At 48.8% G+C, this 487,631-nt stretch overlaps 1 protein-coding gene across 8 annotated transcripts; it reads right to left on the reverse strand.

The window, feature by feature from the left end:
* Positions 1 to 32,195: 32,195 nt before the first annotated feature.
* LOC119965495 (protocadherin-1-like) lies at positions 32,196 to 485,888 on the reverse strand. Of its 8 annotated transcripts, XR_005460524.1 has the most exons (7): positions 485,323 to 485,888; positions 479,820 to 482,813; positions 347,228 to 347,308; positions 184,048 to 184,267; positions 120,564 to 120,636; positions 96,499 to 96,533; positions 36,469 to 36,564 (listed from the first exon to the last, which is right to left on the reverse strand). XR_005460524.1 is itself a non-coding variant. In XM_038796354.1 (6 exons), exons 2-6 carry the CDS (start codon positions 482,787 to 482,789, stop codon positions 36,535 to 36,537), a joined length of 3,336 nt encoding a protein of 1,111 aa, XP_038652282.1. In that variant the 5' UTR covers positions 482,790 to 482,813; positions 485,323 to 485,888; the 3' UTR covers positions 36,342 to 36,534. The 8 variants fall into 8 exon arrangements, 6 of the variants coding, with proteins under 6 accessions (XP_038652279.1, XP_038652278.1, XP_038652281.1 ...); XM_038796354.1 differs by lacking the exon at positions 120,564 to 120,636 and having other exon boundaries at positions 36,342 to 36,564; XR_005460523.1 differs by lacking the exon at positions 96,499 to 96,533 and having other exon boundaries at positions 36,436 to 36,564.
* Positions 485,889 to 487,631: the final 1,743 nt, after the last annotated feature.

The following is a 487,631-nucleotide window of genomic DNA, read 5'->3' on the forward strand; positions in this document are numbered from 1 at the left end:
TTCGGCCCATCAAGTCTGCACAGCCCTTGGAAAGAGCACCCTACCTAAGCCCACACCTTGCAACCTATCCGCGTAACCCAGTAACCCCACCTAACTTTTGTTTTGAACACTAAGGGCAATTTAGCATGGCCAAACCACTTAACCTGCACATCTTTGGACTGTGGGAGGAAACCAGAGCACCCGGAGGAAATCCACGCAGACACGGGGAGAACGTGTAGACTCCACACAGACAGTGGCCCAAGCTGGGAATCAAATGTGGGACCCTGGAGCTGTGAAGCAACAGTGTGAACTACCGTGCCCCCCAATCATGGCTGATCATCAAGTTCAATATTCTTACCCGGCCTTCCCCATATCCCTTGATCCTTTTAACCCCAAGAGCTTTACCAAACACCTCCTTGAACTGACACAAGGTTTTGGCCTGAATAACTTTCTGTGGTAGTCAATTCCACATATTCACCACTCTCTGGTGAAGAAATTTCTCCTCACCTCAGTCCTAAAAGCAATTATAGTGTTCTATTTTACTCACTGTAATGGGACATTGCATTTTCCGAGTAAAGGGACTGCATCAGTATTATGTTAATTGACTCCAGCTTGGACAATAGTAAAGCGGAAAGGAACTTTGGAAAATTCATGGGAAGTGCTGGGAAATGATAATGGAAAGTAGGTCTGGTGTTTTGATTTTAAAACTGGATAGTGATTGCAGAATTAACGAGAATAACTTTCAACTTAAAACCAAAGACGTTGAAGCCAACTGCATAATGGTACAGTACTCCATTTTAAAACAGTTGCTTTAGTACAGATTGGGAGATAGATACAGAAACATTCCTGGCCCATAGGGCTCAGTTATTAAATCCACCTCAATATCAAACAAATGAAATGAAAATTGCTTATTGTCACAAGTAGGCTTCAAATGCAGTTACTGTGAAAAGCCCCTAGTCGCCACATTCCGGCGCCTGTTCGGGGTGCTGGATGTTGGATGCTGGATGGTGCTGGATTCTCCGATTGTGAGGCTATGTCCTCACGCGGCATGGGAATGGTGGCGTTTTACGACAGAAAATGCGGCGCAAACCGGCCACCGATCCTCCACGTGGCTCGGGGCTGGCGTCCGAGGAGTGTAGAGTACCCGCTCTAGCTGCTGATACGGGCCAGAGAATTGCTGGGTCCGCGGCTGCGCATGCGCACGGCGGCGGCCTACAGCGTTCGCGCCGTGCATCATGGCGCTGACCTTGCATGGACCCGGCCTGCAGAATATTGCCCCCCTTTGGCCCCCAACAGTGCCCCCAGCCCCTGATAAAGTCCCTCCTGCCGGGGGACCAGCCCTTCCCCAACTGAGTCTGCAGCCGCCATGCCGCGTTCTCGACAGGTGAGACCATGAGAAACCCACGCTGTCGCGAACTCGGCCGGTCGGGGGCGGAGCCTCGGGGGACGGAGCCTCGGGGGGTGGGCCTCAGGCAACGTTCTGAGGCCGTCGATACGGCGCGTGGCGTACTCACTTTGGAGGAGTGGAGTATCGCAAAAGCGGCACTGCCCAAATTTAATCGGAAACGGGTATTCTTCGGCCGAATGCGATTTCGGCATTGGTGACCAGAGATCATGCCCATGTTCTCTGATATAAGATGAGATCGATTTAAGAATGACCAGAGTCAGAGGACTTCCACAAGGCTTCCCTTCCCTTAAATATAGAAGATAAACGGATGGTCTAGTCTCGGTGTTGAGAATGATTTGATTGGAAATAAACTATTCCCCCTGGTGCAGAATCCTGGCCAAGGGAGCTTTATCCTTAAATTAGAGCTGTCTTCTTACAGAGTGACGTCTGAAAACCGTTAGGCACCTTTACCCCTGGTCCACATCTGTATGGTCTCGCAGGCCAGGCCACTGAGTCCCGATCTCTGGCTGAATCCGGGGTCCAGGTATTTAGATGGGCCTTGAGGTTCAGATCAGGTAGAGGTAGAGCAGGTCGGGTGACTGGAGATTGGCCTGATTCCCCACGCAGTGCCCGATTTGGGGCTCTCGCATGATTTACCCATTGCACCCGGATTGCTGAATCGTGCTCACAGTCTCTCGCCTCCCTTGCCACAGTTTGGTAGCTTTTGTCCCATTGAAACATTGAACTCCTCTGCGCCTCTGGCCCTGTGCCTTTTCAGCATTGGTAGGTTCTATAGTGGCCAATACGCCCAGGGATACTGCCAGGTCTCGTGGACTTCTGCCCACTTGATTGGCTGGCAGCTCTTGTAGGTGGGACATCCTCCAAGATGGTGCTGAAGTCTCTCTGGGAACCATTTTAAAAATAAATTATACTTTCATGAGTTGTGAGTATCGCTGGCTGGACCAGCAATTCTTGCCAAGACCGAATTGCCCTTGAACTGAGCGGTTTGCTCGGCCTTTCGGAGGGCAGTTCAGAGCCAACCGCATTGCTGTGGGTCTGGAGTCACATGTAGGCCGGACCGGGTAAGGACGGCAGATTTCCTTCCCTAAAGTGAACCAGGTTCATTTGCAACAATCGACAATGGTTTGTTGGTTGTCTTTATTCAGACTAGCTTTCAAATTCAGATTTATTATTTAATTCAAATTAAATTCCAGCATTTGCCATGGCAGGGTTTTAATCGCACCCCTGGATTGCTAGCCTGGTGACTTTATCTTCACCCAATTATTGTTCCAACAGCCATAAAGTTGCAGTGGGGGGGAGGGGGGGGGACCCAATCAAGTGGAAGGGGACTTGTCCTGGATTTTTCAGCTGGGGCTCGGAGTGGGGTGGGGGTGGGGGGGTCGGTGGGTTCTCCACTTAAAGGTCACCGCCTCCACTTAAAATACCAGTGAGAAGGTCAGTTGACCAAGCCTTTAGCCATCAAGGTAGGCTTTAAGTAGGCTCTTAATGGAGGAGAGCGAGGTAGAGAGGTGGAGAGCTATAGAGAGAGCTGGGGCCCAGGCAACTGAATGCATGGCCACCAGTGATGGAACAACTAAAATCAGAGATACTCAAGGAGACAGAATTAGAGGAGGACAGGTATCCCGTACGGCTGTGGGGCTGGAGATTGCAGAGATGGAGGGGGTGCAGAACGGTAACACAGTGGTTAGCACTGTTGCTTCACAGTGCCAGGGTCCCAGATTTCGATTCCCGACTTGGGTCACTGTCTGTGCGGAGTCTCAATGTTCTCCCCATGTCTGCGTGGGTTTCCTCTGGGTGCTCTGGTTTCCTGAAAGACGTGGCTGTCATGTGAATTGAACATTCTGAATTCTCCATCCATGTGCCCGAACACGTGCCGGAATGTGGCGACTAGGGGATTTGCACAGCAACTTCATTGCAGTGTTAATGTAAGCCTACTTGTGACATTAAAGTTTATTATTATTACCTTCAGACTGTTGCAGGGAGAGGGATAGAGGAATGGAGTTTGGAGTGGGGACAGAAAAAATGGCTTCAGTCTTCCAAATATTTAATTGGTGAAATTTCCTGCTCATTTGGTGCTGGCTGTCAAACGAGCAGTCTGATATTTAACAACATCGGAGGAGTTGAGAGAGGCTGTGGAAAGGAAGAGTTGGCTTTCATCAGCATAGATGTGACAACGAACACTGTGGGCGGAATTCTCCGCACTCACGACGGGGCGGAGAATAGCGGGCGGCGTAAATTTTTACGGCCACGCTGGTCCGACGCCCTCCCGCTATTCTCCCCCCCCCCCCCCCACCCGCCTCCCGACACGAATCGCTGCCCGCCGTTTTTTTACGGCGAGCAGCGATTCACCCCTGGCCGATGGGCCGATTTCCAAGGCCTTTACGACCGTTTTTATGAACGTAAATCACACCTGGTCTGACCATTCGTAAAAGCGGCCGTTAAGTCCCGATCTGGGGAACCAATGGCACCGATTGGCACGGCAGTACCACGGCCGTGCCAAGGGTGCCATGGGCCCGCGATCGGTGGGCACCGATCGCGGGCAGCGGGTACTTACCCCGCGCACTCGTTATCATTCCGCCGCCCCACTGTATCCATTCGCGGGGCGGCTGAGGGGCATACCGGCCCGCGCATGTGCGGGTTACTCGCAAATGCGTGATGACGTCATCCGCGCATACGCGGGTTGGAGTCGTCCAATCCGCGCATGCGCGGCTGACGTCATCTGACGCGTCAGCCGTCGCTAACTCTGGCTAGCGGGCTTAACGAATTTCGTTAAGCCCGCGATGCCGGAGTTCACGGCCGTGCGATGCTAGCCCCGACTGGGGAGCAGAATCAGTTCCCGGTCGGGGGGGGGCGGAGGCTGGCGTCAAACCCGCACGTTTTTAACGCCAGCCTCACGATTTCTCGCGGGTGCGGAGAATCACGCCCTGTGCTTCTGGATACTGTTGTTGAGGGCCAGCATTTAGATGGGGGGGGGGGGGCAGTGAATGGGGGCAAGGATAAATCCTTGGGAAATACTTGAAGGAACGGCGCAGGAACAGAAAGAGAAGCCATTGTTGTGGTGTGAAGTGTTAATGTGACAGTTCACATCATCTGGTTTAGGGGCTGGTTTAGCACAGTGGGCTAAACAGCTGGCTTGTAGTGCAGAACAATGCCAGCAGCTGGGTTCGATTCCCGTACCAGCCTCCCCGAACAGGCGCCGGAATGTGGCCACCAGGGGCTTTTCACAGTAACTTCATTGAAGCCTACTCGTGACAATAAGCGATTGTTATTATCTTGGGGAAATGAAATAAGATACCTCACGGTAGCATGGTGGTTAGCATCAATGCTTCACAGCTCCAGGGTCCCAGGTTCGAATCCCGGCTGGGTCACTGTCTGTGTGGAGTCTGCACGTCCTCCCCGTGTGTGCGTGGGTTTCCTCCGGGTGCTCCGGTTTCCTCCCACAGTCCAAAGATGTGCGGGTTAGGTGGATTGGCCATACTAAATTGCCCGTAGTGTAAAGTTAATGGGGGGATTGTTGGGTTACGGGTATACGGGTTACGTGGGTTTAAGTAGGGTGATCATTGCTCGGCACAACATCGAGGGCCGAAGGGCCTGTTCTGTGCTGTACTGTTCTATGTCTATGTCTATGATTATCTTGATTGGGTTCTCTCTTGCAGTTGCAAGGATGAATTCTATTTCTCGCAGAATGTATTCTTTGTTACGTTTGAGTAAGGTTGATAAAATCCCTACAGTACAGAAGGTGGCCTTTTGGCCCATCGAGTCTGTACCGACCCTCTGAAAGAGCACTCTACCGAGGCCCAGTTCCCCTCCCTGTCCCTGTGACCACTCCTAACTTTTTGGATACTATGGGGTAATTTAGCATGGCCAATCCACCTAACCTGCACACATTTGGACAGTGGGAGGAAACCGGAGCACCCGGAGGAAACCCATACAGACATGGGGAGAACGTATAAACTCTGCACAGACAGTCACCCAAGGTCAGAATCGAACCCAGGTGGTCGTGAATGTGGTTTGGGCGGGGGCGGGGGGGGGGGGGGGGGGGGGGGGGGGTTCGGAGAGAATTAGGGAGGGTGAGAGGGCAATGAACTCACAGGAGGGAGAAGATGATAAATTGAGGTGAAGGCTGAAATCAAAGAGGATGAAATATTGTTCAGTGCTGGGGCCGAGGGAGGCAAGCAACGAAGGGATGTGGGTGAGAAAATTCTTTATTGTACTCGGGAGAGCAATACAGAAAAATGACTTTGACAGTGAGGTGGTGGGTTGGGGGTGGGGGGTGGGGTGTTACATGGTGGGGGGTGGTGGCTATACAGTGAAATGCTCAATGGAAGACATGGTGCCGGATGGGTAGGAGGTCAGCCCAAGGAAGGATTTGGTGATGAGCCCGGCAGGATCAGGATCGCTCCCAATTGGACTTTTATTAAACATGAAACCCAAAAAGCTTCAGGGACATAAACACTGTAAAAATCTCAACTGTACCACGAGGGGTTTGATGTGACCATCAATTCACTCGAAGACTCGTGCCGAAGTAAACAGTGGTTTTAATCAGCTTACAACTTTGCCTGCCTGTAGGCAGCACGGTGGCACAGTGGTTAGCATTGCTGCCTACGGCGCTGAGGACCTGGGTTCGAATCCCGGCCCTGGGTCACTGTGGAGTTTGCACATTCTCTCCGTGTCTGCGTGGGTTTCACCCCCACAACCCAAAGATGTGCAGGGTAGGCGGATTGGCCACGCTAAATTGCCCCTTAATTGGAAAAAAATAATTGGGTACTCTAAATTCATAAAAAAAAACACTTTGCCTGCCCGCGACTGGTACATTACTGAAGGCGGGTCTGCTGCTCTTATACTTCCTATAAGGGGCGGAGCCCGTACATGTTCCACATCTCCCCCTGTGGGTGAAGCCATACAGTGGCCCATAGATGGAGCCCACAGGGTTAATAACATGGTATAACGTAATACAGTATACTGGTGAATTAACAGTATTTATACATTCACCACATTGTTCAACTTCAAAACATGTCAATATTGAAACTAAGACATCTCAAGGACAAAACAGTGGCCACCGGACAATCTAATTGAAGAAACTGGGAGACCATCAGAGCTGTTTGCCCAGACAGCAGCCATTATACAAACCAACGTCAACCACAGCTGAGGAGAAATAGACTTTATCACAGACACGTCGACCTGGGAGCCGGGGACTCCACACCTGGATGGGTCCATTCAGTCGTGGAAACAACATCGCAATGGATGGTTCATCTGGACTAAGGCGAGAGGCAGGCTAAAAGAGATTAAAAGGTGCTCAGCACTGGCCATCCAAACGATGTCTCCAGAACATGTTTTGATATTTTTGATGAAGTTTTGTAATAAAAAGCGCCAGACAACTGAGACTTGGACTGCAGTCACCCTGATTGATGCATGTACGGCTTCTACTGGAAGGACCCAACTGTGTGGGGAGTTATAAGTAACAACCAGATTGGAGAGATATTGAGGCTGAGGTTTAAAGATAGCAACTAAATCCTGAGGGGATTTGAGTTAGTTTCGGAAGAAACTGAATGTTTTCTCATGGAGGTTTTTATTAATAAGTCATTGTATTGAGTGTGGTGCGGCACCATTACATTAGTTTAAAGCTCTTTTATTAGGGATTAAGAGTTTCTTTTTGATGATCAAAGCATTAGTGATTTAGCCTAAAAGCCGAATGCGTGTGTGTAAGTTTGTCCTTTGTAAAATGTTAAAATCTAGAACTGACTGCAAAAGTAAATGGGAGCATGCACCTCTTACTGATCTGGCAATCACAGCAGGACTTTGAGGTTAAGAACAAATTATGGATAGGGTCAAGGGCAAGTAACCATGACTGGCAGCTCGGAGACGTGAGTACGTAGGAGGTAAATTGAACTTTTCTGCATTGTGGATGTTGGAGCTGGTGAGCGCTGACTGACTTTCGGAGAAGGCAGCAGAGTGGGCAGGGAGCAGCTCCCACAAGAAATCAAAAGAAAAAGCAGTTTGGCTAATTTGAAGAGACAAATTCAAGTTCTAACAGAGGGACTTGAGCAAGTAGAGGGGGACAAAAGAGGAGTGGGATGACAGGGCAAATGACGGGGAAACCAGGGTGGAACTGCTTGCAGCAGAATTAGGTCATGAAGGTCAGGAGAGGAGAGTGCTGGAGGAGGTTGCAAAGAGCCCAGTAGGGTATTTGCAATTTGGGTTACAGTGAGTAAAAGGGAGCTCCAAGCTCAACAGTGCTGAGGACCAGGAATCGAGAGAGTGCGAGCAATGCTGAGGGGCAGCTGATAGATGTTACGGCAGCTCACAGGGTAGCTCAGGGTCTGGCACATGGAGAGGGCTGACTACAGGCCCGACAGGGAAAAGATGTGGAAGCTGAGGCGAGCATTGTCAGGGGCCAGGAGTATGGCCAACATCATGGCATCAGGGAAAGACGGTATGGACTGGGATGGAATGGGGAAAGAGTCTGATGACGGGACTCAGAATAGTGGGAGTTGGCTGGCCCCCAAAGAACCTGGTCCACCAAGACCTGTGTGCCTTTGCGACAGCAGATATTTTTCCCACTCCCAGGAGGTGTTGGTCCATTGCAAAGTGACCACGTCGTCCCATGCACATCCGTCCAGCTACAGGAGATGCTGGCCAAAGTGCCAAAGCTAAAACACGGAGGGGACGCCTCTCTCCACTTTGCTGGTATAGATCGGATAGGGGCAATTCACAATAGTGATGAGGAGGGGATGAAAGAGCTGGGACGCGATTCTCTCTTCGATAACACAGAAATGGCAAAATGCGTTTGGGCAGAGAATAGGTTCTGACGCTAAACACGCAGCGGGTGCCGATTTGACGCCAAACCGCAACTCTCCGTCACCTCGACAGCGCCGTCAATGTACAGTCGACACGGTTTGCATATCATTAGCGGGACTGACCCAGTATTCTCCGGGGCCTCTGCGATTCTCCCCTCCGATGGTCAGAGTGCCCGAAGGCACGGTTCACTTGGAATCATAGAAGCATAGAATTTACAGTGCAGAAGGAGGCCATTCGGCCCATCAATTCTGCACTGGCCCTGGGAAAGCGCTCCCTACTTAAGGCCACACCTCCACCCCATCCCCGTAACCCAGTAACCGCACCTAACCATTTTGGACACTAAGGGGCAATTTGTCATGGCCAAGCCACCTAACCTGCACATCTTTGGACTGTGGGAGGAAACCGGAGCACCCGGAGGAAACCCACGCACACACGGGGAGGATGTGCAGACTCCGCACAGACAGTAACCCAGTCAAGAATCAAACCTGGGACTCTGGAGCTGTGAAGCCACTGTGCTAACCACTGTTCTACCGTTCTACCTTTTGTGCTTTTAAAAATCGTGAAACCAGCAACGTGCTGAGGGAGAGAGTGGGAGTGTGGAAGGTGTTCAACATCGCTATAGTTTGCTGACAGCTGTTCCGCTGGCTTTGTGGGGAGGTTTCCGCCAGGGCCAGGGGGAGGAGTGGGTGGTGGCCATGAGGTGAGTTTTGGGGTTGGGATGGACGGGCATGGAACACCATTGCCGCAGCCGGCAAGGCAGCTATGCAGCTGCGCACGCCGCAGACAGCCGACTGTGAGCTTAGTGCCATGGGTCGTACAGGTGTCCCGCTCAGCCACTCCCCCAGGTGCCCTCTGGCCCCAGCTGACCCATCAGCTCCAATACAACCAGTTCCATCTTGTTGGCTGGGATGTGTGTGTGTGTGGGGAGTGTAATGTGTATGTGCGGCTGCAGCTTGTCAGCCTCCAGAGTGTCAATCACGGACCCACTGAAACCTGCACTGTTTTACACTGGAATCGATTGCTAGCCCCTCCACAGTTGCTGAATCGGTCCAGGTTCGGCGCCAGTTTTACTGTCGTGAAAGTCCACGGATTCTGCGTCACCATCAACGCTTAGGACGGGATTCTCCGACCCCACCGCCAGGTCGGAGAATCCCCGGGGGGCGGCGTGAATCCCGCCGCTCCGACGCTGGCTGCCGTATTCTCTGGCGCCGGTTTGCGGGCGGGGTTTACGCCGCGCCGGTCAGGGGCCGTTGGCAGCGGCCCTCCCGGCAATTCTCCGGGCCCCAATGGGCCGAGCGGCCGTCAGTTCCTGGCCAGTCCCGCTGCCGTGAAATGGACATGGTCAATCGCGGCGGGACCTGGCTGGTAGGCCGTCGAGCGGGGTCCACGGGGGGGGGGGGGGGGGGGGGGTACGGTGTGGTCCGGTCCCGGGGGGGGGCCTCCAAGGTGGCCTGGCCTGCGATCGGGGCCCACCGATCTGTAGGCGGGCCTGTGCCGTGGGGGCACACTTTCTCTCCGCTCCGGCCTCTGCCGGGCTCCGCCATGGCCGGCGTGGAGAAGAACCCCCCTGCGCATGCACAGGAAACACGCCAGCAGTTCTGCGCACGTGCGGGACCACGGCGGCCCTTCGGCGCCGGTTGGCGCGGTGCTAACCCCTCCGCCGCCGGCCTAGCCCCCGGAAATGTGGAGGATTCCGCAACTTCCGGGGTGGACCGACGGCGGAGTGGTTTGAGCCGTTCTTGGCGCCGGCATCGGGCCATCCCGCCAAGTGCGGGAGAATCCCGCCCTTAGTCTGAGGAACGGAGAATTCCGCCCCTGATCTTGTTCAGTGGACAGGACATTACACCAGAGTTTATCCATAATGTGGAGATTCCGGCGTTGGACTGGGGTGAGCACAGTCAGAAGTCTTACGACAGCAGGTTAAAGTCCAACAGGTTTGTTTCAAATCACTAGCTTTCGGAGCACAGCTCCTTCCTCGGGTGAATCCAGATTTTATCAGCAGCCACGGGGATAATGGCGTGAAAATGCAAACGGTTTTGAAGGATGAGATTTAGTTATGTTGGGACATGGTCAGGGCAGCCCGTTCTTCCAGGTCAGACAGAGCCAGCAGCTGATGGGGTGTTCCTCGGGTGCAGAGCCGCAGGGAGCGGAAGAAGGGGGGGAGAAGGCAGACGACGCAGGAAAACGTCTGGTAACTGCTTTACGTGGAAAACTAGATATTGCTGTGGGCTGCCAGAAGTCCAACATCCCAACTCCTTCTCAATGGCTAAGCCGGAGAAGCAACCAGTCACCGAACCTGATCACCCCTCATACACCAACCCCAAGGTGCAAGAGACCCCATTTTGGGACGATAGAAAATGGGATGGGGAATTATAGGAGGTGAAGTCGATGTACCCACAGTATAACTAAAATGGTGCGTTAACAGTAAAAGAAACCTTGAGTGTATATGGGAATGGATTTAGTTCCAGTCTGTGTGTTTTGATCTTGGGTTTGTGTGGCTGTGCTCCAGTGCTCAGTGTCCATCAGTGAGTAGTTGTTGGAACTGCTACATCCAATTGTGCTGTCAGCTTGTGCAGAGAGAGAGAGAGGGAGGGAAAGGGAGAAAGAGGGGAGAGAGAGAGAGGGGAACGAGGGAGAGGGAGAGAGAGAAAGAGAGAGGGCACATCTTTGGACTGTGGGAGGAAACCGGAGCACCCGGAGGAAACCCAGGCAAACACGGGGAGAACGTGCAGACTCCGTACAGACAATGACCCAGCGGGGAATCGAACCTGGGTCCCTGGCGCTGTGAAGCCATAGTGCTGTCCACTTGAGCTACCGTGCTGCCCAAGGGAAGAGAGAGGGGAGATGGAGGGGTAGGGAGAGGGAGGGAGAGAGAGGGAGAGGGGGTGGGGTGAGGTCGAGAGAGAGGAGAGAGGAGGGAGAGAGGGGAGAGAGAGAGGGAAAAGGAAGGAGAGGGAGAGAGAGAGAGAGAGAGAGAGAGAGGGGGGGAGGAGAGAGAGAGAGAGAGAGGGGGGAGAGAGAGAGATAGAGGCAGAGCGGTGAGGGGGAGAGAGGGAGAGAGGAGGGGAGAGAGGGAAGGAGAGAGAGAGAAAGGAAGGGGAGAGGGAGAGAGGGAGGGTCAGTGGGAGAGAGGTGGGAAGAGAGAGCGAGAGAGAGAGATGGGGAGGGAGAGAGAGGGAGAAGGGGAAGGAGAGAATGAGAGGGTAGAGGGAGGGGGAGAGGGGTTATGCGGGAGGGGGGAGAGCCTTTTGTTTTCTTTTGTTTCTCTGGTGGGAAAGAAGCCACCTCACAGGACATTGTCATCTTTGCTTTTATTCCTTTCTTTCTGTCGACACACGATCGCGGTATGGTGTTGCTAACTGGATCAGTTAGATCCTGGAATGCAAGCTGACTCAAAGACTGGAACCTTTAATTTTTTTCAGAAAATGTGGATGCACAGAATCACAGGGCTGACTAAATATCTTTACAACAACAAAAAGCTATTATTAAACATGAAAAGCTTCACTGTGATACACTGCTCCTTCGCTCCCACTTACCTTGGCAAATGTGCATCATGTTGAGGAGAGCACACGGTGCATTTCATGCGGTAAGGTTTCGATTGAATAGTTGTTGTGCTGCCTGAGGTCAGACAACACCCCATTCCTTTAACCAATGTCATGGGATGTCACTCAATGGAGCTGTCTGTGAATTGCCTCCTCAAATTTCCCCCTAGATGATTTTATCACACATGTGTTTCCCACATCCACTCTCAAAAGGCACGCCTTAATACTCTTTATCCAAACAATGCTTCCCTCAGCTGTTTCAGCAAGGATCCACATCCAGGCTGTCAACGCCCTTTCCGTATCCTATCGTTTTATATGTCATCTGCATTCAAGCTTCCATCCAAACTCTCACATACTCAATCCCCAACAGAATACTGTTCAAAGACTGGAAATAAGGACACCAAAACCTTATGATTGCTTCAGATATCTGGCTTTCCTCTAGCTACTTCATCTGCTCTTTCCCAGTTCATGCCTTTAGCTTCAATGCCAGTGCCCTGTTAAAATTCCAGTACATATTTTACTGATAACGTAATCTTCCTGAAAAACGTCTCTTCATTCTCTGTTTGAGAATTAACAACCGTTTAGTTTATGGGTCTTGCTTCTTGCCCATTACTCTCTTCCAGCAGGGCTGTGAGAATATCGTTTCTCTCACACTGCTCTTGAATTCAGCTAAAACTAAACTCACAAATCCTCCTACCAAAAGGTGCTGCTTGGTTGCCTCAGCAACAGTTCATTCTTTCTCCACTAGTTTAATTTACTTTTCACTTCACTAAACTCCCTCAGCACAATACAGACAAGTTTTCTGCATTCCCATGTAGCAAAGTGACCAGGTTGGTTGGGGTCAAATTCAGCAAAATACTCCAACTCCACGAGTGACCATCTGGGTGAAACATTAGTGACCTGTCGAAATTAAGCATGAGAGCCAGCAACGTACAGGTGAAAGAGGAGGCGAGCGTGCCTGGAGTGACAGGGGAACATCTCCATGAGGAGGTGCTGGTGATGATGAAGGACAGATAGGAGTACAGCTGATACAGTCAGGGAGTGGGAGAGACTGGGAAATTGTGTTGGGATATATAGTGGGAGGAGGAGTAAGGAATTTATATTGATGTGAGTGGGAAGGATCTGAACACAAAAGCTGGAAAGGAGCTCCAGATCCGGACTCGATCGGACTCAGAGTTTAGACTCTTGCGTGGCCCCAGATCCCTCAAATGCCGTCAATGCCCCCAAACTGGTAACATTTGAAAGGCAGCCTCTGCCAAGGACCCCAAAGGCCCGGGTTATAGAAGCCAAGAGTCTCCGAACAACACGAGTTCAGAAATGGGATAGTGTCAGTCTGACGGGGAAGGTGGCATCTCACCATCAATCCTAGAATAGAGTAGAATTCCTGCAGTGCAGAAGGAGGCCATTCGGCCCATCAAGAGCTGGATTCGCCGATTCTGGGGCTATGTCCCCACGCTGGCATGGGAACGGTGGCTTTTTTTACGCCAGAAAACCTGGCGCTAAACCACCAATTCCCGGTTTTGCTGTGAGCTAGCAAGCCACCAGAATAGAGCGCCTGGTTCAAGCTGCCGATATGCCCCAGAGATTTGCCGGGTCCGTGGCGCACCCTGGACCACCCTCCCATTGTGCCCCCAGCCCTGAATTATGTCCCTCCCTTCCCATGGATTGGTCCTCCCCTGACTGTGGCAGCACTGGACTGAGTCCGCAGCTGCCGCCCCGAGTTCCTGACGGGTAGGACCACACGCAACCAACGCCATCGGGAACTTGGCCGGTCGGGAGGCGGAGCATCGGGGGGGCGGAGCATCGGGGGGGGCGGAGCATCGGGGGGGCGGGCCTCAGGCAATGTCCTGAGGCCGTCGATACGGCGCGCGGTGTACTCGTGGAGCGGGCGGGTCTTTGCGAAAGTGGCGCTGCCCATAATTTGGTCAGGAACTCGGATTTTCCGGCTAGTTGCCGAACACGATTTCGGCGTCGGCGACCAGAGAATCTAGTCTCAAGTCTGCACTGGCCCTCCAAAAGAGCACCCCACCCTTGCTGCAACGATGTGCATTACAATATAGATCCAGTCGTCCTGAATTGTACAGAGGTACGACTACCCCCACTGATGCCCAGTAGAGACAGAAAGGTATCAGGAGAAGCTATTAAAAGAAATGTTGCGGCTATTTTATGAACCTAGTTATGGTGACAAATTTCTGGAGAATTTATACGAATTGGATAGAAGTCAGCTCTCTGACTCAGGCAGAGAAAGGAAGGAATGACCGAATGACGCAGCGACAGCATGGAACATCGGAACTTCACTAATCAATAGTTCAGAGAGTGCCAAACTCCAAGTGCAGCTCAATACCCTGTGGGATCAATTAAAGAAAATTCCCGGGGATGGTAGAAGAACAATAGTTGCAAAAAAACCAGGTTATGACCATCCGCCTTAAGAAAATAATCGCTAAGCTGGAAATTGATGTTCAGGCAATAACTAAACTAAGAAATGAGGACTGGAACTCATTACAACGGGCCGCCCACAACAACGCATGTCTGATTTATAGGGTTTGGTTGCTAAATGAGGGGCCCAAAAATCTGGACTATTTCAAACAAGGTCGCCTACAATTGTGGGGTAACAACAGACATTTAAGGGCTATGGGCGCTCATGATACCCTCATGAACCCATGCCAGCCGCAGTCGGCTTCTGAAGTGTACCCAGTCCTGGATAACTGTGGCTGGCATAATTAAACCATGATCTCATTTTAGGAAGGATGCGAACACATTGGAGGGAGTGCAGAGGATGTTTTCAAGAGTGGTTCTCATGATGAGATACGTCAGTGATGAAGTTTGATTGGTGAGATTGGGACGGTTCTCCTTGGAGAAGATAAGGCTGAAAAGAGATTTGATAGAGATGTTCAAAATCAGGAGTACACAGGGAGTGACTGTTCTCCTTCGTCAAAGGATCGAGAACGAAAGGGCACAGATTTAAAGTATTCGGCCAAAGATGCTAAGTTGACATGAGATAAATCTTTTTCACACAACAAGTGGTTTGGGCTGGAACGCACGGCCTGCAAGTGTGGTGGAGGCAGGTTCAATCGAGGCATTAGAGAGGGCATTAGGTAATTATTTGAAAAGAAACAATCTGCAGGGTTGCAGGGAAAAGGTAACAGAACGGCACTTGGTGAAATGCTCAGTCAGGGGGTTGGTGCAGACTTGATGGGCTGAATGGCCTCTTCCTATGCTGTAACAATTCTGTGATTGTGGTCTTAAAGGCTCCAGCTGTGGAATTTTGTTCAGTTCTGTACACGACACTGTCGGACAGAGTAGACAAGGAGATTTACTAGGATGGTACTGGGGTGAAAGACTTCAGTTCTGTACAAAGACTGGACATATGAACATATGAAATAGGAGCAGAAGTAGGCGATTCAGCCCCTGAAACCTGCCCCGCCATCCAATAAGATCATGGATAATCTGTCTGTGTTTCAAGTTCCACATTCCAATCTACCCCTGATAACGTTTGATCCCCGTGCCTAACAAGAATATATCCACCTCCACCTTGAAAATATTCAATGATGTCGCACCTCCACCACCTTCTGAGGCAGAGAGATCCAAAGTCGCACAGCCCCCTGCGAGATAAAAATTCACCTCATCGCTTTCCTAAAAGGGTGCTCCCTAATTATAGAACAATGTGCATAATATACATCTATGTTCATAATGAAGTGCAGACAGACAGTGATTGACACACAGGATGACCAGTAAGCAGCCAATCACCAGACAGGACACGACCACTATAAAGCCAGAGGGACACCAGTTTTCCCGCTCTCTCGGGACCCAGCCTCTGAGATAGTCAGAGCTCGTGAGCATAGCCAGTGCAAACACCTTGTGGTAGTCAGTAAGTCTGGTCAGGCTAGCCTCAGGTCTCCAGTCAAGTCAGCATAGTGTCAACCCACAGTTGAACATGTAAATAGTTAGATGTTAAATAAAATCGTGTTGCAACTCATCAAGTGTTGGAAGTCCGTCTCTCGCTACACTGCATCAAACGCAGTCCACATAGACCCAGCCTGCCCAACACATCAGCTCCCTAGTTCTGGATTCACCCACAAAACGAAACATCCTTTCCACATCCACCTTGTGGAGACCATTCAGGATTTTATAAACTTCAATCAACTCACCCCCTCACTCTTCAAAACTCCAGTGGAAACAAGCTCGTCTGTCCAACCTTCCCTCATAAGACCACCCGCTCATGCAGTTCCCCCCCCCCCCCCCTTATTACTGAAACATAACACACTTGCTTTCATGTTCAATTTCTCTCATAATAAAGGGTAACATTCCATTAGTCCTCTTAATCACTTGCTGTACCTCTGGCAGCATGGTGGCACCGTGGTCCCAGGTTCGATCCCAGCTCTGGGTCACTGTCTGTGTGGAGTTGGGACATTTTCCCCGTGTTTGCGTGGGTTTCGCCCCCACAACCCAAAATGTGCAGGATACGTGAATGGGCCACACTAAATTGTCCCTTAATTGGAAAAAATTTATTTACAATTTTTTTTTTAATGACTCACTGTAACTGCAGACTAATTTGTTGTGACTCATGCACTAAAACACCTAGATCCCTCTGTACCTCGGAATTCTGCAGCCAATCTCCATTTAAGTAATACTCTGTTTTTTTATATTCCTGCCAAAGTGAACGACGTCACATTTTCCCACATTGTACATGGGCAGCACGATTGCACAAGTGGCTAGTACTGTGGCTTCACAACACCAGGGTCCCAGGTTCCCGGGTGCTACGGTTTCCTCCCACAGTCCAAAGACGTGCAGGTTAGGTGGATTGGCCATGATAAATTGCCCTTAGTGACCAAAAAGGTTAGCAGGGGTTATTGGGTTACGCGGATAGGGTGAAAGTGAGGGCTTAAGTGGGTCGGTGCAGACTTGATGGGCCGAATGGCCTCCTTCTGCACTGTGTGTTCTATGTTCTACTCCATCTGCCAGATTTTTGCCCACTTATTGAATCTATCTGTACGCTTCTGCAACTCTTTATCACAGAAGGAGGCCATTTGACCCATCGAGTCTATACCGACCCTCCAAAGGAGCAACCTACCTGGCCCAATCCCCATGACCCTGTCTATCCTTTTGGATTCTAAGACACAATTTATCATGGCCAATCCACCAAACCTGCATATCTATGGACTGTGGGAGGAAACCGGAGCACCCAGAGCAAACCCTCGCAGACACAGGGAGAACGTGCAGACTCCGCACAGACAGTGACCCAAGCCGGGAATCGAACCTGGAACCCTGGCAACAATATACTTTTCTACCTATCATTGTGTCATCTGCAAATTTAGCTACTACGCCTTTGCTCCCCTCATCTATGTCATTGATGTGGGTGGCATTTGGCACAGTGGTTAGCACTGGGACTGCGGCGCTGAGGACCCGGCTTCAAATCCCGGCCCTGGGTCACTGTCCGTGTGGAGTTTGCGCATTCTCCCCATATCTGCGTGGGTTTCACCCCCACAACCCAAAGATGTGCTGGTTAGGTGGATTGAACATACCTAATTGGAAATGAAAAATAATTGGCTACTCTAAATTTATTTTAAAGAAATCTATGTCATTGATGTAAATTGGAACAAGTTGAGACCCCCAACACGGACCCCTGAGAGGCTCCAGTCATCAGATCCTGCCAATCTGAAAATTACCTATTTATGCATAATCTCTGTTTTCTGCCAGAGGATTAACCTTTCATCCATTTTAATAGGTCATCCCCGAAACCATGAGATTCTATTTTCTGCAATAACTTTTGATGTGGAAGTGCCTTCTGGAAATCCAAGTCCAGTGCGTCTACACAGTGCATGTTTCTCCATCAAAGACCTTCAATAATGGATTAAACTTAATTTCACTTGCACAAAACCATGCTGACTGTTCCTAATTATCTACAGTTTTTCGATGTGCTGCGCTATAACCTCCTTAATGTTGTCTCTCACACCTTCCCCATGACAGACACCGCGGTCAAACGGACCTATAATTTCCTGTTTCCTGCCCCCTTCCCATCTTGATTAGAGGGATCACATTTGCTACTTTCTTTTGGAAAAGCTGTGTTTGCTCCTCTTAGAATAGCAAAAGTGAGGAGAGGTTTCAGTGAGGTGGCATGATATGGGGCACGATTCTCCAACCCCCCCACCGCCGGGTGGGAGAATCGCGGGGGCGCCGGGCAAGTCCCGCCACGCCGCCCCAGCACCCGCACGCAATTATCCCACCCCCCCAAAACGGTGTGGCGAGATTTACGGCTGGCCGCTCGGAGAATCGCCGCTCGCCATTTGTAACGGGCGAGCAGCGATTCTCCGGCCCGGATAGATGGTAACTGCACATGCGCGGGTTGGCGCCGGTCAACCTGCGCATGCGTGGGTGACGTCATTTACGCGGCGCCGCTTTTATGCGGCGCTAAGGCCCGGCGCATATAAATGACGCGGTGCGCTCCTCGCCCCCCGGGGCTGGGAGAATAGGGGGCGAGGAGCGGCCTCCGAAGCCGGAGTGAAACACTCCGGTTTTCACCCCGGCGTCGGCACTTAGTCTCCCGTTGGGAGAATCCCGCCCATGATGTGCATGTACCTTTAAGGAGTCCTATCTTAAACTATTTTCAATCATTGTCACCTTGGCGGGTATGATCTATTAGCCCCATTGCTTGTCGTCAGTCTGCAAGGAACAAGGTAGAGATGAGATGTACTGTAATTGGCCTCCAGTGAATGTTATCTGGAGTCTTATCTCCAAATGAAAAATCCAAGTTATTGTTTCACCAATCCGTGCATATGATTAATATGTTTACCTCAGAGGAGAACATTACCAGTTGTGTTCAAATTCATGAAGGAATTTGTTACAGTGAATAAGGAGAAACTGTTACCCCTGCTGATGGGTTGCTGAGTAGAGAAAATGGAGTTAAGGTGATTGCAAAAGAAGTAAAGAGGACATTGGGGAGTGACATTCACACAGTGCGTTCTGATGGTCTGATTGGGTGACCCGATGATATCCATCTGGGCGGACAGACTCCACAGTTAACACCTCGCCATTCAAATCAGGATACACAGGCCACCAACATTCCTGACCGGCTCCCTACTGGATGAACAATGGTGAGGAGAGGCTGAGAAAGTACAGGGACCCCACTTTCCCGCTGATAGATAGGGAGTCGGTGGGGGGGAGGTTCTGTAAAAATCCCATCCTCACTTCCTTGGGTCATGCAAAAGGGGGAGATTTTCGAGAGGGATGCAGAGTGAGGGCGGAGGGTTAGGTATATTAACTTGTTCCATTTTGCAAATATTTCATTAATTCGCCGGACGTAGGTTCTGCTGGCAGCGCCGGGCTATATTCTCCATCCTAAGTTGACCAGAGGAGATAAGTGAGACCAGTTAAGTGACAATCTCTTCAGCGGTGTACGGGAGTCACAGAGGGCGGGATTCTCTCGCCCTGCTGGTCGTGCACCCCCGCGTGCAGCCTTCCCGATGGGAATTCCCATCGACAAGTGACGGGATTAGAGAATCCCGCCGCCACCAAACGGCGTGCCACCTTCTCCGCCTCACCGCGGCAGGGGGGCGAACCGGCGACAGAGAATCTCGGCCATACAGTCCCGGTGACCTGTGCAAAGCTACGTTCCTCCAGACAGCTGACTAATGGAACAGGCCGAGATTTCAACAACATCCTGACGGCTTTGCACCAACTTCACCTGCCCAGCCGTATCTTTGAACCTACGAGTGAATTCTCAAACAGCCACTGGATTACATGTTCAGCCACATTACGACTGCAGCCCCGTACCCCAGAATAAACACTTGTTGTGATGATGCAGGCTCATTGCATCGAGCGATTCTGCAGAGCCTGTATTTTCATCTCCTGCAGTCTGACCTCATTTCCACAGTGAATTATTTATAGAGACATTGCCAATTTTATTCTGAAGGAACAGTTAAAGGAAAACAGAACCAAATAACTGCAGGGTATGCCACCCACATGAACTATTGTAATGGTGATACCACAGAATGCTTTACTAAAACTCTCATGTATTGCAGCTAAATTAAGAACCTAAATGCTGCGCCTGCTTTTATTCACCTGCCCTTCAGAGATGAGTATCGCCTTATTGTCACAAGTAGGCTTCAAATGAAGTTACTGTGAAAAGCCCCTCGTCGCCACATTCCGGTGTCTGTCGGGGAGGCTGGTACGGGAATACAAGATGAGTATTAATTGACTCAGTTTGTCTTGCTCAATAAGTGCGAAATACAATATTAAGAGCAAACTGGGTATTTGGTTGGTTTGCCATCTCAATTCAGGTCAAGTACCTGAAAGTTGGTGAAACGCCTAAGGTAGTCCCACATCTGTAATAATGTGAGCAATTCAGGGCCAGCATGGTCATTCAATTACAGGGGCTGGTTTAGCTCACTCGGCTAAATTGCTGGCTTTTACAGCAGACCAAGCAGGCCAGCAGCACGGTTCGATTCCCGTATCAGCCTCCCCGGACAGGCGCCGGAATGTGGCGACTAGGGGTTTTTCACAGTAACTTCATTGAAGCCTACTCGTGACAATAAGCGATTTTAATTTTCATTTCATTTTCAATTGATGCAGTAAGAAGATCAAGAGTATGTTAGCTGGTGTTAAAAGCAAGAGCAGTGATTTTGGGGGGAAGGGGGGGGGAATTAATGGAGGGATGTGGAGGGCAGACAGGGCTAGCTATATTAATACTGTGGCTACCAGGGCAGGCCAAAGGCTAGGAATCGTACGGTCCACCATCTACAAGGCACAAGTCAGGACTTTAATGGAATACTCTCCCTTGCCTGGATGAGTGCAGCTCCAACAACACTCAAGAAGCTCAACACCATCCAGGACAAAGCAGCCTGCTATGTTGCTACCCATTCCACAGACATTCAAACCCTCCACAACTGACAAACAGTGGCAGCCGTGTGTACCATCTACAAGATGCACTGCAGGAACTCACCAAGGTTCCTGAGATAGTACCTTCCAAACCCACGCCTACTACCATCTAGAAGGACAAGAGCAGCAGTTACTGGGGAACCCTATAACCTGGAGGTTCCCCTCCAAGTCACTCACCATCCTAACTTGGAAATATATCGTTGTTGCTTCACCGTCACTGGGGCAACATCCTGGAACTCCTTCCCTAAAAGTACATTGGGTGTACCTACAACTCAGGGACTGCAGGAGTTTAAGAAAGCAACTCACCCACCACTTTCTGAACGACAACTAGTGATGGGCAATATTTATAATCGCTAAATGTCACAAGTTATTGTCATGATATGCAGACACACAACCAATGGGTCATCAGAACAGGACACAACCAATGGGTAATCAGGATACCCAGAGGTGGCATTACCACAAGGGGGCACTACACAACCACTGTAAAAAGGACAAGGTGCACAGGCTCTGCCTCTTCCACCGGCAGAACCCTAGAGAGCAACACAGGGTTGATTAACAGCAACATCTCACCCTAGCACGTGGTCTAGAGCAAGCTTGTATAGTTCGCAGAGTAGACAGAGTTACTAGAGTCAGATTAGCAGAGTGTCAAACTCATTTAGGAGCATTGTTAATCACTCAAATATGGTTAACTTATCTCAGAGTCTGGAGCATCCTTCAGCAAAGCCTACACCAAGTAGCAGCTTGTAACATAACACAACAGTTATCTTCAGTGAAGTTACTGTGAAAAGCTCCTAGTCGCCACATTCCGGCGCCTGTTCAGGGAGGCCGGTACAGGAATTGAACCCACGCTGCTGGCCTTGTTCTGCATTACAAGCCAGCTGTTCAGCCCATTGTGCTAAACCAGCCCCAATAAATGCTGACCTAATCAGCGATGCCCACATCCAGTAAATGAATTTAAAAAGAACCTAGAAAATAGGTCATGGCAGCTAAACCTCAGGTTGGTGGGCCTACCAGATGGAGCGGAGGGTCCAATTCTGACTCAATAGTTTTCGGAGATGTTCTCTAAGCTCGTGGGTGGAGATAAGCTGTGCGCGCCTCCGGATTTGGATAGAGTGCACAGGGCGCTCACATCAAAACCACAATCAAATGAGCCTCCTCGGGCGGTTATAATCCACTTCCATCATTATAAAAGGATGGAAAGGGCCTTTGATTGGGCAAAGAGGGCTCGGCACATTAACTGGGATGAATTTATCAAGATGTCAGAGTTCAACTGGCGAGAAGAGCTGCTTTCAACATTGCAAAGGCCGTTTTTACAGGAGGGCCTGAGAGTTGGAATGGTGCACACGGCACGTTTGAATTTGAAGGATTTCTCCTTCGACACGCCGGAGCAAGCAGGCCTTCATTCCAGATAAGGAGCTGGGCCCACCATAATGAAGCCTTTCTCGGATTCTGTCCATGAAAGAGGGTTATGTATAATGTAAATATGTAAATTCCTGGAGGGGCGAGATTGAGGGTTTTGTTGGTTTTGTTGGGTATGCGTATAGTTGGTGGAACGGGGACGTTTTGGTTGATGTTGGAGCGAGTTTGTTATGGGGACCTCGGGAGCTGTTTAGCTCGCTATGGGGAGAGGGCAAGCTGGCAAACCTGTGGGGCAGAGACTGCGGTCTATTGGACCAGGTTAGGAGGGGTGCAATAGGCCGAGCTGTCGTTTTGTGGTAGTGCGATGGAGGAAGGGGGTTGGGAGCGATTATCGTACCAGGTAGTTGGTGGGCCTGGAAGGGGAAGGGGGAGCAAGAGGGGAGGGGAGGGGAGGGGAGAACTGATGGCGACCAGAGACTTCACTTCATCACATCCTATGGGTGCGGACGGCAGCCATTTTTGATGAGCCTGGGACCCAGGGATTTGTGTTGGGATATTGCGCAATGATGCAAATGTCTGATTCGAAGGTGGGTGACCCTAAACGGGATTGATCACTTGGAACATGCGGTGCCTGGACGGCGGACGGGGTGCGGTGGGGTGGGGGGGGGGGGGGTTGGGGGGGGGGGGGGTCGATCCCGGCCCCGTGTCACTGTCCGTGTGGAGTTTGCACATTCTCGTGGATCTCACCCCCCCACAACCCAAAGATGTGCAGGGTAGCTGAATTGGCCAAGATAAATTGTCCCTTCATTAGAAAAAAAGAGGTACTCTAAATTTATTTTTTAAAAAGGAATGTGATCCGAGGTTTTGTTCCTACAAGAAGCTGACCTGTGGGTGCAGGACCAAATCAGGTTGCGGAAAGCCTGGAGGAACCAGGTTTTTCCCTCTGGATTCACCAGCAGGGGCGGGGATGGCAGGGAGGAATGTTGGGGGGCGATTAGTAGCAATTCTCACTCGTAAGAGGGTTCAATTTCAGGCAGGAACGGTGGCGGCTGACCCATGGAGTCACCTATGTGATAGTCACAGGCATATTAGAGGGGAGAGCTGTTGTGTTGGGAAACGTCTGTACCCCGAATTGGGACAATGTCAATTTTTTGAAACAGGTGTTGGCTGCTATTCCGAACTGGACGCACACACCAGCTACTTTTAGGCATCTTAAATTGTGGCTTAAATCCAAAGGTGGACCATTGCTGATTCCTTCGGGGATGGCAAAGGTGGTCACAGCATTTATGGAAGAGACCGGAGTGGTAGATCCATGCGGTTCATGTCCCAGGAGGTAAGGAGATTTCTCTTTTCTCGTCAGTATACCACGTGTATTCACATATCGATTTTTTTGTTATCGATAAGACCTTGTTTCCTGGAGTGAAGAGTGAGGAGTACTCGCAGTGGTGATTTCCTATCTCCTGCCACACCTGGCGGATTTCAATTTAAAGGGGGTCGAATGCAGCACGCGGGTTGGTGGCTGAACATGGATTTTGGGGTCCATTAAGAGCTACATCTATTTGAATGAAAACGCAATAGTCTCCCCGTCTACAGCCTTTAAAAGCGGTAATTAGGTGAGAGATCATCTCATATAAGTCACATTTGGATAGGGTGAAGTGACGGGAGTGTCAGGGGTAGTGGATGATATTTTAGGGGTGAATAGAGAATATGCGAGTGACCCATTGACAGAGATTTTAACACTTTGGAAGAAGCTGCAAATGTGGTGCACCTACTGTCTGTGGGCCAGGTAGTTCGACAGCTGCGACCAGTGAAAGGGATGGTCTGTGAGTGTGCGGAGAAGCCCAGCCGACTGTTTGCTCATCAGCTCGGGCAGCCCGGGAGGTTTTGCAGATACAGGATTCCTGGGGTGAACAAAGAACAAAGAACAATGCAGCATAGGAACAGGCCCTTTGGCCCTCCAAGCCTGTGCCGACCATGGTACCTGCCTAACCTACTACTGTCTGCGCTTACAGAGTCTGTATCCTTCCATTCCCACCCTATTCATACATTTGTCTAGATGCCCCTTAAATGCCGCTATCGTACCGGCTCGCACCCCCTCCCCAGGCAGCGCTTTCCATATATTTACCACCCTCTGTGTAAAAAAACTTGCCTCGCACATCTGTGCTAAACTTTTCCCTGCGCACTTTAAACCTATGTCCTCCCGTACTTTACTCTCCTACCCTAGGAAAGAGCATCTGACTGTCCATTGTGTCCATGACACTCATAATTTTGTAGACCTCTATCAGGTCGCCTTTCAACCTCTGCAATTCCAGTGAGGACAGACCGAGTTTATCTAACCTCCCCTCATAGCTAATGCCCTCCATACCAGGCAACATCCCAGTTAACCGCTTCTGTTCCCTCTCCAAAGCCTTCTGGTAATGTGGCCACCAGAATGGTTCACAATATTCCAAATGAGGCCGAAGGGCCTGTACAGCTGCAACATGACTTGCCAATTTTTATATTCAATGCCCCGACCGATGAAGGCCAGCATGCCATCTGCCTTCTTGACCACCTTCTCCACATGCGTTGCCACTTTCAGTGATCGGTGGGCATGCACGCCCAGGTGGGTTGGTTGCTACCCCAGAGAAGGTTAATGTGATCTTTCGCTCCTTTTCTGGGGGATTTTACAGTTCAGAACCACCCAACGATGAGCAGGAAATGACTAAGCTCTTGGAGGACCTGGAGTTTTCACAGGTGAGGATGAGATGCGGGAAACAATGGAAGTGCGGCTGCAGCTGGAGGAGGTCTGCAGAGCTTTAGGTAAGATGCAGGCAGAGAAGACACCAGGGCTGGTGGATTCCCAGTAGAATTTTACAAGCTGTTCACGGACCAGCTGACCCCATTTGTTCTGAAGATGTTCAATAACTCATTGGCATGGGGTTCTCTTCCGGAGACATTGAGACGCGCATCTATCTCCCTCCTTCTGAAAAAGGACATGGACCCCGCAGACTGTGGGTCATACCACCCAGACTCGCTGCTTATAATAATAAAAATAACTTATTATTGCCACAAATCATCATACATTAACACTGCAATGAAGTTACTGTGAAAATCCCCTAGTCGCCACATTCCGGCGCCTGTTCGGGTACACAGAGGGAGAATTCAGAATGTTCAATTCACCTAACAGCACGTCTTTCGGGACTTGTGGGAGGAAACCAGAGCACCCGGAGGAAACCCACGCGGACACGGGTAGAACGTGCAGACTCCGCACAGAGAGTAACCCAAGCCGGGAATCGAATCTGGGACCCTGGTGCAGTGAAGCAACAGTGCTAACCACTGTGTTAAAGTAGACACAAAACTGTTGGCTAAAACCCTGGTGCCGAGGCTGGAATCCTGCCTCCCAGAGGTAGTGGAGGAAGATCAGACCGGGTTTGTGAGGGGCAGAAAGCTGTCTTCTGAAGTAAGATGCCTACGTAACGTAGCCAGCGGAGAGACCAGGGGAGTATTGTAGTTCTTGGAGTTCATGTTATTGCTGTTGCTTGTGTTTTCTGATTTTTGTGAGAGCTATTGTTCGACCACGCAATGGTTTCATTGTTGTTATAATATGTTTTTTTCTTCTTTTTTTAAATAAATTTAGAGTACCCAATTCATTTTTTCCAATTAAGGGGCAATTTAGCGTGGCCAATCCACCTCGCCTGCACATCTTTGGGTTGTGGGGGCGAAACCCACGCAGACACGGGGAGAATGTGCAAACTCTAGACGGACAGTGACCCAGAGACAGGATTGAACCTGGGACCTCGGCGCCGTGAGGCAGCAGGGCTAACCCACGGCATCACCGTGCTGCCCTGTTGTTATAATATGTTAAAAGTTAAAAGTTCAATAAAAATACTTGTTAATAAAGCAGCGACTAATCTGGTATTCCTTTTACGAAAGTACAATGGGCCTCATATTCTCTGCCACTTGCACTGAAACAATTTATGGCTTAATGTGCGGGGTGGGGGGGGGGGGGTGGAAATGTTCTAACTCTGTCTTTATTCTTTGAGTGACAGTTTTGAGCGTGTGCGCCCCCACCCCCTACTGATTTACCAACCAATCTTTCATTACCTACCGTTCCAGAATCTTTCAGACTTTTGAAGATTTGAGTCCCTTCCTTAAATTCCTGGAACGTTTACGGCACGAAATGAGTCCATTTGGCCCATCATATCTGTGCTGGCTGAAAAATGAGTCATCCAGCCTAATCCCACTTGCCACCATTTGGTCTGTAGCCCTGGAGGGGTTTCTGCCTCCGCTACCCTTTCAGGCACAGAGTTCCACACTCCCCACAACCCTCTGGATGAAAAAAAACATTTCCTCATCTTCACCCAGACCTTCCTGTCGCTGCCGTTTCAACTCACTGCCCTTGGCCTGCTGCAATGTTCCAGTGAAGCCCAACCCAAACTGGAGGAACAACATCTCATCTTCCGATTAGGCACATTACAGCCTTCCGCACTTAACATTGAGTTCAACAGCTTCAGACTGTGAAATCTCTCCTCCACCTTCACCATATTTTTAATTCTATCCATTCATTTTCATTTCTTTCATCAATCTGTTTGTCCCTCACCATTCCCCCCCCCCCCCCCACCCCCCACCTTACCCCACTTGGGCCATCTGTTCCCTGTTCCTAGTTGCCCTTTGACACACTGCTTATCTTTGTTGTGCGATTAATACATTCTAATCTCTTTGTGTGCCACCAGCACCACCCTTTTTCACCATCATCACCACCATTTACATCCCTTTATATTTCTGTCAACAACATCTTTGTCAGTCTCCACCTATCGCTCGCCTTCTATCCAGCCTCACTATTCCACATCCCCCACCCAATACAGTATCAATCTGACCCTAGTTCCAGTCCTCTCCAGTTTTGACAAAGAGTCATCCAGACTCCAAACGTTAGCTCCCTTCTCTCATCACAGATGCTGTTAGATGTGCTGAGATTGTCTAACATTTTCTGTTTTCATTCCTTTCTTGTAGTGGGCAGTGATTCACAACTTCCGCAAAATGGCTGCAGCCTTAATTCATTCATCTCCCTTCATGGATGAGTGACTCGAAGTGCTGAAACCACAATGTTTACAAACATTAACCACATCAAAGAGCGGTAAATGCAATGCAATTACACGTCTGAGTGTTTGGAATGCAGTTAGCGATTAGAATCCACCTCTCTTAGTCCACATTGGCACTAACGACATAGGTAGGAAAGGGGACAAGGATGTCAGGCAGGCCTTTAGGGAGCTAGGATGGAAGCTCAGAGCGAGAACAAACAGAGTTGTTATCTCTGGGTTGTTGCCCGTGCCACGTGATAGTGAGATGAGGAATAGGGAGAGAGAGCAATTAAACACGTGGCTACAGGGATGGTGCAGGCGGGAGGGATTCAGATTTCTGGATAACTGGGGCTCTTTCTGGGGAAGGTGGGACCTCTATAGACAGGATGGTCTACATCTGAACCTGAGGGGCACCAATATCCTGGGGGGGAGATTTGTTAGTACTCTTTGGGGGGGTTTAAACTAATTCAGCAGGGGCATGGGAACCTGGATTGTAGTTTTGGGGTGCGAGAGATTGAGAGTAGAGAGGTCAGGAGTACAGTTTTGACTTCGCAGGAGGGCGGCAGTGTTCAGGTCTGTGGTTTGAAGTGTGTCTATTTCAATGCCAGGAGTATACGAAATAAGGTAGGGGAACTGGCAGCATGGGTAGGTACCTGGGACTTCGATGTTGTGGCCATTTCAGAGACATGGATAGAGCAGGGACAGGAATGGTTGTTGCAGGTTCCGGGGTTTAGGTGCTTTAGTAAGGTCAGAGAAGGGGGCAAAAGAGGGGGAGGTGTGGCGCTGCTAGTCAAGGACAGTATTACGGTGGTAGAAAGGATGCAAGATGGGGACTCTTCTTCCGAGGTAGTATGGGCTGAGGTTAGAAACAGGAAAGGAGAGGTCACCCTGTTGGGAGTTTTCTATAGGCCACCTAATAGTTCTAGAGATGTAGAGGAAAGGATGGCGAAGATGATTCTGGAAAAGAGCGAAAGTAACAGGGTAGTTGTTATGGGAGACTTTAACTTTCCAAATATTGACTGGAAAAGATATAGTTCGAGTACATTGGATGGGTCGTTCTTTGTACAATGTGTGCAGGAGGGTTTTCTGACACAATATGTTGACAGGCCAACAAGAGGTGAGGCCACTTTGGATTTGGTTTTGGGTAATGAACCAGGCCAGGTGTTAGATCTGGAGGTAGGTAAACACTTTGGAGACAGTGACCACAATTCGGTGACCTTTACGTTAGTGATGGAAAGGGATAAGTATACCCCGCAGAGCAAGAGTTATAGCTGGGGGAAGGGCAATTATGATGCCATTAGACATGACTTAGGATGTGTTGGTTGGAGAAGTAGGCTGCAAGGGTTGGGTACACTGGATATGTGGAGCTTGTTCAAGGAACAGCTATTGCATGTTCTTGATAAGTACGTACCAGTCAGGCAGGGAGGAAGGGGTCGAGCGAGGGAACCGTGGTTTACCAAAGAAGTGGAATCTCTTGTTAAGAGGAAGAAGGAGGCCTATGTGAAGATGAGGCGTGAAGTTTCAGTTGGGGCGCTTGATAGTTACAAGGAAGCGAGGAAGGATCTAAAGAGAGAGCTGAGACGAGCAAGGAGGGGACATGAGAAGTCTTTGGCAGGTAGGATCAAGGAAAACCCAAAAGCTTTCTATAGGTATGTCAGGAATAAAAGAATGACTAGGGTAAGAGTAGGGCCAGTCAAGGACAGTGGTGGGAAGTTGTGTGTGGAGGCTGAGGAGATAAGCGAGATACTAAATGAATACTTTTCGTCAGTATTCACTCAAGAAAAAGATAATATTGTGGAGGAGAATGCTGAGACCCAGGCTATTAGAATAGATGGCATTGAGGTGCGTAGGGAAGAAGTGTTGGCAATTCTGGACAAGGTGAAAATAGATAAGTCCCCGGGGCCGGATGGGATTTATCCTAGGATTCTCTGGGAAGCCAGGGAAGAGATTGCTGAGCCTTTGGCTTTGATTTTTAGGTCATCATTGGCTACAGGAATAGTGCCAGAGGACTGGAGGATAGCAAATGTGGTCCCTTTGTTCAAGAAGGGGAGTAGAGATAACCCCGGTAACTATAGGCCGGTGAGCCTAACGTCTGTGGTGGGTAAAGTCTTGGAGAGGATTATAAAAGATACGATTTATAATCATCTAGATAGGAATAATATGATTAGGGATAGTCAGCATGGTTTTGTGAAGGGTAGGTCATGCCTCACAAACCTTATCGAGTTCTTTGAGAAGGTGACTGAACAGGTAGACGAGGGTAGAGCAGTTGATGTGGTGTATATGGATTTCAGTAAAGCGTTTGATAAGGTTCCCCACGGTCGGCTATTGCAGAAAATACGGAGGCTGGGGATTGAGGGTGATTTAGAGATGTGGATCAGAAATTGGCTAGTTGAAAGAAGACAGAGAGTGGTAGTTGATGGGAAATGTTCAGAATGGAGTTCAGTTACGAGTGGCGTACCACAAGGATCTGTTCTGGGGCCGTTGCTGTTTGTCATTTTTATAAATGACCTAGAGGAGGGCGCAGAAGGATGGGTGAGTAAATTTGCAGACGACACTAAAGTCGGTGGAGTTGTAGACAGTGCGGAAGGATGTTGCAGGTTACAGAGGGACATAGATAAGCTGCAGAGCTGGGCTGAGAGGTGGCAAATGGAGTTTAATGTGGAGAAGTGTGAGGTGATTCACTTTGGAAAGAATAACAGGAATGCGGAATATTTGGCTAATGGTAAAATTCTTGGTAGTGTGGATGAGCAGAGGGATCTCGGTGTCCATGTACATAGATCCCTGAAAGTTGCCACCCAGGTTGATAGGGTTGTGAAGAAGGCCTATGGTGTGTTGGCCTTTATTGGTAGAGGGATTGAGTTCCGGAGCCATGAGGTCATGATGCAGCTGTACCAAACTCTGGTACGGCCGCATTTGGAGTATTGCGTACAGTTCTGGTCGCCTCATTATAGGAAGGACGTGGAAGCTTTGGAACGGGTGCAGAGGAGATTTACCAGGATGTTGCCTGGTATGGAGGGAAAATCTTATGAGGAAAGGCTGATGGACTTGAGGTTGTTTTCGTTAGAGAGAAGAAGGTTAAGAGGTGACTTAATAGAGGCATACAAAATGATCAGAGGGTTAGATAGGGTGGACAGCGAGAGCCTTCTCCCGCGGATGGAGGTGGCTAGCACGAGGGGACATAGCCTTAAATTGAGGGGTAATAGATATAGGACAGAGGTCAGAGGTGGGTTTTTTACGCAAAGAGTGGTGAGGCCGTGGAATGCCCTACCTGCAACAGTAGTGAACTCGCCAACATTGAGGGAATTTAAAAATTTATTGGATAAGCATATGGATGATAAGGGCATAGTGTAGGTTAGATGGCCTTTAGTTTTTTTTTTTCCATGTCGGTGCAACATCGAGGGCCGAAGGGCCTGTACTGCGCTGTATCGTTCTATGTTCTATGTTCTATGTTCTTTGATGGAGCATCCAGCTAAATGTTACAGCTGAATGATTTTCCGCTGCCCCATCTGGACTGCTCTCCAGCTTCCAGACCAGGGGTTATTTCCTTGGGGGGGGGGGGGGGCTTTACCTCTAGACAAGGGGGCCCTTTAGTTTGGGGGCCTCTGTGGTGGGTTCCCTTAGTTAGAGCGTTGTGGAGGGGTGTCTCCCTGTTAAGGAGCTCCTGCTGGAGTCTCCCTATTAAAGGGGTTCCGGGGGGTGGGGTGGGCGGTCTTCCAATTAAGGAGGTCCCTGAGGGGTGTCTCCTTAGTTAGGGAGTTCCTTGGGGGGGGGGGGGGGGGTGCAATGCAGGGTCGGGTCACCCCCATACCTTTTTTTCACAGAAAATGCCTCAGACCCTCCGCACTTAGCATCAGAAACAAAGAATCCAGCCCATGGCCTTTGACAGCAGAGGGGCTAAACTAGGGGGCTAGGAGAGGAAGAAAGGGGAGGGTGGGCATTTCCGTGAAATAGATTGCACATCTGTCCTGGGTTATTCCAAAAGGCCCTACCTCACCCTGATCCAGGTAACCTGCCCTCCGGTGTAACGTTCAGCTGGGGTCTGGGCCAGGATACCTGAAACAGAACAGTCAGCTATGGAATGTTCCAGTGCTCTCCCGGACGGCTTCCAATCTCACACTGTCCCAAAGCTTGAGCTTAACCATAACGTGACTGTCCATATTCTACCTCGAACCAAGTTCTGTTCACCTCATAGAATGCAGAAGGAGGCCACTCAGCCCATCGAGTCTGCACTGTCCCTTGGAAAGAGCAGCCCACCCTAGCCCACACCTCCAACTTATCCCCGTAACGCCACCTAACCTTTTTTGGGCACTAAGGGATCATTTATTATGGCCAATCCACCCGACCTGTACATCTTTGGACTGTGGGAGGAAACCGGAGCACCCGGAGGAAACCCACGCAGACACGGGGAGAACATGCAGACTCCGCACAGTGACCCAAGCCGGGAATCTAACCTGGGATCCTGGAGCTATGAAGGAACTGTGCTACCGTACTGTGCTACCTATCAGCCCTGTGCTCGCTGATCTGAATTGGCAAAGTATCAAATCCCTCCTTGGCCTCGCAGCTCCCTATCCCTTAACCTCCTGCGGCCCCACAACCCTGTCAGATATGCCTCTGGCTCCAATTTCACCCTCTTGTCTAACCACCATTTTAATTGCTGCACCATTGGTGGCCTTCAGCTGCCAGGGTCAAACTTCTGAAATTCCCTTCCCAAAACTCGCCAGTGCTAAACTTTGCCCATCTTTTTTAAGGTGCTTTCTGTAAACCTACCTCGTTGACTAGGTTTTTGGGCTCCATCCCAGTATGTGCTGAAGTGACTTGGTGTCTGATTTTGTTTTTGAAATTGCACCTGTGAGGTTCTCGGTCCGCTTTGTTGGACCAAAGACATCACGGAGATGGAAAGCATGCCCTCTGCAAAAAATAATGACTACTGTGCTGGTGGTAGCAACAAGGCCATGAGATGTTGCCCGGTGCTACATTTACCCCACCTGGACACTCCTCTACCACTACAGCCTAGCAACCAAGAACACCGTGAAGTTGGTGAGCAGGGTCGGGAGCTGAACCCACCGGATCTGTTGTGTTTTCGGGGCCACTGACTTCAAGTGGAGCGGCAAAACGATGAGAGATCCTTCACACCCCAGGAGCTCCCCTTGATAAGAGAGAAAGTCGCAAGGGACAACAGACTGTTCATTTTCCCATTTTATTGTAAAGCTTTGAGGAAGGAATAATTACAATGATTTTGTCTTCTCTCCATTGACTGCTCAGCAAATGAGGGCCAAGAAATTCACATGCTTAACAATAGAAAAAATAATAGAAGAACTGTGCTCACTGCCCGCATAAATCTCATAGGTAACATAGGAAGCCAGTGGATTAACTAGTAAAGCATTACATGTGTTTCCAAACACTTTTAACAATATGGTTCTGATTACACATTAAACCCATCTAAAAATAGTAACATACTTCCATTGCTATTTTTGTTTTTATATAAAAGCAACATTTGCATGTACATAAAACTGTACAAAAACATGGCATACAAGCAATTAAATTAATTATATAAATAGAACCAACATTTAAGTTCAAATGATTTAAACAGCGGCTGCTGCCTCTAGCCAAATCTCACGGACTTTGGATTTCACCCCCCCTCCACCCTGCCCCTAAAATTAACCCATTGTGGGACTGTTTCAGGGTTGTAGCTACATATATGGTACAGACTCATTAAAAGTACTGGTCCTTCTACAGGTGCATGTGCTGCTGCATTTCTGGTCCAGGGTATCACATGGCAAGCTACGTTGCGACACAATACTTCATAAATACGTATACAATCTACCATTGAATCCATTTTCCATAGAATGAAACACAAAAAAAATGCATCAGCTACCTCTGCTTACAAACGCAGCAGAAGTGGTCTCTTAAGATCCCGTGTGGTCATTCTGCCACCTCAGTGCTTGTTGGATATTTTTGGTACCTGTACGATCTCTGTTCCGGAGGCTTTGTTTTTTGTTTTAATTGTTGTTGCATCTATTCTAATCACAAGACTCCCGCATCAGGCAAACTGCAGCTTCATTTATATTACAAGGCACCTATAACATTTCAGCTTCAAGTTCCCAAACGGATGCTTAACTCTGACTAAAGTTTCCGGCAATGTCCCCAGACTGGGGGCGTGGGGTGGCGAAGGTTAACTTGCATCTTGTTGGTGGTTTTCTGTTCACAGTCCCAGCTCAATCTGCTGATCTGTCTGAGCGACTCAAGGAACCACGGCAACTTTGAGAACGCATGCAGCTGAGAAGCCCACATTGGCACCTGTGTAACTGCCCAACAATCTTCGCTGGAGGAATATCAAGTCCTTCCACCACTTCCTGAGAATCGGAGATGACAGAACTCTGGAAATAACCATTGGCGTTCCTGCCTTGAACTGTACACCCTCCAGGTCCCATGATCCAGAGTACAATCCGTCTTAACAATCAAATAAGCCCAAAGATTCCATTCGAGTGCATTTAGCGATGGATTCAGTGTGTACAACTTGATCCGATTTCTGCAAAAACTTTCAACGTACTGTGCAAGTCTGATTTGGAAATTGTTTAATACTGTGAGTTTCACCAATTTTGATGCATCAAGATTTCCCCTCGCTCAAATATAGACCCTCAATCTTGGCTAATTAATCTTGCACGTGAAAAACACTGCAGATTGCAGTTAGAAGCTTAAATGAACCATCCCATCTTCCTGTTACTGCTCATCCCTGTTCTTATCTCCACAAGGCACAAAATAAGTACTGCTTCCCTAGCCCAGCACCAAAGCTGGGCCATTCGGGTTCAAAATGCGATGAGTTCTGGTCACAGATTTAGTAGGGCTCTATTACAGATGTTGAAACAGAAAAATACAAAGACACAAAGAAGAATGCAAATATTTTGTGACAACAGAGCAATAATCATGCGAACATAACATTTTTATTTATACATATACACCACCATCCCTGATTCAAGCTTCAGAAGTTGGGTAAGTGGGTACAATTGGAAAGGGTGCGGTATTTGGAGGTAACGACCACGATTAATATCAGAAACAGAGAATGGTTGTTGGGTCATTAAAAAATAAATTTTAAAGTGAAGGGTAGGTAGCAGTGCTGTGATCTGTAAATGGTCATGAAATTAATTGAAGGTGCCACAAGATACCCTGATCCCTGGGCAATGGAATGGATGAAAGTTGGGAGTTTGGTTGGTATTTATCTGATGTTAAAAACCATACTTTCACCATTTGAGTAGAGTAGACTTCAGTCTGTCAAAGTTATCTGTTCAACCCCATCACCAATTTACCGCTGAAAGCTCACCTCGGTATCTAGTCCAGAAGAAGGTACTTTTATAAACTTGGCACGATGACCATTGCATCATAGGAACATCTACAAGTATTGTAACAGATCTTGCCCACTGGCATGAGGTTGGGCGGGGAGAGGGAGGAAGCCAATCTGCCCCTCTGATCATGTGTTGATCAGCTGCAGTCATCTCTGATCGAGCATCTTTCTCCCCTCCCTTTCCTCTGGAAGATCCAGGCCAGTGATGTAGACGTGCAGACTCACACATGCACGCACATACTCATACACATTCATGCACGCATACACCACATGCACACACAAATGCACACCCAAACACCCACATTTATATGTGCACATATCGCACACACACCACCCACACACACAACTGCACATGTGTACATGCACACATACACACATCACGCACACGTACGTGCACACACCACACATTCACAAATGCGCACATATATACGTGTATATATATATCACACGCACGTGCGCACACCACACACACAAATGCACACGTGCACACACACACACATATGTGTACATATCACACGTACCTATGTCATTTAAAATTGTAAACTCTCTTATGGAAAGCTGACAAGACCATGGGTCTGGCATGAGTCCCTCTTCTCCGGAGTGAGCGCAGAGTGAAATCTCCACATTGATGGTTTAAGTCATGTATGCGCAGCAAGAATGGATGTCAAATCCAGAACTGGCAGTGAGCATCCCAGAGGACTACAGTCCCCGCGGTATACACCACCCTCCCAATGGCTTCACCTCAAATTAAGTGGCAACAAAGGCCACAATTGACATGTCAATAACAAAAACTTAAAACAACATATTACGGCGTTCTGTATTATTTTAAAAGGAAAAGGGAGAAACAGTAAGAAGCAAGAATGGTCATGGTTCATCAGCGCCCGTATTCCAAACAACCGTGAGTAGCAGAAAAGGCAAAGGTCACATCAAACCACCACCAACCTAAATAATTCACTGAACGATTCCTGCAGTTACACTTACAAAATGACTTTTCATCGCTACCTTTCAAATTATTTACATGAAGAAAAAGAACAAACACAACTTAAGATCGCTTCGCCTCATGCCGCTGAGCAACGTAATAACCGTGGAATGGATTTCTCCCAATCTCGAAACCACACGAGGTGCAATTCATATATATTTGAAGATTATATTTACACAAGAGTACAGCAACGCTCTTGCGTTTCTGTGTTGATTGGTCCCTGTAATTAGGGCAAACGTGTCAGGTGAGTGTTCGACGGCAGGAATTAAGCACTGAGGCGCTACGTCCCAGAACTACAAGAGCGTAAGGTTTCTTTTTTTTGGTTTTCTCCTCCCGCTACATCACTGCCATCCACACAAATGACATGAATCAACTGGTTTATCCACTCCCGCATCGCACTCCCACCATACACACACACACACGCACACACACACAAGAAACAGGAACAAAAAAAAAAACGAACAAAAAGGAATCGATTGCATGCGGTGAAGAAGTTCGGCAACGATGGAACTGATTAACGGGTCACCAAAGTCAGGTTTGGGTTTTGACCGCTGATCCACTTGAGTTTTTCCCTCCGCTGTTGACTCTTGCTGGGTTGGAGTCTCTGCCAATGGTGTGGACAAACCTGGACAATGCGCAATTGGAGCAGCCCCATTTCAACCGCGTCCATTCTCTGAAATTCCAGTTTGTTGTTGAATTGTACTGCGGACAATAAAGCCTTTGTATATTTTTAATTTCCACCGGACGTACGTTCCTCTTTTCTGTTCTGTTTTTTTCAACTCTCGCATTTCCATTGGGTTATATAACAGCTTCAAACAGGCACAGAGCAGGCTCCATCTTTCCTTACAGGTAAATCTCCCGCTTGGAATTGGCTGGCCCGTGGCCGGCAGTGTGCTGGTAGTCAGGCGGTTGGGTGAGTGGTATTTCTTCCAGAGCCGAGTCCTTGTTGGGCTCGTGGTTTGAACTGGGGAAGGCACTGTGTGTCGGTATGAAGCGGATGTTGGCCATTTTGGCATTGCCATCCTCCATGAGCCGTGGGCTCATGTTGGTGAGACGATCCTGGCTCCCCCGTTCTTCGTAAGGCACAAAGGTGGAAAGTATGGGGGCATTTTTCTGCTTCCTGTTGGGAGATGGCTGGCCTGGCATCCAGCAAGAATCGGAATGGCCAAACTCTGTGCATTCTCTTGTGCAATTCCCAGTCATAGCCACGTCAGGCAGCGGTCTGAGATCTGCACGGACAAATATAAAGATAGTAAATAATTAGTTTATAGCGTATTTCTTATTCCCGTACAACTACAGCGACTTACATTTATATCGTGCACATAATGTAATAAAATGCCCCAAGATGCATCACACGGTGGTTACAGAAAGAATGACGCAAAATCATATGAGGAGATAAGATGGCGGGGGACAAAGTTTGGTCATTGAGAGGGATAAAGTGGCAGAGAGCTTCAGGCTGCGATTCCCAGAGCTTTAGTATCTAGACCATAACATCTGCCGATTGTGGGATGGTGGAAGTTAAGAATTTTAAACTCAAGTTGCTGTTGGATTGGGTGGCAACATTTGTCAGTGAGCATGGGGGGAGGGGTGAATAGCAGGGTATTAAATCAGGTCAGCTTTATGCACGGTGGAAGGTGAGAGACTGGTCAAAAGAGGACTGGAATAGTCAATTCTGAATTCAGATAAGAATTGAGCAGGATATCAACTTAGGTTCTGCTTGAGATCTCCAGCCCCAGGATGGCACGGTGGTGCAGTGGTTGTCCCCATTAGAGCACCTAGCCATCTTTTCAAAAAGTCCAGCTTGTTGGCCAGCACAAGAAACTAGTTCTAATTCCCATCATAACTCATGCCAACCATACCAACAGTGGAAAAAGTCACCCAATGTGCGCTGCTGGTAAGTTAGTTGCCATAGGCCTGAAGTTTTAGGATGGTGGGCACTCAGTGGGACCGAGGATAAGAATGTTAAATTCAAGGTGTTGATGGACTGGGAGCACGGAGGGGTCGGGGGGTGGGGTGGAGGAGGGGGGGGGGGGGGGGGGGGCTGGAATGGTCGAACCTTGAGATGGTGGGGAACATATCCCATGAGTGTCAATTGGTAGCAGGCAGGACTTCTGCCCATCACCGGCTGGAAGTCCTGCCTCGGAGACCTGTTGGCCAATTAGATTGATGCCAAATTTTGTTTCGGAATGTTCCTATGAAGTGTCTTGGGACACCTTATCATATTAAAAGCCCTATATCAATGCAGGTTTCTGTTGAAAGATATTACAGTTACTTGTAAATGTTTTTGGTTTGTCAGCGAGGGAGTCAAATTAAATAGGCTGAAATTAAATTCGGAATATATTTTAGGTTATTTGATAAAGATCATACATCATGGGCCATTCAGTCCATTGTACCTTTGCTATCCATTTTTCCCACTTCCCTGCTCTTTCTACACAGCCCATCCTTTTCAAACATTTATCTAATGCCTTCTTGAAAGGTATGGTTCAATCTGCTTCCACTGTCTCTTCAAGTAGCGCACTATCCACCCACATAGGTGCAGGACTACCTAGTGACAATGGACGCCATCCCTGAGATCTCCATGGTTACAATTGCTAAAGTCCTCAACACTTCACTGAAGTTCACATGTTGGACGTTCACTCCAGGTCCTCAGCCTCTGGCCTTCCCCCAGTTTTCCCTTCTCCAGGTACGGCCAAAGGATGAGCTGGTGGATGCAAGGAGAACGGTCCTTACCGGGTTAAGAAGACAAAGCAATTCTGAAGAGCAGAGTCTAGTCATTTATTACCAGTCGCAGTGAAAATACTCCCTCAAATTGTCAAGCAAATAACATACTGTCAGCTGTCAATGAGGCAGTGCTGAAGACACAATCAGCTCTGGCAATTGAACGCAAAGTGGATATAAAAAAGCACAGCAACTGAATAAGCATTCTCAGCAATTTTCTCTCTTAAATGGACTGACTGATGATGAAATGCAGTTGTGCAGGTGTCAGTCAGCCATGTCTAACACTAATGCTTGGGAACTGAGTGTTGGAAGGGTGCAAATTTAGAACAGCACAGAGACCGTTCAGCGCATCAAATCTGCGTCGGCTCTTTCAAAGAACATTCCCGTTAGCCTCACTTACGTTGCTCTTCCCCCAGATCGCTGCCATTTTCTTTGTCACTCACATATTTATCCGATTCTCTTTTGAAGACGATAACTGAATGTGTAAGCACCACACTATCAAGCAGTTCATTCCAAAACCTGACCACGAATTGGGTAAAATGTTTGGTTTCGGATGCCGCCTCTGGTTCTTTTGCCAGTCACCTTAAACCAATGGCCCCCTCAGTTATCAACCCTTCAGCCAGTGAAAACCATCTTCTTTGTTCACTCTGCCTATCGCCCTTCATGATTTTCAACACCTCCATCAAATCTCCTCTCAGCTTTCTCTGCTCCAAGACGAATAACAGGACCTTCCGCAGTCCATCCATGTAAACATAACGGGTTGGATTGTCCGGTCCCCGAGCCGCGTGCTTCTTGGCGTTACGCCATTTGCTGGCGATGGGATTCTATCTTCCCGCCGCTTGTTAACGGGATTTCCCATTGAAGCCACCCTACGCTGCCAGGACACCCACGGGCGGCAGGGTTGTGCTGCCGGCGGGAACTGAGAGTCTCAACGGCTAGAAAATTCCGGCCAATCTCTCATCCCAAACATCTCTCCGGTCATTTTATTCTGCGCCTGCTACAAATCCTGCAGCTCCGTCCTAAACTGTAGCACCAAGAATTGGACAAAATATTGCCGGGTTGGAGATTCGCCGGGGGCGGCGTGAATCCCGCCCCGCCGCTCCGACGGCGGCTGCCGAATTCTCCAGCGCCGGTTTTTGGGCGGGGCGGGGATCACCAACGGTCAGGGGCCGTTGGCAGTGGCCCCACCGGCGATTCTCTGGTCCCCAATGGGCCAAGTGGCCGCCCGTTTTCGGTCAGTCCCGCCGGCATGGATTAGACCTGGTCCGAACCGGCGGGACCTGGCGTGGAGGGTGGCCTGCGGAGTCCTCGGGGGTGGGGGGGGGGGGGGCACGGGAGGATCCGGCCCCGGGGGGGGGGGGGCACGGTAGCCTGGCCTGCAACCGGGGCCCACCAATTTGCAGGCGGGCCTGTGCCGTGGGGGCACTCTTTCCCTCCGCGCCGGCCACTGTAAAGCTCCTCCATGGCCAGAACAGAGAAGAAACCCCTTGCACATGCGCAGGAAACATGGCAGCGGTTCTGCGCATGCACCAGAACACGCTGGTGCTCCGGCGCATGTGCCAACTCGTGCCAGCCGGCTGAGGCCCTTGGGTGGCGGTTCGCCTAGCACCAACCCCTTCAGCAGCGGCTTAGCCCACGGATGTGCGGAGGATTCCGCAGCTTCCGGGCAGCCCGACACCGGAGTGGTTCACGTCACTCCTTGGCACCGGTACGGCCCACCCTGCCAATTCCCGGAGAATCCCGCCCATGGTAAATTGTAAAGGTTTAATAAAACCTTCTGTTTTTTTCTACGCAGCCCTTCTATTTATAGAGCACAGTATTTCTTCTTTTTATTCATTCAGAGGATGTGGGCATCACTGGCGAGGTCAGAATGTATTGCCCATCTCTAATTGCCCTTTTAGTAACTGCTTTATAATAATAATCTTTATTGTCACAAGTAGGCTTACATTCACATTGCAGTGAAGTTACGGTGAAAAGCCCCTAATCGCCACATTCCGGCACCTGTTCGGGTACACAGAGGGAGAATTCAGAATGTCCAATTCACCTAACAGCACGTCTTTTGGGACTTGTGGGAGGAAACCGGAGCACCCGGAGGAAACCCACGCAGACACAGGGAGAACGTGCAGACTCCGCACAGACAGTGACCCAAGCCGGGAATCAAACCTGGGACCTTGGCGCTGTGAAGCAACAGTGCTACCCACTGTGCTACCATGCCGCCCATCCTTCACCTGTCCTTCAAAGATTTGCACAAATACCCCCCCCCCCGGTCTCTGTCCTCCTGTAGCCCCTTTCAAATTGTCCCATTCGCTCTCCTAATTTTCTGTATTAAAACCCATCACTTCACATTTCTCTGTGCTAACCTCAGCTCCCCACTGTCCACCATTTCATCCATCTGTACCCTCTTGAAGTTTATTGCCATCTTAAAGAAATGGGGGATCACTACAGACAAGCCTGGTACAGAACATTTTTGATCGACATCCTTCCCAGGAGGGAGCGGCCAAGGTGCCCTGGATTATAATGAAGTGATTGGATAGATGCTTGATGGAGAGCAGGACTAATTGGATAGTCTTTCAAAACATCAGGACAGGGATAATGGGCCAAATGGCCGCCTCTTGTACTGTATCAGTCTATGGATCTACAAACTGGAGCTAAGGTAAGACCATCTTATTATAGACCATATGGACTATAAGGGAATAGTGTAGAGGGACTTTAGAGGGGTTTCAAAGGACGGCGCAACATCGAGGGCAGAAGGGCCTGTACTGCGCTGTAATGTTCTATGTTCTATGTTCTATCTAGCAAAGACCAGTGATTAGAAAGTTTGAACTTTGTTCTATGGCACCACGTCCCACACATGGGCAACGAAATGACCCATTTTGGAGGAAGTATAGAACAAAAAGACCAAAGAACAAAGAAAAGTACAGCACAGGAACAGGCCCTTTGGCCCTCCAAGCCTGTGCCAACCATGCAGCCCATCTAAACTATAATCTTCCACACTTTCGGGGTCCGTATCCCTCTATTCCCATCCTATTCATGTATTTGTTAAGATGCCCCTTAAAAGTCACTATCGTCCCTGCTTCCACCACCTCCTCCGGCAGCGAGTTCCAGGCACCTACTACCCTCTGTGTAAAAAACTTGCCTCGTACATCTCCTCTAAACCTTGCCCCTCGCACCTTAAACCTATGCCCCCTAGTAATTGACCCCTCTACCCTGGGAAAAAGCCTCTGACTTTGCACTCTGTCTATGCCCCTCATAATTTTGTCAATCTCTATCAGGTCGCCCCTCAACCTTTGTCATTCCAGTGAGAACAAACCGCGTTTATTCACCCTCTCCTCATAACTAACGCCCTCCATACCAGGCAACATCCTGGTAAATTTCTTCTGCACCCTCTCTAAAGCCTCCACATACTTCTGGTAGTGCGGCGACCAGAATTGAACACTATAGCAGAATTTTAGATGCTAAAAACTCGAAACACTCGAAAGGCTGGAAATCTAAAATAAGAACAAAAATAGCTGGGAACCCTGAACAGATCAGGCCATGTTTATGGAGAGAGAGTGATGCAGTGTTTCAAACCTTTCACGGGGAAATGGTCTTGACGAAAAGTCATGGAGCTGAAATGTCAAACCTGTTGGACTTGCCACAGCCACTGTCGACTTGCTGAGTTATTCCAACAGTTTTTAATTTTAGACACAGTCAGTAAAAATCTCTGCTGCTCGAACCAAATGTTTGGAAACTGAAACAATTTCAAAGTTGTAATAGAAGCTGCAAGTTACCAGAACTGTTGTCTGTAACCTATCGGCTGTTTGTAATAATGGGACAGTACCACACCGGGCATGAAACTCCCTCTGTTCCCCCATCCGGGTGTTTCACGGCCGCACGCATTTCGTTGTTGGCGGGATTCTATCCTCCCGCCGCTTGTCAATGGGATTTGCCATTGAAACGACACAACGCCACCGCAAAACCCATCAGCAGGGGGTGCGATTCCAGCAGGAAAAATCAATCCCGGTGGATGGAGCGTTCCGGCCACTGTTAAAACAAATCTAGCTGTGCAAAAACTTCAGATGCCAATGAGCTGCCGGCACGGTGGTGTCGCGGTTAGCACTGCTGCCTCATGGCGCCGAGGTCCCAGGTTCAATCCTGGCCCCGCATCACTGACCGTGTGGAGTTTGCACATTCTCCCCGTGTCTGCGTGGGTCTCACCCCCACAACCCAAAGGTGTGCAGGGTCGGTGGATTGGCCACGCTAAATTGCCCCTTAATTGAGAAAAAGAATAATTGGATACTCTTAAATATATATTTTTTAAAAGATGCCAAAGAACTGTGATATAATTGTAGAGCAGCCCAGACTGAATAACCTCCTCGTGTTCCCATTTCCCACATTAGAAACATCTTCAGAACATGATCAGGAAACGCTTGGAAAAATGCTCATCAAACCCGCCGATTGAAATGTTTGGCTGTAGCAAAGGGTCCATCCAGCCTTGCTACTCAAGATGAGACTTTTGGACTTTTTTTCCACCGGAGTTGGGGTCAGGATCAAGGTGAGGGTGGGGGCAGGGGGGTTAATGGGCAGGTGATGAGGTGGGGCTCAGACAGTTGTGGGGCACCTGTTTCCCAAAGCAGGGGCTTCACAAGGACCATGACTACCTCAGTGCAAACCTATCACGGTCGATAAAGCATACATTGGGGTGGCTTTCTATTTCTGAAATCGCTCTTCCTGGGAATGTTACCATATCATAGAATCACTACAGTGCAGAAGGAGGCCATTCAGCCCATCGAGTCTACACTGACCCTCCGAAGGAGCACTCTAACAAGATCCAGTATCTCTGCCCACCATTCCCTATCTCCATAACCTAAGCTTCACATAACTGGACACTGAGAGGCAATTTATCATGGCCATTCCATCTAACCTGTACATCAATGGACTGTGAGAGGAATGCGGAGCACCCGGAGGTAACCCACGCTGACACGGGGAGAACATGCAAACTCCACACAGTCACCTGAGGCCAGAATTGAATCCGGGTCCCTGGCGCTGTGAGGCAGCAGCGCTAACCACTGTGCAACCAAATTGGGAGGATTTAACCCTTGGATTGCTGGCGGTTGTGAGGGATCCTTGCTTTGGATAATAGGCAGTACAAATACTCCTCTCATGCCCGATGTGATAGCAGATTTCTTCAAGGGCAGCACGGTGGCGCAGTGGTTAGCACTGCTGTCTCAGGGCGCCGAGGACCCAGGTTCAATCCCGGCCCTGGGTGACTGTCCATGTGGAGTTTAGACATTCTCCCTATGTTATATAAGCCCATGGTGTTCATGGTAAGATCCTGGCATGGAAAGAGGATTGGCTGACTGGCAGAAGGCAGAGAGTTTGGGTAAAAGGGTCTTTTTCAGGATGGCAGCCAGTGACTAGTGGAGTGCCTCAGAGGTCTGTGCTGGGATCACAACTTTCTACAATATACATTAATGATCTGGAAGAAGGAACTGAAGTTCCTGTTGCTAGGTTTGCAGATGATACAAAGATCTGTGGAGGGACAGGTAGTATTGAGGAAGCAAGTGGGCTGCAGAAGGACTTGGACAAGCTAGGCGAGTGGGCAATGAAGTGGCAGATGGAATACAATGTGGAAAAGTGTGAGGCTATGCACTCTGGAAGGAGGAATTTAGGCATAGACTATTTTCTAAATGGGGAAATGCTTCGGAAAGCAGAAGCACAAAGGGACTTGGGAGTCCTTGTTCACAATTCTCTTAAGGTTAATGTGCAGGTTCAGTCGGCAGTTAGGAAGGCAAATGCAGTGTTAGCATTCATGTCAAGAGGGCTAGAATACAAGACCAGGGATGTACTTCTGAGGCTGTATAAGGCTCTAGTCAGACCCCATTTGGAGTATTGTGAGCAGTTTTGGGCTCTGTATCTAAGGACGGATGTGCTGGCCTTGGAAAGGGTCCAGAGGAGGTTCACAAGAATGATCCCTGGAATGAAGAACTTGTCATATGGGGAATGTTAGAGGACTCTGGGTCTGTACTCGGAGTTTAGGAGGATGAGAGGGGATTTTATTGAAACTTACAGGATACTGCGAGGCCTGGATAGAGTGGACGTGGGGAGGATGTTTCCACTTGTAGGAAAATCTAGAACCAGAGGACACCATCTCAGACTAAAGGGACGATCCTTTAAAACAGAGATGTCGAGGAATGTCTTCAGCCAGAGGATGGTGAATCTGTGGAATTCTTTGCCGCAGAAGGCTGTGGTGGCCAATTACTGAGTGTCTTTAAGACAGAGATAGATAGGTTCTTGATTAATAAGGGGATCAGGGGTTATGGGGAGAAGGCAGGAGAATGGGGATGAGGAAATATCAGCCAATATTGAATGGCGGAGCAGACTCAATGGGCCAAATTGCCTAATTCTGCTCCTATGTCTTATGGTCTTATGTCTGCGTTGGTCTCACCCCCACAACCCAACAAGGTGAGAAAGATAGGTGGATTGGCCGTGCTAAATTTCCCCTTAATTGGAACAAAAATTGAACTGGACACTCTAAATTTATAAAGAAACAGCATATTTCTGATTGGTGTGGATAAAGCAGTGTTAAATTAAACAAATACCCTCGTACGTGTGGTTTTTATTCAAGTCTCTTTGACCAGGCCATTGGTCACCTGCCTGAATCTCTACTTACGTGGTGCCGTGCCTGATAAATCCTGTCTGATAAAGCAGCTGAGAAGCTCTCCCCTCTGCCCCTCTCTGATATCACTCAGTCCTTTACTACTGAAAAGCATGATATAAATCCGAATTGTTTTAGCTGCAGTTGCCATTCTTTGATGAATAGTTAAAGTCCTGACATCTTAATGCCTGTAATGTGCTCGGATTTCAATCTGCAGCCAGCTCAGCTTTATCGGGGCCAGGCACAAGGCTCCAGGAACCAGTCACAGAAGTACATCCTTCCCGGGCAGCAATGATATTCACTGGTGAAAAATCGAGCGTTCAACGCCAGTGGTACAATCTCAAAGTGAAAGGGGACTTATTCCTCAATTTGTTCTCACTGACTGTTTTTTTACAATTTAATTAATAATTTTAAATCTTCCCCAGGATCAAGGGAAGACCGGGCAATGCAGAAACAAACATGAAAATGCCAGTGACGGGAGGAGGCCGATCAGCCCATCGTGCCTGTTCTCCCGCACAATTAGATCATGGCTGGTCTCCAACTGAGTTGAAATGTTGGGCGGGATTTTCTGGCAGGTCCTGCCGGCGGGATTCTCCGGTTTCACTGACATCGACCTCCCGCCACAGGTTCCCTGGTGGCAGAGGGTGGGAACAATGGGAAACCTCGTGGACAACAGCAGGAACAACAAGAACTCCGCAGCTGGCCAATTGCGGACTGTCCCTGCCACCACAGAACACGCCACAGAGGGGCAGAAAATCCCTCCATTTATCGGAAAATCATAGAATCCCTACAGGGCAGGAGGAGGCCATTCGGCCTATCAAGTCTGCGCCGATCCTCGGAAAAAGCACCCCATCTAAACCCAATCCGCAGCCCTATCCCCGTAACCCCACCTAACAATTGGACACGAAGGGGCAATTTTTAACATGGACAATTCACCAAAACTGCACATCTTTGGACTGTGGGAGGAAACCGGAGCACCCGGAGGAAACACACGCAGACATGGGGAGAACGTGCAGACTCGGCACAGACAGTCACCCGAGGTCAGGATTGAACCCGAGTCCCTGGCGCTGTGAGGCAACAGTGCGAACAACCAAATTAGGGTTAGGGATAGGGTGCTACTGTCGTGTTCAGTGTTGCAAGGTTTTGATTTTCGAAGGGGTAGCTTGTTGGAGGAGGGAAGCTCAGGGCTGAGAGCGGCAGAGATCAGGAAAGTAGGAGAGGAATTGAAGGAACTAAGGGGTTGAGGATTGAAGGGAGGAGGACAGGGCTGGGCAGCACGTTGTCAGCACTGCTGCCTCACAGCACCAGGGACCCGGGTTCAATTCCGGCCTTGGGTGGAGTTTACACATTCCCCTCGTGTCTGCGTAGGTTTCCTACCACAGTCCAAAGATGTGCAGGTTCGGTGGAATGGCCATACTAAATTGCCCCTTAGTGTCCAAAACGGTTCGGTGGGATTACGGAGGCGAGAAAGAGGGGAGGAACTTAGGCAAAGAGAGGACCAAGACTGGAAGGGAGTAGGGGGGGAAGAAGGAAAAGATGAAAATGAGATGGAGGCTGAAAAGGAGCACACGACAGAAGGAAGTAAAGAGTACCATAGTTCAAAGGTACAATTAGGGATGGGCAATAAATGAGAGCACAAGAAAGCACAACAGCGCCTTTACTTCCTCAGGAAACTAAGGAAATTTGGCATGTCCACATTAACCCTTACCAACTTTTACAGATGCACTATAGAGAGCATCCTCTCGGGCTGCATCACAGCCTGGTATGGCAACTGCTCGGCCCAGGACCGCAAGGAACTTCAGAGAGTCGTGAATACCGCCCGGTCCATCACACGAACCTGCCTCCCATCCATTGATTCCATCTACACCTCCCGCTGCCGGGGGAAAGCAGGCAGCATAATCAAGGATCCCTCCCACCCGGCTTACTCACTTTTCCAACTTCTTCCATCGGGCAGGAGATTCAGAAGTCTGAGAACACGCACGAACAGACTCAAAAACAGCTTCTTCCCCACTGTCACCAGACTCCTAAATGACCCTTTTATGATGGACTGTCCTCATTAACACTACACCCTGTCTGCTTCATCCGATGCCAATGCTTATGTAGTTACATTGTATATCTTGTGTTGCCCTATTATGTATTCTCATGTATTTTCTTGAATTTTGTTTAATTCCCTTTTCTTCCCATGTACTGAGTGATCTGTTGAGCTGCTTGCAGAAAAATACTTTTCACTGTACCTCGGTACACGTGACAATAAACAAATCCAATCCAATCTAATGCTCATGAACAATTGACAAAAGAGAAGAGGCTAAGGTGAAAAAGGATTGCCCTGTCACATGACAAGCTTCTGACCAGAAACTAGTCATCAATCACCTCACTCAGCAGCTCTACTTTACTTGAAAATTGCTGGAAGTAGAAACGGCAGATATTAGTAAGTCCGAACAGTCACAACTACCAGGCCTGTAACCATGGAAACAACAAAGGCCCACAGTCAATTGTTATTGATTTGCTATTTGCTTCACTCTTGAGAAAGAAAGACAACAGTGGCTCCAAGGGTGGTCAGCTGACAGAGGCCTCTGATAACCATTGACATCAGCTCCAGACAGTTAGGAGCTGTGATCTCGCTGGCTCTGTATATTGTTGTTCACATCCGCATGGAATTCTAGTTAAGCGACGTTTCATAGACAGGGGCATAACACAAAAGGCCTGTCCAATAACAATGCACAGGTTGCATCATGTCAGAACTCCAGTAAAGGATGAAGCATCAACTCCCAGTTATCGCCTCAACTTGTATTTCTTTCTTAAAGTTTTTATTAATTTAGAGTACCCAATTCATTTCCAATTAAGGGGCAAATCAGCGCGTCCAATCCACCTACCTCCACATCTTTCAGTTGTGGGGACGTGAGACACACGAAGACACGGGGAGAATGTGCAAACACCACATGGACATCGCCCCGGGGTCGGGTCCTCAGCACCGTCAGGCAGTAGTGCTAACCGCTGTACTACAGTGCTGCCCATCAACTTGTATTTCTATGCTGTGGTTAGAACTGAGGACCCGGGTACGATCCCGGCCCTGGGTCACTGGCCGTGTGGAGTTTGCTCATTTTCCCCGTGTCTGTGTGGGTGTCACCCCCTCAACCCAAAGATGTGCAGGGTAGGTGGATTGGCCACACTAACTTGCCCCTTAATTGGAAAAAAAATCAATTGGGTACTCTAAATTTTAAAAAAGTATATAAAAAATTTAAAAAGCCTTGTATTTCTATTGCACCTTGAAAATGGTTAAAACAGCGTGAGGTACTCCGCAGGAGTGTTAACAAAGGGTTTGCCTTGCTTTTCTATTGTGCTTTCCACTTGCTGAAGAATTTCACACTTAATTAACTTCTTTTGGAGTGCAGTTGCTGTGGTTTTGTATGACAAACACTGCAGGCAACGTGCACACAGCAAGGTCCCACAATGAGATGAATGAGCGGTTAATTTATATTTGATGATGATGGCTGAAAGCATTGGCGAGGTCCAGGAACTCCACTACAGTTTTATTACGCTACACCAGGGGATCGTTACATCCACCCTGAGGCCCCAGGTTAATGCCCCTTTCCAAACGTGACATCTCCACTGAAGGATCAGCTCTTAAAATGATGGGAGCATGTTTTCACTCAATCATTTGATCTCAGAGGTGAATTTCCCCTCGACTCAGCCAAGCCAACAGATCAGCATTGCATTGCCAATGTTAGAAACCATTCTGCACTGAGGTCCTGCACACTGAGAAAGACCACAAGGCCATAAGACATAGGAGCAAAAAGAGACCATTCGGCCCATCGAGTCTGCTCCGCTATACAATGAGATCATGACTGATCTGATCTGATTATCCTCAACTCCACTCTTCTGTCTTATCCCTATAACCCTCCATTCCCTGACTGATTAAAAATCTCAGCTTTGTATGAAGTCTTACAACACCAGGTTAAGATCCACCAGGTTTGTTTTGAATCACTAGCTTTCGGAGCACTGCTCCTTCCTCAGGTGAATGAAGAGATGGGTTCCAGAAACATATATATAGACAAAGTCAAAGATGCAGTACGATACTTTAAATGCGAGTCTTTGCAGGTAATTAAGCTCAGAGGTCCAGACATAGCAACTGGAGAGAGGGATATTCACAGGTTAAAGTGGTGTGAATTGTCTCAACCCAGGACAGTTGGTAGGATTTTGCAAGCCCAGGCCAGATGGTGGGGGGTGAATGTAATGCAACATGAATCCCAGGTCCCGGTTGAGGCCGTACTCATGTGTGCGGAACTTGGCTATAAGTTTCTGCTCAGCAATTCTGCATTGTCGCGCGTCCTGAAGGCCGTATCATCGACATGGATACCACCATTACACGTGAGAACACCACCCACCAGGTACGTGGCACATACCCGTGCGACTCGGCCAACGTTGTCTACCTCATACACTGCAGGAAAGGATGTCCCTAGGAATGGTACATTGGAGAGACCATGCAGACCCTGCGACAACGGATGAACAGACATCGTACGACAATCACCAGGCAGGAATGCTCCCTTCCAGTCGGGAAACACATTCTGCAGTCGAGGGCATTTAGCCTCTGTTTTTCGAGTAAGCATTCTCCAAGGCGGCCTTCAGGACGCGCGACAAGGCAGAATCGCCGAGCAGAAACTTATCGCCAAGTTCCTGCACACATGAGTACGGAATTTCATCGGACATTGCATGTCTGCAACTGGACTCAGATGGACCCTGTGCTCACTAAGGTGCGGCAGCTGGTATTGTTTGGTGGTCGGCATCGGCAGCCGCCAGGGGAGCTGCGAGCCCTGTCCTCCAGGATGTCCGATCTGAGTGTGGAAGATGGTATTCTACCGTGGGGCAAGCAGGTTGTGGTCTCGGTGAAGGGTCAAGAGTTCGTCTTGATGGACCTGTACAATGGACACCCAAGCGTGTCTAAGATGAATATGCTGGTGCGGAGCTATGTCTGGTGGTCAGGCATAGACACGGGCATCGAGAATGTAGCTCGACAATATTTGCCAGGAGCACCAGAAATTCCGTCCTGCTGGGCCTCTTCATTCCTAGGAGTGGCCAGATCGCCCCTGGGCCTGCCTTCACACTGTCTCCGCTAGTCTGTTCGCGGCTTCAATGTTTCTTCTATTGGTGGACTCCTATCCAAGTGGTTGGAGGACCACAGAATGACCTCTGATGCCAGGTGACCAATGAGAAGCTGCGTGTCTCTTTTTCGCTGCCTGGCATCTCCGAGGTCCTCATAATGGCTGACGAGGCTTCTTTCACCAGTGAGGAGTTGTTGGCGTTCGTGAAGACCAATGGGATTCGGCATGGCGAAGGATCCCTTACCACACGGGTTGGCTGAGCGGGCAGTACACACGTTTAAGCCGGGACTCCGGAAACAGACATCAGGTTCCATGGATACGAGGCTGGCTCAGTTCCTGTCCACCTGTCAGACCAGGCCGCACTCAAGAGACTGGAGTGACCCCAGCTGAGATACTCATGGGCTGAGGACTCCGTACCCTTTTCAGTTTGCTGTTTGTCGATATCGGGGTGATAGTGAGCCATCACCAGCAGCTACAGGGATGCCGCACTGTTTGCCGTGAACCACCCTGACACTTCACTCTGGAAGTTGTGCTATTCTTCCCCAATTTCATCATTGGCACTGGCTGGCTCTTGGGAAATGTTTCCCCTCAGACTGGGCCGGCCTCCCACCAGGATTGGGTCAGTGGCCATCTGTGGAAGTACCATCTGGGCCACCATCGGCTGTGGCGACCGCCCCTTCATCAGGTTCGAGACGTGCGCCCCGTTCCGGATTGTCGAGTCCTGCTGTCAGGCCACCCTGATATGACACCCTGCGGGTGTCTCGATGCTGGCACGCGGGATGTCGTTTCTTCAGATTCCGGAAACACAACCTTCTGCGGCCTCTGATGTGGACTCAGCTGTTCAGCTATGTCCTGCCGAACTCCAGTCACGGCGTTCCTGCAGGAAATGGCACTCCCACCGCGAATTTCCTGTCGGAAACGACACTGCCGCCGCGGCGTTCCTGTAGGAAACGGCATTCCCTGACACGATTCACATGTGGATCACTAATGGCGCAGTAAAGTAAATCATGAATGTACAAGAGGCCACGATTGGATGGATACAGAGATCTCCAAGGATTGTAGCACTGGAGAAGGCGATGGCAATCGGCACAAGCACATCCATGGAAGAATCTGCAAATGGACCTTTCACTTAAGAAGGATTTTTTTGTTGGCTCTTGAGCTTTCAATGGCCGACCACCACTAAAATGCAACAATAAATATTTTCACAACTCTTGTCCCAGATAGGAATCAGAAAAGGCAGAAGCAGGAAGAGGTCATTCAGCCCCTCGAGCCTGCTCTACCATTGGCTAAGATCATGGCTCATCTCCACATCCCTGCCTGTCCCTTGACAGTGAAATATCTGTCTAACTCAGCCTTGGTTACATTCAATGATCCAATTTCCACTGTGCTCTCTGGAAGAAATTTAAAAACTAACCATCTCTGAATTGAGACACCACTTATATTGCAACTGAGTGCCCTGGTTCTGGGTTCCTCCACACGAGGATAGGTCCCTAAGCAGCTACCCATCAAGCTCCTCAAAATCCTATACATTTCAATAAGATCAGCCTCAATGCTACAAACGCGAATGAGTATAGGCTACACAACATTTCCGCATGCGATATTTTCTTTATTCTGTGATGGAAATTGGGCCTTGCTGGCTGGACCATCACTTGTTGCCCATCACTAATTAGAATCATGGAATCATTGAATCATAGAATTTACAGTGCAGAAGGAGGCCATTCGGCCCATCGAGTCTGCATCAGCCCTTGGAAAGAGCTCTCCATCCAAGCTCACACCTCCAACCCTATCCCCGTAAGCCCACTTAACCTTTTTGGACACTAAGGGGAATTTAGCATTGGCCAATCCACCTAACCTACAAATCTTTGGACTGTGGGAGGAAACCGGAGCACCCGGAGGAAACCCACGCAGAGACGGGGAGAACGTGCAGACTCCGCACAGACAGTGACCCAAGCCGGGAATCGAACCTGGGACCCTGGAGCTGTGAGGCATCTATGCGAACCACTGTGCTACCGTGCCACCCTTAATTGTCCTTTCAGAGGGTGGTTAAGAGCATTTCTGTGGGTCTGGAGTCACATGTAGACCAGGCTGGGTAAGGATGGCAGATTTCCTTCCCTAATAAATGATAGTGAACCTGGAGACTCTCAGCACAGCTGTCACACACATTGGTGCTGTACGGTGGTCCCGGTGCCGTCCACTGTAAACATTCACTGCCATTCTCACACTAACAGGTCAGCACAGTGAGATGACAAGGAACAACTTTGTTCTTGGCATCGCCCATTGCCAGACGTGCCGTGGCACACGATGACAATTAATTCTGAAGGACGTCTCCCTCCCAGTTCTTTTCAATGCTTTTTGGACAAGTTTGAGCCCAAGGTCGCAAATGACAAAATGTGTCTGTGATTCCATTGATAGCGCACAGAAATGTCTCACCCGTAAAGCAGACGATCAGAAGGTTAAAATTTTCAATACAAAGCAGGAAATGCTGGGAAAACGCAGCAGTTCAGGCAGATGTTCATGTTCAATCAGTCCCAGGCTTTTGAAATCTAGTTTTTCTCCCTCAGCAGGCACCATTCTGCAATTATTCCCAGTCTGATTCCAGCATAAGTGAAGCCAACACAAAACCCTTGAAGGATTGCCTCTGATGTTAATCCTAACATGGGACGCAACCCCATCCCCACCAGCCCTCTCCCCCCTCACCACCCACCAAGCCCTGTCATCACCCCTTGCCACCCACAGAGTAACCAGCGGCTCCAATTTCTCTACAAACCAAGATTTTGATCCCACAACTATGGACTCCACCCACTAATTCTAGGTCTGCCACTACTATTTAATTGAATTATTTTATTTGTGAAAAGTACATTGTGTGGGCTTGTTCCCTTTGTCTGCATTGAACAGGGTCCTGTGTGTGAATAGATGAAGCTTTTTGCAGTGTAAATGAGACATGCTGTGTTCCTGATTGAGAATCTTAAATTAGCTTCCAGTGTAATTCCCAGCACAATCAAGATTGTTGATAGAAAGCTGTACACCTCAGAGCCCCCAACGGGGAAGGCTGGGATGAACCGGTTCCTTGATGGACTGGACATACCAGTCGTGGGAGAGGGCAGAAAACGGGATCTGGAAGCACCACTAGCACTGGGAGAGATCATGGACAGTATCAGCTCCATGCAGATGGGGAAGGCGCCGGGACCGGACGGATTCCCGGCGGACTGCTACAAAACAGTCGGGACAGCGCTGGCCCCGCACCTGCGGGAGATGTTCACAGACTCGCTAGCTAGGGGCACACTGCCACCCACGTTAGCACAGGCCTCAATCTCGCTGATAACTAAGAAAGATAAAGACCCAACGGAATGTGGGTCATACAGACCCATATCTCTGCTGAACGCAGACGGCAAAATACTGGCCAAACTCCTAGCCAAAAGGTTGAAGACTGTGTACCTGAGGTGGTCACAGAGGACCAGACGGGCTTCGTCAAAGGTAGACAGCTTACCTCGAACATCAGGCGCCTGCTGAACGTGATAATGACCCTCTCCGGGGAGAGAACACAAGAGGTGATCATCTCCCTGGACGCAGAAAAGGCCTTCGACAGAGTCGAATGGAAATACCTCAGAGAGGTACTGGAGCGGTTCGGGCTTGGAACAGGGTTCACCGATTGGGTAAAGTTCCTATACAACGCTCCCATGGCGAGTGTACGGACCAACAATACCAACTCCCAATACTTCCAGCTGCACAGGGGCACCAGACAAGGATGCCCACTGTCTCCGCTGCTGTTCGCACTAGCAATTGAACCGCTAGTAATCGCGCTCAGGGCAGCAAAAAATTGGAGGGGGATCCGAAGGGGAGGCAGAGAGCACAGAGTCTCACTCTATGCAGATGAACTGCTCCTCTACATCTCGGACCCACAAAGCAGCATGGACGGAATCATCGCGCTCCTGAAAGAGTTTGGAGCCTTCTCGGGCTACAAACTCAACATGAGCAAAAGTGAGATCTTCCCAGTACACCCGCAAGGGGGGGGGGGGCAGCACTAAAGGGGCTGCCGTTCAAACAAGCCCGACACAAATTCCGCTACCTGGGGATCCAAATAGCCCATGACTGGAAAGGGATCCACAAATGGAACCTCACCAGCCTGACGGAGGAAGTAAAAAAGGACCTGCAAAGATGGAACACACTCCCACTCTCCCTCGGGGGAGAGTCCAGACGATCAAAATGAACGTACTGCCCAGGTTCCTCTTCCTGTTTAGATCCATTCCGATCTACATCCCCAAGGCCTTTTTCAAAGTGCTGGACAAACTTATCATGGCGTTCGTATGGGGGGGGGGGGGGGGGGGGGGGGTAAAAATGCTAGGATCCCAAAGAAGGTCCTACAAAAAACAAAAACCAGGGGGGGGGGGGGCTAGCCCTCCCGAATCTACAATTCTACCACTGGGCGGCAACAGCCAAGCGAGTAAGGGGATGGATCCAGGAGCCAGAAGTCGAGTGGGCGCGTGCAGAGGAGGCCTCCTGCATGGGGACCTCCCTCTGGGCCCTCGCCACGGCAGCACTCCCATCCCCACCCAAAAAACACTCCAGCAGCCCAGTGGTGACAGCCACCCTCCAATCCTGGAACCAACTGCGGCAGCAATTTGGCCTGACCAAAATGTCGGACAAGGCTCCCATCTGCAACAACCATAGGTTCACACCAGCACTGACTGACGCCACCTTCAAAAGGTGGAGGCAGGACGGGGGGACACTGACAGTCATGGACCTATACACGGACGACAGGATCGCAACACTGGACAAACTGATTTCGGCTAGCCGGGGGGAACGAGCTACGGTACCTGCAGCTCAAAAACTTCCTACGAAAGGAGACAAGGACGTACCCACAACCGCCACGACAGACACTACTGGAGGACCTGCTGGACGCAAGTACCCTAGAGAAAGGGAACTGTAGTGACATGTTTGACCGACTGGTAGAAAGGGACGAGACCGTACTGGACGCAACAAGAATGAAATGGGAGGACGACCTGGGGATTGAGATAGATTGGGGACTCTGGAGCAAAGCACTGCATAGGGTCAACTCCACCTCCACGTGCGCAAGGCTCAGCCTGACGCAACTAAAAGTGGTACATAGAGCCCACTTAACAAGAAACCGTATGAGTAGGTTCTTCCCAGAGGTGGAGGACAGATGTGAACGGTGCCAAAGAGGCCCGGCCAACCACGCCCACATGTTCTGGTCTTGCCCCAGACTTGTGGAGTACTGGACAGCCTTCTTCGAGGCTACGTCCAAAGTGGTGGGGGTGAGGGTGGAGCCATGCCCGATAGTGGCGGTCTTCGGGGTTTCAGACCAGCCAGATCTATTCCTGGGGAGGAGGGCGGACGCCCTTGCCTTTGCCTCGCTGATCGCCCGCCGTAGAATCCTGTTTGGCTGGCGGTCAGCAGCACCGCCCAGAGCTGCAGACTGGCTGTCCGACCTCTCGGAATCTCTCCAAATGGAGAAAATCAAATTCGCCATCCGAGGGTCAGACGACGGCTTCCACAGAACGTGGGAGCCATTCATACAATTGTTCCGGGACCTGTTTGTGGCCAGCGTACAAGAGGAAGAATAGTCGGGTGGCCAAGAATCGGGGAAAATGGACGGGAATCGGGGGAAGGTAGCCGGGGGGGGAGGGGGGGGGGGCTACGGGTTCGTTATGGGTGTTTGAAGGCTAGCTAAGGCCCAAAACCAAACTGTAAATAATTGCCTATAAATATGTGCCTCGGCCATATTGGGGAATGTAAAATATGTATGCCGGCTAAAGGGGGCGGCCACAGTTGTTATTATGAAGATGCTTACCTGTAAATATACATGTTACTTTTTGCGTGTTTTTTTTTCTCTAATAATTTGTAATTTGTTGTATATAAAATATGAAAACTCAATAAAAAACATTTTTAAAAAAAGATTGCTGATAGAATTCCTGTAGTGCAGAAGGAGGCCATTCAGCCCATCAAGTCTGCACCAACCCTCTAAAAGAGGGCCACAACAAGGCCAACAACCCTATCTCCATAACCCCCCTCAACCTTTGGACACTAAGAGACAATTTATCATGGCCAATCCACCTAATCTGCACATTGTTGGACTGTGGGAGGAAACCGGAGCATCCGGAGGGAACCCACGCAGACACGGGGAGAACGTGCAGACTCCACGCAGACAGTCACACAAGGCCAGAATCACTCCGGCTCCGTGAGGCAACCGTGCTAGCCATTGTGCCACCTGTGAAGATATTGTCCAATCATTGAATCATATCGAATTTTGGACAGTATGTTTGAGTTTTTCAAGCACAGGTTGGTTGGATGCAGTCAATAATTTTCCTGTTGAGAACAGCCAAAGGGATATGTTGTTTGATATGATCCACCAGGCGTTGGGGTGTATGGTCTATATGTCTGACATCACACCAGCACTGAAATTCATATACCTTTGAAGACAGGAGGAACATGTCCACACATTGTGTCATTTTCATCCAAACAAAAGCTTGAAGAACAGTCATTCCATGGGTTCATTCTCAGAGACAATGCCTTGACCAATCGGACTTGCCCGGCCCGATTCGTACTTGAACAAAGCTGGGCAGTTAACTGTTCCATGCTGCATAATCCATGGCAATGTTGCCACCTATCAGAGTCCACTTACCAACCAATAAGCTCTCTCTTCTCGTGCAATATAACCCACTCTTCTATTAATGCTGGTAATTTCATGTAAGCTGTCCTGATGAGTGCAAGATCAAAAGCTTTCACAGCATGTCTCTATTTTCAGTCAAACTGTCAAGCTGTCAAAGAACTGTCAAAATCATTGGAAGTGTTAAAGCGCGTTGGAGCTGTCAAAGCTACAGTGGGATTTAACTCTGCTGGGCTTTAATTTTTTTTTTAATGGATTGAGCTGTACAAAAAACCTGTGCTGTCTATTTCACTCAGTCTGTTGACAAAGCCTGAGGGTTATCATTATGAGATTTGTGCTGAATGACTGATTTTGCAGCCTGACATTATCACATTCGAGTGCCGGTTATGTGAGCCAGTTGATTGATAGCTCCATGTAGTTTGAGAAAATGGATTTTGTTTTCATGAAAGATTAGTTGAAGGAATTTCAACATATTGAATTATTTTTCATCAGTGAGAGCTTCATATTTACATAGTGACACCATCAATAGACACGTCAGTTTATTTTGTGTCAGCATAGCTTCTAAGGTTTGTCCATGGCAGGGAGGGGGGTAAAGAGAAAGGGTAGAGGGTGGGGAATGGGTTGGTATATGTTGTTAATGCAGATAAAAAGCCTATAAAGGAGCCTGGAAATGTTTGGGGGGACATGGGTTGGCATGGAGCGTATGGGGTCCATGAGGGGATTAGTCGAGTGGCATAGGTTGTCCACGAGGATGAGTAGAATCATAGAATATGCAGTGCAGAAGGAGGCCATTTTGCCCATCGAGTTTGCACTGGTCCTTGGAAAGAGCACCCAGCCTAAGCCCACACCTCCAACCTATCCCCGTACCATCGCCCTAACCCCATAACCCCACCTAACCATTTTTGGATACTAAGGGCAATTTATCATGGCCAATCCACCTAACCTGCACACCTTTGGACGGTGGGAGGAAACCGGAGCGCCCGGAGGAAGCCCACGCAGACACGGGGAGAATGTGCAGACTCCGCACAGACAGTGACCCAAGCCGGGAATCGAACCTGGGAGCCTGGAGCTGTGAGGCAATTGTGCTAACCACTGTGCTACCATGCAGCCCATGGATAGAAGGGCACAGGTTGGCACAGAGGGCATGGGTCTCCATAGAGGGGTGGGGAGGGCATGAGGTAGCATGGGTGGGGCAAATGGAGTGTGTGTGGGGCGGGGGTTCGCGGTGAGGGACAATGTGTGTATTCTTCTGTTGCCTTGTATTTTTTACAAGTTTGACACATTTCCAGAGCACAGGTACGGAGTTCACAGCCAGCATGCCTGCACACACGACAACTCGCATTCCGCGGGCAGTAGGCTGGAATTCCGATCCGCACCATGCCCCAACCCCCCCCCCCCCGAATGAACATCCCAACTTCCGGGCCACTGTTTACTGCGGCAGGTTCGCAAACCTGAGAAAAGTCCTGATTCTGCATGTCCAACCGGGGAGAGAAAATCCGGGCCTGTCACGTGCTGCAGTGTGTACTGAAGTCACACAAGACATAATGTAAATACAATTCTGTTCTTCTTCTTTATCCCAAATGCAAGGAGCCCATGTGCTGTTGTGCAAACCATAGAGGAGCCAAATCAAAAACATTTCTGTCTTCATTGAAGCAGTTCCGTAAAAACAAATCAGTCATCCCATCAAAAATCTCATAAACTCAAAACATCTCATCCTTTATGGCTTTGGAGTAGGAGCTGTCGTTTCTGCCTTTCAATATCCTGCAAAGCGGCATTTCAAATTGACTGGCACAACGTTCCTCTCATAGGATGTTTACAGTACAGCAGAGACCATTCAGCCCATCAAACCCGTGACTGCTCTCTGCAAAGGCCGGTTATCCAGTCCCATTTCCAGCCCTTTTCCCAGAGCCCCACAATGTTTTTTCCCCTTCAGTTGATTAATCCAATTTGAAAGGCACAATCAGAGCTGCCTCTGCCACACTCCCTCTCTCTCTCTCTCTCCCTCTCTCTCGTGCATTCCAGATCATAGCCACTCGCTGCATTACAAAAAGTCTTTTTGTTTGATTGGAGGAACAAGAGGGAGAAAAGAGCGCAGACAAAATAGCTATCTGATCGACCCGGCAGAGTGTCAGGCAGGGTATCCATGGTGGTGACCAATTAACATACATGGCAAAAGATCAGAGGCATTAGAATCTGCAGCAAATGCAAATTATACTGGCGATGCAGAAGGGATCAGTCAGCATCTGTGTTGAAAACAAGCGTGATCTGACCAAGCGTTTGAACTTGTAAAAGCAAACTTGTCTGCCCTCTCCACATGTGTTGGCTGGCTGTGAGCTTCCAGAGTGTTCTTTCTTGCTTCACTTGTGGATCTGTTGGTTCACACAGGGGTGTGTCAGTTGGCAGTACAATTGGCCTCAGCACCTTTTGACCAGTTAGCAGGAAGCCCATCAGGGTGCTGCCCTTTGTTGCTCTGCACTGACCAGTGGCTGCCGTTGTGTCTCAGCGAGTGAACGGGGTCAAGGTCTAGTGCGGTTCACTGACTGGCAAAGACTCCCCATCCGGGTCCACCCTTGAACATGGCTGTCATAATATACACATCAGGATATCATGGTGCAGACACACACTGATTGACACACTGCAAGACCAATCAACACACACAACACCGCAGCCAATCACCAGTTAGAGCACACTCACTATAAAGCCAGAGGGCACTAGTTTTCCCGCTAATTCAGGATGCAGCCTCTGAGAAGGACAGAGCTCGCAGCTGGTAGCACAGATCTTCACCATGTGCTGATAGTCTAGACTGGTTAGGATAGGCATAGGCCTTCAGTTTAATCTAACATAGTGTCGACCCACAGTGCAAGTATGTTCCACAGTTTCTAGCTTAATAAAATAGTGTTGTACTATTTCAAGTGTTGGTAGCCTGTATATGTTACTGCTAAGGTAAACGCAGTCTCCACAGATCCAGAGCACCCAACACATCAATGGCTACTTGGCAAAGTGCTGAAAGTGAAAAGTTACAGAAACCGAAATGCCCTCCAGCAGGAGCACACTGGTTAGCAGGAAGGTTAAGTCCATCAGGGTATTGCCACACTGTCAGAGGCACCATCTATTGGATCAGATATTAAATAGGGACCGTATTTCAAAATGGTTTCTCCCCAGTGTCCGAATAATTATCCCTAAACCAAAATCAGATTATCCAATCATTATTATTGTTGTTTACAGGAGCGCGCCCTGCTTAAAGCTGCCAGGTTTCCTGCAGTGAAGACTTCCACTTACACAGGATGTCAATCCTTTCTCTACAATCGAGTCAATCAAAAGTTCAGGTCAGCTGGTTCATTCCACCCTCCTCCCCAACACGCCAGCCCCTCCACCCCTACCCCCAATCTGAAAGGATTTAATACCTTTGATGCATTTCTGATCGACGTCAGCTAAATGAAGGCAAGCAAGAGAAAGGAACTTTGAAAGTTCTTTTAAAATAATCTTATTCTGCTTCCTTATTGGCAGCAGATCAATTTGTGAATCAGACTGCAAATTTACAATGAGCTGTGAGTGGAGAATTTATGAGGTTAAACTGGTATTAACATGTAAATCATTGCAAAAGGGGATTGGAGCGAGTGCCAGTCAGACACACAGACATCCAAAGAGCTTGATTTGATGTTTTCAGACAAAGTTTTATTGAGTACAGGGGCTATATTAATCTTGAGGGCCACATTGCTAATTCAATATTGCCAAATGTCAATTTTCTCTGATGATTCAATTTGAACAGCCTATCTGCATGATTGACCCCCATCATTTCCGCTTTTCTTGCTTGAAGACTAATTCGATCTGGTGAGAAACTGGCCTCACCATTTGTTAAGCAACTGGCTAATCTAATCACCTCAATTTACCATTATATGAGTTCTCTAATAGTCATAATGCTATGCACACAGATCACGATATTGTGTACACACACTGTGATGTGAACACAGACTGTGATGTCATGTACACAGACGGTGATGTCGTGTACACAGACTGTCATGTCATGTACACAGACTGCAATGTCATGTGCACAGACTGTCATGTCATGTACACAGACTATCAATCCATGTATACAGACTGCGATGTCATGTGCACAGGCTGTGATGTTGTGTACACAGACTAAGATGTCATGTACACAGACTGAGATGTCGTGCCCACAGACTGTGATGTCACGCACACACTGGGTTGTCATGTACTATGATGCTGTTGTAAAGGTCTTTCTGTTTGTTCCTGTGTGTTATCTTGGGCAAAATTCTCCGACCCCCCGCAGGGTCGGAATTGGCGGGGGCTGGAATCGCACCGTGCCGATCGGTGGGCCCCCCGTGCAGATTGGCGAGCCCCCCGCGGCGATTCACCGGCCCGCGATGGGCCGAAGTCCCGCCGCTGAGAGGCCAATCCCGCCAACGTCGTTTCAACCACATCTGGTGGCGGCGGGATTGGCGGCGCGAGCGGGCCCCCGCGTTCCTGAGGGGGGGCGCGGGGCGATCGGACCCCGGGGGTGACCCCACCGTCGCCTGGCCCGCGATCGGAGCCCAACGATCAGCGGGCGGGCCAGTGCCGTGGGGGCACTCTTTTTCTTCCTCCGCTGCCACGGCCTCCACCATGGCGGAGGCGGAAGAGAACCCACCTACCGTGCATGCGTCGGTGGTGACATCAGCGGCCGATGACGCACCGGCACATGCGCGAACCGGCGAAGGTCTTTCGGCTAGCCCCAACGCCGGCCGGCGGGCGTCAAAGGCCGTTGGCGCCGGTCTTGCCACCAGTCGGCATGGCGCCAACCACTCCGGTGCGGGCCTAGCCCCCAAAGGTGCGGAGAATTCCGCACCTTTGGAGAGGCCCGACGCCAGAGTGGTTGGTGCCACTCCGCTACGCCGGGACCCCCCGCCCCGCTGGGTAGGGGAGAATCCCGGCCCTTATTTCCCCTTTCTTCTATTTTTGCTGTTACATTTTTAATCCATAATTGTTTAATGGATATGTGACTTTAAAGCAAAGCAGGTTGTAGAAGCAAGAAAGATCAGTGATTTGTTTGGTTGATGTGACTGACGGCCAATGGATTGGTCCAGAAGGTTGTGTTCTGCCAGGTAACAGGTGCTGATTGGATCCTTTTCCACTCAAATGGTTCAGAGAGCTAACGATCTTTCAGCTTCACTTTGGCAGTTAACGGAGAAAATCTCTCTTTTCCCCACACCAGTTTCTCCAGAAATATCCGACTAATTCTCACTATAAGGCCACTTTTGGAACCAACTCTTTCTGCAGAAAACTCTGATGCAAACAAAGACCAGAATCTGATCGCTCTCACTGCAGAGCAGTTGATGTGAAACCAAGGGCGACTCCTGGGAAATCTGGGAGTAAGATATTGTTAACTGCAAGGAAGATCAGCCAGAAACCTTAATCTACACTTAACCTGTGACAAGGCTGCACTAAAGAACTCATCATCTGAAGCAGGGATTCTTATCTTTTGATCTTAATCCTTATTATTTTTACCCTGCCCACCTCTCTGTGTCTGTCTGCCTTTTGTGTTTGTAGAGAGTGGGGCAGTTAAAGGGGGGATCAGCTATTAGCTTGTCATTCGCAGTTGTGTATACTCCATATTTGTTCTAGTTATAAATAAACAGTAACTGTGTTCAAACTTACAAACCTGGTGACTGTTATTGTTGGACAGCCAAGGGTCAAGACATTGGGTATTTTTATAAGAATGACTGGTTAATTCACTTGTGTTGTGACTCCAGGATAACTGGGGATGGAATTCACTGTGTATCTGCCCGGGGTGCGGTATCACCGTAATGCTCTGTACAGAGACTGTGGTGTCACATACACAGTCGGCGATGTCATGTGCACAGACTGTGATGTCATGTGCACAGACTGTGATGTCAGACATGTAGACTATGTTGTGTAAAGAAGGAAAAGTCGCCACAGTCCCAGACGACCACAGGCTGCTTTCCCCTTTGAGGGGGAGGGAGCTGACTGGTGGTGATTTAACCCGAGGGTCACCACACCTCAGGCGAGGGGCAAGTTTGTGATGGCGGGACCTTCATTGATAACCAGATTGTGATGTTGTGTACACAGGCTGTGATGTCATCACGCAGGCTGTGACATCATGTACACTGTCTGTGATGTCGTGTGTACATACGACAATATTGTGTGCACCAACTGTGATGTCATTAACGTCGATCGTGATGTGTGCACAGACTGTGATGTGTACGCAGAATGCAATGTGGTGCACACAGACTGTTATGTCGAGCACACAGACTTGTGATATTGTGAACACAGACTGGAATCATTTACACAGACTGTAATGTTTTGAACACAGACCGTGATGTTTGGTACACAGACGACAATGATGCCATGCACACAGACTGCAATGTCATGTACACAAACTGTGATGTGCACACAGATGATGATGTAATGTTGTCACGCCGTGTACACAGTCTGTAATGTTGTACACATATATTGTGATGTCGTGCACATAAACTGTGATGTTGTGTGCACAGACTGTGGTGTCATGCACACAGACCGTGATGTTTGCTACACGTGATCAGAGATCAAGAAACGCGATGAGTTCATAGTTCCCACTGGTAGGATCGTGCTCTCCTTAAAATCAATTACAATATTTTATCAGTCAGTTTAAAGAACGAGTCTAGCACCATGCTTCCCGAGCACCGTGCATTAATATCAAGTTGGAACTTCAATATTCAGCAGGCGAATGCTGTTACAAATCAAAAAATAATACCTGAGATACCATCTGACCCATTATTACTCTTCGTACCATTAATAGCATTTCTAAAGGGCAGCACGGTGGCATAGTGGTTAGCAGGGCAGCACGGTGGCCTTGTGGTTAGCACAACCGCCTCACGGCGCTGAGGTCCCAGGTTCGATCCCGGCTCTGGGTCACTGTCCTTGTGGAGTTTGCACATTCTCCCCGTGTCTGCGTGGGTTTCGCCCCCACAACCCAAAAATGTGCAGAGTAGGTGGATTGGCCACACTAAATTGCCCCTTAATTGGAAAAAATAATTGGGTAATCTAAATTTTTAAAAAAAAATAGCATTTCTAATGCTGCAGGTGCTCAACAAAGTTGCAAAATCTCCAGCGAATGCTCCAATACTAGAATATTATGGGCGGCATTTGCACTGTTTTACATCAATTTAAAAGTAGCTGCTTTGCCTTGAAAATGGTTGACACTTGCAAGGTGCGTTTAAATATTAGTAATGTCTTCCATTCTTTATCGCTCTTGGTCTGTAGCCCTGTAGGTAGCAGCACATCCAGCACAAATCTGGTGGCCTTGATTAATAAGGGGATTTCTTGATTAATAAGGGGATCAGGGGTTATGGGATGGAGGCAGGAGAATGGGGATGAGGAACATTTCAGCCATGATTGAATGGCGGAGCAGACTCGATGGGCCGAGTGGCCGAACACTCCTCCTATATCTTATGGTCTTACGATGCCAATCCTCTCAAGCCCTTCTGGGAGCCCTGGGACACAAGCTTCAGTTCAACATGCCCATGATCACATTCCATTTGTTAGAAAAATGAAGGTAGTTTAAGGGATTTATATTTGTCTGGGTAAACATAATAATAACCTTTATTATCACAAGTAGGCCCACATTAACACTGCAATGAAGTTACTGTGAAAATCCCCTAGTCGCCACACTCCGGCGCCTGTTCGGGTACACAGAGGAAGAATTCAGAATGTCCAAATTACCTAACAGGACGTCTTTCGGGACTTGTGGTTGGAAACCGGAGCACCCGGAGGAAACCCACGCAGACACGGGGAGAACGTGCAGACTCCGCACAGACAGTGACCCAAGCCAGGAATCGAACCGGAGACCTTGATGCTGTGAAACCGTAGTGCTATCCATTATGTTACCGTGCTACCCCACATTAGATTTAAGGTATGGTTTTACGTGGGTTTAATTTAATGTTCCTGTGCCAAGAGGGACCTGTAGCTGGATTGAAGCTGCACAATGGTGTTTATATGTGTGGGAGATTCCATTGTGCTTAGAGAGGGTTATGGTGCGAAAAATAACAAGACCAAAAAGTGATGCTTGGCAAGAAGAGGCCTCCTCCCAGAGACAGAAAGTTTTCCTTTGTTCCTAGTTTTGTTAAATTGAACGCCACAGCAGTTGGAACCAGATCGTTGAGGAGGGAACAGCTCTTAACTCTTCCTGGTGAAACTGGAAGAATCCAAAGAACAAATTACTGTCCAGATAATCAGGGAATTGGGACCGAAAGAGTTTCTTAAGAAGGCTGGACAAGGGCAGCACGGTGGCCTAGTGGTTAGCACAACCGCCTCACGGCGCTGAGGTCCCAGGTTCGATCCCGGCTCTGGGTCACTGTCCGTGTGGAGTTTGCACATTCTCCCCGTGTCTGCGTGGGTTTCGCCCCCACAACCCAAAAATGTGCAGCGTAGGTGGATTGGCCACACTAAATTGCCCCTTAATTGGAAAAAAATAATTGGGTAATCTAAATTTTAAAAAAAAAAAAAAAAAAAGAAGGCTGGACAGAGGAAACTGGGAACAAGACAGATTACTGTTCAGTAAAGTCACAGAGGTTTGAAAAGGCATTGGATTATCAGAAAGATAATCTGCAGTGGTGTTGGGGCTTGTGAAACATTACTAGAGTTTGTGAGACATCACTTGAAATAATCAAATAAATCAGTGCCTGGATCTCAAGAGTTGGTGTTGAAGCCTTTAAGAGCAAGAAATCCTGAAAAAGGTTTTTGTTAAATCCTGGACTGGGTTACTTTGTAAAAGTGGAATGGAAGGTCTGTTCACAAGAGTCTTTTGGAAAACGTGGACTGAACTTCAGAATGCAAACTGCTAATGGAGAGCATGCTGATGGGAGAAGATTTCAAAGCATGTTTTAGGTATTATAGAGTTTAGAAACTCTTATGTGACAGTCTCTGGGGAGATTTTGAGGAAGCATCAATAGACATCCACTTGGGCTTCAGAGTGGAGGGTGTATCTGACCACAGGCATTAAAGGGAGTTTGGATGTCAATGAGACCACTGCATCTTCAAATGTATTTTGTAATCCCTGTTAATCTTGAAATCTGTGTGTAATTGTTGAGCAAAGGTGGGGGAGGGGGGGGGGGGAGTAAAGAAGTATTTTTCAATGCTTAATACATGTTTTCTCTTCTTGTTAAAACTAATTAGTGGTCCTGTAACTCTGTTCCTCCATGTTTTGTAAACAGAAAATACAAGTTATAGTCCTTGAGCCAGGGTTCCATTCTGGGATTGCCTCGTTCAGTTATAGCAGCAACTGAGATTGTAACACAGTTGAATGCCCAAATGACAATGCAGGTTGGGTATGGGTATCAGAAACCCCGGGGCTAACTGCATTTCCAATTTCAGATAATTGCGGTTTCTGGATACTTACATTACTGCTTACATTACAATAGCCTAAGCCTAAATTAGCTATGGTCTAAAGTAAATAAAATGTGGAGGAAAGTAAGATGTATCACCGAATAATAAATAGAGTATCTGCAATAAGTTGCATTTTGATATGTTCGTCACTAAACTCACAAGGTGCAGATAAACAGCTAGACTGCCTGCGCTAAATGTCAGTGAGGGTTTAAAAACATACGGATTTTGGATGTGTTTGGTTTTCGGATTTAAGGATCAAGGATACTTGAGCTGTACTTCATTTAGAAGCATTGAAAGTGAACGTCAACAGGCTATTCGACGACATAAGCTATTTTACCAGCAGATGGCCCCCAGGGGGTATTGGCAATGATTTCCCACTTGTTGGCCTGACAATACTCAGGTTAACTACACCACTCAAGCCAGGCGATCACACACACATAGTACCAGAAGCACAATGACTCATGTAACAACTGGGGATTCAAGTCCAGTTCATAAATAATTGTGGGACAAAAAGGTGCTGGTAATGATTATAAAGAATTTACAGTGCAGAAGGAGGCCATTCGGCCCATCGAGTCTGCACCGGCTCTTGGAAAGAGCACCCCACCCAAGGTCAACACATCCACCCTATCCCCATAACCCAGTAACCCCACCCAACACTAAGGGCAATTTTGGACACTAAGGGCAATTTATCATGGCCAATCCACCTAACCTGCACATCTTTGGACTGTGGGAGGAAACCGGAGCACCCGGAGGAAACCCACGCACACACGGGGAGGATGTGCAGACTCCGCACAGACAGTGACCCAAGCCGGAATCGAACCTGGGACCCTGGAGCTGTGAAGCCATTGTGCTATCCACAATGCTACCGTGCTGCCCCAATGATGATCAGGTAACTCTCGGATTGTCATGAAACCCATCTGGTTCATTAATGCCCTTCAGGGAAGGAAATCTGCCGTCCTTACCTGGTCTGGCCGAAATGTGACTCCAGACCCACCAAAATGTTGTTGACTCTTAACTGCCCTCTGAAATGGCCGAGCAAGCCACTCGGTTAAGAGTGATTAATAACAAACGGTAAATTCTGGCCTAGCCAGCAACACACAGATCCCATGAACGAATAAAAAGCAATAGCGATCCAGTTCAGGTAATTTCCATCTCATCAGAGCAAAATACTTTTCTTTTTATTTGTCTTTGGGATGGGGGCCTCGCTGTTGCTGGGCCAACATTTGTTGCCCATCCCTAATTGTCCTTGAGTTGTGTGGCTTGCTCGGCCATTTCAGTGGGGGGAGGAGGGCGATTAAGAGTCAACCGCATCGCTGTGTGGGTCTCGAGTCACATGTAGGCCAGAGCAGGTAAGGACGGCAGATTTCCCCTTCCCTGAAGGACATGAGCGAACGCAGATATGTTTTTAACGACAATCGGCAATGGTTTCAGGATCGTCTTTCGGCTTTTAATTCCAGATTTTTTTAATTGAAGTCAAATTTCACCTTCTGTCACAGTGGGATTTGAACCCACTTTCAAACTGAATTACGCCTCCCTGTGAACTCGCTGGACTGCCCTTGTCATTACTGTATTTTCAATTACAGATTCTGAAATAATAATCCTGGCAAGTGTGTCCTCGCAAGAAGTGGACTACTGTCCTTTAATACCAACTTCTGATGAAGAAATATGGAGCTTTGAATATTCAAGCCTCAAACCAACTAACCTACATACAATTTAATTCAAAACCCAGCTCTGCTACAACACTTTTATTTACCTTTCATCAGAGGACAATATGGACCACTGGGCCATTTCAATTGATTTGAAGAGTTCCGAATACACTTTGTACACAACTGCAGATTTACTTGGAAAACAAACTGTCCCAGAAGACGAGTGGCATGCTTTTATTAAAAGGTTTTTACTGGGAGGAAATGAATTTTTCCAGCTTTCGACTGTAATAAACCAGTGGAAAATAACTAGCGTAGCTCACTCAGCTCTTCCAACTGGCGGAGGAGTTCAGTGAAGTTCTCACTGCTAGTGCCCTCTTTTGCAATATTAATGATCATGCTTTTGCTTAAAAGATTACCCTTCCCAATGGCTGAAGACTCGATAATCAGAGGGCACAGATTCAAGGTGGCTGGCAAAGAACATAAATATACACAATGTGAGGTTATAGGAGTTGAAATGCACTGCCTGATAGGCTGCTGGATTCAGATTCAATGGCCACTTCAAAAGGGAATTGGAAAAATACTTGAAGGAGAAATATAATCAGCACGGTAGCACAGTGGTTAGCACTGTTGCTTCACCGCTCCGGGGTCCCAGGTACAATTCCCGGCCTTGGGTCACTGTCTGTGCGAAGTCTGCGCGTTCTCCCCGTGTCTGCGTGAGTTTCCTCCGGGTGTTCCGGTTTCCTCCCACAAATCCCGAAAGACATGCTGTTAGGTGAATTGGACATTCTGAATTCTCCCTCTGTGTACCCGAACAGGCGCCGGAATGTGGCGACTCTGGGCTTTACACAATAACAGTGTTAATGTAAGCCTACCTGTGACAATAAAGATGATTTTTTAAAAATGAATCACGGGCATACAGAATAGAGAAGCGAGTGGGACTAACTGGACTATTCTGCGAAAAAGCAGGTGAAGACCTGATAGGGCAAATGACCTCTTTCTCTCCTGTACTATTTCATGCTTCCCTGGTATTATCTTGGGCATGGAACACAGTTGAACTGTTTGGTTGTTAAAAGCTAGTCTGACCTTTAAGACTACTGCTCACAGACTAGGTACACTCTTAGATCAACTGGAGATGAGTTGATGAGCCATGTCTCTGTAGATGAGCGACTACTTAGCTAGACCCAGTTTCTGCATGTGAGCTCAGAAAAATGAGGGACATTTTCCTTCTTTAAAGAAATGTGTTTCACCCCTGAAATTGCAGTGTATGAAATGTGACAGGCGTACCCCAGGTACAGGAGCTTCTTTTGGGATAGAGTCAAAAGTGGAACATGGACAGCGTAAGAGACATAAACTGAGTGAAAGAGAGTGAGAATGAAATTGCAAGGGAATGAGAGTGAAAGTGAGTCTGAGTGAGACTGTGAGAATGGATGAGTGAGTGAGAGAGAGAGATTGAGAGAGTCTCAAAGAACCATAGAGATGGAGAGAGATAAATGGAGTGAGATGGTGAGAGAGGGGGGGTGAAAGAGAGAGAAAGAGAGAGAATGGTCATAAAATCATTATAAATCTAATGATTTTAATTCTGGTATGGAACAGATTTAATTGAAGACCAATCTATTTTGGCAATTATATTTGATTGAAAGAATTGACTTTTTTTCAAATGTCAATTTTTATGGGTCTGCGAAGATATCATCTTGCATTTCAAACAAAATGCATGATAAATGAACAATCGTTTTAGAAAGGTACCCTATATAATGGAACGCTGTGAAGTGTCAGATCTGAAAATAGCAACCGTTTTAAAATCAATTTCATTTCAAAGTAACAATCTCCCCTACTGGGTGTAAGAATATTGCTGCCGTCACAGACTTTAGATAATGGACACACCTGGGATCATTTTTTAAAGTCTCCTATTTTCTTCACATTCTTTTCTTTTGGATGCGATTCATGCATCAGGGATGGTTTCAGCTGCTCCCAGTGCCTAATCCAATTACCTTTTTTTTCCTGAATCGCACGCGGGATGTGCGCATTGCTGGCCAGGCCAGTATTTATTGCCCATCCCTAATTGCCCTCGGGTAGGTGATGATGAGCCATTGACAGGTCTGCCCACAGTGCTGTTAGGGGCGGAATTCGTGTCCCAAAACACACAAGTATTTGTCGACCGGCTGCTGAAATGATGGGGGCAGTGTCGCACTTCACAACCTGTGTGTTTTTTGGAAGAAGTCATTGGGCTAGAGTCAGGAGGAGGAGCCTTGCTCCGTCCACCCAGCCTTCCTTTGCTGGAAATGAAATGAAAATCACTTATTGTCACGAGTAGGCTTCAAATGAAGTTACTGTGAAAAGCCCCTAGTCACCACAGTCCGGCACCTGTTCGGGGAGGCTGGTACGGGAATTGAACCGTGCTGCTGGCCTGCCTTGGTCTGCTTTCAAAGCCAGCGAATTAGCCCTGTGCCAAACAGCTTGTGAACTGACATTTTCAAACAGACCACCAATGCCTCAAGCTCAGAAACCTTGTGTTGAAATGTCTCTTGCTCCCTCGAACTCATCAGGCCCTACAACTCTACGAGAACTCTGTGTTTCCCCAATTTGGAGCTCCTTGCACATTTCCTGCGCTCCATTATCAGAAGCGATGCCATCAGTCATTTAACCTTTAAGCTTCGGAATTTCCTCCTCTAAATCAGTCCAGCTCCCCACCTCCTCTAAGGCGTTCCTTAATCCTAGCTCTTTAATTCAACCTTTGGACACCTGTCCTCAGGTCTCCTTTGGGTTGCTGTTGCTCCAATCTTATGCTCCTGTGAAGCTCTTTTGGATGCTCTAGTACATGAAAGGTGCGACAGAGATGTCGGATATTTCTGTTGAATGATGGTTCTGCTCCCTAGCCCAAGAGCATTGCTCCATGCTCGCGAAGCTGCTGGTGAATGAGTCATCAGGGGATACTCTCTGGGAGCGTTCTCAATAGCCCATGTGTCCACAGTGAGTCAATCAGAAAGACACAATGAGTCCAATCAATTGCTGAGTAGCTACAATTGTTCCTTTGCACAGTTGGATCTGGGAGGGAAAGATGAACAATCAGGCAAGGTTCAAGACCCGGTGATGCTATTTGTGTGTGTTTTTTGCTGGAAAGTGACTCTGGTAGACTTGGTTGAGGAACCACACTCTTGCCTTTTAGTCAGAAGGTTATCGGACAATAGTCCTGCTCCTGAACATTGAGGGAATGCTGCACTGGTTAAATGCCGACTTTGAATGTAAAGTTAAAAGGGGGAGGGCTCCACCTGTCCTCTCATTTGGATGTGAATTATTCTGTCGCAATTTCTACGGGAAGCAACAGCTTTTTTCCTGCTCACCTGCTCAATGTTTATCCCTTATCCAACATCACTGTGATAATAATAATGATCTTTATTATTGTCACAAGTAGGCTTACATTAACATTGCAATGAAGTTACTGTGAAAAGCCCTTAGTCGCCACATTCCGGCGCCTGTTCAGGTGCACAGAGGGAGAATTCAGAGTGTCCAATTCACCTAACAGCACGTCTTTCAGGACTTTTGGGAGGAAACCCACACAGGCATGGGGAGAACATGCAGATTCTGCATAGACAGTGACACAAGCCGGGAATCGAACCTGGGTTCCAGGCACTGTGAAGCAACAGTGCTAACCACTGCGCTACCATGTCAGTAGCACATCATCTGCACAATGTCGCATTGTCGTTTGTGGGAGTTTGTTGTTTGCAGATTGGCCTCCCCATATTACACTTCAGGAAGTACGTCATTGGCTGTAAAGTACTTTGGTGTGTAATCAAAGGAGCTATTTAAATGCGACTCTTTATATTTTCCCGTGGCCCATCCTAGAGAGGTGGACACAGATCAGTGATTCAAAGAAAGAAAAAGAGAGGGTGAGAATGGGAGGGGTAAAGGAAACAATGAGAGAAATTTGAAAAAAGACAACATGAAAATCAAATTAGGCACAGGGATGTATTCTTCGGCCTCCAAGTCGCGTATTTCTTAGCAACGGGAAGCAGCTCACTGTTTGGTGGAGAATTCTGGCCCCTAGTCTTTCTCTACCAAACTGTTGGTGGATATTGTCAAGCTGATACACAGTACTTAATGGACACATCTCGACTGTTTATTCACATGAGATAATGCACATTGATTTCAGCTTAAAACAACATAAACTGACAGGAACATGTAAAGCTCAAGCCAACCCTGAAGACAATCACCAAAATCTCCTTTAAACTGATCTGGAGGTGCTCATTTTCTTCCAGCCTCAGGAACCATGTAATTTGCAATGCTGCCACATACTGATCTGATCTCCCAATCACATTAACACAGAGATAAGCTAATAGAGTCCTCATCACATCACAGAGGATGATCCTTATCAAAATGAAGGTCTGTTCAATAACTGCCTACCCATTTTGCCTCTGTTCAGCGGTAATGGGCGAGTGTACAGATTTCCTGGGGGGAGGTCGCTGGGTTTCGACAAAACCACAAAGGATTTGCTTCCGTGTTTGTCTTCTTTCCCTTATATATCAACAACAATCGGCAGCATGGCAGCACAGCGGGTTAGCCTTGCTGCCTCACGGTGCCGAGGTCCCAGGTTCGATCCCGGCTCTGGGTCACTGTCCGTGTGGAGTTTGCACATTCTCCCCGTGTCTGCGTGGGTTTCGCCCCCACAACCCAAAGATGTGCAGGGTAGGTGGATTGGCCACGCTAAATTGCCCCATAATTGGGAAAAGTGATTTGGGTACTCTAAATTTATTTTAAAAAATATATCAACAACTAAAGATAAATGTGTGAGATTTCCACATGTTTAATTGGTAAAAGCATTGCGGCTCAACTAAGGCAAATTGCATAATGAGACTCGGCTGTGCTAAACGATCTGCTCAGGGATATGGTTTCCATGGCTTTCTCCCTCCCCTTCCAAGTTGGATTTCCTGAGTGCCCAACATTTGGTTTCAAAAGGGCGGAATTCTCAGTTAGCTGACGCTGAAATCGGGAAAAGGGCGGAGAATCGGTTCCGACGCCAAAATCTCGGCAGGGCCGATTTGCCTCCAAATCACAATGTTCCAGCACCTCGACAGCTGCGTCAATGCGTTCTGGAACGCACGTACTGTAAACACCGTTTGCATATCATTAGCGGGCCCGACCCGGTATTCTCTGGGGCCTCCGCGATGCTCCTCCTCCTATGGGCCGACTTCCCAACGGCGCGGTTCGCTTGTGCTTTTAAAAATTAATTATGAAACCAGTGTGGTGACTGCTGAGAAAGAGAGAGCGGGGACGGAAAGTATCCAAGATCGCCATGGTGTGCTCAAAGTTGTGCCAGTGGCCGGGGGCTTCTGCCAGGGCCGGAGGAGTAGTGAGTGGGGGGGGGGTGCCCAGAAGGTGGGCTGTAGGGTGGGCAGGGAGCACCATTGCCACAGCCGGCAAGACAACCATGCAGCTGTGCACGCCGCTAACAGCCCGCTGTGAACTTAGTGCCATGGGTCGTATAGGTGTCTCCCCAGGGCACCCCCCCTGGGTGCCCTGTGGCTCCAGCTGACCACCAGCTGTGTGGGCGCGCTCCAACACAACCAGTGCCATCTTGTTGGCTGGGATGAGTGTGTGTGGGAAGGGTAATGCGTATGTGCGGCTACAGCTTGTCAGTCTCCCGAGTGTCAATCACGGACCCGGCGAATCCCGCACCGTTTCTCATTGGAGTGTCAATCACAGCCCCGGCGAATCCCGCACCGTTTCTCAGTGGAGTGTCAATCACGGACCCGGCGAATCCCGCACCGTTTCTCATTGGAGTGTCAATCACAGCCCCGGCGAATCCCGCACCGTTTCTCAGTGGAGTGTCAATCACGGACCCGGCGAATCCCGCACCGTTTCTCATTGGAGTGTCAATCACAGCCCCGGCGAATCCCGCACCGTTTCTCAGTGGAGTGTCAATCACGGACCCGGCGAATCCCGCACCGTTTCTCATTGGAGTGTCAATCACAGCCCCGGCGAATCCCGCACCGTTTCTCAGTGGAGTGTCAATCACGGACCCGGCGAATCCCGCACCGTTTCTCATTGGAGTGTCAATCACAGCCCCGGCGAATCCCGCACCGTTTCTCAGTGGAGTGTCAATCACGGACCCGGCGAATCCCGCACCGTTTCTCAGTGGAGTGTCAATCACAGCCCCGGTGCTAGCTCCTCAATGGTCGTGGAATGGGTCCAGGTGCGGTGCCGGTGCTTCTGTCGTAAAAGTCCACGGATTCTGCGTTGGCGTCAACACTCAGTCTCGGAAACGGAGAATCCCACCTAACATCTTTAGGGGTAGAGAAGGGGCCAATATAAAACAGACGGAAAGGTCTGTGCTCCTGCTTGCTGCTACATACTGTTAACCGAGCAGACCAGCGAAAGAGAAACTGGTCATCTGGACCAACCAAACAATCGCTTGCCCAAGAGTTACCCAACCACCTCGAATATCCATCTCCCCCTTGTCCAGAGACAAAGAGGGTGCTCCAGAAGCCATTCATTCCACACGGAGAGACACAACAATGCAACAAAAATAAATCCTTCTGAATGGCTAAAAATAAACGGAAGACAGACAGGGCCTGTTCCAATTTAGAAATATCTCGGGCAGAAAGGATTGTGAAAGGTTCGAAAGAAGCATAGCTGATGTTTGCGTGGAACCTAAACAGTTAGGTGGGCCAAACTGTCTGTGCTGTACGTTCGATGTACTTCATATGTTATTAGGTTTTGGTGCTTCCTTTTCATACATTTATTCGTAGCTTCCTGAGAGAAATCAACAGCAGTGATTCGTAATCCTCAGTTGTAAGGTATTGGGCTTGATTTGGTACATCTTATCAAGGTGCACATAGCCTTAGATAGTTCAACAGTAAGAATTGATTAACTATTAAACTATACGCACGGTACAGTGAAGGATGCTTCTTCACACGGCTCTATCCAACACGACACTGACCCCAAGTTGCGGGTCATGTGTCCTCTAACGTCACTGTGTGGGTTATACTGTACTGAGTCCCACATTGGGCAGCACGGTAGCACAGTGGTTAGCACAATTGCTTCACAGCTCCAGGGTCCCAGGTTCGATTCCCAGCTTGGGTCACTGTCTGTGCGGAGTCTGCACGTTCTCCCCGTCTCTGCGTGGGTTTCCTCCGGGTGCTCCAGTTTCCTCCCACAGTCCAAAGATACTGGCCATGCTAAATTGCCCTTAGTGTCCAAAATTGCCCTTAGTGGTGGGTGGGGTTACTGGATTATGGGGATAGGGTGGGGGTGTGAGCTTGGGTAGGGTGCTCTTTCCAAGAGCCGGTGCAAACTCGATGGGCCGAATGGCCTCCTTCTGCACTGTAAATTCTATAATTCTATGAGATTAATCCTTTATCCGCCAGTTCTTTGCCCTACACTCCAAGTATTTGATTGCCTTGTATGTGCAGTGACACCATTTACAGCTACAAAAAGCGTTTCTCTCCCTCTCCAGCACCCACTCTGCACTATCAAAGACAATGTGAATTAGGCTAATTCACATGTCACTTTTACAGCACAATCACAATTGACCTCCAAGTGGATGCACAGTCAAAGAGCACGGACAGAACATTAACAAAAAAGCCATCGGAAAGGCTCCCCCTGACGTTACTCGGCAATAGACTCTCCCTTTGACTTCGCTTTTCTCAATCCACTGCCCACACCCGAGAACAATATGTAAAACATGTCCCTTTCTCCTGTCTCATCAATCTCAGCCTGGAATGCTTTCTAACTCACCAGGGGCTAGCAGTGTCAAAATGGGGTTACGGTGACAATTCAGTAACCCACTGAGTGATAGCGTACGTCAGCTCTGGTCCATGGAAGTTTTAATTGATATTTCCCGCTGGCCGGGACCCACTTAAAAAAAGGATGTTCTGACTTTATTGCTGGGAAATTACATTTGCTCATCTGGTAAATTGGTCAAACTCCGCGCGCCTCGTACCGCTGTGGTTGTCTGATCACAGAACCTGTGATGTAATATGCAGCAATTGTGTTTAACCATCAGCTTCCCAGGTGGGAGACAGTGCTGCAAAAGTTGGAGCTCCCCTCCATCACTGAGGAGAGAGGCAGAGGGCCTTGTATGTTAAACCTCATCTGCCAGCTCAGCGGGACCTAAACAATCTCACGGTCACCACTTGGAGAGCAGGTCCCCAGTCTCCTGACCTGCTGATTCCTCAACCAGTACCATGAAAGATGATCTGGCTGTTATCTCATTGCTTGTTTGCTGGATGTTTTTGCAAATTTCACTTCCCACATTGTAGATTTATTTAGATTTATTGTCACATGTACCGAGGTACAGTGAAAAGCATTGTTCTGCGTACAGTCCAGGCAGACCGCTCCATACATGAAAAAACATAGGACCTATGATAAATACACAATGTAAATACATAGACACAGACATCGGGTGTAACAGTGACTACAAGAATGGGCAGAGTGAAGGCTCACCAGGATATTCTAGGAATGAAAACTACAGCTGTGAGGAATGATTCAACAGGCTGAGTTTGTTTTCTTCAGAACAGAGGCAATTGGGGGAAACTCCTCATCGACATAGTTGCTTCACAGCTCCAGGGTCCCAGGTTCGATTCCCCACTGGGTCACTGTCTGTGTGGAGTCTGCACGTTCTCCCCGTGTCTGCGTGGGTTTCCTCCGGGTGCTCCGGTTTCCTCCCACAGTCCAAAGATGTGCAGGTTAGGTGGATTCGCCATTCTAAATTGCCATAGTACCCAAAAAAGGTTGGATGGTGTTACTGAGATAAAGTGGATAGGGTGGAGGCGTGGGGCCTGGGTAGGGTGCTCTTTCCAAGGGCCGGTGCAGACTCGATCGGCTGAATGGCCTCCTTCTGCACTGTAAATTCTATGATTCTATGACTCCCCCTTGGATTGATCTGATCTCTGTGAGAACATTAATCACGATGCCCTATGCTGCTCTTGCTCATGTATTTGCTTTGTTTGGCCCCTTGTTCCACACTGTAACCAATCACTGTTTGTTGATGTACTACTTGTCGATATACTTTTACGATTATTCTTTTTTGTCTACAATGTGCGTACTGAGTATGTTCCCTTGGCTGCAGAAAATTCTTTTTGCTGTACTTCGGTACATGTGACAATAAGTCAATCACTCAATTTAATTGAGGAGTATAAAATTATGAGGGGCCACGGTAGAGTGGGCAGAGACCATCTATTTCAGTAACCAGGGAACACAGATTTAAGGTCATTGGTGGAAGGTCTAGAGGAGAGTGTGGTATTTTCATAAATGGAAGGACTGCAAGGGTTAATGAAATGTCTAGTCAGCCACGAGAGGGAGCTAGAGTTACAAGTATGTGGGGAGAGAAGACTGAAGGAAGGATAGTATGAGTGAGAGCAGATCATATTTATCATAGTTTAGAGATTAGTAATAGATGAGTGTAGATTATATGTTAATTATCAACTGTGTATTATATAGGTGTATGTGTCAAATCTAAATTAGTAGTGTTAATAAATTTATAGCTTTGTTCAGGTTAAAGCTATTTTGTGGTCTTTGTGAACACTACGTCAACCATCCTAAAGTAAGCAACACAAAGAACACCACAGTCCCAAATTAGGAGCTGGGGCCAGCAGACGCAAACATCTCCTTGAACCACAGCCAGCATGGCGTGAAGAGATCAGTGGCACCTCTGGTGACATTATCATCTCATCAATCAGGCACTACCCTGTTTGCCATAACTAGTCGCCCTGGAACCTATAAACCACATTAATCTGCAAGAGAGGCAGCATTTTGAGCCTTCGTCAACAGCTGAATCCAAATTTAACAGTACGCCAACCATCCTGAATTTAGCAACATAAAGAACCCCACAGAGAGTTGAATAATGTTTTCGCCCAGAGGAGTGGAGGTCTACAACTCACTGCCTGAAAGGGGAAGGGAGGAAGAAAAGCTCACTGCATCTGAAGGAAATTCTTTGATGTGGACCTGAAATGCCAAAATCTAAAAGGCTAGGGACCAAGAGCTGGAAAATGGATAACTCTTTTTCAGTCAACTGGGAATTATGGATTGAATAGCCTCCTGCATTGTAAACCTTTCTCTGGTCCTACGACTATACTTCAAATGTACATCATGAAAGGTGCTATACAAATGTAAGGTTGTCCTTCCTTCAGCCTTTCCACTGCTCCAGCTGGAATAAAGGACAGGCAGCAAACCTGGAGCCCGTGTGTGGGTACGGTTTAGTTGTATACCATTTACTTTGGTGTCACCGTGACTACGTAATCATCATAAGTTCTCCAATCTCTTTCCGAAACAACACCTGATTTAACAATGGTGTGGAGATACCGGCGTTGAACTAGGGTGGGCACAGTAAGACGTCTTACAACACCAGGTTAGAGTTCAACAGGTTTATTTGGAATCATGAGCTTTCGGAATGTAGCTCCTTTATCACTCACCTGATGACGGAGCAGTACTCCGAAAGCTCATGATTCCAAATAAACTTGTTGGACTTTAATCTGATGTTGTCAGACTTCTTACAATTTGACAGCGACAGACTTGATTGGCCTGAGTCAGTCGACTGTGCTCCTGATTCCCAAGTAGATATGGAGATTATGGTGCAGTCTCCCGCTGTTAATGGGTTAAATAATGCATGCATGCGACAAACCCATTTACAACTTTTCCACAGCTAAATGCAAACTCCTGTCACTTGGCTCAGTTGACAAATGATGGCGATATATCAGTTGAGTGGTTAGTGCAGCCAGATGCTGGTTCTTTGTGAGGTTCCACCAATTCACTTGCGATGAAGAAGCTAATCAATTCCTGTTACAGAGAGAGCCGCACTAAGCCGCAGCTCTATCTGTTTGAGACCAGCGTTATTGCCCTGAACAATGGGAGGCAATGCCAATGTATGTATCATTGACTGGGGAAGTCATGATGATTGAGCACACACTTGGAAAGCCATCAATACATTGCACTCGGCCTCATTTCAATCTTTATCTTCTAAACACGGCAAGACAGAAGGAAGCAGTAAGGTCACAGAGACGCAGGAATATCCCAATATAATCCAGGTGTGGGTGTGACGATGCGGTAGAGTGTTTTGAGACTATATCAATGGAATTTGCTGTTGTTGAAGATGAATGACCCAGTGGGAAAACTGAACTGCAACGGCCAGAGAATTCAAGCCGACGGCTGATCATCTATTTTAACGCAACCTTCTCACATCATCTCTCCCTTTCCTTCAACTCCCTTAATACCCGGAAGGATATCAGTGTCTGTCTTGAACATACTCCATGGATGAGCATTCAGAGATCTCTGGGAGAGGAAATTTTAAAAGAAAATTAAATTCACAATCCGCTGAGTGAAGAGATTTCTTCTCCATTCAGTCCGACTGGTCGAACCTTTATTCTGAAACTGTGCCCCCTAGTTTGAAACTCCAGGGCCAGTGAAACACTCCCACCAGCTACACTGTCACAATCATAAGATCACGTCTCATTGTGCAAAATTCCATACTCTATTCACACTCTCCTGATTGGAAAAACGCTCTACCCCAGGAATCAATCTTACAAACTTATGCTGCATTCCCTCGAGTGTAAGTATATCCTTTGTAAGAAGACCAAAAGGTCAACATCAAATCTCGGGTGCAGTCCCACGATGGCCTTGTGTATTGCCAGTAAGACGTCTTCACTCTTCTATTCCTATCCATTTGTAATAAAGGTCAATGGCCCGTTTGACATCTTAAAAAACCCACCTGATTCACTCATTGCCCCTGAGGACAGGAAAGGAACTTTGACCCAGTGAACTCTAGTCCCACATCATACACATTTGACTCTTAATGCCATGAGAATAATTAGGAATAGATAATAGCCAAAAGTAAAATATTGCCGATGATGGAAACCTGAAACAGAATAACAGAAGATGCAGGAAATACTCAGCAGGTCTGGTAGCATCTGTGCAGTGAGAAGAGATTTCTAGTCGAAGGAACTGAAGGAGGGTAAAAGAATCATATTTGATTTCAAAATTGGGCAATAAATACTTGCCTTGCCTAATTTCAAGATGGACTAAGGGAGTACTGTAGTCACAACAAAGAGAAGTGTTGCATGCATGTGATTCCATGCTTCAATGTGGACCTAGACTCTGGACATTATGGATTATTCCAATGAATGTTTTTATTCTTGGGCTGTTTGTGACGAACAATAAATGCCATTTTCTTTTTCAGTCCCCAAGCGGTTATCTGGGTAATTGCATCTTTGGAAATGGAACTGTTATTTCCCGCATCTATTCCAATGATTATCAATTCGCCAGGGTGTGTCACAGTTAGTTTCTGGGGGCGGTGGGAAAGCAGCAAGGGAGGTGGGGTTGGTTGGGGAGGGGGAGCTCAGCTCATGGCCTCTGTGGATTATCATAACTGTCAATGCTGCAAGGGTTAATGAAGTGTCGAGAGTAGCCACTAGAGGGAGCCACAGTTACAACTATCTCAGGCAGTGATGCTAAGCCTTGTGGGAGAGAAGTGAAGGAGTTAGCTCGTGAGAGTCAGAAGTACAGATAGTGTAAGTGAGAGCAGATCATAGTTTTAACCAGTAGTGAGATTAGCTGTAGATGACTGTAGTTTAGATGTTATTAATCAACTGTGTATTCTTTAGGAGTACATGTCGAATCCAAATTAGTTGTGTTAATAAATTTATAGCTTTGTTCAAGTTCAAGCTATTTTTAGGTCTTTGTGAACACTATGTCAACCATCCTGAAATAAGCAATACGAAGAACACCACAGTCCCAAATTAGGAGCTGGGGCCAGCAGACACAAACATCTCCTTTAACCACAGCCAGCATGGCGTGAAGGGAACAGTGGCACCTCTGGTGACATCATCTCATCAATCAGGCACTACCCTGTTTGCCATAACTAGTCGCCCTGGAACCTATAAACCACATTAATCTGCAAGAGAGGCAGCATTTTGAGCCTTCGTCAACAGCTGAATCCAAATTTAACATCTACAGAGGAAAAGGCTGCAGGTCCTCCTTGTGCTTTCTTCATGAGTGGCTGCAGAAACCCTCTCGATGTGGTTTCCAAGCTGCTTTGACTATTCTGGTGCAGATTAGTGTAGCAGCCAATCTGTGAACCATGATCTCACAGACAGTGAGCAACCAACATATCTCTTTTGGTCAAATGGGATTGTGTACAAAGGTCACAAGAAAATCCTTAAGCTCTCCTTCAAATCATGCTAAAGGGTCCTTGATGCCCACCTGATGCAGCAAATAGGACTCGAGCTGATAGTCCATCTGAACAAAGAACAAAGAGAACAAAGAACAAAGAGATTACAGCACATGAACAGGCCCTTCGGCCCTCCAAGCCTGCACCGACCATATTGCCCGTCTGAAATAAAACCCCCTACCCATCCGGGGTCCGTATGCCTCTATTCCCATCCTATTCATGTATTTGTCAAGATGCCCCTCAAACATCACTATCGTATCTGCTTCCACCACCTCCTCCGGCAGCGAGTTCCAGGCACCCACTACCCTCTGTGTAAAATCCTTGCCTCGTACCTCTACTCTAAACTTTGCCCCTCGCACCTTAAATCTATGCCCCCTCGTAATTGACCCCTCTACCCTGGGAAAAAGCTTCTGTACATCCACTGTGTCTATGCCCCTCATAATCTTGTAGACTTCTATCCGTGACACTTCTGCTAACACAGGGCACTCTCTGTCTTGTTGTGGGAGAGAGAGAGACAGACAGAGAGGGAGGAGAAAGACAGACAGAGAGAGAGAGAGGGAGGAGAGAGAGAGAGAGAAAGAGGGAGGAGAGAGAGACAGAGAGAGAGGGAGGAGAGAGAGAGAGAGAAAGACAGACAGAGAGACAGAGAGAGAGAGGGAGGAGAGAGAGAGAGAGAGAGAAAGAGGGAGGAGAGAGAGACAGAGAGAGAGAGGGAGGAGAGAGAGAGAGAGATCAACTCCTCCCGCTCTGTGGTTAAGGTTCAAATGAGCACTCTACCAATTGACATTTCTGTAATAAATGCAATTTATGTAAACTCACTCAAAAGCGTAAGATCTCCCAGCACCGCCACCCCCCCCCCCCCCCCCCTTTCGAATTTGCAAAGTCTTGTAATTTCTGAAGCAGGCTTTGGTGAATAAGTTGAATCCATTTATCCTGCTCTCCATCTGATTAGAATGCTGAGCCGTTTTGTGCTGCATTATGTGAATTAACTGGAAGGAGGCAGTCCAAACTCATTAAACTCAGCACACTCCCCAGGAACGAGATACTGCATTGATGTGGACAGGCCAGACCCTGTCTGTCTCGCGACGAGAGATCACCCAGTTCACTCAACTCTGATTAGTCTGCCAAGAGGGGGCAAAAGAGAGATATAGAAATGGAGGAAGAGATGGAGAAGGAAAAACAAAGAAAGGCAGAGCGAGAAAAGCTACAGGAGAGCGCGGGGGAAACGGGAGAATTGGGGAGAGAAAAAAGAGAAAGTTAGGAGAAAGCAAAGGAAAGATTATACATAGAAAAATAGATACTAAGGGTTTGATGATAGATGATAGGTTGGTAGATAGAAGAATTGTCGAGAGATTCCGCTGACCAGGCACTCAGGATTAACAGCACGGAAACAGGGCACACCTGAAACATGGACGGAATTCCCCTCGGCGGGGTTGGTCTGGGATAGGGACAGGAGTATTTCCCATTGAGGAGGTTCTTTAGAAGCACTTCCAGCCCTGACCTCATTAATTATGTATCGGGGGTTTCAGCGCCATATTCCATGGTGGGGCGGGCATGATGACACGCGCCTGCCATCATAGCCTGGTGCGATATTTCAAAGGCGCCCAACATCATTGACCCATCGTTGAAGAAAGAAGATGGACCTCAGGAGAAAGAAGATGGATCTCCAGGGTATACTCTGAGGCTGGAGATAGACCACCTCGATGACACCGAATCTGGAAGATCCACCTGATAGATGCTCCCCCCAACCGCTGCTGTGGTGTTCCAGGGTCGATTGTAGCCTCCATCCTGAACTCCAGAGGCAATCCCAGGCAGTCTTCAGGTGAGTCCCACCACCTTCATGCCACATTGCTCCGTACGTGTTCTGGACCGGTGTGTTTTCCCGCTGGCATCACGGCGAATCGGATGTGGGGAAGGATTCCAGTTGGGCCATCACCTGCATCCCATTAGTCGGATGCAAATCAGTTTCACACCAAGCACCAGTGTGTTCTCGATCCGCTATGATGGGCAGCAGTGGGTTCTCGATCCGCCATGGTGGGCAGCAGCAGGTTCTCGATCCGCTATGATGGGCAGCAGCAGGTTCTCGATCCGCTATGATGGGCAGCAGCAGGTTCTCGATCCGCTATGATGGGCAGCAGCAGGTTCTCGATCCGCTATGATGAGCAGCAGCGGGTTCTCGATCCGCTATGATGGGCAGCAGCGGGTTCTTGATCCGCTATAATGGGCAGCAGTGGGTTCCTGATCAGCCATGGTGGGCAGCAGCGGGTTCTCGATCCGCCATGGTGGGCAGCAGCGGGTTCTCGATCCGCTATGATGGGCAGCAGCGGGTTCTCGATCCGCTATGATGGGCAGCAGCGGGTTCTCGATCCGCTATGATGGGCAGCAGCGGGTTCTCGATCCGCCATGGTGGGCAGCAGCGGGTTCTCGATCCGCCATGGTGGGCAGCAGCGGGTTCTCGATCTGCTATGATGGGCAGCAGCGGGTTCTCGATCCACCATGGTGGGCAGCAGCGGGTTCTCGATCCGCCATGGTGGGCATCAGCGGGTTCTTGATCCGCCATGGTGGGCAGCAGCGGGTTCTCGATCCGCCATGGTGGGCAGCAGCGAGTTCTCGATCCGCTATGGTGGGCAGCAGCGGGTTCTTGATCCGCCATGGTGAGCAGCAGCAGGTTCTCGATCCGCCATGGTGGGCAGCAGCGGGTTTTCGATCCGCCATGGTGGGCAGCAGCGGGTTCTCGATCCGCCATGGTGGGCAGCAGTGGGTTCTCGATCCGCCATGGTGGGCAGCAGCGGGTTCTCGAACCACCATGGTGGGCAGCAGCGGGTTCTCGATCCGCTATGATGGGCAGCAGCGTGTTCTCGATCCGCTATGATGGGCAGCAGTGGGTTCTCGATCAGCCATGGTGGGCAGCAGCGGGTTCTCGATCCGCTATGATGGGCATCAGCGGGTTCTCGATCCGCCATGGTGGGCAGCAGCAGGTTCTCGATCCGCTATGATGGGCGGCAGCAGGTTCTCGATCCGCTATGATGGGCAGCAGCGGGTTCTCGATCCGCCGTGGTGGGCAGCAGCAGGTTCCCGATCCGCTATGATGGCAGCAGCGGGTTCTCGATCCGCCATGGTGGGCAGCAGTGGGTTCCCGATCCGCCATGGTGGGCAGCAGTGGGTTCTCGATCCGCTATGATGGGCAGCAGCGGGTTCTCGATCCACTATGGTGGGCAGCAGTGGAAGGTGCCCTGGGAAATTCATAAATACTTCATGTTGAATTCTCCCCTTCACCCCCATTACTGGAAGGATTCTGCTCAGAATTCCTTTGTTCTCTCCTCAGGTGCTGCCAGGCCTGCTGAGCATTTCCAGAACTTTCTGTTTTAATTCAGGTTTCCAGCACCTGCAGTACTTTGCTTCTGGAAACCGTCCATTCAGCTGCACCTGTCCTTATGTTGGTATTTATCCTCATATAAAGATCGACTTGATGGATGGAAATGGGCATATCTCATTGGAACAGACAAAATATTCCAAAGTATTTAGCATGATGGCGAGGTGCAGAGAGAAGCTCTGACAGTGAAGGGTACGGACAGCTGGAGGGAACTTCCACATTATTGATTAAAATTGGTCATCTGGAAATATGAAAGGAAAGGGGAAAGAAGGATATGGAGACAGGGATGTACACGGGCTTAGGGCTTTTTTCTGTCAGGCTGCAAAGAAATTAGGGAGAGACGCGAGTATTATAGAGTAGTTATAATGGGGGACTTGAAGCATCCAAATATGAGCTGGGTAAACAGGGCAGAGAAGGGCAAGAGTTCCTGCAGTGCACTCAGGAAAATGCTTAGCAGCATGTTTCCAGTCCAACGAGAAAGACGGCATGGCTTTTTTGTTTCATTCGAGACCAAGGGCAGAATTTTCTCCTTCCCGCTGGCAGTGGGAATCGTGATTGGGTGGATAATGGTGGGCAATGGAAAAATTCCGGTTTGAGCCCGGCACTGATACCAACACCCCTCTCAAAAACCTAAACAATTGTCGGGTTACCGGGGGAGCGGGTGATGGGAATCTCCCCAAGCTCCAAGAAAAATGACTAAGTCCGCAATGATTGCAATTGGAACATGTCGGAACATCCAATAGGATTCTCATCGTTCTCCCCACCCGATACAGGCGGCACAGTGGCACAGTGGTTAGCACTGCTGACTCATGGGGCCGAGGACCCCGTATCGATCCCGGCCCTGGGTCACTGTCCGTGTGGAGTTTGCACATTCTCCCCGTGTCTGCGTGGGTCTCACCCCCCCCCCCACCCCCCACAACACAAGGATGTGCAGGGTAGGTGGATTGGCCACGCTGAACTGTCCCTCAATTGGAAAGAAAAAGAATTGGTTACTCGAAATTTAGGAGGGTTCTGCCCAATGAGTCTGCTTATTAGCGTGTTTTGTTGATGATCCTTGTGAATTCACACACAACTTGTGCAGAATGAACCACTCTCGTGTGTGACAACAGTTTGAAGACAGCCCTGGAACCAGATGATTTTTACATGCTCCGAAGTAACGCTTGGCAGCTGACTGGTCAATTCCCCTCCCAACAACAAAAGCACTTTTGGTTGATTGGAGGCGTTTATAGATTAAAAGAGTGCAGCTAACTGCAAAATTGCAATTCTCCCACAGTAAGCTGGAAACACTGCCATTATTGACTGAGTGAGTTGGTCCCACTGCTCCACAGAAATCAGGGGAAGCTGATCCAGCACTTTGGATATCGCAAAGTATTCGGAACAGGAGTAGTCCATTTAGTCCTTCGAGAATACCCCATTATTCTACAATAATTTATTTGTCTTTGTTCTTTGACACTCTGACCTGACAAAAATAAAATCCCTTGACAACTTCAAATGTCTCAGAATCGGGGCAGCACGGTGGCACAGTGGTTAGCATTGCTGCCTACGGCGCTGAGGACCCGGGTTCGAATCCTGGGTCACTGTCTGTGTTGAGTTTGCACATTCTCCCCGTGTCTGCGTGGGTTTCACCCCCACAACCCAAAGATGTGCAGGATAGGTAGATTGGCCAGGCTAAATTGCCCCTTCATTGGAAAAAATGAATTGGGTACTCTAAATTTTTTTTTTAAATGTCTCAGAATCCAGTCTCTTGTGGGAGGGACTTCCAGATTGCCAATGTCCTCTGTGTGAAAAAATATTTCTTCATTTGCCACTCAGTGGCCTGGCTTTAGAAAAGTAGGAAATAGCTGCAGGAGTGGGCCATTCAGCCCTTCCAGCCTGCACCACCATTCAATATGCTCATGGCTGATCATGCAAATTCCACTCCCACTTTCACTCCATACCCCTTAATCCCTTTAAGAAGTCTTACAACAGCAGGTTAAAGTCCAACATGTTTGTTTCAAACACGAGCTTTCGGAAAGCAGCTTTTGGAACTCATTCACCTGAGGAAGGAGCAGTGCTCACCCCAGTCCAACGCCGGCATCTTCACATCATGGCTACCTTAATCCCTTTAGCCACAAGGGCCACGTCCAGCTCCCTCTTGAATATATCCAGCAAACCGGCCCCAACAGCTTCCTGTGGCAGAGAATTCCACACGTTCACAACTCTTTGAGAGAAGATGTTCTTCCTCATCTCAGTGCTAAATGGCTGACCCCTTATTCTTCGGTTGTGACCCCTAGTTCTGGATGTCCCCCACATTGGGAACATTTTTCCCGCATCCAGCCAGTCTAGTCCCATCAGGATTTTATATGTTTCCATGAGATCCCCTCTCATTCTTCTAAACTCCAGTGAGTACAAGCCCAGTCCATCCAGTCTTTCTTCATATGTCAGTCCTGCCACCCCGGGAATTAGCCTGGTGAACCTTCGCTGGACACCCTCAATAGCAAGGATGTCCTTCCTCAAACTAGTAGACCAAAACTGCACACAGTACTCAAGGTGTGGCCTCACCAAGGCCCTGTATAACTGCAGCAAGTCATCCCTACTCCGATACTCAAATCCTCTCGCTATGAAGGTCAGCATGCCATTAGCTTTCCTCACCGCCTGCTGTTCCACCGTGACACCCAGGTCTTGTTTCACTTCACCTTCTCCTAAACTGCCACCATTCAGATAATAATCTGCCTTCCTGCTTTTCCCACCAAAGTGGATAACCTTAGCTCACTGGGCTAAATCGCTGGCTTTTAAAGCAGACCAAGCAGGCCAGCAGCACGGTTCGATTCCTGTACCAGCCTCTCCAGACAGGCGCCGGAATGTGGTGACTAGGGGCTTTTCACAGTAACTTCATTGAAGCCTACTCATGACAATAAGTGATTTTCATTTCATCTACCCACATTATATTACACTTGCCAAGTGTTTTAACATGATGTCACCTTGTTCTTGATTCATATGGCAAAACGACTGGTTTCTCTTTGCCTACCCTGTCAATCCTTTTAATCTTTAGATACCTCAATCAGACCATAGGGACATAGGACAGAGGGGCAGGAGTGGCTACTCGGCCTTTCGAACCTGCTCCACCATTTGAGTGAGAAGCTTTTCGACTGCCTCCCAGAACCCTTGACTCCCTCGTCTCTCAAACATCCATCGAGCTCGACCTTGAATAAATTCAATGCCGTGGCCTCCACTACTCTCTGGGGAACAAAATTCCACAATTCTCCTCATCTCCTGTCTCACTAGGGAGACCTCTCATTTCTTAAACTGAGTCCCCTAATCCGCCCTCAATCCTCTCGACACACAGGAATACAGCCATGTTAATGCAATTCTATGCACCTAATTGTGTCCACCAAGCCCTGGTATATAACCTGGTGGGAGTCAGTCGGCCAACACAAACTATATGTGACTCATAGGAACATACAATACTCAGTAAAATAGAGATTATTGATCCTGACCATCATTTTGGGTTCACCCAGGGCAAGATAACAAGCTGGATCTGGTAAGTAAGTGGGAGAAGGCAGAGATTAGTATCAGGAGACACATAAAGAGTGAATAACACCCAGAACAAGCTTCCATGTAGGGTTGCGGAAGCGACACAGTGACACAGTGGTTAGCACTGCTGCCTCACAGCTCCAGGGACCCGGGTTTGATTCCAGCCTCGGGTGACTGTCTGTGTGGAGTTTGCACATTCTCCCCGTGTCTGCGTGGGTTTCCTCCAGGTGCTCCGGTTTCCTCCCACAGGCCAAAGGTGTGCAGGTCAGGTGGATTGGTCATGATCAATTGCCTCTTTGTGTCCAGGGATGTGCAGGTTAGGTGGGGTTATGGGATAGGATGGGGAGTCAGCCTGGATAGGCTGAAAGGCCTACTTCTGCACTGTAGGGATTCTATGATTCTAGAAGCTAGCGGCTGTCAGTCAGAATGTGGTTGAAAGCTGCGATAGTCAGGCTATAAATTCGTATGGTTGGATGTGCCAGTTCAACCTACTGGCACACTTAGTGTCCAAAGTTTAGGTGGGGCTGTGGGGGGAGTGGACCAAGGTGGGATGCTCTTTCGGAGGGTCAGTGCAGACTCGATGGGCTGAATGACCTCCTTCTGCACTGTAGGGATTCCATGAAACACTGGTCGAAGCCTTGGCGAGGTTTCAGAGAAGATTTAACAGAACAATATCAGGGATGCATTTTAAAAAAATTTAATGTCCCCAATTCATTTTTTCCAATTAAGGGGCAATTTAGCATGGCCCACCCTGCACATCTTTGGGTTGTTGGATCGAGACCAACGCAAACACGCAGATAATGTGCAAACTCCACACGGACAGTGACCCAGAGCCGGGATCGAACCTGGGACCTCGGCGCCCTGAGGTAGCAGTGCTAACCACTGCGCCACTGTACTACCCTTCACAGTATCAGGGATGATGAACTTCAGTGATGTGGAGAACTCAGAGAAACAGGGATTATTCGATTGACACCAGAGACAGTTAAGAGGATATTTAATAGAGGTGAGCAAGATTAAGAAAGGCCTTGATAAGAATAAATGAGCATGAGATAATTCCATTGGCAGAAGAATCAGTGGTAACAGAGGACACGGATTTAACATCATTGGGCAATCAACCAGGGACGATGAGGAAAGAAATTACACAAGTTATGATCTGGATTAAATGTAAACTTTCAAATGGAATTGGATAAATACTTTAAAGGAATAATTTGCAGGGCGATGGAGAAGCTCTCGAGGAATGGGGCCAATTCTGTTGCTCTCTCAAAAAAGTATATTGGAGCAAATTGTTTTTGTCTGAGCTTCCCGGTTCCCTCACACACCTGGTGAAAGTGACTCTGAACGAAAGAGGAAAGAATGTCAACCAGGATTCCCCTTAAGAGGAATAATGGTTTCTCAAAGAGAAATGACTAGATAATAATAATCTTAATTGTCACAAGTAGGCTTACATTAACACTGCAATGAAGTTACTGTGAAAAGCCCCTCGTCACCACACTCCGGCGCCTGTTTGGGTACACAGAGGGAGAATCCAGAATGTCCAATTCACCTAACAGCACGTCTTTCGTGACTTGTGGGAGGAAGCCGGAGCACCCGGAGGGAACCCACGCAGACACAGGGAGAACGTGCAGATTCCACACAGACAGTGACCCCGGCTGGGAATCGAACCTGACAGATGATGGTGAACAGAAGTTGACATTACGTCCCAGGGTTGCTACGACGGAGAGGCACCGTGGCAGAAATCCCAGAAATGTCTGAATCTTCTACGTCTTGTTCCTAAACCTGGTATTTCCCATTTTTTGCGAGGGTGGGACTGAAGTTGGGCCAAGGTTCACACATATGCAACTCGCATAGATAGCTGGCCATTTAAATCACCAGCTGTCTCCAACGAATTCTGATTTTTGAGCCCTAACTGTGTGAACGGAAGTGCGCATGTTGACCAGACACGAGGAGTCCTGAACTTGGTGGCTTTTTTGGATACTTGGGTTATCCCTTTGGCTAGGGTACTGGGACACATTTGGGAAAGGTAAGGCACACTTTTTGATTCGATTTGATTTATTATTGTCACATGTATTAGTATACAGTGAAAAATATTGTTTCTTGCATGCTGTACAAACAATGCATACCGTACCTAGGGAAGGAAGGAGGGATTGCAGAATATAATGTTACAGTTGTAGCAAGGAGTAGAGAAAAGATCAACTTAATACGAGGTAGGTCCATTCAAAAGTCTGATGGCAGTCGGGAAGAAGCTGTTCTTGAGTTGGTTGGGACATGACCTCAAACTTTGGGAATGTTAGAATTATTTATGATTATGCGATTACTTTGAACAACTCAAGAAACTGTCCATCTGTCATGGAACTGTCCAGTTGTTAAGGAACAGTCAACCTGTCAAGGAACTGTCCAGCTGATAAGGAACTACCCAGCAGTTAAGGAACTGTTAACCTTTCAAGGAATTCTCCAGCAGCCCAAGAAGTGCCAAAGCTGTCAAACTGTCCAGGAAGTGTCAAAGCTGTGCACGAAGCATCCAGGAATACTAGATGCTAGATACTAGTACTACACACCAGTTCGGCAAGATGGCACAGTAGTTAATACTGCTGGCTCACAGCACCAGGGAACTGTGTTTGATTCCAGCCTTGGGTAACTATCTGTGTGGAGTTTACACTTTCTCCCCGTTTATGTGTTGGTTTCCTCCAGGTGCTCCCACAGTCCAAAGATGTGCAGGTTAGGGGGATTGGCTATGCTAATTTGCCCCTTCGTGTCCAAAGATGTGTAGGTTATTTGGGGTTATGAGGTTATGGAGGTAGGGTGGGGGAGTAGGCCTCGGTGGGCTGCTCTTTCCGAGGGTCGATGTAGATTCGATGGGTTGAATGGCCTCCTTCTGCACTATGGGAATTCTATGGTTCTATGGATTGACATAGAAGAGGTAATGGTAACGGGTGCTGTGTGGGGATCATGGGTTGGCATGAGATGACACTAGGTTGACATGAGGGGATAAGGGATCATGGATGGTGGGCAGAGGGACATGGATTGGAGTAGGTTAGCATGGCTGGGGCATAGGGAGTGTGGTGGGGGTGGGAGAGTGATTGAGGAGCTAGGGTTGGAGGTTTTATTTTCATTCATTTTAAAATGCATTTCAACATAATGCACCTCTGTACCCACAGCTAGTTCACCCCGTTCCCCAGCCCTGGTCAGAAATCTGAGCCACTGGCGGACATTTTAAACAAAGAGGCTGGCTGAATTGGGAAATCCCCCAATTCTGCTCAGCTCACCTGGGGGTAAAAATGTCAGCTGCAGGTCGCACACCTTAAAGGCAGCTGCACATATAGTGTCATGGGCTGGTTGAGCTGAATAGTCTCTGAATGTACCACATGTACTTTGTAAATGAAGTACAACAACAACTTGTATTCACATAGCAATTTTAACATCCTAAGATTTTCAGAGACCGAGCACAAGAGCGCTATAAAATAAGTGACCCCGGCCAGATTGAGAGAAATTAGTGCAGGTGAGCACAATGTTAGTCGAGGAGCTACGTATTTAGAAGTGTCTGAGGAAAGAGAGGTACAAAGGTGAACAAATGGAGAGGGAGAGAGTCTTGGGAAGGGAATTACAGGCTTGAGGGCCCTGGGAACTGAAGACACATCTGCCAACGGTGGAGTGATTAAAATTCGGGACGTTCAAAAGTCCGGAATTGAAGGAGTACGGAGATTGCAGGGGGTGGTGTGACTGGAGGTGATTACAAAGACAGGAAGGGAGAGGCCATGGAGGGTTTCGGAACAGAGCATTGCCCAGACAGGGAGCCAGTGTTTGTTGGTGGGCCCAGGGGCGATGGGCGACCTGACCTTGATGCAAAGACATGGGGTAGTTTAACTCCAACTTATGGAAGGGGGAGATGGGAAAGTAGCCAGAATTGCATTGGAATAGTCAGGTCTGGAGGTAACACAGGCACGGAGAAACGGTCTATCAGCAGAAGTTGCATGGAGAAGGGATAGAGCCAGGGCTACCTGCATCCAGTAAGGCTCAGAACCTTCTGCAATGATTATGAGTGGGGCAGAATAGGGTAAATGGACATTATTTATAAGGGAAGAGGAGGGATTGATTTGGGTGGACCATGACACTGACCCCAGGGAATCGGGTCATTAATGTGCAACCTGTTTTCCTGTAAAGTAGATCCAACAATCTGTAGATTCGCAGGGCTGGTCATGACACCTTTCTGAAGATGGGACATCATGTTGCTGTGTCAGGGCGTTATCATGAAGCATTGAATAATGACCGCACTTGATGGTGCCATTGTCCAGTGATACAATGTTGTCACTGATCTCACTCAGCTATTTCCACTGCCCCCCCCCCCCCGCCAATCCACCCCGGTGACCTTATCCTTTAACCAGTGGGCAGGAAGACCCAATTAAATATGGGGCTTTACTTGAATCCAAACTAAAATAACCTGACAGATTTTCCATTGAGGTGTCTAATGCAGGAGTGCAGCAGCACATGAGCCATTGGGCAATGGTCAATAAGGGGAGAAGGTGGTGTCGTGGTATTGTCACTGGACTAATAATCCAGAGGACCCAGTGTAATGCTGTGGGGACCCAGGTTCAAATCCCGCCATTGCAGATGGTGAAATTTGAATTCAATAAAAATCTGGAATGAAAAGTCTAGCAATGACCATGAAATCATTGTTGATTCTCATAAAAATTCTCTGGTTCACTAATGCCCTTTAGTGAAGGAAATCTGCCACCCTTATCTGGTCTGGCCTCCATGTGACTCCAGACCCACAACAATGTGGTTGACTCTTATCTTCCTTCTCAAGGGGCAATTAGAGAAGGGCAATAAATGCTGGTCCAACAAATGTCCGAAGAAGATAAAAGAGCAGCTTTTAAGGATAATGATGCTCCATGTGTGTCATTCTGACTGCAGACCAGCTACATAACAGTCATTCCACCTCAACTTGATTTCCAATGTCAGGTCCGTCTTTAATTCCACATAAATGCACATTTGATTTCACTGCAATAGCTCATCGGCACCGACAAACGTTTGGTGAGACAAATGGAGTTTGTGAGAAGCATAAGATAAATCCAAGCAACAGAAGAATTGAGAAATTACAACCATTCAGGATGTCTCTGGGGTCTCTGCGTCTCTGCAGGGTCTGTGATGAGTGACTGAATCGAGGTGTTTAAGATTACAAAATGGTTTGATGAGGTAGATGTAGAGAATGGTTGCTTCTCCCTGCGAATGAGGTCTAAAACTAGTGTCAGGAATCTGAATGGCCGCCAATAAAACAAATGAGAAATTCAGAAGAAGCTTCTTTTGGTGAGAATGTGGAACTCACCCCCACAGGGAGCAGCAGAGACAAAAGTCAGAGATGTTTTTGGAGAGAAAGCTCGGTAAATTATGTGGGAATTGCTTCCCTGCCTTTTGGCTCAGATCAAGTGTCAGACCGTGCCCAAGATGAAGTGCAATGCCTTTCCTTGTCAGTTTGGATCTTGTATGTCTCTCTTGTGGAGACCATGAATTGGCTTTGATTTGAATTTGAATTGGTTTTGGAGCCAGCAATGAGATGGATTAAGGGTTTGCCCTGTCCACTCTGCGCATTGGCTTCATAACATTTCAGGATGGGATTTTTAAAAATGTTTGAAGTACAATGTGGGAGACAGGAATAGAAGGATATGTCGGTAAAGTGAGATGAAGTGAGATGGAGGCTCGTGTGGCGCATAAACGCGGTCACCAAGCAATAGGATCAAGTGGTGTGTTTCTCTGCTTCAGGTTCTATATAATTCTCTCAAACGTGCTTATATTTAAAAAACACGGGAAATCTGACAAATGAACTTGGCTAGTCAATTTCTGCTATCGAGTGCAACACGGCAAAATTGTTCAGTAATCTGCATTGTCACATTTTGTATAGAAATTGGCCTATTTTGTGAAATTGCAGAATTGGGAACAAAAGGATTGGAGCTCATCACGGTTTATAAAACTTCGGCAATCGGAAACAAGCAGTGGAAACGTTAAGACCATAAACACATATCATTAAAAAAAACACATTCATTGAAAGCAATGCAAAGTTGCAACATTATCTTACTGCAAATGGGTAAGCACCTAAATGATTGTCAGCTTTATGCTCCCACTGATGATATAATGGCCAATTTCCATAGCGGGAAGAGATGGGCATGTCGGACTGGGTTCAACTGGGCTCCTGTTCATCGACTTAAGCCAGTAACCTGCTTTTGGAGGTGATGTGAGAAATACTTGACCCATACTCTCAGCTGCCATGATGTGGGTAGATTCCAAATAGGCACCTCATCAAGGTAACGCCACAAAATGCAAATACTCTTCCCTCACTCATCTAATGGAACAACCACAAATAACTCTCCCTATGTTCTATGTCCAGTGCAGCAGACACTTGGGTGTTTTTTTAATATATTGCCTTGGGCAGCAGGGTAGCATGGTGGTTAGCATAAATGCTTCACAGCTCCAGGGTCCCAGGTTCGATTCCCGGCTGGGTTACTGTCTGTGTGGAGTCTGCACGTCCTCCCCCTGTGTGCGTGGGTTTCCTCCGGGTGCTCCGGTTTCCTCCCACAGTCCAAAGATGTGCGGGTTAGGTGGATTGGCCATGCTAAATTGCCCGTAGTGTCCTAATAAAAGTAAGGTTAAGGGGGGGGCTTGTTGGGTTACGGGTATAGTGTGGATATGTAGGTTTGAGTAGGGTGATCATGGCTCGGCACAACATTGAGGGCCGAAGGGCCTGTTCTGTGCTGTACTGTTCTATCTATGTATATCTCAATCTGCCAGTTCCCAGAGCCTGCACACTGCCCAATAAAGTGCCCAATAATTGATACCTCTCCAGAACAAAGAATTGTCCATGTTGGGAATCTGGGGCAGCACGGTGGTGCAGTGGTTAGCACTGCTGCCCCAACGGTGCCAAGGATCCGGATCACTGTCCGTGTGGAGGATATTCTCCCCATGTCTGCGTGGGTCTCATCGCCACAACCCAAAAAGATGTGCAGGTTAGGTGGATTGGCCATGCTAAATTGCCATTTAATTGGAAAAAATGAACTGGGCACTCTACATTTAAAAAAAAGAAGAAATGGCAGCTGGTTACCATTCCAGGATTCCGGAGTCCAATTCCCAGGGTTTCCGATTTTTAACAATGCCTTTCAAGGGTTCTGACTGGTTTTGGTCGTGAACTGCCACCCCACATTACCCGACTGGCCAGCTCCACTGCGGGGCAAATCATGTTCGAGTCCTCTGCAGTTTCCATACAGTCGCGTCAGCTTTTCAATAGGTTGTGTTGACAACACCTCAGAGGTGTTATGAACATAATCAGCATGAGGGAACCTTTTGAAAGATAATGTCAAAAGATCATCTTCCTGCCCGCCTTGCTAAGGTATGCACCCCCCCCCCCCCCCACTAATCTCTCCGCAATCTTAGCCAAGTCTCATCATGCACCCCTGAGTAGACATGCATTGGTAGAGAAACACCTGAGTCCCTGGGAAAACATTTTTTTTTAGAACTTACAGTGTAGAAGGAGGCCATTCGGCCCATCGAGTCCGCACCGGCTCTTGCAAAGAGCACCCTACGTATCTACCCTATCCCCGTAACCCAGTAACCCCCACTTAACATATTTTTTGGACACTAAGGGCAATTTAGCCATGGCCAATCCACCTAACCTGCACATCTTCAGACTGTGGGAGGAAATGGAGCACCCAGAGGAAACCCACGCAGACACGGGGAGAGCACGCAGCCTCCGCACAGACAGTGACCCAGCCGGGAATCGAACCTGGGGCCGTGGAACTGTGAAGCAACTGTGCTAACCATTATGTTACCGTGCTGCCCGTTAGATTGCTAGGCATTGCTAGATTTACTGATCTGGCTCTGTGATCTCTGCTGTCACTTGCGCAATGTTCATATATGCAAGATAAAAAGGTTAAGTACTATCAGTTTCTGCTATTGATACTTTAATTGACACAGAGGAGGTATGAAGAGGCCTCTGGAAGGTTAGGGGGGTGAAGGTTGGGGTCCTGGAAGTGGTGAGCCCAAAAGGGGACGTGCGAAGGCCTGAAAAGGCCTCAGCGACCACATAGTGGGGTGTCATCACTTGGAGGGAGGGGGGCAATGCCCATGTGTGTGGGAGGGGGTGACTTTGCCCATGGGTGGTGGGGGGGGGGGGGGGGGAGTCCCACAAGCGCACTTAGAAATTGGGGTACCCTTTCAAAATGGTGGCCCGATCTGTGAGGAGCCGGTCTGGCCAGCGAGCTCAGCTCCCCAATGATGAAAATAATTCTAAATGTAGGCTTGACCGGCGAGAACTCCCGAGGGCCCAAAATAGTGACAAAGAGTGGTTAGATAGCAGTGAGGAACCTGGCAGCAGCACCAGGGTGAAACTCACAGCAAAACCCACCACAAATGACACTGAGAAACATTTCTGTTAGATCACGGCCAGAGTTTGAGGGCACGAGGGAAAGGAAACAAACATAAAATATAAAATGAAGACAAAGGAGGTAACTAAAGAATGACTTTCACTGAATTGCACAGTTGAGCCAACAGATCTACGCCAATGTTAATGATCCACGCGGACATCCTCCCAGTCCCTCCTCATCTCACTCCATTAACATGTCCGTCTGTTCCTTTATCCCTCATTTAATTTCCTTATTTGGCTTCTCCTTAAATGAATCTCTACTCAACTGCTCCCTGTGGCAGCAAGTTCCATATTCTCACCAGTAAGAGGAAACAAGAAAGAGAAAAATGCTTGTTCTTCCCAGCTCATGTCGTTTCCTCATTTACATGTGATGTCAGATTCCGTAAGCTGATTAAATTCAGATAGCAAAACAGAAAGCTGGTTGTCAGCCTGTTGAAAATACGCAGGATGAGCTCCTCCGCTGAAACAGGAGAGGAGTTCTGAATGCGGTAACAGGTATATTCACACAGGCTCGTCAGATGTCAAGGGCAGTTAGGGGGATGGGCAACAAATGCAGGCTTTGCCAGCGATACTCACATCCAATGAAAAAATATACAGTAAAAGAACTTCACCTCCATCTCCGAGCGCTTTCCTCTCATCGAAGTGTCTGGGGAGAGAGCGAGAGAGCAAAAGAGAGAATCACAGAGAACGAGAGATACAAAGAGAGAGAAATGCAGAGAGGGAGAGGGAGAGGAGGAAATGCAAAGAGCAAGAGAGAGATACGGCGGGAAGGAGGGAGAGTGAGCTACGCATAGAGAGATAAAGAGGATGAGCCAGGGAGACAGCGAGAGATACGCAGTGAGACAAGACAGGGTGAGGAACACACAAAGAGAGAGCTGCCAGAGTTTGGGGAATGGGGAAGAAAGAGAAATGTAAAGGGAGCGAGGGAGAGCGAGTGATGCAGAAGAAGACAAAGTGAGATCAGCTGGTCTAAGGATGCACCCGTAACACGGGTTCCTGAAGTCCAGGTCTCCCAAAGCTGGCTGCAACTCCAAAATATGTTTTTTTTAGCAAACTGGAACTTGCGTGCCAGCATACTCAGTCAAGTCGCTGAGTCTGCTGCCCATTCCACCAAGACCCATCTGCTGGGCATAATGCAGCAATGGAATAGCATGAATATCAATCAAAACACACAGTAAGAGTCAGGCTTCATCACATCCAGCAGAGATCAGAGGTGTGAATATTTCTCTTCCAGGCTTGCTTTAAAATGGTAATAGAGGAGGGTGAGAATCAAAGACTAAAAGACGAAAGCCAGGAAAAATAAAGTTGATCTGATGTTTTTTTCCCTGTGCCCAGTCCCTGTGGGAAAGGAAATATTCAATACAGCTTCTTTGAAACAAGATGCCCTTCAAAAGAAACTGAATTATATATTTGTTTTCACTCTGATTCCATTTTGAAAACACACACAAAAATAAATAAAATGGAGGAGTTAAATTGACCTTTGAAAGGTCAGCCTCCACCAGAAACATGACAGGGTTTCTGAAGTCATCTTAAAATCATAGAATTTCATAGAATTTACAGTGTAGAAGGAGGCCATTTGGCCCATCGAGTCTGTACTGGCCCTTGGAAAGAGCACCCTACTTTAGCCCACGCCTCCACTCTATTCCCGTAATCCAGTAACCCCACCTAACCTTTTGGACACTACGGGGCAATTTATTACGGTCAAGCCACCTAACCTGCACATCTTTCGACTGTGGGAGGAAACCGGAGCACCCGGAGGAAACCCACGCAGACGCAGGGAGAATTCACTTGGGATTATTTACTGTACACAAGACACAAAAATGCATACCTATACTCCCAAGGTTTCAGTACTCCAACTCTGGCCAGTTTAACTCTATTGACTGGGCAGCGGGTTTGTGATGCAGGGCGACGCCAGCAGTGTGCGTTCAATTCCCCGTACCAGCTGAGGTTATCTGTGAACGTCCCGCCTTCTCAACGTTGTCCCATGCCTGAGGTGTGGTGACCCTCAGGTTAAATAACCACCAGTCAGCTCCCCCCCCCCTCAAAGCGGAAAGCAGCCCACGGTCATCTGGGATGATGGTGACTTCATTTTTTACTCCAACCCTGGCCTCTTGCATATCTCCAATTTCCTTCATTCCATTGGTGCCTACGTCATCACCTGGGCCCTAAACTCTGGAGCTCTCTTCTTAAATCTCTTTGCCTCTCTAGCTCGCTCACTTCCTTTAAAGTGCATCTGCAAACTCTACTTCTTTGGTCTTAATGTCTCTTTCTGTCATTGTGTGACTAATTTTGGCTGATAATGCTCCTGTGAAGGGGCCTTTTTACTACATTAAAGGTGTGATATAGAATCAAATAGTTGTTTGTCCGTTAGATCGTCCACAATAACCATAGGATTTGTCAAGGTGGTTAATCAACAACCCCATTGCTTTGCTAATGAATTATGCAAATTTCAGGATACCAGAAGGCAATCAGGTCAACCCGGATTGTTAGAGTTTGCAATTCCTGTGACAAACTAACCTCCACATTCTGACCTCCTCAGTTTGCATGCTTTCCTTTCATTGATACTCTTCCTCAAGTTTACAGAAAAGCCGATATCAAATTAGATGTTGACGGACTGAAAAAGTATGAAAGACGGTGAAGCTTTGTCTTTTGTCGAATTGGATAGCGTGACGTCAATTTAAACAAGTTGTTGGTTTGTGAACTTGTCCCCCAGGTGCCAAGTTGTTTTCTTCACTCGCTGGCAATACAAATACACCGACACACTTCACCTACCAGCCCAGACAGCCTCTCAGTGGTCTCGGCTTGGGTGATCAATGCTGGTCCTGCAGCGACATCCCACATCCCGTGTATGGAGGCCAACTGTAAGGAGGACAGTAAATGTGGGTTCCTGGGGATACTGGCTTGTGGGAGGCTGCTGCATTGGCCTAGTGCTCTCAGACAGACACATGTATCTGCTTCCTCACATTTACAGATGAGCAAAGGCCTGACAAAGGCCTGGAACCCATGAAATGATGGATAAATTATGCAAATTTAGGGCAGCACGGTGGCACAGAAGGTTAGCACTGCTGCCTCACGGCGCTGAGGTCCCAGGTTCGATCCCGGCTCTGGGTCACTGTCCGTGTGGAGTTTGAACATTCTCCCCGTGTCTGGGTGGGTTTCGCCCCCACAACCCAAAGATGTGCAGGGTAGGTGGATTGGCCACGCTAAATTGCCCCTTAATTGGAAAAAATTAATTGGGTACTCTAAATTTATTTTTTTTAATTATGCAAATTTCAAGACTTCCATTCACGTAGCCCCTTCCATCAACACTGGATCTCCTGAGGATCTTCCCAGGGAATGAGGTACTTTCTGAAGGATGGGGTGTGATCTATTGGCCACGCCCGACTCGGGACACGATGAGGCGTCTCGCGAGATTTACCGGCCTCATCCCTTGCGAGATCTAACGAGAGCTCACGAGGCGTCACGATCAGGAAATCGCCCGTTGAGATCAGGACCCTGATTTGCATATTCAAGTGAGCAGTTAGGCTCACTTGAATATGTCTATTCAGCACCTGGGGCCGAATGGCTTCGGTTCGGAGACCCCGAGCACTGGTTTCCATAAAAGTGTGCCAGCAGTTTTGGGGGGGGGGTTCGTTCCCCAGGCTATCAGGGCCCCTGGGTGATTGGGTTCTGGGCAAGCTGGTACCCTGCCCCGGGCACTGTGGCACTGCCAGCCTGGCATCCAGTCAGTGCTACCCAGGTATCAGCCTGGCAATGCTTTCCTTGCTGAGGCCCAGAAATTAAGCAGGGCCCTGATTAATTGCGGGGTCGTTCTCTGCGCTGCCAGTGCCAGGAGACCACCGGCCAAACGCGTTCGACACGGGATTCTGTTTCATTTCCATCAACTCACGCCCATAGTGATTGCTGTAATGTGGGAAATGTAGCAGCCAATTTCCACAAAGCAAAACTCCACAAACACCAATGTGAAAATGTCCTAATAATGTATCTGTGTGACAATGGTTCAGGAATAAAAACTAGCCAGGATACCAAGGTCAACTCCACTGCATGTCTCCGCAATAGTGCCATGGATTCTTCTATATCCACCCAAAAAGGCAGACAGAGCATCTTGCTGAAAAGGCGACATCTCCAATAGAGTAGTACTCCCTCATTACTGCACTGGAGTGGTTGATTTTTATGCTGAAGGTTTTGAAGTGGGATTCAACCCCACCTGAGTCAGAGGCGAGCGTGTTACCAATTGAGTCACAGTTGACCCATGACTTCTGGAGGCCCCGCGATCTGGGGCAACAGTCGAATAATTACCACAAATATTTTGGGCTGTCCAGTGAAGGTGGACACACCACATCCAAGATCCCTGCCTGGCATCCAATTTACACAAAACAACATCAAGTAGGCACACTAATTCTCAAACATGATTGGCTGGGATATTGAAGAATACGCTCTTTTCATCATCAGTTCTGATTCTCAAGCAACTATAATGTTTACTTTTATCAAATGGCTGAGGAAAACCCACCTCTGTAGCTGATTCCTTGAAGCTTGTTTGTGGTGTTGCTGTCCCAACTCTCCCTCAACCAGCTCAGGGAGACACGAATGACACAGCAACCAAGGTGGCACCATCTACTGGGGTAAACTTTGTTTCTTATCTTCCCCCTGGCTCTGGGAAAGGAACCCTCCCTGGTGTTGGCCTCCCTCACCTCTAGAGGCAGCGTTGCCTTATTTGGCAACAGGCATTTAAGGGGAATATCTTCAGGAATGTAGGAGCGAGGAGCAGGGAGTCGGCCAATGAGTGGGGAGAATGTGGAACTTGCTACCACAAGAAGTAGTTGAATGGCGTAGTTAGATAAACAGATGGAAGAGGAAGGAAGAGAAGGATATGTTAATAGGGTTGGAATAAATAAGAATGAGAGGAAGTTTGTGTGGAACAAAAACGCAAACTTATGGCTTCACCTAAAATCCATCTAGAGTATTTGTCTGAACTATTATTTGTGGGAACGGATTCCACAGACTCATCGTTCTCTGGGTGAAGCAGTTTCTCCTCAATTCCCTGTTGGATTTATTAGTGACTATCTTATGTTTATGGTTTCCAGTTTTGGTCTTCACCTCAAGTGGTAACATGCGTTAACAACATTTACCTCATCAAACCCCTTCATAATTTTAAAGACCTCAATTCGGTCACCCCCCAGCTTTCACTGTGCTCGGGAAAAGAGTTTGCTCTCTCCTGATCGGTGCAACTTCTCAGGTCTGCTATCGTCCCAGTCAAGTCATTTTGGTTTAGTGGACTAAACAGCTGGCTTGTAATGCAGAACAAGGCAGCGGCGCGGGTTCAATTCCCGTACCAGCCTCCCCGAACAGGCGAATGTGGCGACTCGGTGCTTTTCACTGTAACTTCATTGAAGCCTACTTGTGACAATAAGCGATTATTATTATTCTCAAGTTCCTTTTGTGACGGGCGGCATGGTGGGGCAGTGCTTAGCGCTGCTGCCTTCCGGGGTCGAGTTCCATCCCGGCCCCGGGTCACTGTCCATGTGGAGTTTTCACATTCTCCCCGTGTCTGCGTGGGTCTCACGCCCACAACCCAAAAAGATGTGCAGGGCAGGTGCATTGGCCACGCTAAATTACCCCTTAATTGGGGAAAAAAGAGAATTGGGTATTCCAAAAAGTTTTTTAAAGTCCCTTTGTGTCCTTTTGATTAATAATTGAAAGCTGATCTGTGAACAGAATGGGGCCACATCATGGCCTCCGTGGCTCAAGGGCTCTGCTTCACCCAGCTGACTCACAGGAATTTGTAAAGTGATGATCTGGATTCTAAAAACTCAAGATGGCTAATAATTAAACATGATTGTGGAGGAGTCTCCTCTACCCAGACAAAGGGCAGCTGAAGAGCAAAGGCATAATACCAGCAGCATGGGCTGTAACGTCCCAGCTCCCCAGCATCAGATGGGGGTGGTTACCCCAAAGATGCACTGTGGAGTCCCTCGCGGAGGCTCCCAGGTGTGAGTTTGCTTGTTAATTGGCCTGAAATGCAAACCTCCTCTGGGCCATTGCCCTGTACTGGGAGCCATTCAAAAATGTGATTTAAATCGCAAACTTCGGATGGTTCTGCCAGCACTGCATCTATCGCTACCCAGGGAGAGGTAGAAGAATTGAAACTTCCTGTAACGCCTGAGCAACGATTGGTAAAACACCAGGACGCTCCCCACCAGACTCCCCTCACGCACACGACTATCCCAGTCCCACCCCAAACCCCAAGGGTTTCCCCCAACTTCGGGGGGGTGGGGGGGGGGGGGGGGGCAGGGAGATTCCCGTTGCCTGCAGCGGCGAGAAAGATCCTGCCATTCAGCGGTATTTTGCCAACGAGGAATTTCCCATCGCGGCCACTCTCTCCTGCACTGCCGAGCTGGGACATTTTTAAAGGCAGGCCCAATCTATTGACACCACCCTTTTGAGGGCGTGGCTTCAAGACCCCCCCCCCACCCCACTTCAGAGCCCCCCCCCCCCCCTCACCTCCCCTCTTGTGGGCAAGGGTCCCCCAGACCCAATCCTTGGCATGGGCAACCTGGCACCCGCGCAGCTTGACACTGCTAGCCTGGCACCCTGGCAAGGTCTTTGGCAGTCTGGCAATTTCACCTCAGGTACCCTGGCCGTGTCAGGTGGGCATCGCTGGCATGCCCTGATGGCAATGCCACGGTGCCAGACTGGCATTGTCAAGGTGCCCAGGTGCCAGGGTGCCACCCTGCTCAGTGCCTGACCACCCGGGGGCCTCAAGTCAGCTGATTCCCTGATTGCCACCCCGATTGGTTCATGACTTTGTGAGCCATACCAAACGGCGCCCTGTAGATGCCTCGCTGGCGAGGCTCGTGAACTGGATGAGCACTTCATTTCTCGGCCTTCTGGCGAAGATCAAGTGTCAGATCAATACCAAGATAAGGTGCAATCCCTTTTCGTGTCAGCTTGGATCTTGTATCCCTCTTTTGTGGAGATCATGAAACATGCCGCTGTGCAGAGGGACCTGGGTGTCCCAGTGCATCAGTCACAAAAAGTTGGTTTACAGGTGCAACAGGTGATTAAGAAGGCGAATGGAGTTTTGTCCTTCATTACTAGAGGGATGGAGTTTAAAACTAGGGAGATTATACTGCAACTACAGAAGGTGTTAGTGAGACCACACCTGGAGTATTGGGTTCAGTTTTCGTCCCCTTACCTGAGAAAGAACGTATTGGCACGGGATGGTGTGCAGAGGAGATTCACTAGGTTAATCCCAGAGCTGAAGGGGTTGGATTATGAGGAGAGGTTGAGTAGACTGGGGCTGTGCTCGTTGGAAGTTAGAAGGATGAGGGGGGATCTTATAGAAACATATAAAATTATGAAGGGAATAGATAGGATAGATGCGGGCAGGTTGTTTCCAATGGCGGGTGAAAGCAGAACTAGGGGGCATAGCCTCAAAATAAGGGAAAGTAGATTTAGGACTGTTTAGGAGGAAATTCTTCGCCCAAAGGGTTGTGAATCTATGGAATTCCTTGACCAGTGAAGCAGTTGAGGCTCCTTCATTAAATGTTTTCAAGATAAAGACATAGTTTTTTGAAGAATAAAGGGATTAAGGGTTATGGTGTTCGGGCGGGAAAGTGGAGCTGAGTCCACAAAAGATCAGCCATGATCTCATTGAATGGTGGAGCAGGCTCGAGGGGCCAGATGGCCTACTCCTGCTCCTAGTTCTTATATTCTTGTGAATTGGGCTTCAATTTCAATTTGAATTGTTTTTTGGAGCAAGCATTGAGATGGACTCAGGGATTACTCCGTCCACATTTAAGGATGGGATTTTTAAAAAGTAAAGAATTGGGTGCGGGCATATTTAAATATGCCAGTCGCATGCCTGCATCTTTCCCAACCAAATGGGCTCTCGTATCTTCTGAACATCAAAATAAATGTTATAATTTTAAAAAATAAATTGAGATTACCCAATTGATTTTTTCCAATTAAGGGGCAATTTTGCGTGGCCAATCCACCTACCCTGCACAACTTTGGGTTGTGGAGGTGAAACCCACGCAAACACAGGGAGAATGTGCAAACTCCACGCGGACATTTCCCCAGAGCCGGGATCGAACCTGGGACCTCGGCGCGTGAGGCAGCAGAGCTAACCACTGCACTGCCGTGCTGCACATAAATTTTAACGCTGACCAGCAAATGCTGTGAACAGCTGGTTGCCCAAGGATCACCTGAGGTCTTATGGAGTTAAAACCACTCCCTTGTCTCAAGGGACAACCAAAGGAACATTCCAGGATGCCCTTTCCTGAAACAGATTCAAAAAGGTAATTTCAAATTGAATGAGTCTTTCAAACACAAAGGTTTTGGCTGTCTCAAACTCCCAAGGTTTCAAATAACAGGATGCATCATCAACACATCACCCTTCTTTTGGAAAATGGACTTTGAACTGGCACGAGTCACATGATGAGGAAGCCATTTTGTTGTCTATTTCAAAACTCCAGCAAGAAACTGTTTGCAAACAGAATTCCACCGAACATCATTGAACCCTCTGCAGGTCACCCATGCAACCCTGGTAATAGGCAACAATGCCTTGAAAGTGCAAGAAGGCTTCATCCCAACCTGCTCGAAGTTTATCTGCGAATCATCTTCCTGCTAATTCAAGGACTTGAAACGTCCCAACTTACTGAAAATCCTGTGCTTTACAAGATCTTCACTTGAGCTAAAGCATTAACTCATCTAAGAAACTACAGGCCTTTCATGAAAGAGACTGCAATATTTATAAGTTGTAACTGTAACATTTTATCTTAATTGATATCTAATCTTTGGGTGTGTGATAGTGTGTGTGAGACAAACAAGTGAGATGTTATATTTTTGATGTTTGGGGTAAGTGTGTAATAATAAATAACCTTCTTGGGGCTAATAACCTTCTTTGCCACAATACTAAGATAAAGCCAGGAATGGAAACTAAAAACTTGCTTTGTCAGTTTCACAATGAATCAGTCGAGAAGAATAAATAAACTTCAACAAAATTTAAAATGAGAAATATTTTTTCTTAAACCAAAGATTAATCAAAAATCAGAGATAAAATGTTGAAAGGTATTTAACCACACATTATAGGTCTGTCAATTGTGTTCACTTCTTCCATTATAAATTCCTATATCTGCATTTATAATGGAGCTTGCCTTTGCAGACTTGTAATCACAGCTTCTTGCACTTAAACTTGAAAGTGCCACACACGCAAAATCTGCCATTCATTTCCATCTGACTTCCTCCCAGATTAGTCATAAACTGAAAAAATATTCTTTTCCAAGTGAAGGAAAGCAATTAACCTCTGACTGACCTCATTGGGTGCGTGTGCACAGATATCAGATATTAGGCTGCAGATATTTTCTTAAAGGAACATGCCATTAAACATGCACCAAGGTTAGCAACAGAATACATAGATGATTTGGAGTTGGGGGACCAAGGGCAATGTGTCCAAGTTTGCAGACGACATTAAGATGAGTGGTAAAGCAAAAAGTGCAGAGGATACTGGAAGTCTGCAGAGGGATTTAGATAGTTTAAGTGAATGGGCTAGGGTCTGGCAGATGGAATACAATGTTAACAAATGTCAGGTTATCCATTTTGGTCGGAATGACAGCAAAGGGGATTATTATGATAAAATATTAAAGCATGCTGCTGTGCAGAGGGACCTCGGTGTGCTCATGCATGAGTCACAAGAAATCAGATTACAGGTGCACCAGGTGATTAAAAAGGCGAATGGAGTTTGTTCTTCATTGCAAGAGGGATGGAGTTTAAGACTAGGGAGGTTATGCTGCAACTGTTAGTGAGGCCACATTTGGAAATTGTGTTCAGTTTTGGTCTCCTTACCTGAGAAAGGACGTACTGGCACTGGAGGGTGTGCAGAGGAGATTCACTAGGTTCATCCCAGAGCTGAAGGGGTTGGATTATGAGGAGAGGTTGAGTAGACTGGGACTGTACTCGTTGGAATTTAGAAGGATGAGGGGGCATCTTACAAAACATATAAAATTATGAAGGGAATAGATAGGATAGATGCGGGCAGGTTGTTTCCACTGGTGGGTGAAAACAGAACCAGGGGGCATAACCTCAAAATAAGGGGAAGTAGATTTAGAGCTGAGTTTAGGAGGAACTTCTTCACCCAAAGGGCTGTGAACCTATGGAATTCCCTGCCCAGTGAAGCAGTTGAGGCTCCTTCAGGCACACACGGGGAGAACGTGAAAACTCCACATAGACAGTCGCCCAAAGCCGGAATCGAACCCAGGTCCCTGGCGCTGTGAGGCAGCAGTGCTAACCACTGTGCCACCGGTACCCATTAATCTGTGAATTCTTTTTCGTTTCAAATATTTTTCCATTTTCAATTTTTGAATTTCTGGACAGTGCTCCTTTCACTGTTGCAACTTGGTTTTATCTAAAATAATAATAATAATAATAATCTTTATTAGCATCACAAGTAGGCTTACATTTAACACTGCAATGAAGTTACTGTGAAAATCAGATCGTTATTGTCACACTTGTTTCATTTTGAAGATATTGGCACAAAGGATGAAAAGGTTATGCTTTTTTTAAATGTAGAGTACTCAATTCTCTTTCTTTTCCAATTAAGGGGCAATTTAGCATGGTCCACCTAGGCTGCACATCCTTTGGGCTGTGGAAACGAAATCCACGCAAACACAGGGCTAATGTGCAAACTCCACACGGACAGTCGTGTGGAGTTTTTATATTCCCCCACACAAGCCTCCTTGACCGTCCCAAGCAAAGATTTTTGTTCAAAAGGAAATCAATGAGTGGTCGCTCTCCCACACAAACGTAAGTACACTCCTTGAAGTGGTGAAGTTAGGGCTTCCGACTCTGATGGGAGCCGGTGTGCATTACACCAGCACAGTGACATTACTGATCCTGTTAACTTCAGACAAGAAAACAGTGGATCAAAGTGACTGCACCTGACGGGCTTTATTGCTGAAAGTCTAATGGTGATGAGAGCGGAGGACTGATGGAGTCCATTACACAATTTTAACAACAAACATCATTTTAAATGGACATTAAATGACCTGTCGGAATGAAGATTTTGCTGCCTGGTCTGTGCAGAGTGATGAGGGTAAACCTATCTTTGGCTTGCCAACACTGCAGCCAGACAGTGCAGTAGTGCTTACCCTTCAGTTCATTGCCTGCCTTAAAGCTTCAACCCCTATTTGTTTGTTTTGCCACCCTCTCTTTTAGTTTAGTTTAGATTTTAGTTTAGACGGGCAGCATGGTCGGCACAGGCTTGGAGGGCCGAAGGGACTGTTCCTGTGCTGCACTTTTCTTTCTTCTTTGATCTCCAAGGAGCCTTTCTCCTGCTGTCTCTGCGTGTCAAGTACTCCTGTGGTACAGTTGAACCGCAAAGTGCCGGTGAGGTTCACGGTGGAGAAAGGAACGAGGCCAGGGCTACTTCCTGACAACTTGCTGGCCAAACCCCTTGCCTATCAACTCAAGACTCGACCCAGCCTGTCGCGGTTTAATCATAAACTCAGCTGCACATCTCGAGGGAGATGGTGGCATCGTGGTAATGTTACTGGACCAATAATCCCCAGGTCCAGGTTAATAATCTTGAGGTCACAAGTTCAAATGGAATTTTTAAAATTATGAATCTGCAACTGAAAGTTGACAATATACAAAATATAGTCAGAGTAATAGAGCCAAGGTTCTACCATCCATTGCTGAAAAAACCCCTCTTGTTCATTAATGTCTTTTCGGGAAGGAAATCTGCCGTCCTTACCCGGTCTGGCCTACATGTGACTCCAGGCCCACACCAATGTGGATAACTCTTAACTGCTCACTGAAATGATGGAGAAAGCCACTCACTTCAAGGGGAATCAAAGATGGATCTTGCCAACATCGCCCACATCCCATGAAAGGAATTTTGAAAATCCTATTTTGTACTAAGTTCCATTTACCCATTAACCCTGTGCTCTCAGTGTGACAATGGCTCAATTACCTGTCCTCAAATCTCTCTGTGGTCTCGCCCAACCCAACTTCTGACACCTGCTTCATCACCTCCCCCCAAATCCGTATCCCTCCAATTCTGGTTCCTTGCACAGTCCCAATTTTCCTCACTCTACCAATCTCTGAATTCTCCACCTCTCTACTCCACGTTTCCTTGTTTACCTACTACTTTGGCAAAGTATTTGTTCATCTATCCCAGTCGCTCCTTTTGTATATTGTCAACTTTTGCCTGTGAATCACCAAGGTATCTTTTACAAGTTAATGACACTGTATAAATACAACTTATTATTGAGCGTGTGCGATTTCCTTCCTCCTTCATTCCTTTGCTCCGCAATACTGCTTATCTGCATTTATTCCCCAGTTCTAAGAAAGGTTCAATGCCTGAAACTTCTGAAAGTAGGGGGTAAAAATATCAGCGAGAGCATTGGGCAAAATCCATTGTGCTTCCCTGAATTGAGGGAGATAGACAACTAGTGGAGTGGTACAACAACAAGAAGCTCTCCCTCAACGTCAGCAAAACTGAGATGGTCACTGACTTTAGGAAGCAAAGTATCGTACACACCCCTGTCTGTATCAATGGTGCCGAGGTGGAGATGGTTAGCAGCTTCAAATTCCTACATGCAGATATCACCAACAATCTGTCCTGGTCCACCCACGTTGACGCTACCACCAAGAAAGCACAACAGCTCCTATACTTCCTCAGGACACTAAGGAAATTTGGCATGTCCACATTGACTCCAGGGTAGCACGGTGGCGCAGGGGTTAGCACTGCTACCTGATGCCGCTGAGGTCCCAGGTTCGATCCCAGCCCGGGGGTACTGTCCGTGTGAAGTTTGCGCATTCTCCCCTAAATAGAATTCACAGTGCAGAAGGAGGCCACTCGGCCCATCGAGCCTTCACCAGCCCTTGGAAAGAACACTAAGCCCACACCTCCACCCTATCCCATAACCCAGTAACCCCACCTAACCTTTTTGGTCTCTGAGGGCAATTCAGCATAGCCAATCCACCTAAACCTGCACGTCTTTGGACTGTGGGAGGAAACTGGAGCACCCGGAGGAAACCCAGGGAGAACGTGCAGACTCTGCACAGGCAGTGACCCAGCAGGGAATCGAACCTGGGACCCTGGCGCTGTGAAGCAACGGTGCAACCGATGTGCTACCATGCCGCGTGGGTTTCCCCCCACAACCCAGAGATGTGCAGGGTAGGTGGATTGGCCATGCTAAATTGCCCCTTAATTGGAGAAAATTAATTGGGTACTCTAAATTTAAAAAGAAATGTCGACATTGACCTACTAACCTTTGCAGATGCACCATAGAAAGCATCCTATCGGGCTGCATCACAGCCTGGTATGGCAACTGCTCGGTCCAGGACCACAAGAAACCACAGAGAGTCGTGAACACAGCCCAGTCCATCACACGAACCTGCCTCCCATCCACTGACTCCAGCTACACCTCCTGCTGCCTGGGGAAAGCAGGCAGCATAATCAAAGATCCCTCCCACCTGGCTTACTCACTCTTCTAACTTCTTCCATCGGGCAGGAGATACAAAAGTCTGAGAACACCCACTAACCGATTCAAAACCAGCTTCTTCCCCATTGTTACCAGACTCCTGAATTACCCTTTTATGGACTGAACGGATCTCTCCACGCGTCTTTTTTTTCAATTTTAGATTACCCAATTATTATTTTTCAATTAAGGGGCAATTTAGCGTGGCCAATGGACATACCCTACACGCCTTTAGGTTGTGGGGTGAGACCCACTCAGACACTGGGAGAATGTGAAAACTTCCCACAGTGACAGTGAGGCAGCAGTGCTAACCTCTCTCCACACATCTTCTCCACTGAGAAGTACTGTACTTCACCCAATGTCTGTGTCAATGTATAATTTACAAATTTAGCATATGCCCTATGTTTTTCATATATGGAACGATCTGTCTGGCCTGTACGCAGAACAATACTTTTCACTGTGCCTCGGTACATGTGACAATAAACCCAAATCTAAATCCAATCCAGTTTCCACATAACTCTCAAGTTTTTCCCTTCTTCAAAGCAGGCAAAGCGACAAACTCCTCTTCTGATCGACAACCCAGCTGTTTATCTTCTCATTCACAAGCAGACAAACACATGTCAAGGTGTGCATCAGCCACTCGCAGCCTGCACCAGCAATCTGCATTTCAATAATTGGAACAGCAGGAGGCTCTATAATTTGGTATTGTGCCATTAAAATTTAAAGGCTGTCTCTATTTTTACACTCTGGTTTGCAGCTATAATAAACCTTGGGCTGTTCAATTTTTGACACCATCAAGGCTTGCAATCTCCTTAAATAGCATGCAAAAAAGATTACTGACTTCACAGGAAGGGATTCCCCCCCCCCCCCCCCCCCCCCCCACACTCTGCAGCATGTGGGCAGGTTTCGTCATTGACTGATGTGATTCCAAGGGTGTAACTGGTAATTTAGGAACTGTAAACAAGACAGGAAGATGGATGCCTCACAATAAGCACAACACTTTACAGATAGATGCTCTAGTCTAGAGTATTCAATTGCAACACCATATTGCATAATACCATGGCTCCCACACATTAAAACAAAGCTTTTTCACAGGAATTGAAAAGCTTGGGTTGGAATGAGAGGAGGCTGCCTGAATCACGTCAAGTGCCTCAGCTGTAACTCAGTTGATCAACCCTCTTACCTCTGAACAGATAGCTGTCGGCTTGAGTCCCACAGCAGAGATGCCAAGCACACGCTGCAAGTCACACACAGTGCTGACCTGGAACTGTGGACAGAGTTTTCCTGAGATGGGGGAGACACCCCTTTTGAAATGGCGAGCAGGACCCGATCCTGGGATTCCGGCCTCCATTTCTGATGTTCCCAAATTTCGCTGGGGCAGGAGAAGGGTGCGGTGCGGTCGTGTATTCCCGACCTGGCTGCCTCCGTCGTGGGGCTTGGCATCCCGTGGCCCAGCAGTTTGTGTGGAGTCATAAGACCATAAGACCATAAGACATAGGAGTGGAAGTAAGGCCATTCAGCCCATCGAGTCCACTCCGCCATTCAATCATGGCTGATGGGCATTTCAACTCCACCTACCAGCATTCTCCCCGTAGCCCTTAATTCCTTGCGACATCAAGAATTTATCTATCTCTGCCTTGAAGCCATTTAGCGTCCCGGCCTCCACTGCACTCCGCGGCAATGAATTCCACAGGCCCACCACTCTCTGGCTGAAGAAATGTCTCCGCATTTCTGTTCTGAATTTACCCCCTCTAATTCTAAGGCTGTGCCCACGGGTCCTCGTCTCCTCGCCTAACGGAAACAGTTTCTTTGCGTCCACCCTTTCTAAGCCATGTATTATCTTGTAAGTTTCTATTAGATCTCCCCTTAACCTTCTAAACTCCAATGAATACAATCCCAGGATCCTCAGCCGTTCATCATATGTTAGACCCTCCATTCCAGGGATCATCCGTGTGAATCTCCGCTGGACACGCTCCAGTGCCAGTATGTCCTTCCTGAGATGTGGGGCCCAAAACTGGACACAGTACTCCAAATGGGGCCTAACCAGAGCCTTATAAAGGCTCAGTAGCACATCGCTGCTTTTATATTCCAACCCTCTTGAGATAAATGACAACATTGTATTCGCTTTCTTAATCACAGATTCAACCTGCATGTTTACCTTTAGGGAATCCTCGACTAGCACTCCCAGATCCCTTTGTACTTTGGCATTATGAATTTTCTCACCGTTTAGAAAGTAGTCTATGCTTGGATTCTTTTTTCCAAAGTGCAAGACCTCACATTTTCTCACGTTGAATTGCATCAGCCATTTCCTGCACCACTCTCCCAAACTGTCTAGATCCTTCTGCAGCCTCCCCACTTCCTCAGCACTACCTGCCTGACCACCTAACTTCGTATCATCGGCAAACTTCGCTAGAATGCCCCCAGTCCCTTCATCCAGATCATTAATATATATGGTGAACAGCTGTGGCCCCAACACTGAACCCTGTGGGACACCGCTGGTCACCGGCTGCCATTCCGAAAAAGAACCTTTTATCCCAACTCTCTGCCTTCTGTCAGACAGCCAATCCTCAACCCATGCCAGTAGCTCACCTCGAACACCATAGGCCCTCACCTTACTCAGCAGCCTCCTGTGTGGCACCTTATCAAAGGCCTTTTGGAAATCCAGATAGACCACATCCACTGGGTTTCCCTGGTCTAACCTACTTGTCACCTCCTCAAAGAATTCTAACAGGTTCGTCAGGCACGACCTCCCCTTACTAAATCCATGTTGACTTGTTCTAATCCGACCCTGCTCTTCCAAGAATTTAGAAATCTCATCCTTAACGATCGATTCTAGAATTTTACCAACAACCGAGGATAGGCTAATTGGCCTATAATTTTCCATCTTTTGTCTTGATCCTTTCTTGAACAAGGGGGTTACAACAGCGATCTTCCAATCGTCCGGGACTTTCCCTGACTCCAGTGATTTTTGAAAGATCTCAACCAACGCTTCCACTATTTCTTCAGCCACCTCTCTCAGAACTCTAGGGTGTAGCCCATCGGGGCCAGGAGATTTGTCAATTTTAAGACCTTTTAGCTTTTTTAGCACCATCTCTTTTGTACTGGCAACCATACTCAACTCAGCCCCCTGACCCTCTATAATTTTTGGGATATTACTCATGTCTTCCACTGTGAAGACAGACGCAAAGTACTTATTAAGTTCTCCAGCCATTTCCTCGTCTCCCATCACTAGCCTTCCGGAATCAGTTTGAATTGGCCCAATGTCTACTTTGGCCTGTCGTTTGTTTCTTATGTATTGAAAGAAATTTTTACTATCATTTCTTATATTACTGGCTAGCCTGCCTTCATATTTGATCCTCTCCTTCCTTATTTGTCTCTTTGTTAACCTCTGTTTGTTTTTGTAGCCTTCCCAATCTTCTGAATTCCCAGTGCTTTTGGCCACTTTATAGGATCTCTCTTTCAGTCCAGCTTCTCAAAGACTCATGGTTCGCCGCACTTCCCCTCCCCTCGCACCCCCGTGATGAGTCAGGAACTATAGTCAGGATGTGGAAAACTTTGAAAACTCTGCCCATGCTCCCCATGACAATGCATTCCCCTCCACCCACCTCCAATGGTCTCCCATACTGCCCATGTCAACCTATGCCCCTCCGCCCACTCCAGTGGCTTCCCATACCCTCCATGTCAACTCACAACACTCATTCACCCAGTGCACACTCTGTACAGAGCCAATGCACCCCATAGTAACAATGGCGTTTTGTGGAACAGCTTTAAATAACCAACCATTTAAAAGAAAATCCTGCTACAACAACCCTTTAAAAAGTTTTTCAACCATTCCTTTAAAGTATTAGTAGCAGAAACTGTAAGCATTTGGCACACCTTTATCTTGTATAAATGAGCATTGAGCCATTAAAATAGATCTAGAAATGAAAAACTGTCAATCAGGGAATGTTTTCCCTTGTGTGCAGCTGTTTCAACAAACTAATGGAAATCTAGATTCTCCGCCAAACATACATCATAAGGCCTAATAATGAACAAAAGAACTGGGAAGAATTCCTGGAGAATCAGCACTTGGCGCCTCCTGTGGCCGATTCTGAACGGCTTCCACAAACCCCAAACAAAAACTGTGGCTTCAGGCACTTTTTCCCCCGAGCCGGGAAATTTCCTGACTCCTACTACCTGCCTCTCAAACAGGGAAATCCAGCCCTGCATCTTTGCTCTATCTTTGTTGGTGGGTCCGATTCCTGAAATCTTCTCCCAAAACGTTCCATCACCACCTGTACCCAATGTGTCTCGAAAGAAGCTCACCACCTGGTTGTCAAGGGCAATTAGAGTTGAGCAATAAATGTTGGATTTAGCAGTGATGCCCACACCCGCTGACACATCTATTGCAATACTGAGGAAGCTTTACACTCTCTGAGGTTCTATTATTCTGGTGAGCAACCCAACCAAGGACATTTCTGCCCTCTCAGGTAGAGCCACAATGTCCCTCGGCACTATTTGATGGTGGTCCTGGCCATTAAAAACTTCAATTTCTATAGTGTCTTTAAAGTAGCCAACATCCCAAAGTTCAGGCAGCACACAGGCACACTGCTGCCTCACAGCGCCGAGGTCCCAGGTTCGATCCCAGCTCGGGTCACTGTCCGTGTGGAGTTTGCACATTCTCCCCGTGTCTACGTGGTTTTCGCCCCCACAACCCAAAGATGTGCAGGCTAGGTGGATTGGCCACGCTAAACTTCCCCTTAATTGGCAAAAATGAATTGGGTACTCTAAATTTATTCCAAAAAAAATCCCAAAGTTCTTCACATAGTGCTTTCAAATAAAATTTGACATCATTCCACAGAAGGACATATTAAAACAGATGACTAGAACTTGGTCAAAGAGGTGGGTTTTCAGGAGAATAGGTGATATTTAGAACTTGAGTGTAGGTTGTGGGACCTAACTTTGCACATTTCCTTCCTGACACCAGGCAACACATTTTAAAAACAAAGTCAACGACTGCAAACTTCAGGATGTCCTGAAAAGGAATGACAGAAATGGAAGTGTGCAGTGGGTTAGCCCTGCTGCCTCACGGCCCCGAGGTCCCAGGTTCGATCCCGGCTCTGGGTCACTGTCCGTGTGGAGTTTGCACATTCTCCCCGTGTCCGCGTGGGTTTCGCCCCCACAACCCGAAGATGTGCAGGGTAGGTGGATTGGCCACGCCAATGAACAAAATGAAATTTCGAGTACCCAATTCATTTTTTCTAATTAAGGGCCAATTTAGCCCCTTAATTAGAAAAAATGAATTGGGTGCTCGAATTCTTTTTAGAAAGAATAAAAAAGAAAAAAGAAATGGAAGTGCTTCCTTGCGCATTAGGGATGGGCAACGAATGCTGGCCAACCCCCGACGCCGATATCCTGTGAAAGAATAAATAAAAGGATCCAGCCCAGTGAAGACACCGGAGGCTGAATAGCCAGCACTTGGCTGAGATACTGGAGGGTAGCTGTTGCCCCAGGGGTCACGGCAAAAGGTAGCAATGAGCAATGTTTGAAAGGGGCATGGGCTAGAGGTCACATGTGGTTCTGTGACCTGCATTTTCTTCAGAGAACATTCTATGTTTACCTCCGCTTCCAAGGTGTGTGTGTGTGGGGTGGGGGGGGGGGGGGGGGGGAAGGGGGGGGGGGGTGAGAATTATCAACTCTGGAATTTCCAGGAATTAAAGATTCACCTCCAGCACACAGCTGTGAGTGAACCCAAGAGACAAGTGTGTGTTTGATTTCTTACCCTCGACGCAGAGATGGGGTAGGGGGGGGGGGGGGGGGGGCGGGGGGGGGCAGGTGGAGTGATTGGGAGTAAGAGGTCACATGATGCAGCCTACAGGAATAGATTCAACTTGAGTTGGCAACTCTAAGAGAGGAATGGATTCCATTGCAGAGGGAATAGTATGAATGCCGAAATGGGTTGCCGGGAAAAAAAAATCAGGACCCAGATGAAAATAAACTGTAACCAGTCTTCCCCACTCTGCAGATCACAGGTCAATCTGCAATAAACAATTAGATTAAAATTTATGCGTTACTGTGCTAACTTACAACTCTTTAATTAAATTACAGGAGAGACCCTGTGGAGATGCCTGTGCCTGCTTTTGGCATTCCAGACACTGCGATGTGAGCATCCCATGCCTGTTCCAGCATCAACCCCAAATATTACTTTTTAATCAGATGGCATTAGCTGGGGCTTGCGTCGGTGATACAGAGCTGCAATGCTAATCCCATAAGCTTCTCTTCTCTCTTGCTTTAGTGTCGCTGATCCTACCCCCGGATCATCCTTCCCCTGAATCACTCCCCGTCAGCAGTGCCGCTTCTGAACTGGCGGTGGCTAATCTGAGAGGCCAGCTTCACAATGAGTGGCCGAGCCGAGTGGTTAGAGGTGAATCAGTCACTGTACCGGCTTCTAACCCTGACGCGGGCTGCTGCAGGGGGAGAACATGTGCATCACAAAGCAATTGGAAAACTGCCCATTCAGCCTGCTTAAGCCGAGCTTTAAATCTAACTAATGTGCATTCTGCTCTGTACACCAAATACCAGGCTATAATCTCCTTCAAAGTGATTTTAGAAAAAAAAAATCACTTTCCGGGACAAGAGTACTTTGCTCAAGTCACGAACCTTCACGAGATTACCATTTTCCATCTTCTTAGTACAATGTGAACAGCAAGAGATTTGTGCTTGCCGTATATTTTTGTTCATTTCATGCTCATTGATATTTGCTGAGTCGCAGAGAGGGTGGATAGGTGGGTTATATATAATTGCACAGAATGTTCAACACGGAGACAGGTCTTTCGGCCCAACTGGTCCATGTTGCTGCTCATGCCCCACGTGAGTCTCTTCCCATTTTATCTCACCTACATTTACAATCATAACCCTCCATTTCCTTCCCCACCCCCTATGCTTACTTGCCTCAAATGCATCCGTACCATTCACTTCAGCCCCTCTCTCCACTGCAGTGAGTTCCACATTGTCAGCACTCGCTGGCTGAAGAGGTTTTGTCTGAATTCCCTACTGGGGTATTTAGTGACTCTCTGTGATTGACATTCTCCAGTCATGCTCTTCCCCACGTGAGGAAACAGTCTCTCTCTTTGCACCCACTCCATCAAAGCCGTTCATCATTTTAATGGCCTTGTTTTTTTCAAGACAATTGAGACCTAGCCTCTCAATCCTTTCCTGATATGTGGACCCGCATATTTCTGGTATCATCGTAGTAAATCTCTGTACATTACAGTGCTTCTATATCCTTTCTATAATATGACAACCAAAACTGCACGTAGTGCTCTAAGTGTGTTCTACATCAAATGAGGAGTAGGCCATTTGGCCCGTGGTGGTGCTCTGTTCCACAGATTTCTGCAATTTCTCTCCATTTTAAAATAATATTCTGCTTTTCTATTCCTCTGTCTCATAGACTCCCTACAGTTCTGAAGGAGGCCATTCAGCCCAACAAGGCTGCACCAACCCTCTAAAAGAACAACAAAGAACAAAAAACACCCTAGTGAGGCCCACTCTCCCCCCCCCCCGCCCCCCCCCCCATCCCCATAACCCACCTAAGCTACACATCCCTGGAAACTAAGGAGAAATTTTATCGTGGCCAATCCACCTAGCCTGCATATCTCTGGACTGTGGGAGGAAACCGGAGCATCCGGATGAAACCCATGCAAACACGGGGAGAAAGTGTAAACTCCACGAAGTAGTCACCCAAGGTCGGAATTGAACCCGGGTCCCTGGCAATGTGAGCATGTAATAATAATGATAATCTTTATTATTGTCACAAGTAGGCTTACATTAACATTGCAATGAAGTTACTATGAAAATCCCCTAGTCGCCACATTCCGGCGCCTGTTCGGGTACACAGAGGGAAAATTCAGAATGTCCAATTCACCCAACAAGCATGTCTTTCGGGACTTGTGGGGGGAAACCGGAGCACCCGGAGGAAACCCACACAGACACGGGGAGAACGTGCACACTCCGCAGAGACAGTGACCCAAGTGGAAATCAAACCGGCGACCCTGGAGCTGTGAAACAACAGTGCTGACCACTGTGCTACCGTGCCGTGTTTAAAGCAGATTGACAGCTTTCTAAATACCAATGACATATAGAGATATGGGGATAATTTGGGATGAGGTCATTAAAGTGGATGATCGTATTGAATGGTGAAGCAGGCTCTATGTTCTTAATGGCCTACGTCTCCTGCTACGTTCTCGCCAAAGTGGACAACCTCACATTTTCCACACGATAGTCCATCTGCCAATTTTCTTTCCACTCCCTTAACCTGTCAATTTCAATGTGTTGGCTTTTTGTGTCCTCCTCATAAACTGCTTTCCTACCTATCTTTGTTTAATCAACCAATTTGGATACAAGACAGTCAAACTCTTCATCGAACTCATAATTATCAATTATGAGTTCCCTACTTTTCAATTCTATCCTTTTCCAACTAAAACCGAGTGCTTGCTTTGTTATATTTTATGGTTGTGGCTAACCTGTCGAGCAAGTGTTAGTGGTAGCGTGTTCCTCACCCCCCCACTCTCTGGGTGAAGGCAGTTCTCACTGAATTCCTCACTGGATTGATATCGATTGTGAAACTGAAGCATACAGGTGGCAGTCACTGGGCCCAGTTAACCCTTACATAACAATCAGACTGCTGGAAGGAAAGAAATACAATTGCTGCCCAATTTATTCTTTTAACACATTTACGGGGATGTGGGCATCGCTAGCTAGACCAGCATTTATTGCCCATCACTGAGTTCCACTTGAGAAGATGGTGGTGAGCTGCCTTCTTGAACCGCTGCAGTCCCTGTGGTACAGGTGCACCCACAGTGCTGTTAGGGAGGGAGTTCCAGGATTCGCTACAGTGAAGGAATGGCAATATATATCCAGTAAGTAGTCTCACAACACCAGGGTAAAATCCATCAGGTTTGTTTCAAATCACTAGCTTTCGGAACTGCTGAAATTGGAATACACAGAAAGCATTCTGATCATCGACAGTAAAAGGGAAGGTAATAAATTCTGTCTGTGGCAAAGATCAAGCATGCCAATTATGGCACACAACAGTGAACATAACATTTCAGGTATTTGCTCCTCTCAATTTCAAAACATTTTGAGACCAAGCAAATTCTCAACTGCAGGTCTTTAAAGTGGGACCAGGAAGCAACTGCTGAGTTACTTTGCACAGTTCCTGGAGGGATTATGTTGCAGACAACTGGATAGAATACAGTACATGACAAGTGGATAGACAATGCTGCACCGTGGAGGCACAGCAGTTCATTCTACCCTCTCTGCAGGCTGTCCTTCTTGTGGAATGTAGGGTGAAAGTGGTGGTTGGGTTGGAGGGGGAGTGGGGGGGGGGGGGGGGGGGGGGGGGGGGTGGGGGGGGAAGCGATGTTGAAATTCATCTTGGACCAACGGCATAAAAATCAGCAACCTGCTGGATATGCCACCTGATTCGGGTGGCACGGTGCTAACAGTTGCTTCACAGTGCCAGGGACCCGGGTTCGATTCCCGGCTTGGGTCTGCATGTTCTCCCCGTGTCTGCATGGGTTTCCTCCGGGTGCTCCGGTTTCCTCCCACAAGTCTCGAAAGACATGTTTGTTGGGTGAATTGGACATTCTGAATTCTCCTTCTGTATACCCGAACAGGCGGAATGTGGCGACTGGGGGATTTTCACAGTAAATTCATTGCAGTGTTAATGTAAGCCTACTTGTGACACTAATAAAGGTTATTATTATTATTTCCTCTTCTGTTGCGTGTAAAGTAGGCGGTTAATTCTTTATTGCCCATTCCAACGTCTCTATAAATACACAGGTAGTAATCACCGCATGGAGACATTCTTCACTTATTTAAGTATTCGCTCGTAATTGCAGATGTTCCTTTCCACAGTGCATTACAGTCACCCACTCACAGATACCCACCAGTTGGTTAGTTCATTCCACAGTAAAAACCGACAGCCAAAAACAATGATCCCCAGAATGTGGTCGGCGTACATCGAGTGTGCAATGCACCTCCCCCCCAGCATTGCATTGAGCCAGACTGATAGGAAATGTCCATGTGTTTGGTACCTGGGATGGACCGGGCATTAACTGCATCACACTGAAACATGCAGTCGTATAATAGAGAACAGGACAGGTGCCCAGTTAACTGGTCACAACCGGAGGGATGCCAAAGCTGCAGTTTGATAGGACATCACTGCTTAACAATGGGGCGGCCCCCTCCCGAGGATTCCAGCATTGAGCAAAACTGTTGTTGGAAATGTTATCAGGCTTGAGTACAATGATGCTGAAGTTAAAGGGTCTCCTGATCCTCACTGGCCAGACACGGCATGGGATCTTTCTTAGCAGCGGGTGGCAGAACTCAATGCTCTCAAATAGCCAATGGGAAGAATGGGGCTGAGGAAAGATAAGTGGTCTTGACAAGTTACACCTTCACCATCAAAAACAGTCAACGCTTCTGAGGGACTCAGTACACAGCCGTAAATTTAATAGACTTCCTGAAAAAAATTTTTTTTAATTTAGATTACCCAATTATTTTTTCCAATTAAGGGGCAATTTAGCGTGGCCAATCCACCTACTCTGCACATTTTTGGATTGTGGGGGCGAAACCCACGCAGACACGGGGAGAATGTGCAAACTCCACACAGACAGTGACCCAGAGCCGGGATCGAACCTGGGACCTCAACGCTGTGAGGCGGTTGTGCTAACCACTAGGCCACCGTGCTGCCCTGCTAACCACTAGGCCACCATGCTGCCCTGCTAACCACTAGGCCACCATGCTGCCCGACTTCCTGAAATTTAATAGACTTCCTGTCCCTGGACCCAACTCCTGCCCATCTCCTGAAACTGCAAGTTCATAATGGTCCCCAGCCCCTTGCATCACAGCAAGTCAACTCAGTCATCAGGAGACTGAATGACAACCAGAAAAGGGGTTTCCTAGAGTGTTCTGGACTGGATTAGGATCTGCTCCAACAAACCAGAAAGGGTAGAAAAGAGGGAAATCTCCTTCTGAACTCCAGAAGGAAATAGTGATCATAACCTCAAGGTGAAACGACTCCAGTATAATTCTGGTTTCCTTTTGTTACTGTTTGGATCTTCTAGTTGGAGGCACTATAGAATGAACTAGACGCAGCTGTGTTTTAATACTGATCTCAAATGTATAATTTTTCTGAGCCCGTTTCTTACTGTGTTAAAGTGGCATTCTTGCAACCATCTCCCGATACCCAGCTCTCGGTTCAGAAGGCTTTGCTGACGGTAACTGCATATATAGAAAAAAAAAATCAAAAGAGAGAGAGAAAGAGAAGAGGGGAATAAGGTTCAAAGTTTTAGACTTCTTGGCAGACTGAGCGGGAAAGGAAGGCGGGAGGATGAGGAGGAAATCACTGGGAAAGCTGGCCAAGTGACCTCTTCTGGAGAGGGGCCGAAGAGACCAGCTTTGTTGCTTGGTCTGTGCTGAGCTTGGGCAACAGAAAGGCTGCTACTGTTTTTGAGCCTTGAGGCTATGGTGCAGTGGGGGACAAACAGTTGCAGGGGCCGAGGTGGGGGGGGGGGGGGGCGGTCAGGTGAGGGAGCAAATGGTTAGACAATAAAACCAGTAATCCCAGTATCCAGCAGCATTCAATCAGCCTGCTGAATGGAGAGGCGTCTGGACATTAAGTGGGAACAGGATTAGGGTTGGTTACACGGCACTTTCACCAGCAACAACCACCCATCCCCTCCACCCCCACCCTCACCGATTAGTCCGATAGCGTGAAGCCTCTTACCGTCTGGACTCACATCTGGTGTGGCGCACAGTACAAGGTGGGGTGCGGGGGGGGGGGGGGGGGGGGGGGAGAGAGGGGGGTTTGTTAGCCTATGCCCATGTAACCATACCCCAGCAGCAGTCAGCAACTTCAGGAGGGGAGTAATAAGGGGAATGAAAAGCACATGGTAATTTAAAATAAAATTATATTTTTGTAAGCAAAAGATTTTTATTCAGCATGAATTCGTATCAAATCTAATAACAATCCACTTAATATCTAAAGTCTCCTGCCACAGCGCCTATTAGACTTTTGCTTCCAAGATCTGTTCCATCTAAATGGTAATAACTCCACCACATCCCATTATCTATCACGCCTGGCTTCTTAGATCACATAAGCTGCTCTCACACTGTTGCAGTGACAGTTCGGATTCTGAGCGTTTGTCAGACAGTTGCCAACATGTATACCGATGTCTGTGGATTCCACACCTATTATCCTGCAGGCACACTTGTGGTCTAAGTATATCGTAAGTCTAAGATTGTCACAAGACCAAAGCATTTTACAACCAGTAAAGTACTTTGTTAACTGCAGGCACTGTCGCAATATAGGAAACACGACTGTCAATTTGTGCACAGCCAGTTTCAAATTAGCAGTGTGACCATGACTAGATAGTCCTTTTGATATCGGTTGAGAGATAAATATTGGACAGCTAAAGGTATCATAGTCCCAGATGATCGTCGGCTGCTTTCCCCTTTTAGCGGGGAGAGCTGACTGGTGGTGATTGAACCTGAGGGTCACCACACCTCAGGCGAAGGGGAAGGTTGAGAAGGAGGGGCCTTTCTGAATAACTTCTGCCGTTACGCTGCTGGCCTCGCTCTGCATCAAGAACCAATGTCCAGACAAGTGAGCTAAACCGGCCCTCAATTGGCCAGGAAACTAACTCCCCTGCTCCTCTTCAAAACAGCATCATGAAATCTTTTATGTAAACTGGAGAGGGTAGCTGAGGCCCTGACTTAACATCTCATTTGAAAGACAGTTCTTCTGACATTGCAACACTCCCTCAGTACTGCTCTGAGAGGGTCAGTCTACATTGCATGCTCAAGTCTCTGGAGTAGGTCCAGACGTCAGGATCTTCTGACCCAGAGGTGTAAAGTGTAACCCACCAGGCCATGGCTGACATGATTTAGGGCCCCACAATTATATTTGGGAACTTTGGTCTTTGATAGATCGGCAAGGACACTCAATGCCTGGGCGCCATCTAGTGGGCCCTTGCTGGAAAGTGTGTGGTTGCAGCAGGGTTGTGGTGCCATCACCCATGCCCCCCCTCCCCCACCAGCATCAACCAGGACAGGATAATAATAATAACCTTTGTCAGTGACACAAGTTGGCTTACATTGACACTGTAAAGAAGTCACTGTGAAAATCCCCTGGTCGCCACACTCCACTGGGTACACGGAGAGAGAATGCAGAATGACCAATTCACCTAACAAGCACGTCATTCGGGACTTGTGGGAGGAAACCGGAGCACCCGGAGCAAACCCTCGCAGACACGGGGAGAACGTGCAGACTCCGCACAGACAGTGACCCAAGCCGGGAATCGAACCTGGGTCCCTGGAGCTGTGATGCCACTCTACTTACCGTTGAATACCCCAATTATGTTGAAGCCCTGAAGGGTTGGGAACGTGGTCACGAGGAATGGATGCGAGAAAAGCTATTCCTACAAGGGAATCGCTGCTTTCAGATACGGGAAACAAAATGTATGTGTGGGGGTTGTGAAAGCAAGAGGAAGGAACAATCTGCTAAATTGCGCATTAATTTGTTTTATGTTTCTCGGACTCTCCAACAGGGATTAATCTTCAGTACTATGGTATTGATCGAATATTATTAAAGCACTTCCTCCTCAACATTATCCTGTCAACTTTTTGCAGGAAAATTTATGAAGGGAACAGGCCTTCTCACAATCCTTAATCCTTGTACAGGCCTCTCCATTATTTTTTCTGACTCTGCTTCTGGCCTTTTCACTGTAAATCCCCTTAAGCTAGCTGTATTTCAAAATCACTTTTTTTTTTAAACAGCCTGCATATTTCACTTACAAGAACACAGTACTCTCTCTCACGGGCAGTGGCCTGCAAGCTTATCGCAAGCAAAGCTGCACCAGGGACTAGCTAAAGGCCTCAAGTAAAGACAGCAATTAAAATGCTTGTTCTTGCGCTAGTGACTGCACAGGTGGCCCAGGCTGCCCTTTTCTCAGATTAATTTACTTTGAAGGTTGCGCATCGAGGGATCTTGGTTTGTCCAATTTTGATCCCGTGAGAATCCCTGGATTTAATCGCTCCGTCGCTGGCAGCCCTGCTCCCAGCCGCGTAGAATTCCCTCCCTAAAACTCTACACCTCGCTTTCCTCGCGCAAGGTGCTCTTTGAAACCCTCCTCTTTGAGCAAACCTGTGTTCACCCGTCCGAATATCCCCTCAAATGAAATCTGAAACATAAAATGAAAAAGATCCTGGATAAATTCAGCCAGTCAGGCAGCGTTTGTGGAGGGAATGACAGGGTGGAAGGATCGTTTAGTCCCGAAATGCTAACTCTGCGTCTCTCTCTCTCCACAGATGTTGCCAGACCTGCTGAGTTTATCCAGCATTTTCTGTTTATTTTTCCAATATCCCCGTACATCATTGGGCGTCAATTTCGATAATGCTTCTGAAAAGTGCCTCAATCAGGACCTTCTATTACAAGTTGTTGTTGTCTGCCTATCACACAATTATCAACCTGTTCTCATATTCCACTGTGACAAGCCAGGATTGCAATTGAAACAGGCATCAGAAAAAAAACCCAGACAACAGTAAATAGAACCTTTCATTTGCCTCAAGTTCAATAATGACGTTGAATTATAAGCACCCCGGAAACAGACCCTGTGGTCGAACCAGTCCACTTATGCCCCACACGTGCATCCGTCTACCCAACTTACCAGAGCATGGTTACAGCACAGAACCATTCAGCCTGTTATGCCTCTACTAGCTCTCTTCAGCGAGTCCCGCAGCCCCCCCCCCCCCCCCCCCCTGCCCCCCGGCCCCCCCTCCCTCATCCCAGTAGTCATGCAAATTTCTTCTCTTCAGATAACTTTCCAATTCCCTTCTGAAAGCCAGAATCGAATCTGCCTCCACCACACTCTCGGAGAATGTATTCCTGATCGTAACCCCTCGCTGCGTCAATAAAAATCTTTTCCTCGTGTCACATTTGCTTCTTTCGGGATTCAGCTCGAATCATCTGCCAATGGGAACAGTCTCTCTCTCTGTCCACTCTGTCCCCAAATCCTCAAGATCTTGAACAGTTCTGTCAAACCTCCTCTCAATTCTCTGATCTTGGTATTAGATGCTGCCACCGATGGGATTGAACCAATCAATATTGAGGTCTATGGGTTTGGACCATCAGCTCGAGAAACCACCAAGAAAGAGCAGAACATACTGGGTGTTGGAAACAGTGGCTGAGTGGATCTGGGTCCAAATTTATAACATAACAGCTAATTCATGGTGATTTTATTGATTCCAACTGGATTAAGATGGATGGATAGGCAATGTTGACATCTGGCACATGGCCAGTATCCAAACCCACTGAGGCCATTTTGAATACTATTCATAAACAGGGACCTTGAATAAACCTCTCAAATGCAATGTCCTATTATTGATTATTACGGGGATTTAATTTATTTGTTAGCATAATTCAGATAGAGTACCCATGCTGCCTTGCCATGTCTGGGAAAGGTTACCACAAATACAGACGAGGATTTAGACCTGCTCTGTGTCGCTCCATTTCATACATTTCCAATCGAAGCCATCGGGAGAGGCAGAACAACAGCAACATGTCGGTAATGGGAGCGTGTGAGAAGAAAAGGCAGTTGTGGGGAGGATGCTGTTGAATTCTCAGGAGAAAATTGACAAGAATTTGAACATATTATACAGAAACAATTAGATTGCTGTAAACTAACTTTGAGGCCCAGCGGTATTCATAAAACATCGGAAATTTCGAACGTAATCACAGACATAGCTTGGTCAAAACAAAGTGCCTCTCGTTCGCTGATTCACACAATGTTTTGTATTTGGCACCAGCCTAAACGGTTGGCTCCAGTGAGAGGTCAAAGGTCAGTTGGGGTGGGTGGGGCTAGCGGAAAGCTGAGTATCTGATCGGGAGTTGATTCGCCATCATGGGGCTGGATTTCATGCCCTGTTTTCGGTGTGTCAGGGGAGAGGACGACACATTAAATATGACGAATGTCTAGCCCACCACCTTCCCACTCACTCCCCGTCTGGTCCCCACAGAACAGCAGGCAGTTCGACAATCGGCAGTTGTAATTCAGCACACTCCATTTGTAAAACATTTTCTTTTTAAATTTTCAATTGAGAGTACCAATTCTTTTTTTCCCAATTAAGGGGCAATTGAGCGTGGCCAGTCCACCTACCCTGCACATCTTTAGGTTGTGGGGGTGAGACCCACGCAGACATGGGGAGAATGTGCAAACTCCATACAGACAGTGACCTGGGGCTGGGATTCGAACCCGGGACCTCAGCGCCGTGAGGCATGTAAAAAATAATTAGCGGTCCTTTGACATATCTAACAAGACAGCTGACCCAAGTACTACGCTGCCCACATGAAGTACAGCTGTGGTGGGCAGGGGCGTGGGAGTTTAATCTTTCTTTACATTTTAGAGCACCAATTATTTTTTTCCAATTAAAGGGTAATTTAACGTGGCCAATCCACCTACACTGCACAACTTTGGGTTGTGGGGTGAGACCCACGCAGACACGGGAAGAATATGCAAACTCCACGCGGACAGTGACCCGGGGCTGGGATTGATTCCGGGTCCTTGGCGCGTGAGGCAGCAGTGCTAACCTCTGCGCTAGATGGGAGTTTGAAATCGTTCCTTAAGCTAACTGGAAGTCAGAGGGGTAAGTCCTTTCAGGGTGTACGTTCTTATTATTAAGAACAATTAATTGTGTTTACATTTACAAACCTGGTGACTGTAATTATTGGGGCAGCCAGACACCTAAGACTTTGGGAATTTTCTAAGACTTAGTCATTAATTTCAATTGTGTTGCGACTTTGGGTCAAATGGGGCTGGAACTGACTGTGTACTAGCCCAGGGCGTCGTAACAATTTCTGTCCCTCTTCCTTGGATCTAATACTATCTCCAATTTCCCTTGCAAACCATGGTTTGGCCACTTTTCGCGTTTTATTTTGCGCCAGACAGAAATGAGCAATTTTGCAGGTCACACACGCACTCTTTGAATATTTGCCATTGCTTATCCTCCAAAATCCTTTTAAATAATGTTCCCAAATCCATCATAGCCAACTTGCACCTCATATCATCGTAGTTTTCTTTATTTAGATTCAGGACCCTCGTCTCAGAACCGACCACCTCACTATCCACCTTGATGGAGTTGATGGAGGGGCCTCGCACAACTAGATTGTCTCTCTCCGGGTTCCACGCTGACTTCATCCTGGGGCCTATCTACTGTCCCAGCTGCGTCATTTGTTGGCCGCTGGGTCTGCAATTGGACTGCAGCTCTGAAAGGTGGGACCTCCTCCCACTGAAGTTTGGCGGCCCCATCCTCAGCTCAACGAGCAGCTTATGGCTGTGAGGTGACCTTATTCAACTTTGGTCGCCTTCAAGACCAGCTTCACCTTCCTATAAAATTCAACCCATATTCTCAAGTGCCGTTAATTAACGCACAGTTAGGAAACTCTGACAGGGAGAAAAAAAGGCAACCTCTGCCACGGGTCAGTGATTCTCCAGATTTCCACCTCCGTCTAGATCCTGAAAGCTTCATTGCCATGATGGAAAGTGAACAGAATTCAACAAACTGCCCCCCAGCTCACAGTGGCTCAGTGAAGAGTACTCTAACCTCTGAGTTAAGACTGAGGGAGTGCTTCATTGTCAGAGGGTCAGTACTGAAGGAGTGCCGCACTGTCAGAGGGTCAGTACTGAGGGAATGCTGCACTGTCAGAGGGTCAGTACTGTGGGAGTGCTGCACTGTCAGAGGGTCAGTACTGAGGGAGTGCTGCACTGTCAGAGGGTCAGTACTGAGGGAGTGCTGCACTGTCAGAGGGTCAGTACTGAGGGAGTGCCGCACTTTCAGAGGGTCAGTACTGAGGGAGTGCTGCACTGTCAGAGGGTCAGTACTGAGGGAGTGCCGCACTGTCAGAGGGTCAGTACTGAGGGGGTGCCGCACTGTCAGAGGGTCAGTACTGAGAGAGTGTTGCACTGTCAGAGGGTCAGTACTGAGGGAGTGCCGCGCTGTCAGAGGGTCAATACTGAGAGAGTGCTGCACTGTTAGAGGGTCAGTTCTGAGGGAGTGCCGCACTGACAGAGGGTCAGTACTGAGAGAGTGCTGCACTGTTAGAGGGTCAGTACTGAGGGAGTGCTGCACTGTCAGAGGGTCAGTACTGAGGGAGCTCCGCACTGTCAGAGGGTCAGTACTGAGGGAGTGCTGCACTGTCAGAGGGTCAGTACTGAGGGAGTGCTGCACTGTCAGAGTCAGTACTGAGGGAGTGCCGCACTGTCAGAGGGTCAGTACTGAGGGAGTGCCACACTGTCAGAGGGTCAGTGCTGAGGGAGTGCTGCACTGTCAGAGAGTCAGTACTGAGGGAGTGCTGCACTGTCAGAGGGTCAGTGCTGAGGGAGTGCTGCACTGTCAGAGTCAGTACTGAGGGAGTGCTGCACTGTCAGAGGGTCAGTACTGAGGGAGTGCTGCACTGTCAGAGGGTCAGTACTGAGGGAGTGCTGCACTGCCAATGATGCCCTCTTTTGGATGAAACATTGAAACAAAGCCTTGGTGCTCTCTCAAGTTGACGTAAGAGATCTCAGGGCACTAATTCAAAGTGGGGGGGGGGGGGGGGGGGGAATGACTCCTGGTGTACTGACCAAGATTATCCAGTCATTGTCTCATTGCTGTTTGTAGGATTTTGCAATGTGCAAATTAACTAATACAGTTCCTGTATAACAGCAACTTCACACGTACTTCATTGGTTGCAAAGCATTGGGACAAGCTGAGGTCATGCAAGACATAGAATAAAGCCTATTGTGGTTACATTCCCAAAACACCTCCATCAGGTTTCCTCTCAGGCCACGATGCCGATGTAATCATCCACAATAAATTTATGGATAGCAAAGGCCTTGTTCACAAGTGAATGGACATTCTGCAGGGAGATCAGGGGAGGAGATGTAAGGCCCGATCCACCGGCTGAGCCAATGGATGATGAACAGATGTGTTTGCTCTCAGTAACATGCACAGTTAATTGTGCGGGCATGAATATATCATCTCTTATTGCAGCATGAAAATTCGATAGACACGGATTTAAAAACCGACTGCAATTTGGTTTTAATAGAATCACTCTAATTAACTATCTCTGAAGTTCTTGGAGAGTACTTCAGGAAGTAGCTCGTTTCGAGTAAGCCATCCCATTCACCCAGTTCACTGCAATGATGTAAACTCTTAATCAAATCATTGACTGTCAGGCTGAATCCATGGCACTGTAATTTGTCCTCATTCTGCTTAGATTAAACAGGCTCATTGTATGTATCATTGACAAGCCCTCAGTGTTAATCAGGGCCATTTAAAAGGAGATAAAACAGATGTTTATACGTCAGGGGACATGCACGCAAACCAAAATAAGCTTAATGGGCTGAAAAAATATCCACCTTTAAAACAAGCTGTTGGTTCATTTTATGGGACAGGTAAGGTGCAGTGGTTTGGATGCTCTTTGCTCCGCACATGAGAAGACTGGAAGGTAACCTCAAAGAGGTCTTTGAAGGGGTTTGATAGAATGGGCTCAAGAAGAACATGAGAAATCGGAGCATCTGCCCTCCCTAACCCCCAGCCTGCTCTCACATTCATGGCTAAACTCCTTCCCACCTGCTCCTGTCTCTTGATTCCCTCAGTCTCTTTGTCTCACTGACTATCCCGTCAAACCCTTCAGATTTCAATCAGATCGTCCCTCACTCTTCGAAACTCCAGAGGATACAGTCCAATCTTGCTCAACCTTTCAGCACAGGTCAACTCTGTAATCTCAGGAAATCTCGTGAATATCTGCCCTGCCCCCTCAAAGGCTGCGGATCCTTCTGATAAAAGGTAATCGACCTGAAAACCTGCACAGACCCTGCCTCTCCTGCTCAGTGTCTCTGACATTTTGCTGCTTTTGTCGCAAGTATATTCCTTTTACATATGGAGGCCAACGTCAGGCATGAGGTTCGAGGTGTGATCCCACCACAGGCCCAGATGATGTAGGATAATTACCGGTAAATCCAACAGGGAATTCAGGGGAAACTTCTTTACCCTGAGGCTGGTCAGAATGTAGAATTTGATTGAGCCCAGGGAGGCTGAAGTGAACAGCATTCTTGTACTTCGAAGCAAATGTAATAAGTGTACAATGAAGAAAGAAATGGGAGGTCACACTGATCGGGTGAGCTACGTTAACTATGAGCAGGTAGAGCAGCACAGTGCCGTAGTTGGTTAGCACTGCTGCCTCACGGCGCCAAAGTCCCAGGTTCGATCCCGGCCCTGGGTCACTGTCCGTGTGGAGTTTGCACATTCTCCCCGTGTTTACGTGGGTTTCACCCCCACAACCCAAAGATGTGCAGGGTAGGTGGATTGGCCATGTTAAATTGCCCCTTAATTGGAAAAAATGAATTGGGAACTCTAAATTTATTTTAAAAAACAACTATGAGAAGGTTTGTGTGAAGTATGGCCACCCTGAGAGACATGTTGCGTCTTTAATTCTTTCTGATTTTACTCCACTCTCTCTTTTCACAAGAATAGAGCTGGATTCTCCGCACCTCAACGCCAAATTTGCATCTGACGCCGGGGCGGAGAATCCATTTCCAGGCATGGAATCGGGACTGGCGGCTATTCCTCGATTCTCCGGCCTCCGGAAAGCGGCGTACCCGGGAAATACGGCGCGCCACGTATCACCCACCTACGGCCATTGCCCGCTATTGTCCGCCCCTGAAGTTACGATGGCGTATTTCTAATGTGGTCCTTCCGTTCGGTATACTCGTGTGGCAGCTGCGGACTCATGGGCGGGGGTGGGCTGATCGGAGGACAGGGGCGGCCTCATACGGAACTGGGATATTTTCGAGCGGGAGGTCCGGGTCGGGTGCCCGGCCGATCGAGAGCACCATTTAGGAGGTCCAAGTCCGCGGTCTGGGTCCGCCATGGAGCACGTCACGGCCGCATGCGCGCCCTCTGACCAGGAAGTGCGGGGGCCCGTATCTGCAGCTAGAGCTGCGAGCTTTATGACGGGGCCCTGCTAGCTATTGGACAGCACGGTATCACAGTGGTTAGCACTGTTGCTTCACCTCGCCAGGATCCCAGGTTCTATTCCCCGCTGGGTCACTGTCTGTGCGGAGTTTGCACGTTCTCCATGTGTCTGTGTGGGTTTCCTCCGGGTGCTCCGGTTTCCTCCCACAGTCCAAGACGTGCAGGTTAGGTGGATTGGCCATGCTAAATTGCCCTTAGTGTCCAAAAAGATTAGGAGGGATTATTGGGTTACGGGCATAAAGTGGAAGTGAGGGCTTGGGTGGGTCGGTGCAGGCTCGATGGGCCGAATGGCCTCATTCTGCACTGTATGTTGTATGTTCTATGTTGCTATGTTCCTCCCTGCAGGTCTGTGAATATGGGGCCTTTTGACACCAGTTTTTCTGTGACATGAAAGGCCACAGTTTTCACGACGGCGTGGGGGACATAGTCCCTGAAACGGAAAATCCAGCACATAGTCTTTGTTTCCTGTTTTACAACAGCGAAAATATTTCAATGGCTGTGAAGCCTTTGGGAACCTCCTGAAGTTGTGAAAGGTGCTATATAAATGCAAGTCTTTCTTTCCAAACATTTGGCATACATTTTCCCAAAAAACTGCACAACTAACACTTGGATAGGGCAGTTTGTTGATGGTCACCCAGGTCCAAATATGGACTGGGAATCCGCTCCTGACAGGCAGGCTGGGACCTAAATGGCCAATCTGAAATTCAAGTTCACCAAATATGTTTATTTCTCGCTCGTAGTGATCTGAAGGCACATCCCATTGTTAAGCCATCCCGGGCCAGCGTGCGGCCAATGCCAGATACATTTGAGCCAGAGTCGCATCGCAGTTGAAATTAACTTTTATTTTAAAATACCCGAGGTCTTCAGCTGCCCAATAATTACAGTCACCAGGTTTGTAAATTTAAATACAATTAACTTTTTATCATTAACAGTAACTATAATTAAATAGACAACAAATACAACTGGTTAACTACTATCTAATCACTCATCCATGCGCCCCCCTTTTAACTTCCCCCCCCCTATCTACATACACATACACAGACAAACAAACACAGAGGGGAAAGAGGGGTGTAAAATAATGATGCAAGTAAAAGGATAAGAATTTATTTTCTACTTCAGTCGAGGCTTTCAGACGGATGTTACCATTTCTTTCTGTTTGCAATGGTTTCCATTGCAGACTCACAGAAAGAGCACGCAGCCAGAATTCACGAGTTAGAGAGAGGCAGCTTCTTCTTTCGGGGTCTAGAAGCTTCTGTCTTCAGACAGTAGGCAGTAAGGCAGAGAGAGAGGGGCTTCCACCTTGAGAGTCCAGTGGCTTCTCTCGGTTTCTCTCCGAAAAACCCCACCTGACAGGAAACAATCGCTGTTGGTTGCCAGGCTGAATGTTGTCCCTGGCCAATCCATTGGCCACCAGTCAACCAATTGAAATAAACCCCCCCCAATTTCTTGGATGCCGTAAAACCTGCGATCTTCTGTCCAAAATGCAAGACCTTTTAACACAGTGGACTATGGACTATTTTGACACTTCCTTACTTCCTCTGCTCGACTTAAAGATATATCTCCATTGATGATCCATGGGCCAAAAATCATAAAGACAAAATAAAAGAAGTAGGAATGAAGGCAATCAACAGGAAAGGTCCTCACAACATCAGCTGGAATTGGAGCTAGCAATGAGGGGACGGGACGAGGTTTGATTGTAATGTCTATGCAATAAACTGGTGGTAGCTACTTGGGCCACAGTGGGTGGTGAGGGGTAGGGTTGACCTAATGTTCAGCCCATTCATCACTGTCCAATCTGTGTGAGGGGACCTAATGCACCTCTGCAGAAGATTAGTGCTTATTTCAGTCCAACAAGTTGAGTGTATCAACCTGCAAATCCTTCCCACACACCAGTGGCAGGTGGTACGAGCCAGAGAGATTCCTGGTGAGCCACGCCTGATATCGAGTGGCGTCCCTCAAGCTATTAAGCCCCTGGCAACATCCGCACCATCTGTTGTGAGATTTAGTAGCTGCAAAAACAGACAGAAGTCTACCTAAGTGCACCATTAGGTGTGGGGAGAGAATTGAATCGGAGTAATATGGATGGAAGGGTGTTTGAATTTCAGCCCTGACTGTACATAACATGGCCAGAAAAACAGTGGTTGAAGGTGGGGAATGAGGGAAGTGAATTCCTTTGGATCCGATGTTAAATTAAGTCGCAAGATCCAAATTCCTGTTGAAAGTCCAATGACATGACAAAAGGTAGAGAATCCTCACCAGTGGCTTTTCTCAATCAATTCGATGAAAAATTGATTAACTTGCTGTTCATTTCCTTGGAGTTAGTTGGTTCTTCCTGTGTGTCATGTGGAGGCCATATTTATCGACAAAGCTCAATAGTTAAATGAAGTAAGTTTTTACATGAGCCGAGGACAAAATTTCAGCCACATAAGCACCAGAGATGTTACAATGGGACACAGTTTGGGCGGGATTCAGTGATCCCGAAGCTAAGTGTTGACGCCGTCGAGAAACGCGACGGCATCAACACGGCCTCAGGATCAGCATTTCCGGCCCCGACAGGGGGCCAGAACGGCTCTGGAATGACCCCTGCCACTCCAGCAGCTGATCCTGGTGTCAACTGGGCGGCTGTAGATCCGTGCATGCGCAGTGGCATCGGCGCCAATGCGGCATGCACATTGGCTCCCTTCTCCGCGCCGGCCCCGACGCAACATGGCGCAGGGCGACAGGGGCCAGGGCGACAGGGGCCAGGGCGACAGGGGCCAGGGCGACAGGGGCCAGGGCTACAGGGGCCGGCGCGGAAGAAAGGAGGCCCCCAGCCCGGGAGGCCGGCCCGCCGATCAGTGGGCCCCGATCGCGGGCCAGGCCACAACGGAGGCCCCCCGCCGGGGTCGACCCCCCCCCCCCCCCCCCCCACAGGCTGCCCCCGGACTCTTCCACGCCCCCGGGCTGAGAGAATCCCACCTACTGTTCGTGGGCTAAGGAGAGAGGAAAATATATCAAAACTCCAGTCCCTTGAGATACTCTGTTTTAAAAATAAATTCAGAGCATCCAATTTTTAAAATCAATTAAGGGGTAATCCACCTACCCTGCACATCTTTGGGTTGTGGGGGTGAGACCCACGCAGACACGGGGAGAATTTTTCAAACTCCACACGGACAGTGACCCGGGGCCAGGATCGAACCCGAGTCCTCGGTGCTGTGAGGCAGCAGTGCTAACCACTGCGCCACCGTGCTGCCCCACACCTTGAGTAACTCTGACTGGAAATTGGATCTACGGAAGGTAGAAGCAGGCAAGGGAAACCCTTCATAGTGGAGCAGCCACCACTACCTACCATCAACGTTCACAGATGAAGAGTCGGAATTCAGACGAGGAAGATGAGTGGTGACTTCAATGCAATATTCAGACATTCCTTCAGAAAAGGAAGGATGAAACTAGGAATTTGATTTTTTTTTATAGCTCTCTCTTCCCTGCCCTACAGCACTGAGGTGTGAATACCTTGTGAATGACCGAATCAACATTGGATTTGATAATAAAATTCATAATGGGAATTGGTAGAAAAGCTTTCAGGGTTTGAGGGAGGTGGTGTGATGGTCTTTTAAGTGTCCTACTTTGATAAGAGAGGAATCCTGATAGATGAACTCCATGTCCGTAAACTCGAGACACAGGGACCCCTCAGGATTTAACACAACAATTCAACAGCCACCTGTTTTTCAAAAAGCAGTGCCCCAGCCTACCCTGACTGCAGAAATCTACTTCATGCTGATTACAATGTCTCTGACTGATCAATTGGTCAAAGGTCATCCCGGTGACTTGGGATAATTAAAGCACCTCGTTGTTGTGGGATTATCGGAATGCCACAGCTCTTTCTTGGTATTTGAGTTCCCCTTTAAAAGGCAGAGGAACAAGGACACTAAAAGATAATGAACATTTTCCTCCGGCCCTTCTGGAGAGCGTTGGTCCATATCATCCACGAGGTGCCACATTCCTATCACCCCTCTCCCCCTGATAAATGTGGTTAGCACTGTTGCTTCATAGTGCCAGGGTCCCCGGTTTGATTTCCGCTTGGGTCACTGTCTGTGCGGAGCCTGCACGTTCTCCCTGGGCGCGATTCTCCGCTCCCCACGCCGGGTTGGAGAATCGCGGGAGGGCCGGGTGACTCACGACACGCCCCCCCTGACGCCCCCCGCGATTCTCCCACCCCCCACTCGGATGGGCCGAGCGGCCTGCCGTTCCCGACTGGTTCACGACGGCGGCAAACACACCTGGTCGCTGCCGTCGTGAACATGGGCGCCAAAGTGCCGTTTGAAGCTTGTGGGGGGTGGAGAGGGGAGTGAGCACTACGGCCGTGCTCGGGAGGGGACTGGCCCGCGATCAAGCCGCCACGTCTTGCGGGGCAGCGGAGGGGAAGACGGCAACCACGCATGCGCGGGTTTGAGCCGTCAGCCGTCGTGACGTCAGCCGCGCAAGCGTCAAGGCCCGGCGGCCGAGAATAACGGAGCGCCGCTCCTAGCCCCCTGGGTGGGGGTGAATAAGGTGAGAGTAGCGGCCTCCGAGGCCGTTGTGAAACCTGGCCGAGTTCACGACGGCCTTCCCGATTTTTCGCAGGAGCGGAGAATTCCGCCCCCTGTGTCTGCATGGGTTTCCTCCGGGGTGCTCCGGTTTCCTCCCACAGTCCAAAGATGTGCAGTTAGGTGAATTGAACATTCTGAATTCTCCCTCTGTGTACCCGAACAGGCGCCGGAATATGGCGACTAGGGGCTTTTCACAGTAACTGCATTGCAGTCACGGGCAAATATTTGCTCCTCCCGCTTCCCCTCTCTTGTGAAGATGTCGCTGGCCTGAGATAGAATAATGACAGCTTTCCAATCATTCAACAGGATCAGCCTGCATTGATATCGCACTTTGGCCATCGTAAAAACATACTGTATCTCTGGGAACAAAGGAATGACCCTCAAGTAAGCGATACTAATGCAGACATCCCGGTGCCAGAAAGACACAAACAAAGCAAGGCGAACGGCAACCTAGGACACGCCCAGCCATCAGGGCACCCACCCCTTTATTGGTCAAGATCAATATGAGTGATCAAGATACGGCCCAATTAATTGGGGCCAAGTTCAAGGCCCGCCCAAAAGCACGCAAAGCCCCTTCAGGTATAAGAAGAAGCCCCGGAGAGAGAATCGCTTTCTTGGACTCGGCTCTCGAAGCGGAGAGACCCATCCACCAGCTGCACCAGAAGCAGTAAGTCCAAGGTCAACGCTCGCCATCAGACGGACGACCTTAGCTGTTCTCCTGTCACCTCTCGCACCCAACAGCCTCAGATCCGAACAACGGCCATTGTTCCTCTGACTGAGTGGGCACCCGAAGTTAAGTATAGGCGTTAGCGTTAGAGATTGTTTAGTTGTGGTATTTTGTGCGTGAGTAGATATTACTGTGTGTGTAAATAAATAGTATTGGCTTTGAACTAACTAACTGGTGCATTGGTTCTTTGATCAGTATTCGGGTTTGAACCTTGTGGCGGAATCGAAAGATACCTGGCGACTCTAGAGCAAACATAATTAGGATTAAGGAAGGCGACCATATTGACTGCCATATTTATAACCAGATAAATATAGCAACACCGTTCACCGTGCTCGCCGACTTACACTGGACCCGGGTCTGGCACGGTCTCTATTCTGAAAAGTCTCACTATCCTTCCAGCTCTGGAATGATGTAATCACATTTACAAGTTCTAAGTGCTACCATTTCAAAATTCAATTATGACAACCATAAAACATTTACAGCTACAGTCTTGGATTAAATTCCAAAAATGTTCAACGTGTAAAGTCAGTCAACACTTTACTTTCAAGTTTTTTTTCCCAGCAAGTTATTTATTGCTGGATATTAATTAAATCTGGAAGGAGACATCTGTGGAGTCTGCGCAAGATCAAAATAATCTTCACGTAGCACAGCCAGTGCAAAATCACATAGACACAGGAAGAAAAAATTAGCCCACAGGCAGCTACAGACACAAGACTCAGCAATCCCAGAACGTTCCTTCAATTGGAGAGAGTCTTGGAGTGTTTTAATGTGTTGTCACAGGTCAGGTACAGCAGCGTCATCTTTTCATTTGGAGTCAGCTATAAGTTAACAAGTGACTCTGGAGTCTCACACTCCAAAGCAATTTTTCACCAGTCACTTCTCTTTCAAAATCTGAAACCTCTCCTCTCATTTACCAGTACTTTCCTGCAGATAAAACATCTGGGCTTTACATTCTTATTTGCATTGGCCCAGTTGACAAAACCATACCTCAAGAAATCATCTTTATTCTGCTTTGTTCCTGAGTTAAGTTTTTTCTTTGTAGGCTGTTAACCAGAGGCCCTCAGGTTCTGTACAGAGCTAACACCAGCACTGCTCTTCCCTGCTTAGGACTCTCCTGCGCAGCCCACTCCAGCAGATTCTGCTGTGAGATCCTGTCCTGTAAGACCCGCTGACTGCTGCCGCTTCTGGCCAGAAAACTCCACACAGCCTCAGTTATTTTCATTTCAAAGGCAGCAACGGCCGCCATTCTCAATTTAAAAGGCAGATCACACTGGGACGTGCCTCTATCTCGGTTTGTCTCTGTAACTCTTTGTCCTTTGTCCCTCCCCTTCTCTGTCTCTCTAGTAAAATTTCCAAGAGAAAATGTCACAATGTTAAGGTTGGGTGGCATTGAAGGAGCGTGTCAATGATTGCAATGTTTATTTCCAAGTCCATCTTGAAAGTGAGTGTCTCTGTGGAAGACTCAACAGTTCTGAATGCGATAGTGAGTATTTTGAGTCTATTGACCATTCTGTAGTTCTGCAGAAAAGTTGTACGCACTCGGGAGTGGAGATTAGTGGTTATGGGGAGAAGGCAGGAGAATGGGGTTGAGGAACATATCAGCCATGACCAAATGGCGGAAAGACTCGATGGGCCAAACGGCCTAATTCTTTAAAAAAAAATTTTTACAGTACCCAATTCATTTTTTTTTTTCCAATTAAGGAGCAATTTAGCGTGGCCAATCCACCTACCCTGCACATCTTTGGGATGTGGGGGCGAAACACACGCAAACACGGGGAGAATGTGCAAACTCCACATGGACAGTGACCCAGAGCCGGGATCGAACCTGGGACCTTGGCGCCGTGATGCAAAAGGGCTAATTCACTGTGCCACCGTGCTGCCCTCAAATGGCCTAATTCTGCTCCGAAATCTTATGGTCTATGGAAATGTTAACTCTAATAACAATAATAATCTTTATTGTCACAAGTTGGCTTACATTAACACTGCAATGAAGTTACTGTAAAAAGCCCCGAGTCGCCAAATTCTGGCGCCTGTTCGGGTACACAGAGGGAAAATCCAGAATTTCCAAATTGCCTCACAGCACGTCCTTTGGGACTTGTGGGAGGAAACCGGAGCACAGGGAGGTTTGTTGGATTTTAACTTTCTCCATGTTAGAGAAACAGTGTTCAGTCAGAGGTGATAATTGTGCAATGACGAAGCAGGGAAGAGGGTTGTGGGAGGGGGGGGGGGGGGGGGGGACTCATGCACACTTTTGTGTCGTGGTCTGGTTGTACAAATGAGGTGTTTTTCACACTGTAAAGCATCTCCTCATCCGGCAAGTTTGAGAGAAGAAACAGGACAAAAGACATTTACAACTGAAAGGAGTAACCCCCACTGAGCTTCTCCAGCATCTTTCGTCTGGAAGATAATGATGTGCTATTTAGGTGGAACTTCACAAAAGATTACTATCAATGAATTGATAGTTGGTAACGACTGAGGCACAAGAGTGGGGGAGAGGTTCGCAGATGACATTTGAAGCTTTTGAAAGTCGCAAATTCAAGATCTAAGATTTTGCTTCCTGCCAGTTTAGATTTACAGGACTAACAGTAACCATCATCTGTAAAAGCCTTTGTCCTATTTCCATTCCCATTCTGGTTCAGGTTTTTTGAATTGCGATAGGACCTGGAGATTTGCAACGGGTTGTAAAGAGCCTTCATCAACAAGTGACATTTGAGGGTGGCACGGTGCCGCAGTTGTTAGCACTGCTGCCTCATGGCACCGAAGTCACAGGCTCGATCTCAGTTCCGGGTCACTGTCCGTGTGGAGTTTGCACATTCTTCCCGTGTTTGCGTGGGTTTCGCACCCACAATCAAGGGCAGCACGGTAGCATTGTGGATAGCACAATCGCTTCACAGCTCCAGGGTCCCAGGTTCGATTCAGGCTTGGGTCACTGTCTGTGCGGAGTCTGCACATCCTCCCCGTGTCTGCGTGGGTTTCCTCCGGGTGCTCCGGTTTCCTCCCACAGTCCAAAGATGTGCAGGTTAGGTGGATTGGCCATGATAAATTGCCCTTAGTGTCCAAAATTGCCCTTAGTGTTGGGTGGGGTTACTTGGGAATAGGGTGGAGGTGCTAATCTTGGGTAGGGTGCTCTTTCCAGGAGCCGGTGCAGACTCGATGGGCCGAATGGCCTCCTTCTGCACTGTAAATTCTATGTAAAAAAAAAAAAATCCAAAGATGTGCAGGTTAGGTGGACTGACCATGCTAAATTGCTCCTTAATTGGAAAAAAAAATACTTGGGTACTCTAAATTTATTTAATAAAAATTTTAAGAAGTATCTTCAGCGAGGCAGCGAGATGGGGGGGGGGGGGGGGGGGGGGTAGAAATTTTAAACACCAAGATCCGTCAGTAACTGCAATTTGAGGTAAATGCAAATTGACATTGAAGGTAGATTTAACGGCCGCACCGTGCCCGACTCGAGACGTGGTGGGGCCTCTTGTGCCATCTACCTGGCTCGTTACGATCTCTCGAGGTGCCACATTCTGGATCCATGCCACAAAGGAAAGTGCCCAAATTTGCATATTCCAGTGAGTAGTCTTCCTGGTGATTGGAGGCTACGAGCCAGAGGCACGCCTGACGCTGGCTTGACAAGTCCCAACGGACACGTGACACTTCAAGGCCTCAGAATTCAAACTGAACAGTCATCCTAGCTATCTGAATGCTCCTTTCTCTATCAGACAGCATTATGTCTACCCAGCAGCAAGACAACCTGAGAACTCACTGATAAATCACTGATCGACAGAAAAAGGTCAGGACTGCAATAGAGGGTCGCTATGGAGAGAAAACATGTTTTCACAAGGTCATATTTCAGATTTGATTGTTCCACAAAACCTTGATGTCAATTCACCGACATTTTACAAATTATCTTAAAAGAGAGAAATAAAGAACCTCTTATCGTGCGTCCTCATTGAATTTATCTCCTAATACAGACCAGGAAAAAGTCTATTGGAGTCTAGGTTCACATTCCCAGCGCAAGTATTGAGGGAGTGCTGCCCCGGCAAAGGTGTCCAGCTTTCGAAGGAAGCCCATCTGCCCTTTCAGCTGGCCAATATTTATCCGTTTGACAAACACATTAATAATAACAGACTAACGGGCAGCACGGTGGCCTAGTGGTTAGCACAACTGCCTCACGGCGCTGAGGTCCCAGGTTCGATCCCGGCTCTGGGTCACTGTCCGTGTGGAGTTTGCACATTCACCCTGTGTCTGCGTGGGTTTCACCCCCACAACCCAAAGATGTGCAGAGTAGGTGGATTGGCCACACTAAATTGCCCCTTAATTGGAAAAAATAATTGGGTAATCTAAATTTAAAAAAAAAATAAATAAAAAATAACAGACTAACTGGTCATTTAGCAAGCGGCTGTTTGTGGCAGCTTGCTGTGTGAAAATGAAATGAAAATCGCTTATTGTCATGAGTAGGCTTCAATGAAGTTACTGTGAAAAGCCCCTAGTCGCCACATTCCGGCGCCTGTTCGGGGAGGCTGTTACGAGGCTGTGTGCAAATTGGCCATTAAGTTTCCCACGACAGCGATCGCACTTCAGAATTACCCAAAGAGTTATGAAGCGCTTGCGACATCCTGAAGATGTGAAAGGTGTGATATCAACCTTCATCTTTCTTTCTGTGGATCACACCACACCGGTCGGGGGCCATTGGCAGCGGCTCTCCCGCCAGAAATTCTCCGGGCCCCGATGGGCCGAACGGCCATTGGTTTCTGGCCAGTCCCGCCATCGTGGATTGGACGTGGTCCCACATGGCGGGACCTGTCTGCATAGGCCGGCTGGTGTGATCCCCGGTGGGGGTTGGGTGGGGGGGGGCGGGGGGATCCAGCCCTGAAAGGGGGGGGGCCTCACGGTGGCCTGGCCCGCGATCATGGCACACCGATCTGCGGGTGGGCCTGTGCCGTGGGGCACTCCTTCCTTCCGTGCCGGCCCCTATCGGGCTCTGCCATGACTGGTGCAGAGAAGCCACCCCCCTACCTGTGGTTCTGCGCATGCGCTAACTCACGCAGTCTCTTCGGCGCCTACTGGCGTGGTGCCTACCCCTCTGGCGCCAGCCTAGCTCCCGAACGTACGGAGAATTCTGAAACTTACGGTTGGCACGACGTCGGAGTAGTGCGTGCAGTTCTTTGCGCCGGCCAATTCGCCGATTGCGGTGAATCCCGCCCCACAGGTCAGTCAGTGATCAGGAACCCCAAACAAAGAACAAAGAAATGTTCAGCACAGGATCAGGGCCTTCGGCCCTCCAAGCCCGAGCTGCTCGTCTAAACTAAAATCTTCTACACTTCCGGGGTCCGTATCCCTCTATTCCCATCCTATTCATGTTGTAACCATCTGAGATGGCCGCCTGCAAAGAATGATGGGAATTATGGTCAGGTTTGGGACACAGACAAGCTGCAGCTTGTATCTTTGCAAACAGCAGCCCAGAAGTATGCAGGAATTGCAAATGAAAAATGAAAATTAAAATCGCTTATTGTCACGAGTAGGCTTCAATGAAGTTACTGTGAAAAGGCCCTAGCCGCCACATTCCGGCGCCTGTTCGGGGAGGCTGGTACGGGAATTGAACAGTGCTGCTGGCCTGCCTTGGTCTGCTTTAAAAGCCAGCGATTTAGCCCAGTGTGCTAAACCAGCCCCATGGCCATTCAAGGCGATTAAAATAACAATGGGACCATCAAGTCCATCGCATAATCTTCCAGACTAGGCAGCACCAAGATCCTGCTTGGAGCCCTCCCAGGATTGGCCACTGATGCCCCCCCCCAAAACTGATGTGGCAGCCCCTGGTTGGATGTGACCAATCCGAAGGTGGAGCCCTGAGGAATTTATTGACAGTGACCCAGGAACTGCCCAAAAAAGGGGCGGGGAAAACTTAAGCCAGTTAAAAGACAATGCAGCCATGATTTCAGTCTCTCTTGGATCCGGCCTATGCCAACCCAAGTGCAGCATAACGACCAGAAGACAAGTTCAAGACCAACGATCGCTACCAGATGGATGAGCCCAGCAGAAACGAAGCCATTTCTTCCACCCAGCCACGCAAGATCCGAACAAAGGCCTTGTCCATCTGCATGGAGCCGATTGCCTTGAAGTTAAGTATAGGTTATTGTAGTTGTTAGGTGTAGTTTAGCTTGTAGTGTTTTGTGTGCATGTCGAAGTAATCCTTGTGTGTAAATAAACTATCTTTGAAATTGAACTGACTAACTGGTTGTTTGGTCCTTTGATCGATATCCGGTCAAGCCTTGTGGTGGTATCATTTGACACCTAGCGACTCGAAAGAGCATGATTATTAATTGGCAACATTACTGGTGACTCTGGTGGCAATTGGCAACATTATTGGTGACGCTTGTGGGATAGCATTCCATTAAATTGGCAACAATGTATTTGTCAAGTAGCCCCTTAAATGTCACTATCGTCCCTGCTTCCACCACCTCCTCCGGCAGCAAGTTCCAGGCACCCACTATACTCTATGTAAAAATAAAATGTTCTGATTTTGAGCGTAAACCAATTGCTTGCATGAAACAACCAACTAGCAAAGCTGCAATTTCCCCTCTCGCTGTGAATTAATTCCCCAATGAACGTACCGAATATCGAGTGGAGGCCAGATCATGAAAAGAGCTGGAATCGCTTATCTTTCAGTGGTCACCATGATGTACTCATGTCACACTACAGGGCAGAGGAAGCTGGAGGTACTGTGCTTTGTGATGAGGTCTTGAACTGCGGCTGTGCAGAAAATGGCCAAACATCCCAAAACTGCTTTTGTCTTTCAGCAGGGAAATCTCCCAATGACAGAAGACACTTCAAAATCAACTCAACCCCCAGTCACACCAGGGCGACACAGTGGCGCGGTGGTTAAGACGACTGACTCACGGCGCCGAGAACCCGGGTCACTGGGCCACTGTCCGTGTGGAGTTTGCACAATCTCCCCGTGTCTGCGTGGGTCTCACCCCCACAACCCAAAGATGTGCAGGGTAGGTGGATTGAACACGCTAAATTGCCCCTTAATTAGAAAACAATAATTGGGTACTCTAAATTTATTTCAGAAAATTCCCAATAACACAGTCATTAATCTCACTGGCCGGTGTGGCTTATTGTAAGTTGCAAATTTGTCAGCATATCTGCATCCAGAACAGCAGGTCTGACAGATCCCAAGTACAGTGTTGGCTATCAGGTGTTTTGACCATGCTTACGCACAGTCTATTCAATCTTTCTCTTTTCTATCCATCCAAAATTGGCTTGGATTTGGTTAGGATTGCTGACTGAAAAACATATGCGAGCTTCAAGCCAACAACATTATTGGGCGGCACGGTGGCACAGAGGTTAGCACTGCTGCCTCACAGTTCCAGGGACTCGGCTGCACAGTGGTACAGTGGTTAGCACTGCTGCCTCACAGCTACAGGGTCCCGGGTTCAATTCCGGCCTCGGATCACTGTCTGTGTGTAGTTTGCACTTTCTCCCACTGTCTGCGTGGGTTTCCCCGGGTGCTCCGGTTTCCTCCCACAGTCAAAAGATGTGTGATTAAGGTGGATTGGCTGTGCTAAATTGCACCAGAGGGTAGCACAGGGATTGGGCCTGGGTAGGGTGGCCTTTCAAAGGGCTGGTGCAGACTTGATGGGCCGAATTGCCTCCTTCTGCACTGTAGGGGTTTTATGATTCTATGGTAAGTCTCTGCACTGCCCCCCCTCCCCTGAAAAAACCTTCACAACAGTAGCAATTACAAGCTTCGTTATTAGGGTGTTTACCCTCCAGCAGCCAAGTATCATTGTGATTTTAATCTGAACATGACCTCTGAACCACGAGGGTTGACAGCCTGGCCTTGATGTGGAGCAGGGCTTAACAAATGGAACTCGGTCTGCGTGCCTTCTCAGTGAACCAGACACAACTGAACGCATACTCAGACAGACACAAACACACCCACACACAAACATAAATATACACTCAGACACAGACACATTCAAACATACACGCACACTAAAGACACACACAAACACAGATAGACACACTCAGACGTACATGGACACATGCTCATGAACACACACAGACACTCAGACAGGCATACATGCATACATGCTCACACACAGACACACTCCAGACACATGCACCCAGACGAACATACACACACATGCTTTCCCACACGCACTGACACACACACACACACACACACACACACTCAAACAGAAACACACTTAAACAATCACACACAAATATACACAGACACACACATACTCACACACATGCACTCACATACACACTCAGGCACACACACACTCACACACATGTACTCACGCACACACACACGCTTGCAGTTTGTCAGTAGGCTTCTTCAAAGCTCTAATTCCCCCAAAGAATTGTGGCAAGTTCTGCCCGAGCTCCTGGTACATTGTTAACGCTGTCCCAAGAAAATCAATACCGAGTCACGGGGGCCTCACTGCTGAGAGCTGCCACACAGAAGGTTGCAGATCGTTCAGCTCCCTTGGACTCCTGGTGTCAGTTAAGCAGTGGGAGATTCCATTTCAAAAGCTTATTCTTCAACTAAAGGTCAGTGAAAGTCTTATTGTTAAACTACTGTCTAATACTGGAAGGGCACAGAGGGCAGATTTATTTTGGTTTGGCGGAGGAGGGTGGGGGGGGGGGGGGTTTATAACCCTATGTTTCAAAAGGGATCAAGGGATATGGGGGAAGGCGGGATGAGGGTACTGAACCTGATGATCAGCCCTGATCATAATGAATGGTGGAGCAGGCTCGAGGGGCTGAATAGCCTCCTCCTGCAGAATTTGGAAAATTAATGTCCATTCTCCTTTTAAAGGCCTGTTCTGGGACATCAAGGTGCAACAACTCTCTCAGTCAGCATGTTAACATCTCGTCTTTATTCAAAACAAAATCACTGAAAATCGTTAAAACTGAAAAAGCCAGGGCAGCCCGGTGGCCTAGTGGTTAGCACAACCGCCTCACGGCGCTGAGATCCCAGGTTCGATCCCGACTCTGGGTCACTGTCCGTGTGCAGTTTGCACATTCTCCCCGTGTCTGCGTGGGTTTCGCCCCCACAACCCAAAAATGTGCAGAGCAGGTGGATTGGCCACTCTAAATTGCCCCTTATTTGGAAAAAATAATTGGGTCATCTAAATTTATAAAAAAAACTGAAAAAGGCCTTTAGTTCTTTTTTAGGAAAGGGAGGAATGGTAACTAGAAAAGGAAGAAAGAAAGAACAGAGGAACTGGCATTTTTACTGCTGTTCAAAGTTATCTTCAAGTGGTGCGGCGAGAGCAGTGGTTAGCACTGCTGCCTCATGGCGCCGTGGACTCCGGTTCGATCCGGGACCCGGGTCACTGCCCATGTGGAGTTTGCACACATTCTCCCTGTGTCTGCCTGGGTCTCATCCCCACAACCCAAAGATGTGCAGGGTAGGTGGATTGGCCACAATAAATTGTCCCTTAATTGAAAAAAAAGAATTGGATATCCTAAATTTAAAGTATCCCGTTAAATAAAAAAGTGATGTGACTTTCCTCAGAGCTGTTTCCTGCTCCACCATAATGAGCAGTCATAGAACATAGAACATCCAATGCAGAAGGAGGCCATTTGGCCCATCGAGTCTGCACCGACCGACTTACTTCCTCCCTATCCCCGTAACCCAATAACCCCTCCTAACCTTTTTGGCAGAGATGTCACCAGTTCGAGAAACAAGGATTCTGATGCACCTCTGATCCAAGCTGAACTTGCTCAGCTTCGAGCAAGCTCCTCACCAATGCATATGTTTGATCCACAGTCACTGTGGTTATGTTGGTAAATGCTATTTCTACACAGCGAGTTCCCACAAACCTCAAATGAACTCAATCGCTTGTATGTCATTTCTTTTTATGGTGTTAATTTTAGGGAGGAACATCTGGGGAAACATTTTTAAAAGATGAGATGAAGTGTGCTATAAATACAGGTCTTTAATTTTTCCATCTTCAGTACAGCCAAACATATTAGCGGCTGACTCATTTTCAGTTGGGTGAATCTTATTCACGATCACTGAAAGACACCAGTTGCAGCTGTGTAGTTACCCTGGACACTCCATACCAGAGCCACACTGATCACCTCCAATTCCTGGGCTCTGGTAAACTCGTTGGCCAAAGCCGAGATATCTGGCCTCAATATCCTGGGGCGAGGAATAGAAAAGAACGTGAGTGGGAAAGTTGTGTTGTCTCCTCGACTACTGTGTGTGTGGGTATTCTCTGCAAAGGTCGTTCTCTACAGCGTGGCTTCTCAAAGTGTGGGTCGTGACTCACGGGTGAACTGCAGCCGAGAGTTAGGAGCTACACAGAGGGACCGATCGCGGCCTTCCCAATGTGGTCCTGATTATGGGGGGGGGGGGGGGGGGGGGGGGGGGCGGCGAAGCGCCCAGTGGCCGCTGCCGCCTTTTAAATAAAAATAAATGAGGCTGAGTGGAGCCTTTCATCCACAAGTGGTAGCAGAGAGCAGGTCACACGGCCAGCAGGTACACTCAACACCGAGCCCTCCATGTATGTGCTTTCAGAGCCAATTCACAGACCAGAGTTTCTTCCATTTTCCAGCTGCCGTCAGGCGGACTGTGAAGATGGATAATTTTCTCAAAAGTAAGAGAAGGCCAGACACGCAAATAGACTGTGTACCGACTGGACATGATCTCACAGCAGGATGTGCTGGAGAGAGTTACTCAGGACAGTACAGAGCAGTGATAGTGCAAGCTCTATACCGAGCTCCAAGTCTTCTGGTTTACAGCCTGCAAAAAAGAAACTTAAGAGCAGAAGACATAGGAGCAGAATTAGGCCACTCGGCCCATCAGATCTGCAACGCCGTTCAATCATGGCTGACATGTTTCTCATCCCCATTCTCCCGCTTTCTCCCCATAACTCTTGATCCACCTGATCATGTGATGTTCTTTGCTTTCTGAATGAGGATGGCTTCGAAGAGCAGTGCTACACATAAAACATCAAGCTAAGTTTTGAACAAAGCTAATTTATTGACACCGTAACTAAGTAGATTTGACTTGCTTGCTAGGATATAAAAGATTACAGATCCACTAAACCATGATTCTAATTACAGAGCTCCTGATAACACGACTATTCTCCACCTCACCGAACAGCCTTCTCCCCGAATCAAGAGCATCACTTGATCCACGTGTATGTGCTTGATCACCATCTGGTGGTTGGATGCAGTTGCAGTAAATTGTTAACCCTTCATTATTCTAACAATACACATATTGTCACACTATCTATCTCTGTTAGAAAGACATCCAGTGACTTGGCTCCACAGCCTTCTGCGGCCATGTGTTCCACAGATTCCCACCACCCCCTGGGTAAAAAACATTGTCCTCAAACCCCCTCGTCACTGAGATAGGATCAGTGCTGTTCCGTTGGCGAGGATCATGGATTGCATGTCATTATGCAATAGGCGGAATACAGGGAGAAATATCTGAGGGCAGACGGATTGGCGACGATACTCCATGGGCAGCAGGAGGATTCCTCTTTAGTTGTCACAATCAGCCGATGCCTCCCTTCTTGAATATATTGAAGAACGCATGTTGCCCGAGATCCTCCAACATGCACTCCTTTCCCCAGATGAGGGAGATGAGGTTTTGCAACATGCCAGGAGTTTATTTTCGCTCTGTCCCACAATTCCGACAGGGCTTCCATCTGTTCCAGAGGCTCTGTGGTTCCTTGAATTGTCAAACGGCTTTTTTGACTTTACTCTGGATGGGGGCCGTGTTGTTCAGGCACCGCTACAACTGGCACTTTTATTTTTTTTATTTTTAAAATAAATTTAGAGTACCCAATTCATTATTTTCCAATTAAGGGGCAATTTAGCGTGGCCAATCCACCTATCCTCCACATCTTTGGGTTGTGGGGGTGAAACCCACGCAAACACAGGGAGAATGTGCAAACTCCACACGGACAGTGACCCAGAGCCGGGATCGAACTTGGGACCTCAGTGCTGTGAGGCAGCAGTGCTAACCACTGCGCCACCGTGCTGCCACAACTGCCACTTTTCTCTGTTCTGCTAAAAGATTTGCACCTACGGGCTGTCTGCCACAGGGAGGATCATTGAGAGGATCCTCCTCAATCGCCTGCTCCCAGTAGCTGAATAACTCCCTCCGGAGACACAGTGTGGTTTTCACCCATCGTCAGGCACCACAGGCATTCCGCGGGATTCTCCGTCGGCGGCACCTTCTGCTTTGACGGCAGTGCACCCACGCCCACAGGTTTCCCGACGATGTGGGGTGGCCACAATGGGAAACCCAATTGGCTGGCAGCAGGAAGGGAAAATCCCACCCATGATTTTCACTTCACAGCAAATCCACGGAAGATTCAGGGAACAGCACCAACCACTGTACATGGTCTTTTTCGACCTCATGAAAGCCTTTAACTCTATCATCTGTGAACATAGAACATAACATAGAACATACAGTGCAGAAGGAGGCCATTCAGCCTGTCAAGTCTGCACCGGCCCATTTATGCCCTCACTTCCACCCTATCCTCGTAACCCAAAAACCCCACCTAACCTTTTTTGTCACTAAGGGCAATTTAGCATGGTCAATCCACCTAACCTGCACATCTTTGGACTGTGGGAGGAAACCGGAGCACCCGGAGGAAACCCACGCCCACACGTGGAGAACGTGCAAACTCCACACAGACAGTGACCCAGCGGGGAATCGAACCTGGGACCCTGGCGCTGTGAAGACACAGTGCTACCCACTTGGGCTAACATGCTGCCCGTTGTGCTACCGTGCTGAAGGCTTTTGGAATATCCTCCTCAGATCTTTCAAAATACCAGCGAATTCACACTGAGGAGAGGTCGTTCAGCTGCACCTCCTGTGAAAATAGATTCAGGTTTTCAGCTCTGGCTGTTGTCAGTATCTTCCTCTGTCTGTCACATGGAATTGAGCCGGGTATTGAGGAATGGAGTTGAGGGCATTCATATCAAATAAAGACGTTTGGTTGAAGAGTTCTGCAAAATGTTGGCCACGATAGCAGCGGACTTCAATGGTGCTTTGCTGTTTCTTTTGTCCTTGGGGCAATTCTCTCCACCAATGCCGAACTTGGAGTGATTTCCTGCTGGCAAACGAAAGGTTCCTCCTAGATCGGGGTATCATTTTGACCGGTTGCCCCGATATTTCCCACCCTCCCTTTCAGGCCTCTCCCTCCCATTTTTGTAATGTAAATTTAGAGTAGCCAATTCATTTTTCCAATTAAGGGGCAATTTAGCGTGGCCAATCTACGTACCCTGCACATCTTTTGGGTTGTGGGGGTGAAACCCACGCAAACACGGGGAGAATGTGCAAACTCCACACGGACAGTGACCCAGAGCCAGGATCGAACCTGGGACCTCGGCGCCGTGATGCAGCAATGCTAACCACTGTGTCACCGTGCTGCCCTCCCTCCCATATTTTATAACCACCACTCATCCCTCCTCAACGTTGGGGAAGCCTAGGGCAGCACAGTGGCACAGTGGTTAGCACTGCTGCCTCACGGCTCCGAGGTCCCAGGTTCGATCCCGGCTCTGGGTCACTGTCTGTGTGGAATTTGCACATTCTCCCCGTGTTCGCGTGGGTTTCGCCTCCACAAACCAAAGATGTGCAGGGTAGGTGGATTGGCCACGCTAAATTGCCCCTTAATTGGAGAAAATGAATTGGGTACTCTAAATTTAATTTTAAAACCCTTGGGAACGCCCCCAGGAACCTCTCCCACCTGGCACCGTCCACTCCGAGCCCATCCCCTGGCAGTACCAACCTGGCAATAGCACATAGAACATAGAACGATACAGCGCAGTACAGGCCCTCCGGCCCACGATGTTGCACCGACATGGAAAAAAAACTAAAGGCCATCTAACCGACACTATGCCATTATCATCCATATGCTTATCCAATAAACTTTTAAATGCCCTCAATGTTGGCGAGTTCACTACTGTTGCAGGTAGGGCATTCCACGGCCTCACGACTCTTTGCGTAAAAAACCTACCTCTGACCTCTGTCCTATATCTATTACCCCTCAATTTAAGGCGATGTCCCCTCGTGCTAGCCACCTCCATCCGCGGGAGAAGGCTCTCACTGTCCACTCTATCTAACCCTCTGATCATTTTGTATGCCTCCATTGAGTCACCTCTTAACCTTTTTCTCTCTAACGAAAACAACCTCAAGTCCATCAGCCTTTCCTCATAAGATTTTCCCTCCATACCAGGCAACATCCTGGTAAATCTCCTCTGCACACGTTCCAAAGCTTCCACGTCCTTCCTATAACGAGGCGACCAGAACTGTACGCAATACTCCAAATGCGGCCGGACCAGAGTTTTGTACAGCTGCAACATGACCTCATGGCTCCGGAACTCAATCCCTCTACCAATAAAGGCCAACACACCATAGGCCTTCTTCACAACCCTATCAACCTGGGTGGCAACTTTCAGGGATCTATGTACATGGACACCGAGATCCCTCTGCTCATCCACACTACCAAGAATTTTACCATTAGCCAAATATTCCGCATTCCTGTTATTCTTTCCAAAGTGAATCACCTCACACTTCTCTACATTAAACTCCATTTGCCACCTCTCAGCCCAGCTCTGCAGCTGATCTATGTCCCTCTGTAACCTGTAACATCCTTCCACACTGTCTACAACTCCACCGACTTTAGTGTCGTCTGCAAATTTACTCACCCAACCTTCTGTGCCCTCCTCTAGGTCATTTATAAAAATGACAAACAGCAACGGCCCCAGAACAGATCCTTGTGGTACGCCACTCGTAACTGAACTCCATTCTGAACATTTCCCATCAACCACCACCCTCTGTCTTCTTTCAACTAGCCAATTTCTGATCCACATCTCTAAATCACCCTCAATCCCCAGCCTCCGTATTTTCTGCAATAGCCGACCATGGGGAACCTTATCAAACGCTTTACTGAAATCCAGTACAGAAATCCAATGCTGGAGTGCTGCTACCCAGGTGCCAGGCCGGTAGTGCCATGTTCCCAGATGCTAGAGGGAGTGCCAGGGTACCACCCTGGCCTACCCTGACTGGCCACGGGTCTCTAATGTACTGGGTGCCCCCTAGGTGCCATTACATGGTCCACATTTGGACCAGTACGAAACGCCCCCTTGGTACAGCCGGTCAATCCTGACTGCTGGATCAATCCAGTGAATGGATATTTAAATGAGCTATTAAATATGCAGATCTCGAACTTGCCCTGCAAGAGCCAGAGTGAGTTGTATCTTGCAAGAGGTTTCATACATCGCGGATGTCACAAGACGCCTTTCATGAGATTCAACGGCCTTATCCCAACACCAAGTCGGGTGCACGAGGCCACTGAATCACGCTCGTTCTCTCAGTGAGCACTGACTACCATCCTGTCCTTCATGAGCGCCCGTCCATGCCAGGATCCCAGTGACGTGGAGCTTTCGGGTGCTGGCCATAGATTGTCTGGGCTGTACTCAAGCAACCACAAATGTCTTTGGTGTCTGGGAGCTGTTGGATCTTCCATGTTCCTGTTTTTCCTGTCATTTGCTCTTTCTGTCACGGGTGTTATTCTGAACCCTTTCCTTCAGATATCTGTGGGACTGCTGCTTTTGTCTTGAGATGTGCGCATATTAGCACATTGTCAAAGGTTTGGACTCATGCTCGATTAGGTCCTGTAGCTCTTTGCAAGTCCATGTCATTGGTGGATTTTCAGGTCTATCAGCCACGATAGACACACTCTGGCTCTTGGTGGCCAGAGGTTTGCATTGAGATGTTGACTGAGAAAGGCTACTTTGGTGGGATTGCTGAGGCTTTCGCTGTTCATTTTCTTTTGTTCAGGTTGTTGCTCCTGTTGCTACCTGAACAGTAATTGTAGCATCCCACTCCTGTCCTGCTTGAGACCAGCAAAATCAACTTTGACTTAAGAAAACACAATTTGTGGTTTTGTGGTTGATCTTTACTCTGCCATGACAACCTAACCACAGGGGGAGCTGTTTATTGCAAATCCTCCATTCAGGAGGAAATTCATTCTTAATTCTTCTCATTTCTCTCCTGCACCTCCTGCTTTTCATTGACAGCTTACTAGGCGACCCTGTGTTAGACCTGGCAACCTGCCATGGTGTGCAACATAAGCCATGTGATGACAAGGGAACCCATTCACTCGTTCCGCTCTCCCTGGCTACAACACTGCAATTCCTGTAATCAGCACTCATTGTCCCTGCTATGGCTTTGGAAAACAAACATTCCAGCACATTCTAACCATGGCGAGACTCAACTGCTGTCATCGATATACCAACCATCCACAATCATTCTTTTAGCACACATTTAGGTTTTGAGGAGATAATACTTCTAATGCAATGATTTACCAGGGCGACTTTCCTAAAATGTTTCTGCAGGGAGAATAAAAGTCATACTTAAAAACTGTGAGATGGTCCTTGATGTAACTTTGCCCCCGGTACATACCCCCCACCATTCCCCCCCCCCCCCCCCCCCCCCCCCCCCCCCCCCCCATACTGGAGATACAGTACACATCACCATTTGCTGAATGTCCCATCAGACTTCCACCAGAGCTAAGATGAGAGCCCAGTAGAAACCCCCCAATAACACCGTTCCCCCTCCTACCCCACCCCATGAACCCTCCTCTTTTTTAAAATACATTTTGAGTCCCCAATTTTTTTTTTCCCAATTAAGGGGCAATTTAGCGTGACCAATCCATGTACCCTGCACATCTTTGGGTTGTGGGGGTGAAACCCATGCAGACGGAGGGAGAATTTGCAAACTCCACACGGACAGTGACCCAGAGCCAGGATTCGAACCCGGGTCCTCAGCGCTACAGTCGGCTGAGTTAACCACTGAGTCACGTGCGCCCCCCCCCCCCTCCTCCTTCCCTACGCACACTCCCTCATGGGCATATCCAATGCTCATTGCTCTTAACTGCTCACCCCCAAATCACAACACCTGATTGATAATCTATAACCCGTATTGCCGGGTGCTTTCTCCCAGTGGAAGTGAGTTGCAGTGTGAAAAGCGTCACAGATATACTTTACTGGAATAATGGAGGTCAAACTTCCTCATTGTGATGCGCCCAGAGCTCAATGGCGCTACGTTGCTGCTGCACTATCCTTTTAAAAATAAATTTAGAGTACCCCATTTATTTTGTCCAATTAAGGGGCAATTTAGTGTGGCCAATCTACCTACCTTGCACATCTTTGGGTTGTGGGGGCGAAACCCACGCAAACACGGGGAGAATGTGCAAACTCCACACAGACAGTGACCCAGAGCCGGGATCGAACCTGGGACCTCGGTGCCGTGAAGCAGCAATGCTTTTTTTTTTTTAATTTTATTAAGATTTTCACAAAATATAAACAACAAAACAATATTAACAAAACAACCGTGGTAAAAACCGAAGAACAACACCCACCCAACTTCAAAAGCAACTGCAAACAAAATTTCCCTACCGTTCCACCAGGAAGTCCAGGAAAGGCTGCCACCGTCTAAAGAACCCTTGTACTGATCCCCTCGCGGCAAATTTCACCTTCTCCAATTTAATGAACCCCGCCATATCATCGATCGAGGCCTTCACACTTGGGGGCGTCACATCCTTCCATTGACGCAAGAACTCCGCCGGGCTACTAGGGACGCAAAAGCCAGAACACCGGCCTCTTTCGCCTCCTGCACTCCCGGCTCCACTGCAACCCCAAAAATTGCAAGTCCCCAGCCTGGCTTGACCCTGGATCCCACCACCCTCGACACCGTCCTTGCTACCCCCGTCCAAAACTCCCCCAGCGTTGGGCACCCCCAAAACATATGGGCGTGATTCGCTGGGCTCCCCGAGCACCTAGCACACCTGTCTTCGCCCTCTAAAAACCTACTCATCCTCGTCCAAGTCATGTGGGCCCTGTGCAGCACCTTGAACTGTATGAGGCTCGTGAAGCAGCAATGCTAACCACTGCGCCGCCGTGCTGCCCTGTTGCTGCTCTATCCTGACGCTGTTGACAACACTAAAATAGCGTATTAAAATAAAACCCGGCTCAAACCTGCGTTCGCAGACAGGGTTCAGATCAGGGTTAAGCCTCCGGGGCTAAAACAAAATAATGAAACAAACCAGCAGCCAACCAGCCCCCCAATTCTGGCTATCTCAATTGAGACATTGATTTTCTTATACAGGTACGAGAAAATGGGAAAAGCTGAATGCTGGAATTCAAACCAGTTGATTCCTTTTGTCTGTTCTGCTTATTGCTCGCAGCAGTATTTGGGAGATTAATCTTTAATTACTGGAGACTCCAGGACAAGTCTGGAAGATTTGGTAACCCCGAGACTCTGGCCCCCAATCAAACCAGTCCTCATTTTAATTGCAGTAATTAAACGAGTTATGGGTCGATCTTCACACAGCAGATGGGTAAAGGGACATTTAAGGGACAACAAAATATTTCAAGACGCACGGTGGCACAGCGGTTAGCCCTGCTGCCTCACGGCGTCGAGGTCCCAGGTTCGATCGCGGCTCTGGGTCACTGTCTGTGTGGAGTTTGCACATTCTCCCCGTGTCTGCGTGGGTTTCATCACCACAATCCAAACGATGTGCAGGCTGGGTGGATTGGCCACGCTAAATTGCCCCTGAATTGGAAAAATGAATTGGGTACACTAAATTTATTTTAAAAAAATATTTCAAGTCAAGTTACTGTTGAGACTTTTTTAAAAGCCGCTGAACACACTTTTTAAAGAGCGATTGTGGGTATTTTAAATTATCTGCTTTCCTCCCAGTTTTGGCTTCTTGCACATCTTCTAAACCACCAGCGGCCATACTTTCAATGTCCTGGGCCGTCTGCTCTGGAATTCCTAAATCCCTAAACCCGGCTGTCTTTCTACCCCCTCTTGGATCAATTCTTTGGTGACCTGTCCTTTTTTTATTAGAGTGTGGGATGGGGAGGGTTCTGAATCTCATTCATTGCCAATTTTAAATGGGATGAGAGGGGAATGGGATGGCAAACAGGGGGTTGACGTTACAGCTTGAATATTTCCTGTTGCCGTGACAACGTTGGAGGAATGCAGAAAGATCTCCCTCTGCTTGGTGGCACAAGTCCACATATGGATTTGAATAAACTGCAGTCGCACACACACACAAAAAAAGTCACTTCCAAACACGGCTCTCTCTAAATTGTTGGTTTCAATGTCACACATCAGTCTGCCTCTGAATGAATGGGAAGGATATTATCCAAAGTGTGCTTGGGTAAAGTGGTTTTAACAAGTCTGCTTTGAATGTGAGAAGCACTCAGCATTGTCATTTATAGATTTGAAGTCTTTCCCCATGTGGGAGGTGTGTTTGGAAGAAGTGAGATAAATCTTCCATCATTAAAAGAAACATGACGATGTAAATAGGGAAATGTGTGGAATGTCATCCCAATTGAATGCAAGAAAGTCAAGTGAATATGTAACTTTGGAGGAAATGTACAGTCATAACAATTTAAAATGTTCTGTGATGTTTATTAGAGATTTTATGAATAAAGTATATTTTTTGTAAAAAAATCTTCCTTCGTAATGTTTTTATTTTATTAAATTAGATTTCCAATTAAGGGGCAATTTAGCGTGGCCAATCCACCTACCCTGCACATCTTTGAGTTGTGGGGGTGAAACCCACGCAGACACAGGGAGAACGGGCAAACTCCACACGGACAGTGACCCAGGGCCGGGATTCGAACCCGGGTCCTCAGCGCCGTAGGCTGCAATGCTAACCACTGTGCCACCGTGCTTCCCAACTGGCACATCTTTGGGTTGTGGGGGTGAAACCCACGCAGACAGGGGGAGCATGTGAAAACGTCACACGGACAGTGAGCCAGAGCCAGGATCGAACCCAGATCCTCGGCTCCGTGAGGCAGCAGTGCGAACCACTGCACTTATGTATCAATTTAATTTGGTATGTTTCCTCTGAAGTGCATTGAGGATTTGTTTACGGTAAACACACATAAGAGTTGTTGTGAAAGAAGTGTTAGCTACATGAAGATCAATGGTGGATGTGGGGATGGCAGAGCATGAGCTAAGATTGTCTCGGGGGTAGGATGTGGGCGTAGCAGGCAATGCCAGCATTTGTTGCCCATCCCGAATTGCCTTCGCACTGAGTGACAATTTTTTTTCCTTTTAAATTTAGAGTACCCGATTGTTTTTTTCCAATTAAGGGGCAATTTAGCGTGGTCAGTCCACCTATTTGGATTGTGTTGCACATCTTTGGGTTGTGGGGGCGAGACCCACGCAGACATGGGGAGAATGTGCAAACTCCACACGGACAGTGACCCAGGGCCGGGATTTGAACCCGAGTCCTCAGCGCCGTAAGCAGCAATGCTAACCACTGTGCCACCGTGCTGCCCCTGAGTGACATGTTAAGAGTCAACCACATTGCTGTGGGTCTGGAGTCACATGTAGGCCAGACCGGGTAAAGACGGCAGATTTCCTTCCCTAAAGGACATTAATGAACCAGATGGGTTTTTACGACAATTGACAATGTTTCTTGGTCATTATTAAATTCAAGGTTTTTTATTGAATTCATATTTCACCCAGGTCTCCAGAACATTACCCTGGGTGTCTGAATTACCAGTCCAGCAACAATACCATTACATCACCACCTTGCCCTGATACCATTACATCACCGCATCATCATCATTACAATACCATTACATCACCGCCTTGCCCTGATACCATTACATCACCGCATCATCATCATTACAATACCATTACATCACCGCCTTGCCCTGATACCATTACATCACCACATCATCATCATCACCACATCATCATCATTACAATACCATTACATCACCACCTTGCCCTGATACCATTACATCACTGCATCATCATCACCGCATCATCATCATTACAATACCATTACATCACCGCCTTGCCCTGATACCATTACATCACCGCATCATCATCACCGCATCATCATCATTACAATACCATTACATCACCGCCTTGCCCTGATACCATTACATCACCGCATCATCATCACCGCATCATCATCATTACAATACCATTACATCACCGCCTTGCCCTGATGAATCTAATGGATCATTTTCTGACGATACAACCACAGTGGGCCGGATATCGAATAACGACGAGTCAGAATATCGGAGGGAGATAGAGAACCTAGTGGAGTGGTGCAGCGCCAACAATCTATCCCTCAATGCCAGCAAAACTAAAGAGCTGGTCATTGTCTTCAGGAAGCAAAGTACTGTACACACCCCTGTCAGCATCAAGGGGCCGAGGTGGAGATGTATTCCTAGGGGTACACATCTCCAAAGGTCTATCCTGATCCACCCACGTCGACACTATCACCAAGAAAGCACAACAGCGCCTATTCTTGCTCAGGAAACAAAGAAAATTTGTCATGTCCACATTAACCCTTACCAACTTTTACAGATGCACCATAGAAAGCATCCTATCTGGCTGCATCACAGCCTGGTATGGCAACTGCTCGGCCCAGGACCGCAAGAAACTTCAGCGAGAGGGCGGCGCAGTGGTAGCACTGCAGTTTCATGGCGCCGAGGTCCCAGGTTCGATCCCAGCTCTGAGTCACTGCCCGTGTTTGCATGGGTTTCGCCCCCACAACCCAAAGATGTGCAAGGTAGGTGGATTGAACATGCTAAATTGCCCCTTATTTGGAAAAAATGAATTGGGTACTCTTAGTTTATAAAAAAAAAGAAACTTCAGAGAGTCATTAACACAGCCCAGTCGATCACACAAACCTACCTCCCATCCATTGTCTCCATCTACACCTCCCGCTGCCTGGGGAAAGCGGGCAGCATAATCAAAGACCCCTCCCACCCGGCTTACTCACTCTTCCAACTTCTTCCATCGGGCAGGAGATACAGAAGTCTGAGAACACGCACGAACAGACTCAAAAACAGCCTCTTCCCTCATTAACACTACACCCCTGTATGCTTCACCCAATGCCGGTGTTACGTAGTTACATTGTGTACCTTGTGTTGCCCTATTCTGTATTTTCTTGCATTTCCTTTTCTTTTCATGTACTTAATGATCTGTTGAGCTGCTCGTAGAAAAATACTTTTCACTGTACCTCGGTACACGTGACAATAAACAAATCCAATTCAAGCACTATAAATGTAACTATTCTTTATCACTCACCATTTTATATATCTGCAGCAGCTACATCACCATCTCTCTCAGTGAAAACCACAAGGTTAAGATTCTCCTCACAATTAATCCTCCGATTGTTGGTATTATTCTTGATGGTGGTGGATTTCAGAGCCCATCAGAAAAATTTTACAGCTTCAATGTATGAATAAGACAAATCATCCACAATCAGCTCTGTTGCTAAAGCAATAAGCGATGCAATGACCGAGTATGAATACCCATCAATATAACACCTCTGCTGGAGTTTCCCTTCCTGCCAGAGGATATTGAAAGCTACAGCTTTTTGCCATTGTGTCTGAAAGCGAGGGGGGAATCATTAGAGGCACAAAGGTGGCAAACCTATTGTATACCAACAAGTACTTCAGTTCAGGCTAGGTACAATGTATTCCAAAAAAAAACTGAACAGAATCAGAGTGAAAAGCAATGACTTTTACATCAAGAATGCAGCACAGAGAGCAGCAATCCCAGCCAGCTGCCCTGTGCTGGTGTTTATGCTCCACCCAGCGTTCAGCCATTCTGTTCAATCAGCTCCCAGCATCATTTAATTAGTTAATGACCAAAGTCCAACGATGTGCAGGTTAGATGGATTGGTGATGTTAAATTGCCCCTCAGTGTCCAAAAGGTTAGGTGGGGTTACTGGGTTATGGGGATAGGTTGGGGGGGCGTGGGCCTAAGCAGGGTGCTCTTTCAGAGGGTCGGTGCAGACTCGATGGGCCGAATGGCCTCCTTCTGCATTGTAGAGATTCTATGTTTCGATGACTCAGAGTAAGAATGAACTGGAAGGCCGCACAATTCCAGCCTCACTCTGTACTGAGACAGTTTGTCAATGGCCCAATCTGCAAAAGGGATGTTACACTCAGGGCACAGTGCTTGTGCGCTGGAAAGAAGAACGTCCTCCAAATTCCCCACTCTTCTGGCTGTTCAGCACAACTTTTACTGGAAAGTTTGATGTGCAAATAGACAATGAGGACTTGGTTTGGGACTCAACCTGCAGACACACACTGAAGTTGCCACAGAATTGTCATTCAGATAAATGACCAAACAGGGAACAGCTTCCATGGATCCCGAGCTTAGCAAGACTTAAAGAATGGAGCCGGGACAGTAGATGATAAATCAAAGGGTATGAGGGTTCCCAAGCACCACAATTTAACACAATGAAACACGAGGAACTTGCACGTGTGGTGACGAGTAAAACATCAGCAAGCTCAAGTTTATATTTTTCGCAAATTGTTGAGAACTGTTTTCAGAACAAATGAACCAGTGTTCACACCAACCAGAACCCATGGCAAATGGAGAAAGCAACAAACGAGTTGAATATTTGTTTTCCAATGAAGGGGCAATTTAGCATGGCCAATCCACCTACCCTGGGCATCTTTGGGTTGTGGGGGTGAGACCCACGCAGACACAGGGGGGAATTGTGCAAACTCCACACGGACAGTGACCCGGGGCTGGGATCGAACCCGGGTGCTCGGTGCCATGAGGCAGTAGTGCTAACCGTGCCGCCCTTGAGTTGAATGTTTTCATTTACACCTGTACGATATATCACTCTGCATCCTCACCTCCCTCTGTTCCGATCAGGGACAAAAGGATGGTGAATTTCAGCCTTTCTCTTGTTTGTTGTTGTTAAAAAGGTGCAAATTGGCTCAATTTGTATCACACCATGAGCAGAATGTGTTTAGGAGCAATCTCAAAACAAATTATTTCAATGCACTTTGGTCAACCCAGTGATCCAACCTCCCGAATTGCTCTAGAGTTTCTAGAAATTGAAGTTGAATTTTCAGGGCGGGGCTGCCAGTAACTAACCTCAGGAAAATCATGGGGTAACTTTTAATAGTTCTAAAATTACATTGGACATGAGGGGAAAAGGACAATTCGTGATTGACAGTAAAGAATCCTGTATCCTGTACAAAAATATAGATGAACTAGTTAAACCTGAGGGAAGAAAATACATTTTAAATTAGACATTTTTGAATATATGATTTACATAGATATCTTAGAATAAAAGAATCTTACTATATACGCTGCCGTTGTTGCATGTGGGATCTTGCTGTATTTGCATTTGATAAGGTTCCCCATGGTAGGCTTATGCAGAAAGTAAGGAGACATGTGATAGTGGGAAATTTGGCCAGTTGGATAATGAACTGGCTAACTGATAGAAGTCAGAGAGTGGTGGTAGATGGCAAATATTCAGCCTGGAGCCCCGTTACCAGTGGCGTACCGCAGGGATCGGTTCTGGGTCCTCTGTTGTTTGTGATTTTCATTAATGACTTGGATGAGGGAGTTGAAGGGTAGGTCAGTAAATTTGCAGACTATACGGAGATTGGTGGTGTTGTGGATAGTGAGGAGGGCTGTTGTCGGCTGCAAAGAGACTTAGACACGATGCAGAACTGGGCTGAGAAGTGGCAGATGAAGTTTAACCCTGAAAAGTGTGAGATTGTCCATTTTGGAAGGACAAATATGAATGCGGAATACAGGGTTAACGGTAGGGTTCTTGGCAATGTGGAAGAGCAGAGAGATCTTGGGGTCTATGTTCATAGATCTTTGAAAGTTGCCACTCAAGTGGATAGAGCTGTGAAGAAGGTGTGCTAGCGTTCATTAGCAGAGGGATTGAATTTAAGAGCCGTAAGATGATGATGCAGCTGTACAAAACCTTGGTAAGGCCACATTTGGAGTAATATGTGCAGTTCTGGTCGCCTCATTTTAGGAAGGATGTGAAAGCTTTGGAAAAGGTGCAAAGGAGATTTAACAGGATGTTGCCTGGAATGGAGAGTAGGTCTTACGAGGAAAGGTTGAGGGTGCTAGGCCTTTTCTCATTAGAACGGAAAAGGATGAGGGACGACTTGATTGAGGTTTATAAGATGATCAGGGGAATAGATAGAGTAGACAGTCAGAGACTTTTTCCCCGGGTGGAACAAACCATTACAAGGGGACACAGATTTAAGGTGAATGGTGGAAGATGTAGGGGGGGTGTCAGAGGTAGGTTTTTTACCCAGAGAGTAGTGGGGGCATGGAATGCACTGCCTGTGGAAGTAGTTGAGTCGGAAACATTAGGGACTTTCAATACCCCAGGTGTGGATTAATTTGTTCTTAATCTAGGACAAAAATTCAGCACAACATTGTGGGCCGAAGGGCCTGTTCTGTGCTGTATTTTTCTATGTTCTATGTTCTATGTATATAAATTAGCTCTAACTGTGAGATGTGGGAAATCCGTGAAGCTTCCAGTGTTCCGGTCGTCTACGTCTGCAGCAAATGTAAACAATGGCAGGTCCTCACAGACCGCGTGGTTCAGTTGGAGCAGCAGTTGGATGCACTTAGGAGCATGCAAGTGGCGGAAGGCATCATAGATAAGAGTTATAGACATGTGGCCGCACGAAGCAGACAGATGGGTGAGAACTAGAAAGGAGAGAGAGTCAGTGCAGGAATCCCCTGAGGCTGTCCCCCTCTCTAACAAGGATACCGTGTTGGATACTGCTGGGGAGGGGTAGCCTATCAGGGGAAAACAACAGTAGCCAAAACAGTGACACCAGGTGCAGCGCGGTGGCGCAGTGGTTAGCACTGCTGCCTCGCAGCGCTGAGGTCCCCGATTCGATCCCCGCTCTGGGTCACTGTCCGTGTGGGGTTCGCACATTCTCCCCGTGTCTGCATGTGTCGCGCCCCCAGAACCCAAAGATGTGTAGGCTAGGTGGATTGGCCACGCTAAATTTCCCCTTAATTGGAAAAAAATAATAATTGGATACTCTAAATTTTAAAAATAAGAACAGGGGCACCGTAACTGGCTCTGTTGCTCAGTAGGGCAACAATAATCATGGGGGACTTCAGTATGCAAGTGGACTGGGAAAATCAGGTTGGTTGTTGATCCCAAGAAATGGAATTTGTGGAATGTCTGAGAAATGTTTTTTGGAGCAGCTTGTGACAGAGCCCACTAGGGAACAGGCAATTCTGGATTTGGTGATGTGTAATGAGGCAGACTTGATTAGGGAACTTAAGGTGAAGGAATCCTTCGGGAGCGGTGACCACAATATGATAGAATTTACCCTGCAGTTTGAGAGGGTGAAGCTGGAATCAAATGTAATGGTTTTACAATTAACTACAAAGACATGCGGGAGGAGCTGGCCAGAGTTGATTGGAAAAGGAGCCGAGGAAGGAAGACAGTGGCCGGGATTCTTTAACAACGCGGCTAAGTGTTGACGCCGGCGGAAACAGCGGAGTGTTTCCCGCCGGCGTCAATGGGCCTCTTGGCCCAGCGATTCTGTTGCCCACAGGGGGGCACAGCATAGCGCTGGAGTGCTCTGCACTGCTCCAGCAGCCATAGCAGATGTGCACTGCTTGCCAACGCCGCGCAACATGCCGCAGCCATACATCAGGTCGGCCCAGAAGAAGGAAGCCCCCCCCCCCGTTTCGTGCCCAATAGCGGGCCTGCCCATCGTGGAGACCCCTCCCGGTCTTCAGAAGGACTTGGACAGGCTAGGAGAGTGGGCAAAGAAGTGGCAGATGGAATACATTGAGCAAAAGTGGGAGGTTATGCACTTTGAAACGAGGAATGGAGGTATTTCCTAAATGGGGGACTGCTTAGGAAAGCAAAAGCATAAAGGGATTTGGGAGTCCCTGTTCAAGATTCTCTTCAGGTTAATGTGCAGGCTCCGTCGGCAGTTAGGAAGGCAAATGCAATGTTAGCATTCATGTCAAGAAGGTTAGAATACAAGACAAGGGATGTACTTCTGAAGCTCTATAAGGCTCTGGCCAGACCCCGTTTGGAGTACAGTTTTGGGCCCCGTATCTAAGGAACAATGTGCTGACCTTGGAAAGGATCCAGATGAGGTTCACAAGAATAAACCCTGCAATGAAGAGCTTGTCGTAAGAGGAACGGTTGAGGACTCTGGGTCTGTACCTGTTAAAGTTTAGAAGGATGAGGGGAGATCTTATTGAAACTTACAGGATACTGCGAGGCCTGGATAGAGTGGATGTGGAGAGGATGTTTCTACTTGTAGGAAAAACTAGAAACTGAGGGCACAATCTCAGACTGAAGGGACGATCATTTAAAACCGAGATGAGGAGGAATTTCTTCAGCCAGACGGTGGTGAATCTGTGGAACGCTTCACGTAGAAGGCTGTGGAAGCCAAATCACTGAGTGTCTTTTTTTATCTATAAATTGAGAGTACCCAATTATTATTTTTTCCAATTAAGGGCCAATTTAGCATGGCCAATCCACCTACTCTGCATATCTTTGGGTTGTGGGGATGAAACCCATGTAGACATGGGGAGAATGCGCAAACTCCACACAGACGGTGATCCAGGGCCGGGATTCGAACCCGGGTCCTCAGCGCTGCAGTCCCAGTGCTAACCACTGCACCACATGCCCCCCCCCCCCTCCTCCCAATCACTGAGTGTCTTTAAGACAGAGATAGATAGGTGTTTGATTAATAAGGGGATCAGGGGTTATGTGGAGAAGGCAGGAGGATGGGGATGAGAAAAATATCAGCCATGATTGAATGGCGGAGCAGACTCGATGGGCCGAGTGGCCGAATTCTGCTTCAATGTCTTGTGGTTGCTGTGTTTCCTACATTACTGCAGGGATTATACTGCTTCATTGGGTGTAAAGTGCTTTGGAGTGTCCTGAGGTTGTGAAGAGGCACTGCATCAATGCAAGTTCTATCTCTCTATAAAATATATATAGATCTTCAAAAGTGGCAGTGCAAATAGGTAGGGTCATAAAAAAGCAAATGGAATCCTTTGATTTGTATCTAAAGGCTTAGAACATAAAAGCAATTGAAGTCTGAGGGATTAAAGGAGTGAGTGGCAGCCTCCTGACAAAGCCAGCTAAGGGTCAGAGATCAGAGAGTTGCGAACAATTGTCTTCAAATCCTGAGGGCGAGAGACTTGTCCCCCAACAGTTGGCATTCGGATCAATGCTCTTTTTGATCTCTCCGAATGACCTGAACTTGGATTTATGGGGTATAATTGGAGAGTTTGCAGGCGACAGGACACTTAGGAATGTGGTAAGAGATGAGGACTGTAATCCACTTCAAGGAGGGCACAGCCAGACTGCTGGGGCAGACAGGCAGACAACAAATAGAACTTCATGCAGAGAAATGCATGGTGGGCAGAATGCAGAGAGGAAATATAAGATGAAGAATACAATTTTGGCGAGGGTGCAGGAACAGAGGGATCCAGAGAGGTACGTATGTGACAGGACCCGTTGGAGTGGCTGATGAAAAGGCAGATGGGATCCTGGACTTCTTAAACAGACACCGAGAGTACGAAGGCAAGAAAGTTACGCCACACATTTGTGATTCATTGATTCGGCTGTAACTGCAGCATTGTAGGGACAAGGGGCTGGATTCTCCGTCTCGCCACGCCAGATTTCTGGTTCAGCACACCGTGGGGATTCTCCTTTATCCCGGCCGGTCAATGGGGTCTGCCATTGTGGGGCAGCCCCACACCGTCTGGAAACCCCCGGACACCGGCAAAACGGAGAATCGCGACAGCGGAGAATTCAGTCCAATGACTTTCATTGAGCAATTATAATTTAAAAATGACAAAGCTATGGGGAAAGAACCATTCTTCGATAATAAGAAGTTAAAACTTGAGTGTCTGCAACACCTCAACTATCTGCATCTCCCGTACCAGCCTCCCCGGACAGGCGCCGGAACGTGGCGACTAGGGGCTTTTCACAGTAACTTCATTGAAGCCTACTCGTGACAATAAGCAATTTTCATTTCATTCATTTCATCTTTGGGATAGTGTAAAGGGAATATCAAATCAAGAGAAATGCTCAATAGAGCAAACATGAAAGGTCAAGGTTCTGAAGAAAAAATCGTAGAATCCCTACGGTGCGGAAGTAGGCCGTTCAGTCCATCGAGTCTGCACTGACCCTTCGAAGAGCACTCTACCGAAGCCCACTCCACTGTCCAGCCCACGCCAGCTCTATAACACCATAATCTAGCCTGCACATCCCTGGACACTGAAGTGCAATTTAGCCTGGCCAACCTGACACAAAGGAAGATGTCTGTGGTGACTGGAGGTTAATCATCTCAGTTCCAGGACATCACTGCAGGAGTTCTTCAGGGTAGTGTCCGAGGCCCAACTATCTACAGTTGCTTCATCAATGAAATTCCTTCCATCATACGGTCAGAAGTGGGGATGTGTGTGGATGACTGCACAATTTGCAGCACCATTCGCTACTCCTCAGGTAATAAAGCAGTCCCTGTCCAAATGCAGCAAGACCTGGACAATATCCCGGCTTGGGCTGGCAAGTAGCAAGTTACATTCGCGCCACACAAGTATCAGGCAATGACCATCTCCTACAAGAGAGGATCTAACTATCGCCCCTTGACATTCAATGGGATCACCATCACTATATCCTCCACAATCAACATCCTGGGGATCACCATTCATCAGAAACTAAACTGAACTAGCCACATTAATACTGTGGATGCCAGGGCAGGTCAAAGGCTAGGAATCCTGTGAAGTAACTCACCTCCTGACCCCCCAAAGCCTGTCCATCATGTATAAGGCACAAGTCAGAAGTCTAATGGAATACTCTCCATTTTCCTGGATGAGTGCAGCTCCAGCAACACTCAGGAAGCTCGACTACAGGTGAGAGGGGGGGGGGGGGGGGGGGAGGGGGGGGGGGGCGAGAGGGGGGGGGGTGAGGGGGGGGAGGGGGGGGCGAGAGGGGGGGGGCCGAGAGGGGGGGGCGAGAGAGGGGGGGCGGGGGCGAGAGGGGGGGCGGGGGCGAGAGGGGGGGCGGGGCCGAGAGGGGGGGCCGAGAGGGGGCCGAGAAGGGGGGGGGGGGGGGCGAGTTGCCGGTACCTTGGGCCGGCCCTGTGTGTCTGTGTGGGTCTCACCCCCACAACCCAAAGATATGCAGGGTAGGTGGGTTGGGAGGGAACTGGAGCACCCGGAGGAAACCCACGCAAACACGGGGAGAAGGTGCAAACACAGTCTCCCGGGTCCATGGCGCTATGAGGCAGCAGTGCTAACCACTGTGCCACCGTGCCACCCTTACTGGCAATGTCATACTGTTCTAAATGCTTCCAAAAGCTGAGGAGGGAATTAAGGAGCAGAAATCATGTGCCCGGCATTTCCCATCTCTAACATGGAGGAGTCTCATTACTCGGGATGGGCAATAAATGCTGACCTAGACAAGAGGACCTTGCATGCAGTAAATGAATAACTAAAAATAAAGGCCCGGGGTGGGGGGGGGGGGGATAGTATGAAACAACCTTCTCAAAACTTTTTTTAAAATTTAGAGTCCCCAATTCATTTTTTACAATTAAGGGGCAATTTAGCATGTTCAATCCACCTAGCCTACACATCTTTGTGTCGTAGGGGCGAAACCCACGCAAATACGGGGAGAATGTGCAAACTCCACACGGACAGTGACCCAAAGCCGGGATCGAACCTGGGACCTCGGTGCCGTGAGACTGCAGTGCTAACCACTGAGCCACCGTGCTGCCCCCTTCTCGAAACTTGATAGTTCCAATGTCAGTTTCCAATACAGGCTGACTTGACAAGACTTCTTCATGCTTAGTGGCAAAGGACCTATCAAGTAAACAGTAATTGTACAGGCTTCATTGTGATTCGAGCAAACAATGTAATTTGAAGCTGATAGTTCACGTCAGTGCCACGCGCCCAACAATGCCAGGTCCTTAACGGCTGTGGCAGGTGGCCAAATTTGCATGAGAGAGGGAAGTCACGGCCGGTAAGATGAGGCACGTGTGGATTCAGACCACGTGATATTCCCCCACCTGTAATTCTAGTAGAACACAGCCACAGAGAGAAGCAGATAATAGAAACAAGAGGGTGAGTCAGCACTCGGAAACTAAACCGCTCATGAAGTAAGCTAAATATGGGTAGAATCACGGACACAATGGGTCAGTTTGTCTCCCAGGTCAGGAACTAGGAAGGCAAACCAGCTGCTTCTTGTGAAAAGAATTGAAGGGCACAGGGCAGTACTTTCCTCCATCCCAGGTGAGTCTGACCAACCATCCTGCAACATCTTGGGGTCTCTGGCAATTAAGGATTAATTTCCCAGGTGGAAACTTTTGGCAGAAGAATCATGAAGGCACTTTTGAATGTATTTGATTATCAGTGATAAAAATATTGCATACTGGAGTGAAATTTTAGTTAACCGAGTGGAGAGGTTGGAGACAGGTACATGACGAAACACTGAGAAACCTCCAGGAATACATCAAACCACACTAGCTACCACCACATCCAAGAGTATCACTTCAAATAGTATCAAGTGTCTGGGAAACACTTTCCAATAACAATTTGTATTTACAGTACTTGTAACATAACAAATTATCCAAGGGTGTTTGGAAAGGTATTATAAAATAAATTATAAACTGTAATATGAGCAATATTAGGGCAGATGACCAAAAACCTTGGTCATAGAGGTAGGTTTTGAGGAATGCATTAATGTAGCAGAGAGAGACAGAGGGAGGCAGAGAGAGGCAGAGGGAGGCAGAGAGAGACACAGAGATACAAAGGGAGGCAGAGAGAGAGAGACAGAGGGAGGCAGAGAGAGACAGAGGGAGACAGAGAGAGGCAGAGGGAGACAGAGGGAGGCAGAGAGAGACACAGAGATACAAAGGGAGGCAGAGAGAGAGACAGAGGGAGGCAGAGGGAGACAGAGGGAGGCAGAAGGAGACAGAGGGGGGTGGAGAGAGAGACAGAGAGAGGCAGAGAGAGAGACAGAGAGAGACTGAGGGAGGCAGAGAGAGACAGAGGGAGGCAGAGAGAGACAGAGGGAGGGAGAGAGACAGAGGGAGGCAGAGAGAGACAGAGGGAGGCAGAGAGAGACAGAAGGAGGCAGAGAGAGACAGAGGGAGGCAGAGAGAGACAGAGGGAGGCAGAGAGACAGAGGGAGGGGGAGAGACAGAGGGAGGCAGAGAGAGACAGAGGGAGGCAGAGAGAGACAGAGGGAGACAGAGAGAGACAGAGGGAGGCAGAGAGAGACAGAGGGAGGCAGAGAGAGACAGAAGGGGTTGGAGGGAGGCAGAGGAAGGCAGCAGGAGGCAGAGAGGGACAGAGAGAGGTAGAGGGAGGCACAGGGAGATAGAGCGGTGTAGAGAGAGGCAGAGGGAGGCAGAGAGAGACAGAGGGAGGCAGAGAGAGACAGAAGGAGTTGGAGGGAGGCAGAGGAAGGCAGCGGGAGGCAGAGAGGGACAGAGAGAGACAGAGGGAGGCAGAGAGAGATAGAGGGAGGCAGAGGGAGACAGAGGGAGGTAGAGGGAGGCAGAGGAAGGCAGAGAGAGACAGAGGGAGGCAGAGAGAGACAGAAGGAGTTGGAGGGAGGCAGAGGAAGGCAGCGGGAGACAGAGAGGGACAGAGAGAGACAGAGGGAGGCAGAGAGAGACAGAGGGAGGCAGAGAGAGACAGAGGGAGGTAGAGGGAGGCAGAGGAAGGCAGAGAGAGACAGAGGGAGGCAGAGAGAGACAGAGGGAGGTAGAGGGAGGCACAGGGAGATAGAGCGGTGTAGAGAGAGGCAGAGGGAGGCAGAGAGAGACAGAGGGAGGCAGAGAGAGACAGAGGGAGGCAGAGAGAGACAGAGGGAGGTAGAGGGAGGCAGAGGAAGGCAGAGGGAGGCAGAGAGAGACAGAGAGAGGAAGAGGGAGGCCAAGAGAGGCACAGGGAGATAGAGGGGCGTAGAGATAGGCAGAGGGAGGCACAGGGAGGCTAAGGGGTGTATTTCACGGTAGGGTCTAGGCTTCAGATAGAAAAGCCACTAATGGTGGAGCAATTAAAATCTATTATGATCCTCGACCAGACCGCAAGTGTCTAGGACGCTGAAGAGAAACCCCAATATTTTATTTTAATTTTGTCAGACTGTGAGGAAAGGATTCCTCGTCCAGGAGTGGTTTCACAAAAAATGAGGATTTGGTAGATTAAAACAAATGTTATTGCTAACACAGGATTAAAATATTTTTAACATCACACCACAAAGAACTTCTAATTACCCCTTAATCCTGTTGATCAATGCAGCGACACAATAACCCTTAACTGCTATCTTTACTCCCACTCAAATAATTAAAACAAATTTCAGCTCTCAATTCACTATCAAATGCATTTAGCACTCAGGAATAATAATAATATTCTTTATTATTGCCACATGTAGGTTTACATTAACACTGCAATGCAGTTACTGTGAAAAGCCACTGGTCGCCACACTCCAATTCACCTAACAACATTTTTTTCGGGACTTGTGGGAGGAAACCGGAGCACCTGGAGAAAACCCACGAAGACACGGAGAGAACATGTAGACTCCGCACAGACATTGACCCAAGCCGGGAATCGAACCTAGGAACCTGGTGCTGTGAAGCAACAGAGCTGACCACTGTGTTGCTGTGTCGCCCTGCTTTACAGAGATGTTCTCTGAGACCGTTTCAAAGATAAGACCGGAATCCTGTCAGAAGCATGCAGAAACTCTGGCTGTAGTTCTTTAGAACCTGCGTTTCTGCTTGTTTCAGCTCACCATCTAATCAGACCATTCTGAGCTGCTTGGAAAGAAACTGCTAATCTATCTACAGACATATCTTTAACTTAACTGCCGTGAGAGCAGATGCTTGACTCCTGCTCACATCCCAATCTAAAACTCAACTGAACTACTTTCCTGCAAAATCCATCATACCTTAGCTCCTCCTCCCCCACCAGTAACTACATAATACTACCAAGCTGAAATCTAATTAACCCCCTTTAATCCAAACAAAACTACCGAAGCTTTTATGAAACCCTAATTGTACCCCTGGCTCCTAAAGCCGATCAAACCAGGATTCTTTAAAACACTACTGCAGCAGTCAAACACACTCTGACCCAGACGTTTAACCCTTATTGCGCCAAATATATCCAATACAATATATCTGCAATTCCTCAATTCATCACAAATGGTGGCTGCACAAGGGGCTGGAACAGGAAGAGTGTGGAGATCTTGGAGCATTGGACAACGTCATGCGGTTGTGAATGATATTATAGTAATGCAGCTCCTAGCCCTGAAGAAGGAATCGCACAATTGAGGAGTTAGGGAGTAGGCAAAAAGAACATCATGGAAAATAAGAAAACAAAGAGGGAAAACACAGCGGGCCAGAAATGGCCAAAGTGTAGTTTAAATACAAGGTTAAAATCATCATGTTGGAGAGAAATGGCCTAAATAACATTAACATCCAAGCCGTAGCAATGCTTTTCAAAAAACTGAATAACATCTAGAGAAACATTAAACTACCCTGGCAAATAATGGTTAGATTACACAAAAGCACCCAGAACAAGGGGACATATGTGACCTTAATGTTGGAGCTAGGTTGTTCAGGTGTGAGAAGTCAGTGATAAACACTACCGTTCAATACAGCCGTATTGGTTGTGTGGGTCGAATGGTGCTTTGGACACCAGTAACCCAGTGCCCAGTTAACACCATCGCCTAATGGGATCATCTGTATGTACCTGGACTTTGAACGGACGGTGGAAGCAGCTTCAATAGTAACTTTCAAAAATAAACTGGATAAGTACTTGGAAAGGGGGAAAAAATGCAAAGCTGTTGGGAAAACACGGCAATGGAGGGAGAGGAGTGGGATTTATTGGATAATGTCATCCAAAGCTGACAACGGCACGATGGGACAAATGGCCTCCTTGTGGGCAGCACGGTAGCACAGTGGTTGGCACTGTTGCCTCACAGCGCCAGGGTCCCAGGTTCGATTCCTGGCTTGGGTCACTGTCTGTGTGGAGTTTACACGTTCTCCCTGTGTGTGCGTGGGTTTCCTCCGGGTGCTCCGGTTTCCTCCCACAGTCCAAAGATGTGCAGGTTAGATGGATTGGCCATGATAAATTGCCCTTAGTGACAAAAGGTTAGGTGGGGTTACTGAGTTACGGGGATAGGGTGGAAGTGTGGGCTTATGTAGGGTGCTCTTTCCAAGGGCCAGTGCAGACCCGATGGGCCTAATGGCCTCCTTCTGCACTGTAAATTCTATGATTCTATGATTATGCACTGTGAGACTCAGAAACTACCCGGACACAGATGGCATCATCAACTCATTACTAAAACAGCAATCTATCGTCATTATGTTTTTGAAAACCAACCAAATTCCTGCCGCTTGTGTTCCACGACAATCAATAGATTTTAACTTCCAATAAATAATTCACCAATGTACTAAAGCAAAGCTGCTTTGCTACCACTCTCCCCCGTGCCAGACGACAGCAGATGATATTTGAATCTTATTACTGAATGGTCTCTCGAGGTGCTCCACATCAGACCCGTACATTGTTTTTACAGAATGAAATGACTCATTAGTTCATTGTGTTGCTGGATGCATTTGCAGATCATGAAATGGAACAAATCACAGCAGTGATTGAGTTATCATTCCACTAGCCAGCTGAAGGTTGAGAATTTCCCCAGATTCAACTCTCCTTCCGACCAGGTTACCACAGATGAGCTTTGAAGAAATTCTGCCCTGCATCTCTTCCCTCAGATACCATCACTGACGCACGATTTAAGATTCAGGCGCGGGTAAGCGGGTAGCACAACTGTCCCTAATTCAGAATGTAATAGGTCTGGGTCCCAATCGAAGTACTTGAGCATGCAACCCAGGCCAGCAACTCTCCAATACAGGCTGTATTACAGGCTGCACTGCCGACAGAAGAGGCTGCAGCCAATAGCGCACGCAGGAAGAGAACTGGAATGGCCAAGAGGCCAGGCCACTGGTGCATGAGGGTGGGGTGGGGGACATGAGGAGGGGGTGCAGAGGATACCGCATCCCTCCAATCGCCATGGGGATAGCCCCCACCCTCTCTGAGAAGGCCGAGCCTTATGGTCATCTGGAGGCACAGGGAAGCCAAGCCACTTGCATGTAATCGCTAAACCTCCAGTGGGTTCAGAGATAACTGATGTCAATCAGTTCAACATTGGCCCAAATAGACAATCCACAATGAGCAGGCAGATTTGACAGGCCCATTCCCGTTTGCAACTAAATTGAGCGAGATTTTCCTGCTGCTGGGAGACTGAAGTGCGGCCTCTCCCGTAACTAAGTAGGCCCGGCCACCATGTCTCCCGGCATGAGCGGCTGCATTAGAACCAGCTCCATTTCAACAAGGAACAGGCTGATTTTTCCAGTGCGCTGACCAAATGTTTATCATTCAAGCAATAGAACTAAAAGGCAGCTGAGGTGATCCTGATCAGATTGCTGTGTGTAAATTGGTTGCTGTGTTTGAAATGAAATTAAATGAAAATCGCTTATGGTCACGAGTAGGCTTCAATAAAGTTACTGTGAAAAGCCCCAGTCGCCACATTCCGGCGCCTGTTCGGGGAGGCTGGTACGGAACATTACATCACTGAGGACATAGAGTCATAGATCCTCACAGCATGGAAACAGGCCCTTCGGCCCAGCATGTCCGTGCCGCCCAGTTTCTATCACTAAGCAAGTCCCACTTGCCCGCATTTGGCCCATATCCCTCTATACCCACCCCGCCCATGTAACTGTCTGTTTTTTTTAATATAAATTTAGGGTACCCAATTTTTTTTTCCAATTAAGGGGCAATTTCGCATGGCTAGTCCACCTAACCTGCACATCTTTGGGTTGTGGGGGTGAAAGCCACGCAGACACGGGGAGAATGTGAAAACTCCACACGGACATGACCCAGGGCCGGGATTCGAACCCAGGTACTCAGCGCCGCAGTCCCGGTGCTAACCATTGCGCCACATGCTGCCCTAACTGTTTCTTTTTATTGTACCCGCCTCTATCACTGCCTCTGGCAGCCCTTTCCAGATGCTCACCACCCTCTGCGTGAAGAGATTTCCCCTCTGGTCTCTTTTGTATCTCTGCCCTCTCACCTTAAACCTCTGCCCTCTAGTTCGAGACTCCTCTACCTTTGGGAAAAAATGTTGATTATCTACATGTCACTACCTGTAAAGTGTTTGGCGACATCATGAGGTTTTCCAGACCTCGACTTTGAATCCCATCTCAGAAACCACTTTGCAAAAACCGCTCGTCAGGTGCGACCTCCGAGAGTGAGAGGCGACAGGCTACCGGTGAATTTGGGAAGGTGGCAGGACGAAGCTCTGCCCCATCCTGTCTCCTGCCCACTTTAACCCAGGCACAGATTTCAAAGGTGGCGGGGCGTGGCTGCCATTTCATTTCTCACTCAGTCCCCACCTCAGTGCCTCTGAGGTAAACTTCAACGAACCTATTCCTGACCCCGGTGGCAAGCAGCCGGTTCAGCACAGGCCACCTGCCATCTCCCCGGCCGCTTTGCCTCATTCCCATCCTGGACAGCAAGCGTGTGAAGGCAAAAGCTCCACAATCCAATGCAATAATCCCAGATGTTTTCACAGTGCTGTCACGGTGAGGAACATAATAGCTTCCCTCCTATTCCACTTACAAGCTAAAAATGCCTGATGCACTAAACATTCTGATTACTTCCTCGAGAATTACCTTGGGGCTAGTGCAAGAGCTACTCGCACTGTCACAAACAATATCAAATCCTCATGTGACAGTGAGGCTGGCAAAAACCATAAAATATTAAATCAAAGCACGAGGGAGCGTTATTGAGCAGCAGAATGCTCCGGGCAACACACTCAGGACAGAATTCACCAGCCCACAGAATCAAGCAGTTTCTCTGACATTTTCCACAATGAATATGAAACAGGAGCGACGTGGATTACTCGCAGCAAGTTCCAACACTGATATTATGCAGGAACTGAAGCAACAGCAGATTACCGGGAAACGCTGAAGCAACAACACAGCCTGGCTGTCAAAATGTCTGCGATGTTTAAACCAGAGTGTCATTAAGTCACCGGCAAAATCACCCTCCTCCAGTTAAAAACAAAGGATACAGCAGCTGTACAGTTTCAATGCCTCTTGGACTAGCCTCAGGCACCTGTGCTCGCCTTCCCTCACCTTACCTCAGCTGAAAAGAACATGAGGATTCGGTGCAGACCATTCAGCCCCTCGAGCCTGCATCCATTAAACCACAGCTGATCCTTGTTTTTTCAAAAAATAGTTTTATTGGGATTTAATATATGGGAACAAAAATTTTTTTAATTTAAAAAATATATATTTAGAGTACCCAATACATTTCTTCCAATTAAGGGGCAATTTAGCGTGGCCAATCCATCTACCCTGCACATCTTTGGGTTGTGGGAGCGAAACCCACTCAAACACTGGGAGAATGTGCAAACTCCACACGGACAGTGACCCAGAGCCGGGATCGAACCTGGGACATCGGCGCCGTGAGGCTACAGTGCTAACCCACTGCGCCACCGTGCTGCCCGGTGCTGCAATTTATACACGACGATAATCAGAGCCATTGGCAAAACACACAAACAAACAAAGTAGCCAACAAAAACTTCATTAACATCTGTACAACCAATTGTCGCCTTTCATAGAATTCATAGAATTTACAGTGCAGAAGGAGGCCATTCGGCCCATCGAGTCTGCACCGGCTCCTGGAAAGAGCACCCTACCCAAGGTCAACACTTCCACCCTATCCCCATAACCCAGTAACCCCACTCAACACTAAGGGCAATTTTGGACACTAAGGGCAATTTAGCATGGCCAATCCACCTAACCTGCACATCTTTGGACTGTGGGAGGAAACCGGAGCACCTGGAGGAAACCCACGCACACACGGGGAGGATGTGCAGGCTCCGCACAGACAGTGACCCAAGCCGGGAATCGAACCTGGGACCCTGGAGCTGTGAAGCAATTATGCTATCCACAATGCTACCCTGCTTCCTGTGACCAGGGTGCCCGTGTTGTCTGATTTTCATTTGTATTTACAATCCATGCCAGAACTTTCAACTTTATGCATATTTACATTTGTTTTGATGGGGCGCGGGGGGCACAGATGATCTGACTGTGACCTCAACTCTACATTCCCGTCTGCCTCCCGAAACCCTTGACTTCCTTCACACTGCACCGTGTGTTGGGGCCGGCTTCCCCCACACTGCACCGTGTGTTGGGGCCGGCGTCCCCCACACTGCCCCGTGTGTTGGGGACGGCTTCCCCCACACTGCCCCGTGTGTTGGGGCGTCCCCCACACTGCACCGTGTGTTGGGGCCGGCTTCCCCCGCACTGCACCGTGTGTTGGGGCCGGCTTCCCCCACACTGCACCGTGTGTTGGGGCGTCCCCCACACTGCCCCGTGTGTTGGGGCCGGCTTCCCCCACACTGCACCGTGTGTTGGGGCTTCCCCCACACTGCCCCGTGTGTTGGGGCCGGCTTCCCCCACACTGCACCGTGTGTTGGGGCTTCCCCCACACTGCACCGTGTGTTGGGGCTTCCCCCACACTGCACCGTGTGTTGGGGCCGGCTTCCCCCACACTGCACCGTGTGTTGGGGCGTCCCCCACACTGCACCGTGTGTTGGGGCCGGCTTCCCCCACACTGCACCGTGTGTTGGGGCCGGCTTCCCCCACACTGCACCACACACTGCACCGTGTGTTGGGGCCTGCTTCCCCCACACTGCACCGTGTGTTGGGGCCGGCTTCCCCCACACTGCACCGTGTGTTGGGGCCGGCTTCCCCCACACTGCCCCGTGTGTTGGGTTGGCTTCCCCCACACTGCACCGTGTGTTGGGGCCGGCTTCCCCCACACTGCACCGTGTGTTGGGGCGTCCCCCACACTGCACCGTGTGTTGGGGCCGGCTTCCCCCACACTGCACCGTGTGTTGGGGCGTCCCCCACACTGCACCGTGTGTTGGGGCCGGCTTCCCCCACACTGCACCGTGTGTTGGGGCGTCCCCCACACTGCACCGTGTGTTGGGGCCGGCTTCCCCCACACTGCACCGTGTGTTGGGGCCGGCTTCCCCCACACTGCACCGTGTGTTGGGGCCGGCTTCCCCCACACTGCACCGTACCAATGCAGCATTGAGAGGGTGCCACCATTTGGAGGAGATGTTAAACCGAGACCCCCGCCCCCCCCCCCCCCCCCTCTCAAATGGCACCACGGGTGCTATTCAACAAAACAGCAGACGCACTAAACAATATTTAATCCCCACAACATATCACACAACATCCTTCTGTCTCTGGCCATTGTCACATTACCGTTTATGCAGCCCCGCTAACATTCGCACAAGGCCCACACTTCACATGTACTTTATTACCAAAGGTCATTCTCAAGAAAGTAATCAGAATGTTTCGTACATTAGGCATTTTGGAACACCCTGAGGTTGTGAAAGTAGCCGTATTGCGGGGGGGCATGATGGTGCAGTGGTTAGCACTGCTGCCTCACGGAGCCGAGGACCCGGGTTCGAATTCCAGCCTTCCGTGTGGAGTTTGCACATTCTCCCCGTGTCTGCGTGGGTCTCACCCCCACAACCCAAAGACGTGCAGGATAGGTGGATTGGCCACGCTAAATTGCCCTTTAATTGGAAACAATGTTTTAAAAATTTGAAAAGGAAGTGGGCTGTATTAGCGTAACTTCTGTCATTCTCTAACTCGCCATATCCTCAAGAGGTTAACCCGATACACTTGGGCCAATAACCTAACTGCACAAACTCTCTAAATCATCAAAGCCGAGAAATGAAACTGTAACATTATGCTGTGAAGATTACGGGCAGCACGGTGGCACAGTGATTAGCACTGCTGCCTCACAGTTCCAGGGACCCGGTGTTCAATTCCGGCCTCGGGTGACTGTGCGGAGTCTGCACGTTCTCCCCGTGTCTGCGTGGGTTTCCTCCGGGTGCTCCGGTTTCCTCCCACAGTTCAAAGATGTGTAGGTTAGGTGGATTGGCCATGACAAATTGCCCTTAGTGTCCAAAATTGCCTTTAGTATTGGGTGGGGTTACTAGATTATGGGGATAGGGTGGAGGTGTTGACCTTGGTAGGGTGCTCTTTCCAAGAGCCGGTGCAGACTCGATGGGCCGAATGGCCTCCTTCTGCACTGTAAATTCTGTGAAAATCACACCGTCTAAAGATGTGCAGGTAAGGTAGACTGGCCATGCTAAACTGTCCGTCCCTTGGTGTCCAAATGGTTCGGTGGGGTTATGGGGAATGGAGTGGGAATGTGGGTCTAGGTCCAGTGCACTTTCCAAGAGTCGGTGCAGACTCGAGAGGCCGATTGGCCTCCTTCTGCACTGTAGGGATTCTATGATTCAATGCTAATAGGGTTGGAGAAAGAACAATGAGGGGTAGTTTGTGTGGAGCATAACGCTGACATGGGCCAGTTGGGGTGAATGTCCTGTCTATGTGCTGTGGACTCAATGCATTCCTGCATTACTCTTTCAAATAATTATAGATTATCCAAGCTCATGATCAAGCATTGAGGATAAGACCAGAAGGGCAGCACGGTGGCGCAGTGGGTTAGCCCTGATGTCTCACGGCACCGAGGGTCCCAGGTTCGATCCTGGTTCTGGGTCACTGTCCGTGTGGGGTTTGCACATTCTCTCTGTGTTTGCGTGGGTTTCGCCCCCACAACACAAAGATGTGCAGGCTAGGTGGTTTGGCCACACTAAATTGCCCCTTTATTGGGAAAAATTAAAAAAAAAATTTTTTTAATTATAAAAAGGATGTGGAAGCAAAAGGAGACCATTCGGCCCATCAAGTCTGCTCCGCCATTCAGTAAGATCATGACTGACCTGATATGATTAACTTCAACTCCACTTACCCTTCTTATCCCCATAACCCTTGATTCCCTCACTGATTAGAAACTTGAAGTGTTACTTTTTAAAATAGTTTGCAGGTTTGAAATATTTATTTTAGGAAAGTGGCAATAACAAATAACTGTGACATACACAGGCACAACCCTCTAAAACTAAACGTGAACTGAGTCCAGGGCATATTTAGGTATAGGAGCTCTGCTCTAATGCTGGTTTTCTGCTGCACCATGTCCTCATGCTCCAATAGCCTCAGGCACAGAAACTAAAAAACCATTTCTCAATCTGTCACCCATCCTAGCTGTCTCACTTCCTTCATGATAAACTTCAGCCTAGTTCCACAGTTCAGCCACACTTATTACTAGTTGGCCAAGCAAGGCGTCAGCTGTGGAGGTTAATGTAGGTCAGCAAGGGGCGGCACGTGGCGCAGTGGTTAGCAATACCGCCTCACAGCGCTGAGAACCCAGGTTCGAAACCCGGCCCTGGGTCACTGTGGAGTTTGCACATTCTCCCCGTGTCTGCGTGGGTTTCACCCCCACAACCCAAAGATGTGTAGGTTAGGTGGATTGGCCATAATACGTTGCCCCTTAGAGTCCAAAGATGCGCAGGTTGGGTGGGGTTACCAGGATAGGGTTACCAGGCACTGGGCCTGGTGATCTAACAGAGGGTTGGTGCAGACCTGATGGGCCGAATGGCCTCCTTCTGCACTTTAATGAAAATGAAATGAAATGAAAATCGCTTATTGTCACAATTAGGCTTCAATGAAGTGACTGTGAAAAGCCCCTAGTCGCCACATTCCGGCGCCTGTTTGGGGAGGCTGTTATGGGAATTGAACCGTGCTGCTGGCCTGTCTTGGTCTGCTTTAAAAGCCAGCGATTTAGTCCTGTGCCCTAAAATTAATAATCGCTTATTGTCACAAGTAGGCTACAATGAAGATACGGTGAAAAGCCCCTAGTCGCCTCATTCCGGCACCTGTTTGGGGAGGCCGATACGGGAATTGAACCCATGTTGCTGCCTTGTTCTGCATTACAAGCCAACTATTTAGCCCATTGTGCTAAACCGGCCCCTTTCGGCATCCTACGGCTGTGTTCTATTCAAATGTGACAGAGGTGGAATTAGGTGTTCTTCGAGATGGCATGCAGATGTGAGTGGAGTGTTGAATAATGTGCAGTGTCAGAGAGAAAAGGAAATGCAGTCATATTTTTACCCTTTGTTTGAAACGGAGTCTTTCAAGTCAATCATGACTTTAAAACAATAGTCGACGAATTGAGAAGTGGGGGGGGGGGGGAAATGAAAAAAAAACATTTCTTTTTTAAAATACGGACCGTGGGAAGGAGCCAGCTTTGACAGTCAGAGGCCAGGCCAGAGGTTCAAAAACCCACCAATATCCCCAGCAAACAGGCCAACAAAGGAGCTAAGATTAGTCACGGCGGAGATTGTGTCTGTAAAAGGCTTTGTTTCTATTCTTGGCTGTACACCTGCGCTGGAGGAAACAATAGCGCTTGAGAGGCCAGCTCCACCACAACAGCTTACTAAACCACAGCAAGAAGTTCAGAGAAAAACTGTAGCAGCATCTCACCACACACTGAGCGAAGGAAACATCTCCCTTAATTTTAGCACATCTGCTGTTTCATGGTCAAGATTTTGAAAAATATCAAAGAGCTCTATTTCCATTCTCAGGGACACTGGCAATGCAATGCACAAATTATTCGATAGATTTGTGGATATGAGTGCGTACACGTACAACTTTCAGTAAAGCTGGGTGTACATATATCATACACACACACACACAGCTGTAATCTATCTGCTTTTGAACAAGTCAAACCAGTTATTTGAGTGCAGTGCCCAGGAACTATTGAAACATCATCGGGGCACCACAAAGTCTTTTGTTTAAAGAGAGGGAGAAATCAAATTGTTAGTTTCTGTGTTTGTGCCACCCCCTTTCCCGCTTTATCCTTGGTACCCGGCCATCACAGACACTGCAGCGTCGCCTGAAGATGTTGTCTGGAGATTGATGTGGAGATGCCGGCGTTGGACTGGGGTGAGCACAGTAAGAAGTCTTACAACACCAGGTTAAAGTCCAACAGGTTTGTTTCAAACACGAGCTTTCGGAGCAGTGCTCCGAAAGCTCGTGTTTGAAACAAACCTGTTGGACTTTAACCTGGTGTTGTAAGACTTCTTACTGGTCTGGAGATTTGGCATCATTCCTTCGCGGAACTCTTCCCGATTCCCGGCGCCCAGAGATCTGAGCACAAACTATCTGTGCCGGTTTGTGAATCCTTGTGGGTTGCAAACCATTCAGGGGAGCCTGAGAATCGCCAAGAATTACAGATTAATTTCCTGCATACATCTGCAGGCACCAAGAAGGAAAGATCAGCGGAAAATGTGAAAAGATTGGGAATATTTCTTCCGCGTTGTCTTTCAATGCTCTTGTGCGTCAGTACATCCAAGCGTAGTTCTTTTTAATATAAAGTGCCCAATTCTCTTTTTTTTCCAATTAAGGGACAATTTAGCGTGGCCAATCCACCTACCCTGCACATCTGTGGATCGTGGGGGCAAAACCCACGCAAACATTAAAAAAAAAAATTCATTTAGAGTACCCAATTCATTTTTTCCAATTACGGGGCAATTTAGCGTAGCCAATCCACCTACCTGGCACATCTTTTGGGTTGTGGGGCGAAACCCACGCAAACACGGGGATAATGTGCAAACTCCATATGGACAGTGACCCAGAGCCGGGATCGAACCTGGGACCTCAGCGCCGTGAGGCAGAAGTGTTAACCACTGTGCCACCGTGCTGCCCCTAAACCCACGCAAACCGAGGGAGAATGTGCAAACTCCACATCCAGCCATAGTTGACAATCCTGGCAGCACGGTGGCCTAGTGGTTAACACAACCGCCTCACGGCGCTGAGGTCCCAGGTTTGATCCCGGCTCTGGGTCACTGTCCGTGTGGAGTTTGCACATTCTCCCTGTGTCTGCGTGGGTTTCGCCCCCACAACCCAAAAATGTGCAGAGTAGGTGGATTGGCCACACTAAATTGCCCCTTAATTGGAAAAAATAATTGGGTAATCTAAATTTATAAGTAAAAAAAAAAAAATAGTTGACAATCCTACTACCCTATCCTTGTGCAGTGATCACTCTACCGTTTTTGCTACTGACGCCCATTGCTCTTCAGATCAGCTAGCTCTGATTAAACCGTCTTCACACCCTCCAACCTAAATCCTCTTGCCTCACTGTTTCCCTCCTTCGTTGGCTGACTCCGAAATTGGGCAGAGAATAGGCTCTGATGGCAGAATCGCGGCGGACAACGATTTGATATCAAATCGGAATTCTTCGTCACCTCGACAGCGAGGTCAATACGGTCCGGTAGGCACATACGGTAAACACTGTTTGCATGTCATTAGCGAACCCGACCCGGTATTCTCCGGGGCCTCTGCGATGCTTCGCCTCCAATGGGCTGGGGTCCTGACGGCGCGGTTCACTTGTGCTTTTAAAAATCATGAAGCCGACGTCATGGCTGCTGAGGGAGAGAGAGGGGGCACGGAACGGGTCCAACATCGCCATAGTTTTGGTGGCACACTGGCGCAGTGGTTAGCACTGGTTCCTCACGGTGTCGAGGGCACAGGTTCGATCCAGACCCCGGGACACTGTCCGTGTAGAGTTTGCACATTGTCCCCGTGTCTGCGTGGGTCTCACCCCCACTAGCTAAAGATATGCAGATTACGCACACTCCGCCTTTCCTAGTCTCCTTGCTGAATCATGCGGACATGCAATGGACCAGCAAGCATGTTGGCCTCTCATCACATCGTCAGGTTATGCCAAGTTCAGAACCGTGTCCACGGATGGAGTTTACGAGCCCAGCCCCCTTATGTGGCTACAAAGTGGGGACGTCTCAAATCGAGAGCAAGAGATTCCCCCATGACACACAATCACATCCCTTTCTCAAGTCTGCTGACATCAACTTTTGCTCAACAATGTTCAGAAGGTTGTTCACCGGGATAAGAGTATAATTGCCACTCTTAGATCCTGGAACATTTTTTAAAAAGACGATCGGAAACCAAGATGGTTGTTGGGTTTCGCAGGAGTTCTACCTAATAGCTAATGTGACCATGCAGCACATTCAGTGCCCTGTTTACTAAAGGCAGAAAGTAGCATTTATTAATAATAATAATAATAATAATCACTTATTGTCACAAGTAGGCTTCAATGAAGTGACTATGAGAAGCCCCTAGTTGCCCCATTCCAGCGCCTGTTCGGGGAGGCCAGTACGGGAATTGAACCCGCGCTGCTGGCATTGCAAGCCAGCTATTTAACCCACTGTGCTAAACCAGCCCCTAACAGAGACCAGAGAGACCCTCCCCCAATTTGAGTCAGAGGGCAGAGTCTTGCTGAGGCAATGAGGGTCTAGCTTGTGGGCTGGATTCCCTCTGGCAGCCCTCTGCCCAGCAGAGCCACTGAAAAGGCCATGGTTCCTGCCAGAAGGACAGGCACACGAGTCCCAGGATAATGGAGCAAAATAGGCCATGGATAGGTTATGTGGTTGTGTGGGGGATATTAGTTTCTCAGGGTGGGGGTCGTTGGGAGAGGGGTGCAGTGCCAACAGCACAGGCAGGAGGATGGCTCCCAGATCCTCCTCTTTTCCTGCCACCCCATCTCTCAATCGGGCACTGATGCAGGGACCCCCCCCCCCCCCCCCCCCCTCAGTCCACCACTGCTCACAACACCTCCTCAACACAGCATTACTATAGGTGCTGTGCACACTGCATAGTGACAAGCCCGCCGACAGCTGGGGTCACACCAGCGGTTTTAGAATGAGGCCTTTAAGTGGTGATTAAGTGGCCTCTTAATGGCCTCAAGAGGTGACAAGGGAGGAAGTTCCACCATCCGTCTGGCCCAGAAACTAATTCTGGTGGAAGTGGGAAGGCGTCAGATTCCTGGAACGCTGCAATCCTGCCTTCCTACCTCCCAGTTCACCACCGGCCGGAGCGGAAGGTTCCGTCTCTGGTCTGTGTGGAGTTCCCTGATCATAGCTGGGCGTGAAGGGGGCAATTTGCTCCAACTTCCCCCAGCCGGATTGCTGCTTCTGATCACTGTCTGGTGAACGATGCTGTGAGGTGGCTATGTAGCAGCAAATACTGGGCTCAGCCGTGATACTTTATACGTTCAAAAAGCCTCTCAACACTCGCAGTGTGGGCACAAACACAGGAAACACAGCCATGAGACCGAAGCGCCAAAGAAGAATTAGTGATTTTGTCCAAGAGAGAAAATGGGGAAAAAAATTACAATTTAAAAAACAAATTCTTAAGTTTGTGACAAACGGTACAGGTGTCATGAAGCCACTGCCTCAATCAGACAGTTAGAGCTGGTCTGCTCAGTGGACTGGGGTGACTTACAGAGCACAATGACACGTCACCTACTTTTTAAAAGCTTTCACCCCTCTCGCTCCCATCCTGAAATATGGCAGCTCCTTCCTGGGTAATGCCCCCCCCCCCTCCCCCCCGCACCCCGGTACTTCACTTCAGTGACCACTCGTACGTGAGTCCGCCAACAATCTTGGTCAAGGTTTTAAACTAATGAAGGGAAGTGAGGTCATGATAACCAGATGTGTTACTGCCCTCCCGTTGTATCTCAACACACATTTGCAGCAAGGATGGACGATGATTGCAAAACAAAATTCATTCCCCGGGATGTCGCAGGCCAACGTTTGCTGCCCATCTCCAGGCGCCTTTGAGATGTTGGTGCTGAGACATCTTTTTGGGTCACTGCCTCTTTCTGAGAGGATCTCCAACAGTTCTGAGCTTGAGAGTTCCAAGTGTTCTGAGGTTGAGAGTTCTTATCATTTTCTGTCGTGGTTTAATTCAATTGATTGGAGTTCAGGGGGATGAACCAGTTCAGAGGGATGTACCAGTTCAGAGGGATGTACCAGTTAGAGGGATGTACCAGTTAGAGGGATGTACCAGTTAGAGGGATGTACCAGTTCAGAGGGATGTACCAGTTCAGAGGGATGTACCAGTTAGAGGGATGTACCAGTTCAGAGGGATGTACCAGTTCAGAGGGATGTACCAGTTAGAGGGATGTACCAGTTAGAGGGATGTACCAGTTCAGAGGGATGTACCAGTTAGAGGGATGTACCAGTTCAGAGGGATGTACCAGTTCAGAGGGATGTACCAGTTCAGAGGGATGTACCAGTTCAGAGGTTGCGTGCTAGTGTGGGGTTGGCTGAGTCTAAGTCAGGCTGAGGAAAGAAAGGCAGGTTTCCTGCCCTGAAGGATATTAGGTAGTGATCAGGAGCAGTACTGGGCTGACTTTGCCTTCACACCAGAACCAAATGTAACTCTGTTTATGCCTCATTGGCTGACATCAGTTAACCTGAAATGGATCCGGGAACCGCTGACCTTCCTACTCTGCAATGCTGAGTTGAGCTCCCAGTCAGAATCTTTTTCTTTTCAGGTTAAAGATAGTGTAACTTTCCCAGCTTCTTCCCTCTCCACATCCCAAGTTTATCTCACCTCTTAGTCCTGTCATTAATGAAATGTGCACAGCCAAACAGCACACAGTTCACAGAACAGATTTCACTCATGACTGCCTGTGATGCCAGAACATGAAACATGGATTACCATTCTCTGGGTGCTCCATTTCTCCGATGCTGCCATCTGGGGTGGTGCGTTCATAGTGGTCCTCGGGCAGTGCCAGCGGTCCCAGTCGTGGCCCTGAAGATGACTTGCTGCTGGGTGTCTCTGATTCTTCGAGCCCGCTGTCATAGTAACTGTGCTGTAATGGGTCTTGCAGATCCTGGGACTGATTAGCTGTGGAGAAAGTCACTCTTCTGTGAGGAAGCTGGAGAGGAAACAAAGGGAACAAGATTAGCAGGAGGATTGGCTGGCTCCTCGATTTGACTTTGGCACTGGGGTCAACAGGGTATTGCTCTCACAGTGCAAGGCAATGTCGATTCACTTTGTTCATCCATGTCGGCTGCACTTTCACACAACTTTATTTCAAATATATTAGTTTTGTTTTCAATTTTTAGAGTGCCCAATTCATTTTTTCTAATTAAGGGGTAATTTCGCTTGGCCAATCCATCTACCCTGCACATAGAACATAGAACATAGAACATAGAATGATACAGCACAGTACAGGCCCTTCGGCCCTCGATGTTGCACCGACATGGGAAAAAAACTAAAGGCCATCTAACCTACACTATGCCCTTATCATCCATATGCTTATCCACACAAACACGGGGAGAATGTGCAAACTCCACACGGACAGTGACCCAGAGCCGGGATCGAACCTGGGACCTCAGCGCCGTGAGGCAGCAGTGCTAACCACTGCGCCACCGAACTGCCCCTAATATATTAATTTTGGTTTGTGAGCGCGATGACCAATATGAGAAGACACCTGTTAAGGTTCTAAAATAACACAAGATTCAATTTTAACACTCCACAAGTACGTGGGGTTTTGAGTGAATTGAACCCTCATCCGTATTGTCCAATACAGATCTGCTCGTCCACCATCAGAGTGGTCCTCATGTTCTCATTCATCAGAGCAGCACGTGGCGTTGTGGTTAGCACTGCTGCCTACAACGCTGAGGACCCGGGTTTGAATCCCGGCCCTGGGTCACTGTCCGTGTGGAGTTTGCACATTTTCCCCGTGTTCGCGTGGGTTTCGCCCCCACAACCCAAAGATGTGCTGGTTAGGTGGATTGGCCACGCTAAATTGCCCCTTAATTGGGAATTTAAAAAATTGAGTTCTCTAAATTAAAAAAAAGTTCTAATGTCGTTGTATGAAGGCAGGAATAGCAGGATCAGATTCAAAAAAGTAGATCCTGGTCCCAATCAATGAAGTTGATTCATTGACTCGAACGTAGGGTATCCCTTTATTTTTATTTTTCCAATTGGGAAATTTAACGTGGCCAGCTACCTGCCTTACACATCTTTTTATATCATGGGGGGTGAGACTCAGGCAGACACGGGAGAATGTGCAAACTCCAGATGGACAGTGGCCCTGGGCCGGGATTGAACCCGGGTCCTCGGTGCCGTGAGGCAGCAGTGCTAACCACTGCACCACCATGCCGCTCCCGGACGCCTGGTGTCCCAGGGGTGGAATTGTCCCTCTCTTGGAATTGGAAACACACCCGACAGGTGGAGCGGAAGGTGCAACAGTCTGTTTCTTGAGCTGGGAAGCATGCCTGCCGTGCTGACCCTGGTCAACGTAAATAGGTCCGTAAGACTAAAAGTTCAACAAGCTGGCCAAAGAACCTTCCAGACTGCCAGCACTGTGGGGAGAGTGACATTTCTTTAAACTGCTGGATGGAACTGCATCAAAGAAACAACTCACATCCAGAATAATAACAAAAACAGAAAATGCTGGAAATTCCAGGGAGGCCAGGCAGCCACTGTGGAGAATAGAAAGAGGATTAATGTTTCAGATCGATGCGCTTTCATCGGAACAGGGAGATGTTTGAGATGTGAGAGGCTTTCAGCAAACGCAGAGGCAGGAAAAGTGGGAAAGGATAAAAGGGGAAGATCTGCGGCAGGGTGGAAGACAGGAGAGATGAAATGACGACAGGGACGAGGGTGCAGGACGAAAGGAGATAGTAACGGGACGAGCGAAGAAACTAAAAAGTTGAACCTTGACCTGCCGGGTATTTCAGCACGTTTCAGCGTTTCAGCAAACACAGAATTTGGTTCTTGCGTCTATTAGCGGTCGGGATTCCTCAGGGCGGCCTGCCAGCGGATGGTTCACAGGTCAAAAACGGGTTTCACTCCAGTTATTGGTGGTGGGGGGAGGTGGGGGCAGGACCTTACCAGCGATTGTTGGGGGAGGGGGGGGGGGGTGGTTCTTGTTAGTGATCCAGGCGGCTACAGTAGCATTTTGAATGAGGAGAACCCCCACTCTCTGAGGAGCGGACCTGTCATGGAGATTAGGTCCCGAACCTCTCAAATCCACCCACCATACTGGTGTGCCATTAAATGGTGGAGGGGAAGGGGGAAACGGCATATCCTGGTCACTCCCAGTGCCAGCTGGGAATCACTCTGGTTTTCCCTTTGGGGGGAGTACTGACGATCAGGAGAATCACAACCAATGTTCCCAACATTAAAAAAAGATGACATCTGCAGGATCAAAGAATGCACCAAGGTAGGAGTTATTATATAATATTGATAATAATATATTAATATTTTAAAATTTTTTAGAGTACCCAATTATTTTTTCCAATTAAGGGGCAATTTAGCGTGGCCAATCCACCTACTCTGCACATCTTTGGGTTGTGGGGGTGAAACCCACGCAGACACGGGGAGAATGTGCAAACTCCACACAGACAGTGACCCAGGGCCAGGATCGAACCTGGGACCTCAGCGCCGCAGGCAGCAATGCTAACCACTGCGCCACCGTGCCGCCCCAAACATGGAGAGATTTTAAGTGGAGTTTAAAGAGGAAGTGACAACCAATGTACAATCCGCAGCATTGATGTAATTAATCCTCATTCAGTCACACACTCACCGGCTGCCTTGCACCATTCACATTTCTTGGCTGGAGTGGCGCTGGCTGTGTATATATAATCCCTAATATATAAGCAGTACTATCACACTATCTAATTTCTTTGAATGATTCAAATGCTATTTTTGCCCAATACTTCAGCTGGTTTGATCTGGGTGTGGTTAGTGTCCCAGAATATGTGTTTCCCGGGAATGGAGTGTCACTCAGTGAGAATTCTGCTCATTCAAATTCATGGCTGGAAAGTCAGGAGTGCGTGAATCGGGAGCTGTGAATCTTTGTGCTGACTCTCAGTTCTTGTCGAGCCAGAACTGCTGAGACCGAGGCCCTGATGTCACCGAGCTGTGGAGATGAGTTATCTGGCCTGCAAAACGGCCAACTGAACACAAGAAATTCAGAGTCCACAAAGGTGACCCCCTCCCCCCCCCCCCCCCCCCCCCCCCCGCCCCGGCTACAGCTTCGTCTGATAGTTTGCAAATCTGCTCCAGCTTTTCCTTCAGAAAGATTGCAACAACAACTTGACATTATACTGCACCTTTAACGTAGGAAAATGCTCCAAAGTACATCACAGGAATGTTATCATAGAGTGCAAAAGTTGGGCTACTCGGCCTATCAGATCTGCACCAACCCTCTGAAAGAGCACCTTAAGTAGGCCCATGCCCCTGCCCTGACCCCGCTTTAAACTTTCGGCCACTAAGGGGAAATTTGCGATAAACATTAACGATCTGGAAGAGGCGGAGGGGGGGGGGGGCGGAGGCGGAGGGAGGGGCGGAGGTGGAGGGGGGGGCAGACGGAGGGGGGGGGCAGAGTGGGCCGCCCTGGGGAGGGCGGAGTGGGCCGCCCTGGGGAGGGCGGAGGGGGCCGCCCTGGGGAGGGCAGAGGGGGCCGCCCTGGGGAGGGCGGAGGGGGCCGCCCTGGGGAGGGCGGAGGGGTCCGCCCTGGGGAGGGCGGCCACCGCGCATGCGCTGGTTGGCACCGGCCCAACTGCGCATGCGCGGGACCCGAGTCTCTGGCGCCCCCTTACACATGGCGCCCCGGGCGACTGCCCGAGTTGCCGGTACCTTGGGCCGGCCCTGCTGGTCAGACCCCGTTTGGAATACTGTGGGCAGTTTTTGGCAGGAAGGATGTGCTGGCCTTGGAAGGGGTCCAGAGGAGGTTCACAAGAATTATCCTGGAAACGAAGAGCTTGTTGTATGAGGAACGGTTGAGGACTCTGGGTCTGTACTCATTGGAGTTTAGAAGAATGAGGGGGGGAACTTATTGAAACTCACAGGATACTGCGTGGCCTGGATAGAGTGGACGTGGAGAGGATGTTCCATTTGTAGGAAAAACTAGAACCTGCAGGGCAGTATGATGGCGCAATGGTTAGAACTGCTGCCTCACAGCGCCAAGGTCCCAGGTTTGATCCCAGCTCTGGGTCACTGACCGTGTGGAGTTTGCACATTCTCCCCGTGTCTGCATGGGTTTCACCCCCACAACCCAAAGATGTGCAGGATAGGTGGATTGGCCACGCTAAATTGCCCCTTAATTGAAAGAAATGAATTGGGTACTCTGAATTTCTGAACAAAAAAAAACTAGAACCTGAGGACACAGCCTCAGACTAAAGGGACGATCCTTTAAAACAGATGAGGAGGAATTTCTTCAGCCAGAGGGTGGTGAATCTGTGGAACTCTTTGCGGCAGAAGGCTGTGGAGGCCAAATCACTGAGTGTCTTTAAGACAGAGATAGATAGGTTCTTGATTAATAAGGGGATCAGGGGTTATGGGGAGATGGCAGGAGAATGGGGATGAGAAAATATCAGCCATGGTTGAATGGCGGAGCAGGTTCAATGGGCCAAATTACCAACCGACTCAAGAACATCTCCTTCCCTACTGCCATCAGACGTTTGAATGGGCCTACCTCGTATTAAGTTGATCTTTTCTTTTCACCTATAACTGTAGCATTATATTCTGCAGTCTCTCCTTCCTTCCCTATGTACGGTATGCATTGTTTGTACAGCATGCAAGAAACAATACTTTTCACTGGAGACTAATACATGTAACAATAATACATCAAATCAAAAATGTCCTAATTCTGCTCCTCTCTTACAGTCTTATTTATCATGGCCAATCCACCCAGCCTGGCCAGCCTCCACAGCCTTCTGCCGCAAAGAGTTCCACAGATTCACCACCCTCTGGCTGAAGAAATTCCTCCTCATCTGTTTTAAAGGATCGTTTTACGATGGCGTGAACGAGCCGACCCAACGACTAATTCTGGCCCCGACAGCTGCTAATCCCGGCTGGTACTGGGCGCCGCGGGATTCGCGCATGCGCAGTGGCTCCGCACCAATGCTTGCATGCGCAGTGGCTTCCTTCAACGCACCGGCCCTGAAGCAACATGGCGCAGGACGACAGGAACCAGCCCGTCGGAAAGGAGGCCCCAAGCCAGAGAGGCCAACCCACCGATTGGTGGGCCCCGATCGCGGCCCAGGCCACACCAGAGCCCCCCCCCCCCCACCCCCCAGGTTGGACCCCCCTCACCCCCACAAGCCAGCCCCCGACTCTTCCATTCCGAGGTCCAGCCAGCTGAGAGCAGGTGTGGACGGCGCCGGCGGGACTCAGCGATTACACGACGGCCGCTCAGCCCATCCTGGCTGTGAATTGGCGGGGGGGGGGGCCATAGAGCAGCCCCCGACCGGCGCCGCGCCAACCACACTGGCACCAAAGCGGAGAATCGCGTGCTCACATGGGGGCGGCGCCGGTCGTGGGGATTCTCCGGCCCGGCCCCAGGCTGAGAGAATCCCGCCCCCCGGAGAATGTACAAACTCCACACAGACAATCACCTCAGGTCAGAATTAAACCCGGGTCCCCGGCACTGTGAGGCAGCGGTGCTAACCACCTGTGCCACCGTGCTGCCCTTAGAAAAGTCAAATTTGGTGCGATCAAACACCAGATCAGTTCAGGAGGAAAAGACAGATGACCACACACTGGGTTTTAAGGGAGCCCTTTACAAGTGAAGGAATGGTGGGAAGGGAGTGTGGTTTATTGAGGGGAAGTCCAGAGCTTGAAGACATGTCATCAGTCACGGAACAATTTCAATTTGAAATGCGAGAGGGGTCAGAAAAGGGCATGTGGGAGGCAGATTACTGAGAGATATAGCCAGTCATGGTTAATTGATGAGAATGGGGAGCTGTGTGTTCAAGTCCCTGGAGGATCTGTCCTCACTCCAGTCACTTGCCTGCTTGACATTTGCTTTGCCGATGATAACATCAACGCATTACGTCAACAACCTAACAATTAGAAATATGTCCTCCACGATCTGGTATTCCCACTGGGTGCCAAACCGGGACTCAGAGCCAAAGCTGCCGCATCCTGTCATCAGGAACGTCGAGAGGTGGGAGGAAGGGCCATATCCTGACTCGGGGCGTGAGGAATGTCAGCATCAAACTACCTTCAGAGTGCTGGCTGTATAGCTGGGTGTGTAATCCACAGGCCAGGGTCATTGATCCAGAAGGAAATTGACTTCAAATCTCACCAATGGTGGATTGAGAATTTCAATTCAGTTTAAAGAAAAAACATTGAAAATGAAAGAGGTGTCGGTCTCTGTAAAAATTAACCAGGAATCAACAACCCGTTGGGATGAATGGCTTCTTTCTGTCTTTTATACATTCTACCAATTTAAAAAAAAAAAATTTAGAGCACCCAATTCTTTGTTTTTCCCAATTGAGGGGCAATTTAGCGTGGGCAACCTGTAGCCAGCTGGGCTGGCCACTTCCAGAATACAAAATGGACTCTCGCAAAGAATATAGGGAATATAGGGAACTGTGGACAATACAAGAAAACAAGCAGGCACAGAGCCTGAATGTATATTTGGGAAACAGCTCCCAGGCGGAATTGAAACTGTGGGTCGATTAGCATATTGATGGCCCATCTCCGGGAACAAAGGAATGACACTCAAATAACCGAGACTATTGCAGACATCCTGACGCCAGAAAGACACAAACAAAGCAAGGCCAACAGCCACCAAAGACACGCCCAGCCATCAGGGCACCCACCCCTTTATTGGACAAGATCGATAGCAATGATCGAGAAGCGGCCCAATTAATTGGGGCCAAATTTAAGGCCCGCCCAAAAGCGCGCGAAGCCCCTCAAGGTATAAGAAGGAACCCCCATGAGAGAATCGCTCTCTTGGACTTGGCTCTGAAAGCAGAGAGACCCATCCACCAGCATCACCAGAAGCAAATAAGTTCAAGGTCAACGCTCGCTACCAGACGGACGACTTTAGCTGTTCTCCTGTACCTCTTCAAACCCAACAACCTCAGATCCGAACAATGGCCATTGTTCCTCTGACTGAGTGGGCACCCAAAGTTAAGTATAGGCGTTAGTGTTAGAGATAGTTTAGTTTGTAGTACTTTGTGCATGAGTAGACCTTACTGTGTGTGTAAATAAATAGTATTGGCTTTGAACTAACTAACTGGTGTATTGGCTCTTTGATCAGTATTCGGGTTTGAACCTTGTGGCGGTATCGAGAGATACCTGGCGACTCTAAGTGTAAACATAATTAGGATTAAGGAAGGTGACTATATTGACCGCCATATTTATAATCAAATAATATAGCAACAAATCTACCTTCCGTATCTTTTTGGGTTGTGGGGGTGAGACCCACACCGGCACGGGAAAAATGTGCAAACTCCACACGAACAGTGACTCGGGGCCGGGATCGAATCTGGGTCCTCAGCACCATGAGGCAGCAGCGCTAACCACTGCACCACCCTGCCGCCCTCACCATCGTGCCGCCCGACATTATACCGATTGTTGAGATTGTTGTGAAAGCACAGTTGGACCACAAGCTGTTCTTTCGGAAGGAAACCCATTGCCCTGGCTAGTTTTTTTAAATATAAATTTAGAGTACCCAATTCATTTTTTCCAATTAAGGGGCAATTTAGCATGTTCAATCCACCTACCTTGCACATCTTTGGGTTGGTGGGGGTGAAACCCACGCAAACACGGGGAGAATGTGCAAACTCCACACGGACAGTGACCCAGAGCCAGGATCGAACCTGGGACCTCGGCGCCGTGAGACTGCAGTGCTAACCCACTGCGCCACCATGCAGCCCATCCCTCGCCTAGTTTAGGTCTATCTGTCATTATAGCCCTACACAAGAGCAGCACGGTGGGGCAATGGGTTAGCATTGCTGCCCCACGGCGCCAAAATTCCAGTTTCCAGCTCTGGGTCACTGTCCGTGTGGAGTTCGCACATTCTTTCCGAGTTTGCGTGGGTTTTGCCCCCACAACCCAAAGATGTGCAGGGTAGGTGGATTGGCCATGCTAAATTGCCCCTTAATTGGAAAAAATGAATTGGGTACTCTAAATTTTAAAAAAATACTCTAAAAAAAATATTATGATCCTACACGGATATGGATTGAGTATTGACTGCCCTCTGAAGTGTCCCAGCAACCACTCCATTGCATTGGTTTAAGAGAGAAGCCCATCACCGCCTTCTCAGGGCAACTGGTGATGGGCAATAAAATGCCAACCCTTCCAGGGACGTCCATATCCCCTGAAAGGAGGTCAGCCTTCCACAGCCCAGAACCTATCTCACTGCTGTTGGAGCGTCTCTGCCACACGAGCAGTTATATCAAAACAAACTTTGTTGTATGAGGGACAGTTGGCACATTTGCACTGGGAAAATAACATTAATGGAATTAAATAGTTTCTCTTATTTTAGCAATGACAGCTGGTGCCACAAAGTTGATATCTCTGGCCTCAAGGGTCCGAAGGTGGCAACAATTAAAGTGGCAGCAGTGTACACATTCAGCAGCAATTAGTGGACCCCCTCCCCCCTCCCATCAGTTTGGAACAGAGGTACATGACTCCTGGTGGAGACAAATCGACGAGAAGTGCCAGATAATTATTTAATATGTACAGGATGTAGCAGAGGAAGAGAATTGCTTAGCCCTGTTCAATACGCTGCCAATCAAGCATCAATTAGAGCTCAACCTTGCTATCCTAAGACGTTGAACTTGACACTCAGGAACCTTGCAAAGCATCAGCTAATGCAGCATGGTTTCCATTTATCTGAAGGGTCAGGTCCCCCGTCATAACATGTGGATGCTCCACAGCAAAAATCACATTAATATCCCCCCTTTTTCTCTCAACTCATTCCCCAGACTTCATTTGAAACCATTTAAGAGTTGGTTGATTGCCACTTATCTTCTGAGGACAAGGTTTGAGATTTCAAATGACTAAGTGCTCCAGACTGATCAGTTATTGCAATGAAACAGGGCAAGTCAGCCACATTTCTGAGTGCTTGCTCCCTCACCCTGTCCGCAGATGTAACCATGCTGATGATGTGTACTGGAGGGAGGGTGGAAGGTACAAACATTTCTCTTAAAAGAGACAGGGAGGTTGGGGTCATGCTGCCTGAAAAACACTAGGCCGAAGTGGGGCCTATCATGTTGAACTATTGTATCGCTACAGATGCAGATCAACAAAAACTTGCATTTCTATCGCACCCTTAACATGGAAAAACATACCAAGGCGCTTCAAAGAAGCATTATCAAACAAATATTTGACACCAATCCACATAAGGAGACATAATGACAGTTCTTATTTATTAATTTGTTTATGGCACATAGGCATCACTGACAAGGTAGCCAACACCAGTTGCCAATTCCTTTTTTTAATAAATTTAGAGTACCCAATTAGTTTTTTCCAATTAAAGGGAAATTTAGCATGGCCAATCCACCTACCCTGCACATCTTTGAGTTGTGGGGGCACCACGGTGGTGCAGTAATTAGCACTGCTGCCTCACTGCGCCGAGATGCCAGCGTGGCCAATCTACCTACCCTGCATACCTTTGGATTGTGGGGGCGAACCCCTCACAAACACGGGGCGAATGTGCAAACTTCTCACGGACAGTAACCCAGAGCTGGGATTGAACCTGGGTCCTCGGCGCCGTGAGGCAGCAGGGCTAACCCACTGCGCCACCGTGCTGCCTTCCCTACTTAATAATAATAATCACTTATTGTCACACGTAGGCTTCAATGAAGTTTCTGTGAAAAGCCCCTAGTTGCCACATTCCAGCACCTGTTCGGGGAGGCCGGTATGGGAACTGAACCCGCGCTGCTGGCCTTGTTACGTATTACAAACCAGCTATTTAGCCCACTGTGCTAAACCAGCCCCTCAAGAAGGTGATGGTGAGCTGCCTTCTTGAACTGCTGCAGTCCCTGTGGTGAAGGTACATTCACTGTGCTGTTAGGGAGGGAGTTCCAGGATACTGGCCCAGCAACAGTGAAGGAACCGTGATATATTTCCAAGTCAGGGTGTTGTGTGGTTTGAATGGGAACATGCAGATGGTGCTGTTGCCAAGTGTCCGCTGCCATTGTCTTTTCTAATAATCTTTATTGTCACAAGTAGGCTGACATTAACACTGCAATGAAATTACTGTGAAAAGGCCCGAGTCGCCACACCGGCGCCTGTTCGGGTACACAGAGGAAGAATTCAGAATGTCCAAATTATCTAACAGGACCTCTTTCAGGACTTGTGGGAGGAAACCGGAGCACCCGGAGGAAACCCACGCAGGCACGGTGAGAAAGTGCAGAGTCCGTACAGACAGTGACCCAAGGTCGGGAATCGAACCTGGGACCCTGGAGTTGTGAAGCAACAGTGTTAATTACTGTGCTGAGGTGCCATCCATAGAGATCTCAGGTTCGGAAGGTGCTGTCAAAGGAGTCTCAGTGAGTTGCTGCAGTGCATCTTGGTGCACACGGCTGCCACTGTGCATCGGTGGTGGATGGGATGGATTGTAAAGAAGGTGGATGGGGTCCCAATCAAGTGGGGCTGCTTTCCCCTGGATGGTGTTGAGCTTCTTGAGTGTTGTTGGAGCTCCACTCATCCAGGCAAGTGGAGGGGATTCCATTACACTCCTGACTTGTGCCTTGGAGTCAGGAAGTGAGTTATTTGGCCCAGAATTCCCAGCCTCACCAGCACCTTCTGAAGGGCAACTAAGGATGGGCAATAAATGCTGGCCCAGCCAGCGACGCCCACATCCCAGGAATGAATAATACAAAACATACCAGATTCAGAACACAACAAGAAAGTGTAAACAACGCTGCAGATCCCACGGGTACACTGGGAGGTGAAGGATGATATTGTCATTTGGGATGTGCTGCAGGAGAAATTACTTTCTTTCAACAATCCCTCAAGTGACAGTGAGATGCCAATGAAGGCAGATGGACAGGCGCAATTTGATGTAGAAAAGGCCGAAATTGGTGGCGCCACCTAATGACTGCGAGAGTACTGGCAGCTTCTGGAGGTACCTACAGAAAATGCCTGAGCCACAATCCTCAGGTGCACCAAGTACATGTTCCCTGATTTCCTTCATCTTCCAAAATCTGTTGACTTCTGCCTTCATTATATTCAACGATGGAGCATTCACAACCCTCCGGGGTGGCAACTTTGAAAGGTGCACAATCCACTGGACAATGAAATATCTCCTCATCTCACTCCTGAATTCTGAAACTGTGACCCCTAGTTTCACAGCCAAGAGGAACATCCTCCCATCATCAACCCTGTCAAGCCCCTGAAGAATTTTACAGGAGTCAGGAGGGAAGGGGGTTGGGGATTTGGCTGCTGGGTACAGCCTGCCTTGCGGGAGCTATGAGGAGAACTCCAAATCCTCTTGGTCCCAGAGGAAGGTCTGAAACATACCTCGGGAGGGCCTCTTGTGCTGGGAGGCCTGCTTATCAGTCTCACAGGAGAGCCTTCGAGGAAAAGCAACACTATGAAATGAAATGAAATGAAAATCGCTTATTGTCACAAGTAGGCTTCAATGAAGTTACTGTGAAAAGCCCCTAGTCGCCACATTCCGGCGCCTGTCCGGGGAGGCTGGTACGGGAATCGAACCGTGCTGCTGGCCTGCTTGGTCTGCTTTATAAGCCAGCGATTTAGCCTTGTGAGCTAAACCAGCAGGGATTGCTTCGACTAAATAACCAGAACATATTGTAATAACTACCATGCAATTCTGTGAGAGAGAGATAAAGGAAATGGTAGGGAAAGAATTAAAATGAAGGAGGGAGAGTGAGAGAGAGACAATAAAACAAAGCACAGGAGCAATGATAAAATAAACAAGGTGTCTTTATAATGTCCCTCATGCTGTCAGACATTGCAAAGCAGCCAATAAACTACTTTTGAAACTTGGTCACTCTGTTGCAGAATTGTGGAAACACATTTAATCTGTCCGATGTGGTGTTGTTTGAAAGAGGAATGTTGGCTGAGGTGGCAAAGAAATCTGTTGTTCAGCGACAAGCCTGGGGACTGTTCCATCCACCTGAACCAGCTGACAGGTGCTCAGTACAAGGCCTCATCCAGCACCTGCTCAAATACAGGATACTGCAGTGAATATCTGCCTACATTGTGCTCTCAAATATAATGGGGATTGACCCCATAATCTCTTGGTTCAGATGCAAGGCCTTGAGTCAAACTGTCGCGCAGTAAATTATAACTTAAATCACTTTTTTGCCAAATTTAGAGTACCCAATTATTTTTTTCCAATTAAGGAGCAATTTAGCATGGCCAATCCACCAAGCCTGCACATCTTTGGGGTTTCAGGGGTGAAACCCACGCAGACATGAGGAGAATTTGCAAACTCCACACAGACAGTGACCCAGGGCCTGGGAACTGGGATCCTCAGCGCCGTAGTGCTAACCACTGCGCCACGTGCCGCCCTTTGAATCACTCTTGCACAAAGCCACACATTGGAAAGAATATTAGCACAGCTCATGAGAATGAATCTACAGGCAAGTGCACGACACAGGCTGAGTTAACAGAGTTTCAGCCAAAGTTCAGCTTGTAGCTCCCTGACCTCTGGGGGTTCAAGTCCGAATGCAGAGATTTGAACGCATAATCTGGGCTGCCACTTCCGTGCAATAACAACAGGGTTTTGCAACTGTCAGGAGTGCCGAGATGTTACCGATGGAGCTGTCTGAGATAGTGCCAGGCAATGACCACCTGCTTCAAAAGAGAATCTAACCAACTCACCTCGGCATTTACTGAACCCCCCCCCCCGTCATTCTCATCCTGACACCCTGCGCGTTAGCATTGACCAGCAACTTAATTTAGACAGAAAGCCCATAAAGTAACGTGGAGTTTGGAATGAGAGAGAGAGAGACAGAGAGAGATCATAAAACAGCAGGAGGTCAGAGTTCAGAGAGAGAGCCCATAAAGTAGCGTGGAGTCTGGAGAGAGAGAGCGAGCCCTGAAAGCAGCAGGGGTTCAGAGACAGAGAGCCCATAAGCACTGGGAGCTCAGAGAGAAGGAGAGCGAGAACCCATAAGGCAACACGGAGTTTGAAGAGAGAGAGAGAACCGATAAAGTAGTAGGAGTCCAGAGAGAGAGAGAGCCCATAAAGCAGCAGTGTGGAGTTCAGAGAGAGAGCCCATAAAGTCAGAGTCTAAATATTCTCTGGTGAATAACTCACTTCCTGATCCCCTTACTCAATGTACAGGCGAGTTTTTCTCGCTGTCCTGGTCAATGTTTAATCCCTCAATGAACATTCATCTCATTGCTGTTTGTGTGGGAGCTTGCTGTGTACAAATTGGTTATTGTGTTTCCTCTTTTATAACAGTGACTACATGATGAACAGTGTTTAATTGACTATAACGAGTGTTAGAGCACGCTGAGATTGTGAAAGCCACTATATCACTGCAAAGATGATTTTTGTTGTTCGTCCAAAGTCACCAACAGCTTCCTTTGTGCATGTGGCCATTATTTAAAAGTCTTTATTTCCACACGCATTATGTGTCCATTCACAAACTGTTGCTGGCTGAGTTTCTTGAACAATTGTTTATCTTCTGCTCTGAGTATTTGGTCGGGCTCCAAGCGTGTGATGTTGCAGTTCGCACGCTGTTGTTGGGATCTTTGTGAAATTTCTCCAGGTTTCTGCAAATGTTACTATCTTTGCTCCAGAGAGACAATTGAAAATATTTCATCCTCTGAACTTTGTTCTTATAAACTACCGCTTGGGAATCTGCACATCCACAAAGCAGCTGATGTATTGAGTGCACTGGTCCAGTCGCTGTATAATCGGACTGCAATGGTAGTTACGTTGGTGTGCTGCAGTCAGTATATTAATACTTGTGAATCTGTCTTGCTACTTAAATTTTCACAAGAGACTCATGCAGCTGCAGCGAAGCCTCGCTCTCAGTAAATGTACCATTCAGATGACTTTACAAGCAGTAAAAATCAGCGTGATGAGAATTTGTAAGTAGGTAGTTTTATGTCCCATCTCACCAGAGATCTGCTCAAACTGAGTTGAAAGAGGGTTTAGCTTCCATTAAATAACAAAGGCAATACCGTTGCTATGAGAGGTCAGCAATGGATCATTGCAGACGTTCTTACCTCTGTGTTAGAGAGGATTTTGCTTCCTCCTCCAGAGATCTTTTGTTTTAGAAATTTAGAGTGCCCAATTCATTTTTTTTTCCAATTAAGGGGCAACTTAGCGTGGCCAATCCATCTGGCCCGCACATCTTTTGGATTTTGGGGGCGAAACCCACGCAAACACGGGGAGAATGTGCAAACTCCACACGGACAGTGACCCAGAGCCGGGATTGAACCTGGGACCTCGTCGCCGTGAGGCAGCAGTGCTAACCCACTGCGCCACTGTACAGAGATGTGAGCAAATAGTTCAAACCTGCATCTCAGTGCAGGACTGAGGGAGCTCAGCAATGCCAGAGGTGCTGGTATTCCGATAAACACCTAAACCTTCCCTTTCAGGTGGACAAAACAAGAGGCATGATTCAGTCGACTTTAAACTAAGTCTGCTGTTGGGTGCGTTTGGCGGATCTGGGCGTAACGGGCGTATCGTGTGATATCCTCAAACAGGGCGCCAGGCCGATTGGGAGTCACGCGGCTCGCTCCAACCAGCGAAACCTGATGGCTCATTTTTTAATAATAATGTTTATTATCGTCACAGGTAGGCTTACATTAACACTGCAATGAAGTTACTGTGAACATCCCCTGACCGCCACACTCCGGCGCCTGTTCGGGTGCACTGAGGAAGAATTCAGAATTCAGAATGTCCAATTCACCTAACAGCAGGTCTTTCGGGACTTACGGGAGGAAACCGGAGCACCCGGCGGAAACCCACGCAGACACGGGGAGAACGTGCAGACTCTGCACAGACAGCGACCCAAGCCGGGAATCGAACCAGGGCCCTTGGCGCTGTGAAGCAACAATGCTAACCACTGTGCTACCGTGCCACCCATAAATACCTTAATGGCTTATTTAATTACCAGACGCCAGATTCACCCAGTTCCCGGGATGTAACAGACATGCCTGTGAGTTTGTGTCAGGGTACTGATTAGTACTGGTCTACATAAACGTAGACCAGGCCCAACGGCACCTCGGGGAGTCTCACAAGCCATTGGAGACCCCGGGTGGTCGGGGACAGGGCAGGGTGGTATTCTGACACTGCCAGGGTGCCTGGGGAATTTACAGGGTACCAGAGTGGCAGTACCAGAATGGTGGGGGAGTGCCAGGTTATTATCCTGCCCTGTCCCCAACCACCCGGGGTCTACACTGGCCTGCAAGGTGCCGTTACGCCTGGTCCATGTTTGTGTGGACCAGTGTTAAATGGTGCCTTGGCGAGAACTCGTAGGCATGGCCATTGAGTCCCAGGCACCGGGTGAATCTGGCGTCCAATTATTAAAATGCCTGGCGCCGCGGTGTCGCTGAATCGCAGCCAATATCTCATGACATGCTTTCGAAAACGAGCCAGAGAATTGGTACTTGTAACTGCCCTGTGAAATTTCCCACCAAGCCACTCAGCACAGTGGTTAGCACTGTTGCTTCACAGCGCCAGAGTCCCAGGTTTCATTCCCGCTTGGGTCACTGTCTGTACAGAGACTGCACGTTCTCCCCGTGTCTGCGTGGCTTTCCTCCGGGTGCTCCGGTTTCCTCCCACAAGACCCGAAAGACGTGCTTGTTAGGGGAATTGGACATTCTGAATCGTCCACCTGTGTACTGGAAAAGGCGACTAGGGGATTTTCACACTAACTTCATTGCAGTGATAATGTAAGCCTACTTGTGACAATAAAGATTATTGTTATTATCAAGGACACTTGGGGATGGGCAACAAATGCTGATCTTACCAGTGATGCTCGCATCCGATGAAAGAATGCATTATTAAAAATACTCAAGTCTTGAGTACTGTTTGTGCCCCACTTAATTCCACTGATTGAAGCCAAAAACAACACAAAGGAAGATGGTTGTGGTGTTTGGAGGTCAATCATCTCAGCTCCAGGATATCACTGCAGGAGTTCCTCAGGGTGATGTCTAGGTCCAACCATCTTCACCTGCTTCATCAATGACCTCCCTTCCATCATAAGATCAGATGTGGGGATGCTCACTGATGATCATACAATGCACAGTATCTTTGGCAATCCTCTAATACTGAAGCAATCTGCACCCACGTGCAGCAAAACCTGGACATTATTCAGGCATCGGCAGAAAGGGTGCAAGTGACATTCATAGCAATGACCATCTCCAACAAGAGAGAATCTGGCTATCTCCCATTGACACTCTATGGCAATGCTAGCACTGATTAAAATACTCTCCACATGCCTGGATTAGTGCAGTTTAAACAACAGGCAAGAAACTCAACACCACCCAAGCATTAACTGATTTTTATCACGTTGCTGTCAGTGGAGTCTTGCTGGGCACATTGTGACCGTGACGTTTCCTACATTACCGCAGTCACCGCACTTCAAAGCTACTTTGTAGGTCATGAAAGGTGTTAAGGTGTTATATAAATGAAAGTGCCTCCGTCTGTACAGATACGAAATGTTGACAGCTGAGATTCTGTGCACACAAGCATAATTTGAATTGCTGAATCCAACATCTTTTGATCTCACCAGTCCCTCCAGCTTCCAACGCTGAACTTTACATTTCTATAGACTTTAGAAATCCTTTGGCAAAAATGCTCCTGGATGAATGTTTGGCAGAGTTGCTTGTCATTCCTCTGTGTGGTGTTTTAATATTGCTTCGCTGAAGCAATTGTAAAATGAACAAACAGGTGAAGTTCAAATGCGGCCAACAGAAAATATCTACATCCAAATGGAGAGAGTTGTACAGGGAGATGACAGGTACAAATCACTGCTAAATAAAATCACTTCTTTCACACTGTATGAGATTCGGAGAGGGAATGGGCGCGATTCTCCACAAATGCGGAGAGTCGTAAAGGCTGCCGTGAAACTGGCCGTGTTTCACGGCAGCCTCCGCGCCCCCTCCCGGGATCCGATTTCCCCCCCCCCGGTCGGGGCTAGCAGCGCGTCCCCGTGAAAAACGGCATCGCGGGCTTAGCGACCGTCACTAAGCCCGCGCGCCAAGCGTCACGGCAGCTGATGCGCACGATGACTTCAGCCGCGCATGCGCGGGTTGGTATGGCTCCAACCCGCGCATGCGCGGATGACGTCATCATGCATATGCGTCAAACCCGCGCATGCGCGGGCCGTCATGCCCCTCAGCCGCCCCGCGGACTGATCCTGCGGGGCGCCGGAGGAACAAAGAGTGCGCGGGTATCGGACCCGCTGCCCGCGATCGGTGGGCACCGATCGCGGGCCCATGCCACCCTTGGCATGGCCGTGGTGCGGCCGTGCCAATCGGTGCCATGGTTGTCCGGGACGGCACTTTGCGGCCGTTTTCACGAACGGTGAGAGCAGGTGTGTTTGCGTTCGTGAAAACGGCTGTAAAGGCCTGGGAACTCGGCCCATCGGCCAGGGGAGAATCGCTGTTCGCCGTAAAAAACGGCGAGCAGCGATTCGTGCCGTGGGCCGGCCGTGGGGGGGGGGGGGGGGGAGAATAGCGGGAGGTCGGGAAAAATGTCGGGAAGGCCCTCCCGCTATTCTCCGACCCATCGTGGGCAGCGGAGAATCGCGCCCACTAACTTTTTTTTAAAATCGATAAGCCAGGCTGGAAAAGCACGATTGAAATGCAAGTTAACAATGACACAAAGGCGAGTTACCAGAATGCGATAAAGCTCAACCTGACCCTGTGCTTTAAATGCCACACGAAGGATGCCATAAGCCTCCAGTTTGGCACTGGGGAAATATTTGGTGTGGGGAGAAAAGTAAAGAGGACAAATCAGCGGCAACAGGAAACCAGCGTCACGATAAGAGTAACTTTCACTGTCTGCTAACATTGCTGGAATCGACAGCTCTGTACAAAAAATTGCATTTCATTCCCTGTCTATGGTTACTTTAGAGATAGAAGATAACACTCTGGACTGATTGTGCATGAAAAGATGGATGTACTAATATTGAGGAATGAAAAGATGACTGTTAGCAGTCGGTAAGCTACATTCACAGCTTGTTGGCAGCTGGGTGGGGCAGTGATGATACAATAAAATCCATTGAGAACATCGCTTTTGCCAAAATATCACTGATACGAGGTTATTGTGCACAGGAAAATCCTCCATCGCGAGGCATCCACTTGTATGGTCGTCTGATCAACCACTATAAATTCACCCTGAATCCCAGATAAGAGTAATGAGGAAGTTTACGCCAAAACTATGGCAGCTAAACAGCAGAACCCAGGTGCCCTGGGAAATTCCGGGCACAGGCACAAAGCCATGGCTTTCTGTTCAAAAGAGAATTAGGGAAAAATCATTATGGGATATGGGGAAAGAGATGGAACGGGATTGGGGAATTCTGGATGAGGAGCTTGAGACCAGGACTGACATCTTAAGGACCACGTGCCACTGTGCTAAGGATTGCCGTCTGATCACATATTATTGGTGAAGAAAAGGTTATCATCTGAAAGGAGCCCATCCTGGAGAATCCACCTCGTACTAGCTGCTGATTAACTACTTGACAAGACACCATGGGCGGGATTCTCCGCCGGCGTGATTCTCCATTTTGCCAGCACCCGGAGATTTCCCGACGGCGTGGGTCTGCCCCACAATGGGAAACCCCATTGACCGGCTGGCGTAACGGAGAATCCCGCCGGCGGGTCAGGGCAGAAATGTGGTGCGGCGGGGCAGAGAACCCTGCCCCACATTTCTAGCTCTTCAGGAAAAAAATCCAGTCCGCTGCTAATAAAATCCCTATCCTTTCCTTGGGCTGCCTACATGATCGTCCGATCCTGAGCCCAAAAGGAAGCCCTCATCACCAAAGTGATGACCAGTGCAGATGACTGCTGGACAGACTCATCCACTCCTCTATAACCATCAAACTCCACCAGAAGCAGCAGAAAATGAAGAAACAGCTCAGAGAAAAGATCAATGTTGAGCAGCTTCACGAGCCAAGAATGCGAATAAACTTCCAACAATGTCTTCCCAAACTCTCCAAAGTGTCCATTCAAATAGAGTGGAGGAAAACTGGAAAGAGTTGAAGACGACCATCATCTCAAACTGTGAAACCATTGGCTACGTGACCAGGAAACACCAAGACTGTTTTGATGGGAATGACCAGACCTTCCAAGACCTTTTCGACAACAAGAGGAAAGCTCTCTGTGCTGAACAAAACAATATAACCAGCAGGGTGAAGAGGAGAGTTCATCAATTAGCAAAGGTAGAGGTACAAAGATGAACTAATGAAATTAAGACCCAAGGGTGGATTGAGAAAGTTAAGGAGCTGCAACTCCTCGCTAACAAGCATGATACCTGGGGCTTCTTCAGTGTCACCAAGGTAATAGTTGCACCCAATCCCCCAGACCTCAAACAGCTGCAGAGTAGGGACATAACCCTCTTGAGAGACAGAGAAAACATCAGCCTTCGATGGAGGGAACACTTCATAGAACTCCTAAACACAATCATAGATGAGGGCATGTTTGAGGAAACCCCCAACTCCCCATCAAAGATGATCTTGGACTCCCATCAAGTGTGGACGAAGTCCTGGATGCCATTAAACACATGAAGAATGGAAAAGCGGCAGCAGTGGACGGGATTCCAGCGGAGATTTTCAAACTTGGAGGAGGAGATCACCCAACATCTCCATCAGCTGATCCTCAAAATCTGGGACAGAGAAGAAATCCCTGCCGATCTCAGGATGCCATCATCGCCATCACCTTCAGGAAAGGAAACAAAGCGGACTGTGAGAACTACTGAGCAACTTCCCAATATCCATCATCAGGAAGATCATCACCCGAATCCCCGTTTGCCACTTTCTCTCAGCCTCTGAAGAAATCCTTCTGAAAAGCCATTGTGGCTTCCAGCCAAATTGTAGATCAACGGACATGATTTTCACCGCTCGGCAACTTTCAGAGAAATGCCACAAGCAACAACTACATGGCCTTCATCGATCTGACCAACACCTTTGACTCAGTCAATCAGGAAGTGTATGGAAGACCCTGTCAAAGGCCGGCTGTCCAGAGAAAGTCATCAACATCCTCCGACTCTTCCAAGACGTGCCCTCACCGACAGAAACCTTTGAGATCAAGTCTGGAGTCAAGCAGGGATGTGCCATTGTCCTCACGCTTTTCCCCATCGTCATCGCCACCATCCCTCACCTTGGCAAGTCCAAGTTTCCCAGTAGAGTGGACATTGTCGACACGATGGACGGAAAACTTTTCAACCTCAACCATTTGAAATTCCAAGAAGAAAACACCCCCTGATGTTGTTCGTGGAACTTCAGTATGCGGATGGGATTGCCATCTACACTCACTCAGACGAGAATCTCCAAGCCATGCTTGACAGTGTTGTGGAAGCACACCAAAGAATAGATTTCAGCCTCAACCACAAGAAGACTCAAGCCCTTTACCAACCTGCCCAGGGTAAGGTCCGGTCTCTCCCCCCATCAAGGTCAATGGAGAAATCCTCCCAAATGTAAACATTTCCATACCTGGGGGGGGGGGGGGGGGGGACCTCTCATCTAAGACTGACATCGATGCAAAGATCCAACATCATCGCCGAACCAGGAGCGCCTCCCTCAGAAATCTAAGGACAAGAGTCTTTGACGGCCGCGACATCTGTGCTGACACCAAGATCCTTGTGTACAAGGCAGCCATCCACCCAAATCTTCTGCATGACCCAGAAACTTGGACTACACACAGACTCCACCTCAAGGCCCTGGAGAGGTACCATCCGCGCTGTCTGAGGCAGAGTCTCCACATCAGCTGGGAGGACAGGCGAACTGACAACATCATCCTTGAAGTAGACAATAGCAGCAGCATCGAGGCCATGATCATCCAAACCAACACGGTTGGGCCGGCTATGTGCTTCGGATGTCAGAGCCCCAATGCCAAAGCAAACCATCTTCACTCAGCTCAAGGAAGAGGAGGACAAATGAAGCACTTCAGAGGCTTCCCCTCAATAAATGCAACATAGGTGTCAATGCCTGGGAGACCTACATGGAGGAGGCTCCTAGTTGAAGGGACACAATTCTTCAACGACACTCGACAGCCAGAGGAGGCCCGGAAAAAGGAGCATGAGAAAGGAATACCAACAAGCTAGAGTCCTAGGATTGATCCCACCTCCCGGAAACACTTGCCACCTTTGCGGTCAAAGCTGCGGCTTCATGATCGGGCTCATCAGCCATGTGAGGACCTACAGAAGCCATGACCGGTGACATAAAGTTTCTTAGGTGGACAATCATACTCGCTAGTGAGTGATCGCTCAAGAATATCCCTAGAAACTTTCTCAACTTATTTCAAGCCAAGTGGCTCCCTATCATGTTTAACTGATTTATTAGAGAGTTTGAGAAAGTAAGAAGCAAGGTGGATAAAGGGGAAACTGTAGATGTGGTCTATTTGGATTTCAAAATAAGCTTTTATAAGATGCCACATCAAAAGTTACTACACAAAATAAAAGTGTGTGTTTTATGGGGTAACAATAATAAATCTTCATTGTCACAAGTAGGCTTACATTAACACTGCAATGAAGTTACTGTAAAAAGCCGCTAGTCGCCATATTCCGGCACCTGTTTGGGTACACTGAGGGAGAATTCAGAATGTCCAAAATACCCAACAGCATGGGCTGGATTCTCCGACCCCCCACCAGGTCGGAGAATTGCCGGGGGGCCGACGCCGGCTGCTGAATTCTCTGGGGTCAGTTTTCGGGCGGGGGCGGGAGCCCACAGTGGTCTGGCCCGCGATAGGGACCCACCGATCTGCGGGCGGGCCTGTGCCGTGGGGGCACTCTTTCCCTCCGTGCCGGCCTCTGTAGGGCTCCACCATGGCCGGCGTGGAGAAGAAACACCCTGCGCATGCGCAGGAAACACACCAGCGGTTCTGTACATGCGCCAGAACATGCTGGCTGTCCTGCGCATACTCCAACTCGCACCGGCTGGCGGCGGCCCCTCGGCGCCGGTTGGCATGACGCCAATCCCTCCAGCGCCAGCTTAGCCCCCGGAAGTGTGGAGGACTCCTCCGGGCGGCCTGACGCCGGAGTGGTTCATGCCAATCTCGGTGCCAGGACGGGCCACCCCACCAATTCCGGGAGAGTCCTGGCCAACATCAGGACTTGTGGGAGGAAACCCACGCAGACACAGGGAGAACATGCAGACTCCGCACAGACAGTGACCCAAGCTGGGAATCGGACATGGGATGTAGCTGTGAAGCAACAGTGCTACTCATTGTGCTACCGTGCTGTCATTTAGCGTGGATAAAGGATGGGTTAGCTAACAGGAAAGAGAGATGAGGCATAACTGGATCATTTTCAGTTTTGGCAAGATATAGCCTGTCCAGTGCCAAACGGATCAGCGTCGGGACCCACTATTTACAATCTGTGCAAATGAATTGGAGGAAAGGAACGAATGTGTGGGAGCTAAATTTGCCAATGGCACAGATTGGGAGGAAAGGGAGTTGTCAAGAGCAGGTAAAGGAATATTGACAGCTTAAAAGAATGGGAAAACAGGTAAGTTCGAGTATAGTGTGAGAAATTGTGAACTTGTTCACTTTGTCTGGAAGAATAGAAAAGCAGCAAATTATTTAGAATGAGAGAGATTGCAAAACTCTGAGGTACAGAGGAATCTGAATTTCCTGGTACATGAATCACAAAAGGTTGATCATAGAATCATAGAATTTACAGTGCAGAAGGAGGCTATTCGGCCCATCGAGTCTGCACCGGTCCTTGGAAAGAGGCGGTCTGCATTGCTGTGTGCTGGGAGGGGTGAACAGTGGAAGTGCTATACTTCCATGGTGTTGGTTGGGGTGGGGGTGGAGCATGGAATGCTGGTGAGGATTGTCGGGGGGGGGGGGGGGGGGGGGGGGGTCAGGTTGCAGCGCTGATGGGGACGGCCTTTTAAAACGGTGTCCCAATCTCCGGGGAGCTGCTCTCCAGCTCCATCCCTGCCAGAGTGATGGTGCAAACCACATCCGCTCTTTACTTTCTCTCCACGAGTCTCAATATTTGGAGAGAAAGCTGGTCTGTGTAACCGGAGTGCCAGACGCCAGTTTTCAGTCTGAGCCTGACACTTTGCCAAACTCTGATAAGATTCTTTCCACTTCTTTAAGACAAACTAAAAGGTGAGCAAACATGTTGTCATTGCGGAATGATGGCTGGAACATCGATGACACAGCAAAGGTATGGAACAATGTCAACCACTCCTACGTCAGAAGATTCACCTATACTTAATAATTTGTTGTTGGGTAACATTCTCTGAATGTGGGCATGTTGCTCACACTGTGTTTTATTTACCAATGCAATCTCTGAATACCAAAGGTTCGTATGAGAAGGCTGCACCTATATTTGACCAGACATGAAACATTGAGGGAAATCTATTACTCAGCATTGAACAGGGTGCGGCACTGAACAATTTCTCCTCGACTCTTTCTGACCTCCACACAAATTACATTGCTCAGTCATTGTAAAACATATTGTTTGACAAAACAATACAGGTTCACAATTGGTATCTCCCGCTGATGTTGTTGTCGGTAAGTTAAGGGATTGTGCTGTTTACAGGGGACGGGAGCGTTATTCCATCAGTGTTTTATTCTGCAGAGGCAAGAAGCTGTGCTCAATCATAGAATCCCTACAGTGCAGAAGTAGGCCATTTGGCCCATCGAGTCTGCATTGACCCACTGAAAGAGCCCCCTACCGAGGCCCAATTGCTCGCCCCATCCCCACCAAACCTAAGGGGAAATTTAGCATGGCCAATCCACCTTTAGGGCAGCACGGTAGCATTGTGGATAGCACAATCGCTTCACAGCTCCAGGGTCCCAGGTTCGATTCTGGCTTGGGTCACTGTCTGTGCGGAGTCTGCACATCCTCCCCGTGGGTGCGTGGGTTTCCTCCGTGTGCTCCGGTTTCCTCCCACAGTCCAAAGATGTGCAGGTTAGGTGGATTGGCCATGATAAATTGCCCTTAGTGTCCAAAATTGCCCTTAGTGTTGGGTGGGGTTACTGGGTTATGGGGATAGGGTGGAGGTGTTAACCTTGGGTAGGGTGCTCTTTCCAAAAACCGGTGCAGGCACGATGGGCCGAATGGCCTCCTTCTGCACTGTAAATTCTATGAAACCTAACCTGCACGTCTTTTGGACTGTGGGAGGAAACTGGAACACCCGGAGGAAACCCATGCAGACACGGGGAGAATGTGCAGACTCCGCACAGGCAGTCAACCGAGGCCAGAATCAAACCCGGGGCCCTGGCACTGTGAGACAGCAGTGCTACCCACTGTGCCGCCTTAATGTTGCCCTTCACAGCCATAGGACATTAATTGTCTTAAAAGGGCACATCCTAAGGTTAATAAATGATAGTGCCTACTGAGGTCAATGAAAGGGCATTCAATGTTGGTTGGGCAGGACTTCCTTCTCACACCAGCAGGAGAAAAAGGAAAGATGCCTCTTGACCTGAATACTCAATTGATTTACCCACCTGCTCCTCTGTATCAGTTGCCAACTCTAGTTGGACTTATTCCTGGAGGTTTCATCACAGGTCTCCTACCACCAGCCACCCTCTCCCCTGCCACCTCCATAAATCTTTTGAAGTAATAAATGAAAGTGTTCAAAAGGTGAGCTTTTCTTTTCTTTTGTAATGCCTCCGAAACATTTCTCCTAATTTTGCTCGCAGCAGTGGGTCTGTGTGGTCAATCTCTAACTCAGGTGATTATCCCTATTCTACCCAATGAATTTCTTTTCCAAATTAAGGGGTAATTTAGCGTGGCTAATCCACCTGCACAGCACGTCTTTTTGGGTTGTGGGGGCGAAACCCATGCAAACATGGGGACAGTGACCCAGAGCCGGAATCGAACCTGGGACTTCGGCGCCATGAGGCAGCAGTGCTAACCACTGAACCACTGTGTTGCCCCCTATCCTACCCACTCCTGCATTCCAATGCAATTTCCCATGCTGGCGAGGTGGTGGGGAGGGGGTGTAAATGGGGGAACCTCAGCTAAATCCCTTCAACGTAGTTTAACATGGAAGCAACGTGGAACTGCAGCATTGAAAGAAGCATCTGTCAACACTCTGTTCCAATCTTACATGTATTTTGTAAACTTGCATTGTTTCTGCTGCACAGGCTCGTCTGCCAGAAACACTAGGGAACAGATTAAGATACCAAGGCAGGAATGCCCACTGCTATTGTGGAACTGCACCAACATCTCAATATGCAGGCCGTTCCTACTTGCCTCGAACAAACTCTAAAAACAGGTCAGAAAGCTAATTTGCCAAGATTTATACTCTTCCTGTCGACAGAACGGTTGAATCCTTGAGTTATGCTCATTGCTGCTAATCGTCCCCAAACTCAGTTAAAATGTAATTTATTCCAAACACTTAAAGTCAAATTTGCAGGCCGTTGGTTGGTACAAAAACTCATTTCACGTTAAGAAGGGTAATGCCACAAATCTCCGTCATCGCTGTTACCCCTTTCTAATCCCTTCTTGAAAGACTTTCCCTCTTGTCCCATTCCTAATCTTAAAGTAAACGAACAGACCGTATCCTGCACTGGGAATTTTGTTAATCTCTTTGTCCAGGTGATTGACATTATCATTGTCCCGTCTCCGATCGAAGCTTCAACTCTCCATTCACTGTCACCCAGAATTTAGAACTGAGACCAGATTCATCCTTTGTGACGAATCCTTAAGCAGAGATCAATGCCCCATTGCTCCTCTGTAGCCTGGTTGGGTAAAAGCATCATGGGTTTAGCCGGGGCCATATAGACCACGGATGGCCACGGTTCAACGCGAGGTTGGTCCTGAGTTGCTTTCAGGCGCAGTTGTCACTCTCTGATTAGTTTCAGTTCTCCTCGGCCCGGGGGTGGGACGATGGAAACCAGCCAGCTTCCCACACTTGGAGAAAGGGTTCAGAAGCAAGGACAGGAGTGTGGCTCTTATGAGACGCCGAGACCCCTTTCCCGAGGTCCAGTCCCTCAATGAGGCGCTGATTGCCTTTGATGGAGGCAATCCTTTGATTGAGGAGCCCCCCCCCCCCCCCCCCCCCCCCCCACTGCCCGTCCCGAGGTCACAAGCGCCTTACAAAGTTCTACTGTCATGAACGCCACAATCCCAGCGATGGTGGGATGAGGTCTGTAAGTGGTCACGAATTGATCACTTAAAGACCTCGTTGGTGGTGGGGCAGGGGCAGCAACCATGAAGCTTAGCACCCAGAACCTAACTCTGTTGGAGGTGGAAAGGTTACTTTCCGGGAACCTTGGCAGCCTCACTGTCCTTACTTATGCGTTGCCTCTTTGCAGTATTTTCTGAAGAATTGGCGTCAGCTTCCGCATGCTTGATGCCCAGTATTTGCCCAGGTGCCTTGTCACACCTTTCTTGACAGTGGTTTCAATCCCAACTGCAGGAAGTTACGGCTTATCTGTGACTGAATATCAAATTAGCAGTCTGACAGCACAGTGAAAGTTGACGGTGAGGTGAAATTGTGTGACGGCAACTTTCACTGTGCTGTCAGACTGCTAATTTGAGGAAGGAGCAGTGCTCCGAAAGCTCGTGTTTGAAACAAACCTGTTGGACTTTAACCTGGTGTTGTAAGACTTCTTGCTGTGCTCACCCCAGTCCAACGCCGGCATCTCCACATCATGCACTGGACCTGGTATTGGGGAATGAGCCCGGCCAGGTGTGAGAAGTTTCAGTAGGGGAGCATTTCGGGAACAGTGACCTCAATTCAGTAAGTTTTAAAGTGCTGGTGGACAAGGATAAGAGTGGTCCTAGGGTGAATGTGCTAAATTGGGGGAAGGCTAATTCTAACAATATTAGGCGGGAACTGAAGAACCTAGAATGGGGGCAGATGTTTGAGGGTAAATCAACATCTGACATGTGGGAGGCTTTGAAGTGTCAGTTGAAAGGAATTCAGGACCGGCATGTTCCTGTGAGGAAGAAGGATAAATACGGCAAATTTCAGGAACCTTGGATAATGAGAGAGGGCTGGTTTAGCACAGGGCTAAATCGCTGGCTTTGAAAGCAGACCAAGGCAGGTCAGTAGCACGGTTCAATTCCTGTACCAGCCTCCCTGAACAGGCGCCTAGGGGCTTTTCACAGTAACTTCACTTGAAGCCTACTTGTAACAATAAGCGATTTTCATTTCATTTCATTTCATATTGTTGGCCTCTTCAAAAAGAAAAAGGAGGCATTTGTCAGGGCGAGAAGGCTGGGAACAGACAAAGCCTGTGTGGAATATAAGAAAAGTAGGAAGGAACTTAAGCAAGGAGTCAGGAGGGCTAGAAGGGTTCACGAAACGTCATTGGCAAATAGATATAGATATAGAGAAATACAGCACAGAACAGGCCCTTTGGCCCACGATGTTGCGCCGAACTTTTGTCCTAAGTTAATCATAGAATTTTGGACAATTTTTCATGGCCAATCCACCCAACCTGCACATCTTTGGACTGTGGGAGGAAACCGGAGTACCCGGAGGAAACCCACGCAGTCACGGGGAGGAATAGGGTTAAGTAAAATCCCAAGGCTTTTTACACGTACATAAAAAGCAAGAGGGTAGCCAGGGAAAGGGTTGGCCCACTGAAGGATAGGCAAGGGAATCTATGTGTGGAGCCAGAGGAAATGGGTGAGGTACTAAATGAATACTTTGCATCAGTATTCACCAAAGTGAAGGAATTGGTGGATGTTGAGCTGGAGAAGGGTGTGTAGATAGCCTGGGTCACATTGAGATCCAAAAAGACGAGGTGCTGGGCGTCTTGAAAAATATTAAGGTAGATAAGTCCCCAGGGCCTGATGGGATCTACCACTGAATACTGAAGGAGGCTAGAGAGGAAATTGCTGAGGCCTTGACAGAAATCTTTGGATTCTCACTATCTTAAGGTGATGTCCCGGAGGACTGGAGAAAAGCCAATGTTGTTCCTTTGTTTAAGAAGGGTAGCAAGGATAATCCAGGGAACTGCAGGCCAGTGAGCCTTACGTCAGTGGTAGGGAAATTACTGGGGAGAATTCTTTGAGACAAGATCTACTCCCATTTGGAAGCAAATGGACGTATTAGTGAGAGGCAGCATGGTTTTGTGATGGGGAGGTCGTGTCTCACTAACTTGATAGAGTTTTTCGAAGAAGTCACAAAGATGATTGATGCAGGTAGGGCAGTGGATGTTGTCTATATGGACTTCAGTAAGCCCTTTGACAAGGTCCCTCATGGTAGACTGGTACAAAAGGTTAAGTCACAAGGGATCAGGGGTGAGCTGGCAAGGTGGATACAGAACTGGCTAGGTGATAGAAGGCAGAGAGTAGCAATGGAAGGGTGCTTTTCTGATTGGAGGGCTGTGACTAGTGGTGTTCCACAGGGATCAGTGCTGGGACCTTTGCTGTTCGTAGTACATATAAATGAGGAGGAAAATGTAACTGGTCTGATTAGTAAGTTTGCAGACGACGCAAAGGTTGGTGGAATTGCGGAAAGTGATGAGGACTGCCAGAGGATACAGCAGGATTTAGACCGTTTGGAGACTTGGGCGGAGAGATGGCAGATGGAGTTTAATCCAAACAAATGTGAGGTAATGCATTTTGGAAGGTCTATTGCAAGTAGGGAATATACAGTGAATGTTAGAACCCTCAAGAGAATTGAAAGTCAGAGATCTAGGTGTACAGGTCCACAGGTCACTGAAAGGAGAAACACAGGTGGAGAAGGTAGTCAAGAAGGCATACGGCATGCTTTCCTTAATTGGCCGGGGCATTGAGTACAGTAGTCCCCCTTTATAACGCGGGTGTTGGGGTCCAAGACAGCCACCCGCGTTGCATCCGAGCCGCGGATATCCACGATGGGGGTTTAAAATTTATTTTAAAATCTATGCATGCGCTTCCCATTGTGAGTCTACGGGGGACGGGGGGAGAGGTCAGACCCCCGTAGACTCACAATGGGAAGAGCATGCATAGATTTTAAAATAAATTTTAAACCCCCATCGTGGATCTAATTAAAACAAGCACTGCTGCATTTTTAACAAATTAAAAGTTGGATTGGAGGGAGAGAGCAGCCGGCAGTGTCAATTTCAGCGGCCGGCTGATTGTTTCAGTGAGAGAGCAGCTTCCCTCTCCGGATCAAAGTGAGCCGGCCGCTGAAATTGACACTGCTGGCTGATTGGAGGGAGAGAACAGCCGGCAGTGTCAATTTCAGCGGCCGGCTCACTTTGATCCGGAGAGGGAAGCTGCTCTCTCACTGAAACAATCAGCCGGCCGCTGAAGTTGACACTGCCGGCTGCTCTCTCCCTCCAATCAGCCGGCAGTGTCAATTTCAGCGGCCGGCTGCTCTCTCCCTCCAATCAGCCGGCAGTGTCAATTTCAGCGGCCGGCTGATTGTTTCAGTGAGAGAGCAGCTTCCCTCTCCGGATCAAAGTGAGCCGGCCGCTGAAATTGACACTGCCGGCTGATTGGAGGGAGAGAGCAACCGGCAGTGTCAATTTCAGCGGCCGGCTCACTTTGATCCGGAGAGGGAAGCTGACAGTTGGGGTCCATAAGCCCCCCCGCCGTATATCACGAACCGCGGTATTGCAGAGCGCGGTATAATGGGGGACTACTGTATCAGAATTGGCAAGTCATGTTGCAGCTGTATAGAACCTTAGTTAGGCAACACTTGGAGTATAGTGTTCAATTCTGGTCGCCACACTACCAGAAGGATGTGGAGGCTTTAGAGAGGGTGCAGAAGACATTTACCAGGATGTTGCCTCGTATGGAGGGCATTAGCTATGAGGAGTGGTTGAATAAACTCTGTTTGTTCTCACTGGAACAACGGAAGTTGAGGGGCGACCTGATAGAGGTCTACAAAATTATGAGGGGCATAAACAGAGTGGATAGTCAGAGGCTTTTTCCCAGGGTAGAGGGGTCAATTACTAGGGCGCATAGGTTTAAGGTGCGAGGGGCAAGGTTTAGAGTAGATGTATGAAGCAAGTTTTTTACACAGAGGGGACTGGGTGCCTGGAACTCACTGCTGGAGGAGGTGGTGGAAGCAGGGACGATAGTGACATTTCAGGGGCATCTTGACAAATACATGAATAGGATGGGAATAGAGGGATACGGACCCAGGAAGTGTAGAAGATTGTAGTTTAGTCGGGCAGCATGGTCGGCACGGGCTTGGAGGGCTGAAGGGCCTGTTGCTGGGCTGTACTTTTCTTTGTTCTTTGTTCTTTGTTCTTTAACACAGTGGTGAGCACCGTTGCTTCACAGCACCAGGGACCTGGGTTTGATTCCCGGCTTGGGACCCTTTCTGTGCGGAGTCTGCACGTTCTCCCTGAGTCTGTGTGGGTTTCCTCCGGTTGCTCCAGTTTCCTTCCACAAGTCCCGAAAGATATGCTTGTTAGGCGAATTAGACATTCGGAATTCTCCCTCAGTGTACCCAAACATGCAGCAGAGTGTGGTGACAAAGGGATTTTCACAGTAACTTCATTGCAGTGTTAATGTAAGCCTACTTGTGACACTATTAAAGATTATTATTACTATCCAAAGCCTTGCTGAAGTCCAAGTAGACTACGTCACATGCATTTCCCTCATCTACACACTTGCTCACCTCTTCAAAAATTCAATCAAGTTGATCAGACATGACGTCCCCTTAACAAAACCATGCTGACTGTCCTTGATTAATCCCTGCCTCTCCAATTGCAGATTAATTCTGTCTCTCAGAATTGTTTCCGATAGTGGTGGATCAAAATACAATTTGCTTGGCCATCAAGACATATGACCGAGGTGATGTGTTTCAATGCACCAAATGATAGGGGCAGCACGGTGGCACAGTGGGTTAGCCCTGTAGCGTCACGGCGCCGAGGTCCCAGTTACAATCCCAGCTCTGGGTCACTGTCCGTGTGGAGTTTGCACATTCTCCCCGTGTTTGCGTGGATTTCGCCCCCACAACTCAAAGATGTGCAGCTAGGTGGATTGGCCACACTAAATTGCCCCTTAATTGGAAAAGATTAATTGGGTACATTAAATTTATATTTTTAAAAAATGCACCAAATGATAAATTAAGGAAATATAGGACACCATGACCATACTGACATATGAACTCTTTCACATCTTGGCCCGGATTCTCCAAAATCCCAGCCAAGTGTTGACGCCGGCGTCAAAACCGGAGCGAGTGACGCTGGCGTCAATGGGCATCCAGGCCCAAGCATTCACCCCTTCCTCAGGGGATAGAACGGCGCCGGAGTGCTGGGCGCTGCTCCGGCGCCGAAAGCAGGTCCACCATGGCTGGCGCGGGTCCGCGCATGCGCATCACGGCCGGGCAATATGGCGGAGCCCGACAGGGGCTCGGCGCGGAGAAACATAGGTCTCCCCCCCGGAATGAGCCCGCCTGCCGATCGGTTGCCCCTGATCGCGCGGCTGGCCACGGTGGAGGCCCCCAAAGGAGTCGGTCGTGTCTCTCCCCCCCCCCCCCCCCCCCCCCCCCCACCACCACCACCACCAGGACGGCCCCCGCAGCCAGACCAGAACTCCGAGGTCCCGCCAGGCAGGACCAGACACAAACAACGGCGGTGGGACTTGGCGGAACTTGGCGGGAACTCAGCCCGTCAAGCGCGGAGAATCGCTGGGGGGGGGGGCACTTTCAACGGCCCCCAATCGGCGCCGCAGCGACCGCGCCGGCGCAATTGCTGCCGATTCTCCGGTCGCTGGAGAATCGGCGGCCCATCGTCGGAGCGGCGTGGCAGGATTCACGCTCAATTCTCCGACCCGGCCTGGGATTGGAGAATCCCATCCCTTATCTTTTCTCTGTCCCTCCCACAAAATAATTGGGAAACATTTATTCAAAAACACGCTGATCCCTCTAAGTTATTTACTTTTCTTTTATCAATTGTTTCTTAAGTTTCATCAATATCAAGCAATAAACATTTAAACAAGATGTTGTAACAGGATGAAAGACACCAGCCCATCTCTCTCAGATAGATTACTCTCCCTATTCACATTCTCACCACATCTTGCAATCTCTTCTCTCTCCAGAAACTCATTTAGATGCCACTTGAATGGCCTTGCTACTTTGACCTTCCCAAGTAAGGTGTTTCAGAACTCTGAAGCCCTTTGTGCAAGAGCTATCTTGTCTAACTTCTTGCACTTAATTTTAACCAGGTCTCTTTTAATATTCTACCCAATTTTAACCAGGTTCCTTTTAATATTCTACCCAGTTTCTCCATTGTGAATTTTTAACTTTAGTTTGTAAATTCCCGTCGTAATCTTAAACATTTTAAACGGGTCATCTCGAGGTAAACTTCCCACAGAAAACAAGTCCGGTTGAAATAATTATTTCTTTAAAAATCTAGAAAGGGAGGAACAAAGTAAAAAATACAACTATCTCCATGGGATCCCCACAGTGCACAGTTCAGCCCATCGAGTGTGCACCAACCCTTCGAAAGAGCACCCTACCCAGGCCTACACCCCCGCCCTATCCCTGTAATCATACCTAACCTTCACACCCTTTAGACAATTTAGCATGGCCAATCCACCAACCTGCACATCTTTGGACTGTGGGAGGAAACCAGAGCACCCGGAGGAAACCCACGCAGACACGGGGAGGACGTGCAGACTCCGCACAGACAGTCACCCGAGGCCGGAGTTGAACCCGGATCCCTGTGCTGTGAGGCAGCAGTGCTAACCACTGTGCCACCGTGCTGCCCTCAAAGGAATGATTTCTGGCGGAAGGCTGCACACGTTTGTGTTAATATTCTGATAAGTTTGTGGAGCGAAACTAGATGTGAGCAGAATGCCTGCACTGGTACAAATACATTTTGGGACGAGGGAAATGGCAGAGACAGCAGGGTGCTGGGAATTGTAAACTTGGAATAAACTGGGCAAGGGAAACTGTCATAATATACATCTATGTATATAATGGAGTGCAGACAGGCAGTGATTGACACACAAGATGACCAGTAAGCACACAGAACACAGCAGCCAATCACCAGACAGGACACTACCACTATAAAGCCAGAGGGCACTAGGTTTCCCGCTCTCTCGGGACCCAGCCTCTGAGACAGTCAGAGCTCGTGAGTATAGCCAGTGCTAACACCATGTGGTAGTCAGTAAGTCTGGTCAGGCTAGCATCAGGTCTCCAGTCAAGTCACCATAGTGTCAACCCACAGTTGAACATGTATAGTAGTTAAGACGTTAAATAAAATCGTGTTGCATCTTATCAAGTGTTGGAGGTCTGTCTCTCGCTACACTGCATCAAGTGCAGTCCACATCGACCAGCTTACCCAACACATCAGAAACATCCCTCAAACAAGAACCTTGAAGACTGGTAGGCCGAGATGCAAGCATGATAAAGGTTTCAATGGAACCCAGTCAGGTTGACAGCTCCAAACTAAAGCAGTAGCATGTTCAAGTCACTCTATGAAAAGTGAATTGTTAAAATAAAACCTGTGCACTGCACAGAGAATAATTTCTGAGAAATAGAATAGGTTTTTTGGCAGGGTGCTGGGCAGGTTTGAATGGTGAGAGGGTTAAAAACCAACCAGGTCGAAGCAGAAAGGGAAAGATTCAGCTCAACTTCTTTAAAACAGTTGGGTGGTAGATTTATTTTTACAACATCAGAGGACTTTCTTCAAAGCGACGTTGAATAAATATTCGATGGGAGAACCACTCCTCCAATGGCAGGATCGTGCAAAGGTCATGTGGGGTGGGGCATGGAAAGGTGAAGGCAGCTTCACTTAAACAATAGGAAAACGAAACTTAGAAGGAATTCCGTTCAAAGAACAACAGTTGTTGGAAGCCTCTGCCCACATATCCATGCCAAACCTGGCCTGCAATGGAAACCAGAGTGAGATAAATGCTGTAGTTGATTAATTAGAAGGGCTTTTGGAATGAATAGCTCACTACCATGGCCAATTCCTCTGCTCCCTTCGCCCTTCCTAGCCCAGATATCCTGCAGCAAACATTGCTGCCAGTTTATCTATTTTCCACTTAAATACATGCCATGTTCTGTGTTGTGACCATAGTACAGTTGCACACAGAACATCTAGTTCTCTGACCAGTAAGATAATTTATTAACAAGATCAACACGTGGCAAGATAATTAACGAACTACAGTACAAACTGTAACTGGTAATTGAACTCCCTGGAGCTACCTCAAATGTGACTGCCCTCTTGCATGGCTCACTACCAACTGCCGGGTATCCGCAGTCACATGGTGGACCTCTATCGCCACCTGCTGGTGGGAGGTCATGCCGATAACGATATACATTGATAGATCACTATATTCATTGATGTGCACATGCACATCACCAGAAAACATAGTTCTTTTACTTCAGAGTGGGCATCAGCTTTGGTTTCTGTCCTGGTCAACATAGCTCGGTACCGTACCCCAAGCCTGAATTAATCATTGGCTGTTGGAGAATGTAGCTGACCTGCTACTCCTTAATTTGGGATTGCACAAAGGTTTTCTAGAAGTGCCTCATCAAACTCTTTGAGCCGGTGAGCCCCGTGGATGAATGACAGTTTCTGACTGTCCCCATTGAATATTTTCCCAGGATTTAAACCATAGGAAAATTAAGCTCAGGAGGAATATCGCTCGGAAGCTCTGCCCACATATCCATGCCAGGGCGAGGCTGTAGTGAAAACGGGACTGTCATTTTCAGAGAAGTGAGAACTGGGAGATACGGGTACTGGTCTGAACTGGTCTTGTAGACCTTAAAATGGGACGCCAGTTTGAACCAGTACTCTAATTTTCCAGTTTTTATTGTTTTGCCCACAGAGTTTCAAAGCTGTAATCCACAAGACCTGCAGCCTGTAATTCAGGTTTTTATCGTGGGATACATTGCGAAGCAGCACACTAGCACAGTGGTTAGCACTTATGCTTCACAGCGCCAGGGTCCTGAGTTTGATTCCTGCTTGGGTCACTGTCTGTGTGGAGCCTGCACGTTCTCCCCGTGTCTGTGTTGGTTTCCTCCGGGTGCTCTGGTTTCCTCCCACAAGTTCTGAAAGACGTGCTGTTAGGTCATTTGGACATTCTGAATTCTCCCTCCGTGTACCCGAACAGGCGCCGGAGTCTGGCGACGAGGGGATTTTCACAGTAACTTCATTGCAGTGTTTTTTATTTTTTTTTAAATTTAGAGTATCCAATTATTTTTTTCCCCCCAATTTAGGGGCAATTTTAGCATGGCCAATCCACCTACCCAGCACATCTTTGGGTTGTGGGGTGAAACCCACGCAAACACAGGGAGAATGTGCAATCTCCACATTGACAGTGACCCAGGGCCGGGATTAAACCTGGGACCTCGGCGCCGTGAGGCAGCAATGCTAATCACTGTGCCACCGTGCTGCCTAACTTCATTGCAGTGTTAACGTAAGCCTACTTACGACACTAATAAAGATGAGTGTTATCATTTCACCCTCCTTACTTTTTACATGTTCCTTTAATAACTTTCCAGTTCCTTCACTGATATGAAAAATGAAAATCGCTTATTGTCACAACTAGGCTGCAAATGAAGTTACTGTGAAAAACCCCTAGCCACCACATTCCGGCGCCTGTTCGAGGTGGCTGGTACAGGAATTAAACCGTGCTGCTGGCCTGCCTTGGTCTGCTTTCAAAGCCAGCGATTTAGCCCTGTCCTAAACCAGCCCTTGTATCATTTGATAGTTTCTTTTTGAACAGGACATAAATAAATCCCTCTATCCATGATTGGAGCATTATCCTATATCTGCCCCTATCCTTTGCCCCCCCCCCCCCCAAGATTATTATCAGCATCTTCAACAGATGTTTCCATGACTGCAGTGCGAAACTGTCCTCACAAATTGCTAAAGCTTCTCCTGTTTATTTGAAATAAACCTGCAGTTGTGAAAACAAGTTGCCCCAACTCCACCTGAAAGAGGTCTGTCCCTTAATGCCTCTTTGCTGGAAACTAACTGCTTCCTGCCCCATTGAGCTTCCCAATTTTAATGCAAAGTACTTCTGATTAGGATCACTCTACAGAGGGCGGCTGTGCCTTCCGCAGCCTCAGCCCTCAGCTCTGAAACTCCCTCCCGAAATCTCTCCACCTCTCTCTCCAAAATTATGAGGGGCATGGACAGAGTGGATAGTCAGAGGCTTTTTCCCAGGGGGCCATAGGTTTAAGGTGCGAGGGGGAAAGTTTAGAGGAGATGTATGAGGCAAGTTTTTTATGCAGAGGGTGGTGAGTGCCTGGATGGCATTGCCAGGGGAGGTGCTAGACGCAGACACATTGGCGACATTTAAAAGGCATCTCGACGAATAGGATGGGAATAAAGGGATACGGACCCCGGAAGTGCAGAAATTTTTAGTTTAGACGGGTATCATGGTCGGCGCAGGCTTGGAGGGCCAAAGGGCCTGTTCCTGTGCTGTATTGTTTGTTTTCTTTGTTCCTCTTTTAAAATGTTCCTTAAATGTACAGCTTTGACCAAATGTTTGGTCACTTATCCTAATCTTTCCTTATATGGCTTAGTGTAAATTTCTGTCTGAGAGTACACCACTGTAAAGCATCTTGGGCTGTTTTAATCCATTCGAAATGCTACATCAATGCTCGCTGTGGTTATAAATTAAATTGTTCTCTTGTTTGAGATCCTGAAATGTGTAAATCCCTGGCTAAATTCAGTGGATCAGTGTGTTAACAACACCTGCAGCGCATTAGAAAGCACAAACATTTTAAGCAAACGAGTTATCTTCCTTTACCACAGGACATGCCTCATTACAAACACAAAGAATATATAGCTCTCGCAAAGCAGGTCTCAATGTTGGTACATTGCACAAAGGGAAGGTTTGTGCTTACGGTTAGTTACAACAGTAATTAGCCACTGAAGGGCAACATCACAGAGATATCATTTATTTCCCCCTGCCCGGTTACAATGCAGGCTGAAACAGACATGGCAATTTTGGAGCATGTCATTTCACGTTGCCTCACAGGGACACCCATGTGGTTACGACAACAACTTCCCACCCCGTTGTGTCATCTTTCTTTTGGTTCTGTGAAAGTGTACACACATTGGAGTGTAGCCATGTGGATACCAGGAACCATCCCGTAACCCCAAAATGGGATTTCCAAAACCCCGATTGCGCCCAGGTCAAGGGTGTTTACAGGCTGTTCCACCCTGGTCCAATTAGGTTTCCAGCAGCTTCTGAAAGGCGAAGGTGGGTCGGACAGATTTCGGGAGATCTCGGGACCGAGACTGCAGGCGCCAATGGAAGATCTGAGGAATGAGCTGGGACATGATGAGCGTGCACAGTAGATGAAGCTTTGGACTTTACACTTTGCAATGGGCGCTTACCTACTTCAATATTTGCACATCACTTATTTTACATTCAGTGATACTTGAACTGGTCAAAAGTTCACTGCACACCTGTTTGCTCAGATTTATTAATGCCTTCACTGGTTTGTGACCTCGTTGACAAAAATCAACAATGACTTGCCAAAAAAGTCATGTCTGAGCTTGTTGTACAATTTAGAGACTTGGCTGAAAGAACTATTTGGAAAATAACAAGAGACTCAAGTTGGCTAAGCGTTTGTATAATCAGCAGAGTGTATTTCAGGCAGTGTTCGTTGTCTCTTTAAGGTTGTTGAGGAATAAATTGCAACCTCCCTAAAACCAAGAACAGTTATCGGCTTCCCTCAGATTAATCAGCGTCAACAATCTGCGTCGAATTTCCAGATAAACGTGCAAGAGGTCCCTTGAAGCTATTACCTCAGGGCACCAATCACTGCAAATTATAATTAGATCATTGATTGAAATATATAGTGACAGACCCCTCTTTGTGTTCAGCTTCATTTATCATTCAGCTCATGTCCTGTGGCTTTGTTCCTTGAGGATTGCCTCATCATCATTGACCTGAAACACTGGTGGAGTTTGAGAGACTTCCTTCTGTTGAGGGCCTGCCATTATTGGCAACACTCAGCTCGTTCTCGAAGTTGGTCGGACAGGAAATCTGCCTTCTTATGGGGGGGTGGTGCACTGGGCAAGGGAAACGGCAGAGACAGTCAACATGTCAGGCAGCATCTGTGGATACAGGAGCAGAGGCCCAGATTTTCACTCGCAAATCTGGAACGTGGGGTTGGTAAAATTCCTAAAGTCCCAAACCTTACTTGCCGAAAAGTGCTCTGAATGGTTAGGTTTTCATCATTCGGTCTCGGCCGATGCAGAATCCCTCACCAGGGACCTAACACGCTAACCCTGTTTCTATCTTCAATCACCACGTCAGACATGCTGACTATTTGCAGCATTTTCTGTTTCTATCTGCATTATTTTACTTTTGTAGAAGTTGGAAATTTGGGCTCAAAGGCCACAAACAAATACATCGAGAAACTGACTGTCTTTGTGCAGAAAAACTTCTTACGGTTGGGGACTGTGTAGAAATCTGAAAGAACGACCAGCGGACTGAAGCCTCCATTAAAACCATCCTTTTAGGGCAGCACGGTGGCACAGTGGTTCGCACTGTTGCCTCACGGCGCCAAGGTCCCAGGTTCGATCCCAGCTCTGGGTCACTGTCCGTGTGAAGTTTGCACATCCTCCCCCATGTTTGCGTGGGTTTTGCCCCCACAACCCAAAGATGTGCAGGGTAGGTGGATTGGCTATGTTGAATTGCCCCTTAATTGAAACAAATGAATTGGGTACTCTAAATTTAAAGAAAAATCATCCTTTTGTAGATATTAAATTGTTTTCTACAAAATGACACTTCAAACATGTTTAATTATCTGTGAAAGGCTTTGGGAAGTCCTGAAGTTGTGCTCGGTGCTATAGAAATGCATGTTCTTTATATGATAAAAGCCACATTGACTTTACAATCAACAAGCCTGGTGGGTGAAATTCTCTCCATCACATCCCAGGCACTGCCTGCTGGAGACTACATTTCACCCTGAACATAGATGCGTTCATAATGTTGACAGCATCTTGCCAACCACGTTTACAGGTCAGCAATGAAAAACTGCAAACCACGGAGAACGGCGGAACCATCGAACTGCTACAGTGCAGAAGGAGGCAATTGAGCCCATCGGGTCCACACCGAGCCTCTGAAATAGCACCCTCCCTCGGCCCACTCCTCCACCCTATCCCCGTAACCCCATTAACCATCCCTGTAACCCCACCTAACCTGCACATCTCTGGACACAAACAGGCAATTTATCATGGCCAGTCCATCTAACCTGCACATCTTTGGACTGTGGGAAGAACCCCAAGCAGACACAGTATACAGGAACACTTCCCTTGGTTGATTGCAGTAACAATGCTTTGTTTCAACTACCTACGGAGAGAGGTTTCAAGGAACGATCACTTACGGTTCCTTAGATTTTCAGAGGAGAGTGCAGCACGGTGGCACAGTAGGTTAGCACTGCTGCCTCACAGCGCCGAGGTCCCAGGTTCAATCCCGGCTCTGGGTCACCGTCCGTGTGGAGTTTGCACATTCTCCCCGTGTTTACGTGGGTCTCACCCTCACACCCCAAAGATGTGCAGGGTAGGTGGATTGGCCATGCTAAATTGCCCCTTAATTGGAAAAAAAATGTATTGGGTACTCTAAATTTATTATAATAATAATCACTTATTGTCACAAGTAGGCTTCGATGAAGTTACTGTGAAAAGCCCCTAGTCGCCACATGCCGGCGCCTGTTCAGGGAGGCCGGCATCGTTCTGTATTGCAAGCCAGCGATTTAGCCCGCTGTGCTAAACCAGCCCTAGCTAAAAACAAATTTCAGAGGAGAGACGTTCTCTACAGAGGTGGGAACATGTAAGGTGCATGTGAAAGGTGAGCACTTGTAATCTATTCCTGGGTGCTCAACCTAAAAGAATCAACATGTGTACAAGGTGCACGCAGAGTACCAGTGAGCTGACTGTGTGAAAGTCTAACATGTACATACTTTGTGCACAAATATATACAAAGCAGATCAGGATCTAAAGCTTCACATTTTGGGGTTCCGTGGCTTTGATGCCTACTTGTCTTGCCGAGATATTAATACAAGCAAGAAAACCAGACAACTGTTATCCTTTAACAACATCGCTGCTGCTGTCGTTATCAAAACATTGAGCACAGAGGTTTGATGGAGGATGATGTGTGTCGCACTGTCTTTCATTCCGAAAACCATTTCAGCAGAATGTTTTCCTCGGTTTTAAACCACGCCTGTCTGTCAGCTGTCAGGCACAAACGAAGATGGTGAATTGAGCGACAGAACACAGAGACCACTTTCAACTTCCCTCTCCGGGTGGAAAAGCTTGCTTTTACAACAGGGATGTTGGCAACTGGGATTTTCAAGGGAATTATTACAGAAATTAAGTGACACAAATGGGAAATGTGCAACAGACGACGTAATCTGGGATATATAAATAAATATTTTTAAAAAACATATTTTATTTCATGATATATAAATATATAGATACACATATGGCAGGGTGGTGCAGTGGTTAGCACTGCTGCCTCACAGCGCCAGGGACCCTGGTTCAATTCCAGCCTTGGGTCACTGTCTGTGTGGAGTCCGCACATTCTCTCCGTGTCTGCATGGGTTTCCTCCGGGTGCTCCGGTTTCCTCCCACAGTCCAAAGATGTGCAGGCTGGGAGGATTGGTTATGTAAAATTGCCCTTAGTGTCCACAGATTAGGTGGGGCGATGGGGTTACAGGGACAGGGCAGGGGGAGGTTGAGTCTCGGTAAGGTGCTCTTTCACAGGGTTGGTGCAGACTTGATGGGCCGAATGGCTTCCACTGCACTGTAGAGTTGTTTATTCTATTGATGTGAAAAACAATTGCATTTATATGGTGCCTTTTCTGACTTCAGACCATCCCAAAGCTATCCAGTGCCCGTGACCAGAATCATCCACCCACACTTACTTCCTGCATGAGAATTCCTGCATTTTCAAACACTACAAAATGCCGGGCAATTTAACATTTTCAAAAGAAGAATTCAAAGTCACAAAGGAAACTTCCCCAGGAAGCTCCGTGCCCTCCCACTGCCACAACAACAACAGCCTGCATTCATACTGCGCCTTTAACAGAATAAAATGTCACAGCAGCCACATGAGCAGAAATCCGCACATTCAATGCCAAATGTTTAGCGAAATATCGTAAAGAGGAAAAGCGAGTCCATCGATAAATAAATAGCGATACCTGACCAGTGTCCAGCCCCAACGCTGTCATTTAGAACAGCAATTGGAGGTCAGCACGGTGGCACAGCGGTTAGCACTGCTGCCTTAAGGCGCCGAGGTCCAGGTTCGACCCCAGCTCTGGGTCACAGTCTGTGTGGAGTTTGCCCGTTCTCCCCGTGTCTGCGTGCATTTCATCCCCACAACCCAAAGATGTGCAGGGTAGTTGGATTGACCACGCTAAATTGCCCCTTAATTGGAAAAAACAATGAGGTGGGCACTCTAAATTTATTTTAAAAAAGAACAGCAATAGGGCAGCACGGTGGCCTAGTGGTTAGCACAACTGCCTCACGGCGCTGAAGTCCCAGGTTCGATCCCGGCTCTGGGTCACTGTCCGTGTGGAGTTTGCACATTCTCCCCGTGTTTGCGTGGGTTTCTCCCCCCACAACCCAAAAATGTGCAGGGTAGGTGGATTGGCCACGCTAAATTGCCCCTTAATTGGAAAAAATTATTGGGTAATCTAAATTTATTTTTAAAAAAGAACAGCAATTTTGTGAGGGTTGCAGACACGCCACATTCAAGGGAGGAGTCAGAAAGATCCATTTCTGCACAATTCACACGATAAGAGCAGACGGTGAATACGGGACAGGAATCATTCACTCTCATCTCAAAATGGCTCTTATGTGTTCAACGTACGGAGTTGAACATATTCAGATATTTAAAAAGATCACTTAAAAGATATAAAATGTAAAAACCACGAAAATTTACACAAAAAAAAACACCCCTCAGGAAACACCATTCAGCAGGAATGTTTCAGCAGATTAAATTATTGATGTTTTTAAAAACTAATTATTTATATTAAAGTGCGAACACTTTATACTCTGCCACGAGCAAACACTTCAAGAGCTGTGAGGTTAACCACAGCAAATACTATTACAGAACCTGGTTTAGCAGCTTTCATTGAATGACTGGGTCTGTTTATTCAGTAGATAGCCACATGGGACCGGGGTTTGATTCACCATTCTCTGCTCAGTTGCTCACCATTGCTCAGATAGCAGTGCTCTCATCTCTGATCAGAAGCTTCTGGGTGCAGGGCCCACTGAATGAGACTTGAGCACCAATATCTAGCCTGATCCTCCCTGTGTAGGTGCTGAGGGGGTGCTGCTTTGTCAGAGGTGCCGTTCTCCGGGAGATGTTACACCGAGATCCCACCTGCACTTTCGGTTGGATGGAATAGATCGCACAATCACGGTTTTGATATTTACGCCTCAAGGAACAGCATTAAAAACAAATCATCTCTTTGCTGATCTCATTGCGGATTGTGGGATCTGTGGTGATATGATTTGCATACCTGTCTGCCATTGGGGCAGAACACCGGCTTATCATTGGCCCTGGTCGGTCATGTGCCTCTCGACCGATTGGTTGAGAGGCTGAGTTAACCACGCCTCCTTGCCGAGGTATAAATAGTCAAACGCCCGGCGGTCGTCCATTTTATTGTAGACAACCGCAGGGCTAAGTTCTAGTTTATTAAAGCCTAACTTTTGTAAAGCAACTCGTCTCTCGTGCAATTGATGGCACATCAGGATCTTACTGTGCACATGTGACAAGGTCCCCACAGTCTCAGGTGACCATAGCCTGCTTTCCCCTTTAAGGGGGGAGAGCTGACTGGTGGTGATTTAACCTGAAGGTCACCACACCTCAGGCGAGGGGCAAGGTTGAGAAGGCGTGGCCGTCCCCTCAGCCGTACAGGAATTGGACCCACGCTGTTGGCCTTGTTCTGCATCATGAACCAGCTGTCCAGCCCACTGAGCTAAACCAATCCCTGTCCGTTGGTAGCTGCCATATTTCTGACATTACGACTGTGACTTCACATCAAAAATATCTTTTTTTTAAAATAATTTTTATTGAAATTTTTACAAAATAAAATGCAAAATATAAACATCTTAGCTCTATTAACATACAACGCGGTAACACCCCATGAACAATACCCCCCCAGCTTCAATAGCAACTTCAAACAAAAAGAAAAAACAACAACAACAAAGAAAAAAAAAACAAACAAGAGGGAGATAGCACCCTCCACAAACCCATGTGCACAGTTCTCCCTCCCCCCAATCCTTACCCCCCCCCCCCCCCCCCCCCCCCCCCGGATTGCTGCTCCTGTCGGCCTATTTCACTATCGTTCCGCCAGGAAGTCCAGAAAGGGCTGCCACCGCCTAAAAAACCCTTGTACTGATCCCCTCAGGGCAAATTTCACCCTCCCTAATTTAATGAACCCCGCCATATCCGAGATCCAGGCCTCCACGCTTGGGGGCCTCGCATCCTTCCATTGGAGCAAGATCCTCCGCCGGGCTACTAGGGACGCAAAGGCCAGGACCCCGGCCTCTATCGCCTCCTGCACTCCCGGCTCCACTGCCACCCCAAAAATTGCGAGTCCCCAGCCTGGCTCGACCCTGGATCCCACCACCCTCGACACCGTCTTTGCTACCCCCTTCCAAAACTCCCCCAACGCTGGGCATGCCCAAAACATATGGGCGTGGTTCGCTCGGCTCCCCGAGCACCTAGCACACCTGTCCTTGCCCCCGAAGAACCTACTCATCCTTGTCCCCGTCATGTGGGCCCTATGCAGCACCTTGAACTGTATGAGGCTAAGCATCGCACAGGAAGAGGAGGAATTCACTCTCTCCAGGGCATCCGCCCATGTCCCCCCCTCAATCTCCTCACCCAGCTCCTCTTCCCATTTACCCTTCAGTTCCTCCACCGAGGCCTCGTCTACCTCCTGCATTACCCGGTATATGTCCGAGATCCTCCCTCCTCCGACCCACGTCCCCGAGAGCATCCTATCCTGCACCCCCGTGGGGGCAGCAAGGGGAACCCCTCCACCTGCTGCCTGGCAAACGCCCTCACCTGGATGTACCTAAACATACTCCCTGGGGGGAGCCCAAACTTCCCCTCTAACTCCCCCAAGCTCGCGAACCTCCCCTCCACAAATCTGGGATGTTTGTGCACCCTGTCCCCGCCACGGTTGAACAACATGTCAACAATGGGCACAGTCGCGGCTCAGAATTGTCACTTGGGCTTTGTGTAAAGAAACAGGTCTGGCCGCATCTGTGGAGGGGCAGGAACAGAGTTATTCAGCTCTCTGACCTTTCCTTTAGGACTGCTGAAAGGTCACAGACCTGAAACATTCGCTCTCTCCAGCAGAAACTGCCAATCCTGCTGAGCATATCCACCATTTTCTGTAAGTTTTCCATTCAGAGTTCCAGCATCTGCCAAACAATTTATTTTTTGTGGCACCATCACCCAGGAAAGCGTGACTGCCTTCAAAAAGGGAGGGAAACAGAGAAAAATAGGCAGATAGGAGGGGGGGGGGGGACAAGATTCCGAGACGTTTTAAAGACTCAATGCGGTCCTTTGCAACACAAGATGTTCTTGGGATATTGGCCTCGCTATCGCTGGGTCTGCATTTGATGCCCATCCCTAAATGTCCTTGAACTGAGTGTCTCACTCGGCCATATCAGTGAGGGGGCAGTTCAGAGCCAACCACATTGCTGTGTGGGCCAGACTGGGTAAAGATAGCAGATTTCCTTCCCTAAAGGACATTCGTGAACCAGATGGGTTTTTAACGACAATCGACAATGGTTTCCTTGGACTTTTATTGAATTAAAATTCCACCATCTGCCGTGGTGGGTTTCGGACCTGGGACCTCAGAGCATTACCCTGGATCTCTGGATTAGATAAATTCTTGATGTCGCGAGGAATTAAGGGCTATGGGGAGAATGCTGGTAGGTGGAGTTGAAATGCCCATCAGCCATGATTGAATGGCGGAGTGGACTCGATGGGCCGAATGGCCTTACTTCCACTCCTATGTCTTATGGTCTTATGGTCTTATTACTCGTCCAGGGACAATACCACTACCCACCGCCTCCCTATACTGGAGGGGGTGATTCTCCTACCACATAGCGCACGGTACAAATCCTGTTGTGTCGTGGGAATAGAGGGAGAGTCTCTAAGTGGGGTTGGCACCCAGGTGCCCAACAGGGTACGATGCTCCCGGCCCACTGCAGCTGAATATGGGGGCGCCCTCTGCTCCTGCCCGCTGAAATCGGGAATCCCGATCAGTGGAGAATCCCACGTAGGCCCAAAAATGGGATCGGTGCCGGGCGGCAGAGCTATCTCCCCATCCTGGCCATAACCAGCTTCCCACCCATGCCGGCTAGAACATGCAAACAGCTCATATGCATTCATCTGAATGCCACTAACTAGCTGCAAGCTGGAATCTCTACCCCCCCCACATCATGCTCTGAGCCGACCTGTGGGACCTCCACCTGGTGAGTTTTGCTGTATTGACAAGTGTTGTCCTGACGTGGTGGACACCGAGGAGACGTTAAGGGGGTCAAGGGGTAAATCCATTGCTTATGTGCCCCTGTGCCGCTGCCAGGCTGGAGAGGCAGGTCCCCCAAGATTCCTGCAGTTGGATTGCCTCGGGCTATGGGTAAGGGGTGGTTCACGGGGTCCTCCCCTGGGATGAGGGGCCCGTGCCTTCTCTGCCACTTCCAGCCCTGGACAAACTGAGGATCACTCTTGCATGGTAACTCAGGCAGCCCTCTGTTCAAAATCATCATCCCGGCCTGTGAACTGTTTAAACTGCGAAGTGGCTTTCTCACTCTGACCCACGCACTCTGACCCACGCACTCTGACCCTATCACTCTGACCCTCTCACTCTGACCCACTTATTCTGAACCTCTCACTCTGACCCTCTCACTCTGACACCCCCACTCTAACCCTCTCACTCTGACCCTCTCACTCTGACCCACGCACTCTGACCCTATCACTCTGACCCTCTCACTCTGACACCCTCACTCTAACCCTCTCACTCTGACCCTCTCACTCTGACCCTCTCACTCTGACATTCTCTCTCTGACCCTCATACTCTGACCCTCGTACTCTGACCCTCGCACTCTGTCCCTCGCACTCTGATTTCTCACTCTGAACCTCTCACTCTGACCTTGCACTCTGACCCTCGCACTCTGACCCTCGCAGTCTGACCCTCTCACTCTGAACCTATCACTCTGACCCTCTCACTCTGAACCTCACACTCTGAGAATCTTTAACATCCCCTGAGATCAATGTTTATCAAACTCCCTTGTTCTGATTGACAGATACTGACCACTGTAACAAGCCTCAGTACTTTCTGCAGTTGGGAAAGAGGAAGTGAAAGCACTTGGGGAAAGGGTGGGGGTGGGTTGGAGGAAGGCGCCTGCGGTGTGGGTGCGGGAGGAATGGCTGAAGTGGGGATGCTGTGAGGGGCGGGTGAGTTGGGTCACCCTCACGCGTGCATATGTGGAAGATTGACCCGCTGCTCCCATGGTTGGGGAGGATGTGCCTCCTGACTGAGGAGTTGGGGGTGATTCCCTATCAGCAGGCAAGGGGGGCATGAAAATCTATATTTTGGGAGGGAGGGGGTGGCTTGTCCCTGGATGATGGGATCGCGCTACCCATTCAAAATGGTGCCCCAAAATTGGAAAGTGCAGGACACCAGCATGCTCTCCACAATGCGAAATTCATGGGAATCCCACCTCAGTGACGCCCCGTGCGCCAGCGAGGTCAGCCCTGGTTCTCTGCTGCCGGGAGCACATAGTTTCAACCCCAGAGGTTCACACCCAAAAATAGGTTCACCCCTCGCTGGGCGTAAACTAGATTAACATGTTTGAGTTGCAATTTAAATATGGCGGGACAGTTTGAAGCCGGATTCACGCTGCTCCTGGTATTCTCCCCACCGCCGGTGCAATGTGAGGCCGATGGGAATCACTGCTGGTCTCCTTGACTGAAGCCCAGACATGATGACCATGCCAGGGGTCTCTGAGGTCATTGGAGCACCAGGGTGTTCGGACATGGCGGGGCAGTGCCATGTATACTGGCACTACTGCCAGGTTGGCACTGGCAACAGGTGGTCCTTGAAAAATGGCATTGCCTGAAAGGGGCGGGGCCTGAATGGGGAATGAAGGAGGTGGCATGAAGGACGGAGCATTTGGTGACCCCATAGCAGGCTGTCGCTCACCTGAGGGGCCACAAATACCAGCAGTTGGAGGGAGGTGCCTAATGCCTGAAGGGAGACCCATTGGGAGGGGCCCGATGCCAGCGATCCTTGGACGAGGGGTTAATGCAGTAAAGATGGGGTGAGTACATCTAGCTATGATTGACAGCTCCTGACCACATCAAGAGTAGTTAGGTGCTTTCTGCAAAAAAAGAGGAAGTGAAAGCACTTAAAGCCGAGATGTTTATAATAATTGAAGTTAGATTCAAAGCAGGGTACTTATGATGCATTCAAGTGTGAAGGGAAATTAAAATAAACAATTCAGACAACTGGCTGTCTGGAAGCTATTACCCTGGGGATTACAGCCTACTAAAAGCTTCTTCTCTTTGAAAGTGAATAGCGACCTTGCAGATTAAAGGACCTGCGGGGGTTTGAAGCCTCGTGATGTAGTTTTGGCTTTCTAGGAAGTTAGCTGCTTTGTACACCTCTGTGTGAGGCAGCAGGCATAAGGGACAGGTGATTGGAAAAGCAGTGTTTTTCCACTGTTTCAGCCTAGCCTGCTCTTCAGTGTCCAAGTAGAGGTGACCAATGGGGGTGTGGGGGGGGGGGGGGGGGGGGGGGGGAGGGTGGAGTTTGGGGTTTGATATGGGGGGGTGGGGTCTCTTATATGTGGTCGGCCTCTGATATGGGGGTCTCTGGTGGAAGTGTCTGAAGATGGGGGTGGGCAGGATTTGCATTTTGGGGGGCCTTCAGGTGGACTTTGGAGGCATTCATCTTCATTACTTACACCTTGGCCCACCGCGAAGCCCGCCTCACCAGAGCCAAGCTAGGGAATACTTGCACCAGCGCACACCTGCCTGACTCGCGGCCCAGAGGGTCGGAGCATCGCGGAGACGTGAACAATCCGGTGTCAAGTCCGTTAATAGATACAAATGGGTCTAAATGACCCATTTGAATCCTCCCACTGGCACGGCCCACGAACCTCGATGCTGCCTCCATTGGGGGACCAGAGTATTGCAATTGCATCCGCGCCCTTGCACGACGTGAGATTCCCCACCGCATCAAGAACTCTGCTACTGGCGGCAGGTTTCGGAGAATCTCCGCCCCCCCCCCCCCCCCAACACACCCCCCCCCCCCTCCCCAACTTCGTCATTTATTGGGAGAATCCTGCCAGTTATTTAGCATTCAAGGTATTAAACAGCAGCTCGCATAATATCGTTCCTTCAATTTAACTGTGCCCAGGTGCTGAACGGGCAGGTTTGGGCAAACAGGGAGAGAGGCCATGAGAGAGACCGAGAGGTGTATGCGCCGCTCAGGAACCCAGGCACCCGAAGGTGAGGCTGCCAATCGGGGAGGTGAAGGAAAGGGAGGAAGCACAGGGCCCAGATTTGGAGAGGGGGGGAGGGGGCAGGGCTGAAGGAGAGGGTGAAAGCACTCAGACAAGAGAGCAGAAAATTGGCGACATCTCTGGGACCACAATCCATCACGAAAAGTGGGCAGGAAAGATGAAAAGTACAGGATTATGAATCAATGTGATAGCGGGGATGCAACCCATTGATGGTTCACAGTCTGGTAATCCATAACATGACAATTTAAAATGCAGCATTCAAAAAAAACTAATAGACTTTTACCATTGCAACAAGTTAATTAAAAACTGCAATATTCATTTGATGTGGATTTTCCCTGAAAGGAACTACAAATTATTCACTAGTTATCCTGCAATAGCTTTCTTGCCTCAATGAGCTCATCACCACAGTCAGCACTGTGCTCGGTTTCTCCTGCAAGAATTATTAACTATAAACTTGGAGCAAGTAAAGCTGCCTGCGCCACTAAAGAGTTATAAGCTGCGAGCTGACCGCTTGCTGTTCCAGTGACTGTAACAAACGTCCAGGACCACGTCAGCTGGAAGCAACCAGTAACGTCCCTATGGCCTCACTCCCACAATTAGATCAACACCTTGTAACTTATTCACAGGGACAGTGAAGCTCCGAAGAAATGTTATTCACCATTATAGCCCTGGACTTTAACTTGGCTTCCTTACCAATGGGCTCTGAGCAGACGCTGATGCTGCCCTAACCATCCCTAAGTTGCATTTGTGTAGCACCTTGACGGTGATAAATCATCCCAAGGTGCTTTACGGGAGCATTTCCCCCCCCCCCAATTTTTAGGGAAATTTAGTGTGGCCAATCCTGCACATCTTTGGGTTGTGGGGGTGAAACACACGCAGACACAGGGAGAATGGGCAAACTCCACATGGACAATGACCCAGGGCCGGGATTCGGACCCGGGTCCTCAGCGCCGCAGTCCCAGCACTAACCACTGCGCCAGCGTGCCGCCCTGTACACTTGACGGGAATATTATCAGACAAAGCGTGACTCTGGGTCCACTTAAGGCGGTGTTAGCACAGGTAAGCTTGGACCCAGCGCTGGATTGTGTTGAGTGTCTCTGCAAAGGAAGAGAGTGAGAAAGACAGGGAAGTCTAGGGAAGGTGCCTGGCGCTGGGATCGAAAGGCGGAATGGTGGAGCAATGAAAATCAGGGAAGTGCAATAGGCAAGGATTGGAGGAGTGCGGAGCTCTCAAAGATGGAGGGGGGGAAGGTTGTAGGGCTGGAGGAGGTCACAGAGATAGGCAGGCCGAGGCCATGGAGAGATTGACAAACAAGGATGGATCATAGAGTTATAGAATGGTTCGAGCATAGAGGAGGCCATTTGACCCATCATCTATCTCCATGTTGACTCGCCGCATGATTGCATTCTCCCGCCTTTTCCCCAAAGCCCAAATCGTGTCATTGTCAAACCGGGAGCCACTGTTGGACAGCAAGAATGAGGTGATGCGAACTTTGATTCAAGTTCGGATATGGGCAGCAGACTCCTCCTTAAGCAATTCCAACAGACATCAAATCCTGGATCCCTCGATACAGCAACCAAAATAAAATGCTGTGCCTCTTGTACGGTGCAGAAGAGGGAGATTGCTCATGCAAGCCCACCCACCTGGCTGCCACACCAACCCATATAAATGAAATACTGCAGCCCGCACCATAAGGACTGCATTGGATTTGGTCATGGAGCTAGGGATTGTGGGTGGGAAACGAGGCTGCTCTGAAGCAGTTTAGAACAGAGTGTAATATGTCTTTGGGGACATGAAATGAGGGCAGGTCATCCCGCCTCATTGATCCTTTAACTTACTGGGTTTCACAGACTCCATAAATCCAAGTCACAACTGTATCAGGGCCTTTGAAGTGATACTGTTCAGTGGCTTTGCGCATTTTCCTGAGGTTCTATTGACTGAGAGACCGGATAGCAATGGGACCTGACCGACACCACCGTGAAAACTAACCACACATTCATCTTGTCACTCTTTACGGGATCTTACTGTGTGGGAATTGGCTGCCACTGTTGGCAGTCAAAATATTATTGAATTTCAAAGTGATTCAGAGAGGACAGAGAGGATATAATAAGGTGCAATATGAAAGCAACTCTTTATTAAAACTCTAATCTCGTACGGTTGATAGGGTGTCACGATGGACTCGACTTTTTCAAATTTATTAAATGCGAAAAGCTGCAAATAAACATTGCATCCCACTTCCGACCAGTTGTTGTTTTTCCTCAGTAACTGTTTTTTTTCCAGTTTTAAATCAGATTGCAAAATTCACACCTCGTTATGCCTGACAGGGGCTGCGATTAAAATTGATGAATCATTTTACTAAACAGCAGTGATGGATTCACTTTTAATTGTTCTAATGTTTTACTTGCAATCTACCACATTTCAAATTTAATTTTCCTGTCACCGTGTTCCAGCTGGGTCCCGGGGGAGGTTAGATACTGAAACACTCACAGAGACAAACAGCGCAGAAGGTGGCCATTCGGCCCACCATAGCTATGCCAGCCAAAGACCTGTCGAATTGTTCCCAAGCCCCTGCTTGCTCCCCACAAACCCGCAATGTTCTTAATTCAAGTACTCACCCTCTTGAATGTTTCTATTTCATTTGCTTCGATTCCGAATCGCAACTCGCTGTGTCACAAAAATGACCATCTTCCCTCTGCCAACACTGCTCAATTCTGAGATCATCCATTCTGAGCATTCTCTTGTTCAACCACTTCTGCAGTGGGGAGGAGTAGCTGGACATGCAGGACTGAGATGTGCAGCCTGTCTGTCTCCACTCATGAAACAGATGCACTGTTTGCTGTAGGACAGCCGATAAGAGCCAGTACTGGGCCCAGGCCTGTCTTAGTTCTACCGCCTGATTGCCAATCTGGCCTTGAACCCCAGGGACAAATCCAAAAAGGATCATGATTTACTCTGTTATACTCTGAGAAAGCTTTTGACAAGGTGCCACACAAAAGGTTGCTGCATCAGATAAAGATGCATGGCGTTAAGGGTAAAGTAGTAGAATGGATGGAGGATTGGTCAATTAACAGAAAGCAAAGAGTGGGGATTAATGGGTGTTTCTCTGGTTGGCAATCAGCAGCTGGTGGTGTCCCTCAGGGATCAGTGTTGGGCCCACAATTGTTCACAATTTACATCGATGATTTGGAGTTGGGGACCAAGGGCAATGTGTCCACGTTTGCAGACCACACTAAGATCAGTGGTAAAGCAAAAAATGCAGAGGATACCGGAAGTCGGCAGAGGGATTTGGATAGGTTAAGTGAATGGGCTAGGGTCTGGCAGATGGAATACAATGTTTTTTTAAAATAAATTTAGAGTACCCAATTATTTTTTCCAATTAAGGGGCAATTTAGTGTGGCCAATCCACCTATCCTGCACATCTTTTGGGTTGTGGGGGCGAAACCCACGCAGACACGGGAAGAATGTGCAAACTCCACACGGACAGTGACCCAGGGCCGGGATTCAAACCCGGGTCCTCAGCGCCGTAGGCAACAATGCTAACCACTGTGCCACCGTGCTGGCCCTGGAATACAATGTTGACAAATGTGAGGTTATCCATTTTGGTCGGAATAACAGCAAAAGGGATTATTATTTAAATGATAAAATATTAAAGCATGCTGCTGTGCAGAGAGACCTGGGTGTGCTAGTGCATGAGTCGCAAAAAGTTGGTTTACAGGTGCAACAGGTGATTAAGAAGGCAAATGGAGTTTTGTCCTTCATTGCTAGAGGGTTGGAGTTTAAGACTAGGAAGGTTATGCTGCAATTGTATAAGGTGTTAGTGAGTCCATACTTGGAGTATTGTGTTCAGTTTTGGTCTCCTTACCTGTGAAAGAATGTACTGATGCTGGAGGGTGTGCAGAGGAGATTCACTAGGTTAATCTCAGATCTGAAGGGGTTGGATTAAGAGGAGGGGTTAAGTAGACTGGGACTGTACTCGTTGGAATTTAGAAGGATGCGGGGAGGATCTTATAGAAACGTATAAAATTATGAAGGGAATAGATAAGATAGATGCGGGCAGGTTGTTTCCACTGGCGGGTGAAAGCAGAACTAGGGGGCATAGCCTCAAAATTACGGGAAGAAGATTTAGGACTGAGTTTAGGAGGAAATTCTTCACCCAAAGGGTTGTGAATCTATGGAATCCCTTGCCCAGTAAAGCAGTTGAGGCTCCTTCATTAAATGTTTTTAAGATAAAGATAGATAGTTTTTTGAAGAATAAAGGGATTAAGGGTTGTGGTGTTCGGGCCGGAAAGTGGAGCTGAGTCCACAAAAGATCAGCCATGATCTCATTGAATGGCGGAGCAGGCTCGAGGGGCCAGATGGCCTACTCCTGCTCCTAGTTCTTATGTTCTTATGTTAGCACAACAGAACAAGCTATTCAACCATAGAATTCCTACAGAGCTATTCAATCATAGAAATCTGCAGGCCATTTGGCCCATCGAGTCTGCACCGACCCTCTGAAAGAGGATCCTACCTAGGCTCACTCCCCTGCCCTATCCACTTAACTCCACCTAGCCTGCACATCTTGGGCAAATTAGCATCGCCAATCCTCCTAACCTACACAACCTTGGAAGGAAACCGGAGCTCCAGGAGGAAACCCACGCAGTCACGGGGAGAAAGTGTAAACTCCACATAGACAGTCACCCGAGGCTAGAATTGAACCCAGGATCCTGGTCCTGTGAGGCAGCTGTGCTAACCACTGTGCCACCATGCCACCCAACTAGTCTATGTCAGAATTAATGGTCCAATCAATCCTCCTTCCAATCTTCTCCATCTAACCCTATCGGAATACCAACAAAACAACTTACATCTATATGGTGCCTTCAACACAGGTTTTTGGCTGGCGTGGGGGAGGGGGGGGGGGGGGGGGGGGGGGCTGGAATTCAATAGGAACTTTATCGGCAGTGGCGGGAGCTGAAGATCGAACCTCCAGCTAATAGTGGGCCCCTCCTACTGTCGGGAAACAAGTTGCGGGAGGTCAGGGTGTCTGATCCAGTAAGTATATCATCCCAAGATGCTTCAAGAGAACAGTATCAAACAGAATTCAACACAAGGAAGATATTCGGTCAGATGACTAAATGTTTAGTCAGAAATTTGCGTTTCAAGGAGCGTCTCAAAGTAGAAGAGTAGAAGAGAAGTAGAGACGTGGAGACATTTATTGTGGGATTTCCAGAGCTTAGGACTCTGCCATGTGCAGCTGCCAACGAGGATTGAAAGAGGCAGCGGATGACTGGTATAGGTTATGGAGGGGGTACATGGAAATATAGAATTGAGGTTACATTCAGATCAGCCCAGCTCTGACTGAATGGCGGAGCACGTTACAGGGGCCAAGCGGTCTACTCCTGCTCGTAATTCAAATGGGAACACGCAGCTTCAGAAAGGCAGTGGGGGAGGGTGGAATGGAACTAGTTCCAGAAAGCTCTGAGAGATGCTGTGTCCTGGTGTCGCTGGCCTCTTGTGCTCACCCTCCTCTCTGTCTTTGGTTTGGTCTCCCAGTGAGAACCCGGCACTGCCGGGGAAAACTGACCCTTCTGGTAAACCTCCTGTAGAGGGTAAGCATCAATTCACCTCTATTTGGCCGTGTTAGAGCAACAGGAGAACATTTACGACTGACATACCCACCCCCACAACTTCACTACAATTCACCGTTAATAAATTTTTAAAAGTCAAATTGATAATATTTATAAGGGGCCATTGACAAACAAAAGTAAGAAAATTCCAGGAAAATTCTGACAAAGTTCCCTAAAGAGCAGACAGTCGTCCCAATCCCACTTTCCTTAATCTGTAGAACACAATGATCCAGGGTAGTACGGCGGCGCAGTGGTTAGCATTGCTGCCTGACGACGCCGAGGTCCCAGGTTCGATCCCGGTTCTGTGTCACTGTCCGTGTGGAGTTTGCACATTCTTCCCGTGTTCGCGTGGGTTTCACCCCCCACAACCCAAAGATGTGCAGGGTTAGGTGGATTGGCCACGCTAAATTGCCCCTTAATTGGAAAAAATGAATTGGGTACTCTGAGTTTATTTTAAAATAGAATCCGATGATCCGACAGACCCGGAACGTGAAAATCTACCTCAAAACGTGATGGGGTGGAATCTCCCCACACAGCTCTCACTGCGCTCGAACCTGCTTGTACCTCTCATGTCTGTTAGAATGGGTTCGCCTGAACAAAAATCTAACCCGCAAAGAGGAGTCCTTTAAACACAACTGACTCCACAAAAGAGAACAATCAGCGGCTAGGTTGCCACGGTTACCAAGTTAATGAAAGAGCAAGAGGAGGAATGTGTTAACTTCCGCCTGTAGACTGAAAGTGATCACGCACCAGTGAGAGTGATGGGGATGTCTGAACCTTCCCACAGGTCTGACAAATGTCACACCTTTGAAGATTTATACTCAGAAACAGAGCATGATTGACCCTCAGCCGTTATCCTTCTTGCAGGCGGTCAGCTCACAATGATATAAATTGACCCTTGCATCTTTTGCTGAGGCACTGACAACACAAACATTTCGCTCTAATTCTGTATCGTCTCTGTGAGCTGCATCAACTGCAACATCTATACCGGCTGGCAAAACAGCTTTTCTCCCGCACTTACGCATTCCATCCACCTCCATCAAGCACCGTGAGACATTCCTCAACGTTAAAGACGCGTTACACATCATGGCAAATTGTTGCAGCTGTTTCACATCAAACCCACACCACAACAAACGGGTCTTTACACCCTACCAGCCTCCGCCGCTTCCAGTTTTTTTTAACCACACTATTTTGCTCTTGAATTTCTTAAATGAGTTTATTTTTCCCGTATGTTTCATGCCAGCACCTTGATACACCTGTCAGACAGGCCGTGGTTGTGTCATCTGAAGAAGCAACAATACTGCAAATAATTGAACTCGGCAAAATGTTACATCATTTCAAAACCGTGTCAAAAAGGTAAGTTCTTCCTTTCAAGTCAACCATTTCTTACTTTGATTCATTCATTTCAAGAATATCAAAATTGTTGGGTAGTTCACCTGCTCAATATAGCTGTCCTATATCCTGAGGATTTTGAATATGTGGTGTAAACTAACCTCATCTCAACTTCTCTTCTTCTCCACCTTTGACGATGACACCATAAAGGTGTCAGACATGGTTCAGTTAGTGTCACTCTCTGCCTCAAACCCATGCCAGAGACTTGAGAACAAAGTCCAGGCTAACACACCAACACCAGCAATAGCGGAGGCATCACCTTTCAAAGGGGACACCAAACTGGGCAGAAGCATACCAGAATTTGGCAAAGAGTCAGGTTCAGGCTGATAACTGGCATGTTACTTTCCAGCTGCACAGACCAGGGGTGGGATTCTCCCATCCCGCGGCAGAGTGTCCACGCCGGCGTAAACACCGTCACGTTTTACGATGGCATGAACGGGCCACTGCCAGGAGTAATTCTGGCCCCTACAGGGGGCGAGCACAGCGCTGGAGCGGTTCACACCATTCCAGCTGCCGATCCTGGTGCAAACTGTGCGCCGCGGGATCCGTGCATGCGCAGTGGCACCGGCGCCGACGCGCGCATGCACAGTGGCCTCCTTCAAAGCGCCGGCCCCGACGCAATATGGCGCAGGGCTACAGGGGCCGGCGGGTAGGAAAAGAGGCCGGGGGACAGAGAGGCCGGCCCGCCAATCGGTAGGCCCCAATCACGGGCCAGGCCACATCGGAGGCCCTCCCCAGGTTCGGAGCCCCCACCCACCCACAGGCCGCCACCCGACCCTTGCACGTAGAGTTCCTGCCGGCTGCGAGCAGGTGTGGATGGCACTGGCGGGACTCGGCAGTTTAAGTGTGGCCGCTCGGCTCATCCCGGGTCGAGAATAGGCGGACCGGCCGCGTAGAGCGGCTCGCAACTGGCACCGCGCCAAACACACTAGCGCCGATTCTCCGCACTCCGGAGAATCGTGTGCCGGCGCCGGGGTAGCGTGACCCAGTCGCGAAGATTCTCCACCCCGGCCCAGGGCTGGGAGAATCCTGCCCCAGTTTCCTTTCCATGTCTTGAGCCTCTTTAAAGAAACAAAAATGAGTGGACGTAGTTTATACCATCACTCTGGCAGGGTGGGGCCTGCTAGAGCCGTCACCCGGCTCCACAGAGATCAGGGCGCCATCCTTTAAGGCCATCCCAATCAGAACTGAACTAAATAGACCCCAGCCCCCACCATGGGGGTATCAGGGCTCCCTGGCCCTCCCCTGGACACATATCCAGATCTCCCCCTCCCCCCCAAACCGCGCAAGTATCGACGGTGTTCCTCTCAGTGAATGCATCGCCTGTGTCTGCAGGATCCCCCCCCCCCCCCCCACCCACTCACAGCCCACTCTCCCACTCTCCCCCAGCCCCCTCCACGGAGATATCGGGGGCCTCCCTCAGACACTCAACGGACACTCCCCAAAATCGTGCAAGTATCGACGGTGTTCTCCTCAATGCCCGCTCCCCCGTGTCTGCAAGTCAGCCGAGGACCCGGGTTCGATCCCGGCCCCTGTGAAGTTTGCACACTCTCACCGTGTTTCCGTGGGTTTCACCCACACAATCCAAAGATATGCAGGGTAGGTGGATTGGCCATGCTCAATTACCCCTTAGTTGGAAAAAAATAATTGGGTACTCTAAATTTATTTTAAAAAAGAAAACCATTGAGAATGAAAGAAGCCGGAACATTTTTCTGAAAACATTTTCTCCCAGGTATCTTGCGGAGTGGACAAATCCCGAGTAGCTCTCTATTCTTCACATAACCCTGTGAAGTGAAAGCCTAGGCACGTAATGTGAACTCAACTATCTTGCCATTTTCAGGGAGGAATGCATGACCGTAACCCAATCTGGGGACTGTGCTTCTATCCCTGGATAAGAGGTCATTGCTAGGCAGCCATAGATTTCTCAGGCTGACGAGCATGATAATACCCTCCGCTCGCTTCAAACTCAATATCCAGAGTGGGAAATGACCTGTCCAAAGTACAGTGTTTCCAGGTTTGAATTTCCCACCCTGGGTGCTGTTACTGATCTCCGGCACGTCATCCAGAGGTGACGTCAGGAAACACACCTTCACGCAAAGTGCAGCGGACATCAGGTATCTGTGCCCCTAAACGTTATTGAGGTTGGGGTGGGGGATTGAAAATCAGTTGGAAAATTGAAAACTGGGAGCATTCAATTTGCGTCATGTAAGGGTCTGCAGGGTTACAAGAACACAGCAGATAGACACAGTTTAGACGCAGGTCAGCCATGATCTAGCTGAATGGCAAACAGGCTCGAGGGGCTGAATGGGCCTCTCCCTGTTCCATGTTCAAAATCGGTACAAAGAATCCCATGGCACTACTTTGAAGAACAGCAAAGACGTCCTCCCTCTTGTCCTGGCCAACAATCTCCCTCAACCAACATCACCAAAAACACATTCCCTGGTCATTAGCACTTGTTGGGATCTTGCCGTGCACAAATTGGTCGCCTTTCCTACATTTCAACAGTGACCTGTGTTTTACAAGTACTTAATTGGCTGTGGAACACTTGGCGATATCTTGAAGTATAAACAGGTGCTACATAAATTCAAGTCATTCATTCATTAGCAAATGGCCACATATCAATTCTCATTAAGAAGCATTTTTAACTTTAAATGTTTGTCATGACACAGCTAATAATCAGAGTGGGGAAAGCAACACGTCAACTGGGCCTGTACCACACACACGGAAACTTCAGGTAGTGTGCGATTGTAAGATTTTATCATTGCCTTCTTTAGAAGTGTTGGCAATGTTTCCATATCCCAGCACAAGGCTGTATCTCCAGTAGAGCCAGCCACGAAATACCAACGCAACCAAAAACCCCATATAAACCATAACATTTAGGCAGCACAGTGGGTTAGCACAGTAGCCTCACGGCACTGAGGTCCCAGGTTCGATCCTGGCTCTGGGTCACTGTCCGTGTGGAGTTTACACATTCTCCCCGTGTCTGCGTGGGTCTCACCCCCACAACCCAAAGATGTGCAGGGTAGGTGGACTGGCCATGCTAAATTGGCCCTGAATTAAAAAAAGAATTGGGCACTTCAGTATTAAAACAGTTCATAACATCCTCAGCTGTGCTAATTTATGTTTGAGGGACAGCTGGCCAGATTCTGTCGGAATCCAGTATTGGGCCATCATTGGGCAGACTGATGCCGAGATCCAGCGAAGGGCCCCCTCCCTGCCACAATGCAAATCCTGACGCCCACCCCTGCTGAAAGGTAGGGCTTGGAGGCTTGGGGCCATGGTCTCACCCAGTAAGAGAGGGGGTGGGATAAAATCAAGCAGTGTTTCTACCCCCCCCCGCAAATCACTATTCATCACTTGATGAAATAATCTGGTGTGGCTGCTCTGCGCTGCCCTCCAGAGTCAAATAGTCAGCGGAAAGTTTCCGCCTCTACTCACACCCAGACTGGACAAGAATGACAATATGGGCAATCTACCACAGGTCATCTGACAGCGAGAGAGACAGTTACACTCGACATCTTCAGGGACAGAGGCCGTTGGTGGGGGTGGCGAGCCAGAGACGGAAAGTGCAGAAGGAGATGGGAGGTTACAAATAAACCCTTTTTAAAGATGTTGTTATTTATTTTCAACCCATCAACAAATTTGAGAAAACTTGTAGAAGGGAAACGGACCCCCCCCCCCCCCCCCCCCAGTGCACATTAGTTCATGCGTTATTGCATCGTGCTTGAGGGCAAACTGCTGTTTGCCTTTGATAACTTGCAATGAACCTGCTTTGTGGATGAGCGTTCAGATACAAACTGCCTCCCAGCTCTTCTATTGCATCTACCTGCTGAATCTCTCTCATTAGAGGGAACCTAAAGATCAATTTCTCACCCTCTGATCCATGAACAATTGTGTTTGAGCGGCATTGCGGTTTATTAATGTTTATTTCACAGTCACTCAGCTTCGGATAGATGACTTGCAATCCCAGAATTGTAGAGTGTCTACTTTGCAGCATTTTGCAACCTACCCTTCCCTGATAATGTTCTCCTGCCTCTTTTCACTGCTGGTGAGGAGGGGTAGGGGTGGAGGGGTGGGGGAATGGCAGAGTGGGAGTCACAGTTCCAATGGTGTTTGCAGCAACCCATCAGCTTAGAGCGGTCACGACACATCAATGGATTCATGCCGTGAATGTTTGCCAACTATGCAACCATACAGTGCATCATAGAAAAGTTTAACTCATTCCCTCCATCCCCCACGCTGCCATCAAGCCCCCCAACCACCTACCTCAGGGGTGGGCAAACTACGGCCCGCCAAAGGTATTTATGCGGCCCACCAAGTCATTTAAAAAAAAAAAAACATTTTTTTAAAAACATTTTTTTAATTATTTGTTTTTAAGGTTAATGGGGGGGGGGGGGGGGGGGGGGGCTGTTGGGTTACTTACTGGTATAGGGTGGATACGTTGACTTGAGTAGGGTGATCATTGCTCGGCACAATGTCGAGGGCCGAAGGGTCTGTTCTGTGCTGTACTGTTCTATGTTCTATATGAGGCGCCCAGAATCATAACCGGGTGAAGTAATTATTTTACTTAATATACTATGCGGCCCTTTAAAATTGTGAATTTTTGAATGTGGCCCTTGCACGGAAAAGTTTGCCCACCCCTGACCTACCTCAACCCATCCCCTCCCCCAACTTCTCTCTGTCCTGTTCTCAATCAAGGTTCAATGGGTTGGCCTTTGTTTGAGGAACTGCTGCTTGATGCACAATCCATACTCATTCCCCTCAGCAATGGATCCTGAAATCGCTAAGAGCTCTTCAACTGTTGTTCCTTATTCCCCATCATTCCTGTCCACTGCCAGTCGCACTCAAACTCCCAAACATCAGTCAACATGGTCAAGGAGTCTGGATGTATGGATGCCTTATCTCAATCGCTAGATTGTTACAATTCTAAGAGAAACACAGGGAGCGAATTTAAGGGAGTGTTTCTCGGCAGACGTCCCCGCTATCAAACGGGACTCTGTTTTCTTGGCCTTGGTGAGGAAGGCCCCTCCAAGGACACAGTTACCTTCATTTCCTGCACCAACGAGCTCAGCTCATCTGTACAGGAAGTGATCAAGGCACTATTTTTAAATGCCGCTCCGATCTTCCCGATCTCTGGATCCCCCACCGCAGATGCCGGCCCCTCCCAACGCCAGAACTTATCTGTTAGGGGGTCCTTGAGCCCCCCACCCCTCCTCATAAACACAGGGCACCCCCTGTCCCATCTCTGGCAATGCCAACCTGGCACGTGGGATCCTGCCATTTCCAGCCTGGCACCCTGAAAGTACTCCTGCCAGCCTGGCAATGCCAGGGTGCCTGGGCAGCAGTGCCAAGATGCCAGGTGGCAGCAGCAGTGCCAGGGTACCACCCTGCCCAGAAACCGACCACCTGGGGGCCTCTGATGTCTTGGGAGCCACCCCCCCCCCCAGGTGCCATTATGCCTAGTTCTCGGTTGTGTGGACCCTTGTTAAACAGCGCCACAGTGAAGCCTCCCAGGCACGGGCGTTCGATCCCAGGTTTCGGGAGAATCCGATGATGACATATTTAAATGAGCTAAACTGCTCACTTAAATATGCAAATCTGCATCCCGCGCAGATCGAGACGTCTTGAGTCTTGAGCATCGTAAATCCCACAAGAAGCAGCACGGTACCACAGTGGATAGCACTGTGGCTTCACAGCGCCAGGGTTCCAGGTTCGATTCCCCGCTTGGTCACTGTCTGTGTGGAGTTTGCACGTTCTCCCCGTGTCTGCGTGGGTTTCCTCCGGGTGCTCTGGTTTCCTCCCACAGTCCAAAGACGTGCAGGTTAGGTGGATTGGCCGGGATAAATTGCCCTCAGTGACCAAAAAGGTTAGGAGGGGTTATTGGGTTACAGGGATAGGGTGGAAGTGAGGGCTTAAGTGGGTCGGTGCAGACTCGATGGGCCAAATGGCCTCCTTCTGCACTGTATGTTCTATGTTCTAAGCCTCTTGAGAGATTTAACGGCCTTGGAGCGTCCAAGGACAGGCGAGGCCGTTTGATCGGGCCCAGGGAGTCAGTCCCACCGGTTTACCCTCTTGGGTCTTCGGATCAACATTGGAACCCAGCCACACATTCATAGAGTATAAAAGTGGGAAAATTATACTCCGGCCTTAAAGGCCCCAACAGAACAGCAGGTAAACTGAATGCGGCAAATGGAGAGTTCACTTCAAGTTACCCAATAACAAGTACAAACCTGTAAAAATCTGGGACATGGCATTTGCCCACTGCTGCCTAATCAATAACAAACTCCTCCCACCCCTAGCATTTTTGTTGCCTCTGTTGCAATGTGCAAATGGGCAAGTAGCCAGGATGTAGAGCGAAGTGTGAAGCTGGCTCTGTCAAGAAGCCCAAGTTTCAAGTACGCTGGGGAGGGGTAGCTGGGATCCCTAGGGAAGGTTAAAAAGAATTGGGCATTGGTAGTAGTTTTGGATATCCTTGCTCCTCCTGCCTCCAAAAGGATGACAGGTGACTTTTTATCTACATTATCCAATGATCCCATCAATGACTGGGTGTTAGGTCACTCATTGTCAAATTCCAGTAGGTGAGGTCTGCTCAGTGCATGTTCCATTCACTGGCAAGTAAAGCCACCATGGTCCCAGATGACCAGAGGCTGCTTTCCCCTTTGAAGGTGGTGGTAATTTAACCTAATGGTCACCACACCTCAGGCAAGGGGCAAAGTTGAGAAGGCGGGGCCCTCATGAATACCCTCAGCCAGTACATGAATTGAACCCGCGCTGCTGGCCTTGCTCTGCATCACGAACCAGCTGTCCAGCCCACTGAGCTGAACCGGTCCCCATTCACGAGCCTGACTCTAGACGTGCCAAGGCCGTTCGATCGGGCACAGGGAGTCAGTCCCACCAGTTTACCCTCTTGGACCCTCTGATCTGCTCATCAGCTGTCAGGCAGAACAGTTCAGAATGAGAAGGCCACTTCAGAGTTTAAACAGGTCAGGCCAGGATAGAGATCATGAACAGGGAGGGCTGCCTGAGATGACCACGCCAAGAGTGGTCTTCAAGTTGCCCAGGACTGGAAGGTGCAGTGCAGACGCAAGACCTCATCCCTACATCCCAAACAGTGCGTCTGTTTCCAAAGGGCGACGTGCTGCCAGTCAAGCACTTTGGGACACACTGAGATTGTGAAAGGCGCCCGTAAATGCAAGATCCTTCTTTAAGCAGGGGTATTAAACATGTGTTTGTGAGCTGGAATTCTAAATCCTACAATTGGGAACCATGTATGAAGATCAGCTATAAGCAGACTGACTGTAAAAAAAAACAATTTGCCAAGTGTGGTTTAAAAAATGAGTTCATTATAAAGACCAAAAAAAAAACGAGGATTCTTATCAAAAACCCATTTACTGTTAGAAGGTTCAATTTCGCTACTCCCCAGTGTTTCATTTCATATTCAATTTTTAGGATTCTTTTTACATAATTGGGAGATATCGAGATGAAGGGAGAAGGTTCAGCACTGAACAGGGAGAAAGAGCAGGCGAGAAGACAGGATGGGGGAAAGGGAGGGAGCATGGTGGTGCAGTGGTTAGCACTGCTGCCTCACGGTGCCGAGGTCCCTGGTTCAATCCCGGCTCTTCCTCGTGGTCCGTGTGGAGTTTGCATAATCCCTCCGTGTCTGCGTGGGTTTAGCCCCCATAATCCAAAGATATGCAGGGCAGTTGGATTGGCCAAGTTAAATTGCCCCTTAATTGAAAAAATGAATTGGGTACTCTAAATTTATAAAAACAAAGGATGGGGGGGGGGGGGGGAAAGAGATTAAAACGATTCCAAGTTTGGTTCAGTAGAAATTCACGATTGTTGCAGTGTTGGGAGGAAAATTATTGCCAGACCGTTCAGGAGAGAAAGGTCAGTCGTCAATTTTTAAATTAGGTTAGATCACTCGATTGCTATCTTTGTCAGCCAAATGTATTTCAGAAAATGGACACAGGCTCATGTAGGGGGCCAGGATTTTACATTTACAGGACAGGTTCGGACTACTGCTGTGTAAATCCCAACATCAACACATCGGTTTCCCATAAATGAGACAAATCGGCAGCCCGCTCCCATTAAAAAAAATCATTAAGAGGCAATTGAGCTCGTTAACAAGCCAATGGACCCAAATATTACACTACTTATGCCATAGTATGGTTGGCATGGGCAGGTGGGTAAAAGTCAACCTTTTCACCATCCGAGCTGAAAACGCAGAAAAGAAAGCACAATGGGGGCACATCACACACCCCCCACCGTCACCACATTATACCCCCACTCTGTTCTGCCCCCAAAACCCATCTCACGCCCCCCACCCACCTCAGTCCCCTCCCTAAGGTGCCAAGTCAATTGGTTCACAATCAACTTTTGTAAAATACTAATAAGTAATACACCCCCCCCCCCCCCCGACCCTGTAGAATTCAGCCCAGCGAGTTAGATCACATGCATTCAGCGTGGTAGCACAGTGGTCAGCACTGTGGCTTCACAGCGCCAGGGTCCCAGGTTCGATTCCCTGGTGGGTCACTGTCTGTGCGGAGTCTGCACGTTCTCCCCGTGTCTGCGTGGGTTTCCTCCGGGTACTCCCGTTTCCTCTCACAGTCCAAAGATGTGCAGGTTAGGTGGATTGGCCATGCTGAATTGCCCTTAGTGTCCAGAAAGGTTCGGAGGGGTTATTGGGTTATGGGGCTAGGGTGGAAGTGAGAGCTTAAGTGGGTCGGTGCAGACTCGATGGGCCAAATGGCCTCCTTCTGCACTGTATGTTCCATGTTCTATGTACAACAACAATCTGTTTGTTTCTTGCATTGCAATAATAACTATACGTAATTGGCCGTGAAGCACTTTGAGATATAATAATAATTACTGTGAAAAGCCCCTAGTCGCCACGCTCCGGCGCCTGTTCGGGTACACCGAGGGAGAATTCAGAATGTCCTGTGGTGATATGCATCACTGTAAATACACAAGGGGTTAATGTAAATACACTACAACTAAGTAAACACTAGAGGGAGCACCAGAGATGTCATGACATGCAGACATATAGCTAATGAACACATAGAATAGGACACGACCAATGGGCAGTCACGACACCAAGAGTTGGCACTACCACAAAGGGGCATTACACAACCCATATATAAGCACAGGGCACACATGCTCTGTCTCTTTCTACAGGCGACACTTAGAGAGAAGGACAGGAGTAGATCAGAAGCATCACACCCACCACGTGGCTTAGATCAGACTGGATAGTTAGACTGAGTTACTACTGCAAGATTAGCAGGACAGTTGAACTCATAGGAACTGTGCTAATGGTTCAATAAATCACATTGAACTTACTTCAAAGTCTGGATTATCTTTTGGTCAAAGCTGCATCGAGTTGCAGCCTGTGTTATCCCAGAGTACATAACACATCATGTCCAATTCACCTAACAAGCACATCTTTTGGGACTTGTGGGAGGAAACCGGACAACCGGAGGAAACCCACGCAGACACGGAGACAGCGTGCAGACTCCGCACAGTCAGTGACCCAAGCTGGGAATCGGACCCGGATCCCTGGAGCTGTGAAGCAACAATGCTAACCACTGTGCTGCTGTGCTGCCCCTGGATATCCAGTGCTCCTGAAAAGCCCTATATAAATGCAATTCTTCTTCACTTATCTGAATGTCAGTTCAGGCTCAAAAGACTAAATGGCCTCATGCTGCTCCTCCGCCCCCCCTGTTCCTCCTCCTCCTGTTCCTCCTCTTGTTCTTATGTTCAGATTTTGACACAAAAGGTCAATACAAACAAAAGAATCCATTCCGCAGGTCCTGTTCCTCAAATTGGAAATGTTGGATTTTTCCGTCGCTGGCTTTCACTGTCTCTTGAATGATTCAGGAGTTTTCCTCTTCGACAGAGCGAAGATGGACAAGGAGCTGTCTGAAGGTTGTGGTGATGGTAGATGTGATTATAACATATCCTCCCTGTCATTCAGAGAACATTTTCTATTTCATGAAGTGAGAGACTGCCTGAGTATCATCAATAAAACCCAGGTGAATTACTCAGCATCAAGTTGGGGCTTTTGTATTTGTCACTGTAACTTCAATCTCCTTCACGTCTGCTTTCAATTCCATTCTAAAGCAAATTAAAGTCTACTGGAGTGTCCTCCGGTGCTCATTCAGTTTACAAAGCTCTCCAGCTCTCAGAATTGAGCACTCATCAGCTTCCTGAACCAGCCTCCCCGAACAGGTGCCGGAATGTGGTGACTAGGGGCTTTTCACAGTAACTTCATTTGAAGCCTACTTGTGGCAATGAGCCATTTTCATTTTTTCACTTCATTTCATCAATGCTAGCCCAAAGTCTCAGGGAGTTCATTTCAATGACATCTTTCATCCTTGCCACGGTTTTTGCTTCCCTGAGCAATTCTATATCAGCATGCCTCGCCTCGCCCTTTTGCTATAGCATCCTGTTGAGGACCATTAATGTTATGACTAGCAGAGGTCTCAGCACTTACCCCCCGTCAGGTTTCCACTGGTTACTATTGCTAAGCTCCAACTCTTCCCATTCATAAGTATTTTTCGGTTTCAAATATGCAGCAGGTTTTCTCTTTCTCTCTCTCTCTCTCTCTCTCGAATCTTCAGGTTTACCAAAATCACTTTGCAGTGTTTGATATTAATTGTATTTTCATTATTCACTGCTGGGGTTAGAAAGGCGCTCTCTGATCGTCGGGATTCCAATTTCCCGTTGGCCGCGCGCGCCCATTGGTGGGTTCCCCAACGGCATGGGTTGGCTTCATTGTGAAATCCCATTGACAAGCGGCAGGAAGAGAGGATCTCACTGTTAGCGAATGGCGTGCCACCAAGAAGCACACGGCTGGGTGTCCAGAGAATCCAGCCACAAATTCATTCGAACAGTGACTTGTATTTCAAAAGTATAAAGCAAAGCTTTGAGACAGCACGAGAGTGGAAAAGCATTGATGTCTTGTTAGAGCCTGGTTCCATGACCTCTGACATCTCAATTGAATGCCTGTTATCCACACTAGCCAAGGCATTTGGTGAAGTTCACCCTAGTTTGTTAATGTTCTGTTCTGGGGGCAGCACGGTGGCACAGTGGTTAGCACTGCTGCCTCACAGCGCCGAGATCACAGGTTCGATCCCGAATCTGGGTCACTGTCCGTGTGGAATTTGCACATTCTCCCCCTGTTTGTGTGGGTTTCACCCCCGCAACCCAGAGATGTGCAGGGTAGGCCAATTGGCCACGCTAAACTGCCTCTTAATTGGAAAAAATGAATTGGGTACTCTAAATTTAAAAACAAAATTATTTTTTCGATATTCTGGGCGGGATTCTCCCAGCCCCGCGCCAGACCGGAGATTCCCCGCGAACTGGCCACGCCGCCCCGACACAGACACGCGATTCTCTGCAGTGTGGAGAATCGGCGTCGGTGTGGTTGGCACGGCGCCAGTCGCGGGTCGCTCTATGCAGCCGGCCCGCAGATTCTCTGGCCCAGATGGGCCGAGTGGCTGTAGGAAAAGAGCGGAGTCCCGCCGGTGCCGTTCTAACCTGCTCTGGGCCGGCGGGACCTTGGCATGTAAGGGTCGGGTGGCAGCCTGTGGGGGGGGGTCCAACCCAGGGGAGGGGCCTCCGATGTGGCGTGGCCCGCGATTGAGACCCACCGATCGGTGGGCCAGCCTCTCTGGCCGGGGGCCTCCTTTCCTACGCGCCGGCCCCATGTAGCCCTGCGCAATGTTGCGTCGGGGCCGGCGCCTTGAAGCAGGCCACTGAGCATGCGTGCATTGGTGCCGGCTCCACAGCGCTTATCCTCGTTGGCGCCGGCGCATCTGCGCATGTGCGGATCCCGCGGCGCACAGTTCACGCCGGGATCTGCAACTGGAGCAGCGCGAACCGCTCCAGCGCCGTGCTGGCCCTGTCGGGGGCAGAATTAGTCCTGGGAGCGGCTCGTTCACGCCGTCGTAAAACGCGATGGCGTTTATGATGGCGTGGACACTCTGCCGCGGGATTGGAGTATCCCGCCCCGTGTTCTGACTCTGACAAGGATCAAAGGACAGAGATCAGACTTAATCAACAAGAGCAGGAAAGGCAATTGAGATTTTTTCAAGACGCTTATGGCTGGTTTTGACAGAGTTAACAGGGATAGACTTTGATTTAAAGTTAATGACAGAAGCTCCACAATTTAAAATATTCACAAAGAAACTGACAAGGGGGCTGATCGGAAGAATCACCAAATTCCTACAGCGCCAAAGGAGGCTATTCAGCCCATCGTGTCTGAACTGACCCTCTCAAACAGCACCCTATCTAGGGCCACTCTCCCGCCCTGTCCACAAAACCCCACCTAACCTGCACGTCCCTGGACACTAAGGGGCAATTTAGCATGGTCAATCCACCTAACCTGCATATCTTTGGACTGTGGGAGGAAACCGGAGCACCCGGAGGAAATCCACGCACACACGGGGAGGATGTGCAAACTCCACACAGACAGTCGCCCGAGGCCGGGATTGAACCTGGACCCTGGCCCCATGAGGCAGCAGTGCTAACCACTGTGCCGCCGTGCTGCCAGAGAGTTGCACATTGTCTTGGCAGCCCATGAGACAGAGGCCATTGTTTTCAAAGGAAAGCTGAAGACACTGTGAAGAGTGGAAGACAGGAGGCAGAGACCAGAGCCAGGGCAATGCCTGTTACTGACACAATGGTCTAAATTTTCTCCACTTGAGCCTTTCACATCTCATGGCCTCAGCTCAATGTTACCATCAGCACGACGGTGATCAGTGAACTCAGTGGTTACCGGAGAATGGGTGTACAAAGAACAAAGCAAAGTACAGCATAGGAACAGGCCCTTTGGCCCTCCAAGCCTGCGCCGTCCATGCTGCCCATCTAACCAAAAACCGTCTACCCTTCTGTGCTCCGTATCCTCCCAATTCAATACGAGGACAGCTGAACAAACACTAATGTCCTTCCTGACGCCAGCTCCATAAGCATTCAGGCTAAATTCCTCCAAAATCAACTTCAATGGACTGTGTACGACTTGCTGAAAGTCATCTCCCCTGCAAGGTCCTGTTTTCCCAACTCTGGAATGGCCAACGTTGCAGAGAAGGACAAACAAAACCAGTCAAAGACACTCTTGAAGCGCTCCTTGAAGTGCGACTATATTGACATTCCCATGACTAGGAGAGGTTTGCTACCAATCAATCAAAACGGTGACAGTTTCACCATCAAGCTGAATCATACTTTAATTCACAACTGTAGAGTAAAGGATTAATAGAATGAATATACTAATGAGTGACGTAGATGATGATATGTCACTGACATCAGTCAGTCATGTGCTAGACCCTTGAGGGAGTGGATGGAACACACTGGGCTGCAACATGTTCTGTAATTTGTTTCGATATAGTTGCCGGAATTCTCCGTCCGTTCAGACCGGCGGGATTCTCTGGTCCAGCAGCAGTGAATGGAGCCTCAAATTCTCCGCTGTCCCTGGCAGCGATGACGGAGCGAACCCGGGTCGGGCAATCCTGGCCAGTGTTAGAGAACCATCTGAGGGAACATAGGTCCCACATACCACTAACCGAGAATTGCTCCGAGCAAGAGTCTTTGGGGACTATCCTAAACATCCAGATTCTAATACTGAGGCAGAGTAGCAGCAGAGATGGAAAGAAAAGGGAGCAAATCCTGCTCTCCAATCCCACTACCTCATGGGACATTCTGCCCATGGGCCCAAAGATCTGAAGATTGAGAACCTGAATCTCACTGAGCCAGAGGAGAATGAAAGAGAGGAAAAGTGTAATAATCCTCAGGAGATCAATGGGGATAACCCAACAGATCTCCCCATGGGGACCGATGGGGATGACCCAACAGATCTCCCCATGGGGACCGATGGGGATGACCCAACGGATGTCCCCATGGGGACCGATGGGGATGACCCAACGGATCTCCCCATGGGGACCGATGGGGATGAACCAATGGATCTTCCCATGGGGACCGATGAGGATGAACCAACGGATCTTCCCATGGGGACCGATGGGGATCTTAGAATTTACAGTGCAAAAGGAGGCCATTTGGCCTATCAAGTTTGCATCAGCCCTAGGAAAGAGCATCCTACCCAATTGGGTGAACCAATGGATCTTGTGCGGCTGGTGGAATACGAGCTCCCCCCGCTGAGGGGCAGAGGCTTAGCAGCTGGGGCTTGTGAACTTAATAATTAACGGTCGGCCTGGATCGGGATTGGCTGGGACCCATGCGACTATGCTGCTTTGCAGCCTTTACCTTTGCTTTCCAAATATACCTACGTTATATATCACCTTCCTGGGACTCCTGAAGATTGTATGAAGAGAAATGCTTGCAAAATTGTCAAATAACTTTGTCAAAGAGGAATATCCACTGGTCCATTTGCAAAATTCACCGAATGAAGAGAAAAATAATAGCTGTCACTTTACACACCTCACCTGCACAGGTAGGTAACAGTTGAAAGTCTCGTTATGTCAACAAGGCAAGGCTGATGATAATAATAATGTTTATTGTCACAAGTAGTTTTACATTAACACTGCAATGAAATAACTGTGAAAAGCTACAAGTCGCCACACTCCGGCGCCTGTTCGGGTACACAGAGGGAGAATTCAGAATGTCCAATTCACCTAGCAAGCACGTCTTTCGGGACTTGTGGGAGGAACCGGAGCACCCGGAGGAAATCCACGCAGACACGGGGAGAACGTGCAGACTCCGCACAGACAGTGATCCAGGCTGGGAATCGAACCCGGAACCCTGGCGCTGTGAAGCAATAGTGCTAACCACTGTGCTACCGTGGCGATGTTGCACTAACCATCAAATGGATACACCCTCAGCTTCTTCTACAGACTTAACCGATCAATGCTGAAATACATTTTGACATTTCTCATCAGATCTCTTTATAGATTAAATGCTGATGCACGGATTTATGTGCTCTGGGATGTCTGTATCGTTTGGAAGTGTACTGTAATGGATTTGTGTGACAGGATTGCTGATTTAAAGAGAAATATCTTTCTGCCCCGCCCATCACCACCCCCCATCTCTATTCTTTCTTCTCACAGAATGCAAATGCTTTCAGAATCAGCTGGAAAGCCTGAAGAACCGCAGTCGAGGCAAGCAACAAATTGCCGCAATTCGATTCAGCCTGCAGCGTGTTTTAGAAAGTGTGAAAAAGGATAAAGCTCATTGGGTGGTTTGTCAAGAAAAAAGGAGAGAATTTGGCGAGATTAACAAACACTTTTGTTGGCCACGATTGCAAGGTTTGGGAACGTCAGTAACGCTAAGAACTTGAATGGTCTCAGACGACAGGAATTTGAAATGAAAAAGCTCTGAATCTTCTCTTCCTCATTTCACAGGGTAATCCATTTACCTTTAGATTATAATTAAATTTTGCATAATAGGTTTTCATGAAAAAATAATTTACACGGTGCCAATTAATCTTTAATATAATGTACAAAAGGGAGGGGATTTGGTTGGTAATTGATGCAAACTCTGGAACACACACTATTGCTGGGAAACATAGGTTGAGAAGATAAAATGAAAGGGAACCCATTTCACCACCTCTTTGCTTTATTAGGATATTAGCCAACTTAGTCTCACTCATTGTTGCCCTTTGTAGCTGAAGCAATAATATTCCAAAGGCATTTAAAAAATATATAAATTTAGAATACCCAATTAATTTTTTCCAATTAAGGGGCAATTTAGCGTGGCCAATCCAGCTACCCTGCACATCTTATGGATTGTGGGGGCGAAACCCACACAAACACGGGGAGAATGTGCAAACTCCACACGGACAGTGACCCAGAGCCAGGATCGAACCTGGGACCTCGCCGCCGTGAGGCAGCGTGCTAGCCTCCTGTGCCCTCCAAAAGCATTTTATTATTCAGCCACCTTGACATCGTCAGCTCTGGTTGCAGCTGGTAGCTTTCCTTTCTGAGTGAAATGCGTGTGGGTTCAAGTCCCAGTCTCGGACTTGACACAAAACCCCGGCTGACACTCTCAGTGTTGCACAGAGGGAGTGTCACCTTTTCGATGAGAGGTGTTTGCCCTTGCAAGTGGGTGTAAGAGATACCAGGATATTATTCAGAAGAGGTTGAGTTCTGCTCCGGCCAATATGAGAACCAACATCATGAAAAATCGATGAGCCTATCATCGAGTCATACAGCACAGGGAAAGGCCCTTCGGCCCATCGTATGTATCATAGCTGTTTGTGGGGGCTTGCTGAGCATACATTAGCTGCTGCATTTTCTGGTGTGAAACAGCGACTGACCTTCAAAAGTCTTCCATTCGATTCAAAGCGCTCTGAGATATCCTGAGGTCGCGAAAGGTGGTGAATAAATATACCTGCTAAAATATAGCCGCAACAGGCCTGAATACAAAAATCAATCTGCAACCTGCAGAACGCGCATTCAAGGAAAGAATCTCCGACCCACATCACACACTGCTAGAGATCTGGGAAATAAATCAGATCTTGAGTGGAGCATGCACAAGACCCGGAGATGTCAAAGCCCATTTTTCCTCAGTGGTGTCATTATTAGAAGCATTCTGTGACATTCTGGGAATATAGAGCTGGCGGCTGTTAACACACCATCATGTTTATCTGGACAAACGTTCTCCAGAGATAGCCAAGCAGATTTCACATGTTGCACATGCAGGTTCAAATTTAATTTCCCCCATAAGATCCCCTAGAATAAGCTCACAACAGCAGACAGAAAGGGCCGATCACCAATGTTCCCGCAGCAATCACAGAGTCAAAGAAACACCTTCTTCGTCCAGATAATTTGGGACACATCAGAAGCACCAGATAATGCAGAAGGGAAGAATTTATTTGTTCTGCTCCAAAACAAGGAAGTACCCAAGGGCTATTTTGGGGCCCTTTATATTGGCATTTCCTGGGTGGGTGGCAAGAGGGAAATTTTGTTAATCTAAGGATCAAATAGGGTCAATGCCCTTTTTTGAGGCGGCCACAATCATTCGCTCACTCCAACTGAATTGAAAACGAGTCAGAAGCTGGCTATTTGGATGGTTGACACGGGCTTGATGGGACAAGAGTGTTTATGAGCTTTCTCCCCGTGTTTGCGTAGGTTTCGTCCCCACAACACAAAGATGTGCAGGGTAGGTGGATTGGCCACGCTAAATTGCCCCTTAACTGGAAAAAATAAATTGGGCATTCTAAATTTATTTTTAAAAATAGTGTTTATACGGGCAGCACGGTGGCCTAGTGGTTAGCACAACCGCCTCACGGCGCTGAGGTCCCAGGTTCGATCCCGGCTCTGGGTCACTGTCCGTGTGGAGTTTGCATATTCTCCCCGTGTCTGCGTGGGTTTCGCCCCCACAATCCAAAAATGTGTAGAGTAGGTGGATTGGCCACGCTAAATTGCCCCTTAATTGGAAAAAATAATTGGGTAATCTAAATTTTAAAAAAAAAAAAAAAATAGTGTTTATGAGCTGGACTATTACATTCCGCTTGCTTGATAGAACTTCAATCTCACTGAAAAGTGAGAAAGGTTGCTGGACCTCTCCATCTTGCACATATCAGGACAAACACAAGAATGCCAAATTTCAAACAATCGCAGCAATTTATACTCCAAGAGAAAAGGTTGCTGATTGGTTGGTAGGTCAACTCTGATTAGCTGAGGTGTGGCCAAGGAGAAATCAACGAGGAACTATAGGCTTGCTCCAGGACAATTTAAAAAAGACAGGAGAGTCATAGAATCTGTACAATGCAGAATGAGGCCAGTTGGCACAGTGAGCCTGCACCGATCCTTTGAAAGAGCACCGTACCTAGGTCCACTCCCCTGCCCCATTCTCGTAACCCCACCTAACCAGCACATTTTTGGACACAAATGGGCAGTTTTAGCATGGCCAACCTCAGAAGGCTTGGTCATATTCCTTTTCTGTGCAGGGAACAGGTCCCTGTCTATAAATGTATATTGTTACTGGACAGTATGAAGGAGTCATGTTATAGGCTTGGCTGGTTATCTTAAATTGGCTGTAAGTGTAACTATTTTTTTTTTATAAATTTAGATTACCCAATTATTTTTTCTATTAAGGGGCAATTTAGCGTGGCCAATCCACCTACTCTGCACATTTTTGGGTTGTGGGGGCGAAACCCACGCAGACACGGGGAGAACGTGCAAACTCCACACGGACAGTGACCCAGAGCCGGGATCGAACCTGGGACCTCAGCGCCGTGAGGCGGTTGTGCTAACCACTAGGCCACCGTGCTGCCCTGTAAGTGTAACTATTAGCACACTCAGGGTTGTTCAGCAAGTGTTGCCCAATTGCAACAATGTCCTCGGACTGAGACAATTGTTGTCGCTTAACCGCAATCATCTTCCTTTGTGTTAGTTATGATTTCAAACGTCCGAGTGGCGTTGGATGCCTTCAATAAGATTTCACATTGACAGCAGTGGCGGCAGATAATCCTGCTGCCAGTGACAGCCACACCGCCTCCTGTTGCCGAGGAACTCGTGGCTGCGGGGCCGGAGAATCTCGCCCTTAGGCTGTTCAAGTGATGTCAGAAAGCACTTGTTGACATGGGAAATTCAGGCCATGATCAGATCAGAAATGGGGGGGGTGATTATCCCCCGCGTACCCAGCGCACCTCCCACTACTCGCAGGACAGCCCCTAAACAGGACTGGTGTCGGACACCAAACGGAACACGATGCTCCCAGCCGGCAGCACCAAACGCAATCTGGTTCACGCCCAGATTCGCGTATTTAAGTTAATCATTAAACTCACTTGAATATGCATTTCTGGGTTTTAGCCAGATTCTCCTGGCTCCCAGTGTTGATAGGCCCGGCCAACGCAGTGTGAGGCCGGCGGCGATCAGGGCTGATCTCCACCAATGGAGGCCAGGCGTGATGAACAAGCCGGGGGCTCAAAGACCATTTCATCTCCAGGGTAGTCGGAGACATGGCAGAGCTCTGCCCCCTGTGCCCTGGCAGTGCCAAGCTGGCCAGGCTGGCACTGTCAGGGTGGCAGGAGCAGTGCCAGGGTACCACGGGCCGCTACCAACCACTGTTCTGCAAGCCTGGAATCACGTTCAACCACCACTCCTACCGCTTCTCCGTGAGCGTGAACTCGCGCTCAACCACCACTCTGCACACTCTGCCACCCTACCACAAGCCATGTTTCAATTGAATGGCCGAATATGCTCAACAGGGCAAATGTCCTCCCCCATGTTCTACAAAGGACAGCAATAGGCAGGTAAGTTGCATTAGGTAGCCTGCACTGTGACACCGTACCACCTGTATAATCCAACGTGCCTGAAATGCTCTCAGTTAATGATTGCACTAGTTTCAATTTGCTTAGATATTAATAATTGCTTATTGTCACAAGGAGGCTTCAATTAAGTTATTGTGAAAAGCCCCTAGTCATCACATTCCGGCGCCTGTTCGGGGAGGCCGGTACGGGAATCGAACCCGCACTGCTGGCCTTGTTCTGCATTACAAGCCAGCTGTTTAGCCCTCTGTGCTAAACCAGCCACTGCATATTCTGCACAGTGACACTGTGCAACTTCGCCGAGTGGAGAATTCATAGGGTCCTTTCTTTCAAGGATCTGTTGATCAAAGAAATTCCTCTGAGCAACACTGAGCCAACCACAGTGGTGTTAACATATGGATATCGCAACAACTGGACCTGCCACAGCAAGGGAGTGAGCGGCTTCAAGTGACAAAGTTAGATTTCCCTTCAACCCCAATTTCACCAATCCTGCTGAACAGCTGAGAATTAAAAAAAAAATTTAGAGTACTCAATTATTTTTTTTCCAATTAAGGGGCAATTTTTTAGTGTGTCCAATCCACCTACCCTGCACATCTTTTGGATTGTGGGGGCGAAACCCATGCAAACACGGGGAGTATGTGCAAACTCCACATGGACAGTAACCCAAGCCGGGATCGAACCTGGGACCTTGGTGCCGTGAGGCAGCAATGGAACAGCTGAGAAAAATGATAAGAGGCAAGACAAGACAGCAAAATTCAGTGTGCAGACATGTTATTCAGACGCAGACACACACACAACAGTAGTCCCTCATTATATTTAGAACGCACAAAGGATGGCATGGGTGAGGGCGGGTAGGTATGTTAATCACCTGTCTTTGGTAACAAATGCCTTTATTGAGAGTAAATATTACTTATTAAATATGAAACCAATCAAGGTGAGTTGTACAGCTGCTTCTATTTTCTTACACGGTGGCGCAGTGTTTAGCACTGCTGCCCGACGCGCCAAAGTCCCAGGTTCGAAAACCCGGTCCTGGGTCACTGTCTGTGTGGAGTTTGCACATCTGCGTGGGTCTCACCCCCACAACCCAAAGATGTGCAGGGTAGTGGGATTGTCCACGCTAATTGCCCCTAATGGGGAAAAAATGAATTGGGTATTCTAAATTTGTTTTAAAAGAGAGAATGGGCCAAGTGTTAAAATTCCAAGGGCTTCGATCCCGGTTCCTGGGTCACTGTCTGTGTGGAGTTTGCACATGTCTCCCAGGTGTGCGTGGGTTTCGCCCCCACAACCCAAAGGATGTGCAGAGTAGGTGGATTGGCCCGCACTAAATTGCCCCTTAATGGAAAAATGAATTGGGTATTTCTAAATTAAAAAAAAAAAAAAAAAAAATTCATAAGGGAAAAATCAAGACCCAAATTTGCCGTGGACAACAGCACACGGTTAGAAAACTGCAATATTACCGTAGGTCAAGAAATAGCAATTACTTGACGTCAAAGTCCCCATCTTTAAATTTGTGGGTTTCCAGGAGACCGTAATATGCATTGATGGGCCAGTCTCTGAGTGAGGAGATGTGGGTTCGAAATCCTACTCTAAAGAATTACAAAATAGGCCTGTTCTTCTACTCATCCCACATGTTTGCTGAGACACAAACCATAGTGGGTCGGTTCTCAGAACAATGATGAGTCAGATACAGGAGGGAGATAGAGAACCTAGTGGAGTGGTACAGTGACAACAATCTCTACCTCAACGCCAGCAAAACTAAAGAACTGGTCAATGACTTCAGGAAGCAAAGTACTGTACACACCCCTGTCTACATCAACAGGTCCGAGGTGGAGATAGTTAGTAGGTTCAAATTCCTAGATGTACACATCACCAAAAATCTGTTCTGGTCCACCCACTTTGATGCTACCACCAGGAAAGCACAACAGCGCCTGTACTTCCTCAGGAAACTAAGGAAATTCGGCATGGCCACATTGACTCTTAGCAACTTTTACAGATGCACCATAGAAAGCATCCTATCTGGCTGCACCACAGCCTGGTATGGTAACTGCTCGGCCCAGGGCCGCAAGAAACTTCAGAGAATCGTGAACAAATCCCAGTGCATCACACAAACCTGCCTCCATCCATTGACTCCATTTAGACCTCCCGATGCCTGGGGAAAGCGAGCAGCATAATCAAAGACCCCCCCCCACCCCCCCCCCCCCCCCCCCCCGACCCGGCTTACTGACTCTTCCAACTTCTTCCATTGGGCAGGAGATACAGAAGTCTGAGATCACGCATGAACAGACACAAAAACAGTTTCTTCCCCGCTGTTACCAGACTCCTAAATTACTCTCTTATAGACTGATGGACTGATCTGATCTTTTCACACATCTTCACCCGATGCCTGTGTCTCTGTATTTACATTGTGTATTTATGCTTGTCCTATTAGGTATTTTCTTTTCATGTACAGAATGACCTGTTTGAGCTGCATGCAGAACAATACTTTTCACTGTACCTCGATACACATGACAATAAACAAATCCAATCCAATCCTTACAGTGCTGCATGAAGGGAATGCAGGGGTTAAGATATCCTGGTGAAGGACGAGTTGAAGTGGGAGACAGTCACTACAGGACTCGTCGAAACATGCAGAGAGAATTTTTATCCTGTCAATGGTTGAATGCCTTGATCTTGGGAATTAAAGAGTCAAGTAAAGTCCCTGATACCAAAAGACTCAGAGAAAGTTTCACCTGTAGCAACTTTATTAATGTAATTTTCCTTCTTAATTACTGTAAATATAAAGTATACAACAACAATAAGCCATCTGCTCAAAGTCTTCATAAATCTTAGTCTTGGTAAATAAGATTAAGTGAATAAAAATCAGTTTTCTTTGAAATCTGCTCAGGCAATGTCTGGATAGCAAACCACCTCCCCAGTGTCCTGGTTGGGACGTGCATTGCCTGAAGTAATGTAGAGTCATTTGTATGCTCGAGACTAGACTCCTGAAGCAACTGCTCTTCTTCGAACTCCTTGCGGCAGGAGACTGCCAGGAACATGGCAGAAACACTTCAGGGATGTCCTCTAAGCTTCCCAGGAAACGGTCAGACATCCCCACTGACTCATCTGACTGATCAAAATGGAGAAGCTTCATTCAGGACGTCATGACATCGGAGCGAATGCACAAACCTCCAAACACCTCATCGATCCACCTCATCAAGGCTATGGGCCAGGTGCTGGTAAATGGGATTAGGTAGGCAGTTTAGGTGTTTTTCACGTATCGGTGCAGACCCGATGGGCTGAAGGGCATCTTCGGCGCTGTGTGAGTCTGTGGTTCCACCCAGCCCTTGAAGCACCATCTTCGCCGCACGTGGCAAAGTCTGCAGACCGCACACTGGACTGATCAGCCCATTGAACAAAACATCCTCGATCCTGAAATGCGAAGCTTGCAAAATATATTTAAATAATTTCAGAGTACCCCATTATTTTTTCCTATGAAGGGGCAATTTAGCGTGGCCAATCCACCTACCCTGCACAGTTTTGGGTTGTGGGGGTGAAACCCACACAGACACGGGGAGAATGTGCAAACTTCTCAAGGACAATGACCCGGGGCCAGGATCGAACCCAGGTCCTCAGTGCCGTAGGCAGCAGTGCTAATCACTGCGCCACGTGCTGCCCCTTGCTGACCTAGATTCACCCTGAGGCTGGATGATCTTAAACCTGGGCAAAGCTAACTCTGCTCGAATTGTGTCAATCCCCAGCCTGTAATGATGAGTAGTAATGAGGAAAGTAAGGGCACTGATTCCTGAACAAAAAGGTGTGGGACCCTGCTGGAAAATGTTAGTAAACTGGAGAGAGCACGCTCAGGACAGGCTGTCCTGTCATCCGCACGCACACAGTTTGATACTGTTATTTGTTAAATGCAATTTATGGATGCAGTTGCCAGGAGCAGGAAGCCAAGCCAGCATTTCTTGCCTCAAGCCAAAGACACTTTATGTTTTTAATTAAAGAAAATAGACACAAATCAGCACGGTGGCACAGTGGTTAGCACTGCTGCCTCACGGCGCCCAGGGACCCAGGTTCAATTCCAGCCGTGAGTGATGTCCTGTGTGGAATTTGCAAGTTCTCCCCATGTCTGTGTGGGTTTCCTCCCACAGCCCAAAGATGTGCAGTTCAGGTGGATCGGACATGTTAAATTGCTCCTTAATGTTCAAAGGTATGTAGGTTAAATGGTGTTGCGGGGATGGGGCGGGGGAATGGGCTTCGGTCGGATGCCCTTTCAGAGGGTCGGTGCAGACCTGTACTGAAGGAATTCTATGGTTCTGTCAAAAAAAAGGGAGCGTCTCTTTGTTATATTTATTGACACTTCCTCACACAGATGAGGTAGCATGAACAATGTTGAGACACTCCCGGAGGGCCCGGGCTGTGAAGCTACTTCAACCTTCTACTGGACTCAGTAGATGACGCTCTGAGGAAATGGGACTTCTTCGGTACATCCAAACCCACTCCGAGATGTTTGCACATATTGGAGTCCGGCAGCCAGCCATTGATCGAGAATGGATTTTTGCATTCAAGCCAGCAGCTGCTCTACAAATTACATTTGCAAATGAGCACATAAAACTGAACACCGCCTCTTAATTTTTTTTTTACGAGGCTCACGCTTCTCCTTGTCTCTCTATGCGCAGTGCTCAGCATTTCACGGCAGCATTTGTATCGACCAATTAGTGCTGAATGGTTAACCAAGTGTCAGCTTCCAGAGGACACAAACTGTAAGTTTCAGCCCAACATGGTCCAGGCCCCACTCAATGATTTGGTGGGCAGCAGAGGCAGACACTCCCAGGGCAGCCCGAGATGCGATAACCTGCTCTGTATGGAGTTTCCTGCTCTGTTATTTTGTGCTGGAGAGTCAGCTGTGGGTAGCCACTCATTGGACTTCCAATCGAGGGAGTTGAGCACATAATCCTGAGCAACATTATTTGCCTATTAAACCAAGGCCTTGTCTGCCCTCCCAACTGGACATGAAAAGTGAATTGGACATTCTGAATTCTCCCTCAGTGTACCCGAACAAGCGCCGGAATGTGGCGACTAGGGGATTTTCACAATAACTTCATGGCAGTGTTAATGTAAGCCCACTTGTGACGATAAAGATTATTGTTTTTGAGAAGACATCTTTGGATTTCCTGTCCAACACGTATCCCCAAGCAACAACAGGAAAATCAGTCAGTCTATTTGTTGTTTCATTGCTGTTTGCTCGTTATAAATTGGCTGCTGGGCAGCACGGTGGCACAGTGGTTAGCATTGCTGCCTACGACGCTGAGGACCCGGGTTCGAATTCCGGCCCTGGGTCACTGTCTGTGTGGAGTTTGCACATTCTCCCCGTGTCTGCGTGGGTTTCACCCCCACAACCCAAAGATGTGCAGGATAGGTAGATTGAACAATCTAAATTGCCCCTTAATTGGAAAAAATAATTGGGTACTCAAAATTTTTTATAAATAAATAAATTGGCTGCAACGTTTCGCACATCACAACAGGGGAGTCACGATGACCATTTATTAATTGTAGTTCAACTGCAACTAGAGCATTGCATCCAGTCCTGTTCATTGCACTTCAGGAAGGTTATGAGAGGGCGCTGGGACTATGGACCAAACTGGTGGCAGGGATGAGAGAGTTTAGCGACATGGAGAAGTTGGGATTGGTTCTCCTTGGAGCGAAGGAGATTGAGGGGAGATTTGACAGAGGTGGACAAGATTATGGCAGATTTAGATAGGTTAAACAATGAAAAGCAAATCCTACTAATGGTACAGTGAGTAAGGGGGCCCAGATTCAAGGTTTAGGTCGAGCGATGAAGGGAAAATGTGAGGGGAAACTTATTATTTAAAAAAAATTATTATATAAATTTAGAGTACCCAATTTTTTTTTCCAATTAAGGGGCAATTTAGCATGGCCAATCTACCTACCCTGCACATCTTTGGGTTGAGGGGGTGAAACCCACGCAGACACGGGGAGAATGTGCAAACTCCATACGGACAGTGACCCAGGGCCAGGATTCAAACCTGGGTCCTCAGCAGCAATGCTAACCACTGTGCCACTGTGCTGCCCCGGGGAAACTTATTTTTAACCATGGTGAGTGGTAATAACCTTGAACTTGCTGTCTACAGGGATGGTGGAAGCAGAGACAATGGGCAGGATTGTCCGGCCACGTCCGTCCGGCAACCGGAGAATCCCGCCCGAGGTCAATTGTCCTCGTCTCGCCCGTGGCATTCGTGGGGCGGGCAGGGCAGAAGAATCCAACCCAATGAATGATTTCAAAAGGAAATCGGATGGGCACTTGAAGGAAATCATTTTCCGGGGCGAGAGGGATATCGCGGGGGAACGGGACTGAATTGCTCTCCAAAGAGCTGGTATAGACTCGATGGGCCGAGCAGCCTCCTTCTGTCCCCATCTTGACAATGGGGAGGTGGTGGCAGAGTGGTATTGTCACAGGGATAGTAAACCAACGACCCAGAGTACTGCTCTGGGGACACAGGTTCAAATCCCACCACTGCAGGTGGTGAAATTTGAATTCAATAAAAATCTGTAATTAAAAGCCTAATGATGACCATGAAACCACTGTCGATTGTTGTAAAAACCCACTTGGTTCACTAATGACCTTTAGTGAAATCTGATGTCCTTAACCAATCTTGCTGACATGTGACTTCAGACCCACAGCAATGTGGTTGACTCGTAATTGCCCCCTCAAGGGCAACGAGCGTTGGGCAATAAATGCTGGCAGAGCCTGCGATGCCCACATCCCATGAACGAATAAACAAAGTCATAGAATCATAGACTCCCGACAGCGCAGAAGGAGGCCATTTCACCCATCAAATCTGCTCCGGCCCTTGGAAAGATAACCCCACTTTGACTCACGCCACCACCCTATCCCACAACGCAGTAATCCCACCTAACCTTTTGGACACTAAAGGGAATTTAGCCTGGCCAATCCACCTAACCTGCACATCTTTGGACTGTGGGAGGAAACCAGGGTACCCGGAGGAAACCCGCGCAGACTCCACACAGACAGTCACCCGAGGCCGGAATGGAACCCAGGTCCCTGGTGCTAACTACTGTGCCACCGTGCAATGTTTGCACTTCAAAAGTAATTCATCCTTGGATTTCAGCTACCCTGGTAAATCACTGAAGCAGCAATTGGATAATCATCCGATGATCAGTTTTTAGCGATGCTGATTGAGGGATGAATGTTGGCCAGGACACTGGGGAAAAATCTCCTGCTCTGCTTTCAAATAATGCCTCAGGATCTTTTACATCCACCCCAGAACATTGCTGGTGACCTTGGTTTAACGTTGCTGTGTTGTCAAAACAATAACTATTCTGTGTTATAAACTTACTGCTGAGAATATCCCCAGACTAACTACCCAAGGCTGCTAAAATGAAATGAGAGATAAAGGCTGTGATCGAACAAAATTGCAACGGAATCCCATGTCGAGCGCGCTTAGCCGAGTGTTTCCAGGTACTGGTAACACCAAGAAACAGCACACTATCCAACGGGACTTTGCTGCCATCTGAGACCTCAGCGAGAACACCTAGCCAAGGCCACAGTTAGTCCCGTTTCCTGCACTGAGGTGTTCCGCTCACCAGAACTCCGCAGCGCAGGAGGAGAACAGCACAACATTTTTAAGCGGCGCCCAGCCTCTCATGTCCCCCGACGCGATCCCCTGCAGTTCCCCTGCCATCTGGCAGGGCCACCTGGGCATGTTTGCAGTGCCAGACTGGCACCGAAGTGGCAACAGCACAAAGAACAAAGAACAAAGGAAAGTACAGCACAGGAACAGGCCCTTCGGCCCTCCAAGCCTGCACCGACACTGCTGCCGTCTAAACTAAAATCTTCTACACTTCCGGGGTCCGTATCCCTCTATTCCCATCCTATTTGTATTTGTCAAGACGCCCCTTAAACGTCACTATCACCCCTGCTTCCACCACCTCCTCCGGCAGCGAGTTCCAGGCACCCACTACCCTCTGTGTAAAGAACTTGCCTCGTACATCTCCTCTAAACTTTGCCCCTCGCACCTTAAACCTATGCCCCCGAGTAATTGACCCCTCTACCCTGGGAAAAAGTCTCTGACTATCCACCCTGTCTATGCCCCTCATAATTTTGTAGACCTCTATCAGGTCGGCCCTCAACCTCCTTCATTCCCGTATGAACAATCCAAGTTTATTCAACCTCTCCTCATAACTAACACCCTCCATGCCAGGCAACATCCTGGTAAATCTCTTTTGCACCCTCTCTAAAGCCTCCACATCATTCTGGTAGTGTGGCAACCAGAATTGAACACTATACTCCAAGTGTGGCCGAACTAAGTTTCTATACAGCTACAACATGACTTGCCAATTTTTATAGTAGCACGGTAGCACGGTAGCATGGTGGTTAGCATAAATGCTTCACAGCTCCAGGGTCCCAGGTTCGATTCCCGGCTGGGTCACTGTCTGTGCGGAGTCTGCACGTCCTCCCCGTGTGTGCGTGGGTTTCCTCTGGGTGCTCCGGTTTCCTCCCACAGTCCAAAGATGTGCGGGTTAGGTGGATTGGCCATGCTAAATTGCCCGTAGTGTCCTAATAGTAAGGTTAAAGGGGGAGTTGTTGGGTTACGGGTATAGGGTGGATACGTGGGTTTGAGTAGGGTGATCATTGCTCGGCACAACATCGAGGGCCGAAGGGCCTGTTCTGTGCTGTACTGTTCTATGTTCTATGTTCTATGTTCTATAGTCAATGCCCCGGCCAATGAAGGCAAGCATGCCGTATGCCTTCTAGACTACCTTCTCCACCTGTGTTGCCCTTTCAATGACCTGTGGACCTGTACACCTAGATCTCTCTGACTGTCAATACTCTTGAGGGTTCGACCATTCACTGTAGAAAGCACGTACCCAGAGGACAACCACATGGAGGCCTCCGATCCCCCCAAGTGCCATTCCGTCTGGTCCTTGTTTGTGGGGACCAGCACATAACAACGCTCCCCTGAGGTATCCGAGGTGACCTGAGACTCGCTGTCTCATGCTCACATGCAGATTTTCCAAATACTGTTCCTGCCCACAATGGGCAAGATTCAGATCACAACGTCTTGCGAGTTCTTGTTAGATTTCACGAGCTGGGGAGGTCCTGGAAGAGGGATGTCAGGCATCTACCGGCTGTGCTGAGCCACCATTCAGGCGCAATGCGGCTGGTTGATTGTGCCCAAAATCTTAACAGAAGTTTAGATGATGGGATGGTAAATTTTCATTGCCTGGACTGAGACTGAAGTAGCTACTAAAATGATTTCACCAACAACTTGTCAATTAAAAAGCAAATGTGGTATATCTGGATTTCCAGAAAGCCTTTGACAAGGTGCCACAGAAAAGGTTGCTGCATAAGATAAAGATGCATGGCATTAAGGGTAAAGTAGTAGCATGGATAGAGGATGAGTTAATTAATAGAAAGCAAAGAGTGGGGATTAATGGGTGTTTCTCTGGTTGGCAATCAGTAGCTAGTGGTGTCCCTCAGGGATCAGTGTTGGGCCCACAATTGTTCACAATTTACATTGATGATTTGGAGTTGGGGACCAAGGGCAATGTGTCCAAGTTTGCAGATGACACTAAGATGAGTGGTAAAGCGAAAAGTGCAGAGGATACTGGAAGTCTGCAGAGGGGTTTGGATAGGTTAAGTGAATGGGCTCGGGTCTGGCAGATGGAATACAATGTTGACAAATGTGAGGTTATCCATTTTGGTAGGAATAACAGCAAACGGGATTATTATTTAAACGATAAAATATTAAAACATGCCGCTGTGCAGAGAGACCTGGGTGTGCGAGTGCATGAGTCACAAAAAGTTGGTTTACAGGTGCAACAGGTGATTAAGAAGGCAAATGGAATTTTGTCCTTCATTGCGAGAGGGATGGAGTTTAAGACTAGGGAGGTTATGCTGCAATTGTATAAGGTGTTAGTGAGGTCACACCTGGAGTATTATGTTGAGTTTTGGTCTCCTTACTTGAGAAAGGACGTACTGGCGCTGGAGGGTGTGCAGAGGAGATTCACTAGGTTAATCCCAGAGCTGAAGGGGTTGGATTACGAGGAGAGGTTGAGTAGACAGGGACTGTACTAGTTGGAATTTCGAAGGATGAGGGGGGATCTTATAGAAACATATAAAATTATGAAGGGAATAGATAGGATAGATGCGGGCAGGTTGTTTCCACTGGCGGGTGAAAGCAGAACTAGGGGCATAGCCTCAAAATAAGGGGAAGTAGATTTAGGACTGAGTTTATGAGGAACTTCTTCACCCAAAGGATTGTGAATCTATGGAATTTCTTGCCCAGTGAAGCAGTAGAGGCTCCTTCATTAAATGTTTTTAAGATAAAGATAGACAGTTTTTTGAAGAATAAAGGGATTAAGGGTTATGGTGTTCAGGCCGGAAAGTGGAGCTGAGTCCACAAAAGATCAGCCATGATCCCATTGAATGGTGGAGCAGGCTCGAGAGGCCAGATGGCCTACTCCTGCTCCTAGTTCTTATGTTCACAACATTCCCTATGGTGTAGTGCACTTTGTATAGAATGGGGTAGGTGCAGCCTCCAAAATCCATTCCCCAATCAAGTCTGTGACAGTGATAAAGCTATTGGTGATAGAGCTGATTTTGGAAGTGGCTGTGTTGAGGTTGATGTGTGTGGGCGCTGGAGGAAGAAGGTCAGAGCAAGATAACCCCAAGTAGTAAAAGGGACACTTTCTTATCTTTCCGCAGTGGGCCATTGATAGGAAAAGTCATGCATTATGTAGTCATTCTTTTAATAACCATCAAACGTCTCAAAGCGCATACAGCGAATGAAGTATTTTTTGAAGTTTCGTCATTGTTGCAGGAAATGTGACAATCGATTAGCGAATTGCAATGTGACCAGATAACGGCCGGTATTTTCCATTGCGAGTCCACCGTGCTACCGCTGCTAGTGAGGATGGAGATTTGGCCAGAGGAGGGATTCTCTTCTCCCGCTGCCTGTTAATGGGTTTTCCCATTGAAACCACCCCATGCAGTCGGGAAACCGGTGCCAGAGAATCCTGTCACCAGTGATCGGCTCGAGAACTCCAGCAAAGATGCTTTTGTGATGTTGATTGAGGAATAAATATTCCCCAGGACACTGGGCTTCAGGAAAGTGTCTCATAGCCTCGCCGTTCCATGATCAATGCGTTGATGTGAATGATGTTGCTGCAATTGATCCTGTGTGCTGAGTAAGGGGCTGGGGGGTGAGGCGGGTGTCGCAAAACCAGTCAGCATTCTCGGCTCCCAATCTTTGTTTGGCATGGGCATCAGCTGAAGGCAAAGATCAGGCTGAACTGTGATGTCCTAAACCCCTTCCCCTCTCCTCCCACAGCCAATCTCCAGTCCAGCCTGAAACACACGCAATGTCTGACAAAATGTGCTCCTCTGAGCCCCTCGCTGCAATTGTAACACCTCCTTTCCAGAATTGCATCGTGTGCACAGTGGGGCTGTAAACGAAGCAATGAACAAGCCTGAAGCTGCATCTTCACTGGCAGCTAACAAGCAACAACAGAAACTATTATGTCTACATGTTAAAACCAGCCCTTGTCCCTGGAGAAATTTCAGAACTTGAGGCAAAAATACTCCCCTAATGTTCATGTCTCAAAATAATTCACAAAGGCGTTGAATTTCTGTCAACTCGAAAGCACAGTGGAAGAATTGAATGAAGGTATATTTATTTATTTATATAAAAACAAACTAAAGCGCACCTTTAACTCATTTTCGTTCCGGAATACCGTGTCATCAAGGAAAACTATTGAATTTCCATTTCAATTGATTTTCAGCAGGATTAAGTACTGACTTGCAAACCTAAGTGACACAATGGGACACTTAAATCACGCATATTTAAAGACAAATGGGGAAAACCCTTCATTTGTTATTGTGTGTAGACACTGATAATCCAAATGTGCCAATATTTAGAAAACTGAGCGTGCACTCTTGGGAAACTGAGATCCTTTAACAAACAGCTTTTTTTCTTCACTCATTTATATAAACTCCAGCAATGGGAAAAAGCAACAGTGGATTAAATGACTTGAGAGTGGATTTCAACCCGTCTTTCGCAACCTTTGCTGAAGTTATGTTGGCTCGTGGTTTCAAATCGATCGGTGCTTGCGAATGTAAATTCTGTGCCTGTGCTGTGTGTACAGCACAAAGAGGCCATTCGACCATCTTCAACGGGTCAGCTCTTTGAAAGAGTGAAGATTGCAGAACTATCCTGACCTGAGGCTGTTTCTGCTGGGGCCCTGTCCTGACTCCGTTTGTACTAATGGGATGAAAATCAAATATCGGCAACATCAGCGAGGCAGGAATACCCACAATGGAGTGTGAAATAAATGCAGTTTTAGAGGCACTATTGTTGGAGTCACATTTGCTACTTCTAAAAGCTGTAAAAACAACAAAAGGCCTTGATTTTACACAGCACTCTTCATGTTCCCAGGATGTTCCAACATGTTTTACAGCTAATGAATTCATTTTGAACTGGATTTGTGAGTATTTTGTAGACAAACACAACTCAACAAAATCACACAAAGAGTAAATGCATAAATGATCAATCTGCCTGAATGATGCTTGTTGAAGAGTAAACCTCAGCCAGGGAGATCAAAGCACTCAATACTCTTTATCAAATAACAAATACTGCCATGGTATTTATTAAGCCAACCTGAACAAGCAGACAGGACCTTTGTTTAATGTCTCATGTAAAAAGTGGCAGAGTCCCCAAGTGCTGTACTGGAGAGTCAGCCAACAATATTTCCTCAATGAAAACCAATAAGATCTTCAGGAAAAACAGCTCATTTTTTAATGAGACATATCCAATCTCAATAGTTCAACAATTTCAGGTCTTGATCATTTTTCCGGACAGCAACTTCTGGTGGTGATTCTGGCGTCGACATTTACACCTCCTCTGGACTCATCTTTTGTTTCTTTAATTGTATTATTACCAACTCATTTAGCCTTGCACCAGTCTCCCTTTTTCTTTATTCATTCATCGGATGTGGATATCGCTGGCTGGGCCAGCATTTATTGCCCATTCCTTAATTACCCTTCCGGAACTGGTGGTGAGCTGCCTTCTTGAACCACTGCAGTCCAAGTAGTGTAGGTACACCCACAGTGCTGTTAGGAAGGGTGATTAAGATTTTGACCCAACGACAGTGAAGGAAGGGTAATACACTTACATGTCAGGATAGTGAGTGACCTGGAGGGGAACCTCCAGGTGGTGGCTTTAATAAGGACGGGGTAGTCCATACCGAGTAAAAGTAAAAACAATGTTTTATCGAAAAAGAGTGAAGGGGGCTGTTTAGCACACTGGGCTAAATCGCTGGCTTTGAAAGCAGACCAACGCAGGCCAGCAGCACGGTTTGATTCCTGTAACAGCCTCCCCGAACAGGCGCCGGAATGTGGTGACTAGGGGCTTTTCACAGTAACTTCATTGAAGCCTACTCGTGACAATAAGCCATTTTCATTTCAAACAGTACATTATAAAAGAATAATCTTTATTGTCACAAGTAGGCTTACACTGCAATGAAGTTACTGTGAAAAGCCCCCAGTCATCACACTCCGGCGCCTGTTCGGGTACACAGAGGGAGAATTCAGAATATCCAATCCACTTGTGCTGCCCTACTTCTTGTGAAGACGTATCCGCCAGGCAACATCACAAAAACAGGTGCTCTGGCAGCACGGTAGCATGGTGGTTAGCATGAATGCTTCACAGCTCCAGGGTCCCAGGTTCGGTTCCCGGCTGGGTCACTGTCTGTGCGGAGTCTGCATGTCCTCCCCGTGTGTGCGTAGGTTTCCTCCGGGTGCTCGGTTTCCTCCCACAGTCCAAAGATGTGCGGGTTAGGTGGATTGGCCATGCTAAATTGCCCGTAGTGTCCTTAAAAGTAAGGTTAAGGGGGGGGGGGGGGTTGTTGGGTTACGGGTATAGGGTGGATAAGTGGGGTTGAGTGGGGTGATCATTGCTCGGCACAACATCGAGGGCCGAAGGGCCTGTTCTGTGCTGTACTGTTCTATGTTCTATGTTCTAACAGCATGTCTTTTGGGATTTGTGGGAGGAAACCGGAGCACCCGGAGGAAGCCCACACAGACACGGGGAGAACGTGCAGACTCCGCCCAGACAGTGACCCAGTGGGGAATCGAACCTGGGACCTTGGCGCTGTGAAGCCACAGTGCTAACCCCTTGTGCTGCCCTACCTCCTGTGAAGACGTATCCGTCAGGCAACATCACAAAAACAGGTGCTCTGGCCATTATCACATCGTTTGTAGTAAGGCCTTCCTGTGATGAAATTAGCTACCGCATTTCCTACTTTATAACACTTTTTAAAAGAATTGAGAGTACCCAATTCATTTTTTCCAATTAAGGAGCAATTCAAAGTGGCCAATCCACCTACCCTGCACATCTTTTGGGTTGTGGGGGCAAAACCCACGCAAACATGGGGAGAATGTGCAAACTCCACACAGACAGTGACCCAGAGCCGGGATCGAACCTGGGACCTCGGCGTCATGAGGCTGCAGGGCTAACCCACTGCGCCACCGTGTAGTCCACCTACTTTACAACACTGATTGCATTCCATTGGCTGGAAAGCACATTGACACGCCCAGTGGCGTGTTTTGGTAAAGCACTATATTAATGCAAGCCCACCCCCCCACCCCCATTAACCCTATTTTGTGTGCCACCCAGTCGGAAGCATGTCCGGCTGTGGCACGTAATCTAGCCCATTAATCCGGTTTCCCTCTGTCCACAGATGCTGCCAAACCTGTTGAGTATTTTAATCACTTTCCCTTTTATTTCGGATCTCCACAAGAATCTGTGAGCACCTTATTCAAGAGGTGAGCATGGAAGGGGAGAATTGCATTCATATAGCAACTTTCATGACCTCAGGTTGCTCCAAGACACTTAGCAGCCAATGAACCACGAAAGGAAATAGGCATGCCGAAGGTTTAATAAATTTCAGGCCCTTGATATTAAACCACCTTTAGGTCAGGTCTGGTGATGAGCCAAATCAAGAAGCAGCTGATTAAAATGGAGGTACAAGATGAGAATGCAAACCATCAATTAAATGGAGTGGATGGTCCTGGCTGCTGGGCTGTGGCAGAGTTCAAGCCAGCCAATCACAGGAAGTAACAATTGTTCATTGTGTCTGATTTACCTTCCTTCCAACAACCAGACAGGAAACAAAAGCCTGAATGAAATAAACAGTCGATGGTCCCAACTCAAACAAAACAGGTGGAAAACACATCATTGCTGCATGACTTCATGTCGTAGTTCCAATTTGAGCACTCACACAGGGATAGCTGAAGGCAGTGATTGAAGTAAATAACACTACGATATGGAAACGTGCAACAGCTACACACCATGCTGCCTCTGGGTATAGGAGGAGATGAGGCAAAGGGGTTAAGGGTAATGGTTGAATTAATACTTGGGAAGTGCACAGAAACAAGGAGCACATTGTTTTTTGCTTTTAAAAGTGGAAACTGAATGTTTTACCACACTAACTTTATTTGTTTTCCAATTAAGGGGCGATTTAGAATGGCCAATCCACCTACCCTGCACATCTTTGGGTTGCGGGGGTGAAACACCTTCTTTTGCGCCTATGCCATCCATGCCAACTGACCTAGCATCCTTGGGCATATCCTGGACAGCTGAACAGTTCCTTGACAGCTGGACAATTCCAATAGCTTATTTTCCTATCTTTTTTTTTACAAATTTAGAGGACCCAATTATTTTGTTTTCTCCAATTACGGGGCAATTTAGCGTGGCCAATCCACCTAGCCTGCACATCTTTAGCGTGTGGAGACGAAACCCACACAGACATGGGGAGATTGTGCAAACTCCACACGGACAGTGACCCTGGACCAGGATTCGAACCAGGGTCCTCAGCACCGTAGGCTGCAGTGCTAACTGTTGTGCCACATGCCGTTGGATTTTCCTATCCTGTCCAAAATGGGAATCATTGCGGGCAGGATGGGAAATTGGGGGAATCAGCCAAATTGGAAGTTCACTTCAGGTGGGAATGCTGTTGGATGGTAAAATCCCATCCACTGAGTTTATGTGTAAAAAATGCACAATCATGCTTGATTCTAACAATCTCAAAGGTGTCTTAACGCCATAGAATCCATGGAGTCCCTACAGAAGGAGGTCATTTAGCAAATCGGGTTTGCACCAACCCTACGGAAGAGGACCCCACCTCAGCCCAATCCTCCACCCTATCCCCGAGCTACACCCAACCTGCATATCCTGCATATTTTTGGACACTAAGGGACAATTTAAAATGACCAATCCACCTAACCTGCACAGCTTTGGACTGTGGGAGGAAACCGGAGCACCGGGAGGAAACCCACGTAGACACGGGGAGAAAGTGCGAACTCCACACACACCGTCACCCAAGGCCAGAATCGAACCTGGGACCCTGGAACGGTGAGGCAGCAGTGCTAACCACTGTGCCAGCGTGACACCCAAAAGGTTAATTATCTCTTCCAATGCTTACGGCGTTGGGGTCCCAGGTTCGAATCCAGGCCCGGGTCACTGTCCGTGTGGAGTTAGCACAATTTCCCCGTGTTTGCGTGGGTTTCACCCCCACAACCCAAAGATGTGCAGGGTAGGTGGATTGGCCACACTAAATTGCCCTTAATTGGAAAAAAAATAATTGGGTACTCTAAATTTAAAAACAATAATAATCTCTTCCAAAGGGTGACTAATTTCTCTAAAATGTGTCTTGGGACACTGTCCATAAAATCTGCTGAGTTCAGACCTCCTCTTACCCAGTCTTGTCAATCTGCTGAGTTCAGACCTCACACAGCGAGGGTTTAAAAATTGGAACCCAGTGGAAGCAGCGGGTGGCAGCTGGGGGATTAAATGTACAACTGTCACTGTGACGAGTACATGCAAGAACCACGGCCTGACCCGAGAGGAAATGTGTGTGCATGAGTCTGTGTGTGTGTGTCAGTTTGTGTGGGTGTGTGTGTGTTTGTGTGAGTCTGTGTGTGTGGGTGTGTGTGAGTTTGTGTGTGTGGGTGTGTGTGTGTTTGTGTGGGTGCGTGTGTGTTTGTGTGGGTGCGTGTGTGTTTGTGTGAGTTTGTGGGTGTGTGCGGGTCTGTGTGTGTTGGTGTGTGTGTGTTTGTGTGGGTGTGTTTGTGTGAGTTTGTGTGGGTTTGTGTGTGTTTGTGTGGGTGTGTGTGTGGGTGTGTGTGTGGGTGTGTGTGTGTTTGTGTGAGTTTGTGTGGGTTTGTGTGTGTGGGTTTGTGTGGGTTTGTGTGTTTGTGTGGGTCTGTATGAGTTTGTGTGTTTGTGTGAGTTTGTCTGGGTGTCAGTGTGAGTTTGTGTGGGTGTCAGTGTGTGTTTGTGTGGGTGTCAGTGTGTGTTTGTGTGGGTGTGTGTGAGTTTGTGTGGGTGTCAGTGTGTGTTTGTGTGGGTGTCAGTGTGTGTTTGTGTGGGTGTGTGTGGGTTTGTGTGTGTGGGTTTCTGTGTGTGGGTGTGTGTGTGTTTGTGTGGGTGTGTGTGAGTTTGTGTGGGTGTGTGTGTGTTTGTGTGAGTCTGTGTGTGTGGGTGTGTGTGAGTTTGTGTGTGTGGGTGTGTGTGTGTTTGTGTGGGTGCGTGTGTGTTTGTGTGGGTGCGTGTGTGTTTGTGTGGGTGCGTGTGTGTTTGTGTGAGTTTGTGGGTGTGTGCGGGTCTGTGTGTGTTGGTGTGTGTGTGTTTGTGTGGGTGTGTTTGTGTGAGTTTGTGTGGGTTTGTGTGTGTTTGTGTGGGTGTGTGTGTGGGTGTGTGTGTGGGTGTGTGTGTGTTTGTGTGAGTTTGTGTGGGTTTGTGTGTGTGGGTTTGTGTGGGTTTGTGTGTTTGTGTGGGTCTGTATGAGTTTGTGTGTTTGTGTGAGTTTGTCTGGGTGTCAGTGTGAGTTTGTGTGGGTGTCAGTGTGTGTTTGTGTGTGTTTGTGTGTGTTTGTGTGGGTTTGTGTGGGTTTGTGTGGGTTTGTGTGAGTTTGTGTGTGTTTGTGTGGGTTTGTGTGGGTTTGTGTGTGTGGGTTTGTGTGGGTTTGTGTGAGTTTGTGTGGGTGTCAGTGTGAGTTTGTGTGGGTGTCAGTGTGTGTTTGTGTGGGTGTGTGTGAGTTTGTGTGGGTGTGTGTGTGTTTGTGTGAGTTTGTGTGTGTTTGTGTGTGTTTGTGTGGGTTTGTGTGGGTTTGTGTGGGTTTGTGTGTGTGGGTGTGTGTGTGTTTGTGTGAGTTTGTGTGTGTTTGTGTGGGTTTGTGTGGGTTTGTGTGTGTGGGTTTGTGTGAGTTTGTGTGTTTGTGTGGGTTTGTGTGAGTTTGTGTGGGTGTCAGTGTGTGTTTGTGTGGGTGTGTGTGAGTTTGTGTAGTTTGTGTGTGTTTGTGTGAGTGTGTGTGGGTTTGTGTGGGTTTGTGTGTGTGGATTTGTGTGTGTGGGTCTGTGTGAGTGTGTGTGAGTTTGTGTGGGTGTCAGTGTGAGTTTGTGTGGGTGTCAGTGTGTGTTTGTGTGGGTGTCAGTGTGTGTTTGTGTGGGTGTGTGTGAGTTTGTGTGGGTGTCAGTGTGAGTTTGTGTGGGTGTCAGTGTGTGTTTGTGTGGGTGTGTGAGTTTGTGTGGGTGTGTGTCTGGATGTGGATGTGTGTGAGTCTGTGAATGTGAAATGAAATGAAATGAAAATCGCTTATTGTCACGAGTAGGCTTCAATGAAGTTACTGTGAAAAGCCCCTAGTTGCCACATTCCGGCGCCTGTCCAGGGAGGCTGGTACGGGAATCGAACCGTGCTACTGGCCTGCTTGGTCTGCTTTAAAAGCCAGCGATTTAGCCCAGTGAGCTAAAATGTGTGTGCGCATGTGAGTTTGTGTGGGTGTGAGTTTGTGGGTGTGTGTTTGCGTGGGTGTGAGCTTATGGGTGTAGGTGTGAGTTTGTGGGTGTGAGTGAGTTTGAGTGTGTGGGTATGTCTGAGTTTGTTATTTTAAAAGATAATTTTTAAAATATAAATTTGGAGTATCCAATTATTTTTCTTCCAATTAAGGGGCACTTTAGCCTGGCCAATCCACCTGCTCTGCACATCTTTGGGTTGTGGGGGGGGTGAAACCCACGCAAACACGGGGAGAATGTGCAAACTCCACACAGACAGTGACCCAGAGCCGGGATCCAACCTGGGTCGTCAGCGCCGTGAGGATTAGTGCTAACCACTGCACCACCTTGCCGCACTGTGTGTAAGTTTGTGCCTGTGGGTCTGTGTGTGCCAGTGTGTGTGCGTGCGTGTGTTTGTATGGGTGTGCATATGAGTTTGTGGGTGTAGGTGTGTGGGTGAATTTGTGAGTGTGTGTGAGAGCTTGTGTGTATGAGTTTGTGTGTGTGAGTTTGCATGTGTGAGTTTGTTCGTGAGCTTGCATGTGTGTGTGTCTGTATGTGTAGGTGTGTGTGGCGGGTATGGTCTGAGTGTGTGCAAGTGTGTGAAGGTGCACGTGAAGGTGCATGTGTGTGTATGTGCGTGGTGTTTGTGTGAGTGTGTGTGTGTGGGATGTGTATGTGCAGGTGTGTGTGTGAATGTCAGTGTGTGTGTGTGTGATTGTGAGTGTGTGGGGTAGAGTGTGTGTGTGTGTGTGTGTGTGGGAGAATGTGTGTGTGGATGTGTGTGAGTGTGTGTATACAGGCATGTCTGTGTGTGGGAGTGCGTGGGTGTTAATGTGAGGGTATGTGTGAAGGGGTGTGTGTTTGATTGTGCGTATGTGGGGGAGAGTATGTATGTGTGTGGGGTATGTGGTGTGGTTGAGGCGAGAGTGTGTGTGGGCGTGTGGGACTGAGTGTGTGTGTGTTGGAGAATGTGTGTGTGGAGGGGAGAGTGTGTGTGCAGGGGGTGAGTGTGTATATGTGGGGGGGTGGATGTGTGTGTGTTGGATGGGCTGTGTGTGGGGGATGCAGGTGCGTGTCTGTGGAAGAGTGGGAGTATGTGTGTGTGGGAAAGTGTGTGTGTGTGGCGGTGTGTAATAATAATAATCGCTTATTGTCACGAGTAGGCTTCAATGAAGTTACTGTGAAAAGCCCCCAGTTGCCACATTCCAGCGCATGTTCGGGGAGGCCGGTACGGGAACCCGCCCTGCTGGCCTTGATCTGCATTACAAGCCAGCTGTTTAGCTCACTGTGCTAAACGAGGCCCTTGTCAACCAACTGTGGAGGTGTGTGTGTGTGTGGGGATGTGTGGGAGAGTGTGTGTGTGTGGGAGGGTGGAGCCTGTGTGTGGGGGGGAGAGTGTGTGTGTGAGTGTGTGTGACTGTGTGTGTGTGGTAGAGTGTGTGTGTATGGTAGAGTGTGTGTGTGGGGAGGGGCTCTGTATGTGTGTGTGTGAGTTTGTGCGTGTGTGGTCACGTTTGCGTGCATGGGAAAGTGTGTGTGTGTGTGTGTGTGTGTGTGAGTGTGTGTGAGTGGGAAAGTGTGTGTGTGTGGGAGAGTGTGCGTGTGAGTGTGTGTGAGTGGGAAAGTATGTGTGCGGAGGGGGCTGTGTGTGTGAGTGTATGTGTGTGGTAGAGTGTACATGCGTGGCAGTGTGTGTGTGGGAGAGTGTGTGTGAGAGTGTGTGTGGCAGAGTGTGTGTGTGGGAGAGTGTGTGTGTGTGGGAGAGTGTGCGTGTGAGTGTGTGTGAGTGCGAAAGTGTGTGTGCGGAGGGGGCTGTGTGTGTGAGTGTATGTGTGTGGTAGCGTGTGAGTGTGTGTGTGGGAGAGTGTGTGTGTGAGAGTGTGCATGTGTGGTAGAGTGTGTGTGGGCAAGTGTGTGTGTGTGGTAGCGTGTGAGTGTGTGTGTGGGAGAGTGTGTGTGTGAGAGTGTGTGTGTGGTAGAGTGTGTGTGGGCGAGTGTGTGTGTGTGGTAGCGTGTGAGTGTGTGTCTGTGGTAGAGTGTGTGTGGGAGAGTGTGTGTGTGTGGTAGCGTGTGAGTGTGTGTGTGGTAGCGTGTGTGTGTGGTAGAGTGTGTGTGGGAGAGTGTGTGTCGGAGAGTGTGTGTGTGTGGTAGCGTGTGTGTGTGTGGTAGAGTGTGTGTGGTAGAGTGTGTGTGGGAGAGTGTGTGTGGGAGAGTGTGTGTGTGTGGTAGCGTGTGTGTGTGTGTGGTAGAGTGTGTGTGGGAGAGTGTGTGTGTGTGGTAGCGTGTGTGTGTGTGTGTGTGTGTGGTAGAGTGTGTGTGGGAGAGTGTGTGTGTGTGGTAGCGTGTGTGTGTGTGTGGTAGAGTGTGTGTGGGAGAGTGTGTGTGTGTGGTAGCGTGTGTGTGTGTGTGTGTGGTAGAGTGTGTGTGGGAGAGTGTGTGTGTGTGGTAGAGTGTGTGTGGGAGAGTGTGTGTGTGTGGGCTGCAAGGAGAGGGAACGCTGAACACTGTATTTTCAGGGTGATTTGATGTCTATTTATTTTCCTGCAATATAATGGTACAAAAATCTTGTCACTTAAATTTATGAACCACTTTGAAGCAAGTGCCAGAAATGAAAGGTGACTTTGGGATGTTGGTCAACATTCACCAGAATGAAAGAGGTTTGTTTACAGTATTTTATGTGCCAAAATTGTCAAATGATTGTGTTGAGCAGGTTAACTGAATTCACACTCCAGTGTTTATAAAGCACCTTCATATTGATGCTGAGCTGAGGAGTGTGATCTCGTTGGATGCCGAACCTCTCATTTTCCTTCAGCGCCACCTTGGAGAGCCAATAAGGACAACTCGGAGAAATGATCAGGATCAGGATAAAGGTGGAAATTGGATATTTTGAGGAGGTGCCGAGTCCACTTCAATGCACGTTTATAGCCTACAAGGAACAGGCCACATAAGTCGCCCAATTGCAGTGGAAGAATAGATTGTGGGCAAATTCTCCCAAAGACGCCCTCAGTGTGCTCTCCGACGGGAAACCAAGTACAATTCCCGTTTGGTGATTGGGCGAGATCCAGATCGCAATCCACCCACGGAGAAAATCTTTTTGGAGGGGGTGTTTTTTGCACTAGCACTGAGAGTGGGTCCTGAACACAGCGGCAAGCACACCCTACTACATTCCCTATACTGTACACACATGATTCCGTGGCAAAATTTGGCTCCAACTCCATCCACAAGTTTGTTTATGACACAATCGTAGTGGGTCAGATCTCAAACAACGGTGAGTCAGAATACAGGAGGGAGATAGAGAACCGAGTGGAGTGGTGTAACAACAACAATCTCTCCCTCAATGCCAGCAAATCTAAAGAGCTGGCCATTGACTTCAGAAAGCAAAGTACTGTACACACCCCTGTCACCATCAACGGACCAAGGTGGAGATGGTTAGCAGCTTCAAATTCCTAGTGGGTACACATCTCCAACAATCTGTCCTGGTCCACCCACGTCGACGCTACAACCAAGAAAGCACAACAGCACCTATACTTTCTCAGGAAACTAAGGAAATTTGGCATGTCCACATTGACTCTTACCAATTTTTACAGATTCATCCTATCTGGTCTGGTACGGCAACTGCTCAGCCCAAGACTAAGAAATTATAGAGAGTCATGAACACAGCCCAGTCCATCACACAAACCTGCCTCTGTCTGCTCCTCTAGCTGCCTGGGGAAAGCGGGCAGCATAATCAAAGACTCCTCCCACCCGGGTTATTCTCTCTTCCAACCTCTTCCATCGGGCAGGAGATACAAACGTCTGAGAACATGCACAGACAGATTGAAAAACAGCTTTTTCTCCACTGTTACCAGACTCCTGAATGATGGACTGATCTGATCTCTCCACACATGTTCTCTACTGAGTAGTACTACTCAGACGGGGTACAGAAGGATGCAGGCAGTTGATCTAGATAGGCACGTGATTGGCGGAGACTACGAGGGCCGAAGGGCCTGTTCCTGTGCTCTTTGTTCTTTCTCTTGAATACTGGGACTCTATGATTCTACGGTTCACAGTTCTGGAGGATGAGCAAATTTGTGATATTCAAACTTACAAGCCAGGCCCAGGAGAGCAGGCAGCCAATTTAAAGTTGGCAAATAACTAATTGTCAGATTCAATTCAAGCCTTTAGAATAAACCAATCAGATTGCAGATGAACCAAAAACCGTTCCAGTAGCAGCTGGCTGAACATCTGGCATCACCTGTTGTGTAGACAACCATTCTTTTAACATTGGCAAAATGAGTAAAAGTTTGGCTTGACAGCTTGAGTCAATTAGAACAACTACTCGTTGGAAATTACAGTGTTAATGTAGTAAAACATCCCAGTGTTTTTTCACAGCAGTGCAATCAAACAAGACTGGCAGAGAGCCAGGCAAAGAGGAATTTAGACAGGTTGACGGGAGGTTTGACAGGTTTCAATGAGCCTGTTTATGGGGGAGAGGGAAAGACAGTAGAAAAGGAATTCTGGAGCTTAGGGCTGAGGCAGCAGAAGGGATATCCACCCAATATGGATCAAGGGGAATGTGGGATGTACAGGGTATTCCTAGTTATGCACCAACACTCCCATATTATATTGTTTCAAACAAGGATGTGACTGATATACATTAGAACTCCAGCAGCTGAAGAGCCGACTGGATAAGAGACTTATTGGGAAATGAAAGTCATGGGGGGGGCATGTTTTATTCACCGCTATCTTCGGTTCTGATGGAAGAATTTTACATGACCTGAATGGAGATCTTTCTGTAGTCCCTCCCCCTTTGTTGGACTACTCCAGTGACATCTGCAAAGAACCTTCGGAAGTGCTTCAACTATTAAGACTGGGAGTGGTAGTAATGTGGTTAGCACTGTTGCTTCACAGCGCCAGGGACCCGGGTTCAATTCCCGGCTTTGATCACTGCCTGTGCGGAGCCAGCACGTTCGCCCCGTGTCTGCGTGGGTTTCCTCTGGGCACTCCGATTTCTTCCCACAAACCCCGAAAGATGTGCCTGTTTGGTGAATTGGACATTCTGAATTCTGCCTTAGTTTCCCCGAACAGGCGCCGGAATGTGGCGACTATGCGATTTTCGCAGTAATTTCACTGCAGTGTTAATGGAAGCCTACCTGTGACAGTAATAAAGATTATTCTGATTATTATTATTCGAACTCAATCCTGCCTGAGCACCAACCATGAAACCCGTCTGCAGGCTGGATGCCAATTCTCCCAAACAACGCTGTGTTCTTTGGAATTGATTGGAACACAAATTATGCCAAGGTGCCAACTCTCCAGGGTTGCCCTGGAGTCTCCAGGTTCTGAAGGAGATTAATCTTCTGGATATTATTGCAAAACAACCCAGGAGATAAGTCAGTACTTGCTGCAAAAAATTGGGAGTTATTTTTCAATTTTCTTTGAACGCTTCTGTTTATTAGTTAGCAGATTGCTGTAAACCGGTCTGTTTGACTGAAATGAAATGAAATGAAAATCGCTTATTGGCACGAGTAGGCTTCAAATGAAGTTACTGTGAAAAGCCCCTAGTTGCCACATTCCGGCGCCTGTTCGGGGAGGCTGGTACGGGAATTGAACCGTGCTGCTGGCCTGCCTGGGTCTGCTTTAAAAGCCAGCGATTTAGCCCAGTGTGCTAAACCAGCCCCTCATTGGAGTGAGTGAGACATCATGGTTTGAGGTGGGTGTGGACAAGTTGACGAGTTTAACCAACCTGAGTTAGCAACACGACACAGCACTCGCAGGGACATCCCCACTGTGAGGAAGGAGCTTGATGCAAGATTGTGGTCCAAATGATAAAATATCATTGTCTGAAAAACGGAGGATCCTCCATCATGTTTTCACTCTTCTTGAAGTCGAACTGAAGCTCCCAGGATCAACTCCATTATGGAATTTTTAAGCGTTAGCACCCCGGGGTATGGAGCTGAGAAGAATCAGCCACGCTGGGGAATGCTGCAAATTGATTTCCATTCGGAGTAAAGTTGCAGAGATTTGACCCACAGCAAAACTAAATCATGTTGAACCCCACTCAGTTTGTAGTTCTAATTCCTGACACAAGCCTGTGCAGCCACTAGATTTAGCTGAAGGCAAGAAGATAAAATTCTATACATTTCATTGATCCTCATTTAGGATTTTTTTTTCTCCTGCAAAAATTGACTGATGACTGTAATTATAATCCAACTCTTTGCAGGAATTTATCTACTTTTAGTTTTACGAGGTAAATGCTACACTGTTTTCATGAATCTCCACCTTCGCTTCATTGCAATTGTGACACTTTTTTTCCAGAGGTTGCTGCCGAACATTTTTTTTGTTTGAAATTCAGAAAGCTTGTCCAAGCTCACCCACTCATCATTTCACACCCAGGGGCAGATTCCTACTTGAAACCTATCTCCCCAGTTCAGAGCTTTCTCAATGAAGCTGAAAACGAAAGCCCTCAAACGTCACAAAAGCACCCACCCCCTTCAGGAAAAAAAATGTACCCTTCTTGCATTCGAGTTTTTTTGATCAGCAAATTGATTTTACGGCCTTGCTGTGCCCTCCTCTTGGCCATGTAGCTCTGCAGTGTCTTAGTGTGGAAATATGCAGGACGAACAGGGTTAGAAACATTTTTATATCAGGGCAGCAAAGCATCTAAACTATTGGGAGACTCTGAGCTAGATTTCCCTGCACGCTGCAAGACCTCGACATAGGGCTTGCTGGGGTCTCTACCCACTGTCCACCCTCTAATCCTGCCACATCCCCATGGCCTTTGAAAGACCCTATACCAACTTCATGCCAGCTAATATCAAGACATGCCTATGCACCTAGTATGTTTTGATGGCTCGGTGACCGCTTTGACAGTTCTTTGACAGCTGGGTATTTATTTGACAGTTCTTTGATAGCCGGACAGTTATTTGACTGTTCCTTGACAGCTGGACAGTTCCCATGAATTTATGCACAAAACATGCATAATCATGTTCACTTTTTAAAATGAAAAAATGAAAATCGCTTATTGTCACGAGTAGACTTCAACGAAGTTACTGTGAAAAGCCCCTAGTCGCCACGTTCCGGCGCCTGTCCGGGGAGGCTGGTACGGGAATTGAACCGTGCTGCTGGCCTGCTTGGTATGCTTTAAAAGCCAGCGATTTAGCCGAGTGAGCTAAACCAGCCCCTCTCAAATCTCAAAGGGGTACAGTACCTTTCCAAAGGGATACCCTGGCTATCCAAATGAACCCATCAAGTTCAGACTAGTTCACATCTGTTCTAATGTTCCCCCTTCAAGTTTCACATTTAGGTGGAGGCAGCTGCACATTTAAGTTATCAGCTACCTCCGGAACCAGTGCATGTACAAACCCCAGCCCAATTCCATTCCCGCCCCCATGAAAATGAAACTTCTCATTATCGGGGCAGGGCTTAGAATGTTTGGCCATTTCTGGGATTTTCATCCTGATATAAAGGCTCCGGCAAATCTCTGGATCAAAATGATTACTGTGATTCTGCGATCAGGCAACACTTGTTGAATAGTCCTCAGCGCATTAATATCGACACTAACAAACAAGTTCTTCAAAATAAATTTAGAGCACCCAATTCACTTTTCCAATTAAGGGGCAATTTAGCGTGGCCAATCCACCTACTCTGCGCATCTTTGGGTTGTGGGGGCGAAACCCACGCAAACACGGGGAGAACGTACTAAGCCCACACAGACAGTGACCCAGAGCCGGGATCGAATCTGGGACCTCGGTGCCGTGAGGCAGCTGTGCTTACCACTGCGCCACCGTGCTGCCTCACTAACAACCAAGTTAAGATAATTAGTCAAAATCTCATAATGTGGCTCATTTGTTCTCTCTGGATACAGTATACTTTCATAAACAAGGACTCCTTCTCTAAAACAGTTTAAAAAAACATTTTAATTTAATGTACCCAATTCTTTTTTTTTTCAATTAAGGTGCAATTTAGCGTGGCCAATCTGCCGACCCCGCACACCTTTCTGAGTTATGGGGGTGAGACCCACACAGACATGGGGAGAATGTGCAAACTTGGACAGTGACTCGGGGCCAGGATCGAACCCAGGTCCTCGGCGTGGTGAGGCAGCAGTGCTAACCACTGCACCACCATGACACTGCAAACAAAAAGAATATGTTCCAGCTTTCTGCCTTTTTTGAGTTACCCTGGAGCCTGGGAAGCCTGCAGATCCCCGGGTGCTTTCTACATAACAATGTTTCAGCCTTTCAGAGTCGACTTGCCAACCAATCAGCACCACTTTCCCCTGCAATATAAACTGTTGTGATCATTTGAAACTTGATATTCCTGCATTTATCCTGATGGGTGTGAGATAAAAAAGCTTCAACAGCATGTCTCTCTTTTCAGCAATACTGGAAGTACGTGCTGCTTGAAGAAATAGATAGTTTAAATCTTAACTTTGGTACAATCAAAATATAATTAAGAGGTCAATTTCTCTAACTGAAGTGTGGAGAACAAGTTAAACAAAAATTAGAAAACAGATTACACAATCTTTGCTTCATCTGCTCTGCATTGAAGTTTAGAACCCCAAAATGATGTCAATGATGTAACTTCAGCTGGCTGTATTATTAAAGGTTTCCTCTGTCATCGTAAAGAAAAGAAAGCGCATCAGTACTGTCTGGGATTATCTACAGAGACACGCCATGCAATACAACGAGACATTATATATGTTGTTTACATTGACTTGAATTGACCGGTAGTTTCGGTGTGTATGGTGACAGCCCAACAGTGTCATGTTTGCTGTTATTTGGATAGAAAAAGAGTATTACCTAGTCACCTCTTCTATAAAAATCCATTTTCACAATGTAGGCATCGCTGGTAAGACCGACTATTTATTGTTTGGCCCGTGTTGTCTTGCCATGGCTTGCGAAGCCAACCTCCGGGTGTGTCAGATGTAGTTCTTTTGGAGCCATCTGACTCACTGAGTTAAAAGGTTGGGGATTGAAGTCCCATTCCGAAGTGGGAAGGGGCTAGTTCCTCCCTCCATCCCTCGCCCCCCCACCCCCCTGCCCGAAGCGAAGTCCGCATGGAGACAGACCCACATGCTCCCCATCAACCTCTCCTCTCAGACATGAGGAACCTGCGGACAAGCTAAACGAGGCCCGAGTGGAACCACAGCCCCTCAATGGGGAGGATGACCCACCTGCTGGACCTGCCGACCAATCCGATTGGCCCACAGCTCCATCAGTCCGGTCGCATCGAGAGCGGAACCCCGGATGAGGACCACGGATCCCGGAGCTTGTAGGTGCAGGGTCTTGGGCAGGGAGGGGTGGCTGGATAGGCTGGGTCTTAGGAAGGATCGGTGGTTTCGATCTCAGGGGATGGGGGGGGGGGGGGGGGGGGGGGGGGGGCAGGGTCGGTTTGCCTGCCATCGGCAAAGGGCAGCCCGTGAACGGTGAAAATCAAACCCCCACTCCGCTCCTTCCAACCCCTTATAGAACTTCATATAAATACTTGGCTGCCAGCTCCTGCCCCACTGCTCATGATGAATGTTATATGGCCTGGGCAACATGCTGGCTGGGTGACAAGCTTGAATAACAAGTGTAATTGACCATTTATTTGAACATAGTGGGCGGGATGGTGATAATCGTGTATTATGGGGGGTGAACCGTGTGGTGGGAGGGAAGATGACGGGTGAGCACTCGATCTATTTAACATGCCCTGCCCCCCTGCCCAAAACATGCCTGGCAGGGTCAGGTATGAACCCGGGTTCGCCAGTGCAGCTCTGAACGACTCTTACTCTCTCATGAGGTTCTATCTTTCAGACGAAAGGCCCTGCCTGTTGCCTCCGGCGGGCGGGAGATATCTCAAGACACAAGTTCAAGGAAGAGCAGGAATTATCTCTGATGTCACGGCAATATCTATCCCTCAATTATCATAATCAAAAACAGATTATCTCGTCATTATCATGTTGCTCTTTGCGAGAGGGGGTGGGGGGCTGTGGGCGGGGTTGCGTGCGTATTGGCTGCTGAATGGTTCAGTGTCTCAAAAGACTGAGTTGCCGGAAAAGCAGAATTGGTTTGAATTGCCAGGCCCCCCCTGGGTCCCCGGAGCATGACTCTGGCTCTCTGGTTGACCAGTCCAGTGAGCATACCACTACGCCCCCATCTCCCCTCTAACTGTTGGACAGCTGTGTTGGGACAGAAGTATCACAGAACAGTAGCAGTATCTGTCACCGAGCAGCTTTATTTCTGACACCCCCCTGCTTACTCCAAATGGGAAGGAGGCTGGTAAAGATGTCATGATATGCAGGGCATCTTTTGAAGCCACCAGAGCCGTCTGTGGAACCAAATCTCTTTATTCATTTCTAGTCAGGCTGAAGGAATGGCATAAGACCATAAGACCATGAGACATAGGAGCAGAATTAGGCCACTCGGTCCATCAAATCTGCTCCGCCATTCAATCATGGCTGATATTTTTCTCATCCCCATTCTCCTGCCTTCTCCCCATGGCCCGTGATCCCCTTATTAATCAAGAACCTAACTATCTCTGTCTTAAAGACACTCAGTGATTTGGCCTCCACAGCCTTCTGCGGCAAAGAGTTCCACAGATTCACCACCCTCTGGCTGAAGAAATTCCTCCTCATCTCTGTTTTAAATGATCGTCCCTTTAGTCTGAGATGCTGTCCTCTGCTTCTTGTTTTTCCTACAAGTGGAAACATCCTATCCACATCCACTCCATCCAGGCCTCACAGTATCCTGTAAGTTTCAATAAGATCCCCTCTCATCCTTCTAAACTCCGAGTACAGACCCAGAGTCCTCAACTGTTCCTCATACGACAAGCTGCTGACAAAATGCCACCACTCCCCGTTATGCATTTTCGAAACAGCACAATCCTTGTAGAAATGGTTAGCAGACTCATACTAGAATCTGTCCTGCAGCTTCTCATCACAAGCATTATTTTATTAATTTTAATGACTGAATTCTAATTTAAGTCGTGTTGGCCAACTCTTTCCAAACTTGTGACTTCCACCGCCGTGCGGAACAAAGGTAGCAGGTGCCAGAAAACTCAGTTCAGGCTCCTCTCCAAGCCACACACCATTCTGACTTCCTTCACTGCCATTGGGTTCAAATCTGGAACCCCCTCCCTAACAGCACAGTGGGTGTACCTACACCACATGGACAGCACTGGTTCAAGAAGGCAGCTAACCACCACCTTCTCAAGGGCAATTAGGGATGGGTAACAAATCTTGATCGTGATGCTCAAGAGTTTTTTTAAAAATCAACCCACTGTGAAAAAACTGAGGAAGGGTGCCTGGTTCGATTCCCGCTTGGGTCACTGTCTGTGCGGAGTCTGCACATTCTCCCCATGGGTTCCTCCGGGGTGCTCTGGTTTCATTAAAGGCATTCCCGGGCGTTCAAAAGGCACCTTGACAAATACATGGATAGAAAGGACACAGAAGGATAGGGCACAAGGAAGTGCTCAGGGTTTTGGCCAAGGGGGGTATTATGACCGATACAGGCTTTGAGGGCCGAAGGGCCTGTTCCTGTGCTGTATTGTTCTTTGTTCTTATCCCTACAGACAGAAGCCCTTTGTCGCCACATTCCGGCACCTGTTCGGGTACGCAGAGGGAGAATTCAGAATGTCCAATTCACCCAACAGCACGTTTTTTGGGACCTGGGGGAGGAAACCTGCGTAGACACTGGGAGAATGTGCAAACTCCGCACAGACAGTAACCCAAGGCGGAATTGAACCTGGGACCGTGGTTCTGTAAAGCAATTGTGCTAGACACTGTGCTATCGTGCTGCCCTATAATGAGGCTGTATTAAACACTGGGTACGTCACAGCTGGAGTACTGTGTGCAGTTCTGGATGCCACACTACAGGAAGGATATGATTTACACTGGAGAGGCGTGGTTGCCCTGCGAGCAGGAAAAGAGAATCACAATGGCCGAAGAATTCCAGTCCTTGTCTTTCTCAGAAGGATATGAGAACAAAGAAAACTCCTCTATGAAAAAACTATGGTTAGAAACAACACCTACTCAAGAGGTTAATGGACTGAGATGAGCTTTAAAACCATATAATATTAAAGCCTCCTTTTAAATAGCCTGGGTCTGTCAATCAAGGGGCGTGTAAAAGGTAACGGATCATGAAATTGAATATAAATAATGCAGTTCAAAGCTCTTTGGTCCCTAGCAAGGCCAGGAGTTTGAAAAAGTTTAAGGGGATGAAATTGAATGTGAAAGAGGTTTCTAGCACATCAAAGGGAAGACTTTTACTTTGATTTGACGGATCAGTTATATTGACATGCTGAGAGAGTTTAAAGATTTTCAAGACTACAGGGGGAAGACATGCCACATGACGCCATCCTGGTAAAGACTCGCTGACCTGAGCACCTTCCCCAGCCCAGCCCAAGCCTGCCCATACCACACGTCCTCTGGAAGTAAGTATACAGAGGGTACTCACACTCTCTCTCACCCTCTGTGACCCTGGTGCTTAGTCCCCACTTTTAAGGACCAATCATGATTCGTGCCTGGATGTCTTCCTGCTGGGGGGAGGGGGGGGGAAGAGGTGATACCGGGAGGTTGCTGAATTCACCTTTAATCTCGCTAATGAAATTTAAATGAATGCAAATGAGTTGTGGTGAGTTGTGGGCGAGATCGCGATCATGCTAGCTGGAGCGGGACAGGAGAATGAGAAACTGATTTTCACCCAGAGCAAATCCCGTTTCGGGGCTCTCCCGCAACTCCCCCACCTTTACCACCGGAGGATTTGCCTATTAGTGCATTCGACAAGTATTCTGCTGTATTTCATCGAGTAATGAACCCCGCCGTCAACTGGCATTTCTGATTAACTGGCACCACCCATTCATCACGTATGCTGGACAATAAAAACGTTACTGTCGTTCTCAGTGTAGCTCCGATGTCATGCTCAAGGTTTTTTGTTGCTCCTGTAAAACCTTGGGAAGATAATGAGCATATTTCACTGCGGTTTCAGTACATTTTAAGAGTAGCGTGTACAAGGGCAGAGCTCTGAGGTAATCGTGTGCCTACGATTTGACCATCACAGATTTCCCATAACGTGTCTAATTCTGTAGACATGACACTGAAGGTCAGGTTAGGAAACTTGTTTGTGACCGGAACATTTAATACTTGGGACTTGCGTTGCCAATAAAGGCTGAATACATTAATCTATGATGTTATTATTTGACTAATAAACCACTTGACATTCTGATTAGCTATGGTTGCACTGACTCTGTGTTCAGCCAAGATGTCGTCCTGTGTAAGCGATGGCTGAGTGAATAATCACACTGTGTTATACAGCAATGAGCGGTGAAGATCAAGAAAGCGAATGATCTGCTAAGTGGCTTTGGCAAAATAGAAAGGAAGAGTTTGAAAACAACATTACACAGTTTAAAAGGATGACAGGCAGGTGTTAAGTGCAATTTAAGGTGAGGACCTAAGAGGTGATGTATCTCGAGTAGGCAATGATAATTAGGGTATTAATGCCATCGAAAGGTGTTGAGAAGTGTAAAGGAAAGACAGATCTCGAGGCCAAAATCTAAAATTCCAGTTTGCTCATTCTCCCCGTGTTTGCGTGGGTTTCGCCCCCACAATCCAAGATGTGCAGGAGAGGTGGATTGATCAGGCTAAATTGCCCCCTAATTGGAAAAAATGAATTGGACACTCGAAATATTTTTTTAAATGATACTTATTTTTAAAAAATCAATAATTCCATTAACGGGCGGCACGGTGGTGCAGTGGTTAGCACTGCTGCGTCACGGCGCTGAGGTCCCGGGTTCGATACCGGCCCCGGGTCGCTGTCCATCTGGACTTTGCACATTCTCCTCATGTCTCCATGGGTCTCACTCCCAAAACCCAAAAGATGTTCCAGATAGGTGGATTGGCCACGCTAAATTGCCCCTTAATTTGAACGAAGAAGAATTGGGTATTCTAAATTTACTTTAAAAAAAAAATTCCATTAACATGTGACTGTGCATAGATAAAATCAGAGAGAAAAAGAAGAATCGCCACAACTTGGAGGTCAAGAGAAAAAGTAGAGAAAGGTGGAGAGAGGATAGAAGAGGAAGAGAAAAGAGAGGAAGAGGAAGGCAGGCGAAAAAAAGAGAACAAAAAGAGGTCTGGCACATTGCCAGAGTAACCACTCACTAAATACAGGATCACATCACAGCATCCTTTAATTAAAAAGTTAATTTAATTTTGGTTTGGGAAAGACGAGCCTTTCAGTATTCACTGGAAAGAAGCAATTTCCTATTCATCTCCCAATATTTTCTGCAAATCTGCTACTTTGGTGCGTTTATAAATATCTCGTGGGACCTCTTATTCCCTGGCCAAGCACGCCTCTGCTGACTCTTGCTATTTATAATCATGGAAATTACACACTACGTTGTTGGGGGGAGGTGGGGGGGCGGAGAAGGGTCCTGAGGAACATTCACCGAGTGAAATCAGAGCTGTGCCCCAGGTGTGTCTGTGCTAATACAGCCGGCAGGGATTTCTTATCCAGGATTTCAACACAAAAATAAAGTTGCAAACACTTACTAGGGAATTGTGAACGAATTATGGAAACTCAGGCATCCTTCCTGTATGGCAATGATATAGAATCTGTGCAACATAATCCCATTACCTCATGCTTTCCTGTATGTATGTCTTGCATCAATAGCTCCACTCGAAGAAGTGTCAACATTAATATGTGTCAAAAATCAGATTGATCTTTGGCTTTGTTAATCAGGTTGTAGGTTACTGGTGAGGCCCCAGATGGAGTATTGTGTTCAATTCAGGGCACCACCCTTTAGCAAGGACGTCAAAACCCGAGAGTTGGGGTCCAGGAGTTTTATTAAAATGTTGTCTGGCATGAGACACGAAGCTGAGTTTTTACTCAGTGGGTAAGGTTAAAGGGAGGTTTAATACAGCTGTCCACAATCATGCAGGGTTTTGATAAAAATGATTCAGGAGAAACTATCTCTGCAAAGTACACAGATATAAAATGATTGGTAAAAGAAGCAGAGGGAAGATGACACAAACACACAGCGTGCTGTAATCTGGGAAGCTCTGCTTCAAATGGTGTTGGGAGCAGAGGCAAGTAACTTTCAGAAAGGAATTGGAAAAATATTTTGATTTACTGGGGTGTCTCCAAACAGCAAGTGAGTGTGGCTAATTGGGTTGCTTCAGTGAAGAGCTCGGTCAGGTACAATGGGGAACAACTTTGACATTCTTTCTTTGCATGATTCCATTAAACTAATGGCCGGGATTTTCCCGCCTTCCCACGGCAGGCTTTCCGGTGGGGGAAGCAGCTCGTCATTGGCCAGCGGTGGGATCTTCTGGACCTGCTGAAGAAAATGGCGTTTTCCATGGCTCGCCGGACACGTATCCGGGGAATGGCCAGTCCGTGGTGACCTGCCTCCAGCTCCAGTGAACCAGTTACAGAGGCGGCCGTAGAACCCCGGTAATTGTGTTTCAGAGTAATGAAGATTCGGAACTGTTTGCAGAAATAACAATTGATACCTGGAGACATGATGGGCGGGATTCTCTCACCCCGGGGCCGGGCCGGAGAATCGTTGGGACGGGCGCGAATCGCACCACGCCGCCCTGACGCAGGTTCGCCGATTCTCCGTAGAGCGGAAAATCGGCGTTGGTCGCGGACCGCTCTACGCCCCCCCCCCCCCCCCCCTCCCCCGTGATTCTCTGCTCGGGATGGGCCGAGCGGCCACGCGAAAAAAGTGGAGTCCCGGCAGCACCGTTTACACCTGTTCTTCCCCGGCGGGGCCTCGGCGTGGATGCATCCGGGGGCGGCCTGGTGAGGGGTCCTACCCCGGGGAGGGCCTCCGCTGTGGCCTGGCCCGCGATCGGGACCTGCCGATCGGCGGGCCGGCCTCTCGGGCTGGGGGTCTTTTTTGTTCCGCGCCGGCCCCTGTAGCCGTATGCCATGTTTTGTTGGGGCTGGCACGGAGAAGGGAGCCACTGCACCTGCGTAGCAATCACGCAGGTCCCACTGCGCATGCGCGCGTTGGCGCTGGGCACACTGCGCATGCGCAGACCCGCGGCGCCCATCTAACACTGGGGATCGGCAGCTGGAGCAGCGTGGGTGGCTCCAGGGCCGTGCAGCCCCCCCCCCCCCCCCCCCCCCCCCCCCCCCCTGCCGGGGTCAGAATCGCTGCTCCTGAGGCCGTGTTGACGCCTTCGAGAAATGCGACGGCGGTGACGACGGCGCCAACTCAGGATCAGAGAATCCCGCCCGCCGTGTGGTGTATGCAATGTGTTTGGGAGGAACAGGTGTCTTTGGGTGGTTCCCAAGACTCTCCACCACTGAGGGTTTTCCTCACCTCAGGGTTTCATCCCTGAGGTGGGTGACGGAAAAATTCCCAACTTGGCCCTCCCGCCTGCGGAGGAAGTGCCCACAAAGGTGGGATCTCAATTGCCGAGGGACAGGTATGGACTGGACTCAGTGCAGCCAACCAGGAAAATGTTCAGGGATAGACACTGGGGCTGCTGTGTGCCACATGTGTGCTGTTTAAAAGACCCGCCTTGGGGTTATGGAACTTTGTCACAGTTAAAATAAAGGCACAAAGGCCCTCCAAACATTCCCGGGGCCTTATCCATGCCACCCAATGCTCCTCGCCCATCCTCCCTGGACCCTCATACCCTCAGTGCCAAGCTATGGCAGTGCCATGCCCGCTGACCCATTATACAATGTATAGAACCAATGGACCTCTTACTGACAGTTGCCTGTGTCTAATGAGTGTCTCACTGACAGCCCAGATACCCATTAGAGTGCTAAACACCTGAGTCCCAGTTGTAAGGATGGAAGGGCAGAGTTTGGCACAGGGAGTCATGAATATTGCAGAGGACTAGGACATGCCAACTCCCCAATGGAACCAGCCAAGTCAGGAGTGCTGGATGTGGACTGTTGAGGAACCAGCCCGCATCTTTTGAAGGCATTCCCAAAAATCAGATAGCTCGAGAACGGGGACGGGAGTCCCGGAAGTTAGACACACCCATCAGTGGTCCTGAGCTATCCTGATAAGGTGAAAATCCAGGCTCTGCAGCACGGTGGCGCAGTGGATAGCATTGCTGCCTCACGGCACCGAGGACCCAGGTTCGATCCCGGCCCTGGGTCACTGTCCGTGTGGAGTTTGCACATTCTCCCCGTGTCTGCGTGGGTTTCGCCCCACAACCCAAAGATGTGCTGGGTAGGTGGATTGGCCGCGCTAAATTGCCCCTCATTGGAAAAAATGAATTGGATACTCTAAATTTTAAAAAAAATCCAGGCTCTCATGTCTGGGCATTTTTTAAACAAAATTATAAAGATTGATTCCTAGGGTTAGTCAATAAACTATCACATTTATATCATGAGATGGTAGAAGGCAGACTCAATGGACTTTGGTATTTATTTGTCCTACATTAAATTATATATTTTAAAAGTTAATTTATGGGATGTGGGTTTTGCTGGCTGGGCCAGCATTTATTTCCCATCCGTAATTTCCCTTGTGAAGGTGGTGGTGAGCTGCCTTCTTGAATCCTCTGCAGTTCATGTGGTGTAGGTAGTTTCACTGTGCTGGTATAGAGGGAGTTCTAGGATTTTGACCAACGACAGTGCGGGAACGGCAATATATTTCCAAGTCAGGGTGGTGAGTGGCTTGTCGGGGAACCTCCAGCTGGTGGTGTTCCCTGGTATCTGCTGCCCCCTTAAAAGCACAGCACACAATGACGAACACTGATGTGCGGTGGTATTTAGACAGATACTACTTCCTGTCTCGAGCCATGTTGGAGGTTAAGACGTAACAAGAGCTGTGGGTCAGTTGTTGCCACTCCCCAAGATTGTTTTTGATTGATTTGTGAGCAGGAAGGGAATACGGGGACAGGGCATGAACGTGAACCTGCGGTGGAGAAGGTCAGCCACGATCGTGCTGTGTGCAGGAGAGGCTCTAAGGGCCGAATGGTCCACTCCTGCTCCTATTTGTTATTATTTGTCTAAACACATGAGAACTCAGAAATGGCAAAGCAAGAACATCTCCAACCAATGATAATAGCTGGAAAGTAGTTAGGGGGAGGGGATGGCTTGGTTGCAAACTGCCACGTTGGGAATAGCCCAGGGTACTCTGTTCTGGTGCACTTTAGAATCTGCCACATCGATGATGCATCAGAGTGTCAGCTGTTAACACTGAGCTGTAACCCAGCAAGATGCAACTCGTCAGGAGAGGAGAGGACTTGATACAGAAACAATGCTGACATTTTTATGAAAATAAAATGCATTTATTTGCCGTAAAGGGAGACAAGACGTGCTATTTTCATACTGCCTCTAAACACAGATAATACATTTGTCACACGTTACATGATTGTCACTTGCTCACAATGTTTTTTTTGCAAATATATCTTTTGAGGTGACAGTGGCTCTTTAACAAACTCCTCAAATTATGTTACACATTCATCAAAACAACGGCCGCTCACACCTGTTCAGTTGCATCATGGCCGATGTGTACCTTAACTTCTGAATTTGGGCAGCACGGTAGCATAGTGGTTAGCACAGTTGCCTCACAGCTACAGGATCCCAGGTTCGATTCCCGGCTGGGTCACTGTCTGTGCGGAGTCTGCGCGTTCTCCCCGTGTCTGCATGGGTTTCCTCCGGGTGCTCCAGTTTCCTCCCACAGTCCAAAGATGTGCGGGTTAGGTGGATTGGTCTTGCTAAATTGCCCTTAGTGCCCAAAAAATGTTAAGTGGGAGTTACTGGGTTACGGGAAGAGGGTAGATAAGTGGGCTTCAGTAGGGTGCTCTTTGTAAGGGCCGCTGCAGACTCGATGGGCCAAATGGCCTCCTTCTGCACTGTAAATTCTATGAAATTCCCTTTACCTGATTCAGCTCCATCTCCCTTGATACCTGACCCAATAAAATCTTTCTGACTCATCCTTGAATTTTCTATTTAACTCCCAGCCGTTTTTATGCTTGTGCCGAGACAGTTAGTTCCCTGATAGGCATATTGCCTGACGGGCGTGCAGTCGCTCACTCACCCGGTTTAGAGCGAGCATTCCCTTTCCTCAGCATCTTTCCTGACACCACTGCTGAATGGCCGAGTTCTGATTGGATGGTTGTGTCTCCCTTGGTCTGATTCTTCCCATCTGACGGAATAGGCTGGATGGGAGGGAACCTTTCAAATCCTTTTGTCACATCCACTGAATTGCAACATGCAGTGACTTGGTACACAGACGATCCCACATCCAGCAATGGTTGAGGGACACGCCAGAATACCTAGAAAACCTCTTTCATGGTATCCACCATCCAATGAGAATCCTCTTTAAAATTGGTGTTATCTGGTACCCGTGGAGACAAACTCAATACATTGCCTGTTTTATCGAAGTTATATGACTTCCGTTTGCAAAGCCTGCGCTTCCCAGCAGATCCCTATTTTAATCAAACTGATTTCAGGAGGAATGACGGCGACGGGTGTTTTTTTGCAAATGCACCTATTTTCTCCTCAAGGGCAATTTAATGAAAACATCTCTTCCTTGAATTAAGTCAGACAAGCCCTGGCCTCCAATAAACAGAGAAAAACATGACGTTCTTTGGATCACTGAGCATTCCTGCATATAATGTGGGAAATCACAGAGAAATATACTTGGACACAAACCCGTCCTGTGTGATAGCAGTGCATTGCAAACCTAAGGTGGCCTCCGTGTTTACATTCTACTCTGAGCAAATGACTACCTGCCAGTCTCAATCAGGAGCAACTGGACTGGTGAGATTCACATCAACAACTTGCATTTACATTTCACCTTTGCAGCAGCAGGAGAACATTCCAAAGTGCTTCTCGGGAGACATTCTCACACACCCATTAAATACCAGGAGGTGTCAGGCTCTTTCCTCACCGCAGTCACCTCAGTAATTTTACACTGTGGAGCCAGTTTTCTTAATGCACTGAAGGTGCTCCGGCCCAAGAACAAACTTCTGTTAAGGTAGCACTTTTCACAATCACTGGACACAGCCAGTGAAGTAGTTTGTTTGCGTATGCACAGCTATGACACAGGAAAGGTGGCGGCCAGTTTGTGCAAAGCACGTTCCCTCACACGCGCATGAGACAAATGACCAGGTTGTTGGCCGAGGGATCAATATTGGCCACGCCTTGGGGACATCTGTTTATCTCTTCACATGTGAGTGGCACAGTGGTTAGCACTGCTGCCTACGGCACCGATGACCCGGGTTCGATCCCGGCCCCGGGTCACTGTACGTCTGGATTTTGCACATTCTCCCGTGCCTGCGTGGGTCTCACCCCCACAACCCAAAGATGTGCAGGGTAGGCGGATTGGTCATGCTAAATTGCCCCTTAATTGAAAACATTTTTTTTTTAAATCTCCTCACATGGGAGACGATTTATTTTGCAACCCTCACAAGCTGACGACTATAAGTATGAGCCTGCATGACGATAGACAGCACAACCCCAGTGGGAGCCATTTGGAATAGTATTTCAACGCACGCTCTGCTACGGGACGGCAAAGTTGTCTCAGGCATTCAGAGATGTTTCTCTGACAATATCTAACAGCTCCTACTTTGACCAGAAGTGATAGGAAAGTGATTTCCAATTGCTGCTTACGATTCTGAGCTCATGTTGCCCAGTACTCCACTATGACTTCTCTCTATCCAACCCACACACAGACACACACACACACACACACACTCACACAGCCCTTTCTCAGTATTCTTTTGCACACTGTACAAAATACTGCAGTGCATTCCAGATCACGACAAGTTTGCCCCTCCCAACACCTCAGGTTAATTTGTCAGTAGCTGCTCTTTATCCTCACTATTGGTTCTTTGATGTATTATGTGCTGCCAATATCAGAGGTTAACCATCTCCCTCTAAATCAATGGTTAACCCTCTCTCTGTCAATGGTTGACTCTTTCGCTCTCTAACAGTAGGTAACTCTCTCCCTCAGAATTTCGATGGTTAACTCCCTAATTCTTGATCAATGGCTAACTCTTCCTCATGAAATAGGGGCAGCACGGTGGCACTGTGGTTCGCACTGCTACCTCACGGGGCCAGGGACCCGGGTTCAATTCTGGGCCTTGGGTGACTGTGTGGAGTTTGCCCATTCTCTCCCTGTCAGTGTGAGTTTCCTCTGGGTGCTCCGGTTTCCTCCCACAGTCCAAAGATTATAATAATCTTTATTATTGTCACAAGTAGGCTTACATTAACACTGCAATGAAGTTACTGTGAGAATCCCCTCGTCGCCACATTCCGGCGTCTGTTCGGGTACACAGAGGGAGAATTCAGAATGTTCATTTCAGCTAACAGCACGTCTTTCAGGACTTGTGGGAGGAAAGCAGAGCACCCGGAGAAAACCCACGCAGACACGGGGAGAACCGACAAACCTGTAAATCCTGTCAACACACATAAATGGCGGGCTGTATGACATTCCTGGTCAACCTTGTGATGGATAGATATTGGAGCCTCTATCATCACTAACCATAGGCGGGATACTCTGCGAACATGCGGGGCGGGCCTCTCCGGCACCGAGGACTGGCGTGAACCACCCCGGCGTCGGGCTGCCCCGAAGTTGTGGAATCCTTCTCACCTTCAGGGGCTAGGCTGGCGCCGGTGTGTTTGGCGCCATGCCAACCGGCGCAGAAGAGCCTCCCCGGCCGGCACGAGTTGGCGCATGCGCGAGAATGCCAGCGTGTTCTGGCGTCATCTCAGCGCACGTGCAGGGGGGTTCTTCTCCGCACCGGCCATGGCGGAGGTTGACAGCGGGGCCGGTGCGTAGGGAAATATTGTCTCCACGGCACAGGCCCGCCCGCGGATCAGTGGGCCCCGATCGCGGGCCAGGCCACCAGAGGGGCACCCCCCGGGGGCCAGATCCCCCCGCAACCCACCCCCCGAGGACTCTGCAGGCCGCCCGTGGAGCCAGGTCCCGCCGGTAAGGGCCTATTGTGATTTACGCCGGCGGGACCCGCTGAAAATGGGCGGCCACTCGGTCCATCGCGGGCCGGAGAATCGGCGGGGGGGGGGGCGCTGCCAACGGCCCCCGACCGACGCGGCACGATTCCCGCCGCAAATTCGGCAGCCGGCGGGGGCGGGATTCACGCCGCTCCCCGGCCATTCTCCGACCCACCGGGGGGTCGGAGAATCCCGCCCCACATCTCCAGACTACAACAGGCATGCAGCGTTTCATGTTGCTGTAGCAGTTAAGTCTCCCTGAGTGAATTATTCTCCATCACCGCAAAACTATTTTCAATATACTGATTGAAGTGCGTAAGATCTTGAATGGCCTTGACAAGTTGGACGTGGAATGGATGTTTCCTCTTGTGGGTGAGTCCAGGACCAGGGGGCTCAGCGATTGCCTTTTTAGGACAGGGATGAGGAGAATGTTTTTCTCTCAAAGGGTTGTGCGATTTTGGATCTCCCTGCCCCAGAAGGTGGTGGAGGCGGAGTCATTTAATATTTTTAGATTCTTGTTAGGCAAGGGAATCAAAGTTATCAGGGGTGGATGGAACTGCGGAATTCAAAACAGAAACAGGCCAGCCATGATCTTATCAAAGGGCAGAACAGGTCTGCGGGGCCAAATGGCCTACCTTTCCTCCTGGCTTGCATGTCTGGTGGCATTGGCAAATCAAGCATTCCAACGACCCGCTGAGCACAACGTGCAATAATGAGCTCAATCATTGAACACCGGGCTGCGGGGTGCGGTGGGAGGGGTCGGGGGGCGGTGTGGGGGGGTAGATTAGTTCATCAATATTTAAACACAACGCGTCAATGTTTTGCCACATAAAACAAGTTGTTAAATGGATGATCGGAAAGGAATTTAGGAACTGTACAAAACGTATTCCTGTTGACAAGAAACCATGCGATCGAGATATGTTTTAAAGTTTTAACAGGTTGTCAACATGTAGATTAATGTACTAGGAAATCAAGTTCGCTCAGTAATGCCAATGGAATTTATTCGGTAATTATTCCAGTTTAAAACTTCCCTCAAGGTCTTCTGCAATTCCTTTCTTCATTTTTTCTCAGGATATGGCTGGGACTGCCATATATATCCCAGACTGTCCAAGAGGACTTCTAACATGTTATTGCACAGACAGAGGACATTCAATACATTGTGTAGGAAGTCACGCTCCACCTGCTCTCCCCACATTTATCTATCAAATTGGAACCCCTGGGGCAGGATTCTCCCTTCTGGGGACTAAGTCCCCACCCCGGCGGGAAATGCGGCACCAACCACTCTGACGGCAACAGCCCCCGAAAGTGAGGAATTCTCTGAGCTTGGTGCCGGAGGGGTTGGAGCCACGCCAGCTGGCGCCGAAGGGACGCGAGTTCGCACATGCGCGTACCGGCCAGCGTATTTCCATGCATGCGCAGACTGGCCGGCGTACTTCTGCGCATGTGCAGGGAGTTCTCTTCTCCGCGCAGTCCCCCAGGCAATATGGCGGAGCCCTACAGGGGCCCGGCGTGGAGGAAAGAAGTGCTCCTAGGGAAACAGCCCGCCTGCAGATCAGTGGGCCTCAATCGCGGGCCAGGCCACCGTGGCGGGCCCCCCTGAGGTCGGATCCTCCCGCGCTCCGCCGAGGACTGCCCCCGCATACTCAGCTGCCAGGTCCCGCCGTGCGTGAGGGGAGTAATTCACTCTGGTGGGACTGGCCAAAATTGGACGGCCGCTCAGCCCATCGGGGCCCGGAGAATCACCGGGGGGGGGGGGGGGGGGGGGGGGGGGGGGGGCTGTCAACTCAACTGGAGTGGCGGGAATCCTGCCCCCGACCGAAAAACAGGGCCGGAGAATAGGGCAGCCGGCGTCGGGGCAGTGAGGCGGGATTCGCACCTTCCCCCGGGGATTCTCCGACCCGGCGGGGGGATGGAGAATCCCGGCCATGGAATCCCTACAGTGCAGGAGAAGGCCATTTGGCCCAGCAGGTCTGCACCGGCCCCCTGAAAGAGCGCCCTCCCTCGGCCTACACCCCTGCCCTAACCTTGTCACCCCTTAACCGGCACACTTTGAACTGTGGGAGGAAACCCACGCAGACACAGGAAAACTGTGCAAACTCCACTCAGTCACCCAAGGCTGGAATTGAACCCGTGTTCCAGGCGCCATGGGGCAGCAGTGCTAAGCACTGTGCCTCCGTGCCATACCAATTCCTTTTGAAAGTTGCTGCTGAATTGGTTTCCATCATCCTTTCAGGAAATGCATTCCAGATCGTAACAACTGGCAGCAATTTAAAAAAATTCCCCTGGAATTTCCCTAATCATTTCCTCCTTGCCTTTCATTTTTGCCAGAAATCCTAAACAGTAATTGGCTATAATATCAATGTGTGTCCACTTGAGAGGGCATTAAGATTTAGCAGTATGAGGTGCGTTCAATTACAAACATAGAGCAGACCAGATAGGGTCCAATTCCTATTATTTTCTCTCGTACCAGCCACAAATTACTACATTTATTCAATAAAATATTATGATTTGTCACCGTGGAATTTGAACCGTTGGCCGGTTTTTGCCTATCAAGACAGGCGCTCAATTTGAGAGATTTCCCGACTCACTGGAACCGTCTCGGTAAAAAAAGCGGAATTTTCTCTCCGGAGATGGGCAGGCGTCCCAGGGCTGTGGAAATCTGACCCACTCCCACCAAGTTGCCAGCCCAGTCGAAAAAAAATCGTGCTCAAGATTTAACATTCATCATGGGAGACCTGGGTCACGAAGCCACGTCGGCATTGCAAGTTTGTGATTTACAGATTTGCAATTTAGTAGTGGGCCAAGTTCCTCCACGATCCTCACACTGCCCCCCCCCCCCCACCCCCGAGAAAAACTGAGATGCAAAAAAGTTGCCTTGGAAACTAGGCCAGCTGGCTTTGCTCGTGAAACTATTTGACAGAAGCCTTGTTGCATACAGATCAGACTTTCAGTTTCGCAAAGCGAGTATTGTTTACTGTAGACACCCTTTTTTTGATTTTGGTTCGGGATCTAGCCCCCATAATCATTTAGATAATGTACTCTGCGGTATGGAAGGTGGATCAGAACAGAAAGCCAGCCTATTCATGGTGGCTGCATCATGTAACCAGGGTTGCAAGCGTGTGCTTCGGCGATGTCAACATCCCATAACAGCTATCGACCCCAGCATGTGTCCACTCATGGCGTTTAAACAGTGTGGTCTTCCAGGGACAAGCCATTAAACAAAAACAACAGCATCCCAGCAGCAGAATAATTAATTGTGCATTCCAACGTCTAACATGCATCAACCATGGTAGAACATTCCTGAATGTGCCACACAGCCTATCGCTGAATCTATCAGTAAGCAACATCACAGGAAATTTGCATCCCATTCAAATGTGTTAGAAATTTCATATCGGGGGTATTATGAATTTCGCACTTCTTATTTCTGACACTTTCTGCTCATGCCTTGTGGATTTTACATATCAGAATTGCACTTATTTCACCATCACTTATTTCACCATCATCGGCCCTGACAATGCAAGATGGATTTCATTATTCCTGCATTGCATTTCCTCCAGCTCACCACGAGTATGGCTACACTTTCCAATCCCACTTCCTTTTGTGACCATCCTGACAACAAATCTCTTCCCAGCAATACCAGTTTCAAACTGCTTTTGTGCACCTCAAAATCTCTGCAACCATCGATCTACACGATCATTCATTCACCTCTGGTTTTGAGAGCCTCGTCGGCCCAAGTAAAACCTGACCCACCAAAGTCACAGGCCTCCCCTTCTTCACTTCCTTAAGGTGTAAGTTTGAACGTATATGGCACACAACTGATTCGCCTATCCATCTGACTGGACCACATCAAGCCTTTTTGGATAATGCCTTTGTTCTCCGAAATGACTCACGAGAATAATGTAGCAATGCAAATAGAATCCTTGCAAGTCTGCCTCATGGCGCTGAGGCCTGGGGTTCGATCCCGACCCCAGGATCTTTTCACACATCTTCTCTACTGAGTAGTGCCACATCCTGTATGCTTCATCCGATGTCTGTGTCTATGTATTTAGGGTTATGTATTGTGTATTGATGTAGGTCCTATGTATTTTTTTGTGTATGGAACGATCTATCTGGACTGTCGCAGAACAACACTTTTCACTGTACCTCAGTGCACGTGACAATTAACAAATCCAAATCATAGCTTCTCGGCCTTTTGGCTAGATCTGGTATGTCTCACTTGTGGGGACCATGAATTGGATTAAATTTGAATTGGTTTATGGAGCAGGCAAGGAGCTGAATTAGGGGTTTGCTCCTGTCCACACTCTGAGCTCTGGCTTTGTAACTCCGGGAAAGTAAAATTTTTAAAAATCCGAATGAGATTTCCATTCGATCTGCAGGTCTTGTTGATTTGGCCGAGAGCTGTCGCTGAAGCAATGGATACTGAGAACCCCTTCCTCCATTCTGACCTTTTGCTTTCCAAGGACAAGTAGACCTTGCAAGCAGCCAGATTGTGAAGGTCACCAATGGCAGAAGAGCAAAGAAGATAAGGAGAGGAGAGGAGAGTGACTGAAAAGGGAGGAGGAAAATGCATTAACGTTACTTAGTCACTTCCCGTGATGGACGCAGTTTGACACTTTCAACAATTCATTTTTGCCTGCCTCTTACAACTGAGGATCAACAGCTAGACTTGGACACATGTTGATGTCCTCAACAAGTTATGCATGTACCACAAGCCCAAATTTGATTATAAGTTGCAGATATTAAGTAAGCAATGTCCTTTGTTGCTGGGATGACCTTGTTTTGCTCCTGGCTTTGGTGGTTCGCGTTTTCACCTTTTAGGCAGCAAAGCAGATCGTGCATCCTGGAGTTCATCTCAGTGATTTAACAAATAATCAGGGCTGACACTCTAGCGCACTAAGTGCCGCACTGTTGGAGGTGCCATCTATGAGGCGAGACTGCCCTCTCAAAGGGGATGTACACGCTAGTCAAAGAAGTTCTGCACTGTAAATTCTACGACCAGCGAAGTTCTCCTGGTGCCCTGGCCAATATTTATCTTTCAATTAACAACTGAAAAACAGTCAATCCGAGTATTATCTCAGTGTTGCCTGTGGGATCTTGCCATGCTGAAAGTGGCTGCCGCATTTCCTTCTTTAAATTTTTCCCATTAAAGGGCAATTTAGCGTGGCCAATCCACCTACCCTGTACATCATTTGGGTAGTGGGAGTGAGACCCCACTCAGACACCGGGAGAATGTGCAAACTCCACACCGACAGTGACCCGGGGCCGGGATCGAACCACTACACCACCGTGCTGCCCTGACTGTCGTATTTATATCAGCAACTTCACTTCAAATGCACTTAAGGGCTGCAAAGTGGTTTGGGGCATTCTTGGGTGGTAAAATTGCACGTTATCCACCCGCTTGCCTCCATGCAAGAATGCTCCTGCTGTAGCAAATACATTGCCTCCTGTTGTTTCCTACTTATAAAATTGGGGCATCTCTCAAAGTACCAGCAATGGCCTGTCACATCAAACCTCATCAGACATGTCAGAAAGCTGCTCAATACCTTCATCTGGGGAAGAATATTGTTGGTTATATCATCTCAATCAATAACTCTGGCAGTTCCAGCATTTTTTAATAAACTGTCAGCAAATCCAAACTTCATGCGTGTTTGTAGCAGTGGTTATTTAGCTGCTGGCAGTATTCTGCCAAACTATAGCCCGAGCTGCTTCGTTAATTATTCCGGGGTGACAAATGACAAACAAATCACTCAGTTCCCCTGCGCTTTGCAAGTTTTTTTTTTGAAATCCTCATCACAGAATGCTGAATGAGCAAACCTAATTGAAAGGATTATGCTGGAAGCCTTAGTCCCTGGAACCTGGCCAGCGTCAAACAAGGCCCCAGGACTCTTTGCAACTAAAGTGTCGTAACATCAGACTAACACTTCAGGTGGGCACTCTTTGCTTCTGGGAATTCAGAACACTGTCGTGATGCTGTGCAGGATGCTAATGGATTTATTAATAATCACGATTTGACAGAATTTCAGCACGTTGTCTTAACCCATTGTATTTCTTGGCCTACGCAGTGTTACCATGGGCACAACACTGAGGTATCCACACTGGGGATGTAGCTGGATAAAAGCGTCTGCCTGCCTCTTCTTCAGGATTCATTGTGGTGACATTATACAGGTCAACAAGAGGCCACCTCCAGGACATGAATCAGCAAGTATGTGGTTCCCACTTTCGGAATGAAGCCAACAACATTTGCAGAGACACGGCTCCTCCTCAGCCTATTTACTGCTGAAATTCTCATCAATGATTTTCCTGCCCCCAGACTTAACTATTCCGATGCTCTCCTGGCCCGCACTCCCACTTTCCACTCACCATACACTTGGGTTCCTCCAAACCTTTGCCACCTGTATCTTCACTCACACCAAATCCCACTCAGCCATCACCCCTGCGCTTAACAGATTTGTTACAGTGCAGAAGGAGGCCATTTAGCCCATTGTATCAGCACCCAGCACTCCGAATGAGATATTAACCTCATGCCATTCCCCTGCCTTCTCCCCATAAACCTCCACAATCTTCCTTTGCAGATAACAGTCTAAATCCCGATTGAAAGCCTTGATTGAAATTGCCTTCACCCCAGTCCAAACCATTGGTACGCACTGTACGAGAATATGTTTTCTGATGTCTCTGTTGCATCTTTTGCCCATTGTTTCAAATCTCTGGTTCGCAATCATTTCACCAATGGGAACAATTGCCCTCCACACATACTGTCTAAACCCCTCACCATCTTGAATATTCCCCATCTCCTCCCAACCTCTTCCAGGGAAAGTATCCCTACTCCAATCCATTGTTATACCTGAAGTAGCGATTTACACAGAATTCCTGCTCCTAAAGCGTCTCCATTTAAAATCTCAATCTTCTCAATCATTTTTTCACAGTCAGTTTGGCCAATTCAGTCCATGTTGAGTAATCCAGTCAATCCCATTCTCCGCTCCAATCAAGTCAATCCCATTCTCCCGCTCCAATCCCGTCAATCACACTCTCTGCTCCATTCCAGTCAATCCCGCTCTCCGCTCCAATCCCATTAATCCCACTCTCCGCTCCACTCCAGTCAATCCTGCTCTCCGCTCCAATCGCATCAATCCCATTCTCCCACTCCAATCCAGTCAATCCCATTCTCCGCTCCAATCCCGTCAATCACACTCCCCCGCTCCAATCCAGTCAATCCCATTCTCCGCTCCAATCCAGTCAATCCCATTCTCCGCTCCAATCCAGTCAATCCCATTCTCCGCTCCAATCCAGTCAATCCCATTCTCCGCACCAATCCAATCAATCCCATTCTCCGCTCCAATCCAGTCAATCCCATTCTCCGCTCCAATCCAGTCAATCCCACTCTCCCGCTCCAATCCAATCAATCCCATTCTCCGCTCCAATCCAGTCAATCCCATTCTTCGCTCCAATCCCGTCAATCCCACTCTCCCGCTCCAATCCAATCAATCCCATTCTCCGCTCCAATCCAGTCAATCCCATTCTCCACTCCAATCCCGTCAATCCCATTCTCCGCTCCAATCCAGTCAATCCCATTCTCTGCTCCAATCCCGTCAATCACACTCTCCCACTCCAATCCAGTCAATCCCATTCTCCGCTCCAATTCAGTCAATCCCATTCTCCGCTCCAATCCAGTCAATCCCATTCTCCGCTCCAATCCCGTCAATCCCATTCTCCGCTCCAATCCAGTCAATCCAATTCTCCGCTCCAATCCCGTCAATCACACTCTCCCACTCCAATCCAGTCAATCCCATTCCCCGCTCCAATCCCATCAATCCCATTCTCCCGCTCCAATCCAGTCAATCCCATTCTCCGCTCCAATTCAGTCAATCCCATTCTCCGCTCCAATCCAGTCAATTCCACTCTCCTGCTCCAATCCAGTCAATCCCAGTCTCCTGCTCCAATCCAGTCAATCCCATTCTCCCGCTCCAATTCAGTCAATCCCATTCTCCCGCTCCAATCCAGTCAATTCCACTCTCCTGCTCCAATCCCATCAATCCCATTCTCTGCTCCAATCCCATCAATCCCATTCTCTGCTCCAATCCCATCAATCCCATTCTCCGCTCCAATCCAGTCAATCCCACTCTCCCGCTCCAATCCAGTCAATCCCACTCTCCCGCTCCAATCCAGTTAATCCCACTCTCCCGCTCCAATCCAGTTAATCCCACTCTCCCGCTCCAATCCAGTCAATCCCATTCTCCGCTCCAATCCCGTCAATCACACTCTCCCACTCCAATCCAGTCAATCCCATTCCCACTCCAATCCCATCAATCCCATTCTCCCGCTCCAATCCAGTCAATCCCATTCTCCGCTCCAATTCAGTCAATCCCATTCTCCGCTCCAATCCAGTCAATCCCACTCTCCCGCTCCAATCCAGTCAATCCAGGGCAGCATGGTAGCATGGTGGTTAGCATAAATGCTTCACAGCTCCAGGGTCCCAGGTTCGATTCCCGGCTGGGTCACTGTCTGTGTGGAGTCTGCACGTCCTCCCTGTGTGTGCGTGGGTTTCCTCCGGGTGCTCCGGTTTCCTCCCACAGCCCAAAGATGTGCGGGTTAGGTGGATTGGCCATGATAAATTGCCCGTAGTGTCCTAATAGTAAGGTTAAGGGGGGGGGAGTTATTGGGTTACGGGTATAGGGTGGATACGTGGGTTTGAGTAGGGTGATCATGGCTCGGCACAACATTGAGGGCCGAAGGGCCTGTTCTGTGCTGTACTGTTCTATGTCTATGTTCTAATCCCACTCTCCCGCTCCAATCCAGTCAATCCTACTCTCCCGCTCCAATCCAGTCAATCCCATTCTCCGCTCCAATCCAGTCAATCCCATTCTCCCGCTCCAATCCGGTCAATTCCAGTCTCCACTCCAATCCAGTTAATCTCTTCTCCACTCTATATCCAGTCAATCCCAGTCTCCTGCTCCAATCCAGTCAATCCTATTCTCCGCTCCAATTCAGTCAATCCCATTCTCCGCTCCAATCCAGTCAATTCCACTCTCCCGCTCCAATCCAGTCAATTCCACTCTCCTGCTCCAATCCCATCAATCCCATTCTCCGCTCCAATCCAGTCAATCCCACTCTCCCGCTCCAATCCAGTTAATCCCACTCTCCCGCTCCAATCCAGTCAATCCCATTCTCCGCTCCAATCCAGTCAATTCCACTCTCCTGCTCCAATCCCATCAATCCCATTCTCCGCTCCAATCCCATCAATCCCATTCCCTGCTCCAATCCCATCAATCCCATTCTCCGCTCCAATCCAGTCAATCCCATTCTCCACTCCAATCCAGTCAATCTCCTCTTCACTCTATATCCAGTCAATCCCAGTCTCCTGCTCCAATCCAGTCAATCCCATTCTCCGCTCCAATCCCGTCAATCACACTCTCCACTCCAATCCAGTCAATCTCTTCTCCACTCTATATCCAGTCAATCCCAGTCTCCTGCTCCAATCCAGTCAATCCCATTCTCCACTCCAATCCAGTCAATCCCACTCTCCCGCTCCAATCCAGTCAATCCCACTCTCCTGCTCCAATCCAGTCAATCCCATTCTCCGCTCCAATCCAGTCAATCCCATTCTCCCGCTCCAATCCAGTCAATCCCATTCTCCTCTCCAATCCAGTCAATCTCTTCTCCACTCTATATCCAGTCAATCCCAGTCTCCTGCTCCAATCCAGTCAATCCCATTCTCCGCTCCAATCCAGCCAATTCCACTCTCCCGCTCCAATCCCATCAATCCCATTCTCCGCTCCAATCCAGTCAATCCCATTCTCCGCTCCAATTCAGTCAATCCTATTCTCTGCTCCAATCCCATCAATCCCATTCTCTGCTCCAATCCCGTCAATCCCATTCTCCGCTCCAATCCAGTCAATCCCACTCTCCCGCTCCAATCCCATCAATCCCATTCTCCGCTCCAATCCAGTCAATCCCATTCTCCGCTCCAATTCAGTCAATCCCATTCTCTGCTCCAATCCCATCAATCCTATTCTCCCGCTCCAATCCAGTCAATCCCATTCTCCGCTCCAATCCCATCAATCCCATTCTCCGCTCCAATCCAGTCAATCCCACTCTCCCGCTCCAATCCAGTTAATCCCACTCTCCCGCTCCAATCCAGTTAATCCCACTCTCCCGCTCCAATCCAGTCAATCCCATTCTCCACTCCAATCCAGTCAATTCCACTCTCCTGCTCTAATCCCATCAATCCCATTCCCTGCTCCAATCCAGTTAATCCCACTCTCCCGCTCCAATCCAATTAATCCCACTCTCCCGCTCCAATCCAGTCAATCCCATTCTCCGCTCCAATCCAGCCAATTCCACTCTCCCGCTCCAATCCCATCAATCCCATTCTCCGCTCCAATCCAGTCAATCCCATTCTCCGCTCCAATTCAGTCAATCCTATTCTCTGCCCCAATCCCATCAATCCCATTCTCTGCTCCAATCCCATCAATCCCATTCTCCGCTCCAATCCAGTCAATCCCACTCTCCCGCTCCAATCCCATCAATCCCATTCTCCGCTCCAATCCAGTCAATCCCATTCTCCGCTCCAATTCAGTCAATCCCATTCTCTGCTCCAATCCCATCAATCCTATTCTCCCGCTCCAATCCAGTCAATCCCATTCTCCGCTCCAATCCAGTCAATCCCAGTCTCCTGCTCCAATCCCATCAATCCCATTCTCCGCTCCAATCCAGTCAATCCCACTCTCCCGCTCCAATCCAGTTAATCCCACTCTCCCGCTCCAATCCAGTTAATCCCACTCTCCCGCTCCAATCCAGTCAATCCCATTCTCCACTCCAATCCAGTCAATTCCACTCTCCTGCTCTAATCCCATCAATCCCATTCCCTGCTCCAATCCAGTTAATCCCACTCTCCCGCTCCAATCCAATTAATCCAACTCTCCCGCTCCAATCCAGTCAATCCCATTCTCCGCTCCAATCCAGTCAATTCCACACTCCTGCTCCAATCCCATCAATCCCATTCCCTGCTCCAATCCCATCAATCCCATTCTCCGCTCCAATCCAGTCAATCCCATTCTCCACTCCAATCCAGTCAATCTCTTCTCCACTCTATATCCAGTCAATCCCAGTCTCCTGCTCCAATCCAGTCATTCCCATTCTCCCGCTCCAATCCAGTCAATCCCATTCTCTGCTCCAATCCCGTCAATCACACTCTCCACTCCAATCCAGTCAATCTCTTCTCCACTCTATATCCAGTCAATCCCAGCCTCCTGCTCCAATCCAGTCAATCCCATTCTCCACTCCAATCCAGTCAATCCCACTCTCCCGCTCCAATCCAGTCAATCCCACTCTCCCGCTCCAATCCAGTCAATGCCATTCTCCGCTCCAATCCAGTCAATCCCATTCTCTGCTCCACCCCAGTCAATTCCACTCTCCCGCTCCAATCCAGTCAATCCCATTCTCCCGCTCCAATCCCATCAATCCCATTCCCTGCTCCAAACCAGTCAATCCCATTCTCCGTTCCAATCCAGTCAATCCCATTCCCTGCTCCAATCCAGTCAATCCCATTTTCCATTCCAATCCAGTCAATCCCATTCTCCGCTCCAATCCAGTCAATCCCATTCTCCGCGTCAATCCAGTCAATCCATTCTCCACTCCAATCCAGTCAATCTCTTCTCCACTGTAATCCCGTCAATCCCATTCTCTGCTCCAATCCCGTCAATCCCATTCTCCTGCTCCAATCCAGTCAATCCCATTCTCCACTCCAATCCAGTCAATCTCTTCTCCACTGTAATCCCGTCAATCCCATTCTCTGCTCCAATCCCGTCAATCCCATTCTCCTGCTCCAATCCAGTCAATCCCATTCTCCACTCCAATCCAGTCAATCTCTTCTCCACTGTAATCCCGTCAATCCCATTCTCTGCTCCAATCCCGTCAATCCCATTCTCCTGCTCCAATCCAGTCAATCCCATTTTCCGCTCCAATCCAATCAATCCCAGTCTCCTGCTCCAACCCCGTCAATCCCATTCTCCTGCTCCATTCCAGTCAATCCCCTTCTCCTACTCCAATCCAGTCAATCCCATTCTCCTGCTCTATCCATGTGTTACTGCAAGTTTATTTCCATCATAATGGTGAAGGTTTCACTGTCTTCATAGGTAGCAGGTTCCAGATCATTACTGCCTGCTGCATAAAAAGGTTTCTCCTCACATCCCCTGGAATCTCTTTCCCATATTCTTACATCCATGTCTCCCTATTTGCGCATTTCCCAATTTCCATTGCTCCGCCATTTATGACTTTGCCTTCAACTGCCTGGTCCCTAACCTCTGTTCCCTTCCTAAACCTCTCCATCTTTCTGTTCTCCTTCAAAATGGTCAACATTGACTAATCTATTGATCACTTTCCCTAAATATCGCCTGCTTTGGTTCAGTATTAATCTCCATCCAACAGGAATCCTATGAAGCATCACTCCCACATATTATTATGCTGGTGAAAGGTACTCCTCCTTAGAAATAGGACCACAATGATAGGCAAGTGTAGACCAATACACATCTCCTGTCCTAACTTTGCGTGGGTTACTGAGCGACCAGTATGAGACCGTAAGCCACAATAAACAAATGAACATCAATTCCTGTTCTGCTGACACAGGGCTCCAAAACTTGTTGGCAGGGAATTCTGTTAATGACTGGAACACAGACCAACAACAGAGAAACAAACATTAATTATTTCGCTAAATCAGTGAGCCCTGTCAAACGGGATTAAATTAATATCCTGCAATGAACGATGACATGACAGCAGCGTCTCCCGGGGTCCTCCGGGGTTAGGGAACTGGTGAAAGATTTTCTAAGTACCGAGCCTTAAAAAATATATAAATAGTAAGCCCAATAGGTGATAGTGTGAGATGAGGTGGAGCGGGGGGTGACATGTGCGGTGCATAAACAAGAGCAGGTCGATTTGATCAAATGGACTCTTTCTGTGCAGACCTTGCTATTTAACAATAGGTCAGAAATAAATACACAACCATCCCTTACATTGGACTCTGGATTTTATTTGTTTGCTACTGAACCATTTTTCCGAATCAGAAAGGTCGGGATTATCAAAGAACAAAGAACAAAGAGAAGTACAGCACAGGAACAGGCCCTTCAGCCCTCCAAGCCTGTGCCGACCATGCTGCCTATTTGAACTAAAATCTTCCGGGGACCGTATCCCTCTATTCCCATTCTATTCTGTATTTGTCAAGATGCCCCTTAAACGTCACTATCGTCCCTGCTTCCACCACCTCCTCCGGCAGCGAATTCCAGGCACCCACTACTCTCTGTGTAAAAAAACGTGCCTCGTACATCTCCTCTAAACCTTGCCCCTCGCACCTTAAACCTATGCTTCCGAGTAATTGACGCCCCTACCCTGGGAAAAAGTATCTGACTATCCACTCTGTTTATGCTCCTCATAATTTTGTAGACCTCTATCAGGGCGCCCCTTAACCTCCGTTGTTCCAGTGAGAACAAACCGACTTTATTCAACTTCTCCTCATAGCTAATGCCCACTATACCAGGCAACATCTTGGTAAATCTCTTCTGCATCCTCTCTGAAGCCTCCACATCCTTCTGGTCGTGCGGCGACCAGAATTGAACACTATACTCCAAGTGTGGCCTAACTAAGGTTCTATACAGCTGCAACATGACTTGCTAATTATTATACTCAGTGCCCCAGCCAATGAAGGCAAGCATGCCGTATGCCTTCTTGACTACCTTCTCCACCTGTGTTGCCCCTTTCAGTGACCTGTGGCCTGTACACCTAGATCTCTCTGACTGTCAATACTCTTGTGGGTTCTACCATTCACTGTATATTCCCTACCTGCATTAGACCTTCCAAAATGCATCACCTCACATTTGTCCGGATTAAATTCCATCTGCCATCTCTCCGCCCAAGTCTCCAAACAATCTAAACCCTGCTGTATCCTCTGACAGTCCTCATCGCTATCTGCAATTCCACCAACCTTTGTGTCGTCTGCAAACTTACTAATCAGACCAGTTACATTTTCTTCCAAATCATTTAAATATACTACGAACAGCAAAGGTCCCAGCACTGAGCCCTGTGGAACACCACTAGTCACAGCCCTCCAATCAGGCACGTACCCTTCCATTACTACTCTCTGCCTTCTATGACCGAGCCAGTTTTGTATCCATCTTGCCAGCTCACTCCTGATCCCGTGTGACTTCACCTTTTGTACCAGTCTGCCATGAGGGACCTTGTCAAAGGCCTTACTGAAGTCCATATAGACAACATCCACTGCCCTACCTGCATCAACCATCTTTGTGACCTCCTCAAAAAACTGTATCAAGTTAGTACCTTTGCACATGTACACTGTTGCAATGTATTCCACACATACACACCGCGCACAGTCAAAGGTACCGTCACAGCTGTATGACACAACTCTTATCTCGTTGTCAAAAGACTGTGGCCCAGGTTTTCGCTCCCGGGTTGGATGCAGAGAGTGGACAGAACCCCGGCCCTGTGAACCCCATATATAAGTATGTCAGCCCAGGCGTCTGATTTTTGGTCCAGCGGGTGTGGGCTAGGACAGGGAATCAGGGTGGTGACCCAAGGAGGGCTGGGTGGGTGGGCTTTATGCTTCGCGGCCCCTGCACCGTGTCCACAGTTTGACAAAATGTGAAGATTAAAACATGAACCACCACTCCAACTGTCACCCCCCCACCCCACACACCCCTCCCACACACACCCTCTGCCCCACCATGCCACCTCACGACCCCTCATTCCCTTATGCCACCATAAGCCCCTCTGCCCAATCACCAGGCCAACCATGCCCCCTACCCACCACTCTTTGCCCTTACCCCCTTCATCTCAGCCCACCTAGCATCCACCATTGGCAGACCTCAGGAGCCATGATGACATAAAATAAAACCATCTGTTGATTACATCACCATCACCATCACTCTTTGATGAACAAAATCATTCAGTACTTGGGAAGATTTTTCCAGATAATACACAAGTTAAAAAAATAAATAAAATATATGGGCAGCACGGTGGCGCAGTGGATTAGCAGTGCTGCCTCGCCACACCGAGGTCCCAGATTCAATCCCGGCTCTGGGTCACTGTCCGTGTGGAGTTTGCATATTCTCCATGTGTTTGCGTGGGTTTCGCCCCCACAACCCAAAGATGTGCAAGGTATGCTAAATCGCCCCTTAATTGGAAAAAATGAATTGGGTACTCTAAATTTATACAAAATATATATATATATTTTCTATAACAATTTGCAGCTGTCAATCAGACCATTCACTTTGATAATATTAGTTTGAAACTTAGTTCATGCAGCATAATCCCATAATGACAACCTTCAGCTGTAAATCAACAAACAGAATGAAGTCCACACTTTAAAAATAATTTAAATCCCCGCAGAGTTATCGCTTGACGTCTTTGACAGCTCCAATGAGTTCATCGACTTTTTACGCACAATTATATCTACTTTTAATAATCCCACAGGCCACCCTCCAAAAGGATGTTTTACCTTTCACAAAGGTGTCCCCGGAAACTATCCAAAGGAGTACCTTGTGCGGGATTCTCCCATGCCGCGCTGTTTGGGAGAATCGCTGTTCGTGCCGGATTTTCACGCGACGCCGGTCCAACGCCGTTCCGCCATTCTCCCAACCGGTGAACGGCGTCATCGAGGTCGGCGCCACGCCTCCCGGAGAATCGCCCGAGGTACCGGTCCCCCCGCTATTCAGCGGCCTGGATGGACCGAAGTCCCGACGGCGTGACTCGAGGTTCACCCCTGCAAAATTAATTCGTCAACCAGTCGTGCTGGCTGGTGATGTGGAGTGAGGAGGTGAGCAGCCGACGTTTTCAGAGGCAGCATGTTGTGCCGACCACGGCCGGTGCTGGCGGTGGGGGTGGGGGGGGGGGGGGGGTGGGGGTGGGGGGGGGGTTTGTGGAAGGGTGCCACCATGCTCGGTGGGGGGGAGGAGGGGAAGGAGGAGGGGGGAGGAGGAGAGGGTAAGGAGGAGGGGGGAGGAGGAGAGGGGACAGAGAAGGGGGGAAGAAGAGGGGGAAGGAGAAGGGGAAGAAGAGGGGGAAGGAGGAGGGGGAGGAGGGGAGAGGAGGGGGGAAGGAGTAGGGGAAGGAGGGGAGAGGTGGGAAGGAGGATGAGGAGGGGAGGAAGGGGCAGGAGGAGGGGGGAGGAGGAGAGGGGACGGAGAAGGGGGAAGGAGGAGGGGGAGGAGGAGAGGGGACGGAGAAGGGGGGAAGAAGATGGGGAAGGAGGGGGGAGGAGGGGAGAGGAGGAGGAGAGGAGGAGGGGGAAGGAGGGGGGAGGTGGGAAGGAGGATGAGGAGGGGAGGAGGGGGCAGGAGGAGGGGGAAGGAGGAGGGGAGTGGAAGTAGGAGGGGGAGAGGGGGAAGGAGGGAGGGGGTGCAGTCATGTTCAGGGTGGGGGAGTCGGGGTAGGGGCCTCCATGTTCCGGGGAGGGTTTTCCGCGGGAGCGACATGCAGGCCGGCCTGCCATGGCTGGACGGTGGCGAAGCCACGACTGTAAGTTGAGTCGTGCTGATGGGCAAAGGCCACATGTGCCGCAATCCCGCACGGCCACCGCTTTGACCTTGGGTGTGCCTAGCACCCCCCCCCCCTCCCCCCCCCTCCCCCCCCCCCCCCCCCACACACACACACACACTCAGGTGCCGCAACACCCAGTTGATGGAGACCATCTTTGGGAAGAGTCATGGTGACACTCCCCACACACCCTCATCCCAGCCAACTCCCCTTCCCACACACACTCATCCTAGCCAACTCCCCTCCCCACACACACTCATCCCAGCCAACTCCCCTCCCCACACACACTCATCCCAGCCAACTCCCCTCCCCACACACACTCATCCCAGCCACCTCCCCACCCCACACACACTGATCCCAGCCAACTCCCCTCCCCACACACACTCATCCCAGCCAACTCCCCTTCCCACACACACTCATCCCAGCCAACACACTCCCCACACACACTCACACCAGCCAACACACTCCCCACACACACTCATCCCAGCCAACACACTCCCCAAACACACTCATCCCAGCCAACTCCCCACCCCACACACACTCATCCCAGCCACTCCCCTTCCCACACACCCTCATCCCAGCCAACTCCCCACCCCACACACACTCATCCCAGCCAACACACTCCCCACACACACTCATCCCAGCCAACTCCACTCCCCCCACACACTCATCCCAGCCAACACACTCCCCAAACACACTCATCCCAGCCAACACACTACCCACACACACTCCCCAAACACACTCATCCCAGCCAACTCCCCTCCCCACACACACTCATCCCAGCCAACACACTCCCACACATACTCATCCCTGCCAACTCCCCACCCCACACACACTCATCCCAGCCAACTCCCCTTCCCACACACACTCATCCCAGCCAACACACTCCCACACACACTCACACCAGCCAACACACTCCCCACACACACTCATCCCAGCCAACACACTCCCCAAACACACTCATCCCAGCCAACTCCCCACCCCACACACACTCATCCCAGCCACTCCCCTTCCCACACACCCTCATCCCAGCCAACTCCCCACCCCACACACACTCATCCCAGCCAACTCCCCTCCCCACACACACTCATCCCAGCCAACTCCCCACCCCACACACACTCATCCCAGCCAACACACTCCCCACACACACTCATCCCAGCCAACTCCACTCCCCCCACACACTCATCCCAGCCAACACACTCCCCACACACACTCCCCAAACACACTCATCCCAGCCAACACACTACCCACACACACTCCCCAAACACACTCATCCCAGCCAACTCCCCTCCCCACACACCCTCATCCCAGCCACCTCCCCACCCCGCACACACTCATCCCAGCCAACACACTCCCCACACATACTCATCCCAGCCACCTCCCCACCCCACACACACTCATCCCAGCCAACTCCCCTCCCCACACACACTCATCCCTGCCAACTCCCCTCCCCACACACACTCATCCCAGCCAACAGGATGGCACTGGTTGCACTGGAGCGTGCCCATCCCACTGATGGGTGAGCTGGGCCAGAGGGCACCTAGGAGGGTGGCCTGGGGATACCCATTTGGCCTGTGGCACTAAGTTGACAGTGGGCAGTCAGTGGCGTGCGCAGTTGCATGGCTGCCTTGCCGGCTGCGGCAATGATGTTCCGTTCCCGTCCACCCCCATCCCACAGCCCACCTCCTGGCCACCTCTGGCTACTCCCCCCAGCCCTGGCAGAAGCCCCGCTGAGCCCGCAGCACACCTGTCAGCAAACTATGTCAAAGTTGGACACGTTCCCGACTCTCTCTCTCTCACCCTCTGCAGCCAGAAGGCCAGTTTCATGATTTTTAAAGCACAAGTGAACCATGCCATTGTAAATTTGGTAAGAAGTCTTACAACACCAAGTTAAAGTCCAACAGGTTTGTTTCAAACACTAGCTTTCGGAGCACTGCTCCTTCCTCAGGTGAAGAAGGAGCAGTGCTCCGAAAGCTCGTGTTTGAAACAAACCTGTTGGACTTTAACTTGGTGCTGTAAGACTTCTTACTGTGCTCACCCCAGTCCAACACCGGCATCTCCACATCATTGTAAGTTTGGCCCATGGGAGGTGGAGAATCGCGGAAGCCCCGGAGAATACCGGGTCAGGCCCGCTAATGATATGCCAATGGCGTTTACTGTACAGGTGTTCCGGAATGATTTGCCGTAAAATTGGCGCCCGCCGGGACAGCACGGTGGCACAGTGGTTAGCATTGCTGCCTGCGGCGCTGAGGACCCAGGTTCGAATCCCGGCCCTGGGTCAGTGTGGAGTTTGCACGTTTTCCCCGTGTCTGCGTGGGTTTCGCCCCCACAACCCAAAGATGTGCAGGTTAGGTGGATTGGCCACGCTAAATTATCCCTTAATTGGAAAAAATAATTGGGTACTCTAAATTTAAAAAAAAATAAATTGGCGGCTGCCGTGATATCGGCAACGGAACCCATCCTCTGCCCAATCGCGTTTCCCGATTTCGGTGTCAGCCAATTCAGAATCCCGCCTGGGATATCGAAACAACTTGATAGTTCCACAGAATTTTATCAGCAATTAGCTCCGCGCTAAAAATGCTGCAGGCCAGTGTAAATGGGGCCTGTCTGACTGAGGTAAAACAGCCCTGTCTAGTTTGGGCTTCCCACACGTGCGAGCCTGGCCCTGCCCCATTTGCTTTACTGTTGGAAATGAAATTTGTTGAAAATGGGGTTGCGGCCTCCGGGTCCTGGGTGCCCAACGCCAATTTGGGAATGGCGTGGAATCGCCATTGGGACAGGTGACCAAAAGCTTGGTCAACGAGGTAGATTTCAAAGCGTCGCAAAGGAGGAGAGCAAGGTAAAAATGTGGAGAGGTTCAGGGAGGGAATTCCAGAGTTTCGGAGTGCCAGGCAGCTGAAGGTGCGGTCGCTAAAAATGTGGAGAAACGTAAATCGGAGATGTTCAAGAGACCAGTGTTGCATGAGAGCAGACACCTCAGAGAGTTCTGGGGCTGGGGGAGACTTCAGAGATTTCGAGGGGGGGGGGGGGGGCAAAGCTATTGAGGGATTTGATAATAAGAATGAGAATTTAAAAATCAAAATGCTGCTCGCCGGGGGGAATAATGTGAGTAAGAAAGTGAAGCAGTGTTACAGGAATGGGAGTCACTGCGAGCCAAGGCAGAGCTTTCGAATACTTCATGTTTACGGACACATCACTGAGGCTTTCAGCTGTTGGTCTGAGGCTGGGACGAAGTTGAACTTTGGTCTACGAGGGTGGAAAGAGAAAGTTGCCCGTAGGTTCTCCAAATAATTTATACTCAGCAAACGCTTCTCCTTGAAGATCATGTAAAGCTTTCATCCGATGAAACATTATTTGCCAATGTTGCGACTGACAGTTTAGGCAAGTTGTAACGGAGGGCCTGTTACATTTTGATACTTTAAAAAAACATTCTGTGTACCCCGTGCTTTTTTTCCAATTAAGGGGCAATTTAGAGAGGCCGATCTTCCTACCCTGCCCATCTTTTGCGTTTGAGAGCCACGCAGACACGGGGAGAATGTGCAATCTCCACATGGACAGTGACCCGGGGCCGGGATCGAACCCTGGCCCTCGGCACCGTGAGCCAGCAGTGCTAGCCACTGCGCGACCATGCCACCCCTGTTACACTTTAATACAATGTCCACTTCAACACGCAATAGCCAACATTACAGCTATAATACTGACCCCCTCCCATAACTTCATTTCTCTTTCAACCAATTCACAGCACTTCCTGTCAGTAAACCTTATCCCCTGAAATCTGGAAACTGTGCTTTAAATCAGTAATAATCTGTTTTTTACAGACGATAGGATGAATAGCTACCCATACTCACAGTAATCTGCTTACTGGATTTACTGTAATCTTACACAATTATACCATCGGATTGACCAGATACTAAACACATCTTACATGTTAAGTATTTCTTAACAATCAGATGGAATTGTGCAAATCCCTCCATGATCTTGTTCTATATCATGCATTCCATTCCCCTGACTGCAACCTTCCTTCATTGCCCTGTCGGTTTCACCTATCTCTTAACTATTCATGATGTCGAAATCTCCAGGAGTGTCCTGGAGTCTACAGGCATTAAAGATGGTTCCCCAGCAGAGGGCAACCAGCGAGACCCAAAGGAAAAAACACAGAGGGTATCTCTGAAAACCTGTGCAATTCTCTCTTTTTTTTCCCATTTTTGTCGGTGCGTTTGGAGAGGGGAAAGGAAGGACCATGCAGGATGGGCAACTGGAGGTGAGAGGTCACGTGATAAAACCTCCAATCAGAGATGGCAATGCTACCCACCATTGGTGGCAGATCTTCATCAATAAGCTTCAGAAATCTCTCTGCCCCCCCCCCCCCCCCCCCCCCCCCCCCCCCCCCCCCGCCCCCCATTGTCGTCTTTCTGCTGGAACAGGCCATTTTCATTGAACTCTCAATCACACTTGCCTTAATCTGACTGATCTTTCCTGGTTGGAGATTAACTTTCCTTCCATTACTTTCAAAGCCCCTTGTGACATTTTGTACTTTTTAACAATCACGCTGTTCCGGTGTTGTTGTGAAGGTACAAACACGTGAAATAATTTGGCAACCACTTCAAACACATCAATATAATTATGATTAGATACAGTCCAACATGGGTCCCGAAGAAAAAACTTTGGAAAGTAGCACAGGCTATTGATTAGCAAAACCCTTTAAACCTTTGACCTCTAGCTCCTTTTGAACTCGATCGCCAACAGACTTTATGGTGTCAAGTGGTAATGCAAACCTCATGTTACAGAGTCCACAGATATCTCAGTATGCACTCAACGAAAAACCTTAAGAGATTTTAAACTCGTCTGGACCAATACAAACCAGAATACACGGGCGGCACGGTGGCGCAGTGGTTAGCACTGCTGCCTCATGGCGCCGAGGACCCGGGTTCAATTCCGGTATCCAAGTCACTGCCCGTGTGGAGTTTGCACATTCTCCCCATCTCTGCCTGGTTCTCAGCCCCACAACCCAAAAATGTGCAGGGTAGGTGGATTGGCCACACTAAATTGCCACTTTATTGAAAAAAATAGAATTGGGAACTCTAAATTTCTGATTTAAAAAAAAGAAAGAAAAAGCTAGAATGCAAATCATGAGAGATGGTAGGGTATTTATGAAATGGGCTGTCTAGAGGAAGGTTTGCTGGGAATCATCTCAATTTAGAAATTTCCATGTTCCCTTTACTGAAAGAACAAATCTCAGCTCATTAGTTTAAGATATTGGTTTTAGCTGCTAGTCACCAGGTTCCTAGGCAAATTGCCAGAAGTTTAATCAAATTACGGTTCAAAAAGTATACACCAACAATACACATCACATCCAATTAAAAAACAAAAGGCAAAATGATCCACCCATTGCTGACGGTGGGATCTCCATTCTCGGTGACTTCCTTCCCCGTGGCTGACAATGGCAAAGCCCACTCACAGCGGTGGGACTGGACGATTACGCCACTGGCCAATGGCATGCCGCTTCCACCGTGATCAACAAGATCTCGCCAGGGGTAACGGATATCGGGAATCCCAGGGGAGGCCTCTCCTGGGATCTAACGGCCGGGTCCTGACCTGGTACCGGCGGGACCCAGCCAGTTCATCGCGCCCATAGAGTTTTTAACAGCACAGAAAGAGGCCATTCGGCCCACCGTGTCTGTGCTGGCCATCAAACACCTATCTATTCTGATCCCATTTTACAGCTCTTGGTCTGTAGCCTTGTTTGCTGTGGCATTTCAAGTGCTCATCCCAATGCTTCTGAAATGTTGTGAGGGTACTCGCTCTACCACCCTTTCAGACAGCGAGTTCCAGATTCCCACCACCCTCTGGCTGAAAAGGTTTTTCCTCAAATCGCCTCGAAATCGCCTGCCCCTGACATAAAATCTATGCCCGTTTGTTATTGATGCTTCTGCTAAAGAGTTACTGGGATGGCACGGTGGCACAGTGATTAGCACAGCAGCTGCTTCACAGCTCCAGGGTCCCAGGTTCGATTCCCCGCTGGGTCACTGTCTGTGCGGAGTCTGCACGTTCTCCCCATGTGTGCGTGGGTTTCCGCCGGGTGCTCCGGTTTCCTCCCACAGTCCGATGATGTGCAGGTTAGGTGGATTGGTCATGCTCAATTGCCCTGAGTGCCAGGGATGTGCGGATTAGGTGGGGTCACGGGATGGGGTGTAAGGGGGACTGGACATGGGCAGAGTGCTCTTTCAAAGGGTCAGTGCAGACATGATGGGCCGAATGGTCTCTTTCTGCACTGTCGGGATTCTATGTTTAAAGGGGAAGGCCTTTCCTTTCCACCTTTTCTATGCCTCTGATAATTTTATACACCTCTATCAGGCCCCCCCTCCATCTTCTCTGCCCCAAGAAAAACAACTCCAGCCTAACCAGCCTCCCTTGATGGCTGAAACGCTCCAGCGCCGGCAACATCCTGGTGAATCTCTTCACACCCTTTCTCGCGCAATCACGCCCTTCCTATAGTGTGGCGACCAGAACTGCACACTGTACTCCAGCTGTGGCCTAACCAGCATTTTATAAAGTTCCCTGCTCTTATATTCTGTGCCTTGGCTAGTATGAAATGAAATGAAATGAAAATCGCTTATTGTCACGAGTAGGCTTCAATGAAGTTACTGTGAAAAGCCCCTAGTCACCACATTCCGGTGCCTGTCCGGGGAGGCTGGTACGGGAATCGAACCGTGCTGCTGGCCTGCTTGGTCTGCTTTAAAAGCCAGTGATTTAGCCTGGTGAGCTAAACCAGCCCCTGGTAACTAGTAAAGGTAAATATCCCAGTGGCACAGTGGGTTAGCCCTGCTGCCTCACGGCGCCAAGGTCCCAGGTTCAATCCCGGCTCTGGGTCACCGTACATGTGGAGTTTGCACATTCTCCCCGTGTTTGCGTGGGTTTCGCTCCCACAACCCAAAGATGTGTAGGCTAGGTGGATTGGCCACGCTAAATTGCCCCTTAATTGGAAAAATGAATTGGGTCCAATAAATTTAAAAAATTTTAAAAGGTAAATATCCCATGTGCCTTCTTAACCGCCTTGGCTGGCTGCCTTCGGGGATAAGAAATTGCCGGAACATCGGGAAGAAGTCTCTTGCTGTTCTTCCCGCAGTGCCACGTTGAGAGGACAGACAAGACATTCGGTTGAACATCTCATCCACAAGGTATTGGGCGCAATTCAATGGGAATGACACAGAGCCCCATGTTGGGTGTGTTTAATGGGGTGTTTCCTGCGGCGAGAATGACCCTGCTATTAAACGGGACCCTGCTTCATTTTTGGGCCTCAGCGGGCAAGCACTGCCGATGCCACTTGGGGTCCATTTCCTGCAGAACAAGCTCAGCTCGCCAGTGCAGGAAAAGATGGGATCAGATAAAAAAAATTAAAATTGGCAAGTCATGTTGCAGCTGTACAGAACCTTAGTTAGGCCACACTTGGAGTATAGTGTTCAATTCTGGTCGCCACACTACCAGAAGGATGTGGAGGCTTTAGAGAGGGCGCAGAAGAGATTTACCAGGATGTTGCCTGGTATGGAGGGCATTCGCTATGAGGAGCGGTTGAATAAACTCAGTTTGTTCTCACTGGAGCGATGGAGGTTGAGGGGTGACCTATAGAGGTCTACAAAATTCTGAGGGGCATAGATAGAGTGGATAGTCAGAGACTTTTCCCCAGAGTAGAGGGGTCAATTACTGGGGGGCATAGGTTTCAGGTGCGAGGGGCAAGGTTTAGAGGAGATGTACGAGGCAAGTTTTTTTACACAGAGGGTAGTGGGTGCCTGGAATTTGCTGCCGGAGGAGATGGTGGAATCAGGGACGATAGTGACGTTTAAGGGGCATCTTGACAAATACATGAATAGGATGGGAATAGAGGGATACGGACCCAGGAAAGTGTAGAAGATTTGAGTTTAGACGGCAGCATGGTCGGCGCAGGCTTGGAGGGCCGAAGGTCCTGTTCCTGTGCTGTACTTTTCTTTGTTCTTTGTTCAGACCTTTTGATCCCCCCCAACACCCCTATTTACCAATTGGAGCCTCCCATACCACCTCATAAGTGCAGGGCACCCCTGTGTCCAATTACCGGCATGGGCAAGATGCCATCTAGGCACTGCAGCCTGGCACTGCTACCTGGGCACCTTCAGGGTGGCACTGCCAGGGTGCTGACCAGAGCCAGGCCACCCGGCGGCCCCAATCACCTGGGAGACCCCTCCAAATGCCGATACACCTGGTCCACGTTTGTGGAAACTAGTGCCAAATGGTGAGTGCTCGGGGTCTCCGAGGTAAGGCCATTAGATCTCATGCCTTGGGTAATGCCTCTGGTGCAGACACATTGAAGTCAGCCTAACTGCTCAATTCAACATGCAAATCTGGGTTACGACCATTGAGGGTGAGATTCAGATGCCGATGCCTCGCCAGATCGCGTTGGATCTCGTGAGGTTTAACGAGCATCTTAAATCCCGCAAGAGGCCCATGGAGTTGTCCACCGGCCTTGTCGCGTCCCATGTCCCCTGACAATGCAGCACTCCGCGGTTCAGCATCAGGAATGTCAGCCTAAATTAGGTGCTCAAGCAGAGGTACCACATTGTCCTGAGCATTGATATGGGGAGGGCGATAGTGTATAACAGTAAAACAGACCGGCTGCCACCTCATGTGGTATCAGTGAACCTGCTGGACAATGAAAAGGCTTGAGGGTCTGTTGAGTTTCGTGTCTGTGATGCTGTTTATCCTTCCCAAAGTACATGGAATCATTTTAACTTTGGTCCAATCATCTGTCCACTATTTAGCTCTCACTCACGTTATAGTCACATTGAGGTCAACTGATGGGAAAAGTCAGGCAGAATGACGGGCAGCATGGTAGCATAGTGGTTAGCACAATGGCTTCACAGCTCCAGGGTCCCAGGTTCGATTCCGGCTTGGGTCACTGTCTGTGCGGAGTCTGCACGTTCTCCCCGTATCTGCGTGGGTTTCCTCCGGGTGCTCCGGTTTCCTCCCACAGTCCAAAGATGTGCAGGTTAGGTGGATTGGCCATGATAAATTGCCCTTAGTGTCCAAAATTGCCCTTAGTATTGGGTGGGGTTACTGAGTTATGGGGATAGGGTGGAGGTGTTGACCTTGGGTAGGGTGCTCTTTCCAAGAGCCAGTGCAGACTCGATGGGCTGAATGGCCTCCTTCTGCACAGTAAATTCTATAACTCTCGGTCAGATGACTAGATAATGCCTCAATTATCACCGTACCTTCCACTGTTACTACAATCCAGATACAAAATGGAATGGGGAAGAGAAGATAAAATGAAACTGAAGCAATATGGGAAGGAATAAAAAAACAAAGCCACAAATAACTGCCCATCTTCACACCCACACAGGTAACATTTACAGGCAGTTATAGATTCATCGCAGTAAATTCATGCCAGACAGGTCACAGCTCCTGATATTAGAACAAAGAATGGTGGATGACAGTCGCTTACAGTCTGAATCTTAAATCCAGCTAACTTAGAAGGATTGAATTCTAGGATCAGAGAAACAACCTGGGAGAAGAACGGAACCACAGAGAAGGATGACAAACCGCACAGGGTTATTCAGTCACTTGTACCTGTGCAGGCGCTGCGAGAGAGTTATCCAATTATTCACTCGCCTCTTTTGCTGCAGCTATTTCTTTTGCTGACTATCTTAAAATTTGTGCACCACGGCTGCCAACACTTCAGCTGGTGGAAGCATTTATTCGATGAAATCCTCTTTATTAAATATCCCTCCATCCTGGGGGCAGCACGGTGGCGCAGTGGGTTAGCCCTGAAGCCCTCACGGCGCCGAGGACCCAGGTTCGATCCCGGCTCTGGGTCACTGTCGTTTTGAGTTTGCACATTCTCCCTGTGTTTGTGTGGGTTTCACCCCCACAACCCACAGATGTGCAGGGTGGGTGGAGTGGCCATGCTAAATTGCCCCTTTTAAAAAAATTATAAATTTAGATTACCCAATTATTTTTTCTATTAAGGGGCAATTTAGCATGGTCAATCCACCTACTCTGCACATTTTTGGGTTGTGGGGGCGAAACCCACGCAGACACGGGGAGAACGTGCAAACTCCACACAGACAGTGACCCAGAGCCGGGATCGAACCTGGGACCTCAGCGCCGTGAGGCGGTTGTGCTAACCACTAGGCCACCGTGCTGCCCTCTAAATTGCCCCTTTATTGGGAAAAAATGAATTGGGTACTCTGAATTTATTTTAAAAGAAAAATATCTCCCCCACCCTCCACCGATATGCCTTGCTCAAAGGAGAACAATATCTGCATGATATCTTTCTGATAAATCTCCACTTCAGCCTCTCCAAGACCTTGACATCCTTTCCAATGTGCGGTGTCCAGAATCGGACACATGCAATAATGTTTTTTTTTTAAACTTAGATTACCAATTCATTTTTCCAATTAAGGGGCAATTTAGCGTGGCTAATGCACCTACCCTGCACAACTTTGGGTTGTGGGGGCGAAACCCACGCAAACACGGGGAGAATGTGCAAACTCCACACGGACAGTGATCCATGGCCGAGATCGGACCTGGGACCTCGGCACCGTGAGGCTGCTGTGCTACCCACTGCGCCACCGCAGAGCAAACGTTGCCCATGTTGAAAAAAAAAGCCTCTTGTTATTTGGACAAGCGGAAGTGTTTGCCGAAGAAAGCACCATCAAGTGAGCAAGAAATGCTACTATTTCTACCATTCCAATTATGCTAAGTAAATACTTGTCGACATAAATATGGTGGTTAGGTGGGCGATTAGCCTTAGCCTATGAGGGACTGTCACATCTCTTTCGATTAGAGAGGTACAATGAGCTATACAGCTTGGGGGGAACCCACACTGCATCAAGCATGGGGCAGGGCAAGGAGGTAGCTCTCCACACTCCCACAGCCAGAACAGGAACGGAACCCACACTTTTGGTATTACTCTGAACCGAACATGAGCCACTTCAGCTAACTGGCCCCTTCATGAAGTTCGTAAGGACCTTGTGGAGTTCTTCATGTTGCTAAGTTCAGGATGGCTGGCGTAGTGTTCGCAAAGACCACAAAATAGCTTCAACCTGAACATGGCTATAAATGTATTAACACTACTAATTTGGATTTGGTCCTTACTCCTAAATAAGCACGGTAGCACAGTGGTTAGCACAATTGCTTCACAGCTCCAGGGTCCCAGGTTCGATTCCCAGCTTGGGTCACTGTCTGTGCGGTGTCTGCATATCCTCCACGTGTGTGCGTGGGTTTCCTCCGGGTGCTCCGGTTTCCTCCCACAGTCCAAAGATGTGCAGGTTAGGTGGATTGGCCATGCTAAATTGTCCTCAGTGCTCGAAATTGCCCTTAATGTTGGGTGGGGTTATTGGGTTATGGGGATAGAATGGAGGTGTGGGCTTGGGTTGGGTGCTCTTTCAAAGAGCTGGTGTAGACTTGATGGGCCGAATGGCCTCCTTCTGCACTGTAAATTCTACGTCTATGTCTAATACACAGTTTTTTGAAATAAATTTAGAGTACCCAATTATGTTTTCCAAATAAGGGGCAATTTAGTGTGGCCAATTCACCTAACCTGAATATTTTTGGGTTGTGGGGGCGAAACCCACGCAGACATGGGGAGAATGTGCAAACTCCACACGGACAGTGACCCAGGGCCGGGATTCGAACCCGGGTCCTCAGCGCCGTAGGCAGTCTAATACACAGTTGATAATGAACGTATAATCTACACTCATCTACTACTAATCTCTACACTATAGCATTAACTATGATCTGCTCTCACTCACACTATCTTTCCTTCAGTCTGTTCTCTAGCCTTCTCCTCACCCTCTCACCCGTTAGGCTGAACATCAATGTCTTATATACTTGTGCATCTAGCTCCCTCTAGTGGTTGAGTTATACATTTCATTAACCCTTGCAGTTCTTACATTTATGGTACTACCACGGACCTGACAACCAACTGATGTGGAAAAGGTGGTAGAGGGTCACTGCGAAGGCTGCTATCAAGATGGGTAGGGGGTCTCATAGCCTTGCTACCGAAAACTGCACCAAATGAATGATTTACTTGCACTGGATGAGATGGTTGCCTCCACTAAGAGGCAGAATAAATTGGGTTTGTATTCTCTGGAATTTAGAAGAATGAGAGATGATCTCATTGACATGTATCTGATCGCGAAGGCGTTTGACAGAGTTAACACTGTGAGATTGTTAGCCCTTACTGGGAAATCTAGAAGGCAATGACACTGCGTCAGGATGGGGGGAGGGCAGGGGGGGTATCAGTTAGGATTGAGATGAAGAGGAATTATTTCACAGAAAGGGTTGTGAAACTTTGGAATTTGGAATTCTAATGCTCTGCTGCCCCCCCCCCCCCCCCCTCCACCCCACTGCCTATCCCTCTCCCTCTTGCCCCCTCCCCCCAACACCAACCACTGGACAGCAACACAGTTCACAATGGAATTAGCTGAGTCAGATTCATTTTGACCTCTTACACCAACTAAATTCTAATCTGCATTAAACGTTCATTCACGTCTGTCAATGGAGTAACTGAACTACACGGAGCTGGAAATGCCTGAGTTAATTGATCACTCTGTGGTGAGTTATCTAATCTCAGTGGGACAGCACCCTGGAACCAACTAGCATCCGCATCCATGATGAGGGGGGATATAATAATAATAATCTTTTATTGTCACAGGTATGAAGTGACTGTGAAAAGCCCCTAGTCACTGTGGTGATATGAGTGGGAGCACTGCCATTGGTGCAGAGCATTGGTTTCCCATTGGCTCTGGCTGGTCATGTGCCTCTCGTCTGATTGGCTGGGACTAGTCATGTAACTGCTCACCAATTGGCCGAGAGGCAAGTAGACCCCGCCTCTGGGGCGGGATATAATTACCCAGGTTTCCCGGCGGTCGGCCTTTCTCTGTAGTCGACCACCGGGCTAACAACTAGCTGATTAAAGCCACAGTTTGGATCTTCATCGTGTCTCGCGTCCAATTGATGGTTCATCAGTCACCACATTCCGGCACCTGTTCAGATAAGCTGGTACGGGAATTGAACCCGTGCTGCTGGTCTTGGTCTGCATCACAAACCAGCTGTCTAGCCCACTGAGCTAAGCCAGCCCTCGGGATCAAACCTGGGACCATGGTGCTGTGAGGTAGCAGTGCTAACCCACTGCGCCACCGTACTGCCATACACATTATACATTTCAAACAGCAGCCGGGCTTTGCAACTTGAGCTGTTGCCCAGAGCACACCCGGACTTAGAGTAAGGAAAGGATTGGGTTGTGATTCAAATTCCCAACTCTGTCTTGGTGTCTTCTTGGAGTTGACATCACGTGGTATCCTGCCCTGCCCAACCAAACTATCGTGTCCCTCTGTCTCCAGTATCTTTACAAACAATAAACAAAACTATGTTCCAATGAATCATAAATGAACACAACTTGTGGTGATGCTGCTATCTACGTTCTCCAAGGTTTGCGACTATTAGTGAGCAGTCCATTCATTTCTTATTCCTTGGAGGTCCCAGGTCAATTCTGGAGCATAGCCAACCCGAACTTCAATCTGGGTAAAGCACAGGAGGGTAACCAATTCAAATTAATACTTATAGAAATGGATGGGGTAGTGGGGGGAGAAGGTTGGTGGGAACAGGTGAAGGATATGAAAAAATTACTAAACTTGAGTGAGCGAAGGGTTGCTGTTGCATCAAAACACCGAGGGCGGGATTTTCTGGCGGTTTACACTGGAGGGATCTGCCAATCCCGCTGACGGCGCACCCCATGGTGGCGAGGGGTACGTTTAACGGTAAACCCTGCTGCCAATGATGGGACCAGGAGATCTTGCCGTCGGCCACTCGTGAACTGTTCTCTGTCGCTGCGGAACATGATGCAGAGAGGGAGGAAAGTCCCGCCCAGAATTACGGCACAGAAGGACACCACTTGGCCACCATGCTCTTGGAAGTCAAGACAGAGCTGGCCCATCAAAACCCGCCTTCCAGTTCTCGGTCCGTAGGCTTGTAGGTTACAGCGTCTCAAATGCATATCTGAGAGTGTTTTAAATGTAGTGAGAACTTCTGCCTCTACCTCCCTTACGGGCAATGAGTTCCACCATTCTTCAGCGTTCAGTACAAACTGATGACCAAGCTCCTTCTCAAGTTATGATGCAGATATCCCAGCAATATGGCCTGTGGGAACCTCTGTGCAGTGCATATATTAGATGGTACATTAGCATCTGTTAATTATCTCCAGCTCTGAATCAGTAATTTTGAGGCCTACAGATTCAGGGCCTGACAATTGGGCTTCATAAGAAAGTAGCCTTTTGGCATCTCTCTGCAGTTTCAACATTATCACAGCCGCCTTGAGTTACCTGCATTTATGTAAATGTGAATGATTTTGTTCCTCACATAAAACCCACACATTTGTTCATTAGTGACAAAGTGTGAGAACTTAGTTTTCTAATTATTGAGCTAAAAAGTCATTTTCCACCACACATTTTTCGATTGACAATGCTGCACCGTTAAAAGTCAAATCTGTCACTATGATTAAATAGTCAGTTGTCCATCAGCCAAATTTCTCCTGGTACCAATTGCGATAATTAAGTTGCAGCGGTCGCACGTGCCTGCTGTCTTACTAAAACTCAGATTAGTTTGGCTGACTGGAGGAAAAGACCAAAAGGTCAGACAGACTCTGTCGTTCAAACACACCCCTCCTGTTGCCAGAGCAGAACCATCACAATGACACTGGACAAATATTCAGAGTGTTTCCAACACTCCAGCCTTCATGAGAAAGGGATTATGCTTCTGGTGGGGAGAGAGTTTTCCGATAATGCCTTTGGGAATTCTATTTGTACAAGATTTGTGTGGCAAACTCGGAGGCAGTAAATAGACCTTTTGCTGGAAGCTCAGTGTGTCTTTCACCTCACAGTCAATTGATTACTGCTAGTTCGGCGGCAAACTTGGCGGCCAGTAATGGTCCTTCAATGGCAAATAAAAGACGACAAACACATTATATTGCACAAAAAAAACCAGTTTGCTCATGACACTTTGATTGAGGGGAAGAGTGTTGGCCTGATCTTCTCTGAATTTTACCATCATTTACATCCACCAGTGGGGACCTCAGCTTCATGTCTCATTTCATTTGTTATCCTCAACCATTATTAAACATGAGTTTGGCCTCAGTTAAAATACTGTTAAATTCTGGGGACCACACTTCAGGAAGGGTGTCAAGGTCTCAGCGGTGGATGCAGAGATTTGTGAGTTTAACACCAGGGACAAGGAAGGGTCATCAACTCCGTATCTCCCTCCGCCGGTGCTGCCTGACCTGCTGGGTATTCCTAGTATTTTCTCTTCTTATTTTCTGTTCCTCCGGCTGTTGGGTTTCCCTGTTCCCGGCAGCAGCGCACTGCCGCCCGTGGGTTTCCCGGCGGAGTGGGGTGGCTTCAGTGCGAAATCCCATTGAGAAGCGCCGGGTGTCAGCCGGGAAGAGAGGTCGGGGGCGCGGGGGGGGGGGGGGGGGGGGGGGGGGGACAGGCCGATGCCTTGGCCTTTGCCTTCCTGATAGCCCGGAGACGAATTGTGTTGGGGTGGCGGGAGTCGGAGCCGTCAAAGGCGGGGGGGGGGGGGGGGGGGGGGGGTGAGCCTGCTTTGGGAGGCAGGGAGGGGGGAATAAGGGGGGTAAAACTAAGGTGGCAGGGGGAATTGTGGGCTTGTTATCAGTGGTCGTGTTTGGCTTGTGTTTTTGTATCAGTGGTTTTCTGGTTTCTGATATTTCTATGTATCTGTGAAAATTGCCTTTAAAAAATATATTTTTTGAAGAAAAGAAGCTGCGGGTGTAGAGATTCCCATCACCAGCAAAGGCGCGCAGCCCAGAAACACGCGACTGGGGAGAATCCAGTCCTCGATTTCCAGCATCCAAAGTATTTGGCTTTGGAATATTAGATGAGGAATTCAGTAACATGGAGAGAGTGATGAAGGCTGTTTCACTGGGAGAGCAGAGAGGGTTGAGAGGAGATTTAATCGAGGAGTTCAGACCCTTGAATTGTTCAGACAGAGCAAATAAGAAGAAGGTGCTTTCTGGATTGGTAACCAAAGAACATAAGAACTAGGAGCATGAGTAGGCCATTTGGCCCCTCGAGCCTGCTCCACCATTCAATGAGATCATGGCTGATGTTTTGTGGACTCAGCTGCACTTTCCGGCCCGCACACCACAACCCTTAATCCCTGTATTCTTCAAAAAATTAGCTATCTTTATCTTAAAAACATTTAGTAAGAAGTCTTACAACGCCAGGTTAAAGTCCAACAGGTTTGTTTCAAACACGAGCTTTCGGAGCGCAGCTCCTTCCTTCACCTGAGGAAGGAGCTGCGCTCCGAAAGCTTGTGTTTGAAACAAACCTGTTGGACTTTAACCTGGTGTTGTAAGACTTCTTACTGTGCTCACCCCAGTCCAACGCCGGCATCTCCACATCTTAAAAACATTAAATGAGGGAGCCTCAACTGCTTCACTGGGCAAGGAATTCCATAGATTCACAACCCTTTGGGTGAAGAAATTCCTCCTAAACCCAGTCCTAAATCTGCTTCCCCTTATTTTGAGGCTATGCCCCCTAGTTTTGCTTTCACCCGCCAGTGGAAACAGTCTGCCCGCATCTATCCTATCTATTCCGTTCATAATTTTATATGTTTCTATAAGATCCCCCCTCATCCTTCTAAATTCCAACGAGTGCAGTCCCAGTCTACTCAACCTCTCTTTGTAATCCAACCACCTCAACTCTGGGATGAACCTAGTGAATCTCCTCCGCACACCCTCCAGTGCCAGTACATCCTTTCTCAGATAAGGAGACCAAAACTGAACACAATACTCCAGGTGTGGCCTCACTAACACCTCATACAATTGCAGCATAACCTTCCTAGTCTTAAACTCCATCCCTCTAGCAATGAAGGACAAAACTCCATTTGCCTTCTGAATCACCTGTTGCACCTGTAAACCAAATTTTTGCGACACATGCACTAGCACACCCAGGTCTCTCTGCACAGCAGCATGTTTTAATATTTTGTCATTTAAATAATAATCCCTTTTGCTGTTATTCCTACCAAAATGGATAACCTCACATTTGTCAACATTGTATTCCATCTGCCAGACCCTAGCCCATTCACTTAACCTATCCAAATCCCTCTGCAGACTTCCGGTATCCTCTGCACTTTTTGCTTTACCACTCACCTTAGTGTCGTCTGCAAACTTGGTCACATTGCCCTTGGTCCCCAACTCCAAATCATCTATGTAAATTGTGAACAATTGTGGGCCCAACACTGATCCCTGAGGGACACCACTAGCTACTGATTGCCAACCAGAGAAACACCCATTAATCCCCACTCTTTGCTTTCTATTAATTAACCAATCCTCTATCCATGCTACCACTTTACCCATAATGCCATGCATCTTATGCAGCAACCTTTTGTGTGGCACCTTGTCAAAAGCTTTCTGGAAATCCAGATATACCACATCCATTGGCTCCCCGTTATCTACTGCACTGGTAATGTCCTCAAAACATTCCAGTAAATTAGTTAGGCACGACCTGCCCTTTATGAACCCATGCTGCGTCTGCCCAATGGGACAATTTCTATTCAGATGCCTCGCTATTTCTTCCTTGATGATAGATTCCAGCATCTTCCCTACTACCAAAGTTAAGCTCACTGGCCTATAATTACCCGTTCTCTGCCTGCCTCCTTTTTAAAACAGTGATGTCACGTTTGCTAATTTCCAATCCGACAGGACCACCCCAGAGTCCAGTGAATTTTGGTGAATTATGACTAGGGCATTTGCAATTTCCCTAGCCATCTCTTTTAGCACTCTGGGATGCATTCCATCAGGGCCAGGAGACTTGTCTACCTTTATCCCCATTAGCTTGCCCATCATTACCTCCTTAATGATATCAATCATCTCAAGGTCCTCACCCATCATAGCCTCATTTCTATCAGTCACTGGCATGTTATTTGTGTCTTCCACTGTGAAGACCAACCCAAAAAACCTGTTCAGTTCCTCAGCCATTTTCTCATCTCCCATTATTAAATCTCCCTTCTCATCCTCTAAAGGTCCAATATTTACCTCAGCCACTCTTTTTGTTTTATAAAAGGGACACAAATTGAAGTTGATTGGCGGGAAAGCCAGCAGGGACATGAGGAAATGTCCTTACCCATTGAGTTATTGTGGCCTGGAATACTCAATTGTAAAGGTGTAAGGAGATTGAGCAGTGATTTTTATTTTAAGAAAAGAAAAGGGATACAAATATAAAGGGAAAACTTTACCTGGCTATTTGGAAAGAGTGGGGACCGAGGATCAACTGGATAGTTCTCATTTCTGATGGGCCGAACAACGTCCTGTCCTGTATTTTTTTTGATTCTTTCACAAACCAACTCTCGCTCTATCCCTAGCTCCTCTCTACTCCTCAATGTTATAATAATCTTTATTGTCACAAGCTTTTCATTAACACTGCTATGAGGTTACTGTGAATAGCCCATGGTCGCCACATCCCGCCGTGTGTTCGGGTACACAGAGGGAGAATTCAGAATGTCTAATTCACCCGACAAACACGTCTTTCGGGACTTGTGGGAGGAAACCGGAGCACCCGGAGGAAACCCACGCAGACACAGGGAGAACGTGCAGACTCCGCACAGAGAGTGACCCAAGCCGGGAATCGAACCTGGGACCTTGGAGCAGTGAAGCAACAGTGCTAACCACTGTGCTACCGTGCAATGTTAGTCAACATGGGTCACGTACGGGGCAGCACGGTGGCACAATGGTTAGCACTGCTGCATCGCGGCGCCGAGGATCCGGGTTCAATCCCGGCTCGGGGTCACTCTCCGTGTGGAGTTTACGCATTCTCTCTGTATCTGAAAATGAAATGAAATGAAAATCGCTTATTGTCACGAGTAGGCTTCAGTGAAGTTAGTGAAAAGCCCCTAGTCGCCACATTCCGGCCCCTGTCCGGGGAGGCTGGTACGGGAATCTGTGTGAGTCTCACCCTAAATGGCCACGCTAAATTGCCCCTTAATTGGAGATTTTTTTTAAAAACTTGGGTGGTGCTCCCAATGCACATTTTTTAAATCAGTGTGCAATTCAGAATCTGTACGAATCGTCAGATTTATTAATGAAAACCTGCTCATGATTGCTGCCTTTAATCAACATGGCAAAGTGCTTGACGATTCCTGACTTGCTGAGTTATGGTAGCTGTCATTCCTCGACACTGCTGCTCACTGGTGGACTCAGCAAGCTGCTGTTCTCTGACATTTATTTGCAGGAAGCGTTTAGTAACAACTGTGCTAATGAAAGGGGCTGCAGCTCGCAAAAAGCCAAGAGAGACTCGAAGCTGTTGGGCCATGAAATTTATCAGGAGGGGTCCAGGAAGCACTACTGGGGTCACTGAGCAGGGAAGGGGAGGGGAATGATGTGGAGTGCTATGTAACTCACAACAGAGCTGTCAATCTGACTGGCTTTAATTAATTGCTCTCTCCCTCTGCGTGCAGCCTGTGTCAGCCTTGTCTATGATGCCGCTATACTTAATCATACCTGGTTAACCATGTTTGTTAGCAGATTGTCAGGAGCAGAGAAGTTTCACCTGGAAATATTGCAGCATTGGCAGTGAAAGTCAGATCAAATTGAAAAGAAATGTCCTTACCTTTGCTGAGCGATCTAAAAATGTTTCCCTACCTAACCCATGTCCTTTGACTGTTGGAGCTTTAGGAAGAGGAAGAAGCCATTCAGCTGCTCAACCCTAATTAGTCAAACAATCAGATTATGGTTTATCTGTACCTCAACCCCATCTACCCCTTTCAACCCTTTCCTTCACGACCATGTTCCACTAAAAATAATTAATCTTGTGTCTTAGTAGCTAAATGGATTTTGGAGGGAGTGGATTCCAGGTTTCGACTACTCTTAGAAACTCCATTTCCTCAATGCAGCACAGTGGTTAGCACTGTTGCTTCACAGCACCAGGGTCCCAGGTTCAATTCCTGCTTGGGTCACTGTCTGTGCGGAGTCTGCACGTTCTCCCCGTGTCTGCGTGGGTTTCCTCCGGGTGCTCCGGATTGCTCCCACAAATCCCGAAAGATGTGCTTGTTAAGTGATTTGGACATTGTGAGTTCTCCCTCTGTGTACCCAAACAGGTGCCGGAATGTGGCGACGAGGGGATTTTCACAGTAACCTCATTGCAATGTTAAGGTGACACTAATAAAGATTATTATTATTAGATATGTTCCCTCACGGCTGACTGACCCACGAGAGAAAATAATTCCTCCATATCCAATCCACTAAATGTTTGAAGCACCTTGATCTGATTGTGCCCTGAGTCTCCGCAACTCATGAAACACAATTAAGCAAAGTTGATGCAACCTGTCCTCATGATTTAAATTAAAATGACGCTGCACCTCCTGTATGGCTAATGTCGCCTTCCTAGCATGCAATGGCCAAAGCATAACAGGGTCTAATCAAGGCTTCTGTAAAACATGTGGCAAACCATGGGGTTTTTACACACTGCTTTCTACTAATAAGGACAAGTCTCTTTAATTTCCTGTTTGCATCTATCCTGTCTCCTGTTCCCAGCATGATGTCTCTCTTCAGGATTCCTCACGGACAATGAGAAATAAGAGCAAGCCTGGGGGAAGAAAACCTTTCACCCAGCAGTTCCAGTGGACGGTCTGTTGAGCATTTATGCGAGCTTGCCCTGTCCCCAACCCCCTCTCTCCACATCCATCACCTCCCCAGTGTTGAAGGATTTCACACAGTTATAGTCCTCAATAGTTTCATTGTTTGGACCACAAGCTGTAAATTCACATTTGCAACTAATTTGTGGCTGATGTGCTTCAGGGAGCTCAATGGAAATTGGTCGGATGCTGGCTCCGAACTTTGCCCTCTTTCAACTCCTTCACACAGGTTACAAAGCCACAAAAAGAAAAAGAGGACTTCCTCACCTCTGGCTGCTGGACCTTTGAGGAGCGGGTCAGGAGGCCCTTTACACTTACAGTGTCAGCAAGAATGGATGTGCACTGATGCACTATCTTTCACGACTTAGGATCGTCCCAAAATTCTGAACTCCTTTGTAAAGTGAAATCAGTGCTGCGATGTGTGGAAGGTTCGATTCCGGGCTTGGCTCACTGTCTGTGTGGAGTCTGCACGTTCTCCCCGTGTCTGCGTGGGTTTCCTCCGGGTGCTCCGGTTTCCTCCCACAAGTCCAGAAAGACGTGCTGTTAGGTGATTTGGACTTTCTGAATTCTCCTTCCGCCTACCCAAACAGGCGCCGGAGTGTGGTGACCAGCGGATCTTCACAGTAACTTCATTGCAGTGTTAATGTGAGCTTACTTGTGACACTAAAGAATATTATTATTATTATGGTAAAGTCATCTGTTTATCAAGTGTTGATTGAGAAAGAAATACTGACAAGAAGAGCAGGGAGAATTCCCCAATCTCCTTTAGGTGGCCATGATGTGGAGATGCCGGCGTTGGGCTGGGGTGAGCACGGTAAGAAGTCTTACAACACCAGGTTCAAGTCCAACAGGTTTGTTTCAAACACGAGCTTTCGGAGCGCAGCTCCTTCCTCAGGTGAATGAATCCTTTCGGTGGAGTATTCACCAGAGGAGTCTGAGGAGTCTTTGATTTAATACTTCACCTGACAGACAGCACCTCTGACAGGGCTGTGCTTCCTCAGTGCGACAGTAAAGTATTGAGTTGAAGTAGTTGAAGTGCTTTGGGATTTTTGACTGCTATATAAATGCATGGCAGCACAGTGGCTCGTGCTGTTGCCTACTTGTGGCATTAATAAATATTATTATTAGATTATTATTGACTTGTTGTTGAACACAGCAAGAGCGCCTTAAAAAGCTCTGTCCTTGTGCATTTTGTGCAACGCCCTTGCTTTAACGATACCTTTCCTTTCTGGCTAACACTGCTTGTACTGGCTGCAATGCCTGGTCTGCATTTCCTGAAAGTAATTGTATTCAGTAAAGGTTTCTGTAACCTAAACTGGAAGTAATCATGCGGAGGCGCTTTTAAATAACATTAGATCCTGGGAGAGCCTCGTGGTGCTAAAGCTTTGTATAATCACTCTTCCATCGGCCTTTTCAAAGCCAGTTGAGTAGAGCCTAAGTGTGTGTAAATGTATTCACGCACTGCCCTGTCTATGGGCTCTGTAGGTGCCCACACCGTGGCATATGAAGCAAAGATGTTGAGCTCAACGAGTTTAGACAGTAAATTTCCCATCCATCTTAGCTCCCGTCCCACCTCGGCCTTTTGAAGTTTGACATTCCAATGTTTTTTAGCTCTCTGGCTTGTCCAACACAACCCCAGCCCTCCCCCACTTGGGCACCTGTACCTGGTTTTTAGTTGCTCCAATTAACACGTTCTGCTATCTTACCTTTCAACACCATTAACATTATTCATCCCTCAATTACACCATTAACACTCCCCATTGTTCTATGTCCATGAAAATGTGCCCATACCTCCTTTTCCCCGACCTATCCATGGTCTTCTGTTCTGCCCCACCTCCTCCATCCCCTTTCCGACTATATATTTCTGCACATTTCAATCTTTCTTCAGTTCTGTAGAAGGATCATTTATATCCGAAAGGTTAACTCTGTTTCACTCTCTACAGAGGCTGCCCCTCCTGAGCTGATCCAGCATTTTCTGTTTTAACTCAAACCGCGAGCAGGCTGCGATCTCTTAACTGGGCCTCTTGCCTCTCCGTCCTGCACTGGGAATCAAACTATGCAGCAACAGAATTCACACCCAGTCCAGTCTACCGGTGTAGATTGATTACTAAAACTGACTTAGCATGCCGAAACTACTGAATAATGAGATGTCTCAATGGGTTGAAAGCCCTGACAGATACCAGGTTTGATGGGTGAGTATGGTGGAGGAGATGGTGAAAGTGTGGCAGAGTGGGGAATGGGAAAAGGGTAAGCAAATAATCAGCAGGGTCTTTGCTTGTGGTCATTATCCTATTAGAAAATAAGAACAGGCCATTCAGCCCTTCGAGCCGACTCCGCCATTCATAGAATTTACAGTGCAGAAGGAGGCCATTCGGCCCATCGAGTCTGCACCGGCTCCTGGAAAGAGCACCCTACACAAGGTTAACACCTCCACCCTATCCCCATAACCCAGTAAAACCACCCAACACTAAGGGCAATTTTGGACACTAAGGGCAATTTTAACAGGGCCAATCCACCTAACCTGCACATCTTTGGACTGTGTGAGGAAACCGGAGCCCCCGGAGGAAACCCACGCACACACGGGGAGGATGTGCAGACTCCACACAGACAGTGACCCAAGCCGGAATCGAACCTGGGACCCTGGAGCTGTGAAGTGATTGTGCTAACCACAATGCTACCGTGCTGTCATGTCTGACCATCCAACCTGTTCCTGTTTTCCCCCCATATTCTTTAGCCCCAAGAGGGACATATAACACCTTGAAAACATACAATGTTTTGGCCTCAACTCTTCCTGTGGCAGAAACTTCCACAGGTTCACTGAAGAGATTTCTCATCTCTGTTCATAGAACATAGAACAGTACAGCACAGAACAGGCCCTACGGCCCTCGATGTTGTGCCGAGCAATGATCACCCTACTCAAACCCACGTATCCATCCTATACCCGTAACCCAAACAACCCCCCCTTAACCTTACTTTTTAGGACACTACGGGCAATTTAGCATAGCCAATCCACCTAACCCGCACATCTTTGGACTGTGGGAGGAAACCGGAGCACCCGGAGGAAACCCGCGCACACACGGGGAGGACGTGCAGACTCCGCACAGACAGTGACCCAGCCGGGAACCGAACCTGGGACACTGGAGCTGTGAAGCATTTCCGCTAACCACCATGCTACCGTCTACCCCGTACCCCTTGGTTCTGGATTCTCCCGCCATCAGGAACATCCATCCTGAATCTACACTGTGTAGTCCTGCTAGTATTTTATCGATTGCTAGGCAGCACGGTGGCGCAGTGGGTTAGCCCTGCTGCCTCACGGCGCCGAGGTTCCATGTTCAATCCCGGCTCTGGATCATTGTCCGTGTGGAGTTTGCACATTCTCCCCGTGTTTGCGTTGGTTTCGCCCCCACAACCCAAAGATGTGCAGGCTAGGTGGATTGGCCACGCCAAATTGCCCCTTAATTGGTAAAAATAAATTGGGTACTCTAAATTTATGAAAAATAAATACCATTTATCGACATCTATGAGATCCACCCTCATCCTTCTAAGCTCCTGCGAAGGTAATCCTAACGGACTCAATCTCTCCTCCTATGTCAGTCCTGCCATCCCAGGAATTAGTCTGATAAACCTTCTCTGCACTCCCTCGATAACAAGGACATCCTGCCTCAGATAAGGAGACCAAAACTGCACACAATATTCCCGGTGTAGCTTGATCAAGGCCCTGTATGATTCCAGTAAGACATCTCTGCTCCTGTACTCGAATCCTCTCGCTATGAAGGCCAACATACCATTTGCCTTCTTCGCCGCCTGCTTCACCTGTATGCTTATCTTCAGTAAGAAGTCTTACAACACCAGGTTAAAGTCCAACAGGTTTGTTTCGAATCACTAGCTTTCGGAGCACTGCTCCTTCCTCAGGTGAATGAAGAGGTGGGCTCCAGAAACATCTATACAGACAAAGTCAAAGATGCAATACGATACTTTGAACGCAAGTCTTTGCAGGTAATTAAGTCTACGGGTCCAGACAGAGCAACTGGAGAGAGGGATTTTCTTCAGTGACTGGTGTAGGAAGACACCCAGGTCTCGTTGCATATTCCTCTCTCCTAATGTATGACCATTCAGATAATAATCTGCCTTCTAGTTTTTGCTACTAAAGTGGATAACCTCACATTTATCCAGATTATACTGTATCTGCCGTGCAAGTGCCCACTCACTCAGCCCGTCCAAATCCCACTGAAGCATCTCTGCATCCTCCTCACAGCTCACCCTCCCTCCCAACTTTGTATCATCTGCAAATTTGGAGATATTACCATTTAATTCCCTCATTTAAATAATTAATTGATATTGTGAATAGCTGGGGCCCAATACCAATCCCTGTGGTACCCCACTGGACACTGCCTGCCATTCGGAAAAGGACAGTTAATTCCTACTCTTTGTTTACTCTCAGCCAACCATAGAACATAGAACAGTACAGCACAGAACAGGCCCTTCGGCCCTCGATGTTGTGCCGAGCAATGATCACCCTACTTAAACCCACGTAACCCGTATACCCGCAATCCAACAATCCCCCCATTTACCTTACACTACGGGCAATTTAGCATGGCCAATCCACCTAACCCGCACATCTTTGGACTGTGGGAGGAAACCGGAGCACTCGGAGGAAACCCACGCACACACGGGGAGGACGTGCAGACTCCACACAGACAGTGACCCAGCCGGGAATCGAACCTGGGACCCTGGAGTTGTGAAGCATTGATGCTAACCACCATGCTACCGTGAGGCCCATTTCTATCCCTCTCAATACACGATCCCTAATCCCATGTTCTTTAATTTTACACACTAATCTCTTTGTCGAAAGCCTTCTGAAAGTCCAAATATATCACATCCACTGGTTTCCCCCTCATCAGCTCTACTAATTACATCCTCCAAGAATTCCAATATATTTGCCAAGCATGATTTCTCTGCCGTAAATCCATGCTGACTGTCCAATCCTGCCACTGTTTTCCAGGTTACCTGCTATGACATCTCTCATAATGGACTCTGGAATTTTCCCAACTACTGATGTCAGGCTGACTGTTCAATTGACTTTCGTGGTGAATCCAAAACCTCCCCTCTGACATGAAGGTACCATATGATGAGGAGCCAGCTCTAATCCCATTTCAGGAGAGGAGAGGGCAGGGAAACGAGGGGGGGGGGAAAATATTTTTCATGTTTGTACTGATTGGCAGTTAATAGTTCAAGAAATAAAAAGATTTCTGTTGATATAGACTCGCCTCACTGATAAGAAATATCTTCAACGGTTTCACACGCAATCAATCACCTGAGGAATGCATCGCTTTATGTCATTTAAATCGAGCAAGATCTCATAAAGAGATAAATTGGTCATTCATGCTGGTTTGCTGAAGAAAGCAATATTAAAAGAAAGAAAAACTTGCATTTATACATCGTCTTTCATGATCTGAGAAGAATACAGAGCACATTGAAGTACATTAGTAGTGTTGTCACTGTTGCTATGTTGTCATGGTGCTGATGTGGTTTTGATGATATTGGGCAGGACATCAGGAACATTTTATTGAGTTGATGGCATTATTCAAGCTGCTGTTATCATTCCAGAAACTGAACACATGCTCTGGGCTGCTGCTTTGCAAAGGATGGCACGGTGGTACAGTGGTTAGCATTGCTCCTCTACGGTGTCGAGGAGCAGAGCTTGATTCTCGCCTTGGGTCACTGGCTGTGTGGGGTTTACACGTTCTCCCCGTGTCTGCCTGCTCCGATTTCCTCCCACAGTCCAAAGATGTGCAGGTTCGGTGGATTGGCCATGAGCAATGCTCAGGATTCTGAGGGTAGGGCAGGGGAGTAGGCCTAGGTAGTGTGCTCTTTTGGAAGGTTGGGGCAGACTCAATGGGCCGATTGGCCTCCTTCTGCACTGCCGGGATTCTATGGATTCTGTGAATGCTGTCTTTCCCAGTCACCTGTTCAGTCAAATTCAAGCACTCTGATAGCACAATTCAGAGCATAATAGGCCACAATCCAATGCTCCCCCACATTGTGGCAGGCTGTGACCTGGAAGGTGAGTGTGACATTGCAAGGACGGGATTCCCTCTGGGTCACTCCAACCTGGACAGCACGGTAGCACAAGTGGTTAGCACTGTGGCTTCACAGCGCCAGGGTCCCAGGTTCGATTCCCAGCTGGGTCACTGTCTGTGCGGAGTCTGCACGTTCTCCCCGTGTCTGCGTGGGTTTCCTCCGGGTGCTCCGGTTTCCTCCCACAGTCCAAAGATGTGCGGGTTAGGTGGATTGGCCATGCTAAATTGCCCGTAGTGTCCTAAAAAGTAAGGTTAAGGTGGGGTTGTTTGAGTTACGGGTATAGGGTGGATACGTGGGTTTGAGTAGGGTGATCATTGCTCGGCACAACATCGAGGGCCGAAGGGCCTGTTCTGTGCTGTACTGTTCTATGTTCTATGTTCTAGTATAGGTAGGACTGACCACCGCACAGTCCTTGTGGAGACAAAGTCCCATCTTCACATTGAGGACTCCCTCTATCGTGTTGTGTGGCACTACCACCGTGCTAAATGGGATAGACTTCAAACAGATCCAGCAACTCAAGACTGGGCACCCACGCGGCACTGTGGACCATCAGCAGCAGCAGAAGTTTATTCAACCACAATCTGCAACCTCGTGGCCCGGAATATCCCCCACTCTACCATTACCACCCAGCCAGGGGATCCACCCTGGTTCAATGAAGGATGTAGGAGAGCATGCTGGGAGCAGCATCATTGCACCGAAAAATGAGGTGTCAACCCAGTGAAGCTACAATAGAGGACTACTTGTGTACCAAACAGCATAAGCAGCAAGTAATAGACAGAGTTCAGCGATTCCACAATGAACACATCAGATCTGTGCTCTGCAGTCCTGCCACATCCAGCCGTGAATGGTGGTGGACAATTAAACAACTCACTGGAGGAGGAGGCTTCACAAATATCCCCAGCCTCAATGATGGAGGAGCCCAGCACATACGTTCAAAAGACAAGACTGAGGCATTCGCAACAATCTTCAGCCAGAAGTTCTGGGTGGGTGATCCATCTCGGTCTCCTCCAGAGGTCCCCAGCATCGCATGTGCCATTCTTCAGCCAATATCACTTCATGTGATATCAAGGAACGGCTGAAGGCACTGGATACTGTAAAGTCAATGGACCCTGACAATATTCCGGCAATAGCACTGAAGACTTGTGCTCCTGAACTTGCTGCACCCCTAGCCAAGCTGTTCCAGTACAGCTACAACACTGGCATCTACCCAGCATTGCGGTAAATTGCCCAGGTGTGTCCTGTACACAAGAAAGAAGACAATGAGCAGGCCAACCAAAAAGTTCAGTGGGGCAGGGGAAGGGGCAAGGGCTGGGGTAGGCAGGTAGGGGGGTACTGGCCGTCTGCTGGATTATATATGCACAACCCCCTCCCCAAATACCTTCAAATCCATCGGCAGATGAGGATAATGCAGCCCAAAGTATCTCAAGGGTTAAGGTTGTGCTTCTAGCTTTAGCTTTGTGAACCATCTTCTAATGCAACCCAATTAATTCTCCCTCCTCGCTCTCAGCAAAACCAATTACAGAAACAAGGGAAATAATTAAAGCAGAATAACCTGTCTCTTGGATTTACACAAAAGAGCGGGATCCTTCAGGACGGCATCTTCATTTAAGTAACTGAGAGATCTGCTGGAAAGGATCTCTTGTCACAAGACAAAGGCCACATTGCGTCGAAAGATGATAGTGACCCATTACAGCTCAAATAAAATATTTCCACCACACAATTTGAAGTCTAATTAAAATGCCGTCATGATCGGGATCATTAGGTAAATGAAACTAAATTAATAATAACTGGAAAAAACAGCACTTTATCTTTCAAAACGAGGACTGGCTTTTCTGTTTTGTTCACGTTCCAGACTCGAAGGACTGACTTTGCCAGGCCCAGAGTAGCAGGATTGGAGTTGTTGCAGCCAGGATAGTGTGGGGTGTGTATGTGTATGGGGGGGGGGGGCTGCAACAGACACCCAACAATTCCCCAGAAGGTTTTCCTCACTGTCCCACGAGACCTGGGTCGGGATTCTCCGACACCCCCGCCGGCGAATCGCTGGGGTGGGGGGGGTCATGAATCCCGTCCCCGGCGGCTGTTGTACTCTCCAGCGCCGGGGTTTTGGCAGGGGCGCCGGGGTATTGGCAGGGGCACGAATCGTGCCGCGCCGGTTGGAGCCCGTTGGCAGCAGAAACCCCGCTCCCCCGGGGATTCTCTGGCCTGCGATGGGCCGAGTGGCTGCCTGTTTTCAGCAGGTCCTGCCGGCGTAAATCACAACACGCCCTGACTGGCGGGACCTGGCTCCATGGGTGGCCTGCAGATTCCTTGGGGTGGGCACGGGGGGATCTGGCCCCAGGGAGAGTGACCGTGGCCTAGCCCACGATCGGGGCCCATCGATCTGCAGGCGGGCCTGTGCCGTGGGGACATTCTTTCCCTCCGCACCGGCTGCTGTCAACCTCCACCATGGTCGGTGCGGAGAAGAAACCTCCTGTGCATGCGCTGGGATGACGCTGGCCGGTGGACGCCCTTCGGCGTTGGTTGGCGTGGCACCAAGCCCTTCTGCGCTGGCTGGCGCGGTGCAAACCACTCCGGCCCCGCCTACCCCCTGAAGGTGCCGCATCTTCGGGGCGGCCCAACACCGGAAGGTTCACGCCACATCTCGGTGCCGGAGTGGCCCGCCCCGCCGGTTTGCGGAGAAACGCTGCCCCCCCCCCCCCCCCCCCCTCCCCCCCGGTAACTCTCCCCGCTTGCCATGTTCATTTTTGCACACCTCCGAGGACACTGAGGAGTGGTAGAATCTTCAGTAAGGTAACATTAATATGACATCTCATTTGAACTAAAGCCTGCAGGGGAGAGCCATCTTCGGCATGAGGGACTGCTGATGATGCTGACGGTATGTGAACAGGATGTCACATGGTCAGACTGCCAGGAAAGCCTGCAAACTATAATGATTTAGGCCAGGTTTTGACACTGGCCAATTAATTATAATGTGAGTTCCCTGATTAGTGGCCCAATCAGGGACCCCTTTCTTGTATATAACAGGGAGTGTCAGATCCTCTGCACTCCCGGTGTAGACAGTGAGCTGAATGCACGCCCGGTGTGGACAGTGAGCTGAATGCACACCCGGTGTAGACAGCGAGCTGAATGCACTCCCGGTGTAGACAGCGAGCTGAATGCACTCCCGGTGTAGACAGGGAGCTGAATGCACTCCCGGTGTTGACAGTGAGCTGAATGCACTCCCGGTGTAGACAGCGAGCTGAATGCACTCCCGGTGTAGACAGCGAGCTCACTACGGTCCCAATGTAGACAGGGAGCTGAATGCACTCCTAGTGTAGACAGCGAGCTGAGTGCTCCCGGTGTAGACAGCGAGCTGAATGCACTCCCGGTGTAGACAGTGAGCTGAATGCACTCCCGGTGTAGACAGCGAGCTGAATGCACTCCCGGTGTAGACAGTGATCTGAATGCACTCCCGGTGTAGACAGGGAGCTGAATGCACTCCCGGTGTAGACAGCGAGCTGAGTGCTCCCGGTGTAGACAGTGAGCTGAATGCACTCCCGGTGTAGACAGCGAGCTGAATGCACTCCCGGTATAGACAGCGAGCTGAATGCACTCCTGGTGTAGACAGCGAGCTGAATGCACTCCCGGTGTAGACAGCGAGCTGAATGCACTCCCGGTGTAGACAGCGAGCTGAATGCACTCCCGGTGTAGACAGTGAGCTGAATGCACTCCCGGTGTAGACAACAAGCTGAATGCATATGGTCGTACTGCTGTTGGTTTTGTAAATAAAAGGAATTCTGGTGAAGGGATTTCTGCCTCCGTGGAATTATTAGATAAGCCAAACTGTAAACTCCAAATGTTCTGTCCCTTTAAGAATACTACTAAAATACCCCTTTTGGAAGGCTAGATAAATGCAGTAGGTATGTAACTTCCTGAGATGAAATAGAGGTTAGTAAATTATTTATGAATATTAAACCCAAAGAATTATGAGCTTTAATGCCTGGATTAGCTTTCTTTGTAAGATTCACTCAATGGTAACGAATGTGCCAGACCACATAATGGAACAAGACAAAGTGAAGAGTATGGTTTAGAAATGGATAAAAGCAAATTACTGCGGATGCTGGAATTTGAAACCAAAGAGAAAATGCTGGAAAATCTCAACAGGTCTGGCAGAATCTGTAGGGAGAGAAAAGAGCGAACGTTTCAAGTCCGAATGACAAAGGGTCATGTGGACTCTCGCTACAGATACTACCAGACCTGCTGAAATTTTCCAGCAATATCTCTATGGTTTAGAAATGGATGTTTCCTTCACTATGTATACATCACCACAGCAAGTCCAACCCACCTCTCCATTTGCCTTCTCATCTGTTCTCGCACCTTCCAGCTTGAAGACTCTCAGTCTTGCCTCCTGAGCCGCTCTCTCTCTCTACAAAGAACACAGATCAGAAATGTGTATCTCGCTGTGATGCCATTCTCCCTGGAAATTTATAGCCACAAGTGCCTTTAAGCACAGATTTTCAAAGACAAACTGGAATATTTTCAGCTGTTCATACAAAAAAGAAGTTTGATCGTTGTTGGCAGAACAGATGGAGAATTCAGAATGTCCAAATTACCTAACAGCACGTTTTTCGGGACATGTGGGAGGAAAACGGAGCTCGCAGAGGAATCCCACGCTGACACGGGGAGAACGTGTAGACTTCGCACAGACAGTGATCCAAGCTGGAAATCGAACCTGGGACCCTGGAGCTGTGAAGCCACAGTGCTAACCACTGTGCTACCGTGCTGCGCTATTTTCAGTAGTTTCTGGGAAAGGAGGTGTTTAAACTGGTTCCAATAATTCCAGAACTCTCAATTCGGCAAAACTCTGTCCAATTCCCGATAGTAAAATTAAGGATTTGGAGGGTGGCACGGTGGCACAGTCGCTAGCACAGGGACTACGGCGCTGAGGACCTGGGTTCGAATCCCAGCCCTCTCCAGGCGGAGTTTGCACATTCTCCTCGTGTCTGCGTGGGTTTCGCCCCCACAACCCAAAGATGTGCAGGTTAGGTGGATTGGCCACGCTAAATTGCCCCTTAACTGGAAGGTAAAAAATAATAGGGTGCTCGAAATTTAATTAAAAAATCAACGCCTCTGCTGATATTCTCTGTTCATATTCACATATGAAGACGCGCTGGTTGATTGGGGCACGTAATGATGTCCCACATACAGAGAATTAAAAAGCCTCATTGAGACACGAGGACTGATGAGAGGAGACCGGGGGACTGTATTCCACATCAATGCGATTATTATTTCAGTGACTTTATCAAGGATTTTCAAATCAAGAAGAATTTGGATAAAATAATGGTTGGGGACGTAAGTACCAGAGGATTAGTTTAAGGTGATTGGTAAAAGAATCAGAGGTGACCCAAGGAAAACATTTCATGTGCGGAGTGGTCAGGACTTCAATTGTATATCGTGTTAGGGATGGATGCAGATTCAGCAGTAGCAAAAAAAGAGAACTGAACGAGGAAGGACAATAAATACTGGCCTGGCAGCAACACCCACATCACATAAATGAATTTTAAAAAACACCACAGCACTCCCTCAGTACCGACCATCTGACAGTGCAGCACTCCCTCAGTACTGACCCTCTGACAGTGCAGCACTCCCTCAGTACTGACCCTCTGACAGTGCAGCACTCCCTCAGTACTGACCCTCTGACAGTGCAGCGCTCCCTCAGTACTGACCCTCTGACAGTGCAGCACTCCCTCAGTACTGACCCTCTGACAGTGCAGCACTCCCTCAGCACTGACCCTCTGACAGTGCAGCACTCCTTCAGTACTGACCCTCTGACAGTGCAGCACTCCCTCAGCACTGACCCTCTGACAGTGCAGCACTCCCTCAGTACTGACCCTCTGACAGTGCAGCACTCCCTCAGCACTGACCCTCTGACAGTGCAGCACTCCCTCAGTACTGACCCTCTGACAGTGCGGCACTCCCTCAGTACTGACCCTCTGACAGTGCGGCACTCCCTCAGCTCCTCCACCTCTCTAATGTCTCAGTATCCATTTTCATTATCTGTACCACTTATCATGGGCGGATTCTCCGATCCCGCCGGGTCGTAGAATTCTCCTGCACTGGAGATTCGCGGGGGCGGGAATGGCGCTGCACCGGTCAGCGCCCCCCCCCCCCGGCGATTCTCCGGCCCGCGATGGGCCGAAGTCCCGCTGCTGTAAAGCCGGTCCTGCCGGCGTGAATTAAACCACCTCCCTTACCGGCAGGACCAGACAGCGCGGGCTGGCTCCGGGGTCCTGGGGGGCACGCGGGGTGATCTGGCCGTGGGTGCTCCTACTATGGCCTGGCCCGTCATCGTGGCCCACCGATCCGTGGGCGGGCCTGTGCCGTGGGGGCACTCTTTCCCCTCCGCGTCGGCCGTGTCAGCCTCCGCGATGGCCGACGTGGAGGTGACCCCCCCCTGCGCATGCGCGGTTATGACGTCAGCAGCCGCTGACGCTCCCGCGCGGACCCGCGCCGACTAGCGGAGTCCCTTCGGCCCCGGCTGGCATGGCGCCAAAGGCCTTCCACGCCGGCTGGCGGGGTGCAAACCACTCCGGTGCGGGCCAAGCCCCTATAGGTGAAGGCTTGGCCCCTAAAGGTGCGGAGGATTCTGCACCTTTGGGGCGGCCGAAGCTGGAGCTGTTCACGCCACTCCATCCCGCCGGGACCTCCCGCCCCGCCAGGTAGGGGTGAGTCCCGCCCCATGTCTTTTCCCCTTACCCCTCCATTTAACACAAAGGTCACCACAAAAAGGCAAATAAATCATTGTTGCTGAGGATGCAAGGAGGTGAAGGGAACAAACGTAACATCAACAAACAAGAGCATAAAAACACATTTCTGGAACCAAATTTAATTTTCAAATCACTTGAGACTAATTTCACATTTTCTTTGAGGGCAAACCTCCAGAGCATGTCATTCGGTAAGCTTAAATTAACTCTGCAATGAGGTTACTGTGAAAATCTCCAAGTCGCCACTTTCCGGCGCCTGTTCGGGTACACAGAGGGAGAATTCAGAATGTCCAATTCACCTAACAGCACATCTTTCGGGACTTGTGGGAGGAAACCGGAGCACCCGGAGGAAACCCACGCAGACACAGGGAGAACGTGCAGACTCCACACAGACAGTGACCCAAGCTGGGAATCGAACCCGGGTCCCTGCCGCTGTGAAGCCACCGTGCTAACCACTGTGCTACCGTGCTGTCCCATACGTTCCCAAACATATCTCAACTCCTGCCATGAGGCGCAAGTTATAAATGGGACCTTTCCAGTCGATTGACACCTGCAGATCGATCTGGTGGATCCAGTTTGATGACACCACCTCTCTGCACGAATGTCATGCAAGGAATTGCTTTCATTTGTTCTGCAGCATTGCCCAGGGCATTGATCGACTTTAATTACCACTTTCTTGCCCGAATTAAACAGATATTAAGACCATATTACAATCAAGCTGGCCACATAATGTGTCATCAAAATTCAATCAATCCAGTAATTTGTGGGCTAGCACCACAAATGGCTGATGACAAATGCTGCTAGATTGTAGCTTTTAAAAATCCAACCAGTTCACCGATACCCTCTGAGACCAGCAGCCAAACGTTGCCCAGAACAGACCACGTGTGAATGCAGTCCACACAACATGGTTGCCCCTTAATGCTGTGGGATGACCAGGGGATGGACAATATTTTTCTTATACATTTTTTCCAATTAAGAGGCAATTTAGCTTGGGCAATCCACCTACCCTGCACATCTTTGGGTTGTGGGGGCGAAACCCACGCAGACACGGGGAGAATGTGCAAACTCCACACGGACAGTGACCCAGAGCCGGGATCGAACCTGTGACCTCGGCACCGTGAGGCATCAAGGCTAACCCAGTGTGCCATCCTGCTGCCCTGAGGATGGATAATTAATCAGACAATGCCAGTGAGGCCCACCTCCCAACAACAGATGGAAGATAAACCCTTGGCATGCGCTACATGAACAAATGGACCAATTAACATTTTATAGCCCTGGACTGCATCCGGTCGCGGTTACATGTTGCAAATGCCAGTGTCCCGGAATTTGTCCAGATAGACCTTGAAATCTGCTGGTCAGAAAAGACTATTGTGGCTCATTAGGTTGTTCCGAACACATTATTTTCTGGAGTGATGGGTGAAAAAGCTGACTGACTTTCTGTCATGATGTGGAGATGCCGGCGTTGGACTGGGGTGAGCACAGTAAGAAGTCTTACAACACCAGGTTAAAGTCCAACAGGTTTGTTTCAAACACGAGCTTTCGGAGCACTGCTCCTTCCTCGGGTGAATGGAGAGGTATGTTCCAGAAACATTTATATAGACAAAGTCAGAGATGCCAGACAATGTTTGGAATGCGAGCATTTGCAGGTAATCAAATCATTACAGATTCAGAGATCGGGATCAATTCACACCTCTTTAACCTGGGATCACCCCCTATCTCTGGATCTGTAATGGAGGGGTGGGTGGAGCTGCTCCGCTGACCGGGGGGGAGGGGGCCTTAGGCAGGGGCTGGGGGGACTGTTGGGGGGGTGGTGAGGGGTGTAACAGGGGGGCATTATCTGACAGGCTGGGTCCGCGTGCGGCTGACACCTTGTTGTACGGCGTTGCCGCCACAGTCCGCCGCCATGCGCATGCACGGCCACAGACACGGCAATTATGTGGAGCGGCTGCTTGCCCCTCACCAGGCGGAGCATCGGTGCTGTGGCAGCTCCAACTTTTTGGCTGTAACACTAGAAGCTTCCTCTGGGCATAGCCGCAAAATCGGAGAATCCAGCCCCGTATCTTCGACATTGCAATTTGCTCACCTCTGACGCAGACGTTTGAGGGTCTAAGTCGCACTCCCAAGACATCAGCTGATAAATCTCTCACTTGAGTGTCGCACTCAAGAACACTGTGTCACGTAAGGAGGTATTCGGGTAGATGAAATAGAAATCTGAATAAAAGTAAGTTTCAAAAAGCGTCTTCAAGAAAAAGAGAAAGATGGAGAGGTTTCGGCAGCCAATTCCAAAGCTTCAGACTCGAGCTATGAAGGTACAGCCACCAATATGGGAGACATTAAAAATTCGGAGTGCAAAAGAAGCGGGAATTCCAAGTCATTTTGATAGTTTCTCCCTGTCTAATATATTCCCGTTTGCAAAAAGATTAGTCCGCAGGAGTCATGGATTTAAGAGTATTGGAAAATGATCTTTGGAATGCAAGACGTAGGAGCAAGAATAGGCCAGAATAAGCTCCTCAAGCCTGCTGTGCCATTCCAGAAGATAATATGAACAGGCGCCTTGTGTACCATAAGATTCAAGGACTAAAGTTTGATTGGTGGCTGAATGATAAATGTTTTTGTTCATGGGAATCTGGGCCATAGGTTTGGAATATCAGTGCTGCTGGTTTAAATGTCACAGCTATTATGAAATTCCATTCCATTACAATGGGCTCGTTTTTCGAAAAATACACTCTGTGATTCTGTCCATTTTTCATGAAGGCTGCATCCAGATCGATTTGGGACAGTTTCACATATGTTGAGGGTGTGAAAAGGAATCACACTTCAGAAATCGGATGAAGCCGTGGTCTAGCAGGACATGTCACTGGAATGGCTGGAGTTAGGGATAATTGGAATGCCTTCCAAAAAGTGATCCACTCTTGCAGAAATCGAGCACTCAATTGTGACCCAATTAAGAGACATTTTTCCAAACTCTGGCAGCTGAAGGCGTGACTACCAATGGTGGATATCGGGGGTGAACAGGAATGGAAGGGATGTAGATACCTCGGAGTTTGTGTGGCTGGAGGAGTGTTTTTTTTTACTCCTTGACTGGATGTGGGCATCGCTGGCTAGATTGGCACTAATTGCCCATCCCTAAAATTACAAAGATAGGGAGGGGTGAGGCCACGCGGTGATTTGAAAACTGCTGTGACTTTCAAATCAAGCACAGTAAGAAGTCTTACAACACCAGGTTAAAGTCCAACAGGTTTGTTTCAAACACGAGCTTTCGGAGCACTAATCCTTCCTCAGGTGAATGGAGAGGTATGTTCCAGATACATATATATAGACAAAGTCAGAGATGCCAGACAATGCTTGGAATGCGAGTATTTGCGGGTAATCAAACCTTTACAGATCCAGAGATAGGGGTAGTAACCCCAGGTTAAAGAGGTGTGAATTGTCTCAAACCAGGACAGTTGGTAGGATTTTGCAAGTCCAGGCCAGATGGTGGGGGGTGGATGTAATGCGACATGAATCCAAGAGGCCGCACTCAGGCGTGCGGAACTTAGCTATAAGTTTTTGCTCAGCAATTCTGCGTTGTCGCGTGTCCTGAAGACTGCCTTGGAGAACGCATACCCGGAGATGGGGCAGCATGGTAGCATGGTGGTTAGCATAAATGCTTCACAGCTCCAGGGTCCCAGGTTCAATTCCCGGCTGGGTCACTGTCTGTGTGGAGTCTGCACGTCCTCCCCGTGTGTGCGTCGGTTTCCTCCGGGTGCTCCGGTTTCCTCCCACAGTCCAAAGATGTGCGGGTTAGGTGGATTGGCCATGCTAAATTGCCCGTAGTGTCCTAAAAAGTAAGGTTAAGGGGGGGTTGTTGGGTTATGGGTATAGGGTGGATACGTGGGTTTGAGTAGGGTGATCATTGCTCGGCACAACATTGAGGGCCGAAGGGCCTGTTCTGTGCTGTACTGTTCTATGTATGTCTATGTAGATCAGAGGCTAAATGCCCTTGACTGCTGAAGTGTTCCCCGACTGGAAGGGAACATTCCTGTCTGGTGATTGTCGCACAGTACCCGTTCATTCGTTGTCGCAGTGTCTGCGATTTGATCTGTGATTTGATTTCAAATCAAGGCATTGTTGAACCGGGAGTCAGTGAGCACATAGAATCATAGAATTTACAATGAAAAAGGAAGCTATTCGGCCCATCGAGTCTGTACTGGCCCTGGGAAAGAGCACCCCATTTAAGCCCACACCACCCCCATAACCCAACCTAACCTTTTTGGGCACTAAGGGCAATTTATCATGACCAATCCACCTAACCTGCAGATCTTTGGACTGTGAGAGGAAACCGGAGCACCCGGAGGAAACCCACGCAGACACGGGGAGAACTTGCAGACTCCGCACAGACAGTGACCCAGCGGGGAATCGAACCCGGGGCCACGGAGCTGTGAAGCAACAGTGCTAACCACTAAGCTAGCTTGCCGGAAAAATGGCAGGTCAATGGGACATGGTGTGAGTTGGGATAAGAGGTCAGCAGGGTTTTTGATGAACTCAACTTGTTGGAAATGTGCAACGTTTGTCCAGAGTGTTTATATATTTTTTTTATACATAAATTTAGAGTACCCAATTCATTCTTTTCCAACTTCGGGGCAATTTAGCATGTTCAATTCACCCAGCCTGCACATCTTTGTGTTGTGGGGGCGAAACCCACACAAACACGGGGAGAATGTGCAAACTCCACATGGACAGTGACCCAGAGCCGGGATCAAACCTGGGACCTCAGCGCCGTGATACTGCAGTGCTAACCCACTGCGCCACCGTGCTGCCCTCCAAAGTGTTTATATATGCTGTTAACAGATAACATGAAATAAGTGGAGCATGGCGGCGCAGTGGTCCCAGGTTCGATCCCGGGTCACTGTCCGTGTGGAGTTTGCACATTATACCCGTGTTTGCGTGGGTTTCGCCTCCACAATCCAAAGATGCGCAGGGAAGGTGGATTGGCCACGCTAAATTGCCCCTGAGTTGGAAAAAATGAATTGGGTGCTCTAAATGTATTTAAAATATAAGTGCAATAATGATAAGTTGGCACAATCGAGGGAAATATTTACGCGTGCTTACTCCTTTTCATTAAACACAAATGTTATTTCATGGTCATTTAAAGAAAGCATGAGAAAATGTTTTTTTTTAAATGTGTTGTTAAGTAAGGCAGGTGGACCCGAATAAAACATACAATTAGTTTGCCAAGAAACGCTTTGGTTCAGTGAAGATTATGCTTCAATTAGCTGATTGTCAAATCTGTGTGCAGCAGCAAGGGGAAATCATGGAGCGAGGCAGCATAAACAAAAGGCAAACATAGTCAGGAAAGAAATAGAACACCGAGGCAATGAAACCTAATTAAATCAACCAGCATTTATCAGCTTGTGAAGGAATTTAACAATCATCATCTTTGTCCCTTTTTGCCCTGTCCTTCGAGGACCAAGTTTACTTGGGTGTGGGTAGACTAACTGGGCACTTCCCCATGTGATCGTCCTCACATGAGTTCAGACAGTGACCATCGACCATCCCTACAGTGCAGAAGGTCTTTTTTGTAAAATCCCTGTTAAGGAGACAAATTAGCGTGGCCCATCCACCTGCCCTGCACATCTATTGGGGTTTGTGGGGGTGGGACCCACGCAGACACGAGGAGAATGTGCAAACTCTACACGGACAGTGACCCGGGGCGGGGATCGAACCCGGGTCCTCGGCACCGTGAGGCAGCAGTGCTAAGCAGAAGGTAAATTCACACTCCACACTGCACAGGAACTCCTGTCCAAAACCCGACGTCAGCCTTTATCAGCCAGGCCGGTTCATCCCTCCAAAAGCCACAAATCCACGTTGACTTGCATCAAGCGAACTCTTCATTCAAAGGAGCTCAACTGTGATGGTTAATGAAGCAAAGAGTGGGACATTATATCAAATCTTCTTGGCCCCTGTGGTTCAATGTCTCATCAGTTATAGAGCTTTAAATCACAGAAAGGCCCTCGGCCCATCCTGCCTGCACCAGCCATCAAGCACCAATCCCATTCCCAACCTATTCCTGCAAAAAAGATTTTCAATCTGATTGGGTGAATTCCTGGAAGGGTTCCTCACATAGAATCCCAATGGGCAGCACGGGGGGTGCAGTGGTAAGCACTGCTGCCTCACGGCGCCGAGGTCACAGTTACGATCATCCCGGCCCGGGTCACTGTACGTGTGGGATTTGCACATTCCCCCTGTGCCTGCGTGGGTCTCACTCCCAGAACCCCAAAACATGTGCAGGGTAGGTGGATTGGCCACACTAAATTGCCCCTTAATTAGAAAAGAGAATTGGATACTCAAAATTTATTTTAAAAATTAAAAGAATCCAGAGAATCCCTACAAAGAGGCCATTCTTTGTTGGCCTCATTCGGCCATTCGGCCCATCGAGCCTGCACTGACCTTCTGAAAGAGCAGCCTACCTCGGCACACTCTGCCCTATCCCTGTAACCCCGTGCATTGTTCATGGCCATTCCACATCTTTCGACTGTGGGAGAAAACCGGAGCACCCGGAGGAAAGCCAATAACTCATCCATACCCACCATCACAGCTTCCGAAGTCAGATCGGCCTTTCTGAAAGTGAACCCTCGGAAGGCGACGGGCCCGGACGGGATCCCTGGACGTGCACTCAGAGCCGGCGCGGACCAGCTGGCAGAGGTATTCGCGGACATCTTTAACCTGTCCTTACTCCACTCCGAGGTCCCCACCTGCTTCAAGAAGACCACCATCATACCGGTGCCAAAGAAGAAGCAGGCAACGTGCCTCAATGACTACCGTTCGGTGGCCCTGACTTCAGTCATAATGAAGTGCTTTGAGAGGCTGATCATGAAGCGCATCACCGCCATACTCCCAGAACGCCTTGATCCACTGCAATACACATACCGTCGCAACGGGTCCACAGCAGACGGCATTTCCCGGGCCCTACACTCATCCCTCGACCATCTCGACAACAAGGACTCCTACATCAGACTCCTATTATTGACTACAGCTCTGCCTTCAACACCATAACCCCAGCCAAGCACATATTAAAGCTCCAAAACCTAGGACTTGGCTCTCCACTCTGCAACTGGATCCTCGACTTTCTGACCAACAGACCACAACCAGTAAGAATGAACACCAACACCTCCTCCACAATAGTCCTCAATACCGGGGCCCCGCAAGGCTGCGTACTTAGCCCCCTACTCTACTCCCTGTACACACACGACTGCGTGGCAAAATCTGGTTCTAACTCCACCTACAGGTTTGCTGACGATACGACCATAGTGGGCTGGATCTCGAATAACGCCGAGTCAGAATACAGGAGGGAGATAGAGAACCTAGTGGAGTGGTGTAGCGACAACAATCTCACCCTCAATGCCAGCAAAACTAAAGAGCTGATCATTGACTTCAGGAAGCAAAGTACTGTACACACCCCTGCCAGCATCAACGGGGCCGAGGTGGAGATGGTTAGCAGTTTCAAATTCCTAGCGGTGCACATCTCCAAAAATTTGTCCTGGTCCACCCATGTTGACGCTACCACCAAGAAAGCACAACAGCGCCTATACTTCCTCAGGAAACTATGGAAATTCGGCATGTCCACATTAACCCTTACCAACTTTTACAGATCCTATCTGGCTGCATCACAGCCTGGTATGGCAACTGCTCGGCCCAGGACCGCAAGAAACTTCAGAGAGTCGTGAACACAGCCCAGTCCATCACAAAAACCTGCCTCCCATCCATTGAGTCCATCTACACTTCCCGCTGCCTGGGGAAAGTGGGCAGCATAATCAAAGACCCCTCCCACCCGGCTTACTCACTCATCCAACTTCTTCCATCGGGCAGGAGATCCAAAAGTCTGAGAACATGCACAAACAGACTCACAAACAGCTTCTTCCCCACTGTTACCGGACTCTTAAATGACCCTCTTATGGACTGACCTCATTAACACTACACCCTGTATGCTTCATCCGATGCTGGTGCTTATGTAGTTACATTGTGTAACTTGTGTTGCCCTATTATGTATTTTCTTTTCTTCCCTTTTCTTCCCATGTACTTAATGATCTGTTGAGCTGCTCGCAGAAAAATACTTTTCACTGTACCTCGGTACACGTGACAATAAATAAATCCAAACCACGTGCAGACTCCACACAGACAGTGACCCAAGGCCGGAATTGAACCCGGGTCCCCGCCGTAACGAGGCAGCAGCGCTAATCACTGCGCCTCCCATTTTCTTTTCCAATGCCAACACTTCTCATAACTTCTAAGCAAAAAGGTTTAGTGAAATAGTTCTACAGCTATGGCCAATGTGCGAAGAAGCTGGCAAGATCAGCAGCCTCTTTCCTGGTGACAGGCCCGACCATCAAAGAGCTCCCATAACCTCAAAGAAAGAAATATTAATTTCAAAGGTAATTACCGGGGTAAAACGTTGCATCAACTCAAGCATCACCTGCAAATTGTGCTAATGTTAACAGTTTTCAGGATGTGCAATGCTTTAAAGATCTTTTATTCAGTTAATTGGAGTAACATTTGGAAAAGAAAAAAAGTTGTGCTTTATAAGCTCATGTCGTCATTAAATAAACATAAACATTGTTCCTGTAGCATTTCTTCCAGACCAATGATTAATTATTTTATAAGCACATCTCTGAATTTCATTTCCCCTCATGAGTCAGTGTGTACACGTCATGCAAATCGCTACATTCACATATATTTTCTTCAAGCAATTGGATTATAAAAGGTTTTAAATGTTGGTCAGATGTTAAACTCCAGTCAATACCAAGGGTTTAATGAAGACATTGGTCTCACTACGGTTAACAACTGATCAAGTGTTATCTTTTTGTTTCACAGAAATAAACAGGAGAATGTCGATCACTGCAGAGGCTGACCAGGCCTGTGCTCCGAATTCAGTGACCATTGTCATACCGGAGATGATACAAGTGCCAGATTAATCAACAATTTCCTGTGCATCCTGTTATAAGTAACTTATATTTATAGCATTTTTTGGGACGTGCCAGGTCCAGTTACAGTGAGTTAATTGCTGATAGGATCAAATCTTCTTCAGTCCTCTGAACAAAAGTGCAACATAGATGATTTGGAGTTGGGGACCAAGGGCAATGTGTCCAAGTTTGCAGATGACACTAAGATGAGTGGTAAAGCGAAAAGTGCAGAGGATACTGGAAGTCTGCAGAGGGATTTGGATAGGTTAAGTGAATGGGCTCGGGTCTGGCAGATGGAATACAATGTTGACAAATGTGAGGTTATCCATTTTGGTAGGAATAACAGCAAACGGGATTATTATTTAAACAATAAAATATTAAAGCATGCCGCTGTTCAGAGAGACTTGGGTGTGCTAGTGCATGAGTCACAGAAGGTTGGTTTACAAGTGCAACAGGTGATTAAGAAGGCAAATGGAGGGCAGCACGGTGGCCTAGTGGTTAGCACAACCGCCTCACGGCGCTGAGGTCCCAGGTTCGATCCCGGCTCTGGGTCACTGTCCGTGTGGAGTTTGCACGTTCTCCCTGTGTCTGCGTGGGTTTCGCCCCCACAACCCAAAGATGTGCAGAGTAGGTGGATTGGCCACACTAAATTGCCCCTTAATTGGAAAAAATAATTGGCTAATCTAAATTTATATAAAAAAAAAGAAGGCAAATGGAATTTTGTCCTTCATTGCTAGAGGGATGGAGTTTAAGACTAGGGAGGTTATGTTGCAATTGTATAAGGTGTTAGTGCGGCCACACCTGGAGTATTGTGTTCAGTTTTGGTCTCCGTACTTGAGAAAGGACGTACTGGCGCTGGAGGGTGTGCAGAGGAGATTCACTAGGTTAATCCCAGAGCTGAAGGGGCTGGATTATGAGGAGAGGTTGAGTAGACTGGGACTGTACTCGTTGGAATTTAGAAGGATGAGGGGGGATCTTATAGAAACATTTAAAATTATGAAGGGAATAGATAGGATAGATGCGGGCAGGTTGTTTCCACTGGCGGGTGACAGCAGAACTAGGGGACATAGCCTCAAAATAAGGGGAAGTAGATTTAGGACTGAGTTTAGGAGGAACTTCTTCACCCAAAGGGTTGTGAATCTATGGAATTCCTTGCCCAGTGAAGCAGTTGAGGCTCCTTCATTACATGTTTTTAAGGTAAAGATAGATAGTTTTTTGAAGAATAAAAGGATTAAGGGTTATGGTGTTCGGGCCGGAAAGTGGAGCTGAGTCCACAAAAGATCAGCCATGATCTAATTGAATGGCGGAGCAGGCTCGAGGGGCCAGATGGCCTACTCCTGCTCCTAGTTCTTATGTTCTTATGTAATAGTGCTATGACCTTCACCGTACTAGGGTAAAGTGACATGTCCTAAATAATAATAATAACAATCTTTATTATTGTCACAAGTAGGCTTACATTAACACTGCAATGAAGTTACTGTGAAAAGCCCCTAGTCGCCACACTCCGGCGCCTGTTCGGGACACAGAGGGAGAATTCAGATTGTCCAATTCACCGAACAGCACGTCTTTCGTGACTTGTGGGAGGAAACCGGAGCACCCGGAGGAAACCCACGCAGACACAGGGAGAACGTGCAGACTCTGCACAGACAGTGACCCAGGCCGGGAATTAAACCTGGGACCCTAGATCTGTGAAGCAACAGCGCTAACCACTGTGCTACCCTGCGGAATCCACACCGGCCACCCAGCCAACTGCACCCCGCTTCCCCTCCCGCCACCCCAGGAGTTAGAGCTACACTGGCAGCAAGCATTTTTTCATGTATGTTTTAGCCTGGGGCTATGGATAGACATGGTCAAGGCTCCAATTTCTTTCCATCACTCGGCTGACCAGGAATCTCTCCCACTTTTCCCACCTGCCATGAGAGTTCGATGGATATGCAACGTACTGAGTTACGATCTTTATGAGGGAACCTTCCACAGTCAAAAGGTCCTGGAGCAGGACTCAAACCCAGATCCAGTGGCTCAGAGAAATAAACATGTGCACAAGACCACCTTGTAATCAGATATCACAGTGTAGCGAGAACGACTTTATACTTTGCCATCACCCCCAAGTTGAGAACCAGCATTGCGAATGAAGCCCCCTTTACAGAAATTACCTGATTTTAATCTTAAAAATGGAAAGTATTTGTGTTCCTATTGTGGATTCTCCACCGGCGGGAGGCTCCATTTTGCCGGCAGCCCGGGGGGTTTTCCCGATGGCCTGGGGCTTCCCTACAATGGGAAACCCCATTGACCAGCCGGAGAAATGGAGTATCCCGTCGGCGTGTTGACCCAGAAATGTGGTGTGGTGGGACGGAGAATCCAGCCCTGTGCCTTTCATGGCCACAGGATTTCTCAAAGTGCTTCACAACCAATTAAACATCATTGGCAAAGTCACTGTGGTGCGATTGGAAATGTAGAAACAATTTGCACACAGCAAGGTTCGACAAATGTGCTGATGACCCACTTAATCCGGTTTAATTCTGATGTTGGTGAAGGGACAAATATTGTCCAGGACATTAGCGAGAACCCTGCCTGTCATCTTCGACCATAATTCCATATGATCTTCTCCCAGAGCCGCTCACTACACTGTGAATGACCCCAGAGGCTTTGTTGCCCGGATGATTAATTCAAGTATTCATCACTCTGTGTAAAGAAGACCACAAATGATCTCTGTTTTCAATTTCCTGTTCATTAATTTGCCTCTGCTGATCCTACATCCCTGTTCTATTTCACTCTGGGATTTTGTTGTCAATTCCACATGCTGCCTGCAAATGAACAATGGGAACGCCTCTCCTAATGCCCCAGGCATACGGGTCAGCTCGTCCTGGAGGCTTAACTAAAGGTATCCACATATCAATTGGAACTAGTACAAAATGAGTGAGTTCTACACTGCTTGTTTATCTTCATTCCATATGTGAGTCTGTGCGTGTAGATAGACTCGGGATTTTCACAGTAACTTCATTGCAGTGTCAATGTAAGCATAGGTGTGGCACTAATAAAGATTATTATTATTTTTAGGAAAATTTAAACTTTATAAAACTGATCATTACAGTTTGGAATCTACTTTCTTTTTTTTGAAAAATATTTTTATTCTCCATTTTCACATTTTCTTCAGAATTTACACCCCACCAACAAACAGTAAACGGTAACGAATACAATGTCAATCCCCCTGCCAACAACAACGATCCCATCCTCCCACCCACCCCCAAACAACAGCCCACCTGACAATATAAGCATCAAATAAAACAAACCCTCCAAAGGTGGGAAAAAAATGAAAAAAGAAAAAGGGATCAGGAATCGCCCCTGGTCACCGTTGACATTCATAGTCCAACCCCCCAAATATTCAATGCCATCCAATCCCCGAAAGAGTACCGCGAATGGCGCCCATGAATTGTATTCACCCCCCAACCCCCTCCCAGACACCTCCCCTCCACTTCCTCTTGTAAACTCCTCCTCCCAACCTCGGTTCCTTCCCCCAACTTTTCACCCCGGCGAGACTCACCGAATCCTGTTCTGCCAAGCTCCGATGGCCGCAGCCCCTCCCCCCAACTCACTCCCGTTCACTGGCCGGCTCAAACCGGCCAGCGTGGAGGCCCCCACCTGGGTCTCCTTCCCTTTGCCCGGTCCCAGGAAAACCAAGAAATCCCCTTTAGCACACAACCCCCGCATACACACCCAAGCCCCAAAGAACCATCATTGCAAATGAAAGTCCCAACTCTTCCCTTGTCCAAATATATACAGCATCGACTCATTTAGTACATACACCAACACACAGTGAAAAAATAAAGTTACATGAGGCTACATCGGTACATGACCCGCTCTCAATTTCTCAATTCTGCCACAGTCCTTCTGCCTTCGCAAACTCCTCCGCCACTTCCGCCGTCCCAAAATAAAAGTCCTTGGATTTGTAGGTCACCCGCAATTTAGCTGGATATACTATGCCACACTGCACCTTGCTGATGTACAGTGCCTTCTTCACATGGCTGAAGGCAGCCCGCCTCCTTGCCAGCTCCACCGTAAAGCCCTGGTATACCAGCTCCAGCCCACTGCACCACCCGCTTCTGCTTTGCCCAGCACAGGACCTACGGAGACACAGTTACTACTCTTGGCGGCTCACTCATCTTTGGTGTAGGCTTCAATGACTGACGTGCCCAATCCAGTTCGTATCGCGAGGGATTGTGCCCCTCCACCAATAGCTCTGCCAACATAGTGGCAAAATACTCTGTCGGCCTTGGGCCTTCTACCCCTTCGGGCAGACCCACAACCCTCAGATTCTGCCACCTGGATCTGTTTTCCAGGTCTTCCATTTTGGCTCGCAGACCCTTGTTGGTCTCTGTCACTTTCCGCAGCTCTTTCCCCATCGAGGTGAGTCGATCACTGTGCTGCAATAATGTCTCTTCCACTTCCTTCAGTGTCTCACCTTGCTCCCGCACCTCCGCTGCTGCACTTGATACCGCCGCCCTCACCGGGGCAATCGCCTCCTCCACCAGCACTTTCAATACCGCCCCCATCTCCTTCTTCATCGCTTCCATGTGTTTTGTGAACTGTTTTTCAAGTTCCACAGCCATCACTTTGGTCATTTCTTCTGCTGTGAGCGATGCGGCCTCCCCTGGTGCTCCAGCCTCCACTTTCCTTACAGTTCCTGCGCTGACTTTTCCACTCACCGCCGGAATTTCATTAAGCCCCTTTCTCACGGCCGTTTGTTTCCCCAAGCTTGGACATTTCTCCTCCCTGTGCCTTCTTACAGCTTTTTCAGCTTCTGTTGCCCCCGGGACCTCCAGTGTGCGGCTGCCTCCCACCCGCCGTCACCGGAAGTTTCAAGATTATTATTATTATGATCCTATTAATCTGTACATATTTTTTCATTAAGTTCTTTATTCTTTCATGGCATATGGGTGCCTCTGGCTCAGCCAGCATTTATTGCCCATCCCTAACTGCCCTTGGGAAGATGATGGCGAGCTGTCTTCTTGCACCGCTGTAGTCCATGGACTGGGTTCTCCGAAACACCGTGCCGAAATCGTGTTCGGTGCGGGGACGGAGAATGGCTATTTACCCAGAAATCGAGACCAGCACCTGGAGAATTGCTTGGGAATCCCTCGTGCGCGATCTACACGGCGCGGCTAAGGGGTCATTGACAGAGGACCCCACGCGAAACCGGCCGAGTTCCCGACTGCGTGGTTTTAACCACGTATCAGCCATCGGAAATGTCGGGTTGTGGCTGCGGACTCAGTGGGGGGCGGGGTCGATCAATCACCGGAGGGTGTCCCATGGATGGCCAGGGGAGCAATCGGGTGGCACCGATCCGCGGGTGCGGCTGGGCTTACATTCTGCACGACAGTCCACGGTGCGAGTCTGCCATGTCCCATGGGGCGGCCGCTGCAGGCTGCCACCATGCACACGTGCAGACTCCCAACCGGATGTGCAAGCCCCTTATCCGCAGCCAGAGCTGCGAGAAGCACTCCGGGGCCCTGCCAGCCCCCTACAGGTAGGAGAATCACTGGGGACTTTCTTAAGGAAAGTCCAGAGTGAAACGCCAGCGTTTTGACGCTGGCATGCGGATATAGCCCCATTATTGGAGAATCCAGTCCCAGGTGTTTTTTTCAAGAAATTTAGAGTGCCAATTATTTTTTTAATTAAGGGCCAATTTAGTGTTGCCAATCCACCTACCCTGCACATCTTTGTGTTGTGGGGGTGAAACCCACGCAGATATTTTTGGTAATGAACCAGGGCAAGTGATAGATTTGTTAGTGGGGGAGCATTTTGGAGATAGTGACCACAATTCTGTGACTTTCACTTTAGTAATGGAGAGGGATAGGTGCGTGCAACAGGGCAATGTTTACAATTGGGGGAAGGGTAAATACGATGCTGTCAGACAAGAACTGAAGTTCATAAATTGGGAACATAGGCTGTCAGGGAAGGACACAATTGAAATGTGGAACTTGTTCAAGGAACAGATACTACGTGTCCTTGACATGTAGGTCCCTGTCAGGCAGGGAAGAGATGGTCGAGTGAGGGAACCATGGTTGACAAGCCAGGTTGAATGTCTCGTTAAGAGGAAGAAGGATACTTATGTAAGGCTGAGGAAACAAGGTTCAGACAGGGCGCTTGAGGGATACATGATAGCCAGGAGGGAACTGAAGAAATGGAGTAGGAGAGCTAAGAGAGGGGATGAAAAATCTTTGGCGGGTAGAATCAAGGAAAACCCCAAGGCCTTTTACACATATGTGAGAAATATGAGAATGACTAGAGCGAGAGTGGGTCCGATCAAGGACAGTAGCGGGAGATTGTGTATTGAGTCAGAAGAGATAGGAGATGTCTTGAACGAGTACATTTCTTCAGCACTTACGTATGAGAGGGACCATATTGTTGGAGAGGGCAGTGTGAAACAGACTGGTAAGCTCGAGGAGATACTTGTTAGGAAGGATGATGTGTTGGGCATTTTGAAAAACTTGAGGATAGACAAGTCCCCTGGGCCTGGCGGGATATATCCAAGGATTCTATGGGAAGCAAAAGATGAAATGCAGAGCCGTTGGCAATGATCTTTTCATCCTCAATGTCAACAGGGGTGGTACCAGGGGATTGGAGAGTGGCGAATGTTGTGCCCCTGTTCAAAAAAGGGAATAGGGATATGCCTGGGAATTACAGGCCAGTTAGTCTTACTTCAGTGGTAGGCAAAGTAATGGAAAGGGTACTGAGGGATAGGATTTCTGAGCATCTGGAAAGATACAGCTTGATTAGGGATAGTCAGCACAGATTTGTGAGTGGTAGGTCTTGCCTCACAAGTCTTATTGAATTCTTTGAGGAGGTGACCAAGCACGTGGATGAAGGTAAAGCAGTGGATGTGGTGTACATGGATTTTAGTAAGGCATTTGATAAGGTGCCCCATGGTAGGCTTTTTCAGAAAGTAAGGATTGTTGTTGGCTGCAAAGAGACATAGATAGGATGCAGAGCTGGGCTGAGAAGTGGCAGATGGAGTTTAACCCTGAAAAGTGTGAGGTTGTCTATTTTGGAAGGACAAATATGAATGCGGAATACAGGGTTAACGGTAGGGTTCTTGGCAATGTGGAGGAGCAGAGAGATCTTGGGGTCTATGTTCATAGATCTTTGAAAGTTGCCTCTCAGGTGGATAGAGCTGTGAAGAAGGCCTTTGGTGTGCCAGCGTTCATTGGCAGAGGGATTGAATTTAAGAGCCGTGAGATGATGATGCAGCTGTACAAAACCTTGGTAAGGCCACATTTGAAGTATTGTGTACAGTTCTGGTCACCTCATTTTAGGAAAGATGTGGAAGCTTTGGAAAAGGTGCAAAGGAGATTTAGCAGGATGTTGCCTCGAATGGAGAGTAGGTCTTACGAGGAAAGGTTGAGGGTGCTCGGGTCACTCTCTATGCGGAGTCTGCATGTTCTCCACGTGTCTGAGTGGGTTTCCTCCGGGTGCTCAGGTTTCCTCCTACATGTCCTGAAAGACCCAGCAGCACGTCTTTCAGGACATGTGGGAGGAAACCGGAGCACCCGGAGGAAACCCACGCAGACACGGGGAGAAACAAAAACCCAGCGTGATGCCACCACCAAACACATCTTCACTCCCTCTGTCAGCATTCCGCAGAGACCGTTCCCTCCGAGACAATCTAGTCCGCTCCTCCACCATACCCAGTACCTCACCCATTACCCACAGCACCTTCCCATGCAACCGCAGACGGTGTAACACCTGCCCCTTTACCTCTTCCGTGCTTAACATCCCAGGCCCAAAACACTCATTCCAGGTTAAGCAGCATTTCACTTGCATCTCTTCCAATCTGGTCTACTGCATTCGCTGCTCCCAATGTGGTCTCCTCTATATCGGGAGACCAAACGCAGACTGGGTGATCGCTTTACTGAGCATCTTCTGTCTGTGCGCATTCAGGACCCTGACCTTCCTGGTGCTTGCCATTTTAACAAAAGACCCTGCTCCCATGCCCACATGTCTGTTCTTGGTCTGCTGCAATGTTCCAGTGAAACTCAACGCAAACTGGAGGAACAACATCCGGTTAGGCCTTCCGGTCTGAACATCGAATTCAACAACTTCAGATGATCAGCTCTACCCCAACTCGACCCATTTGTTTTCATTTCATTTAACTATCTTTTACCATTTCTTTGTTTCTTAATATACATTTAATTCCCCCCCCCTCCCCCAATCTTATCCACCTTTCCTGCACCTTTCTCCTCTTTGCTTCCCCCTTCCCCTCCCCCCACACCTACAGTTCATCCTCTGATGTTAGTTTCTCTGCTGTTTGAATGTTCACATCTTTTGTCCTCTCTGGGGACTGCCATTAGCACTCTTTCCCCTTGGTTTCTGTAGCCATTAGCACCCGGTTTCCCTGGGTTTCTATGGCTATGACTCATCTTTCATCCTCATTCCACAGTATAAATATATCTCTCTCTGTCTGTTAGCTTTCGCAAAGAGTCATCGGACTTGAAACGTTCGCTCTTTTCTCTCCCTACAGATGCTGCCAGACCCTGCTGAAATTTTCCAGTATTTTCTCTTTCGTTGCTGCTAGGTGAATTGGACATTCTGAATTCTCCCTCTGCGTTCCTGAACAGGCGCTCCACCAATTGAGGATTAATTTCCAGGATACCGTTGTGAGCAACCAGGAGAAAAATCAGGGACACTTTCACTTTGGTTCACCATTTTCACTTTACTAGTTAACAAAACGTTTGGAGATAGGGGGTTGAGGGTTGGGGGGTGGGGGTTGGGTGTAAGGGAAGGGGAGGGGGGGGGTGACAGAGGGTTGTTTGACTGTCAAGAATCATCCAATTAGGTAGCAGATTCTGTTTGCTTTATCAACGAGGATGTACATGTTGGTCACCCAATAGCAGGAGTGAGGTGTTGAACGTGAATGTGATGAAGCCTCCAATCATCTGCCCAAAGTTGACAATCTTCAGTTGCCCGGGGCAGCACAGCATTGACCCATCAAATCCTTTTACGATCCAACTGGGACCGGTGTGGTAAAACGGCACACTTCCTCTTGGCATTTTAATTTTCAAACGATTAATGGGCAACATTTTTGGTGCACTGGATCACAACCTTCTTTTTACAGGCTGGTATTCAATTTATTTTATTAGACCACAATGTCTAAACAGATCCTTAAAATATCACTGAGAACAAGCAGTGTTTAGTGTTTACACCGTGGAAGGGTGATTTAAGCTGCAATTATAAAAACAGACAACCCAATATTAGTTGAAATGCTGTTTCTGGTTCGAGAAGCTGCAGTGCACATAGGATGTGAGGACTATCATTCCATAGCAAGATAACAGTAATGGGCTGGGGAACGAGATTAATTGGATAGCGCCTGCAAAAGCGCCTGTGCAGGCAAAATGAGGCAAATGGCCCAGTTTTAGCCTGCATCATTCCGTGATTCTGTCACAGTGGGTATCAGCATGTCAGTAACCAGTGTCACTGCCTTGTGGATGGAACTTTGACTAATTCAGCACCACAGTCTCCAAATTGTAGTCTGAGCTAAAAGGATGAACTGCAGGTTCCATTGTAGCCATCAACACTGAGAAAAAAGGGACTTGCGGTGATGGTGCGCAGGGGCACAGGAGGTGGCTCCCGGTAGGATACTCTGCTTTAGTTATTTTTGCCCAGTTTCTGAGGGTATTTTGGCTTAAAATCCCACTTGGTTGATGGTATAAGGTGCCCACATAAGGGAAATGCCGGGAAGAACAGGGCAAATAAACTTGAATGCAGAGGTTGTTGACGGACCCAGAGGTTTCTCAGGGCCTCTTCGGTGTGGGAAATGGTGGAGGCAGCTGCTGAGACTCCTATTATGTTTGATGAGGTGTGGAGCGAGGTTCTTCACAGGGTCAACGCCACGTCCTCCTGTCCTCGGCTTAGTTTGATCCAGTTAAAGGTGGCGCACAAGGCTCATCTGACCAAGGCGAGGATGAGTGTTTTTTATTCGGGGATTGACAACAGGTGTGAGCATTGTTCTCATGGCCGTCTAACCATGCTCTTACGTTCTGGTTGTTTCCAACGTTATTAAGCTCTAGGATCTCCCTGTTCAATACCATGTCAGAGATTCTTAATGTTGAACTGGAGCCTTGTTCGCCATTGGCCATTTTGGGGGTATTGGACTCGCCAGTGTTGCAGATGGGGGTGAAGGCAGATTGGCCTCGCCTTTGCCCGGAGATGAGTTCTGCTTGGGTGGAGGTCTCCTGCTCCGCCAGTGCCTCGGCCTGGTTGGGTGACCTCATGGAGTTCCTACATTTGGAGAAGGTCAAGTTCACCATTAGGGAGTCAGTAGAAGGATTCTACCCAAGATGGCAACCTTCATTTCCTTAAAGAGTTAGCCACCGTCAGTTGTTAAAGTTTATTTTCTAGTTTATTGTCGGGGGGGTGTTAGGGTTGGGTGATTGTTCTCGATTGTTGATCGGGCTCTTTTTGCATTGTAACTTGAAGTATCTGTTTTATATTATATTATTTTGTTATAATGAAATGTTATTCAATAAACATATTTTTAAACAGACTGGGAAAAAAGTCGCACACGTGCCTCTGAGTCAGAAGTTTGTGGTTTTTAGTCCCTCTCCAGGATGTTTGAGTGCATAATCAAGATAACACTCCAAATGTGGGACTGAGAGAGTGCTGCACTTCCTGCGGTGTGATGTTTAGCCGAGGCCTTGTCTGCTCTCTCCGGTGGGTGTAACCGATTCCGCATCTGTCACTCAAAAGAGGAAGAGGAGAGTCCACCCCCCTGGTGACTTGGTCAATATTCTCCAACATTCACTCTGCGCCAACATTACTAAATCCAGGCTATCTGATAAAAGTAAAGTCGCCACAGTCCCAGATGACCAGAGGCTTCTTTCCCCTTTGAGGGGGAGAGCTGACTGGTGGTGATTTAACCTGAGGGTCACCACACCTCAGACGAGGGGCAAGGTTGAGAAGGCGGGGCCTTCATGAATAACCTCAGCCAGTACGGGAATTGAACCCACGCTGTTGGCCTTGCTCTGCATCACAAACCAGCTATCCAGCCAACTGAGCTAATCGAGTCATGATCACGTTGCTTTTGGTGGGAGCTTGCTCTGCCTGATTTGGATGCCAACTTTCCTGTGTTGCAGTCCAGGCTGTGAAGTGCTTTGGGATGTCCCGAGGTCATGAAAGGTCATATAAATGCAAGTTTTTATTTCAAGGATAAAATTAACTGGTGAGATGGGGTGGGAGGTGGGGTGGGGGGGGGGGGGGGGGGGGGGGCAGGGAGAAAGTGAAGAGAAAGAATCCCAAAGTGATTTGGTGAAGGATATTCCATTACTGGGCCTAGATAGGGTGCTCTTTGGGAGGTATGGTGCAGGCTTGATGGACCGAATGGCCTCCTTCTGTACTGCGAGGATTCAATGGATTCTATTGAAATCACACAAGCAGCAGAAGCACAGCTTCAACAATAGTACTTTAGACCCACAAAGGATGGGGGAAATATGCAAAAATCTTTTGATGCTAGAAGCTGACACCGGCAGCTACATTCATAAACCCTTCTTCAAAAAATAGAGAATCAGCATCAGCAACAATGAAGGAGGCAAATCCTTTCTTCATAGTCGGAGATGTGACATTAAAGATGCTGGCGTTCCATGAAGCAATCATTAAAGCATAATCCAACAATTTAAAAATTGCAAACTCAAGTCCTCCAGTTGTCTGTGAGTTAATGCATAGCCAGCTTACAGTCTCAAAATATTAAGGTGACAAAATACAAGTAGGACTAATAAATAAGTCGCACTTGCATTAGGAGGACAAGAGAGGACAGGGGAGATGTCCGACACTGCTGATGCCTTTATTGCTAAGCAACCCAAATGCCTGTGGGAAAAGGGATCCCACAGAGATTTGGGGAAAGATATCTATGAGTTACTGCCATCCCACATGCAGCAAATTAGTGACAGTACTGGAGGCAGGTGAAGGATGGGGGAATTGTATTGAATCATTTTGTTGTTAAATTGGAAGCAAATTCAAAATGTCCTCTGGGCAATAGGCTCGAAGATCACACCCTTTTGTTAACTGCTCAATATTCAACACAAAACCCAAAATTAGGTTTTCTTTCACCAAACTATTCTTCATCTGGAGAAAAAAGAAAACCTTTATTTCCTCCTGATGTGTTTAATAAAAATGACAAAACCGGCAAAAGGTGAATTCAAACCCTTCAGCTGTCTTTGTTTTCTGTCCGCGCAACTGGTTGGAATCTCTGATCATGAATAACCCTGGTCATTGACTTCAGGAAGCAAAGTACTGTACACACCCCTGTCAGCATCAGCGGGGCCGAGGTGGAGATGGTGAGCAGTTTCAAATTCCTAGGGGTGCACATCACCAAAAATCTGTCCTGGTCCACCCACATCGATGCTATCACCAAGAAAGCACAACAGCACCTGTACCTCCTCAGGAAACTAAGGAAATTCGGCATGTTCACATTAACCCTTACCAACTTTTACAGATGCACCATAGAAAGCATCCTATCGGGCTGCATCACAGCCTGGTATGGCAACTGCTCGGCCCAGGACCGCAAGAAACTTCAGAGAGTCATGAATACCGTCCAGTCCATAACACGAACCTGCCTCCCATCCATTGACTCCATCTACACCTCCCGCTGCCTGGGGAAAGCGGGCAGCATAATCAAAGATCCCCTCCCACCCGACTTACTCACTCTTCTTCCATCGGGCAGGAGATACAGAAGTCTGAGACCATGCACGAACAGACTCAAAAACAGCTTCTTCACTGCTGTTACCAGATTCCTAAACGACCCTCTTATGGACTGACCTAATTAATACTACACCCCTGTATTCTTCACCCGATGCTGGTGTCATGTAGTTACATTGTGTACCTTGTGTTGCCCTATTATGTATTTTCTTGCATTTTCATTTCATTTTCTGTACTTAATGATCTGTTGAGCTGCTCGCAGAAAAATACTTTTCACTGCACCTCGGTACATGTGACAACAAACAAATCCAAATCCAACCCAAATTCACAGATAAACTAGGATTGAGAAAAGAGATTGTCCAGTGGTGGATGTGGTGCGAGGGGGAGGGAGAGGGTTAACTTCTGCAAATGCTCTCCTGGTCTTCAACCCACTCTAACCTCAGGAGAGAAAAGCTGCAGTAACCCTCTGGAAAAACCGAGTCAGCAGTTCATTCAATAATCCTGGGGTTTTCAAAACCCTGGGGGGGGGGGGGGGGGTGACCAATAAAACAATCAGCGCAGAAATTTACCCTTTTTTTTCACTGTGTCGCAGGTTGGAAAAGACAAACAGGACTTGCATTTTTGTAGCGCCTTTAACCACTGCAGAATGGCTGTGAAGGGCTTTTGAGACAATGAGGTACACTCCAAGTGTCGTCACTGTTATAAAATATACAACATAGAGGTCATAGAGCCATCGAGGTTTACAGCATGGAAACAGGCCATTCGGCCCAACTTGTCGATGCCGCCCAATTTTTACCACTAAGCTCGTCCCAATTGCCCGCATTTGGCCCATATCCCTCTATACCCACCCTGCCCATGTAACTAAATGCTTTTTAAAAGACAAAATCATACCCGCCTCTACTACTGCCTCTGCCAGCTCGTTCCGGACACTCACCACCCTCTGTGTGAAAAAATTGTCTTCTGGACCCTTATGCATCTGTCTCCTCTCACCTTAAACCTCTGCCCTCTAGTTCTAGACTCCCCTACCGTTGGGAAAAAAAGTTGACTATCTCCCTTATCTACGCCTCTCATTATTTTATAGACCTCTATAAGATCACCCCTAAGCCTCCTACGCTCCAGGGAAAAAAGTCCCAGTCTATCCAGTCTCTCATAACTCAAAACATCAAGTCCCAGTAGCATCCTCGTAAATCTCTTCTGGACTCTTTCCAGTTTAATAATGGTCTGTCTCAGCAATATTGATTGGTGGATGACTATTGGCATTAGACCACTGGGAAAAAACAACCTTTCTTCAGGATAGTGCCTGGGATCTTCTACATCTACCCAAGAAGGCAGGCGAGTCCTCAATGTAGTGTCGCCTCCCAAAGACGGCTCAGCTGGCATTCCTTCAGTGCCCGAGGGTTGACCCCACATAAGTAGCGGAGTGGAAAATGAGAGCAAGCACCCTGGACCGATACAACAGGCTGAGACATATCAACCGACTGGGTCACAATGAACGGATATGGTGAGCGGTGTAAATCTGGCTGTGCAGCAGTACTGATAAATTACAAGCAAAAGAATATTATTTGATAGGGGAGTTAACACATTTACAAATCCAATTCAGACAGGGAGTGACCAAAATACTGTTCCTTTCTCTACACTTGAGTTTGCTTAAAAATCAAAGTCCTATATGGGCTTGGCCACTGAGTACTGTGTCCACTGTCCCAACGTTTCAGTTGGTAAAATGAACGGCACTATTTTTCCTGCTGCTCAAAATATAATTCCAGTTTCCCCAAACATTGCTCTTGGGTTTTACAATTATGGAGCTAAATTAAGAATACCGATAATCTTATAAATCAGTAGCAGTGCAAATATCACAAATCAAATGTTTCCCCATTCATACCCTAATCTGCATTGGGACTGTGGAGGGCGAGGAGAGAGGGAGGGCCGAAGGGCAAGCAAATGGATGGTAAACCTCTAAGCCAAGGTTACAGTGACAATCCTGAAAGTGCCACAGAGCACACTGCGGCTTCACGACGCCGAGGACCCAGGTCCGATCCCGGCCCCGGGCCACTGTCCGCGTGGAGTTTGCACATTCTCCCCGTGTCTGTTTGAGTGTCACCCCCACAACACAAAAAGACGTGCAGGGTGGGTGGATTGGCCACGCTAAATTGCCCCTTAATTCGGAAAAAAAAGAAAATGCTACAGAGTCACGATCGGTCTCTCCTGCCACATCCTTGAATTCTTCCTGTGACACAGGTGTCATAACTGCTGGCTGCTTAAATCCTCAAAGAGCAATTACCTTGGTTTTGGGGATGAATGGGAGAGGAGCCGGGGGGGGGGGGGGGGGGGGGGGGGGGGGGGAGTCTCTCAAGGTTTTAGCACAAATTGTGGAAAGGGAGGGGAGGAGGAGGAGAACTCACACTTTTTACATCCTTGTCGGGAAAACATCTGGACTGGAACAAGTTTGAACCAATTGTATCCCCAACGATTTGTTCATCTGTGCGGGCCATGCTCAAGCTCCTCGATGGGAGGTACTTACAACATCTTTAAAGTGCCTGAAGTTTCAGAAATTTGGATTGAAATATTTGGTCAAATGACAAGAATATTTGATTCTGCCCACACCTGGATCTTTGCGTACAGCGAATGGGAGGAAACCTATGTCCACACCAGAGTCTTACAACTTAATAAGTTGCTGTAAATACCCTTCAGTCTCCTCCAAGTCTAATAGTGTTGCGCTGGGCTGGCTGAAGCCAATTATGAAGCCTCAACAATAAAGTGACTCCTTCAGCAACAGGGTTTGAAATTGAAGAAAAAGTGACAATGGCAAAGGGTTAACGAGACACAGCAGCGGCAGAAAGTAAAGATTTTGAGACAGAAAGTCTGGAGGCAGCAATCAAAAACTGTTAAGTAGCTGACTAGCGGTACCATAATAATTGCCTTTGATAAATAGGTTTATGGTTTTATGGTTTCACACGGGTTAAAGAGTTTTTTCTTAAAATCTTCCCAAAGGTACATTAATTCCACCCTAACCCACTCAGTCCCATCTTCTTTCAAATCATCTGAAGCCAGGAGGTATAATCGTTAGCCCACTTGTGTCTGTTACTGTCCCACATACATGAGTCAGACACTGCAGATGTGAATACACAGCTATTGTTTATTCAGCCCACCCAGATTGAAATATCATCCTCATTGAAGTTCAGCAATGCAATTCTGTGTGCAGCTCAACATGTTTCACCTTTAAAAAAAAATCAAAGTACCTAATTAAGGGGCAATTTAGCGCAGCCAATCCACCTACCCTGCACATCTTTGGGTAGTGGGGGCGAAACCCACGCAGACGCAGGGAGAATGTGCAAACTCCACACGGAGAGTGACCCAGGGCCAGGATCAAACCCGGATCCTTGCTGCTGCGAGGCAGCAGTGCTAACCACTAAGCCACTGTGCCGCTCAACATAGCTCACCTTTTAAAAAAAGACATGCATTTCCAATTTGTAAAATTACTGTGCCTCATGGCGCCGAGCTCCCAGGTTGTGTGGCACGATATATTTTTTGATGACTCAGTTTAACCAGTCCGGCGCTCACCCGGATCTCTTGATGGATGCAGCATCGCTGGTCTATTTGGTGGTGTAGATGATTGCTTTGAAAGTGTTGAAGGTCGCTCCTGCCTGGCAAATGGTGCACATCTGTTCTGTCTCACCATCCATCATCTGTTTGGATGAGGTAGACACCATGGACATGGTGTCACTTCATCCAGTGAATTTAGCCCCGGATCTAAGCTGGCTCTCCTGGTCGAAGGTCTGGCAGTTTAGGCACTTTGTGATGTTTGTGGAGCTTCAACAAAGAGTCATTGGGACTCGAAACGTTGGCTCTTTTCTCTCCCGACAGATGCTGCCAGACCTGCTGAGATATTTCAGCATTTTCTCTTTCGTTGTGATGTTTGTCATCATTCCACATCTGGCTGGAACAATATCCATTCTCCTTCTGCCTAACATTGTACAACTTATCAGCAATTACAGTGCCATATGACATGGGTGTGTGTGGGAGAAGAGGTCTTCTCCCCATTAGGAGTTGATGTAGTGCCAGATCAGGTTGAATAATGGCTCGGAAGTACTGATTGGATGCCATTGTTCCTCTTCAGCAATGCTTTCACTGTCCGCACTCCTCTTTCAGCTTCATTGTTGGCTTGAGAACATTTTGGTGACCTGGTAGTACGGACTAACCCATACAATGCCATGAACTCGATTCAGTATTTTCTTCATTTATTTATTTAATAAATTTAGAATACCCAACTCATATTTTCCAATTAAGGGGTAATTTAGCGTGGTCAATCCAACTACCCAGGTCAGCTTTGGGTTGTGGGGGTGAAACCCACGCAAACACAGGGAGAATGCGCAAACTCCAAACGGACAGTGACCCAGAGCCGAGATTGAACCTGGGAGAGGCAGCAGTGCTAACCACTGCGCCACCGGGCTGCCCATTTTGAGTATTTTATTCACAAACTGCAGTTTAATGCTTGAGATAACAACATCTGCAATCCCATCTGTTGCAAGTATATCCTTCATCGATGTAAGCTCTGTTTCAGAAGTATTGACCCGACAGTTGCTTTACTTCTTTCTATCCATGTGGCGTAGTAGTCTGGTCATTATAGTAAAATACCAGCCTCCCCGGACAGGCGCTGGAATGTGGCGACTAGGGGCTTTTCACAGTAACTTCATTGAAGCCTACTCGTGACAATAAGCGATTTTCATTTTTTTCATTTCAAGATTGAGTGGCGTTTATGCTGATCATCCTTTGATGTGGTACTCTCTGACCTGAGAACATTCTTCATCACATTTAGAACATAGAACAGTGCAGAAGGAGGCCATTTGGCCCATCGAGTGTCCACTGACTCACTTAAACCCTCACTTCCACCCTATGCCCATAACCCAATAACCCCTCCTCACCTTTTTTGGTCACTAAGGGCAATTTATCATGGCCAATCCACCTAACCTGCACGTCTTTGGACTGTGGGAGGAAACCAGAGCACCCGGAGGAAACTCACGCAGAGACGGGGAGAACATGCAGACTCCTCACAGACAGTGACCCAGTGGGGAATCGAACCTGGGACCCTGGCTCTGTGAAGCCACAGTGCGATCCACTTGTGCTACCGTGCTGCCCCTGTGTAGCTCTTATTGCTGTGCAGCTCTTATTTCATTCCATTTAGAGATGGTACAGTTGTAATTGTTATCAATGAAAAGGTTGCTTTCTCTTCAACACGAGCAGCATCACCGTGGTCAGATACTGCCACTGGGATATGGGGCAAAGCATCTGCGGCAGTCTACTGTTTTCCCGATTCTGCTCTGTCTTTTTGCCAAGCTTCACCATCCTCAGTGTGAATCATTGTACCCATGGAGATATTTGTACGAAGGGTTTGTGGTTTATCTCTATCCTGGCATTGAGATCAGGAACACAATCTGCAAAAGCTACACCAGCCGTGCAGCAGCTAATGTTTCTTTCTCTATCACCGCCTATCACTGCTCAGGCTCTGCCATTGAGCAGGATGCAAACTGGTCCACGCTTTCCATCTGTCTGGATCTGAAAGAGTTCAGCTCCCAATCCTGTCGAAGATGCATCCACAGCAATGATGGGTATTTCCAGGTCACAGTGACATTGTACCTCTTTAGTATTTTCCAAAGACCCCAGTTTTACATTCTCCAAGCATCATGTGTTGGCTTGTCATGATGGTAACGTAGTGGCTCACTGATGACAGCTCGGTTGGGCAGGGACATTCCTACTCTGTTTACTATACCCATAAACCTCTGGAGCTAGTCTGGTTCTGAGGGGCTGGAAACTCCTTGATTGCTCTTGTCTTCTGTGGATTAGCTCTGGTACCAGCTGTATCGACCATATGCCAGAGAACATGACACTTGACTGCGAAAGTTCACATTTGTTGTTGAATGTTAGTCTGGCACCCCGGAGGTGTTTCAGCACATCTTTCACTCCCCTGTTCTGTCCAAGTGGATCAGGGCATCACCCAAGTGATCTCTGACTCCATTCAATCCCGCTAGGAATTGACTTCAGGAAAAATTTTCATGTTTTTTAAAAAACAAATTTAGAGTACCCAATTCTTTTTTTTCCAATTAAGAGGCAATTTAGCGTGACCAATCCACCTACCCTTTGGGTTGTGGGGGTGAGACCCACGCAGACACGGGGAGAATGTGCAAACTCCACATGGACAGTGACCTGGGGCTGGAGTCGAACCCGGATCCTCGACGCTGTGATGCAGCAGTGCTAACCACTGCGCCGCCGTGCCGCCCCAAGAGCTCTCATGTTGATGTGATGCTGGATAATAATTTGATGAAATAAAACCTCCCAAACAGCAACTTCGGGCTCCATCCAATGGCCACGCTGCCCCTGTAAAGCAGCTCGCCATGGTGCAGCGTAACCGATAAATGCCAGGAGCCCCTGCTCCCGGAAACTACCCAGCTCGCAGCACGTCACCAGGTGTTTTCAAGTAAATCGTGCCCATTGTGGGTAAGACAACTTTTTAGAAAATCTGCATATTAGAGCAGGACACATAGTCTCACTCTTATATGCAGTTTCCTGAGGCACCCAAGGGGTTGGGATCTATCCCGTTCGTCTCCGAGGCCTCAAGCCTCAGACAAGCGCCGTTCTGCACTGGTCCCAGCAAAAGGGAACCAGATTGAATAACCCGCATCGGAGTCTCCCATGGGATTTGAGGCGCCCAGGCGCATGCCCTTTGCGCAGGGTGGTAACCTGGCAGTGCTGGTGCCACGTGGGCACTGCCAGCCAATCACCCTGGCAGTGATGCCTGGGTACCAGCCTGGCACTGCCAAGACACCCATGTGGCCCTGCCAGCTCGCAGAGGCACTGCTAAGGTGCCAAAATTGCAATTTTGCACATGTGCGATTGGTCTGGGGGGTGCCTTGTATGGGTGTTGGGGGGCAGGGGTGCTGGGGACCCTCCCATAGAGCATTGGGGCTTGGGGGGATGTCGCGTCGGGGCTTCGGCGATCGGGACACGGGTGAGCGGAGCACCTCAGTGCAGAAACAGCGCTGTGTGCCGCCTCGGCCGCGCGTTCCCCGCTGAGGACCCTGAGTTAATGTGAGTGGTGTTGTATAGCCACGTGCTTCTCCCCGCTACGAGGGCCGGGAAAGGTGTGGCCAAACACGTTCGCTATGGGACTTCATTCCCGTTTTGTTGAATTGCGCCCTTCAACTCGTCATGAAGGGGTATCTGCCAAAAAACATTATTTGTCCTTAGCTTCATGAAGACTGAACTCTGAACCAGTGTTGTTACGCCCTTGAACTTCGCATTCCACTGCTTCGCTTTGTTTAACTGCGCAAGATCCACACAAATGCAGACAATTCCATTGGGGTTTAACAACAGAGGTACCCTCAATTATGGGTGGCACAATAGCACAGTGGTTAGCACTGCTGCTTCAAGGCATCAGGATCCCAGGTTCGATTCTCGGCTTGGCTCACTCTCTGTGCGGAGTCCGCACGTTCTCCCCGCGTCTGCGTGGGTTTCCTCCGGGTGCTCCAGTTTCCTCCCACAAGTCCCGAAAGACGTGCTGGTTCAGTGAATTGGACATTCTGAATTCTCCCTCTGTGTACCCGAACAGGCGCCGGAATGTGGCGACTGGGGGCTTTTCACAGTAACTTCATTGCAGTGTTAATGTAAGCCTACTTGTGACATGAATAAATATTATTATTAGAATTACCAGCTTGTTGGTTCTGTCGCAAATTAAATAACTCCTGTGTTTGAACTTGAAGGGGTTAAATCAATCCCGTACCAAAATGGTGGCTTATTATCTGGTTTCACGATGTTCTTGGTAATGAGAAAGAGAAGCTGGAGCTCATTGTTGGTTTAAGCAATCTGTTCTCTGCATTTACCTTCCATCCCTAATTACATAATTAACCCAAACAATGTGTCTTCCGACAGACATGCTTTCCTGATTGAAAATACTAATCAAATGAGCGCAACAAAATAGATAGTTCAAACACAGGCGCCTATCGGGATTAAGCAAGCTGAATCATTATACTTCAGCTCATTTCTTCTCAGCTTAGAACTCCGCCCAGACAGGACCCAAAACTAGAAACATGTCTTAGATTTTTTTTCCCCAATGAAGGGACAATTTAGCGTGGAAAATCCATCCATCTTTGGGTTGTGGGCGTGAGACCCAGGCAGACATGATAATACTGTCCACATGGATAGTGACTCGGGGCCAGGATCGAACCCAAGCCCTCGGCACTGAGTGGCAAAATATATCTTAGATGAACACAACTCTGGTCTCAATTAACCCTGGACTCTCCAGACATTTTGTAAAATAAATTTAGAATACCAAGTTATTTTTTTTTCCAATTAAGAGGCAATTTAGTGTGGCCAATCCACCTAACCTGCACACTTATTTAGGTTGTGGGGGTGAGACCCACGCAAACACGAGGAGAAAGTGCAAACTCCACAAGGACAGTGACCCCGGACCTGGTTCGAACCTGGAACCACAGCGCCGTGAGGCAGCAGTGCTAACCACTGCACCACCATCGTACTGCCCCCTCTCCAGGCATATTTAACTATTAGAAAGACAAACTTGCATATGTATAGCCTTTGGCAACCTCACAAAGCAATGATGTATTTTTGAAATGGAATCAATGTCTCCATGTAGGAAACATAACAAGATTTCACAAAGCTGACCAGATAATGACTGATTGATCGGTTTTCGGTTGAGGGTTAAAACTGGGCCAGGACAGCAGGGAGAAAGCTGGAGGCCCTCGCATGTTGTTATAGCAACATTTACATTGAACTGGGAAGACAAATGGTTTAACACCTGATTTGAAAAATGTTAAAACTCAACCGCTCATTAAAATATAATAAGGCATGATGAGCTACATCAAACCTTGATGACATGCCTATGATTTCACTGTCAAATACATTGCTTAACTCTTTCCCCCAATCATTTGAATAATATTGTGAGGGAATCGAATTTATGCTCCTTGTGGTACCTTGTTATTCAATGGATTCAGTGATCTAATAATTATGCCATAGCTGTCATCTCAGCCACTTCATCCAAATCCTGATAATTAAATAGCTCCTCTTTCTCTCGTGGCTTGTCAGCCACGGTTCAAGCAAGTGGAGGCCTGCTTGTGACAATAAGCGATTTTCATTTCATTTCATCTTGCCTGCGTCAGAAAGTGGTGGGTCGGGACTTCCGGTTGCGGCTATGACCAGCTAAGTCGCACGTTTGGCTGCTCCTGCTACAAAGGTGTTTTCGGGCCGATTGGAGGGCCCCAACGGCGCTGTAAGGACAAATCCCGGTGGGGGAAGGCTCCCTGAAGAGAACCAGACCAACTTTATGGTCGGTACCCGGAGTGGGGTGGTAAAAAGAGCAACAGCAGCTCCCAAAAAAAAGCGGGGGAAGAAGACCAAAATGGCGGCCGGTGGTGCACCCGAGGAATGGAGGAAATGGGCGGAGGAGCAGCAGGCCGCTCTCCTGCGCTTCTTTACGGAGCTGAAAATGGAGCTCTTGGAGTCAATGAATGCGACGACCACCAGGCTGATGGGAGCCCAGGCGACCCAAGAGGCGTCGATTCGGGAGCTGCAACAGGAGATGACTGCGAGGGAGGAGGAGGCCACGGTCCTCGTGGGAAAGGTAGAGGTGCACGAGGCACTCCACCTGAAATGGCAGAGCCGTTTTGAGGAGCTGGATACCCGAATGAGGCGGAAGAACCTGAGGATCTTGGGCCTGGCAGAAGGCCTGGAGGGGTCAGACCTCCCGGGATATGTAGCAGAAATGCTGAGCTCCCTGATGGGGGCAGGGGCCGTCCCTTCGCCCCTGGAGCTGGAAGAGGCCTACAGGGTCATGGCTAGGAGGCCAAGAGCAAATGAGCCCCCGAGGGCGGTGCTGGTGCGGTTCCAGCGACTCAGCGACCGTGAAAGAGTGCTGGAGTGGGCCAAGAGGGAAAGGAGCAGCAAGTGGGAGAATTCGACAGTGAGGGTCTACCAGGACTGGAGTGCGGAGGTGGCAAAGCGGCGGGCCCGGTACAACCGGACGAAGGCGGTGCTACATGCAAAACGGATCAGGTTCGGAATGCTGCAGCCAGCGCGCTTGTGGGTCACCTACAGGAACCAACACCACTATTTTGAGTCCCCAGAGGAGGCGTGGGCCTTTGTGCAGGAAGAGAAACTGGACTCGAATTAGACCCAGGGGATACTTGGCGGCCGTAGCCGCTCGGGTACTTTCAGCTGAATTCTTTGTTTGGATTTTGAACTCTTGCTGTGGTTTTTCTTCTGATGTTTTTTCCCCCTTTGCCAACTTCCCTTAGTTATTGTTATTGTGGTTATTCATGGTTATTTATGGTTATTTATGCTGTTTGGTAGAGGGCGACTGTTAAGTACATTGTTATTTGTTATTTATCTGTTATTTATAATGTTAAGTTGGGGAGGCGGGACGGGGGGGGAGAGCAGATCGGGGATATGGGCTCCTAGGGGGGGTTCTTTTACAGGCATGGACGGGGACGGGGGTGGAACTGAAGATGGCGGGGTGGGGTGTGGCAGGGCGAAAGCGCGGGCTTTCCTCTGTTTTCCCGCGCGCGGGGCAGAGGAGGGGGGAGGGGAGGAGTGCGGGGCGTGGCTAGCAATGGCGACCTTTCCCGTGCTGGAGCGGGGCCAGGGAGGAGTGGCAAGGGGGGGGAGGCCCCCCCCCCGAGCCGGGGGGAGTCGGAGTGTGGCAGGAGCAGCCGGGTCAGCGTGAACCAGCTGACTTACGGGAGTACAATGGAGGGTACATCGCGGCTAGGAGGGGTCCTAGCCTGGGGGGGGAGGGGGGTTAGGGAGGGACACCGGGTTGCTGCTGAAAAGACCAGAAACGAGAAGTGGAGGACTGGAGAGGTGGGGGGAGGGGGACATCGCCATGGGGAGCGGGTCAGAAGGGGAGGGTCGACCCGGGGCGAGCAGGGAACAGGACATGGCTAATCGGCAGGGGAGGGGGGCGGGTCGTCCCGCGACCCGGCTGATCACTTGGAACGTGAGGGGGTTGAATGGGCCGGTCAAGAGATCAAGGGTATTCTCACACCTGAAGGGACTGAAGGCTGATGTAGCAATGTTACAGGAGACCCATTTGAAGGTAGTGGACCAGGTTCGCCTGAGAAGGGGGTGGGTGGGACAGGTGTTCCACTCTGGATTGGACGCAAAGAACCGGGGGGGTGGCGATTCTGGTGGGAAAGAGGGTGTCGTTCGTGGCGGAGGAGGTGGTGGCGGATAAGGAGGGTAGGTATGTGATGGTGAAGGGTAAGCTGCAGGGGGAGAAAGTGGTGATGGTCAACGTATATGCCCCGAACTGGGATGACGCGGGTTTTATGAGGCGCCTATTGGGCCTCATTCCGGGACTGGAGGCAGGGGGCTTGATCATGGGGGGGGACTTTAACACAGTGCTGGACCCCGGGCTAGACAGATCGAGCTCAAGGACCAATAGGAGGCCGGCAGCGGCAGAAGTGCTGAGGGGGTACATGGAGCAGATGGGAGGAGTAGACCCATGGAGGTTTGGTAGGCCGAGGGCGAGGGAGTATTCCTTTTTCTCCCACGTCCATAGAGTGTACTCCAGAATCGATTTCTTCGTGTTGAGCAGGGGGCTGATCCCGAGGGTACGGGAAGCTGAGTACTCGGCCATTGCGATCTCTGATCATGCACCACATTGGGTGGATGTGGAAATGGGGGAGGCGAGGGACCAGCGCCCGTTGTGGCGGCTGGATGTGGGGCTGTTAGCGGACGACGAGGTGTGTAAAAGGGTCCGGAAGAGCATTGAGAGCTATCTGGACTTGAATGACACGGGTGAGGTGCAGGTGGGGATGGTCTGGGAGGCCCTGAAGGCAGTGATCAGGGGAGAGCTGATCTCCATAAGGGCGCACAGAGAAAGAAAGGAGAGGCAGGAGAGGGAGAGGCTGGTGGGGGAGCTATTGGAAGTGGATAGGAGATATGCGGAGGCACCAGAGGAGGGGCTGCTGGGAGAACGGCGCAGCCTGCAGGTCAAGTTCGACCTGCTGACCACCAGGAAGGCAGAGACGCAGTGGAGAAGGGCACAGGGCGCGGTTTATGAGTATGGGGAAAAGGCGAGCAGGATGCTGGCACACCAGCTTCGCAAACGAGATGCGGCTAGGGAGATTGGGGGAGTGAAGGAGAGGGGCGGGAAGGTAGTGCAGAAGGGGCAAGAAGTGAACGGGGTCTTCAGGGATTTTTACAAGGAGTTGTATCGGTCTGAGCCGCCGACGAGGAGAGGGGGAATGGAGGACTTCCTAAACAAATTGAGGTTCCCAAGGGTCCAGGAGGGGCTGGTAGAAGGGCTGGGGGCGCCAATAGGGCTAGAGGAGCTAGTCAAGGGAATAGGTCAGATGCAGGCGGGGAAGGCGCCGGGGCCAGATGGGTTCCCGGTGGAATTCTATAAGAAAAATGTGGACTTGGTGGGACCGGTACTGGTACGAGCCTTTAATGAGGCGCGAGAGGGGGGGGTTCTGCCCCCGACAATGTCGCAGGCTCTGATCTCCCTGATATTGAAGCGGGATAAAGACCCCGTGCAGTGCGGGTCCTACAGGCCTATCTCGCTTCTGAACGTGGATGCCAAGTTGCTGGCAAAGATCCTGGCAGCTAGAATAGAGGATTGTGTGCCAGGGGTAATCCATGAGGACCAGACGGGGTTCGTGAAGGGGCGGCAGCTCAACACGAACGTGCGGAGATTGCTGAATGTAATTATGATGCCGGCAGTGGAGGGGGAGGCTGAGATAGTGGTAGCGCTGGACGCGGAGAAGGCATTCGATAGGGTGGAGTGGGAGTACCTGTGGGAGACGTTGGAACGGTTTGGGTTTGGGGAAGGCTTTATTAAGTGGGTGAAGCTGCTCTACTCGGCCCCGACGGCGAGTGTAGTGACAAACGGGAGGAGGTCGGAGTATTTCGGGCTCCACCGAGGGACCAGGCAGGGATGTCCCCTATCCCCCCTACTTTTCGCACTGGCGATTGAACCGTTGGCGATGGCACTGAGGGGTTCAGGGGGGTGGAGAGGACTGACTAGGGGAGGGGAGGAACATCGAGTATCGCTGTATGCGGATGATCTACTGCTGTACGTGGCAGACCCAGAAGGGGGAATGCCGGAGATAATGGAACTATTAGCAGAGTTTGGGGACTTTTCGGGGTACAAACTAAATTTGGGCAAAAGCGAGGTTTTTGTGATACACCCGGGGGACCAGGGAGAGGGTATTGGGAGACTCCCCTTCAAGCGAGCAGGAAAGAGCTTTAGGTACTTAGGGGTGCAGGTGGCAAGGAACTGGGGGACCCTCCACAAGTTGAACTTTTCCAGGCTGGTGGAACAGATGGAGGAGGAATTTAAGAGGTGGGACATGGTACCGTTGTCGCTGGCGGGGAGGGTGCAGTCAATCAAAATGACGGTCCTCCCAAGGTTCTTGTTTTTATTTCAGTGCTTGCCCATCTTCCTCCCTAGGGCCTTCTTCAAAAAGGTGACGAGTAGCATCATGAGCTACGTGTGGGCGCATGGCACCCCAAGGGTGAGGAGGGTCTTTTTGGAGCGGAGTAGGGACAGTGGAGGGCTGGCACTACCCAATCTTTCGGGGTACTACTGGGCGGCAAATGTGTCAATGGTGCGCAAGTGGATGATGGAAGGGGAGGGGGCAGCTTGGAAACGAATGGAGAGGGCGTCCTGTGGCAACACAAGCCTGGGGGCCCTAGTAACGGCACCATGGCCGCTCCCCCCCACGAGGTACACCACGAGCCCGGTGGTGGCGGCCACCCTCAAGATATGGGGGCAGTGGAGGCGACATAGGGGGGAAATGGGAGGTCTGTTGGCGGCGCCAATAAGAGGGAACCATAGATTCATCCCGGGGAACATCGACGGGGGATTTCAGAGCTGGTACAGGGTGGGCATACGGCAGCTGAAGGACCTGTTTATAGAGGGGAGGTTTGCGAGCCTGGGAGGGCTGGAGGAGAAGTTTGAGCTCCCCCCGGGAAACATGTTCAGATATTTACAAGTGAAGGCATTTGCTAGACGGCAGGTGGAGGGGTTCCCCCTGCTCCCCAGTAAGGGGGCGAGTGATAGGGTGCTCTCGGGGGTCTGGGTCGGAGGGGGGAAGTTGCCTGGGGGGGGGGGGGGTGCGCGCGAGAGGGCGGGCGAGGGAGGGACATTTGCCTAGAGGGATTGTGTTGTAAATAATTTAAAAATTAGTAGGGGTAAATGTTTGTATGGAAAAACTCTTTCAATAAAATTATTTAAAAAAAAAAAGAAAGTGGTGGGTCGGCCCACGGTGGTGCAGTGGTTAGCACTGCTGCCTCATGGCGCCGAGGTCCCAGGTTCGATCCCGGCCCTGGGTCACTGTCTGTGTGGAGTTTTGCACATTCTCCCCGTGTTTGCGTGGGTTTCACCCCCGCAACCCAAAGATGTGCAGACTAGTGAATTGGCCACGCTAAATTACCCCTTAATTGGAAAAAATGAATTGGGTACTCTAAATTGATAGAAAAAAAAGATTGTGGGTTCAAGCTTCACACCTGAAGAGTGAGCACTAACCTGAGCTTACACTCCCATGTTGCACTGAGGGAGTGCTGCGTTGTCAGAGGTGCTCTTATTCAGATGAAGAGTTGACTCCACAAGGAAGAGCAAGCAGTTCTCACCAGTGCCGCAGCCAAACCGCATCAGTGACATTTCATCGTTTAATCAGTGAATTGCTTTTTAAAAATAAATTTAGAGAACCCAATTCATTTTTCCAATTAAGGGGCAATGTGGCGTGGCCAATCCACCTACCCTACACATCTTTGGGTTCTGGGGCGAAACCCACGCAGACGAAGGGAGAATGGGCAAACTCCACACAGTGACCCAGAGCCGGGATTGAACCTGGGACCTCGGCGCCGTGAGACTGTAATGGTAACCACTGCGCCACCGTGCTGCCTAATTTAGTGCATTGCTGATTATGGGATCTTGCTGTGTATCCGTTGGTTGCTGCATTTTTCAATAACAGTTGTTTATATTTCAAAGATCCTGGGACTAACACGTCGGAACACACCGACATTATGAAAGACACCACACAGATTTTTTTTTTAATTCTGGGGGTGGAAATGGACACATGTAGCAACTCATAATAGCTGGCAGCATTAACCAATGTCATTGTAACTGATGATGACATGCAGTCTATATTGGTTTCCAATGTAAGAATCATATCCGTGGGTTAGGCCACCATGAGGACATTCATGCTGATTGAGATGATCAACTACGTAGCCTCTGAAAATTATTCCACCCTTTGGTAGCTTAACAGCTCCACAAACTAATTAGAAGGTGATTGCAGTCTGGAAATGCTCGGACAGAAAACTGTAGGAGATACGAGCCACATTTTCCACGCATGGAATAATGTCCAAGGAAGTTTTTTGATGGAGCTTTGAGAGTGATGTTCTGGTTAACAATTTGGAAGTATAAAATGGCATTTTGTCATCTGAGAAAGAAGTTTTGCGGAACACCAGAACAGCTTTTTGAAAAAATCTATGTATGTGGGTGCCACTGCCCAGGCACACATTTATTGTCCATCTCTACTTGCCGTTGAGAAGGTGGTGCTGAGCTGCCTTCTTGAACCACTGCAGCCCATGTGAAGCACAAACCTGTTAGGGAGTGTAGCCGCCTGGGATTGCCACTTCCCGATTCCAAAATGGAGGCCCATAAAGAATACAGGGAAAATTGGCCAGGCACAGGGAAACAGCAGGTGCAAGGTTTCCTGGGTATTAAGACTTGCAGAACCCAGACAGAACCGAAACCAATAGCCATCTACATACTAATGAGCGATCCCCAGGAACAATTAGATACATTGAAGCGATTGGGACCAAGACAGACTCCCCGGCGCCAGCGGGAGCCAGGACAAAGGACAAAACGGACACATAGGAACCGCCCAGCGATCAGGGAACAGCTCCAGTATTGGAGAAATCGATTGAAACGATTGGGACTTGGTCCAATTAATTGGGACCATGTCCGGGGTCCGCCCACAAGGGCGCGAAACCCCTGGGGACTATAAAGTAGAGTCCCCAAGTTCAGTTCAATCTCTTGGCAGGATCTCTCGGCAGCTCTCAAAGAACTCTTGACCGTGACTCTCAACAAGGAGAGACCTGCCTAGCAGCTGCACCAACCAAGTAAGTCTCCAGTCAACGCACGCTATGAGATAGACGCTCCAAGCTACTATTCCATACCAGTGAAGCCTGCAGACTCAGAACCGGACAAAGGCCATTGTTCCTCTGACCTGGTGGGCAATTTGAAAGCTAAGTATAGGCCTTCAGTTGTAGTGATAGTCTAGTAAGTAGAGTTTTATGCATGAGTAGTGATTGACTGTGTGTATAATAAATGTGTTTTGATTTGAAACTTACTAACTGGTGTATTGAGTTATTGATCAGCACTTGGCTTTGAACCTCGTGGTGGTATCAGAAAGATACCTGGCGACTCTAGAGCAAAGGTTATTAAACAGAGCAATTAAGTAAAAGCAACACTTAGCAACAGTGAAAGTGAAGGAAAGGCAATATATTTCCAAGCCAAGATGGTGAGTGACTACAGAGAGGAGCATACAGGTGGTGGTGTTCCCAAACATCTGCTGCCCTTGTTATAGAATCATAGAATCCCTACAGTGCAGAAGGAGGCCATTTGGCCCATCAAGTCTGCACCGACCCTCTAAAAGAGCACCCTACCTAGGCCCACTCCCCTGTCCTACCCCTGTAACGCCACCTAACCTGCAAATCTTTGGATACTAAGCGGCAATTTAGTGGGGCCAATCCACCTGACCAGCACATCTTTGGACTTTGTCCTCTTGGTACAGACAGCAGGTTTAGGAAGGTGTACAGCACTTTTCACAGTAACTTCATTGAAGCCTACTCGTAACAATAAGTGATTATTATTATTATATAAGGAGCCTTGGTGCAGGGTTACCGTGCATTTTGTAGATGGTACACGCTGCAGGCATGGGTGATGGAGAGAATGAATATTTCTTGCCCGTAGATGAAGTGCTGATCAAAAACAAACCTTAAGAGATTTCAAGAATGGTTGTGCATGCTTACCCAACCCATGTCATGGAAATAAGTAGCAATGGGACAGAATAGATGTGACAGAGGGTTTTTGTATTGGTGTCATTCCAAAACCCATTCACCTCAGTGTTTCAGTTGGGGGTCAGTGAATATGGCTGGCAAATAAACTTTGATAGTTTACTTGTTCTTTTTAAAAGTTAGAACACCCAATTATTTTTTCCCAATTAAGTGGCAATTTAGCATGGCCAATTCACCTAACCTGCACGTCTTTTTGGGTTGTAGGGATGAGACCCACACAAACACGGAGAGAATGTGCAAACTCCCCACAGACAATGACCCAGAGCCGGGATCGAACCCGGGTCCTCGGTGCCATCAGTGCTCACCACAGCGTCTCTGTGCCACCCGAAAGCCTACCGATTCTAAAGATGAAAAATGACCAAAAGGCACAGCTCGAGATTCCGTTTGCACAAATTTAGGTCAGGTCTAGTGTGGCCAGCTTTCACCAACTCAGATCTGGACATGGAGCAGGTCAAAAATAGGTAAAGTGCCATATTGGGTTGGATGTTCATACTGTCAGGAAGGCTCCGTAGAGATGTGAAATTGGTGGCTGGGACACCAATCTAGGATTCCTGACCCCATTCACAAGGCTTTTGGATCTTCACCAGTGCAACTTAAGGGTGCGGACCTTGTCACGCCACATCCTGCACTCCAGATATGGCTGAGGTGTGGCATATCCTGCTCCTCCACAATTTTCATGGAGTCGATACATCTTATAAAGGAGTTGTACTTCACAGAACCTCAGCGGTATCGAGGACCAGTCACTGGACGAGGGACCACTGTTGAAAGGTAAGTTCAAATATTCTTACCCTTACCTACCCATACCAAGCTAAGCCGCCACATCCACCCCCATGGCTCCTCATGCTCTTCATGTCCAGCTGTGCCCCTCCTCCCACTCAGGATGGCTCCTCAATCCCACCAATGCCAATCCTTGGCACGCCCCTGCCCATTCAGCCACTATAGACTCTGTGTAATACCGATAAACCATGCAGCGACAATAGGATTTGTTTGAAAAGCTTTAAAGGTTACTCATTCACAAAAATTGTTTTCCCTACAGTCCAATAAAGTATCAATCATCCAAACAATTTAAAGTATCAATAGCAGAAACTGCGAGTACTTGGAAGCTCTTTATCTTGTTTAAATAAACATTGTGAAAGTGACAAAATAGGCAGAGAGTCTGAGTTGTCAATTGAGCCCTGGGGAGCAGTTGTTTACAACATCCTAATGGATGTCTCGGCTCTCAGCCTGCTTCAGCACTCGATAGCCCCTTTGGCTTGCCTCTGAGTATATTCTGGTATGGGGAAGAGAACAATTCTCAAAGAATTGACATCTAAAACTGAATAATTGGTCATTAATTGCAGTTTGTGAAACTGGGTTGCCCAAAGTTGCCGACCACATTTCCTACATTACTCGAGTCTCTGCTTTTCATAAAAAGTATGTATTTGGCTGTCAAGCACTTGGCCAAGTTGTGAAAGGCCCAATATCATGGAATCCCTACAGTGAAGAAAGAGGCCATTTGGCCCATCGAGTCTGCACTGACACTTCGAAAGAACACCTAGGTCCAATCCCCCGCTCTGTAACCCCACACTAAGGGGCAATTGATCATGGCCAATCCACCTAACCTGCACATCTTTGGACTGTGGGAGGAAACTGGAGCACCCGGAGGAAACCCACGCAGACAGGGGGAGAAAATTCAAACTCCGCACAGTCACCTGAGGCTGGAATTGAACCCGGGTCACTGGCGCTCTGAGGCAGCAGTGCTGCCATTGCGCCACCCTGCCACCACTATGAATCTAAATTTTCCTCTCTGTCTCAAAGAGCACCGATTATTGCTGCCCAGTTTTCATTCTTGAAATCTCGGTGTAACTCAGTCAAAACCGTGACTATCAGCAGACAGGTGGCTGTGTTTACTGGAAAGAACAGTTTGTCAATGCAATGCAGAAGTTAAGTACTAATATTGGTGGGGGCAACTTGAGGGGATGAATCAACAGTATTGAAATTCACTGACTTGAGAATGCCATTTTGTTTTTGTCTTCCTGTGACATATTGGTGGAACTATACTAAAAACATCTCGTGATTACTCTGAATCTCCATTCCAAGTTTCTTGACTGTCTATATGAAAACATGCATAGAAAATAGAGCCAGGATAAGGCCAATCGGCCCTTCCGAGCCTGCTCTGCCATTCATTATGATCATGACTGGTCATCAAGGTAAATACCCTGATCCTGTATCCCCCCCCCCCCATATCCCTTGATCCCTTTATCCCCAAGAGCTATATCTAATTCCTTCTTGAAATTATACTATCCAACGTTGTCGTTGAACACTTCCATTCCAGGTTCGACATGTAGCTGATGATGTATAGGACTTTGGTGAGACCCAACCAAAATTCCTGTGGGCAGTTTTGATCTCCAGCCTAAGGGCGGGCATCCCTGCCTGAGAGAAAGTGCAGTACAACTTCATTCGGGTGCTTCCCGGAATGAGAGGATTGTCCTCCGAGGCGAGGTCTATAATTGTTGAGTTTTGAAGAACGAGAGTTGATCTCGCTGAGACATCTCAAGATTTTGACTGGGTAGATGTGGTGAAAATGTGTCCCTGGCTGTGGAATTTAGAACACAGGGTCACATTCACAGAATAAGAGGTCAGCCCTTTGGGACTGAAATCAGAAGATATTTCTTCACTGAAAGAATCTTTGGAACTCTAACCCACAAAGCTGTGGGATGCTCAGTCGTCAAGACAGATGTTGTTGATTTCTGGTCACCACAGGAATCAATGACTTTGGTGATATTGTGGGACGATGTTGTAAAGTAGGTGATCAGCCAGGATCTTGTTGGACAACAGGACAGGCTCAAGTAGCCGAACCCAGCACCTATTTCTTATGCTCTTTGTATTTTTCTGTTTGTGTACATTGGGCAATTCTTTCTATTGAGGACATACCTTCAGGAAAGTGATAGTCTTTGAGAAGCACTTTGGGCTTTGAACAGAATTCAAATTATTCAAAGGGAGACGCATTGTTATCTGTTAATGTCAAAAGACATTGGGCTCAATTTAACGGGAAAATAAGTCCCATTTTGGGCGCGGATAACGGGTGTTTCTCAGCGCCTGCTGTGCCGAGTACGACTCCGCTGTCACACAGGACTTTTGGGTTATTTTGGGTGTCGATGAGGAATGGTCCGCCAAATACACACTTATCTCACCCTGCATGACAGGCTCAGCCCCCTCAGCCACCCCATCACGGCCTCCAGGCTTCCCCAACGTATCTCTTCGGGGGTCCTCAAACCCCCCCCTCACACCACCTCAGAAGGGCAGAGCACCCGCAGGGCCAATCTCTGGCACGGGCAACTTGTCACCCCGGCACCTTGGCACTGCCAGCATGGCTCACTGGCAGTGCCTGATTTAATGGCCTTGTCACATCACCAAGTCGGGCCAGACGAGGCCGTTTGAACCAACATCTAGAACGTACAGGTTTCGCTCTGCACTGCTGCTTTAAGGAGTGAGGTAATAACCAGAGGGTGCATGAGGTGATGTAGATTGCATCATGGAGCACCAAAGACGATGGTGGATCCATTTATGGCAACGGATATTAAGTAAACAAAAAATAAACGCATTCAAAGGTTAAACGTCATTCAAGCTGGGGTTTAAAAACAACAGATTTGCTGAGAAGAATGTCGATTAAGAAGCTGCAATTTCTGTCCTTGCTGTATATTTGTCCTCTGGCGGAAAATGACGGCAGGAGTTTGACCTGGAGGAAGTTAATTTACCTGTAGTTTGTGTGTGTGCGACACAGGAAGTGCAGCCACTACATGACAGGAAATGCATGCAGTCACACGGGTTTTAATAAAAGCAGATCTATTTCGCCCTGCAAAAACTGAGAAAGGAACTGAAGTTGATTGTTTTGTGTGTGTGTGTGGAGGGAGGGAGCGGGGGAGGTTTACATCACGGTGAAGAAGGCAGGAAAGTTTCCTCGTCATTTAAGGAAGAACAAATGTTGGAAGGAACCCCGGGGGATGTTATAATTGAATTGTTTACTACCAACGGACCAAAAAAAATCCTCAGATAATGGAATGTATTGGTGGTTATTTTGCATAACTGGATTATTTTTGTTCTGAAGACAATAGATGGCATAGACAGGCAGCTCACCTCCTCGAGCACAGATTCCGTCTACTCTGGTTAACATCTCCTGCCAGTTTTATTCTTCCTGTTATACAGCAGATTGCAATCAACAGAGGTCAAACATGCTTAGGCGAATGTACTGAAAGCCCGGAGTGTTTTATTGCCTCAGTAAATGTGATCCAAAAATGGGTCTTGGTTTAACACCTATTTCAGCAGTTGCTAGACTCCAATCAACACCAACATATGATCCATTGTATGACTTATAGCTCTAACAACACGTTTGGATTTCTGCTGTGCCACAAATTAAACTTTATACATTGATTCTCCATTATCAGCTCAGGTTTTCACAGGATATAAGACAGCACCTCATTGCAAATTTCCTGTTCCAATTTCTCAGTGAATAAAGGATAATGTTTCTTGTATTTGTCTCAATCTCACTTTTATTTCTATACATATCTGATGCTGTACCAAAGCGACAAGGCGTTGATCCCCAATACCTGCTACTTCTGTTATCCACCAATTGAAGTGTGGGTTTGGGTGTCTCCCAGTAAGATGTATTATAGGGCAGCACAGTGGCTCAGTGGGTTAGCCCTGCTGCCTCACGGCGCCGAGGTCCCAGGAACGATCCCGGCTCTGGGTCACTGTCCGTGTGGAATTTGCACATTCTCCTCGTGTTTGCGTGGGTCTCGCCCCCACAACCCAAAGATGTGCAAGTTAGGTGGATTGAACATGCTAAAACTGCCCCTTAATTGGAAAAAATGAATTGGGTACTCCAAATTTTAAAAAAACCCAAAAAGATGTATTATGGAGGGTTCATTATCGTCTTTCGAACATTCCATATCAAACAGTGTGGTAAAACGTCAAACAGCACAGGGAACCATTCAGCCCATCGTGTCTATGAACGGGATATTCAGGGGCTGGTTTAGCACATGGCTAAATCGCTGGTTTTGAAAGCAGACCAAGGCAGGCCAGCAGCACGGTTCAATTCCTGTAACAGCCTCACCGAACAGGTGCCGGAATGTGGCGACTAGGGGCTTTTCACATTAACTTCATTTGAAGCCTACTTGTGACAATAAGTGATTTTCATTTTCATTTCACTTCACATCAAATTAGTCCCACTCCCCTGTGTTTTTCTCATTGTCCTGTTTCTATTTACCGCACCAAAATCCCCTCACTTTACACACCTCCTTAACCTTCAGGAGAGCAATATTCAGTTTCACTGGTTCCTCCAGTATCATGACATAATGATTAGGTCGCAACTCCTGATCTGCGAGACATGACAAGCTGTCCACCATCTACAAGGCACAAGTCAGCAGTGCAATGGAATACTCTCCACTTGCCTGGATGAGTGCAGCTCCAACAACACTCAAGAAGCTCAACACCATGCAGGACAAAGCAGCCCCGCTTGATTGACACTCCTTCCACAAACATTCAAACCCTCCATCACTGACGAATAGTAGCAGCCGTGTGTACCGCCTACAAGATGCATCAAGTCACTCACCAAGGGCTCAGGCAGCACCTTCCAAACCCACGACCTCGACCATCTAGAAGGACAAGTGCAGCAGATACCTGGGAACCCCACCACTGGGTGGGGTTTACCTCTGGGTAAAATTCTCCACCTCCCACCACCGGTAGCTGAGTTCCTGACGAGGCGGAGAGTCCAGCGGTTGTGCTGAAAGGTCATCAATCCATTTCCAGTGCACTAGCTGGCGTCTGGATCAAGGTTCATGACTCATGCCATGGGAGGAAGCAAATGGATCATTAAACCCATTTTCCTCCAGTTTGCAGCCTGGGCCTGGGCACCATCTTCTCCGGGCCCGTGTGATTCTCTGGTCCTCCGGGCAAGAATCATTACTAGGCCAGTCAAGTGTGGCCGCGATGCGGTGGACCTCACATTGGGCCAAGGGATATCTCTTTCGGGGAGTTGCCCCCAAAATCCATCGAGGGCCACCCGGTACCCCCCAATAATACAGGACCTGCCCGCCCTAACTCGACCAGAACCCCCCCCCCTCACCCCAGCCAGAGAACCCCTAAATCAGCAGCCCCCCCCCCCCCAAGACACCTTAATTAAAGAGACTCCCCACAGAGACCTCTTAAATAAAGAGTCCCATAAATATGGAGACCTCCCCAAATACTGCCCCCTTCCTGGCAGAAGAGAGACCCCATTCTGAAAGCTAGTCAGCAGCCCACACCGAGGCAGTGAAAAGAATCACTGCTTTAACTCACACCTGGGCAATACAGCTGCTTACTCAGGCAGAGGAAGCAGCATCTGACAATTCCTGGGAAGAGGAAACCAGACAAACAGGGCTGCAAGGCATTCATTCATTTCTCTTTGATATCGATTTTAGGAGGCTGTGATTGACAGCTTCCACCCCCCCCCCCCCCCCCCCCCCCACCCCCAAAGCTGTCAGCATTCTTCCATTCACCTCCCTTCATGATTGTCTCCTTTTTCAGGGGGTCCCTGTGGGGAATCTCTTTATTTAGGAGGTCTCTGCCAGGGGCGGGGTAGAGGGGGCTATCCCGTGCAGGTGGGGGGGGGGGGGGGCACTACAGGGGGGGGGGCGAATTGCATTGTGAGAGGGGTGCCCAAATTGGCAGCGGGGTTCCATACGTGATCACTTGCAATCCTCGTCATGCAAGAACTTGCATGGCTTTTAAAAAATATATTTTAAAAATAAATTTAGAGTACCCAATTCATTTTTTCCAATTAAGAGCCAAATTAGCATGTCCAATCCACCTACCCTGCACATCTTTGGGTTGTGGGGGCGAAACACATGCAAACACGGGGAGAATGTGCAAACTCCACACGGAGAGTGACCCAGAGCCGGGATCGAACCTCGGCGCCATGAAGCAGCAGTGCCAACCACTGCGCCGCCATGCTGCCCGAGTATTTGCATCGCTAAGGATTGGGAATCACTTCCTCATTCGCGCTCCTGTCAGGTGCAATTCAACTCCAGCTGGAGAATTCCGTCCCTCATTCTGACCCTCTGTCAGTGCAGCACTCCCTCCATACTGACCCTCTGACAGTGCGGCACTCACTCAGTACTGACCCTCTGACAGTGCAGCACTCCCTCAGTACTGACCCTCTGACAGTGCAGCACTCCCTCAGTACTGACCCTCTGACAGTGCGGCACTCCCTCAGTACTGACCCTCTGACAGTGCGGCACTCCCTCAGTACTGACCCTCTGACAGTGCAGCACTCCCTCAGTACTGACCCTCTGACAGTGCGGCACTCCCTCAGTACCGACCCTCTGACAGTGCAGCACTCCCTCAGTACTGACCCTCTGACAGTGCAGCACTCCCTCAGTACTGACCCCCTGACAGTGCAGCACTCCCTCAGTACTGACCTTCTGACAGTGTGGCACTCCCTCAGTACTGACCCTCTGACAGTGCAGCACTCCCTCAGTACTGACCCCCTGACAGTGCAGCACTCCCTCAGTACTGACCTTCTGACAGTGTGGCACTCCCTCAGTACTGACCCTCAGACAGTGCGGCACTCCCTCAGTACTGACCCTGTAACAGTGCGGCACTCCCTCAGTACTGACCCTCTGACAGTGCGGCACTCCCTCAGTACTGACCCTCTGACAGTGCAGCACTCCCTCCATACTGACCCTCTGACAGTGCGGCACTCCCTCAGTACTGACCCTCTGACAGTGCTGCACTCCCTCTGTACTGACCCTCTGACAGTGCGGCACTCCCTCAGTACTGACCCTCTGACAGTGCTGCACTCCCTCTGTACTGACCCTCGACTAGGGGCTTTTCACAGTAACTTCATTGAAGCCTACTCGTGACAATAAGCGGTTTCATTCATTCATTCAGTGCGGCACTCCCTCAGTACTGACCCTCTGACAGTGCGGCACTCCCTCAGTACTGACCCTCTGACGGTGCAGCACTCCCTCAGTACTGACCTTCTGACAGTGTGGCACTCCCTCAGTACTGACCCTCTGACAGTGCGGCACTCCCTCAGTACTGACCCTCTGACAGTGCGGCACTCCCTCAGTACTGACCCTCTGACAGTGCGGCACTCCCTCAGTACTGACCCTCTGACAGTGCAGCGCTCCCTCAGTACTGACCCTCTGACAGTGCAGCACTCCCTCCATACTGACCCTCTGACAGTGCGGCACTCCCTCAGTACTGACCCTCAGACAGTGCAGCACTCCCTCAGCACTGACCCTCTGACAGTGCAGCACTCCCTCAGTACTGACCCTCTGACAGTGCGGCACTCCCTCAGCACTGACCCTCTGACAGTGCGGCACTCCCTCAGTACTGACCCTCTGACAGTGCGGCACTCCCTCACTGACCCTCTGACAGTGCAGCACCCCCTCAGCACTGACCCTCTGACAGTGCGGCACTCCCTCAGTACTGACCCTCTGACAGTGCGGCACTCCCTCTGTACTGACCCTCTGGCAGTGCAGCACTCCCTCAGTACTGACCCTCTGACAGTGCGGCACTCCCTCAGTACTGACCCTCTGAAAGTGCGGCACTCCCTCAGTACTGACCCTCTGACAGTGCAGCACTCCCTCAGTACTGACCCTCTGAAAGTGCGGCACTCCCTCAGTACTGACCCTCTGACAGTGCAGCACTCCCTCAGTACTGACCTTCTGACTGTGCGGCACTCCCTTAGTACTGACCCTCTGACAGTGCAGCTCTCCCTCAGTACTGACCCTCTGACAGTGCGGCACTCCCTCAGTACTGACCCTCAGACAGTGCGGCACTCCCTCAGTACTGACCCTCTGACAGTGCGGCAATCCCTCAGTACTGACCCTCTGACAGTGCAGCACTCCCTCAGTACTGACCCTCTGACAGTGCGGCACTCCCTCAGTACTGACCCTCTGACAGTGCAGCACTCCCTCAGTACTGACCTTCTGACAGTGCGGCACTCCCTCAGTACTGACCCTCTGACAGTGCAGCACTCCCTCAGTACTGACCTTCTGACAGTGCAGCACTCCCTCAGTACTGACCCTCTGACAGTGCGGCACTCCCTCAGTACTGACCTGACAGTGCGGCACTCCCTCAGTACTGACCCTCTGACAGTGCAGCTCTCCCTCAGTACTGACCCTCTGACAGTGCAGCACTCCCCCAGTACTGACCCTCTGACAGTGCGGCACTCCCTCAGTACTGACCCTCTGACAGTGCAGCTCTCCCTCAGTACTGACCCTCTGACAGTGCAGCACTCCCTCAGTACTGACCCTCTGACAGTGCGGCACTCCCTCCGTACTGACCCTCTGACAGTGCAGCTCTCCCTCAGTACTGACCCTCTGACAGTGCAGCACTCCCTGGGCACCATGCTGAAGGTGTCAGCCTGCGCCACGTGCTCAGGTCCCCCAGTGGAACGTGACCACCACAGTCCACTGACCCAGAGGCAAAAAGTGCTATTAATTGAGCCACGTCGGACAACAAAATTGGGCAGGAAAGTAAGGGAATGCCTTTGCAATCCATTCTGCAGTCACTGGATCAGCACTTCCCTGAAATTCATCATCTGGAGTGCTCAATATTGTGATACAGAGACTGCAACATCCTGATCACCTGTTCTAATCACTCACTCCTGAGCACGCTGCATTAGCTGACAGCACAGCTCCCAGGAAGCTGAGAAAACACAGGCACCTTCTTTATTCTGCAACCGAACTGGGAACGTTCCTTCTCCCCCCCCCCCCTCCCACTCCGGCCACCAAGAAAACTCATAAAACACGGGCACATTATTAAAGTCGTAACTTGACTGGAGTCTCCAGTTCAGAGTCAGCAAAAAAAAGATACACACACAGTTCTCCAGCACTTCATGGCTGAGAAATGTATTCAGCGCTGATGGGTTCAAATCGATAGCAGCAGCAATATTCCCCGTCTCAAAAAGGTAATTGCAGCCATTTGCCATTCAAAGCTAATTATCTCCCCTGCATCGGGGAACTTTCTGCCTCGCTAAGCGGGGAGTGGGGGGGATAGAATTTTTTAAAAATCCCTGCACACAGAGACATTCCACCAGGACCAGGGCAGCATGGTAGCATTGTGGATAGCACAATCGTTTCACAGCTCCAGGGTGGGGTTACTGGGTTATGGGGATAGGGTGGAGGTGTTGACCTTGGGTAGGGTGCTCTTTCCAGGAGCCGGTGCAGACTCGATGGGCCAAATGGCCTCCTTCTGCACTGTAAATTCTATGATCTATAAATTCTATGACCTGCTCCCCAGACATTCTCACATCTCTCCGAACCGTGTGGGCAGCACGCAGGGTTGACAGGAATGAACAGTTGTCCGTTTGCAAAGACACACTAGATCAGAGTTGGGCAAACTACGGCCCGCCAAAGGTCTTTATGTGGCCAACCAAGTCATTAAAAAAAATTTTTTTTTAAATAAAATTAAAATTGTTTTTTTTAAGGTTAATTGGGGGGGGGGCTGTTGGGTTACGGGTATAGGGTGGATACGTTGACTTGAGTAGGGTGATCATTGCTCAGCACAACATCGAGGGCCGAAGGGCCTGTTCTGTGCTGTACTGTTCTATATGAGGCGCCCAGAGTCATAATCGGGTGAAGTAATTATTTTACTTAATATACTATGCGGCCCTTTAAAATTGTGAATTTCTGAATGTGGCCCTTGCATGGAAAAGTTTGCCCACCCCTGCACTAGATTGAGACAGGCTGGGAAACGTGAGGGCTTTAATCCCAGGTGTGTGCGTGGGTTTCCTCCGGGTGCTCCGGTTTCCTCCCACAGTCCAAAGATGTGCGGGTTAGGTGGATTGGCCATGCTAAATTGCCCGTAGTGTAAGGTTAATGGGGGGATTGTTGGGTTACGGGTATACGGGTTACGTGGGTTTAAGTAGAGTGATCATTGCTCGGCACAACATCGAGGGCCGAAGGGCCTGTTCTGTGCTGTACTGTTCTATGTTCTATGTTCTAAAGCAAAAACTCACTTAAAAAACTATTTCCTCATCCATTACTGGCCTGAAGATAATGGAAACAGGGCTTGGAGATGCCAGATGCCCACGAGTGCAGCACATAAGCAGTTTTTCTCCCATCATATTCAATAAACTATTCAACTATGAAATGCATCAGAGATTAGCAATATTTTGCCCCTAATTAGTGGGTCAACGGAAGGAGGAATAAAGGATTGACTTTAGCTAAGAGGAGAGGTGAGATAAACTTGGTTTGTTCACACTGGAACGGCGGAGGTTAAGAGGCGACCTGATAGAGGTCCACAAGATTCTGAGTGGCATGGACAGAGTGGATAGTCAGATGCTCTTTCTGAGGAGAGTTAAGTACTGGGAGACATAGGTTTAAAGTGAGTGGGGAAAAGTCTAAAACAGATGTTCGAGGCAAGTATTTACACAGAGGGTGGTAAATATATGGAACACGCTGCCTGGGGAGGTGGTGGGAGCAGGTACGATACATTTATGGGACATCTAAGCAAATATATGAATAGGGTGGGAATGGATGATACGGGCTACATAAGTAAAATCTAGTCCATTCAATATTGCTGCTCATGTGACATTGCACAAATTGACTCATATTTCTTACACTAACGCAGTGACTACACTGACAAAGTATTTCATTGGCTGTAAAGCACTTCGGGATTAGCTGAGGTAATAAAAGATACTATATAAATTAAGATCGTTCTTTCACTCTCTGGGACATTATGGTCAATACTGTAGTAACAATACTGCTATCAACCAAGCCTGGACATTCAAAGCACAACAGTACATACACTTCCTCAGCAAATTAAGGAAATCTGTCATGTCCACATTGACTCTTACCAATCTTTTCAAATGCACCGTAGAAAGCATCTTATCTGAATGCATCACAGCCTGGTATGGCCACTGCTCGGCCCAAGACTGCAAGAAACTTTTCTTTAAATGTCAATTATGAGTGTCCAATAAATTTTTTCCAATTAAGGGGCAATTTAGCGTGGCCAATCCACCTACCCTGCACATCTCTTGGGTTGTGGGGGGTGAGACCCACGCAGACAGGGGGAGAATGTACAAACTCCACACGGACAGTGACCCAGAGCCAGGAATGAACCTGGGACCTCGGTGCCATGAGACAGCAGTGCTAGCCACTGCGCCACCACTGCAAGAAACTTCAGAGTCATGGACACAGCCCAGCCCATCACACAAACCTGCCTCCCATCCATTGACTCCATCTACACCTCCCGCTGCCTGAGGAAAGCGGGCAGCATAATCAAAGACCCCTCCCACCCGGCTTATTCACTCTTCCAACTTCCTCCATTGGGCAGGAGATACAAAATGAGAACACGCACGAATAGACTCAAAAACAGCTTCTTCCCCGTTGTTACCAGACTTGTAAACGACCCTCTCATGGACTGATCTGATTAATGATACACTCCTGCATGCTTCACCCGTTGCCGGTGTCTATGTATTTACATTGTCTACCTTGTGTTGCCCTATTATGTATTTTCTTTTCATGCACTAAATGATCTGTTTGAGCTGCTCGCAGAAAAATACTTTTCATTGTACCTCGGTACACGTGACAATAAACAAGTCCAAATCCAAACAATCAGGAAAGACAGCACAGAGTGGGGGATTAATCCTTCAATCTTGTTTTGAATCACTCAGGACCATTCCTGATGGTGCTTCTCCCAGAGGCTACCGTGTGAACCATTCATTTGGTTCTTTGGTCAATATTCAGGTCTCTCTAGTTTCCCCCTCAATATGACCGTCCTTAGGTTACAGCAGCTTTGTCTCTTAGTCTCTGACACGAATATTCACCCACTTCCCTTTTTGAATTGTTTTCCTGGGGGGTTGGATGGGAGAGGTTCTTTTGTTCATGGAGAAATCTTGCCAAAAGAAAATCAGAAAATGGTAAAGTTTCATAGTTTGAACAGAGCAAAGAATGGATCCCCCACACGAAACCCTTGCAGATGAGGGACGCGATGGTTCAACTTCACAGCTGCCTGGCCCGAAACCCTGCCAAGACCCATGCATTCTGAAGTGGAACTGGTGTCCTGAGAACACATCTGGCCCTGGTAATTAAACCCAGCCAGGACAGGGAGCAAAAGAAGCATTTGCTCCAAAATTGCAAAGTAACTCTTCCTTCCTTCAATCGAGTTTGGTGGTTTACAAAGAATTCCTCTGTAGTAAAATCCAAGATAATGACATTCCGTTTCTTCGCACAATGGGATCACTGGCTCGCACTGTGTGTTGTCTTGACAAATCTCGGAAAATAAGCTGAAGACGTAAGCGGCCTGAGGTTTCGAGTTACTGCTCCAAGACTTTAAGTTCAGGTCTCTGTGCAATAAGTAAAGAGCAATTTCACTAAGTAGAACAGTATGTTATTGGCATGGATATTCACTCCCCAAAAAAACAGTTTCGCATCAATCCTGCCACAGGTAGCACCCTCATTGACTCAGATGTTAAGGAAAATGTGTAAATGAGTCATTTTGATCGGAAAATTCCCCAGCATCATTCCCAAGTCTCTGCTGATTTGGCTCGAGGTCAGTAAGAATCTTGTAATTTCCCATTCTGGTGGTTGGGGGAAGGGGAAAATCAGATCCTGACACTTTTCCATGGATTGTCACCTTGCCGTGTTGGGAAGGATTGAGCGATCTGTTAATCCCAAGAGCAATGCCATCGAGAACCTTAAATTCCTGGCAGGGTCACCCATGAAGGTAAGATCGGAGGGGAGCGGGCAGCACGGTGGCGCAGTGGGTTATCCCTGTTGCCTCACGGCGCTGAGGTTCCAGGTTTGATCCCGGCTCTGGGTCACTGTCCATGTGGAGTTTGCACATTCTCCCCGTGTTTGCGTGGGTTTTGCCCCCACAACCCAAAGATGTGTAGGGTAGGTGGATTGGCCACGCTAAATTGCCCCTTAATTGGAAAAAATGAATTGGATTCCCTAAATTAAAAAAAAAGATTGGAGGGGAGGAACTAGACAAAGCAAAATCCAAAACAAGTCCTGAATAGTGGATCAGGTGGAAGTAACTCACTCGTACGATATCAACGGCTGTGATGGTGGATGAAGGCAGCAGCATGAGGGAGATCCCCAGTTGTCGAGTTTCCCTTGCCATTGGAGCTGGACCAACGTTGTGTCAATGGTCATGTGCCTGCTGACGTGCAATGGCATAGCCACATTAAACAATTTTCCGCATCATGCGTCTACCTGTAGGAAACCAGCATCTCCCCGCCCCCCAAACATACATACACACACAGACACAGACAAGCCCTGCGGTTATCATCGAGAGGCGACGGAGACCGGACCGTGCCATCAGAAAGCCCCGAGCTTCGGACCGTCACTTAGGCGGTGGAGTTTGATTCAGTCGTCTCGCTCTTGGAATAGGAAGAGGAGAGAGTTTCAGCAGCTTTCCTCACAACTGAGTCGCCCTCTTCAGGATCCACTCTGTTCTCACCGCATGGGGAAAGGGCCAGAAAAGGTGCCGTGAAAATAGTCTGTTCCATTCCCAATCTGGCTGGAAAACTGTATCCAGCATCTATCTGCCTGCAGTCAGAAAATCAAGAAAAGTTAGCGGCGCAGTGGTTAGCACGGTTGTCTCACGGTGCCGAGGTCCCAGGTTCGATCCCGGCTCTGGGTCACTGTTCGTGTGGAGTTTGCACATTCTCCCCGTGTCTGCGTGGGTTTCACCCCCACAACCCAAAGATGTGCAGGGTAGGTGGATTGGCCATGCTAAATTGCCCCTTAATTGGAAAAAATGAATTGGATACTCGAAATTTTTTTTTTTTTTTAAATTAAAGGTAAACTGAATTTCGGAACCTGAAATGTGTGAATCAAAGTCATCGACTGGAACAGAGAACTGTCATCGTTACCGTGTGCATGGACACTTCAAAGTTGAAGTCGCTGCCATGCGAGAGACCCGAAGAGCAGGCAAAGGGCAGCAGAGGGACGATGGCGGTGGTTACACATTCCTCTGGAGAAGAAATTCCGAGGATCAACCGAGGATGCATGGAATTGGATTTGCCGTCAAGAACAAACTCGTCAACCAACTCTCGCAGCACCTTGGTGGCATTAACAAGCGCCTCATGGCCATCGGTCTACAACTTGCCAAGAACCGTCTTGCAACGGGCATGAGTGTCCACGCCCCAACCCTTGATGCCAATGATGAGTCCAAAGAAGGCTTCTGCACCACCCTGGACACCATACTCTCCAATATTCCCAAGCAAGATCTCTTTGGGGACTTCAATGTCCAGCTCTGGAAAGGAACATATGGAAAGGATGGGCTTGGGAATTGCAACTTCAACGGGGCTCTCCTGCTCACCAAATGCACAGATCGCCAGCTTGTCATCACTGACACACTGTTCCGTCAAAAAATACACTTCCACGACCAAAGCACTGGCACCATCTAATCCTGAGACCAAAAGGATGCCCTCATCACCAAAACGATGACCAGATGATTGCAGATGACTGCTGGACAGACTCAGCCACTCCTCTACATCCATCAAACTGCCCCTGTAGCAGCGGAAGATGAAGAAACAGCTCAGGAAAAAGATCAACGTTGAGTGGCTTCAAGAGCCAAGCGTTTTAGTGAACTTCCAGCATTGCCGCCTCCAAAATCTCCAAAGTGTCCATCCTAATGACTGGAGGAAAACTGGAAAGAACTGAAGACAGCCATCATTTCAAGTTGTGAAGAAAGACCAGGAAACACCAAGACTGATTCGACGGGAATGACACACCATCCAAGACCTCACCGACAAGAAGAGGAAAGCTCTCCACGTCGGGCAAAACAACATCACCAGCAAGGCAGAGAGGAGACAACTCATCAAACAGCCAAGGCAGAGAGGAGACAACTCATCAAACAGCCAAGGCAGAGATACAAAGTAGAACTAGGGAATCGAAGAACCAATAATGGACTGAGAAAGCTAAGAAGATGCAACTCCTCGCTGACAAGCATGACACCCTGGGCTTCTTCAGTGCAACCATGGCAACATATGGACCCACACCATAGACCTGAAACTGCTGCGGTGTAAGGACGGAACCCTCTTGAGACACAGAAAAAATATGGGCCTTCAATGGAGAGATCACATCAAAGAACTCTTAAACCGTTATACAATCATAAATGGAATGTGTTTGAGGAAATTCCACAACTCTCAAAAAAGATGATTTTGGACTCCCACCAAGTGTGGTTGAAGTCGTTGCCGCCATGAAGTATGGAAAACCGCAGGGAGGACGGGATCACAGTGATGATTTTCAAACTTGGAGGAGAAGAGATAACCCGTCATCTCCATCAGCTGTTCCTGAAAATCTGGGATTGAGATGAAATTCCTGCCGACCAGCAAAGGAGACAAAGCGGACTGTGAGAACTACCAAGGAGTCTTCCTACGCTCCATCACCGAGAAGATCATCGCCCGAATCCTCGCTCGTCGCCTTCACCCGGTCTCCGAAGAAATTCTTCCGAAAGTCAGTGTGACGTCTGACCAAACCGTAGAACAGTGGACATGATTTTCACTGATCATCAACTCCAAGACAAATGCCAGAAGCAACAACAACCACTGTACATGGCCTTCATCGATCTGACCAAGGCTCTTGACTCAGTCAATCAGGAAGTGCTGTGGAAGACCCTGTCAAAGGCTGGCTGTCCAGAGAAATTCATCAACATCGTCCGACTCCTGCACAACAATATGTCGGCCACAGTCCTCACCGACGGAAATGAGACAGAAACCTTTGAGGTCTAGACTGGAGTCAAGCAGGAATGTGTCATCATCCTCACCCTTTTCACCATCTTCATCACTACCATCCTCAACCTCAGGAAGACTCAAGTCCTTTACTAACCCACCCCACGGCACGATCCAGGCTCTCCCTCAATGAAGCTCGATGGAGAAACCCTACCAAACGTGGAAGATTCCCCCAATCTAGGGAGCCACCTCTCATCGAAGGTTGCGATTGATGCAGAGAACCAGCATCATATCCAATCCTCGAGTGTCGCCTTCAGACGCCTAAAGACAAGAGTCTTCAATGACCACCACATCCTTGCTGATTCTACAATCCTCATGTAAAAGGCTGTCATCCTCCCAACTCCTTTACCTCAGAAGCCTGGACACCATCTCAAGGCCCTGGAGAGGTACCATCAGCCCTGTCTGAGACAGATTCTCCACATCAGCTGGGAGGACAAGCGCACTAACATCAGTGTCCTTGAAGGTGCTAAGAGCACCGTAATCGAGGCCATGATCATCCGAAACCAACTCTACTGGACCAGCCGTGTGTTTAGGATGTCAGAGTCCCGACTGCCAAAGCAAATCTTATTTATCCAGCTCAAGGAAGGATCCCAAACAAGAGGAGGGCAAAAGAAGCCTTTCAAAGACACCCTGAAGGCTTACCTCAAAATATGCAACAGAGGCGTCAATGCCTGAGAGACCTTTTCGCGTAAGAGCCCTACTTGGAGGAACCTCCTGATTGAAGGGACACAATTCTTCGAGGACACCCGACAACAAGAGGAGATCTGGAAAAGGAACCTGAGAAAGGAATACCAGCGATCTCGAGTCCAAGGGCCGATCCCACCTTCTGGAAGCAGGTGCCAAGTGTGCGGTTGAAGATGCAGCTCTAGGGTCGAGCTCATCAGCCGTGCAAGGACCCACAGAACCCATGACCAGTGACACAGAGTTGCTTAGCTGGACACACACTCAGTGGTGAGTGGTCACCAAATAAAATTTTTTAAAACAAGTGTAGAATCTGTCTCGGTGTGATGGTTCCACAGTGGAATATTTTATTGTCACTCACCACAACTCAAGCAAAAAAAAAATGGGTCCATAACAAAGATATGGGGCTGTCGGCCGTCACCGATAGAAAGATACCCTAGATAAAACCCAGTGCTTTCATAAAGACAACAAAATAATTGCAGGGGAATAAAGAATTAAGTGTGTGGATTGAAACATTACATCAAGGATCCGTCCGTCTAGATTTGTTCTTTGCTCCTCTCCATTTTGTCCAAACGTAAGGAGAAATCTTAAATCTCAAATGGTAAAGCTCCCAAAGTCGCTCACCGTCGCATATGTGCAACTGCCCCACAGGATTTAACCAGTTTAAAACAGAATGCAGCAAAGTCTGAGCACCAATCCTTCTACAGGGAGGTGATTTGCATGCAGAGCTGACTGAGGCGAATGTCGTCAGTTATTCCTGCTCCAGAATACGCTGTTTGTTAAATCCCTTTTGGTAATGTCAGGGCAGCCTTATTATTCAACATCCTCCTTTAAAAAGTTACAACTGAAAAAAAAACATCCTGGCATGCTGTCTGTCTGTAACAAATCCTGAGATATTGATTCAAATTTGATCGGATTCTCAACATTTAAGGTAAGCCGGATCAGATGGTGAAAACCTCCCATAAGGCTTACATTTATCTTTCCATAATCGGATAGTAAAACCTGCTCCACACATAATGTGGCCTTTAACATTAATATGGATTTCTTGGTGAACATCTGGAAGGTGAAATTACTGTTACATTTCAGAGCTGGAAATCTGCGGCCCGAGTTGATTCTTGTGGCGATCGCGGACTGGATTACAGTGCTTACCAATCCTCTCTCTCTTGTCTTTGTTCATGAACTGTTTGTCACTATTGATTTTCCTCTCTCTGGTCTAACTTCACATCTCTCTTTATTCCCTGTGAACCTTTCTCCGCAGTGCTGACTGATTTCCTTAAAAGATCATTATTGCAAATCCAATGCAGAGTTCACCATGCTGAGGTTTAGAGAAACATGGCGGGGAAGGCCACTGAAATGCTTCCTGTGCAGAGATGTAAGGAAGGCAACTGTGATAACCTATACGGGAACCTCGGGACCAGGCCAATTGGGTTCCCTGAGAATCTCGAGGAATACGAGTTACTCCGCTGAGGGAGCAGAGCTCCCTCATTAGCGAGAATAAGCTAGGACATAAATACCCCAGCCCGAGTGTGGACCGGTCGCGGGAGTCCATTTGGGGAGTGGAGATGTATAGAGTTTTCATTCAATGTTTAAACCTTTGCATCCTTTACACTCCCCTGTGGTCGCTTCCTTGGATCCAACACTGGCGACGAGGATGAGATTGTTTAAAGAGGACAGGGTCATTTCCCCGACTGCATCAGTTTGGATTCAACGATGAGTCCCCATTCTACATAAGAACTAGGAGCAGGAGTAGGCCATCTGGCCCCTCGAGCCTGCTCCGCCATTCAATGAGATCATGGCTGATCTTTTGTGGACTCAGCTCCACTTTCCGGCCCGAACACCATAACCCTTAATCCCTTTATTCTTCAAAAAACTATCTATCTCTATCTTAAAAACATTTAATGAAGGAGCCTCAACTGCTTCACTGGGCAAGGAATTCCATAGATTCAAAACCCTTTGGGTGAAGAAGTTCCTCCTAAGCTCAGTCCTAAATCTAGTTCCCCTTATTTTGAGGGACCCAGGTCAATCCCCTGCAGTCCCGGGTTTGCCACATAGTTTTGTATGGGGCAGCATCACTGGGCTGGGGCTGAAGGCTTTACGTCCACGTATGGAAATCGAGCGGATCGCCCAGCACTGCGGGATATGTCAAGAGCAGCAGAACCTCCCGCCTGTGGTGCCGCTCCATCTGTGGGATTGGCTGGGTTGCCCATGGGCACAGCTCTTCGCTGACTTTGTGGGACCCTTTCAGGGGCCAATGTTTCTTCCCCTCATTGACGCCCACTCCAAGTGACTGGCCATCCACCGTGTGCTTTCGGCAACTTCCAAAGCGACGATCGATAAACTCTGGCTGCCGTTCGGTATCCACGGCATCTTGGAAGTCTTGGTTTCGGATAACGGGACACCTTTCACTGGCGCAGAATTCAGGACATTCATGCGGACGAATGGGGTTCGCCATGTCCTCACCGTGCCGTATCACCCACGTCCCGAGTGCACAGTCCAAACATTTAAGTGTGGGATATGCAAACAGAGGATGGGGACCTTTGACAGGCATTTAGTGCATTTTCTCTTCAGTTACTGCACCAGGTCCCACGCTACCAGCAGAGCTACTTATGGGTCATCGACTCTGGACCCATCTCAGCCTCGTGTTACCCGATATAGGCGGGCCGATGTGCCGCAGGCAGGACCGGATAGAACATGGTCCTGCCGGACACTTGGCAATTCTCACCAGGGGACACGGTCCATATACAAAACTTTGGAAATGGTGCGATGTGTGTCTTGGGCACCGCTGTCCGACAGACAGAGCTGGTATCGTAGTGGATTCGCCGACAAGACCGGGAGTCCAACAGGCACCTGGACCATCTCCGCAGATGACCAACTGCATTAAGCAACCTCTCGGAGGACCCAGCACAGCCCTTGGGCACGTCCCACTGCCATCACCCTCACTGCAACCCAATGAGGTTTTCCATAGCGGGATGCCCGACGCTGATGACTCGGACTCTGAAATGGAGATACCGCTTCTGGATGATGCCAGGATGGTGGTCAGGGTGAGCAGCCACCGGAGGTGGTGCCACTGAGGCGCTCAACCCGAAATCGTCGGTCCCCTGACCGTTGCCTGCCACCTGAGACCACCCCGAAGATGCCAGAATGGCAGCCTCGAGCTAAAAAGTACAGAGGTCCTCCCCAGGGTCCTCTTACAGTAGATGCATGTTCGGACATGGGGGGGGGAAGGAGAAGTCTTATAACCAAAACAAGAGCCACAGGGTGAGATCCCAGTGATTCTCGAGGAATACGAATGACCCCATTGAAGGGGTGAAGCTCCCGCTTCAACGGGGCACAAAACCTGGACATAAACGCCCCAGCCCTGGTGTGGGTCAGTTGTGGGAGTCCCTTCGGGGATTGTTGGTCTATAGACTTTCATTCAACATCTGAATAAACCTTTGCATTCTTTACACTTTACCCTATAATTGAGAACGATATTTCTCTCAACAACTTTTCTGTCCATCTTGCTTCAGGACATAAGAAACAGGGCCAGGAGGCCCTTTGGCCATTTGAACCTACCCCACGATTCTACAAGATCATGGTTGATTTTTGATCTTCACTCCATCTTCCTGCAATATCCCCACATCCCTTCATTCCCGTCGGGTCCAAAAATCTATTGACCTTGATCTGGAATGTCCTCGATGGTGAAGCAAACACTGTGGGGCAGAGAATTCCAAAGACTTACAACCTCCGTGTGAAGAGATTTCAGTCCGGAATCGGCTACCCCTTATTCTGACACTGTGACCCTGTGTTCTAGATTCCCCAACCAGGGGGAAACATATTCTTGGCATTTACCCTGTCACATTTGGAACACAAATGGCAATTCTCAGCCGGTTGAGACTTGTTTTTTAAATGTATCTTGTAATCTGGGCTGGGAGGAGGGGTCAGGGTACAAAAATGTTAACGTCTGACGTGGCCTGTTTTCACCTCAACAATTCTTTTCTTCTTCAAACATGAAGCCCCGCATTTCAGCTGGTTTATAATTCCTCCATTACTGTCCATCCTGTGGTAACGTGCTCAAGTGACCAGAGTGTGACTACGAAGTACGTCAGGACATAATATAAATTGGTGCCTTATGAACACAAGCTGCTCCTGTTGTTCATCCAGATTGAACTGGGATGAATCCTAGTTGGATTCCCTCCCACACATAAGTTCAGGTGACCTGGTAATCTCACGCCACCAAATGATTAAATCATTAGTCAAGTTTGTGTCAATGACTGCACATTTCTCCGAATCCTCTTTTGTGGAAGCTCTTTCCCACATGCCCATCTCTGAAATTATTGGTCGAAAAATAATAAATCATCTCCCAACCGATCTGCTGGGTACGTAATTAACCGGAGCAGGCCAATTAATCACATTATCACACCGGATCAGGAAAACCCGCAGTTGCAAATTTTAGTTCAACATTTGCATTTTTCTTGCCTTATTTTCCAATTTGTTTGTAGAAATCCGCTGAGCAACATTTATAAAACATTATGAATTACTTGCAGCACAGAAGCAGTTCTTTCAGATCAACATGTTCATGGTTCATCCCAAGTTGAGATGAATCCGGAGCCAGTTCAATATGGCAGCTGGGTTCCTATACCCGATTCTCCACCCCATTCCCAGGATGTCTGATTTTCAGGAGCTCCTTGGGGCTGGTACCTGTCACAATCCTGCACCAGGCCCTCCAACAGGCCAGGTCCATTACTGAGACAGGCATGTCCTACTCCTTTGCATTTTTCCCTGGAATTGGGCCAGGTCTTTCACTGTCTGTCTGAAGGCAGCAAGTTCCGAAAGTCCTTCTCTGTGCCCCAGCACTGCGTTTACAGTTTTAAAAAATCCCTCCAGCCCTCATCCCCCATACACACTCCCCATGCCTCACCCATGCCAAACCATTCCCCCCATCCACCCCCATGGTTCCCATATCACTATGCCAACTTAGTTACCCTCTACCTATCCCCAATACCCCATACCCATATGCCTACTTAATGCCCCTCTAACCATCCTCATTGACCCATAACCCAAACCAACTTAATACCCTACCCATCCCCATTTACCCATATCATCTCGTGCCAACCCATGCCACCACCCTTTGACCTTATCCATTCCATTCCACCTCACCAGGTATCCTTGGATAATTCCTTGACAGTTTTGGCACTTCCTTTGTGACTTTGACATGTTTGACACTTCCTAGACAGCTTTGACCGAATTGGAAGCTGAACAGTTCCTTAACATTTCCTTGACAGCTGACAGTTCTGTGACTGCTGGAGAGTCCCCAGACAGCTAGACACCTCTTTGGCAGCTTGATGGTTCCGATGAGTTTACATGTAAAAAGTGCACAATTGTGTTCACTTTAACATTCCCAAAGCGTGTGTTATGTCTCCCAAAGGTGGCCTGGAACCCAATTGAAAGGGGTAGCTAGCAGTCCATATGAATCCACCAAGTTCATGCCTTGTTTTACCTGTTCTAATCCACACAGTCCTGATTCCACACTCATGTATGTGCCCATGAGTGAAACCCAGCCCGAGTCCAGTCCCGTCCCCACAAAGATGGAAAATGATGGGTTCATGGGCGGAACTTTGGATGTTCAGCTATTTCCAGGATTTTTGCAACCACCGCGGAGCTATCCCATCATGGCGAAAATCCGGCATGTGTCCTGATTTGAAACGCTCAGGACCCTAAGCATCAGAATTCTTAATCTGCTTTATCACCTTCGCACATGTGCACTCACATATTCGCAGGTCCCTCTGCTCCAAACCCTGCACAAGATTCCTGGTAGGTATCACCTTTCAGTTTCTGCACCTTTTCCACTGGGCCCCTACCCTTTTTTACAACACAAAAACAAATATTTCCACAGTGTCAATCATTCGCCCCTCTGCCTGAAGCAACATGACTAATGTTCCGATGTAAACTTGCACAGGGAATATTGGTGGGATGCATTTCCCCCCTGGAGACGGGGCAGGGAAGTCATTGCAGTATTGGCCCTGTTTGTACGAAACACTGATGCTTCTCAACAACAGGTAAAACAGAAAATTCCTCAGTAAACCTGCCACTCCTTAGCCCTAGGGCCTTTCCTGGCAACACAGCTGCTACCCTGAGGTGGGATCTGTCAAACGTAATGCAAGCGAGAACTGGTCTAGCACTGAAAGTATTTTTTAATGAATTTAGTGTACCCAATTCATTTTTTCCAATTAAGGGGCAATTTAGCATGGCCAATCCACCTACCCTGCACATCTTTGGGTTGTGGGGGTGAAACCCATGCAAACACGGGGAGAATGTGCAAACTCCACACGGACAGTGATCCAGAGCCGGGATCGAACCTGGGAACTCGGCGCCGTGAGGCAGCAGTGCTAACCCACTGTGCCACTGCGTTGCCCCTTAGTACTGAAAGTATGAAGGGAATATAGAACTGAGCTCTGGTGCGTGCAACGTAGCAGATTCCAGAGCGAGTTGACAGTGTGCAAGCACTGCCGATTTGCTAAATTTGTCTCACCACATTCTTGATAATTTTGCAAAGCTCTTTCTTCATCAGCATCCCAGTCAAACAGGATAAGCACCAAGCACACGTTGAATTTCCCTGTAACTCTCCCAAGCTGTCAGTCTGCAAAGGTGTTCCTCAACATTCTCAGATTGTGAATAGTGTCTGACATAAGCGGAAATAAAACGATGGCTTGTTCCCTCCAAACAAATTCTTTACAGATTAAAAATAAAATTAAAATAATTAAGTTTTAGCAAGGATTTAAAATTTTTTAGAGTACCCAAGTATTTTTTCCAATTAAGAGGCAATTTAGCGTGGCTAATCCACCTACCCTGCACATCTTTGGGTTGTGGGGGTGAGACCCACACAGACATGGGGAGAATGTGCAAACTCCACACGGACAGTGACCCCGGGCCAGGATCGAACTCGGGTCCTCGGCACCGTGAGGCAGCAGTGCTAACCACTGTGCCACCAAGCCACCCAATATTAGTAAGGTTTAAACCAGTTTTGGTTGCCCAGGTCACCACAGGTATGAAACAATTTTAAATGGGCTTCCCAGCCTCAACAGAAAAGTGGAAGATAAATTTAGCATTTCGTCTGCATTGAGGCACATCCTCAGTCAGGAACACTACATACGTACAGAGTGGGGTTTGTGTCTCCATATACATGTACTGTTCTGGTTGGCGTGAGTCTGCGTGTTTGTGTACTGTTTGGGTTGGTGTGTGTTTGTGTACTGTTCGGGTTGGTGTGTGTGTCTGTGTGTGTGTGTGTGCTGTTTGGGTTGGTGTGTGTGTGTCTGTGTGTGTGTGTGTACTGTTTGGGTTGGTTGGTGTTTGTGTGTATGTCTGTGTGTGTACTGTTTGGGTTGATGTGTCTCTGTGTGTGTGTGCTGTTTGGGTTGGTGTGTGTGTGTCTGTGTGTGTGTGTGTGCTGTTTGGGTTGGTTGGTGTTTGTGTGTGTGTCTGTGTGTGTACTGTTTGGGTTGATGTGTCTCTGTGTGTGTGTGTGTGCTGTTTGGGTTGGTGTGTGTGTCTCTGTGTGTGTGTGTGCTGTTTGGGTTGGTGTGTGTGTGTCTGTGTGTGTGTGTGTGCTGTTTGGGTTGGTGTGTGTGTGTCTGTGTGTGTGTGTGTGCTGTTTGGGTTGGTGTGTGTGTGTCTGTGTGTGTGTGTGTGCTGTTTGGGTTGGTGTGTGTGTGTCTGTGTGTGTGTGTGCTGTTTGGGTTGGTGTGTGTGTGTCTGTGTGTGTGTGTGCTGTTTGGGTTGGTGTGTGTGTGTCTGTGTGTGTGTGTGCTGTTTGGGTTGGTGTGTGTGTGTCTGTGTGTGTGTGTGCTGTTTGGGTTGGTGTGTGTGTGTCTGTGTGTGTGTGTGTGCTGTTTGGGTTGGTGTGTGTGTGTCTCTCTGTGTGTGTGTGTGTGTGTGTACTGTTTGGGTTGATGTGTCTCTGTGTGTGTGTCTGTGTGTGTGTGTGCTGTTTGGGTTGGTGTGTGTGTGTCTGTGTGTGTGTGTGTGCTGTTTGGGTTGGTGTGTGTGTGTCTCTCTGTGTGTGTGTGTGTGTGTGTGTGTACTGTTTGGGTTGATGTGTCTCTGTGTGTGTGTGTGTGTGTGTACTGTTTGGGTTGATGTGTCTCTGTGTGTGTGTACTGTTTGGGTTGATGTGTCTCTGTGTGTGTGTGCTGTTTGGGTTGGTGTGTCTCTGTGTGTGTGTGCTGTTTGGGTTGGTGTGTGTGTCTGTGTGTGTGTGTGTGTATATACAGTTGGGTTGGTGTGTCTCTGTGTGTGTGTCTATGTGTGTATGTGAGTGTGTGTCTGTGTGTGTGTGTGTCTCTTTGTGTGTGTGAGTACAGTTTGGATTGGTGTGTGTCTGTGTGTGTGTGTCTGTGTGTGTGTGTCTGTGTGTCTGTGTGTGTGTGTCTGTGTGTGTGTGTCTGTGTGTGTGTCTGTGTGTGTGTGTCTCTGTGTGTGTGTGTCTGTGTGTGTGTCTCTGTGTGTGTGTCTGTGTGTGTGTGTCTGTGTGTGTGTGTGTGTGTCTCTGTGTGTGTGTCTGTGTGTGTGTGTCTGTGTGTGTGTCTCTGTGTGTGTGTCTGTGTGTGTGTGTGTGTGTGTGTGTCTGTGTGTGTGTGTGTGTCTCTGTGTGTGTGTCTGTGTGTGTGTGTCTGTGTGTGTGTGTGTGTGTCTGTGTGTGTGTCTGTGTGTGTGTGTCTGTGTGTGTGTGTGTGTGTCTCTGTGTGTGTGTCTGTGTGTGTGTGTCTGTGTGTGTGTCTCTGTGTGTGTGTCTGTGTGTGTGTGTGTGTGTCTCTGTGTGTGTGTCTGTGTGTGTGTGTGTGTGTCTCTGTGTGTGTGTCTGTGTGTGTCTGTGTGTGTGTCTGTGTGTGTGTGTGTGTCTCTGTGTGTGTGTGTCTGTGTCTCTGTGTGTGTGTGTCTGTGTCTCTGTGTGTGTGTGTCTGTGTGTGTGTCTGTTTTGGTTGAAGTCTGTTTTCGGGGTGACTGACACCGGTGATGCCAAGCAGACACGCGGACATCTAATTTCCATTTGAGTTATTTTTAATATCTTCCACCTGCTGATAAAATCGATCAAATTAACATTCCAATGACTCCATAATTCACAAACCCCACCCAGTGCACACAAGGGCCAGGCACATTCAGGATGATTTCACTGCTGCTGTTTACAGTAATTTGAACATGTTCTCTCCCTACCCGTGCTGATGTGTAACAGAATATTGATATAATCATTAGCTCAAATTCAACAACTGGAAACCCGTTCGCTGTCTTTACAGATTGGCGAGTATTTAATATCATGAAGGAGGTGATGGATACTGACGTCAGCTGTAAGTTTTATAAGGTGTGGGATCGGTAGGGTGGGTGTGGGGTATCAGTGGGGGGGGGGGGGCACGGTGGATGGACAGAGATCACCGTTAACGTTCTCCCCCAGCAGCACAGTGGCACCAGTCTGTACCATGTACAAGGTACACTGTAGCAACTGGCCAAGGCTCCTTTTAAAAAAATATATTTTTATTAAGACAGTTACATAGTTACATGTAATCATTAAACACTACCAAAGCCAAAATGAGAACAAACGCGCAATAAATAACACCCCACTCCTCGGTTATTCCGTAGTGCTGTCCCAACTGGCTCCAGGTTCTTAGTGTTGCTGCCATTGGGCTGATGAGTGTTTTGCCGACATGGTTGGGAATGCTGTCGCGGCGAGGGCTCGGAGGGTCGTCCCTATGCATGAGAATTCCTCCATCCTCACCCATCCGGGTTTGGTTCCTTCATCCATCCCCTCACTCTCTTGGCCATGGCTAAGAGTGAGGTTGAGTGTCTTGGGTTACAGGAAGGTATACACGGGATGGTCAAATGGGCAGAAAAGTGGCAGATGGAATTTAACCCTGGAAAGTGTGAGGTGATACAGTTTGGAAGGAGTAATGTGACAAGGAAGTATTTAATGCAGGGGTGGGCAAACTACGGCCCACGGGCCGCATGCGGCCCGCCGAAGGTCTTTATGCGGCCCACCAAGATCAAGTCATTAAAAAAAAAGTTTTATTTTTTTTTATTTTAAGATTAATGGGGGGGGGGGGGGCTGTTGGGTTACTGGTATAGGGTGGATACGTTGACTTGAGTAGGGTGATCATTGCTCGGCACAACATGTGTTTCATGTGAAGTTTCTACTTCAAAATATTAATTAATAAAAATTTATTGCTTTTTTTTTCTTTAAAAACCTTTTATTTTGGCTATTTTAAATATTAATTATTTTACTTAATATACTATGCGGTCCTTTAAAATTGTGAATTTCTGAATGTGGCCCTTGCACGGAAAAGTTTGCCCACCCCTGATTTAATGAATCGCCTGAGACTGGGAAGTTCCCAGGAACAAAGGGACCTTGGTGTGTTTGTCCATAGATCTCTGAAGGCAGAAGGGCAGGTTAATAGGGTGGTGGGAAAGGCATATGGGACACTCGCTTTTATCAATCGAGGCACAGGGAGGTTATGTGGAGTTGTATAGAACTTTGGTGAGGCCACAGCTGGAGCACTGGGTGCAGTTCTGGTCACCACATTATAGGAAGGATGTGATTGCACTGGAGGGGGTACGGAGGAGATTCACCAGAATGTTGCCTGGGATGGAACATTTCAGTTATGAAGAGAGGTTGGATAGGCTTGGGTTGTTTTCACTGGAGCAGAGAAGACTGAGGGGCGACCTGATCGAGGTGGACAAGATTATGAGGGACATGGACAGGGTGGATAGGGAGCTCCTTAGTTGAAGGATCAGTTATGAGGGGGCATAAATTCAAGGTGAGGGGCAGGAGGTTGAGGGGAGATCTTGGGAAAAACACTTTTTACCCAGAGGGTGGTGACGGTCTGGAATGCACTGCCTGGGAGGGTGGTAGAGGCGGGTTGCCTCACATCCTTTCAAAAGTACCTGGATGGGTACTCGGCACATCACAACATTCAAGTCTATGGGCCAAGTGCTGGCAAGTGGGATTAGGATTGGTAGGTCAGGTGTTTCTCATGGTTGGTGCAGCCTCGATGGGCCGAATGGCCTCTTTCTGCACTGTAAATTCCATGATTATTTCTGAAATGGTGAGCGGTTGCGATGTGGGGGTGTCCATAGGGACCAGGGTATCCTTATTCATGAGTTATTAAATGTCAGCATGTAGGAGCAGCAATCAATTAGGAAGGACAATCGTATGTTCATTGCAAGAGGATTTGGGTGCAGGAGTAAGGATCTCTTGCTGCAATTATACGGAGCCTTGGTGAGTCCTCAGCTGGAATATTGTGTACAGTTTTGGTCTCCTTATCGAAGGAGGGATGCAATGGCTACGGAGGGAGTACAGCAGAGATTCACAAGATTAATCTCTGGATTGGTGGCATTGTTTTACAAAGAGAGATTGAGGAGACTGGATCTGTGTTTCCTGGAAGAATGAGGGATGACTTAATTGAAATGTACAAAATTCTTACAAGGTGTGACAAGAAGGATGTGGATTTGAGTCTAAAACCAGGCGACATAATCTCAGGATAAGTGGTATGCCATTTAAGACTGGGATAAGGAGGAATTTCTTCACGCAAAGGGTGGTAATTCCAAGACAGAAGCTAAATTGCCCCTCAGTATCTAAAGATGTGTAGGTTGGGTGGGGTAACTGAGATAGGGCAGGGATTAAGCCTCGGAAGAGTGCTTTTTCGGAGGGTCAGTGCAGAACTGATGGGCCGAATAGCCTCCTTCTGCACTGCAGCGATTCTATTATTTAATTGACCGGCAGAGCAGACTCGATGGGCTCAATGGCCTCGTACTGCTCCAATGTTCCAGCCTTTAGGAAACACATTCAACCACAAATAACTAGATCCTAACTTAAAACTATCTGGCACCTTCGAGTCAAGACAGTGAAACAACACAGGAACATTCAAAATCATCTTAAATATTCTCTGCAAACGAAGGTCGATGGAAAATTTGTCCAGTGACGTGGTGTTTTAATCTCTTTCTCTCTCTATGCCTGCCATTCTTTTCCTTCTCCTCTAATTGAGATTTCAGCCATCATTACCGGAGGCCATTTCAAATCAGAGGAACTACTCCCATGGTCCAGCCTCAAACTTGCTGGCCACTGAACCAGTAGGTTTGATTCCAGATCCATGCTGAAATATCCAATCACTGCTGAGGAATTAGAAAAGGCATTGCAACTAGTTTTGCAGATCCATGTATTAATGGAGTAAACTAGTTAGAGGTTCCTAATCGCTACCTAACAGCCCAGGCTGGACAAGATTTACCGATGGACATAAAGCTAGTATGAAATGTTTGCCGCTCTGTGTAGTAAGTAGCACACACAGGCAAGCTTTGCAGAGGTGAAGATGAATACTGCAGCATCTTTGTGCCAGATATCATAGATCAAATGGACATAGGGGCTGGTTTAGCTCACTGAGCTAAATCGCTGGCTTTTAAAGCAGACCAAGCAGGCCAGCAGCACGGTTCGATTCCCGTACCAGCCTCCCCGGACAGGCGCCGGAATGTGGCGACTAGGGGCTTTTCACAGTAACTTCATTGAAGCCTACTCGTGACAATAAGCGATTTTCATTTCATAGATCATAGAATTTACAGTACAGAAGGAGGCCATTCGGCCAATCGAGTCTGCACCGGCTCTTTTGAAACAGCACCCTACCCAAGCCCACATTTAGAATTTAGAACAGTACAGCACAGAACAGGCCCTTCGGCCCTCGATGTTGTGCCGAGCAATGATCACCCTACTCAAACCCACGTATCCACCCTATACCCGTAACCCAACAACTCCCCCTTAACCTTATTTTTTAGGACACTACGGGCAATTTAGCATGACCAATCCACCTAACCTGCACACCTTTGGACTGTGGGAGGAAACCGGAGCACCCGGAGGAAACCCACGCACGCACAGGGAGAACGTGCAGACTCCGCACAGACAGTGAGCCAAGCCGGGAATCGAATCTGGGACCCTGGAGCTGTGAAGCAATTGTGCTAACCACAATGCTACCGTGCCACCCAGGTGAACCTGAGGACGGAGCAGTGCTCCGAAAGCTAGTGATTTGAAACAAACCTGTTGGACTTTAACCTGGTGTAGTAAGACTTCTTACTGTGCTCACCCCAGTCCAACGCCGGCATCTCCACATCATCACCATGGTACTGAGAGAGCGCTGCCCAATTGGAAGTGTAACCATCGGGCCTGGCTGCCCTCTCAAATGGACATGACGATCCTGGACGCGTCCAGGCCGATATTTACCCCACAACCAGCTTCATAGAATGAATCTGGTTACCACCACATTGCTGTTGTGGAAGCTTGCTGTGCTAAAACTGGCTGTAGCCTTTCTTAGTGGCTATGCTTCAAAAGCAATTCATTGGCCGTAAAGTGCTTTGGAATGTCCCGGGGTCAGGAATGCTTCAATTTAAATGCCAGCCTTTCTTTACCAAGGTGATCATCACTGTGCTGGATACAACTTTGTGGAGTGAGGGGTGGAGGGGAGAGAACTGCATTAAGATATCAAATAACACTTCAGGAGAACCTTCAAATAAAAGTCAACTGCTGTGAAATGCAACGTCTTACAGAGACAACTGCGGCTGCTGCTTTTGCAGACGAGAAGAGGTGTAAGCAGTGGACCTGTTTTTGTGTGCCGGTATTTCAGTCAGCAGACAGGAAGAGGTAAACAGGCTTCCAATTAAATACCTCATTCACTGTTCGGCGAACCTCGAAATAGTGCAGCGCTCTTTCAAGCGTGCCCTGGGGTGCCACTGCCAACAGAGGCTGCCAGCTCACACTCCCTGCTGTGGGAGGTTCGTACCTCGTACAATGAGGGCAGCCTGCAAGACAAACGCTTCCTTAAAGCATTTCAGCCTCAGGTCGAGCAGCAGCTCAGTGATCAGGTTTGTGCGCTGCGATGGGGATCAGCAGATTGCTTCTCTTAATTTGAGGTGCATTACGCTGAATACAATTTTCAAACCGCGTCCTCTAAAGATTGGAAACCAAATCAGACTCGGGTTCCAATGCTGCTGCAGTGGTTAATTATTTATTTAGATTTCGTACTGAATCCCAGGGAGCCCATTGTACTTCACACATGCTCTGTTTCTCATTGTGTACTCACTCAGCACGGTCAAAGCTCAGTGCAAAGCAAAATGTCACAGGTAATTAAGGAAAAGTATACCGAGTGGTATTCATTTTAAAACTGGCATTGCAGCAACATTAAATGAATTTCCGTTGGCTCAGAACCAGAAATAGATTACCAAAGTCCTTTATTGAAAATAAAACTGAAGCACAGTAAGAATCTTAGCGGTAAACCTGGCCAAGCATGTCCTTTCAGTCCAATGGATTAAGCAGCCGAATTAGCTGCAGACACTTATAAACCACTGAGATCAAAGAGTGGACAATTGCCACTACTTGGGAATGCATTGCACCAGGTTAATGACTGACAACTCTAATCAACAAAAATGTGATGTCTGCTGTGTTTCGGAATATTACCCATGGTTCATTTGGTAGCGCTCTGGTTTCTGAATCAAAATGTTAACAGATTCAAGTTTTGAGCACAAACGATCCAGGCTAACACTTCAGTTCAGTACTGAGGGAGTGCTGCACTGTCAGAGGGTCAGTACTGAGGGAGTGCTGCACTGTCAGAGGGTCAGTACTGAGGGAGTCCTGCACTGTCAGAGTGTCAGTACTGAGGGAGTGCCGCACTGTCAGAGGGTCAATACTGAGGGAGTGCTGCACTGTCAGAGGGTCAGTACTGTGGGAGTGCCGCACTGTCAGAGGGTCAGTGCTGAAGGAGTGCTGCACTGTCAGAGGGTCAGTACTGAGGGACTACCGCACTGTCAGAGGGTCAGTACCGGTGGATTGCCACACTGTCAGAGGGTCAGTACTGGGAGAGTGCTGCACTGTCAGAGGGTCTGTACTGAGGGAGCGCTGCACTGTCAGAGGGTCAGTACTAAGGGACTACAGCACTGTCAGAGGGTAAGTACCGAGGGAGTGCAGCACTGTCAGAGGGTCAGTACTGGGGAAGTGCTGCACTGCCAGAGGCTCAGTATTGAGGGAGTGCCGCACTGTCAGAGGGTCAGTGCTGAGGGAGTGCTGCACTGTCAGAGGGTCAGTACTGAGAGAGTGCTGCGCTGTCAGAGGGTCAGTACTGCGGGAGTGCTGCACTGTCAGAGGGTCAGTACTGAGGGAGTGCTGCACTGTCAGAGGGTCAGTGCTGAGGGAGTGCTGCACTGTCAGAGGGTCAGTACTGAGGGAGTGCTGCACTGTCAGAGGGTCAGTACTGAGGGAGTGCTGCACTGTCAGAGGGTCAGTACTGAGGGAGTGCTGCACTGTCAGAGGGTCAGTGCTGAGGGAGTGCTGCACTGTCAGAGGGTCAGTACTGAGGGAGTGCTGCACTGTCAGAGGGTCAGGGACTGAGGGAGTGTAGCACTATCAGAGGGTCGGTACTGAGGGAGTGCTGCACTGTCAGAGGGTCAGTACTGGGGGAGTGCCGCATTGTCAGAGAGTCAGTGCTGAGGGAGTGCCGCACTGTCAAGAGGGTCAGTACTGGGGGCGTGCTGCACTGTCAGAGGGTCAGTACTGGGGGCGTGCCGCACTGTCAGAGGGTCAGTACTGGGGGCGTGCCGCACCGTCGAAGGTGTTATATTTTGGGTGCAGATTAAACTAAGGATTTACCTGACCTCTCTGGTGCATGTAAAAGACCTCAATATGCACTTTTCGAGAAGAGAAAGCTAATTATTCCTGGTTCCTTGGCTAATATTCACCATCAACATTATTAAAAAACAATCTGTTATTATACTTTATCACGTATCTGTTTGTGTGCAGAAGTGTCTCTGCCTCATTTCCTCTCACAATTACGACACTCCTCAATGATGTCATGTCTGTGAAGCACTTTGGGATGTCCTGAGGTTAGGAAAGGTGTAATATAAATACAGGGCTGTTTCTGCCTGATGCCTGATCCACTTTACCCACCCCAACCTCGATGTCTGCTCAATAATAGACACACACACAAACTTATTTCTGTTTTCTTCCATGTCGTCCTTTCCTCTCCTGATGATGCAGAATCGTGCTCGGGACTGATTCCAATGGGGATGGCTATTCCGTAAAACTTTGTCCGCCGGCTCATCCCTCATGACAATACTCTCTGTCAGAGATAACCATCGTACACACTGCCCATTGCAATGTCTGTGTGTGTGTGTGTGTGTATTGGCCAAGGACACCCCACCATCCACCACGAGCTGGCGGATCCCTCCCTTCTCCACAGGTTTTGTACTGAAGCCTCTGAATAGAAAAGCCAGATGCCCAAAATGATGCCAATGACAACCAAGACTGGAGTATTGCACATGTTTGATTGGCATCCTGCTATAGAAAGGGCATGGGAGCCATGGGAAAAGTACAACATAGATTCACTAGGAGGATAGAAGGGATATAGTTACAGATGGGGCTGTGCACGTTAGAACAGAGAAGCACCAAGGGAGCTCCGACCAAAGTAATGAATAGTTACGCCACCAACACCATCCGAACTTGTGATCACTGCCACCTGGACGGACAAGGGCAGCAACTGCCCTGGAACACCTAGATAACAAAAACACCTATGGCAGACTCCTATTTATCGACTACAGCTCAGCCTTCAACACCTTAATTCCTACAAAACTCATCTCCAAATTCCGTGGCCTTGGCCTCGGCTCCTCCCTCTGCGACTGGATCCTGAACTTTCTAACCCAGAGGCCACAATCAGTAAAGACAGGCAACAACAACACCTCCTCCACGATCATCCTCAACACTGGTGCCCCACAAGGCTGTGTCCTCAGCCCCCTACTATACTCCTGATACACCTATGACTGTGTGGCTAAATTCCACTCCAACTCGATTTTCTAATTTGCTGATGACACCACCATAGTGGGTCGGATTTCAAACAATGATGAGACAGAGTACAGGAATGAGACAGAGAATCTGGTGAACTGGTGCGACGACAATAATCTCTCCCTCAATGTTAACAAAACTAAGGAGATTGTCATCGACTTCAGGAAGCGCAGTGGAGAACATGCCCCTGTCTACATCAATGGGAACGAAGTAGAAAGGGTCGAGAGCTTCAAGTTTTTAGGTGTCCAGATCACCAGCAACCTGTCCTGGTCCCCCCATGCCGACACTATAGTTAAGAAAGTCCACCAATGACTCCACTTTCTCAGAAGACTGAGGAAATTTGGCATGTCAGCTACGTCCCTCACCAGCGTCTACAGATGCACCATAGAAAGCAATCTTTGTGATTGTATCACAGCTTGGTATGGAGCCTGCTCTGCCCAAGACCGCAGGAAACTACAAAAGGTTGTGAATGTAACCCAGTCCATCACGTAAACCATCCTCCCATCCATTGGCTCTATCTATAATTCCCGCTGCCTCAGAAAGGCAGCCAGCATAATTAAGGACCCCACGCACCCCGGACATACTCTCTTCCACCTTCTTCCATCAGGAAAAAGATACCAAAATTTGAGGTCACGTACCAACCGACTCAAGAACAGCTTCTTCCCTACTGCCATCAGAGTTTTGAATGGACCTACCTCGTATTAAGTTGATCTTTTCTCTACACCTTGCTATAACTGTAACATTATATTCTGCAGTCTCTCCTTCCTTCCCTATGTACAGTATGCATTGTTTGTACAGCATGCAAGAAACAATACTTTTCACTGTATACTAATACATGTGAAAATAATAAATCAAATCAAATCAAACTCCATGTGAACACCACCACCTGAAAGTTCTTCCAAAAGTCACGCACAATCCTGATTTGTAAATACACCATTGCTCCTTCATTGTTATTGGATCAGAATCCTGGAGCTCTCTATTTACACCACATAAGACCATAAGACATAAGAGGAGAATTAAGCTACTTGGGCCATCGAGTCTGCTCCGCCATTCAATCATGGCTGGTCATCCCCATTCTCCAGCCTTCTTCCATAACCCCTGATCCCCTTATTAATCAAGAACCTATCTATCTCTGCCCTAAAGACACTCAGTGAATTGGCCTCCACAGCCTTCTGCGGCAAAGTGTTCCACAGATTCACCACCCTCTGGCTGAAGAAATTCCTCCTCATCTCTGTTTTAAAGGATCGCCTCTTCAGTTTGAGGCTGTGTCCTCAGGTTCCAGTTTCTCCTGCTACTGGAAACATCCTCTCCACGTCCACTCTATCCAGGCCTCGATAGATTGCAGTGGTTTAAGAAGGCGACACCTTCTCACGGGCAAAGATAGATGAACATTGGAGGTTGCTCTTATTAACAAGTTAAGTGGTGAAAAATTATTTCTACTGGATGATTAATTGATAATGAGAAGATATATGTTTAGGAATAGTATTAGAAGCATAAAGGGAAAACTTTGAAATCCAGCTTCCCATACAGGAGAGATTATTAACGTGTGAAATGCTTTACTAAAGAAGTGGAATTCGGAAAATATTAGCTAAACATTTGAAGGAAAACATTAAAGACTTAAAGAGCATGGAGAACTGGTTCTGTGTCGACTCAGCTGGATTTCACAGGGAGGCATATTGCAAACGTTGGTTGGCAGCAGGCACAAATAAAGGAAACCCTCCCTGAGTAGTTTTTCTAACTCTCCAGGATTGGCCTGGACTCTCCAGGGATGGATGATCGATCTCCACGACGCTGGAGAAAAATTATTAGGACATGAAAATAGGTGGACGTTTTTTGCCATTATCTTCGAACATTTCTCTTTACCGGATATCAAGATATCGGAAATGGGTAAAAATCCCTTGTTTGCGGAGACCCGGCTATCGGACGTGGCTCGCTTTCTCTGTCTGGAGAAAATTAAGTTCGCCTTGGTCAATGTTAAGGTTCGCCCGGAGGTGGCAACCATTCATCGACTTCTTCGCGGAATCAGCAGGGGGGGCGTAGATTAGGGGGTTAATTAATGGTGGCACCTTGTTGGGGAGGGAGGTGGTATTTGCACTATGTTTATATTTTCACGTACATTGTTTATATTGCTACTGTTACAATGCCAAAAAATACCTCAATAAAATGTTTATTAAAAAAAATCCCTTGTTTGGGTGACAGTCAATTGGATAGGGCAGCTCCGGGTGCTCCGGTTTCCTCCCACAATCCCAAAAGATGTGCTGTTAGGTGAATTGGACATTCTGAATTCTCCCCCTGTGTACCCGAACAGACGCCGGAATGTGACGACGAGGGGATTTTCACAGTAACTTCATTGCTGTGTTTAAATAAATTTAGAGTACCCAATAAATTTCTTCCAATTAAGGGACAATTTAGCGTGGCCAAACCACCTACCCTGCACATCTTTGGGTTGTGGGGGTGAAGCCCACGCAAACACGGGGAGAATGTGCAAACTCCACATGGACAGTGACCCAGAGCCGGGATCGAACCTGGGACCTTGGTGCCGTGAGGCAGCAGGGCTAAACTTCATTACAGTGTTAATGTGAAAATGAAAATCGGTTATTAGTTCATAGAATTTACAGTGCAGCAGGAGGCCTTTCGGCCCATCGAGTCTGCACCGGCTCTTGGAAAGAGCACCCTACCCAAGGCCAACACCACCATCCTATCCCCATAACCCAGTAACCCCACCCAACACTAAGGGCAATTTTGGACACTAAGGGCCATTTATCATGGCTAATCCACCTAACCTGCACATCTTTGGACTGTCGGAGGAAACCGGAGCACCCGGAGGGAACCCACGCACACACGGGGAGGATGTGCAGACTCCGCACAGATGTGACCCAAGCCTGAATCGAACCTGGGACCCCGGAGCTGTGAAGCGATTGTGCTACCCACAATGCTACCAATACTTATTGTCATGAGTAGGCTTCAATGAAGTTACTGTGAAAAGCCCCTAGTCGCCACATTCCGGCGCCTGTCCGGGGAGGCTGGTACGGGAATCGAACCGTGCTGCTGGCCTGCTTGGTCTGCTTTAAAAGCCAGCGATTTAGCCCAGTGAGCTAAACCAGCCCTGTGTAAGCCTACTTGTGACAATAATAAAGATTATTTTTATTAATGAGTCTTTTTGCTTTGCAAATGGTGCAGGGGGGTAACATGTCACAAGGATGGATGTGTTTGCTGATTAATGGCTGGACTGGGGGAGGCAGGGTGTGGTAGGGGAGGGGGAAGTTATGCCATGATTACATTTAATCACAATCGGCCACCTAGCCCTGCAGCCCTAACGATGGGTGAGTGGAGCCTCTGCCCCGCAGTGAGGAAGACTCCACCCTTGAGAGTTTCCAACGAATCCGATTGGCCAACAGTCCCAGCAGTGCCATCCATGGGTGCGCTGGGAACTTAAGCAAGCCAGGCTGCTGAGTGTTGACTTCCGGAGAGAGGTAAGTTGACGGGCCTTGGACAGGGATGGACAGTCGGAGGAAGGGGCAAGAGATTTGGGTGGGCCTGTCGTGGAGACCAGGAGGGGAGGAGCAGGGATAATCTTCAGGAGGGCGTACCCCCAACATGGAAAGGGCACCCCACCCCACCCCGAAAGCTTTGCCTCCCCTTCCTTCCCACCGTTACCAATTTATTGTTAAATTGGCCCACTCACTTCCATCCATTTTCCCATGCCAACCATTTTCCAGCCTGAGCTCAGTCGGCCCTTAGCTTTGCTGCTGATTTGGTGCTTGCCCACCCACCGTATTATGGAGGAAAGCTTGGGAGTGGGAGGGCACAACTGGTCTTTATGTGCCCCTGGTACCCATACCCCCTCCTTACCTCCCCCCGCGCCCACTCCACCATGCCAGAAAACTCAGCCCCATTGCTCCAAATTGCATTCAGCCAATGGGTTGACTGAGAGTCACCTTCGACTGCGTTCCTGCTGAAAATAACAAATAAAATGAAAGTGAGATCTCAGCCCATAGCAACAAGACATGAGACTTAAATGAATAAAACTCCCCCCTATTGTACCAGAAAATAGCTCTAAGATTGACACGAAGAGAAGGAGAGAATATGGGGGAAGGATTGGCAAAGTAAAGTTGACATAGATTAGCCGTGACCTTTCTGAATGGCAGAGGGGTTTGCGGGGATCAGCCTTCCTCTGGCTCCTCATTCTAATGTCCTTAATGGAATGTTGGAAGTCAAAAACAAGTCACCAGCCCCCCCAAAAATCCCTCCCTCCTGTATTAATTAGTCCATTGGTATGGGCAGCACCGGTAGCAGAAGTGATTAGCACTGTGGCTTCGCAGCGCCAGGGTCCCAGGTTCGATTCCCTGCTGGGTCACTGTCTGTGCAGAGTCTGTACGTTCTCCCCGTGTCCGCATGGGTTTCCTCCGGGTGCTCTGGTTTCCTCCCACAGTCCAAACACGTGCAGGTTAGCTGGATTGACCATGATAAATTGCCCTTAGTGACCATAAAAAGATTAGGAGGCGTTATCGGGTTACGGGGATAGGGTGGAAGTGACGGCTGAAGTGGGTCAGTGCAGACTCGATGGGCCAAGTGGCCTCCTTCTGCACTGTATGTTCTATGTAAAATTTTCAAAAATGTATATTGATTAAGTTTCACTGTTCGTCACTGCCTTCTGGTCAACCACAGCACCTTTCTGGCTTTGCCAGTGATGGGGAGTGTAATGAACTCCAATTGGCTTTATTGGTTGGCCAATTGGAGTATAAGCTCCCTCAATGATAGCTCATTGAGGGGGCCCATATAATCACCTGTGTAGGCTTGTGAGCCAGTCTTGAGTTGACTGGACTGCTAGCAGCACTGTTTGTAGCTGCTCCTGTAATATCGTTACTGTAAATAAATATTGGTGTGGTGACGGAACTCCTGCCTCCCGTGGATTACTACAGGGAGCAAGGTGGAAATCTCGGCCATCTGTTTGGTTCAGCTATTTCTCCTGCATTGCCTCATTTGTAAGGAGGGGTGGGTGATAAATAAAGAGAATGAAACGATAGAGTGAGGAAAGGAGTGAGAGTCAGGGAGACGGAGAGAGTCAGAGAAAGCTTTGACTTCCAAAGATTCTACTTGTACAATTGGTTTTCAGCCATCACCCCACCCCCCTGGGTTTATAACACAGACAAAGGATTATTGTCCCTTTAAAAAGTCACATTAATGCTGACACTTCTACCCCTGAATCAAACCCTGTCCCTGTCAGCTCATTAACTCATGGCCTCATTGTATTTTGAAACAATGCACTCGGCCACCACCCTATTAGCAAATTTAACAGCAAAGAAAACCAAACCAGGCATTGACGTGATGCCACAAGACAGAGAGCATCTTCCCTTCAACAGTTAATTAAATCAGTCACCACCAACGAGAGAGAGAGAGAGAGGGCAAACTTTCTTCCAACGCTGATCAACAAAGGCTAGTTTTAGGCTGGGTAATTTCAACACCAGTCCCTAAATCAATTAAAGTCATGGTAGCTAATCTGCTCCGTGTCTTCTGCTCTTATTTTAGTTCCATTTGCTGAAGTTGTAAATCATGAAAAAACACAGCTGCAAGGACTGCTTATCGAAATCAGCATCGCTTTATTCTGCTGGATGTCCCTTTAAAAAGTCATATGTTAGTCTGATTGGATCAATTCATGCACGATGGCCTGAATTAGCCAGGGTTCACTGCACAGCCATTCCTGCAATTCCAAAACTGACCTGGAATTAAAAGGGCAAAATACCTAAACCATTATAAATCACCAGCTCGGCCTTGGCAGAAACACTGTGTCCAATGCTGGGAAGAGGGATTTTTCTTTCCCCCCCCCCCCCCCCCCTCCGAGTTCTGTGGCGAGGCAGAGAGGAGAGGTTGTGGTGGTTGTCCTTCGAGCAGAATAGGTGACGGGGACATTGAATCGAAGTGCTCAAAATTGGCACGTGTTTTTATTTAGTTTCCCCCTGATTTCCACAGGCAGGCGAGGCAGAGAGGGGAGGACACAGGGTTTAGTCAATTGGCCAGGGGGCGATGAGGAGAATATTTTTACTGCATCGTTCAAGGGATCACTAGAACACACAATGATCTCCACCATGTAAAAGTGGTGATCCATGGAGGGCAACAGGGGATCGGAGCTCATAGAATCATGGAATTTACAGTGCAGAAAGAGACAATTCGGCCCATCGAGTCTGCACCGACTCTTGGAGAGAGCACCCTACTTAAGCCCATTCCTCCACCCTAACCCCGCAACCCCTCCTAAACGTTTTGGAAACTAAGGGCAATTTAGCATTGCCAATCCACCTAACCTACACATCTTTGGACTGTGGGAGGAAACCGGAGCACCCGGAGGAAAGCCACGCAGACACGGGGAGTAAATGCAGACTCCACACAGACAATGACCCAAGTCGGGAATCGAACCTGGGACCCTGGAGCTACGAAACAACAGTGCTAACCACTGTGCTACTGTGCAGCCCACTGCTCGTTCGCTATTCTTTCAAAGGAGATGAGAGGCCAGATTGCTGCCTTCTGCATGATTCAGGAGCCTGACTGCCTCCACCACACCCAAATGCTCATTGTGTCTCAGCTCGCACGTGAACGTGGGCAAGTAATTCAATTTATGTTCTACAGAAAAATTAGGGATAGGCCACTCAACCCTTCAAACAGGCGTGGCTGTGTGGAGTTTCGGACAACAGCCGGGAGCAGCTGATTTCTCCCCCCCACCCCCCCCCCCCCCCCCCCCCCCCCCCCCCCCCCCCCCAGCCCTCCCCAGCGCAATGTGAAGATCAACAGCAACTGAAATTGGAAGAAGATGAAGAATCATCACAAACCTGAAACATTAACTCTGTTTCTCTCTCCACAGGTGCTGCCAGACTCTGTTTCTAGCACTTTGTTTTTATTTAAAATTATTTTCCTAAGAGAATCAGGAATCAGGAAGGTTCCTGGCTCTGCCCAGCTTCGGGAGAAAGCGCTCGTTAGAACAGGATTTTCACTGTGGGTAGACAAGTGTTAATCATCTCAACCATTTGAAGTATTCAGTAACTTGGAACAGCAAGCACTTGAAATTTTGTGTAAACACAAAATGGCGGCACGGTGGCACAATGGGTTAGCACTGCTGCCTCACAGCTCCAGGGACCCGGGTTCAATTCCGGCCTCGGGTGACTGTGTGGAATCTGTGCGTTCTCCTCCCACAGTCCAAAGATGTGCAGGTTCGGTGAATTGGTCATGATAAATTGCCCTTAGTGTCCAAAAGGTTAGGTGGGGTTACTGAGTTTTTAAAAATAAATTTAGAGTAGCCAATTATTTATCTCTTCCAATTAAGGGGCAATTTAGCGTGGCGAATCCACGTAAACAGCATATCTTTGGGTTGTGGGGGTGAAACCCACGCAGACATGAGGAGAATGTGCAAACTCCACATAGACAGTGATTCAGGGCCAGGATTTGAACCCAAGTCCCCAGTGCCACAGTCCCAGTGCTAACCACTGCGCCACATGCTGCCCCTTATGGGGATAGGATGGAGGTATGGGCTTAAGTCGGCTGCTCTTTCTAAGGGTCGGTGCAGACTCGATGGGCCGAATGGCCTCCTTCTGTAAATTTTATGATTCTATTCTGTGAAAATTACAGCATCCATCTGAGACCCAGGCCTGTTGATCAAGCAATGTTCTCAGACGTTTGTATCTCCTGCCCGATGGAAGAAGTTGGAAGAGTGAGTAAGCCGGGTGGGAGGGATCCTTGATTATGCTGCCCGCTTTCCCCAGGCAGCGGGAGGTGTAGATGGAGTCAATGGATGGGAGGCAGGTTTGTGTGATGGACTGGGCTGTGTTCACGACTCTCTGTAGTTTCTTATGGTCTGGTATTGATATATTGAACAGTCTAGACGATTGACACTTTTAGTGGGCGATAGTAAAAAAAGGAGTTTTTTGAAAGATGTGGGAAGTTCGCAATAAATGATTGATTCCTCAAAAGCAGGTTTTACATATTCTACTGTGACGAGACTTTGTTGCTTCTATATTTTATATTGTGGTCTGGTCTTTTGGGTTGGATTCAGGGCACGAGGAGGTCCTTTTGAACTTATCTTTCAAAAAGTTCCCCAACGGAGACTATGGTTCACAACATCACTTTGGCTGGGCTAACTCCACGAAAATTGCATGCCCATCCCCGCAATGGAACCGGCTAGTTGAGGGGGGGGGGGGGGGGGGGGGGGGGGGGCATCCCCGCAATGGAACCGCCAGTTGAGGGGGGGGGGCTCATATCTGAACCAGCCCGCACCCTTAAAAGGCAGTGCTAAAAATGGGGAGCCCTGGGAATGGGGAGGGGAATCCTGAAATCGGGACATGCTCGCCATTTCTAAAGGGTTCCCAAGCCACCTTGACTGGATGACGTTCAATCCTCTGTGTTTCCTGGCTTTGACAAAGAGTCATCGGACTCGAAACGTTCGCTCTTTTCTCTCCCTACAGATGCTGCCAGACCTGCTGAGATTTTCCAGCATTTTCTCTTTTGTTTCAGATTCCAGCATCCGCTTTTATCCAGTGTTTGTTCTCCGCCCGTTTACTCCAAAGACTTTTGGGCAGTTTAAAACAGGATTGTCACATGATGATAAAAGTGCCCAAAACAGAGTTGGCATCCTAATTTTTCCTTTTTCTCCCTACAGGAAGCATTGCCCCAACACCATTTCTGTATCTGGTGGAATTTTACAGTGCAGAAGGAGGCCATTCGGCACATCGGGTCTGCACCTGCCTTTTGAAAGAGCACCCTACCCAAGCCCACACTTCCACCCTATCCCCTTAACCCAGTAACCCCACTCAACCTTTTTTTTTGGACACTAAGGGCAATTGAGCATGGCCAACCCATCTAACCCGCACATCTTTGGACTGTGGGAGGAAACCGGAGCACCCAGAGGAAACCCACGCACACATGGGGAGAACGTGCAGATTCCGCACAGACAGTGGCCCAAGCCGGAATCGAACCTGGGACCCTGGAGCTGTGAAGCAACTGTGCTAACCACTGTGCTACCGTGCTGCCCCCACGGGCAGCAGTAATCAAAAATATAATGACTGCTTCAGTACTAACTGATCTGAGATCAAATTTGATTTCACCTAATATTTCAATTCCTCCAGTGACTGATTTTCAAACGTACTATTTGCCACCACGATTGGCACTCGAACTTAGTGCTTGCTACCTAACCCTCCCGTTAGCTGTTTCTGCCTTTCCCAAGCCTTATGAACCTCGACCTTCACACAGCAACAGGAATTTATACAATATACATTACCTTTATGCCACATTCTGGGCCACATTGTTCTTTCCCGATTGCTAACTTAAGACAACATGAATGGATAAGATTAGTAGGACACACATTCCTTGCGATACAGGCACATCATCCACCGTTTCTGAAGAAAGACTTGGCATTTAAACAGTTCAGTTGGTAGTATTCTCACCTTGGAGACAGAAGATTGTGGAGGCAAGTTCCACTCCAGATAGCTGTGAACGCCCAGTGCAGTAGTGAGGCAGTACTACATTGTCAGAGGTGCCATCTTGCAGACGAGATGTCAGACCAAAGTCCCATTTGCCCTTTCTGCTAGGCGTAAAAGATCCCACAGCTACTATTTTGAAGATTAGGAGAGATCGTCTTGGTGCCCTGACCAATTATTCATCCCTTAACCAATTTCAGTAAAAACAGGTTATCTGGGCATGATCACATTGCTATTGGTGGGAGCTTGCTCTGCACAAACTACCTGCCACATTTTCTCCATTAAAATAATGACTGCACTTTAACAGGGCTGCGTTGTCAGCTACGGTAAAGGTGCTGAATAAATGCAGCTCTTTCTTTTATGCAATGCTGCCTCTGCAGCTGCCACCTCCAGTCGGTGCCAGACGATTACTGGGGCGCAATGGGGAAGCCAGGCCCTGTTTAGGACTGGCACCTGGCACAGCTTCAAAATCCAAAGCCAAGAGTCGATTGGTTTTAACTGGGGCAGCAGAAAGATTGCAACAGTTGTCCTCAACATCTCAGGGTCGACAAATAAATAGCCAGCCTTTTGCCGCCGGAAAGTAGACTTTGGAGGTTAAATTGCGAGGGGCTCCACAGCCAAATAGCCCGCACACTTGCCTCAGCTGAAACAGGAAGGTCGATGCCCTTGATGTGGTGGGAGGCAGCAGATGACCCTGGAACCAGACTCCAGCGAGAATTGGTGGCGAAACATCGGGGTGGGGGGGGGGGGGGGGGATAACAGAGACCAGGGCAAATGTTATTACTGGATTGACTCAAAGGCAAATACTCGGCTCATCACGAGGCAAGAAATGGAGACAAAGCAAACCATTCCCATTATAGCAACTGTTTTCTAATCTTCCCCTTCATCTTCAGATATTGCTTGACACATTCATTGCATTATTAGCAGGATATGTATTGAGTCTGACACATTGACTCTATCGTTTTTGTTGAATCAGCTGGCATTACTGGTCTCCTCCATCATTCACCCTTATCCATATTCTTCGCGTAAGGTTAGGCCTGTGTACATTCAGCCGGCACAGCCACAATAGATTGAAGCATTAATAACTCTCCAATTGCGTTTTAAAATAAACTAACTCGAAGCAAATTACATAATTTCATCTGTCGCTTTTTATTTGAATGAGGAATCTAACGCGAGCATTTTCTACACCAATGCTGATACAACATTTCTCCCGGTCTTCAAAAAAACACCCCAGCACCTAAAAGCCAACTTAGGATAGGCTGAGAGGCAGTCACCTCCTCAAACATTTATCACCTCCGGTAAGAGGCTGGCCGTAAACCATGTTATGCCTTTATGTAGCGCCTTTAACATCCCAAGGCACTTGACAGGATTGTCAGAACAATTTGACACCAAGCCACATAAGGATATATTCAGGAGGTAGGTTTTAAGGAGAATGAGATGGAGAGGTATCTAACTGATAGGCCCAACCCCTGATTAAGTGCGAGGAACTTCCTCACTGCACTGTCCCGGCTCCGAGATTACGAGGGCGAGGTTTCATTTTGCTGACTTTGCAAAGGCTGTTCAGTGATCACATGACGCAATCGGCCAGCCTCTGGCAGCTACAGGCCCCCGTAGTTTTTCTCTGGCCTGGTGGGTGGGTCACTCTGACTCTGCTCTTTCTCATTACCTGACTTTTCAAAGATTGCGTTAGTGTGTGTGCTTGAGTTAGGTTTTTGTTTTGGATTCATTCACGGGATGTGGGCTACGCTGGCTGGGCCAGCATTTACTGCCCATCCCTAAGTGCGCTGGAGAAGGTGGTGGTGGTGAGCTGCATTCTTGAACCGCCGCAGTCCATGTGGCGTATGTACACCCATAGTGCTGTTGGGGGGGGGGGGGGGGGCTGTGGGCCAAAAATATCACAAACGTTTGTTTAATATGGCACAGCCATCAATTAAATAAAAACAATCAGGTCGTTGCACAGCATGATCCCAAATGGTGTCAACTTGGCTGACCAGCACCAAAGTTGGTATTACAGAATTATATCATTCAAGTTCAGAATAGGGAGGGGAGAGGTGGAAACAAATGGGATAAAACTTCTTCTCCTGATGGCTGTTCCTTCAGAAAAGATGGCGAGGAGCATGATTGTCTATGATGCCTGTCACAGTCTAATAGGCCAACACTTGGCGTTCACTGGGAGTTACGAACGTCCACTCATGCTTTGGGACGGTGCCCCAGTTAAGAGTCGGCGCCTTCGGTAAAGTGAACGTAACCTGAATTTCAGAAAAGATCCACACATGACAAACAGAGCACATCATCGGAGTTGATTGAGGAAAACAAAATTGGAACAAAGTTACCCCATTGCCCTCAGAGACTGTAAACACAAAGATCTTTGTTCGGACAATCGAGCCTGAAGTTGGGAAGAATCAAGGCAAAGAAAGTTCAAACAAATGTATTTGACTGAGATCTCTTTTAACATTATGAAGGTGTTTGATAGACATGGAGGAGATTGTGTGTGTGTGTGTGTGTGGGGGGGGGGGGGGGGGGCAGTAAAGATGAGAGATTAATTTTCGGGCAAGTTGCTGATAAATTCTACAGGAGTTCAGAGGAAAGTTCCTTACCAGAGAATGGTGAGAATGCGGAACTCGCTACCACAGGGAGTGGTTGAGGTGAACTGTCTGAATTTATTTGAGGGAAAGCTGGATGAGCTCATGAGAAAGAAAGGAATGGGAGATTACGTTGATGGGATTCAATGAGGAAATGGGAGGAGATTTGTGTGGAGCATAAACGCCCGACATGGACCAGATGGGCCGACGGGCCTGTTTCTGTGCTGCAGCCTCAATGTAGTTCTATGCTTGTGCATTGCTCAGCAGTCATACATCCTGGTCATTTCAGTAGAACCGTCAATTCTCCCAGAGCTGCCAAGAGGGCCCCCAGTTTTCCATCGATCTCTTTAATTGGGTTTCCATTCTTCCCCTCGCTTGCAGCATCAATCTCTCGATTCCCGTGAGCCGCTCCTTCTGCTTTAGTTACTTTCCGTTTCCCTTCAGTCAGACTTGGCTTGTGGTCAGGAACATCCTTACCTCCTGTGGGTGAAACGACTGGGTTTTGATACTGAAGGAAACACATTCAACACCAGCTTCCACACCTCAAACCCTCAGGCTACCCTTTAAAACCGCCCCCTCCTCACCTTCGCCCTCTCAGGAGTGACCTGAAACCAATGGTCACTTCTACTCTCTCAGCTGGATCTAAGCGACCCCGTGGCGCTATTCCAAAGAAATTCAGGGGAGAGCTCACCAATATCCCGGCCAACATCATTAAAAAAAACTCATCATGGTGTATGGGTGCTTGCTGTGCACAAATTGGATGCTGTGTTTTGTGAATTATCGCAGTGACTATAATTCAGAACGACTTAATTGACCAGAAAGTGCTGGACTGTGAGGCCGTGAGAGGCGCTATATAAATGAAAGTTCTTCCTTTCCCGCTTTCAGGTTGGGGGGGGTGGATTAAAACAACATTGTCCATTTTAAGGACACGAGGAAAGAGTTGCTGAGTTGAACAAGTGTCATATCGTTTAAAAAAAAAAGCTCTGTCTAAACCAATTTACAAACCAGCAGAGAAATTCAAACATGATTTTAGAATGATTGGCATCTGATGCTAAACATGTAGGAGTTAGTTTGAACCTCACAGAGCTGTAGAACTTTGCGTGGATTCTGTGTGGGACGAGGTAGGGGGATCTTGCAGAGTGAGCGCAGACATAATGGGCCAAATAACCTCCTTCTGCACTGTAAAGATTCTGCGATTGCTACCCAACGACCCTGCCGTATTGTGTGGACACGATCAGCCCTCACTGTTTTCTTCCCTCCTGTCTGTTATCTCACCTCACTAAAGCCTTCAATTCTCCAGGACTGTCCTGGAGCCTTCTCCTGCAAACTGCTTCAAACAAACTCCGGGAGAAAAGTCATGTTAGTTTCTGAGTTTTATTGGACATATGGGAATTAAAGACTGTTCGGCTGGGCAGGACAATTGGAGAAATGTTGACACTAACGCCGGGAATAACCTCCAATCAGAGTTGGCAAGTCGGATCACTGGCCAAGGTGGTTCGATGACTCTGACTGGCATCACCTCCAAAGACAATGGGGTGAGAGATGAGCAGCTGGGTGCAGTGACGGGTAGTGTCCTTCTAAACCTACCCCAGAACAATGAGTTAGCACCTTCAGAGGGGGTGTGGGGCGGGTGTTGTACGGGAGAGGGTGGGAAGAAGAGTTGGAAAATAAAAATTCACAGTGGACACAAACAAAAGGGTACTTTAAACTTCCACAGCGCTCCACTCCCATTCCCTTTATAATGACTGGAACAGAGACCTGGATTTACAAAGACGTGCAGGTTAGGCGAATTGGCCATGCTAAATTGCCCTTAGTGTCCAAAAAGGATAGGAGGGGTTATTGGGTTACGGGGATAGGGTGAAAGTGAGGGTTTAAGTGGGTCGGTGCAGACTCGATGGGCCAAATGGCCTCCTTCTGCACAGTATGTCCTATGTTCTATGACAGTGACCCAGGGCTGGGATTCAAACCCGGGTCCTCAGCTCCGTAGTCCCACTGCGCCACTGTGCTGTCCTCTCTTCAGCTATGATGACCCACACAGTCGAACAGCTCACTGCCCAGGCTCACCGATAAACAGCACTTGGCAAGGTCCTGGAGAATGTTGAAGTCTGACACTTTAGGATTCTTTAGGGTGTCACACAATCAGTTTTTTAAAAAAGGCCAACCATTGCTCTCATGAACTAGTCGACCTGTCAGGATTGAGTCAGCAGTTTTTCTTTATTCGTTCGGGGGATGTGGGCATCGCTGTTGCTGGGTCAGCATTTGTTGCCCATCCCTCATTGCCCGTGAATTGAGTGACGACCATTTCAGTGGGGGGCAGTTAATAGGCAGCCACGTTGCTGTGGGTCTGAAGTTACCTGTGGGCCAGACCGGGTTCGGACTGCTCGCTCTACTTGGCTTTTTGGCCACTGAATTTGGTTGTTTTAAAAAGCAGAGGGCAGGTTAGCACTTAACAACAGAGTCTCCGACAATGCATACTGGCACAGGAAATGCACTGGCGTATGAAATTACATACAGCCGTGACAACTGCAGTCCGGACGCAGTCTGTGACAGATATGCAAATCCTGCTCCCAGCATCCGCACTGTGTCAAGTAGCGATAACACGTCTAGGAGGGAAAGGTTTATAGGTTTTATTAATTCTCTGGGTCTAAACTCATACTTTCCTCAATCAGTGGTTGAATTAAATTTCACAGCTGAATGGGAGTTTCGACACAGTCATTTCCCTCCTCATCTCCTCCACAATGGTTAATAAAATCCTTTAAGCCCCACCAGAGGCTGGCTATCCACGTATCTCGCCACATTTGAATGGCCTACAGTAATCCTGGCTCTGCCATGTACATAGGGATAATTCAGGACAGTGCACTCGTTTCGAATTCTCCAATTCAGGACACTCGTGCAAAACGCTTTCTTCCACAACTTCTGCAGGCCACCTGAAAGGGGTGACCAATGTAGAATAGAGTGCAAATAGGTTCCTCTGTCTTGGCTATGATCTGATGGCCACCGTATTCACTCCTCCAGTCAACCAACACCATAAAATGACTTCCATTTCCAGAAGGAATGAGAGTTGAAGTTTCCCACAAAGGAGAATTCTTTAATCCGTACGCATGCAGTAAACCTGGACACTTTCATTTTATTTTCCTCCCCCCTGTCCTTTTATTCCCCATTCCACACCCCCCCAGCCCTGACCATAATCTCCAAAAATAGGGGCTACTTTCCAGTGGCTGGCTTCAAGGTTCTCGAGTACCTTGTCCGCGTGCTCTTTGGTTGTGGGCCTGGACAGTGAGCCGTTTGGCTACATGGGTCATCACAGCTGAATAGAGTGGTAGGTGTACCCTCCATTCACTGCTGTCCCCTTACTAGCAGGATTCACTGGTCAGGGGTGGACACCGGAATTGGAGCAGTGTCGGTATCTCGGAGGATTGGAGAACTGGGAGAGATTACAATAATAGCTTACTGTCACAAGTGGGCTTCAACAAAGTTACTGTGAAAATCCCCGAGTCGCCACATTCCGGCTCCTATTCGGGGAGGCTGGTACGGGAATTGAACCCGCGCTGCTGGTCCTGTTCTGCAGTACAAACCAGCTGTCTTAGCCCACTGTGCTAAACCAGCCCCTGGAGATATGGAGATAAAGAGTTAAGCAGAGACATTTTCTCTCTCTCCGAGCATGAAAGCTACTGTTGTGGGCAGACTGTGTAACTACACGGAAATAATGGCGATGCGAAGGAGGTACTGGGTGAGTGCCAACATGAGTCAGCACCTTTGGGAAAGGAAGGAATAAATCTGGGATCAAATCCAGGATCTTGCTGATAATATTGCTGAACTGTTGGTCGGGGGAATTTAATGCTCTCCATTTTTTGAATGGACAGCTGGACATCTGAAAGCTCCTGCTCTCGTGCTGGGCCGATGTTGCGGGGCCTGTTTACAATGTCTGGCTGGAATTCATAATCTCCAGTCCAGGAGGCAGCCCTGCACACGTGTGAGGCTCAGGACAGCCCCCGCACCAGCAGAATTTCTTCCGAAGGGAAAATGTTTTGTGGGTGCAGTTAGCAATGTCCATGCCGCACAAACATTTCAAATCAACTGCGGAAAAAAAGACACAGGAGATTTTTTGAAAAGCCTCATTCAGCCCGATTTAACAATAGCTCAGGGAACACATTCCCAAGATGAATGAAGTTCGGCCAGCAATGGGAGGGCCAAGAAAACTGGGGAAGGACAAAAGGCAGGAGTGGATCAACACGGATGTCGCAAAGACTGTTCAGCTGGAGGACGTTGTTATGGGCCAGGGTTTAGAGAACCCCAAAGTGTATCATGGAGTTCACCTGACCCACAACTTTTACTAGATTGTGGTATGGGGAGCACACGGCCCACTCTACAGGTGTGGTACAGCAGAAATGGAAAAGTAATTTTTAAAGCAAAACAATGTTTATTCTATGAACTCTTTTTAAAACATACAGTGGACATCTTAGCAACCATCATGTCAAATACAACCCACAAAGAATACAACACTAAGTAATCCTTTAAGCTTTCCTTTCAAACATCCACAAGACTTAAAAACCTTTTACCAGAAGCACATCAGGTTAAAGTCACTACTGTTATTAGTTTTAAATCACCAGGATCGATTTACAGTCTTTAGATTACAGAGAGAGATTCATATACACCTTCTGGCTGTGACTGCAGCTATCCAGCTCTGAAAACGAAACTAAAACACACCCTGCAGCAAACAGCCTAAAACAAAAGTAAAATGCTGACAGACAGCCCAGCTCCACCCACTCTCTGACATCACTGCAGTAATAAACACGCATTTCTTAAAGGTACTCTCACATGACAAGGTGACAGAGATAGAGGCAAGTGAGGGCACGATAACAAGGTGAGGATTTTAAAACAAGATCTCAGGATTTTAAGGTTAAACTCCCTGGATACTGATGTGAGCAGCCGGGGAGGAAAAACATATTGGGCATTTTAATTTTCAGGAAGTGGTTTTGTTGCGATGACACTGGATCTGGGAAAATTCCTGGCCAACTGGGTGGAGGGGCGGGAGATGGCTGCCATGCGGCGAAACCTCCAGGGATAACTCGAACTCGAGTTGGCGACTATAGCTTTACCCCCCCCCCCCCCCCCCGTCCCGCTGTGGCATTTCACGGCTCAGGCACCATCAAGTCATCCCCCTGGGGGAAGGTTCCATAGCGCTTCAGACTGGGTATGGGGTCAGCTATCCAGACACCTCTGTATCAGCTCGCGGCCTTCAGCTCTGGAATTGTCTCCCAATTGTCTCTTATTGACGAGAGTTTTAGTCGTGCAGTGGTGCAGTGTTACAGACCACCGATCTCTCCTTGGGGAAGTGCACTGGACGGCTGGGGAAAATGACTGACAAAGTCTGGGGCTGGTAACACTGCTTTCGCTAGGATTGCTGAAAAGTACAATGGCAATCTGGAATTTTAACATTTAGTCCAATTAGAATCTTTCTTTTTCTCAATGCAGGACACGTGTGGAGGTCGTCAACCCAGTCTGTTCAGTGTCTGGGTGAAGTCCTGCCGCTTAAAGTAATTGGACGTCACGAATTGTTGAACTTTGGAATAATTCAGCACAGAAGGAGGCAATTCAACCCATTGTGGTTGTGATAGCTCTTTGGAAGAGGTCTCCAATTAGTCCCATTCCACTGTGCTTTCCCCAGAGCCCTTCAATTTTCATTTAATCAAGTACTTATCCAATTTCCTTCTGAAAGTTATCATTGTAGCTGCTTCCACCAGCATTTCACAGTCCAGTCCAGCCCCTAGCCTGTCACTCTGCAATTCTTTCCTCATCTCACCTCTAGTTGATTTGCCAATTTACTTTTAATCTGTGTCCTCTGCTTAGCAATCCTGAAATTAGACACATCTTATTTACTATATCAAAAACCAGCATGATTTTGAACATCTCGTACCAAATCTCCTTTAACCTTTGTTCTCAAAGGGCAACACCTCAGTTCTCCAGTCTCCCCATGGAACTGTTGTAATTTGTTGTTACAAATTAAACATTAGTCAACAGGAGAGGTTAAATGAACTTGGTTTGCTCTCACTGGAACAAAGGAGGTTGAGGGGCGACCTGATAGGGGTCTATAAAATTATTAGGGGCACAGACAGAGTGAATAGTCAGAGGCTTTTTCCCACGGTAGAGGGGTCAATTACTAGGGGGCATAGGTTTAGAGGAGATGGATGAGGCAAGTTTTTTACACAGACAGTAGTGGGTGCCTGCAACTCGCTGCCGGAGGGGATGGTGGAAGCAGGGATGATAGTGACGTTTAAGGGGCATCTTGACAAATACATGGATAGGATGGGAATAGAGGGATAGGGACCCAGGAAGTGTAGAAGATTTTAGTTTAGTCAGGCAGCATGGTCGGCACGGGCTTGGAGGGCCGAAGGGCCTATTCCTGTGAAGTACGTTTCTGCGTTCTTTGTGACATACATAGGAAATAGAAGCTATTCGGCCCTTCAAGCCTGCTACACCATTCATTATGATCATGGCTGATCGTAAAGTTCAAAACCCTCATCCCGCCTTCCCCCATATCTCTTGATTCCTTTAGTCCCAAGCACTATATCTAATTCTTTCCTGAAATTACACAATGTTTTGGCCTCAACTACTTTCTGTGGGAGTGAATTCCACAGATTCCCCGCTCTCTGGGTGAAGAAATTTCTCCTCACCTCAGTCCTAAAAGGTTTACCCCTTATCCTCAAACTATGACCCCTAGTTCTGGACTCCCCCACCATCGGGAACATTCTTTCTGAATCTACCCTGTCTAATCCTGTTAGAATATTATAAGTTTCTATGAGATCCCCTCTCACTTGTCTAAACTCCAATGAATATAATCCTAACCGACTTAGTCTCATCTCATATGACAGTCCCGCCATCTCAGGAATCAGCCTGGTAAACCTTTGCTGCGCTCCCTCCATAGCAAGAACATCCTTCCTCAGATAAGGACACCATAACTGCGCACATTAACATGATCTTGTAAGTACGCAACACAGAGACAACAAGCCAAATGACGTCTTCCTGCGCTCTAACCATTTCATGCTAATTGAACTCTCTCAGCCCTGGTGCCATTACAGTAAATCTTTTTTTTAAATTTAGAGTACCCAATTCATTTTTTCCAATTAAGGGGCAATCTAGCATGGCCAATCCACCTACCCTGCGCATCTTTGGGATGTGGGGGCGAGACCCACGCAGACACGGGGAGAATGTGAAAACTCCACACGGACAGTGACCTGGGTCCGGGAGTGAAACCGGGTCCTCGGCGCCGAGAGCAGCAGTGCTAACCACTGTGTCACCGTACCGCCATCCATCACAGTAAACCGCTTCTGTTCCCTCTTCAAGCTTTCTAAAGAGTGGTTTTCAGTATTCTTGCCCAGCTGGTGCCTAACAAGTGTTCCAGAAAGGTTTTACATAACTTCCTCATATGAGATCGAAAGCATCACTCAGCATTGAGTCAGCTCAGATGAGATTTAATTTCCCCGCGACATATTGGCACCCGTACACCAACCAATACCAGGGACAAGGCTGCATACCTGCACACTCATCACACATTGTGGTGTAAATCATGCGCAACAGCCCTCCATTCAGAGATTCAAGTTAAATTGCTTGACTCACTCTAGTGGAAATTGTTCAGACAATGTGAAAGCCTTTGACAAACATTGCTTCTTCAGTTGAGCTTATACTTAACATAAGAATAAAAGCAATCTATACCTAGTTAGAAATCCATTCTAACAGTGGCGTTACTTAAAAAAATGTGCAAAGCTTTTCAGATATTGGAGACAGCCATTTTCTGATGAACACATAAACAACTGGTTCTATTTGCTGAGCTCAAATAGAAGAAACTCAACTAATGAGCTATTTACCATTTTCTCAGTTCATATTTTAACAGATAGAATGCAGATGGTCGCTAATCAATCCCATGTGTCAGCAAGAAATACTCCACGTGGTTTGAGTCTGAAATTTTTCTGTTTAAAAAGGGGAAAGGCATGGTCACTCATGAGGCGGTTTTAAAGCTGTTATCAGCCATGCTCTGGCCTTGTAAGCTGTGTGTGAAAAATTGCCAACTCTTCATTGACATATTCCTGGAGGTTTCGTCGCATGTCCTCCTACTTCCAATCAACTCATATCCACCATCGACTATCCAACATGCCCATCGTCATGGCATCCCCTCCCCCAAACTGAGAAACCAACAAGTTCCTCATTACCCGATTGGATGAATCTCAGTTATCAGCCACACAATCCGCCTGCTCCCATTGAAAACATTTCTAGAATAACGAAAAGTCAAGGCGTTACGGTGGCGCAGTGGTTAGCACTGCTGCCTCACACCGCCGAGAACCCGGGTTCGATCCTGGCCCCGGGTCACTGTCCGTGTGGAGTTTGCACATTCTCTCAATGTCTGTGTGGGTCCCACCCCCCACAACCCAAAAAGGTGTGCGGGGTAGGGGGATTGGCCACGCTAAATTGCCCCTTAATTGGAAAAATTTGAAAAAAGAATAACAAAAAGCCTTAAAGAAAATTAAAGAGAACATCAGTTTTAATCTCCTCTTTCTTCCACCATTGCCTTTCTCTTCAGTTTGCTCACAGCGGTATACTCGAGATTAAACTTAAGGTCCCTCCCAGAAATTGTGGGCCAATTCTGAAGGATGGGCTATCCCATATTGCTGACAGAGCCTCTGGGCCCAGTGCTTGGGAGCACCTGCCTTTCAACTGGAAACCTCCTTCTCCTAGTTCAGCTTCTATTCTCACTCCCATCATTCTATAACAGGGCCATAACTTCTAGCCACGGTGTAACCACTGGCCTGTGCCAAATTCCCCCCTGCCTCTCTTCCCCAACATTCCAGACTCAGGATGGATGAGGTCCAGGCAGCGTAGCAGGTCCCCGTGTTGGGAGTCTAAAAGAATCGGAGCGAAGGAGCACTCCTCTTTTCTGACCGCACTAACTGCTGCAAAGCAGATGAGTTTAAAAGTCCAATTGAAAATAATAGGCCAGGGAGATCATTCTGGGTCTTTAATATAGTTACATTGAAGTTAGAAGTGGTTTTATTCCTTCTAACTTTTTCAGAGTAACTATTAGCATAACAATGGCAGGACCGTCTGATGTTGGTGCTTTGAATCGCTTTCCCGGATGGTTGCCAGTCCAGCGTAATTGTCCCCGGGACGGTGGGGGGGGGGGGGGGGGTGGTGGTGAAGGTGGAAGATAGTCCGTGTTACAATTGCCAGGTAAAGGCTTCCCTGGGGACGGCCAAGAGCGAGTTCCCAGCACATCTTTGGGTGACCCCCCCCCCAAATGGATACCGGCCTGTATATATTTCAGGTGAAAGCCAGTCCCAAATGTTTCCTTTCCCTTTGGGTAACTCATTAGCTGACATCTGTCAAAGATGGGTTAAATATTTCTCCCCGATGACTCTTTAGAGTGCCTACTGATGCAATTATACTGACCCATTCAACCCACCAGTCTTTTAACTTCATTGCTGCTCGCTGTTGAATTGCATATCTCCCAAATCTTCCTGACCCTTTACTCACATCCACTGCATCTTTTCTATTTCTTTTTGAGATGGCACCTTTGTTACATTCCTGCACCGTAACAAACTTTCACATTTCATAGATTCCTGGTGGATGGCATGGTGGCACAGTGGTTAGCACTGCTGAGGTGGTTAAATTCCCAGTTTGGGTGGAGTTTGCATGTTCTCCACGTGTCTGGGTAGGTTTCCTCCCAGTTCAAAGGTGAGGTGGATTGGCCATGATGTGCGGGGTTAAGGGGATAGGGAGGGGCTGAGGTACAGTGCTCATTTGGAGGGTCAGTACAGACTTTAAATTTTTTTTAGAGTACCCAATTAATTTTTTCCAATTAAGGGGCAATTTAGCGTGGCCAATTGCATCTTTTTGGGTTGTGGGGGCGAAACCCACACAGACACGGGGCGAATGTGCAACTTCACACGGAAGTGACCCAGAGCCGGGATCGAACCTGGGACCTCAGCGCCGTGAGGCAGCTATGCTAACCACTAGGCCACCGTGCCGCCCTGAGCCATCATTTCTTTGCTTGACCTCCTGGAGGTTTGGCCTGTCATTGTCAAGGGGCCCTTGACTGAATCCACCATTCCACTTAGCAGCACGAAGAATTGGGAGAGACAGCTGCAGGATGAGGAGGATCTCTGTGTGGATTAAACACTAATGTACTAATTATAAAAGGCACAGTGAGCAGGTCTTCCACAGCCAAGCTTGCTTTAAAATTAAAATTAGATGAGCAACACACTGGTAGAGGGGAGGATCGACAATGCTTTCAATCTCGTCTGATCTCCATTTCAGGCGCTGCTGTGTGCCACACAACTCAGGCAATGGTTAAGTCCCGATCAGAGATTAGCTTGGTGTTGGCACAGATCGACTGAAAGCATATCAGGACAAAAGTGGAGGGCGGGCCAATAGAATGTTCACTGCTGATCATTTTTGTGAACATTTTATTCAGGAATTGAGCCAAGAATAACCATTCAGGAGGGAATGCTAATTTTAGGACAACACTCAAATTGCGGTGAATAGACTGCTCTGTGCTAACCTTTCCCAGTTGAGGAAATCCGACATTGCTGGGATTTTTACAAACTAAAGAGTTCAAAGGGTGACACAACCCAATTGGGTGGGTGGAGTTCAGACACACTTCACCCACAATTGAACTGCGGAACAGGCTTGAGGGGGTGAAATAATCTGTTTACCCTCGTTCTGGCAGGTAAGAGTTCAATATTTCTCGAGGTATTCGCAACAAGTTCGCTTTGAGCACCGAGTATTTGTGAGGAATGAGGAGAGGAATGAAGGACACCTTCTAGAACGTGCGTCAACCAACTTAAAGGTTGGTGCGTGCTGGCATCGAATTCCAACGTCTCCAGACTTTCTGAAGTTGCTGGCAGCAACAAAGTGATCCGATATCCTGGACAGGATGCTCCGTCCCTCCCCACCCATTTTCCAGCACGGCGTGCTCCGCCGGCAGAGGGATTCTCCGTCCTGGCAGCCGGCCAATGGGGTTTCCCATTGTGGGCGCCCCGCGCCGTCGGGAAATCCGCGGGTGTGAGTGCGCTGCCGGCAAAGCGGAGGATCCCGCCGATGGAGAATCCAACCCGTTAGGTCACCGACTGCCAGGGAACATGCATCCTGGGCTGGTTTAGCTCACTCGGCTAAATCGCTGGCTTTTAAAGCAGACCAAGCAGGCCAGCAGCACGGTTCGATTCCTGTACCAGCCTCCCCGGACAGGCGCCGGAAAGTGGCGACTAGGGGCTTTTCACAGTAACTTCATTGAAGCCTACTCGTGACAATAAGCGGTTTTCATTTTTCATTTTCATCCCCTGGTGTCAGTCTCAGTAGCTGTGACATGCGTATTTTCTCATTGTTACTGACTGCACAAGAGCCATGTACCAGGAACTGGTGATGTCGACACTGGGCGATCAGCTCGGTGTAGCTGGTATCTCAGTTGGCCAACACTGAGTTTAGGAACTCGGTGCTGTGATATGTTTCTCCAATTTGCCACAGTCCTCAGTCAAGTGGGAAGCCAGAGTGGACCGGAGAGAGATTCTCCAATCCCACTACTGGGAATGGGAGATTTGGCCGAGTGCCAAATTCTCCGTCCTCCCTGGCAAAGTGGTATCACTTAGTCAATAATCCAAAAACCTCGGCTAATGCTCATGTGTGTGTGTGGGGGGGGGGGGGCAAAACCCACGCAAACACGGGCAGAATGTGCAAACTCCACACGGACTGTGACCCAGAGCCGGAATCGAGCCTGGACCTCGGCGCCGTGAGGTCGCAGTGCTAACCCACTGCGCCACCGTGCTGCCCTTTCAACAACTATCTTAATGGATAGAATCATAAGTTACAAGAGGTGACCATTCGGCCTCACTACGCCTGTGCAAAGTCTTTGGATGAGTTATGCCGGAGGGTTACACTTTTACAGCACATAAAAAGGCCCTTCAGCCCACCGTGTCTGTGCGGGCCATCAAGCACCTATCTACTCTAATCCCATTTTCCAGCACTTGCTCCATAGTTTTGTATGTTCTGACATCTCAGGTGCTCAACTAAATGCTTCTTAAATGTTGCAAAAGTTCCCGCCTCCAGCAACCTTTCAGACAGCGAGTTCCAAATTCTAGCCACCCTCTGGGGGAAAATGTGTCCTCTGTGAACCTCCTGCCCATGACCTTAAATCTTTGCCCCCAGATTAAGGGCCCCTCTACTCAGGGGAAAGGTTTCCTCCGATCCACCCCATCTATGTCTTTCGTAGATTTGTCCACCTCATTCAGGTCCTCCCTCGGCCTTCTGTGCTGGAAGGAAGCCAACCCCTTTCGGAATTTAGACCCACTCCCAAATTGCTGATGTCATTTTTAAACCCGAGATTCTTGCAAACTGAACTAGGCTCAATCAATAAGCTATTTTCGGGCAGCACGGTGGCCAAGTGGTTAGCATAACCGCCTCACAGCGCTGAGGTCCCAGGTTCGATCCCGGCTCTGGGTCACTGTCTGTGTGGAGTTTGCACATTCTCCCCGTGTCTGCGTGGGTTTCGCCCCCACAACCCAAAAATGTGCAGAGTAGGTGGATTGGCCATGCTAAATTGCCCCTTAATTGGAAAAAATAATTGGGTAATCTAAATTTATTAAAAAAAAAGCTATTTTCACAGTGCGGCACGGGTGCACAGTGGCTAGCACTACTGCCACACAGCGCTAGGGTCCCAGGTTCAAATCCCGGCTTGGGTCACTGTCTGTGCGGAGTCTGCACGTTCTCCCCATGTCTGCGTGGGTTTCCTCCGGGTGCTCCAGTTTCCTCCCACGGTTTTGCATCTTTCTCGCAAAACTTCCTGACTTTTGTACTCCGGCCTCTTTGCATTGAAGGCCAACATTCCAGTTGCCTTGCTAATTACTTACAGTACATGCAGGCTAGCTTTCTGTATTTCATTTGGGAGGACACAGATTCCTCTGTACCGCAGCATTCTGCAGTCCCTCGCCATCTGCATGTCCTGAAAAAAACCCCAGCACCCCAGGAGGAATCAAAAATGCAGCAGTACCCGTTTGAGCCAGTAGAGGGAGCCCAACTGCTTAGGCAACAACAAAGAACCTGAATTTATCTAGTGCCTTTCATGACCTCACGTCCCAAAGTGCCTCACAATAAATTAAGTAATGTTTTAAGTCTACTTGTTGTTGTAAAGTAGAAAACACGACAGCTGGTTTGCGCTGAGCAAGATCTCTCAGACAGCAATGTGGTAATAGCCACATAATCTGATTCAATTATGTCCTTTGAGGGTTAAGTATTGGCCAGGGCATTGGGGGGGACTGGTGAGGCCACACCTGGAGTATTGTGAGCAGTTTGGGCCTCCTTATCTGAGGAAGGATGTTTTTTCTCGAGAGGGAGTGCAGTGAAGGTTTACCCGGCTGATTCCTGATTGAGTTGGTTAGGATCGTAATCGCTGGAGTTCATAAAAATGGGGACGGCGGGATCTGAAAGATATTTATAAAATTCGAACAGGACAGGATAGGTTGATGCAGGAAGGATGTTCCCGATGGTGGGCGGCTCCAGAACCATGGGTCATAATCTGAAGATACATGATTGACCGTTTAGGACAGAGATGAGGAGAAATGTCTTCACCCAGAGAGTGGTCGGTCTGTGGAACTCACTACCACAGAAAGCAGTTGAGGTCAAAACATTTGTATGTTTTCAAGAAGCAGTTAGATATAGCACTTAGGGTGAAGTGGATCAAAGGATGTGGGGGAAAGCGGGATTAGGCCATTGAATTGGATGATCAGCCATGATCATAATGAATAGCAGAGCGGGCCTGAAGGGCCGAATGGCCTCCTTCTCCTCTTATCTTCAATATTTCTATCTGCATGGGTTTCCTCCGGGTGCTCCGGTTTCCTCCCAGTCCAAAGATGTGCAGGTTAGGTGGGGTTACGGGACAGGGTGGGGGAGTAGGCCTAGGTCGGGGGCTGTTTCGGAGGGTCGGTGCAGAATCGATGGGTTGAATGGCCTCCTTCTGCACGGTTGGGGAAAGATCCCACAGCACTTTTTCAAAGAAGAGTAAGGGCTCATTCCCTGATGTCCTGGCAAATATTTACCCTTTAATCAACATTATCTGGTAATTACCACATCACAGATGTGAAATCTTGCTGTGTGCAAATTGCTGATCATGTTTCCTACATTACAACAATGACGACACTTCAAAAGTGCTTCAATGGTGGGCAGCACGTTGGCACAAGTGGTTAGCCCTGCAGCCTCATGGTGCTGAGGTCCCAGGTTCGATCCCGACTCTGGGTCACTGTCCGTGTGGAGTTTGCACATTCTCCCCGTGTCTGCGTGGGTTTCACCCCCACAACCCAAAGATGTGCAGGGTAGGTGGATTGGCCACGCTAAATTGCCCCTTAATTGGAAAAAATGAATTTGGGTACTCTAAATTTATATATTTTAAAAAATGTTTTAAAAAAGTACTTCAATGGCTGTGAAGTACTGTGGGTTGAAGTTGTGAAAGGTGCTGTATAAAGGCATGTTTCCAACTTTCTCTATTTTCACACTCTCCCATCTTACTTTGCTCTGGCTTCTATGTGGTCACCCTGCTTACTCATATTATCTTATGTTGACTGAGAGAGAGAGTCTAGAGAGAAAGAATGAAAAAGTCACTGTGAATGAGGGATGAGATGATCACTTCTGGGTCTAACTGTATTGGGTGTGGGTTCCACATGCCAACAGACACATTAGGCGGAATGTTCAGAAAAAAAGCGAGGCGAGAGTGGGAAAATTAACACAACAATATGAACGTCAAAATCCTTGTTTCCCATTTTAGTGCAGGATCACTTTAGTGTGTCTGTGTAAAACTGCCTTGGCCAGGATTTCAAAGCAGACGTGGACCCATCAGCATCGACAGGGTTACGACTACAGATATTGAGAGAGGTGCCGCACCAACTTGTGAAGCATTTAGCAATTGTATCAGTCACGGTGATTTCTGCAGGAAGATTGTTGCACTTCCAGTGGTTCAGTGAGGAATTGAACTTCTTCATTGCAAGAGGTTCCCCGGATCTTTGAACTCTAGACTGCGCTCAGTTAACTGATTTCATGCAGAAGTGATGCAGAGGCAATAAGGTTGACATCACATAATTTTATTCTCATCTGTGACAATCAGCACTAGATGATTGGATGACTTCCACCCCTTGCCGTCGCTGGATAGTGCATGCGTTATGCTGAGAGAAGAATGGGCTCAGCTATGATGCCTCCCACAGTTCAACAGCTTGCTGACGCTAGCATTTAAGTGCAAATCGCTGGCACCTCTGGAGGTAGACACCAGCACACACCTCTTGTCCTCACAACAGACTAAGACTTTGGGGCTGGGGCAAAAAAAGATAAAAATATTGGGCGGCATGGTGGTGCAGTGGGTTAGCACTGCTGCCTCACAGTGATGAGGTCCTAGGTTCGATCCCAGCTCTGGGTCACTGTCCGTGTAGAGTTTGCACATTCTCCCTGTGTTTGCGTGGGTTTCACCTGCACAGCCCAAAGATGTGCAGGTTCGGTGGATTGGCCACACTAAATTGCCCCTTAATTGGAAAAAAATGTATTGGGTACTCCAAAAAAAAGATAAAAATGAGTCCAACATTTTAGCAAGTTAATCAAAAGCACCAGCATCTTATTGCATTCGGAAACATTTCCACAAGGAAGTCAGGAACACGCTATCTATTCCTGCCCGTGCCCAATTTAAACAATTGTCTGAGCGGATGGTGTTAATGTTACAAAATAGTCTGGGGTCAAACAGCTAATTGAAAATGCATTGTTATTTATACGGTGCAGTAATGGCTTTCACTCCAAGACAATCTCTTTTTATTGGTTAATCTGTTTGATAAAAGAAACACATAACAAACACAAGCACTACCGCATCAGGGCATTATTACCCTTAATAGGTCGGATGGCTTTTAAAATTGGGTAATATTATTGTCTTGGTTGTAATACAATTAGGAAGCAGAAGACGAGATCAAATCTGTGGAGTATTGAGAGGATTGTGCTGGTAAATGCATGGATCTCTGTCTGCCTTAGTTACATGGGATGTCAGTAGACATTTCTAGACTCAATGATTAAAATGACAATAGGTCTCAACTTTCAGTCCTGGAGTCGACAGAAATGAAAGACTAATCTTCAGGAACAATACAAGGAAAAGCTCATTAGGGATTTTGAAAAAAAATTGTGGGATCTCCCCATCCCCTTTTCTTTGAACCCCTTTGTTTATTCATTATAAAGATGTTGAAGGGAAGGGGCGGGAATGATTTTCTGACTGATGGCCAAGAATTTCCAATTGGTCCAGAAAGATAGACAGCCAATGGTGGTCTGATGGGGCAGAGCAGTTGGAGGTGTGAACTCATAGGATCACATGAATTGGGACGAGTAATAAGAATAATAACCTTTATTATTGTCACAAGTAGGCTGACAAAAACACTGCAATGAAGTTACCGTGAAAATCCCCTAGTCGCCACATTCCGGCGCCTGTTCGGGTACAACGAGGGAGAATTCAGAATGCTCAATTCACCTAACAGCACGGGGGCGATTCTCCGATATGGAGGCCAAGGGTTCGCGCCATTGTGAATGTCGTCGCATTTCACGACGGCCGAACAGGGCCCAGGCACGATCTATGGGCCAGCGGGCGCTGGAATGGTTCACGCCGCTCCAGCCTCCTTACGCGGGCCGCGTCATCCTGCACATGTGCGGGGAACCTCTTACACGTGCCGGCCCCGTCACAACATGAGGTCGGTGTGCAGAGGCCGACCGCGCCAGGAAGTAGGCCCGGGGTGGGGGGGAGGCCGGCCCGCCGATTGGTGGGCCCTGATCGGACGCACCCCCCCCCCGGTGAAGGAGCCCCCCATCCCCCCCCCCCCCCCCCCCCCCCCCCACAGGCTGCCCCCCGAGCATTCCCGCAGAGTTCCCGCCGGCAGCAACCAGGGCTGAACGGTGCCGGCGGGACTCTGTCATGTCGGAGCGGCCGCTCGGTCCATCCGGGTCGGAGAATCAGCGGCCCGCGCCGTGCCAAGCGCGCCGGCGTTGGGGCATCGTGGCGCAGTTGCGGCGATTCTCCGGCCCGGCCTGCGGCTCGGAGAATCACCCCCCACGTCTTTTGGGACTTGTGGGAGGAAACCGGAGCTACCGGAGGAAACCCACGCAGACACAGGGAGAACGTGCAGACTCCGCACAGACAGTGACCCAAGCGGAAATCGAACCTGGAACCCTGGCGCTGTGAAGCAACAGTGCTAACCCCTGTGCTACTGTGCTGCCCTAGGCCACTCTGCCCCTCAAGCCTGCCCTGCCGTTCACTAAGATCATGGCTGACCTCATTGTAGCTTCGTGTCCACATTCTCACCTACCCCCAGTAACCTTTCATCCCCTTGCCACCCAGCTCTGTTACAGGTATTAAAAAAAAATATTCACGGTTTCTGCTTCCACCAAATTTTGAGGAAGGTCGTTCAAAAGGCTCACGACCCTCTGGGAGAAAAGATTTCTCCTCATTGCTGTTCGAAAAGGCCAACTCCTTATGCTGAGACTGTGATTGAGTCCTGAATCTTACCCCGAGGGGGAACATTTTCTCAGTGTTTATCCTGTTGAGCTCCTTTCTTTAAAAACGCTTTTCAAAGAGGCCACCTCTCAACCTTCTAAACTCCAGGGAAGACAGGCCTAGCCCACTCAATCCCTTCTCATAGGACAGCCCCAGGATCCAATCGAATGAGCCTTCGTTGCCCTCCCTCTCGTTGCCCTCTCAGGCACGTCTATCCTTCCTTAGATAAGGAGACTAAAACCGCAGAGAAATCCAGACACAGCCTCACCAATGACCTGCACAATTGGAATAAGACGTCTTTACTCTCAATACTCCAATCTGTCTGTAACAGAAGCTAACATCGTATTTGCTTTAATGTAATGAAAACAGAAAATGCTGGATCACCTCAGCATGGTACAGATTTAATTGACAATGTGTAACGTTACGGTTTTATGTGATTTAATTACAAGGAAAGTTATTTTGTTTTTTGTAAGCATCGTGACCACTTGTCATCTGTGCACTTTAAGAGCAGGGGTAGGATTTGAAAATTTGCGAAGTAGCGCTTCATGGCCATCCTGCCATCTGTGGCGAGAGAAACAGAGTTAAAGTTTCGAAGTCTGTATGACTTCTTTTTAAGCTCTGAAGAGGTCACATCTACTCAAAGCGTTAACCCGTTTCTCGCTCCACAGATGCTGCCAGGCCTGCAGAGCTTTTCCCAGCATTTTCCATTTTAAATTCTCATTTCCAGCATCCGCAGTAATTTGCTTTTAATGATAGACTATTTGCTTTCCTAATTGCTTGCCGTGCCTGCATATTAACTTTCTGCAGTGCACGTACGTGTCCAAAGTCCCCCTGAGTTCAAACATTTCACAATTTAGATTTAAAAACACACAGTGGAGGATATTTAAGCTGATCATTAACACATGAACATAAGGCGAGTGAATCATCAGGCCGCTGCCCTCTCATTCTATTTAATCACAAATCAGAACAAACTAACATGGCATCAATTTGTAGATACATGTGCGTGCACAAAATCCGATCTGAAGCAGCAAATCCAGCACTGCCTGAGAGACACAGTGGAGGCAGGAACACTCCCAACGTTTAAGAAGCATTTGATGAGCACTTTAAACAGCACAGCCATACAAGGCAGGGGAAAGTACTGGGAAATAGGATTAGAATAGACTGATGTTTGATGGCCGCTTAGACATGGTGGGCTAAAGCAGGCATTGTCAAACTCAGGGGTGCGACCCGCTGGTGGGTCGCGGGCAGGTGACGGGAGGGTCGCGGCGCTCCCGATCGCGCAAATCCGCGCGCATCAGCCACAGCAGCCGGCTTTTAATAATGCCGGCTGCAAGCGGCCTTCAAAATGGCCAGGAACAGATTTTAAAAATCAGCCGCACCGCGCATGCGCACCGATGATCGGGCACACATGCGCAGTGCGGCCGCATATTTTTTTCTGGGCGCAGCCTTTTTTTTTCAAGTTCGGGGGGGCCAAAGGGATCAAAACCATTTCCTCCATTTATGTCAGCAACAAACGAGGCGAGAGAACATGGTGGGTCGCGCAGGTCGGCCGGCGTGGACCACAAAGGTGGCCGGCATGGGTCGCGAAGGTCAGCCGGGTTGAGTCCCGAAGGTTGGCCGATTGGTAAAAATGGGTCCCCGGAAAAAAAGTTTGAAAAACACTGGGCTAAAGGGTCTCTTTCTGTGCTGCAAAATTCTATAGTTGAGCGCTACCACCAACAATGTGTAATGGTCAAGGTATGAAAAATACACATGTGGTCCAGAGCATCTAGGGTACTTTCCTTATTACTGAAATTGTTCTACAAATCTTATCCAAATATGCTCTTGGAGAGAGCATCCAATTAACACAGTGTGAAGTGCAGGTCTACATCACGAGTAATGGAAGTAAAAGAACTTGAGTGTTACAAGGGTCAGGTCAATGCTAAATACAAATCCCTCATGTTGTATAATGTGCTTGTGAATATAATTCTCTATTAATTGAGAATACAAATTTTTTTTTCCAATTAAGGGGCAATTAGGGGCTGTTTAGCACAATGGGCTAAATCGCTGGCTTTGAAAGCAGGCCAGTAGCACGGTTCGATTCCCGTAACAGCCTCCCCGAACAGGTGCCGGAAAGTGGCGACCAGGGGCTTTTCACAGTAACTTCATTGAAGTCTACTCGTGACAATAAGCGATTATCATTTCATTTCATTTAGCATGGCCAGTCCACCTACCCTGCACATCTTTTTGGATTGTGGGCGTGAGACCCACACAGACACGGGGAGAATGCGCAAACTCCACATGGATAGTGACCCAGGGCTGGTCCCGAACCCGGGTCCTCGGCGCTGTGAGGCAGCAGTGCTAACCACAGTGGGCTACCATGTCGCACGCTTGTAAAGATGAAATGACCAAATTGAACTGCTCCCACCTTTTTGAATGCATTGAGGCAGTTGATTGCCTGACACACACGCGTGATATTGAGATCCAACAGAAATCTGGGGTTCAGTATTCTCTTCCCCAAACTCCCCCTTGCTGCATCATCAGCTGACTGTCACAACAGACAGAGAGCATCATCAAGAATTGTTTCCTGACCTGCTCCCTGAATCCAGAACAAGACGGCAGCAGCAGGTATAGGAACAATATCTCATGATACTCGCTTCCCCTCATACAAGAGGCCAAGCCTCTTAGTAGCATCGCACAGGAATCCAACATAACATCAAACCACACTGACTTCAGCATTTTCTTCTCCCACATCTATTGGTTCCAGTCTATAAAAATGTTACACTTGTGTGCATAATTCCTGTTGATAGTTTTTGAGCCAATGCTGTTACAGCGGCATTTCCAGTCAATGGGATTAATTTCCTGCTCAGCTGTGTGGTCATTAGCCAATTGGATTCTACCATCTACATCGCAATTCATCCAATTTTCATCATGTCATTTCAGTGAGGTTGAATTTTACCCTTGATATTTATACTGGAAGTTTCCATATCAGCCTCTGTAACCATCTGGCTACACTAATCAGGGGTTTGTGCCAAGGAACAGGAAAAGGCCATTTTACATAGAATTTTACATAGAATTTACAGTGCAGAAGGAGGCCATTCGGCCCATCGAGTCTGCACCGGCTCCTGGAAAGAGCACCCTACCCAAGGTTAACACCTCCACCCTATCCCCATAACCCAGTAACCCACCCAACACTAAGGGCAATTTTGGACACTAAGGGCAATTTATCATGTCCAATCCACCTAACCCGCACATCTTTGGACTGTGGGAGGAAACCGGAGCATCCGGAGGAAATCCACGCACACACGGGGAGGATGTGCAGACTCCGCACAGACAGTGACCCAGCCGGGAATCGAACCCGGGACCCTGGAGCTGTGAAGCAATTGTGCTATCCACAATGCTACCGTGCTGCCAAATTAGCCCGTTGGGTCTCATACCTGCACTGTGACCTCATTCCAAGTTACCACCTTCGGATAACAAGCCTGTCAATCTCAAATTCAGGTTTAGCAATTGGTTTAGCATCAATCGGCATTTGCCAGATTGAGCCCAAACACCTGGGCGCGATTCTAACGGAAATGTTTCTGAGGGTCATTTGTGGCGGTTTTGCTGGGGGGTTTCCCACTGCTATCTAACACTTAGGGCACGGTTTAAGCAAATGGCAAATCCCAATAGCGCGCATTTAGCCACGTGTTTGCCAGCGCTTTCAGAGTCGAGAAACACAACGCGATCGGATGGCACACGGGCAGCGCGGTAGCATGGTGGTTAGCATAAATGCTTCACAGCTCCAGGGTCCCAGGTTCGATTCCCGGCTGCGTCACTGTTTGTGCGGAGTCTGCACGTCCTCCCCGTGTGTGCGTGGGTTTCCTCCGGGTGCTCCGGTTTCCTCCCACAGTCCAAAGATGTGCGGGTTAGGTGGATTGGCCATGCTAAATTGCCCGTAGTGTCCTAAAAAGTAAGGTTAAGGGGGGGTGTTCTTGGGTTACGGGTATAGGGTGGATACGTGGGTTTGAGTAGGGTGATCATTGCTCGGCACAACATCGAGGGCCGAACGGCCTGTTCTGTGCTGTACTGTTCTATGTTCTATGTTCTATAGGGGGCCTCAGCAGGGAACGAGAAGCCGAGGCCACACACAGCCCTGTTTTCTGCGTGGAGGAGCTTCAGTCGCCGGAACTCTTCAGTGTAACGAGGGATCGGGATGCCATTTTTAACTGGGATCCCGATCTCTGAAGCCCCAACGTGAATCCCCCCCAAGCCCCAACTCAATATGATGGGGTCCCCGGGCATGCCCCCCAACACCCGCACAGTGCAGTCCCGGTCCGATTGCCACCGCGTGAAAAATGCCAGCTTGCCACCTTGGCAGTGCCAACCTGGTACCCTGGCAGTGCCCCTGGGGAGCCACCTCTCGTGTGTCAGGCCGAGACTGCCAGGGTGCCACGCTGACACTGCCAGGGTGCCACGCTGACACTGCCAGGGTGCCACGCCGACACTGCCAGGGTGCCACGCTGACACTGCCAGGGTGCCACGCTGACACTGCCAGGGTGCCACGCTGACACTGCCAGGGTGCCACGCTGACACTGCCAGGGTGCCACGCCGACACTGCCAGGGTGCCACACTGACACTGCCAGGGTGCCACACCGACACTGCCAGGGTGCCACGCTGACACTGCCAGGGTGCCACACCGACACTGCCAGGGTGCCACACCGACACTGCCAGGGTGCCACACTGACACTGCCAGGGTGCCACACCGACACTGCCAGGGTGCCACGCTGACACTGCCAGGGTGCCACACCGACACTGCCAGGGTGCCACGCCAACACTGCCAGGGTGCCACACCGACACTGCCAGGGTGCCACACCGACACTGCCAGGGTGCCACGCTGACACTGCCACGCTGACACTGCCAGGGTGCCACACCGACACTGCCAGGGTGCCACACCGACACTGCCAGGGTGCCACGCAGACACTGCCAGGGTGCCACACCGACACTGCCAGGGTGCCACACCGACACTGCCAGGGTGCCACACCGACACTGCCAGGGTGCCACACCGACACTGCCAGGGTGCCACACTGACACTGCCAGGGTGCCACACCGACACTGCCAGGGTGCCACGCTGACACTGCCAGGGTGCCACACTGACACTGCCAGGGTGCCACACCGACACTGCCAGGGTGCCAGGCCGACACTGCCAGGGTGCCACGCTGACACTGCCACGCTGACACTGCCAGGGTGCCACGCTGACACTGCCAGGGTGCCACACTGACACTGCCAGGGTGCCACGCTGACACTGCCAGGGTGCCACACTGACACTGCCAGGGTGCCACACCGACACTGCCAGGGTGCCACACCGACACTGCCAGGGTGCCACGCCGACACTGCCAGGGTGCCACGCCGACACTGCCAGGGTGCCACACTGACACTGCCAGGGTGCCACACTGACACTGCCAGGGTGCCACACCGACACTGCCAGGGTGCCACACTGACACTGCCAGGGTGCCACACCGACACTGCCAGGGTGCCACGCCGACACTGCCAGGGTGCCACACTGACACTGCCAGGGTGCCACACCGACACTGCCAGGGTGCCACACCGACACTGCCAGGGTGCCAGGCCGACACTGCCAGGGTGCCAGGCCGACACTGCCAGGGTGCCACACTGACACTGCCAGGGTGCCACACCGACACTGCCAGGGTGCCACGCTGACACTGCCAGGGTGCCACGCTGACACTGCCAGGGTGCCACGCTGACACTGCCAGGGTGCCACACCGACACTGCCAGGGTGCCACACCGACACTGCCAGGGTGCCAGGCCGACACTGCCAGGGTGCCATGCCGACACTGCCAGGGTGCCACACTGACACTGCCAGGGTGCCACACCGACACTGCCAGGGTGCCACACCGACACTGCCAGGGTGCCACACCGACACTGCCAGGGTGCCACACCGACACTGCCAGGGTGCCATGCCGACACTGCCAGGGTGCCACACTGACACTGCCAGGGTGCCAGGCCGACACTGCCAGGGTGCCAGGCTGACACTGCCAGGGTGCCAGGCAGACACTGCCAGGGTGCCACGCTGACACTGCCAGGGTGCCACGCAGACACTGCCAGGGTGCCACACTGACACTGCCAGGGTGCCACACTGACACTGCCAGGGTGCCACGCTGACACTGCCAGGGTGCCACGCAGACACTGCCAGGGTGCCACACTGACACTGCCAGGGTGCCACGCAGACACTGCCAGGGTGCCAGGCTGACACTGCCAGGGTGCCACGCAGACACTGCCAGGGTGCCACACCGACACTGCCAGGGTGCCACACCGACACTGCCAGGGTGCCACACCGACACTGCCAGGGTGCCACGCCGACACTGCCAGGGTGCCACACCGACACTGCCAGGGTGCCACACCGACACTGCCAGGGTGCCACACCGACACTGCCAGGGTGCCACACCGACACTGCCAGGGTGCCACGCTGACACTGCCAGGGTGCCACGCTGACACTGCCAGGGTGCCACACCAACACTGCCAGGGTGCCACGCCGACACTGCCAGGGTGCCACGCTGACACTGCCAGGGTGCCACACCGACACTGCCAGGGTGCCACACCGACACTGCCAGGGTGCCACACCGACACTGCCAGGGTGCCACACCGACACTGCCAGGGTGCCACACCGACACTGCCAGGGTGCCACACCGACACTGCCAGGGTGACACTGCCAGGCCGACACTGCCAGGGTGCCACACCGACACTGCCAGGGTGCCACGCTGACACTGCCAGGGTGCCACGCTGACACTGCCAGGGTGCCACACTGACACTGCCAGGGTGCCATGCAGACACTGCCAGGGTGCCACACCGACACTGCCAGGGTGCCACACCGACACTGCCAGGGTGCCACGCTGACACTGCCAGGGTGCCACACCGACACTGCCAGGGTGCCACGCTGACACTGCCAGGGTGCCACACTGACACTGCCAGGGTGCCACGCTGACACTGCCAGGGTGCCACACCGACACTGCCAGGGTGCCACACCGACACTGCCAGGGTGCCACGCTGACACTGCCAGGGTGCCACGCCGACACTGCCAGGGTGCCACACCGACACTGCCAGGGTGCCACGCTGACACTGCCAGGGTGCCACACCGACACTGCCAGGGTGCCACGCTGACACTGCCAGGGTGCCACACCGACACTGCCAGGGTGCCACGCTGACACTGCCAGGGTGCCACACCGACACTGCCAGGGTGCCACGCTGACACTGCCAGGGTGCCACACCGACACTGCCAGGGTGCCACGCCGACACTGCCAGGGTGCCACACCGACACTGCCAGGGTGCCACGCTGACACTGCCAGGGTGCCACACTGACACTGCCAGGGTGCCATGCAGACACTGCCAGGGTGCCAGGCCGACACTGCCAGGGTGCCACACCGACACTGCCAGGGTGCCACACTGACACTGCCAGGGTGCCACACCGACACTGCCAGGGTGCCACACCGACACTGCCAGGGTGCCACGCCAACACTGCCAGGGTGCCAGGCTGACACTGCCAGGGTGCCACACCGACACTGCCAGGGTGCCACACCGACACTGCCAGGGTGCCAGGCTGACACTGCCAGGGTGCCACGCTGACACTGCCAGGGTGCCACGCTGACACTGCCAGGGTGCCACGCTGACACTGCCAGGGTGCCACGCTGACACTGCCAGGGTGCCACACTGACACTGCCAGGGTGCCAGGCCGACACTGCCAGGGTGCCACACCGACACTGCCAGGGTGCCACGCCGACACTGCCAGGGTGCCACACCGACACTGCCAGGGTGCCACACCGACACTGCCAGGGTGCCACGCCGACACTGCCAGGGTGCCACACCGACACTGCCAGGGTGCCATGCTGACACTGCCAGGGTGCCACACCGACACTGCCAGGGTGCCAGGCCGACACTGCCAGGGTGCCACACCGACACTGCCAGGGTGCCACGCTGACACTGCCAGGGTGCCACACCGACACTGCCAGGGTGCCACGCTGACACTGCCAGGGTGCCACACCGACACTGCCAGGGTGCCACACCGACACTGCCAGGGTGCCACACCGACACTGCCAGGGTGCCACGCTGACACTGCCAGGGTGCCACACCGACACTGCCAGGGTGCCACGCCGACACTGCCAGGGTGCCACGCCGACACTGCCAGGGTGCCACACCGACACTGCCAGGGTGCCACGCTGACACTGCCAGGGTGCCAGGCCGACACTGCCAGGGTGCCAGGCTGACACTGCCAGGGTGCCACGCCGACACTGCCAGGGTGCCACACCGACACTGCCAGGGTGCCAGGCTGACACTGCCAGGGTGCCACACCGACACTGCCAGGGTGCCAGGCTGACACTGCCAGGGTGCCAGGCTGACACTGCCAGGGTGCCACACTGACACTGCCAGGGTGCCACACTGACACTGCCAGGGTGCCACACCGACACTGCCAGGGTGCCAGGCTGACACTGCCAGGGTGCCACACTGACACTGCCAGGGTGCCACACTGACACTGCCAGGGTGCCACACTGACACTGCCAGGGTGCCACACTGACACTGCCAGGGTGCCACACTGACACTGCCAGGGTGCCACACTGACACTGCCAGGGTGCCAGGCTGACACTGCCAGGGTGCCACACCGACACTGCCAGGGTGCCACACCGACACTGCCAGGGTGCCAGGCTGACACTGCCAGGGTGCCAGGCTGACACTGCCAGGGTGCCAGGCTGACACTGCCAGGGTGCCACACCGACACTGCCAGGGTGCCAGGCTGACACTGCCAGGGTGCCATGCAGACACTGCCAGGGTGCCACACCGACACTGCCAGGGTGCCAGGCTGACACTGCCAGGGTGCCACGCCGACACTGCCAGGGTGCCACACTGACACTGCCAGGGTGCCACACTGACACTGCCAGGGTGCCACGCTGACACTGCCAGGGTGCCACACTGACACTGCCAGGGTGCCGACACTGCCAGGGTGCCACACTGACACTGCCAGGGTGCCACACTGACACTGCCAGGGTGCCACACTGACACTGCCAGGGTGCCACACTGACACTGCCAGGGTGCCACGCTGACACTGCCAGGGTGCCGACACTGCCAGGGTGCCACACCGACACTGCCAGGGTGCCACACCGACACTGCCAGGGTGCCGACACTGCCAGGGTGCCACGCTGACACTGCCAGGGTGCCACACCGACACTGCCAGGGTGCCGACACTGCCAGGGTGCCACACCGACACTGCCAGGGTGCCACACCGACACTGCCAGGGTGCCGACACTGCCAGGGTGCCACGCCGACACTGCCAGGGTGCCACGCTGACACTGCCAGGGTGCCACGCTGACACTGCCAGGGTGCCACACCGACACTGCCAGGGTGCCACACCGACACTGCCAGGGTGCCACACCGACACTGCCAGGGTGCCACACCGACACTGCCAGGGTGCCACGCCAACACTGCCAGGGTGCCACACTGACACTGCCAGGGTGCCACACCGACACTGCCAGGGTGCCACACCGACACTGCCAGGGTGCCACACCGACACTGCCAGGGTGCCACACTGACACTGCCAGGGTGCCAGGCCGACACTGCCAGGGTGCCAGGCTGACACTGCCAGGGTGCCACACTGACACTGCCAGGGTGCCACACCGACACTGCCAGGGTGCCACGCCAACACTGCCAGGGTGCCACGCTGACACTGCCAGGGTGCCACGCCGACACTGCCAGGGTGCCACGCTGTCACTGCCAGGGTGCCACACTGACACTGCCAGGGTGCCACACTGACACTGCCAGGGTGCCACACCGACACTGCCAGGGTGCCAGGCCGACACTGCCAGGGTGCCACGCTGACACTGCCAGGGTGCCACGCTCACACTGCCAGGGTGCCACACTGACACTGCCAGGGTGCCACACCGACACTGCCAGGGTGCCACACTGACACTGCCAGGGTGCCACACCGACACTGCCAGGGTGCCACGCTGACACTGCCAGGGTGCCACACTGACACTGCCAGGGTGCCACGCTCACACTGCCAGGGTGCCACACCGACACTGCCAGGGTGCCACGCTGACACTGCCAGGGTGCCACACCGACACTGCCAGGGTGCCACACTGACACTGCCAGGGTGCCACACTGACACTGCCAGGGTGCCACACCGACACTGCCAGGGTGCCACGCTCACACTGCCAGGGTGCCACGCTCACACTGCCAGGGTGCCACACTGACACTGCCAGGGTGCCACACTGACACTGCCAGGGTGCCACACCGACACTGCCAGGGTGCCACGCTGACACTGCCAGGGTGCCACACTGACACTGCCAGGGTGCCACGCTGACACTGCCAGGGTGCCACGCTGACACTGCCAGGGTGCCACGCTGACACTGCCAGGGTGCCACACCGACACTGCCAGGGTGCCACACCGACACTGCCAGGGTGCCACACCGACACTGCCAGGGTGCCAGGCCGACACTGCCAGGGTGCCACACCGACACTGCCAGGGTGCCACACCGACACTGCCAGGGTGCCAGGCCGACACTGCCAGGGTGCCACGCTGACACTGCCAGGGTGCCACACTGACACTGCCAGGGTGCCACACTGACACTGCCAGGGTGCCACACCGACACTGCCAGGGTGCCACACCGACACTGCCAGGGTGCCACACTGACACTGCCAGGGTGCCACACTGACACTGCCAGGGTGCCACACCGACACTGCCAGGGTGCCGACACTGCCAGGGTGCCACACCGACACTGCCAGGGTGCCACGCTGACACTGCCAGGGTGCCATGCTGACACTGCCAGGGTGCCACACCGACACTGCCAGGGTGCCACACTGACACTGCCAGGGTGCCACACCGACACTGCCAGGGTGCCAGGCTGACACTGCCAGGGTGACACTGCCAGGGTGCCACACCGACACTGCCAGGGTGCCACACTGACACTGCCAGGGTGCCACACCGACACTGCCAGGGTGCCATGCTGACACTGCCAGGGTGCCACACCGACACTGCCAGGGTGCCAGGCTGACACTGCCAGGGTGCCACACCGACACTGCCAGGGTGCCAGGCTGACACTGCCAGGGTGCCACACCGACACTGCCAGGGTGCCACGCTGACACTGCCAGGGTGCCGACACTGCCAGGGTGCCACGCTGACACTGCCAGGGTGCCACACCGACACTGCCAGGGTGCCACGCTGACACTGCCAGGGTGCCACGCTGACACTGCCAGGGTGCCACACCGACACTGCCAGGGTGCCACGCTGACACTGCCAGGGTGCCAGGCTGACACTGCCAGGGTGCCACACCGACACTGCCAGGGTGCCACGCTGACACTGCCAGGGTGCCACACCGACACTGCCAGGGTGCCAGGCCGACACTGCCAGGGTGCCACACCGACACTGCCAGGGTGCCAGGCTGACACTGCCAGGGTGCCAGGTCGACACTGCCAGGGTGCCAGGCTGACACTGCCAGGGTGCCAGGCTGACACTGCCAGGGTGCCACACCGACACTGCCAGGGTGCCACGCTGACACTGCCAGGGTGCCACACCGACACTGCCAGGGTGCCACACCGACACTGCCAGGGTGCCACGCCGACACTGCCAGGGTGCCACGCTGACACTGCCAGGGTGCCACGCTGACACTGCCAGGGTGCCAGGCTGACACTGCCAGGGTGCCACACCGACACTGCCAGGGTGCCACACCGACACTGCCAGGGTGCCACACCGACACTGCCAGGGTGCCACACCGACACTGCCAGGGTGCCACACCGACACTGCCAGGGTGCCACGCTGACACTGCCAGGGTGCCAGGCCGACACTGCCAGGGTGCCACGCTGACACTGCCAGGGTGCCACACTGACACTGCCAGGGTGCCACACCGACACTGCCAGGGTGCCACACTGACACTGCCAGGGTGCCACACTGACACTGCCAGGGTGCCACACCGACACTGCCAGGGTGCCACACTGACACTGCCAGGGTGCCAGGCTGACACTGCCAGGGTGCCACACTGACACTGCCAGGGTGCCACACCGACACTGCCAGGGTGCCACGCAGACACTGCCAGGGTGCCACACCGACACTGCCAGGGTGCCACACTGACACTGCCAGGGTGCCACACCGACACTGCCAGGGTGCCACGCCGACACTGCCAGGGTGCCACGCTGACACTGCCAGGGTGCCAGGCCGACACTGCCAGGGTGCCACGCTGACACTGCCAGGGTGCCACACCGACACTGCCAGGGTGCCACGCCAACACTGCCAGGGTGCCACACCGACACTGCCAGGGTGCCACACCGACACTGCCAGGGTGCCACGCCAACACTGCCAGGGTGCCACACCGACACTGCCAGGGTGCGCACCAGCAGTGTCAGGGTACCGCCCTGCCCTATGGGCATGCAGTTCGGGGCCTCCAGTCCCCTGAGAGAGCCCCATGAATGCCGTTCCATCTAGTCCCCATTTGTGGAGAGCAGTACTGAATGGTGCTCGCCCGAGGTGTCCGGGCCGAAGGGGATAGATCCCAACGCCTCGGGAAACTGCGACTAGCAGCCTTGCTCTAATATGCAGATTTGCCAGGAGTGACCCCGCCCACAATGGGTGGGATTTACATCACAATGCCTCGCCAGATCATGTTAGATCTCACGAGGTGTTGCAAGCGGGTAGGTCTCAGGAGTGGGGTCTCCCTGCATCTACTGGCCACATCGCGCTCCCGTTTGGGAACGGCCGACTGGAGAATTCAGTCACTGAGTGAAAGTTATTCCTAAATTCTCCTGAAAGATTAGACATTTGATGATGCCCTCTATTCCTGGACTCTCCAATGCATGGGAACATGTTCTCCCGATCTACCCCATTTGTACCCCAATATCGTAACATTTTTCATCAATTTACCCTTTAACCACCTAAATTCCAGAATGTGACTCGCTTGTTGATTTTGAAAAAAGTACATTATTGCCGTAAAATAGTGCATGACAGACTCTGTAATTTGTCCTTTTAAAGACCCCATCAAATCTTAATTCCTGGACTAATTTTTGGAACATTTTCATATCCTATAACAACATCTATTTCCTTGAGCTTTTATTCTAATCTGGAATCCTGATCTCTAACTGGAAGATTGCCATGGAAGAACATTTGCTAATATCTGAATACCACTTGTATCCAAGATGATATCGATAGTATTGGAGACATACGCCCTGTCACTCACTAACCCCCCAACCCCCACTTCGTCCCACCAAACAGTGATACCCATTGTCTATTTATCTGACTTGAAATCTTTGTGCTGTTTTGATCGTTTTATTACTATAGGCCAGAGGTTATTGCAGTTATGTAGCACCAAGCACAATCTCAACATTCCCAGCAGTCAAGTGTGTTTTGCATTTACTGGATGTGGGCATCGCTGGCTGGGCGTTCTCCCCGTGTCTGCGCGTTCTCCCAGTGTCTGCGCGTTCTCCCTGGCTGGGCGTTCTCCCTGTGTCTGCGCGTTCTCACTGGCTGGGCGTTCTCCCTGTGTCTGCGCGTTCTCACTGGCTGGGCGTTCTCACTGGCTGGGCGTTCTCACTGTGTCTGCGCGTTCTCACTGGCTGGGCGTTCTCCCTGGCTGGGCGTTCTCCCTGTGTCTGCGCGTTCTCACTGGCTGGGCATTCTCCCTGGCTGGGCGTTCTCCCCGTGTCTGCGCGTTCTCACTGGCTGGGCGTTCTCACTGGCTGGGCGTTCTCCCCGTGTCTGTGCGTTCTCACTGGCTGGGCGGTCTCCCAGTGTCTGCGCGTTCTCACTGGCTGGGCGTTCTCCCTGTGTCTGCGCGTTCTCACTGGCTGGGCGTTCTCCCCGTGTCTGCGCGTTCTCACTGGCTGGGCGTTCTCCCTGTGTCTGCGCGTTCTCACTGGCTGGGCGTTCTCCCTGTGTCTGCGCGTTCTCACTGGCTGGGCATTCTCCCCGTGTCTGTTCGTTCTCACTGGCTGGGCGTTCTCCCCGTGTCTGCGCGTTCTCACTGGCTGGGCGTTCTCCCTGTGTCTGCGCGTTCTCACTGGCTGGGCGTTCTCCCTGTGTCTGCGCGTTCTCACTGGCTGGGCGTTCTCCCTGTGTCTGCGCGTTCTCACTGGCTGGGCGTTCTCCCTGTGTCTGCGCGTTCTCACTGGCTGGGCGTTCTCACTGGCTGGGCGTTCTCCCTGTGTCTGCGCGTTCTCACTGGCTGGGCGTTCTCACTGGCTGGGCGTTCTCCCCGTGTCTGCGCGTTCTCACTGGCTGGGCATTCTCCCCGTGTCTGCGCGTTCTCACTGGCTGGGCGTTCTCACTGGCTGGGCATTCTCCCCGTGTCTGTGCGTTCTCACTGGCTGGGCATTCTCCCTGTGTCTGCGCGTTCTCACTGGCTGGGCGTTCTCCCCGTGTCTGCGCGTTCTCACTGGCTGGGCATTCTCCCTGTGTCTGCGCGTTCTCACTGGCTGGGCGTTCTCACTGGCTGGGCGTTCTCACTGGCTGGGCATTCTCCCTGTGTCTGCGCGTTCTCACTGGCTGGGCGTTCTCCCCGTGTCTGCGCGTTCTCACTGGCTGGGCATTCTCCCCGTGTCTGCGCGTTCTCACTGGCTGGGCGTTCTCCCTGTGTCTGCGCGGGTTTCCTCTGGGTGCTCTGGTTTCCTCCCACAATGCCCAAAGGACTAAGGTAATTTGGACATTCTGAATTCTCCCTCCGTGTACCCAAACAGGCACCGGAATGTGGCGACTAGGGGCATTTCACGGTAACTTCATTAATGTAAGCCTACTTGTGACACTAAAGATTATTTTTTTTAAAATTACTTTTTTAAAATTTAGAGGGCGAAATTCTCCGCCCCCCACGACGGGTGGGAGAATAGCGGGAGGGCCTTCCCGACATTTTTGCCGCCCTCCCGCTATTCTCCCACCCCCCCGCCCAAAGTCCCGACCCGAATCGCTGCCGCCGTTTTTTTACGGCCGGCAGCGATTCTCAGCTGTTAGATGGGCCGAAGTCCCAGCCCTTTCCGCCGTTTTCACGAACGGCAAACACACCTGGTCTTGCCGTTCGTAAAAATGGCGTCACAAACTCGCTATTAATAACCATGGCACCGATTGGCACGGCAGTACCACGGCCGTGCCAAGGGTGCCATGGGCCCGCGATCGGTGGGCACCGATCGCGGGCAGCGGGCCCGATGCCCGCGCACTACTTGTCCTTCCGCCGCCCCGCAGTATCCATTCGCGGGGCGGCTGAGGGGCAACCCGGCCCGCGCATGCGCGGGTTTCGCGCAAAAATGCGATGACGTCACCCGCGCATGCGCGGGTTGGAGTCTTCCAAACTGCGCATGCGCGGCTGACGTCATATGACGCGTCAGCTGGCGCTAACTCCGGTAAGCGGGCTTAACGATTTTCGTTAAGCCCGTCTTGCCGGAGCCTACGGCGTCGGGCTGCTAGCCCCGACCGGGGACCAGAATTCGGTCCCCCGTCGGGAAGGGGCGCGCTGCCGTAAAACCCGCCCGGGTTTTACGGCAGCTTTACGATTTCTCCCGTTTTGGGAGAATCTCGCCCAGAGTTCCCAATTCATTTTTTCCAATTAAGGGGCAATTTAGTGTGGCCAATCCACCCACCCTGCACATCTTTGTGTTGTGGGGGTGAAGCCCACGCAAACACGGGGAGAATGTGCAAACTCCACACGGACAGTGACCCAGAGCCGGGATCGAACCTGGGACCACGGCGCCGTGAGGCTGCAGTGCTAACCCACTGCGCCGCCGTGCTGCCCCATTCCAGATTTCTGATGGAAATCAGACTAAGCACCTACCATGGTGGGATTCTAACCCAGGTCCCCGGATCGTGCCCTAGGTAACTAGATTACCCGCCCAGTGACAATGCCATTACACCATCATCTCCCCTTTGAAAGTACAATTTTCATCTTTTAGTGAACGGCAATGATCACCCGACAAAAAATGAACAGAAGCAAAGGGTGGGTCCCCAAATATGCTCAGTGATTGCCGTTCCAGTTAAGTTACTATTTCTTCGCTTCAACTCATGCTGAGAAAACTGAGCTCTCTTGAGTCATAGAATTTACAGCGCAGATGGCAGCCATTCGGCCCATTGAGTCTGCACTGGCCCTTGGAAAGAGCACCCTACTTAAGCCCACATCTCCACACTGCCCCTCGGCTGGTGATTGAGGTCACTGTCCCATTGAGACCTCCTTTCCTCCCATCTCCAAATGTAGGAGGGACCCACAGCCAAAAATCTTATTGTAACAAAAATGAGGGGTCTGTCCAAGTTTATACACAAGCCATTATTTCTGCACTTTGCAATGTTTAACAATAGTGGAAACACGTTTGATAAGAATCAAGACCAAGAGTATATTCAACCAGGTGCCCTCCTATGATATAAATGGGCCATATGATTCTCACCAGAATGAAGCAGGAAGTGGGAATATTACAGGTAACAGGTGTCAGTTGCCTGGCAACGAGGAAGTTGGTTTTAGGTATGAAATAGGTGATCAGGTGCAGCACAATGGAAACCTTTCGGCCTCTATAGGGACAATATCATCAGTGTTTCCACATCCGCCCCCCCCCCCCCCCCCCCCCACTTCCTTCCGCAATCTTCGAGATACCTCTTCATCCTCAACTAATGTGCCAAATTCATCTTTCCAAATAAACCCACCAGGGTTTGGATATCAGTCCAACAGGTGAAGCATCCCAAATCATTGGGCTTTCTAAAATCAATGGACAAAGTACAACATCACATCTACATTTCATCAATAGGATTTTAAAATGTCTCGAATAAATCCTCGCCAAAATATATCACCGGGATATACTGTGCACCTCGCCGTGTGTGCTCCATTCCAAACTGCACGCACCTTCTGGTTGAGGTGGCACTTACACACTTCGACCCTCAGCTCCACATCTTCCTTTCCTCTTTGTGACACACTGCTCTAATCCCGTGAGCAGGAACCATCATGGGTGGGATAGAGAGTTCGACAGGCGAGCCAAAGCGTCGTCCCAGGGCGGGTGTGACCGGAAAATCCTGCCCACTAAATTATTTCTCTGTGACGCAATTTATTATTGGTGACCTCGAAAAATTTTAAGGCAGCACAGGTGGTCGTTGCGATAGCTGATGGTATTCAAGATGGAGCTGGAGCATGTCTGTGGGTGGGCCGGGGGTGGGACCACTGTATACGAGAGGCAGAGTCCCCTGTATAAATCAGGGTCAATGTGCCCTGTGTTAAATTGTCTAAAACGAGAGACTAAAAACAGAGATTGGATGCCACACTTGACAGATGTCCCCCTCCTTAATTGGACTAGGTTTTTATTGCTTTTCCTGAGGATATTACATGACTGCAGGTGGGTAATCAAGCTTCACAACTATAGGTGATGCCTGCTGTCTTCCACAAATTCACCCAAAGGCCATTCTTCATGCCCATGCTGCAGGGCCGTCTGGCACAGCTAAGTGGATTCTGGGCTAAACGCGACAGGTTCAAAGGACCTTGGTGTTCCTCCGGCCATCCTTCTCATACTCTTCAGCCTTTCCTTCCCTCTCATTTCCAGGCATTTTCATAGGTATGGCAGCAGGGCAGGTTCTCTGCGTTCCTGGGCTGAGTAGGGACAGAAAAGGAATTTTAACCAGCATTCCTGTTCCTTATCAGTCAGTGTTCCCTTCCCCACAGTGGCCATTGCTTATCAAAGTAGCAAAGTCCCTCCTGTTTGTGATGTCCTCCCCTGTTCGACAGTCGACCATCACAGATCTCCCCAGTCTTGAGGCCATGACAAATGACCACTAAGTGAGCTACTGGGAGGCAGCAGGCACCCATTGTATCATACTCCAATCAGGAAAAAGAAAGTTAGAGAGTAAAAACCTCTTAAATGGAAAGGACACTGTTCTAGGGATGGATAACAAACAACAAGCTGAGCAACGGGACCAAATGTAGGCAGTCAGCGATCATGTATCACGCTCAAAAGACCATGTCCTTCAACAACATGATATCTATTCATTTCTCTTTTTTATTGACTCATGGGATGTGAACATCGCTGGCAAGATTTATTGCGCATCCCGAACTGCCCTGGAGAAACAGGCAGGGAACCATCTCCTTGAACCGCTCAGGTCCACATGGTGTGGGTATTCTCGCACAGTGCTGTCAGTCGGGGGGGAAGCTCCAGGGAATATTGCATGAAAGTCCCCATGGGCTGTTTCCACCTTTCAAGAGAGAGCTGACCGGTGGGGTGATTTAACCGTAGGGTCACTACTCCTCAGGCGAGGTTGAGAAGGAAGGGCCATCATGAATAACTTCAGCCAGTACGGGGAATTGAACCCGAGCTGTTGGCATTGCTCCACATCATAAGCCAGTCGTCCAGCCAACTGAGCTAACCAATCCTCAGATGGTGCATGCTGCATGAAAGCCAACAGGTATTTTACCCTTCAGGTAAATTAGCAGAAGGGTTCTGCCATGACGAAAATGCAATCACGGAAAGTGCCCAGGGCAAAATATGTTGCTCAGCTCCTATTGCTGGATGGCTAAAACTGAATCATTCCCTGGGTATTGTAAACGTGGCTGATTCATGTGCATTCCTGTCAATGTCAAGAGATTTGCCAAACTTGCAGAACTGCTTCACCAGTTAGCATGAAAAATGAAAGCTCAATACTCGAGAAGATACATGGTCAACAGATACGTTCTTAAATGTCAAGATTATAGGTTGCACTTTGAGGCGCTACAAATCGGATTTGGATTTGTTTTATTGTCACGTGTACCGGGGTACAGCGAAAAGTGTTGTTCTGCGTACAGCTCAGACAAATCGTTCCATACTGAAAAGAAAAAACATATTCGGGAAAATCTAACATACACAATGTCAATACATAGACACAGGCATCGGGTGAAGCATACAGGAGTGTAATACGACTCAGTAGAGATCTCAGGCCCAATGGAGAAATTGCCCCCATCAATCACACCTGGATAGAGGGAGATCAACTGCTATAAATAACTGGGATCGATTTTTAAGCACAGTGTTTGTATTATAGAACTATAGACTATGAAATATTTGTATTAGCCTCAACTTGCACATTGTACAGGTGAAACTATCCTGTTGCTTGTGGGAGACCCTTTGCAGAGTCACAAGTTTGGAGACTCTAAACTTGAGTCTTTTCAATTAGAATTACTTTTGTTGCCCTTGTGATTCCGACTGTATTGGCCGATCCCAGCTCTGGGTCACTGTCCGTGTGGAGTTTGCACGTTCTCACCGTGTTTGCGTGGGTTTCGCCCCCCCCAACCCAAAGATGTGCAGGCTAGGTGGATTGGCTGCGCTAAATTGCCCCTTCATTGGCAAAAATAAACCGGGTACTCTAAATTTATAAAAAGAAATAAAATAACCGAGAGGCTGTATTTGCAGTGCGGCAGAGTGGCTCACGGGAAAGGCACTATTGTACAATGAGAGCACAGCTCAGGAGAGAAGCCTGTAGGTTGGTGTCTACTGGCTGAGTTTCCAAGTCCTGCCATTTGGGAACCGGTCTCATTACTGAGTGTAGCCCTGGTGTTGAGCCAACCCCCGTGCATGGCCACTGATGAAACAGTCTGCTCTCGGTGTGAAGTATCATCAGCACCCCAGCTGTGGGGTGGGAGGGAGGGGGGGGGGGGGGGGGTTTGCCGAGGCAGAGATTGCAAGACGATAGAAAAATGACCCAGAAGTGAGTGATGATACCAACCGCAGGCAAAAAGTAGATTGGTTAGAAAATCTTTCTGGGTTAGCGCAAACCAGCTGCATCATGTTGGCCAGCTGTTGAACAACCCCATCCAACCCCCCCCCCCCCCCCCCCCCCCCCCCCCAATCATTTTAACAGAAATGAATATTGAGCGGTGGCCAAAGCAATGTCAGTCAAGGCAGATTTTTACCCCAATATTTTCAACTCAGGTTGCCAAAACCATTTGCCCTCTTCTGGCAACAGCATGAGTGTAACTAGGATTCACAATTCTGTAGCCGTTTCTGTTTTGGCAATGCAAGCATGAGAAACCAGCCAACTAGCTTTTTACACACTGCAATCCAGATCCAGCCACTGATGTAGACGTGTCTCTAAGGAGAGGACGGACAAGAGAGAAAACTGGGGACAAATAAATTCTAATCAACCATGCACAAACAGAACAAGTGAATCATAAAGGCATCACTGCGATCTGGGATGGACAGGCGAGCACCAAATGACCTCACAATGGGTCAGCAGTTACAACACCAGGCAGCAATTCATTACTCCTGCCCTCTTACACATGCACTGTTCAATTGGAATCCAGTGATGCATTTCCAGATTATAATCTGAATTATTTCTCCCCCTGGCATTGCACAGTACATTAAAATTGACAGGGGGGTCATGAAAGTCAAAGACCCTGAAACCGACAGTAACGAACAAAAAAGGTTCAAAAGCCAAAAATGCTCTGCATGTTTTATAACAAAGATGTCGCAATCAAGTTCTGAATTACTTCAACTGTCACTCAAATGCTTTCATGCATCACCAGAGGTCCTGACTATTTCTTTACCATTTGCCCCGGGCAAGCTATAATCTGCACATTGCGTTCTCAAAGTCGGAAAGAGCTGAATACAAAAACACTCTTTCATAGCAAGACAGGGGTCTGGTGAACTGCTGAAGGTTCTTTCACTCCGCTGTCAAACATCCATAAGCCTCAACTACGACTGCGTGCAAGTCTCCCCCATCTCCACTCATGTGGAGCTGTATACTTATGAGGAACAGATGTTAAAGTGTCTTGCTTACCAACATATTACAACCCGTTTAGAGAAAACAAGCCCTGAGCAGCATCAACATATGGACTGGTGTCCACATCATCATTAACTGCTTGCTGTGCAAGCCTGTTAACTGGGACACCCTGGTGGAAATTCAATCATCCCATTTATCAAATCCCATCCAGTGGGCACGGCACAACAACACAGATCTTCACTCACTCTGAACCACTGATCCGGATGAAAAATAAGCCCTGTAAATCCCTGTCCCCTTTTGAGTAGTTGATGGTGCGAGGGGAGCATTTTAACAAGGCCTCGAAAGAAGGACGTTTTCCAGTTTCAAAAAACTCTCACAACATTGTTCACAACAACATATTTGGAAGCAGTTGTAAGTTTGTTCAGAAGGCGTTGGTTTGAGGCTGAGATAGCCGTCCACAGGCGTCCAGTGCTGCTCCATCCTGGTCAAGTGGGGTTCGGTAGCACATGCTGCCAGGTGATTGGGCACACGATAGCCACATTGAACCCTGACCTGACACCTGGGAGTCTGCGCACAGACCATGGTCCAGCAGGGGGCCACAGTACAGCGGTCTGGTGAGGGCATTTGTATTTTTCTTCCTAGACAAGTGTGTAAGGCCCAAGATGGCACTCTTTCAGCCACACCAGCTAAGAATGGGCTACTTTAGTGCAAATGTAGTTTATCCTTTGTATGCAACACACATTCAGCTGGCTTTAAATGAACACAAACAGAACACTTGTCTGGAATACCTTACATTCAATAGAATCCATCTGCTCCATTCTCTCTTTCACTAAGATTTGTATTTATATCGCACCTTTCCAACCTCAGGCATCCCAAAGTGCAGGGGCGGCATGTGGCACAGTGGTTAGCACTGCTGTCTACAGTGCTGAGGACCCGGGTTCGAATCCTGGCCCTGGCTCACTGTCCGTGTGGAGTTTGCACATTCTCCCCATGTCTGCGTGGTTTTTAGCCCCACAACCCAAAGATGTGTAGGGCAGGTGGATCGGCCACGCTAAATTGCCCCTTAATTGGGAAAGAAAAATTGGCTACTCTAAATTTATTTTAAAAAGGAGTCCCAAAGTGCTTTCCAGCCAATGACGTGCCTTCAAACAACTGTAATAACTTTGCAGCAAAGGAAACATGGCAGCCAATGTGCACGAACAGCAATAATGAGGAAAGATGGTGACAGTTTTAATGTCACTCGACTATGGGTCCAGTCAAATGGATTCAAATGTCACAACGATAGATGGTGGAATTGTATTTCAGTAAAATCTGGAAATTAAAGCTCAGCTTAGTAACAGTGACCATGAAATGGTCAATTGTTGCAGAAACCCATCTGGTTCACTCATGTCCTTTAGGGAAGGAAATCTGCCACCTTTACCCGGTCTGGTTTACACGTGACTCCAGACCCGCAGCAATGCGGTTGCTTTTAAATGCCTCTCTGAAATGGCTGAGCGAGACGCTCAGTTCAAGGGCAATGAAGGACGGGAAATGAAAGAGAAAATGCTGGAAAATCTCAGTAGGTCTGGCAGCATCTGTAGGGAGAGAAAATAGCTAACGTTTCGAGTCCGATGACTCTTTGTCAAAGCCCAAGGGACGGGAAATGAATGCTGGGCCCGGTCAGCGATGTCCACTACCCATGAAGGGATATAAAGATTGGACAATCTCTTTTTTCTCAGTGATGTGTAATGAGGGACACATGTCTGCGACATTTTTCAAAATCGTGCCGCATCTCATCCAAAAACAGTACCGCTGACAGTGTGGCACCCCCTCCCCAGTAGATGCAGATTTCCAATACTTTTCAAATGTCAACAGGAAAATACAATATTCAAATATTAAACAGATGGAAACCATCTAGCTGCAAAGAAGTGAAAATCTATTCAGGTTTGGCCTTCAGCTGCCATATTTAACAGCACGTCAATAGTGGACATTTAATGCAAAAGCAATAGGATGGAGCAAATATCAATGGTGTTTAAACAGGCGTCAGCTTGGCCCAATAGTAGTGCTGTCACCTTGGGAGTCGAACAGTTGTGGGTTCAATCCCCAGGCAAGGGATTTGAGTATGCTTCCAACAGTGGTGGAACCTCAGAAGTATTTCATAGTCATAGAGCACTTTAGGGAATCCTGTGGTTGTGACAAGCATTATATAAATGCATGTCTTTATTTCTTACAGTACTGAGGAGGGGCTGAATTGTTGATACTTGCCAACTCTGCTGTGAGACATTTATGACGAGGCCCCATCTTAGGAACATAGAAACAGGAATAGGCCAGTATAGCCGAGCCCATCCCATCGTCCAATGAGATCATGGTTGGTATATGTCCCAACTTCCAACATCCACCTTTGCCCCACATCGCTTAATACCTTTGATCAATCACAGTTTTAAAATTAACAATTGATCTGCTTGGGCAGAGGGTTCTGAACTTCCATCAAGCTTTGTATGAAGGTATTTCCTAATTTAACTTCAGTCTGCTCGATGAGGTGAAAGTAGAAGATTCCAGTAATCCACCATGCATACTGGTGCTCACGAGCATCAAGAGAAGCTACACTCCTATGGTCATCACTTGCTCTTAGGCTTGCTCAGGGAAATGGAGAGAGTTGGGACCACATGGGCTGCACGTGTTCAGGAAGATGCAACACAGCTTTCATTTTGGCAGACCAGGGAATATTCCGCAGCTTTTTTTTTTGACAATGGTGCAATGGACTAAACAAAAAAAAAACACAGGCAAGATTTATTATAATCTGGGATCTCATCATTTTCTGTTAACAGACTGGTGTTACTTCAGCGATGGACTACTCTCTAATCAATGAGAGTACAATTAATGTCTGCTTCTTATTTACTTTCAATTAAAAAAGGGGTTTAGGGGAAAGTGATTAATAATAGAATCCAATCAAATACTGTTCACTATTTTATATTCACATGCTAATAATAATCACGTTCCTTTGTATGTTCATGTCACATCTGAGGTGCTGCTGAGGAATGTTGCCGGGGTGACAGGGTAAAGATGGGTAGACAAAGATAGGCAGAGCTGAGTTAGCTGATCATAGTCCCACGGCACAGATATCGTCACTGAAAACTCCAGTTTCCTGTAGTTTTAAAAAGCAGGGAATCAGCAGTATTTGCATACATCGCTGCTCACTTGCTGACTCGCATAGTGTTTATATGTGGAGAATAATATTTCATCCATATCTACCTGAACATCTGGAGAGACCCCAAAAATTTGGAGTCAGCGCATTTCCCCAGCCTTTCCAGCATTAAATGAGCTAGTCTTTCAAGGACAAGGGTTACACCGCAACCTGCTGTGAAGCACGAGGTAGAGTATCAGGTAATCAGACTTGCAAGGCGAGCATTTCTGGATTTCAACCAAGTCAAACACCTCAGAACTAGCACTCTTCTCTCCCCCAGAGTTGCACCTCAAAAGAAAAATAAAATCAAACAGCTTCGAGCTCAACCTTTCCCCACATCCTAACAGTCAGAGGATATATCTTTAGCCGGGTCATTTCACGTTTGTCTTCTCAAGTGTGAAAAATGAAAGAAAAATGTTCACTTCCTCCAGCCTAAGTACAAAGACGGCCGCCGATCTTTCAAAACTTTGGTTCGCAAATACTTTGGAAAGATTAAATGCAGCCTCACTTCTCTCCTCCCCTACTTAGTGTTTGTCATGGACAAGATCCCACAATACCCCACACCTTCTCACAAACCACAGAATTACCCCTCACCCCCTTCCTTAGACTGGTTGCAACCACCTTATTCCTCCACCTTCCACGTTCCTCATGAGTGATAAGGAACCTCTCTTTTCACACACCACTCACACTCTGTCAATCAATGATTCTCTTCCCATCAGCAAAATCTTAGTGTTGTCTTCTTAACCTCACTGTAAATTAGTCAGGCCAAGGGCTCCGTCAAACCCCCAAATCCCCGCTCTCGACAGATATTGATCCAGTTCCTTTTTTGAAATCAGAAGTGAATCAGCAATGACTACTTCTTCTTGGCAGTAGGTGTACATTGGGTTTATTTATTCCTCATCAGATCACTGCTGAAAATACTGTAGAAAGCAGCAAAGAGATGAGGCAGCTTCCCACAATTCGACAATACCATTCAACACCAATGTCAAAATGGCGGCTCTCAAAATAAAATTTTTAAAAAAGAAATGATACAACATTCCAATCCTCGATTCTAGTTTGTAATACAGATTAAAGCTTTTTTTGGGAGGGTTTTATGAATCTTCGGTTTTACTATTTTTCATCTCACTGGTAACATGATCTTGACCTCCATTTCCTTCTCTCTCCTTGAACCCTAAATCAGTGCCCATGCTCTGACAGAGCATCAGACAGCCTTCCAGAACCTTAAGCTTGTTACACTTCACGCAAATGCTTGCACAGGCAGTGTCAACAGGCTATTCAACTGCAAAAAGCATCACAACCTGTTCTCAGGCGCAAGAGTCATGCGAGAACAATCAGGGACGCGGTGAATGGACAGCTTGCTGGTCCAGGGGTTTCTGAGGCCCAGTTCTAGCGCCTCCTTTGCAGCCCTGACTGGGATCTGCTAATGCAGCACGGTAAACGCGCCTGGCTTCCCGTTCATCTCCCTGGTGAACTGCTCAGGCAAAACGAGACCCTGTTTGACCTGGTGTTTAATACCCACCTCACTTCCGAAACATCACCAGGACCTGCTCAGCGCCACCCACCTCCATCCTATCTCTCACCCCTGCTGCCGAAACCCTTGCTTTTGTCAACTCCACACGTGGTTTTTTCAGCACCTTCCTGTTAGCTTCCCCGCTCTGCAGCCCATTCTGATGCCAGCTTGATCTTCAGGTCCATCGCTCTGAGCTTTGCTGACTAACCTTTCCGCCCCGTCCCTCATCGCACTGAATTTAATGTCTTGCCCCATCTAATCCTGTCGCAGCACAGACTTCTGCTGCCTCCGCTATTCTGTGTCACCTTTCACACTCTTCCACTCTCCATCTCTCACTTCCTCTGCACACCCATATCCCCACAGCAGACAATCGTGTCTCCTAGACTGAAACTTCAGAATGCACCCCTTTACGTCTCCACGGAGAAACTCTTTCTGACTGAGTGCTTAGTGACCAGTTCTTTAATCTATTTTTCCCCTCCCCCAAAACAATCCTTGGGAATATTCAGCACACATTGTCAAGGTGTAAGCTGTGACTTGGGGTATCCTCATGGTTTGATAGCTGGAGTCTCTGGCTGAGGGATTAAATCCCTATCCAGGGATTTGCGCACATACTCCAGGCTGACACGGCAGCACAGTACTGTCGGAGGTGTTGCCCCGTCAGGGGTGAAATCTTTCAGAAGAGAGGTGAAACCCAAGGTCACGTTTGCCCGCTTAGGTGCATGGAACAGATCGCATGGCAATTTTTTAGCAAAGGAGTCCATTAGATTGCTCCTGGTGTCTTGGCCAAGATTGATCCTTGGGCCAACGTCATACACAAAAAAAAACAAGATTCTCTGGTCATAATCACATTTCTATTGATGGAACCTCACTGGATGCAAATAGGCTGCTGTGTGTTTCCGACAACATTAACTACACTGCAAAACCAGTCCTTTGGTTGGAACACACCTTCTGATACCATGAAACATTGCGAAAGGCACTCAATGCAAACTCAATGTAAATGTGGCTTGCAAAGCCCATTGCAGCAGCAAGAGCTCTTTACTCTCTGAGTGAGTAAGGTTCACTGCCTTTCCACATTACATTTGCACGCTGAAATTAAAATACAGGTTAAGTTAGTCAGATCAATGGATTATTACGCCAGGGAGAGTGTGTCTACGCAAAGATATTATGCTCGGCAATTGCCCAGGACATACAATAAACCCACACTCTCAGCTGAAGCTTCAGCACTGACATTACAGGCACTTAATATGTAGCAACACCACCAGCAACTATCCAATATCATTGGTTTAGGCAAGATTCCAAATTCAGTCACTACATTATACATTTATTGCAGTAACGGGTTATGTACTAATGAAAGTATAATTTAGTAATGTTGCTGTGAGTATCTATATTATATAATAAATAACACGGCAGCATAAATATTAAACTGATCTGTACTACCACCAGAAGGAGACTGTTGAAATTTCAAAAAACATGGGTGTACCACAATGCATTTAACAAAATGATACCATCTGCAGTGAAATCTGATAAGCCAGCTTTTTAAAAAAAAATTGAATTTGCAGCATTATATCTTCCTGTGCGCAGAAATAAATTAATTCAATGCTGTACTTTAAAAATTATATTGTCGACACAGCTCCATTGCTTCCGATTAAGACAGCAGTGGTGGTGGGTTCCGACAAAAGGTGGCTCCATTTTATAAATAAAACACTGTTCAACCTTTAAGCACTGTGTTTGCCGCTCTGTTTTACATGGAGAACCGGTTTTGCAAAGACGCTGACTAAAAGCATAAATGGGGTCACATATTTATGAATGAGTAACGGCCACACGAGTATTAAAAGAGCATTTGGACAAAGGAAAATCAGTTTGCCAAGTTGCTTTGGATCAGTTTAAAGTTCCAGGCAGGAGCTGCATGTGTAAATTCTGGTCATTTGATTTAAAATGCTTACTTTCACACAAACATCTCTTTATCATCCTGACTGACAAACCAACACAAATGAAGTTGCAAATTGGAAATGGTCTGATTTCATAAGCTTTGTGTGTTTATTTTAAGAACACACTGTACATTAAAGTGTTAATATTACACAAATGGAAACCCAAACAAACAAGAAACTGGATTTATATTGTACAAAGAACATCACACCCAGGATTTTATTTAGTGAAATTACGCATCAATGGCGCCACATTACTCAAAGAAATAGAGTCTGACATTTAAAAAGAAACTTATTGAGGGGTTTAAATATCGCTCATTGCACAGTCAAGTCTGCCCCAGCTCAAACCATTGATTGAAAGGACTCATTTTGTACCACTGGCATTTAGAAGCATGCCTACCTGCTTGTTGTACTTTGGAGGATTGGCCTTGTAACTGTAATCAGAGTACTGGTCGGAGCCAGTCGAGTTGTTGTCCCCAGTTCCAACGAAAGTATTGGTGGCCGGGAGATCTTGCACAACCTGGTGCTTCTTCCCAGCGGTGGGTGACTGCGGGTGCAGCTGAATGGATGGCAGAGGGGAGTTTGACCTGTAGTGTCTCCCAAGGTCAGGGCTCCCTGGGTTGCAGTTCAGTGGCAGATGAATCCGTGGACTGTCACTGCTGGATTCATTTATCAGGTTGAACTGTAATCCCCTTTGGGTGCCAGTCTCGTCGTCTTCCAGGGGTTTGGAAGGTTTTGGAGGTTTGTTCTTCTTGATTTTGTGCTTGATGTTTTTATTGGTCTGTTTTGGAGTGTATAGATCCTTGCTCTCTTTCTTACCAGCCTGATAGCCACTCTTGGCTTCCTTCTGTCTGCAATAGCGAATCAACACCACAATCACAATCACTAGTATGACTGCAATAATCCCAGCGATCACGCCAAACAAGACGTTGCTTCGTTGCTTACTCTTCTCGTACTCAGGATCTCCTGCAATATCCACGTCAAGTGGTGTATTGAGGCTGTGGCCCACCAAAGCCTCCACAAGGCTCACGTTTCCCATTGAATCGTTCACATATATGTGCACTAGGGCTGTAGCAAAGCGAGCTGGTGTCCCCCTATCTGTCACCCTAACCACAAGCCGGTGCAACCCGTAGTGCCTCCGCAAAATTTCCTTCTCCAGTGTCACGCTTCCTCCAGGAGATACCTGGAAGAGGCCAAATGGGTTTCCACCTACGATACTGTATGTCAAGTTGGCATTGGCTCCAATGTCCATGTCTTCAGCCTTTACCTGGTCCACTTGTGCCCCTATGGTAGTGCGGAGATTTATATGCTGGAAGGTTGAATTGGAAGGTTGGGTGATGAAGGGAGTATTATCATTTTCATCTAAAACATTGATGGTCACACTGACGTACGCAGACCTGGGCGGTGTTCCACCATCTACTGCCTTCAATTGGAAGGTGTAGGTACTTTGCCGTTCTCGGTCAAAAGAGACACGGGAAAGAATAGTGCCGGTACCATTTTGTATCTCAAACTCACCATTGTCAGGATCCACAAACAAAGTTACTTGGGCATTCATGTCCTTATCTGCATCCGTCACAGTTACCATGCCGACCGGACTAGATGGAGGCAGATTTTCTCGTACTGAGAAACTGTAGCTATTCAGCATGAATTTGGGGTCATTATCGTTTTCATCCAGAACATTGACTACCACTGTGGCTGTTCCCTTAAGGCTTGGGGTGCCTTTGTCTGCGGCAGTTACCCTGAACTCATAATGCTCCTGTTCCTCGCGGTCAAGGATGGAGTTGACCCTAATCTCTCCAGTGTCTGGATTGATGTCAAACAAGCCCTGGGTGGAGGGGTCTGGGGACAGAGAATAGGTCAGTTCTGCATTGCTGCCACTGTCAGCGTCTGTAGCCTCTACTTTGACAATGGGGATGTAAGGCTGGTTGTTTTCATGCAGAGAGACCCGGATAACGTTTTGCGTGAACACAGGGGCGTTGTCATTCACATCCACCACCTGCACTTTTAACGTGTTGCTGCTGGATCGAGGTGGATTGCCCGAATCGACTGCCACAATCTCGATCAGGTATTCCTGGACAGACTCGTAATCCAGAGGGGTGGTGGTCTGCAGGAAGAATTTCTTCTTTCTCTCACTGCTGGACTCGCTGGCTGGTTTCAGCTGGAAGGGCACATCCCCGGCCACAATGCAAGTGACGGCCGCGTTCTCACCTTCATCCCGGTCTGAAACCTGGACCAGCGCCACCGGGGAATCGATGGACACGTCCTCATCGATGTTGGCCACCCCATCCTTGTGGGTGACCAGCCCAATGCCCCGGATCTCGATACTGGGGGCATTATCGTTCTTGTCTCTGACAGTGATGATCACTGCAGCCCTGTCCTGCTTGGGGATGGGAGCCTTGTCTTTGGCATGAACAAAGAATTTAAATTGGCTGACCTGCTCGCGGTCCACAGGCCCTTGCACGGTGATCCAGCCACTGTTCTTATCCAGGCGCAGTAACCGCCGGGCACTCTCGGCTGCCTGGGCAAACGTGTACTCGATCTGGGAGTTGTCACCCAGGTCCATGTCAGTGGCCTGCACCTGGAGGATGGAGGTGCCAACTGGGCTGTTCTCTTCCACTGTGCCCTCGTAGCTGGACCTCTCAAACTTGGGGGCATTGTCGTTGATGTCCAACACGGTGATGCGGAGGATGGCAGTGCTGGCGCGGGAGGGCTTGCCCCCGTCCACCACTCGGATGGTCAGGTCGTAGGTATCCCGCTGCTCCCTATCCAAGCGGCCAGTCACGATCAGCTGTGGAAGCTTCTCCCCGTGTTCCTCAGCCACCTGCAAGCTGAAGAGCTCGTGGGTTTCGGTGCCAAGGAGCTCATAGCTGGCCACTCCATTAGTGCCAGCGTCCCGATCAGTGGCAGTGGGGATATTGACGATGGTGCCTGCATTGGTGTGTTCAGGGATGGATATGGAAATGACGGGAGAGCTGAAACTGGGAGTGTTGTCATTGATGTCCAGGATAAGGACCTTTCCCTCCACCAGCACCGGGGCTTTGTAGTACAGAGTATCTGTCACCGAAATCTCAAACTCCAGGAAGCACTCCATGGGGCTTTCACAGGTCATGTCCTCCCTGTTGATGGGGGTCTCGGTCGTGTACAGGTTGCCCCCTGTCTCGTCCACCCGCAGGAAAGGCTTGCCAATCTCCAGTTTGAAGAGTCTGTTATTCTTCTCCAAGCCTCGGGTCTCCCCCGGGTTCCCGATCAGGGTGTTGGGAGGCTGTTCCTCGGGGAGAGAGAATTTCACTGAGTTCTGTGCCTGGCACACAGGAAGGGGCCACAGGAACAGAAGGAGCCACAGCAAAGCGGGGACGCAGGGTAAATCCATGAGCTTCAGCGAGGATAGTCCGAGCTGGGGAGAGAGTGGGGAGGCAGAGATTTCAAATCAGCAAGAAAAGTGAATCCTTAAAAAAACAACCCCCATTTCTCAATTGTTCCCGTTTAAACACCAACACCGAGTGCCCGATTTCACCCTGCACAACACATTAGCACCGACACTGGCATTAGCTTTAAACAGCAGAGACACACACACACACCGACAGACACACGCACACAGACACACGCACACACACAACACACAGACACACACACACAGACAGACACACACACCCAGACACACGCACACACAGACACACACACAGACACACACACACAGACAGACACACGCAGACAGACACACACACACACCCAGACACATACACACAGACACACACAGACAGACAGACACACACACACCCAGACACACACACACACACACACAGACACACACACACTCCCAGACACACGCACACATAGACACACACACAGACACACGCGCACACACACAGACAGACACACACACCCAGACACACGCACACACAGACACACACACAGACACACACACACACAGACACACACAGCCAGACAGAAACACACACACCCAGACACACACATACACACAGACACACACACACACAGACAGTCACACACTCCCAGACACACGCACACATAGACACACACACAGACACATGCGCACACACACACACAGGCACACACATACACACAGACATACATACACACGCACACAGAGACACACAGACAGACACACCGACAGACACACGCACACAGACACACGCGCACACACAACACACAGACACACACACAGACAGACACACACACCCAGACACATGCACACACAGACACACACACAGACACACACACACAGACACACACACACCCAGACACATACACACAGACACACACACACACACACAGACAGACACACACTCCCAGACACACACACACATAGACACACACACAGACACACAGGCACACACATACAGACAGACATACATACACACACAGACATATACACACACACAGACACACACATACAGACATACACGCACACACACGCACACAGACACACGCACACATCAACACAGGCACACAGACACACATGGGAACCAGACCCTGTATTTCTACCGCGGAATATATTCCAGGAGTTTACAAAGCAAGCTGTAAAATAGACTGGATCCGGCAGAGAGATTGTTGGAGATTCTCAAGCTCAGAGCCAGAGGGGGTCAGAGAAACCCCCTTTCAGTGAAATGCGCTGTATGGCAACGGCCTCCCCAGCGCCGCAGACTGGGAACTCACTGAGAGATCACAGGGAAGGCAACATAAACCTCAGCACCAATCTCCCAGCGTCCTGGCACACAGACTTCCCGAGGAGTGTCTGAGCTGGGGGTATGTGTGTGTGGGGGGGGGGGGGGGGGGGGGGGGTAGGCAGAGAGACACACACACAGAGGAAAGACAGGGGGGGCAGGACAGGCTGAAGCAGGGAGAGTGAATCAGAGACTTACGGAAGAGAAACGAGGTGGACAGCGAGGGAGAGGGAGAGAGGGGGTCACGGGGGGGGGGGGGGGGGGGTGGAGAGGCAGAGGGAGGCAGAAAGAGAGAGACACACAGGGAGACACAGAGGGTGAGAGACAGAGAGAGGGAGACACAGGGGGAGAGAGATACCGAAGGAGAGAGACAGACATACAGAGAGAGAGGGGGGAGAAACAGAGAGAGATACACACAGAGAGAGGGGCAGGGAGACAGAGATATATATACAGAGAGAGGGAGAGACAGAGAGAGAGGGAGAGACAGAGAGAGGGAGAGACAGAGAGAGGGAGAGAGAGAGAGGGAGAGACAGAGAGAGAGAGATATACAGAGAGAGGGAGAGACAGAGAGAGAGAGATATGCAGAGAGAGGGAGAGACAGATAGAGGGAGAGACAGAGAGAGAGATATACAGAGAGAGGGAGAGACAGAGAGATACAGAGAGGGAGAGACAGAGAGAGAGAGAGACAGGGAGAGGGAGAGGGAGAGACAGGGAGAGAGACACACAGAGAGGGACAGAGGTGTGGACACAGAGGGAGAGAGAGAGAGATCCAGAGAGGGAGAGAGACAGAGGGAGAGAGAGACACAGGAGAGAGGACAGAGAGAGGGAGAGAGAGGCACAGAGAGAGGGACAGAGGGAGAGAGACAGAGAGATCCAGAGAGAGGGAGTGAGAGGCACAGAGAGAGGGACAGAGGTGCAGAGACAGAGGGAGAGAGAGAGAGAGAGAGAGCGAGACAGAGGGAGACACAGAGGGAGAGAGAGACAGAGAGAGAGTTACAGAGAGAGGGAGAGAGAGACAGAGAGAGGGAGAGACACTGAGAGGGACAGAGGTGCAGAGACAGAGGGAGAGAGACGGAGGGAGAGAGCCCCAGTATGTGTTCCACAGGCTGGGGACAGAGGGTTCCGTCAACACCAAGCGATGGTGGCGCGGGAGTCGGCAGGTTACATTCCAAAAAATAAACCCGACAAGTTATTGATAAAGCTGGCACACATTCCTACCTGGAGAGTAGAGTACACAATATCTCTCAGTCTGACTGCAAATCGAAGCTGTGTGAAGCACTTCTCACTTCTTGCAGATTTGACCAGACCCCAGCGGCGATTTCCCCTGAACCCTGAGGTTTTGGAAGCAATCCCTATTCCAGACCAACTCCCAGCATTTCACACCAGCTCTCCCTCTGCAAGTGGCAGCTCCGCGATTGAAGCAAAGCCGCTTTCACAACACTGGCTGCTGCTTGAGAAAGGCTGCGATGTCCCCAGCAACTAAAGCAAATCGCTCCATCAGAGAGAGAGGTGCCAGCCTTTAACACAATCTCAAATAAACTGCTTATTGCAACCTGCAAATACTGCTTACCTCACTCAGTGTGATTCAGCTGCACTGTGTGTGCCAGTGTGTCTGTGTGTGTGTGTGTGTGTCTCCCTCTCCCTCTCTCTTCCTCCTCCCTCTATCTCCTTCATTCTTCCCAATAAAACTGAGTCAGTCTCGCAGTCCGCCCTGCGCGTCACACACATTAACTAAGTCAGCCTCAGCTAACCCAGGGAGAGGGAGGGAGGGGTGTGTGTGTGAGAGAGAGATGGGGGGGGGGGGGGGGGGGGGGGATGATTCACCCGAGTCAATAGCCACACTTGTTTTCAATAATAAACTCTCTCCCTGCACAGACACAAATAACAGCGGGGGGAGCAGCAATTTCAAACCCAACCCTTCGCAAAACAACCGACACTAGCTCAGCAAATTGAGAATTCAAACAGACTCAATTGATCAAAATTAGGCTGATCGCCTCTTTTACAAATCTGGATTTAGATAAAATATCAGTGATGAGCAACACTGGCTGTGGTTTTCCCCGCATTCCAGTGAATCCTCAGCATCAGTGCAGCTACATCGCAGCTTCGCCCACGCACACTGCCCGCATTTCACACAATATCCCCTTCTGACCACCTCCAACACACTAAACCCCCCTGGAGCTACCCTCCGTCCGCCTCCCTCCCTCCCTCTGCCTCCCACCCTCCCTGCCTCTCCCTCCCACCCTCCCTCCCTCCCTCTGCCTCCCTCCCTGCCTCTCCCTCCCACCCTCCCACTCTGCCTCCCTGCCTCCCTCCCTGCCTCTGCCTCCCTCCCTCCCACCCTCCCTCCCTGCCTCTGCCTCCCTCCCCCTCCCTCCCTCTGCCTCTGCCTCCCTCCCTGCCTCTCCCTCCCTGCCTCTGCCTCCCTCCCTGCCTCTCCCTCCCACCCTCCCTCCCAGCCTCTGCCTCCCTCCCTCCCTCCGTCCCTGCCTCTCCCTCCCTGCCTCTGTCTTCCTCCTCCCTGCCTCTGCCTCCCTCCTCCCAGCCTCTGTCTCCCTCTCCCTGCCTCTGCCTCCCTCCCTCCCTCCGCCTCCCTCCCTCCCTCCCTGCCTTTGCCTCCCTCCCTCTCCCTGCCTCTTCCTCCCTCCCTCCCAGGCTCTGCCCCCTCCCTCTCCCTGCCTCTCTCTCTGATGGATGGGAGAGGGGGATCCCACAGTGCCAGGCAGAGGGAGAGATTGCTGGCTGTACACCTTGCTGTGTGTGTGTGAGAGCTGCTCTCTCTCTCTGCCTTGTGATGTTTGGAAATGGCAGTGCCAACCTGTTGCCCAAGTTTAAAGGAGCCTGTGTTTAACGAGAGAGGGCGCCATCTACAGACAGAGCTGGAAGATTTTCCCTCCACTCCCACCAGGAAGAATCCTCACCGATGATTCCTTCCCCTCCCTAAAGAGGAGCAACTTTTCACAGAGGCGCCAGCAGATCAGCGGCAGACCCGGGGCTGAGCTTCTCTCTAACAGGGTTCGAGTTTGGATTCTCTAGACCAGCCCCACATTGGCAAAGTACCCAATTATTCTGGGGGATTGAGGAGAAGGGATTCCACCCTCACTAAACAATTCAAACCTAAATTTAGCCAATCCCAAACACTCCAAACACCCCCATTCTCCTGGAGTCAGCGCAGTGCAGCTTTCTAGGAGGGCAGGCTGCACGCCGATCGGCCACAGGAGCCATCACAGCAACTTCCTGCACTCGGCTGAATGCAGCTGCCCACAGCCCCTGTGAGCACCGTGACTGCCCACACTCTGCCCAGCACCCACACCTGTCCAGCACCCACACTCTGCCCAGCACCCACCCCTGCCCAGCACCCACACCCTACCCAGCACCCACCCCTGCCCAGCAGCCACACCTGTCCAGCAACCACACTCTGCCCAGCACCCACACTCTGCCCAGCACCCACACTCTGCCCAGCACCCACACCTGTCCAGCAGCCACACCTGTCCAGCAACCACACCCTGCCCAACACCCACCCCTGCCCG

This window comes from Scyliorhinus canicula, chromosome 4 (genome assembly GCF_902713615.1).
Source record: "Scyliorhinus canicula chromosome 4, sScyCan1.1, whole genome shotgun sequence".
NCBI classification, from domain to species: Eukaryota; Metazoa; Chordata; class Chondrichthyes; order Carcharhiniformes; family Scyliorhinidae; genus Scyliorhinus; species Scyliorhinus canicula.

What these genes read in the sequence shown, in the direction of transcription:
- LOC119965495 (XM_038796351.1), bottom strand. Translation starts at nt 482,789, where the DNA reads ATGGATTTACCCTGCGTCCCCGCTTTGCTGTGGCTCCTTCTGTTCCTG. An exon ending in CTCCAAAGTACAACAAGCAG is followed by an intron (nt 347,309 to 479,819) that starts GTAGGCATGCTT and finishes TGTTCTTTGTAG; the next exon opens with AGAGAGAGAGCGGCTCAGGA. An exon ending in AATGGAGCACCCAGAGAATG is followed by an intron (nt 36,565 to 184,047) that starts GTAATCCATGTT and finishes TTGTCCGTGCAG; the next exon opens with ATCTCAGACCGCTGCCTGAC.